Source organism: Carettochelys insculpta, chromosome 2 (assembly GCF_033958435.1).
Source record: "Carettochelys insculpta isolate YL-2023 chromosome 2, ASM3395843v1, whole genome shotgun sequence".
Classification (NCBI taxonomy): domain Eukaryota; kingdom Metazoa; phylum Chordata; order Testudines; family Carettochelyidae; genus Carettochelys; species Carettochelys insculpta.
In genome coordinates, this window is record NC_134138.1 from 38,165,481 (window position 1) to 38,742,196 (window position 576,716).

General features: G+C 43.5%; 2 protein-coding genes across 4 annotated transcripts; one reads left to right on the forward strand and one right to left on the reverse strand.

The window, feature by feature from the left end:
• Window positions 1–1,044: 1,044 nt before the first annotated feature.
• OXR1 (oxidation resistance 1) lies at window positions 1,045–357,093 on the reverse strand. 3 transcript variants are annotated; one of them, XM_074986758.1, is made up of 16 exons: window positions 357,015–357,093; window positions 226,775–226,974; window positions 104,674–104,756; window positions 93,684–93,791; window positions 91,468–91,587; window positions 79,854–80,006; window positions 72,500–72,684; window positions 60,899–61,695; window positions 50,545–50,713; window positions 47,513–47,672; window positions 25,253–25,333; window positions 22,561–22,683; window positions 19,724–19,876; window positions 6,292–6,387; window positions 5,601–5,674; window positions 1,045–3,013 (listed from the first exon to the last, which is right to left on the reverse strand). In XM_074986758.1, the coding sequence occupies exons 1-16, from the start codon at window positions 357,029–357,031 to the stop codon at window positions 2,878–2,880; spliced, it is 2,655 nt and encodes an 884-aa protein (XP_074842859.1). In that variant the 5' UTR covers window positions 357,032–357,093; the 3' UTR covers window positions 1,045–2,877. The 3 variants fall into 3 exon arrangements, with proteins under 3 accessions (XP_074842859.1, XP_074842860.1, XP_074842861.1); XM_074986759.1 differs by lacking the exon at window positions 25,253–25,333 and having other exon boundaries at window positions 357,015–357,091; XM_074986760.1 differs by lacking the exons at window positions 25,253–25,333; window positions 226,775–226,974; window positions 357,015–357,093 and adding an exon at window positions 126,984–127,172.
• Window positions 357,094–414,838: 57,745 nt separating this feature from the next.
• Window positions 414,839–444,266, forward strand: LOC142008242 (uncharacterized). Its single transcript, XM_074985434.1, has 6 exons — window positions 414,839–414,971; window positions 420,332–420,653; window positions 422,640–422,762; window positions 434,865–434,934; window positions 437,270–437,376; window positions 443,606–444,266. The coding sequence occupies exons 1-5, from the start codon at window positions 414,839–414,841 to the stop codon at window positions 437,345–437,347; spliced, it is 726 nt and encodes a 241-aa protein (XP_074841535.1). The 3' UTR covers window positions 437,348–437,376; window positions 443,606–444,266.
• Window positions 444,267–576,716: the final 132,450 nt, after the last annotated feature.

The following is a 576,716-nucleotide window of genomic DNA, read 5'->3' on the forward strand; positions in this document are numbered from 1 at the left end:
AATAACTTCAGTTAAACACATTATTTTTAAAACAATTTAGCTGAAATCTGCAACTGTACGGACGCTCAAATTTAAACCTGATTTATATCAACATTAACAGGTTTCAGACTGATATAAAGTGTGCTTATATATAATCTAATGACACCTCAGTTTGGTATAGTTCTTCAGGTTAAAAAAAATGGCTCAGGTTTTGGAATCTTCCTCACGCCCTCAGCTATGAAGACCAGAGCAAAAAAATTCATTTAGTTTCTCTGCATCAGGCTTATTATCCTTGAGTGCTTCTTTAGCCTCTGGATTGTCTAGGGTTATCTATAGGTTGTTTAGCAGGCTTCCTGTTTCTGATGTATGTTAAAAAAATGCTATTACTTTGAGGTTTTTAGATCGCTCTTCTTCAAATTATATTTTCACACTTCATTTGCCAGAGCATATCCTCATTTCTATTTTCCTCATTAGGATTTAACTTCCACTTGTTAAACATTATCTTTTTGTCTCACTTTTTTTTTTTAGCTTTGTTCTTTATCCACTGACAACTTTTTTTTTTTTAAATTTGGGGTATACATTTAAGTTGAGCCTCCATTTTAAGTTCCAATAATCTGGTTCCATTTTGGTTTAGGTGGGGCCTATCCTTCTGGTAATATTTTGCCCCTTTCCTAAAGCCTCCCCAGTTGCTAATGTAAAAATCTTCCTCCCTACACCATCCTCTCACCCATACATTGATACCTCGCAGTTTGGTCGGTTTACCTGGCTGTGAGCATGGAATTGGAAACATAATTTTCAGTCGCAATGTCATGCACTGAAAATTATGAGATCCTGGTATGTGAGTTTGTAAATGTTTACTCTCTCTCCAGTTCCAAAACCTGGAAGAAACTATTTAGTTCCACTGTTGATCTTCATAGTATACAAAAATTTAAAAATTTGTGAAGAGAAATTCCTTCAATAAATGAAATATAAATAATGAAATGAAATAAATGGAAAATAATGTGTGAAAAACCACAGCAAAAATAGAAATAAATGACCATTTTTCCAAATAAATTGAAACTCAATTTTAATTTTACATGTATTTAGATTTATTTGCTATATATCACTATGACCTTATAGTACTTAAAATCCATTACAGGATTGTTTATAGTTAGTCTTAACTCCACAAAGACAATAATACTGCTGTGGAAGATCAATGGAGAAAAGCCATTTTAATGTATTTACAATTCCTTATTCTTGTAAACATTTAATCTAAATAATGTACTAAGCTCTAACAAGGTTAAAGAGCTATACACAGAGGCAGGAAATGAGACCCTGTATTTCTAGTCATATTGAGCATTAGCATATTATAGCTAGAGCATCTGCCCTTTTTCATTACCACAGCAGTAATCTTTCTTTAGATAAGTTTTAAAACTTTTTCAAAGAACTGAATATATTGAAATACTATACAACTACTTTTATTTAAGCCAACCCATTTGGCTTTTATTCCATTTCCAGAATAATTTAAAGTGCTATAAGCAACCCGTTAATCAACACTTTTCTAGAATAACAAAACTACTTTCAAACATTAATTTACAAGATAATATACAATGTTCACCTGGAACAGCTGAAATTTCAGCACAAAGTCAGTCACTGTCACACTTATAACAGCATTTTTTTTTTGCATAACATAGAACAGAAAGCTTTGAAAATAACTTGTATTGAGCTTTTATTGCCACAATGGCTTATCAATTTTCCTACAAAAGTGAACAAGAGCTACTGGTACTGTATTCTAGCCTGTCTTTTTTGAGGTCACATGACAGTAAATTTGCATAATCCACAAGTCTACTGAGTTACAATATTGTCTACCTATAGTACATTACCCCATTTTATCAGAGCTGGTGCTAACTGTAGTGTACAACATAAATTCACTCGAACATCACAATTATTTTTTTTCTTTTGGACAAGAATAAGCTATTTTTTGGAGTTCGTGTGCTACAAGGCTACAACAGTATAACTATAAAACAGTATATAACTGACACTTTATGTTGAAGAAAAAATGTGTTAGTTTCATAGTCTTTGTATGCCTAATACTCAACCATAGATACAAACCAGTTCTCTGCATTTTACTTTATCCATGATACCCAGTGCAACTATCACATTCCCTTGCTATTTTATGTTTTTACCACATAGTTCACTGCTGTCATCATTTGTCCCAAACCTGCAGATCATTAACAGCATGTGCAAAATACTCTAATACAATCAGTATGCAACTAAAACTTTTACTATATCATGTAAATGACATGTATTTTCTAAATATGCACTTTAATAAAACTAGTGGCACTACTGAATCTGGATGAATTTTCTAATCAGACTAACGGTAATGGTATTCTCCAACACAGAATGCTAAACTTCTTGTCTAGCAGTGGCACCGTGTGAATTAAATTAACGACTGGCTTGAACCAGTGTTTGCAGCATTGCACAAATCATCATACGCAAAACTTTCCTCTTATACAGGCCCTGAAGGGGGCAGCTCCATTCTGAGATACAGTTTTAATAGAAAAATAATCTTAAATTGGTATACAGAAAGCATCCCAAAAGTGATCATAGATGGGTGGGGAACTGAAAAGACAAAGGGGTAGACTGAAGGACAGATAATTTGGGAGGCTGGCTCCACAAACTGCAAGATTAACTTAAATCACATTCAGTTCCTGTAGCTGACACTTATAGAAATATCAAACTTCTAGTAAAATATGACAACTTAAAATACGCTATTTCAAACTGTATCTGGATCATCAGGAAGATAGCTTTAAAACCACAGAACATAAATGTTGTATTATATTGCTTGTAGGGCCTTTTTTTGTGCTGCATTGATTCATACCAGGTTTGGGACAATAGCCTGTAGAGACTGTTATACACTTATTCAAAAGCCCAGATTTCAATGTCTTGGATAATGAAGTCTTCTCTCTTAGAAAGTGTGTGATTCCCAAATGTTTTACAAGAATGACTTCTTCCATGGTAGAGATCCCCATCAAGCCAGAGACCAAATTCACCCCTGCAACATAGACAATTATATAAAAAATAATCCATGAAGGAATATAAAGTTAACCCTACCAAATACAGTTACCATAGCATGATTTATAAAAGATGATTCCCTGATTCCTCCTACTTCCAGAGTCTCCCTTGGATGTAACTTTTCTTTTTTAATTTGACGAAAGTTTTTAAGCACCGCCTAGATTCTGCAGAATCCACATGAGATTTTTATGTAGCTTAATATTTTAATTACTTGTAAAATAAAGTTTATTTGTGGAACAACAATAATCTAGAACAAGATGTCTGTACTAGAAGAGCAGAGAGCCATTTTATATATGTCAAACCACGGATGCTCCATTGTGGGGGAGAAATAAAGATAAGGCACCATCTCAAGGCTTGCTGTTGGATGCCCTAGTGTTTTCTTAAACAGATCTTTGGGACAAAGTATTTCTTGGGACATATTGGTCAGAATGTCAGTTTTGGGACTCGAACTAGGACACTGGAAATCTAGGTTTAATTCTTTATTCTGACAAAAAACAACTTTTTAACATTTTTTAAGAGTTACTATGTATTTCAATTTTCTTGCTCGTCATTAATTTTCTTTTGACTCTTAGCACCTTGCATCAGTTTCAGGTAGAGTGAATATGCTGACAACCAAGTCATGTATCTTGACCTCTAAGGGTTTTTTTTTTTTTTTTAAAGTTGCCTTTTTCTGTAACTAGTGTTCTGTGAAATGCGTTGCTCTTATCCATTCCATATTAGAGGTGTGTGCGTTTGCCACTTGCACTTGTGGTGGAAGTTTTTCTCTCAGAAGTATTTGTATGGGACAAGCTCTGGCACCAGCTCGCCCTCAGTTCCTTCTTGCAAGAAACGCAGACAGTGGGGAAGGAGGGAAGGTTATGGAATGGACATGAGCAACACATCTAGAAGAACATCAGTTATGGAGAAAAGTAACTGGTGCTGGCTGCTGCACCTGGAGTTGACCAGTACAAAAATGGAATGAAAATCTTGACTGGTACCTTGGTGACAGTGCTTGACAGCCAAAGTGTCAGAACTCATGTTACACAACTGGTACCAGGACGCTGAATGGGAGCAAGAGCCATCACAGGCTGCTTGCTGGGGCTGGGGGAAGTATCTCCACAAATCCCCTTCTCACAGACTGAAGGTAGGAAGTTGTGGCTGGTGGTGGCCAGTGGCTTTGGTCCTCCAACTGGTACCAGGAACTGTCCCGAGCTGCTGGTGACACTAGGGGTTGGTCTTTGTGCTCTTGCTGGGGGATGTGTTCCTTGATGGGTCTGTAGTAGATCAGTGGCAAAGCACACCTCAAATCCTGCTGTTGGTGCCTAAGGTGCAGTGGCCAAGGTGTGGTGTCTCAGGGAGGGTTAGCATGATGGGAGACGTGCCACGGAGGTCAGGTCACTGGAAGGTGCCAAGATGGATTCACCCAGAGATCTGGGTACTGCAGGAGCTGGTGGGGAAGGGGAGGGATCCAGAAGCATTAGGATCTCCTGAGCTGCCTGGAGGGCTTAACAATTTGATGGCACCTGAATCTGATGGGGTCACCAGCTATTGCACTACACTGCTCTTTGGACTCATAGGAAATATACTGTGCGTGAGGGGTGACTGCACCACTTGACCAGAGCTGGGGCCTGACATCCCAACAGGTGTGTCATGCTGCTCAGTACGGGTCTTAGCTTGCCCAAAGCCCTGACCTTTCCCTTGTGTGGAATAGCACTGTCCTCAGATGGTCTTTTTCAGCTTCTCAGTTTGAGCTGTAGATGGGGATTGGTACCAACTCACAGATGGTGCTGGCTGGGCACGCCACACCAATACCGCAGTAGTGGGTGATGAATTGGTCCTTTACTCCAGTGCTGGAGCAAATGCTGATTCCATCAGGAGTCTTTTGAGTTGGTTATCATGCTCCTTTTTAGTTCTGGGCTTGAAGGACTTGGAGATATGAGACTTGTCACTTATATGCTGGTTGCCCAAGCACTTAATGTATCTATTATAGGGATTGCTGCTACCCAAAGGCTGTTTGCAGTGATAACAGGGATTAAAGCCTGGCAACAAGCGCATGGCCCTGCCCCCAGCTGAGTCCTGTTCAGGACTAACAAAGATTCTAAGCTACTGTTAACTGTGACTAGCTCAAATACTAATACTATACAACTAATTTACAGGTTTTACAAGCTCAGAAGAATGGAGAACAAACAATGCTAGCTGAAGGCAAGGATGTTCCATGAAGTGTCACTGGCAGTACCCTTTTATATCACACCATGCAGGTACTACTCCAGCGGTGACAAAGTATTAGCTCCCTTAGAGATACTCTTAACCTGGAATGGACATGTGCAGGCACTTGAAGAAATTTATGCACCTTCCATTGCGGAAGAAACGTAAAGCAAGGCCTGATAACCTAATAAATATTTACAACAAGTGTTAAATGATTTTCTTATCTGATAACTGATAGATATGTACATGCACTTATAATTAGCATTAAAACGTCTTAAGACTTCTAAAATTAAAATACCAGTTTCACTGTATGTGATGTTATGTACAAAGGCTGTTGTAATCAATTCTTCACAATAAACAACACTACAAAACATAAAACTTACCCTCCTCCACCAAAAGCTAGCGAGTCCATGTCTCCTTTAATAAAAAACATATTGTCTCCTGTCCATTTGAAGACCTAATGGAAGTAGAGAACAACAAATTAAATACTTTAAAAAAAATAATTTTGTAAATTCTAAGCACTAATGCACTATTCCTGACACAAAACCTGCCACGATTTTAACATCAGAGAGAAAATCCACAGCCGTAGATTGTACAGATATTTAAAGTTATTAATATAAATTATTTCCAGTGAACAAATTCACCCTTATAAGAATGCCTCCATACACTTGTTTAGCCTCTCAATCTATACACACACTGGTTATTAACTTTTGTCTTAAATACTTTAACTACATCTATACAAGTATCCCCAAATACCCCTAACTAAATTGCAGTGTATGTGAAATGACATGACATGACTATTACATTAAAGTACAAGGATCATGTCAGTTACTATTAGCGTCTTTTGATGTTACATTTCATGGAGAATACAATTTTAAGTTTGCATATTAACTGCTTGTCTTTTTTAACCTCGTCTCTTCCCACTCCTTTGTTCTGGCCTGAACTCTAGATATTTTTCATGGTAGGTGTAAATCAGGTCTTTATTGCCTCTTAAAACAGAGCTTCTTGCAGTCAAAACTGTTGACCCTAACACAGAATTGTAAAATAAAATGTGAAGGGGTTACATTTTCTTACCTCAAAATCTGGAGAGAAAGTAAACAGAAAAGTCTCTCCAGTGCCATAAAAGCAGTCGCTCACTTTAAAAGGTTCAGAGGCTAATGCACCAAAAACCTGGAAGAGAAAAGAAAAAAAAGTTGAGATGAAAGTAAGTAGAATGCTGAAGCTACAGTCTACATTGAACATACACAACCTTTATGGTTCTACTCATCAAATCTTCATCTTTTACATGGATCTTGCATACTGTTACAACTTTAGATGCAGGGCGATTTGAAATCTGCTCTTGGGATAAGCACAGAAACCTCAAAAGAAGTAACAGTATCAACTGTAACCAAGATATTGTTTCAGTTTCAGCTTATATTGGTAAAAATACTCTTCATGTCTTGAAAAACAGGGAGAATATGATGTCTGAGTGTGTTGTTAGTTTGCTGTTAAGCAAGACAGTAAACCAGATCAGAAGAGTAAAACTGAGTCCAAGAAAACACCGTGAAATTAGAGAAAAAATATTTCTCTAATATTTCAGTTCTAATACAACAGAAAATCTGTCACAGTCACCTTGGGAATGGAGGCTATTCATAACTCTGAAATGTTTCTTAACTGTGAACAAGACATTTCAGATTTCAGACATGTAGCTACCAGGGCTGCAAGCACTGGGCAGGGGTGGAGTGGGAGTCAGGGTATCTGCTCCTCAGGGTGCCTGGGCTTGAGGCTTCAGTCTCACAGCTCCTTTTACTACAACTTCTTGTCTCCCCATGGCTCTGCTCCCACTTTCTGCCAGGGTTCTTAGCTACGGCCTAGTACAGAGGCTGAAACCACCAGCGCTTCCCACAAGGCTGAAACTGGAAACAAAGCAGCAGGATCTAAAGCCCGGAGCCGCAGCGCTCCTAGCGAGCCTTGAGGCCTCTGTCCAGATTATGGCTGTAGCCCCAAGCCTCTGTGACATCAAAGACTGAAGTGCAGGAGCAGTACAATAGTTACTCTTAGTTTTTGTTTATCTTTGTTCTGTCTGACTGATACTTTTGGTTCTACAAAGTGTCCAGTTGACTGGTATGCCTGTAACTCTGGTGCTCATATCTGAGTTTCTCACTCACCACATCGTCACTTTGTCCTGGTGAGTGGGCTTGTGTGTTCCAATGAATGTGAGAGCGACGACAGAGAGAGAGAATCTCATGCTCACAGCAGGGTCACCCACTGTGGCAAGGTCCAGGGGGAGGGTCCAGAGGAAGAATGATCCTAAAAGTCCTCAATGGCAGAACAGGCAAAGGTAATGCTACAACAGCTGTGAAAAGCGGATGAAGGCTGCAGTAGACAACTCCAATTGTTGTGGATCCCATGACATTGGACTTGGGCCTTCCATCCATCAAGGATGTGGTGGCTGCAGTGCAATCGCGCACAGGCATCTTTCTATGCATATTTCTCTCCTAAACTTAAGCTCTATGGTGACCAGTGTCATGAGGAGCATTGCGAAATCCAGAAGCTTTTGGTCATGGACCAGCCTGTAGAAAGTGGATGTGTGTATCAGTTGTTCTGTTCCAAGCACTGAGGTGGTAGAACAGTTCAGTTCCTGCATCCACGACTAAGCAGCCCTACTTAGCATCTACTCAGCTCACCCCACATGGGGAGAGGAGTAGATAAGTTGCCCTAAACATAGCCCACTTCAACCACCCTGACTGGATAACCACATCCAGTGGGTTTACCTCTGTGTGGTTGTAACTGAACAGTAAACTTTGGAACATGGACTGTCTGGACTTTAATGGACAGCTCAGACACTGGGCGACCCAAAAGACGCATGGCAATTATTGCCTGTAACCTGTGACGATTCAACATGTAGACCAGAAGGACAGCTAAGAGAAGAAGGTGAAGAGTACACATTTTTTGGAAAGGAACCCCAAAAGAAGAAAAATGAATTCATGAAGTAGGATTTGCCATAAAAGATGAACTGACAAAAGATCCTATCTGAAGTCCCTGTCAGCATCAATGAGCATCTCATGACTCCCCATTTGAAACTTGCCAAAAACAAACAGGCAACTGTGATCAGTGCTTATGCACCAACTCTCGACATCAATGATGATGTGAAGGAAAAATTCTACTCCCAACTGGACATTCCTGAAAGACATCCCCAAAGAAGATAAGATTATTCTCATGGAGGATTTCAATGCCAGGTTCAGAAGTGACGCTGCCTTCTGGCAGACTAGCATTGGGAAAGATGGAGCAGGCAAGAGAACTCCAACAGTCTGCTCCTCCTTACGAAATGTGCGGAACATGACTTTGTCATCACTAAACACCCTCTTCCACCAGAAAAACAAATTTAAGACCTCATGGCAACATGCTCGATCAAAGAAGTGGCATCTCATATGCTATGTCATTGTCCACACTCAGAATCGGCGTGACGTCCTTCTCACACATGCAATAACTAGTCCTGATGACTGCTGGACCAATCACTGTCTTATTTGATCCACACTGGAGATTAGGATTGCCAAATGGAGAAGTCCGAGGAAACAGACTCAACAGATCTGACGAGGCTTGAAGGACCCCGTCAGATGAAGTGACTTCCAGACAGCGCTCCAAAGGAAGCTGCTGAAAGTACACCCTGAAGATGTGGACGAACAGTGGTGCCAACTGAAAAATGCCATCACTGAAGTTTATGGAGAAGCCATTGGCTATCAGTCCAGGAAGCAACACGACTGGTTTGATGATAACGATATGTGAATTGAATGCCTGATTGAGGCAAAAAGGAAAGACTTTAGGGCTTGACAAAGCGACATCAACTCCACAAAGAAGAGACATGTAATGCCAAGGCAGAAGTCCAACACAAAAAAAGGACTCTGAAAAACCAGTGGTGGACTGAGAAGGCACAAGAACTCCACCATCTCACAGGCGCAATGATACAAGAGGTTTCTTCAATGTTACCAAAGCTGTTTATGTACTGAGAAACTATGGACTCAATCCTCTGAGATCAAAGGATGGTAGCCAACTCTTAAAAGCCAATGAAGCCATTATTTCCTGCTGGAGGGAGCACTATAATGAGTGCTTGAACTGCCCCTCCACCATGGTCTTAGAATCCCTTGTCTATAGAATCCCTTGTCTATAGAATGAGGTGAAAGGTCGTGGAGATGAAGATGTGGCAGCCATGTTGTTGTGAAACTGCCTCAAGATGCTAATAAATTTTTTGGGGCAGCCGATCTTTGAGAGGATGGTCCACAGGGCAGTACAACTGATTGAGTTGAGCGCTTTGGTTAAGTTGATGTTTGGTTAACTCTCTCTATTATATAAAGAGAACACAAACCAATTTTGTTCAAGTCAATTAAAATGGAATTAGATGTTTTGATAAAATTATTGGCAATCTCCCTGAAAAAATCTGGCAGATACCATCTCAGTCGTATTGACCCATAATCAAACTCACTAATCAATGTTGATTTTAAAATAAAACAAAAGCACAGACACACAACTCACTAGTTGGAAAAAACTACTCCCCTGCAAATTCACAAATTCAAATAGTTTTATACAAATAGATTCAGACAGTGTTAGAAATCTGTAGCTTCATTCACAGAAAGTAAGCACACTATTCTATGGGTAGAACATTATGTGCTTCAAAGACTTAAATTATGACTGCAACAGGGTTCTCCTCTCTATACAAAATTCACCAGCCTGCTTTTATCCAAAAAGTATACTTTGTTGGCTTGTTTTTGGCCAAAGGCTTGTTAGCTTAATTGCTTCATTATATAAGAGCCACTCACAGAACTTTAGTCAATGGTGTATTCTCATCAGACACACTGGAGAAAAAGGGTGGCCTCTAATCAAGATCCATTGACTGTTAGCATTCAGTCTGACCTTAAGAGAAATTTTTGAGTAGAGGAGACTAAACTACTCCTGGAAATGCATGATGTGGCTCATATGTTTGTTGTCCTGTTCAGGTATGGTGTTCCACCTGTGCCCTGCAAGGCAGCACTATCAAGAAAAGCAGTCTCTGAAGAGAAGAGCCTGAAGAGCGATGGTGGAAGGTGGACCTGAGGGCACTGAGAGCAGCTGGGGGGAAGGCGCCAGTGCAGTGAGGAGAGCGGACATGGGAGCAGATGGGGGTAGTGGGTTGGGGAGGGTCCTATGGTGATAGTAGCTGGGGGGGGGGGCAAAAGGTGGGGAGGAGGGTCCCGGGGATATGAGGTCATTGCTCCACAGGGAGCTATGGTGACTCGTGGTGACAGGGAGGTATGAAGTAGTGGGATCCTTAACTACATTCTCCACACCCCACTGCCTTGTGGGTTATCCTGGGAAGGAGCAAGGCTAAGGGAGTAAACCCTGACAGAAAATCCGGAGTGCAGTCCGAAGGCAGTTCGGTGTCAACTTCTGGCACTGTCCTGGCAACTCCTGCAGCTGAGCTGGTACCAGACGTGGAGGTTAACCTCTCCTTTGGACTATATCAGTAAAGCTGAGAGGGGGACACTGGTGTCTGGGAAGCCCAGAGTCTCCATAATAAGTGCCCAGGCTCACGCCTGGAGAGGTACTCCGGCATTGCTGAACAGCATTGCATCAACACGGGAGGCAACAGATACCGGTTATAAGCTCTTGCTCGACTGGCGTAGAGAACGAGCGCATGGGGTTGCCTTCGACGGTGGTAGAGATCTTCACATCTCACTGGACAGTCACCACCTGCCTCAAGCTGGGCAGCCCCCAGCCAATAGGGTACTGTCCTGCCACAGTTCACCTGCCTTGCTGGGTGCATGAGGCTTAAGGTTCCTGAACCTGACAAGTGACTGGAATTTGGGCACCAGGCAAACCAAAAAGAAAATCAACAAGAAATGAGAAACATCAACAATTTAAGCTTGCTTGCTGGAATGTGCGGACCATGCTGACCAGCTTGACTGAAGATCTTCAGGCCATCAGTGACACCCGAAAGACCGCCGTCATCAATGAGGAACTGAAGAGGCTCCGAGTTGATATCGCTGCACTGCAAGAGACGCGACTCGCAGATTCGGGATCTCTAAAGGAAAAGGACTACACCTTTTTCTGGCAGGGTAAAGCCCAAGAAGAACCCAGAGAGCATGGTGTTGGCTTTGCTGTCAGAAACACCCTTCTATAAATGGTGGAATTAGTCATGGGCAGATCAGAAAGACTTCTTCGGATCACGCTTCAAACTTGCGCTGGTCCTGTCCACCGGATCAGCGCTTATGCTCCAACCCTGTACGCCACACCGGAAGTAAAAGACAAGTTCTATGACGTGCTTAGTGCTGATGTAGCACAAATACCTGCTCGTGAACAACTGTACATCTTGGGTGACTTCAATGCAAGAGTTGGAGCTGATTGGGCATCATGGCCTTCCTGCTTAGGACACTTCGGTGTGGGAAAAATGAATGACAATGGACAGCGTCTCCTTGAACTGTGCACGTACAACAATCTCTGCATCACAAACACCTTCTCCCAAACGAAGCCACAGCACAGAGTGTCATGGAGACACCCAAGCTCAAACCACTGGCATCAACTAGACGTGGTCATCACTACGCGTAATAATCTCAAAAACGTCCTTCTGACACGCAGCTATCATAGTGCTGACTGTGATACAGATCACTCGCTAGTTTGCTCCAAGCTCAAGCTGAGACCCAAGAAGCTGCACTGCTCTAAACCTGCTAGAAGGCCCCGCATTGACGCCAGAAAGACGGCAAACTCAGAGAAAGCTGAAAAGTTCAAAGAGACCCTCCAGTAAAATCTGTGCAGCAGCCCTGGGGGCGCCGATGTGACATCCAAATGGCAACATCTGAGGGATACAGTTTACAACACGGCCTTGTCGGTGTTTGGAAGAAGAGCTAGAAACACTAACGACTGGTTCGAAGCTAACTCCGATGAGATGATTCCAGTCATTGAAAAGAAGTGTGCTGCACTGCTGGAGTACAAGCGCTCACCGAGCCAGAGTACCCTGCAAGCACTTAGAGAGGCCAGAAGAACAGTACAGCAGACTGCCAGGTGCTGTGCCAACAACCACTGGCTCCAGCTATGCAGCAGCATCCAGACCTGTGCCGACTTTGGTAATCTCAGAGGAATGTACGAGGGTATGAAGAAGGCATTAGGACCCGCCCAGAACAAGATGGCACCTCTGAAATCCACATCTGGTGAAGTCATTGCTGACAAAGCCAAACAGATGGAGCACTGGGTTGAGCACTACTCCGAGCTGTATTCACGCGAGAACGTTGTGGTTGACGCAGCCCTCGATGCCGTTGAGCTCCTACCAGTAATGGACGAACTGGATCAGGAACAGACTGTGGATGAACTGAAGAGAGCCAGACAGCATTGCAGCAGGAAAGGCCCCTGGCCAGGATGGTATACCACCAGAGGTAATCAAGTGTGTCGTGGACACACTCCTGGAACCCCTACATGAGCTACTGTGCCTGTGCTGGAAAGAGGGTGAGGTTCCACAGGATATGCGCGATGCTAACATTGTAACCTTGTATAAGAACAAAGGAGACAGAAGCCACTGCAACAACTACCATGGAATCTCCCTCCTAAGCGTCACTGGTAAACTGTTCGCTCGCGTCATCCTTGGCAGACTCCAGAAGATTGCTGAGAGGGTGTACCCCGAATTGCAGTGCGGATTCCACGCAGAGAGGTCTACCGTTGACATGGTCTTCTCTCTGAGGCAGCTGCAGGAGAAATGCAGGGAGCAGAGGAAGCCACTCTACATAGCCTTCATTGACCTGACCAAGGCCTTTGACTTGGTCAGCAGGGATGGTCTGTTCAAACTGCTCCACAAGATAGGCTGTCCTCCACAGTTACTCAAGATGATCCAGTTGTTCCACGAAGACATGAGAGGAGCCATCCAATATGACGGTGCATTATCGGATGCTTTCAGAATCAGGAGCGGTGTCAAACAAGGATGCGTGCTTGCTCCGACATTGTTTGGGATCTTCTTCGCACTCCTCCTGAAGCATGCCTTTGGATCTTCAACAGAGGGCATCTTGCTGCACACAAGATCTGATGGGAAACTGTTTAATCTTGCAAGGCTGAAAGCTAAGTCTAAGGTGCGGGAAGTCCTCATCAGAGACATGCTGTTCGCAGATGATGCTGCTGCAGTGTCTCACACAGAAGACCAGCTTCAAAAACTGCTGGATCAGTTCTCCAAAGCGTGCAAGGACTTTGGGCTTACCATCAGCCTAAAGAAGACAAACGTACTCCGTCAGGATGTTGCTGAATTCCCATCAATCAGCATTGACAACTATATGTTAGAGGTCGTCCATGAGTTCGTTTACCTCGGGTCCACCATCATTGACACCCTGTCATTGGAGACTGAGCTAAATAGGAGGATTGGAAAAGCGGCCACAACTCTGTCCAGACTCAGCAAGAGAGTGTGGAATAACAACAAGCTGTACACTCACACCAAAATGCAAGTCTACAGAGCCTGCATCCTCAGCACCCTCCTTTATGGCAGCGAGACTTGGATACGGTATGCCCGCCAGGAAAAGAGGCTGAACGTCTTCCACTTGCGCTGCCTCAGGCGCATCCTTGGAATATCATGGAAGGACAGAGTGACCAACACCGCCGTCCTCGAGCAAGCTGGAATCCCAACCATGCACACCCTCCTCAGGCAGCGGCGCCTCCGCTGGCTTGGCCATGTCCACAGGATGAATGATGGAAGGATTCCAAAAGACATCCTGTATGGTGAGCTAACCTCTGGCAAAAGACCTCCCGGACGCCCCCAGTTGCGTTACAAAGATTTCTGCAAGAGAGACCTCAGACAGGTAGACATCGAGCTGGACAACTGGGAAGAACTAGCAGACGACTGTGGCAGATGGAGGCAGGGGGTACACAAGGGCCTTCAGAAGGGCGAGATGAGGATCAGACAGCTAGCAGAGGAGAAGCGAGCGCACAGAAAGCACAATAAGGACTTGCCAGATGCCCACCACATCTGCAAGAGATGCAGCAAGGACTGTCACTCTTGTGTGGATCTTCATAGTCATAGTAGATGCTGTAAATGAAGCCCTCAATTGAAACTATAAAGGGCGCGACCCATAGTCTATGCAGACTGAAGGATGCTTACTACTACTCATATGATATAAAGACTTCCATTAACAGGATTTTATTTCTTATCCAGAATTTTTAATACCATGTTGGGACAGATAGATTAAAAAAAAAAAAGTTACCTCAGACTCTACTGTAAAGAGCATTTTGCACATTTTCTGCCAAAGGATGAATTCACAAGTGTTCCACTGACCTGACCTGATCTCAGATGCTCAATCTGACACTTCTTTGAAACACAGTAAAAGGTGGAAAATTTTGGAAAGGTAGTAAAATTGCCAAGTCCATGAAGACTAAGAAGACACACTGCTATTTCAGTCAGTCACTTATAGACAGGAAATCTTTCTTCCAATTCCTCAATAGGCTCAAATGGCTCAATGAACTGGCATAGGTGCTTCTTTTTCAATCCTATATTAAACATGCTACCACAACAGAAAGCTGTATCAATTCAGGGCATGCTACTATGGCATTAGTAGCACTGCAGTCATGGCAGACATCATCTGGACTACTGACGTGGGATGATTACTGATGTGTATTAAGCAGGAAGTCATCTACTGTGGTAGTAATTTTCATGCATGGTGTTGTAGTAAGCAATGTGCCTGTTTGTGCACTGAACTCCCTTTGGCCAGAAGTACAATCACTTCAGTTACCTCACATAGCTGTTACTCCATCTTTCTCTGATCAACTCTTACATGGCAAAAGACATAAAACTGTTCGGCTCCAACTCTCTACCTGGTTCTCCAAGAGGCCAGTGACAACTGAAACGTGGCATTCTAAAACAAAATCTCACCCATGCTCACAGTGACTTCCATTCCCTTATAGTGATTCACACATTCCAGGCTTCAAATGAGATATGGGATGACAGTCTTGGAAGATGTGTGTTGGGTGGGTGGTGAATAAGGGGTGTACACGGTGGTGAGGACCTCTCTGTGGTTGTGCACACTAGTTATGCTGATTTGCGTTGGGGGTTGTGCTAACAAATTTGTGTTGATCTATGCTAGTGATAGTTGGAGGCAGAGTGTGGCAGTAGGGCTAAGGAGTCCACCATCTGTGCAGTGCCCTATACAGCCAACAAAACTGATGCATGAAAACTAGCTGTAAAGTGAAGACAATGATTGGTTGAATTATTTCTAATATTTTAAGAGTTGGTATGACAGATACATTCCTTACTGTAGCTCTTCACTGCATGGATGTAAAGTACAAGTGGCTGAGAATTTTATTGGATGGTAATTCATTGGAAAATCCAGAGATAGCTCAACTCTGCTGACATTCTGAAGAAAAACCTCTCAACTAGCTGCTCCTATCACATCACACTGACTCGGCCATTTTAGGTTTCAGAGTGACAAACAGTGATATTACTGAAATCTTACACCTATATCATGAACTTAAGTTATTAAAATATTCTTTCAGTATTGAAGCACATTATACAACTTCCTAACACCTTTAACGTAAAAGCAGAGAAAAGAATGGTTTATATGTTTTTCAACCACAACAAAACAAAGTCTTCAAACAATTCACGTAACACTGGACCTTACAACTATTGGAGTGAGGACAGAAGGCACATGGTGGGCATGCAAGCAGTAAAACTTCTAGTGCTTCATACAAAAGCCACTGAAGTTACAGTCTGCATTCGGGAGTTCAGGGATTATTTTCCTGGTGCATCTCTCTCCCCAGGGAAGGAAGAAATATAGAAGAGGTGAATTATGACCCTATAAATACCATGCAAAACAAGCCAAACTCAAGCAAGAAAATCAGGCTATCCCAGCTGCAATCTACATAGTTGCTACAGCACAGTAGGCCTGTGAGGAATTCCCTGTTGTGTGGTACTGTTCTGCACTACTGCTAAAACAATCCAGTGGCTAAATGGTTCAATTTAGCCTTTTATAAGCATCTTTTGTATAATACCACATTACAATCATATGTTCCCCCTTTTCTTATATTGTATTTGAGGAGTTTTTGGATCACCATGTATATTGGGGGTTATATTTTTGTGCATTTGTTTAGTTTTATATATCTGTCTTATGTAAAATGCAAAGCATCATTTTAAAGACAAATTTCTAGACCACTTTATTGTTCTATAAACATTTTGACAGTGAGAAGAATTAAACTAAGCCCCCTGCAGGCAGACAGAAAACTTAGACATGCATTGTGTGATACACATAGCACTTCAATTAAAGTTACTCTATTTTGGAACGTTTCACAGTTTTGGAAAGCTAACAGCCGTATTCCTCAAATTAATTTTATTAAAATACCCATGGATTCTGGGAGACGCCAAGAAATCTTAGCTATATTTTATCCAAACACCCACATTAGTAGGAAGCCACTGTACACAAAGTTATTTCTTAATTTACAGCCAGAGTCAGGCTGCCAGAGTCTCTTACGCAAAGCTTCTCCAGTCGTCCAGTTATTTCTTAAAAACCAAAACCTTGGTAGCTAGGAAATTCACAAATACTGTCAGGGCTGGCACTACATACATCTCCAAAGCAACATGTATGAACCTTTGTACAAGGTAAAGTAGGAGGTGGCCAACCTGCAGCTCCTTGATCAACGAAACACAGCGCCCAACTACTCACTCTTGCTCTGCTCATGCACCCCAGAGCCTGGAGGGAGAAGTGCATGGCTGCAGTGAGTCCTAAGCATTGGGTTCAAGTGGGGGACTGGGAGTGACTGGCTCTGGAGGAGGGGAAGCGAATTGTGTTAGAGCAAGGGACCTGGGAGTGCCTGGCTCTAGGGTAGAGCAGGGTGGCTGGGGGGTGCTTGGTTTTGGGGCTGGGCACTGAGCTATGTATTTATACATAGATAAAATATATGTGGCTCTTTGCACTCTATCCACAGCTATTTTGGCTCTTGGTCTCTAACTGGTTGGCCAACCCTGATATAAAGTATACATCTCATCACACATTCCTTGCTTCTACTCAATTGTCTAGCAAGGAAAATGCTGCTTTGTGCAAACTCTTCTAAGGCTATTTTTGTTTGGCTTCTATGCATTTCTGCCAATAAACTACAGCAGAAGCTCAAAGACTGAAACTGAGCAGTCAACCGCCCACCTCATTGGGAACCAAAAGTACCCAATGAGACAGCAGCAGCGACCAAAAACTCCACAAATACAGTACAGTACTGTGTTAAACATAGACTACTAAAAAAGGGAAAGCAGTGTTTTCCTTATCTGCATAGTAAAGTTTCAAATCTGCATTAAGCCAATGTTCACTTGTAAGCTTCTAAAAGAGCGGCCATAATGTTTTGCTGAGTTACAAACAAATAGTATGATTTTATTTTTCTCTTTCAGATCACCACAATATAATAATTTGTGGACAGTAACATACTAATAATGATACCAATAATAGAAATAATTTCAGGCTCATGCAAATGGCACCATCTAAGTTTTAACCTCATCTCTCCATCATATGAATTTAAAAACTTGGATGGTGCCGTTCGCATGAGTCTGAAATTACTTCTTCTGATTTGAAAGCATAACTACCGCTTCTGCAAGTAGTACAGCATAGAATACAAAAAGAACAGCTATCTACCCAACAGTAACTATTCCTGAAACAAAGACATTTCAGAAATCAAATGGAGAGAGAAATATCCGAGCTGCAATTTATTTGCAAATTTTATTCCATTAACCAAGGATTAAACAGAGACTGGGAGTGGCTTGCAGTTTACGAAGGCAACTTCTCTGCCCCATTAGACTCTGACAATGGCTCATAACCCCTTGTCTGATCTGACTTGTGTTTTCCTCTTTTGATACCTACTATTGATAATGGGCCATTTCTACCTTGACTTTGTCAGCTCTGGCCCTTCCTTTTTCTGGGACCCCATTTTTTAAATACCCCTCTGAAACCACCCCCACTCATGCATCTAATGAAGCAGGTCTTTGCCCGTGAAAGCTTATGCTCCAAAATATCTGCTAGTCTATAAGATGCCACACAACTTCTTGTTATTCCTTTAAAATGTTGTCAACATGGATTCCTTGAGAGGTGCGTGAGCTCAGATTCTTTTGGCCAGCAGCATACATTTGGACCAGTGTCTGATGTTTTTACACCCCCAACCATCCCTCAATTACTTCATTGACACAAAACCTAGAGGGTACAACACTCTTCAGATATGGTATAGACATGGGTCCATGGAATCCACGCAGATAACATACCTTGAAGTACCACAGTAACCTCTTGAGGTAGGCAGAAGAGATACCTAAACTGCCCCAGCACCAAGCAGCATGGCAACTTTGCAAAGGGGACAAGTTTTACATCACAAGATTTAGGTCAGGTCTACACTATGTGGTTAGTTAACATCTGTTATGCAATTCCAATTATGTGAATAATGTAGCTGGAATTGATATAGCTCATGCCACCTTATTGCAGTGCTTATGCTGCATCAGGTGAAATTCTCCCATCGATTTATCTTATTACTTCTCATTCCGATGGAAAACCAATGTTGATGGGAAAGTGATCTGCAGTCAATTGATCACCATAGTGTTGATAAACCTTTTTTGTCAGCCAATTCTAGGGCTAATACCTAACCTAACATACACATATATAAAATCTTTGTTTTTCTCTTTATAGCTAATACATTACCTCTTCTGCCAGCAGGCAAGCTATAAACTACACAGCCCAATGAACAATAAGCTAGCCGAACAAGTAACTGAATTGTGAGCTAAGCAAGCAGACAGTGCAGGGTTTCTGTTTTGCTGCCACAGCAGGGAAGGAGGAACTGAGGAACACTGGACCCGTTCTACCATTTATATCCTCCGGTGGCAGCATGAGCACCAGAAGTGAAGTCCATAAAGACCAGTGCTATTTTTGTGCTGATACTTAATACTGGCACATCAGCATCCCCAGCGTAGGACTGGATAAAGAGGGGGCGTGGAGCCAGCTGAATACCGGCTCCTCATTTTTTTCTTTCAACACAAAAAAGGAACGACAAAGACTATCGATTAAATAATTCATTATTCAGGACTCAAATTAATATAAATGTCTCTTTATGGCAAATGGACAGATGCTAAACACTGTGACCTCAAGATGACAACAGGTAAGATGTGTGTATCTGTCTCTAAGGGAATGTATCGATACACGTGAGGTACATCAAACAAACTGGCTATGTGCTCTTAGAGACTGACTGTTCATCTTTCCCATTATTTGGCTGGGAAAATGATCCTCTGAGGCTCTCTGCTACCTAGTCCTCCTTATTTAAGCTAAACTAACATGCTCTTCAGTCATAAAACACCAGAGGACTTGCAACAGTTGTGACTTGACACTGCATTTGATTAAAGCAAAATATTTTTCTGGGAAATGTCATTTTCAGAAACTGTTTGCACAATGACAATGGCAAAACCAGTACCAGGGATTAGCTTTATACAGGCAGTTTTATTACTACGACACATTGATGTTTCAGCTGTTCATTATCTGTTTAAAGCAGTAGATCTGACTATTTTTGGTCATTATTTCCATACCTGTCCATCACTGTCCTTGATAACCATTAGCACAGGAGTGTCTAGTCCCAACATAGTTCGATACAATGTCTTCAAGCTCATGCCATGCTTTGCTGTGCTGTAGACAAGAGTCCATGGATACCCAATAGTTCGTGGAGGAAGGTGCTTTGTGAGCTGTTAAATAAATAAATAAATAAATAATTCTCTTTTGCATTAAGAAACTATATTTACTTTATGCTAAGTGGGACTGAGGCTAGATTACATTTTACTTAGCTGTTCAGAAACTAAGAATCAGAAAAGTAGCACTTTATAGATTAGCAAAATGATTCATTTGGTGATGAGCTTTCATGGGACAGACCCACTTATTCCGATCAATTTCGTTTCCAATACATACTGACATATGTAAGTACAGAGGACCAAAAAAAAAAAAAATTGCAATAAAAACTGAAATTAAATAGGATAGAAGGAAGTAGGTGAGAGATAGTGGCATGTTAATTGTCCTTTCTGGCTGTCCTGTCTCAGACACTACAATTAACATCCCCCTACCTCTCATCCCCTTCCTTCTATCTTATTTGATTTGTCAGTTTCTTTTGCAATTTTTTTTTTTTAAAGTCCTCTGTACTTACGTCAGCCTGTATTGGAAATGAAATTGACTAGAAGAAGTGGGTCTGGCCCACGAAAGCTCATCACCAAATGAACAATTCTGTTAGTCTTTAAAGTGTTACATTTCTGCTGCTTAGTTTTGTTGGAGTACAGACTAACATGGCTACCTCTCTGTTACGGTTCACAAACTACTTGAAATAAACTTTTGATATATGTCAAGTTCCCTTCTTCTTCTTCAGAAAGTTTTGGAAACTTATTTTCCTCCAGGAAGTGTTTACATCCTTAAGTGGTCCAGAATGTACACCAGCTATTCTGAGCATCAATCAAAAAGCTTTTTATTTTTAAGCTAGCTTTCTATTAGCACTGTCGATTAATTATAGTTAACAAATAATTAACTTAAAACAATTAATTGTGATTAACCACAGCTTTAAATTGCACTGCAAAAATATACAATACCAATTGAAATATATCAAACATTTTGGATTGTTTTTCTACATCTTCAAACATACCAGTTTCCATTACAACAGAACACAAAGTATATAGTGCTTCTTTTTGTAATAAAAAGTCTGTACTGTAAAAATGATAAAAATAATATTGTTTTTCAATTCATGTCATACAAGTACTGTAATTCATTCCCTATCATGAAAGTGGTAATATTGATTTTTGGTACACAACTGCACTCAATGCCGTAAACCCTCAAGATATGCACATGTCAAATGAACGTATCTCACATTAGCACAACTGGTGGGGACCATGGAAGCTCCAGCCAGAGGCAGCAGACGCCGCTACACAGGCGAGGGGGCAGGAAATCCCCCTGTCAAAAAGGAACAGAGCTGGCACAGCCAGTTCTTCCCCTGTGCCGGGAGGGAGCAACGGTTGGGGTCAGGTTCCCCCGACTCCCCCGCTGGCAATAGCACTTAGGGGAAGAGCTGGCTGTGCCAACTCTGTTCCCTTTTGACAGGGGCATCTCCTCCACACTCGCCTGTGGGGCAGCAGCGGCTGCCTGTGGCTGAGCTGGTGGAGCTTTGCTCCACCAGCCAGCAGCCTTGTAACAGGGGGCCCCCCTCGAGTCCCCTGCTCCTCCCCGCAAAGGCAGTGAGGGCACCACAGGCCATTTGCGATCCCCCTTCACAGGGGGACTGCCTACTCCCGCCGCCCCAGCAGAGGCGCTGCTGGGGCTTAGCAGGCTCACAGCCAGTCAGCAGCCTTTTAACATAGGGATCCCTGTTAACAAGGGGATACCCGCCTCCCTAGTGGTGGCATCCCAGGACAGAGCTGGCTGAGCAAAGTGCTCTTCCACCTCTCTTCCCCATTACCTGGGGGACCTCTTGCTCCCAGCAGTGGCTGCTGGTGCTGAATTGGTGGTCCCACCCCCTCGCCCCATGCAAATTTTGAGTTATGCCTGGTTTTCCAGAAACATAACTCTCAGGCAAATTGAGGATCTGCTGTATAAAACTTTAGAGCCTACAAGTCCACTCAGTCCTACTTCTTGTTCAGTGAACCGTTATATAACAAACAAGTTGCTTTGCATTAACAGGAGATAATGTTGCCTCCTTGTTATTTACCTGTCACCTGAAATTGAGAACAGGCATTTATACAGCACCCGTGCTGGGGTTACTGACCCCTGCTCTAAAAAACTACATCCACCTTTCATATTCTCACTCTGCTTCAATAAATGCCATATTAGCACGACTCAGATAAACTGGCACCTCATTGATGCTTCTCCCTGTACCCACACATAGTTAGACTGAGTTCCTGTGCTGACACCAGTGGATGAAAGTGGCCATTTAGAAGTCTGCTTCAAGACGCTGTACTCCCGTAGTCCTAATGCTAAATGGAAAGGAGGAAAGTGAAGAAGGCACCATTCTCCTATGTCCATGACGCTGGTCCAGTGGGTCAGATCTCCTCTCCTGTCAATATGTTTAACTACAGGAAGACAGTAACACAGTAACCTACACTGGAAACTCGGACGTTGTAAACCATGTGAACCACAGATAACTTGGGGGGCAGAATTAAGGTTGATGCAGGAACCTTAACTGTACATTCACCTTTTTAAGTTTTGACTTTCTCTCTCTCCTTTTAACCAAGTATCTTGGTGATTAATTGTGCTGTACTCACTTGTGTTTAGATTGTAAGCTTTTCAGAACCAGGTCCATGACATTTATTTGATATACTTAACCTGATGCACCATGCTCAGCATATTTACTTAACAAAGATAATATTGTTCGAACAGCAGTTTTATCTGAAAACCATACCTTTTCAATTTGGTCTGACTGTAACAATTCACTGGGATCACTAAGATTTGGCCGAAATGCTTCAGGCTCCAGGTCTGTTTTGATACTTGTGGCCTGCTTTGAATGTATATCTTCCCTTGTTATCTGCAAAGCAGGAGGAAATAAATAAGCATTCTAAGGAGAAAATTAAGCATTCACAATTCTCTTACAGAGCAAGTATTACCCAGAATATGCGACATCATCTTCACTGCATTTTTGGAGTGTGCTTAAGTCCTTGGAGTTTTATACTAAATTTGTTAATATTAGGCATTTGACAGGGAAATCCCTGTTTCTGTTAGTAAGCCTATCACTACTAAATATTACATTGAAATTACTGCTTGTACATGTACTTTAATATTCAGAAGAAGGTTATGCCTGTTTTTTTCCACAAGACTTCATGTTTGAATTTTAGAATTTACTACAATTAAAAGTCAAAGTATATGATTTCAACACTGCAGAAGCTGTACTGTGCTTTTAACAGTAATCAAGAAGTGTTTGAGTTATATACATTTTAAATGCTTTATGCTTAATCAAAAGCTAGAGATCTTAAACAATACCCAAAGAAAATAAGTTTTAAAGCAATTACGAGGTGAAAATTCTCAATATACATTTATAAAATCTGCTGTCAAATATTCTAAATTAGTATTAGTGGTTTAAAACATGTGACTGGAACTCAAGTGATAGGGGTTCTATTCCCAGTTCTGCCACTGACCTGCTGGGTGACCTCTGGCAAGTCACTGTGCCTAAACTTCCCCATCTATAAAGTGCAAATAACAACACTGACCTCTTTTGTAAAGTGCTCTGAACTCTACTCATGAGAAGTGCTGAGTAAGAGCTAGGCATCACTGTTACCCATGAACCTGAGCAAAAGCTCACTGAAGTGGTAAAGACCCTTTCAAACTCCACTGCATTTTGGATTAGCCCCTATGCATGCATCAGAAAGATACCAGAAGTCAACATTTACCAAAACGTAGCTTAGTGCACACATTCTAAATACAGGGGAAAAACCGCAGTGTTTCAGATGCCAATTTGTGGTAACTATTGCCAAATGTTTTTTTCCAAATGGTGAATAATTTTGACACAAAAAGACTTCCCAATTTTTCAGAATCTATGTGAAAAACTTTCAACCAATAAAAATCCAAAAAGATAAATAAAATTGCTGTAATCCATTAAACAGCTAAGAAAAACAAATATAGGATACTTTCTATATTTCAGAGCAATCATAATAAAATACGAAGGTAAGGAATTTCATATAATAGTAGCTTGATTACAATGCTCACATTAATCATTAAACTGAAAAAAATTGTTTTACTTGGTTATTTTGAGGGCACCAAGCGAATCTTAAGCTTTCTACCACTTAGCATTTATGTCAGACTAAAAGCATTTGTTAGCATGTAATAACTCAGAGTACCAGCCAAGTACACGAATTCAAAAACCTATTCCACTTAATAATTAAGTACTACTTGTACAGCATAGCCAATTTGGTCTCCTCTGCCCCAAATTTCATATGGTCAAGGCCACATTTGAGTACTGTAATTCTACAAAACAAATGCAGTTCAAGAATACCATAACATTTACACACTATTTGGCTTTTCAATATTTATTATACTACTGCATGCAAAACCTCTGCAGTTAGAATTGATTGTATACTTTTTTTTTAAACCACAACTAAGGCATCTGTAAGAAGGTTACTTTCTTCTCAAAATGTGAAGCTCCTAAACACATACTGCAAAAAGTACTACAACATTATCACTGTCAACTAATATTTTGACAGCATAATAGATAAATGAGACAGCACTTCGGCTACTAAAATAAGCAGAGGCAGCAAAGCCATGAAAGCATTTTCCTCTGCATAGCCATTTGCACAGAACTATTCAAATAAATGAAAGTCCACTTTCAACCATTTAATTAGCTAGATACTTAGAAATACACACTAAATTAATAGTACTTCACGTTTAAAAGAAAAATCCTTAGATATGCTTTCATCAGTAAATCAGGTGTAATATACACATCAATTCCTAAGCGTGCATATACCAACATACTTAGGGAAATACCTAAACAGAATGCAAGAGTAAATTTAAGATTAATATCCAATAACTCTACAGAATTATTTCCGATTTGCTGTTTTAAGGATTGGAAGTTCTAATTCTAGCTTCACTAAAGAGCAAAATACTTACCTACCTCATATAGAAGCCACGAGGCTTAATATTTCCAAAAAAGTTTGGAATACGTGTAAGATCTTTGCATATAAAGAACTTAAGACTTCAAATATACACGGAGTTGAGTAAGTCCTTATTGAATTGTGTAAGTAGAGTTGTTTCAGATTGATCTATTATTGCATTTGCATTCTTTTTAGGACAGCTTATACCTAACTCAATCCACCATACAGAAATTAATACACAAGTCTTCATCACTCTGGAGATCATGCAGTAATGAGAACAAAATTGTGAAGATGACAGAAAATTCCTCTGAAGTGATCATTTTGTCAGCAAGGTACTGCACTCTACTTTATCAGTATATAAACACATATCCAAGAGAAAGGAATTTTCTGCTGGGTTCTTGTAATATTGTAGCCAAGACAAACCCACTGAATATGGGACTTGCCCTGATCAAGGCCACTACAGAGAGAGATATTTTAGTCTCTGGACAAGGGGTTTAACTACGAAGTGAGCACCTTGAGGCGTCTGCAGAGCGTGCGCAGTTCTTCACTATTTAGAGCATCGATCCTGCGGTGATACTCAGCCACTGACACTACCTGAATATGGAGACAGGAAGAAAATAATTCCACTGACAGTTGAAAAAAAGAAAGGGCAAGAAAGAAAAATGGAGAAGTATAACTGGGGGGAAGGATGTGCAATGACAACAAAAGACAAAATTAAAATGTTAGAGACATTTGTATCTGCAAGGACTTGATGTACACACAGGATGTTATTGACTTATGAGTACATATAGTGAAACTAGATTTCATACACAAATGGCACCAAAGATCTCATACATCTCACTGTGGCAAAGTATGACTATAAAGTAAATCTGATAGGACAGTCCATAAAATTATGCTGCTAAAATAATAATTAAATATGTATGAGAAAAAACAGAACAAAAAACTTACTGCACAATGTAATAATGGCTTAAGTCCCTCATGATATGCCCCACTTACAAATAAGAACTTACTTTGTCTCTTAGACCACCAAAGACCAACATTATTTCAAAAAAAGATAGTTAAAGCCAATTTTGTTCTAACAAGAATTTAAAGCTGAAAAACTGAAGTTTAAATAAAACCAGTCCTTACTCCTTCACAAAAGGCCTGGTGGTGAAAAGCAGAAAAGATTACTATCAATCCATTTCACATTCTAATTGAGAGAGCATAAAAAGGCAAGTAGCTGCTCAATGAAACGATACCAACATGTTACAATCTTAGTTTTTTCCTCAGAGATTGTGCATTTATCACACTTCATCCAGTTTTGCCGTTTCTCTTTGATTCACTTTCTTCCTTGTCACGTGTAGAACTCTGCTCTTTCCTGCTGCATGCAACTTCATCTGCTCTTTACACTATCGTTCATCATTCCTGTGACAGCGTTCTCATGGTCCAAATGTCAACTATAATTTCAGCTTTAAGACCACGTTCTATTCCATTTATAAATCACCCTTCCTTCAGTTCCCTATATCAAACTATTCTGAGAAACATTTAACATAAATCCAGAAATTAAATAAATATACTACAAGTAAAAAGATAGAAACCATTAGTAACATTTTCCCTCCTGTGTACCAGAAGTCAGCTACTTAATATATGGCCTGATTTTCAGAAAAGCAGCCATAATTCCCAGTGCCTTCTATAGAACTGGATGGTGTTGCTCACAACTTCTGAAGAAAATATAAACAGGCACCTTAATTCAGGTACCCAATTTAACCAGCCAAGGTAAAAAAATGTTGGCTTTCATAATTCAACTTTTGTGCTAAGAAATACCTTTTAGAAGTATTGCAACAGCTTGACTCTTCATATTATCTCTTTGAAAGCCAGTGGTCTAAATTTTATAAAATAAGTCAAACACAAGACTTACTGAATGTCTAGTGGAGGAGTACCTTTACCTTAAATAACTGAGATGTACTGTAGTTAATGTTCACAAAAGCATACAGCAGTGGAAAGAGCCCACTATAAAAACAAATCTATTTGTAGTCAAATAAAATACACTACCAGGACGTTTCAGTCACAGAGAACTGATTGTACAGGATCTACCATGTTATCTTAACTAACGGGTTCATCCTACTTAGTGTTCTTCTGTTATTCTTTTTATTATATTACTACGCCAGTGGATGTAAAACACCCCAAACACAAAATATGTTTTCCAAAGTGTCCTGAGTGTTGAAGATTTCTCTTCAACCAAAGGTGCCGTGTGCTTTTGTCTGAGGCAAGTTGTTAGGAGAAAGGCCGTAAGTTGTACTGGCAACCAGTTGCTTGTGCAAGTAAATATAACAGTGTACATATTTTAGAAGACTCATTATGGCTAAGGGGCCATAATCTTTGATGGCAGGTGTCATGAATGAAAGCCTGCCTGTAAAAGGGCTCTCAGCAAGGGGCAGTCAGATAACCAAATGGGAGGAAGAGAAGTTTTTTCGAACTGAGAACAACTGCAGTTTGAGCTCTCTTTTGTCTGTGTGATTGAGGCTGAGGTCACAGAGATGATTTTGCCCGAGCAGTTGGAATGAATCGAATAAATATCCTGACTGTCCCAAAATCAGCCACAGATAGACAAGTAGAAAGGAAATGTGTAGTATGGTTATTCTGAATTTGGTGTGGACTGACTAACTCCACCTGCCCTCCCCCCCCCAGTGGCTTTGGTTAATAATTCGATACCTTCCCCTGTAATCTGTAATTTTAAAAATGAATCCAAGGGAAGTAATTGTCTGTGCTATAGCCAGTATGATCTATTTCCTCCTGACTTGTGAATAAATTACAAGTATAACCAAATTATTTGATTCCTGTGTTCTGGGAAGGATCTGTGTATAGGTATGCCTTGGACAAAGATCAGCTACTAAATTACAAAAAACAGTCAAGTAGCACTTTAAAGACTAGCAAAATAATTTATCAGGTGAGCTTTCTTGGGACAGACCCACTTCTTCAGACCATAGCCAGACCAGAACAGACTCAATATTTAAGGCACAGAGAACCAAAAACAGTAATCAAGGAGGACAAATCAGAAAAAAAAAAATGATCAAGGTGAGCAAATCAGAGAGTAGTTCTTTATGACTGCTCTCTCCTAAAGGAAGGTTAAGAGATTGGGCATGCCACAGGAACACATCCTGCGTGTATCTTCCTGGGTTAAGGGTCTTTTCCCACATGGGTGGTAGTGGCAAACTATCCCCCAGGGGTTCAGGGAATTTGTGACCTTAGGGAGCTTTTTTAAGCAAAAGCCTTTTACAGGCAAGATATATTTTAAGGATTTTGTGGGACCCCCCTTTCTGCACTCAGAGTGTGGAGTGGGGAACACCCCGATGTAGGAATTTAAAATTTTAGGTCATTGTAACATGGAGGGTAGGGTGGTTAAAGTATGTTCTCCAGAATGGTCCACTCCATTAAAATGCTGGCAGACAGATTTATGTATGGGGAGATTTTTGATGTCTGCTCTGTGTCCCTTCCTTCTTTGGCAAATGGCCCTGTCAATTCTTTTGTTTTTGTTTTTGTTTTTGTTTTTTTAAACTTCTCCCAGTGCATAATTAAGGCTTATGAATGCTTGGTAGAGATCTTATAAATGAATACCCAGAAACCAACTACTATAAGATAGGCCCAAAAAAAGCCAACAACAGAACACCACTTATTATTAGCTATAGCCCACAACTCAAACCACTGCAATGCCTCATTAAAGACCTACAGCCTATCCTAAATCTTGAGGCCACACTCCAGAAGGCCCTAGGTGACAGGCCTATTCTCCCCTGTAGATAACCTCCTAATCTTATAAGGAGTCTCATTAGCAACCACAGGCTATACCACAATAATACTAATCCTGGAACTTTTCCTTGCAACAAGTCCCATTGCCTACTTTGTCCATATATCTATTCTGAAGATACCGTCACTGGACCTTACCACATTAATTACAGAATCAGGGGCACATTCTCCTGTTCCTCAGCTAACGTTCTATATGCCATTATGTGCCAGCAATGCCCACCAACTATATATATTGGGCAAACTGCAAACACTCTTCGCCAAAGAACAAATGGACACAGAGCAGACATAAAACATCTCCAAATCTCCTGTCAGCCAGCCCTTTAACAGAGTGGGCCATTCTGTTAAAGACCTCCGAGTTTGTGTTCTGGATAAAAGAGACTCTGACAACTGTCTACAGAGAAAATGTTCGGAACTAACATTCATATTCAAATTCAACACAAACACTTGGTTTGAACAGGGACAGCAATTGTCTGACCCATTATAAGGACTCTTTCACGTACTTTGATGTTTGACCAAACACTTAACATCACTCACCTTCTTCTTTCTGCTCTTCTATCTGATTTGTCAACCTTGATAATTTTCGGACCTCTGTGCTTTATATATTGACTCTGTTCTGGTAAGGCTATAGATCTGAAGAAGTGTGTCTGTTCCACAAAAGCTCATCACCTAATAAATTATCTTGTTAGCACTTTAAAAAAGTGCTGCATGACTGTTTTTTTGTTTTGATAGAACACAAACAAACACAGCCATCTCTCTATTATTAAGTCCTCTACAGTCTTCCCTGCCATCTAAATTCTGGAAGGCTACAGAACTCAAGACATCTCAGGAACAAAAAAAGACTGTTACTGGAGTTCAGAAATAGAAAATTTGCAAAATGTACACAGTTATAGAAAAGCGTTAATTCATGTAATTGTTGTGGCTGTGCCTAACAAAACTTAACACAACATTAAAAACGTGTAAAACAAACAAAACTTTTGCAACTCTTTCTTTTTAGAGGTCTAGTAGCAGAGAGGAAACAGCACTGAGTTTGAATTTGAAATTAAGAAAGGATGTTATCGAATTCTGGGCCAGTAGAGCTGGCTCTTTGTTACTTAACTTGGTATTATCTAAAGACCTTAGTTCCAGGTCACTCCCTGCCCTAAAGAGTTTAAGCACAAGACTTCAGAAAACAAACTGGTGGATATGACAAATAAATGGAAGAAGCATGATGTAGGCATTTGACGAGTAGCAAGGTTTTTGATTTATATTTTTCAAACTGATGGTTAGAATGTTCTTTCAGGCCAGGTCTATGCTCACAAAGCTTTGCTTTACTAGCAAAATGCTCATAGCACGGATTCAATTCATGCTGGCAAAAGGATAATTCTGCCAATATAGCTAATTTCAGTGTCCCACCCCATCAGCCCAAAGAGTAACAGTTTGTGCCAACAAAAACACAGTTTTGTTATAATAGTTGAGCTGCTTGCTGGAACAACTGAGAGTCACAAATCATGCCTAACAAACAAACTAAAGAGAGCGCGTGTTTTTGTCATCAAAGGGAAGCGTTAAGGTACCTTTTGTAAAAAGATGGAAGCAGTAATTTGCACAGAATGGCAATTAAGTCGATAAAAATGGAGAAACTGCACCTAAAAAGCTAGCAGTAAGTATTGTTGGAGTCCCACGAAGTGGGCACATAGCAGCAACATAACTTCCTTACTTAATTGGAATGCACTCCAGAGCTACACTATGCTTTTAAAAAATAAACACACCAATATATATTGCTCTTTCAACAGCATCAATCATTGTACAAATTTACTTGTCCCAAACTCTCTGCCCCCATCAAGCTTCTTCATTCTCTGCAGATGGTGAGAGCAAGATAAAGTCTGATGGTTATACATTGAGAGGACAACTGACAATTAGGATGAAGAACTTTGCTTTAGATCACAGTGCAACCACAACTACCGTAGTCTTTAAATACCCCTGTGAAATTCCCCCCAAATTCATGCATCTGATGAAGTGGGTCTTTGCCCACGAAAGCTTATGCTCCAAAATATCTGTTAGTCTATAAGGTGCCACAAGACTTCTTGTTCTTCTCGAAGATACAGACTAAAACAGCTACCTCTCTGATATCTGATGTAAACAGAGTGTTTTTTTACTGAATTATATAAAACACCTTTTTTCTTGCAGAGCCAGCTCCAGCATAATCAGATCCACTTTTAGTTCTATAATATTTGGTTAAAAATTATCAAGCTTAAATTTTGTTTGCACATCTGGAACTTTTCAAAATCAATTTGTTCATCTCTTTCAAACAGTTTCATTGGACACTGAATAATATTTAAAGATATTTCTGGAGGCTATAGCTAGACTATGGTGAAAATAAAGGGACCATTCATGAACTGAACACTGTAGTGAAAGGATACTTGTATCATCTGCAGTACAGCACATATGAACAGTGCCTTTGTGTGTCAGAGCATTTTCAGTTTTTCCCTGAATCTCTATTCCAGCACAGGCCCAATACTGTAATGCTTCATGTACTTCAATATTCATGAAGCTTCTGGGGAGAAATAAGTCTCTCTGCACCATAAACACAAATACATATTTATATAATATTTAGATGGGTGTAATAAGACCAAATATTTTCATAAGGTAAATGATATCCTGTATTGTATATGTTTATATAAGAAGGTGGATCCTTTATGGCCTTTCATAAGATATACACTTGACACCACATAACTATACCCATCTTAAAGTGCATGAGCAAGTCAACTATCTAAAACTACATCTATAAAACTCTGTGCAGCTACAGACATTTAGACAACTGCTATAGCAATACAGGGGATTTCTTCATCTCTATAGTAAATCTACTCCTCTTGAGGGGTGGGGCAGCTAAAGTTAAGGGAAGAATTTTTTCACTGACCTACTTGTGTTTATATTATGGCTTAGGGTGATCTTAACTATGAGCTTCTGTTTTTTGTGTAGACCAGGCCTCACTTATCCACTCGCATAGTTGATCCCCAATCATTCTAATGTTTCATCAAAAATGCCAAACATGCAAGACCATCACCAGACCCAGTGCTTTTTTCTATTTTTTTTTGGAAAAAAAATAAAGAGCTGGTACTCAGCACAAAAAACAAAAACAAACAAAAAAAAAAACAGCAACACTGACCAGACACACAGAGTAACCGAAGAATACTTTAGACAGAACTATATCCATAAAACATTGCAGACCCAGCTAACTGATCTTCATGAAGTCCTAACAAGCTTTCTCCTGAAACAAGGAAAACACATTTTTCCCCTTTGCCTTTAAATGCATTAAGTCCCAACATAATACAAGCAAACACACTACATAAATTTGCTGTACAAATTTTGATTACAAACTTAAGGTGGATAGTTGCAAAAGGCACATACAGTGGTATTTTAAAGACAGAATATATCCAAATATCCAACCCTTGCTTTTTCTTCTAGTGTCTGGAGATGAAACACCCCTGTGCTTTCCTCCTTGTATAGATCTTAATGCCATATAAAAGTCTACTTTATTTTTAGATCTGGAATTAGATCAAAGATAAAGAAATTACTTTTAGGGCCTCTACACTTTTGTTGGTGAAAATTAACAGCTTTATTCTGCATGGTGCCACTATGCTCAGCACCAACCCAACTGAGCATTTACTTGTTAGCACCGTAAATTCTTTCATGTTCAGCAGCCACGGGACCAGGAGGTTGCTGAATATTCAAATATTCTGGATAATAGAGAAGTATACTTAGAAATGCCTATAAAAGGGTGGGATTAAAGAACAACAACAACAACAACAACAACAAGATTAGATATTAAGAAAACAAAAATATATGCAGAGTACTTACCAACAACAGTAGTATTATACACTGCTGTAAACTTATACTGTATTTGCGTAATTAAAATTTATTTATGGCTAAAATGCCAATTATTTGAGAGTTCTGGATCATAGAACACCAGATATGAAATAAAAAACAGTCAAGTAGCACTTTAAAGACTAGCAAAATGGTTTATTAGGTGAGCTTTCGTGGGACAGACCCACTTCTTCAGACCAGAGCCAGACCAGAAGTGGGTCTGTCCCACGAAAGCTCACCTAATAAACTCTTTTGCTAGTCTTTAAAGTGCTACTTGACTGCTTTTTGTTTTGATAGTGTATAGACTAGCACGGCTTCCTCTCTGTTACAGATATAAAATAGTTTACTGTAGTAAGCATTTGTGTGGGGTCCACATCAACAGGATTATTCATCTTTATGCGGTCGACAGGATGAGGGCTTAGAGCCTCTTAGAATCAAGCATTTGAATACGTTGGGTTACTTAGCTTCACAAAAACAATTTTTTTGTAAAATATCATTAAGAATTAAATTTCAAATAAAATGCAATCACAGAGGCCCAAGGTTAGAGAAAAATCGATCCAGCTGACAGATCCAATTGTATCAAAAACACATCAGTAATTCCTCAGGGAACCTTCAAGAATTGCTGGCACCACAACTACTTGTGCTCCTGCTTCTTTCTCCCACTGAAGTGCTGGGAATGGCTGTTTTCTAGGAAATTTGCCATTTTGTAGAGAAATGGAGGTTTAGCATGCATGCTAATGACTGAGATTATCACATCATTTAAATAAATTTACTGGAAGGAAATTACTTAATAAAGGGTAAAAGAACCAAAATGAAAAAGACTAACTCATGGATACAAAGTAACTATGGCCAGTAGACTACAGTCTTGTTTGCAAAACAGTGAAGACAATCTATAATAGCTACCATGCACTTGGTCATTTCACATAAATCTCAATTCATTCTCAGGAAGTTACTGATTGTCCAATAGACGTTTTTCCCTCCAGTTAACCAGCCCTTCAATGGACAAATCTAACTAGATACAGGAGCAAACAAACAGGCTGTTTACCCTGTTGCTTTTTATATCATTTTGGCAGTCTACTTCAAAGAAACATCCTGGAATCACCCTAGTCACCACTCTCATTTTGTACAAAGTATTAATATCCCATTCAACTGTATGTGCTGTCATTGGATGTGAATTTATGAAAATTTGCTAAGCCTGTGTTACTAGAATAGGTTGTAAGTTTGAGAACACCAACCACCAGCCTTTCAGAACAGGGCTGCCAGATGTACTAACAGCCCATTAAAGAAACTCAACTATCTCAAGAACTATCAAAACAAAAAGCAGTCAAGTAGCACTTTAAAGACTAGCAAAGTCTTTGCTAGTCTTTAAAGTGCTACTTGACTGCTTTTTGTTTTGATAGTATATAGACTAGCACGGCTTACTCTCTGTTACTATCTCAAGAACTGTAGGAGACTTCTCAGGGAGATCAAAGACAGAGACTGCTTGACCAATGAAGGCAGACTCCCACATCCCAAGCTTAGATCTTCTCAGCCAGCTGCAAGACATTATAAAGAGGGGACATTGTAATTTGGCCTCATTCTTCCCATAACCTAACAGGAAGGAAGAAAAGTCTAGAGGACAAAAAAACAGAATTGGGGAGGGTGGTCCAGGGTTGGAATGGATTTACAACCTGTTTATTGTACATGTATCACCTGTTTGTAACATTTATCAGGATGATTCACTGCTTGATTCAATTTTTGTTTCATTTATAGAACTCAGATTGCATATTTAATTTTATTTCTTAGGTAACAAACCTACATACACATCTGTGCTTACTACTCATAATAGTATAGTTTCCATTGTTAATAGACCAGTTTTATATTTCACCTAAACCAGTGTATTTTGGCTGAAGTAACTGGGAAGTCTCAGCTCAGAAAGGCCAGCATATGTTTGCACCACACTGAGGGAGGGGTGGAATGAGTAATGAGCTTAGGCTGACTTGGATAAGATGGGACAGTTCCGGGATGAAAGGCTGAGGAACCTGCAGAAAATTGTCTGGAGTCTCTTTTTTGTTGATTCGTAAGTGGCTGGAAGCATCCATGCAACTCAGCTAGGTGTGCCTGAAAGTTCAGTACCTGCCAGCGGTCAGTAACTTGTCACAGCATCATAGTATGAGAGGTACCTCAGATTGGTGGGACAGAGGGCTCAGTAGTCCCACAGCTCAGGTTGCACTTGTATGTTTATATTTAGGAGAAAAACATACCTGAATTTAACATAAAGGGAGTGACTGGGAATGGTCAAAATCCTTGATCTAATTCCAGTAAGATTAAAAAGATATATTTCAGAAACAGTTTTAGTATAAATGATTAAATTTATTTAAACAAGCAGCCCAGAGTGTTTTCAGAAAGCCTACGAGGAGAAGTTAGCAGTATTACTAGAAGAGATAATGTGCAACATTTTCAATTTGTGATGTTGTAATGATTTAGAGATTCAGTCTACACCACTTCTGAACTGTGAATTTATTTAACTGTACCATGGAATTACTGTGCCATGAAAATCCTATATGTATGTATGTATGTATGTATGTATGAATGAATGAAGATACACATGAGTTAACAGGGCTGTCACATCTCTGGCCTGCCGAAGAACAGCAAGTAATTAGCACTCAAAAGATCTTCCATTCAAAGTAAAACATCTTGAGATAAGACATTTATTCTAGCAAAGAGAACACTTCCTAATACTGTCTGGCAGTACGGCAGTTTGGAAGCCATGGCAAGTTATCAAAAGACTCTTATTTTGGTCTGCTTCTATGAGGGGACTCAGAGGAAAGAGCCTGGGGGTCAGAGTCATTTACTACCAGATTAAGAAGAGGGAAGGTACACCAGGCAGAGCAGGAACAGGGGGTGAAGGATCCCACCTGCCTCATGGAAAACATACAATTCCCTAAGGCAGAGGTGGGCAAAATATAGCCTGCAGGCCCACTATGTCCCACCAAACAGGCAAGCTCCCTGTATTCTGTGGCCCTACATGCTGCTCAAAGAGGCCAGCAGCTGTGGCAAGCGTGTGTCTGTTCCATGGAGTGAGGGGCATCTCTGCACATTGCTTCCACACTGCACAATCTTTGCAGTTCCCATTGGCCAGAAACCAGCCTATAGGAGCTGTAGGAGTAGTGTTTGTGGACATACACAGCAGAGAAACCCGCTGCTTTCCTCCCCGCAGGGATAGCACCGCACATGCTGGGCCTAGCTCGACACACACACCTGTTTTGAGCAGCATGTGGGGCTGTGGCAGACTAGGAGCCTGCCCAAGGGTCCTATTGGGCTGCTGCATATGGGAAGTCCCTGCTGGGCAGAGCCTGCGCCTGGTACCACAACCCACTGCCCCAGTCACAACCCTCTCTCTCACCCAAACATCCTCCCAGATCCCTCACCTTCTCCCTTCTGCCCCCACTTCAATCACAGATCCCACATCCCCTCCATTGATACAGTTAAAAAAAAAAAAACAAAAAAAACAAAAAAAACACAAGACGCTTGTGTGGCCACTTACCAATCCTTGGAGTGGGCCCCCACCAAAAATTATTACCCACCTTTGCGCCAAGGGCTCCCAAGAGAAGGAGGAGCTAGTGAGGGAAATTGCAGTTTTAATTGTTTGGTAAGCTCTGTACTCTTACATGCTTTATATGATTAAGAATGAGAGAGCATAAAAGTGTTGGACAGTGCTAAATGTGTTAATGTGATGATTACTTCATGACCTCAACAGTGTCAGACACTCCACAGCAGTGAGGTAGAGTTGTGGGAGATGGATGTGTGTATATATCCCAGAATCAAAAGATCCCACATTGAACTCATAAGGTCCCAACACTTGGAGTGGGGTGGGCCAGATAGGTCTACACCTGGAGTGTGTGCAAAGGGACCCTGAGATTACAGTGCAGCTGCCGACCTATTCAGGCTCCAGAGCTTAGAAGACCAGCAGAGGTTTGGGTTCCACTCACAACTGTCCTAGCAGATGACTTAAGAGGGGACACTTATTAGAATTGGCAATAGATGAGTAAGCAGTGGGGCAGCAGACAGAGCAGTTCTACACCACCCCACCTTCGGCTTGAAGGACCCAGCCCTATGCTTCCTGCAGCTCCATGCTACCCTGCTCCTGCAGCCACAGAACGGCTCCTGCTGATGTCTGCGCCCCATTACATGGGTGCAGGTGGGGCAGGGTTGAGCATGGTAGCTGGACTACCATATTTTGTCTATCTAACAAAACAATGTGGAAATAGCCTTATAGATTTTCATATTTTATAACATTCTTATTGAGAATATGACATTAAACCTACCCCCATCACCTCCCCTCACCAAATCAGGCATTAAACTAACATGCTGTTTTTTTTCAAGACAGACTTCATAGAAACTCAAAGAATTCCAGCTACACAAAGCACTTCAACCAGAGACCAACACCTATTTATTTGTTGTGGTGACTCAAGTCTTTATAAAAAGGGCCTTCAGGGAGTGAGTGGTTTGACACATTTTTCCCATGCTAGCAAAATTAGCATTTGCTGGACTACCACAGAAATCAAAGAAGAAAGCAAAGGAGAAGTTGCATCTAGATTTGCTGCTAAATAAATAAATACAAACAGTTGGAAGGCTGATGTTTTCTGTTGTTATGAAATATTGGTATATAATATTTTTGCACACAGAGTAGTCGTTCAGTCCTTGGATAAGGTGCTCAATCTCTTTTTAGACAAGAAGCTGTTTCAAACTGATATGCTAGCAAGAGTTTCATTTCAGTTCAGGTCCCTGCTGCCAGAGTAACATTTCAGGTAAGTAATCTTAAGAAGTTTTTAGTTGCATTATGCAGATTCTTGTTGGATATGGCTTTCAAGAAATAAAAGACTATTCTGTTTAGGTTCTTATATTATTACAGTAATTTTGGTAACTCTGAACATTTAAATCAGGCCACATCAGATGAACTTTCACCCTAGTTCCACAACATCATCAAAAATACTACAGGAATCTTTGGTACGTGGCTAGTAGGGGTCTGCACCACCATGTTGCATGATGGACACTGACAAAATTACCAGATCTACCAACAACACACCAACACCGGTGGCAAGTTATGTCATTCGGTCAATAAATTAGCACACAATTTTCCACGCTGGGGAAAAAAAAAAACCCACTAACCTACTATGGCAGTTGGCAACCTGCAACTCCGAGTGCTGCTGCCACTGACTCCTCTTGTGACTCCAGAGGCTGCTGCTGTTTAAACAATAAAATTAAATTTAATTGCCCACCGTTAAACCAACTGAATTTAGTTTTGTTTAAGTGGTGGCACCCTCTGGGGCCATTGTGAACTCGGCCGTGGCAGAGAGCCCTAGAGAAGAGAGCTGCAGCAGGGCAGGGAGCCCTGGCAGAGAAAACCAGTAGGGCAGGGAGCCACCCCGCTGCCCGAGCAGGAAGTGTGAAGTCCGCAGAAGTGCTGTGGGGGAGAGGGACGCCGAGCCTGCTGAAGCCATGCAGCTCTGCTGAGAAAGAAGAGGTGGAGGCTGGGAGTAGCATGGGAAGGTGGTGGCTGAGACAGGTTAACCCTGGGGATGGAAGGGAGCAGTTTGGGGTTGAGAGGGGTTAAGCCTGGGGATGGGAGGCAGATTTGGGGGATGGGGGAACACTAGGGAAGGCTGGCTCTGGACACAGCCATTAGGCCTCTCTCCTCCCATTTTCCCAACCCCCTGATCTTCTAGGAATGGGCAGTGTCTGTGAGTCATTCGCCAGGCTCTGCATCCCAACCAGTCCCATTGCTGCTGCCTCCTGATCTCACTGACACTGGATGGTTATGGGACACATGCTTAGGAGCTCTGTAGCCTGCCAGGGACATTTTTAAATTGCCCCAGCTCCTGGTCAATTGCCCCTTTAGCTCCCATCCCCATCAGTGGGCTTGCTTGTTGAGGCTCACCTCTGGCAGCTGCCCTTTCCATGCTGTTGCATGCTGCCTCCATGTGCAGATGCTATCACCCACAACTCCTACTGGTTGCTGTTCCTGGGCAACAGGCTATAAGCCACTGAGTCAGCCCTGAGGCAGAGGGTATGAAGGCTGTGTGCAGAGGCAATGTGCAGAGCTGCCTGGCCATGCCTCCACCAGCAACAATGGGGAGCATGAGCCACCTGTGGGGAGCTGCCAATGAGCACCCCCATTACAGGGTTCCTAGGATATATACCCTGGCCCTCCCAGGCTCCACAACTGGGATGCAAGAGTAATGAGGGGAATGTCTCCTCTGTTTTTCAGTTGGGGACCACACCAGTAAGGGTTCTCTCCCCCCGCCCCTCAACTTCTCACTCACTGGTTTTTGTGTGGGTCTGTGGTCTCCAACCCCCACAAGGTTCCCCCGCCCTATGCTATGCTATTTTCACAAGTGAACAACTCTTTTTTTCTAGATGGGATGGTCTTTTACTTTAAACAACACAGCACTGAATTGTGATCTACAAAATTTGGGGATGTATACAATACAGAAACTGACCTTTTAAAAAATGTTAAGGCATTTTGATAGATTTCACTTTCCCCCCCAGAGCTTCCACACATCATCTTGTCACAATGATCACACATCTTTGAGACACACTAAAAACTTAGCTGTTCATAATACTTTTTTTCCTCTACTGTAAAAGGGACACTTGGTACTTCAAGCACATTTTAAAATGAACTAACTTATGAAAGCACATATTTAAATATCAAGACCTTGTCATACCATACAAACTAATCTCACAATCACTTGTGTTTACAGCCCAGTTAGAAATGAACAGCAGTAGGTCAGTAAATAAAAATAATAACAACAAAAATATCAAACCTTAGAAAACCAGCAGCAGCAAATCACAACTGTGGTAGAGTCACTGGTCTTTCTCCATAACCAGAGTTGGAATGAATTACTTTAATGCAAACAATTCTACAGAACTACAACTCCAGCACAGAAATCAACGTCTTGAAGGTACTACAATTTTTGGAACTCTCACTGAGAATTACGCTCCCCCCCTCCCCAATATTGCCTTATGCTTTCTAAAGCTTTGTAAAAGAAGAGTGGGGTTTTTTCATTGTATTTTCCTAAATATAGCATAGGGAGTACACTATTACTATTTTGAAATATTAAAACCATTTTAGCAGTCTACAGAGATTTAGAAATTATGTACATACTGTTTATACACCTTGTATAGTAACTTTTGGAAAGATATATGAATAAAGTAGAAATTCACATAATTCAAGATGTTTATTAAAACCGATTATTTAACAAGAAAAAATCATTTTGTTACAAAAAGAAAACAAGATGTACCACTGGAGCTACTGGAAAGCTCTTAGATATCAAAACAATAAATCCTTTAGAAAACCTAACAGACTTTGTCTACCATATGTAAAGCTAGTCAAATAATTGAAAAGCTTCAGCTAAAAGCAGTTAACCAAATGCAGTAGTCCAATTTAGTTTGACAGCACATACACAGCACAACAAAAAATTCAAAATCTAGTATTCTGTATAGATATTCTGAATTTCAAACTTTTAAAAATTATAGCTTAGCCTGTGCACCACACACCACAAGAATGCCAGGAATAAGGAAAATACATCACTAAAAATTACCAGAGTGTATTTATGATTAACTGATTGGTGTTTTCTTCCCTTCTTGCCATACCAGAGACGAGACATAACCTTTTTAAAACAAAACGTAAAACTAAAAATAACGCAAGGACCATATCAAAGCATTCTGTCTACCTGCTTTCAATTCCAGGCATACACTGAGCCCCACTATGGTGACAAGAGAGCTTGCTAGATACATACACTTGACTGACAGGAGGAAGGACTAATCAGTAAATGCCGTCTACTACTGGAGTGCATCCTGAATGGCAAAAGTTCAAAGGAGGAATGATTTCCTATGTTCAAGAGTGGTTGAAGTGTAGCGACTGTTGAAAATAATAATTTAAAGACACAGAACAATTTGGCTTAGTTTTCTCAAGAGCAAAACTAAAATACAGAAATCAAAGCTATGGAAAAGACCTTTTCAAAATACTAAATTGCCTTGTCAGAAAATGTATTTCTGTCTATACAGCATATAGTTTTTTCCCAGTTTCATTAAAATTCAAATGCAGAAATTATGTTAAAGATAAGCAGCAGTTATTTATAAATTCCTGGTAACACAATAAGTGTTGGACTAACAAAAGTTATTACACAGTGCCAGAACTTACATGAAAAAAGCACCCCATTAGGCAGCTCTCTGCTTTTACAACAGAAATTTTTCTTATGATCGTTTCAGCCATGCATCTTTTCTGTTTGGTGAAGCACATTAACAGCAACTTAAACATTAATTTTATAAGTATAAAAACCAGTCTTCCAAATTCTAAACTGATTTTGAGAACACATAGCAGGAGGACTGTATATGACCTTAAAGGAAAAAAAAATTGTTTCAAATCCTAGCCATATTGAAGTCAACAGAATTTTTGCCATTGACTTCAATATAACCAGGATTTAATCCCAATCAGGAAAGTGACACTCATTTATATATATTACAAACGGTTTATAACCAGAAACACAATATATATGGAAATAAGCACTGCCACTACTGAAGTGACACTGGTCGAACCCAAACAAGAAACCTCAGGACTGCCAACTCTCTAACCAAACAAAAGCAAAACACCCTTGTCCCCCTCTCTTCTCTGAGGCCCTGCCCTATTCGCTTACATCTGGAAAGCTAGAAGGCTTTTCACTTTTATTAGCACAACACTGAACCTATGAAAGAGCCATTAAGTCAGAGGCAGGCAAAAAGGGGCCCATAGGCTGGACATAGTTCATCAGAACGTGTCCTCAGATGTTTGTTTATTTGCAGACCTGCAGGAACAGTCTACTTGCTGCTATCACTGGAACACTCTTCTGCTTTACTTGCGCATCTGCAGGCACAGCTACTGCAGCTACCACTGGACACCACTTCTGCTTCTATTTTTTTTTCATAAACTGAACTTTGCTTAGTTAGAGAATAAAAGGTTATTGTCTACTCTAAGGGGCATACAATGAATTTTCCTATGAAAAAGGCAATGAATGCATGGTAGAGAAGAGGTGGGCAATAATTTTTGATATCGGCTCACTCATATTTTGGTAAGTAGTCAAGAGCTGCATTTTTCTAAAGAGGGCTGCAGGGTCTGAGACAGAAACTGGGTGCAGGAGGGAGCTGAGGGTAGGGGACTGGAGTGCAAGACAGGGTGTGGGGTTTGAGAGGGACTTTGGGTGAAAGAAGGTTATGATCTGGGCAGGAGCTTGGGAGGCAGGGTCTGGGAGCAGGTATGGGTGCAGGAGAGGATTCTGACACAGGGTGGGGGAGGGGGATGTAAGAGGGAGTTGTGACTTGCGGGAGGCAGGAGTGCAGAGGGTTTGGGTGGTGACCTGGGTCAGGGATTTGGGAGGAGGGAGAGGCCACGGTGCCAGAGGCAGAATCTGGCCAGGAGGCACTTACCTAGGTGGCTCCCTGCCAGCAGCCCTGCAGGACACTGAGGCAGGCTCCCTGGCTACTGCAGGCCCAACTAACGCAAAACTTATGTCTGCTCTGTATAGCTCTCTGCTGTTGATTCTAAGGGAAGAAGGAGGCTTCACAAGGTGCCAGTGGGAGCTGAGGGATTTTACTTGTGCTGCCCCTGCCTCCTAGAAGCCTCCCCCTCCCCTCGGGATCCGCAGCAGAGCGCTACATGGCATGGAAGGCTGCTTAAAGTGGCATGTGGCTGCTCTGTGCCTGAGGGTCCCAGTGAGGTGATCCATGAGTTGAAACTGGTGTTTTAATAGGCTAGATCTGGCCTGTAGGCCATGTCTTACTCACCCCCGTGATAAAGGGGGATCTGACCTCCACAGCATGAGATGAAAACAGAAGGCATGCTACAAAAACTCTCTAAAAAAATGTGTTATTAACCAAGTTTGAAGAAGCTTATAAAAAATTGTGAATTACCCAATTACTTCATCTCACTTTTTTTTTTAAAAATGATAAGTGCTGAAGATTATGGTGGAATTCAAGCTAATTAGATTCTCTGCAATCAGACACAGAAGTAATCTGTATGACACAGACTGAAGATCTTTTGCTGGTTTCATGGCAACGTGAGTCATGTTTTCACAGCTCCAGGTTATACTAAACACTTAAGCCATATCTACAGTAGCAACTCCTTTAGGAAAATTAGGTCCTCTTCCAAAACAAGTGGGGCAGCCACACATAAAATGCGCTCTTATGAATTCCTTTTGAAAGGATGAGGTACTTCTTCCACAGGCCCTCTTCCTCTCCCAAATGAGGAAGAACGCCTTTTTCCAAAAGATATTTTTTGGAAAAAGCACGTGTAGACACTCCATTGTTTGAAAGAGCAGTCCTCATGGTGTCGCATTTTTCAGTCTCTGGCCCATTCTTTCAAAATAGCTTGGGCTGTGTGGATGCTGTCTTTTCAAAAGAGCAGATTGGTCTTTTCACCTGCTTTTATGTATGCAGATGTGCTTTTTTGAAAGAAGAGCTTCTGGAAGAAGTCTTTCAGAAGATCATCTTTCAAAAGATCACTGTAGTGTAGATGTGGCCTTACAGTCTCCAGTACTCATTGCCACAAAGAGGGTTTGATCAACACACAAGCATTACACCTAAGAGTAGCAAAGACTTGCACAAACACAAGAACGCCCATTTCATAAACTCAGCAGGCTCTCATAAATCCAGTATATAAACAGGTTTTCAGAACATACCTAATTGATTCTCAGTCTCCAAAGGTACAACAGACCTGAAAAATACCCAGGTTTACACTGTGAACCACTTGGGTGTCTTCAGTGGCAATTGTGCAATTACTTGATTGAAGATACTAGACTCACATCTAGTCTGATTGTGTTTAGATGCAAATGTAAGACACCTTTTAAGAGAAAACCTCTGTAGGAAAAAAACCTCTGTGCTTATAAACACAATTGCAGAAAACAACACCACAAAATCCCTCCTTTAAATTCGCACTGCTCTTATTACAAAAGCTATGGCATCATTGCAGCTCCTCAAAGTATGCTAGGATTGTCACAATGTTGTGACAAAGGTAATATCCCTGCTATGATGAACTTTAAAACTAATTTTAAAATGTGATGGTCTCTTCTCATGACAAGGTGGGAATGAAGGGTAGGGGAACAGTGGATAGAAATAATGTGAAGGTAATACATTCATTCAAAAGATGACAGGAAAGCAGAGTTTTATTTCCTTCTTACGACTGACAAAAATCATCCTAAGGCATATCTACACTGCAGTTCTCTTGAAAAGGATATCAACATAAACTCAGGACCTTTACATTTGCATGTGCAGGAACCACATGGCAGAGTTGCAGTGTGCATACTGCTGTTGGTGCTCCCCTTATTTGCAACTCCAGGGCTGCGTAGCTATACCCTTGTTTTTTTTAATTTCCTGTGGGATTTATAGAAATGGGCCTTAAGGCCCAAATAAAGAAAAATTTTCTTCACTGCACTGCCAGAGCAATAGGTGCAATAGACAGAAATAATCCTAAATCAATGAGATTCCTAAAACAGTCGACTCCTGTATATCAGACAGGCACTTAGGAGAAAAAAGAAACAGATCTAATGGTATGTCCATACTACACAAAAGATCTTCTGGGATTCAATTTCATGCACCTGGTAGGAACACTTAAAATCAAACTATTTGCTGTTGGTAGTCAACCCCTATATTAATGAGAAATAAGGGAGGTTGATGAGAGTGTTTCTCTCATTGACTTCCCTTTGTGAGGATAGCCAGGTAAGTTCATCACAGATAAGTTGATTCTATGTATGCAATTGACATAGCTAGAAGTGCCCATCTGCAACCAACTTTAATGCTTGTTGTAGGACTGGCCTAAGATATCCCACATAGAGCTGACATTGTTTGAATGGTATGTGCCATGCTTTAATTTGAATTTAATGTGAACAGAGTGATTTTTCAATACCAGAACTATTTGTAAAAGTCACTGATATAAAAATGAGTGCCACTAAACACCACTATGCTAGTAAATCAATTTCTTACAAGCTACTGCCAAGTTCAATATCATACAGCTGAATAATTTCACTTAAGGAGTGTTTAAATGCTTTATATTCTGGAATAATATGGATCAAGCACCGATATAAAATTTGAGATGGTATTCCTCATCTTCTCCCCATAGACTTTTTCCTGACCAATATGCTTTCTAAAGAGAAAAGCTCCTATTGTAGGTAGCTTGAAAAAATTCTGTGGGACTGATATAGAACAAGCTTCCCATATCCATTCTCTAATCCCATCCACTTTCCTTGGTTTCTTTTGAAGAGAAACGTGAGGTATTTTGGAACTTTTACCCAGCCAAAACATTAATAATACACAGTGCTCTGAACAAACACTGTTCAAGCTGGGCCCTGATTTCCAAGGGTACAATTTCCAATGTAACAGAAGTACAGGTTTGAAAATAAGAGCCTGATAATGTACAGCATGCACATGTGTAAAGCTAATTGACCTAGGTTGTCAGCAGGAGGGAATGAACATGCGATGTTAGGGGCTAAAGCCAAGTACTCTAATGTACAACATGAACTAAAAGGCAGCTGGGCCTCAGCTAAGGCTGTAGAGCCAAGACTCTCCCGGGTCAGTGGTCTCACAGCCTCTGTGGTTTCATCTAACTTTGTACAGGTGTAAATTCTGAATATAGAAATGTAATCTAAACAGTCAAGATTTATTATACTGCAGAAGCAGTAGTCTGTAATGAGTCTGTCCCACAAAAGCTCATGACCTAATAAATTATTTTGTTAGCCTTTAAAGTGCTACATGAGTGCTTTTTTGTTCTGTGAGATACAGATTAACACAACCTTCTCTCTGTGATTGTTTCCAATAGAATTATGGAACTCAGGATTCTCATTTAGGATTCTTAATTTCAGTAATTCAAAGAAAGTGTTAGAGAAGAAAACTGATATCTGCATTTAGCCTAGCGCATATCCAACTTTTCTCAAACTCTGCCTAAGATATTTACAGTTAAAATACTACTCTGAACCCTGCCCCGACTCACGCATCTGACAAAGTGGGTCTTTGCCCACAAAAGCTTATGCGCCAAAATATCGGTTAGTCTATAAGGTGCCACAGGACTTCTTGTTCTCTATAAAATTAAAATTATTTTTGGCATTCTAAATATAGTACAATAAGATACAGCAGATCCTGATGCAAGATTGACAGTGAGTTTGTAATGATGTCATAGACTGAAATTAAATGATGCCACTAGGTACTTCTATCATACAAGTTTGCTGCAAATGATACCTCCTAAACATATAATTAAAATGGAATGATTTACTATGGCACTTGAATTTTAGACTGAAATTACTGACTGGATATGAAAACTACAGGTGACTTTCTCCACATATGCTATTAAAAAAACATCCAAATAATATGTTAACTGTATGCGCATGTTAAGATGTGCCCAATGACACACAATACACAGTGATGCACATAAAAATAATACACTTACTAGAAAGTATATATGTATTCTGGCAGTTATGCATTATTTTAATATTAAAATATTAATCCAGGCTATGTTCTACATATATTTAAATCTAAAGAAGTATGTTTTCCACAGTTAAGCTAACACGCTCACTAAAGCATATCCACTTCCAGTGTACCACTCATTTTCAAACAGTGCCTTAAATTTACGTTATAAAGATTTTTGCAGAGACACAAAGGGGTCTGCATGTATAGAGCTCTGTGCTGATACGAAAGCTGTACCTACAGTCTGCAGACATGGTCTGTAGATGCAGATGTTCATGGATATAAAATGCAAGTTTGCATATTTGTAAGGTGCTGTGCACGTGCACTTAATACTCACTGAAACTGTCTACTCTGCTATGGCTTCCTTAAACAACAGTGAACAAAGGTCAAAAACATGGATTTTGTACAGAGATAGTTACTTCCAATCTCTTAGGCCTCTTTCAAAGTTTGTGTGTGTGTGTGTGTGTGTGTGTGTGTGTGTGTCAGTCTCCTGTCGTGTCTTCTAAAATGCACTGTACTGGATGCAAAAAGGGCAGGTTCGTAATTGGTGGCTATGTCTACACTACGAGATAAAATCAATTTTATAATGCCATTATTTTTAAATTCAATTTTGAGTATCCTCACTTCCCACAGGCTCCCAACAAATTCAACATATTGCTTCCAAATTGAAATCACCAAACACTGACAGTTGCAGTAGGGCATTGGGGGAACGTATCCCACAGTTCCCTCAGCCCTGCATTCTGAGCCAGGAGCAGCAGCACTGCCAGTCTCCCAGATGCGGCAGTGTGGGGGACCTGGGAAACTCACAGCACAGCAGCCCTTGTCAGCTTCCTGGCTCCCGCTAGTACAATAAACCCTCCATTTAATGAACTAATGGGGGGAAAGGCTGTCTGTTCTTCTCGATAGTCTGGTAAATGTGAAGGTTTACTCCTCCTCCTCAGAGGCTTCCCCAGCCCCAGTCCCACCCCAACTTTCCCCCAAGAAACAACCTCCCGAAAACAAACCTCCAACAAAAAAAAAAATCCCAAAACACTGTTCCACCAAAAAAACCCCAAAAACCCTCACCAAAACACACAAACCCCTGCCACTCAACCACTCTGGTGGAAGAGCTGCTGGAGCCCACCTGCTGGGGGTGCCTTGTCTCAGGTGGCCAAGGGCACCTGCAGGGTGGGCACCTGGCCCTGCCTGACTTGAGATGCCCAGCCGTGGAGGGCTGGGGAAGGACCACAGCCCTGGTCAGTTTCCAGCTCCCACTAGCAGCTGGGAGCTAGGTGCAGTGCACACAGCTTTGTGGGATACATACGGGACACCTCCAGAGACTAATAAATAATTGAACTTCACGCTATACCTGTCAGGTACATGCGATACTTTAATGTTGATATTAGTGCTCCCTAAATCAAGCTAATGGTATTTACAGTGAAGACAGTCATGTGGTAATATCAAGCCAACTGCCTTAAATTAGAATTTATCTCATAGTTTAGACACAGCTGGTGAAATACTGCCTAAACCAACATGTTAGAATAATGCAGTAAAGTGGCACAAATTAAATAGAACTTTTCAGTCATGTACTTGTTTAATGAATTGACAAAACGTATTATTCACAAAGTACTTCATTATTTGTGTCACCTTTCCTTGCATCAAACATATAATTCACTGCAACAATCCCCTGACAATGCTCTTCCTTACCTCCCACTCCCTAGTAGAAGCTTCATTAGTGCAATCACCAGTTTCAGGCTCTTCATTCTTCTTTACCACTATAAACCCTGGCTCTCTGATCGACTCTCCAGCATCCTCTGTATATATTTCTGGGCTCCACTGAATAAAGAATGCATACAAGTGTTCTGTCCTGAAAAACAAAATCAATGGTGACTTCACCCAGGAATGCACACACATATTAACTATGCTCTTGTTTACTTTTGCTATTTCAATAAACCTGGACAGTGAAAAGAGACCAGTTTTGATGTGTCACCTTTGTTTTTCCATTCTCATACAATATCACAACAACACTGTATAAGCTGTCATCTCAACAGTTTTTATACACAGGTTGAACCTTCCTGGTCCAGCACCCTCAGCACCTGACTGACCCTGAACCAGGAATTTACCAGATCAAAGGCAGACAGACAATACCCCCCGGGACTTTGCCCCTAAATATTGGTACCTAAGTGGGGCTCTGGTTACCTGCCCCCAGGAACTCCAGAGCTCTGTAACTGGCTGCCTGTCCCAGGGGCTCCACTTGTCCCTATTCCAGACCTAGCCTGCCGTTTTTCCCCCACACACATGTTCTCCAGCCCTGAAACACCCAATAGGGTAATTGAATGTTGGACCAAGGGTGTTGCTGGACAGGGGAAGTCCATATTAGAGAGGTTCAACCTGTAGTATCAAGTACTGCAATACCCAACCTCCAATAATACAAAAGGAATACTTAGAGTCACAGGAGGCTTAAACTAGATATGAACAGAAAGGTTTGCACCTCTCTTGCCTCATTCTGCCCCAGTGAAATCCCAAACTTTGAACCCAGACCAGTTCAAGTCTTTCTATAGTCTACTTAGCACTACTAGATGGCACAAAGAAAGAAAGCAGAAATTGTACATGTAACAAGATCCCAAAATACAGATTCGTCTAGTAGTAGTAATTCATTAAGTGGCAAATTCTAGTCTCTTTTTTGTATGTCTTGAAGAAGCACTGGAGTGTTTCTACAATATGGGAAGGCTTGATCCCAGAAGACTGCACAAGATGTTACCCTCCCTCAGGTGCTAAAGAACTGTGTTCTATTAAGTTTTCTGTGCACTGACTGAAGGAAGTTTGGGGGATAGTACCAATGGCTTTGCCATAGCATGGCTTCAATGACATTTCTCCACCATGTACAGGAACAGAGCATCCTTGAGGTTTTATGCTGCTGTGGAACAGGAACCAGAATCCTCCCTCTCCTTTACCTTGCGGACCTTCCTTGTGGCTAGTTTATGTACTGTCAATCAACTCAAACAACAAGATTGGGCCTAAAGAGGTTTTATTCTCCTTAAAAAGAAACCCTGCCCAAACTGACACCAAATAATCAGAAATCACATTTGCTGCATATGAACAAGTTCTTTTAAGATTCCAGTTGCATCCTCCTTGCACTTTTGTTTTCAAAGATCAACAGCCACCAAGCAGTGCTCAGCTTAAAACTGTAAGTTAGTCTTTTATTCTAAACGAATTTTAGTGCTCTTGAAAAGATGTTCAACAGCCAACACTAGAGACTGAACTCCCACTTCCAAAAACGCAGCATGGGTCATGGCGACAAAAACTCCCAAAATTCTGCCTGAAGGACAAGGGTCAGCAAGTGTCTGTACATTAACAGAAATGTCCATGGCAAAGATTTTGAGGTTCTTGGGGGTGCTCAAATGGAGTCACAGACCCTTTTAAATCACCTAGGTGGGCTAACAGGGCTCCTAGGTATGTGCCCCATAGCTACGCAAAGTCATCAAAACCAGAGGGCAGCAACAGTGCCTGTGCCTAGCGCTACCTCACAAAGCCTGGCCTGGGCGTGGGACTCGTTGTGCCAGTCAGCAGGGGGACTAACTTGCAGATACCACTCTTCCCTGGCAGATTAGAGGGCTGGGAACATAAGAGGGGAGGGGCCTCTTGGCTGTGCCCAGAGCCAACCTCCCCCAGTGCTCCCCTTTGTGCACTGGCCCGAGATCTCAAGGAGATGTGTAGGGCTGATCTGCCAGAGGGATCTCTCTCCTTATGCCTGGCCAGGCCCTGTTTGTATTAACATCCACCTCTCCATGCAAATAATGTCAAACAAACATTTCAGGGAATTCTCAGAGGTGCAAAGCCAGTGTCAATATCCACTGCCTTAGAAAGTAGTGAGGAGTTGGCTTCCCTTTTGAGGAGACACTTTAAAACGAAAACTGGGCTGCTCAGGTTTACATGCACAAGAATTGCTGTGAATCAACACAATCACATGGGCATGCTGCACCTTCAGGAACTCTCACAAAAGGGTCATCTCTCAAACCAAGGTGAACTCCCCATTGCACTGCATGGTCCCCTGTTCTAGGCAGCTCTAGAATAACACTCCACACATTACAGCAAACACCATAAATGTTACACTGATGCTTCAAAACTCATTCCCATAGTAGGTCTGGGTTTTTTCATTGTAGAAAATTGTATGTAGTATTTCGTAGTTTGAAAGACTAACAAAACCCCTGCCAACGTTCCATCAGTAAGTCTGGTAATTTGTCAAGGGTCCATCGTCCAACATGAAGATGCAATGCTGGCCAAAGGGTTGCCTATCCACGGAAGCAACATCAGTGTTATGTCAGTTCAAAATAATTGGGGTCTTGAGACTTCTGGCTGATAAAGGACAATTAATTATCGTCAACAACTGTAAGAAATTAGTACTTAAAATAGAAAGTTGACTGCCTATAAAAAGCTTACTTAAATCTCCAACAATTCACATCCTTTCCCACTGTAAAGTGTTAGTGCCATATACACACTGAGCACTGCATTGACCATTAACCTGCTCCTTGATCCCATCTCTCTCGTGCAACAGAACAGAGATGAGGCCATTTGAATTCCTCTCCCTGCTTTACAGAAATAAGGCAAGATTTGCTCCATATGTTATTAGAAGGAAAGTATAGTTACTTACATGTTATGTTGAGAAGCACAGTGGAAAATAAGTTAGATAAATATTTCCCCCTGCATTAGTATAGTTTGACAACCTAGTCCCTCTTTACCTCTCATGTGGAACAGCAAACCAGTACTCGTGTTTCTTATCTCTCTGTGCATATTGCTGCATTGATGCACTTGCTTGTGACACAAATGTTTTTCTCATAGGTTTTCCAACTCTAAGACACAAGAACTTGTGAGATCGATGTCTTCTCTTCTCTTTTGCAAAAGCAGAACCTATCAATAAAAGGGAAAAAGAGCAGCTAGTTCTGTTAACTGCTACTTTACAATCTCAACACACACAATTAACCAACTATGGATACATATGATTGAACCAAAGCAGCATGTATTAACAAATACTTTTATATCATTATGAATATTTGCTACCATTCAGCATATGTAAACTAATGTGTACAGATGGGAAAAAAAAATGTAGAATAAGTCACAGATTTGACCACTTCTATCTTTTCTCTATCCGCACACTGCCATTCCATAACACATACATATAATTTCAGTTGTCTGAAAATGCATTATGTCAGGGAGAGTGATTCACCTCACAAGGGCTTCTCAGCAGCTGAATATGGTACTGCAAACTTTTCTTCCTTTTAGCACCTACTCAAGGTTGACAGTCTCGCTAGGCTGATCTTAAACATCTCATGAAGATGGAAGGGAACTTAGGAAGGCATTGAATCCAGTCCCCTGCCCTCTTAGCAGCACCAAGCATGGTCCCTGACATGTTTTTTGCATTTGGTCTTCTCAAGGATTGAACTCATAACCCTGGAGTTAGCAGGTCAATGCTCAAACCACTGAGCTATCCCTCCCCCACTAGCTTCAGTAGCTTGGCCCTCCAGTGTGGTCACACAGCGACGCCTGGGTAGTATAGAGTTCATACTACATGCCACACCAGGGTCTTCAGACCAGTCTCTGGGCCCTTTAAGTCCAGCCCTTTGCTTGGGCTTCTAAAGGAGCTTTTACCTCCTTGCCAGAGGCTGTTGGGTGGAAAAGGGGCCTGCTCACCACTCTGGGTTTGAACACAGGAATCTTATAAATGGTACTCATACACCACTTCCATTCAACAGTTACTGCTGCTTCCCTGGGCTTCCCACCTGTCTGCTTCACCCTCACTCTTTACCTAATAAGGTTCTTAGGTCCTCTCTCCCAAGGCCAGCAAATGCAGCCAGTTGAGCCAGAGAGGAGAACCCTTCCTTATCACTCTGGTCCCATTCATGTATTGCCCTACAAAGCACCTGCAGCACCTTTATTCTGCACTTGCTGGGCTCTGATTGGTTGTTTCCACAAGACCACAAGCTTTGCTGCTCCTTCCTGGATAGTGTGTAACAGGATTGGGTGGTCTCTGCTGGGGGAAAGGTGGGGGGGAGAGGGGCAGCACGAAGGCCCAGGTACACCCACCATATGCATAAAAAAAACATTTTACTTGTAGTCCAATATTGGAATTCTCTCCCTCCCATTCCACCCCCATTTTTAAAAATTCCATTTTCCCAATTTACATAAAATGACCAATCAGCAGTAAAGTGATGCAGAATACAGTAGAAGCATATTCTCAGGAGAAATATAAATGTATATATTTAGACCTATGTCAATCTTGTGTATGAATTTATGTATTAGTTAAATTTCTGTCTTCAATGCATAACAGATTTATTTACATTTCTAAAGCTAGCTAGCTTATCAAATATAAGAGTTCTAAAAACACACAAGATGAAGTATGTCTGGACTCTGTACCTACAGTAAACTCTGATATCCAGCACCCAGGGACTGGAAGGTTGCTGGATAATCAAAATATTTTGGATAAGAGAGGGGTCACTCACATGCAGCATGGAGGGACACAGGGCAGCACAGAGTGGGATGCACCCCCCAAAGGGGGGCCGGGAGGGGCCCTGTCCACAAACCCCAGCTCTGGCTCCCTGTACTTATCTTCCTGGCTCTGTGCTCTGTTGTAGGATGGCCATGGGCCTGGGCTGGAGAAGACAGGTTTGCAGCTGCCATCTCCCAACCCAGGACTCTGTAGAGCCCTCCAAAGTGAAGCCCCACAGCAGGGGTGAAAGGGGCTGGCACCGTGAGGGAAGCAGCAGCTGGCTCCAGAGTGGGTCCCCCCACCCACTGCCAGCTTTCCCCTTTAAGAGCAGGCCGCTTTCCCCTTTAAAGACAAGGAATACATTTTGGAGCACTTGGAAGAAGGGAAGTGATCAAAAGTACCCAACATGGATTCACCGGGGCAAGTGGTGCCTTAGCATTCTGATTAGCTTCTATGACAAGGTAAGAGGCTCTGTGGACTTAGGGAAGTCAGTGGATGTGATATACCTTGACTTCAGCAAAGCTTTTGATACAGACTCCCACAACATTCTTGCCCATAAGTTAAGGAAGTACGGATTGGACATATGGACTATATAAGATGGATAGAAAGCTGGCTTCACTAGCAGGCCCAAAAGGTAGTGGTCAACGGCTCAATATCTGGATGGCAGATGGTTGCAAGCAGACTGCCCCAAGGCTTAGTGCTGGGGCTGGTGTTGCTCAACATCTTTATTAATGACCTGGATGAGGGACTGGATTGCACCCTCAGCAAGTTTGTGGAGGGCACAAAACTAGGGGGAGAGGTAGGTATATTTGAGGGTAGAGATACAATCCAGCGTGACTTGGATAAATTGGAGGATTGGGCCAAAAGAAATCTGATGCGGTTCAACAAGGAGAAGCATAGAGTCCTGCACTTGGGATGGAAGAATCCCAAGCATTGTTATAGGCCAGAGATCAACTGGCTAAGCAGCAGTACAGCAGAAGGGGAATTAGGGATTATGGTGAATGAAAGGCTGGATAACAGTTAACAGTGTGCCCTTGCAGCCAAGACAGCTAACGGCATGTTGGGGTGCATCAGGAGGAGCACTTTGAGCAGATCCAGAGAAGCTGTTGTTCCCCTCTATTTGGCACTGGTGAGGCCAAATCTGCAATATTGTGTCCAGCTTTGCCCCACAGTATAGAAAGGATGTGGATGTGCTGGAGTAGGTTCAATGGAGAGCAACAAAAATGATTAAGGGTCTGGAACATATGACCTATGAGGAAAGGCTAAAGGATTTGGGCTTATTTAGTTTGCAGAAGAGAAGACTGAGGGGTGATTTAATAGCAGCTTTCAACTTCCTGAAGGGGAGCTCTAAAGAGGATAGAGAGGAAACTGTTCTCAGTAGTGTCAGATAGCAGAACAAAGAGTAATGTTCTGAAGTTACAGAAGGAGAGGAGTAGGTTGGATATTAGGAAAAACTACTTCACCAGGAGGGTGGTGAAGCAGTGGAATGTCTTGTTTAGAGAGATGGCGGAATCTCCATCCCTAGAGGTTTTTAAATTCCAACTTGACAAAGTCCTGGCTGGGATAACTTAGTGGGGGTTGATCCTGCTTGAAGCAGGGGGTTTGTTCTCAATGACCTCCTGAGTGCCCTTTCAGCCCGATGATTTTACAATTCAGCAGCTCCCTGCTGAGCCTGCACTGGCAGGCAGGTTCAGACAGAGGTAGGGCCAGACAAATACCCAGAAATCAACTACTCCAAGATAGGCCCAAAAATCCAACAACAGAACACCACTTGTCATTACCTACAGCCCCCAACTCAAACCACTGCAACACATCATTGAAGACCTATATAACCTATCCTTTATCAGGATGCCACACTCCCGAAGGGCCTAGGTGACAGGCCTGTTCTCTCCTAAAGACAACCTCCCAACCTTATGAGGATTCTCTCTAGCAACCACAGGCTATACCACAATACTACTAATCCTGGAACTTTTCCTTGCAACAAACCCTGTTGCCAACTTTGTCAACATATCTATTCTGGAGATACCATCACTGGATCTAACCACGTGAATTATAGAATCTCAGGAACATTCTCCTGTTCCTCAGCTAACGTCATCACATGCAATCATGTGCCAACAATGGCCACACACCACGTACAGAGGACAGACCGCAAACACACTTTGACAAAGAATGAATGGACATAGAACAGACATCGAAAAACTCCAAATACAGAAATCTGTCAGACAGCACTAACGGAGTGGGCCATTCTGTTAAAGATCTGAAAGTTTGCGTCCTACTGAAAAGGGACTTTTAACAACCATCTACAAAAGGAATGCTCAGAACTAACATTCATATTCAAATTCAACACATTAACACCTGGTTTGAACAGGGACAGCAATTACCTTACCCATTATAAGGACTCTTTTACACACTTTGATGTTTCATCTAACTCTTAACTTCCCGCCCTTCTGCTGTTCTCATTTGCTAACCTTGATAACAATTTTTCTGATTTGTCAACCTTCATAACTTTTGGACCTCTGTGCTTTATATATTGAGTCTGTTAAGTCTGGTAAGGCTATGATCTGAAGAAGTAGGTATATCCCACAAAACCTCATCACCCAATAAATTATTTTGTTAGTCTTTAAAGTGCTACATGACTGGTTTTTTTTTTTTGTTTTGGTTAAAAAAGAGTTTACTGTATATATTGTGCTGAAGTATTTCTAATGAAATAATAGATCTGTTAAGATTGTTACGAACTGTGTAGGTGATTAGGTATAAATTGCCAAGTTTAGCTAAAGGGTTGGGGGAAAAAAACCAAACAAATAGCCTCTTGAGACAGACTAAATCCCCAAGTCCCACAACAATTCAAGTTGATGCAGAAGGAAACCTTTAAAAGCAAAAAGAACACAGTCCAGTTTGGAAAACAAAATGAAGATTAAAAAGCACCACTGTCCTGATCCTAAGCTGTGGCTAGCAAATTAGGAGGTGCAGGTATGTGCAGAAGGTGGCAAGCCATTCTAGCACTCTTCTGTATTTTTATGTAAAATAACAGTCTTCAAATGCTTAAAAAAACAAAACAACACACACTCTCTCTCTCTCTCCCTCCCTCCCAAAAATACTGTTCAGATAGGAAGCATAATGGAGCCCAGATCATGCCTCATGTCATAGGTGCTAGCTTCCTCCAGACTCAGGGGAATGCTCAACATCATGCTCTACCCTAGGCCCCCCCCCACCCTGTCTCTTATTGCAAGTGTAGGTCATCCATGAAATCAGCAGCTACGCCTGATTTCCAGGCTTCTCTAAAATCCATTTGCTAAGGAGGCTGGGAGACAGAATTTGCCTTTTCTTTTGCAGAGAATCGTTAATTTTTACATTTTTTAAAAAAAATAAAACTAAATTTTACTTCAAATACCAGAACTACTTATTCTGTGCGCACAATCACACACTCTTGGCAGCTAATTTTTGAATGTGCTTTAAATTTCAACTGTTTATCTGATCTACTTAAGAGCAGGGCTAGGTAATATAATCAAAAACTGGGATAACCAGGAGAACTGGTAAAGAGCTTTCTCTGATTTTAAGACATGGGGAGAGTGACATGTCAACGTTGTCACAACATTTGGATCCTGGTCTAAGGATCTACCTCGGTGAGGATGAGAGGGGAACTGGTCTTTTAATTTTAATAAGTCTGCACCCAGGTGGTGTTCATCAGACCTTTCTTGGCTGCAGACCGGGGAAAACTTCGAGCATTGGACTTTGCCTTGCAGAAGGCTGTCAGCTCTCCTTTCAGGGCTTAGGCTTGCTTCACCCACTTTGACACTCAACTCCTCTTCCACAGTTCAAGGAGCAGCTCCCCAAAGGATACACAGGACTGTAATAACATCCACTATTCTTTTCAATGGATCTGGAAGCACACTGGTTCTGGAAGCACTTTTTAAATGTGTTTATTTATCTGAGGACTCTGCCAATACCTTGTTTAAAGATTCCCCAAACAATAACCAGCCTCCTGAATATATCCCAAGTGCCAATGTGAGCCAAGCAGTGTTACTGAAGCGCCATGTAGCACAGCCATGTCTGTCTCACTGAATCCTAGGGTAAAGAGAATGTGCTCCGTCATAAGGGATGACTCAGAACTTATTAAAGCAGCCAAGTATATGCCCTTTACCACCTGCTTGGTCTTCCATGTCTGGCCTGCTTTCCCATGGAGCTTGTATTGGGCATGGTTAACTCACATTGAGCAGTATCCCATTACCCTAACATTTGAGGCATGACTGATTGCAGCATCAGCTGCATACAGTCAGCCAAGGTATTTCTGAGCTACTTTCTGCCAATTTCTCTATTCCTCTAATAGCCCGAGGTCCTCTGCCAGAGAGGTCTTCCTAGATCAGTTATCCTGAAGCTGCTGCAGCCAGCAACCTGAGCACCAGATGTGGTTTCCAGCAATCTTGTTCCAAAGCACACCCCCACCAGCCCCCCTGTTTTTCCCAGATAAACAACTAAACAGCCCAGCAATGCTTATAACCTTTTTTTTTGCACAAATACCTTGTGAGTAGAGTATTTAGCTCTAGCATTCTTTGGTGTTGAGTCAGAGGAATGGCTATCCCCAGGAAGAACAGGCCAATTTTCACCTAATTTTTTTGGACAATTTCATGAACCCATTTTCTTAAAATTTTATTCCTTGAGGGAGATGAAGCTTGTGAATATCAATCAGATGGGGAACCCCATAAACTTCTTCTGTTAACAGACATCTCTTTATCGTCTCTGCTCTTTTCAAAGAGTGGATAGAATGACTAGAAGGGGACACTCATCTGCTCCCTGGAGCTCTCAACATGGCAGCCTCTATGGCACTTTTCATGCTAAACTCAGGAGCTTTCTAGCCAAAGTAGAAATTCCTTTATGGGTAATTCTCTCCCTTGCTCTTCCTCCACCCTGCTTCCCTTTTCCTTTCCTTGTGCAAAGTTTCTGACTTCCTTGGAGCTAACGGAAGGAGAAGCAACTGCCCAAAGTAAGGGAGAATGTCAATGCTGTTATAAGGTCCAAATGCAAAACAGAACATCAGGAAGCTCCTTACTCCATTGGTCATTGTTTTGGGCAGTTCTACTTAAGGTTTCCCAAGACAGGGCAGTCCCTTTCAATGCAACTGCCACCTACAGATGAACAGCTCTTTTCATTTTAATGTCATCCTTCAAAATAAAAAAAAAAATAAAAAAAAAAAATTTCATAGCCTGGCTGTCAGATTCCCTCCTGTGTAATTCTAACTTGGGCACAAAGCTTGCTGCCCCCCTTGCCTACATTTTTAAATCTCTCGTGACAGATGCTTCCTTGCACAGTCTGCCAGTAACTAAAGGAGGCAGAACAAAACTAAGTGGAACTCCCAAAGGTGATAGATAGTTCCTTGTCAGACATTCAGTTAGCTTGGATTCTGCCCTCTATAGCAATAGATAGGCACCAAAGCCACTCTAAGAAAATGGCGACTTAGCTCAAAATTTATATGCCACGTATCTTATGATTCCAACATCTGGATGAGCTCTATGGTTTCGCACAAAACCTAACAGATAAAACAAAAACACATGAAAACACAAGCATATAGTCAAAATATGGTTCACAGAAATTAAATACAGGTTAAACCTCCCAAATCTGGAATTCTCTCATCTGGCAACATCTGTTACTGGGAGGGACCAGATCCCTGTTACTGGACCAGGGACCCTAGGTTCGGAGGTGAATAAGGTGTGTGTGGGGGGGGGGGGAAGTCACCTTGGGCAGGGGAGCCCAGAAGAGCTTGCATCCCTGGCCAGAGGTGACAGCTGGCTGGAGCTAGCCTCCGTGGAGCTGAGTGTGCACCCTGAACTCACGGGGCCAGGACCACACCAGCAGCTCGGCCGGGGCTGCACCAGGCACCTGTGGAGCTTGGACCATGCTGGCAGCCTGGCCAGGGCTGCACCAGGCACCCACGAGTTGCAGGCTGTGCCAACGTCCTGGCTAGTCCAGAGTCAGCCTTTGGGCTGGGGCCAGGACAGTGGCTCTAGGGCCATGCCAGCAGCTCATTCACTGCAGAGGTGGTGCCTAAGTGGCCAGGGCTAAGGCCGTGGCCAAAGTCAGGGCCATGTGTAGCATGGGGCTGGAACCAGCCTCTGCAGCTAGAGGTGGCTGGGATGGTGTCAGCCCAGCAGAGGCCAAGATCTGGCAGGAAGTAAGATGGCCCCAGGGCTGGAGATGGGGGCGGGGCATGGAAAGGGGAGTGGGCAGCAAACTGGGTGGCTGGATCAAATTCTCTGATCTGTGACCAGTCAGGCACCAGACAAAGGAGGGACAACCTGTAACTGAAAAGTCCTTTTGTGGTTTCTCCATTTCCCATGATTTAAGGCATCATTAGAAACTGCATCCTCAGCCATATATGTAATTCTGAATAGCAGAAACTGACAATCTTAAATAGGAAGCTTAGCATAAAAATGTAACACCATACTGCGTCAGACCAATGGTCCAACTAGCCTAGTATCCTGTCTGATTGTGGCCAGTGCCATATATTTCAGAGGGAATGAACATGAGAAAGCAATTTTGAGTCATCTCAGCTTCCGTGAACTGAAAGATAATGGACACCTGGAGTAGAGGATTGTGTCCTCTACCACCTTGGTTAATAATGATTGATAAACTTATCCTTAATGAATGTATCTAAATCTTTACTTAACTTAGCTGTGTAATTGGCCTTCACAAAATCCCATGGCAACAAGTTACATGGTTTGACTGAGCCTTATGTGATTATGTACTTCCTTATGTTTAAGTCTCCTGCTAATAAATTTTAAGTATCCTCTAGATTCTGTTATGTGAAAAATAAACACTGCCCTATTTACCCAACTCCATATCAGACATGATTTTATAGACTTCTACCATAACTATGGCTTTAGTCACTTTTCTAAATTGACCAGGCCCAAGTTTTTTTTTTCCATTTTAATTCTGCTCACATAAAAGTTTTATATCCCTAATTACTTCATTCCCCTTCTCAGTATCTTTTCTAATATTTTTTGAGAAGAAAAAACCAGACCCACACTCAATATTCAAGATGTGAGCATAAAACAGGTTTACGTAAAGCCATTATGATCCTTTCTATCCCCTTCCTAATGATTCCTAACATCGTTAACTGCTTACTGTGCAGTGGCTGTCAAAAAAGTTGTTTCCAGGGACCAATCCATAATGACTCCAAGATCTTACCAATTTAGACCGGATCCTTTTGTACATATACTTGGAATTATGTTTCCCATTGTTCAGTGCTTTGCATTTATTAACACAATTTTATTTGCCATTTTTGTCGCTTGTCCACCCAGTTTTATGACATCTTTGTAACTCTTTGCAGTCAGCTTGTACTTAAATACCATGAGTAATTTAGTGTAATCCTGAAACTTTTGCAACCTCTCTATTCACCCATTTTTTTCAGATCATTTATGAATATATGCCAACACAAAACAACAAATGTTTTGTCTATGTTCAATCATTTTTATGTAAACTGAACAACTGCACGTCACTGAGCACGAGGAGACATTTAAAAAGGTTCTGAATGGTGCCTAGTGAAACAATGGGACTATTATAACAATATTAAACTGTGAGGATGGGAGCCATGGGAGTACTTTTTCCTGTGATCTTGCTAAAGATACAGTTGAAAATTACCAGGCACAGTTAGAGGACATACTTTGTAATATAACACTTCCTATAGGAATTTAAGGTATTAAAGCCAAACTTAACAACACAGAGGCTGTGTCTATACTAGCTCCCAACTTCGAAGAGAGCATGGTAAGTAGGGTGTTGGGAGATTATTAATGAAGTGCTGCGGTGCATATGCAGCACTTCGTTAAGCTAATTCTCCCCCCTGGCAACTTTTAAGTGTTAACTTCCAAGTGCCGGCTTGCATGTAGCCGTGGGGTAGAATTAGCACCAATTAAATGGGCTGGCCTTTTAAAATGCAGTTATTTCTGTAAATAGATCAAACAGCTAGCCACATCAGATGCTGAAATATAAAATGAAGCTCAGCCAACCCAAAAACATTTTGTAACAGACATGCTGCTATGTTTAATGATATAACAGGTACTGACTTGAACATGAACAGTCTTTCAGAGTTTGTGTTTCATATAGGTACTATGCCTTAAAAAGAAGATACATGTTGCATGACTGAAAGGATTGTAAATACAAAACTCAGAGATTGACTAGTATAAACATCCAAGTTTCTCACTTCCAATATGTCATTCCTCTAATAGTAATCTTTGCCCTTGACAAATTGTCTAGAAAAGGTGCTAAGCAGTATGAATTATATCTGTATCAAGCCAGGGAGAAATTTCATTATGCACATACAGTGAGATGAGATTTTCTTAAGAATGATTTAAAATAGTAAATTGCATTCAACATTTACAGAGGGGTAGCTGCATTAGTCTGTTTCAGTAAAAACAAGGAGTCCCATGGCACTTCAACACATTTATTATGGTGTCGGGTCATAAAATTTTGTGAGATTTGTTTCCTCAAGTGCCCTCACACCCTCAATTTTTTTTGTCTGTAAAGTGCTACTGGGTAATAAAAGCTTTTTTGTTGTGGTGATGACATGGACAGTTGAAAAATATTTGCACATTTACTGTACTCAAAGTGTGACTTACCTTCCACTTGTCCATCTGCTGTGGCCTCCACTTTGCGCTTAATTTCTTTTTGTGAATCCTGTTGCATGTTTTCTCTTTGCTGCTTAGTTTGTTGCATAGTGTGAATCTTCCAGAGTTTACGAAGCTCTTCTACTTCTATGTCTGAATCTGCAGTTAGTTCTTTCACTGGTTTTCCCCTGCTAATGCTCTTTTTTATTTGAGAGTCTGTGAAGTCTTCACAAAGTAAACATTCCTCCCTTATCTCACACTCTCTTTTTTGTGTATTCTCTAGTGTGGAATCCTGATTTATAACACGGTCCATGTCTATGCCACATTCTTTACTGGGTTGCAATTCTTGCAAAGATTGCTGATGGGAACCTGTAACTTTTTCCACTACGGTGCTCTCTTCTTCCTTCACTGCCATTTCTGCAGTTTCTGAACTAATAATATGAGTTACAAATCCACTGTTATTTACAGACAGTTCAACATTGGATTTTAAGTCACTGGGAACATCGGATGAGTCTGAAATTATTGTTAAACATTCTGCACTAGTTTGATTAATTGTTTGGACAGATTCTGATGAGGCATCAGAAGATTTGTCTTGTCGAAGCTCATCTGAAGAAACAAGTTCCTCGTGTATTGGAGAAAGTTCAGATTCTGTGAACACATCCTCTGAAAGAGACTCTTCAGTGCTCCGAGGGGCTGTGCTGGCACTGTCATTCCCTGTATCCCGTACCCTCAAGTCCATTTCATCTGTATTGCTTCTTGTAATTTTCTTGAAATGGCAGAGGTCCCTTACAGGTAATGCTTCTACATCTCTGTTAAGCAAAGCATAGTCCAAGTTATCACCAAGAAGTGCCTTTACATTTTTCACTAAAAGAAATTGTGAGATGTTAATGCTGAAAAGATCTTCAGAGGATGATTAAGTCTTTTCTGACAGATTCTAAACCTGTAGATTATGATTATTGTAAAAGTTACCTTCAGGAAAGTGAATTTGATTATTTTTTAATGCCGGGTCTCCACAAAAGATCAATGGTGTGTGTGTGTGTGTGTGTGTGTGTGTGTGTGTGTGTGTGTGTGTGTGAAACAGAGACGGGGAGGGGAGGGGAGGGGAGGGGAAGAGAGAGAGAGAGAGAGAGAGAATATTTAAACAGTATACTCACATAATGTACTTTTGTCACTCAAAGAAATAGTACATAGTAAACCCCCGAGTTACGCAACTCTCCTAAACTTGCAGACCCAAGCCCTGGTGGGCTGGTCAGTTTCTTGGCTGTTTCTCCCTGCCTTCTATCAGTGACGCGGGCCAACAGCCACGCCGCTGGGGGGGAAGCAGGAAAAAGGGGCTTTTAGCTCATCTAGCTGTCCGCAGAATGACAGCCACACAGCTGGGAGACGGCAGTGGATAGAGGCTGCAGAGCAGCATCAGGTTGTGCTTAACTTGGATTAAAGTGAGTTATGTGCAACTTGAAGCTGCATTTGTTGAGGGTTTACTGTACTAGGAAGATTTCTAGTACAGCTGCTTTAGATCTGGCTTAACACAAAAGATATGTTTAAAGATGACCTCTTATTCACTTCATAATTTAATGCATTCATTCACACCAACACTACGTATTACCAAGCTGAAGGCAGAGACTCAGAATGGACTAGCATGCCTAGTGCTAGAATATGGAGTACTGGGAAATAAGGACAATAAGCATACATTTATTTGTATTTTTCTACGGTCAGAAGTAAACAAAACAAAATTGTACAAAGTGTCTGTTGCTTAATGCCTTCAGGGAAGTCTTTGCCTTAAATTTCCCATGCATAGGAGAAGAAATTTTCCCAGGCTGCTTCCCGCACACCTATAGCGCAGCAGAGCTGAAAATGATGGCCAGAGTGGTAACATTGGGGGCACTGTGGAACACGTCAGGGAGACCAAGAATGTCAAATTTCGCAGCACTCTGAGTACACTACCTTAAGATTGACCATGCAAAGTTAAATTTGGTATTACTTAAGAAAAGCATTGAGTAAAAATGTTGAGCTTAGGAACCCTTAAACTTGACAGAAATGGACTTTGTAGCATGACCTGATTCCTTATACATTCATCTAAATTCAAACTAATCTCTTACTGTAGACCAAGCCTTAGTATGTTTTGATAGTAAGCTACAAATTAAAAGTATATTTAGACGGTAATGTCTTACTAAGATATTGAGGAAATTGCCAGTGCAACTACTTTGATAAGAAATGCATTTAGGCAATCTTAATGCTAGTCATCAAAATCTGTAAAGAATACGGATAGTGTTAGACACAAACCTTGAGAACATCAGCATATATTTGAGCTTAACTGAATCAAAAGATGCTGCAAGTCTACACAGACAGACCTGCATCCTTTAGCTTTTGTGAATTCTAATTTCTTTGCCACAAAAATGTTAGTCTAAATTCTCAGATTATTATTGTTGAAGGTTAAAAAATTGGAGTAAATTTTGAAAGTTTTTAAAATGAGGAGAGGGAAAGCAATTCTTCAAGTAGATAATCAGGAGAGAATCTGTAGAATCAGAAAATAAATTAGAAATAGGAAAGCAAATCAGAATACATATTTAAACAAAACATAATAGTTAGAAAGTACCCAGATCTCACTTAAATTCTAATCCAATTTAGCTATTGCAACCATAGGTCCAGATTATGACCGCTATAGTGATGAGGATGCCAGAGGTTTGGGTTCTATTTTTAGATGTTTACTAACATAGGAATCCAGCACATAGGGTTTTTTCAAAGTCAGATGTATATTTTTAATTATTTGTTCTTTAATTTCACAAATTGTAAGGTGACAAAGAATTGACAATATAGGCTCCGAAGAGACTTTTGACATTCTCTAAGAAATAATGATTTGAACACAAAATACCTCTGAAGGTATCTCACTTTGTAAATGTATAATTTTGAACTCAGTCAATAGGAAAAAGCAAAGAAGAATCAGTATTCCAGCTGCAGTATTTACATTTGGGAACTACCACCAAAAGCAATGAGATTCCAGAGACAACACGTCTTCTTAAGACTTTAAAGACTTAACTTAAGGTACTTTTGCTATGTGTAAATATATACAATTATTCTATTGGCCTAATGAACACATAGGGCATATGTCCTATTAGTTTTACTGGGAATTCTGTTAGACCACAATGCCGCTCATTAGGCTGAATGGCTAGTAAATCCAACAGGATTCCTTCAGTTTCTTAAAATGAATAGGACAACAGCTAGATCATCACTCAGTTCTTTATGCCTTTCAGAGCTTCAGCAGCATCATGAAGAGACTGAATCCAGTTGTAAATCTAAAACACCACAGCGTCATGAGAGATTAAGATCGCAGATAGAAGAACATATAGCACATGGGCAAGTGGGGTTCAGAAAGGATAGAAGTACCATGCTGCAGATATTGGCACTAAGACTCATAGCAGAGAAAGCTCGATGAAAGAAGAACATATACACTTGCGTCGATGATTTTCAAAAGGCATTTTACAGTATAGATCAAAAAGTGACTTGGGTGGTGCTGGAGTCATACAGAGTGGATAGCAGACTGATACGGTTGTTGAAGGATATCAGTGATAATGCGGAGGCAGCGGTGAGAACTTGCGGGGAGTTGGGAAGTTGGTTTAAAACAAGTAGAGGTACAAGACAAAGAGATCCAATATCGCCAAGTGTCTTCATTGCACATCTGTAGAGAGTGATGGACAAGATCATGGAAGAGGTAGAAAGGATATCTGTGTATGGGAAAAGAATTAACAACTTGAGGTTTGCGGATGATATAGTTATCATTGAGGAAGATGAGAAGAAGCTAGCGAAAAGAGTGCAGCTGTTAAACGAAGAAGAGAAGCAGTACGGATTGATTATGATCATCAATAAAACAAAAACAATGGTATTTGGAGATAAGGAAATAGGAAGGAAGATCAGTGTCTATGATATTGCACTAGACAACGTAGAGAAGTTCACATATCTGGGGAGCAACATAACATATGATCTAGACTGCAAGAAGGAAATAACTAGAATAGCGAAAGCAAGAGCAAGTTTGAAGGTGATGGATAGGATCTGGAAAAGCAAAGCAATCAGCTTAAGAACGAAGCTGAGTGCCTTGAAAATGTGTGTGTTCAGCAGTATGTTGTACGGATGTGAAACATGGGTGATAACGAAAGATTCGAAAAGAAGAACAACAAGAAGTCTTGTGGCACCTTATAGACAAACAGATATTTTGGAGCATAAGCTTTCGTGGGCAAAGACCCGCTTCAACAGGTGCATAAGTGGGGGGGTGGTTTCAGAGGTGTATTTAAAGAGTGGGGTCCCAGTAAGAGGGAGGGCCAGAGCTGACAAGGTCTATTCAGCAAGGTGGAAATGGCCCAGTATCAACAGTACTTATCAAAAAAGGAAAAAAACAAGTCAGATCAGACAGGGGGATGTAAGCCTTTGTCAGAGTCTAAGAACACCCAGAGCAGAGAAACTGCCTTTGTAAGCTGCGAGCCACTCCCAGTCTCTGTTTAATCCATGGTTAATGGAGTCAAATTTGCAAATAAATTGCAGCTCAGAGATTTCTCTCCCCATTTGATTTTTGAAATTTTTTTGTTTTAGGACTGTCACCCTTAAATCTGCCTCTGAGTGTCCAGGGAGACTGAAATGTTCTCCCACAGGCTTCTGTACATTACCATTCCTGATGTCTGATTTATGTCCATTTATTCTTTTACAGAGAGACTGTCCAGTTTGGCCAATATAAATGGTAGTGGGGCATTGCTGGCACATGATGGCATATATTAGATTAGTAGATGTGCAAGTCAAGGAGCCCCTGATAGTATAGTTGGTGTTACGTCCTGTGATGATGTCACTGATGTAGATATGTGAGCAGAGTTGTCAGTGAGGACTGTTGCAGGGGCTGGTTCCAGGCCTAGAGTCCCTGGCTTGTGATTTGTAGTGGCTGGTGAGGATTTGTTTAAGGTTGGCAGGCTGTCTATAGGTGAGGACAGGCCTGCCTCCCAAGGTCTGTGAGAATGAAAGATCATTGTTCAGGATGGGTTGCAGATCACTGATGATGCGCTGGAGAGGCCTTAGGTGGGGGCTGTATGTGATGGTCAGTGGTGTTCTCTTGTCTTCCTTGCGAGGCCTGTCTTGTAGCAGGTGGCTTCTGGATACCCGCCTGGCTCTGTTAATCTGTTTCCTCACTTCCTTAGGTGGATATTGTAGTTTGAGGAAAGCTTGGTAAAGGTCTTGTAGATGTTTGTCTCTGTCTGATGGATCAGAGCAAATATAGTTGTACCTTAGTGCCTGGCTGTAAACAATGGATCATGTAATATGCCCTAGATGGAAGCTGTAGGTGTGTAGATAAGCATAGTGCTCCGTGGGTTTTCAGTATAGGGCGCTATATGTGACCGTCGCTTATCTGCACAGTAGTGTCCAGGAAGTCAATTTCTTGTGTGGACTGGTCCAGGCTAAGGTTGATGGTGGGGTGGAAACTGTTGAAATCATGGTGGAACTCTTCAAGAGCCTCCTTCCCATGGGTCCAGATAGTGAAGATGTCATCAATGTAGCACAGGTAGAGGAGGGGCATTAGGGGACGAGAACTGAGAAAGCGTTGTTCCAGGTCAGCCATAAAAATGTTGGCATACTGTGGGGCCATGCGGATGTCCACAGCAGTGCCACTGATTTGAAGGTATAATTTGTCCCCAGATCTGAAACAGTTGTGGGTGAAGACAAAGTCACAAAGCTCCACCACCATTTGTGACTCGGTCTCATCAGGAATAATGTTCCTAGCAGCCTGGAGTCCATCTTCATGTGGGATATTGGTGTAAGGGGCCTCTACATCCATGGTGGCCAGGATGGTGTTTTCAGGAAGGTCACCAGTGGACTGTAGTTTCCTGAGGAAGTTGGTGGTATCTCGAAGAAAGCTGGGGGTGCTGGTAGCATAGGGTCTAAGTAGAAAGGCCACATATCCAGGCAACCCTGTGGTGAGGGTGCCAATGCCTATGATGATGGGGCATCCGGGATTTCCAGGTTTAAGGATCTTGGGTAGCAGGTAGACTAAACATGGTTTGGATTCAAGGGATGTGTCTGTGTAAATCTGTTCCTGTGTATTTATAGGGACGGTCTTGAGCAGATGCTGTAGTTTCTTTGTGTATTCCTCAGTAGGATCCTCGGACAGAGGCCTGTAGAATGTGGTACTGGAGAGTTGCCTAGCAGCCTCCTTTTGGTAGTCTGTCCTATTCAAGATGACAACAGCGCCTCCCTTGTCGGCCTCTTGGATGACAATGTCAGAGTTGTTTCTGAGGCTGTTGATGGCGTTGGGTCCTGCATGGCTGAGGCTATGGATAAGCAATGCCACTTTTCCACAATTTCTGCCTGTGCATGCCGGCAGAAGCATTCTATGTATAGGTCCAGTTTGTCATTTCGACCATCAGGAGGGAGTCCATAAGGAGTTCTTTTTCTTGTACCGTAGGTGGGAGGGTACCTGTGGGTCAGTGTGCTGTTCTGCGTCATGTTGGAAGTATTTCTTGAGTCATAATCGGCGAAAGAAGGCTTCCAGATCACCACCAAACTGCATCCGGTTTGTGGGGGTGGTGGGGCAGAAAGAGAGTCCTCGAGAAAGGGCAGATTCTTCTGCTGGGTTGAGTGTGTAGTTGGCTAGATTGACAATATTGCTGGGTGAGTTAGGGGTACCACTATTGTAGCCCCATGTGGAAAGCAGAAGTTTAGATAGTTTACAGTCCTTTTTCTTCTGTAGAGAAGATAAATGTGTGTTGTAAATCTCTTGTCTTGTTCTAGTAAAGTCCAGCCATGTGGAGGTTTGCATGGAAGATTGTTCATTTATGAGGGTCTCCACATTTGAGAGCTCTCTTTTGATGTTGCCCTGTTTGTTGTACAGGATGCTGATTAGGTGGTTCCTCAGTTTCTTAGAGAGGGTGTGGCACAATCGCTCACTGTAATCTGTGTAGTATGTTGATTTCAGTGGGTTTTTCACCTTCAGTCCTTTTGGTATGATGTCATTCTGTTTGCATTTGGAGAGGAAGATGATGTCCGTCTGTATCTGTGCAAGATTTTTCATGAGGCTGATGGATTTCTAATCAAGAAGAATATTGGAGTTTAGAAGGAGTTGTCATAGAAAGATTCTGAGAATAGGATGGATGCAGAAGGTCACCAATGAGGAATTATATAGAAAGATACAGCTGAAAGAACTTGCTGCAGAAGGTTATAAAATGGAAGCTACAACTATTCGGGTGTATTTGCAAAATGAACGCCTCACAAAAAATCAAGACCCTGGTATTCAGCATAATGGATGGCTCGAATAAGAGAAGCAGACCGCACAGATAATGGATAGATGATATATTAGATTTGTGCGGAGCTAGTCTACGGAAAGTAAGCCACTCCGCACTGGACAGGGAAAGATGAAAGAAAATAGTGAGAGAGGCATCAGACACCAACGGGTGCTGAGCCCACGGTTATTGATGATGATGATGATGATGATGATGATGTATGGTATAAACAAGCAAGTTTAAACTCTGAACTGTTGCAAAAAACAGGAGGCTGAAGAAATGCTAATATGACTTAGTTGTCAAGCACAGAAAGAAAAATGAAGTGTAACTCAGAATAATATTCTGAAACAAAAACATCACACACAAACCTGAAAGACAGCAATGATGAGGAAAACTCAGCAACAGAAATAACACCGAAGATTCACATGTAGTCAGAAGTGATTTTAGGCCGACAAAGCAGCATGGGATGATAGTATCCATCTTATTTGTTTCTGGAGAGACCATACTTGAAATACTGCATTTGGTTCTAAGCAACTGAGTGCTAGACATTCAACCTCTTACCTCCTTAAAAAACAAAAAAAATTGAGGAGCTAGATAGATATATTAACTCACTAGGGGAAAGAAAGTTAAATACATATAGCTTTCTTTAACTAGCATTGGGAGATGTATACTTTATTTGTACTAAAAGAAAGGGAAAGAAATATTAATAATATTAGGGACTCTGAACTCAGAGTAATAGGATGGAAACTGAACTCAGATTTCCCTAAACATCAGGACTCTCAACTAAGAGCTATGGGAGATTTCACAACTCTCCCTTCCCCTGCCCCATTATACAGGACAGTTAAATTTGCTGTATCAAGATAAATATAACAGATAATTTTAATGAGACATCCTGGGCCATTTTTACGGGCTTTTTTATACCTCCGCTATGTTCTTAGAAGACCTATACAGTAGAGTCTCAATCCTATGGTTCACGAATTCAATTACTTGCAAGCCGCCAGCAGCTGCTGATTCCCCTGGGGCTCTGAGCCCCCTGTATTCATGAAATTCAACTTTCATGAGGCTTCTCAACACAGAACCTCGTGAATGTTGAGACCCTACTATAATTCAGTTTGTCCAGAGGTCACTGTTTCTGGTTGGCTTTCAAAGTCTTTTAGAGCCACGAACAATTGTGTAGCCAGCGGCAGGCCAAATGTGGTCCATGGGAGCCTCTGCTGGGCTGCCTGTTTGCCCCACCCCGGCACACTGCTTAGAGCAGCTCTCTGAATGCTGCAAGCCCAAGTGAAGGAGGAAGAGACTTCGTGTGCTGCCCCTGCTCCCAGCACAATTTACAGCTCCCATTGGCCTGTTTGCAGGACAGGCAGCTGGCAAAGTTGCCCTTCCAGGCTTTCAGTATTCAGGCTCAGCCACACATTGCCCCTGCAGCTGGTGCAGAGGCATGGAAGGCAGGAAACATGGACCAAGACATACCAACAGTAGAAAGATATGCTGCTGGCTGTGGGTGCTCTGCTAATCAGCTGGGTGGCACCTGAATCTTCTGGCCCAAGCACTCAGCTTACAGAGAACACTGACTCCTACTCCACATGACCCAAAGTTACTGAAGACTGTTCACTGGTATGGGATGCTTTCTGCAAATTTCTTGACTTGAAACAATTCAAAAAATTAAAATTAAAGTGGCCCTTTTTTATATTTTCTAAAAGATATTTGGTTTCTTCGTATGAAGCCACAGGTTGAACCTCTCTAGTCTGGCACTCTCTCGTCCAACACCATCTACAGTCCAGCATGATTTCAGTTAGCTGGATGTCCTCTTATCATGGATGAGGCCAAGTTTCCCGTAGTCCCATAAAGTTCACATACAGCCACCAGTCCTGGCTCTCACTGTTCTGTGCTGTTATTTAGCTCTAATTTACCCCCGAATGTCTTCTAAGAGCCCATAAACAGTGGAAGTGTTGGTAATCCTGCTAAGCAACATCCAACTCCTGTGGTTCGGCAAATTTTCTTGTTTGGCACTGGTCAGGCCTTGAGGGTGGCAGACTAGAGAGGCTCAACCTATATGGTTTCTGGAATACTATAGGATAAAATTTTAAATTAAAAATAGTCAAACACTGAAATATAGTAGTATGTTTTAAGTTTCCTGAACTGAATTTTTATATCTTCTAAATTTGCTCAAGATTTCAATTTTTCATCCCAATAAACAGAGTGCATTTTAAAAAGGGAAAAAAAGCAAGCAAGCATTTTCCAGGATACAAAAACCATTCCTACCCAACTCTACTAACACTAATGAATTTTTATTCTGTTAGCACTCTAAGATCAAAGCACTCAAACTCACATGCCTAAAGTTAGGCCTTCCACATCTGTATGTGCACACCAGATTTTTCTGAGTTTCTTATTTTGGCACCATAAAGATGAAAACAAGTTGACTTTTTTTTATAATATATAGTTTTTAAATTTTGGCTTATATTTTTGAGACAGCGAGATACAGACTTCCTGCATAAACTCTGGTTCATTTTAACAGAATGAGAATATAGATTTACAATTTACGGCTCATTGTTATGGTTGACAGCATTTGTGACAGATAACCCAAACGTCAGAATTCTCAGGATCTTTAGCACGTTGTTTTGTAGTATATGTTTAAGAAGTAGAATTCAGACTTAATGTATCTTCAAACACCTCCTCTCTCCCCCTCAACCCCACCACCCACACATATAAGCTACACTGACCTAAGTCCCCATTTGGACAGTGCCATGTCAGTGGAAGAACTTCTGCTCCCAACATAGCTCCACAGTCATTCACTGAGGCTGGAGTAATTCAGTTGACAGAAGAGCTCTCTCCCATCAGCTTAGATCAGTGGTTCCCAAACTTTTCAAGAGAGGGACCCATTCTGACAATTCAGGAAGACTGTGACACAAGGCAATTCAAAATGGCGGGGCGGGGCGGGGGGGCAGGTTCTCCCTTAGGACAAATACTCCCCCTGCCCCACCCCCGATTTAAACCTCTCCCAGCCCCTCCCACTCGCAGTCTTAAACCCCTCACAGCTAGGGTTTCCAGACTCTTGGAAAGCTTATGCAGGACAGAAAGCTGCACCTGCAGGATCCCCAGCCAGGACTGCCTGTCCTGCATAAGATTTCCAGAAAACTGGGGCAGGGGTGGGGACCCTAGCAGCCCTGCAGCAGGGAACCCAGTTGGGGTGCAGACCCCTGGCCAACAGCACCAGCCACAGGATCCCCAGCTGGGGTGGGATAGGACCCCTTAGCCCCAAGGCTGGGGCGCAGAGCACCAGCAGTGCAAGCCATGAGATCCTAAGTCAGAAGAAGCAGGGGGAACCTTGCAGCTCAGAGCTGGATGGGGTGTGGTGCCTTGACTGGCAGTGCCAGCTGTGAGATCCCTGGCCAGGGGGGCAGGGGATAGCTCACAGCCCTGCAGCTGGCCGGGGCATGGAGCTCTGGCCAACTCTCAACCCCACTTCTGCCCCCCACCCTCCCTCTAAGGACCCCCGGCCCCCCACCTACCTCCCATGAGTTCCACACACTGCTTCAGCTGCTCCCTGCTGCTCTTTTGCCACACCATTACCGCCACCTCCTCTGTGTGGCTCCCCCTAGTCCTCCTGTTTCCTTCCCCTACCTGCAGTGTGGCTGCCATGCTGAAATGGGACTCAATTTAACTGGTTTAACAGCCAGAACCCTTCTGCTGGCAGTTAAACCAATTAAATGGAGTTTCATTTCGGCATGGTAAGGCAAGGCAGGGATTGGATGCTGGAGGAGCGAGTGGCAGCAGAGCTGCAAATTTTTCCTCTAAGAGCCACATACAGCTTGGAGCTGCACAGCCAGCAGCCCTTACCAAACCTAATCATGACTCGTGTTTTGATCGTGTCCCATAGGTTGGAAATCCCTGGCTTAGAACAACTGCACTACCACCACTGCAACTGTGCAACTGCAAGCTCTGCAGTACTGCCAGAGCCAAAGTCTAACTTCAGATCTCTCTGTGAAAAGTTACACATCTTGAAAAATACATTGGAACAGACTTTGTTACAGCTGACATCTTGATTCATGTCATCTGGTTGTCTCTCTCTGACAAAGACACAACATTCCTTTACATTAGATGTACAAAAGAATTTATGTTAATTGTTTACTAAAACACTAACTTTTCAAATCGTTGATAATACACAGGAGAAAAGAAAGTTAAAGTTCACTTAATGTATGCAGAATGTATAATATACCAAGAAAAAGAAAATAAAGCCATTATGCAGGTGTCTCCAAGTTAATTTTGGATCTTCTGAACAAAAGTTTACCGTTTTACTCTACAGTTACCAATACAGACACTATGCAACTTTTTGCCAAGTGTTACAAATACTAGTCTATCTTACATGGGTAACGAATCCTTTATTTTGCTGTCCACAATTTCTTTATACAGAGCAGCTGACATTACTTCTTCCATTGGACACATGATGCCGTACTCTTCACAGCCATTCTCCTGGACCAAAGGATCAGTTTTATGTGGATCAAACATTATATTATTTGGCGTCACTAGCAGCACACCATTGACTGTACCCTAAAATGAGAGGGGGAAAAATGACAAAGTTTTCCTTCAAGTTTTAGTTTATCCTTAGCTCTTTAAAGAAAAAACTATTTTCAAAACACCTTTCCCATGAAAATGACGTCCTTTCTGGGGTGTGTCACTACTAAAGTAAGCATTGCTAGCTGACACTCCCACAACTTCTTATGCTCTGTGGGCAACCACACTAGTCCCTAGAGTTGGAGAGAATATCTCCTCTCTCCAAGCAGATGCCGACCAATGCTATCCACTTTTCAGGAAGAAAAATCTCAACTCTTTTGGTAAGCCAGAAAAAGCATTTTATGCTAGCTACTTGCCTCTGCTTCCTGTCATACTAGGTGGCAGAAGTGTGGGACCTCTACACTGCAAGAGAGTACCTGCCAAAGTATTAGAGACTTAATCAATTGAAAATATCAGTGTAGAACCCAGGCTCAAGCCCAAATATCTGAGACCTTCAAGAGGAGGGGTGGATTTCTTTGTCCATATCAAGAGCCCAGATCTTTTGCAGAGCTGATATATCCTGTATGTCTAGGTCAACCAGAGAGGCTTATGCTGATTAGTGGACCCATCAGAGAATAAAAAGGTCATTCATGTAATAAATACTTTAAGTTGTATTTTGTAAAAAAAATTATTAAATGCAGAATATTAAACTTTACTTAAAATTCTACATCAAAAATGTTCCTTTGGTTCAATGAGCGCAAGAGACTATTAAGACAGCTTTTAAATTCTTAGCAATCAATAGAAAGAGACACTTAATTATGCTTGTTACTAATGCATTAGATATTTTAAATTAATTGTTATTTTTGGTTTTGAAATCACAAATTCACATCGGGACTCAACCCTTCACCCCTGAAATTTGGGCACTCACTAGATAGGCTACTGAAACTATTTAATAAACTAAACTTCTTTTCTGAGAGTTTCTGACAGAACAACTAATATTACTAGAACAAAAATCAGAAAATATTTTTCAATTTGCTGCAAGTATTTCCTGGCACTTTAGGTATAGCTAATTTTCACATTTTCCCCTTCAAACACTCATCTTCTGCCCACATTCTGACATGTGGGCTGTCTACAGTAACCCCAGAACTTCAAAAGGGGTATGATAATGAACCTAAATCGAAAGATGCTAACGAAGCACTGCCATGATATGCAGCGCCTCATTAGCATAATGCTGGCCATGGCACTTCGAAAGTGCCACATTCAATTGCGCGTGGCTCTTCTACATAGGGTCCTTTTCGAAAGGACACCACACACTTCGAAATTCCCTTATTCCTATAACCAAACTTACTCTGCCAAGCGTAGACATAGCCCGAGTGCTACTGCATAGGGATGGGCAGCCAGGACCCCTCGCACCAGGGGGCCAGAAGCAGAGAACTATATAAAACCTGCAGTGCTAACTCACTCTAGCGAACCCCAGCTCCCAGACCCTCAAATGCCAAGAGTCCTCCCACCCACTCCAAACCTACCCACAGACCCACTCTCCTGCTCCCTGTGGTACACACCAACCCCTGCTCACAGGAGCCAATGATACAGGCTCCAAGATGCTGTCTCTCCCTCAGCCATCCCTTCCCCCTGCCAGACTACAGCAGTATTTTTTTTTTTTTGAAAATGCACACAGCCAGGTCACAGGTGTGTGCTGACTAGGCCACATGAGGCTCACAGGATGAGAACCACTGCTCTCAAAGTTTTACGCTGTTTTACTTTTGGGCACAGTTACGTAACAAGAACCAAAATCCACATATGTTTCATTTTCATGATAAAGACATTATATTATAGTATTGCATGAAGTGAACTGAAAAAAATATTTCTTTTGTGCATCCTTTTTACAGTGAAAATATTTGCTATGAAATATAAAATGAGCAATGCACACTTTGTATTCTGTGCTGTAAATAAAATCAATTTGAAAATATAGAAAAAATCCAAAATAAAATACCAATTTAAAATAATAAGTATTATTCAGATTGTGGTGAAAACAGCTTAAACAGATTAATTTTGTAATCACTCAATAGCTCAAATTTGTATGCTACATACACACACACACAAACACACAAGCTATAAACAGTTAGTATTTATTCAGTGTGCCAAACAGACTTACAGACTACTGCCAAGTGTGGTCAGGAAGTGCACAGAAAATTGTACCATCTCTTCAGCTTTGTCTACACTAGGAAAAGCAAGTTGACTACATATACACAGTTCTAGCTACAGCAATTGCATTGCTAGAATTGATGTATCTGCGCTCCGCTTTTATGGCCGTCCTTACTGAGGAAGCTTGATGTGAGAGTTTTGCCTGTCAACCCCCTTTACTCCTCAAAGGGGTCGACTGTGATCCCTGAAAGATCCCTTAGCTGCAGCAGTACAGTTAAATTAAAATCCTAAAATAGCATTGATAGTTCAAATTTTTCCCTCCAAAGTGCATTTTTCAGCATTGACTTTCATTTTCTTGCCCAGGCTCTCCTGCATTTTTCTGATCTCTTCCTGTCCCCTAAAAAAAGCAGCAAAGAGAAGGGTTAGCTGGGAGCCCCTTCTCCCACTACTGCAACAGCATGGAGAATTGAGTATTTTTCTTCCTCCTACAGGAGAGGAAGAGTAAAGAAGCCCTAAAGCCCCATGCCCCCTTGAGCTGGTGGAGATGCCATGGGGAGAAATCAGGCAGGACAGTGGGTGGCGGGAGGCAGAAATATGTCAACTTTTACCCTCACCAAACATGTAACTGGAGGGGGAGGTGCCAAGCTTTTTCCGTATGGTTCTGTTTTGCAAGTGCTTCATTGTTCACAGACAGCATTCGTTGAGCTATCATAGAAATGCTACATTTTGGACACCCAGTTGCTTTGCTAAAGCTTTAGCCATTCAACTGGATTTTTAAAAAATTAATGCTTGAACTAGTACGGATAGTTGTCTAGGAGCATGCTGGCTCTTCAGCAGCTAAATCAAAGCAGAAGCCTAAGGTTAAAGGGTTGGCAAAGGAGACAAACTTCCATTCCTATATGCTCCCAACCACCCCACTACCTGCAATACTCAAAATCAGCTCACCTACCAACTGGTCTGACCGCTATATTCTTAAAGCTTTTGATGCAGAGCTGGGGGAGGGGGAAATGGTAGAAGTGGCTCCTGTTAGGCACACTGTTTGTTAGGAACCCCATGAGCAAGTGACCTCAGTAATATTTCTTTTCAGTCTGACCTGATTCTCACTGTTCAGGAAGATGACGTTTACCCTAACTACTTCTGACCTAGAGAATTTTATCTTCTTGATTTAACCAATGCTGATTTCCTGGAAAATACTTCAAAAATAAAATCAGAGTCTTCATTTGAATTTTAGAGCACTTTTAAGTATCCTTCTTAAATCAGAACTTTTGATCTCAGTGCAAAGCTTCTATTGAAGCCTTTTAACAACACAAGCAGAGAGCAAGGAACACGAACAAACCGTCTCTGCAAACTACCAAAGGCAGGCTCCTCAGATGCGGCCACCCTGGCTACATCCAGAGGCTTTCTGGGCAGCCATGGCCTTCTGGGTGGTCACTTGGAGGGAGAGTGCTGATTGCACTAGCTCCCACCCCTTCTGCCCTTAGTTCCACCCCTTCCAGGGGGAGAACCAGACCCCCCTCCCACCTTGTGTCAGAACCCACATGACTGTTGGCCCCTGCTCTCCTCTGCAACCGCAAATGCCACAGAAGCAGGAGGCCAACATGAATTCAGAGGTAGCGGGGCTTTGGCTTCCAGGTTCAGTCTCAGGGTGGTGGGCTCTGTCCCCTGCCACAGGATTTCAGACTTCAGGAGCAGAGCCCATGGGCTTTGGCCCCAGTCTCTAGCTTTGTGGCATCTAGGGATGACCCCAGGTGACATTCCACCCACCCATCACTCCTGGACCCTACCAAGTCCTCTGGCCCTGGTGCTTCGTCACAGGGGTGCAGTGGTCTGGTCCGCAGACTCAAGGTCATCACCACTCCATTACTTTTGGCCTCTGCTGCTTTCTTATGCACCCAACCCATTCTATCTGGAACCTGCTGTTTCACTTGACTTCCATACATCCACAGAACCGGTTACTCCGCTTCACCCTGCATCCATTGCTCCCAGATCCTGCTGCCTCCTTACCCACTTCCAACAATGGCTTAATTTACTCCCCAGTTTTCTGTCTCAGACAGTTTTTTGACACAATACTTTGTTTCTCACTTCACATTTATCTAGTTCTCTCCATGGCTGCCTGTGCAAACAGGGAGTTGGGTACTTGGTGGGAGGAAAAAAAAAAGAAGTTCAGCCCCTCTGACAGGGACAAAGCAGTATGTCACTTTCTTAGAGGTGTGGGCACATGAGACTGAGGTATGCCAGACCACTGTCTGGCTTCTTTATTGCCTCATTAACAAGGAGCACGACCTTGTTTGGACCTGTAGACTGCATAAAATCTAGGAGCCAGTGTTGCGAGTTCTGGATTTCATTCAATGCTATACAGAAGTGATCGATTATCCTCTGAAGTGCTTACTGGTGCTGCCTGTAGTTTTCAGTAGAGATGGCAAGGATGGAGTGACAGCTTCAACAAGAGACCAAAATGAAATGCCTACTGACATTTGTAGATTCAGATCAGTGTCCTCCTCCTTTTACTCTGACATATGCAGTGGATGTTTTAATAGAAGGGGTGTGGTATAGTTTTGGATCTGGAGCAACTCCCAAAAGGCTCCAAGGGCCTCAATAATGGCAAAAGGAATAACTGACTGGATGGGTAGACCCACAATATCAGATACTTGCACCCAAATCCAGAGACCTAGGATGGTCAACAGCGTTTGGGTCAGAGGAGGCCTCTGAATTACCCTTCCTCCTGGGCTACTTCCTACCATGGATTTCCTCCTTCAGCTTCTGGACCCAGATTTAGGGGTGGGGGTGGGAAGAACCCTGTCAGCTCTAGTTGAGCTTAGAACACGGTACTCTTCACTCAGAGAGGCTTCTTTGGCTCCTTTGCCATAAGACCTCATGGTAGGTCTGTATTCCTCCTCTCCAAGCATGGCTGCTCCCTACTCAATCTTGTGTCTGTCAATGGAGGATGCTCTGCAGGGCTGGTGGGCAGAGCTACCTGTGCTTGGTGTTTTGCTTCAACCCCTTCTACCCACCTTTTGGGATTTGTGTATCCCACCACAATGCTCTTATCCTTTTTTAAAAGAGCATGAGCTCACTATGCACCTTGATAACCATCACCCCTGATTTTGCAAGACATGAATCAAAGAATGGCAGAGAAATGCACTTTTGACAATATAGCTTATTTCACTCAGGGCAGGCTGGAATAAGATATGCTGGGGAAAGTGCAGTCAACATGAACATTGCTTTGTCAGTACAGTTAACTGGTACAGCTATATGAGCGAAGTGTTTCTAGTGTAAACATAAATTTAGGACTAAGAAGCTTTATCTACAGCTCAGCAGGCTGAAAGAGCACACTCTGAATACAACCCAAAGGATATGTATGGCATGCAAGCTGAACAAGTTGCCTCTAATATGATACAAAGACCCTCAGGCTCCCCAGAATTTGCTTTGCTTCTTGCTATGCCCATTTATTCACTTGACACAGAATTCTTCATTAGTGGACTTAGGTGAAGGCTTTGGATCAGGGCAGGCACAATACTATCCACAGGAAGCATCCAGCCTGCTAAATCTGTCCTGGAACCATCCCATGGCCCAGCAGGAAATTCAGGCAAGCTGCCTAACTGCCACATCCCCTGCAAGCTGATCAAAGCTTCCAACTGGAGGCCTGTGCACCACTGCATGCCTGGGAGAGGAGGCAGGGAGGAAGCTTTGCATGTTGACCCTGCCACAGCACAATCTTGCAGCTACTATTGGCCAGAAACTGGTCAACAGGAGCTGTGTGGATGTGCTTGCAGTGCATGCAATACCCTGAGAAGGGAGCCCTCCATGTATGTGCTGTTGCAGCTGGCTACTCTCAGAAGCTTACAGAGGGCATAAAAGGCAGGAAGCCCTCCTGAGGGTCCTACTGAGCTGCTGACTGGGAGCTGCCTAAGGTAAATCACCTCCCAGCCAGAGCTTACTCCTGGCATCCTACCCCACTCTCCCTCCAAATCTTGCCCAAGATAACAGCTCTTCCGCCCTTCATGCCAAGCCTCTGACCCCCTTCTGCAGCCCTGCCCCAGGTCACAACCCCCTCCCAGGCCCTGCACTCCCTTCTGGGCCCTAATTGCCTACCCCAGGTCAGAATCCAGCTGTATCCACCCCATCCTGCACTCCCTCCCAGCTGACAACCCAAACTCTCTGCATCCATACCCTCTCCCTGACCCTGCATCCCAATAGCTTGCCAAAGCTTACAGCTCCTTCTTTCACCAAAACTCTGACCCTCTAACTGCACCCCTAGTCCTCTGCCCTGAGCTCCCTTCTGCACCTAACTCTGTCCCAGCCTGTGTACCTCCTCCATAAATATCACAGAAGACTGTGTTCCCTGACTACTTATCAAATTCTTGGAGCGCCCTGACCAATCAAAAAATTATTACCCATCCTTCCTTTGGAGAAACATCTCAGTTCCTTGTAGATCAATAAGTTGATTCCATCATACCTGAAAGGCTCCAATACTTGTAAACTAGGCTAAATCTCAAACTGCAGGATATTTCTTCCTGTACATTTGCTCTAGAAGACATACTCTAATCATACATGGATTTTTGCTATATTGGGATACTTCCATTTCAAGTGAGACTATTTTTAATATTTAATAAAATGATTTTTAAACTGGAAGTAATGACTATTTATAACTTTAAACTAAACATTTTCAGACTACAAGAAATACGTAAAGACACGTACATAGATAAGATTATCAGACGCCACCTACGAAACCACCCTTTGAGACAGCTAGCATGGGAGGGTCATTCAACCTACTCGTCCTCAAGGCACATGAAGAAACGCTATAATTTTGCTACAAGGCAACCCATCACAACTTGTTGCATTATACATCAGATCTCTTGATGTGCTGAGACTAAAGAGCATATAATCTTGGAATCTAGAGAGTATGGTTAGAAAAAATGTATAAACTCAAGTACCTGTCCAGTGTAGTGAATTATTTGTACTTTCTAATAACCAAAAAACACCCACCCCCAAAATAACACCACAAAGCGCACACCCCCAAGCCCTCACACCTTTACGGCCTAACTAAAAACAGAGCATTTAAGAGTGAGCAGTTTAAGTACCTTGCCATAAGTCATGTACTTGCAATTAATTTTGAGAAATTTTTCAGTAAATGCTTCTTCCTCCTCTGATGTGGACGATACCACTCTTGCAGGACGAGTGCATGCATAAGCCACTGAAGCAGCAGTTTCTTTTCGCTGGAATCCATCTGGATCCTATAGAAGGAAAAACATTGTTTTCCAGATGCCTGTAAATTTACGTATGCTTTACTAGTTTCTTATTTCATCATTTAGAAGAACATTTGAAAGAAAAGCACCTGAAATCATGGCTCTCAATACATTAATCTGAAAACAGAGTAGATATAAAAAGGGCCATTATCCTCAATTAATGGAAGTTACCTTAGTCCCACTGAAGCAAAATTTGACTTCTGTGAAACTATGTTGACTTTTACAATCTGAAGCTCTGACCATAATAAGTAAGCAATGAAAACAGATAGCACATTATTTAACACCCCAAAGGTGTGCAAAAAGCAGGTGAGAGGTCAACTGCATATATGATTTGCATGTTAAAATAAAGTTATAATTGCATGGCCCAACTATGCCCTCAATTGTTCTTCAGCAATATCCATGAAGAAAATGCAAGATCACAAATATAAGCTAGAGCATATAGCTCCTGGGATTTTTGCATAAAGCCAATTAGAACAGCTCCTAGACTGAGGCTGCAGTCCCTGCAATTAGGAAAAAGACTGCATAAGCCTCAACAACAAACTACATCTGCTTCAGAAATGATTGAAAAAAACCAGAAACCCATAGCGGGCAATTTTTTAAATAAAAAGACGGCTTATGACCTACATCAGGACAATTTCTTAATGCATATATAAGTAACAGAGAGAAAGTAGTGCTAGTCTATATACTATCAAAACAAAAAAGCAGTAAAGCAGCACTTTTAAGACTAACAAAATAATTAGGTGAGCTTTCGTGGGACAGACCCACTTCTTCAGACCATAGCCGTACCAGAACAGACTCCAAATTTAAGGCACAGAGAACCAAAAACAGTAATCAAGCTTGACAAATCAGAAAAAAATGATCAAGGTGAGCAAATCAGAGAGCAGAGGAATGGGGGAAGTCAAGAATTAGATTAAGCCAAGTATGCAAAACAGCCCCCTTAGTGTCCAAGCAAATTTGCATTCCGGTTCAAAGAGAAACTGCTGAGTTCTCTTTCGTATTCAAATTCGACACATTAACACGTGGTTTGAACTCTACAGACAACCTCCCAACCTTCTGAGGATTCTCACTCACAGCCACCTTCTATACTGCAGAAACCCCAGTCCTGGGACTTTCCCTTGCAGCAAAGCCCACTGCCAGCTTTGTCCACACATCTATTCTGGCGATACCATCACTGAGCCTAAACCAGCTTAGTCACAGAATCATGGGCACATTCTCATGTTAAACTAACATCATATATGCCATCATGTGCCAACAATGTCCAGATGCTTTGTATATTGGACAGACTTCAAACTCTCTCAGACAAGAGTTAAGGGGCACAAAACAGACATCAAAACACTCCTGATCCACAAACCAGTTAGTCTACATTTTAATGGAGTGGGCCATTCTGTTAATGACTGAAGAGTTTGCATCTTACTGAAGAATAATTTTCACTCCGCTTCGGAAAGAGAAACTGCTGAACTCTCTTTCACATTCAAATTTGACACATTAACACCTGGTTTGAATAGGGATGCAAATTTTCTGGGACACTATAGGGGCTCTTTCGCATACTTGGCTTAATCTAATTCTTGACCTCTCCCTCCCCTCCGCCCCTCTGCTTTCTGATTTGCTCACCCTGATAACTTTTTTCTGAGTTGTCAACTTTGATTACTGTTTTTGGTTCTCTTTGCCTTAAATATTGAGTCTGTTCTAGTCTGGCTAAGGTCTGAAGAAGTGGATCTGTCCCACGAAAGCTCAACTAATAAATTATTTTGTTAGTCTTTAAAGTGCTACTTTACTGCTTTTTTGTTTTTATATAGAAATAAGATAAGGACTCTGTTCCATGCCTAGTTTATGCTTTGTCTACAGTGAAAAGTTAGAATGCATTAAATCAGCTCACAGCACTGTATCTCCTCAGGTGTGCACACTCACAAGGCAGTCAGTGCACACTAAACTCCACAGTTGCTGCTCTTTAGGTAAACCTCAATGACAGCTGTACAGCTTGCTGCTCTTTGACTACAACATTAGGGTGCTAGTGCAGAAAATGTCGTACAAACCTCGTGTACTGTCCCAAAATGCCTGTCGTTGCCTCTCTGACCACCAGTTTGATCTCTAGTGCCCTGCTCTCAGATGACAAACCCCCAAATCCATCCTTTATGCTTCTTTGGAATTTTAAGAAGTCCGTGTTTCTGTTTGCACATGGACGTGTGCTGTGCTCTCAGCAGATCTTTCCAGGGGACCTGTTCCGTGCAACAGGAGATCCCTTATTTGGAGCCATGCTGAGGTGCTGGAGCTGATCAGCATTTGTGGAGAGAAGGCTATCCAGTCCTAGCTACAGGACATTCTATCTATGGGCAGATATTGAGACCATAAGCGAGACATGCTGTAGCACACAATCGAAGCAAAGGAGCTCTGAAATGCCTACCACAAGGCACCAGTGCTTCACTTACCATGTGCCAATACTACAAAGAGCTGGATGAAACACTGCATGCCCACAAATATTGATGGATTTCAGCATCAGTTTGCTGCTTCAAGGCACCTCAATCCCTATGGCCCATGCTGCGTTCCTCTAATAGCCCTGGTCTAACACTATGGAAATTACATGGCTTTAAGCATAGGGATGTTATCACCGCGAAGCTGGACCTGGCCAAACAAACATGGCCAGTGAGCTTCTAAATGGCCAAAAGCACATTCCACAGCCATTCCACACTTGCTCAGCCTGCTGAATAGCACCTTACCAATGTCAAGACTCCTAATGGGCAGCTTCATTAGCCATGGCATTAAGTAGCAGCCAAGATCTCTCAGAAGCACAACGGGTATTTCAACTTCCCCCACCATGATCTTCTGGTCTAGGAAGACAGGCCCTACCTGCAGGTTCCTGAATGGGCCAGTGTTCCAAAAGATGTGTGCATCATACACCTTTCCCAACCACCCTGCCTTAATGTTTGTGGAATGCCAATGGTGATCTACAAGAGCCTGGAGAACCATGAAGAAATACTTCTGCTGATTAATGTACACAGAAGCTTGGTGGTCTGATTGTAAGAACGGGGATGTGTGTACCATTTATCAGCCCCCGACAATTAGGGAAGACCATGAACACAAAACCTTCCACAATTTCATATGTTGCTCACAGAGTCACAATCTTTTAAAGCAATATGCAGCTGATGGCTCTGAACACTTCCATCAACATGAATCCAATGGTCATCCTTCCGACTCTAAATTGACTGGCAACCAACTGTAGCTGCCTGGAGTAGGCAGCTTCTACAATGCAATCACTATGTGCTTCTGAACCAGCAGAGCAGCTCTCATTCTTGAGTCCTTGTGCTGTAGGTGAGCGGCGAGCTTGTAATACAGTCCAATGGAAATGGATTTCCTCCTCTAAAAGCTCTGCAGCCACTGATCATCCCAGACTTGCATGAGGATGTGATCCCCCCCACTTAGCACTTATTTCATGAGCACAAAAGCAGTATTTAACTGTAGTCAGCACTTCTGTGAATGCCACAGAACAGCTTGCGTCATATGTATGATGCCTGGCACACTGTGCCCAACTCCTCATTGTCACTCTGCAGCTGAAGTAATAACTTGTCTGCCATTTGTGACATGCGAGTAAGACCGATCAGGATTTTCTTCAATCATTCTATATCCATTCGCACAGACCAAGGAGGCAAAGTGCACAGCATTAAAACCATTGAAAAAATGGTACCAAATGAGGATTGAAGCACAGGAATTGCTGAGATGCAAAATGATGCACCACAATGCACTGGGACAAGACCCAAGATGCATCACGACATTATCCCTCTCCTCCTTCATACCTGCCTCAGCAGCAAACCCGCCTCAACAGCAAAAGAGAAACAGGTGTTCTGTAAGATAGCTGCCCCAAGTGACTGCCCAAAATGCCGTTACAAGTGCTGGAAGTGTGGCTACCCGACTGTGCTGACAGTGTGGACATGCGAGAGGTTTCAACTGCTGAACTCTGTGATCAACACCGTAACTGACAGCAGGGCTTTATGTCTACCAGTGCAGATAAGACCTTACTCAAAGCAGTGCTTCTCCAACTTTTTGGCCTGTGGCTCACCCTGCTCAACACAAACCTTTCTGTGGACCATCAGCCAATCACCCACGGTGATAAAATGCCTTCACATTAATCTCTAAATACTTTAAAGATTAAATTATTCACAATAGGCTACTGGAGCTATCACATGAAGTAGCATACATAACCACTAAGAAAATAAATATTATGACAATCAAAATAATTAAACAGATTAAGTGTTTTAATTTTATCATGTTAGTTTACCAAACTCCATTTTAAATTAAGCAAAAAATTTACGTATAAAACAAAAGACTTCAATGTCTTTATCTATGGCAGAGGTGGAGAACCTTTCTAGGGTTGGAGGCTACTGGCCAACAGAAAAATCAGTAGGGGTAGCACGCAAGTGAGAGACACCCCCCCCCCCCCCAAAGAACAAAACACCAACAAACCCAACTCTCACTGATATTACCCCACAGGAGCAAAGGGGAGAGAAGGCAGGGATGACCAAGCTTCAGGGCTTCTCACACATCAGATTAACTCTTCTGGAGTTCTGTGGTTAGTAGCTTTTGTGAGGACCCATTCCCGGACTATGGGGTGAGGCCAAAAATGAGGGGTTCAGTGTGTGGGAAGGGGCTGCCTGGGAGTGGGATAAGGAGGAAGTTGAGGGTGGTGGTGGGTGAGTCAGCATGGGAGGTACAGTGCTGAAGCAGGCTGAGACTGGAGGTCTGGCTGTGAGGGAAGGTGCAGGAGTGGGATGAAGGTGGGAGGTCTGGAAGGCAGGGAAGGTGCAGTAATGAGCTAGGAGTAGGCTGTCTAGCCACGGGAGAGGGTGCAGGTGCAAGGGGAGGTGCAGTGTCTAGCCAGGAAGGAGGGAGCAATTCTGGCCAATGGGAATAGTGGGGAAACCCTCCTAAGAGTGGTTTCCGGCACTGCACTCCCCCCACCAGAAGGAAGGGACACTGCAATGCACAAAGTTGTGCTTCTTCCCCCTGCAAACTGGATCTGGGTCTGTGTCTACACTATGAGATACATTTGAATTTATTTATATCGATTTTCTAATTCTGGAATTTATACGTTTGAATTTGACCATCCTCACTCCTCACGTGCTCCTCACAAAGTCGAGTCATTGCTGCCACATTTGTTGCTCTGTTGCAGCAGTGCACTGTGGGAAGCTCTCTCACAGTTCCCTTACCCCCGTAGCATTCTGGGTATGCTCGCTGGTCTTGACATCTTTCCATGCTGCATTTTCTGCACTCCCCTCCTGATCCCTGAAAATATGCCACTCCCTGAAAATAATGCAGGTACCCTCAACATTAGAAGAAAGAGGATAGAAAAGTGAAGGAAAAAATAATTTTTTTGTTTCCCCTCACATTATATTGCTAACACGGGTGCAGCAACGCTGTTCTCAACTGCCATGACCGTCAAACCTCCCATCATTGCATGCATGTGATCCCTGAAAATAATGCAGGGGTCCAGACTGTATCTGAAAGTGAGAAGAAAGAGGATAGAAAAGTGTAGGAAAAAAAGAAGCAAGTGCTGAGGGACCAGTTTACATGGTCCCTTTATGGGGAATAAGTCCCCACAGCTCATGAGACTTCCCATCCCCCGGTGGCAGCAAGCCCCGTTATGGGCTTTTCCACAGTGGCAGCAAAGGTCCCCGTATTTCTTAGCTGCCGGGGGAGACTTTTCCCTGGCAGCAGCAAGGCCTGGTGTAGGTGAAGGAGATGGGAGTCAGTGGGGGGCCAATTGAGGTGGTCCCACCTCACGGCAGCAGCCAACCCCGAATTTCTTAGCCGCTGGGGGAGACTTTTCCCCAGTGGCAGCAAAGTCCCCTTGTATCTTAGCTGCCGGGGGTGGGGGGGGGATATTTTTCCCCGGCAGCAGCAAGCCCCAGTACAGGCTAAGTGGGGGGGGGGCTAAGTGGGGGGGCCAGTCAAAGTGGTCCTTCCCCATGGTGACAGCAAGGCTCCCAGTTTCTTAGCCGCCGGGGAAACTTCCCCATGGCAGCAGCAAAGCCCAGAATATCTTTCCTGCCCTTGGAGCCCTAAACACACAACTGGCAGCATGGTCAGCACCAAATGCAGGCACATCCTTTTATCGGGTTGGATTAGGAGATACCTGTGTGATGTGACAGAGCCTGGGAAGACCCAGTCTCTGTGGTGCCCATGAGAGATGGAAGAGGGTTTGGACACAAATGTAAACTGCTGAGAAGAAGTTTCTAGTCATGTTATGTAAGCACAACCCCCAGCACAGACTTGCTAACATGTGGTACAGCAGGGCATGGGCTGGCACCAGGCAGTGCTGGGGGAAAAAAAAAAAAAGTTTACAAACAGAGCTGTGAACTCCCTGCAGTGGCTATCTGAATGGGCAGATGTGCTCACAGAGCTAACAGCAAAGACAGACATTTCTCAGGCTGTCATACTAACACGAGCCCACAGCTACAGGCTCGCTGCTTTCATTTGGAAATTCATGTTCTTCCTGTTACTGGAGACCACCAGCCAGAGTGGAGAATAGATGGGCACTCTGGGTTACATGCAGGACACATCTGGAGGCTAATAAATTTGCTTTTAAGACATGGCGCTTCCACACGGGCCTTTAATTGAACTTCTGAATTTAAGCTTGACGCTCTACCAGTCAGGTAACTGCAATTTTGTAATCTCGAGATTAGTGCACCCAAAAATTGAGCTAATAGTATTTACAGTGAAGACAGTCACTTGGGGTTTTTTTTTTTTTTTTTTAAATTGAGCTAACTGAATTAAATTCAAATTTATCTTGTACTGCAGATGCAGCCTGGCTTGTGGGGCTGCCCTCACCCCACCCACAGCGAGAAGCTGGTGCTGACAAAAGAACCTTGCAGGGAAGGCAATATTGCAGGACTGCAATGCTAACATGGGCTCACCACTGTAGGTGAGTGGAGGGGCAAGTCCTTAGTCTTGCAGCCCACCTGCATGGTGGCTGGGGACTACTAGTGGCCTGCAGTTTCAGAACCAATGTCTTAAAGCAGAACCTGTCTACCGATTAATTCCAAATTGTTGCTTGGAAGCATCTCTTCACGTTCTATATTCATAACAGGTATTCAATCTTATCCTAAGCTGCATTTCAAGTTTTCAGCGACTGCACCCTCTTTATTAGAGCCTCTTTTGCAACTGTTTATCAGATTGGTAAACAAGAACCCACATGCAACGTGTTTGCTTGTACTTTGCCTTTTCAAAGTAAGTTCTCACACTATGCTTGAATACAAATATTAACCTTAAGGAGGAAAAAATCCGACTATACACAATATAAATCACAATTACTTGGCTTTGTCCCAACTCTGCCAAGTTGCAAGTACTTGATACAATTATAAAGTAAGCTGATGTATTCACTGTAATGGTGAAAAGTCATTCTGCACAAGCCACATGGGTATCTACTCCCTCCCTTGTTAGAATATTGCTTAATTTTAAAAAAAAACCAAATGAGTAAAATACACATTTTACTTGGTAATCTCAATTTAAAAAAACAAAATGACCACAGGAACCACTTGCCATGGGTAAGCTTACCTTTTCTTAACAAATCTTAGGCCGTGTTTACACTAGCCCCAAACTTTGAAATGGCCATTTTGAAGTTTACTAATGAAGCGCTGAAATACATATTCAGTGCCTCATCAGCATGCGGGCAGCCGCGGCACTTCGAAATTGACACGGCTCGTCCAGATGGGGCTCCTTTTCAAAAGGACCCCTCCTACTTCGAAGTCCCCTTATTCCCATCTGCTTATAGGAATAAGGGGACTTTGAAGTAGGCGGGGTCCTTTCGAAAAGAAGCCCCGTCTAGACAAGCCACGCGGCAGCAAGCCGCGTCAATTTCGAAGTGCAGCGGCCGCCCACATGCTAATGAGGCGCTGAATATGTATTTCAGTGCTTCATTAGTAAACTTCGAAATGGCCATTTGCATGGCCATTTTGAAGTTTGGGGCTAGTGTAGACATAGCCTTAGTGATTCCTCTGTTTGACTTCTATGTTCATAATGAGCAAATAACCTCTTGATAACAAATAAGATTGCAATTGTTTTTAAGCACACACAGGGACATTCTGACAGCCTTACAGTTTTGTGTCCTTATGTGTAGGGCAATTTTTTTTTCATTCACATTCACGTGATTTATTTTTCAATCTCTACTGTAAATGTTACTCTTGGAAGAAATAAAAAGTTAGCACTCTTTTTGTAGATTTTCCCTGTTTCATTTTATAATACTACAGAACTTTAAGTTTACTAGAAGATTTACTGACGATAATTCAAAACTGCATACAATGACTAAGGTGACAGAAGAATTTGATATCTGGGGAGGAGGGTCAGCAGTCAGAGACAGAGAGTGAGCAAGAGAAAAGGAAGGAAGGAAGGAAGATGAAGGTCAGGGCTCTAACATTTATGGGGCTAGCTGAGGTTCTGCCAGCTGTGGACTTTGTTCCAGTATTTCGCTTTTATCAACAGACAAATAAAATTTACGAATGGGACTTTAAAACTGCTTTCTGGCCAGTTCCAAATACTATAAAATCCTTCATCTCTCAAGATCAGAAGAGAACTATTCACCAAATCTTAGCTTTTCCACTTGTGCTGTTTTCTAATGGAAACATGCATGTGTACTTTTGATTGGTAATTTTTTTTGACACATTCCTCACTCTGCATTTAATACAAAATGTTCAGTAATTCAATTAATTTAATGTAGAGAACTGCATTTCCTGAACTTGTAAGAAGTAGCATAAAGGTCTTGGGGCATCAGGGTAGAAAGCAAAGTGAGAGCAAAGAAGCCAGAGTGAACCTGGAGGCGAGCTGGATAACAGTGGGGAAAAGCATGGAACAAGCTTTTTTTTTCTTTTAGCGCAAGAGAGGGGTGCAGTGGAGGGAAGAAGGGTGACTGGAAGTGATTTGAGGAGTGAAGACCCTGGCTGATACCAAGCATCTCATATTGGGCAAGGCACATCTGTCCTCACCCCTGCAGACCCCCACCCCAATGTGTCCCTGCCCCCACCTCCCCCGTCCCCCACATTCAATGTTGTCACCAAACTAGCTCCATGCTCCACTATGTCCCTCTCACTGTCCATTCTGAATCCTGGGTATGAACTCAAACCAGCTCCACTTTATCTTAACCTGGATCCATGGGTAAGGTGCTTTGATGAACTTCTACTCCTAGGGGAATCCAGCAGCACAGGGCATACACATTTTGCACTGAGAAGTGCTACAGTTCCATCATACATCCAAAAGAGGCTGTTCTGTTCTGGTTCCAGAGCAGTTTATGCTGCTGGGTTGTTCTGTTGCTCTAGCAGCCTCTAATGGGCTAAAGGTGGAAATACAGAAATTCTTGGGCAGAAATAGCAACAGAGAGGAAGCCGTGCTAGTTTATACACTATCAAAACAAAAAGCAGTCAAGTAGCACTTTAAAGACTAGCAAAATAGTTTATTAGGTGAGCTTTCGTGGGACAGACCCACTTCTTCAGACCATAGCCAGACCAGAACAGACTCAATATTTAAGACACAGAGAACCAAAAACAGTAAGCAAGGAGGACAAATCAGAGTGTGGAGGGGTGGGGGGGGAAGGTCAAGAATTGGCTCAGTCTAATTCTTGACCTTCCCCCCCCACCCCTCCACTCTCTGATTCTCACCTTGATTATCTTTTTCTGATTTGTCCTCCTTGCTTACTGTTTTTGGTTCTCTTTGTCTGAAATATTGAGTCTGTTCTGGTCTGGCTATGGTCTGAAGAAGTGGGTCTGTCCCACGAAAGCTCACCTAATAAACTATTTTGCTAGTCTTTAAAGTGCTACTTGACTGCTTTTTGTTTGGGGCAGAAATGTATTTTCAGGGGAAGGGAAGGAGAATGGGATGAATGCTGGGGTGGATGCACATGTTCTGTGCATCCATGGATGCAAAAAATTACCCCAGAAGTAATTGTATTGGAAAAAAATTAAGCTTTTAACTACTGTTTCGGTAACAATCTAGCAATTTTACATTTAAGATTTAAAACTTGTGCATATATCTTCTGCATGCAAACCCAAACAACTTAATTAAAATAAACATATGTTCACTTGTGCCTTCACTACAAATAGCGTTGTGTGAAAGCAAGACCCCCCCGTCTTACTCTTCCCCTGCCTGAGAAAACAAGTTTTAGTAAATATTCCCTTATGAAAGTAGAATGTTTTGTTATGCAGTGCATCAAAATACAGACAACTCGCACTTGCGTATCATGCTTAAATGCATCTGGAGATTATATATATTTTGCGCTATCATCTCAAAATGATGTATTCCAAAATGAGATTATTGCACATAAGAATGGCTATACTGGGTCAACCAACAGTCTTTCTAGCCTAGTATCCTGCCTTCTGACAACGGCCAATGCCCAGTGCTTAGAGGGAACGAACAAAACAGGTAATCATCAAATAATCCATTCCCTTTCGTCCATTTCCATTTTCTGGCAAAATCACAGCTAGCAACACCATCTGTGCCCATCCTGGCTAATGCTATTCATGAAGGATAGGTCCTTCAACTTACCTAGTTCTTTTTTGAATCCTTCTATAATCATGGCCTTCATAACAGTCTTTGGCAAAGAGTTCCACAGCTTGACTGTGTGTCACATGAAAAAATACCTCCTTTTGTTTGTTTTAAACCTGCTACCTATTAATTTCAGTTGGTGACCCCTAGTTCTTGTTCTCTTCCTTATTCACTGTTGCCTGAACAGTCATGGTTTTACAGACCATCATATCCCCTTTAGCCATCTCTTCTCCAATTTGAAAAGTTCCAGTTTTATTAATCCTCTCCTCACACGGAAGCTGTTCCATACTCTTAATGATTCCATTGCCCTTTTCTTCAATCTTTTGTAATTCTAATATATTTTTGAGATGAACAACCACATCTGCAGGCAGTATTCAAGATGTGTGCATATCATGGATTTACATAGTGGGTCTTAGCTATCCCTTTCTTCATGATTCCCAACATTCTGTTCAATTTTTTGCCCGTTACCGCACACCGAGCGGATATTTTCAGAGAACTATCTGCAATGACTCTAAAATCTTTCTCGAGTGGGTAAGAGCTAACATTTTATATATCTATATGATATAATGCACATTTTCCAATGTATATTACTTTGCATTCATCAGCATTGAATGTCATCTGTCCTTTTGTTGCCCAGTTTTACGCGGTCCTTTTGTAATTCTTAGCAATCAGCTTTGGATTTAACTATCTTGAGTAATTTTGTATCATTTGCAAATTTTGTCACCTCTCTCTTTACTCCTTTTTTTCCCCACACAATCTGTGAATAAGTTGAATAGGACTGGTCCTCATCCAGATCCAAGAGAGGAGTGGGAAACCACTCTTACCCGTCTCTGCATACTGAAACCTAACCACTTATTCCTACTCTTTGTTTCTTACCTTTCAAGCAACTGATGCACATATCACTATACATAGAAACAAATATACTTACACCTAGTGGAGCCTTTTCAAATTCAGCTTCTGAAGATGTAGGTGACAAAGGACTTATGGGACTAAGAGACGGGGAGCTCTCCGCACTAGAAACATATTCTGGGTCAGGAACATATAAAATCTATAAAGAAATTGAACATAATGCTACAGTTAATAGTTACATTCAGAGTTTCACTGATTTATTTTCACTAATTGATACAGATTTGTCAATTATTCTATGAAATTTGTTCTGCTGGATTTGAAAAATTATAAAGAATAAATTAAAAACAGATTTAGCTGCCAATAACCAATTTTACCATCACCACTTATCTAACAATACAAGCAGTTTTAATAAAGTCTTCTCTATTAATCGGTTTACAAGGCAAAGAATGCATTGGCATAACACACAGAACATGCCATACAAAGGAGTGCCCATTGGTTTCCATTATGGTGTGCCTCCCTCCACCTGCTTCCAAAAAAGATGCAATAGAACAAGTACATTGATAAAAGCAATTCATTAAATGAGCAGGAATATACCCACACAATGCATTTTTGAAGCTTTGAATATTTAAATTCTTGAAAGCCTATATTAAAGCAGTTTGTTAGCAGTAATAATGTAGACCTAAACGACATAAACAGAAGAACTTACAATAAAAAATTTACAGCATGCCCAGAAACAATTCAAACTTGTCTAGTAAATTATTCATACCCTTTTGAATACTGTTAAAGCTCCATTATCTGGCACTTAATCAACCTTCATTTCTGCTATCCACCAATACCAATCTGCCTATCTAGTTACCAAGCTGTGTTATAGGGTTGTTACAGATTAAGTCTTATCTCCTAAACCTTCTGCATCTGTTGATAATGATGACACCAAGGCACTGCAAGATCCTAAAGTACAATAAAAGCTTTATCTGGCATTTTAATATCTGGAAAACTTGATTAACCGGCATCTGCCATAGATGGCCATACAATTCTTTCTTCAGTGAACTGGAGAAATTCCAATGGATATCTGGCATTATTTTCCAGTGTTTGTGGAAACTGCATTTGTTTGATGGTCCTGAGGCACTAAGAAAAGCAGTACATTACAGTACTGTAGACAGTAATGGTGTTAAAAAGGTGTAATACTAAGTAAGTTTATTCTGTTTAGTGAAAAAGCTTGAGTAACTAGAACATCTGATTAACGAGCAACGCCCCCCCCCATTACCATGCATACTGTATAACAAGACTTCTACTAGATCTTCTGAATGCTTGAAGATTATATTATGTGCCTTATAGTTTTAGTGTTAAGTGCATTTTTAAGGATCTATAAGTATACATGTGCTCCCCATAGTGACATTTAGCGTCATAAGATAACCTAGTGCATTGAAAAATTTACATGTACGCACTTAAGTACTCTAAGACACTAACCAATTTGCAGCACAGTCCTACCACTGGACTGGTGAGTACATGTAGACTTTTTTATTCATTTTATTTAATTTCAATTATTTCAAAATTAATATTCCACTGGTAAAGCAGAACTCCCAGTTAACCAAAATATTTGATTAATTGGCATCCTAACATGCCTGATAACAGAGCCTGTACTGTACTTGCATAAAGCATACAATTTCTCTGGCATTTTCATAGATTACAGTTAATCTATTATTTACAGTTAATAAGATGCATTACTAAGGAACATATTCAGTATATCCATTCCAATTACAAAAAAAAGTTGATGATCCATTTTAAGATTCAACTCTTTACAAAGCATGCCAAAAATTAGATTTATTTGCTCCTCAAATCCACACTCATGGGAATGGCCTGCAAGTGTTGCACAGTTTTTGCTGCAGTTAGAAGTAATAGCAATAAATTATGCTTATTGTTATAAAAAAGCTGCTAACTCCCAATATTTATCACATTCCTGTTTACAAAATAATATATTTGTCTTGAATCTGAAAAAGTTACTTTGAGATTCTCAACATGCTTGCTGTTATTAATCTTTCCAAATTTAACCTTAAAAAGAGACAGCAAAGACTGGGTTAGGCAGTGACTAACTACCATTGGTAGCTGTTACCCAACTGAGTAATCCAAGTGAGTTTATGAAGTTCATGAACTCCAACTTAAGAATCTTAAATAGATATTCAAACCATAGGATCCCTTGTGTGTTGAGAGAGACCCATCCCATTGTTTTCAGTAGAAGTGGTATAACATCTACTTCCCCCACACCCAGTTTATACTGAGGTAATTAATAGAAAATACCTGTCCAGGAACAACTGCTCTGGAGAAAAATTTGTTTAACTGAACCAGTTCATTGGGTGTTGTATCAAATTTCAAGGCAATAGTGTTCAGAGTGTCTCTTGATTCAACCTGTATCAATGGAAAGAAAAAAAATAACTAGTTTAAAAAATTGTAAACTTTGGTATTGTATGTGCAGTTTAAATTTATAAAACTTCTGCCATTAGTACAGTATATGACGAGATTAACCAGGCATATTATACAGCACATATGCATGCACACAGACTAACAGCATGTCATGAGGCATAGGCCAGCATCAAGGTCTGTCTATGTATGTTCCTTGCAGCTGATGGTTCCTTGAAAGTAACCCGCCTTCCAGTCCAGTAACCACAGAAATCACCTCACACATTAGGCTGAACCTTCAGGTACTAGCCCAAACACTAAAGCTTCTTGACTCTACTCCAGAAAGACATGCAAGATCCTACAAGACTGGCTTCATGGAGCTACCAGTGAGTTACCTCTTCACCCCTCTGCCATAAGAGGGGTCTCCACTACTAGGCTACGTCTACACGTGCACGCTACATCGAAGTAGCTAATTTCGAAGTAGCGACATTGAAATAGCCTATTTCGATGAGTAACGTCTACACGTCCTCCAGGGCTGGCAACGTCGATGTTCAACTTCGACGTTGCGCAGCACCACATCGAAACAGGCGCTGCGAGGGAACGTCTACACGCCAAAGTAGCACACATCGAAATAAGGGTGCCAGGCACAGCTGCAGACAGGGTCACAGGGCGGACTCAACAGCAAGCCGCTCCCTTAAAGGGCCCCTCCCAGACACAGTTGCACTAAACAACACAAGATACACAGAGCCGACAACTGGTTGCAGACCCTGTGCCTGCAGCATGGATCCCCAGCTGCCACAGCAGCAGCCAGAAACCCTGGGCTAAGGGCTGCTGCCCACGGTGACCATAGAGCCCCGCAGGGGCTCGAGAGAGAGCGTCTCTCAACCCCTCAGCTGATGGCCGCCATGGCGGACCTGCTATTTCGAAGTTGCGGGACGTGCAATGACTACACGGTCCCTACTTCGACGTTGAACGTCGAAGTAGGGCGCTATTCCTATCCCCTCATGGGGTTAGCGACTTCGACGTCTCGCCGCCTAACGTCGAAGTTAGTGCCGCTACTTCGAAGTAGCATGCACGTGTAGACATGGCTCTAGTGTATGAAATTCTTTACTGTAGAGGATACTTCTTTTGTTTCTATTAAAGTTGGATTCAGTCAATCACTGCTTTCAAATAAAAAAAATCTTGAGCAAAAACAGAAAATTACAACTGGAAGTAAGAATTATGTAGGAGGAAGAGATTACATCAGAACAAGTAATTTTTTCCAAGAGTGTCTTCAAAAATGTAAGGAAATGGTGGGATGATAGAAAGGAAGAGAATGTCCTAATGAACCCTCACCCAAGAGGAACATCTCAAAATAAAATCTGTTAGTTTCTGCGTGGCAGATTAAGATAATAACTATTGCAGAAAAATAGATCTCACTTTGACGCATTTCCTCCTACTATGAAGATGTATGCAGTAAGAGACAACTGACTGACAAATTGTTATCAAATGGTTTGTGACAAAGTCCCTTGTCAGCCCCTGTGGGTCCCTGCGCTTCCGGGCCGTTTCTCAGTTGTGCCTCAGACACTCACGGAGACCCCTTATCTGCCCAGGCCTTCCCAGAGGCAGGAGTCTCCCCTTAGTGAGCCATCCTCATCACAGGCAAGTCCAGAAAGGGGAGGATAAAGCCAGTCCCCTTGCAGGCCCGCACCTGCTCCGGTGGAGTAATCCCCCTGGGGAAGGGTTGGGGGAGTCCAGACCCTCCCTCTACCCTGGACTCCGGCCCAGGGTCCCTATGAGGACAAGGGGCAACGGGCAGGGCCTTCACCCCTGCCCCAAAGTAGCAACCTCACCCTGAGCCACTTCGCCCACCGCTTCCCCGTGGTACCTTCTTGCTCGCACACTCCCTCACTTGCTCTGTTCTGTTCTGCTCCACTCCTGTGCGCCTTCCAAAACCTTCCCCCTTGCTACCAGATGGGGAGCCTTTTATAGGGAGCACAGGGCCTCAGCTGACCAATGAGTGCTGATTCCTAATGAGGCCCCAGCTGCCTGTCCTAGTTGGGCTTACTCTGGAAACAGAAAGGTATTAGCCCACCATCCGGTATAGTGTTCTTCCAGAAGGTTCCTGCAGCTTCCAGGTAGGGGTCTGCCACAGCTTCTACAGTAAAATCTCAGAGTTGCAAATGTCTTAGGAATAGAGGCTGTTCAGACTTCTGAAGAAAACATGGCTGTTCTTTCAAAAGTTTACAACTGAATATTGAGTTAATACTTCAAAACACTGAAAATGTATTATGCATAATAAGAATACACCTCTTATATCATCATCATCATCATCAACCATAGGCTCAGAGCCCGTTGGTGTCTGATGCCTCTCTCACTATTTCCTTCCATCTTTCCCTATCCAGTGTAGAGTGGGCTAGCTTCTGTAGACTAGCTCGGCACCAATCTACTACATCAGCTATCCATTCTCTGTGGAGTCTGCCTCTCCTATTCAAACCATCCATTATGCTGAACACTAGGATCTTGATTTTTCGTTCATCGTTCATTCTGCAAATATGTCCAAATAGTTGTAGCTTCCATTTTATAACCTTCTGCAGCAGGTTCTCTTTTGGCTGTATCTTCCTATATAATTCCTCATTGGTGACCTTCTGCATCTATCCTATTCTCAGAATCTTTCTATAACAACTCCTTTCAAATGCCAATATTCTTCTTTTCGAATCTTTTGTTATCACCCATACCTCACATTTTTATAACATGCTGCTGAATACACGTTTTCAAGATGCCCAGCTTCGTTCTTCCAGATCTTATCCATCGCCTTCAAATTCACTCTTGCTTTCGCTATTCTAGCCACTATTTCCTTCTTACAGTCTAGATCATATGTTAGATATCTTAATTTAAATGAAACAAAACACAGAAACAGAATCACAGAGCTGTTTTTCCTATACACTTATTTGTGGTGTACAAGAAACTAATCATTCTGTTCTGCAAGTATGCACTAGTGCTCTGTAGAGGACACCAGTATCAAATTCTGCACTTTATCTATTAAGACACTGATCAATAATTATTCAAGATTATTTTCCTCTACGTTATCAGTAACTTGGAAACAGGTAATGCCATTATTGACATTTGCCATTGCCTTTTAGGCATGTAATCCTTTCTAAACAGGTTGAAACCATTGATTTTAACATTCCTGTCATGGGAATTATTGCACCACACATCACCAATATGAACTGGATCATTTAAGGTCATTATTATAGTACATTAGAATGAATATTGAGGAACAAGCACTTCTTTTGTTAAATTACGCAGTAGCTAACAATTTAGTGACACTAATGAACTACGCTTTGACAATGTAGAAATAATCTCCAAATTAGTCAATGCTTTATGAAGGGGGCAGCACACTGATAAAACAGGAGTTTAGTCTTAGAAGGTCACAGTCTAATACTTACTAGAACTATTTCTTTACAGTGAAGCAAATATCACTTAACTTTATTTTCCACTCTACTTGGGTAATGGAAAAAGACTGGTCTGCTTAACTTTTTGTTCCTGAAATGAAACAGTTTAATGCTCAGTTGCACAAAAGAATACGGGAATTATAACTCTGCATCCCTCAAATTCCACTTTTCAACCAAAAGTAAGATTTTTCTTCTTACTTTTTTAATACTATATTTTAAAAATCTAAAATCTAGAAACTAATCTGAGTGTCCCCTTAAGTGAAACTAGTGATAAATGTTGATAAAGCAAACAGGGAACGTTTCAGGAAAAAAAAAAAAACAGTTGGTACTAAAAAGAATAAAATAAAGTAACTTCAGAAGGTACGGTCACCAAGACCTGTAGCACAAACCAATTCAAACATTTTACTATGGCTTCTTCCATGGTTATCGCACGGAAGCTTCGACAAGAAATTTCAGTGGATGTTGCAGATACTCAGCTTGGTAATAGCTGAGTCTTGAGGAAATAAGAAAATTCAGACAGGTGCAGCTATCATTTAAATTAATAGCTAAGACTCAAATATCAGTGAGGAATATTAACAGAGAGATAGCCATATTATTCTATATTGTATCAAAACAAAAAGGCAGTCCAGTAGCACTTTAAAGACTAACAAAATAATTTATTAGGTGTTGAGCTTTTGTGGGACAGTCCCACTTCTTCAGACCATAGCCGTACCAGAACAGACTCCAAATTTAAGGCACAGAGAACCAAAAATTGTGATCAAGGTAGAGAAATCTTTCAGAGTATAATCAATTTGCCTACCCTGATTACACTTTTTCTGATTGTACTCTTTCTGATTTCTCTACCTTGATCACTATTTTTGGTTCTCTGTGCCTTAAATTTGGAGTCTGTTCTGGTACGGCTATGGTCTGAAGAAGTGGGTCTATCCCACAAAAGCTCAACACCTAATAAATTATTTTGTTAGTCTTTAAAGTGCTACTGGACTGCCTTTTTGTTTTTGTTTTTATTGAGGATGTGTGCACGCACACATGCATTTCTTTCTAGCATATATATAAATGCACGAGAGAAACAAGTTGTTTGAAAAGAATCTTGCATAATTAGTTGGCTTCTCCCATTTCGCCTTCAGGCAACACTTATTCCACAAATTTTTTAAACTGAGCTGAATTCAGTGGTCTGTGGTGCAAACTGTTTTGGCAGGATAAAGTCAGTTTTGTAAGCCAATGTATTGTACATGGGAAGAAAATACAGCTTTCTAGGAGCAAGGAGTAGGTTTGTGAATGTTCATTAATTTTTGCTACAGCAAGGAACTGAAAGATTATTTCAGGCAGGTTCTAAGGACAACTAAAAAAGGCAGCTTTGAAAAGAGTCCTCCTTGCACAGCTACACATTCTCCCTTGGAACTGGAAGAAACTAGTAGTACTAAACAAGCATATGTTCTTCAACTGAAATTTGGGATGCCAAAGGATTTTGTTACTTGTGACGGGGAAAAAAAAATCCGCAGCAGTCTATTACCTGAATACAATTAAAGGCATGCCTACACACTATAAACTATAACTTGTGTTTGGTCCTGCTGATCCATGAAATTGATGAGAGTGTAATGCGGTATCTACAGGTACACTACAATACCCTAACTATACAGAGTAAGGGTATCTCTCTCATGGAGATGTGTGCAACTTCAAGGTTTTCTACCAGTTTATACAAAAGCAAAAAATTCCACTATTCGGAAACATCACTTTTTAATTACTATTTTAAAACCAAACAACAGAAAGGAACGTAACATGAGCCAGGCATTTACTGTTCATTGGAAACATAGCAATAAACTGACAGTCAAGTCAGAAAGTGTTTTATCTAGAACTCTCCAAACATTTATTAAAATTAATTATGTGATGTTTTGGATTTCATTTAGCTTAAATTCATACACACAAGAGAAGTCAACAAAGTCAATTGTTAAGTTGCTAAAGTGGTTAAACTTTTACCATAAGCCAATTTCTTGTCTGATCTCAGATGAGCAAAAAAAAAAAATTACAGTAAACCCTTGAGTTATGCAGGGCTTGCATTCCTGCAAACCGTGTGTAACTCAAAGTTTCATGCAAGTCAGTGGAGAGGGAGATGGGAACCAGGCTGCAACCTCGATCCTGGCTCCCCTGGTCTTGCAGGAGCCGGGAAACTGACCAGCCCACCAGGGCTGGTCAGTTTCCTGGCTCACAGAGTGGCAGGGAGCTGGGAATCAGGGGGCAGCCTAGTTGCAGTCTGCCTGCAGCTTGCAGGACCGGAAACTGACCAGCTCCTGGCTTGTCAGTTTCCTGGTCCTGCCAGTGCACGGGAGCTGCCACTTGGCTCCCGCAAACAGGGAGCCAGGGACCAGGCCAAGGACCTTCTCCATCCCTCCCTTCCCCCAACTGCATGGCAGTCAGACAGCTGCACTGCTGGGGGAAGAGAGGGAGAAGGCTCCAGCCACAGAGTCTCCCAACCCCGACAGCTGGGGACCCCTCTGCTCCCACACCTTCTCAATCCTTTTCCAGGTATGGATTTCTAGGATATAGTGCACCATTTCCTCTTCTCATGTTCCAGCATAGGTTTTGGATTGTCAGTATGCTGGAGGGGTTTGAGTTGGAGGTTATAGGTAAAGACAAGTGGTGTTCTGTTATTAACATTCTTTGGCCTATCTAGAAGTAGCTGGTTTCTGGGTATTCATCTAGCCCTGTCAATGTTTTTCATTTACTTCTCTCGGTGGGTCTCCAACTACTATTGTGAGTTCAGTCAGTTGGCCAATTCTATGTCCATTTGAGCTTATTAAAATTGGTAAATAACTAAATTAATATTTATATTTTAGTATAAAAATAGATTTCTTTTGCTTCAGGATTACTGTATCTCTAGAGAAAGAGTTCCCAAAACTTACACTGCCATAGCAGGTATATTTCTGTAAACACCACTACAGATTTCAATGGAAAAAGTTGTTTTAATTTTTTTCCATGAAGGTTTGGAACACTAGCACAAGAATATCCTGAGAATTAGAAAATTGTAGGAGCACAATGTCAACAGAAATCTAAACAAATTAGAATGTGAAAAGTGTTAAACTGGTTATTCTAAAAATAACCTCAATACAATATAGTATAAATACTTAACACTATGTACAAGGTGTTAATATTTAAACCAGAAGTATCTCTCTATTGAATAACTGATTTAGAGGATAGGAGGAATTGTCATTAAGAAAAAAAGATAATGGAAAGATCTGGGGATTTGAACAAAAATAAACCTTCCTTCTAAAGGGGATGCCATATGCTTTCTGATGTTTAAGTCTATTTTCTTCCAGACTTAATGTCAAGAAACAAGAACCATCAACACAAATGCAAGCAGGGCCATCCATAGGATTTATGGGACCCAACACAGTACTGTTAAACTGGTGTTCCTATGCCCAATTACAGCCAAGAGGGATTAGGGGGATAATTTTTGAGCCGTGATTTCAGAATCCTCAGCAACACATTAATAAAAGTTTTAAACAAATTTTAAAGCAGGGGTTGGGGGGAAATCCACTGCCTGTAGGTCAGATCTGGCTTGCCTCGATCTAGCCTGCGAGGCTCAGGTGTTCCACTCCCTCTGCTCCACAAGCATGAGCCAACAATGGGGCACTGTGGCTGAAGTACCAGCCCTGGATCCTCACTACAGCAGGAGGAGTTGCCCCAATTCAGGCAAATAGAGTCACAAAATGGCCTGCAGGCTCTTCCTGGCTGGGGACTGGGGTGTGGAAGAGTGGCTCCTGCATGCTACAGAGGAGCACTCCCCACTGACACCATCCCCCTATCACTCTCACTGGCCCCATTGCAGCCAATGGGAATGGTGTGTTTCGGTGTGTGCACAGCTGGGAATGCTCCCCTGCTGCATGCAGAGCCATGTGCACTCTTCCAGAGTTGCACCAGGTAGGTGATGCAGCCCCCAGCCCCCTCCTCTCCAGAACCCTCCCTCCCCAACCCCAGTCTGCTCCTGCCCCCACCCTTTCCCCAGGTCCCCCTGCTTCTGAATCCTCTTCCAGGCAGCACCCCCAGCCCACCCCTGCAGCCTCCCTCTCACCACCTCCTGTCCAGACCACCGATTGCCAACCTGCTTCTGCACCCTCCCTCCTTCTGATCCTAATCCCCTCCTACCTAGACCTCACACTCCCACCCCCATCCCACTCCTGCACCTATTTCTTGTCCAGGCCCCTCATATCCAACCCACTCCTACACCTATGTCCCACCCAGACTCCACACCCACCCTTCTGCCTGGATCCCACATCCCCTGCCCACTCTTTGGTAGCCCCCCTCCCAGACACTGAACCCCTCAATTTTGGCTCATCCCTATAACCTAGGGTGCCTCCACAAAATCTAGAAGTCCGAGTATTCCTAGGCTCTCATGTGCAGCTTAAGTTTAATGAGGTAAATGTCTACTTGGGGACCACATCTGTAAGGTTTTGGTCAGTCTTCTCATCTGTGGTCACTAACTGATTTTTCTCTGGGTCAGCAGCCCCTGATCCAAAGGATTCCCACACACGTTTTAAACTAAGATCCTGTAGACAAACACAGTAAATTTAGAAACTGACAAGAGATAGGTATATGCCTTTTACATGGCTTCTTTACCATTTGAATGGCTCTTTCCCAGGTTCTGCTGCTAACAGTTCTGGCTTTTTTCCCGTTAACGAGATCCTGTCCAGAGAAAGTGCCAAAGAACAGGGATAGGAAGACGCAGATGGTGGACATTAAGACCCAGTGATGCTCCAAATTCAAGAATGCCATACTCAGCTGTGTAGTCTGCATATGGGTAAGGACAGCTCTGAATGAACGTGATAAAGCAGACTTTTTAGGAATCCATGGAAGAAGCACACTATTTGAAGCAAGTCAGCATAAAGACCCACCTTTTCTAGGTTGCCCTTGCCTCCTGGGAAAAGAAATGGAGGAAGCAGGAAGCACAAAAAGAGAAGGCATTGCTAAATTTAGAACTGGACCTTTGGGCTGCAACTTTAGTTCCTGTAAGGCTGTCTGAAGTGTCCAGAAATGTGTCTTGCATACATATCCAACAATAAAAATCCAGCATTAAAGCTTTTCAGTTCTTCAAATTCTGTAGAATGTGTAGAGGTGTTGGTAATGACAGTAGTATATAAAACAACCTTTCTTTGGGGCCTCTATGACAGAGGAGTCAAAAAGCGCACCGAATAAAAAATAATGGTCCATGAATTCCATATTCTTAGCCCTCTCCTTTAACCTTTCCCTCCACAATAATCCACCCACCATGCACAGTCAGCTAAACAAAAATTCTTTCCAGACTCACTTCAACATCCAAAATTCAAGTTGTTTTTATCATGTATCAGGCAGCATTCAAATAAGTGACAGGATTTTTTTTACTATAGGCTGCAAACATAAATGACATCAGAATAAGTGCATTAAAATTAGATTCTCACTTTTGACAGTAGTGGAGGCCATATAGGAGATAATACTTGCATGGAAATGCTATTCAAAAGCATAATTAATGATGTCTGCAGTTTCAGTGCTGCTACCTACTGGAAACGGTATGCAGTATTGTTGTACTCATGGTAGTTCCAGGATATCAGAAAGGCAAGGTGGCCCCTCCAGTCCTGGCAGACCCAACCGCCCCAGCAGCTTCTTCAGCCCTGGTGGCAGCTCTGGGGAGTCTCTGGCATTTATTTGATGCAGAGGGGCAGAGAGGGGAGAAGGAGCAGGAGTGCTGGCAGAAGTGTCTGTTATTTCAGGGTCCATTAAACAGAGGGTTTATGGGACATGTTACTGCAAACTATTATAAGCTTGATGCAACAGAACACGTGAACAGAAAAAAAATCACTAAGGAGACTAATGCATGACTACATGAATATTGAACTCTTAAGTAAATCAAAAAACACATGTGCTGCAGATGCACAAATAGGATCCCTTTAATTGAAGCCACACTATGAGAACAATATTCCTTCACTAAATCAAGTGATAAGTACTGTTGGCGATACCATCTATAATGCACTAAATGTTACAAACAAAAACCCTTAAGTTACAAATTCAATTATGGCATACAAAAAACACCCATATACACTTTCTAAGCTACTGAAATATAAAACTGTGTGTTTACATAGTACAAAGACAGTTATTTCAAAAATACACTCAACTGATTTATTATTGTACAGAATACTGTGTTAGACTTTCCTGTTTTGTTTCTCTGTATATGTCAGAGTTACTTTGTGCAGTATTAGAAGGGTTTTGTTAATTGTACAAGATGACAGTTGATTAATACTTCAGTTGTTCTCCAGATCTGATGAAGTGGGTCTAGCCAAGGAAGCTCATCACTTAATAAATAGTATTGTTAGTCTTTGAGGTGCTACAGGACTGGGTTTTCTTGATTTTGTGAAGTTGCATGTGACCGTCTTTTCTAGATATTTCAGTGATGTAATTAGAAGGCAATTATAATTTCTATGACTTTGTACGTATATTAAGAAAATTATTGTATCTTTAAAAAAAGCAACATCTGAGAGCTTAAATATATATTGCAACATCAGTAAAATAAAGATTGAACAACTAAGCAGTATAAGAAGTAATCTTGTTTTATATGTCAGCATGCCAGACTAAAGTTATCTTGGAACTAATCTCGAGAACTCCCAAGGCCTCTCCTCCCACAATCTTTCTTCAAGTGAAGGGTTATCCATATAAGTAGGTAAGAAAAAGTTAATTCTTGTATAAAGCCATAGTTTATTTTACAGGATCTCTTTATATCCTATTTATGGATTTTGATAAAAGAAAATGTTTTTATTTCATGACAAAGCTTCTATACTCTTCATGAGCTATGTGTTTGATTTTCAACATATTAATTGAAAATGCATATGCAATTATTATACAGACTAAAAACACAAAACATAAGACAGATATTTCTCACTTCAGTTTCCCCTAGTAACCAGCAACTGACTGCAGCACAGTTTGAGGGTCATTTCAAGAACATAACAATCAGAGAAAGGCTCCATTTTCACATGCTGCTAAGAAAACAGAGTACAGTTCTGTTAGATATAGATTGATGGAAATTGGTAGGAGAATGCTGAGAAGATAACAAGACAGATCTTATTTTTATTATTTCTCTTGTATTCAATGGATTGTTAATGAGGTTGAAAGCTTTAAAAGTGATTTTATTGTTCAAGATATTTACTGGAAGTTACTGAATAATTAGACTTCAAGAGATAGCTGAATACATGTTAAATCAATAAACTTACTTAACCTTCACAGACACCTGAAGTTTCACTTTTGTGGCATGCGTCATATGCCTCCTCAAAAACCTAAAGAGTACTAGCTACTTAATTCTTAATAAATCCCCATTATCAGAACTGAAGTATGGATTGAAGTGAACAAAGGCAATTAGTAAAGCTATTTTGTTTGTACTGCATTTCAAAAACTTCAAGACTCTGCACAAGCAATATTTAAACAGCCAAGCAGCAACTCACTGTATATTCAATAGTCCCTTTAGGCTTCTGAAAAGACATTCGTCGCCCATCTTTCTTGTCCGGGTTCTTCTTCTGGCCAGTATCTGAAAAAAAACGTGGCAAGGAGCATGTTAAATTCATTCTCCTCTCTCAGTACTGTCACAGGCTGCTGATTACAGCCCTGTGGGCAGACATCTAATTCAGCCTGCTCCTTGTGACTCCAGACTAACAGACCAAAAAAAAAAAAACAGCTGCTGGAACAGGAACTTCACTCCCTTGCTATGCTTTAAGAATCTGACCAACATAAATCACTGAGACAACTGGGAATCAGTTAACTACTTAAGTACCTGCTATCATCCAGGCTACTACTAACGCAGGAAAGACTAAAATGATTGATCTCCATCAAGCAAAAATATATATCAATTGCACAAGCAATGCTTCTGAAGATCATCTTTAATTGGTTCTATGTTGCACATGTCAGTTGTTGCTGTCTGCTCCAGACATTGTTTATAGCTTTTGGAGACTAGATCAATTTAAAGCTACAGCTCTTAAAGTGAACAAAATGTATTTTAAAGCATAAGCAGTGTTTGAGACAAATATTTGTGTATAAACCAAGTTGTACATATAAACAAAACTCTAGAAGACTTCGCCATGTATGCTAGTGAAAAAGGTGTAACGTGTAAAGCACATCCTCCCTATGCATATGCAACACTGGATTTTTTTTTTGACAACCATCAACCTGTAATGCCTGCAGCTTTACTGGGATCCAATACAATAAATGGAATTTACTGCAGTTATACTAGAACTTTGCTAATATGTACTTTTCTAAAAATAATAATTCACCAACCTAAAATGTATTTTGTTGTTTGACCATTAAAATTTTATACTAGTGCTTTCCTGAATACAAGAAGAATACTGAGGTATAGTTGTGAAAGTATTTGAGAATCTTCCTATCCTGAGACTTGATTCTGGCACTCTGCTCTCTTTGCTGCAAAGATGGGACAGATTTTTCTTGTGAGAGACAGAATCATATATATGGATGTGTAAAAGTTAATCATGCTACTGATTATATTGACACATTATTTCCACATCTTCATTTTATATATTTGTTACACATTTCAATCAAGTATTCAGCACAGTACACAGTTCTTACAATTCTCAGCCACAACTAGAGAAGTTCGAAAAGGGATTCAGCTAGGAAGTAAAATAAACACACAAAAGATAAATCATATCTTTGTAAAGCGTGGTAAATTACTGCCCATTTAAATGGTTTTCTACTTCCCCCAACCCCAGCAATTTAGAAGCTTAGAGAAAATCCCCCTTTTCCAATTTTACATCACTGACATCACCCTCCCTCCCAGGTTGACACTGAGCAGAGGTGAAATTTATCAAATTTGTTACAAAAAGATAACTTCATTTCACATGTAAACAAACATACCCCTTTCACAAACACACAACACAAAGCGAGCAGTAGAAGGCAATGCCCCCTATCTTTCTCTGTAGAGATTTAAGTCAACCTTGCTGTTAAGTGCTTCACATACAGAGGATCCAGCTCATGGAACACTTTCAGTGCTTAATCAAACACAAATTTTAGTGCAATCTACCTTGATGGCATCAGGTCAGACACCACTGTTCTAGAACGAAGTAGGAAAGAGATGAGAAAGAGGAGCCTAGACCTGTGTTAACAGCATGCATGTAACTTATCATTTGTGCTACAAATGCATGCCCTTCCAATACATTTATCCAACTCCAAATGAAATACTTCATAATTTGCAAACAAGTCTGATCACAAGTGGCTAGAAATTCAAAAATTTTCTGTAAGTCCTGCCTCATGCGGTTAACTTTTACTCAACTGTTCCTTTTTTATTGAAGGGAAGAAAGTAACTTTCTGAAAGTATTAATTTACATAATCAAGAAATAACCAGGCATATTTTAATAGCATGTCTTTGAGACAGATTGCTGGCTAAAAAGAGCGAGCCAGAGCTCTGCCACACCAGCTCCAGCAGAAAAAGCGTAATTAGAGCTGGCTGAGTAAGCTGAACAAAATGGGGAATAGCTGGAAGCCTCTTTACTCACAGTGCTATATAAGCCTTGTGGGAAGGAAACAGAGGAAGGGGAAGAGCCAGGGAGTAGAACGCTAGTAACAGAAGCTAACAGGTCCTTGAGCTGAGGGGTTACATCTCTGTATATAAAAGGGGGCGGGAACAGACAGACAATAAAGGGCATGGGTGACAGCAGAAGAAGAAATGCCGCTGATTGGCTAGTGGGCTAAAAAGGGGCCAAAGGCTGAGAGGCAAGTGAATGAATCTATTACAGCCTTATTCACTACCTTGAAAGGCAGACGCCATTTTACAGTTTTCAAATTCAGAGTGCTCTTTTTGCATGATTGTAAACACATATTGCAATCTGCTTTAAAAACTTATTTGCCAATCAACAGATGTTGGATTGCATCTCTAACATTCCAATTAGGCATATGAAGAACCGCTCCCAGCGGAATCCAAACTGGAAGAGCCAAAGATGGGTATAGAACAAATCGTAATAGTTGACATTCATACAGATATGAGAGGATATCTTTACATCAGTGTCCCAGTGGAGAAACAGGAAAAGATGAACAAGTGTAGCGTATACTTTCCCAAAGCATTCGGGAACCATGGAATGAACTTCTGACACACAATGTTCTGTTGCTCCATCTTCCTGTTGAATGACACAATGGGGAGTGGGGAGAGGGGAAGTATATTGATGGGGAGCAAGGAAGACAGACATGGCCTTTGTACTTCTTATATGCCCATTAGGGAGCTGTGAGGGCACTTAACACCAGTATGGGGATAGCGTAAGGGTGCCTTGGCAGAAGCCAAAATTATAAACAGGGATCAAAAAAGGAACTAGATAAATTCATGAAGGATAAGTCCACCACTGAGTACTAGCCAGGTTGCAAGGGGTGGCGTGCCTAGCCACTGTTTGCCAAAGGCTGGGAACAAGCAATGGGATAGAACACTTGAAGTCTACAGTGTCTATTCAGTCCCTCAGAAGCACCTAGTATTGGCCCTGTGGGAAGACTGGATACTGGACTAGAGGGACTTGTGGTTTGACCCAGAATTGTCACTCTTATAGTCTAAACAATTTTTTAAGTGCCAAAGATGGATTTTAAGTAGCTACCAATAATGAGACATAAAAGTCAGAACTGATTACAAGAAAATAATAGAACACAGTTAAATGCTTGAATTAAAAGTTAAGAATTTTAAGCAAAAAATCTCTCACCCCACATGCTTCAATTGTCATAAAGGCTTAAGTCCTTTCAAGCAGAATGCCTCTCCAGGACAAGGCTGTTTCTTTGGTCTTCAGGTGTTGTGAATGCAAGGGGAAGATTTTTGAGTTTTCAAATGAGTCCTTACAAACCCTGGTTTGTACCAAGTTTGTCATAATATTGTTAAAACAAATAAAGAGTACAGATGGTCACAGCCTGGTTGAAAAGGTCATTCGCATAAAGCGACTAAAGGAGAAGTTCTTATGGGGCAAAAGGCAGTATGGTTCAAAAACTAGACAAGAGAAAGGAAACAGAATAGGAGGAAGTGTTAACTTTTTGTCATGATGAAAGTTGACCAGGAGGTCTCTCAAGGGTCTATACTAGATCCTGTGTTACTTAACCAGTGATCTGGAAATTGGGGCAAGATACCAACATTTGAGCATGAGTCATTTAGGGATCCAAAATGATGGTGGAACTTCTGAACGACCTATATAAGTGAATTAAATGAGCAACACAACACTGGAATGAAGAGGTGAACTACTTGTACAGTTTGCAATGTCATAAAATAAAGAGCAACACAGATAAGGGGCCAGGACAATAGTCTAGATAGTTCAGTTAACACCTCCAGACAACATGCAGTTTGTCTGGAGAAAGCAAACAAAAAGTTGGGATATGTAGGGCACAGGAGGAAGAAAATACTCAAATACCATTGTATGAATCAATGACATGGACGCAACTGGAATACTGTATGTGTTGCAGTACTATATCCACCAGCTGAAGAAAATGATTGAACAACTAGAGATGGTTCAAATAAGGCTTTTTGAAAATGATCAAGGGCATAGAAAAATTCACAGGAAATTGGAAAGACTGGGATCAATAACCTTAGAAAGAAAGTAATTAAGACTGCCGTTACATGACTTTTTACACTGAGGATTTTTTGAAATCATTAATAAATCTCAACACTATAGCATATTAAAAATGGCTGTTTGAAGATAATTGCAAGTTTTGCTATGGGGAAATGAAATTAACCAAGTCCTTCTCAACATTCTATCACAACTTCCTAGTCACTGGTCTTGCAGGAAAGCGATCGTGGAAATACTTGAAAATACACCAGACTTTTCATCCAACAGACTATCAACTATGTAAGTACAGTCTCTAGGAAAGACTAAGGTTGGATTCCCTACTTGACAAATATCAAGGAAGCGGAAGACTTACGAATACGATGAAGGTTGCCTTACTACAACCTTTTTGATAATCCTAACCTAATGAAAAATAACTCCACCATGAAGCCTCTAGGGGTTTCATGCCAGTCTCAAGCCTAGATAAAGGAGGAGAGTTGGTCAAAATGATTGCCCTAACAAGTCATCTAGGCAAGGTGTTGCTGCTGCGGATACTGACAGAGAGACAGACTGCAGAAGAACATCTAGCAGAAAAGCAAACAGGATTCAGGAATGACAGAAGTATCATACTGCAGATATTGGCACTAAGACTGATAGCGGAGAGAGCTTGATGAACGAACATCCACAATTGCTTCATTGATTTTCAGAAGGCATTTGACAGTATAGATCAGAAAGTAACTTGAGCGGTGTTGGAGTTGCACAGAGTGGATAGCAGACTGATACAGTTGTTAAAGGAAATCAGTGACAATTTTTTTTTAAATTTAATTGGAGATACACATCTCCTAGAACTGGAAGGGACCTCAGGAGGTCATCTAGTCCAGTCCCCTGCCCTCTTGGCAGGACCAGGTACCATCTCTGACATCTTTTTGCCCCAATCCCTAAGTGGCCTCCTCAAGGATTGAACTCACAACCCTGGGTTTAGCAGTCCAACGCTCAGACCACTGAGCTATCCAGTAGTGAGAATATACAGAGAGTTGGGAAGCTGGTTTAAAATGAGTAGAAGTACAAGACAAAGAGATCAACTATTGCCAAGTATCTTCATCACACACATAGAGAGCACGATGGACAAGATCAAGGAAGAGGTAGATGGGATATCTGTGCATGGGATGAGTATCAACAACGAGCAAATGATATAGTTATAACTGAAGACAAAGAGACGCTAGTGAAAACGGTGCAGGTGCTAAACAAGGAAAGGCAGCAGTATGGATGGATTACAAACACTGACAAAACAAAAACAATGGTATTTAGAGATAAGAAAATAGGAAGAAAGATCAGTGTAGATGGGATCAAACTAGAAAATGTAGAGAAGTTCACGTATCTGGGGAGCAAGAGGACATACGACAGACTGTAAGAATGAAATAGCGACTAGAATAGCAAAAGCAAAGAGACCTTGAAGGCAATTGATAAGATCTGGAAAAGCAAAGTGACTAGCTTTCGAAAGAAGCTGAGCATCTTGAAAATGGGTGTATTCAGCAGCATGTTGAACGGATGTGAGACATGGGTAATAATGAAAGTTTCAAAGGCGGATGATATTGGCATTTGAGAGGAGATGTAATAGAAAAATCCTGAGAATATGATGGATGCAGAAGGTTACCAACAAAGAATTATGTAGGAAGATACAGCCAAAGAGAACCTGCTGCAGAAGGTTATACAACAGAAGTTACAGCTATTCAGGCATATTTGCAGAATGAACAATGAATGAAAAATCAAAACCCTGGTATAATAGATAGCTCAAATAGGAGAGGCAGACCCCACAGACAATGGGGTTGATGATACAGTAGAGTGGTGCAGAGCTAGTCTATAGAAACTTAAGTCATTCCGCATTGGACCAGGAAAGATGGAAGGAAATAAGGAGGGAGGTATTGGACACCAATGGACGCTGAGCTCACAGTTGTTGCTGATGATAATAATGAAAAATGACATACTGATGTATAGTTGGATAGATTATCTAGTTTATCTACTATATGATAAACTCATGTTTCCATTGAAGCACTATTTCGCTTTTTGTCTTGGACTACATAAAAATAAGTATTTCTTCTCCTATATTAAAACTTGAAAAAAAAATACTGAGGCCCTCCAACTTAAATATCATCAAGTAAATTATGAAAAGTACTCAAGGTCAGCTTTATCAGGTGACAAGGAGGGCAACTGCCAGGGGCCCCATGCCAAGGGTATCTTGCAAAGCTAAGTTATATGTTCAGCCACACCATCACAAATAACTCACGAATCCTCTCTTTTGGCCTTTTGAACTACACCCAACTTCTCCAAACTCATCATCAGAAGTAAACTCCTCACAGGTAAGGATACACCAACTCAAAGCAGCAGCAGACCTTCCCAGAGCAACACACGCGAAACCTGAAGTCATATCTCCATTCCTCCAATGATCAACACATCTTGCAAGATGTATTTATCAGACGCAAGCCTATCACATGTGGTATACCTCATCCAGTGGCCCAGTAACAACTTTGAAACCAGACAATCAATACTCCTGAATGAACTCTCAAAGGAAAATGATGAAAAATAAAAACTCTATCAGTGTGTGAAACTTTCATAAATCAAGCACTCCATATCTGACCTTTCAATTCTCATCCCCACAATAAAGCTGCACAACACTTTCAAAAGATGAGCCTGGGAGATTAAATTCTTAACTCTGCTAGACACTAAAAATAATGGATACAAAAGGAGTACTGCTGCAGTAGCCCATAATTCCAGTCTGTAACTCCCTCTTCTTTGTCCTTTGTCTGTAACTCTACCATGAAAAGTCCATTACAACGTGCTAACTACACAATCTGTTCCACCTTGCACTTATGTGATGCTGAGAGTACCTTTTACAGAATTGAAGAGGAGTTTGGTAAGTCTTGAAAGCTCGTCTCATCAACAGATGTTGGTTCAATAAAAGATATTACCTCAATAAACTTGTTTCTCCAATATCCGGGGCCTAACATCGCTACAACCTCACTGCCATTACAAGATGTCAGTTTTGAAACCAGATTTCTATTACAAAATGATGTTTCAGATATCTGCTATATATTTGACTGAGATTGTGTGTGTCTGTCCATCCATGTGAGTGAGTCTGTTCAAGAACTCCTCCTACATGGTACAAGATAGGACCACCATTTGCCATGTTGCTTCCTCTCATCACAACTTAAAGCAAGGAAAGAATTTGGGGTTTTTTTTTCCTACCCAAGGAAGTGTGTGTGGAATGTTACTGTTTCTCAGACGGAGAGGGGCTCTGACAGCAGGGAGAAATATACCCACAATGGGCATGGGGCAGGGGAGAGAAGGGAGCAGTAAGCAAGCACAGTCCCTGTCACAGTGGGCCAGCCCCAGGAAACAATGAGCAGCAGAGCAGCATGGCCCCTGAAACCGGCCCCTGACACTTCCCCACCCCTTGCCCTGACTCCTGCACCACACCAAGCCCCTCGTCACTCCCCGCAATCGTGACTTCTATATAACCCTACACACCTAGCCCCCTTCCGTTAGCACCCCTCATTTCCCCAAACCCCTGCCCTGACTTCTGAATCTCCCACATTCCCAACCACTGTCTTGAAGAATTCGAACAACGCTAGGTAAATCTTCTAGTAAAAAGGTAAGAGTTAAAAGTTAGAAAGGTTGTTGATGTAATGATGGAAAAAGTAGACAAACTAGGGATACAAATCTGACTGGCTGCACAGTCAGTACAAGTTGAAACTCTCTAATCCAGGATTCTTTGATCCTGCCAGGATCCTTTTCTGATCCTATCCTTGTTGCTGGGTGGGGGTAGGAGGGAGACAGCTAGAGCGCTGGCCAGGGCAGCCACAACTAGGCTGGCAGCAAGGGGGGCTAGCAGCAACCAGAGAAGCCACAGCTTGGCAAGCAGCCACGGCTATGCATACTCCTGGTTGCGAACCACTAATCTAGGCCACAATCTTTACCTTTAAAGTTACCTAAAGGGGGCTGAGTGGAAGAAACCACTGAAGTTTACTTTAAATAAAAATGCTCCAGTAAATCACTACTTAACAGCAACTTGCTGCCATTTGATAAAAAGGAGGCACAGATAATTACAACTTTATTAGATTAGTTCCACTCAGCAGCAATTAGATCTGTGAAATCTAATATTTTTGTTTTTGTGTAATGAAGTTAGACTCCTTTTACCCAGCATTATGAACTTTAGAACAGCGTTTGTCTGACACTATGGTCTACTATTCAATGGAATGATTGTCTCAGACTGCCTCTTCTCTGTTTGCAATCATGGAATGTTTTTGTATCAAACTACAGCCATATACAGTCTCTTTCTCTCCCCTGCCATTTTGACCACTGGAAGCAATGAAACAGTACCTTTAGATCAGCCAATTCTCTACAAATCACCTATGGTCTGCACTGGCACATTTCAGGACAAAAATAGAAGTATTAAGATTAGGCTCTTAGTCTTATATAAGCACTTAATTAGCCGGATTTTCAAAAGGGCTTCCATGGTTTCTTGATGGTTTCAGAATGAAAGGAGGATTTTTATATCTTTATGGGTGCATCTACACTAGGAACTAACTTCAAAGTAGCCAGCAGAGAGTCTACACACATTTTTAGCTAACTTAGAAGTTGGACTCCCTACTTTGAAGTCCTTAATCCATTCCTGTGAATGGAGTAGTGCCCTACTTCAAAGTTTAACTTCGAAGTTGAGTGTCTACACGCACCCTACTTCAAAGCTGCTTACTTCTAAGTTGTACTTTGAAGTAAACAACTGCGAAGTTACTTCTGCAGTGCAGACACAGCCCATATGTTTGGAGTTCAATAGCTAATTCCCATCTTTGACAGATTTCAAGAAATCCTACAAAAACTAGCAAAGTACAGTTAGCTTTAAATGTCTGCACAGTCAGTATTTTATAAAATTATCTAGGTATTTCATTAAGTTGTTTACCGAGCAAGTCTTCCAAAATAGACAGGAAAAAGCTAAATCCCACACAATACTTACTTTCTGCTGAAGACTGGATTGAACGTTACTGTCCAAAACTTTTCAAAGTCTTTTTCCAGAGTAAACAAAGTTAAGTGCATACCAAATAATTTTTAAAAAAGTATCAAAATGCATAGTTGAACTCACTACTGTTTCTTATGGTTAACGCCCAAGTTAGTGACACAGTCTTATGAATAAGTCATTAATAACCTTCAGGACTAACAGGGAGCTTCATACCCCCTGAACATACTGGCATATATGCAACATCCCAATGCAGGGGTCAGCAACCCCCAGCACGCATGCCACTGTTGACATGCAAGCCGATTTTAGGCAGCATGTGAAGCTCAGCCCTGCCCTTCCCCCACATTCAGCACTGGGCTGGGGCCAGAGCCCCCGCTGAGATGGCCCCTAGTGCAGCATAGCGCTGGGGCCAGAGACCCCACTGAGAAGGCCCCCGGAGCGGGGGCTGGGGCCGGAGGCCCGAGTGAGAAGGTCTTGCTTTTCTCTGGATATACTAGGCTTATGGGAATTATTTCTGAAAGTACTAATAGTTCAGAGACATAAGCATATTATTTTTATTTATATTATTTCTGCACCCTCTCCCTTGAAGGGCTTCTAGCATGTATTAGACATGATGCAATGTGGGCGTTGTGATATGGGACAGAGGTGGCAAAGCAAGATCAGTAGTGCCAATAAGATTACATTCAACAATAGCATAGCATAGAGCATGATGAATAAACAGAGATGGGGGAAAACCGTTTGCTTTTTGATCTCTGCTGATAGATCCCATCTCCAGTTCAGGGTCTTACTTTGTCTTTGCAAATCAAGCTGTGCTCCTTCTGTACCAACACACATCCTGTCCTAAGATGGAAGGATCATAACTTCACTTGCACTGCAGAGAACAAGACTCCAGCACACTCTGGTTCAAGCATATTTACTTGAGCCCCAACCGTGGTGCAGGGCTGGAGCTCCTACTACAGAGGCTCCAGCTGGAGGCAGAGTATTGAAGCCCAAGACATTGTCTAAGAAGGTGAATTTTTGAATTCCACCCCAGTGAAGGGGTGTGCTGACACTGAGGGGTGCACTCTGAGATCAGCTGGGAGAAAGATGCAGCTAGCCCTGAAGCATGGCACCCGTCTAATGGAACTGTGGATGTTCAGATTAACTTCTTTGCCTCGGTATCACATACTGCCAGTTCCAAAGGTGAAATATAATATTAAGTAAAGACTAATTTTCTTTGTTCAGTTTTAAATCTGTTGCATTTCATTTTTTTTTAAATGTCCCCTTTCTCCTGTGTCATGAGCAGGGTTCCTAATTTTCTGTAATAAACCCACCAAAAGTCTCATAAAAATAAAAATTTTCATTTTAAATACAGAAAATGACATCTGACAATAGGGCTTTATTTATTAATGAAGCTGTTGCAAGTAGGACTATTAGGGACTTTCAAAAAGGTATCACCAGCACTCAGACCATACATGGAGGTCAAAAAGTCAAATTTTGGCACTGTGTCGGAAATGTTGCTGACCCCTGTCCTAACATATGCTTAACTGCAGCTGTTGAACATGTCAACCACACACCCCGGCACCAAGTTCTGCAATAGCATTTTCATTAAAACACTGGTCAATCAGGGATGGGGATGAGGGAACCAACAGCCTGACATAACTAACTGATGAAAACACCAGTATGTACAGAGCTATATCAGCTACCACCATTCATGGGGTGGTGGGAGGGGGTTATTATACCAAAAGGAGAGCTTTCTCTGGTTCGCATAAGCAGCAGTACAGGAGACTTTACAGGGGTGCAGCTGCTGTGTTACAACTGTGTTACTGTAAGGTCTGTACAAACAGTCCAAGTCTCACTGTCCTCACAAGATAAAGTTTTTATATGTAAGGGTTATATATAAATGAGGTTATCACATGACTGTTTGAATCACGGTATATAGTTAAATTGCACAGTATTTACATGCCTAATTTTTTATAATTATTCAACATGGAAATTATACTATTTCACCAACTGCCTCAATCTAGTGTTTATAAGCACACATTGCCCTACCCACATAAGGTCAGATGTTTTAAAAATTCCAGTCAGCTTATTCTCAACATCACCATATGCAAGTCCTACATCTGAATTCCATTTGCTCTAAAGATAATAGTCATTACATGGAGTTTGCACCTACACAGTAGGCCAAGATTGTAGATATTCTACAGACAGTGAAATACAGTAGCTGCTACATACAGCGCACTGACCTTTCTATAGACAACTACTTGAAAAAAGTGTCGGAGGGGTAGCCATGTTAGTCTGGATCTGTAACAGCAACGAAGGGTCCTGTGGCACCTTACAGACTAACAGAAAAGTTTTGAGCATGAGCTTTCATGGTCTTGGACCAGCATCTGATGAAGTGAGTCTGTGCTCACGAAAGCTCACGCTCAAAACTTTTCTGTTAGTCTATAAGGTGCCACAGGACCCTTCGTTGCTGTTACTTGAAAAAATAAATCCACACTTAGCTATTAATTAGATATGATTTTACTTCAAATGGAGAATCTGTAGGATGTGGGTGAAGTTATTCCAAACATTAAACATGAACTTCTACTCCTTTAGACTTTAGCGCAATCCTCACTTAAACATTATTTGAAATGCAGACCACTATCACACTTTATCGAGTGTTTCAGTCTCATAATCAATAGGAACAGGATCAAGTCCAGGGCCTTTACTTTTCTCAAGAAATGAAATGCAAGTTCAATCAATTACTTTTAAAAACTATATACATTTACTTTCTCAGACACAAAGAGGGTATATACATTTCATTAGAAACTAGCCATAACATTTTTAACACTGTTGAAACTTAGCATGATGAACACTGGAGTTACAAATTGTCAGGTCAAACACGCATTGTCTGGAACCAAGAGTACATCTTCAGGAAGGCAGGGGGTGGGTGTGACACAAGCCAATACCGTGCTATACATAAACTACATAAAAATAAAGGGAAAGTTTAAAAAAAGATTTGACAAGGTAAGAAAACTGTCTATGCTTGTTTCATTTAAATTAAGATGGTTAAAAACAGGATTTTTCTTTTACATATTAAAGTTTGAAAGCTAACAGAGAGAAAACAGTACAATTACTGCAGCAGCAGCATCCCCAGAGTAATAATACCAGGCTAAGACCTCATTAAAAGCCAGGAGCTTGGGATGAAAGAACATGATCTTGTCTTGACTCATCTGACCTATGCTGAAATAATTATTTAAATACAGAACTTCTGCTGGTTTGCATGTCAGAGTATGCCACTCAGAACTCATGTTGGAACTCTGATTTGCAGCTATGAATAGTATTATAATCTAATGGCTAGAATCTGACATTCCACACTGGATGTCCTAATGTTTCTTGATAACACCTGTTAATCAAACTCATTGCTTAAGGATGTAGTATTTAGTGTGGGCTAAAGAAAAAAGTGACTGCTTCCATTATAATGGCTGTCCCACTACCTCTCTTTCTCCTCCTTCCTAGAGCTATGTCTAGACTAGAGAGTTTTGTTGACAAAACAGCCACAGAGGGGCCAGATTCTCAAGGGTATTCTGTCAATGGTAAGTCAACAGAACGCAGCACTGTCTACACCTGTATCCTGCTCAACATGTGAAAGAACAACTCTGTTGACAAAACATGGGTCTGGATATTTCGGGTGCCCTTCTGTCACCAGAAAAGGCTTCTGGGACACTGGGCAACCCTGTTTGCTGTGTTTCTGATTGGTTGTTTTGCTGATAGAGCAGCCAGACAGTGTGGGCGCTTTCTGTCAACAAGATCCTTTCCTTCTGACAAAAGATTCTGCCGACAAATCCCTCTTGTCTAAACATAGTCAAGGTGACACTGTTATTTCTAATGTCATACTAGGACAGGGACAGTAACAGGAGCCTATAAAGCAACTGGATAGCACAGGTAGTTAATGCAGCTTTTCTGATTTCTCTTCTACTGCACTGCCAATATTGTGGTAAGTTGTATAAGAAGCAGTGAAAGACCATGGATCTCTTGGATACACTGTCCGCCATTATACTAACAAAAAGCTCAGCTGATGAAACTCAGAAGGTGTCATCAATGAATGCCTGTAACGGGTTAACCTCAGAGAGAGTAGGTTCTCTGTTGGCAAACAGACAGGTGAGCCAATGGGAAGAGAGAAAGATTTTTTGAATTTAAGCAGTTAAACTGCTGAGAATCTTGTGTGTGGCTGGAGCAGAGAGACAGATGTTTAATCCTGAGCAGGCTTAATAAATCTAGTAAAAACTCAGGCCACAACATGAATTGGGTATAGACACAAGTAAGTAAATGTTTAATCAGACCTGAGCGGGTTCTTTTTTATTTTGGATTTGGTATGGGACATCTTAGGCTGGCTGATGTATTCCCCATACCTATACGCCAACTTCTAAACTGAATCCCAGGGAAGTAATGCTCAGTGCTTTTAGCTAGCTTTTTTTAAAGTTGCTCTGTAACATCTAGCAACCAAGCATGCTTTACCACTTTATTTGTATACTTTATCTTGTTTTGTTAATAACTCACTTTTTAAGGCAATGATTTTCATTCCTGTGCCCTAGAGAAATGCCTGTGTGTATATGTATGCCAAAGACTGAAAGGTCAGCTATGAGGCTGCAGTTTAATTCCTTCCTCTTCGTTTTCAAGCTCTCTTCTAAGGGAGGGTTAAGACCTTCCAGTTACTCAACAGGGAGACATCCCACATGTGTGTTCCTGGGCTTTAAAAGGGGATTTTCTCACTTGTGTGGTGGCAGCTACCTCCTAGGGTCAGGAAATCTGTGACCTGGGGAAGCTTTGAAGCAGAAGCCTCTTGAAGGCCCCCACCTTCTGCACTCATCACATCAAAGTGGGAATCAGCGTTGATGTAGAGTGATGTAGAACAACGTCTAAACACATGTATAGATAATCAAAACAAAAAAGCAGTCAAGTAGCACTTTAAAGACTAACAAAATAATTTATTAGGTGAGCTTTCATGGGACACACCCACTTCTTCAGACCACCGCCATACCAGAACAGACTCAATATTTAAGGCACAGAGAACCAAAAACAATAAGCAAGGTGGACAAATCTGAAAAAAAATGATTCTCTGTGCCTTAAATATTGAGTCTGTTCTGGTATGGCTGTGGTCTGAAGAAGCGGGTCTATCCCACGAAAGCTCACCTAATAAATTATTTTGTTAGTCTTTGAAGTGCTACTTGACTGCTTTTTTTTTTTGATAGTATATAGATTAGCACGGCTATCTCTCTGTTACTCTGTATAGATAAGAGCACTTCATAGTCATTCAACTCATCCATGTAACCTAAGTTGAAACTAGATAAAATTGCAATTTGAGACATACAAAACAAGTTCCCTGTTAACATACAACATGCAGATACTTTGTAGGAGCACTTTTCACAGACTGTTTTAAAAACTTCTTGAATTTTCTTATTCATGATTAGAGACATAGTATTGGAATTGTTGATTTTAAGGGGGTAAACTGGCAGAAAGTTGTTCTACAACTGAGACTTTCAAACAGTATCTGTTGAAGATCTGTGATAAGTTCTGGTCCCTTGCTGGCAGAGACAGTCAGTGTCTTCTTGAAAGGGGAGGAGACAGTACATTGGTTTGAATGAAGCAAAAGTGAATTCTTTATTTAACAATGTTGATGCTGACAATCCAACCACATACTGAACTATCAGAAAATGACTGGATATACCTGCAGATTAGTAAGTCTAACAAGAGCATTTGCTTGGACCTCTATAAGTAGACAGGAACAGATACAGAAATGATTGTCCAGTTTGTCTGTACTACCTATGCTCGATCCGGAGTACAAGGGTTTCAAGAAGAATTATTAGAAAAAACTTTCTGGAAGGTATTTTGGGGAATGTCTTCTGTGTCCATTGGCTCTCTAACACAGGTTTCCCTCTGCCACTTCCTCTTTTTTGATTAACATGCATGTACAGCTGTAAGTTTCATGGTAACTATACCTATATGATCCCTTTGTGGTCAACTGCAGGAGTGCTCAGTCAGATCTCCAGCCATCACTTATCTCTGAGAAGGGAGAGGTGTCCCACTCCCTTATGAATATGGATTTTTAAGCCTACCCAGACCCACCATGCCTTTTACTATCCCTAGCAACGGAGTTTGGCTAACAAGAAGCATCTGTGCTTTGCTTTCTCTCCAAGGACTATGATCAATATATGTGCACAGTTATAAGTTACCACATTTGTCTGAAGAAGTGGATTTTACCCATAAAAGCTCATGACCTAATAAATTTGTTAGCCTTTAAGGTGTTAGAGGGCTTGTTATTTGTGAAGCTACAGACTAACATGGGTACCCCCTCAGACAAATTACCACAGGATTTTTTCTCTGCAGCAAACATAAAAGCATCACAGACAACATAAATCAACGCATCTATATGCTTAGTAAATGTACCAGAAAACATTATCAGTCGAAGTCTTGTTGATCCTTCGGCAAATATTGGGATCTTCTTAGGACCAACTGCGCTGCCAGTTTTCTGAATCAAAAGGAAGTACATTTAAATTCATGGGGCCTATTTTGAGTCCTGTCTCAGGAAAACCCAGTTTGAACCAGTATATACAAACTACCTCAGGGTTGCTTTAAAATCTCATCAATGCACCTTACCCATCCATCTCCCTATTTTTAGTTTCTGGATGAGCTGTCATAACTCCTGCCCCACGGAGGGGAACATAATATCTTAACACTGTATCTCCCTGTGACCTGATCAAGATGGTGTGCATAAAAGACAAAAATGGTTAAAATTCAACCCAGAGAAAACAGAAGTAATGATAGGCTGAAGACAATTTGGAGACTATACTTGCCCCTTGGATTGAAGGCTTATGCTCATCAGTTGAAACCTCAGTTCACAAATCTGATTTTTGGTCTTCTGCCAGCTTGTATGGGATCAGTATTTCTTAAACTTTTTGAAACCACAGAACACCAAATAATATTTTTTATGCAGAACACCCATGAAAGTTTTCTTAAAAAAAACACTGCCAGACCAAACTACACAAGCAAACAGCAATACATTAATCCCTCGATTTACATGGTGGATGCGTCCTGGGCAACATCCACGTAAATAGAATTTCCTGTAAATTGGGGGAGGCTGGGGAAGCCAGGAGCAGTGGGGAGCCATGCGGCCCCTGGCTTCTCTCAGCTGGGGTGCACACAGCTGCTTGTGCCGCAAGTTCTGAGAAACCATGCAGCAAGCAACTGTGTGTCTGCCAGGCTCCCCAACTGGGGAGCTCAGTGCACAGACAGCTGCTTGCAGCGCTGGTTCTCCCAGCTGGGAGAAACGGTGCCACAAGGAGCTGTCTGTCAAGGACAGCAGCCTCAGAGGAGCGGTGCTGCTCCTGTCAAGGACGGCAGTCTGACTTGTGGCTGCTGCCCCTGACAGAAACTGCTCCTGTCAGGGGTGGCAATCACGTTAACCCAAGACACACACAACTTGACCGCATGTGTCTCAAGGGTTACTGTATATACAACATACCCAAAGTGAAGTAATTAAATCAGGTATCATAGCAAAGAAGTAGTAACATTGTATCTAGTTTTAACATCAGTGTATGATACCAAAAAGAGTCAGATGCTCATGACACACCTGCGATTTGCTGATGGAACACAGTTTAAGAAACACCATACTAGATAATGTCTTGGTCACCACTACCGTTTGGCTGTCTTTACAACAAAAGACTTTTAACGTTAAACTTAATATTCCTTTAAACTTGACTATTTCCTACAAATTAGACCACATGATTTTAAACAGATTCTACATGAGGTGTGAAGAGGTGCTTTAATTGTATTATCTAACAGGATTTTTAAAGCATCACCATCTCCCCTCCAGATACACACTCCAAGACAGCTTCACCTTTCCCATGGCACCCTTTTTTCCCCCCAGATCTGTACCACATCAGCACAATATTAGACTACTGCAGTAATTTTATGAGGCCTGTTCAGAAATGGATGCTAATGCAGAATGCAGCTGGTTGTTTGTTATGTACAAAATCTCACTGTAAGCAATTACATCAGTGCCACGAGTTGCATTAGCTATCTGCTAGTTTCCACCTTGAGTTTAAAATGTTGACTATAAAATACTAATGTCTTGCAGGTGAGATCCCACACTTGTTTCTCCATATTTTACTCTCCTCTAGTGACATCTGATCAATTTCTTAAGTCCTATTTCTGATCCTTTTTGCAAACTAATGACTTTACTGAGAAAGACAAAACACTGAACAAGACTGGTGAGGTCCCACAGCGTTGTTAATATTTCCAGACTGATTTGGCTACCGCTACACTGCATGAAACACTAAACACACTCATATCCATTTTTCGTGTTTAGTTTTGGATTTATATTGTGGCCATTCTTCGGACTGACCTTCTTATGTCTTTAACTGAAGCTAAACTAGGAGCTAAGACTAGCCTGAATGCCAGGACCTAAGCCGATAGCCTCTTTCTCTATACTTTTTCCTAAGGGTAGGTCTTCAACACAGAATCAACGACACTCAAGTTAACCTACCTCAAATGAGGGTGGTCTCGCTCTGAAATACCATTCTGCATATCTTGAGCATTAATGTCAGCAGCTGACTAACTGTGATAAATTGAGTTTAATTTATAATCCCTGACAGACAAGTGAAATAAAGTTAAGGGTTTGTTTGCATGGTCAAAGTTGTACTGCATTCATTCTGCAGAAGACAAGCCTCAAGGTAACCAGTAACTAAACATTACCCAGAACCTGTAAAGAAATCAGAAACCAATGCAAATTAAATGACCCCATATCCATGCACTGAACCCCTGCTTGATTACTGAGGATAGCATTTTGAACTGGGTAAATCTTCTGGGAATGAGAAAACTTGCTTTTATTTGGAATGTTTCTCAGTTTTCCTAAAACGGCAACATCTTTTGTTTAATAGTAAGAATTGAAGGCAATAAGATATGAAAAACCAACAGGGCTCTAAAACACAGAAAGTCGGCAGTAAACCTGGTATGTCGAGATAATTAGCAACCCTGGAAAAACTGTGTTGCCATCTCACTGTCTCCAGTACTGCAGAACTTTTATCCTCCAAACTTGTTAGCCTGATAGGTTTTTTTTTTCCTGCATTTCACTGAGCTGATTACTGACAACAAACAAGACAGACTGCTTAAACTGGTGTGCTTCCTGACTTGCAGGGAATTCAGCAACCTAACTGTTCTCCACATTTAACTACAATAAACTGCTCAGCAGATATACATGTGCGGAAGCAAAAATACAATATTTTTTTACTGTCAAACCTGAGGCTCTTCTAATAGTAATATACCCAAATAATTAAGATACAAAATTTTAATTTTTTTTCTGCCTGCCTTCTTGAACCAGAAAACATACACACAAAAAGTTAATCTCAGGAAATCAACAGAAAAATACCAACATGGAGGCATGAAGTCACCAATCTTCTCTGCTTATAACTTTAAGATATCAAATGATTTTATTTAAAATCCACAAGTTTCTACTGAGTTCTGAGATCAGTGCTTCTGAATTTCTAAGCAGAATAACGTTAAGTATAGAAAAAATATTTTATTCATACATTTGAACATGATTAAAACACACACACTCACTCACACAACACACACATGCGCACACTCACTCTACATTTGGACTGAGACCAAATGTGAAATGGAAGCCCTAAAGGAATCTCACATAGTTATAAACGAACTGAGGAGAACGAAAGGCAGATGAGATATTGGCCTGAACCAAGACCTTAGATACACACAATTGAAATTTGAATATATGGACAGCTATACTGCATCAGATCAAAGGTGCATCTAGCCCAGTACCCTGTCTTTTGATAGTAGACAATGACTGATGCTCCAGGGCGAATGAATAGCATAGCAATCCATGCCATTGCCCATTCACTGCTTCTGACAAATGGAGTCTAGGAACATCACTCTTACCCATCTTGGCTAACAGTCAGTGATGGACCTGTGCTCCATGTATTTATCTAGTTCTTTTTTGGAGCAGCTGGGCCCAGATTTGTAAGGGAATTTAAATATTGCTATGCTCAGCATTGTAACATCTCACTGATTTAAGAACATAAATCTCATATTCAAAGGGGATTCAGGAGTCAAAATTCCTTTGACAGTCAATCCTTTTTGAAAAAGACATTCACACTCCTCAGTCAGTTAGGCACTGCAACACTAAGCACAGCAACAGCTAAGCAGCTTTAAGGCTGGGCCTTCAGCTTCAATAGCAGACCCTACCTTTGCAACTCAGTGGACAGATCCAACTAGAATGGAAGTTGGTATTCAATTTTAACTGGTATAGTTAATACTACACCTTCTGTGAAACAACATAGTATGATCTAAGACTGTTAAAACCTGCTAGCAGAGGACCTATTTCTGCTCACAATACATTGACCTTTTGTTTAGAATATTCCATTGGATAAATATTAGAACAGAGCAACCCCTGATACACATTGTGCCTATTTTAGGGAATGCTGTCCTACCAAGGGAGCATGGTGAAATTGTTCCCTCTGTTAAGAGCCATCCATCATACTCCCACTGCTCACAGCAGCACTACTGCCTCAAGCCACCTTTCATTAAATGTAGCCTTAACTGTTACAGAGCAAAGAATTTCCAGTAGAAACCGCTGTAGCCTTGCACACTATTTAACGTGGAAAAAATGATCAATATGATTCAGACTGATTTTGCTCAAGTGTCAGAGGTATTACTAGAGCAGAAAATTATAAAATATTTAAGATTAACTGCCAGCATGGCATTAGGGCAAGGCGAACAAGGCAACTGCTTTGAGAACAATACTCCGTTTAACTTCAGCATTCACTACCAGGGTCCATCGTCAGTATGCCACTTTGGGCCCCATCCTACTGTCAGCATGCCACCTTCGGCCCCACCTCACTGCAATGGCTTTGATTCACTTGGTGAGCTCTCCTCCACACTGGTTTCGCACAATAAGGTTACTGTGCACTACACTACAGTTTATATTGGCCTAATCTATGTCCCTTAGAGGTACGAACAGATCACCCCACTGAGTGACATAAGTTACATTGACATAAGCACTGGTATGGGCAGTACTATATCAGCTGATAACCTGCAGAGGTTGTAATAGTTAAACTGACAGAAGAGCTCTCCCCCATTGCCTTTGAACATCTACCGTATAGACCTTACAGCACCACAACTGTAAGATTCCTCTCCTTGCAGATGTTCAATAAGAAAGGTATGGGGCACGTTATGTGAATAAATTAATATTCTTCTGTAACGGTAAAATGCCAACAGACTTCCAATAGATTATTATGAAAATATCAGAACAAGAGATCTTTGGGTAGTAACTAACATTAACCTGTTCATCTCAAGCATTCCTTTTGGAGGGAGAGGCAGTTAGAAAGTGATACTGTACCAGCTACAGCTTCAGCTATATCATCATCAATATCTTCAATACCTATCAGTCTACCTCTGAGCATGAGTTTGATAAGGAACCATATAGCTACCTAATCCTGAAAATAGACAAGAAAAACAATGACGGTTTTGTTACCTTTGGCTGCAGCCTTTTTTACTGTTGACCACAAAGTGTTGATTTTACATGCCTGAAAAACCTCAAGTGAGGAAATACAAGAGGCCTTTTGTGCCTTTATACCCATCCTCTAAACAAGAGAGCTTGCAAAGTTCCTTTAATTCTCAACAAACTGAGGCAAATATGCACCCAAAACCAAGCTCCTGAAAGGAGCAGGATTATTATGTAATGTTTATTGTGGATAGGATTTAGTTAACATCTTGTTCATCACCTTGTTTAAAACAAAAACTTCTGAAAGCCACATCAAAGTAAATGTCCACATAAGCTTAACTCTGCTTCATTCGAGCCATGCCCTATACGTCCCTTAATACACAGACACCCATTTCTGCCTTTACACTGTAATGAGCAATCACTACAAGCACTTGCTCTATGCTTAAATTGGACTCTACTCCCCTCAACAGAATATCAGACTTGATGAAGAAAATGTATCACTTCATACCCTTTTATAAATCCTTCACTTACACACGCAAAAGTACAACCACAGACTGGTTTCATAGCCAATCTCACTACTGACAATCACCTGCCAAAACAACACTAGTGCCCTACTACAACCTACACTATTCTTAATTGAAATGACACAGATCAGAATGTCCAGAAACATATGTACTCCTTTTCTACTTTTCTTTGACAACACTCATGGGAGTGTGGGAACTTGATCCCAGACCTTTTCATAGAGTAATGAATACTCTTCCAAAGTGTTTCATCTCTAGATCTCTCCTATTCAATACAGCTACACCTAACAAAACAGTAACCAGTACATGAACATGATTCCCAGTGGCTTCTGCCAGCTCCCTGTGGACAGGCCTGGGGTTGGGAGGACTCACAGTTAAGACTGTATGAAGGGGTATAATTTACTTCTGTACTTCCTGGTTTTTCAGAAATTTGTCTTTTGCTGAACTCAATTTGTGCTATCACCAGACACCCTAAACTCTGTACCTACTTTTTCAAAAATATTTACCAACAATTACACACAGACCAGCTGGGTGCTGCAATGTGTGTCTTGCCCCCACCCTACGCAGGGAGGGGAGAGGATGCCCACAAACCGACTGGAGCTCATTCCCTGGTCTAACTCATCTACCCTGACACAGCATTAAGGGCCTCTTCCTTCACTCATGCACTTCCTAACTCCCATCTTCATGTTAACATCAACTTCCTCAGCCCTGCCCCTTCCCAATACACTCAACGCCCCCTCCTCTTTACTTGCACTGTCCCCCTTACTGGCCAACACTCCCTCTCTTTATTGTCCCCCAACGGGACAGCACCCCCCGTTCCTGCCCCCCAACGGGACAGCACCCCCCCCGGTTCCTGCCCCCGCCCAGCCCCCAACGGGACAGCACCCCTCCGTTACTGCCCCCCAACGGGACAGCACCCCCCCCCGGTTCCTGCCCCCGCCCAGCCCCCAACGGGACAGCACCCCCCCGTTCCTGCCCCCGCCCAGCCCCCAACGGGACAGCACCCCTCCGTTACTGCCCCCCAACGGGACAGCACCCCCCCCGTTCCTGCCCCCGCCCAGCCCCCAACGGGACAGCACCCCCCCCCGGTTCCTGCCCCCGCCCAGCCCCCAACGGGACAGCACCCCGTTACTGCCCCCCCAGCAGACAGCGCCCCCACGTTACTGCCACCGGCCGCCCTCCCCCTCAGGACCGTGCCTCCGCCGCTACAGCGCCTCCTGGCCCGCCGCGGAGCCAGCACCTGACACGGGGCGCGGGCCCCGCTCCTGCAGGGAGTCGAGGAAGCGGACCTGGCGGGGCCCCCCCGGCGCTGTCCCCCACAGGCGGTTGGCGGTGCCGCGGAGCAGGCGGCCGCCCTTCCCGGTGAAGGTGGTGAGGTAATCCATGGGGACGGCCGCGGAGTCCGACCGCGCCGAGCCCCCGTCACCAACTTCCACAAAGTTTACAACGAGCGCCGCCCCGCCCCACCCCGCCCCGCGCTTAAAGGGGCCGCGTCCCCTCACGGGGGTGGGAGGAGTGGCGGCGGGTTGAAACCGCATGGCCCGGCCTACGCTACGGGCAGAATCTACCCCCTCCCCGCCCCCAACCGCCACACACCGGCCCTACGAGGTGCTGGGGGCGTTCGGCGGCCTTGTCTGAGGGGAGGGATCCCGCTCTCTGGGGAGCGGGAGGTGTGTACGGGCGGGGGGTGCGCACGTGCGTGGGGGTGCTAAGGCTATTTGGGAGAGGCATTGGGGGTCGTGCGTGGGTGTTGGGGGACCAGCCAGAGTGAAACTCGGGGGAGCAATAGGCAGCGCTCTGCCAAACCATCCAGAATGTCCCCATGGAGTTTGGTCCCCCTAGGTGGGAGAGCGTTGGGGGCTGGGGTGGTGTCATGTGTCGTGTGTGAGGGATGGTGGCTGTGGCTGTTAGGATATGTGGCGTCGGGGGTGGCATATCATGGCTGCGTCAAGCATCTTGTGTGCTGCGGAGAGGTTTGTCTATGTCCCAAGGGTGCAGCTGGTGAGCCTGGCAAAATGCTGCCCCTCTGGCAGGGGTGAGTGTGCTGTAGGGATGGATGGGGGATAAGGTGGGGGTGTCCATGTATATGTCCCCCAACATTATGGATAGAGGACCATTAAAGCATATAGTTTGGCAATTTCCATTTCATAAAATTAAATAACTATCTTCTTTCTGGGGGCTGTTGTTTCTTGAGGGCCATTATTTCCACCTTTGAGAGGTGAAAGAGGAGTAGGGGACTGAATACACTAAGGAGATTTGCAAACTCTGCCTCTTTTTCTGTGAAGCAAAACACCCAACTTGTTAACTGCTTTCTGGGCAATATTCTGCAGAAATGCCAACCTCTGAATGCTGTGACAACTGTCATATGCAATTGTGTTTATGCACCGTCATTATCATAGGCTTTTGTACAGGCTGAACCTCTCTTGTCAGGCATCCTCGGGACCTGACTGGTGCTGAATGGGAGAATTTGCCAGACTACAGGAGATCAACATTGTCTAACACACTGCCAGCACTTTTGCAGATTGTTGGGGTCTGAGAAGATATTAGCCGCGTCTATGCGAGCCAGCTACTTCCAAGTAGCCCCGCCAACTTCGAAATAGCGCCCGCCACGTCTACACGTGGCGAGCGCTATTTCGAAGTTGAAATCGACGTAAGGCGGCAAGACGTTGAAGTCACTATCCCCATCAGGAGATGGGAATAGCGCCCTACTTCGATGTTGAACGTTGAAGTAGGGGACGTGTAGACGATGCGTGTCCCGCAACATCAAAATAGCGGGGTCCGCCATGGCGGCCATCAGCTGAGGGGTTGAGAGACGCTCTCTCCATCCTCTGAGCTCTATGGTCACCGCGTGCAGCAGCCCCTTAAAGCTCCCTGCCCCCTGCCTTCCTGTGCAGGAAGCTGAGAGCGCGTGCAGGCAGCAGCATTGCCACGCGGCGAGCCTGCACACCTCGCAGCAGCCCCAACCCACCACCCTGCACTGATGGCCACTGGGCAGCCCACCAAGCGCCCACAGGGCACCCCCCCCAAGGGGAGCCAGGGCTCCCAGCCTGGCAGCCAGCCCGGGAAGAGGCAGCGGGGCCCCTCCTGGACAGAGGCCGAGATCCAGGACCTGCTGGGGCTCTGGGGCAAGGAGGAGGTGCTCCAGGTAATGGGGAGCAAGAGGCAGAACGCGGATGTGTTCGCTCGGCTGGCCGAGGGCCTGGCTGCCCGGGGTCACCCTGCCCGTACTCCTGACCATGTCAGGAGTAAGGTGAAGGAGCTGCAGCAGGGTTACGCCCAGACCCGGGACGCAGCCAGCAAATCTGGGGCCGCCCCCGCCACTTGCCCCTTTTACAGGGAGCTCAGGGCCATCCTGGGCCCCCGGTACACCCCCTCCCCCCTGGTCACTCTCGACACCTCGGCCGACGAGCCCCAGCAGGCCCTGGAGACGGAGTCCGCCCCGGAGGCAAGCCCTGCACCCCAGGGGCCCCCCCAGGAGCCCACCCCCTGGGTTGCCGGAGGAAGAGGAGGAAGGGGACTCCTCCAGCGACGGGGGGCTCCGGATCGCCATCCCGTCCCGGAGCTCCAGCAGGGCATCCGCCCAGTGGGTGTCCCCCGACCGTGGGAGCGGACCGTCAGGTATGTACCCCCCCGGTGCACACCCCCAAGGTTAAGGGGCGGGGACAAGAGACATGACCAGGGCCCTCCACATGCCCAGATGACCATGGCCCCAAGGACAGCAGTGGCATGTCCCTCAGAAGAGTGCATCACCCCGTGCCCCCAGCAGGACAGCGCCATGCCCCATCCCTGGGGATGGAGGGAGCGGAACCTAGGGTCCCCCCCGGGGGGGGGGGGGGGGGGACACACCCATCAGCAGCACCAGCATCTCTCAGGGACGGGGATGGGGAATCAGAAGCAGAGGGGTGGGGGGACAAGGGCTGGACCAGGGCCCACACTAACGGCTGTCTCCACTCTTTTTCCCCCCTGTGTTCCGCAGCTGCACCATCGGAGGGCCTGGAGAGCGCCAGCGAGGTGTCAGTGGTCCCGGAGAGCCCACCGGGGCCATCCCAGCAGGCCAGCCCCTCGGCGGAGCACCGACCAGCCCCAGGACAAGGCCAACGGCAGAGCCACCAGCAGAGGATGGCCACGGACCCCCAGCTGTTCGCGACGCCTCCGGCGTCAGCTGGAGGTGTCGGAGCGGTGCCTGCGGGTGGAGGAGCGGTGGCTGGAGCTACAAGAGCGAGCGATGGCCTAGCGCCAAGAGGATTGGGGGGCCTTCATGCAGACCTTCGAGCGCATCGCGGAACACCTGGCCCCCCATGCCGCGCCGCCCGCCACTCTGACCGCCGTCCCTCCATCATCCGCCACCCTGGGGCCTGCCGACACCGGCTGGCCGTACCAGCTGGTTCGCCCGGCCCCCACCCAGCCTCGGCCAGGGCTCCGGCCGAGGCGAGGGTGGCACCCTCCAACCCTGGGCGCCGGACAGTAGGGGGGCGGGGCCGAGGACATGCCCCGCCCTTTGTACATATCCCCCATTATTTGTATATAGTTTGTGTTGGACCCCTGTTCTTTTCTGGTACCTGCCCCCCATGTAAATAGTTCCCCCCTTTTTTTCTATATATATATATATGTGTGTGTATATATATATATATATATATTTTATTATGAATAAGAGATTGCACTGTTTGGTTTCAAACAACAGGTCCATTTATTTGCAAGAAAAGTGTGGGGGGGGTGCTCTTGGGTGCTCTGTGGTGTGAGCACGGGGGCAGGGAGTGTTGTGGAGGATGGGGGGGGGTGCAGTGGGTGGCCTGCCAGCGTTCACCCCGCAGCCTGGTCAAAATGGGCCCGCAGGGCCTCCCGGACTTGGATCCCCTCGGGGTCAACCTGGCGACTGGGGGCAGCGGGTGGCTGCACGTCGGCCCTGCCAGCCTCCACAGCCCAGCCCTGGAAGAAGGCCTCTCCCTTGCTCTCCACCAGGTTGTGGAGTGCGCTGCACGCGCCCACAACCTGGGGGATGTTGGTGGGGCCTGCATCCATGTGGGTGAGGAGACACCTCCAGCGCCCTTTGAGGCGGCCAAAAGTGCGCTCGACCACCTGGCGTGCATGGTTCAACCGCGTGTTGAACTGCTTCTGGCTGGCTGTGAGATGGCCTGTGTAAGGGTGCATGAGCCAGGGCCGGAGGGGGTACGCCGTGTCTGCGACGATGCAGAGGGGCATGGTGGTGTCCCCCACAGGGATCTCCCGCTGGGGGATGTAGGTCCCCGCCTCCAGCTGGTGGCACAGGCCCGAATTTCTGAACACCCGGCCGTCGTGGGTGCTGCCAGCCCAGCCAACATAAATGTCCAGGAAGCGGCCCGGCTATCCACCAAGGCCTGGAGGACCACCGAATGGTAGCCCTTCCTGTTGAGGAAGCGTCCTCCGTTGTGCTCCGGGGCACGGATGGGGATATGGGTCCCATCCAGAGCCCCAAAGCAATTTGGGAAGCCCAGGCTGGCAAACCCCGCGATGGCAGCATCCGGGTCCCCAAGTCGCACAAGCCTGTAGAGGAGCAGGGCATTGATTGCGCGGACGACCTGCAGGGAAAGGACATGAGAGAGCACCAGTGAGGGGTGTGCAGGGTGTGTCTGGCCCTCCCCCCCCCAGGGCTGCTCCCCCAGGGCTCCCCCCCAAGGGCTCCCCCCCACCAGGTCCTCTTACCTCCATGAGGACAGCCCCGACAGTGGCCTTGTCCATGCCGAACTGCTGCCCTACGGATTGGTAGCTGTCTGGAGTGGCCAGCTTCCGGACAGCAATGCCAACCCGTTTCTCGACCATGAGGGCACGTTGCATGGAGGTGTCCTGGTGCCGTAAGGCAGGGGTGAGCCACTGGCAGAGCTTCAGGAATGTCTGCCGGCTCATGTGGAAATTCTGGAGCCAGCGCTCATCCCACTCGCTGAGCACCAGCCACTCCCACCAGTCTGTGCTCGTGGGGTAGCTCCACAGCTGGTGGCGTGTGCGGCGGGGGCGGAGGGTCGGAGGGCAGCAAGGTCTGGGGCTGCTTCCTCCTCCCCTGGGGACAGCTCCTCTTCCACAAATAAAAGGTGGTCAGCTGCCTCCTGCATAGCACTGAGCAGGGCAAGCACTGCTCCTGCAGGGGCAGGTGTGAGGACCTCTGGCTGCTGCTGGGGGTCCATACTGCTTCGGCGGGGTGTGCGTGCCTGTGGCTCTGCAGACTGCGTGCTGTGCAGGCTGAGTGTGTCTGGGAGGGGCCCTTTAAGGGAGCGGCTAGCTGTTGCCCCGGAAGTGCTAGTCTGCCCTGTGACCCTGTCTGTAGCTGTTCCTGGCACCCTTATTTCGATGTGGGCCGCTTTGGCGTGTAGACGCTCCCCTGCAGCACCTACTTTGATGTAGTGCTGCCCAGCGTCGATGTGGAACGTCGACAGCACCAGCCCTGGAGGACATGTAGACGCTATTCATCAAAATAGCTTATTTCGATTTCGCTACATCGAAATAAGCTATTTCGATGTAGCATCCCTGTGTAGACGTAGCTATTTAGGGACAAAGTACAGCTAAATAACAGCACACAACACTCAGAGCCAAGACTGGTGGCTGTAAACAAATTTTATGGTACCACAGGAAACTTGGGCACACCCATGATAAGTGGTCATCCAACTAACTAAAATCATGCTGGATTATGGATGTTGCCAGGCGAGAGAGCTCTGGATTAGAGAGTTTCAACCTGTTCTCTCTCTCTCTCTCTCTAACAGAGGTTTGCAGCCAGGGCATATGCACAAGTTAGTTTATTTTAGTTTGCTCTCACATAGAAACCCTACTATTGTAACATTTCAATAAACTAACTTTAGGTGGGGGGTGTTAAGTTCAATGGCGCAAAATATGTGTGTCAGCTGATCATTTTTTCATGATGTTCCAAGAAGGTTTAGGTTATCCATTAATTTCAAGGGGGGCAAGTTTCCCTCCCTTTGTTGTGGGAAACCAACACAATCCCTGGAACTGATATTACATCCTCTGACCTGGGTGACTACTGGGATGTTCTACCATTAAAGTTAAATTATAAATGTGGGGGTGTTTGTTGTTTGTAGCTCTTTCACCTTGGTCTTGGTGCCTCACAACTCACTGAATTATATTCTGACTTTTGCTGGTCAAATCTTCAAAGATTTGGCTTTGGTTAGCCTGGTGTGGCTCACAAAGCTCAGCAATGCAACAGCTAGTTTTTAGGTGTGTAGAAAATCACCAGAATAACAATGGAATCCACCAAATTAGCCACCAAGGTTCCCCATACAAGGACGGGGGAGAGATAAGTGCCTAAGAATGGGAGCCAGAAAAGCTGGGAGCTGTCTAAGTTAGTCAGGAGAGTCCAATGACACTGAATCATTCTAAATCCTACCCTTCCCATGGAAAACAAACCATCCTGTAGCACCATAGAATCACGGTTTGCTATATTGAGGGTTTACTGTACATACTTTATATAATGTGGGAAAGTTGATACAAGTTACAAGAAACATGAAAAATATCATTTATACATACTTGGCTTCAGTGAGATGATAAAGGCAGGAAGGGGCAATACATTGTCTAATGATGTGACAATTTTATAGTCAAGAGGACGAATATATGAAATAGCTGTTGAAATTATTCTGGATAACATCAAATTGAAGACCCTGTTGGTTTAGGAGCCAGTGAATGACAGAATAAGAGCAGTCAGGCTGCAAATAAGATACGTCAAACGTAAGATAATCCAACCATATGCACCAACAAATGCAGCAGGTGACAGTGAAAACAATACACTGTACAGGCAGGTGCAGTCAGTAGTAGATGACACACCTAACCATGACATCAAGTTGATGGCAGGCAACTTTCATGCAGAAGTGAGCAACAACTCTACTGCTTGGGGAGGAGTCAGGGGCACATCACCACAAGGCCTCCAAAAAATAATGGAAAGAAGCTCTTCAATTTTTGTGTCCCAACACCTTAAAGATAGGAAGCAGTCTCTTCCAGGACAAAAGGATTTGTTTGCAAGTTCACATGGAAATCAACACGCAATATGATTGACAACTACTAAGACCACTGGCTCTCATCCTATTTACCCTTTTGGGCCACATATGTTGTATCAGGTGACTCATTGTGAGTGGAGACACACCCTGACAGATCATTGTAAAAGGTAATGCTTGGCTAAACCCTATCTTCATCAACTTTACAAAACTATTCAGTAATCCTGTGAAATAATGCTAGAAGCTGTGAAATACCAGAAAAACTTATTAACCTAATAGGAAGCTCAGTTTTATTGCCACTCACAAACCAGCAAGGTCACCCACTTTTAGGATTCCAGCTCCTGAGCTGTCACGTATTTTGAGCAGAGACTTCCATCTCTCTCATGTCTGAGTGTGTTTTTTCCTGACTGCACAGTTCCCCGCCTATGGTGAATTGGCCAGCTAGTCAGACTGCCTAAGCAGGCCTTTCTTTTTGCTCTCCTCAGAGTCCATAAATGCATAATTGCCCACAGCTATAAAGAGCCACACAGCTCTTCCTAAGCAGCAGATTTATTCTTAAAAGGAAAGCATTAGAGAGAAAACAATAAAACAGTAAATGCTTGCTAATATACTTGCCTTTTTCTTAAAATAAGAATCACAATGAATCTGAGTCACTCCCTCCTACTGTCTGGCTCTTTGTTCTCGGAAAATGTAATTTGTAGACAGTGGTTTTCTCTTCAGGACTTTGCTTTAAAAGGTTGGATTTGAACGTGTAAAATTACATTCCCCTCCTCCTAAGTATTTCCTCAGAAATCCAGTCAACTTAGTTTATCCCAAATGTTTTTTTTCTTGTCTCGCCCAGTGTTTAAAGCAAAAAGCAGTCAAGTAGCACTTTAAAGACTAGCAAAATAGTTTATTAGGTGAGCTTTCGTGGGACAGACCCACTTCTTCAGAACATAGTCAGACCAGTGTTTAAAGGAATCCTTTAAAATACATAATGCTTCCTACAGTTTAAATTAACAATGTTTTCCCCATAGAAACGTTGCATACAACCCACCTTGTATTTTAATATGGTGAATGCCTAAGATATGTAAATATTGTACTGTGTTGGTCCCAGGGTATTAGAGAGACTCAGTGGGTGGGTAAATAATATCCTTTATTGGACCAACTTCTGGTGGTGAGAGAGACAAACTTTTGAGCTTACACAGAGCTCTTCTTCAGAATATACCATATACCTAAGGGGATTTCGCAAGGTGCGGGGTCCTTTCAAAAAGGACCCCAGTGTAGCCGTGTCGAGCCGCATGATTTCGAAAGCGGCGCTTTTGAAGTGCCGCGGCCGGAAGCGTCCTAATGCTAATGGCTATTTCGAAGATATGTGCCCGTGTAGACACAGCCTGTGTGAGTTGAAGTACCTCCAGAGCTAGGCAGGAGCCAAGTGTGTGTAAGGGGGGTAGGGGTGGGGAAGAGGGGCACTGTAGTGGTACCTAGTACTGGGAATTAGGCATCTTTGGTCCCCACTCCTTTGTCGTGAACATATGGGGTGTGTCTACACTAGGAACTAACTTCAAACTTAACTTCGAAGTTAGGCACTACTTCAAAGTAGCCAGCAGACAGTCTACACGCATTTTACCTTACTTCGAAGTTAACTTCAAAGTAGGGAGCCCAACTTCAGAGTCCTTAGTCCATTCTTGAGTTTAACTTTGAAGTATGGTGTGTGTAGATGCTCAACTTCAAAGTTATTGTTGTGGTGTAGACACAGCCATGGTTAACGACATAAGGCAATTTTTCTGTCTCTCATTGGTAACAAGTATCAGAGAGGTTGCCGAGTTAGTCTGTATCTTCAAAAACAACAAAAAGTCCTATGGCACCTTATAGACTATCTAATAGATAGTCTATAAGGTGCCACAGGACTTCTTGTTGTTTCTTATTGGTGACTTTTCCATCTGTAGTGCTGTTGTGCATTCTTGAGTTATATATCCCAGAATCTATGACCTTGCTTCTGTCCCATGGAAGGCCTGAAACTTGCAAAGCCTGAACACATCACCAACCCTACCATAAATTCCAAGTTAAAATATGGCCCAAGGCGTTAGAACAGACATCTGTGGTATCTAGAGTGAGTTGTTGAACCTAAACATCAAATTCTACTTTGTTTCAAAATTTGTGACTCTTAGATTTTAAGACCAGAGGGACCCTTAGCTCATCTAGCCTGATTTCCTATGCCACAGAATTTCATCCACTTTCTCTTGTTAGGAGCGCACTAATTTGTAATAAGGCTTATGCCAGTTTATATTTTTTCCAAACTACTTTGCCTTTTTCTAATCACAATGTGGTGCAATAATGTGCCACATCTAGCTGCAAATGAAAAGCACCGTTTTAATAAAAGATCATACTGAAATAGAAACAAATCCTTCTCTTTTTTTAAACAATCCACACGTTTTACAGAAGAAAATGGTTTTCCATACTAACATGAAAACAAAACGAACAGAAAAATGCTATGGGCGTAGGACTATATATCTCTTTAAGGACATAATCCTGCAAGCCGCTGAGAGCATGCAATTTCATTTGAACTTCTTATCACTTTGAGTGGATGTTTTTGTTCTGACTGTAGCAAAATATTTTCCTAATCAAGACTTTGTGTTACCTTTTAGTGGAAGTACCTTGTTTGAAATATGAGCTTGAATAGCACCTTAATTGTCTTAATTTGGAAGGTGCTTTAAAATAAATTCAAAGAATCGAGCTGGAATGTACTGCTTAAATCTGGAATAGTGTGCTTCAAGAACCAATTCTGCGAAGTGCTGAGCTCCCTCAACTCCCATTGGGTGCTCATTGAAGGGGCCACACCGCTAAATAGGATTTGAAGTTGTCAGTATCTTGTAGAGGATGCATTAACTCAGTGGCAGCTGATTGCATTCAGCACCTGGCAGGATTGTTCCTTAAATTGCTGGGCTGTTCATCTAAACCATACGTACCGCTCAATGGTTTCTTTTTTTAAAACACATGCCCATTTAGAAGAGAGGGCCAAGCCAAGCCCATATTTGAAAAAAAAAAAAAAAAAGATTTTTTCACTGACAAAACTTGAAACAGGAAATAATATTTTTCAAGCTGTCAGTTAAAACAACAAATGATCTGTAGAGTACGTGACAGTCCATTCCAGAACTGATAAGTCTAAATCAGGAAATACATAGTTAGTATGTACCACAGGATGTTAATCAGTCTGTGAATTAAGAGCCAGAGAAACTTGCAAGGTTTAATCTGTTCAAAAAACTGTACTTACTGTTAAATTTACTTCAAGTAGAATCCTGTCTTCTATGACAAAATTACATCAGGGTGTTGCCTTTTGATATATTTTGTGCATCTAGGAAATCAATATATGGTCGATTTATTTAATCTGTCTTTAAGTATGGCCGGTGCACCCTTAACGATGATATCTAGTTGCTGAGCTTTTTGGCTAATTTGGGCTGGCAGGCTCACCTTTGTTCTGGGTGTATATCAGTCTGTGCAGTTATATCCTGTCTACCTACATTTCCCTGTAGTTTTAAATGGATTTTTTTTCTTGAATTCCAGTCTTACATTATATGTATTGTTAAACAACTGCTACATTGCACCCCACATTTATTATTAGAATTTAATTAACATTTTGATAAAGAATTCAAAGTATTTTGATGCAACAATATTTCTATTTGGAAGGAGAAATGAAGAATAGTATTTAATAATATTTTAATATACATTGAAACTACAGAGGGAATTTTAGGAAGACGGGATATTCCTACCTAAACTGAATTTTGGTCATGACAGCAAGATTCAGGTCATCTCTTGCAGAAAATACTAATAACTAAAACTGGTTCCACCACTATCTACTTAGTGTCCCCATATACTTTACCCAAGCAATGATTCAGTACCCATTTAGGCCCTGCTCGTGCAATTTGACCAGAGCAGGCAGTAGTGCTCGTGGCCATATGCACATTACACATGGAGTGTATCACTGGCAGTGGCAAGAAAAGTGCTGGCTGCCCCACGGCCTATTCAGACTTGGCATCATAGCCCCTATGTCATGATGGAGAGGCTGCAGGGCCAAAACTGAGTGAGGAATGTTGCAACCAGTTGCACGTGGTTTTCAGAACTGCTCAGGTTTGTCTCTGGGGCAGCACTGCAACCTTCAGGCACCAGGGACACAATATCACTCACTCAGGTTTGGCCCCCCCACTGCTCTCATTGTGGATGAATGGCAGGGCCAAACATGAGTGGGCAGCAGGCCATACCCTTCGCTGCTACTGTGGGACAGATTCCTGCTCGAGAGCACTCTCCTGGAGGAATGCTCAGCCTTGTCTCGCTTCCTGCAGTATGTATCCCCTCTCAATGATGGAGAGATGCTGCACCTACACAGGTCAGGCTGGAAGTCCATAGCTGACCATGGCACACACTCAGCTGCTTCTTAAATTATCATTATCCAAACCACATCCTATAGCCTGGCAGCTAGATTTGTTTTTTAAAGTCTTGATTCTGAATATTGACCAGGTTTGACCCTGGCTCGCTTATGAGAGCTTACACAGTGGTGATCCAAAATTATATCTTATGTTAAAAAGCTTATTTTCTGCAGTTTTATTTCACACACATTTTTCATATTAGGTTGGTTTATTATTAGAAAAAATCTGAAGCTCGCAGAACAACACTCCCTGATTAAACTTGTTTTGTAACCCTCAGCATCCAGATACACAGCAATGAGTGTTTTGCTGAGAAAACTTTACTGTTATTTCCACATTACTTTGTTCAGCACTGTTATATAAATAATAGCCACTAAACTGGTGCTGTAAGGGCACAGGTATTTCTCAGAGTTTTTTTCTAGTATGTAACATTAGTGATGCTGGTGTTAGCAAAGGTGTAAGTGCTAATCTGAGTGGAGCTCAATCACTTTCAGCACCTTATAAAACTCAAACCCTGTGTCTACACGAGCCCCTTCCTTTCGAAAGGGGCATGTTAATGAGCAGGTTTGAAAGATGCTAATAAGGTGCTGCAATGAATATGTAATGCCTCATTAGCATAATGGCAGCCACGGCAATTCGAAAGTGCGGTTTTTCCGAATCGCACGCCGCCCATGGAGACGGGCCCTTCCGAAAGGAACCCCCGAGTTTTCAAAAGCCCTTCTTCTTCCCTTTATTGAATGGGAAGAAGGATTCTTTCAAAGTGGGGTTTACCTTCAAAAGAGCAGCATCTACACCGGCTTTCTTCTTTCAAAAGAAGCTCTTTCGAAATTAAAATATGCAAATGAGGTCCCAAATATGCAAATTTATACTCAATTTGCATTTTTGATTTACCTCATTTGCATACCTCTTTCGAAAGAGGAATGCAAGTGTAGATGCAACCACAGAAACACATTTTAGTCCCATTATAGGATTTTTTTCTATCTCTAGGAACTCATTGGCTACTTCCCAGCTTCAGCTCAAATTCAGAATTATACCTCTCTGTGCATTTTGGCATCCAGTCTAGAAAGAGGTGAGGAAGGAAGAATGAGGAGAAATTAATCTTGGCTAAGTAAAAATGGACCAAATTAGTAGGGAAATATTTTCAAGGGTGAAAAGGATATTGCAACTAATAGGGGATTTAAGGGAGAAAAGGATAAAATTGCACAACAGCATGTGGTAGTGACCTAGAATTACTTGTGGACAAATTTCAGTGCCTGTGAAAATAAGCGTTAATTGCATCAGCTAATACCAGGCAAAATGCCAGCAAATGCTGTTCAGGCTTCCTCAGGATTCTGCCAACACTAATGCCTGTTATACAAGAAATGAGCCTCTTTCATGCCATACTTGCCAAATTTCCCAATGCTACTGAGCTGCAGACAAATATGAACAATGACTGAAATGTAAATATCTGCCTTATTTTCTCTGATGAATTATGATCTGAAAGAGGCCACTGAAATGACAATCTAGAACTAATCCCAATAATTTGGTGTTCACTAAAAATCAATGTTAATTACTTTATCAACTCTCTCTATATATGGCAATTTAATTTTAATCATTGGTGCAAATTACTTTTGCTTTAGGAAATAAACATTGTGGGCTTATTTTCAAAAGCGAGTGCCTAAACAGCACTCAATTCACAATTTGTAACTCAAATTCCTGCTTAGAGGGTCATATATATAGCTGAGCACTCAGATATGGAATTGGGTGCCCCAACTTAAAGTATATTTACAAATGTCATTGATAAGCACACCTTCAAAAAAAGAAGTTAGGGAAGAAAATCACTAGAGTTTGTATTTGAGGTATGATTCCTACTTGTCTATTAAGCTCTCTCATCTAGACACTGATCTTGCATTTGTTTCCCTCAGTACCCACATTGAGGCCTTAGACTCAATGTTTGTCATATTTATTTATTGTAACATTCTCTGAAGTTCTGAGAGTCAACAAGACTTTGTTTCCTTTTTTTTGAATCGAACAAGTTCCATACTGACAAGTCGTGCTTATCAGATGTTATTATAAAGATATCTGAGTTTAGTTGTTAGTTCCTCTGGCCTGTACGGGCTCTGTCTACTCTGATGTACACGTTGTTAGTTACATAAGAATTGTTTTTAGTTTTCACATTCAGTGTTTATCCAGGGTCAAACTACACGGATTTGAGCTGGTTTACCCAACAGGTCCTTTCCTCTTTTATAGGAACCTGTAAAATTCTAAAGAAAAAACCTGCCTAATGTTTATTCTTGCATCTATGCAAGGATTTCAAAAACAGGAATGTCATAATTTAAAATTAGGTTGTGAGGATGGAAGGAAAATAAAAAATATAATCAATCAGTGAAGCATGAGATATTACTACCATACAATCAAGAGATATGAACTTATTCAGAGCAAACTTTGTATTGTATTGCATACAAAACATACAAACATGAGACATCACTTCAGTCCAGTCAGGAGATATGACCTGATTCAGAGAAATGCTCGGCACAGTACAATGGAAAGGTTAAATCTAAGATTAATTTAAAGACCAACTGTCTTTTACAGTCTCTTTCAGCACAACAGTACAGGAATGGAATGAAACCAGAGATTTCAAAAGCAGGTTCCAGTTTTGGTTGTCTCTCTTTTTTTTTTTTTTTGTTTTCCTTTTTTGGGACCTCTATATTTGGTTGCCTGAGGCCTGATTTCAATAGGTCCAGAACACCAACAGTCTCTGTTGACTTCAACTGCTAAGAAACTCTCAAGATTAGGCTCTGTGTTTATATCTTCCTCTCTTATGATGAAAGTCATTTCCCAAATTAAATGACAGAATGTCCATGATATGCACTAACTTAAAAAAAAAAGTTCAATCACACTGCTTTTCTTATTTGCATCAACTATACACACAAATGGAAAGATTATCGTTTATGGAAATATCTTTCAGGACTTTGTATTTAACTGGCCAAGATCAGTTTATTAGAAAAGGAAAGTTTTTTTTTTTCTTTTTAAGACCTTGATCTTAATGGGATTTTATGTTTGGGTATGTACATGTGCTCTTTTAATGAAATCTACTTGGAGAACAAAGTTGATTTTTCAGGAGGTACATATGGCTCTCTCTGCCTGTCCCTTATTCCTAGTGACACTTTTCTGAATATTTTTCATCATGCATTTTTCAACTGAATTTAGAAAAAGACTGAAGTAGCGTTGATGGATTCACTGCACTTGTGAGGTAATCACTTCCATCTTTGTGTAAGGATAAGCAATACAACTACATTTTGCTTCCAGAATGAGAAATTGAGAAGTGATTACAGATGAGACATTTGACTCTTAAGATACAACGTGTGCCTTAACTTTCATTTTTTTGCACCTGCAGTATAGTCTAACTGAAACTCTCCTTTCTCTGATAATTATAATTATGAAATGTTCATCATCTTCTTTTTAACATAGCGTCTTTATAATGAGCTTCTTAACACTCTTATTAAGGGACAATAGAGCCTAACTTTCATTTACACTTAGTCCTCTTTAAACTGCCTGAGTGAGTTAAAGGGACCTTAGTACAAATAAGAAATAGGCCCTGTAGCATAACAAATGCTGGTGCAAGGATCCTTCCATTTATGAAAGTCCAGTGTCTGATTACAACCGTCCTCAAGCACTCTCCCATATAAGATACATTACAAGTACAGGCTGAAGGTCTCTGGTCCAGCATTCTGTTAGTTAGCCAGATGTTGATTTATCCTGGATGTGGCCAAGTCTCATATGGTCCCATACAGTTTGTTTACAGTCACCATTCCTGGTTCTTGGTGTTCTGAGCTGTTATTTAGCTGTACCCCTAAATGTCTTCTAAGAGCACATTAAGCAGTGCAAATGTTGGTAATGCACTAGATGATATTGACCTCCCCTGCAGTTCAGCAAATTCTCTGGTTTGGCATCAGTCTGGTGCCGAGGATGCTGGACTAGAGAGGTTCAACCTGTATAGAGCTTAGTCTTTTTAAATATATACAGAAATCTCTTTATTAACCTCTGGCTTCAGCCCTGTTGTCTTTCTTCCCTCATGCACCAACATTAAAAAAGCATAGTTTGGCAGCCCAAATTTTCAACAGTATCTAGTGTGCTGAATTTTAAAGTAAACAAATACATTATTGGTACAAACTTCATATAGTTTGACTTTCATCCTTGAACCCACTCTTCTAACTCCTTCAAGGCACAAAAAAGAATATGGTCAAAGCTATACAGCTAATCAACAGTAGACCAGAGTTTACAACGCATGATTTCCTAGCCCCAATCCAGCCTCTGACCATGTGGACTATGCTGTATCTCTAGTGTGTTAGAAAAGTTTGAATTAAAAGAATGCCTCATCAATAACCACAAATTCATTCCTAAGCCTTATGACTACCACTTTTCTGAATATCAACAACATGATCCCCCAGTCTTAGAACAATCAGGGCCCTGCCTCAGGAAAAAATATTAAAGGAAAATTCTCACTAGCAACCACAGGCCATATCACAGTAATACTAATCCTGGAACTTTTCCGTGCAACAAACCCCTTTGCTGACTTTGTCTGCATATGTATTCCGGAGATACCATCACTGGACTGAACTATATTAATTACAGGATTAGAGGCTCATTTTCCTGCACCTAAACTATCATGTGCCAGCAATGCCCCTCTGCAATGCATATCGGACAAACTGGAAAATCACTTTGCCAAAGAATGAATGGACACAAAGTAGACATTAAGAATCTGACTACACATAAATCTGTCAGTGAACATTTCAGTGGAATGGGCCATACTGTTAAAGACCTGAGAATATGCATTTTACAGCAAAGAGACACTAACAGCAGATTACAAAGGGAAATGTCTGAAGTGTGATTTATGCTCAAATTCCATACATGGAGACTTGGACTTAACAGAGATAGAAATTACCTCACACACAACAGAGACCAGCTTCCCGCTCTTTAATATTCATGAGGGATCTCAGGCAGGACACTTAGTATTTCGCTCCACTCCTCCCCACTCTTCGCATCTCCCCCCACTCCCACTTCAGTCCTATGTATCTGATGTCAGTTATTTCCATTTTTTTAATCTCTGTGTTATAAAACCACCAGTGTTATACTGCATATTTCCAGATCTGAAGAAATGCATCTGCCCCACAAAAGCTCATCACCTAATAAATTATTTTGGTAATCTTGAAGGGACTACATGACTGCTTGTTTGTTTTATTAGAATACAGGCTAACAGGGCTACGTCTCTGTAATTGTTTCTTTGAGGACACAATGAAATGTATGTCAAATCCTCCCACTGTCTTCAGTGAGCTTGTGATCTGTCTCTGGAAGGGAAGAACAGTTCACTGGAGATTAGTTCCAGTTCCAGGTTAAAATATATTATCAGTAGGGTCAAACTTATGCTGTTCATACAGAACGAAGAGCAGAAAGCATAAGCAGCCCTGTCAACAGTCAGCTTATTTCAGATACTAAAGGGAAGTATTCAGAACTACGGTCAGGGTGCAGCACAGTGCTGGGATGCACTGAACACATCCCCTTTCGTCTGGCAATGTCCCCTATCCCTCCACCACTAGAGTGACCCTCTTCTGACCTGGTTTATGGAGTGCACAAACACAAACCACAAGCAGCATGGGGCAAAAAGGCAGCAGGGACCTGGTCCTCCATTGCTTCTTTTAATGGCTCTCGCAATGCTTTACTAATGACCATCTCACCAATGTTTACCTCTATATAGGCAATGCTTTCTAGAGTCAATGCCTAGTTCAGCAGTAAACTATGTATCTTTCTTGACTAGCTGAGAAGCACATGATTTATTTTTAAGTAACCTTGATTCAGTGGCTGAAACCATAGTAACACATACCTTTTTCTGAGCTGTCTAAATCAGCGCACGACATTCCTGAAGTCCTCTTTTAAATGAAAACCATCAAGAAATATGCTGATTTTATTAGCAGGAAGTTCTGCTTTTTCTCCTGATAAAACTTCCTTTTTAGGGAACATGTGCTCTCCTGCTCTTGCCCCTCCCAAACAGGCACCAAACCGTGTGAATTCATGTGATTCACTGACTTCTATGTTAGCATGGAGGAAACCTATGGCTAATTACTCACTCAAACCTTTTAGGACAGTTACTAGAATTTCCCCTGAAATATCAAAATGGATTATGTCTACCTAGCTATATATATATTTTAAAGCCACTCAGCATAGTATGAGCACTGAATTAAGAATGTAGAGTTTGCATAGAGTTGCTCTTCTGTGAGTTAGCAGCTTTAAATTACTCTCTCTATCATTGTAAGGCCTTGTCTTTGATTACTGCTGCAAGGCTTTGCAAAAGGTGACTTTCAGTGTGTTCCCTAAAAGATAAGCTCATGTTCAATTACTAGCCTTGTATGCTACACTTAAGCACCTTGCAAAATGCTTAAGTGATGCATAGAGTCTTACAAGTGCCCTTTATCCTATGATAAATTCCATTCTGAATGGTAAGTCTTTTCCTCATTATTTTTTATTTGCAAGTCAGGGGAGGATGCACAAAAGGCCTCAGGAGTTGCAATGAAGAGCACGACAGCACCTAACTTTTAGAGGGCCTAGAAAAATTACAGGAACAACACTGTGATCCATAAAGCTGAGTTAAGTGTCTAGGATCCTACAGATTGATCAGGGAGGGATTGGCACCTTAGGGTGTGATCCATAAAAGCCAGTATGCTAGGTGAGAAGCCAGCTAAGCTAGCTAATGGGAGACATCAACCTGAGCAGTCTGTGCTACACTCTATTCCTCTCATGGAAATAGTTGTGTAAATCCAGCCTGCATGAAGGCAACTAGCTCTGCTTGCAATCCAGAACGGGAACTCATTGCCTGCCTGGAGTCAGGCAGCTTAGTCACCTAAGATGCTTTTAGTGCAAGTGATCTACCTGTCTTGCTCCACACGCAACGGCTGGAAGTAGAAGTGGTGGTGCCCACCTATAACTCGTAATCCAGTGGTTAGAGCACTAACCTAGGATAGTGGAGACCCAGTTTAAATTCCCTGTCTTGGAGTTGGAGAAAAAACCTCAAAAGTGGCCTGTGACTTTGGTGCCCAAATTGACTTGGGCTCACGTGTTTCAGGCAAGAGTGGTCTTCCCATTTGTCTCATGTGAGTGTTCTATTTACTGAGCAATTGGACAGTTTGACTTGGGACCTTCAGTGACTTCTGCTGAAGGGTTTTACTATGAATAAATGAGACTGGAATATGGGAGGTGTGGCCCAGTGTCTCACACCTCATTGGTGGGTGCCTGAACTACAGAGTCACTGCCACTCATTGTCTCTCTTTGGTCCAATGACCACTGTGGATAAATACGTAAAGCATGGGGCCAGTGAGTGGGAGGGTCTGAAGATGATGATTCTGTAGACCAGTGATTAGAGCACCCAGCCTAGAAGGGGCATCCACTGGTCCCTTGGCCCCAATAACTCTGCAACTGCTTCAAACAGCAACACATTTAAGAAGTCTGGAGTGGGCTGAATAGCTGTGCCTCTCCCACACAGCATCTGGTCAGGAGGAATGGGAGTATGCCCCGTCTCAAAACTAAATGGAAAGCTGGGGTAGGAGCAACTGTTGAATGAGGGAAATAGGAACAGAAGGGTTAATAAGTGTAATTTCTCTTGTTAAAGTCTTTGTTTCCCTTGCAGAGATTGCAGCAGTTGCATGGACACATATTTTGTACTCTTGGCAGACTTTTGCACTGATACTAAGAGATTGCTGTTTCTTTCCCAAGTTTCCCTGTTACCACTTGGCGGGTAGGAGTGGTAACCCTCAAGCACAGAGGGAGGGAGCTCAGAAGAATAGCTAACCCAAGACGGAGTAGTAAAGGGGGAGAGCTGACTGAAATATTACAATCTCTGTGCTATATTGGGAGTTTAACAGCTCATTCTATTTTACTATCTGCTGACCTGCTCCTCCCACCTCCCAAAGTCCAAATATATTAGGCCTTCTCTCCACCTCAGTTTCCTTTTGCACAACCCCCAGAAAATATCACTCTCTGACAAAACACATGTTCAGGTCAAGCACAGAAAACACAAAACATCTCCTCAAAGATAAGTAGGGAAGTCAGGGATGTATATGGAAAAGGAATTCTCCGAAATGCATTCATCAACAGGAAGAACTTTTACACTATCTCCAGATATTAATGGAACTAAAATTGTTCTCTGCATATGTCATGTGGCAAACATACAGTGCAAGGACACTAAAGGGCTTCACTGGGATTTTATGATATACCCCGTGTATGTTTATGCCCTAGAGACAGACTGACTCTGAAAAGGTGTGTGTGGTGGGGAGGGTGCACAGAGAATATACCAGAGAGTGTACCAGCCTTACACTGACACAGCCTATGTCCCTTAGGGTGTTGGCATTACTGCAGTGCCCTGTGCATGACAGGGTGGCAGAGCCTACTCATTCCTTTTGTAGAAGGGGAACCAGTGGCTCTGAAGAGCCTGCTTTCCACCCTGCAATACAGGTAGCTGGCACAAGGGAGTTATGGCTCATTGCTCCTTTTGGTAAATGCACAGTATAGGTCATTCATTGGCTCTAACAATTAAAGCAGGTTTTAGAGTTTATTGCTCTTCTGAAATGGACACTTTGAACTTTCTGATAATTCAAGGCAACGTGTTACGCAGATAGCTGTAAAACTGAGGGCAGTTTAATCAGGAGAGTATTCGTGAGAAGAACCTCAAATACAGGACATTAAGTACAAAGATTTGCGGGAGGGGTTGTTTTCTTTTTCTCTTCCTCTTTTTAAAAATAAATGTTGAAAGACAATCCTGTAGTCAGGTAAGACAGTCTCATATTCTTTACAAAGTACTTTTTTACAGCAAATACAACACTAAGTCCACTGGCAACTAGAGCAAATATGCCCAAGATTTGCTTGCAAAGAAGTAACAAAGGACTCAGTCTGACATAGTTCTAACATGACCTACAAGTTTTAGCAGCAAAATGTAAATAGTTCCATTGAAATGGCTTTTAAGGAAGAAACCCCCAAGCAGGAAGGATGGCCTTATGGAAAACTGGACAGGGTGAGTCAGACCATGTGAGTTTCTATTCCTGGCTTAGATATAATTTCCTTGTGTGTCCTTAGACAAATCAGTTGGGCCAAAATTTTAAAAAGTGGCCTGTGGCTTTGGTGCCCAGATTGACTTGGGCTCACAAGTCTCAGGCACTGGAGCCAAAAATAACCATGTAAATATTCCTGCTTGGTCTGAAGCTGAGGATCCAAGACCTCCCACTTGCTGAGTTTCAGAACCCTGGCTCTGGCCTCAGCCCAAACTTCTACCCACCTGAATGCATCCCTTCTCTCCCCTGGCCCCTCCCCAGCCCCACTCTGTCCCTCTTCCCTCTGCTCACCCATTCCAGCCAAATTCCTGAACCCAAATGTAGCAAATGACATTTGGGAAAAAAAGGTCTTTTAAAATTTCTTTCTAAAGAAAATGGAGCATATTTTCCACTTCATGTGAAGTCTGGACATGGAGATGGTACTGAATTAAAAGCACTAAATTTGGTAATAAAAGAATGTCAGTTACAGGTATTTTTCATATACTATGAAATCTGTCAGATTTATTTGCAAAAACTTTGTGTAAAAGGCAAGTAAATTGTCCTGCTGAGTACAACATTAAATATTAACGGAGCACATGGTGCAGCCCCTTTTTATTTTTTCTCATCATAGATTTCTAAGCTGATTTTATATTTTAAATATGCTCTTAAGCCTTCTTAATCACTCCTGATTACTATATATTTGAACTCACTGAAGCACAGATATTATTTGAAAATAATCAGAGTAGTTTAGCGTGTTCATAATAAAGTTAATTGCTTTTCGAAAAAAAGGAACACTAATTTATTTTGTCTCAGGACAAAACAGTTTTGTCTTTTGTCCATGTTAGTCTGTAGCTTCACAAAACAAACAAACAAAAGAACAAAACCAAAACCAAAACCAAAACCCAAGCAGTCATGTAACCCCTTAAAGACTAGCAGTTTACGTATTAGGTAATGAGCTTTCATGGGTCTTACCCACGAAAACTCATTACCTAATAAATAAAATTGTTAGTCTTTAAGGTGTTACAGCACTTCTTGTTAATTTTCATAAGACATATTTATAAAATGTCACTCAATATTTATGTTAAAATATGCTTTCCCCGGATTGGTTTTCTGTAGCTGCTACTCTTAAACAGAAGCACTTGTCTAGTTGTTCTTAGTCTAGGAGACTACGTCTACATTGGAGGGTTCTGGGTCCACATTCCCAAGGCATTCTGTTGATAGTAAATTGGCAGAATGCAGCACTTTTTTTGAGTCTTATCTGTTCCTTCTGAGGCATAACATCTCTGTCAACACAAAGCCAGTCTGGATGTCCCGGGGGGGCCCCTCTGTCGACAGATATCCCTCTCTGCTGTGCTTCCAGTTCTCCATTTTGTCAAGAGAGCGCATCGCTCTTGCGGTCTGCCTGGCGGTGTGGCTGCAATTTGTTGACAGAAGTTTTGTCAGAAGATATCTTCCCACAAACTTTTGTCGACAAATCCGTGTAATCTAGAAATAGCCTGAATGTGCTCTTTTACAGGCACAGGGTTTGGCTGTAAAAAAACAGATATACATCAATAGGGAAAATTTAGGCACCAAAATCAACACCTCATGAATGTCAGATGTACTTACATAGGCAAGTAAGTGCTTGAGCAAACACATGCCCAAATATGCACATATCCATTTTGTGCATATAAATGTTAATTTTGTGAGGGCAAATGCATATGTTAATGAAGCAACTGCCCAGGGCTGCACGTCTAGATATAGCTTGCTGGTATAGCTAAGGCCCCCAAGTTTGAAAATTTAGCCCTGAATTCATTGTGAGCACATAAGACAAGCCAGTGGTCCCTTGTCTGTGTTGTACTGAATCGAGAAATTAACTTGAGAGAAAAGCCAGGTGCAACAATTTCTATTCTGGGAATGAAAAGAAACTGTGCACATTGTCAGGACGTATGACTCTGAAAGACTTCAAACCAACTGAAGGCTTCTGTGATTATAAATTAAAGGACATTGTGATTAGAGGACTTCTAAAACTCTGTGTTGGACAAAAGTGGTAAATACTACAAATGCCCTTTGTGCTATTCAGAGTCAGCTGAGTGTTTAAAATTGTGAAGGTCATTTTGAAAAGCATCTCTGGAAAGTGTCCAGGTAAGATGAACAGTTAAATCGTTCACTAGAATTTTGTTGTTTCTGTTACTTAAAGGAAATATTTTCTTTTATTTTACCAAATGACAACCATAGAAAGATGAAAACACCTGACTGGAGAAAGACATGGAATCACTTGGAAGGACTAAGATTGGAGAGAATGTGTGCAAAATCTTTGTCTGCCCTTTTCCAGGCTCTCTTAAATGGTAATACTTTTGGTACGTAGTCCCTGGCTGGATAAAAAGATAACAGAAAGAAAAAAAAAAACTTAATCTGAGCTGTGCTCTTGGGAGCACCATCTGCTACTGTCTTCTCTCACCTTGTGATATGAGCAGCTGATAAAATCCAAACCTCATTATTCTGAACGATGAGAGCATTTTTTCCACCTTCAGTTAAAATGTACCACGTTCACTGCATTATCTAAGAACATGGGGATCTGAGAAACACTGCGTGGGATGCATCAGCAGGGATGATGACACTCATCTTTACGTACCTGGTATATGATGAACAGGCAAGGGAAGTGAGGGAATCTGAGTTTCAAAAAAGGTTCTTCAGTGACATGCCATTTTAGGCATTCTAAAGGCATCTCAAAAGGGAGAACTGGCATCTACGTGAGTCAATCTTTTTTTTTTCCCTTGAGACTGGAAAATTATTGCAGGTTTTAAAAGGTAGCTAAGGTTGAAACTTTCAAACGCTCCGAAACAGTTATTTTCGAAAATGGGACTAATGCTTTTTTGAGAACAAAAGGGCATAAATTTGTAAGAATAATTTGAAAAGAAAACTACCAATCGTTATGCAAAATTATCAAAAGCCATGGAAACAAAGGCCAGTTTAGGTGGCAGAAACATCTGTTCTGGCAACCAAAAATCCCTGCTGGGATTCTGAGTTGGTACCTTAGACATATTGTCAGCAAGAATTTGGAGCATGTGAAAGGAATATGCTCAGCCCCAACGAGAAAAAGATGAGGAGTGGTGTGAATAGGCTTTGGTCCTCTTTTCTGAGGAAAGCAGAGAAAGAGAAGCCAGAGAAGCTCTCTCAATCCAACAACATCATGAAATTATAATACAAAAATAATCAGAATTCCCATACACTAATGCCACATATTTCAGTAGCGTCCTGTGGCAAAACAATCTTGCTCTGTTATTCTGTGAGTCTCTCTTGTTTATTCATATTCATATTATCATCATGCCTAATAGTCTCACTAATGGGCCAGGAATCTATTGTGTCCAGTGCTGTACAGACAAAGAAAAAAATCAGGATTACTGCAACTATAAAACTGTATTCAAGGTCCATTTATCAAATTTTTGTTAGTAACCCTTACAGAAATCTAATGCAAGGGTTCAAAATAGTAGCAATCTGGTTTGCTGTTGCACTGAACCTTGTGTTCATTTATACCACTGAGATCTGGATGGTAGCATTTTACACACACTTTGCATTACTGTAAATGTTTATAGAAGCCACAGAATAAGGATGAATCAGGGTTTCCTGCTTGCAATATTGATACTGCAGTGTTCAGATGATTACTGTAATACTGTTTTATAAAAGAGAGAGAGGGATTGGACCCATGCTTTCACCACCAGTTAAGTGCCTTTCACTCTGTGACATCACCCTCCCATGCCCCTGGTCTCTCTCTTCCCTAACCTCAGATGAACTGGTAGTAAGCTGCATTTCTACTGGACCCCACATTGTGCTTCTTCAGATTTTTATGGTTGTTATCACTGAAGTAAAAACGATGGGAAATCTGAGAAGATCCTGAGCCCAGAAAACTGGACAGCTAGCTGCGTGACCACAGCACCTTCACAAATTAACCAGGATTGGTACCTCAAAAATAGGATGATCCTGGGAAAACCTGGACTGGTGGCAACTCTAAGGAGTAACAGTGTCTTTAAAAGTCATGGCTCCATCTTTACAGGGATGAGGAAGATGAGCTTTTCCCCTCCCAGTCTTGCCACTCACCATTTTCTGGACACTCCCCTGTGATGATGAAGATGGTGAGCATGGGTTCACAAGGAAGACATATGACAGAAGTATGTTGGCTCTTCTTTTCAGACAGCTTTGTGGTTGCATTGTGATGCCTCAGCAGCTGGAGTCATGGCTCATGACTAAGCCCTTCAGGCATGGCCAGTCTTATGGGTAGACAACTGCCAGGGTGATGTTGCCAGGGAGTGGGGATACCATGCTCAAGAGGCAAGGAACAAAGAAGGCATGGGCTCAGAAGCTGCAAATAGAAGCCTGGGGCACTGGGAGAGCAGGCAGTGGGGCCAGGAGTGATGGAGAGAGCCTAGAGAAGCAGTGCAGGCCAAGCAGAATGGGGAGATGGGTAAGAAGGCAGCAAAGACTGAAGCAATAGTGGGATGGATGGAGTGACAGCAGCAGCAAGGCAATAGAGGAATGGGTGGAGATTCTGCAGAGGAAGTGGGGACTGGGGTGCAGGATGATGGATATGCGTGGAGGTAGTAAGGGCCAGGAGCAATAGAGGAATGGATGGGGAGAAGGTGCAGGAGCCAGAGCGATGGGGGGAAGCATGGAGAGCTGTGGAGGCTGTGCAGACCAGAGGTGTCAAAATAAAGTTTGTTCAAGGTGCTGCTTTTCCAAAGGTCATCCCTGACTTCAGGTCCTATGTGTATATTGATGAGTCATTCCAGTGCTAGGATACAGCCAGTCTATAAACCTGGAACAGATCTGGTGACTCCCAGGTTAGGTCCATAAGCCTCACAGGAAGAAAAGCAGCTCAGTTTGCTCAAGGTCACCTCAGGGCTTTGAACTCTCTTCTGTTTGATAGTGGCAACACTCTCTTACCAGAGTAGATCTGCTCCAGTCCGGCTCTCACTCTCATCCTGTTCTTCACCCTGCTCTGCACTCCTGATTCTGATCCTGACCCTGGCTCAAATCACTAGGCCTGACTCATACAGATCCAACCATTATGTCTGGCCATTCCCATCCTGGTTTCTGTGACTATGGGAGGTAACAACATAGATCATTTTTGAAACCCCCAGGATGGCCAAGGCATAGTGGTAAATAACACCAGTCTTCATGACAAATTGTCAAGACTTCTGTTTTCTTTCAACTTCTCCGGCCTCTTTTAAATTTCCAAAAATATATTAGATTTATATTGTTCTCTATAGCTTAGCATTACCAATGCGCTCAGCACCATAAATGCACAAACAAAATAGCAATCCTTGGCCTGGAAAGTTTACAATCTAAGCAGATTCTTAAGACCTGAGATCACTTGGCTCACCTAAGCTGAAATCCTCTTCAGTGAAATTATCTCTGTCTTGTTTGCCAGGTGAAAAGTGATCCAGCAGAGCAGCTGGGGGTCTAGCAGATAGATGCTTTATCTCCTGTCAGAACTTTCACACATTTTAAATTCATAGTCTGTCCCCCTGCCCAGGCAGCTTTAGGCTCTCCCTGACCTTAAATGCAAACTTCAAAGTTCCAAGAATTTCCTTCCCCATCTCCCAGTAACTCTCAGGTCCCTATTCTGATGCAGAGCACATACTGCATGACAATTGCATTTCACACTGGTTCCCTCTTTTGACAGTTTGACCTCTTGTTTATATGTTTAAATGAAACTGCTTTTGCCTTGTTAGCACAGAACTCTAAAATACTGAAAGCCCTTGGATCTGCAATACTCTAAAATACTGAAAGGCCAAGGATCTGCAATACTCTTTACTATTTGCACGATCACTATTTTCAGTAATAAGTACATTTTGAGAGTCTAAATTAACAAGAAGCCCTAAACTAATAGATGTTTCACTTACATCTCAATAAGCTGTCAATAATCCTCAATAAGCTGTCATTTGCAGGCTTTTATTATACCCCTTGTCTTCAGCATTCTCTCACTATGGACATTAAGCTCGACACCTTTATTGGAATTAAATTCTATACTTCAATCTGTGGTTCTCACAGCAGTCTCTAGTTTACTATCCTTTATGAAGCAATGTGGGATTTGTCTGCACATGATACACAGTAAATCTTACACTGTACACAGTGTTGCCCTTTGTACTTAACCCACAGTTCTTAATGGCTATGAAGATGGATGTTATACCTTTACAGTCTGAAACCAGCATGTTGAAAGCAGACACATACCAAGGCCAGAAAAAGTGCCCTTTACTCCTATTAAAACTTGTTGTTGGGGTCACCTCAATGACAGCTTACAGAACAGCACATATAAAAGAGTTGTCCAAGGCATTTAACTTGGTCACAATGCGGATAATAGGGCTCATAATTAATGCTGATAATCAGGGAGCACAATTAGTTAATAGCATTTACTTTCCCAGGCTACTGGAGCTGTATGTTCCACTAAACATTCCACACCCCTTCCATATGCAAGCACACAGAACCGGCAGAACAGGTCTTTGAACTCTGCTGAGCTCTTGATGTGCATTTTGGCGGAGAGACTGAGGAGCGTTTTCGATCCCAGAAGGAGCAGAAGAGAGCAGACCTTGAGTGGAACATATAGAGTATAAAAGATTTCCATTCACCACAGCTGCCTGGCCCTAGCGCTGACCTATTATAACCAAAATAATCCGCAAACATAGCCATGGAAGCTTTCTTTACTCTTGGTAAATTAATCTGTTTCAGGGTGATGGCATCTCTCCAAAATAACAGTCAGGAGTCAGCCCACCTGATGTTCTGTGCTGGAAAGTGCATACACATGGTGATATCTGGTCTGCCTTTTGACTGTTTAAATATTTCCTCCTTCATTTGGGTGCCATGATGCCAATTACAAGTGTCAGGACCACTGCCCTAAAGAATAAGAACTAGGCACTGAAGCAATTAACCTCTTACAGGGCTTGCTGCAGCTGGTGTCTTGCACAGAGGACATTCTCACTCTCTTTTGTAATCTACCATGGCTGTTGCACAGGCAGTCGCCCTCCTTTTTAGGATGAAAGTCTTGTAAGGGGGAGAAATACAAGACAGCCATTACAAAGCTACAATGTATTCCAAAGCAGGCCTCTCCTCCCCACTGCCAACCCCACCTTTTCTCTTTCTTAATTGAGAGATCCATATTAACCACCTAACAGCTCCGATTACATTTCTCCATTGCCTCAGATCCTCTGCTACAGGTAAGGTTATTCATGGAGCACACTGTTCTGTATATCTTATTGACAGAACAATCCAGCAGAAGTTCTGGCACAGTAACTGTAGTAATCACGCAAGCAGCCAGCTCCACTGCTAGTCAAGGTCATTGCACAAGAAGTGTTTTTCTACCACGTGTGCAGAGAAGGCTGAAACACTGGCTTGTTACAGTATTAGGATCTTGCAATTCTGCCTGACCTCTGATATTTTGAAAGTGTTTTGTTTACAGGAACCTTATGTTAGGAAAGGAAATCAATTACAGGACAGGTGAAACTGTAAAGCTGCATCTTTAAAGGGCAACTCCATCATCTTTACCACTCACAGCATATTCAGATAGTTCCCTCTTACCCCCATCAACATATGCACACTTTCTTGGGATCCTGGTTTTTACCTCGGTTCATGGTTGTAGATGGTAGGATGGGGAAAGAGTCCAAGTAGGGTAGCCAGTTTTGGTTGCACGTACTCCTGGAGATTTAATCACACAATAGTCTTTAATAAAAGATTAATCTTTTATTCCTGGAGATTCCAGAATAATCCCGGAGTTTTGACAACATAGCTTCAGCAAACACCATTGCTAGTAAGTACAGTAATTCTCCTTTCTACATTAATTTGGAAGTTCTGTAACTGACTAGTCATGTGAGGCATTTGATTACTTCCAACAAATTATTACACAACTTCTGTTGCACTTAAGTAACTGCCATTCCCCAGTAGTCTGCTACTTTTTCTAGCATTGTTTCTCAATAAATATTACAGATGAGAGATGGTTTATTTTATACAATGTATATCATCAATACAGATATAGTGCCTGGAAATGTATCTTCAAGACATTTATAGAAGGCACGTTAACTTTGGTACCAAAAATTTTTTTTGAAAGGTCCCTGAATTTATGTCATATTCTGCTGGTTCATTAGTAGAGTTTGGCAGCTCCCCACAGGACAAGAGAACAGTTTAGAAGACAGTTTTTGATAAGTTTGATAAGTTTTTGATTTTTGACACTATCATGTCAAGAGCAGACAACTGTAACAGAAACTGCTCTGTCATCACCTATAAAGTATGCCATGTATTTAAGCTTCCTCTATACCACAGTTCACCACACTATTTAACATTCTGTGTGTACAATGATACAACAGTGAAGTACAGGCTTCAATATGAAGCAAACAGCCGTTAAAATCAATGGGTACATATGCTCATAGTCCTAAATCCCCCTTTGCACAAAACCCAATATTTGACCGTTTTGCTGGATAGCTTATGGGCAGAGGATATAAAAGCCCTTTAGTCCTCCTGTCTATCAGGCCACAAAGCACCTGTGGAGCTCAATGAATTCCACAGCCCTATTGTGCTCCCTTTGAAAAAGGATCCACATGGCAGGATCTCCTGTCCTTGGCATTCAGCAAATTCACAGCCAGGTGCCTAAATGGTGTACATTGTAAAACTCCTTTAGACAAACTACACAGTTGAATGAAGCATTTCTGCTGTGGTTTTCCATGGCAAGGTATGGTCAAAACCAGGGGTTGGCAATAATTTTTAATGTGGGGATACACCAAGACTTTGGTAAGTGGTCAAGGGTTGCACTTTTCCCTGCAGTAGGTCTGGGGTCTGGAATGGAGGTGGGGTACAGAAAAGAGCTCAGAATAGGGGACTGGCGTGACTGAGAGGGAGTTTAGATGGAGGGGGTTGTAATCGGGGCAGGGGCATGGGAGGCAGGGGCTGGGTGTGGTTATGGGAGCAGGAGAGTATTCTGGCCTGGGGAAGGGGTGTATAGTGGGTGCAGAGAGTTTGGGCTATGACCTGGGACAGAGGATTGGGATACAGAAAGAGGTGCAGGGTAGGACTGTGGCCTGTGAGAGGAGGATAGAAGGGGGTCCAGGGTCTGGAAGGAACCTAGGTCAGGAGGGATGCAGAGGATTTGGGGGGTGACCTGAGGCAGGGAGTTGGGGTGTGGGAGTGGGTGAGGTACCAGATGCCGGCTGTGGCTGGGGGTGCTTTAGATGACTCCCGGCCAGCAGCCCGGCAGGACCCTGAGGCAGGATCCCTGCCTGCCACGCCCTCAGGCTTCTCAAAGTGACTGGTTGCTGGAGCCATGTACCTCTCTGCACCATGTGCCCCTGGGAGGGGAGAGACTTCAGGTGCCACCCCTACTCAGTGCCCAATCCTTGTAGCTCCCATATCAGTGGCTCTCCTGGTTATCAGTTTCTTTCCTCTTTTTTTTTTTTTTTTTTTTTTTTTTATAACGTTCAGAGAAGAAGGAAGCATTTTTTCACACAATGCACAGTTAACCTGTGGAACTCATTGCCAGGGGAAGTTGTGAAGGCCAAAGGTATCACTGAGCACAAAAAAAGTAAGAGAAGTGCATGCAAGATAGGTCCTTCAATGGCTCTAGCCAAGATAGTCAGAAACACAACCCTATGGTCTGGCTTTCCCTCATATTCTGATTGTTAGAAGCTGAGACTGGGTGGCAACGGATGGGTCAATTGATAAATGCCTTATTCTGTTAAATCCTGAAGAGCCTGGCCTAGGCTAATGTCAGAAGACAGGAAAATGGGCTAGCTGGGCCTTTGTTCTGAGCCAATATGGCTGTTGTTCTGTTCTCTAGATTCAACATCCGATACTGCTATAGACTTTTTGTTGGGCCATGGCCAAATTTAATTTCTCTGTGCCTCAGTTGCCCATCTGTTTAAAGGGAGATAAAATTTTCTCCTGTCTTTTGTCTAACTTGTTTAATGAGGTGGTTAAGTTCTTCACATCAGACATTGTCTTTACAATGAGTTTAGACAGCGCTAACATAATGGGACCTTGACCTCATTTTGCACCTTTCAGCTCTAATGTAATAGAAGTAAATAATAATAATATTGGGACATCTGCCTATTTGATGAGTAGGACTCTACCAAATTCACAGCCATGAAAAACTTGTCACCGACAGTGAAATCTGGCCTTTTGTGAGCTCTCACCCTGTAATATACAGATTTCATGGGGGAGACCATTGCTTCCCAAACTGAGGGTCCTGACCCAGAAGGAAGTTGCGGGGGAATCACAAGGTTATTTTAGGAGGGGTCACAATATTGCTATGCTTACTTCTGCTTTCAGAATTGGGTGACCAGAGAGTGGCGGCTGCTGATTAAGGACTGAGTTCTGCAGGCAACAGCACAGAAGGGTGGCAATACCATACCATGTCATCCTTACTTCTGCACTGCTTCTGGCTGTAGTTCTGCCTTCAGAGCTTGATTCTTAGCCAGCTGCCAGTGCTTTCCAAATGCCCAGCTCTCAAGGCAGTGCTGCTGCTAGCAGTTGCATTGAAGTAAGGTTAGCAATACTGAAACCCCCATACAACAACCTTGTGACCCCTTCTTGGGTCAGTATGCCTACAATCACAACAGGATGACATTTCAGATTTAAATAGCTGAGATTATTACCTAGTTATATTTATCATTTTTAAAATCACAACTGTGAAATTGACCAAAATGGACCATTTGGTAGGGCCCTATAGATAAGTTCTGACTCCTGTCTAGCCATGGTGCTTATTCCATACACATTTTTGTGGTGTCTGAGTGCTAGCTCCCTTTTCCTGGGAACAGCCTTACCCAGAGGTTTTTCACATACTGAAAGGGCTGGCGACAGATGTTGACAGGCCCTGTGCAATGCAGGGGAGGAGTAATCAGCTATGGAAGAAAATGCAACCTTTAGCCTTTGGATAGAAGTCTTTTACTCATTGAATAGAGGGAGAAGGAAACAGACACAAAGAGAGGGACAGAATCTTACAGAGAAAGAGTAGTTGGATGGAAAGAGTAAGAGAAGAGAAACAAGGGGACAAAATATGAATACAGAGAAAAAAAACAAGTAATGTAGAGAAGATAATTCACAGAAGAAAAATCTCATCATGAAGGAGCATTGTAATGAGTGTGTAATTCACAGTATCTTGAAGAAAGGCTAATTCTTACAGGAGATTACAAGTTCTAGAGTTTTATGGGCGTGGTTAAGGTTTGAAACCAGCAGAGATGAATTCTCATGCTTTCTTTATGTGCAACAGTTCCTTTAATGTCCTTCATTTCGGTAGCCTTACTCTTCTTGGCAAGGAAAGGCAGAGAAGCTAAGAGCAGTATGGCTGTGCTGCAGCTGAGGAACTGATGTCACTCAGCATATTAAGAAATACCTGAATGACTTGGTGCTGCCTAGAAAGGTAGTGCTAAGGATAGCATCTGGAAAGCACTGTCAGACCTCAGAGTCATCTGGCAGTTTAGCTTATCTTCCGTGTAAATTGTGTAAAATATAATAAAAGGTGGCCAATTCCTGGGCTCTTCCTTCTGTTTTTACTCAATCCTGACTTAATGAAAATTCCCACTGGCAGATTGCAATGGCTCCAGTTCTTATTTCTGGGGGGTGGGTTGGACATTACAGCTCCCAGCTCATCAGGAGTGCAGCTGTAGCTTCTAACCCCCACAGTGCTGCTTCGAGATCTTAATAGGGGGTGTTGTCTGACTAAGGACTAAGTAAAGGTCACGTGTTTTGCTCAATAGCAGGGATCTGGTAACATTTTTGTAAGGTGTGCAACAGCTTTTTAGAGGACAGACTGTCAAAGCTGATCCCTACTTTGGCACTTCGAATGCAGAAGGTGGGGGGCTCGTAAGAACTTTTAAGTACCCTGCCACTAAAGGCTTCCACTTAAAAAAACTCCCCAATGTCAGATTCCCTGAACCTGGATGATATGTTGCTGCCCCTTGAGTGCAAAACCCCTTTTGAGAACCTAGGAAGACACATTTAGGGTGTATCCCTGGGGGTACCCCCAAGCTCTTAACCCTCCCCTGGGAGAGAGCTTGAAAGCAGCTAGAGTTCCTTGCTAGCTGACATTTCAGTCTCAGGAATGTGCACACACAATACTCTGCCTTCTAGGACACAGGATCAGATCATAGTCTTAAAAAGGTGATTTTATTAACGAAAGAAAGATGACATACGTGGTAAGTATACGTGGTTACTAGGTGTTACAGAACACATGAAAAAAGGCAGATTAAGGTACAGAAGATGGCTTCCCTGACAGTCAGTTTAACAGTCACAGTGTACAGAGGGTTATGTAAATCAACCAAAGAAGTCTCACAAATCAAACCCAAAATTAAAAAATAATGTCCTTATTGGTCTGACTAAATATCCCTTTCCTACACACATATCAATTGTTACAAGATGGATATTAGCAAAAATTGCATACTTGGTTCCTAGCTCTTTTCATCTTGGTATCTCTCCTCTGGCCACACAAAAGAACTCCAGGCTGATTGCCTATATTTGTCCTTTGTAATTTGTCCTGGTTTAATCAAACAACGCGAGCATGCAGGAGCAAGATTAGAAAGGCTAATGAGCTCAAACTAGCTACAAGCATAAAGGGAAACAAGAAGGCTTTTTACAAATACATTGGTAACAAAAGGAAGACCAAGGAGAGGGTAGGGCCATTGGTCAGTGAGGAGGGAGAAACAGTAACAGGGAATTTGGAAATGGCAGAGATGTTTAACGATTTCTTTGTTTCGGTCTTCACTGAGAAATATGAAGGAATGCCTGACGTAGAGAATGCTAGTGAAAAAGGGGTAGGTTTAGAAGTTGAAATAAGAAAAGAACAAATTAAAATTTACTTAGAAAAATTAGATGTCTGCAAATCACCAGGGCCTCATGAAATGCATCCTAGAATCCTCAAGGAGCTGATAGAAGAGGTATCTGAGTCTTTAGCAATCATTTTTGGAAAATCGTGGGAGACGGGAGAGATTCCAGAAGACTGGAAAAGGGCAAATATAGTACCCATTTACAAAAAGGGGAACAAGAATAACCCAGGAAACTACAGGCCAGTCAGCTTAACTTCTGTGCCAGGAAAGATAATGGAGCAGGTAATTAAAGAAATCATCTGCAAGCATTTGGAAGGTGGTAAGGTGCTAGGGAACAGCCAGCATGGCTTTGTTAAAAACAGATCATGTCAAACCAATCTAATAGCTTTCTTTGATAGAGTAACGAGTCTTGTGGATAAGGGAGAAGCGGTGGATGTGGTATACCTAGACTTCAGTAAAGCATCTGACACGGTCTCACATAATATACCTATCAATAAACTACGCAAATACATCTTAGATGGGGCTACTATAAGGTGGGTGAACAACTGGCTGGATAACCGTACCCAGAGAGTAGTTATTAATGGTTTTCAATCCTGCTGGAAAAGTATAACTAATGGGGTTCCACAGAGGTCTGTTTTAGGACCGGTTCTGTTCAATATCTTCATTAACAATTTAGATATTGACATAGAAAGTACAATTATTAAGTTTGCAGATGATACCAAGCTAGGAGGGGTTGCAACTTCTTTGGCAGATAGGGTCATAATTCAAAAGGATCTGGATAAACTGGATAAATGGGCTGAGGCAAACAGGATGAAGCTTAATAAGGACAAATGCAAAGTGCTCCACTTCGGAAGGAACAATCAGTGTCTCACATACAGAATGGGAAAGGACTGCCTAGGAATGAGTACAGCAGAAAGGGATCTAGGGGTTATAGTGGACCACAAGCTAAATATGAGTCAACAGTGTGATGCTGTTGCGAAAAAAGCAAACATGATTCTAGGATGCATTAACAGGTGTGTTGTGAACAAGACACGAGAAGTCATTCTCCCGCTGTACTCTGCGCTGGTTAGGCCTCAGCTGGAGTATTGTGTCCAGTTCTGGGCACCGCAGTTCAGGAAGGATGTGGAGAAATTGGAGAGGGTCCAGAGGAGAGCAACGAGAATGATCAAAGATCTAGAGAACATGACTTATGAAGAAAGGCTGAAAGAATTGGGCTTGTTTAATTTGGAAAAGAGAAGATTGAGGGGGGACATGATAGCAGTTTTCAGGTATCTAAAAGGGTGTCATAAGGCAGAGGGAGGGAACTTGTTCTTCCTTGCCTCTGAGGATAGAACAAGAAGCAGTGGACTGAAATTGCAGCAGGGGAGGTTCAGGTTGGACATTAGGAAAAAGTTCCTAACTGTCAGGGTGATCAAACACTGGAACGAGTTGCCAAGGGATGTGGTAGAATCTCCAGCACTGGAGATATTTAAGAAGAGGTTAGATAGATGGCTTTCAGGGATGGTCTAGAAAGTGTTTGGTCCTGCCATGAGGGCAGGGGGCTGGACTCGATGGCCTCTCGAGGTCCCTTCCAGTCCTACTCTTCTATGATTCTATGAAATCTCATTCTCTCTCCCAATTGACTCACCTGGCTGCCTCCCAACACATCCTGGAGATTTTCAGGGCTCCACTGTATCTGAGTTTAACTGTTTGCAGATAGTTCAGTTAAGTGAATGGCTGGGCTGTCCAGAAAAGGGTAGTAGCTCTCCCATCAATCACACAAACACAAAGGTCTATCATACTCAATTCATTTCTTCACTTGATTGCCTTGTGAATTCAATTCTACAGTTGCATGACATTTTTATTTCTCCATGTATAAATACTCTAGATTAACTCACCTCATGAACTTTATATCGCTATAGTCTAATTGATTTTATGTGCATATGTGAAGCTTTAGTAAATACATGGTATCAGAATGCAAACATCAATGAGATTTGTTAACCATCTACAGTGCACTAAATCTAATCCTCTGCCAGAAATGTATGGAGGCATGAGATCTCAGTAACTGTTGAGTTGTGCAAAGAGAGACAGTCTCTTCCTCACATAAGTAATGGAAAGTTCCCATTAAAATCTTGTGTGTTCAGTTCTAAACTTGCATACATTTTTAGTGACCTTCCATGTGACATTCTACTGCAGGTATAGTGCATGTGAGGTCACATCGTGCACAGGACACCACTTGTAGATGCTTGTTTTGGGGCTTGATGGAATTGTGCTGTGGGCCAGCAGCTGGATCAGATTTAATTCTGAGACATGCTTCAGCTGTAGCCCAAGCTGCCCTGTGGATACGATAGCCTCACCTCCTGGGGCTGAAGCTTTTTGCACATTCTCCAGCTCTGATTTTTTTTATTTATCCAATCTGGCCCTTTTCCTAGTTAGATCAGATAAATGGGGTTCTACTGGATATTCTGTTACTGAGATTATTGTTCACACCTACACACCTGCACAACTACACACGAATGAATCTGTGTCATAGTCCTCATCCTGATCGTGACAGGTTAAAGTATTGTAATAAAAGCATTTTGAGTACTGTAAATTGTCCTGTAAGTCTTTCTATGGGTCTGTATGAATAGCATGGGGCTGCTCTAAAATACACTAGCGGGGAATGACCACCCAAGGAGCCATCCACCTTTGAATAGCTGAAGCACAACAGTGCATTGTTAACCCCCATTCCCAGAGGCATGGATTTGGGGGTGGGGGAAGGTAATGGCATGTACCCTACCCTACCCCTCCCCTGCTCTGTCCATGACCTGCCTGTCTCCACCCATGCCCCTCCGCCTCCTGCCCCTCCTCCACTCCCACCCACCTCTTCCTGTGAGTGCTTGGCAGTTCCCCACTCTCCCCTGTAGTGGTGCAGCCTGAGAGTAACATGAGTTTGGCAGCTCGCAGTCCTCTTGGGCTACACCACTCCAGGGGATTGCCCTAAACTTGCTGAAAGCAGTATGCGGCTGATGATGAGTGCTGGAAGAGGGAGCGTCCTTATGTTCCCCTATTATTTGTCCTTCGGTCAGCATCACTTAAGATGAAAATACTATCGGAGTTGTGAGATTAAAGAGGTTCCAATGTACTAATCTCCCTGTCTGGCCATTACTGACTGTATAGTGTATGTCTCACGGTGTCTAGCCACCTGCACACTGAGCCAGGTGAAAATTAAAGGACTGTGAATATCACAAACAAGAAAATCTACAGGAAGAAACACACAGCAAGGGATGTCCTTTTCCTAACTTGTGCTAGAATGACAGAGAAGAGGAAAAGAGAGAATGGAGGAAATCACTTCCATAACCCACTAAAGAGCAATAACATTCATGCAACAACAAAGTGGTAATGCACAATAACTTATTTAAGGACTTCAACTTATTTTATTGGTTAAAGTGCATGAATTTCACATTCTCTCAAACACCGAGAATTTCTCATTTGTTCCTCTATTTATACTGTTTATAGTTTTAAAAGAAAATGAGTAAAATTTTGATGTTAAATAACAGCAGCAACAGAAACCAATAGCAAAATCATGAACACTCCAAAGAAATACACCAGAGTTGCAAGTTAGGAATCATCATACAAACCAGAAGGCAGTGTCAGAGATCAGGGATCAGCAGTCAAAGCATTAACAGGACATGAAAAAAAGAAAAAAAATCGCTGAGTGTGCAGAACAAATAGTCTAAATAATTGATGGGCAAGGAGAACGGCGATATTCAAAATGCTTCACTGGGTAAATGCAGACATTATTGACATGTTTCTAACTCAATGGTGGTCACTAACATCATTTTACATTTTGAACCATGTGGCCAATAATCCAAGGTGAGAGCCTCAAGATAAACAAACATAACCCAACTTCAACACTACAAAATTCAAATGGTGAACAAAGAAGGAGTGGGAGAGAAAGATTTCAAAGTAGTCTGTCCAAGACAGAAGGATGCAGGCAGAAGTCTGAGCCCATTTGACATCTGATTCCGAAGGGAGGAATGATAACAAGATTCTGTAAGCCACACATGCAAAAACTGTGACTAGGTCATCCTGCTGTGGGAAAGAAAGCTGCAATGCTTTAAATGCTGGTTTTGTAACAGCCTCAAGGATGAGAATAAAAGACAGCTTGGTACTGTTTTAATTTCTCATGTAGAAGATGCCCAATGAGAGATGAAGCAGCAGGAAAATCTAAGAGGCTAAATCACATCTAAAAGCAAATGGTACAGAGACCTCCTACTGTGCAAGACAAGAGAGATTCAGCTAGAACGGGAAGTGGAAGACAAAGAGGAGGGGAGAGAAATTATCAAAGCATCATAAATATCAAGAGAGGGAAAGGTGTTACCAGTCTCATGGTGGGATCTATGGTCAGAATGGGAACTATAAGAAATGGGCATAGGCATTTTACTCAGAATGGTGGGAGATGTTTTTGGTGCCTCCCTCACCCCATAGGACAACTAAAAAACAAACCAGCAAACACACAGAGAAATGAAGGTTGTAGGAGCCAAAAAAAAAAACAAAACCCTACTCCAAGGAAAGGGTAAGGCAGGCTGCAGGGAGCCTGCACAGCTCCACCAGCCCATAAGTGAAAGACTGTTTGGGGGAGCCTGTGCAGCTCCACCAGCCCATTGAAGGACTCTTTGGGGGGGAACTCCTCAGAGGGGCAGCTTGCTGGAGCAGCCTTCCATTTAAGAAGCAGCTCCAGCAGAGCTGGGTGAGTTGGGTCCCAGACAGGGAAGGTACAGGGCCAGCTCTCACAGAGAGCTAGAGCCTTTGGCCTGGTATACACTAGGAGAGTAAGTCAAATTTAAGGATCTACGGTCGATTTATAAACTGTCTACACCCCAGGCTTAATAGGTTGATTTTTAAGGGGGTGTAACGCCAACTTTCACGCTCCTGACTTTCCCTAGGAGTAACTCGAGAAAGCCAAGCTTGCAAAGTCAAACTATACAAAGTGGAGATGGAAGCATTATTAAAATAAATTTTATCAGCGTCCAAAACTGTTCCACAATGCCCCTTGAGGTGTCCTTTCTGGTCATTTTTCTACCTCTGCTGCTCTTCAGGTGAGCCGGAAGTAGGTAACAGGAAATTTTGATCAGATGTCCTTTCTTCTCTGGCCAACATGGCAAGCAGATGTGTGCATCACATCTTTGCAGCACACCCAGCACAGCTCGTAGCCATACTCACAAAAGGGCATCAGCATGGAGCCATCAGGAGATCTTGGACCTCATTTCACTGTGGGAGGAAGAAGCTATTTTACTCCATCTCAAAGCCAGCAAAAGGAATGATGACATTGATGCTAAAATATTGCAAGGCATGACTGAGAAGGTGTACAGCAGAGACGCTCAGCAGCACTGCATGACGATCAAGGAGCTGAGGCAGAGCTACCAGAAGTGCAAGCAAGCCAATGGTCAGAGTCAGGCATCTCTCCATAAATCCTCATACTATGATGAACTTCATGCTACTCCAGGGACAGATGCAACCTATTCCCCCAGAAGACATCTAGACACCTCTGTGCAGATTGTTCCTTGGGATGATGATGAAGCCTGTCCTGATGTGGAAGAGGTGGACAACAGCAAGGTCCAGTTGAGCGTAGAAGTAGATCCTGAAAGCCAAGAGCTGTTTGGAGCCCTTGGAGCCCAGCCCCTTCACTCAGGAGGTGGCTTCAGAGGCAAACCCGGATCCTAGAGAAGGCACTTCTGGTAAGTATGCTTTTTTTCCTACCGATAATAGTATGGTGCAATCATTGTGTAGAGGGTCTGTGCCCCTTTCCCTTAGAACAGCTTGTTAATGGATGTGGGAATGGAGCTCTGATCCTGTTTGTGCAAAAAGCTGAAGGTCATAGACAGGCACTCTTGGATTCTCCCCATGAGGTCTTTGGGGAGAACCGATTTGTTCCTCTTTCCACAGGAAGACACGTTATCCTGCCAAGCAACCAGTAAATGATCTGGAAGCATGGCCCCACAGAGAGCATTCTTGCAAATTTTCCAACATTGTACCTGGACAGAACAAGCAATCTTTTCTTATCGCATTTTTCTTATTCTGATGAGGCTGGTGTCTCATTTGGCAACCTAGAACACATGGGAAGTTTCATGAGTCACTAATGGTTTTTTGTCTGTGACCTACCCAGTGCAGAGCAAAACATATGCATCTCCTGGACCAGCCACTTTAAAATCCTGTAACAGCAACGAAGGGTCCTGTGGCACCTTATAGACTAACAGAAAAATTCTGAGCATGAGCTTCCATGAGCACAGACTCACTTCATCAGATGCTGGTCTTGGAAATCTGCAGGGCCAAGTATAAATAAGCCAGAGTAAGGGTGGGGATAACAAGGTTAGCTCAGTCAGCAAGGGTGAGACTTACTACCAGCAGTTGATCTGAAGGTGTGAACACCAAGGGAGGGGAAGCTGCTTCTGTATTTAGCCAGCCATTCACAGTCTTGTTTAAGCCTGAGCTGAGGGCATCGAATTTGCAGATGAATTGTAGCTCAGAAATTTCTCTTTGGAAATCAGACCCACCCCTGATCAGACCCACCCCTGGCTCACGTGCATGCCTGCAGTGACTTTTAACAATTTTTTAACTCCTGGAGCAGCCTCTTTAAAGTCAAAGTACTGCTTTAAGCAGCATGCACTCCAGGCAACCCCCATTCCCTCCTGGGCCAGCGGGCTTTTAGAGTGCCACAATGCAGCCACCCACTTCCCCACGGGCCAGCGTCCACTGGGCATGTGGCTCACTGCCCGCACCCCACAGCATTGCTTTAAGATTTTTTTTCCTCTGTGAACCAAGGATAGCTTACCACAGTGCTGAAGGTAAATCTCAGCTGCAGAAGAGCTGAAATAGATCTGCTTGGAATCAATGCATTCTTTAGTCTTAAAAGTCACCAGAGTGACCTTGCAGTTGCAATATGTTCTTCCACAGAGACAGACGGCCATTCTGGCAGTATGGTCATTTTGGTCCAAGTAAAGATAAAAATGTTGCTATTGCCAATGTCATTAATATTTCTACATTTATTTTATCAAGAAATGACCTTGGTAGAAGACAAAGAGGCCTAAGTCCAGCCGCTAAGAGGTTGCCCCAAACGTGGAGGGAGAAGTAGTCCCGGAATGAAATGTTATTTTGATGTAGTGACAAAAGAAAAAACAGTGCTCTGTGACTGGAGAAAAAAGACGATGGATTGTCAAGCACGAATGCACATATCATTCATGTCCTTTATGGACAGACAGAAGTGATTAAGTCTCTGATTGAGGAATCACAATCAGTGACCTCTGCCTTAATTGAAGCCGTGCTTGAGAAAAAGTCAGGAAACCATGCACCTCACTCCCCCAACACACATGCCATTGCATGCCTCCTTATCTATACACATTACTGTCCCCTTTTAGAGGCACAGACTCCCCAGGCCACCCCAGGAACCACTGATATATGCCACCCTTACCCCACTCATTCTCCTTCTCTGGATGGGGCACTACATCCCCCAGCCACTCCAGGCACCATCAATTTAGACATCCGTCAGCCCAGTCAGTCCACTCCCCAGCTCCTGGCTCTGCATCCCCCAGCCATTCCAGGCACCATCATTTTAGACATACTTCAACCTGGCCAGTCCAATCCCCTGTTCCTGGATCTGCATCCCCAGTCCAATCGATGCCCCCCCACCATGCCTCCTCTCTTCACACATGCAGCCCCCTCCTCTTGTCAGGGACCCAGAATGGGCAGGGAGGAAAGGCCATGGAGAGCTCTGCTTCATAGCTCCACAAAATCAACACCCACCAGAAGGCCAACCTTTGATGATTAACCATGACCTTATTATCCATTTTTCCCTATACCCCGACTCTTCCACAAGTGCCCTCTATTAAAAACATTAGATTTTGGAAAAAGAGTTTTGTTTATTGGTTAACATGCTTTGGGGTTGGGTCGGTGGCAATGGTTGTCTCCCAGCTGGAGGTGGGTTTTACAAAGAGCGAGGAAACAGCAAGGGTGAGGGGTGTGTGTGGGGGCGGGGCACTTAACTTCCTTCACGCTCATTCACAAACTTGGTTTTCAAGGCATCCCTGATTTTCAGTGCCTCTTTCTGGGCTTTCCTGTTTTTCCTTGAGGCCCGTTGCTGATAATTTCTTGCCAGGATCTCTGCCTCAGCCCCCAACGCAGGTAAGGAATTTTACCTCCTCGACTTGCAAAGGTTATGAAGAATACACCTGGCCCCAATGACCAGGGTAGTATTTTCTTCACTGAGGTCTAAGCAGGTAAGTAGGAATCTGAACCTGCGTTCGAATGACCAAAGGCACATTCTATCACCATTCTGCACTTGCTCGGCCTGTACTTAAAGAGCTCCTTACTGGATTCCATGGAGCCTGTGTATGGCTTCATGAGCAAAGGGAACAAGGGGTAAAGCAGGGTCACTCAAAATCACTATGGGCATTTCCAAGGTCTCAATGTTTTCTGGGAAGAAAGTTCCACTCTGGAGCCTTGTAAACAGACCTGAACTCCTGAAGATTCAAGCATCATGCACCTTTCCTGACCACCCCACATTGATGTTAATGAAATGACCTTTGTGATCCACCAATGCCTGCAACACAATAGAGAAGTACTCCTTGTGTTTAATGTATTCTGAGGCGTGGTGGTCCAGTGCCAGGATGGAGATGTGCATTCCATCTATGGCCCCACTGCAGTTAGGGAACCCCATGGCAGCAAATCCAACCACTATCTCCTGCACATTCCCCAGGGTCACCATCTTCATTAAATGATCACCATGGCTACCTAGATGACAACAACCCCACTCCAAATTGATTTCCCACTGACCGGTAGTTGTCTGGTGTTTCAAACTTCCAAAAACAAATTGCCATGTGCTTCTCAACTGTCAAAGCACATCTCATTCTGGTATCGCTGGGCTTCAGGGCAGGAGTCAGAAGTTCACAAAGTTCCTTGAAAGTTGCCTTACGCATCCGTAAGTTCCACAGCCACTGTTGATAGTCCCATGGCCACAAAATGATGTGATCCCACTGGTCTATGCTGGTTTTGTGACTCCAAAACCCATGCTCCATGCTGTACAGTTCTTCCAGTGATGCCAGAAACTCCATGCTTCTTCTCTCCAGATTTTCATGTCTGTCAGTGCCCCTAGCAGCAATGAGCTCATATTGCATGGGTAGTATGTTCAGAAGTTACTACCTCACAGCATGGGAACTGAGCACAAAACACTGCAACAAACTTTGAAGTGTATCGGGATCCATGTTAGTGCCTGTAATGGAGGCTGGCAGTCAATATGAAAACTGTGTGAAAATGCCATTTATTTTTCATCTGGAAAGGGGGAAGTAAGGGAAATGCATTCTGGGATGATGACATCAGAAACCTAGAACAGCTTGCCACAACTTTTTTTCCCCACAAGACACCAGCACAAAATCCCTCAACGCAACAGTGTTACAGTAACTGTGGAATAGGTGCCCAGAATGCACTGCTTCCACAGTCAGACTTAGGCAACCTTGGGCGGGGGGGGCACTAAATCAACCTTCTGAGTAGGTCATGACACTCAACCTCAACTTCATAAAATCTAGTGTTAAAAAGGTGATTTTAACAAATTTCATTTCATTCCCAAGTGTCAACATACCCTTAGATAGGGCAGTGCCAGGCAGGATAAGGGGACCTTGGGGAATTTTCCAGCTTGACTCCTGCCGAACTGCAGGCCCCGAGTTAGAGGCCCAGAAGATGCATGGGGTCACAGAGAAGTGGCCCAGGGAGTCAGGCAATAAAAGGAATAACTAGGCCACTGAGGCCTGAATGACTGGGGTCCTGGGCTTGAACTTAAAGGACGAGGCCGCCAGGCCTGACTGAGGTTGTCACTAAGCCGCATAGGACTACTAACACAGGAGAGATGCTACAGGGTGGGACCCCTTGGAAGAGGGGTGGGGCAGGGCAGGAGGCCATGTCATACCCAAACAAAACAAAGACCCAATTAAATGGCACAGCGCTCCCTGAAATCATCAACTTCCCAGTTTAGCCATCCTTAGAACTTGCTCTGGGCACTACCTAGGAATCTGACACAGCACTTTGCCGCAAACATTGAAACAGAAGTTCTGAAGAGGGTAAGGGAAAGGGAATGGAAGCTGGCAGTGCACCTGGAGTATCTGGGAGACTAAAAGGCTGTATATATTAGCTACTATCGTTTTCTCTTCACTGCCAAAAAGGTGGGGTTTTCAGGGGTGAAAAACAAATATATTACGCTTACTGTCCTATCACAACTCCCCTTGGGGTGGGGCTCTGTGAGGGGGTTTGAAATTTACATTTGGCATTCAGGGGCATCAGGCAAGGGACTAAGGGATGTGAGGGTTTCAGGGCAGGGGCTGTAGTGGGGAGCTCAGACAGGGTTGGGTAGAGGAGGCAGGAGTCAGGGCAGGGGGGCTGCAGAAGCCAGGACAAAGAGTTGTGGGTGGGGGGGCTAAGGGCAGGCAGAAGACTGAGATAGGGGGATTCAGGGAAGTGGTTTGGGAGGCACAGGGAGAGCTCAGAGCAGGGATCTTGCAGGGGGGTGGGGTTGGAGGAGTTCAAGGCAATGGACAGGGAGGTGTGTGAGCTCTGTCAGGGTGGGAGTGGAGGCTGCAGGGGTGGGGGATGCAGAAGCCAGGGCAAAGAGTTGTGGGGGGCCTAAGAGCAGGCAGAGGATTGGGATGGGGGAAGCTCCGGACTGAGAGTGCAGCCACCGCTCTGCCTGTCTACCAGATACCCAGGGGACAGTGGGGCCACACTTCCTGGAGGCCCAAGGACCAGGACTGGAGCCTGGATGTGCTGTGACCACACCATCCAGGGTGCTGGCAGCATCCAGAGCCCCTCCCCCAGCGGGCCAGCCTCTTACCAGGGCACCACACTGTGGCACACCAACTTACTTTCACCTTAGGTTTTTATATAGCAAGATAACCCGTGCCAGGTACTCTGACAGTTCCCTACTCTAACCTCCTAGTGGTTACACAGCACCTGCACTGGCTGCAGGGATGTAGCTTGGTGATTCCAGCATTGTGCTTCCTGCCTGCAGCTTACCTCAACTTTTGCTCACAATGAAAATGCAGAGCCTTGGTGTGTCTAGGATTTACCTAATGATCTTTAATGTGTGTCAATTTGTGAAGGGGCAAATAAATAAATAAATAAATAAATAGTGTGAGGCAAACAGGGGCAGCAAAGACAGAAGAAAAGGCCTATCAAGGGCCAGAGGATTACGGAGCTGAGAAAGAGAACAGGGAAAGGAAAAATTAATAAACTGAGGGGTTTAGCAGCTGCCCGTATATTTTATAAGAGGGTTCCTCCATTATGGTTTTTGCTTAGAGATTTAACAATTATTAGGTGGTTTACAATAAAAAAGCCTCCAAAACAAACAAGCAAACAAAAACAAGAAACCAAAACCAAATACTAATTTTCCTAAACTTTTCTCAGGGGAACAGTCCTCTCTGACAGGCCTGCTCACTTTTGCCTATATGCCATCCTCATAACCAGAAATATTAAGGATAAGCCTTGGCTATCATTTCAGACATCCTCCATTGAATCCTTTAGGAAATTTGCACATCAATAGCTTTGCTTCCTCTGATGACAGGACCGAACGTGTGAAGTTTAATCTGCCTGGGTGCTTCAAGGTTAGATCCAATCAATCTGCTGTTGACAAACACTCTGCATTCAAATGATCTAGATTTTCTGTAAAAGCCACCACTCAATTCCTACTCCTCCTATTCCCTCCTCGCCTCCCACCTGCAAAATTAGCCACTATGGGCCTGATCTTGCAAACGTGTTGCTTTTTGTAGCACACACTACAAAGACTTCCCACGGATGCCACCGGGACTAAACAGGACTGTACGCAGAAGTCTTTGCAAAAACAGGAAGTATCTTTATAGAATCTTGAAAAAAAGCCCCACAATGTTTTTGTCTTCTCTCAGGGGGGTGCAGCTGCAGCTGTTCACTTACTAGTCTCCTGAAGCAAGAGATCACAATCAGAAATATTTTGGCACACTGAGACTCTACAGAATTTAACCCTCTTACGCAAACAGGAATCACTGAGTCAGATCATGATACTCTTACTCATACCAAACAGTACAATGGCTCTCAAGCTTTCCAAAGTAGTGTACTCCTTTCAGGAGTATGCGTGCTTCAACTTTTACCTCACTTAAAAACTACTTGCTTACAAAGTCAGACATAAAAAATACAAGTCTCTCAGCACACTATTGCTCAGAAGTTGCTTCCTTTCTTGTTTTCACCCTATAATTAGAAATCAACTGGAATATAAATACTGCACATACATTTCATTATGTAGCATGTGGAGAAGTATAAACAAGTCATCGTCTGTATGAAATTTTAGTTTGTACTGAGTTTGCTAGTGCTCTTTATTGAGTCTGTTGTAAAAGTAGGCCAATATAAAAATGAGCTAATGTACCCCTTGGAAGACCTCAGCCTATCGCCAGGGGTATTCATACCCCCGGTAGAGAACCATTGCAGTAGTATCACACACCACATATCAATGGGGCCACTTGTGGGATTATGTTATTATGCCCTATTAGTAAAATTCTTACAGCCTGACTGATGATAATTTCAGTTCATTCTAAACCAATAAAAACCAATAAACATTTGCCAAACAGGAGGAAAAACAAAAAGAACAAAAAAACCTAAGGGTTTATTTTTATTACAAACATTGAAAAAAATAAAATATATATATATATTAAAGGGCAACATTGTTCTTGTAACAAGCAAGTAAGAATACATATTCTTTCATTCCTTGGCAATAATTGCAATCTGGTTTCTATGTTTTTCTTTGAAAAAAAAGATTGAAGATAATCAAGTATAATAGTTTCAAATGAACGTACATCTACAAAGAGACAATTATTTGAGCAACGTCATGTAAATTGACAACATAAAGTAAGAGATTCAGACCACTAGAAGGCAGGAGGGGGCAGCAGTATGCTAAGTATGGGATAGAGATCAGCGCTGAACATTCTTCTTTACTGTGCCTTATCACTGAGCCAGGCGCATTTCAATCTAATGCCAAACATTTACTTGTGCTGGCAAAATAAATTTAACCTTTTCAAAGTGAAAACTGAAGACAGGCTCCTAAAAAGGAGTCCTCCAAATAATGAATGCAGCAGGAAAATCTCTGCATTCTGATAACAAACATCTCTTCTCAATTAAAAATACATTTTAACATAACAAATAAAGAACACTGGAGCCATAATGCTCTAGGTAAGGTTTGGGCTGTCCAGGGTACACACTTGCTGCCAATTATGGTGAAATTTCAAGATGTTCACAGTTTGGATGCTTAACAGAACCCCTTTGAAGTGTGTTAAATTGGAAATCTCACACCAAAGCTTACCCGTTCTGAATAGAAACCAAAAGTAATTGTGGAAGATAAGCAGACTAAATATTTCAGAACCTTTATAAAATTCTAAGCAAACATTTTTAATAATGGGGCCAGGAATCTTTTTTCTATGCATTTTTTTTAAACCCATCCTTAACCACACCTATGCCAAATTCAGGTATGTTGTAAGCAAATGCAACTACGTCCATTGACATCAATAGAGTTGCCCCCACTTACGTCAGATCCAAATTTAACTCCCTACCTTTTGTAAAAGGTAGGTCATTCATTTCTTGTGATAGGAACCTATGTTTTAAAAATACATATGGTGCAGTGCAACTGAAGTGGGAAAACTGCAAGCAAGACATGTCAAGGGCTCTAATAATAATGAAGTTAGTTTCCAAGCTTTTGCAAATTAATTTGTGATCTGTAATGTAGTAATGCAATATATCTTAGGATCTCATACTGAATACAAACATAATTTGGATCACCCAATATGTTTCAAAGCAATGGAACACAGTAAAACTCATGATTCACCAACACATTGGAGAAGGGCTGTTATTTTTGTACGTGACTGGTAAAGAATTGTTCACTGGAAATGTAATGACTAAGGTCTCAATTTGGGAGAATACCTGCTCATTGGGCCAGATTTTCACAAGCTTAAATCTATGTATCTTCAAAGAAACTGATTTACACCAGCTAAGGATCTGACCCAAGTAATGTTGTAAGCATTGTTCCACAACCTGACAATATGATCAACTGTCTCCTAATATACATGTGGTGACTTATTTCAGCGAGACTGTTACACATTCAAAATTTCTTGTGCTTACATGTTTGACCTAGTCAGGCCCTGATGGAAAGAAGAATCTCCACTCCAAAAGTTTAAACAAATACTAACTGCAGAAATTTTTAACGAATGACTTACGAAACAATTATAAAATGAGGCCAAAGCATGTTTGCCATATCAATAAAGAAAGAAAAATTATATTTCCATAAAAGTGAAAATCCTTCTAATTAATCTGTAATAAACAGCTGACACCTCATAAAAACATACTGCATGGAAATAAATCTATCTGTATGTGGCAGATTTTTTAGGAGTAGGTGGACTCTTCTCATTCTTTGATACCAAGCTTACTTACGCAGACATATCTCATTATTTCTTTAAAATATGTCTGATCTTGTGTCATCTCCACCTGAAGTCATAATCCTTGGACATGACATAGTCATCATTTTTACAATGACTATGCAGATTAGCAGCCAAGTCCTGATCTCATTTTCATCGGGGCTAGAGTTGGTTGAAACTCAGAGTTTCTGGTCTGCTGAGATTTCCGCCAAGTCCAAAAAAAGCTTTCAGTCTATTTTGGAATAAAAACTGGCAATGCTGACCTCAAAAATCAGAAGTATTCCCCATCTTCCCGCTTCATACAACAAGGCTCTTAGAAGCCCAGAGAGCCTTGGCTTGGACTTTTTTAAATTCCATTTTCTGTTGGCTCAGCGTGGAGAGGTCTTATCACATCTTTACATGTGACCCTGGATTGCTATTGCAGCAAATACTGTCCCACCTGAACCACTGCAAGGTGCTAGATCAGCTCAGTACATGGGAAAAGGAGGATGTGCAGTCCCCACTGTGCTTCAACCATAGCAATTTTGATACCTACAGGCAGATCTCATGAGGCTTGTGTAAAAAGGGCTAGGATCTGGACACGCTGCAGTGCAGAGCAAAGATAAAGGAGCAGAAGTATGTCTACCATAATGTGAGGGAGGCAAATGGTCGCTCTGGCGCTATACCTCAGGAGATGGACACTGTCCTCAGCAGCTACCCTACCTCAACTTCCAAGAGCCCCACGGATAATTTGGAGGCCTGGGAAATGGCTCACACTGGACTTAATCAGGAAGACAAAGTCATTGAAGAAGAAGTGGAATGAGACATGATGTGGACCCCCTTGATGAGGACACTTGGTGGAGCAGGCAGCTACTAACTGTTCAGCAGTACATGGTTGTTTAACCAGTGTGCGAAGTTGCTTTCTGGTGAGCAAGCAGCAAGAGAGGAGATGCCTGGTTAGTGGCTGTGGTTTGTGTAATGTGGAGGTGGATTCAGGGTATAGAAGTGTACAGAGTGGCCTGTGTTTCTATGTATGGACGTTTGCCCATGAATCTAATTATTATGATGGAACAGGGTAGTGCCGTATGCTGATATCTCATGGAACTCCTCCAGAGAGATCTCTAGGAGAGTTTTCTGGGGTACTTGGCAGAGCTGCTTTCTTTTCTCCATTTTAGGAAACTTTCCCAAGCATCTCGACAATCACTTGTGCTGGGACCAAAGCAGCACACAGGCGAGCAGCATAGGGACCAGCGCAAAAGCCACAAGTGTGCAGTAGATGTACACTCAATTTGCTGCTTACCCTCAGCAGTGAGATGTCTGCTACACTGACACCCTTCTCTGTCTCCAGCCTGGGGAAAAAGTGCCAGGAGAATTTTAGAATTTTTATTCTACTCTGTTCCTCTGTGCCCCTTGCACAGTGCTCTTTTTCCCCTGTAGAACACCCCTGGCCCCTATCCAATCACAGCCAACACTCACCATTCTTTGGGTGTTCGCCAAGTTGTGTGCAAATGAAGGATCAGTGAGAAAGTGATTGTTATTCTATCAGAGATCTATTTTACTGGAATGTTCCAATGCTACATGTGAATGTAGTCACTCTTCTGCGCATTATTCTTCATGCTTTAGCAAATGTGGCTTTCAGGACCACTCCCTTTAATCATGAAAAGTCATAACAGAGCATGACTACATTGTCTAATACAGTCAGAAAATCTTGATTAATTTGTAATAATTCATTGGTGAATTTATTAGCAGCTCCTATAAGCAGAATCTGTACAACGATTTATGCATATATGACACAAATGCTAGCTAGGGACACAGTGATATAAAAAAACTCATGATCTATGATCTGTTTCTGAGAAAAAAATCACGTAACACAAACGTACAAGCAATATGCACTTACTGAACACAACATGCATTCTGAAATTCTATTCTAAGTGGAATCTGTTACCATCTGAGTTGTCATCTTGATTTATAGCTGCAATTGAAACCTCTGCTTGACTTCCATATGCTCATGACAATGACCTTAACATAGAAGGCATGGACCTTAGCAATGAGCAGAAACACACTAAAAAACTTTTATCAAGAAGTCTTTGAGTCACACAAAAACTGCGTAAGCAAGGAAATTCTGGGATGGTTCTACTAAGATGTGTTTGCAGATTGCTAGATTTTCACTCACATCATGCTTGTTACAGTTCAAAATATGTGGAAATTGACTGCAGCAATGGGCCGTCCAATGAATAAACATGTGTGACTGGCCTAATACTACCACTTAAGGCACTAAAGACTTATGCAGGGCTCTGCTGATGGTTCCATCCCAGTCCATGGGCACCTGAGAAGGAACTGAGGAAGTCTGGATCACACAATACTATACAGAAACATAGCTCACAGTGTGAGACTGGGACAAGAACATATACAGTCCAATGGGCACTGTTATCAAAGACCTCCAAATGCAGGCACAGGCATACTACCATCGCTATAATGCAGTGCCCACAGGGACGCTAGGTGAAGAAGAATTAGAACTTCAGGACTTTGATTATCACTTTTGCTAAAGAAATTTTACAGTGTTAACAAACAAGGCAGTAAAATGAACCATCTTCTCAATGTGGAATACAAGATGCAGAACTGAAGGGTTTAACGATCAGTTCTCCACTGCTTTGAACCTTGTATGCAACGTAAGTGCAAAGTGGACATAACACCCTACTTAGTCAGAAATTTACACCCACTGTACACAGATACAAATGTCTGTACATGACGAAAGGCAATCGAAAATCAGTCCAAGTGAATTGCCAGAAAGGGAGAAAAGCTGCAGCATATATTGTAGTGCTATTTAGGCTCCCCAGAGATCTCACTAAGGTCCTCTAACAAAGACGAAAGTGAGGACCAGTTATTTCAGATATTTCCAAGGTCTGAAAGACAGAACTGTTGCTTGAAGCTGTCTTTATACATCAAAAGAGAACAGTAATTGGCAAACTTTACTCTTGTTTTTACTTTATTCTCCTTTAAAACAAACAAGTGTAATTCAATAACATACAAAAAAGTCAGATCCTAAAAGAAATTACAAAGTGCTAAATGAAAAACTAATTGCCTGGAAGCATCCATAAGACATAGTGTGAAAATGCATTCAATGCAATTCACAAAATGCAATAAAGCTATCCAAATAATCAATCTGAGTGTCCGTGTGTTTGGTCTCAGAAAGAAGTAGAGCATTAACTTTAACAATGTCAACTTGTCTTCACTGTCAAATGAAACTAAATTAGTGTCCAAGTTAATATTTAAAAACAAATTTTACGCACAGGAAAGTAATTAATGGATTACTTGCTCGCCATCTAGTGACATTGTTAGGAAAATCCTGTCAATCAATGAAACTTAACACTACTGTAAGAGAAATGAGCAATTTTATAATGAGCCTGGCTTTCTAGAACATATGAGACACTTCAGATGTTCGGTATGAGTTCTATGTGGTGCCAGCAACAGACACAATTTCTAGGAAAACTCATACACATTGGCAAGCAGGAGCTGAATGCTTGAACTTCAGCAGCAAATAAATATATAAGTAAATAAAAGTCAAAACAAAAAACACAAAACCACAAAAAAATGTCCCCCTTCCCCTACTGGAGCTAAGGAATATCTTCTCTAGCCAGCACGTGTAATGAGTCCTTCATTCTTGCCTGTGAACAGCCAGTGTATGACAATGTCTTTCTCTCTTTCATGTATGTACACATTTAGGATATATTACAGTTAATTACCATATTGTACGTTAATAGTCTAAATTCTCTGTTACAATCAGATCCTATTCTACCATTTGGAGGCAATATCTCCATCTCTGGAGTCCACTGATGTAGAAATTTCTCCACCAGATGTTGAACTACTAGCAGCTGGCTCCTATCCCAGCATGGACATCCAGCAATCCCCAACTGGCATTTGGGTCCGATGCTGGACATAGATAATGTAGATTAGAACACCTGTTTTCTAGGTATTAACAACTTGGATATTTTTCTAAATTTTAATATAGAGGCAATTACTATAATGAACCAGATATGGAAAGTTACAGCACTACCACCCCAGAAAGATAGATGAGTATTGTTTAAGACTCTTTGATGCAATGCTAGCTAAGGCTGTTCTCAGCTTAAGTAATGAATGTTACATACCACACTGTAATAGAGTTTTCCTTTCCATTACTATTACTTTTCCAAATGTCCTTCTTCAGAGCTTCACTTGAGCTCCCCTTCTGCAATCTAACGAATGAGAAATGAGTCAATGATGTTGCCTAGCGTAGGGAAGGAGAGTATCAGAAGGCACAGACAAAGGCACTATTCACCCTCAGCAAAAATCCAAAGGGTTTGTGAAGCACCTACCAGCCCCTGACACCTCTAGGACTGTCAACCTTCTCATAGCACAACAGAACACTTTCGCCCTGCCCTTTCTTTGAGGCCACACCCCTTCATAGCCCTTTCCCAAACCTTCCTGAGGTCCCTCTACCAACATTCCCCCTTCCTCTGTGGCTCGCTCTCCTCCAACCTCACTCACTTTCACTGGGCTGAGGCAGGGGATTGGGGTGCAAGAGGGGGTCAGGGCTCTAACAGAGGATGCAGGCTCTGGGTTGAGGGGTTTGGCGCAGGAAGGGCTGGAGCAGAGGGCTGAGGTGCAGGGAGGTGAGGGCTTTGGGGTGGGGCTAGGAAGGAGGAGTTTGAGATGCTAGACGGGGCTCTGAGTTTGGATGGGGCACGGGATGTGGATTTACCTCAGTGAGCTCCTGATCACTGATGCTGTAAGGCTAAGCAGGTTTTCTGCCTGTCCTGGCTCTGCATTGCAGCCTGTAAGTGGCCAGCAGATCTGGTTCCTAGAAAGCGGGGAAGGTGTTATGAAGTGCTATGTGCTGTTCTCAAGCACAGGCACCACCACCCAGCTCTCATTGGCTGCTTTCCAGCCAATGGAATTGCACAACTAGCGTTTGGGGTGGGAGAAGTGCATGGAACCCCATACGCCTCCCTTTCACCGACATAAGCAGACAGGTGATATATCAGTGCCTTACATGATTATTCCTCTTGTGCAAAACTGTTACACAGAAGGGGAAGATGAAACCTTAAGAAATAACTCAAGAGCATAAAATAATATCATAATTCTGGGAATGAAAGCTTTACTTTTCAAGGGACTGTTTTTTCACACCCACATTAGTTTCCAGATAAAATTACAATATTATGCTCATACCCACTAATGCTGAAGAAGCTGTGCTAAACTATGCAGAGTCAACTAGCGTGCCATAAATTATGCTCTCATATAAGCATTAATTCTCTTGCATGAATTGTGGAGGCAGACACACAATTTATTTCTGTTTTCATGCTAATATTATCCCGGTCAGAGATTAAACATTATGCAAAAGCTAAGAACCTCCCCTTGATATGATTACACACAGAAATACCATCAAGACAGTGAGCTTTGGGTCACTTATTGAGTAACTATAATAATTTTAGGATGTTACACCATATGCTGCAAGAAAGACCTGAAGCTAAGGGGTTTATTACCTTTGCTGGTGGCGGCTTTGTTCAGTAGCCAGAATCTAGTTTCCACTGCAATATAGGACCCAGGAAGCTTTACTTTAGTGATCAGATCCTGTTTCACAAAGTCATTAGAAATTCTGATTCTCAAGTGATGCACCAGCAGTACATCATGTGTATTTATTTGTAAAGAAGTCTCAAGGATTCACAGCGAATCAATTTTAGCTTTGCAAAGAACACAAAATTACTCATGAGGACTTAGAGCCACTACTGCAAAATTATTCCAGTTGAATTGTTTCCTGAATACTCAGGTTTAGGTTTTAAGAGGAACCATGCACCGGGGTACTAAAAGGAGCTACATTTATCATTAGTCTGTTAGTATAAATGCAACCCAATGGGGAGGAAAGAAGCACGGCCCTTCTTGCATCCTTAAAACTTGCTGCGGTGTGGTTTCCACGCAGGTCTCGTAGCTGGTGAACGGAAATATTGATGGGCAGCCAGGTATGGCCAGGGGACTGCATGGATCCCGTGACCTTAGTGCTGTGTACAAGTTGCAGGGATAGATGTTCATCTAGCCTATAGGTGGGAATCATGGTCCCAGATTGGCAGGGAGGATTTTATCATCCTGTCCCCTCTGGCACTAGACCTTTATAAACCCTGGACTTCTCTGATGATGAATTTCACCCTTAACATTTAGAATAGCATCTTTTAGAGTTTATGGGTTAGACTCTGGCCTCAGTTATACGGGTGTAAATTCAGCAAAAATTAATTGATCTTCCTGAAGTTTCTCTGGATTTACCCGTTTAACAGATCAGAATGGGCCGTGTTTTGTACATCGTACAAGTTATTTGTATTCATAGAGCCCAATACATGTTTCTAGATGCAATGGTCCCCCGATTTTATGAAGTCTATGTTCTCCTGAATGCAAGCTAATTTCTCTCAAACTAAGCAAAGAAGCATAGAATCATAGCACTGGAAGGAACCTTGAGAGGTCATCAAGTCCAGTCCCCTGCACTCAAGAAGAAAAGGAAGAAACAGAAGAGTGTTAGTCTAAGTTAGAAATGGCATTTCTAAATGTTGACTTTTTGAGGTAGAGGGCTTTTTTTTTTTTCTGAGACACAGAACTGCACCAGTCACTCCCTTCACCACTGGCACAGCAAGAATTTTTAATTTGAAAGACCAGTGATCTAAATTTGGTGCATCTGAAAACCTCAATACAACATGAACAGCTGCTAAGATTGGTAGATATTATATATTAATTAGTACTTAAGCCCTCAGTGTATAGCATAAATGGGTTTTAAGCACCATAAGAGACTATTTGGACCGTCTGCACTGGATGGAATTTCTCACAAAGGTCAAGAATTTGCTGCAGGACTTCTAGTAATTCATGTAAGTTAGTGTTGGTGCCTTTTACTAAGGCACTTTGTTTCTGTGACTTGGAGAACCTGAACTGACATATTTATCTCTAGTACTAGACATCACAGTAAAACTGAAGCATGGACTGGAAGCAGCGAAATGTTGTAATACAGGGTAGTGCATAAGCTGCTAAGCATTGCTTTGTAACACAACAAATTTATCTGATAGCAAAGTGGCGATAATGACAGCAAAGGGGATTATTTGAGATAAAAGAATGGCAAAAGGCTAACTCTTCACTTTAACCCATGGGCTGTGAGAGAATTTCAAATTCTTCCACAGTGACCTACTCTCTCTTCCCCGCTTAAAATGTAATCGTATTCATTCTTTTTTCTTTAACAATACACACTTCCTTTTAATATATTTTTTATGATCTAATGGCCTTCATAAGAACTGACTACAGGAGTTTTTCCAGCTATTTTGGAGATTCCAGTGCTTGTACACTCACATGAATCTTTATAAAGTCAGAAGAGACTCTTTGCCATATTTCCCTGACTGGGATGAAGGAACTGCAGCAAAAACCCATTTCTGCTAATCTACTGTAACTCTGCACTTTTCTTCCTTTACCATTGCTCCAGCCCAGCAGAATGACACATGCCTTTAAGCACATCAGTAGTCCTGTTAAAGGCCTTGTGTCTCATCTGATGCTTAAAGTTAAGCACATGCTTCAGTACTTTGCTGGATAGAAGCCTAGGTGCCTGAGTGAAGCCCACTGAAGTCAATGGAGACGCCTATTAACTACAGATTTGTATTAAGCCATACGAGAGATGTTGCCAACATCTGATTTGTCATTTGCAAACCTTTTAAAACACCCTGAATTTTAAAATCTCTGCAAGTATTTATTGTACTAACTGTAATCCAAATATGCTTATATAGTATCAGTATAGCTATGTCGTGTGCATAAATAGTTATGGGTTAGGGGCCTAAATGACCCACAAAGACTCTGACAATGACCTTACCACACCTTGCAAGTTGGATCATACATGTGATTATTTTGTATGAAGGCATCCAATCAATGTCTAACTGTAGTCTAATTTTCATAGAAATTATGCTTCAGGCTACTCCTGTTTGCTAGGAAAAGAAAGATTTTACATTTTCTAAAATGCCTTAATTGTGCATATTAGGCTAGAATGCCATACGTTCTTGAAGCAACCTAGTGATTATGAGCCTAATCCAAAAATTACTGAAGTTCATGGAAAGATGCCTTCAACTTCCATTAGCTTTGGATCAAGCCCTTTAAAAGATAACGCTCATGGGTTCAGGAAGCAGAAATTACACCAATTCATATTGTGCAAGGCTGTACAAAATTCAGTAAAATGCCCTTTTTTTTTTAAAGTGGGGTAAAGAGACTGTCATGTAAAACTGAACATTTACTTTATGGCCGTGTCTACACTTAGAAAAAACTTTGAAATGGCCATGCTAATAGCCAAATCAAAGAATACTAATGAGGTGCTGAAATGAATATTCAGTGCCTCATTAGCATGCTGCCGGCCACGGCACTTCAGAAGTGCTGTGTTTCGATCGAGCACGGCTCGTCCACACTGGGGTCCTTTTCGAAAGGACCCAGCAAATGTCAAAATCCCCTTACTCCTATCCCCTTATCCCACTTATCAGCTGATAGGAATAAGGGGATTTCAATGTTTGCAGGATCCTTTCGAAAAGGACCCCAGGCGGATGAGCTGTGTGCAAGCAAAATGCAGCACTGCAGCGGCATGCTAATGAGACACTGAATATTCATTTCAGTGCCTAATTAGTATTCTTCGATTTGGCCATGAGCATGGCCATTTCAAAGTTTTTTCTAAGTGTAGATGTAGCCTATTTGTGGAAATTATCATCAGGTTACTGACCTCTCAATCAGAATCAGAGGCTGTGTTCTGAGCGCTTTTTTTTTCTGCTCATTTTTTTTAGAGTGTAAGATCTCTCATAAAAGAAGCCAAATATTCATACATATGTTTGAGAGTTTGTCTGTGCATCTATGCATGAGTCTGTGCCCGCCCAACTGTCTGTCTGTTCAAGAACTCCTCTTAAACAAGAACTGAGCACCAAATTTGGTATGCAACCTCCTTGTGTCATAACTTAAACCGAGGTAAGGGTTTGGTTGTGCCAGGAAAGTGGGATGTGCCTGGAATGAAACAGTCCCCAGGCAGGTGAAAGGGGCTGGTTGGGAGTGTGCCTGCTCCCACATCAGCAACTGCCTGCGCCCTGGGCCTCCCACCTCCCAGGCATTCTTTAGGGCCAGCAGAGGTGGGGGGCGGTGGATCCCCTCCCGCAATTCGTACAAGGGCACTGCTGTCTGTTGTCCTCCATCAGGGAGCCAGGGGAAAGTGTACAGTTTCCCGGGTCCTTCACTCTGGCTAGAGAGCACAGGGGGCAGATGAGCTTGGAACAGTCCCAGCTAGGGGACATGCACGTCTCACCCAGTTGTGCCCACTGGAGCTGCAGCAGCCATGTAGAGGTGCTTCTCACCTGGCCCCAAGCTACTGCAGTGGGAAAGGGCTGGGTTTTTCCCCCTCTCTCTGGGATAGCCTGCATACTGAACCCCTCATCCCCAGTCCCACCTGAGCTGCCCACCCCTCAGGCACCTCAGCTCCTCCCTTCCCCCAATTCATGTGGGGACATCGCTGACCTGAGCAACATTGGGAAAATCTAATAATTCAATAATAATAACCAATAATTTCCCCCACCTTTATTATACAGTTCCTTGTATCCTCTATTCGAGCATGATGTGTGTTTGTGGCACATTACTTCAAGCAATGAATCCCATTTACATTTTAATTCAGACTCAATATTTATTAACAAACAAGAACGTAGTGAAAAGAAGAGTTATCTAAAAACCTAATTCATTTCGCATTACCTTTATCAGTTCTTCCTGAATACCTCGTGCTGTGATGGGTTGATGTTTGTTTAATTTTCTCTTGATGTATTGGAAAATGCATAATGAAGTGACTTTCTAATTATGCAAATATGTCTTCACTGTTAGCAGAATTGTTTAGTTACATATGTCCTATTTTATTAATATTAAAACTGTTCCTACAATCTCTTTGCACAAGTCATTTCAGATGGGTCACTGTTGATGTCACAAGTCAACAATACTTTAAAATGACGCTCTCCGATTATTTTGCGCTCAAAAAATCTAAAAATCTTACATAGTCATCACAACTCTAAATTAAATACATGAACCATTATACCTCTGGGAATCCTATAAATAAAGTACAGCTGATTTAGCTTCTCCTATACATTAAAATCTGGAGTAATTTTATTGACCTCAGTAGGATAAAACCAATGTCCCTTTGTGCTGTCATACTCTAAATATGACTTCAGGAGCTCCAGGAACTAGGGGACCCCAATAAACATGATATGCCTGTTTCTTGCTTCCACCCTCAAGCTTGGTTATCTAAGCAAGCACACCCCAGCTCCACCTGACTGAGGTCAATGAAATTACACTGTTTTATGCTAGCTAAACTTAGAGGAGAATTAAGTCTTATATTTAGACTAGAAAGTAATCAATACCACAATCAACTGTTCATGGAAGTCAGTGGGGTTACTCACTGCAACAGGTACTACATTTAGAAATATTATGGTGAGCATCACCAGTTCACATTGTTACAAATAGGGCTTATCTGTACACACTGCTTTTCACCAAGCTGGGGTGTGAGTCTACCCATATTAGCTGCAAGAAGCTAATTCTTTGTGGATTTTTCTGGTGCACATAACAGTTGGTTAATGTACATTCATTAGCCCCATTTCGAAGAGGACTACATCAGCGCACGTTAACCAACTATTCAGATGCACCAGAGAGGTCCAAATGGACAGTTAGTTGCTTAGTTCAGTGCAGGAGAGATTCAAACCCCAGCTTGCCATGGACTAAACATTTTTGCAGACAAGTCCATAGACTAATAAGGTATTTTTCTTAGTGTATGAGCAAGTTTGAGTCTTGGGAAGACATGTTGGCTGTGTCTACACTACCTCCCTACTTCGAAGGGAGGATGGTAAGTAGGGTGTTGGGAGTTTATTAATGAAGTACTGCCATGCATATGCAGCACTTCATTAAGCAAATTCCTCCCCCCTCCCATGGCAACTCTGAAGTACTGGCTTGTGTCTAGCTGCAGCTCACCCGCCAGTACTTCGAAGTGCCTGGGGTACTTCCAAGTCCCTTTACTCCTCAAAATTTTAAAGTTTAAAACTTCAAAGTTGCCATGGGGGGGGGAGAAATTTGCTTAATGAAGTGCTGCATATGCACCACAGCACTTCATTAATAAATCCCAACACCCTACTTACCATCCTCCCTTCGAAGTAGGGAGGTAGTGTAGACAAGCCCGTTGTGTCGTTAGTTTAGATTATGCAAGGGTTTTGTACAAAGGCAGCTTTGGGATAGAGAGAACTATGTATTTGTTTTCTGCTTTAGACTGTGATCAGAGTCAATTCTTGAAGCAGAACAGTTTTCCTGGGCACTGTCTGGCTGAGATTCATGAAGGAACAGATGACCTGTATGTTATCTGACCAACTCACGTCAGAAGTTCCTCCAAGTGATTCCTGAATGATGACTATGACATCTGGATGAACCAGAGCATATCTTTTAGACAGCCATCCAGTCAATAATCATTTAAAAATTTCAAGAAATGGAGAATCCACAAAAATCCTGGTTGACCCTATCTGCTCCTTATTTCGAATCTGAATTTGTCTTGCTTCATCTTACATCCATTGAATCCTGTTAGGCCTTTGTCTGCTAGATTTAAAAACCCTCTTCTAACAGAAAACTTCTGCCTAACCTAACGCTGTGGCCACACTATCAAGGGACGTCAAAAGGGGTAATCCCGATCTGTTACTTTGAAGAGAGCAGTTTTGATATGAAGTGACTACACACAAAATGCAGATCAATGTTGCAATCTGCAACTTCGAAGAGACCCCCCATCCTTCTGAAAGGGAGTGGCTACATAGCACAGCCTCCTTTCGAAATAACAGGGCAGAAAATGGTGCGGGAAGGGTCAAATGACCGACAAGCTCTTCCTGGAATACACGCCAGATGCCCCCTTAAAGGGCCCCTCACAAACACCACCCCCATGCACATGTTGAAGGGTCAGGCTGCCTGCAGCATGCAACCTCCAGCTCACCACCGGCAGAGCTTTGCTCAGCTCCAACACAGCAGCCGGCCATGGAACTGCAGGACCTCCAGAGCGAGGATGTCCTGGACATCATGGCCAGTCTGATGGCCGTCCTGGCAGCAGTCCACCTTAGACTCTGTGCTGCCTGTCAGGTGCCTGGATGCTTACAGGCCCCTGACATGGTGCACCCTAGAGCACCCCCTTCCCCGGGCCCCTCATCACCTCTGGCAGTACCTCCCCAGTGGGGAATGGTGGGACTGCATCATCCTGGAGAAGTGGGACGACAAGTTGTGGCTCTGCAATTTTAGGATGACCTGGGCCACCTTCATGGAGCTGTGCCAGTGGCTGGCACTAGCACTACGCCACCTGGACACCCGCATGCAGCCTGTACTCCCCCTGGAGAAAAGGGTGGCCATCACTATGTGGAAGCTGGCCACCCTGGACAGCAACTGCTCAGTCAGCCACCAATTCAGGATAGGGAAGGCCACCATCAAGGTCGACCTTTTGAAGTAAGTTGGTCAGGGTCATGCACCCACAATGGGGCCCGGGGAGGGGGGCCCAGGGACAGTGGCTGGGGAGGGGGCTCCCATGCATGTCGCCACACGCTCACGGGCGCCTGTGCCCTCCACCCTGTGCAGGTCATCGACGCCATCAACTGGATCCTCCTGCGCTGGCTTGGAGGAAGTGGACGTCACCATGGCTGGGATCCAGCAGCTGGGATTCCCCAACTGTTTCGGTGCCTTGAACAGCACCCATGTCACCATCTGGGCCCCACCATACAGCCACAGACAGCACATTAATTGGAAGGGCTACCATTTGGTTGCCCTCCAGGCCCTTGTGGATGCCAGCGGATGTTTTACAGACATTTGAGAGAGCTAGCTGGGCAGGGCCCATGATACCCGCATGCTGCGGAACTCGTGTCTCAGGTGCTGGATGGCCGAGGGCACCTACATCCCTCAATGGGAGTTCCTGGTGTGGGACATGACTGTGTCCCTGTGCACAGCCACTGATGAGACCCACTCTACAGGCCTGACTAATGTGACCCTACATGGGCCACACCAGTGAGAGCCAGGACTGCTAAAACACCTGGCTCAACCAGGCCAGGAACATGGCGGAGTGGATGTTCAGGCATCTGAAGGCGCGCTTCAGGTGCTGGCTGATGCGCCTGGAGGTGGGCCTCCCCAGTGTGCCTGCAGTTGTGGAGAGTAAACATGAGCTCTTCGTGGCGTACTGGGTGGCCGAGGCTGTGCCACACTACAAGCAGCTACGTGTGGTCCTGTGCCACCAGGCACACCGGGATGGGGTGCACGTGCGGAAGACCCTCCAGGAGGCCTTTGCTTGGGGGCCCCCATGACCCAGCCTGCCCTGCGCAACCCCGCCCTATGCCCACCCCCTACCTCCGCCCCACCATCACCCCCACCAGCACACACATCCCTTGCCTCTGCCCCACCAGCACCCTCACCCACATGCACGTCCCTCGCCATCTCCATCTGATGCACAACACCGGCTCCGTTCAATAAAAATTTACCATTAGCTGTTCACAACCAGGCAAGCCTCCAACTATTTACAAGGGGAGGCGGGGGTGGGGCTCAGTTGTCTGTAGAGGTAGGGAGACAGGGACCACAGCAGCCCCTGGAGCCAAGACCGCCCCAGGTCCAGGGCCCCCTGTGGGGCTGGGACAGTGCAGGGAGCACCAGTAGGTATGAGTGCACTGGGGGTGCAGTGGCTTCAGACTCGCCGGGAGTGGGGAGCCAGTGGAGCCATGGCTGGGACAGGCACACCTGTCTGCAGTCACTGCACCAGCTCCTCTCTCTCAGCTGCGGTCATGTGGGGTGGGAGCATGGTGGCAAGGGTGGGAGCAGTGGGGGGGACGGGATGAGGGTGTTGGGGGGGCATCGGGAGGGGCAGAGGCAGAGACGGGGGTAGCAGAAGGGGTGGCAGGGTAGTGGGGGCGGTCGGAAGGGCCATCCATGGAGCGGGTGGCCGTGCTAGGTCGGTGGTGATGGCCTGGGTCAGGGTGTCCGGGTACCCCAAGACCTGGTCCCAGGCCGCCCGCTCCATGGAGAGCCATTCCCGCAACAGGCAGTTCTGTTCCCGCCATGCGGCTGTGTGGACTGACGCTAGGTTGTCTGCCCGGCTGCAGCAGCAGGCCCCCCCGGCATGGCACCTAGTCCTGGGGGCGTCGCTCCTTCCCCCTTGCCGGCCACTGCAGGGCTCCCTGGCACGTCGAGGGGGCTGGGATGGCCTGCGGACATCAAGGCTGTGAAGACAGAAGGGGACAGGGCAGTACCCTATCAGCCATGCAACCAGGCACTGTGGGCCAGTGGCCATGTCCCCATCCCTCCCTGCCTGTGTGTGTGGGGGGGGGTGGGGGGTAGGGCGTCCCAGCCGCTGTGCAGTCCATCCACGCTGGGCTGTTTGCAGGGCTGGTTCACTCGCTCCGCCCCTCCCCCCCTCCGGGCCCTCTCCAGCCACATGCTCAGCATGGCTGTCCATGGCCCCATGTGGGGACCCCCCTGTGCGGGCCCCTCCATGACAGCGACCACGGCCATCCCCAAGGCCCCTGACTGCTGGCCATGTGCCTGGGCCTGGGCCGCCAGCGGCAGAGACCGCCCCCCCTGCAGGCCTGGGGTGCCCCACACCCAGTCCTACCTGAGGGTGCCTCTGGGGGCTCAGTGGAGGCCCTGGCGGAGGTGGCTCAGCTTGTGCCCTCCGATGGCATAATGTACAGTGTCCCCTTGCTCCTGCCCTCTCTATCACTGTCCCTGTTGTCATCCAGCAGCTCCAGGTATGGGGTCAGTGGCGCTGTGGAGGGTCCCAGCTGTGGCTCCTTGCACTTCCTCTCCAGCTTGGCCATGTCCAGGACCCATTCTGGTGGTCCGACCTCCCTGGGGCAGAGGAGCTGGTCCAGTTCCTGAAACTACGGGCAGGTGGTAGGCGCTGCCCCAACCGCCTGGCTGAGTCCTTGGCGTTTGCATACCCCTGGCGCAGCTCTTTTACCCGTGAGCAAACCTGGTCAGGGGTCTGGTGGGTGGTGGCCCCTTGCAGCCAGGGTGTCAGCCAGCTGGGCAAAAGCAGATGCATTCTGCTTCCGTCCCTCCTTCCTCGGCAGGATGTCCTCTTCCCCTCAGATGGCCATGAGGTCCTGGACCTCAGCCTCCAGCCACAGGGCACCCCTCCTCACTGGCAGCTACCCAGGGTCCTGGGAACCCTGCCTTCCAGTGCCTTGGGATTCCTGGGGCTCCCAGGGGTCTTTTCTGCTGGCTATGGATCCGGTCGTCTGCTTTTCTGGCATTCTGGAAGGTGTTTGAGTGTTCTGCAGGAAGCATGTGCTCCTATGGTTGCCATAACACACTCAGCTTCCTGCGCAGGGTTTCTCTATTCCTGCAGCTTTAAGGCAGCCAGAGCTGAGAGCCATAAAGCCCTGAGTGCTGGCCAGGGCGTCTCTGTGCTCTGGGGAGGGGCTGGCACTATGGAGGACTTGTGATTTTGAAATGGCAGCCAGGAGAGCAGCTACACACATTTCACTTCAAAAGCAGCGTTGAATTGAGGCGTTGTTCCTGAGATGGGAGGGGAACAACGCTTTCGAAATGACCGTCTTTTTATTTCAAAGTTGATTTTGAAACGAGCAATGTGTGTGTAGTTGCTCTGCTGCTCGTTTCGAAATTGCCCCTTCTCTGGAAAATGCTTTAGAAATTAGTGCCCAGTGTGGCCACGGCCTAACTGAGCCCATAGGAGAATAATGAAAAACTTATGCAAAATCACAGCAAAAGTCACACTTTGCAGTAATATATTTCTCCGATGCTTCTATCTTGCGGCTACAAAGAGAGTGCCTTTTGTCTTGTGGCACTGAAAGAAACCAAAAGCACTTTTTTAAAAAATTATTGAGAAAAGAGCTTCTCTAATTAGTTCTGGAGAGGACACCTACCATCTGTGAGAGTAATACCACAGGTTTCTTATGCATTTGGGAACCAAAGCAAGACATATTCCCCTCATGAAAGATGACTCTCAAAGTATTTTTTCTAATGGGAAACTCTCTGCAACACCAGCCCTCCTATTCTACTCCTCTCCCTATATCCCATTACAGGTACAAATCTGTCCTTTTCTTTCTTTCTCATGGTGTCTACCTCAGGCTGTCTCAATACTCACCCAGAAGGTCGATGGCTGATATGCAATTTTAGGTATGCCAATTGCTTATCTAAAATCGACTTTTCAGCTGTTGGCTTCCATGCCTGCCTTCACAGCACAGGATTGATGGGAGGGCTTGTCCCGTTGACTTTCCTTAATCCTCGAGGCTCGCAAGTCTTCCGGAGTCGACATTGACCCTGGAACATGCTGTTTTGTGCATGCACAAAACCGCGCCCCGGAAGAGTGAACCTGAGCCATTGAACTTCTGTGGTTAGCGTAGATGTAGCCTTAATCTTAGCACTTAATCCATCTGGAAGCTTGCCACTCTCATTGACGACCCTTAAACAAAAAAGTCATATGCCACAAAAAGGCCAAACTGTTTCTAACTCTCACATGGTTTGCTTACCAGTATATGAACCACCAGTCTCCATATTGTTTAAGTAAAAAGGAAAAAAAACTATTTAAAATGTTAGTATATCACAAAAGCTTTTAATTACACACCCAAGCACTCACATATATTCATACTCTATAGGCAAACACATTGCTAATGCAGCCATGACACCTTATAATAGATCATTCTTGCTCACATTTTTCTTGTCGTCAGAAAAAAGATGAGCATTTTATCTTATGCTAATTAAAAATAAGAGAATCTCTCAGGCATACCAACTAGATTAACTGGACTCCTGGTGTACTGCTGTTGCTAGATAGTTTGTCATTTGCCAATTAGTATCTAAATTTACAAAACAGCTTCATTCAGAAATGTTGAATGTTTTATGTTTGTAAAGTCTTTATATACACCGAGGTGCATAGTAATGCACCAAAGTCAACAGGGACTGCTAAATGTTATAATATTTCTACATGGAAATTCAACTCTCTCATGCCCTAGGACCAAATAAATAAATAAATAAATAAATAAAATATACAAATCCATAAATAAATAAATAAACAGAAACAAACCCAAGAGTTGGCAACAATCCTCTGCATTCCTACAGAACCCTGCAAGGGGAGACAGAAAGGCAAAGTGAATGCCTGATAAATAAGATGGTTTCATCCCAAAGTGCCATAAGGTTTTTCTTTCATCTCCAGATGACCTCATCAAAACAGTTCCTTATGGATTGCCACAATATGATGGCAAACCATGAAGCACAGCAAAGCAAGAAACAAAGAGCCTGCTTCTCAGGGAAGGTTGTTTTGCAGCTTGCAATGTATGAAGATGGCAGTAAACTAGATTTGTACTTTTCAAGTCTGGTTCGGTGCTGATGAGAACACTGCACCCACAGGCAATGCTGAGCTTCACACAACAGCCACAAGCATTCACTCTGGTGCGTGGTGGCAGGTGACAATGCACTGGCACTTGGCCAGTCCTACTTTTCTTCTGCAATACCCACAACACCGGGGGCTGTATGTAAATGCTATCTGGTAAGGAATGAGGTATGTTGGCACTGTCATCTGAATTAATCCATGTAATCCAGTTCTGGGCACCACATTTCAAGAAAGATGTGGAGAAATTGGAGAGGAAAGGTCTAGAAAACATGAGCTATGAAGCAAGGCTGAAAGAATTGGCCTTGTTTAGTTTGGAAAAGAGAAGATTGAGGGGGGATATGATAGCGGTTTTCAGGTATCTAAATGGGTGTCACAAGGAGGAGTGAGAAAACTTGTTCTTCGCCTTTGAGGATAGAACAAGAAGCAATGGGCTTAAACTGCAGCAAGGGAAGTTTAGGCTGGCCATTAGGAAAAAGTTCCTAACTGTCAGGGTGGTCGAACACTGGAATAAATTGCCAAGGGAGGTTGTGGAATCTCCATCTCTGGAGATATTTAAGAACAGGTTCAATAAATGTCTATCAGGGATGATCTAGACAGCACTTGATCCTGCCATGAGGGCAGGAGGCTGGACTCAATGATCTCTCGAGGTGTCTTCCAGTCCTAGTATTCTATGATTCTATTCTATGATTCAATTACACAATGCGAGCCACACTCCAAACTGTTTTAGTGATTCCCTCTGCCTGCAGCTATTTGAGATACATTCCTTTTCAAACCCTGTATTTTTACCCTTGCACATTGCTGTGTGGATGATACACCACATTTGTGTTATAACAGGCAAATAGACTAGACGCATTTTGCTAATTTTTGCATATTTTACTCTTACTCAGATAGTACAGACACTACAACAGCCATTTTAAAACCAGAAATGATTAATCGAGACAGAAGAAATAGCTTTATCCTGTACTCCTAATCCATGTCCTGTGAAAAGCGTAGAAAAGAATTTTGAAATTAATTGATCGCTTAAAATGGGAGATATAATGAACAAGTAAAAAGGCCTCCAAACATCCTATGTTCAAAGACACCACCAATTTTTTACACCATTTTATTTACACTCTCTAACTGCACCAGTTATCAAGGCTTCTGGGGGCCGCACATTTAATTTTAAAGTCAACCAAATGGTTACCAACTGAGTCGCTCAGTATGATCACATTTTTTCCTTGCCACAGATGTGTGGTTACTAAAGTAACTGTTTTGTATTTATCTGAGCCTTACAACATACCCTGTATATTGCAAAATTTAGCCTGCAGGAAAATCAATTTACATTAATGAAAACAGTTCGTTGAGAAAAGCGGTCTGCTGGTCCTGGACAATTCACTTCCAGGAGCTAACAGCTCATGTGCACCATTGGCTTGGCCTATCTGTATTTCATACATTAGAGGTATATCTACATTGCCAGCTGGGGTGTGATTCCCAGCACAAGGATACACTCTGGCCATAGGTGTCACTGAGCTAGTGCAAGAAAAACAGGATATACTTTCAGCAGCACAAGCTGCAGTATAGCCTAGCTGCCTGGAGTACATGGCCATCAGAGACAGGTGAGGCTCTGTGATTGTTTAAATCACCAGAGAGGACAGTGACATTAAGTAGTGGGAAATGCTGATCTCCTGGAGAAGCTGGTATGTCCAGCCAAATAGGAAAGCTCCATTGACTCCAACTGAACTGTTGTGGGATGTTAATGAGAACAAAATATTTTTTCTGCCCTCCCCTCTGTGAAAAGGCATCATGCAAATTGATTCTGCCTTTCAGTTGCATTTGTAACTCAGTTCAGAGTAGGGGGATAAAATCCCGTAAAAGAAGGAACTGGATTCTGGTAGGTAAGGTTTGCTAGGCATATACTAGAAACATCTGCTGCTTAGCCTGGGTTAGCTGCAGAAAACATACAGAGTTTGCTTATTATTGTAACTCATTTGAGTTTATATCTTTACCTGCTTTAACCCGATAAAAATTCTACTGGTTCCTTTTCTACAGAATGAGTATTTAGATACTTTATTGTAGAACCGGCTATCAGCATTATCTTTAGTAAAAGATCTAAGATGCAATTGATGTGGAATAAATAATCAGTCCTTTTGGGACTGCTGGTAACCTGAATATTACTGTGACTTAAGGGAACACCTCTCACAACTGTATGCTTATTCTGGGTGGAAAATTAGATCTGCAAACTCAAGGGGACTGGCTGTGGCTCTATATCAAGGGTATTATAGTGCCTGCGGAGTTTACACTTGATAACTGGTAAAATTTAAGTATAGGATTCGCAGCCAATCTGTGGTTTGTGCCCTGAGTCTTCACAGAATGACCTGAGGTTAGTTCTCATGATCTTGTGTTGCTTCAGGTAGCATTACATTAATATTTCAAGGAAAACAAAATAAATAAGTAAAACCCACTATTGCTTATTTCCTTGGAAGAGAATTTCTTCATTATCTACAGGAGGTAAAAAACCAATATTGCTGCCCATGTATTAACAATAATAACCATCTGCTGGTTGGTGAAAATATTCTTAGGGATAAAGAGGGGCTAAAGTAGTGGCAAAATATGGGCGGGCTCTGGCCCACCCAATTTACAACCTGGCTTACGCAAATCTGAACACCAGGCCCACTGCTTAAAGTGAGGGAGATTCAGCCCCAGATATTCTTATTACGATTATTTTGTTAAATTGAGCTGGGTCACTGAGGGATGCAGTCTTTCAGTAAAGCTGCTGCTGCTGCTACATTGTGTTCCACTCAGCTCTGTTTCCTAATCAACACAGGGCTGCAACTCGTCCAAGTTGTTTGGGAGCTGAGAAACTGGAAGTAAGTGGAGCTGGGTGTTGGGGGAGTGGAGTCTGAGCTGTTCTGATGGGGACAAAGAAGAGCCCAGAACTGAGCATACAAATAGCTGGCACTACCACTCATTGCCTCAATCACCTCTCCCTCACACACAACCTCTAGCTAGCGCCATCCCACTGGTTCCCAGCAGTCCTATCCAATCTAGGTTGTGCCCAGCACCCTCCCACCTCAATGCCAGGGGCAGAAAGGGGTGCAGCTCTGCCAGTGGGGAGGCAGTAACCAGAATTGGATCTGCATCGAATAATGGGGGAGCCCCTTACCTGCTGGAGTGACATCAGCTCCCAGCTAAATTTAACAGTCGTAACCTGGTATTCTGGGTCCTGCTGCTCCCCTGGGGATGCTCCCACGGGGTGGTGGTGGAGTGGGAGCCTGGAACTGGGAGAAGGATCCCATGAGCCAGGTCACCAATCCATGCACATTAAAAATACCAGCAAAAACCAAAATGAGGATGTTCTGAAACAGGAGGTGTTCAGATCAAGGACATGAGTGAATGCTGTTCCCACGTCTGATATGAAACCTTTCAGTTCCCAGATGTTTTCTACATATATCAACCACAAAGCACATTTCTTATGGATCTCAGCAATCAGGGACATAAGGAGAACAACCAGATGAAGGACGTTTTCCTGCCAACGATTCTAACTTTTACATTTTAAAGCAAAGCTATGTGAATGGAGGTGGGCTCACCTTAACTAACTATGATCTGAGTATCTAATAAAAATCCTCACGAAAGCTGAAGCAGTTCTGAGAATTTTGCACAGCTACTGTTGCTATGGAAACCACTTTTCTTACCACCTATGTGTTGCACAAATCTTCTTCACTTTACTTATCACTCACATAGGTAATGAAGTGCCTGGAAAACAGAGCCTACTCCCAGCTAGATCCTCTGAAACTGTACTAAAAAAAAAAACGAACAACAAACAAAGCAGTGCGTGCTTTTGTGGGGAAAGTTGAAGTGCAGTAAATGGAAGGTGAGTGAGCATCCATGAGTATGTGTGAACTTTAAGAAGGGCAGAAAACCTAACACTGAACTGTAACTTTCCTATGCTCGTTTTCACTGATGACCCGCTTGCAGCACTGTACAACACATCGAGTAATAAATGAAAAAAGAAAGCATTAGCACGTGTGTTAGGTTAAGTTAATTCACAATCAAATGTATGAGACTATAATGAACAAAACACTTTAGTCAGTCTTCCAAATGAAGCGCGTATCTTTAACTTCCAAATGATGAGGAAAAACTTAAGAAGAGGCACCCTTAGAGAGAGAACAGAATACTACTGACACTGAAATCCTCACCAATAAATACAGCAACTAATTTTTATATCCAAATCCTTTCAGTGAGGTATGGAATTTAAGGATATCCAGAAATGGAGAATCCACAGTAGGGAGAACGTATTCAGATGCCAGCAGAGAACCTGGAACACAGAGAACTTCATTACGTGCTGCCTAACATCTGAAATATACATATTTTCTGGAGAGCAGCCAAGATCACTTCTCATTCATTAACAACAAGAAGTCTTGTGGCACCTTACAGACTAACAGATATTTTGGAGCATAAGCTTTCGTGGGCAAAGACCCACATCTGATGAACCAGGTCTCTGCCCACGATAGCTTACACTCCAAAATATCTGTTAGTCTATAAGGTGCCACAAGACTTCTTGTTGTTCTCGAAGCTACAGACTAACACGGCTACCTCTCTGATACTTCTCATTTATTAGTGGCTGATAACAACCAAGGGACTGGATTCCATTAGATTTTGAAATTGATTTCTTATATCACTATTTAGCAAGAATACGATATTTTTTCAGTTTTGAAACACTGATGTATTCTCGTAGTAGGCCCACGTCATAGTCTGGGTAATAGTAAAAGGTCTCGTACTTACAATCTAAGGATCACACACACTGGTACTTCGACATTGCTGAACTTGTTCATGGATGATAAACATTAGCATGACAATTCCGAATAACATGGAAGCATAAAAACCACGCAGGACTAATAAACAATATCTTAATGTGGTTGCCCTAGCTTTAGTTCTGACAGCAATCCAGCACAGGGTTACAGAATGTTCTGATTTCCTTACTGTAGGAAATGACAACATTACCTTATTTGCTCTGTTTAAAAGCCAAACAAATAATTTTCAAAGATGAGAATCCTACAGGAGATTAAACAGAAGCAGTATGTGGACTGATTCAGCCATAACTAATATTTGATTTCATCAGCTATATTGCAATATTTTGTGTCAGTATAACTGCCCCCATTTCAGTGAAATTATTCTAGATTTACAAAAAAGTGTACGTGATCAAAATCACATCCGTTGCATGTGAAAAACAGGTTAGATCTATGAGTAAATGCTTTGTATATTCTCAGTTATATTTAGCACCCTTGATTACTGACATGAGTAGGCCCTAACAAATAACCCACGTTTTATAACATATTATCTCACTGTGGTCCACAAGATCTTCTCTGTCAGAAGTCGAGAACAACAAGAAGTCTTGTGGCACCTTATAAACTAACAGATATTTTGGAGTGTAAGCTTTCGTGGGCAAAGACCTGCTTCATCAGATGCATAAGTGTGTGTGTGGGGGAGGGGTGGTTTCAGAGGGGTATTTAAAGAATGGGGTCCCAGAAAAAGGGAGGGCCAGAGCTGACAAGGTCTATTCAGCAAGGTGGAAATGGCCCATATCAATAGCACCTATCAAAACAGGAAAAAACAAGTCAGATCAGACAGGGGGATATGAGCCATTGTCAGAGTCTAATGGGGAGACATTAACACCCAGGGCAGAGAAGCTGTTTTTGTAAGCTGTTAATATCTCCCCATTAGACTCTGACAGTGGCTCATATCCCCCTGTCTGATCTGACTTTTTATCTCTTTTGATACATACTATTGATAATGGGCCATTTCCACCTTGCTGAATAGACCTTGTCAGCTCTGGCCCTCCCTTTTACTGGGATCCCACTCTTTAAATACCCCTCTGAACCGCCCCCCCACTCATGCATCTGATGAAGCAGGTCTTTCCCCATGAAAGCTTATGCTCCAAAATATCTGTTAGTCTATAAGGTGCCACAAGACTTCTTATTGTTCTCAAAACTACAGACTAACACAGCTACCTCTCTGATAGTCTGTTAGAAGTGTTTTCTTAATGATAGTGGTGATAATAAATAAAATGTTATACATATATGGTCCTTTTAGGTGCTCTGAAAGATGCAGTTTATCATCCCAACCAGATGTTCTGAATTAGCCTGCTAAAATTGAAATGACGTTCTAGTGAAATGCTATTTTTGTCATAATTTGTATTTAACAAATAGAATTTTTAGGGGTAGGTGACAGAAATTGTTTCTTAGAGATATGTAACTCTGTGGTGGTAACTAACTGTGCTATATTTTAAAACCTAATTCACTTAATCAGTATCTATTTATAGCTGTTTGGCACAATTATTCCATTACTCTCCTCTATTGTTTTTCACTGACGTAATGCCACTGTTTCAGTGGATAGTAAATCCATACTCTGGATTTGCACCAATGTAAAAGGTTAAAACTAAAGAAAATTAGCTCAAAATATGTATTTTAACATAACATTCCCCCCCCCACATTTACCTAAGAGCAATAAGGGTTAGAAATCTGTCTTTCTTTCCATTTTTCACAAATGGGGCATTAAGTAAATTTGAAAAATAAGCCATCAGAGCTTAATGCTCATGGGAGCTTAGTCTCCAACATTTCCTGAAATAGTTTTTTGGAGCAGATTAAAAAGAGAAAGGAAAGAGCATTGGAAATAAAGGGGGGTGTGTGTGTTTGTGTGTAAGCATTGGAAATAAAGGTGTGTGTGTGTGTGTGTTAGAGAGAGAGAGCGCGCGCATTGGAAAGAAAGAGGTAGGTGGGTGGGTGTACACATATTACAAAAGTTGCATTACCAAACCTTTGTATCAGCAAACCCTCCTCGTGGAGATACATTTTGGCAGTTTAACCAGTATAAAAAGGCTGTAAAATTACACCCATAAGTGATATCACTAGAACAGCAAAAAATTTTAGGATAAGCCAGGTCTCAGTCTCACTATTTTCACTGAAGAATCTTAAATCATCTATTTATATTTAAGTAATTTATCACTGTATTCTGTTACATCTAGTTCATAACTGTCAGTGCTGTCCTCTTTTAATTTTTTTTATTTTATTTTTTTTTAATAAGACGTAGCAAAAGGCACCACAATAACAATGATTTAGATAATGGCACAGATAGTATACTGATACAGTTTGCGGCCAACACTAACCCAGAAGGGGTTGCAAGTGCTTTGGAGGACACAATTATAACTGAAAATGATCTAGGTAAACTGAAGAAATTATCAGAGGTAAAAAGGATGACATTCAGTAAGGACAAATGCAAATCACTCAGGAAGGAACAATCAGTTGCACACATACAAAATAGAAAATTACAATTTAGGAGGGAGTATTGCAGAAAGGGATCTTGGGGTCATAGTGGGCCGCAAGCTAAATATGAGTTAACAGTGTGACACTGTTGAAAGAAAGTAAACATCATGCTGGGATGTATTAAAAGGACTCTTGTAAGCAAGACATGAGAATTAATTCTTCTGCACTACTCTTCACTGATTGGGCCTCAGCTGATGTATTGTGTCCAGTACTTGGCACTATGTTTTACAAAAGATGCGCACAAATTGGAAAAAGTCCACAGAAGAGCAACAAAAGTGAATAAAGGTCTAGAAAACTTGACCTATGATGGATGACTGAAAGCATTAGGTTTGTTTAGTCTGGAAAAGAGAAGACTGAGAGGGGACATGATAAAAGCTTTAAAGTATCTGAAAGGTTGTGTTGGAAATAAGTTTGGACACCGTATATGAAGCAAGCAGGAGGGTTTCTTACACACAGCACTGATGGAGTGTCACTTCACTTGTTAGGCTCAGTGAACACTAACAAACAACAGGTTACAATTGATTATACAGAATGCTGATGGGCAGAAAGTAAAGCAATGGGGTTAGCACACGACCGCAGCAGATGGAGGCAGGGGTTACACAAGGGCCTTCAGAAGGGCGAGATGAGGATCAGACAGCTAGCAGAGAAGAAGCGAGTGCACAGAAAGCACACTAAGGACTTGCCAGACACCCACCACATCTGCAAGAGATGCCGCAAGGACTGTCACTCTCGTATGGGTCTTCATAGTCACAGTAGACGCTGTAAATGAAGTCCTCAATTGAAACTATAAAGGGCGCGATCCATAGTCTATGCAGACTGAAGGATGCCTACTACTACTATCTTTACATGGTGTAATCACTAATGGTCCCAGAGCCCTTTTTGTCTACCGTCTGCCACACAGAACAGCTTCCTGCACCTCACTGCAGCTTCATCTTGTCATCTCATCAGAAAACATTGTTTTTCTCCCTTGTTCTTCCTTTTTTCTCTCCGCTATTTTCCCTCTAAAATGTGTATCCATTGGTCCTGGAACATATTAGCCGCGTCTACACTAGCCGGCTATTTCGAAATAGCTGGGCCAACACTGAAATAGCGCCTGGCGGGTCTACACGTGCCGAGTGCTATTTTGAAGTTGAAATCGACGTAAGGCGGAGAGAGGTCGAAATCTCTATCCCCATCAGAAGATGGGAATAGCACCCTACTTCGACGTCCAACGTCAAAGTCGGGCAGGTGTGGATGCTCCATGTCCCTCTACGTCGAAATAGCAGGGTCCTTCATGACAGCCATCAGATGAGGGGTTCAGAGATGCTCTGTCCAGCACCTGAGCCCTATGGTCGCCATGTACAGCAGCCCCTTAAAGCTCCCCGTCCCCTTATTTCCTGTGGCAGGAAGCTGAGAGCATGCAGGCAGCAGCACAGACATGTGCACACCCTGCATGCTCTCCAGATGCCCCGATCCACCACCCAGCACCCATGGCAGCCAGCCAGCCCCCAAAGCACCCACAGGGCACCCCCCAAAGGGGACCCAGGGCTCCCAGACATCCAGCTGGGGAGAAAGAGATGGCAGGGCCCCTCCTGGTCAGACACTGAGATCTGGGACCTGCTGGGGCTTTGGGGTGAGGAGGAGGTGCTCCAGGTAATGGGGAGCAAGCAGCAGAATGAAGATGCGTTCGCCTGGCTGGCCGAGGGCCTGGCTGCCTGGGGTCACCCTGTCCGCACTCCTGACCATGTCAGGAGTAAGGTCAAAGAGCTGTGGCAGGGTTATGCCCAGGCCCAGGACACGGCCAGCCAGTCTGGGGCCGCCCCCGCCACTTGCCCCTTTTACAGAGAGAGATCCTGGGCCCCGGTTCACCACCTCCCCCCGGCCAGCCTTGACACCTAGGCCGACGAGCCCCAGCAGGCCCTGGAGCCAGAATGCGACCCGGATGCCAGCCCTGCACCCTAGGGGCCCTCAGAGGATCCCACCCCTGGGACAGCAGAGGAGGAGAAGGAGGGCTCCAGCGACGGGGGGCTCATCGACCTCCCATCCCACAGCTCCAGCAGGGTGTCCTCCCAACAGGTTTCCCCCAACCATGGAAGTGGACCATGAGGTATGTACCCCAGGTGCACCGCCCCCCGGGTTAAGGGGTGGAGACAAGCGACACGACCAGGGCCCTCCACACACCCAGCTGACCACAGCCCCGAGGACAGCAGTGGCATGTCCCTCAGAGCCCATCAGCACCTGCCCCCCAGGACGGCGCCATGCCCCATCCCTAGGGATAGGGGGGAGCAGAACCCCAGAAGGGGTCACCCCGGGGGGGATACCACACCCATCATCATCTCTGGGGGACAGAGGATGGGGGACCAGCAGCGGAGGGGTAGGGGGACGTGGACCACAGCTCAGGGCCCAGACTAACGGCTGTCTCCACTCTTCCCTGCTCTATTCTGCAGTCGAACCATCTGAAGGCCTCGACAACACAGGCGCTGCATCCGTTGTGCTGGACAGCCTACTGGGGCCATCACATTGGGCCAGCCCAGCAGCAGAGTAGGGACCAGCCCTGGGATGAGCTCACCACCGTCAGAGCCAGCAACAGGCGACTGCTGACCCCCAGCTCCTCACCACCCTCCAGCATCAGGTGGAGGTTTCAGAGTGCCGCCTGCAAGTGGAAGACTGCCGGCTCCACTTGCAGGAGAGAGCGCTGGCCTGGCGCCAGGAGGCTTGGGGGTCCTTCATGAGGAGTTTCAAGTGGATTGCCGAGCAGATGGCACCCCCGCTGCTCCAGCCACCATCCCTCTCAGGCGCCCTCCTCCTGTCCTGGAGCCTGTCGAGGAGGGGGACCATAGGGTCAGGAGCCAGCCCGGCCACATCTGCCAGTTCTCCTGGCCCCCACCCAGCCTCGACGGGGCCTCCGGCCCAGACATGGGTCACGCCCCCCCACGCCGGGTGCTGTACATAGTTGCCTTGTCCCACCCACCTTTAGCAGCTGTTCCCCCCAGCCCCAATATACACAGTTCCCCATTAATGTAAAAGTTCATTGTTTTGTTTCAAGAAGGTTGGGATTACTTAAAACAAAACAAACGTGGTGCGTGCTCTTCGGTGCTCAGTGCTGCGGGCGTGGGGGCAGGTAATAGTGTGGGCGGTGAGGGGAGGTGGCGCACCAGCTGGCCCTGCTGGGGTTCACCCTGCAGCCTGGTCAAAGTGGGCCCGCAGGGCCTCCTGGACCCGGATCCCCTCATGGTCGGCTTGGCGACTCGAGGCGGCGGGTGGCTGAGGGTAGGCTGTGCCAGCCTCCACAGCCCAGCCCTGCACAAATGCCTCCCCCTTGCTCTCCACTAGGTTGTGGAGTGAGCAGCATATGCCCACAACCTGGGGGATGCTGGGGAGCCCTGCGTCCAGCTGGGTGAGGAGGCACCTCCAGCGGCCTTTGAGGTGGCCAAAAGTCCTCTCGACCACCTGGCGCGCATGGTTCAAGCGGGTGATGAACCGCTCCTGGCTAGCACTGAGGTGGCCCGTGTAGGGGCGCATGAGCCAGGGCCAGAGGGGGTAGGCCGCACCTGCGACGAGGCAGAGGGGCACGGTGGTATCCATCAGAGGGATCTCCCACTTGGGGATGTAGGTCCCCACCTCCAGCTGGTGGCAGAGGCTTGAGTTCCTAAACACCCGGGCGTCATGGGTGTGACCAGGCCAGCCAACATATATGTCCAAGAAGCAGCCCCAGCTGTCCACCATGGCCTGGAGGACCACCGAATGGTAGCCCTTCCTATTCAGGAAGCATCCTCAGCTGTGCTCCAAGGCACAGATGGGGATGTGTGTCCCACCCAGTGCCCTGAAGCAATTAGGGAACCCCATGCTGGCAAACCCCACGATGGCCGCATCCAGGTCCCCAAGCCGCACGAGCCTGTGGAGCAGGAGGGCATTCAGTGCATGCACCACCTGCAGGGGAAGGACATGAGCACCTGTGAGGGGTGTGCCTGGCCCTTCCCCCGGAGTCCCATCCAGGTCCCCCCTCCCCCCGGGCTCCCCCCCCAGGTCCCCCATCCCCCTGGTCTCTATGCCTCCCCCTGGGGTCCCCTTACCTCCATCACGACAGCCCCAACGATGGCCTTGCCCACACCAAACTGCTGTCCTATGGATCGGTAGCTGTCTGGAGTGGCCAGCTTCCAGACAGTGATGCTGACCCATTTCTCGACAGTGAGGGCACATCGCATGGGGGTGTTCTGGTGCCGCAGGACGGGGTGAGCCACTGGCAGAGCTTGAGGAATGTCTGCCAGCTCATCTGGAAATTCCGGAGCCAGCAGTCGTTGTCGCACTCCCCAAGCACCAGCCGCTTCCACCACTCTGTGCTGGTGGGGTACCTTCATAGCTGGCAGCGCATCCGGCGAGGGGAAGGCCGGGAGGGCTACATGTTCTAGGACGGCTTCTTCATCCCCTGAGGAGGACAGCTGATCTTCTTCTAGGAGATGCTGGGCGGCCTCCTCCATGGCACCGAGCAGGGCAGCCACTGCTCCAGGGGCAGCTGTGTGGGCTTCTGTATGCTGCTGCTTGGGGTCCATGCTGCATACACGGGGTCTGCAAGTGGTTGTGGGCTCTGCAGACCTGTGCTGTGCAGGCCAAGTCTGCCTGGGAGGGGCTCTTTAATGGAGTGGCTTGCTGTTGCCCTGGAAGGGCTAGTCCGCTCTGTGACCCTGTCCGCAGCCTTTCCTGGCCCCCTTATTCCAACTGGGGCTGCTTGTGTGTGTAAACATCCCCTGCGGGGGCCTATTTTGATTTAGTGCTTTCCTATGTCGATGTTGAGCGTCAACAGCTCCAGCCCTGGAGGATGTGTGGATGCTACACGTCGAAATACCTTATTTCGATTTCACTACGTTGAAATAAGCTATTTCAATGGAGCATCCCAGTGTAGACGTAGTCATTATGAAATATAGTTTCTAGGAAAGATGAACTACAAAATAAATCTACCTTGTGTTGTACTGAAAGTGACGTGAAGTCTCCAAAGTGGCGTCAGTACTGACGAAATAATGAACTATAAAAATTCTTCAATTTAAAGGGGTACGTTCTCCACAATTCATATGCTTAACTTTTTTAGGTCTGCTGGGAGCACATCAAGGGGGAGACTATAACACTTTATTATCAAGATTTTTTAAAGTGAAGACTGAGAAACACAACTAGTTAGACAATGGTCAGGTTTATGCACAGCATCTGGGAGCACGTGCTCAGCTGGAATGATTTCAATGCAAAGCAGATGTGTGTCAAAGTACACACACATAAGCAGTTGGGCACATGAAGTAGCATTAGGTTTACAGAGACCTTAAATCAGGAAGATATTTAAACACCAAAGAGGACAAGGAAATAAACAACTTACCAACTGAAAAGTTAACAACTGGGCAGAAAATTAAAACTTGACATTTATGATGGAAGAAATTAATGTTAAACATCCAAGGAAACTGTTTCCAGTTCTGGAAGGAAGAAACTGCCCTAACAGTGGAAAAGAACACTATTCCCCAACACTCATGCATCTCCAAATGACCAAACGCCACAAATGGGAAAAAACCACAGACAAATGTTTGTGGGCACCCTTTTAGTGCTATGACAGCTCTTTCCCCACATTTGTCCCAGTTCTCTTGCTCTTCTTGTCTTTTATTTCAGTTAGTAGAGAGTTCTCAAGATGTACTGAGTCTTCAGACACTGTTTAGATGTTATAGTTGTCATGCTTCCTCCCAAACTCCTGCAAATCAGAGTGTTCTCCTTTTGCACGCTAACAAAATGGGACGTGATTAAATAGAAATCCAGTGCTGATGACTGGGAGGCCCATTTTAAGTTAGTAAGATACGTGCTTGGTCTGAAGATTGAGGCTGATGTTTAGACTACGTGCAATATTTGAAAGAGCCATACAGTAACCCAGACATAGCACAGCATGTCACCTTTGAAGGAAATGACCCTTGTATAGTGGTTGCTGACTCTGCTACTGCCTCCAATCTAATGCACTTGTTGTATCAGTTCAGACAGTAGAGGTTTAAAATTTAATTTCCGTGAAATCTCACCTTCTCTCCCCAAAGAGGACTCAACAGGAGGCTTTGCTGCAGTTTGGTAAACCAGGCAACACCCGGCATGCTGGAATCTGACACTATACAACAGTGTACGGTATGGGCACATTTTAATAGACTGAACAGGAAGCAGAATTATTCCTTATCAACATTGACTCAATACTGAAATGGACGCCTTTCCACACACATTAAATTCCTCCTAAGACAGATAATACAACCATTGGATTTTAGAAGACAAGGAGTTGCTAAGAGGCATTTAGAGAGCAATCCTACTTCCTTTTATTCTTCTTGACAGTTATTATTTTGACAACATTAAATTATAAGGTAACATCAGTGGCAGAGCATTTCATTTCTCATGACAGCAACTTCAAAAGAAGTTGTCATTATACTTTGTCAGTACAGTTGTTTGCAAGCTATTTGTTTCAATCTGTTGATTTAAAGCCCTGCGTTTGTTGTAATTAGTGCCTCATCTGTAAAAAGAGCATAGGAACATCCATAGAGGGTCAGACCAATGCTCCGTCTAGCACAGTACCCTGTATTCCGACAGCGGCCAACGTCAGCTGCTTAGGAGGGAACGAAGATAACAGGGCAGTTATTGAGTGACCTATCCCATAATGCAATTTCTGCTTCTGGCAATCAGAAGTTTAGGGATATGGGGTTGCATTCCTGGACATCTCAACTAATAGCCATTGATGGACCTATCCTCCATGAAGTTGCCTAATTTTTTTTTTCTGAATGACACAACATTCCCTGGCAACAAGTTCCAGAAGCTGACTGGACATTGTGTGAAGTAGTATTTCCTTCTGGTTTTTTTTTCCCCCCTAAACTGTGCCTATTAACTTAATTGTGTCTTCTGTGTCCTGTGAGGAGGTAAATAATCCTTTTCTATTCACTTTCTCCACAGCAGTCATTATTGTATATATACCTCTATTATATCCTGCCTTAAATAGCTCTTCTCTTCTTTCTTCATTTTAATCCCTCCTCATATGGAAATTGGTCCACATTCCTTTTTTTTTTTTTTTATTCTTTTCTGATTCTTTTCCAATTGTAAAATATCTTTTGAGGTGGGGCAAACAGAACTGTATGCAGTATTCAAGCATGGACATACAGCGGATTTATATAGTGCTATTGTGATATTTTCTTACTATTTATCCCTTTCCTAATGGTTCCTAACATTGCTAGCTTTTTTGACTGCCACCAGACATTGATTAGATGCTTTCAGAGAACTGTCCACTATCGCTGCGTCTACACGTGCACGCTATTTCGAAGTAGCGGCAGTAACTTCGAAATAGCGCCCGTCACGTCTACACGTGTTGGGCGCTATTTCGAAGTTGAAATCGACGTTAGGCGGCGAGACGTCGAAGTCGCTAACCCCATGAGGGGATGGGAATAGCGCCCTACTTCGACGTTCAACATCGAAGTAGGGACGTGTAGACGATCCGCGTCCCGCAACATCGAAATAGCGGGGTCCTCCATGGCGGCCATCAGCTGGGGGGTTGAGAGATACTCTCTCTCCAGCCCTTGCGGGGCTCTGTGGTCACCGTGGGCAGCAGCCCTTAGCCCAAGGCTTCTGGCTGCTGCTGCTGCAGCTGGGGGTCCGTGCTGCATATACAGGGTCTGCAACTAGTTGTTGGCTCTGTGTATCTTGCACTGTTTAATGAAAGTGTGTCTGGGAGGGGCCCTTTAAGGGAGCGACTTGCTGTTGAGTCCGCCCCGTGACCTTGTCTGCAGCTGTGCCTGGCTCCCTTATTTCGATGTGTGCTACTTTGGCGTGTAGACGTTCCCTCGCTGTGCCTATTTCGATGTTGGGCTGAGCAACGTCGAAGTTGAACATCGACGTTGCCAGCCCTGGAGGACGTGTAGACGTTATTCATCGAAATAGCCTATTTCGATGTCGCAACATCGAAATAAGCTATTTCGAAGTTGGGTGCACGTGTAGACGTAGCCTATGACTCCAATATCTCTTTCTTGAATGGCAACAGCTAATTGAAATGCTACACATTTGGTTATGTATAGTTGTGATTGGGTGTTTTCCAATGTGCATTGCATTTATCAGCACTGAATTACATCTGCCATTTTGTTGTCCACTCACCCAGTTTTCTGAGATTTCCCCCGTAAGTCTTCACAGTCAACTTTGGACTTTGTATCATTAGCAAATGTTGCCACCTCGCTGTTCATCCCCTTTTCTAGATCATTTGTGAATATATTGAACAGCATAGCTCCTAATACAGATCCTTGCGGGATCTTGCTATGTATTACTTTCTGTTGTAAAAACTGATCATTTATTCCCACCCTCTACTTAACCAGTAAATGATCCATGAGAGGACTCCCTTCTCTTCCCATAATTGCTTACTTTATGTAGGAGCCTTTGGTAAGTGATCTTGGCACTCAGAGGCAATCAGAAAGTCCAAGTACACTGTATCAACAGGATTGCCTATGTTCATATGCTTGTAAATTCCCACAAAGAATTCTAATTATCTCCCCTTACAAAAGCTATGTTGACTCATCCCCAACATAGCATGCTCATCCAAGTATCTGATAATTCAGTTTTTACCATAGTTTCAATCAATTCCATTTACTGAAGTGAGGCTCAACAGCATGTGATTGCCAGGATCACCTCTAGAGCTATTTTTAAAAAATGAGCATTCAATTTACTATCCTCCAGTCATATGGACGAAAAGCTAATTTAAGCGACAGGCTACATATCACAGAAGTTCTGCATTCTTATAATTTAATTCCTTCCGAATTTTTAGATGGATACCGTCTGGTTCTGGTGATTTATTACCATTCAATTTATCAATTTGTTCCAAAACCTCTTGTATGGACAATTCAATCTGGCAAAATTCCTTCAGTTTGTCACCTAACAAGATTAGCTCATGTTTAAGAATTTCCTTCAAACCTTCTGCAGTGAAGACACGTGAATAATTCATTTAGCATCTCCAAAATGACCTTGTCTTCCAAGTATTCCTTTGCAGCTTGATCATCCAGTGGCCACACTGTTTCATAGGCTTCCTGCTTCTGAAGTACTAAAAATTCCTATTACTTTTTATACCTTTTTTGACCTTTCTACTTAAAATTTTATAATTGATTTTCCAAAGTGTGGACACAGCTGTAGAGAAGTTCCCCAAGCTCTGTAGATCAGCAGTCTGAGATGCAGCCAATCAGGAGCCAGCAAGGTAATACAGAGAACTGCTGGGCACAGCCAGCCAGTTCCTAGGTAGAGCTGTGAGAGTGTGGATGGTGTGGCAGGCAGGGCTGCAGAATCCTGGACAGAATAATGCTATGAAGAGCCAAAGAGAATGAGAAGGAGCCCTGAGCTCAGTGCTGGGGCTCTATCTTGGATGAAGCCACGAAGTAAGGGCAAAGATGGTGCAGGGCTGTGGGAAAATGGCTCAGGGAAACAGAATAATAGTGGCACTTGAATGAAAGGACACAGCAGACTACAGGTGACCCACATGGTGATTCCAAGGGAGCACCAGCCATGTGTCCCTGCTCTGCCCATGTCCCACACACCTCCATGCCCATACTCCTCCTGCCCATACTCCTCATACTTATCCCTGCTCTGTCCATGCACTGCCCTGTCCCAACCCCTGCCCCATCTGCCACTTCCTTCAGAAGTACTGTGCTGCTTCTGGTGAATGTGGGGCAGTCCCCTGTCCTACTCTGGAGTGGCACAGCATGAGCTAGGAAGTTTGCACAACTCTTGGGCCATGCTGCTCTGGGAGAGGGGCAGGACTGCCCTCACACTCATTGGAAGCAGTGTGGTGCTAATGGTGAATGTAGTGGGGGTGATGCTGGAGGGGGCATGTGTCCACCATGAGCACCCTTACTTGTCACCTATGTAGCAGATAAAAACAAAAAAGCAGTCCAGTAGCACTTTAAAGACTAACAAAATAATGTATTAAGTGAGCTTTTGTGGGACAGACCCACTTCTTCAGATCATAGCCATACCAGAACAGTCTCAGTATCTAAGGCACAGAGAACCAAAAATAGTCATCAAGGTTGACAAATCAGAAAAATATTGTCAAAGTGAGCAAATCAGAGAGCAGAGGGGCAGAAGGGGGAGGTGGGGAGTCAAGAATTAGATAAAGCAAAGTTTGTAAAAGAGCCCCTATAATGAGCTAGAAAATTGCCATCCCGGTTCAAACCACGTGTTAATGTGTTGAATTTGAATATAAAAGAGAGTTCACCAAGCCTCTCTTTCAAAACTGCTGTGAAAATTCCTCTTCTGTAAAACACAGACTTTCAGGTGTAGGCAGCGGATAGCAGGTATGTAGCAGATAGTTGCTATCTACAGGGTCCCTGGGCTGCGATCCAGACTAGTGGGTCTGCCTGGGTCTCCTCCAACTCCAGTTTAACCACTTGGGGGAAGAGACCTGGACACTGAGGCACCCCAGAGGAGAGAAGTGACACATCGTGGCCTGGCTAGAAATTTTAGCAAGACGGTGAGGACAACGTCTGAGTAGGGAGGTCTATGATACTGCTCTAGCCCAGAAGAGAAAGAAACAGTGTGTGCATACAGACACATGCACTCAGCTGGTGGTGCTCCCAAGAGAAGAGTGGGGATTTTGTTTATTTTTATTTTAATTTAGGATGCAAATTTAATTTGAGCCTTTCATTCCACTGCAAAGGGATTAAATATTTATTGACAATGAGTATTCTATTGTGTGTGTGATTCAGTACATAGTTTACACTCCTTAAATCAAGGCTGGGAGACGTGAGAGGACAGAACTCTTGGGCAGTGATGAAGTGGCAACATCTTGTGTCACTTCACTGCAGCGCTTGCAGAAGTAGCACTTATTGCTTCAGAATGAAATATGGCCAAGGAACTAATACACTATGCACAAAGACTCTGATAACATGCTGGGGCCATAGCACAAGCTGAAGAGAGAGACTGACCTGGGGTGATAGTATAGGACCTGCAACAGGAGGCAGCAAAAGTAGAGCTACACTGAAGAGGAAAAAATGAGAAATCCTGAGCAATGTAACTGGGATACAGAAGACTAACTGGGAAAAACAACATAAAAAGGATCCTTAAAACTTGCTCTTATTTTAACTAGAAAAAAACAACTTGTCATTCAAAATTTACAGAACAAATTGCCTAGCTGCTGGTTCTTTGTCAGGAAATAAAGCTATCATTTTAATTGACATTTTGTCCTCCAAATGCAGGCAGTAGTGATGGCACTGCCTCCTCTGTTGAAAGGTACCAGCACAGAGCATGAATCACAGAGATTCCAGAGCATACAGCTTGAAGAGATGATCCAGTCACTCACACCTTTTTCCTCTTCCACAGAGTCAAACAACAAAGGGGCTTTCATATTTTCAAGTTCTGCTCTCAGCTACTTAGGCGCAAATACCACTGTCTTCAATGGAACTGCATGGCTACAGGAAGTTGAATTTGATCATTTGCAAAGTCAAAGTTGAAGCACGTAGTAAATCCCCTGTAGATAAAGAGAGACCCATCGTGGACTGTCTAGTCCATCACATCCTGCCTCAATGGGAAAAGGTAAGATGCTTAGAATACACATCTAAGGAAAGAGAAGTTGTGTGAAAGATTCTTCGATCCAAATTTTTCCTTTACTGGCATATTGGACAAAAACTGGGAACCAAAAGAGCAAATATGCCCTTGGCTGTGTCTACACTTACCAAAACTTTGAAATGGCCATGCTAATGGTCAGATCAAAGAATACTAATGAGGCACTGAAATGCATATTCAGCACCTCATTAGCATACCACCGGCTGCGGCACTTTGAAATTGCTGTGTTTCGCTCCCACGCAGCTCGTCTACACGGGGGTCCTTTTAGAAAGGACCCCATCAACATCAAAATCCCCTTAGTCCTATGAGCATCATTAGCATGGCCATTTCTAAGGTTTTGGTAAGTGTAGATGTAGCCCTTGTGTTCAAAAGATATGGTCTTGGCTTTTGTTTCACCACAATGACTTGTCTTGACATGGCACCTGGAGGTGAGTGGGCCCTTTGCATTTCTCCGCCTGGCCGCCAAGGTCTTTCCAAACTAAAAATTACTTTTAATTAGGGCCAGGCAGAATATGCAGCAAGGAGCCTCACGCAGGTTCTCTGCCTGCCCCATCCCCACACACCACTCAGAAGAGCAACTGTGGGACCCTGTCTTACAGCAGTTGTGAACCTGGAAGGAGGGGGCACAAGGTTCACATGCTTCCTCAACACCAGACAATCCCGTTGGCTGGTTTCTGGCCAATGGGAGCTTCCTGTTTGAAGCGCAGACAGCCCACAAAGCATCCCCTCCCCCACCACTAAGGCTTGTGTCTAGTTAGAAAGTAAATGACCCCTCCCTAAGAAACCTACTGGGCTGCTCTCCAGGAGTTACCCAAGTAAATTTCCCGACCAGAGCCTGCCCCTGGGACCCCAACCCATCTCGCCTCCCAATACTTTCCCCCTTTCACTCTTGCCCCATACCCCAAATAACCCAAACCCTCTGCATCTCCTCCTGCACCCCAATCCCCTGCCCCAGGTCATAACCCAGACTCCTGCACCTTAGTCCCGTGCCTCAGGTCACAACTCAAACTCGTGCACCCCACTCACCTGCTCCCTTACCCTAAAGCGTCCTCCTGCACTTACCCAACCTCCATCCCAACCCCTTTACTTTGATTGGTGATCCCCTCTTTTGCACAATGAGATCTGCAGTTGAAAAGTCCCATATAAGTGATAAGTATTATACGCTGCAGTTCATAAAGCAGGCTGTTCATATTTTTAATAGACAATATGATTATTTAATATACTTGTATTATAAAACGTAAGCATTCAAATTTATGTAGAAACGTAAGTTCTGTACGTGTCTAAATACGGATTTCAGTGCCTATATTTGGACACCCTAGTTTGAAAATGTTAGCTTGGATATTGACAAAGCTGTACAAAGAAATAATTTGAGAGACATGATTATTATAGTTATTGTTAAAAAGGTTCTTTGATCCTTAGGTGTTCATAAATTCCTGACACTTACACATTATTTATAGTCATGAACCCATGTTGCAATTAATTCCCATGTGAAGGATTGTAATGTGACTACTGAAGTAATCAGTTAATGATTGATATCATATGACATGGATTTTGTGTTTGTTAATAAAAGAGCCAAGAACACCACAACAATGGTTACATCAAAGAGCAAAAAAAACTTTTAAAACGTACGTTTTGTTCATCAGTGTTTTTCACTAAATGTAACTGTCTATGCAAATGGTTTTTCATAAAAAAAAATACTAACAAGAGCTGTTACCAAATGCTTTGCATTTTCATGGTAGCATTGGTGTTACTACCTATCCTCTGTCATGCTCTCTCAATGACTGGAAGGGTTACGGTCAGGCCAATGCTGAGCACTGTTGAACAGTAGCAGAGTTAGATTAATACACTTTTGAAAATCAGAAACAGGGCTTCTAAATTAACTGTGCTCCCTCTGCTGCTGTGCGGTTCCACAGCACAATCACAACACGCATGAAATTTGTAGTCATCATTATGCAGTGGCTTTCAGGAGCTTGGCCTGCATTAGAAACTGCAGGATTTGGCCCAACTTTATATATGAACAGTGACCACTTTGTTTCCTTTTAAAAAAAACAAACAAACAACAAAGAGATCTTCTTTACTTGGACACAACACAAAGCAACTCCCAAAGCAAGCAATTTAAATTGTTTACATTTGGGACCTAAAATATATAAAAATGTCCACTTTATGTTTTTCTCCAGTCTACCCAGCATGATCTCTTTTCTTTTTTTTTAAACTAAATTTCTAGACATCAAATAAATACTGACATTAAGATTAACATAAAGCATTAAAAAACAGAAGTAAATCTGGCAGATACTCAATTAGCAATCACACGCTGCTATAATGCAATCTCTTAATCCATTTATCATGGTAATAATTAGCCCATGTTGCTCCATCTCAGGCCCTGATTGCTTCTGGCAGAGAACACTGTACAAACAAGGTCGAAACAAGGTAAAGTGTATATGTGAGGCTGGCACTGACCTAATTAAATTATGTGCAAGGTTTAGTTACTTTCCAGCCACCTGTAAGCCTAGCCAAACACAACACTGAAATTTCAGGATATACTTAGGTAACATCTGTATTGCAATTTGAAATGCATGACTGGCACATGCCAGTTGACTCGGGCTCAGGCTAAGAGGCTGTTTAATTGCAGCATATACATTTGGGCTTGGTCTGAAGTTCATGCTCTTGGACACGCCAAGTTGGGAGGGTCCCAGAGCTCTGGCTGCAGGCAAAACTGGAACATCTAAGCTACAATTAAATAATCCCTTAGCCCAATCCTGGTGAGCCTCAGTCAGCTGGCAGGGAACAGCCATGTGTGTATAGCGCAGTGCAGACATCCCCTGGTGTTCTACTGTCTCGGGTTGTCTGTCCACTCTTGCCAAGCCATTAAATTCATCTTCAGGAAGTCACAACAAGTGCTCAGTGTTAACTCCAGCTATAGCAATCTAGAAGAGATGATTTATGTGAAAGGTTTTGCAAAACAGAGTAATTTTCTGGTAAAACTGTTCGCCATTTTTCTTCTGAAATGGACTGTCTCAGCTTTATGGAGATTTACTTTGTGCATGTGTGTATTTTTTTTTTTCATTTCTACTGCCGTTTTAGTTAATTCTTGCAGTTACAGAAAGTGACAGTAATAGCCATGGCTTTGAGAAGGAAGAATGAGTTTTATAGCTCTCTTCTTTTTTCAGATTTGCATCAGTCTTTTATTCCATTAGGCAGCGTAGAAATCCTTCCTTGGACTTCCCTAGTTTGCAAAGCCTAGTCTCTTCTATCTTTACAAACGGATCCAAGTCTGTGAAATGTCAACTCTTATCTTTACCCCAACAATTTTTCAAGTTTGGAAACCTTATACCTTCCAACTTTTCTTAGGTAGGTATATCTACACCTACCAAGCTTCATCCCCCGTATCTCCTTTTGGTGACAAAACAGCGAAAGCATTAACATTGCAATGCCACTTCTGTCAGGAGAAATACCCAGTTTTTTCAATGAAAAAATCTCCGCCTTTATGACAGATTTTATCCTTTCCCCTCCTTTGATTGTCAACAGAGAAGCCGTGCAAACACTGCTGTTTGCTTTCTCCCTGGCCTCTGCCAGTACCCCACAGTTCCTGCCCTGATGGTTCTGCTCAGTGTTTTCATCTCTGCTGCTCTGGAAGCATCAGAGGCACTCTTCCCCTTTCAAAGCTCTGGGAAGTGTCTGACAGCTGAGTGAGCGGCTCCATTTAGAGAACAAATTTCTGGTGTGCTGCTTGCACAATCCTAAGCATGGAGATCTCACAGAGCTACTCACGATAACGCTCCCAGCAGCAGAGGAGGCTGTGGGAGAACTCAGAGGGAATCCCGAGATGCACAGGGATCAGCTCTGCCTTCCCACAACACTGCACTGTGGGATACATACCCACAGTGCATAGCTCACACTGTCACTGATGGTGCCCCCCAATGGGGACACGACCAGGAGATAGAGGGAGCAAACGTGAACGCCCTCTGGCAATTTTTGTTTTGTCAACGAGTTTTGACAGCAACCCAAGTGGGGGTAGACATATCCTTCATAACTAGTTGCTTTTATTTTCAGAGAGAATTAACTATGCAGCAGTTATACCATTCTTAAATTAGAAGGTAACCAAGGAAGGTTACACAGAGGTACAAAATTCTAATCAGGATAATCTGTGATGACCTATAACCATCTGAAATATTTTCTGCTAACTGTGCAGATTTTTTTTTTTATTTTTTAATTTTTTTTTTTAAAGAGGACCTGGGACTCTCCAGGCCAAACTAAATTTCCAACCTAAAGTTATGGAGAGGCAAACAAGAATGAGGTTTTTTAAAACAGATACTAGCTGCAATTTTAACTATGGAGAAGCAGCAGCTTCTTCATAATACATGTTGCCCTTTTAAGCAGCTCCAGATACCCTGTGCTACTTTAGATCACCTGCAGTGTTATCATGTAACCTTGTTTCAATTTGCAATTCAGTACCTCCATACCTACTATAAATTCAGTAGGCTGTTCTTTCAGATCTCCCTGGATGCGCATCTATCCTTACGAAATAACACATTTACCCCAGTTCTGAAGAGAAATGTTGAAGTGTAAGAGAACCTCATTCATTTCTCCTGAGTAGAGCCTCTCTATGGAATGGGAGATCTATTGCAAATAAGCCAATTTTTTACTTTAACGAGTGTTGACATCTCATTCCCTGCCGGCAGTACCATGTCACTCTATCATTCTAACCTCGGTAAGAACAATGTATGTTTCTGTTACTACTGCTGAGAGGAAGCTATGCCAGATAGTTGGTGCTCTGCTCTGCTGGAGCCATGGCGTTGAGAAGTGGATATAATTCAAGCAGTGAAGGGAGACCTGCACTACGTTAGACTTCTGAGATATTATCTGCACTGACTGCGCTGTCCTTCAGCCACACTGCTGTAAGATGCCATCCTGTGCCTCTTGCTGCTGCCGCGTCAGTACTCTGCTCTTGTCTCAGCTGCTTTGGCAAGCTGCAACTTTAAGTCCCCCTCCTGGGATCCAATACTGTTCCCATTGAAGTCACTGACAATATGCCTGTTGGTTTATTATTTATGTATTTATTATGTTAGCATCTCACAGCCCTGATCAAGAACCAGGACCCCACTGTGCTAGGCACTGAGCGCTCTGCAGCACAACTGAAGCATAAATAGAGGACTCTAACTCGATGTGCGGGGTGAGTTAACAGCTTCATGGGCCCCACTCGGTGCCCCTGGAAGGGGAAAGACCTCAGGGAGGAGGGACAGGGACAGCCAGTTTTCAGCACTGCCTGGACCACAGCGCTAGAACCCTCACCAAGAAAACCACGTGGAGCCGTGCTCCAGTGCCAATTTAAAGGGCCAGGGATGCCGGCCACCCCCATGGCAGCATGAGCTGGGGAAGCGACAGTTGGGAGCCAGGGGCCCCTTTGACTCACCAGGCCCCGGGGGAACCGCGCCCTTTCCCCTACCGTCGGCAGACCTGTGAGCATACCATGGTGGCTTGTCACTTATCTACAGGCTCATAAGTGGAAGTCAGAAGTCACAATATCTGCTGAAGCTTCTTTACGTGCAAGAGGGGTTATTGTTTGGGCAACCTCTTTATTAAGTAAAATGTATTTCACACACAGAGACACAGAGTATATAAGGCAGTGATTTTTAAAGCTTCACTTTCTACATATTTCTGGTGGCGCCAAAACAAAGCCTCACTATTTTTGCCCACATTAGATATCCCTGGGGAGTTGAAAGAAAGTAATAGTTGTAGAATATTTCACAGCTTCAGCTCATTTCACCTCTGGGAAGCTCAACACTTATGAAGCAACAGCCTTTGCAGAAACTAGAGACTGTTTGCGGTCAACAGCAGATCATAGGATGTGTTTGGTTCATCAAATCTGTTGATGACTGCAGGTGTAAATGGCAGATAGTATCTTTGTGTAAGAAAGAAAAGGGTATTGAAAGACAGCAAGAACAGACTGTACTGTAGTTGGCTTTAGCTATGTCTACACTCGAGTGCTCTTTCGAAAGGGCGCCTTTCAAAAGAGGGTAATTGGAAGACACCCTTTTGAAGGGGAGCATCTACACATGGGCTGGGCCTGGTGCCGTCGATGAGTGCTGTCGAATGGGCCACCTGCCCCATCGAAACGGGCCGATACAGGCTGTCACAAGAGAACGTCTACACTCACCAACACCCTCTTTCAAAAGAAAGGGCCAGGAAACACTGCGGACAGGGTTGCAGGGTGACTGAGACCTTCCTGGTGCACAGCAGGCTGCTCCTTTAAAGGGCCCCTCCCTAACACTCTCATCCTGCACAGCACGAATCCTGCGGAGCTGCCACAAGCCCTACAGATGCAGTGCCCTCGGGGAGAACCATAGGGGAGCAGTGGCTCGACATCCTGCTGGCTGCTGCCGGTGGAGTGGTCGCCCTGCTGGAACAACAGGGGTGGCTGCCCTGCAGCTCCTGTAAGGGGACCACCCCTCAAGGACAGACGGGGATGCCCCAGACCATGGGGTCCTCTGGGGCCCCCTTCCAGGCGCTCTGCCAGCTCTAGAGCTACCCCACCAGCTCAGAGTGGTGGAAGCACCTGGTCCTGGGGGAGTGGGATGACTATCGGTGGCTCTGGAATTTCCGGATGAGGTGGCAGACATTCCTGGAGTTCTGCCAGTGGCTGCCCCCCACCCTGAGACACCAGAACACCCAGATGCGGTGCGCCCGCTCCATGGAGAAGAGGATCACGATAGCTGTCTGGAAGCTGCCCACTCCAGACAGCTACCACTCTGTGGGACGCCAATTTGGCGTGGGCAAGGCCACAATTGGGGCTGTCATGGTGGAGGTAAGGAGGCCTAGGCCACACACCCACCGGAGGGTGGGGGGCCCAGGACACCCTGCACACCCTTATGGGTGCCTATCTCCGCACCCCTGCAGGTGGTACACACCCTCAATGCCACACTCCTCCAGAGGGTAGTCCACATCAGGGACCTGGACATGGCCTTCACTGCACTGGGGCTCCCAAATTGCTTTGGGGCCCTTGACAGGACCCCCATACCCATACATGGCCCAGAGCACAGCAGATAACAACGTATAAACAGGAAAGGCTACCACGCCATGCTCCTTCAAGGCATGGTGGATAGCTGGGGCTGGTTCCAGGATGTATATGTGGGCTGGCTCGGCTGCACCCACAACACGTAAGTTTTCCATAATTCGGGCCTGTGCCACTGGCTGGAGGAGGGAACCTATGTCCCTCAGAGGGAGATCCCACTGGGGGGCACCACAGCGCCCCTCTGCCCAGTGGCCGATGCAGCATACCCACTCCAGCCCTGGCTCATGCGTCCTTCCATGGAGCACCCCACCCTCAGCCAGGAGCGACTTAACACACAGCTCAACCATGCCCGCCAAGTGGTTGAACGAACATTCAGCCACTTGAAGGGGCAGTAGCTTTGCCTCCTGGCCCTCTTGGAGGTGGACGTCCTCAATGTCCCCCAGGTGGTGGGAGCCTGCTGCACACTCCACAATATTGTGGAGAGTAAGGGGGAGGCCTTTGTACAGGGGTGGGCGGCTGAGGCCAGCATAGGCTACCCCCAGTCGGCCGTCACCCCTAGTCGATAGGCCCATCAGGACGGGACCAGCTTCTGGGAGCCCCTGCGCCAATACTTCAACCAGCGGTCCCAGTGAGCACCATCCAAGCCACCCCCAGCGGGTCTCCCACACATGGCTCCCCACCTCCTGCACACTGCTCCCTCCCCAACTGCCCCACTGACCACATAGCACAGAGGGTTGTTGGAAAAACAAACAGTTATGTTATTCATAGGAGGCATTAATCACACATTTTTCTAGTGCACAATATAACGTCACACTATCTACAAGAGGGGCTAACTATTTACAGGAGAAGGGAGACGTAGGTGGCCAGCCTGGTGGGCAATCACTCCAGGGCAGGGGTGGAGGGCCAATACCTGCTCCAGCCCCAGGACCTGTGCCCATCCTCCTTGTCCAGCGTCCCCAGCGGGACTGGGAAGGGGTGGGGAGGAAGGGCTGGGGATCAGCCTTGGCCCAGTGGTTTGGGCCAGCAGGGCCCTCTCCCAGAGGGCTGGCGGGTGGAGCCAAGGCAGGAGGGGCAGCGGGTGGGGCAGCTGGGAGGGGCATCTAGGCCAGCAGCTCCTGGTAGGCGGCCACCACGTCCCAGAAGGTGCCCAAAAACTGCCCCCAGGCTGCCTGGGGCTAGACAGCCTCCCCCTCCTCAAAACGGAGGCTCTGCTTGGCCAGCTCCCCCTGCCAGTGGATGGAAGCAGCGAGGTGGGAGTCCTACACGAGCTGCTGTTGGCCCTTCTACAACTGGGGATGTCCTGGTGCTGGGGGTGGCTCCGGCTGTTCACTGTCCCTTGCCTCCAGGGGGCTGTCCAGTACCACCAATAGGGTGAGGCTTTACCAGCCTTTGGATGGTGCAGCTGCGGAAACAGGAGGGAACAGAGGAACAGGCCATGGGTACCGACCCCTGCCCCACACAGCCCATTCCCTCCGTGGGTGGCAGGTCCCCATCCCCTGCCCCCATGCATGGGTGCAATGGCCCTGGGGTGCTGTCCACAGCAGCAGGTGGTGATGGTCACTGGTGGCCATGCCACTGTCCCAAAGGCCGTGGTCCTGCTGGGCCCTAGTGGTCCAGGGTCTGTCTGGGGGGTGGGGGTCCCTGGTTGTGTATGGTGCCCCCGCCCTATGATCCGGGGTGTGTGCCCTGTTGGGCATGTACCTGAGGGTCCACCGCCGAGGTCGGGGGATGCCCACCTGACTGATGCCCAGCTGGAGGTGCAGGAGGGGAGTTCGATGACAAAGGTACCCCTCATCGCTGGACCAGTCCCCAGCTGTGGCTGGCTCTGGTTCTGTCCCAGGTGGTATGGGACTGGCCAATGGTCCCAGCTCCTGCAGAGAGGCTGGGGCCCCTCTGCGGAGGTGTCCAGGGTGGCAGGCAGAGAGGAGGTGTCCCAGGGGCCCAGGATGCTCTGGATCTCCCAGTAATATGAGCACGAAGCAGGCGAGTCCCCAACCTGGGCATAACCCTGCTGCAGATGTCGAAAGGAGGGGCCTCTTCCTATTTCCTGTGGAACCTACCATCAATTTCATTTTCAAAAGAGCATGTGGCGTGTTCAGTTGCACCACATGATACTTTAAAAAGGGTCTACTCTTTCGAAAGAATTGTCTAGTGTAGACACAGCTTTTCTATCCAATAAGAGACATCACAGAGGACAAGGAAAGCTTAAAATTCTCTAGGAAAGCTGTAGAACTGCAAAGCATGAATGTACTTTTAAAAAGGATAAATACTATTGAGCAACCAAACAAAATAGACCAAAAGACAATAATACTTAACTCTTACAGTCTTGTCTAGGCTAGGAAAATTCTGTAATTCAGAACCAGTGCAACTCCACCAACAACAGATAAGTGCAAACAGGGTTTATCCAACATGTGATGGGCAGGTGGATCAGAGGTCCTCACATGCAGAGCTATAGAACTTTATTTATATTCCTAGCACTTCATCAATGTAAATTCTCACACAATTACATTCATCAGATTGAAAAACAGAGTCGGGTCCCTTGCCCAAGAGTTTCAGAATGTGTCCCAGGAGGCTCATCATTTATATAAAGCTAATGTACATATGGCATTTATGATTATGGCACTGGGATTAGATCCTCACTTGTCCAGTGCTCATACCACTTGATCATTACTAACGCCTCCCACCCCACAAAAGATTCTAAAATTGAGCTAATGGAGAAAAGTCATAATTGCATGCTCATTTACACCTATGAAGCCTGTAGACAGCATCAAGCAGTATTTCATAACTCTTTCTACCTCGTGAGCGAGTAGATCCCAGGAGGATAGATCACTTATAACGTGACATTCTGCCATAACCTAAGGTTAAGAATGCATTACAGTAATTTAGGATAAAGGACATTATAGGGATGTTGATTATGCTTAGTATGTAATGGTTGTAGTCCCAGATTAAATGAATTATAGACACATTTGATTTTTCCCTCAAATTTTACTATACGGGGCCGTGTCTACACTAGCCCAAATCTTCAAAATGGCCATGCAAATGGCCATTTACAAGATTACTAACGAGGCGCTGAAACGCACATTCAGCACCTCATTAGCATGCCGCCACCTGCGGCTCTTCAAAATTGCCACTTTTCGGTGCCGCACAGCTCGTCCAAACAGGGGTCCTTTTCGAAAGCACCCCGCCAAGTTCGAAATCCCCTTATTCCAATCTGCTGATAAGAATAAGGGGATTTCGAAGTTCCTGGGGTCTTTTCGAAAAGGAGCCCTGTCTGGACGAGCCACACGGCAGCAAAATGCGGCAATTTCAAAGAGCTGCAGGTGGCGGCATGCTAATGAGGCACTGAATATGCATTTCAGCACCTCATTAGTAATCTTCGAAATGGCCATTTGCATGGCCATTTAGAATATTTGGGCTAGTGTAGACGTAGCCAGGAAGTCTGAAGAGTTTGCATTCGTCCACTATAAAGACCATTTTGGACTACATATGATCCAAAGCATTGTTCTAAAATTCTTAAAGGACAAATTTAAAGTTAATTTTATCTCAGAAATAAATTGATTTACTTACGACTTCTCAGAAAATTCATTCTGTATTCCACAAGTAAATGCTGTAATTTTAGGGGCAAGAGGATATACTATATTCTACATAATAAAGGAGTAAAAGCGAAGCAAGATGGGTGAGGCCCAGTCTTTTATTGGACAAACTTCTTTTGGGGAAAGACACAAATTTTTGAATGTATACAGAACTCTTATTCAGGCCTAGAAAAGATACACTGAGTGTGACAGCTAAATACAAAGTGCAACAGTTTGTTTAAGTTAACACATGTTGCAAGAGACCACCGATGGTAAGGTGAGCTGTCAACACCACCACAATACTAGAATGAAGGCAGGTTAGTGGCTAGCTAATTGATTTAATGAGTGCCAAACAAGTACAAAACTTGGTTCTACCTTAACTATGAATAAAAGAGGCTATACAATCATTAGAGCAATTTGGTTTCTCACAGTACCCACCACGTGCCAATAGCTGTCTTAACACACAGGAAGACAACCCTTTCCCCAAACGGCTGTTGAGGCATATCCTCAGCTGATGTCAAGTGTCATATCTCTTCTGACTTCCATGGAATTACACTGATTCATACCAACTTAAAATCTGGCTTTACAATCTTAGACCCTGACTTCTGCAACCTACTTCACATAGGTGAACTGTGTGTGGACAGAAATCCAGCTTGTAGAATAGGAGCCCAAGATCATGCTTCTCTCTCAAATGTATCAATGTACAGTAGAACTCTCAAACAAAGGTACGGATTCAATGTTTTCCTTGACTAGATCTCTGCAAGCCTCTGTCTGTACTTCTGAAAAATATGGATGACTGCATTACAAAAAGCTGATACAGGATTAGCACCTTGTCATTTTAAAGTACAACTTTTCTTGATTAATTGAGCACCGTAGTGTTAGACTAACTTCCAACCCTGAAAGGTAATTATCTTTGCTTCTTTTGATTATGCTGTGTAGAAACTGGGGTCTAATTTCTACTATTATGCACACCTCAGGAAGTTTCTTTTTCAGAGCTGAGTTCCTGAGGCTTATTCCTCCATATGCAGGTTAATCGAGGAGTCTCAGCTGGTGTTCAAATTGCTCATTTCATTTATCTTTGGGGAAGTACTTTCCTGAGAACAGTACTTGATCCAAGTTGTTGAAATACCGGGAAAACGTTAAAAAGGGGTCTTATTTTCAGATGGTGGTTTTGAAAGGCCCCTTTAAGGTATCTCAAATTTATCATAAAAACTAAGGCATCCAAAAATCACTGGCCAGTTTTGCAATCTCAGTCCATAAAATACAAACAAAGAGACTTTAAAAACAGACCACATAGAGGAAGTTGTGAATTGGAGTTTATATTCAAATTCAACACATTAACATGTGGCATGAACAGAGACAACAATTACCTCACACATTACAAGGTCTGCTTCCCTTCCTTTGATGCTCAGAGCTATTTCATGCAACACACTTAATATCCCCCACCTCTCACCCCCCTCCTTCAGTCCCATGTACTTGATTTGTCAGTTTTTATTGCAATTTTTTTTGGACCTCTGTACTTACAGAGGTCAGTCTGTATTGGAAATACTATTGATCTGATGAAGTGGGTCAGTCACATGAAAGCTCATCACTGAATATATCATTTTGTTAGTCTTTAAAGTGATACATTACTGCTGTTTTGTTTGAATATAGACTAACACAGCTAATTCTCTTTTACTAACTTGCAATAAAAACACACTAGTTAAGATTAATACTCTAAGAAACTGTTTTACATGCAATTTCTCACCCTAACAATAGATTTAATTATCTTTTCTCACAAGGAAGGCAGCCTCCTAGCTTAGGCAAAATCCTTCCCCCAGTTCAGTCTCAGATATTTTCAGCAGCCACCTTGGTGATTAGCAGGGGGTGTCTTCCAATGCCAACTCCTCTATTATTTGGTTCCTTGCCTATAAATTGATGCGTTCCATGTTCACCTGTCTTCATAGAACCAATCACAATCCAGACATACAGGAAAAACAAGACTATTTACAGATTATTGTCTCAAGCATTGGGCCATTAAGTTCTTAAGTGCCACTAATGGCTTTCACTAGAAGACACAGATTAATAAACATACACACAAATAGAATATACATGTTTGAGGGATTACAGGCTCTGGAATGACATGTTACATGCCCCAATGTACATAAAGCATATTCAAGGTATGCATTTTTGAATTCAAAAGCACATTTCCATAAAAATATGGAGGTACTGCATCACAATCACGAACACCGACTTCAACAGCACTACTCACACTGTATGAAGACAGGTGCATGCAAAAGTTTTTGACAGCACATGGTCTAATTTCACAGATGTAATCTGACTTCTATCTTGGGAGGAGGGGCAGTTCCAGTCAGGCCAAAAGAGTAGGGTGCGTGCATGTGGGTATGGAGGGGCAAATTCCATGCATGCCCTGACAGAGGTGCCATTTCAGATTTTTGTAGGTGGAAGAGCTAACTTTAACCTTGATTCCACATGCTACTGAGGTAACTGAAAACTTTAGGATTTTTTTTTCATATAGTAACTAAAAATTACTGGATAGGAGCACCGTGCCTAACTCCTATAGCAAGAAAGAAAATTAGATAAATATTACACCCACTCAGGTTTAACACTAACATGTTCTGACATCTTGTGGCAACTCACTTAAAGATCTACTCAGATACTCTTATTAAAATCAGACAGGACCATCATGATTATCTAGTCTGACCTGAAGCACGTCACAGGCCACAGAACCTCACCCACTCTCTCCTGTAATAGACCACTGGCTGAGATACTGAAATTCGCAGAGGAAGGCAAAACTCCCTAAAACCTCTGCCAATCTGAACCTGGGGAAAATTCCTGACCAACCACACGTATGGTGATGAGTTAGACCCTGAGCAAATATATCCCATCCATTTGACAGTTCAGGGCAAGCACCTCACTGTGGAGGCTTGAGGGGGACCAGGATGGCCTGGGAGGCTAGCAGGGGGCCTGGCACTGGCAGCAAGGGGTCAGGCCCATGCTCACCAGCAGCTGTGGAACAACCCAGCCAATCTGCTCTACTCCCCTGCTTCCAGCTGCGTTACTCTGGGAAGTGGGTTTGGGGGAAGATGAAGCTGCAACCCCATACTCAACAGGGGAATGAAGGAAGCTGGGAACAGGTCACTCCACTTTCCCCACTGCTGGGGAGAGGGAAGAAAGGCCTGACCACTGCTGCTGCTACCAGGTCTTCCTCAATCTCTCAGGCTATGTCACTCATGGGAGGGGGTTTAGAGGAGGGCACAGTGTAGGGGCAGGGATGGGATGCAGAAAAGGTGGGGGCTTGTGGGGAGGAGTGAAGAGGGGGAAGGGTTGGGGCATGAAGAAGTGGGGTTGGGGTGGGGCCAGGTGTAGATGGAGGACTGTAATGGGCCCCACACGTCCCTAGGAGAGCCCTGTGGGCAAGACCCACCAGGCAGATACTCGGGAAAGAATTGTCTGCAGTAACTCAGAGCCCTCCCATCTAGTGTCCCATCTCCAGCTGCTGGGGACTTTTGCTAAAGGCACTCACCAATGGGCCACAGGCCACAACAGGCGGTCCTGTCATACCATCCCCTCCATAAACTTATCTAGCTCAGCTTTGAAGCCAATTAGATTTTTTGCCTCTACCGCTGTCCTTGGGAGGCTTCCCCAGAACTGTGCTTCCCTGAAGGTTAGAAATCATCGTCTAATTTCAAGCCTCAACTTGTTGATGGCCAACATATATCTATTTCTCCTGGGATCCATGCTGATGCTTTATTTAAATATCTTCTCCCCATCCCGTGCATTTATCCCTCTGAGATAGTTATAAGTTGCAATCATACCTCCTCTCTGCCTCCTCTTGGTTAGGCTGAACAAGCCAAGCTCCTCAAGTCTCCCCTCATAAGACAGGTGTCCCACTCCTCAAATCATCCTACTCGCCCCTCTCTGCACCTGTTCCAGTCTGAATTAGTGTTTTTTAAACAAGGGAGACCAGAACTGCACACAGTATTCCACAGGAGGCCTTACGTGGGCTGCATGTAATGGCACTAACACTTGCCTGATGCATCCCAGGACAGAATTAGTCACATTGCTGCATCACACTTACAGTTCATCTTCAGCCTCTGATCGACCTACCACATCTTTCTGCTCCTCTGACACAGCCAAGTGATAAATCCACAACTACTTTCTATTGTTTTCCTGCTTTTGCTTACAACAGATTATTTAACTTTAAGAAACATCCCAACAGTCTTCTTCTTTGTATGTGAATCACCTTTTAATCACCTCTTAATAACCTGGTAGGCTCTGCTGTGAGTGCAGGGGACTGGACTCGATGACCTCTGAGGGTCCCTTCCAGTTCTGTGAGATAGAGTTATGGAGATATACCTGTTTTTAAACAAAAATCTGACTCTCTGCTTCAGGGGTACAAGCAGGACCTGTCACCTCTGCAGAACCCATTATACTGCAGATGCAGGCTGCCTTCCTGAGGCTTGAAGTTCAGAGGGGGAAGGCCCCCAAGTATCTCTCAACTCTGCTCAGGCAGAGACTTGATTTTTTAGACTTGATTCTTCACTTCTCTTAAGCAGTAAGAGAAAGTCACATCATCAAGAGGCTGTGGGAGAGAGCGGTGTAGGTGGGAACATAGCAATTGGAGTTCCATGGCTAACTCCCTATTCTCCAGCCCTCAGAAGTCTCTGTGTGAACTCCACGCAGACACCACTCTGCACCTTTGGTGAAATCTCCTCCCCCGGCCCTTCCATACAAGGATGAATTTCTCTTGTTTGAGGAGAAACGTGGGATGAATGTGTCTGAGGACAGGAGGCAGAGCAGCTGAGAGATTTGAGGAAGAAAACAGACAATATCTATTTGATGCTCATTTTGGAACCAGATAGACAGCCACATAATTCTGGATGTACAGACCTCCCTCCATGATTTCCACCACCTCATGCAAACTGATGGTGAAAGGATGCCAGCTCCTAAGCCTGTCTCGCATCCCAACCCCAGGATGGGAGTGGAGATTTCCTTACTCATTAACCACCACACACTTCACTTGTATACACAACACTTTACTCAGATTTCACCTGAAGTACTTCAGACCACTACAGATTCTTAGGAGATAAGTGTTGCAACCTGAATTGATGCTGAAGTCAAACAGCTCAACCTGTGAGAATCAAATGCGGGTGAGGTTTTGAAAAAGCTTAACCTGGAAGAATTGAAGGGTAAGGTTTTGAAACAGTAAAAACAGAAATAGATGCTGGAGGAAAGTATGCTTGGAAACAAGTTGTATTTACTTCTGATAGTTTATACTGCCTGTGAGCTATAACTATGGAGTCCCCTGCTTGAAATTACTTTTAAAACTTGAGACACAGGCCTAGTGAAGCCAGAATTTATACAATGAATAAGAACAAGTGGAATATTTTTGTTCCTTGGAAAGTCACATTAACAGCACTGCATTATTCTGCAAAAGAACCACTCCATAAAACTACAGTGCTCAGTGAGCAAATCAGCAATGCTGCTCCATCCATTTATCAAATACCTGACTGAATGGCCAGCAACGTGAGGATGCCTTCCACATACTAATGAAACATATAAACTGAATCCGATGGCTGTAAGCTCACCAATGGTGTAGTATCGCCTCAACTCGCTCCTCCGGGGATTGCGCCTTTGCGTATTTGTGGCGTTGTTCTGCTCCTCTTCAGAAGCAACTGTCTTAATGAAAGGTATCAGTTTACTGGCTTGTGGAGCCTCTTGTGCTTCTGCTGCCGGAGGATGGCTTCCTGGTTCAGTAACATCTACAGACTGGGACTTTTTCTTTAACCTACAAAGGGAAACGTGCAATTAATTCTTGTTTTCCAGCTACACTATTAAACTGCTTTTACTTTGCATAAAAATAGAAGTGCTACAACAAGTCGTCAACATATTTACATGACACTAGTGTCCAGAGGCCCCAACTATATTCAGACTTTCTTTTTGTAAAAACGTAGTGAGAGATTATAAACACTATGGGGCAGGAGTTGCCTGAACACACCAGTCAGATCAGAGATGGGAGGAGGGAAGAAGTATCAGCAGAAATGGGAGAACTGAGACACAAAGAAATTACAGTCTTTCACTTCATTGCACTTCAGGCAGGATTAAATATTTATCTAGACTACCCCTACGAGTTGTTTGTCTAAACTTGTTTTTAAAAACTTCCAGTGACAGGGATTCTACAACCTTTTCAGGCATTCTATTGCAGTGCTTGCTTACCCTTACAATCCATTTGCCATGGAAAAATGAAGAAAAAATGAGGAATTTGCATTTACAGAGAATATTTAGTTTTTACATTTTATTTTTATTTTTTCACATATACTGTAGAACCCCATTTCTCTGAGCCTCCCCTATAACCTGGCACTCCATATTAACAGAACTGTGGCTGATACGCTGAAACCTGGGCAGTGAATCTTGAACAGAAACAGAGAAAAAATGCATTTACAAGTGTTGTTTTTTCAGTACCTCATTTACCCACTGAGTTTTGTGATACAGCTGCCACACTTAGCATGTATCCAAGATTACATTATCTTAACATGAGTCGCAGTCCAATATTTAGCCACTAGAATTATCCAGTGCAGCATATACACACACTAGCTGAAGGGCTGACTACCTAAAAAATTTATATTGGTGCATGCCAAGGTGTAAATTTAAATAAATACAGTTATATCAGTATAAGTCACCATATGTATACTTTTATTCCAGTATAGGTGTTCCTTTGTTCAGTTTTAGCTATGCCACATGGGAAGGAGTTTAAACTAAACCAAAAAAAGCTACTCTAATACCTGGTTAAGTGTGTCCACGCAGAAATTCATACCTGTATAACTACACTTGCAAAACTTTCCTATTTAGACAATCCCCAACATCATCAAAAGCCACGTACAGAATTAGAACAACGGATTTCTATTCATTTTTAGTAGGTATTGAGTGTGGCTCATATGGCTTTGAAAATTTCAACGGCTGAATTCAGACATGCTGTAAATTCTTACATCAGCAATGTGAGAAAAATAAAATAAAATAAAATCCTCCTCCCACCCCAATTGTGCAGGAGAGAAACTCATAAAAAACCAGAATCATATTGAGCATGGTATTACACAGTCAGGAACCTACCTTATTCCTATAAACTTAAAATAGGAGTTTCTAAAGGTACTGTGGCACTGCACACTGAGAAGTTCACTGTGCTGGAACTGCCAATAATGAAAGAAATGTGATTTTTTTCCAAAGTGCAAATTTTAAATTAAATGTTTGTAAAATTTAGGCCTGGTCTACCATTGGGGTCAAAGTCGATCCCAAATATGCAATTCCAGCCAAGCCATTAGCATAGCTAGATTTGATGTTCCAGGATCGACTTTGTTCTCTGGTGTAGATCAGGACTACTCTGGCTCACGCCGATGTCCCTAACTCCACGTGGCATCGTGGAGTACCAGGGTTGATGGCCGAGCCCAGAGAGATCAATTTGAATTCTGGCAGATTGATCATGGCACATCGAACCCACAGTAAGTACAGCATATCCATAGAGTCAATTACCTGATTTTATTCTGGAAACAAAATTGATTTGTCTCTCTGCATTGTAAAATTACTTTGCAGCAGAAGGATGTTAATCATGCTGAACCTGAGCCGCTTTGCTCTGGGAATAATAGTGCAAGTACTCTCTGATGTGATGCTTAGCAACATCCCTCTTAACTCTATAGAACACTACTTCTAAGAAGGTTTATTCTGTTCATTGGTTGTAAAGGATGACAGTGCTCCTCATATCAAAGTAAGGACCTGGTTTAAGCAGAAAAAAATTTAGCAATTATAGTTACACTAATAATTATAATAATAATGTTATTAGTTGTCTAAGTTCTATAAGACACCACCACCTGTAAGGCACATCACACACACTTTGGCACTGCTTTTTTAGTTTTGTGTTTCCTGCATGCTATTGTTCAGGAAGCCATGTGGACAGGTAGAATGAAATTCATGGATATTGTTGCAGTAAGGTGGCGCTTCAGAGAGGGTGTTTGTCCATCGTCCAGTTACAGCTCTGATGACAGTATGCAAATAATGAAGAAAACATCCAGCACAACTCGATCCTGATTAATTCAATGCTTGTGGAACATATCCATGAAGAACACTATGTGCACACACACCCCTCCCCCCCCCACACACCCGTTCCGTACTCCCAAACCAATGTGGCAGGGGCACATACTGTGATCAGTCCGTGGATGATAAGCCACCAAGGAAAACTCAGGAGTGCTGATGGAAACTGTAGCGGCAACTGAATTGTGCTGGTGGTAGCTCTGGTATCTCAAGAGACTTAACCATATGCCTAGCTTTACATAGTTTAATGAGATTAATCATGTACTTAAAGTTTACCATACAATTTATTACATTGCTGAACCAGGGCTCCTTCAGTCCTGAAACAATAACAACAGTATAATTTTAGATGCTGCTGTAATACTGGACATGCCATATGTCAGGAGAAACAGAAGGTATCACCCAGTATCTTTTCTACCAATGAAAGGTTCTATGCATTTTAGGGAAGAAAACCTACATTAGGAATTTGTGATGCGGCCACCTTACAGTTTTGAGAAATTACATTCTGCTACTTATTTCCACTGTTGGTTCAACAGATACAAACCTATCCTGAAGACAGTTCAATTAAGAAAGCTGTAATTTACATCATAAAATTAGTTAATGGAACGGCTTGCGGCACAGCGCAGAACATGCTGGTTGTTTTTTTCTGTTCTGCATTTTATAGTGAGGCGATGACATTCCATTCTCAGACAGAAAAATGTCAGGTGATTTCTTCATACCACCATTCCGTCACTGCAGATGAAAAATAGCCGCATTTTTACTAACAAGCATTCCTAAAGCTGATCAATAAATTGAATCCCGCAAAGTTTTAAGTGCTTTCCCTATGTATATCAGAAAACTCATGACCGTGAGAAATATGCAGGCTTCATAAAAGGGTAGACTCCAGAGCCAGCTGCAAGATAAGGCTGATTTGAATTCAGTATTTGATTATAATTAAAAGAAAACATTTCTGATTACATTTGCATTCTATCACTTAAGGCAAATAACCTTGAAGATAAACATTCTCATGTGTCCATCTGTTTTCATGGGAGAAAAGTTACCGGTACACTGTTCCAAAGAAATGACGACATGCACTAAGGCATACTCTTTATTTAATATGCAAAGCGAACCAGCTATGCTGAGCAGGGATGTGCTTCTGCTGACCAACCTACCACTGTTCAAGGAGCTTGTTGCTATAGTATGTTTATACCATGGAGTTAGAGACACAGCTAAGGAGACATGGCCATGCCTCTATAGCCTCTGAGGTGTAGAAAAAGTCCACAAATGGTCATTAAGTCTGTTAAAATGCCACTTATTTTATTCTCACTCTCAAGACCCAGAGACTTGTCAAATATAAACCCTTCGAGTAAAAACAAATACATTTTTTGTTCATATTAACATAATCTCATTTTCAACTCTATAGCTAGAAACAAGCATTTTATAATCACTCTCTATGCCATTTTGACTGACAATACTGCACGACAGCACATTCACTCTTCACCACTTCTTGCAGGCGGGAGACCAGAATGAGCCCATTTCAGAGAAGCATAAAAGTCCAGTCTGTGGCAGCTCTTGCAAAATTCAATGCTCACTATTCAGAACTGTCAAATCACCAGATACAACATGAGAAGTCCCATGCTTGACAACAGGCTCAGGAGGAGGGGCTAGATTCATACATGCACTGAGGTGCCTGCCTCTTTAAAAGCCTAAGGCCACCATTTAGGCACCCGTCACATTCTAAAACCCAGTGCTCAGCTGCCACCCAGCTTCTTTTAAGTTAATGGGTAAGGATTCCCCACTAAGGGAAGGTACTTGGTGTTAGGCATCCATCTACAGGTGACTAAAGCTGTCAGTGTCTGTGCTATTTCATAGTTTTCTACTTTTAAAAATAAGGGAAAAACTCAAAAATGAGTGACTGAGGGAGCTGTACAACTTTAAGTCTATTCATCCCACAGGAGTCTAACTTTTCAGCAACATCCGACTCAATTGATCAAAAGTCTTGTTTTCAGTACTGTTCAGACTGACACATAGACCACTGCTGCAGTCCACACATGGACACAATAGCAGTCAAACATTTCAGTGGCATCAGAGCACTCACAGTACTTGGAAAAGCAACGTATCAATACTCAGGAGCTAATAAGAGATAACTTGTGTATTTCATGTTGAGTGCTGAATGAAAGGAGTAACACTTGCATTAAAAATTGCCTGCACATTATGATGGTCTGTAAGATGTACTTTGGCATAACTATCCTGAACAGAGAGCACTGCAAGTGTTAATGATGAGAGGATTATACCATGGCTAAGCCCTACCTCTTTAATCACAGAAGTTCAAGAGGAGAAAAAAAAACAGGATAATATCAAATAAAAGCTTGTACTTTGAGTGCCAAAGCAGGCATGAAATCCCAAGATGGCCAAATGCCATTGCTTGCTCAAGGCTCTTTGGTGGCCAATCTAAATGGAGCTGGTGCTCAGTCCAGTGCTTAGTGGTCAGGGAATCGAACAACACAACCACACTTTCGAAGTAACCAATCAAGTTATCTGACAGGCCAAGAACTGAATCAGAGTGAAGGCTGAATTACCACCTTACTGAATGACATGGGCCCTCGAGGGTTTTAGAGTATTAATGGGGTATATGAGAGGCAATACTGTACTGACACTCATTGTGGATGTACAAAGAGGGCTGGCTACAGCCTTCGGTTCCAAAAATGAGATACATCTTTTCAGAAACACTGTTGGATGTGGCGCACAGACACCAAATATCTCTCACATCTGCCTGTGTGATTCAGTTGTGTCAATGATAAGGGCTCATTAAAGAAAGCCACTTGTTTCTGTTTATATCACAACATATTTTACTTAGAGCAGATGTCATAAGCTTCATTAATTCTAGCCATCAGAGAAGTTCTATGCAGTAAAATCCTCTGTTGTCCTAACTTACTGGTGGGACAGTAAGACCACATTATCTGATGCTATCCTGCCAATTTACAGATTTCTACGTTTTGGCCCTTTAAACAGAGAGGAATGTGTGGTTCCCAAGTTGTATGACGAGATGCATTGTGCATAGCTACACTGATTGGTGCATGAGTTTGTGGGGAGAAAAAACAACACTCAGGACACAAGATGTTTTAAATGAACCATTTGCATATTTGTATTGCATGAAGAATGAAAGGAAACAGAGTTAACAATGGATATAACATGAATTCACGAACAGCCTTGCAAATAATATGTGGCTAGTAGATAAAGATCAAGAGGAGAAATATTTGATAAACTTGTAGCTACAGCTTTGCTTAATCGCACACTTCGAAGTGCTTTGATAGTTTATGATACATTCAGGGATTGGGTCACAAAATTGACAAGTCAAAGTGTGTGAAACGCAGCATAATGTAATGTGAACGTGTTAGCCTATTTCAGAAAATGCATTTAATCTGAACTATAATTACATGATCGGGAGACGTGATGCACCTTAACCCACCACTATATACTCGAGTCTGATCACCTGAAGTGCAGCTTTATGAATAAAGGAACCTCAGTGACAAGTGCGGATTCACACCAAACTTTTGGATACCCGAGAATTCGATAAAGCATTCTACCAAAACCAGCCAAAGTGCTCTGGATAAGACAAGACAAAAAGCTCTCAGAGGGAATCCCAGTACAGATTAATCTGAGCATGGAGCCATAAACCATGTTATCACCTCTGCTTGACCAACTGGCTCCCCATATTCCAAACAGCAGCTTTGAGTGAAAAGTCACTTTTAAGGTTTCCTTCAATCTTTTCTCCATTGATTCCAAATTCATTTATTATCCATTGCCTTGAATTTCATTCACTCTGCTTTCTTTCAGCCAGCAAGATTACTACCGTGCTATTCCCTCTACCCAACCTGGGGACTGAGAATCTGCAATCCATAATAACCTGTTAAATACGAAAATGGAGAGTAGAGTTCTTTTGGAATTACAAGTCAGCTGAGCTCTCACAAAGACGTCAGAAATAAGAGAAAGAGATGTTTCTTGCCCATACACCTGAGATTCATAAAAGTAACTTATTTGTTATAGGCAAGACAGAACTCTAAATACCATCACTCATGTTAAAATTCAGCAAATAGAAGAAGCTGTATTAACCTTTAACAGTGGTTCCAATTAGCTATGCAATTATACTTAACACATGGAACAGAACAGAGTTGTGTAGGTGGTGAAAGGAAACGGAGGCCCTCACTCATTAACAACAAGCAGGGAAACAGCTGCTTACTTCCAACTCTAAAATTTTATAGGGTATATTATGGAATAATAAAACAGGGCTGGAGGCTTTGTAATCAGATGCTTAGAAAGAAGCCAAGAGCTTCTTTACAAGTCACTTCCAGCTAATCAGGAAGGAAGAAGCCTCTAAGCAGACAGGGTTTCAGACTAATACTTTTAGAATTGTGAGTGATAGGCTATTATACATGAACACAGAACTCAGAATCAACTGTCTCCTTGTTTTTTTGTTATTAGCTGTGCACCTCAACAACAACGGCAGGTGGATAAAACTCATTGTATAAAAGAAAACATCTAAATCAGAAGCTAAGAGAGGAGTGTCAGGAAACAGAGCAATATGTTAATAACAAATGACGAACCTGTGTAAGGACCAGGGTGTGAGTGGTCAGGCACAGATGTCAGGGCAGGAGTCAGGGCTTGTGGTCAGAGCCAAAAGTTAGAACCAAACAGAGCATCAGGTGACATGCTAGTAGTCAGGAGCTAGAGACAACTTCAGGTACCAAACTGAAGGCCAGAGCCAGAAACAACATCAAAGTAATGCAGAGGAGCAGAGACCTGGATTAGGGAAGAATAGCAGAAACTGGGAGTAGATGGGATTCTGGAATATGAGGACAGGAACCAGGAGTAGACCGCAGTGTGGGATTGTCCATAGTAGCAGCCAGCTACCAATTCCCCTAGTTGCTAGGGCAACTTCTTCTTGATAGAATCATAGAATACTAGAACTGAAAGGAACCTCAGGAGGTCACCAAATCCAGTCCTCTTCACTCCTGACAGGAGTTGCTATTGTTACCTTCTGTGATAGAAGGAGCCCCCTAGTCAACTGAGGAGCTGGATATTTCCTCCAACCTCTGCAAGCTATCCTATGCCAAACCATTCCCTGGTTACTCATGCGACTAGCTGGGTAGCGGTGGTTCTTGAACACTGCCTGCTGGCCTGGATTTGAGATGTGTGATCCCTCACAAGCACCTAGAGCACTGTGTAGGCAACAGACAATAGAAGACAAATGGTGAAATCCTGTCCACTTGAAGTTGCTTCTAAAATTCCCAATGACTTCATTGAGGACAGGATTTCACACAATTCTTAAATAGGCCTATGACTGTGTTCCCAAAGCAAAGCAGTCCACTTAGGAAAGAATGACCAGTTGTACACACGCAAATGGGAAATGAATACCCAGAAAGCAGTACTATAGAAAGGGATATGGGGGTGATACTGGCTTAAAAGTCAGCAATATAACACTATTGAAAAAAAAATAAAGCAAATGTTCTGGGATGCAGTAGCTGGAGTGTTACTAGCAAGATTGAAGAAGTAATTCTTCCATTCTAATCCACGCTGAGGCGGCCTCAAGTGTAATACAGTGTCCAGATCAAGGCACCACATTTCAGGGAAGATGTGAACAAACTGGAGAAATACCAAAGAACAACAACAAAAATGATTAAAGATCTAAAAATATGATCTAGGAGAGAAGACTGAAATAATGGGTGTATTAATCTGGAAAAGACTGAGGGAGGACATGATATTAGTTTTTAAGTACATAAAGGACTGATACAAGGAAGAGGAAGAATTGGTCTTTATCCTCTGAGGACAAACACAGGAGAAGAAGCAATGGGTTTAAATTGCAGCAAGGGAAGTTCAGCTTGGACATTAAGAAAATCTTTGTGTCAGGGTGGTTAAGCACTAGAAAAAATTGCCTGAGAAGGTTGTGCAATCTCCATCCCTGGAGATTAAAAGATAAACACCTGTAAAAGACTATGTAGACTCTATACAGTAGAACCCCAAAGATATGCACATTGACATTGCACGAATCTCAGGTTAACACGACTGAGTGGTGGGGAGCTGGCACCTAGCTCCGGGCTGCCCACCACTCAGGAGAGCCGAGAAATTGACCAGTGCAGCAGCCCTGGTCGGTTTCCCAGCTCCTGTAAGTGGCGGGCTGCTGGGAGCTAGATGTCAGCTCCCCACCACTCACAGGAGTGGGGAAAGGGACCAGGGCTGCTGGTCAGTGGTGGCATCAGCATGTCACAGAATAAAGGGAACAGCCCATTACCACCCTCAGTTCCTTCTTGCTGTGACCACTGTAAATGCCTTATGCCCATCAACGATCCACATAGCAGCTGTTTCAGGTGCCTTGGTGAAGGGTACATAAGCAACAAGTGTTTTCTGTACATCTTTTAAACTCAGCACTAAGAAAGAATGTGAGCTCAGATTCAAAGCACTCCAGATGGATGGCTGACTCCAGCCCAGAGCAAAGGTCCAACTCAGTACCTAGCACCACTGCATCAGTGCGCAAAGCCCCACTGGTGCCATCAGTGAGATGGCACTGATCCCTCCCCCGCCATGCCAGCAAATGAGCCAAAGAAGCCCAGTAGAGTTCAAAAGCCAACTCCCTGCAAGGGAAAGGATGGCTTGAGACAAGCGAAGACCCACGTTAGACAGCTTATCTCCCCACATGGGATGGTCAATTTTCAGCTCACATTGAGCGGTGCAGACCATCCTTTTCCTGGCCTGGAAGCATCGACACAGAAGGGGGCCTCCATCAGCTTCACATGCCGTTGACCCCTGAAGCTCTCTAGGTTGCTCAGGAAATCCTGATGTTCCCGGTGCTGCTCACACCAACTCTGGCAGTGCCCAGACCTTGGGGCAAGCCCACCTTGGGACCCTTTCATCTGCCTTCACCCCAGTGTGACTGCCCCTCATGGTGGTGTACTTCCTGGCACTGATCAATCACTTGAAGCTGTCATGTCCTGGATCTTAGGAGGCAGTTTCAGTGAAGCTTTCTTCAGTCTCCAGACCCTGGGCGCTGGCAGCAGGAGTCGAGGTGGACCTTGTGACCTACCTGGCACAGAACCACCCAGGATGAGCATCAGGACTGACCCATTAAGTCTGTCACTGTTAGAGATCCTGAGAATGTTCAGCTGACAGGAGCCACGTGTCCTGCCATTGGTCCCTGAGGATGGTGTCTCTATGCTGAGGGAGATCCACATGGCAGCCAGCCTGCAATACCTTAAGTCACACTCCTCATCCTGGTACTGGTCTCAGAGTGTAAGGCATGGATCATCAGTCTCCCACTGCAGATCCACTGAGGGCTGCTAGTCATGGAAGTCCCCACAGAGGCGCATGTCCTGGTCAGACTGTTCCTCCTCTGGGTGCCACCATGGACACCTCCAGCCATGAAGTCACCCTTCAAGTAGATCCTGGTTGCTGGGTACCTTCCACCCTGACTATGGCTCCAATACAGATCAGATCTCGATACTGGCACCTCCGCCTCCCAGACTCTTGGTGCCTTCTACACCACAAGCAGCAAGATCTGCCCTGTGGCTCAGTCCTAGTGGCCACCTCTGTGAAAACCCTTGAACTTCCTGGAGATTCACTCAGCCCTCCCAGATGGCCTGCTGAGTTTGGACAGGCTGGTAGCTCAACGACTCAACCTCCTCAAGCGCTTGCAGCCTCAGGAGAAAAGACACTCTAAGCCCATGTGGATGAAGAGTGTCAATCTGTTGTACACCAATAGGTGCCACAGACGCTGCGGTACTGGCTTCACCCTTGTTGCTGGAAAGGCTGTCACTGGAGCCTCTCACCCTTTTCCTCAGAAGGATGCAAGGGCATACTAGGAACTTCTGAAGAAGCTTGTATCCAATCTTGGCCTGCAGGTGGACTCCCTATTTGAAATCTTCTCTTCCACTTCTCTTCCTAGCGTGGCTCTTCCCTTTCACAAAAGGTGTAAAAAATAACTGTCACCTTCTGGGAAATTCTCTCTTTCTTTCCTCCAATCTCCAAATGGGCAGAATGAAAGCCCTTTTTCCTGAGAAAACATATCTATTCCCACCTTGCCCCAAATTCCCTATTGGTTGAGGTAGTTAACTACAGGAAATATCAAGGATGACCTGGAGCTTCTTCCAAAAATAAAGACTAAAATTCTGGAATTGGTTTGGATGAAAAGTTTAAACTCATCCATCCTACAGTTGAAGGTAGCCAACCTTCAAATGTTCCTTGGCCTCTGTGATATTCATATGTGGCAAATAATGGCAAAGCTCAAGAACGCCTTCCTGGAGGGTTCCCATAAAGAATTCTTCAAAGAGGGTATGGCTGCTGCCAGAGTGACTCACCACGTGGCATCAGATATGGCAGTCACTGCAGCTCATGTCATAGGATCTGACATCTCCATGTGGCAAGCTTCCTGGTTGCTCTTCTCTGGGCTGTCCACCAAGGCTCAGCAGTCAACTCAAGATTTCCTCTTTGATGGCCAGGTTCTGTTTCTGGAGCAGACACTTTTGGAAGCCTTCCTGGCACACATCCCAATCCAAGACATCTATGGAGCTAAGATGTGGTCCTCTGTCCACATATTCATGTCTCATTATGCCATAACTCAGTAGTCTGAGACAACGCTGGGTTTTTATTACAGTTTATGCAGCTATGAAGTCCTAACTGTCTCTGCTTGGAGTCACTGAACGTGAAGTGGACATGAGCAATCACTTGAAGAAGAAAAAGACAGTTACCTGTTTCCATAATGTGTTGATTAAGATGCATTGCTCACATTCACTCTGTGACCTGCCCTTCTTCCCATTGCTAGAGTTTCTGGGAAGAAGGAACTGAGGGACAGGGCCACGGATGGCCACCCTTATACCACGCCACGTGGGAGCCAATCCAGAGGGCACCAGAGCCACTCCCCTATAGATACTGCTGAGGGAAAAGCTTCTGTTACTGCATGTGGGTAGTGCACACACCTTATTTGGAACGGACATGAGATACGCATCTCAAAAAACACCAGTAATGGAAACAAGTAACTGTCTTACACAGGAGACTCCCCACCATACGCAGAGTTTGCAGTCCTGCGCAACCTTGTGCAACTTAAATTTTGCGTTACTTCTGGGAGCCACGAAACTGACCAGTGCAGCAGTGCTGGACAGTTTTCTGTCTCCTGTGAGCTGCACAGATAGGCTCTGACTCCCAGGACTCACAGGAGACAGGAAGCTGATCAGGGCAGCAACTGGATACTGCTGAAGGAAAAAAATTCCAGCACTGACACATTTGATGAGCATATGCCACTTACCGTGGAAAGGACATTAAGAAGAATATTTAGTCTTGCCATGAGTGCAGGGAGCTGGAATAAATGAGCTCTCGAGGTCCCTTCTAGTCCTAAGATTCTATATTTGTTCCACACCCTGAGTCTGAGGCAGACTAGAAGTGACATGATTCTAAGTACACTACAAAACAGCCATTTTCCAGTTCTTACCCTGCTGTCAGAGAGCTGACTGTAGCACAAACAGGAGGAAGTACCTTCAGCAGGGAAGATTTCATTTCCAGGAGGTTAGTAGTTTCTTTGTCGATATTGGTTTATTTGATGTAATTTGCAGACACGCCTTAAAAAAGGAATTGTAAGGTCCTCAACAGTATTAGCACCTCTTTACAGGTGAGAAATTGGAGATTTGCATAAGATTAAATAAGTGAACAGTTACCCCCTTGACTAAGAACCACTCCCTGTGTGCTGCAATGTCCCAATGCTTTAAAAGGCGCTGCTTGTACGGGGAGCCTACAAAAAGTCTGGGTGTATTTCTGATTACGTAAACTGTCACTCTGTCTCATTCCTTAGAAAGACATGTATTTACCTGAGAACACTGGTTTGTATCTACCCCATAGGGAAGGGCAGCAGAAAGCAAATATACCCATAAGCCATCAAAACAGAAGATTTAAGTGGTGCAAAGGTGTTCTGCTAGTCCTCTGCACAGAGGAGAACTTCACCCCAAATGAGATGTACTGTTACTGAACAGGTTAATTTTGAAGTTAAAAGCAGCTGTTGTGCAAAGTATTTTTCTTCTCAAAATAAATAGAGGCATAAGACTTTGGTGACCAATTACTCTGAAAATTTCATTTTGCAGTTGAAAGCTGTATTTCTATAAAACACATCGGCTATGTCTACACTAGCCAAAAACTTCAAAATAGCCATGCAAATGGCCATTTCAAAGTTTACTAATGAAGCACTGAAATACGTATTCAGCGCCTCATTAGCATGCGGGCGGCCATGGCACTTCCAAATTGATGCGAATCACCGGCGCGTGGCTCATCCAGACGGGACTCCTTTTCAAAAGGACCCCGCCTACTTCGAAGTCCCCTTATTCCTATGAGCAGATGGGAATAAGGGGACTTTGAAGTAGCCGGGGTCCTTTCGAAAAGGAGTCCCGTCTGGACTAGCTGCACGGCGGTGAGCCGCGTCAATTTCGAAGTGCTGCAGGCGCCTGCATGCTAATGAGGCGCTGAATATGTATGTCAGTGCTTCATCAGTAAACTTTGAAATGGCCATTTGCATGGCCATTTCGAAGTTTATGGCTAGTGTAGATGTAGCCATAGTGTTAAAAAGTCGACTTCAATAAATTTGAATTTATTCCCAAGTGTGGACATATCCTATAGCCACCAGATCACCTTTGTCTAATTGCTTCCCTATGGGCAGCAATTTCTTCCTCTATGGTGACATGGTGGCATGGCGGAAAGCACAAAGATGTCAGTGAGAGAAGCAGGTCAAGGCTGATGTAACTGGCAGAACTAACCAAGAATTCTGTCTCGTGATGAGAAATCAGATTTATAGCTAGGGTGGGTTAATGATACAAGGACTTGAAGAGAAGAAGCTTGTGTCAGAGCAAGCCAGGAAATTAAGCCTAGCAGCAGCATTTAAAATTAACATTATGGGCTGGGGAGGAAGCTTGGAGGCATCTAAACCTCAGGAGTTTTAACTCCAATCTCTAGGAAAGAGTTGTTAGAAAAGCTGATCAGAATCTATACATTTGGGAATGCAATTTAAAATGTTAGTACACAATTTATACACAAGATAAAAACTGTGACTTCTAAATCTGTGGCTTGTCTCCTAAGTGCAAAGTAAAACTTGTAAATCATATTTTCTACTTAGAAAATTTTGGCAGGTTTTCAAGATGTATTTACTAATCTTGCAATGTGTGTTTCCTTCCTTGGTTAACTGTTCTATGAAAAATAACTATTAAAATCAAAATATTGTGATTAAGACTTGCTAATTGTTACTGTAAATAAAAAAAGTGAAATATCTCACTAAGATGCTTAGAAGCATAGATTTAGGTGCTGAAATCAACAGAAAAACAAAAGAGGTATTTTCTAATTGTATGTATGCACCCAGTTCTCCTATATCAAAATTAAACCCAGACTTTTTCCAGTTGTAAATTTGGAGCTAAATGATGACTGAACTGGGAGCCTTATCAAAAGCTCTATTTAACCTATGTGGTTACAGGAATAAGGGGATTTCTAAATGTGTGGGGTCCTTTTGAAAAGGACCCTGTGTAGACAAGTCACGCGATCAACAACAGCACTTTCGAAGTGCTGCAGACACTTATGCTAATGAGGTGCTGCATATTCATTAAGCACTACATTAGCATATCCCGAAGTGTCTCATTAGCATCCCTCTTTCGAGGGGCGGCAGGGGTGGGCTACTGTGGACAGAGCCGAAGAGTTCAGTGCAACTTCAAAAGCTCCTCCATCCCCCTCTCCCTCTCTCTGCAAAATAGGTTAGGTCTAATAAAAGATATTGCCTCAGTTCAGCACCTGTCAAGCACAGAACTAAATTCACTTACATAAACTCAGCATTTTCCATACTCCGGTATTTCCTTACTCTCCCAAGAGTATTTTCTGAAATGATTAATTATTTCTAGTGTACATATTTTATATATAAATTAAATTAAAAACATATTTTAGATGATAAAAAAGGAAATTAAAACATCAAACCTGTCATTTCCTACATTTCATTATCCTATTTAAAATTTTTCAGCCATACAAATACTAGCAGTATGGCAGTGGTGGAAAGGGCCAGAAAGAGCAAGCTTCTATTTGTGCACTGGGAAATATAGTTTGGGTTTGCTCTGCAGTGTGACTAAGGCTATATCCACAGTAGGCAAAGTAAGTCGACCACAGAAATATAATTCTAGTTAGGGCAATTGTGTAGCTAGGATTGACCTATCTGCGCTCAGTTTACTTGTCTGTCCCTTGTGAACAAAGCTGATGGGAGAGTTTCTCCTGTCAACCTCCTTTACTCCTTGTATCTCATGAGGCGTATGGGGTCAACAGTTACCCCTGAAAGGTAGATTTCATGCATCCCTATTAGAAGTGTGAAATCAAACTCTAGAACATGGGTGTCCATCCTTTTGGCTTGCTTGGGCCGCATTGAGTGAAGAAGAATTGTCTTGGGCCGCATATAAAATATGTAATATAGTTAATGTAGATAAATCACATAATAATGTTAAAAGTTTACTATCTTGTGGGGCCACATTACTAGCTGTCCAGGGCCACATGCGGCCTGCGGGCCACAGGCTGGACACGCCTGCTCTAGAAGATTGACCCTAAGCAGATGGATCTTCCAGGCTAGTGTGGATGTAGCCTAAGTTTTCTTTAAAATATAGTTCCTAACAGAATTACCATTCCCAAAAACATGCATAATAAAGAGATTTTGCACCCAAGGGGGGGGAAAAAAAACAAAAGCAAAATTCCCTAACCACAGACCCTGAGCCCCTTCCAATATTATAGATATTTTTTTCAGAATGATTTTGCATTTTGAAATGGTCCAAATCTCCCTAACAAAGATGTCTTTGGGCGGCAATTGAAAGTGTACAATGGAGACCATCAAGCCATTAGGACTGAAATACAATAATCTTTCAATTGGCTGCAGGGAATGAGATAACACAAATCAATTCTAAGCCAAGGCACATTTCTGCACACATACATTTTCTATACCTAGCCTGTGGTCACAGGGCAAAATTAGACTTTTTCCCTCTCAAACAAACTTTCGAGAGGGATGGATTTCAAAGTTTAAAGGCAACAAGAAGTCCTGTGGCACCTTATAGACGAACAGATATTTTGGAGCATAAGCTTTCATGGGCAAAGACCCGCTACGTCAGATGGGTCTTTGCCCACGAAAGCTTATGCTCCAAGATATCTGTTCGTCTATAAGGTGCCACAGGACTACTTCTTGTTTTTGAAGATACAGACTAACTTGGCTACCTCTCTAAAGTTTAAAGGGGCAATTAAGAGAGGTACTTCAGATAAGATCATTAATCAAAGTCCAGAATATTCACTTTTCTGTTGCTGTTAAATATTTAAAGTTGGATGGTAAATATTTAATCTAGTGACTGGCCATTCCAGTCTGAATATTACATGCAGCTTTCTCTTGACTGATTGCTCTTGGAAATGGAAATCCAGTAGCTGCCACTTATTAGAGCTTCATACCAGGGCCTGAAAGGTGACATTTATTGCTGTTTCTTCCTTCTCATAACTGTTGTTCCAGAGAGTCAAATGTTTTAGTTCACTGTACTATCTCACCAGAAAAAACACCTCAGTGACTCCAATCCGCTTACTCACTGGTGCTCAGCAACTCCCTTCACCTGCAAAATCCACTAATAACAAAGACCTAGGGCAGGGGTTGGCTCCTTACTGCTGCCACTGACCCTTCTTGTGGCTCTCTGCTCTGCCCCCGCTGAAGTAATGGAACTCAATGGGATTGATTTAGTGGCCAGCAGGCTGGCAGGAGGGATCTGGCCTTTAAATCCAATTCCACTGAGTTCCATTACTTCAGCACGGCAGGGCAGGGAGCCACCCACGCTGCTTGTGGGGGAAGTGAGTAGGGGGAGGAGGCAGCGGAGTCGGCCCCTGCTGGAGCCGTGCAGCCACACTACAAAGGAGGAAGAGGTGGGGGACAGGGGGAGGCCTCCTGGGAGCCAAGTGCAGCTTTCCTCCCGCCCCCTGCCCCCCCCCGGAACAGTGCCTCCTCCTGGGCAGCATGGCTTCCCCCAGCTCCTCCTTGCTCTGCAGCCATGCCCCTCCCCATTTCTGCTGGCAGCTGCTGGAACCTGGAGCCATGTCCTGGTGCGAGCACAGCTCCTCCAGGACCCAGCTCAGCTCCACATCTGGCCCCAGGACCCCGTGAGTCCGGTGCCAGTGCCGCTGGGTGAGGAGCAGCTCGGACAGCCGCAAGCACTTTCTATCCTGAGAAGCTGTGGGGATGGAGAGGGCAGGGAGACCCAGAGCACACTGGGGGGGCGGCAGCTGGTGGGCAGGTAAGATCTGGATTCAGTAGGCAGGTTGAGGCAGGGCAGCTGAGGTGGGTTATGCCTGGGGATTGTGGGGTCAGTTTGGGGCTGAGGTTAAGCCTGGGGGGGGGGGTAGGGTTTGTGGGACAGGAGGTAAAGCTTGGGGATGGGCGGATTTGGGGGTTGAGGTGGGTTAAACCTGGAGATGGAGGAATTAACTTTCTAACTGGTAAAATCATTGTGTGCGTGCTGTTCTTAAAACAGGGGTGACAAAAAGTACGGTTTGATGTTATTTACTAAAGACTGTCTCATATTCACATGCACTGCAGCCCTTGAATGTTAATTTTGTAATTGAATTTGAAAAAATGTCTCTTCTCGCTATTTTGGTTGTAGACCCCTGAGCTAGGTATTAAAACCATGAGGGTAAAGCTTCATCTCGCAAATGACGCAGAACAATCAGAACACTCAAAGAGATGGAAACGCCATGACTTCCACTACTAGTGAAATCCATGCAAAAGGTGTAAGAAATTTCATTCAAAAACAATCTTCCTATACTGTAACTTTTTATCGATAATCAACCCCACAGACCACAAGCTGCTTTTTCTGCTGGCTCAGGGTGAAACTTTACCAGTTACCTGGAACCTTTTCCGGTTTTGGATGAAATCACTGACCTACTACAGCTACCTATCTGTCCTGCTCTACTACTCCTTCCCATGTTATTCCCATGTCTTTGGCTCCTCCCCATACTGCATGTCCTAGTCTTTCCACCTCCCAGCCACCTCTCGTACAGCAGCTGACCTCTTGCCTCTGCCATGTGATCTTCTAACGTTTCTTACCAGGCTCTCTGCAGTTGCTCTTGCTCCTTCCATCCTCCTCAGAGGTGCACAAAATGGTTCAGAACTGTGATTGATGAGAAACTATGAGGAAATGCAGAGTTAACCCACATTAGCACAAGGGGTTTTTTACCCACTGTAATTTTGGGTGTGTACTGTTGAAAGGAAAAAAAAATAATCATTGAATTTTGGAAACTTCTGGAAGTAGAAATGTCTGGAGAATCTTAACTTTGTTGATACAGCCAAGTGTGCACTTTACCCATCACTCACACAAATAATCAATTTCAAATTCTATTTCCATTAATAGCGGGCAGTGGCCCTAATGAAATTTACCTCCTACTCTGCTGCTTAGGCATTCAGCTGGCAACAGGCTGGATATAGTCTCCTTTGACTGAAGTGGTGCAGGGAGAGAAGCAGAGCTGTTGCTAGGAGTATTGCACTCTGTGAACTTCAGGATCACTCAGCCAATCATTTCACAAACAACAAGCAGTCCTGTAGCACCTGAGAGACTAACAAATTCATTAGGCCATGAACTTTCATGGGGACAGGACTCCTTGTTATTTGTGAAGCTACAGACTCACTCGGCTATTCCTCAGTTTGTCAAAAACGCTCTCTCACATTCCAGTCCCCTCTTTTGTCTTCTGTCCCCAACAGGCCAGTTCCCAATCTGTTCTTCCTCCTTACACACATAATCCCTTCTCTACTTTAAACTAGGGCTACCACACAACCAGTTTTTCCCAGACATGTCCCCTTTTTTCAGCCATTAGAAACCTGTCTGGCTGTTTTCTAGATGTTTAAAAAAAAAAAAAAAAGTCCAGGATTTTGCCCTGTCCTCTGTCTGCAGCCCTGGAGCCTTTCCTGGCTGAGTCTGGCTCAGCTCAGCAGCACGCGGCTCCCCTGTTGAGAGCCCTGGAAGGAGAAAAAGTGGGGGCCGGAGGAGAAACCCTCCTTTAAGGGAAACAAGATCTGGAGGGGGGGAGGTTCAGGCTGGGAGCTAAGCCCTTCCAGCAGGAAGAGTGCTTGCAGCCCACCTAGGAACAGGGTTAGCCTGGGGTGGGGGAAAAGTGGTTCCCAGGAACTCACACCCCAGGTTTTATCCTGGCTAAGGGGAATAGGGCAATTACCTGCTCTTGTAAAGCCTGAATTTGGTCCCGCAGCATCAGTTGCTCTTGCTTGCATGCTAAATGGATTGCCAGGAGTGCCCTTTTTTGATGCAGTTAACTGTTTGGGCAATTCCATGTGTTAACACCTCAGCGCCAAGTGTTAATCTCCTTAATCTCCATTTTTCACTTTTGAACCTTGGGTCACCACCTAATGTGTTCTGTGAGCTGTTCAATTTTTTCCTTCGTCTAGGGGGAACTTTCTCAGGGCTGTCCTCTTTTCTGAAAGTTCATATATGGTAACCCTACTTAAACTCTTCCTCCTTTTCAAAACAAAACAGCAGTCATGTAGCACTTTAAAGACTAACAAAACAATTTATCACAAGATGAGCTTTTGTGAGCCAGACTCACTTCTTCAGATCTATAGCCTTACCAGAACAGGCTCAATATATAAAGCACAGAGGTCCAAAAATTGTTATCAAGGCTGACAAATCAGAAAAATTGCTATTAAGGTTGGCAAACCAGAAGAGCAAAGGTGACCGGGGTGGGTGGGAGGGAGGGAGGGAGCTACGGGTGAGGTCAAACACCCAAGTATGTGAGAGTCCTTATAACAGGTCAGGTAATTGCTGAATCCACATTCATATTCAAATTTAACACATTTACACATGGTTTGAACAGGGACAGCAACTACCTGATGCATAATAAGGACTGCTTTACATACTTTGATGTTTGACCTCACTCAACTTCCCCACCCCACACCCACCTCTCTGCTCTGGTAAGGCTATAGATCTGAAGAAGTGGATTTGTCCCATGAAAGCTCATCACCCAATAAATTATTTTGTTAGTCTTGAAAGAGCTATATGACTGCTGTTTTGTTTTGTCAGAATACAGACTAACACAGCTACCTCTCTGTCACTCTTCCTCCCTTTATCTCTGTGGAAGAGAAGCTGCCAGATGCAAAGCTAGAAGACAAGGCCTCTTGCACCTCTGGTCCTGTCTGTGAAGACTGGGAGCTCAGGGAAAAGGTGAGGGGGCCTGCAGGTTCTGTCTGGAATTCACAGCAGAACCAGTAGAACGTGGTGAGGGAAACGACAGAGAAATCACCTTATGCTGCTGATTGAGGATCTCCCAGGTGCCTCTTGCTGTTGCCTGCACCTAGTGCAGATGGCAACTTAATCCCCACCCAGTATTCTGGTGAGTTTTGGGCCCCTCTTCTCCCCGTAAAATAACAGTCTTGGCCATCCCTCCTATGGCAGTGCTACTGAGAGAATGACCAGGATGCTAGCATGAGTGGCACAGAGGATTCTTGCTGACAGAATAAATAGCTCCTGCAGCTAGGGAAGAAAGGACTTGTCACTCCTGTCAGCCTCCAGCAACGAGTGTAAAGATGCAGCTTTCACTAGCTCAAGCACATTGAGTGGAGGTATGTATCATAAATGCCATGGTGGAAAAAAAAAATACCTGAACTAAAAGGAACATTCAGGTCGTAAGATGAGTGATTCACGTCAGGAAATGCCTATGTTAAAACTATAGGGGAAATAATGATCTTGCCCCACTCTCATGTGCAAATACTAACGGATCATACGTTTTTATTTCTGCAGAATCTGTGACTCACTCTGATTGCCGGTAGGATTTAATAAACAAAACAAGCTCCTGGCAGCAGCACAGAGGGCAGTAGCTGCTGGCAGTGTTGCTACCACCAGCAGCACAGAATAATGGATGACCAGGCATCGACTGGTGAGTCACTGAAAGGGACCCTGCTTGTACAGTACATCATCAGTCACACACCATGCAAAGACTTTCATTGCCATGTGATGGGCAATCAATCACCAATGAGACAGATATGCTTGATAAAGAAATATGCCTGGGCTCAACAGGAAAAAGTGCAGCAGAAAAGGACTGACTACACGTAAAAAGGTACATTTAAATTTGATTTACATTTATTGTTGGCATTACACAGACGTTCAATTTCCATATCATTTTCATCAAACCTGTCCCGATGTTTCCTGAATTGCTAATCAATGGCTTCTCCACAAGCTTCAATGACGGCATTTTTCAGTTGACACCCGTGCTCTTCCACATTGTCAAGGTGCACTGTCAGCAGTTTCCTTTGGAGCACTATTTGGAAATGACATTGTCTGACTGTGTCCTTCAAGCCTTGTACATTTATCTTTTGTTGAATCAGTTTCCTGTGAGTTTTCTGTTTGGCGACAATCCTAATCGCCATTGTAGATCGAATAAGGCAGCGATCAGTCCATCAGTAAGCAACACTAGTCAGTGCACATGTGAGAAGGACATTGCACCGATCTGAGCACAGACAATGACAGTCTATGAGGTGCAAATGTTTCGATCAAGGATGTTGCCCTGAGGTCTTAAATTTGTTTTTCTGGTGGAAGAGGGTGTTCGTGATGACATACTTACGTTCCACACATTTCGTAAGGAGGAGCACCCCACTGGAGTTGCTGTTGTTGACACCTTCTTTCCCAATGGTAGTTTGCCAGAGATCCCACCCTCTTCTGACCCTGGCACTGAAACCTCCAGGAGAATAATCTTTTGTTTTTTGGAAATGTCCTTCAGGACTGTGTCCAATTGGGTGTAGATCTTCTCCTTCACATTGTCTTTGACATCTAGAGCTGGTGCAGAAGCCCTCACTACAGTTGCCTGTTTTATTTTTGGCAAACTTCAAGTGGAGAGTCATGAGACATTCACTGATGCTGACAGGAACTTCAGATAGGATCTTTGTCAGTTTTTTCTTAATGGCAAATCCTACTCCATGAATTTGTTTTTCTCCCTTTGGGGTTCCTTTGCAGAAAAAGGTGTACCCTTGGCCTTCTTCTCTTAGCTGTCCTTCTTCTAGGACATGAGTTTCTGCCAGGGCAACTGTATTGATTTTGAATCATCACAGCTCACAGGCAATAAATGCTGTGCAGCTTTTGGGTTGCCCACCAGTTGGGCTGTCCATTAGAGTCCAAATATTCCATGTTCCAAAGTTTGCCATTTGATTTTGACTGCATAGAGGTGAACCCACTGGACATAGTAACAGAGAAGGAGCCGTGTTAGTCTATATAGTATCAAAACAAAAAAGCAGTCAAGTAGCACTTTAAAGACTAACAAAATAATTCATTAGGCAAGCTTTCGTGGGACAGACCCACTTCTTCAGACCACAGCCATACCAGAACAATTATTTTGTTAGTCTTTAAAGTGATACTTGACTGCTTTTTTGTTTTGCCACTGGACGTAGTTATCCAGTTGCGGGGTTGAGGTGGACTATGTTCAGGGAACCTTTTTTAGCCCTCTCCCTGTGTGGGGTGAAAAGAGAGGATGCTAAACAAGGCTGCTCATTTGTGAATGCAGATGCCAGGCCATTCTACCACCCTTATTCCTTGAAACGGAACTAATGATACACACATCCACCACCTATGTGCTGGTCCATGACTAACAGCTTTTGGATTTCACAATCCTATTCCCAACACCAGTTGCCATACGATTTATGGTTAGGAGAGTAGTACACATAGGGAGACGCCTGTGTGTGACTTATTTTAACATATGGGGACTGCTGCACTGCAGTCTCTACATGATCCTTGATAGATGGAAGGCCCAGGTGCAATGGCATGGGATTCATGACTGGGAGTTTCCTGTCCACTGCAGCCTCCATCTGCCTTCACAGCCATTGTAGCATTACCCTTGCTATACTTTGCCCATCCTGCTGTTGAGGACTTCTAGAATAGTTCGCCATCTGGTACCTCCCCCTTGACCTTGCCACCATGGATGGCAATGCTGGGAGCATTAGACTTCCTACGGCATCGCTCTCGGGTTCACTGGAATACAAAAGCTCACCCACTATGACAAGGTCATGATCTGGAGACTAAGACAAAACATTTAATTTTGAGGTCATTACATTTGTAAAAGTTACATATTCAAAATGGAAGAAACTGTACAGTAGAACAGGATTGGGCAGTAATTTTTGATGGGGAGGGGCAAGAATTTGGAAAGTGGTCCAGGGCTGCACTCTTTTATGATATTAATGGAGGAGGTGTGGGGTCATGGATGCAGGTTGGGTGCAGAAGGGGGTGTGGGATATAAAGAGAGAGTTTGGGTAAGGAGGGAATCAGGGTCTCAGAGGGGGTATGGGTGCAAAGAGGATTCTGACCTGGAAGAATGCTGTAAGAGGGTGCCAGCTCTGGGAGGGGGTTGTAACCTGCATGGGGGTGCAGGAGGGGTGTAGGGATATGGGTTGTGATCAGGGATGAGGGATTGGGGTGCAAGGTCTGGAAGGAGGTTGTGCCCTGGAGGAGAGGTGCAGGGTCTGGAAGAATAGGGTTACCGAGGGTTTGGGGTTACATTGGGTATGGGTACAGGAAGGAGGATAGAGGATGGGGAGAAGGGGATTAAGGGAGGTAGGGGTGTGGAGGCAGAGACAGGCGTGGGCCAGGAGGTGCTTACCTGGATAGCTCCTGGCCAGCTGCCCAGCAGGTACTCAAAGCAGCTGCAGGGGCCACATATGCTGCTCTGAACTGAATGCTGGGAGCCTGGGGGAGGGGTACTTCACATGCAAACAGGAAGCTCTTATAGGCCAGAAAAAAGCCAATGGGAGATGCTGGGGCAGGGCCAGAGTGAAGTGTTTTCCCTTCTGTCCCATAGGCTCTCAGCATTCACAGATGCACCCATGGGTCTGCAGCCAGCTGTTCTAAGTGCTGAGTGAAGGCGGGGCAGGCAGAGAGCCAGCAGAGGCTCTTGGGCTGTATTTTGCCTGGCCCTGCAGTAGAAACTGTGTTCTTCCTCCTCCAGCAGTGTCCTATACTTGGGATCTTGAAACAAGGCAATCCTACACAATGTCTCCTACTATAGGTGGAGCTGCTCCTTGAATACATGTCAAGATTCCTCTCCTCCAAATTGCTCAGCACAGATAGATCCCTGTGCCCTTTCAGAGCTCCCATCCCATGAAGTCATTTGAAACACAGGGGATCCATGCAAACAGATTATTGTGAGGGAACTGAGAGTAATTCAGTAACAACTCAAGAGGGGTTTTTCCATCATTTTTTTTCATGATTCTTTCCAACACAATTCTTTTCCATGTTCAATGTCAGCATGAACGATGAGAGAAATTTTCTATCCCTGAATGTATGAAATGGTACAGAACTTTAAAGTGCGCGCGCACACACACACACACACACACACACTTAATGTGAACCACGACACCGCCATCATTTTAAAGCAGATAACTCAGCACAGAAATAATATGTACATGCAGATACCATATGCCAAGAAGCTAACCTGTTTTTTCTCAACATCCATATACTCAGCTGAATTAGGCACGCATTAGGAAATTGCAGCATCTCTTATAAATCTCCTCTCCAGGGCAGCAATACAAAAGGCACTTTAATCTAGCAAAACAAGCACCCTGGGCAAGAGAAATCTATTTTATTACCGACTCACAACAATCCACTGTCTTGACACTGACGTCAGCCATTACTCAGGTCAGTGCCTACCTTTCAAAATCAAGACTTATGTCTGTCACTCAAGAATTATTGGTGCCTTCCTGAACTTGAGAATTTAATGGGCAGTAAATTGTATTGCCCAATCAGGGAGTCCACGTAATCGGCAAAAACAAAGAGAAGTCCTGTGGCACCATATAGACTAATGGATTTAGTGAAGCATAAGCTCTCATGGGCAAAGACCCACTTCGCCAGATGCAAACAGACAGTGCTTGACGCTTTGGAGTGTGGCACTGATTACACATATCGGGGGGGTAGCTGTGTCAGTCTGTATCCACAAAACAATGAGAAGTCCTTTGGCACCTTATAGACTAACAGATTTATTGGGGCATAAGCTGGTCTGGCCAGCCTGATGAAGTGGGTCTTTGCCCACGAAAGTTCATGCCCTCCCATCTGAGGTGCCTCTCTGTCCCTAACATGCATAGTATGCACCTGTTCCACACTGTAAGTAGCTGTCACCATGTTCTGTAAATGTCCACATGTTCTTTCATGCCATAATAGTTTGTTCACCATCCCCGTGTGCATGCCGGGGGGGAGATGACAGTGAGGGGTGAGTGTGAGAGGGTCCTGCATGGGGGTGGCTAGTGGGGCCTGTGAGCGAAGTGCTTGCAGAGAGCCTCCCAGATGCAGACACCACCCTGGTGGGCCTGGCAGCTGGGGCAGTAGCCAGCTGTTCAAATCCTGGGCCAGTCAGAGCTACTGGGGTGGTCTCTGGGGCACCCATGAGGAGCACTGGCAGGGTACCAGTTAGAGGGGTTCCACAGCCCTGACAGGGGTGCTCGCCCCCAGGAGGAGGTCGAAGGTGGCCATGACCACCATGACCAGCAGGCCAACCGTGGTGTTCATGATGGCCAGCAGTAGGTGCCGGTGTGGTTCCATCAGGCTGTGCAACAGCCATCCGGTTCCTGCACTGGCTCTGCAAGGCTTGTGGCAGCTCTGCAAGCCTCAGCATGCACAGGGCGAGGATGCTGGGGAGGGGCCCTTTAATGGAGCGGCTGGCTGCAGCCCCAGAGGGGCTTGTCAGCCATGTGACCCTGTCCGTGGCTTTTCCTGGCCTGTTCTTTCGAAAGCACTCCTGGGACTGTGTGGAGGCTCTATTTTGAAAGAGCAGGCTGGTCTTTGGAAAAGCAGATTAAAAGGACGATCCACTTTTTGTGTGTGGATGCGCTCTTTCAAAGACGATCTTCCAGAGGATATCTTCCAGATAATTGTCTTTCAAAAGTGCACTCTAGTGTAGACACAGCTTAAAGGTCAAGTTTGAAAGGATGTGTATATCCTTAATTTCCTGGAGGAAGACCAGCTTGAAAGATAAAGAGGAACATGCACTGACAGAAGCTAAACATGTCACAAGGAAGCAAAACACACAGAGTGCTGCTATTAAATAGCTCTGTGAAGTTCACCAAGCAGGTGGTGATATGGCTGGACAATTTATTTCCATTTAAATGTCATTTGCAGGAAACAGGGATACAAAAGTGTCACACTAATCTGTTTATTCAGGGTGTAAAATGATAGCTCAGTTACAACATCTAAACTTGTTCTGTTTACCATCAACTACTTGCCAGAGGGATGGATCACTGACATAGCTTCAAGAACACATAAAATGGAAGGGTTTATTTTTCCTAACTTCTCAGGGGTCTGTGTAACAGAAAGGAATGTTCTAAAGAAAATAACTCAAATTCAGCAATGGTTCTAATGATTTCTGTCTCTTGTCCAGATCTTAGAATAAAAGATGCCACGGGAGTCAGTGATTTTATTTTAACATGATCTGTCAGTTTTGGGAGTGGCCTATAGGAAAATATATTGTCTTTCAATTTTCTGAAAAAAGTGAAATCTGCATTTAGAAAGCAGTATCACCGACATCTACCTTCACATTTACCCTTTACTGAAATTGCACTTTTCACTACTAAATCAGCCTACAAATAAGCCAAACACGCTTTATGCTGCTTATGGTATATTATTTATACTGTTTTGCTTGTCTTTGGTTATGTATCTTTCTTATCCCTCCCAGGATTTTGATTGTGCTAATAAAGGTAGCCTTAGAGTAAAAAGATCTAGCCAGAGAATTTCTTTAGTTCCTACTTTACCACCAGCCACGTGAAATTCCTTTGTACCATAATTCATGGAAACCACTTCCTGTGCTTCACTAATTTTTTTGTGTGCTCAAGCAATGATGCAACTAGCAGACTTCACTCTGTTATACAAGGAAGTCAACTCATAAAAGACTAATAATCTGGATCATTAGGAAATAGTGAAAACCCTGAAGAAATAACTGTTTAAAAGGAGTGAACTGTTACATGCACGCATGTTAGTTAACTAGACAAGTGAATGAATAAGCCTACTACAGATTTTCAGTTTTTTGTATTCTCCCTGCCCCCAACTAATTAGACTCCTTTGATGACAGGAGCCAACATAAGAAAGCTGATGCTCGGTGATGTTGCTGGAGATTTCTCAGAGCAACTACTGTTAACGGTATAATAGTGAATAATACACAGTACTCCTTAAACTTCCAGAGACTCAGGGGTCAGGGAAAAAACAGACGGCTGCATCAGCCTTTACAGTGAAGATGGGTGTGTGCTCCTTGTCTTGCATAACCATAGGAGGATGAATTACTTGCTGGACCACATTCCTGGGATTCTCTACAGGTCGAACCTCTCTAGTCCAGTGCCCTTGGAACCTCACCAGTGCCAAACCAGACAATTTGATGGACCATGGGCAGTCAATATTGTCTAGCAGCATTACCAACACTTCCACTGCTTTCTGAGCTTTTAGGGGTAAATTACAGCTAAACAACAGCACAGAACACTGAGAGCCAGGCCTGGTGAAGGTAAACAAAACTTTACAGCACCATGAGAAACTAGGCCACACACATGATAAGTAGATATCTGGCTAACTAAAGTCATGCCAGACCAGAGAGTGGCGAATGAGAGAGGTTCTACCTGTACCATGCTTAGTACAAAAGCATTGCACAAGCATTCAGGCCTATAATCAAGCATTCAGCCATTAGAAGAATATCACAGTGTAAGAGAGATTGCAGAATGCTGAGGATGAGTATGTCTGTCCTAAATAAAATATATTGCCTACACCAGACCCATCTGCAGACTGATGCGGCAACTAACACACTTCCAGTAATCCAATTATTGGCTACATCACCTCCCTGTACTGGACTTTCCCCCGACTAGGTACAGGACAGCACGTTCTTCTAGTTGCTAAGCCCTCCCATGTAGGCACCCCGACTGGTGTTCCCTCTAATTTTTTCCATCTAATTAATTCCACGGGGGGAATTAATTTTGTTACGTGCACCAAGGCACGTGCATAGGTGCACCACCAATAGAAACACATGCTGCCCACTGTAGATATCTGGGGGCTCTCTGCTAATCAACTGGGTAGCACCTAAATCTCTCCTGGGCGGCTGTGCAAGCACTCGGCATACAGGGAACAATGGTCCTGACTTGATCATACTCGGACCTACAAGTTCATACCTTAATCCCATGCTGCTCCCTCTCCCCCAAACCACACTTCTTTCCCTTCCTCCAGGACAAACCCACAATAGACCCACCACTACTCCCTCAATATGTTCTTGTTCTCTTTGCAAATATTATCCCCTGGGAAAGCAGACAGCTTCTTCCGAGTTATGAAGCACACACACAAGTGAGCAGTGGGGAAAATTTATGCTTTGAGAAGTCGAACAATGTGTGGTGCCAATTAGTTTTGCCTTAGCTGTCAGAACACTGCTTTACCCATCAAGCTGCCATTGAAATGAGTGCACATTCTGTATCTGAAATGCTTTAAAAAGCAAAGCCGAGTCAGTATGCCAGCTAGACAACTACGTTCAACAGCCCCACTGGATGTTAAAAATGGCTAAGCAGTAAAGAACAATATTCTTCTTTTTTAATTTACATTGACACGCTCCTGGTATCGTTAGGGAAGACAGCCAGAAGCAGATCACTGAAAAGAACAAGCTACTTTCCTTGTCTGCATGGTACAGATTTAGTTTAGTAAATTCCCCAGATTCAGAAAGCAGTGCATGCAGAGCAGACCGGGTAGCACGGCTGATTCGTGGCTTGGGCTGTGATTTTTAAAAAACAGGAGAATGAACTGAGGAGCTCAAGTCCCTATTTAGGCTCCAGAGGAAGTGGCCTCACTGTCAATATCACTGTTGGACAACCTGCAGCCCATGAGCCAGATGCAGCCCACCAGGTTTTTGTGGGTGACCCACAAGACATTTTATTTACTGTTGCTCACATGCAGGTCTGCCAACACGAGGATGAGGGGTGCAAAAGGGGCAGCTGCCCCATAGGCTGGTGTTTCCAAGGCGTGCAGAGCTCCAGCCACCACCACTGCCCCAGTAGCAGCAGCAGCAGTGGCTGGAGCACCAGGCCTCTCTGAAATGCTGAGGCAGTGCTGCTTTGCTGGTCTGCACGTGTCTGAAGGAGGGGGAGCAGCACTGCAGTCTGAGTGACACTAAGAGCTGACTGCCCTTGGTCATGCCCCTTGGGCCCACGGTGGCTCTCAGCCAGGGTACCCATGTGCAGGGTTGCAAGATTCCGCTGGTTTCTATCCACTTAGATTTCTCTTTTCCCCTAAAGTGACAGCACATAAAACAAGGGCATGGAAAACAAGGTGCATGCTGAATTCACACAACAGGGACTCTGAGGGTATGTCTACACTTGTATTCCTCTTTCGAAAGTAGTATGCAAATGAGGTAAATCAAATGCAAATGAGGTATACCCTTCCCTTTATTTAATGGGAAGAAGGCTTCTTTTGAAGATGGGTTTACTTTTGAAAGAGCAGCTTCTACACTGGCTTTCTTCATTCGAAAGAAGCTCTTTTGAAATTAGAACATGCAAATGAGGTGCCAAATATGCAAATTTATACCTAATTTACATTTTCAATTTTACCTCATTTGCATACCTCTTTCAAAAGAGGAATGCAAGTGTAGACACACCCTGAGAGACATGCACTCCCTCTATGCTCAATCTTTATACTAGAAGTATTCAGTCAGCACTCCTCACAAATTCTAGGTATGCATACAAAAGTTAGCAAAACTACCCTACACCTCAGGAGACCAGAGAAGGACCTGGGCATTACAGTGGATGAGAAGCTGGACATGAGTCAGCAATATGTTCTTGTAGCAAGGGGAAAAAAAAAAAAAAGGCTAATGTCATATTGAGCTTCACCAGCAGGAGCATTACCAGCAGATCTAGGGAAGTGATTATTCCCCTTTATTCAACACTGGTGAGGCCACATCTGGAATATTGTGCCCAATTCTGGGCCCCCCATTACAGAAAGAATGTGGATGCATTGCAGATAGTCCAGGGGAAGACAACAAAAATTAGTGGGCTGAAGCACATGACTTAGGAGAGGCTGAGGGAGGTCTACTTAGTCTACTGAAGAGAAGAGTGAGGGGCAATTTAATAGCAATCTTCAACTACCTGAAAAGGGGGGAGATGTTCCAAAGAGGATGCAGAGAGGCTCTTCTCAGTGGTGACAGATGACAGAGCGAAGGACAAAGGTCCCAAGTTGAAGTGGGGGGAGTTCTAGGCTGGATATTTGGAAATACTTTTTTTACTTTCAAGGGTGATGAAACACTGGAATGGGTTAGCTAGGGAGGTAGTAGAATATCCATCCCTAGAGGTTTTTAAAGTCCTGACTCGGCAAAGCCCTACCAGGGGTGATTCATTGGGATTAGTCCTGCTGTTAACCTCCCAAGGTCTATTCCAATCTTAGGATTCTGTGCACATCGGGTCATCAACCAGAATGGTAATTATTTTGGAGAGAGGCATTTATGACTATTAGTAAACCCTGCATGACTGTGATTTGAGACTGGAGAGCTGAAACGATTAACTAGTTTGTAGCACCATAACACCAGAGCACTTGAGAAAGCACCCCAAGACAAAGTTTGAAAGATATGTAATTAACACAAATTGATTTGCGATCCTAGGACGTGGAGAGTGATTTCACATAAATTGATTTGTGATGTAGGGACATATGACCTGCTGAGATTTCTAAAACCTTCCAATGTAATTTTTTAAACTAACTAAGTAGCAAGCCTGGATAGCTGTGACAGAAGGTGATATGCTTCTTATTCTCATTCAGATGCTTCTCTTCTCAATCTGCAGTCACAGCCTCACTGTAGGATCCATTGTTCTGACTCCGTTTTACTCCTTCTCAGTGTTCTTGCTTTAATCTTCTCTCACGTCAACGTCTGTAGCACCTCTTGTAGTAGTTCCCATTATCTGACTCTCTGGTCCAGGGGATGCCCCCCACCCCAAAAGCCTGAAAGAGAATATTATGTTGTCTTCCCTGTTCACTTCCTCCACTCCCATTAAAACCTTCCTGTCTTGGAAACTCTTCCAGTGGAGGAAGTGGGCTTGATGTACTCCCTCCATGCTCAAGCCCATCAATTCAGTTTTGTGACTCCATTGGGGAAGTCCTTATGGGTAAACATGAGATGATCCATGCTTCTTCTGAGGAAGTGCCTTATACCCAGCGTGCTCTCTGCTCCACCCAGACCTACATCTGTATTGTTAACTAGAGTTGGTCCTGGGCATGTGCAAGATGTGTTGTTGGGACACACTCCTCTAACACTAGTCATGTGGCAGCACCAACTCAAGAGGAAGCAGTGAAAAGCCTCCACAAAGGCAGTCAATGTGCTCAGAAGGGAACAGGGAAAAGGGAACCACTGGAGTTCCTACTGCTGGAAAGAGTGAAAATACCTTATGATCAATTTTTGGCAGGGATTCCTAATGGCCAGATGGCTCCCAGCACACGGCCTTCAGAAAGGAGTGCACAGAACTCTCAGCAGCTCCTGCCAGTAAGTCTGATCTTTTGCTCTTTTAGGTGGGAAACAGCTCATCAGAACAAGAATTATAATTTCATTTCATCCCTGCCAGCTATAACCATACCCTGCCTCTCCTCCCACATTTATAATATATACCAAGTTCTGTCCGCCCTAAGCCAGCCGCCATACACTCCCATCCCTCCCGTTTTCAAAATGTCAGCGCTCAAGCTCGTCTCTGCTCGCTGGTCTTGCAACACTTTACTAGCAGCACTGGATATACCAATGACTTGACGTAAGACTGATGTTATTTTAAAAATCTCTTTAGCAATGAGACACTCCCCGCAGCAAATCAGCCTATTCTATGTTCAGCCCTTCAATTTCTGTTCAAATGAGATGCTGAAAGAGAACAAATGAAAGCCCTGATTTAAGGGCCTGAGTTAAAGTAACCTTTTCAAGACTGATTAAGGTAAATGTGTGAAATAAGAAGAGGCCTGAAACATAAGCCCATGTATCACAGGCCTGGTATGAGGCCTGAGGCCTAAACAACAATAGTCAGGACTTCTTTAATATAAAGCAAAGTGAAGTAGGGAGCAAGAGGCAGGTCCCTGCTCTAAGTGCTTGGCACAAATAGGGCTGATATTGCAGAAACAATCACACCTAATTGGTACTAGACACAAGCTGGAAGTACATTCCAGACGGATCGTAACAGAACAGAAGAAACATCTTGGTCAACACAGTTCCCACAAACAACAGATGTACCAACCCAGACTGAGGACAGGGACCGCTATTTTGGCAGCATGGTAGATAGCGATTGAACCTCCATGTACAAGGTAACAGGAAGCAACTAGGCAATGTTAAACAGTGGCAACTTGATACGTCAGGAGTGATGTGTAACTTGTTTGTACCTATGTATAAAAGTATATCCCCAGGGAGCTGGCTTTGTCTAGACTAGTGGGCAACAAATTCCTGTCATTGACTGAGCTTAGTCCATTGCCATGGGGTATGCATGTATAGTGGTTTGGTACAGTCTCCCAACAACTGGGTCTGTGCATCTGTGCTGGACACCCCACAAGCTTTATGGCTGATGGTTATGAATATATTATGCATAACTCAGAAATGCTTTAGATCAAATGTGCCTTGTGACCCACCGCTTCAATGTTATAGTCTGCTGTGTCTTTAAATCCTATTTCAGTGTGCATAGAATTTTTGTAGTTGAAGTTATAAGTATTGTTTAAATACTTGTGTTCCGAACGCTGGCCTCTGTGAAGACCTTAACATGAGTTGCGGCTACCCTATTGTGAGAGTATAACAATATTTAGCCAACAAGAACCCTTTAATGGGTGTCAGTCCACATCTGAGGAACTTGTCTTTAAACATGCAATCCAGCAGACAAGTAATGGATGATTGCCTAAAAAGGACATGGACAGGTTATTTCACTCATGCAACAATCTCTATCTTGGAGTGCACTTTTACCCAAAGAGAACAATGGAATTCCCTCCCCAGGGTAATGGTATAAAGAGGGCCCTCGGGATCATCCCCCTTTTGTCTGTCAGTCTACCTTGAAAATTGCCTGGCACACTCTAAGGAAGGCAGAGAACTTTGCTGGAGACCCAGGTCAGTAGAAGATCATTTCTGACCTGAAGATTTCACCTGATATAAAGGCAGCTGTTTAGGGTAAGAACTCAGAAGTAAATAAATTCTTAGAGGAATAGAATTAGCTCTGTGTTTTCCCTTTTGCTTGATCCTAGAGCAACTTTAATCACACTGTTTTATTTAATAGACTCTCTTTTGCTCATAATCAAGACCAGTGCAAATTGTAATTACCTGGGAATGGCTACCACTGTGCCCATCTGGCTTTCATTGATAAAGAGGGCTTTGGCACAGAGAGAGATCAATTTATTTCAAGTTTTGATCCCTTCTGGGGGCGTGGGGGGGTTGATTTCCTGGGTGCTGTGCCTAAAACTGCATCCATCCAGAGCTGTGGTTAAACAATGTCTGCACCACTCACTGGGGGAGGGGCAGTGTTAGCCCCAACTCTGTAGGGGGAGACCAGAGGAACTGGCCCAGCAGGTTAGAGCAAGAAGGTGGGTGTCAGTGGCCTGATCAGCTCACCAGGGAACATCCCAAGGGGTCCTCTGTGACACACCCTGTCACAACTTCGTTTGACAATAAACCTGGCTTGGGTGCCCTTGTACCTTACCTGATTTTGTGGTCTTTGGGGGATCTCTCAGAGTCTACCACATCAGCCGTCTGTACTTAGGGAGCATATGCATGCAGCTGAATAATTCTCATCTACAGAGCAGACCACCTGTCAGGATACCACATGAGTTACCTCTGGCTACCACAACGTGTATTGACTATTCCCAGAGATAGCTGTCAAAATAGTTTCCAGAACCTAAATAAAATGTGTAGAACTTGAGGCAACTAACAGCAGAGATCATTCAGAATGGTGCCTGTCAACTTTGTATAAACTTTGTACAAGTCCTTTTGGTGCAAATCCTTTTTGTGGAAACGGAGATCAATGTAAGTTAAAATAAATAGTCATCTTTTGACCTGCCGTTTCGCCAGCCGACCACCCCAGCATCCATGAATTGCTTTATTTGAGTCTGCCCTGCTCAAGCACAATGCAATGTCCACTTTAACTCTGCTTCTTCCCACCACACTGCACACCTCAGGGGCTGAAACAACAATCTTGCCTTACATAATGGAGTCAAATAATATATTAGGTCTGATTTCCATATACACTATGGTCCCATTACACCACTCTGGCATATACCAAAGGGTTTTCGTTCACTTTAAGGCCCTTTTACCCTGCTAGAGTGGTGAAAAGATGCTTTAGTGTGAATGAGAATCTATCCTATACCTAACAGCCAACTGATAACTAGAGTTGTGTTACAGAGTAGCATCTGATCGGAATTGGGACTGGTAGACTCATAACGGTGCCAGACTCACTTTGCTTTGAAGAGATTCTGGAATTCCATTAAAGTATGACTCAGTAAATCTTGTGCTGAAGGGAAGTTAAGTATTGCAAGTAATAAAATCTGCTTTTTTGAATAAAGGGATGAAATCAAACATAAGGTGATGGAAGCTCAGGGCTGTTTGGACTTTATGTTTTTGGGGAAGGAGAGCATTGTGATCTGGGCAGGAAGATGGTAATATCCACTTTGCATCACCCCTAGCCTGCTAGCTAGCCTTATTATTTTGGATACCTCAGCTAAAGACCCGAGACTCTACATTCTAATTTAACATGAGGATGGTATAGCAGAGGCATAACTACTTAGATGTCCCAATTTTGTAGGGACAGTCCCACTATTTGCAGATATATACTGTTGCCTATCCCTCCCCATCCCTATTTTTCATAGCTTCTGTCTAATAACCACATAACTACCTAAAATGGACAGACAGAAAGCTTGAGATAGCCTTTAGACTAACCACAACCTCTTCGCCACTGCCCTTCTCTGTCAGTCAAATAAGCTACTTGATTATGTATAAGTGAGAGAGAGTGACAAAAATTATATACTGTAAAACCTAGAGTTACGCGTAATTCAAATTTTCCTGCAAGTAAACAGGAGATGGGAACCAGGCTGCAGCCCAGTTCCTGTGTGCACTGGACTTGCAGTAGCCAGAAAACTGATGAGCCCAGCAGGACTGGTCAGTTTCCTGGCTCCCAGAGAGGCAGAGAGCCGGAAACTAGGGAACAGCCAGGTTCCCATCTCCCCCACCACTTGCCAGGCCCAACAAACTGACCAGCTGGTCAGTTTCCTGGGTCCCACAAATTGTGGGGAGATGGGAACCAGGCAGCAGCCTGACTTCTGGCTCCTCTCCGTTTGTAGATAGGGGAAACTGAGCATGGCAGCAGCCTTTTTCAGTTTCCTGGCTCCAGCCAGGGGACGGAAGCTGGGAACCAAGGGCAGCCTGGCTCCCAGTTCCCCTCTGTTCCTTGAAGCCAGGAAACTAACCAGGGCTGCTGCCCTGCTCAGTTTCCTGGCTCTGCAAGAGGAAGAGAGGCAGGAGCCCAGCTGCTGCCTGGTTTCCATCTCCCTGCCACTCCAGAGACTGGGAAACTACTCTTGTTGGGGTGGCAGCTGCTTTAACCCAAGACGTGCAACTCGATTGCACGTATCTTGAAGGTTCACTGTACTCTTCAAGTCTTGATCTTGCCTTCTCTTGAACAGCAGTGTCACAGGCCCCCCATGCTTTACGAAAATTGACTTAGGAATATGAATAGCCATAATTTGAAGATGTTATATGCAAAATGCGTCAGGTAACATACCAATTTTAAAAGTACAGTTTTTAGAATCTGTATGTCCTATTTTTGCATACATGTTCTTGTATGTGAAGTTAGAAATATGAAGTATGGATCTATAATTTATAAACCATTATAGATTTATAATGGTGAGGACCATTACTGATATCAAAGACCTTAAGAGGCTTGGTGATCAAGTCAACAACTTGTGAATAGCCTTGCTTGTCCTATAAACCCAAATTATGGTCTACCCTAGAAAGACCTGGTCTGACCCCCTGCTGCTGAAACCTGTTTTGGATTTGGTGCTTTTCTACTCAAGATGAGAAAAGTTTGAACTGAACACAAAGAATTCCCATCTCATGCAAAACGAATATGTGGGGTTGGGGGAGGGGAAGGGAGAACAAAGAATAAGAGCAGTTGCCTGATGTGAGGAGACCCCCCCGCCCCCACACACACTCCTTTCTACCTAAGATGTCTTCTGGAAACATCTAAAACCAAACAGGGAGATGGACTGGGCCCAACCTAGGAGGTGCTTAGCTTGTGAAAGATGTTTACAGGAACTGTTTATGGTAAGAATTCACATGTAACAAGTTTCTTCGTATATTAGAATTAGCAGGTGTTCTTTTATTTACTTAATAACTTACTTTGATCTGACTGTTTTCTCTTGTAACCTCTCAAATCCAGCTTTTTATGGTTCTTAAAAGCATTTTTGTTTACCATCAAATCCAGCACACGTAACTGTTGCATAATTGCTGCATGCACACAGGTACTGTGCTTCTCTCTCTTTCATTGATAAAGAAGGCTAAGCTCATGAACTCTTTGTGTAAACTTTTACTTTGGGAGTTTGCTCCAATTTGGGGGTTGTTTTCCTGGGTGCTGAGCTGTAATAGCTAAGCCCTCACAGAGCTGAGCAAGATCAGCATCTATGTTGCTCTGCTGAGCAGCGCAGTAACTCCACATCTGGTTTGGCTGGGGGAGACCAGCAGATCTCACCTAGCTGGATAGATTGGTGTGGGGAGCCCCAGACAGCATGAAGTTGGGCATCAGTGACACGAACAGAACACAAGGGGACTTTTGTGATTCAACCCATCACAGGTATGTTGTAGGAAACACAAGGCTGCTTTGCTCGAGAGCAAGTAAAAGTGGAAACTACAGGTGATTGCATATCAAGCGTAAGTCAAGCTAAGACCTAATAATCATACATTTTCCACTGATTTTCCAACCAACCCCTTGTCTGACGTGACTACCTCCTGCTTAATTCTCTACTTCCTTTCCAGTCTGATGAGTCTGTACTCTTTCCTCTCCTCCACATTCTTCCATTATTTCCCGGATTTTAAAATCACTCTTGAGCAGTGGTCCTGAATCCACATCCTGTGGGGATACTTGCAGCTCAACCAGCACCTGAGCTGCAGTCCATGGGGTATTCTCGAGGCAATACAAATAGAATTTATATTGTATGGCTACAGCCCACATAACGCAGGTAGTTGCATAACCAATCTACAATGGTAAACAGTTAGAGAACCACTCCTCTAGTCTCCATATTTTGAAGGCTTATGCGAGATATAATAGCCATAGGCTCCTGTGCAAAAGACAGAATTTCAGCTCCAGCATATTAGATGAGTGACAGAATACAACCCAGAGCTGTTTGAAAACAGAGAGCATTTCACATGATCATTAAGATCCTTTTTACTGAAGATAATAAGCACAGCAACAGGCTACTGCAGGTAGAGACACTTCTTTATATTTCCAGTGCATTAAGTGTTTAGTACCGCCAATTAGGACACTGCATGATGCTGGTGGAATACAAGTGCTTTCTTGCTTAAAGCATAAATTGAAAACATTTCAAAGCACTCAAGGAGCATTTCTTCCAGACAAAAACAAACACACACACAAAGAGCAACAGCCAACATGACACAAAGTCACATAACAAGAATGCACACTCCTTTAAGAGAGTTAAAACCCTATAGAACTTATGGCAAAGGGGAGGGGATTACAACAAGGTTATTAAGATTTCACAGAGGCTCTGATTCAGCAAAGCACTGAAGTACATTTATATTATTCTACCCCATTCTGATTAACGCTGAGCACATGCTTACATCACATTTGCTGTGCAAATCATAAATTACTTAGGCAGCCCAGTGTAAGCTATGAGCTTGTGTGGCCACTCACGAAAGATTCACATGGAGCCCAGCTGATTAGCAGAGTGCCCACAGTGAGGTTTTTTTTGTTTCTATTGGTGGTACACATTCACACACACCTCGGTGCACACAAAAAATATTCTGCATGAAGATGGAAAATATTAAATGCAACATCATTAGGCACATGCAATACACTGTTTGCTTTGCTGCATCAGCATTCTAGGGAAGACGTGTGAAAAATATGGCATGCTGAGCAGCAACCGGTCTCCAAAGCTCCTGTGCTTTTCTTCCACACTCAGACCACATTTCTGCAAGTTGTTCTACAGGAGCAGTTCTGGTGACTTCAATGGGCCTGTGTGCAGGTACAGAAAAGCATGCCCACTCAGTTTGCAGGTTGTGGCCCTTTCTTACCAATAATGGAATAACATTTATTTTGTGAATTTTGCTGTATGCTTGGCTTCCCTAGTGAGGGCAACGTCTTCCCTCCAATACAGGAAAGCAGAATTTGCAATCAGATCTGGTTTTGTAGATTTCTCATGTGGTTATAAAGAGCATTTACAAAGGAGTTGCAACAAAAACAGGCTTTTCTGTGACATAGGATGATGATATTTATAGACATTTTTTAAATGGGGATTTTCACAATTTTAAATAATTGCATATAACATGTTTAAAACTACCGTATTGCTAAAAACTACCATATTGCTAAAAGTCATTTAGGGATTGGGACAAATAGATGTCAGGGATGGTGCTTGGTCCCATCAAGAGGGCAGGGGACTGGACTAGATGACCTCCCAAGGTCCCTTCCAGTTTTAGGAGATGTGTATCTCCAATTTAAAAAAAAGAAAGGTTGGGGGTTTGAGCATTGGCCTGCTAACCCCAGAGTTGTGAGTTCAATGCTTGAGGAGGCCATTTAAAAGGACTTCTTCACATTATGTATATATGTACTAGTTAATAAGCCTCAGGGAACAGAAGCTCACAGAGAAAATGTTTTGATAAGAAGCTTAGAGTTAGCTTGAGACCTCTTTCTACATGTCTCATTGCTACACTAATGGCCCATTTCACTTTTTCTAATACGCAAGTGTTTTACACATGTAGTCACTCAATTCTGCTTCAGCTGCAGTCAATGGGAAGCAGACCATGTTACTACTCACAGGATCTTTTCATTTTATTTTAAAAACCAACAACCTGAGGAACTAAATCATCTGTATTGAGAGCAGCAGTTTTTCATTACTCCATTGCTTTCAGTAGAGACTATTTAAATCACTCACCCTCCAGTCACAGAAAATGATGGAAACCAGGCAAGCCAATATTTTAAATGAGATCAAAGAGTAGTGCAATGGAGCACTGTGGTTAAAGCTGCATCCAAGAAGAAAGAGCTTTAGCCAGAGACAAGAGATGCACTTCTAGGCCTATTGCTATGCTGGTGATCAGGATCAGCTATGAAATCAGCACATCAAGCTTGTACTTTTGATGAAGGGGGAAGAATGGAAAAAAAAAAAAAAAAGAAAGAAAACCCACCTCTCAGGATAGGATAAGGTTAGAAGTCCTGCTAGATTCTCAAACTGCTTTCCTCTTTCTACTTGCTGTCTTTCCAAAACTGAGCATCAATCAGCTATCTTTCACCTACCTTTCTGTCCTCCTCTGATCCTGGGATGGTGAGAACCCTGTTCATTCTGACTCATGAAGAGCCATGTGAGCATCATTCACAGATCAATGGCACTGCATTTTACAATTTCATGTAGCAGGAGCATTTCAGGTGCCAGGACTGGGACCCTTGTCACCCCACAGGAAAAAGTTCTCTGGGAAGAGAAGCCGCTAGAGCTGTGTTTCACATTTACCAGCTGCTGTAGGTAGTACAGCTTATTCACTATACTCTCTGTGTGTACATTACCACTTTTTACATCAATGTGCTGCAACATGGTCATCAGTAGTTTATGTCTACACCAAGATTCTTATACAATGAAACATGTAGGCTATGGTTACACTACTGCACTCTGTCGAAAGAAGTCGCTGTCAGAAGAGATTTCCCAAGAAAACTTCTGTCACCAGTGTGGCCACACACAAAAGCCAATCAGAAGAGTGCTCTGCTTTGTTAACAGAGCGGCTGGACTGCCCTGCTACTATCTGACAAAACAGACACCCAGAAGCACAGCAGACAGGGCTGCCCATTGTTCTGGATGCCCTGTCTGTTGCGAGAAAGCCCCCCAGAGCATCCACACAGTGTTTTTGTCAACAGAATCTGTCGACAGCTGCGTTATGCCTCATGGCTGAGAGGCAGAAAGCTGCCAGCAAAAGTGCTAAAGTTTTGTCAACAAAACACATTTTGTGTCTGTGTAAGTATCCACAGGCAGATTTGAACTTGGGACTTATGAAGCATGGTACAAGCACCTTTGCCTGAGCTAAAGGCCAGCTGACTTGCTGTAAAGCATACTCATTCTTCCTCTGTGAAGTGGGCTGGGTACCACTACATGGGACAGTTAGCCACACAGAGGTGTGTGGGTTACATATGGACATTCCACCAGTTTTGTCAACAAAACTCACAAGTGTAACTGTAGCCCCAATGTGTTTCTAACATTGGGCATAAGCTTAGCCACCAACGACATGCTAAGTGCCTTGCTGGACATGACTGGGCTTAAGAACGAGCTTAACACTAAGGATATTAAGTGCTTTACTGAGCTGGGGCCTAATTCCTGCTGTAACCCAGGCTGTCAGCTGCCTATACATTTATTTCCTTTTTCCTATCAGAAGCTGCAGATTTCCCTGTTGCAGATGTTGAATGTAAGTTCCATTTTTACTGATCAAACTCTGGCTCTCCAAAGGAGTCCATGTAGTTGGCAATTGGGTTCATACTTCTTGTTCCCAATCCTGCCAATGACTCACTACATGACATCAGTTAAATCATGGATAGTCTGATTTCCAGAAGTGATAAGCATTCAAAATGGGCTTTGAACACTTCTCCAAGGTCATGCAGTGAGTCAACACTATGGGCAGAAACAAAATCCATGTGAAACAGAGCAACGTGCCTAATCCATTATCACAGCTGCTCCTCGGAATGAAGCGTCACCATAAATCGTAAGAGGACACCTTCTAAAAGGAGGAGCATCTTTTCTCTCCTAGCAAACAAAAAATTGGAAAGGACAGACCAGAGAGAGATCAAGCAGGAGACAGTTTTTTTTTTTGTTTGTTTTTAAAGATAAGCAAATAGGACAGGAAATAATACAGTATGGTTCACAGGCATTTATACTGGGACAGTCTGGAATGGTGCCCTGGTACTCCCTCAAGCGATACTTCGAGAGATATAAATTTACTTTTGGCTTCATCCTACACAAATAATGAAGGGATAACTAAAAGCTAAAGTAGTCTTCCTCCCATGTGTCACTGAAGGGTCTAACACTACTAGGAAGGAGCCCAGCATGTTAGCCTATCACATATGAAGGTGTGACCTAGTAGTCAGAGCAGAACCAGAGGTGTGATCAGGAGACAAGCTAGCAGCTAGAGCCAGGAGTTGGAATCTGGGGTTCAGAGGTATGCAGAGACAAGGGCTAGAGTGGAGCAATTTCTGCGGAGGTTTCAATAGGAATCTCTTGGCTCATTTGACCACAAAAGGAGCACAGTCACATGGTTTACTGAGCTCAGCTGAGTTCACTGGGTTGTTAGGCAACCATGCCCAAAACTAGTTGAGCACCTGACATCCTCTCACCTCTTCTGGCATTAGCCATGCCTAGATTCACCAAGAGGTTTCTCCATCCCTATGTGTGGAATCCGGTGTGGATATAAAATTGGCATGATTCCAATCTGCAATCATGACCCACAGATACCTGCAGATTTGCAGGGCTCTATGTGTTTGCATGCTTTTTCTCTCCTCTGCTTTGTTTTCTCGCTTACTCGCTGTGTAGTGCAGCTAACTGCAAGTAAACTTCTATGTCTTGCAGGTAAGGAAAGAGACACCTGCATCAATAAACACTTCAAAACTCTCCATGAAACCATGCACTGCTATCAGTTTACATTGTAACTCTTGGGGGGGAATTCTTTAGCATAGCAGTAAAATACCCCCATCCCACTCCCATCACTGCCCCTAACAGATTTTATTTACTTTCTGCTGAAAATGTTTTCTGTGGGAGCAAAGAGAAGCTGCTCCAGAGCTTGCTCACCCATTCTTAGCAACTCAGGCATGTGTGTTCAGGCAGTAAGAAAGAGGTCTGGGGATGCCCCAGTCGCACAGAGATGGGGCTTGGTGGACAGGGACCTCAGCTCCCCATACAGTGATCTGTAACCCCTCCCACCTATCCACGCCCCACCACACCAGGAGCCTCCTATACACTGAAACCTCCCTACCTCTCAAACCATCCTTCCACCAAGTCTCATCTCCTGCATCAAGAGATCCACACACCCAGACCCCGCACTCTTGAACCCTAACCACCATCACCTGGACTCCCTGCAGAATCCCTTTCCCACTGCATTCAGGGCCCCCTCCTCGTGCACCCAGATTCCCTCTGAAGAAGAACCCCTTATCTGCCCACACCCAGACTGCACCACCCAGATTCTTGAGACTCAAGGGAATTCTGCATCAAAAAATTAGAAAATATTAAAGTTCTGCAAAGATCTGTGTGTTTTCTTTGTAAAAACAACACTAACACATAGCAATATAATCACACCATTTTCAAATCATTTGGTAATTTCAAAATATTTGTCACACACAGTTGAAAATAGTGTAATTATATTGTGTTATTTTGACAAAATGTGCAGAATTTTCCAAGGTTTTCAAACGTGTGCTGAACTTTGTTTTGTTTTCAGTGCACCAGAAGTAAAATATATCTGAGACAATTACATTCTTTCTACCCTGCCCCACACCCAACAACTACCCCTTTAAGTCTCGCTGACCTACATCTACGATTGAGGCATTAAAATTTGCAGATCAAGCCCATCACCTTGTTATGCATGTGGGTCCCTCACATACTACCAGAATCTTGTTAACATTAAACTTGGTTCTTTTAAAATATTTTTAAGAGATGTACATTAATGCCATCTAGTCATCTGTCCTGGAGTCTAGCCATCACTAATTGGCTGATTTCTTATAGGACTTCCAGCAAAAGGCAGGGGTTCATTTGTTTGCTTAGTTTTATCCAAGGTCCAATCCCACAAGGTATTGAGAGCCTCAACTCTCACTGCCCTGGTTCTGCATTTGACAATCATTAGTTTTATCAAAATAACTGAAGTGTATAAATCTTACATAACCTGAAACAGTCCTTCGGGCAGAAATAATAATGAACTGACATCTTGAACTTACTTTTAAAAAAGCAGATAAGGAGTTTTACACAGGGATGAGACAAGCTAAAGCCTGCCTATAAGTCAAGCACATCTATAATGTTAACTAAAGATCATTTCTCTTTTCCCAATAATGAATGTGAACAGGGGTTTCAAACTCTGCAAAAATTTTCTTTATTGTCCTTAGCCACTAATGCATTTGCCAAGTGCTAATGTTTCCGAAACTGTTCTTACGTTAAAGCTGCAGCGCCATATGTTTGTCTGGATGGTGTACAGCGGATGCAAAACTGATGAAGATAGACATCAGGAATCCCTTCACCTTACTGGGAACAGGGTTCAAAACTGGTTCCCATTGCATTCTAGCACAGAGGGACGACAAGGCTGTGCTACTCTGGGCAAGTGCAGTAGCTTGTACACATCCAGTGCAAAAGAAAGCAAGCCGTCTTTCAGCACCGTAAAGACCAACAATTTTATGCATTAGGTAATGAGTTTTCAGGAGTAAGATCCACTTCTTCAGATTCTGCAGATTCAGATTGTTTTATGAAGCTACAGGCTACCCCTCTGCACCTATATCCAATGCAGCACAAGTTAAGTTAGGGCAATTAAGGACCACTCAGTTGGTGCCAAAATCTAGATGGTGTAGTGAAGGCAAAAAGTCACTTTTGCACCCATCTTTTACTTCTTCAGCCCACTACAGAGCACCTTCCTGTAAAAAGTTTGCTTCATACAGCATGTAAAATTAGGGCTGAAAGATGTATTGAAAGGCATACTAGAATAGCCACTTTACTGCACACAGCCAGATCCCAAGCCTTTTGAAGTCAATGGGATTTGGATCACGGCCATATGTTGCATCTCACATTCAAGGCAAGGATAAGTTTAAGGAAAAAAAAATCACATTGTCATTTTTGGTCATCTTGGTGGCATGCATTAGGCTACTTATTGATTTCCCACTTTTGTACAGGTATATTTATGTATGTATGTATATATGCATGCACGCGCACACACACGGAAGTAATGCAAAGCATTCCAGTCATTGCCCAGATTATAAAATAAGATTTTCACTTTAACCACCTGCCCCTGTGAATGCAGTTCCTTTTTCTGCGTTTCTGAAGTTAAACAGACAAATGCTTTATTTTCAAAATTTGTTCCACCAACCCTTAACATTGAGGGATGTTACATAAGACATGAGTAACTAAAATAGATTGAACTCATTTTCAAGTTTAGCACTGGGGAACAAGACTGATAAGAAATACACAGCTCCTACAAGATAGTGGTTAAAACCCAAATGACAGTAAGAAATGTGATTGGAAAAGCATGAAATAGCTCAGCTTCTAAAATTTTATCTATTGAATGCAATTAAAGAAAATGGATAGTTGTGGGTAGAATCATAATACTTCAGAGCAGAAAGAATTGTACGTCAGAGATAAGAAACTACGTCTTCTTTTATAGGAAAAGCGTTAGTCACTCACATCTCAGTATTGGGGGACTCGTGTTATTGTAAGATGTGACAAACATGGCTCCAGACCTTGCAGAGAGCTATGACCTCATTGCATGATCAGGACTCTCAATTGTCTCTTCAGACAAACAGATTTATGTCAGAATACTTTCACGGTAGTTAAGTTCACAGCGTAATTATTACAGGCAGAAAAAAAATGTTCTTCAGAATGCCTTCATCTTACTAGACTTGGGATATAAATCACATAAAATTACCCATAAAATTCAACACAAACTTTGAAATCTACTTTTTTCTGTGTAGAAAAAATTGGAGATATTTCTCCTTCCCATCAAATGTCATTTGTATTATTTTAAGAGCTAAACAAGGCAAATGGATTTAATAGTCAACATTGGGAAATGAAAATGTAAAAGCCATTTCCCAGAAAGGCCAACTGTGAATCTTAGTTTAAAGGTCAGGGCTGCTTGTCAACACATGCTCTTGTTAATGAGGTGGTATAAAAACAAGGCACTCGTGTTATTGACTACATTCTGACAATGGTATGCGGCCACCAGTAAATATATCAAGAACAAATAAGGGAAAGGTAGTTGCAGTTATTACATATAAATACATTAAAAAGAAGTGTTTCTTTCCTACAGACACTATTGAAGGTGTCTAACCTTCTAAAACTAGTAAGTGATTAAACAGGAAAATTTACTGATAATTAACTTCCTTTAGTGGCAGATGGTAGCAAATACTGAAAAAGCAAACGTGAAAAACAGGAGACAGATTGCCAAGTATAAGAAACAGACCAATGACTTCAAATTTAACAGTGAAGATTGTTGTACCATTTTTAATATCCAGTGTCTACCTTTGTTAGTAGGGTGAAAGACTGTACAAGAAGATCCCATAGGCAATAATTACACTATAATATGTACATGTGAGACAAAATAAAGAAAATGCATTTTGGAGGAGTCAGAAGATGAAGATGTAAGGCAATACTCAACAAAAAGCCATGTGCTAGAAGGCGTCCATGAGAACATCACACAGTAAGCTAATGCATAGGGACCAATTTTGTTCAAAATCCAGCCAATGGCAGCACAATCACTGTCTCCATGGAGACCATAACTTGTACTTATAATTGAATAAAATAGTGTTTTGAAGCTCAGAAACACAAATTGAACAAATGAGCTACTCTGGAAAAACACGGATATTTAAAGAGACAGCACCTTACAGAAGTTAATCACTCTCTTAACATGTTCCTACAAACATCTAGCAATCCTAAATTATCTGTCAGAAGATGATACTTAGGAGCGTTCATGAGTCTGTACCATTTTTTTTAATTGTAGTTAAGCTTGAATGAGATTTGGAAAGGGGGTCTTTATTTTGGCAGAATTGTTTTTAGAGAGGTAAATTTTAAGCTTTTCCTTTCAATGAATCTAAAATGCACTGAGGTCCATTTGACCACACCAGAAGATACACATATCTTGTTAGATTTTGGATGTGTTTGCATGTCAGGGGAATGTCCATCAAAAAGCAGGAGGTGCTTTTTTTTGGTGAGTACAAATCATCACCAGCATAAGATCAGATCATAAAACTTGTCATCCTGTGCAATAGTAAGAAAAATACAGGTTGAACCAACCTCTCTAATCCAGAAGACTCTCATCCAGCAACATCCATACTCTGGCATGATTTTAGTTAGCTAGACAGCCACTTATCAAGAGTGTGCCCAAGTTTCCTGTGGTCCCATAAAATTTGTTTACAGCCACTAGTCCTGGCTCTCAGAGTTCTGTGCTGTAGTTTGGTCGTGACTGAACCCTAAACATCTTCTAAGAGCCCAGTAAGCAACTGAAGTGTTGATAATGTGCAAGATAATATTGACCTCCTGCGGTCTGGCAAATTCTATTATTCAGCACCAGTCAGGTCCCTAGGGTGCCAGACAAAAGAGGTTCAACTTGTAACTTGGTCAGAGACTATGCTACAGAGTTTTTTGGAAAGCATTAATAGATAATCAATGTTCTTTAAATGCACCCATCTTCTCTGGACAAGAGGCTTAAAGTTCAAGTATAAATGAACTTCCTTTGAAAATAAGGCTTTTTAATTCACATTGGCATTCCTCAGACTGAGTGTAAATGTGCTTTGCACCAGAATTTATACATTTGAATACACAGCTCATCACTGTATGTAATGGATAGCAAAAAATCATAATATAAAGCCTTACAGAATGATTCTGGAATCATGACAGTTCACATCAGCTGAGAATCTAGACCCTACTATGTACATAAAAATATATCCTTTTTAAGAGGCCTATGTTATAGAAACACGATCAGAAGCTTCCTGTCTTGAAAAAATCAGGCCAGTAGTGAGGAAAGTTGTCATTAATTCCCATTTGTCTTTATTCAAAGAGCAGCACAGTCAAACTAATTAGTATTCTTCAAAGAAGCCAACCGATACTAGTGTTCTCATTTTTCCCAATCAACCAGAAAAATGTAGAATTTTTTTTATAAGCAGCTTTGAATATACAGGAAAAAGGTTAAAAAACAAAACCAAGAAAAAACAAACAAGCCTAGCACTCCTCTGGTTATTCCCTTCTCTTTGCGTCCACAAGAGCATTTAAGGAGAGGGCAGCTATTCCATCGTTTCGGTCACAGCATGCGGTTTGTTGGAGTGGAAGTTCTACCCCCTTACAATTGGGACAGTATAAGCGTCTCACCTGGACTGCAGTGCTACTGAAGGAAGGAGTAGGGTTACTGACCCACCTTCACTCTGCCCCTCTTTCTTTCAGCAGGAGTAGCTAAGAGCACACCTTTGTTTTCCATGGGATTTTTACTTGTTTGGGGGCACAAGTCCTTTAAATCCTCTTCTACAGGAAATCCACTAGGAACAGACACTATTTAACAATGCCTTTTTAGTGAATGTAGACACAAAGTATAGTGTACAGTGTATGTAAAGAGAGAGATACAGAAGAATAGATGTTGATACATATAGACTTCTGGCTCTTCAGTTGTTAGAGGGTGACAAGAAGAAAATATATACATCTCTCTCTGTTGTTAAAATACATATTCCTTTCTTGGCGAACTCAGGAGATTTTTCTCAATTTAAGACACTTGTAGAGAGGCTAGTTTATTACAGACTCCAATCAGTAGAGATAGGGGAACCACTGGGGTGGGGTGGGGGGCGGCAGAGAAGTGTAGAGATTTGGTTTCTGAAGACATTCAGAACAGACAGCAATGGATTTATTTCTTTCATATTTCTTGAGAATTTGAGAGTAGCTGGATGAACATCAAGTACAAAGAGATTTGTTTATTGGGTTTTTTTCTATTATCCACTGTTTCTGAGCAGAGCAGCTTGTTTATGAGGTCTGCATTTAAAGCTCAAGTAATAAACAAAATGTTTTTCCAATTGTTTTCTTGTACTAGTTCTCATGGTATTCAACCCCCCAAAAGAGTAGTGATTGGCACTTAATATGTAATAATATATGGAGATACACATCTCCTACTACTGGAAGGGACCTTGGGAGGTCATCAGTTCTGGCAGGACCAAGCACCATCCCTAACGGGTTTTTTTTAAAATCTATTTGCCCCACATCCCTAAATGGCCTCCTCAAGGACTGAGCTCTCAAGCCTAGGTTCAGCAGGCCAACGCTCAAACCACTCAGCTGTCTCTCCCCACTAAGCATACTTGAGCATACTGTACACAAAATTTGCCACATGGTCATTGAAATTTTCAGCAGCTATATTTACTGACATTTGTCAGTAACGATTGCTGGATTTTTTTTTCTGATCTTCATAGAATCATTCACAATCTGTGATACAGATGTTAGCTCCACTCGCTGCGAGCTTTTGTACCAGTATCATCATTTTAACCAAAATAATGATACAGATATACGGATGTCCATGATGGGGGCACTCACCTTTTGCATAACTCCAAGGTTCATGCATAAGCACCGTGCAGCTTACCAGCTTGCATTGATTGATTTTCAGAAGCTTGGGCTTCTGGCTGAGTACCAAAGTCCAAAAGAATCCCTTCTGCGATATTAAAGAATCCAACAAATCAGAAGTCTATTCCCTTTCACTAGGGTCTTCAGCCCGCCCGTTGGGCCATTTTAATTCAGCTCCTTGTTCAGGCTCCCAAATAAGGCCTGTCCCCTTTTGGTGGCCTACCTGTGACAGAAAGCAGACCTGGGCTCCTCTCTGGGTTTCAAGCTATGGATTCTACAGACATCAGCAATGTATTGTTTACTTCAATCTATCACTGCAGTTTCCCAGGGCCTCTTCCTACCGTGTCCATTTTATCACAAGGTCTATCTCAGGGCCTTTTGTCCTCAGATCTGTTCCTATGTCCTAGCCAGAGAAAAGCACGCTTCATCACTCCTCTGGTCCCAGACCTGAACTGCCAAAGCCCTGCATCTCCTTTTATTTGAGCATGATGGGCTCTGAATGGCTGATTCCACCTTCTCTGGTCCTTTCCTGTCACTTAGCTGTTCCCTGGTGTGTGATTTAGTATGACTCTGGAGCCTACGGTAGACAGTAACAAAAGCCAAATACACCATGTCACAGTGCCTTAGAGCACTGTAGTTTATTTCCCTTTCCATACAGGAACAGGTGTAGCGCTATAAAACGCTCCTATATTGCAATCACAGGCAGATGAGGGCTGCTTTGCGTCATCTATTTTGGTATAGCTGAAGCAGAACAACTTACATGTTTTAGGGTCCCTAGGTCTCACTATGTGTGAGATACAGATTAATTATTGTGGTTTGTCCCTTACAAGTTTTCTTTATTCAGTAGAGTTATAGACTGCTGTACCTTATCCCAAGTTCTTATTTCCTATTTTCACATAAAATGATGCAAAACTAAGCAAGAATACATGCACCCAGGTGAAGCTCACCGGCTGTCCACTTGGTAAATGCTGAGCAAAGAGCAACTGATTGGAGGATAACTAGTTACAATTTTCACAGTGTCATAACTAGCTGTAATAGCAACCTTTTGAAGATTAATGGAATCGTGTTATATTTGACTCTTTCCACTCAGGGGAATTTTGTGACTTTTATTACAGTATTCTATGGAACAATGATTACATATTTAAATTATTTATCCCTGTAATTAACCTAAAAATCTGGGCCGTATAAATATTCATCTATTATAATTTAATACAATCATCAACCAGTTAACCGAATAAGGTGGGGGGATGGCAACAGGTGGAAGGCACTGCAGTGAAGCCAGAGCAGCCCTGGTCCCCAACGCACTGAAGGCAGAGGAGCGCCAGTCCTGCTGGAGCACTTCTGCCTCTCCCACCCCCCGCTGAGTTGGAGCATCCCCCTGCCTGCAACAGGCAGGAAGCTGCTACAGCCCCTACCTATTAACCGTTAACATCCCTAGAACATGCAGCATAAGAATTAAAATTTGAACTTGATATTGCCACTGGTTTACTTGAGACAAAATGGGTCTGACAGTTGAATGCAAAGTCCTCCACTTGCAGGTATCCTTGGGAACCAATCCAACAAACCATTTGAGTATATGCTTAATTTTAAGCATGTGCTTAATTCCAGACATATTCAACAAAGCTTTCCAGCACATGCTTTAGTGCACTTCCTAATTGGGAGTGGGTCTGTCATATCGCAGGTTGGTAGAGGCTGAATTATCTTAGCATTCAATAGATATGTTGGCCACCTCAATTTTCTTCGCCTGAGCTATCAATAAACAGATCTCATCTTCTACGATGCTGTTGGCGAGTGACTAAACCAATCCTTAATGGCAGAGCCAAATACAAATGTCACATTAAAAAAACCCATCACCTGCAGGCATTCTACATTCTTTTCGGATCCTGCACTTTTTCTGGATATGCTGATTCCCAAAACAATTAAGAGCCTGTATAATGGTTTGCTGCCCGGATAATCTGTCTTGAAACAGAGTTTCCAGATCATTGGGTGATATGCCTCATGACTTCACTTTGGCCTTTTAAGTTATTTTTATAGCATTTATACTGACCACCAATAAAGAGCTTTCCATGAGCAAGCTGGCCATATAAGACCATCTTTGGTATCCGTGTATTATCCATCCTCACAACATGTCCAATCCACCAAAACTGTTTGTTCATAAGTATTGCTTCCATGTCCATGACAGCACACAGCTTAAGAACTGCCATGTTGGGGATTTTGTCCCATCAATTCACATCTTCCTCAGACATTGTATATGGAACTGATCGAGTTTCAAAACATAGTGGTGCTATATTATCCACGACTCCAAGCCAGGATATTCAAGACAATTGCCTCATAAAGTCCATAGCAAGGTAGCAGTTTAACACCATGGTCCTTCCACAGGTGTTTGGTCAAACAAGCTTTCACTTTGTTTAAATGAGCAAATACATCATGGTCCACATTTATGCTAGAGGACAGTACGTTTCCAAGATAGCAGAACTTGTCTACAGTCTTAAGGACTCTACCAGCAACAGTGATCACTGGAGTGCTGGGCTCTTTCCAAACAGGAGGAGGCATAACTTCCGTCTTGTTGAAGCTCACCGAGAGTCCAAAGTGGTGAGCAGAAGTAACAAAGCAATCAACAAGCTCCTGTGCATCCTTCACTGAATGAGCCAACAATGCACAGTCATCAGCAAACAAAATGTCACAGATAGTTGTATTAACCACTTTAGTGAGAGCCTGAAGTCTCCAGAGACTGAAAATACTGCCATCTGTTCAGAACTGAATAGGTATGCCCAACATGCAGTCCTTAAAGCAACTAACAGCACCATTGAAAAGTACATGTTGAACAGGGGATGTGCAAAGCCCACAGACATATGTACTGCCTCAGTGATCAGCACTTCATACAGCACACCTTTCAGGATCCACAGATTTTACTCATGCCTATCTGAATGTGTGGTATACCTCATCCAGTGCATTAAATGCTCCAGCAACTTTTATGTGGGTGAAACAAGACTATCATAATACTCATGAATGAACTTACACAGGAAAATGACAAAAGACAAAAGCATCCTATCACCTGTGAGTGAGTGAACACAGTTCACAAAGTTATGTCTGACCCTCATCTTCAAAGGAAACTGGACACCCCCTTCAAAAGATGAGTTTGGGAGCATAAACTAATAACTCTGCTAAAAAAAAAAAAATCATGGCTTGACCAGAGACAATGGATGTATGATTTATTACAATCGTCTGTAACCTACTAACCATGAGGTTAGCTCTTTTTGTCCTATGAGGGAAGAGGTGTTAATGGGCTATTCTATCCTGAATGACTCCTTAGAATATGTGCTAACTACTTATGCTGAACAATCTGCTCCATCTTGAGAAGCTGAATAGTAACAAAGAGGAAGCCATGCTAGTCTATACACTATCAAAACAAAAAGCAGTCAAGTAGCACTTTAAAGACTAGCAGAATGGTTTATTAGGTGAGCTTTTAAAGACTTTGCTAGTCTTTAAAGTGCTACTTGACTGCTTTTTGTTTTGAGAAGCTGAGTGTAGTTACCTTTCCCAGACACCTGAAGAGCAGCACTGTGCTGCTCGAAAGGTTGTCTCTCCTCTCAGCAGAAGTTGGTCCAATAAAATATATTACCTTTCCTACCTTCTGTGTCCGATTTATTTGGCTCATGGTGCAATGCTTCTGTGACAGATGTACAACACAGACACTACATCAACTTTCAAGTTTCTTTTTCATCTACAGACCACCTACTTGTCTTACCCCAAGCTATCACTCAAAATCACAAGTCTATGCCTGACCATAAAAAGCTATTAGATGAGCTGCCTTTGCCAACACATTAACACAATATATTCTAAGGAGCCAGATATGCACAGCATCAACCAAGAAGATCAACACAGTATGCTCTTGATTCTAGAATAAATATTGTTTTAGCTATTCCATTCCATAATATTCTCTGTTACTAGTGAAAACTGTGCTATTTGTCTAATGCTTACAAACATGATTGTGTGTCTTGAAATTTTAGAACAATTGTATATTACCCTAGTCTCTCATTCAGGCATTTCTTACAGATTGAAAAAGTAGACAAATGAACTGCACACAACTTTAAATTCTGAAGGCTTATTCCATGTCCACATGGAACACTGTCCTTCACTGTTATAGCAAGAGATATTAAAGCCCAGATCCTTAAAACTTCCTTTGCTTATAACTGCCACAAAAATCGGTGGAAGTTAGGCCCAGATCCTCAGGAGACACTGAGTCTCCTAAGCACTTCTGGGCCAGCTAAACCCACTTTTTTATACTGCCCTAAATATACTAATTCATCTTCTGGAACATTCAGGCAGTATCTATATTAGACTCTACAAAAGACACTGATCTCATTCGCTAATGCTCCATGGTGTCATAAAACAAACAGCAATCCTCACTAGTATTCATTTACAGTGGTTATGGAACTTCAGGATTATTATTTAGGCATATTTCTAAACTGCCATGCAGAGAGATGTAAAGTGGTCCTCAAATCCAGACAAGCCATTTAGACTTGTTTAGAACAACAATAATAGAACATATATTTTCATCTGATGGAAATTTTTAAATTTCATGCTGCGTTTGGAATAAAAAAAATCATTGAGAACAAACAAACATGAAAGGTGGTAAAAAACCATACTATAGGAAGTTATGAAGGTTAGTTATAAATATTAAATGTTTGTAGTGCTAATAAGTAATTACTCTCTCACTCATATCAGACAAGTCACAGAATTTAGTCAACTTCTGACTTAGACCTGCTTGGTTATTGTATCAGCTTAGCTCAAGACAAGGTGCCAGGAAAGTGTCTTTATTATATCAAGACCTCTTCATAGTTATTTCTGAAATTGGATGTCCCTTTACCATGCTGATGAACTCTCCCCTCTTATCGTACTTCAATTTAGTTACAGACATTAGAACAGATTTCATATGGACGACATGATATAGGAAATACCCAACTTGTCAGAAGAATCATTTCTATACCTATGGGACTACTTTATTATTGAACCAGTTGACAAAGCAGCCTTGCTAGCTGAGAATTTACTCTAACCCCTTAAAATACACTTTAGCTACACCCTGTATATGTGTGGGGGGGGGGGGGGTAAAGGCAAAGAGCCCTCAGCAAGAGACTTGGTTCTGTGAAGTATTGGGATGGTACCTTGTTAATGGGGTTTCTCTCTCCTTTTTTAGATATATTGCGTGTCACTGTGTAAACTTGGGTTAGGCTATTATTATTAAACAATCTGTTTCTATATCAGACTCTGCTTGTGAGAGGGGAAGAACTGCCTTACAGGCTCCCAGCAGGTGGGGTGAGATTGTCTCAGGTCACTGGGTGGGTGCTCGAGCCAGTTGGTTGCATCATTGACAGAGAACCCCTGGGAACTGAACCTGGCCCTTCTGACAGGCAACTGACATTAATAGAAGGGTTACACTGAATTATTAAAGATTTTACAGCAGGTGTCTGCAGTGGGCAGCGAGGACATGGTACTACAAGATAAATGCAACTTTAAGGCAGTTAGCTTGATATTAAAATATCACGGTCTTCATTGTACACACCAATTAGCTCAAATGAGGGAGCACAAATAGAATATCATATCATTGTTGGAACCAGCTGGGTGTAGTGTCAAGTTTGAATTTAAAAGTTCAAATAAAGGCCGGTGTGAAAGAGCCATGCCTTTGAGTTGGATTCATTAGCCTCCAGAGGTGTCCCATAAGTATCACACAATGTCCCACAGTGCGCCGTTCTGTCTGCTTCCATCTCCGCTGCTCTCCAGGTGTGCAGGAAACAGGTAACAGGACACCCACAAATTTGAGTTCGGCACATGCCTGAGTGAGAGGCTGAGAAAATTCTCTCTTTGCTATAAGTTCAGCTTTGGTCCTGCCTCTACCTCTGCTAGCTGAGTGCTTGTATTTTGTTTTGTTTTTGTTTTCTGCCCTGGCACCAGCCCCCTGCTCCACAGCATCACATGGCAGCTAGGCTGTTGGGGGTGGGGTCGTGCTTGTATGAGGTCGAGAAACTTCTTTTCTACGTGTTACATTTGTACAGCTCCCCTCTCCACTTCCCCACAGGCGCCATGCAGTTGGGGTCTTGCCTGTGCAGAAGCACATCACGTGGCTAGCCCTCAACCTAAGGACGTGACTGCTGCTCAGTGCACACCATGCCACAACCACTTGCAGGGCATTTTTCCCCCAGGCTACACCTGTGAAAATACCCAGAATGCTACAGGGCTGAGGGAACTGTGCAATAGGTTCCCACAATGCACTGTTGCAACAATCCGTGTTTGGCAATTGAGTGTGGCAGAAATAAGTAGCATTTGTGGGGAACCTGTGGGAAGGTGAGGACACTCAAATTCGAATTTATACAACCCAGTATTATGAAATCCATTTTAGTGAATTTGGATTGCTCTCATAGTGTAAAAATAGCCTCCTGAGATAAAGAAAGCACATGACATGGTTTTGCTCTAAGTATGAGTACTTGCCTTGCAAGGAGTGTTATATGCCTAAAGATAAACATGCACTTAATGTTTTGAAAGACTGGAATCTTAAATTGAGATGGGGACTTGCTTTGTTTTTTAACCAAATTTCTCTCTCTTTACCCCAGGGTCTCACCACAGATAAATGCTACAGCTGTTTAAATGGTTATTAAAGTACACATGTATAAATAAAAAAAAAGGACATTCCTCACTCAGAAGCACTCTTTCAGATGTTTGGCAGAGACAAGTCTATGCCTCTTGAGATTTCCGTGAATTATAACTGTTTCGATTATTATGTGACACAGACATCCCTCTTTAAATTGGCAAGGGACGAATCTGCAGCAGCTTTGTGTTTGTAGCTGAGCACCATATTTATTCAAGGACTTTTACCCTGTTCATCTTGGGCCTAATCCAAATCCTACTGAAGGTCAATGGAAAGACACCAATTGATTTAAACGTTGCTGTTAGACACTTGAGCTAGATCCACAGAATAAACCCAGTGAAGTGCGAATGCAAGCACCATTTGACCACTTCTGTGTGCCCATTTTCCAGACCTTGCTATGTTCACCAGTTTTTAGAAATATTCTTAAGGCATTAACTAATTCCCGGTAGCTCATTAAAAAATAACTTAAGGGTTATGAAATGATTCTTGTTTAAATTCTGAAAGACATATTAAGCATTTACTTCGCACAGAGAAGTGTGTTTTTAATAGTGATCTTTTTTTAGCACTGTGATGCATCAAGGATACCTGCTTCCAAAACGATAAACTTTGTTTTTAAAAATTTGATCTTCATCCTTAAGACAAACGGTATTAACCAGCAGTCACTTTTCATCGTATACCATTGACAGCTAAATGGCATTAATAATTTTAGAAAAAGCGATTGCTCTGACTCCCCTAGGTATCTAAGATATGAACACAGAGTGCTGTTAATATCACACATTTACAGGACCCTTTGAAACTGCTTTATTACTTCCCTCGCTGGGATTTTTTCTAAAAACTATTTAAAATTCATAAGTAACAGGAAGATGCAGAATAAATTAAATTTTTGGCATTTCAGAGGCATCTGACTAGCTGATAATCCTGCTATTGAGGATACTACAGTCAAGCCATTAGAAAAAGGTGTTAAACATATCGGCAATCAATTGACTTGAAAATAACACCATACAGCTACATCTAAAAGATTCTGGAATCACAGACACCCCCACAACTTACTGAATAACAAAACTGCTACTGTGTATGCAAGTTTCATGACAGGACTGAGGCTCTAACTAGATTGCAGGGTTTTGTCAGCAGAAGTTTGTGCCAGAAGATGTCTTGCATCAAAACTCCTGTCGATAGTGTATCCAGACAGCAAGGCCATTCTCTCTATAAAACCGTCACCCGGACTCATGTCAGCCAGGGTCGCCGGTCACCCGTTCTTCCAAGAAGCTGTTGCTGTAGCCCTGCATAGACAGGTGCTTAAAGTGACCCCTCTGGACAACCAGTCCCTGACCCAGCTGCAGGCTTCCTAACCCTGGGAGGGAAAACAGAGCTCTTGCTGTGCCTGCCCTGCATTTGTGGGCCACACGGCTGGTCCCTGGGTGCTGTGCTGCCCGAGCTTCCCCTGGGCTTGCAATGACCCCACACAGACACGCTGCGGCTGAGGCTGAACTTTCTGACAGGTGCCCTCCTGTTCCTTCCCGAGGGCGACCCCTAGAGCACTTTTGGAGCCGGTGCCTCAGCTGCAGGACGTGCACACCTGTATCCTCCTCCCTACTTCTCCCCTCCATTGCACAGGCGACTCTGGAGGCACCACATCAGTTCATACTGGTGGGACAAAGCTGGTCATGGCGCAGTGGGAAGACCAGCAGCGGCTCCAGAACTTTTGCGTGCAGAAGGCCACCTTCGTGGAACTCTATGCCTGGCTCTCTACCGCCCTCTGGAAAAACAAACAGCCAGCTGAGGCCCACCAGCAGAGAAGCAGGTTGCAATTGCATTCTGGAAGCTCACCACCCTCAACAGCTACTGCTTCATGTGCCCTAGTTTGGTGTGGGGAAGCCCACTCTTGGGGCCCTCCTCAAGGAGGTAACACACCCTTGGGCTACAGTCCCTGCATGGGGTGGGGAGGGGGCGTCCTGCTAAAGTGGGGCCCTCAGAGAGCAGGGTGGGAGTTGGTGAAGCCCTGTCCCTGGTGAATCATGCCATCTCCCCTCCCCACAGCCCTACTGCTGAAGAGGGGATGGCATAATGAGGGAGCTCCTGGAGAGCTCCAGAGAGGGAGTGGACAGGGACCCCTGCCCCCAGGTACTCCTCCCTCGAGTGTTCATCCGCCTCCCTCTGAAGGCCATCAGCTCAACCTTTTTGTAGAGAGTCATCTGTTTGGGGCACCCCAACCAGGTTGTGGCCAGATTTGCTGCCCTGGAGTTCCTCAATTTCACTGGCATTATCAGTGGAACCCACATCCTGATCCATGCCCCAAAGTATCACGCGGCCAAGTACAATCAACCAGAAGGACTACTCCATGGTGCTGCAGACCCTGATCGATTGCCGAGGACAGTTCATGGACATTTATATTGGATAGGTGGGTCACACAATGCCCGCATGTTCTGAAAATCCAGCCTGTGCCAGAAGCTGGCACATTCACCCCAACATGGGCTGGCAGTTAAGGATGTGCAGATGCCAGTCTGAATCATGGGGAATGCGGCCTACTCCCTCCTCCTGCCATTGCTGATGAAGCTCTATACTGGACAGCAGGACCCCAGCACGGAACTATTCAATGAGAGCCTGAACTGCACTAGGATACAAGTTGAGTGAGCCTTTGGCCACCTCAAGACATGACTCAGGTTTCTGCTGACCCAATTCAACACAGGAGAGCACAATATCCATCAGTTGTGGGTGCTTGCGTGCCCTGCATAACATTATGAAGGGGAAGAGGGAGGCCTTTCTCTCGGGGTGGAGGGTGGCTGCCAGTCACAAGAGACATGCCTATGAGCAGCTGCGCACAACTACCATCCATCAGGAGAGGCTGAGGATCCATGAGGCCCTGAGGGAAGAGCTTCTCCCAGGGACCCAAGTAACCCTTCCCAGGACTCCTCCAGAGGGGCCCTTGGGGCCACTGTCCTACCCCATCCCCACCCACAACCCCTCCCTTCACCCAATCACCTCTCCCTGACCCCCACACAATAAAGACAGATGTGTATGTGGTGAACAATTAAGTAGATTTACTGAACAAAAAAGCGTATAAAAGAAAAACTTCAATTCAAAATTATTTACAAAGAAGTGATGTGCAACCATCTGTGAACTACTTACAGTGGGCAAGGGTCTTGTGACAGGGGGTGGGGAGCCTCAGAGCATATGGGGAGGTGAGGGGGCCACAAACCCAAGGGGATGCGGGACCCTGAGCGCAGCATCGGCCTCTGGATCTCATCCTGCCATAGGCTTGGGGCTCCTGTCGGGGCTGGGATCGGTGGAAGTACAGGCAAGGAGAGGCTACAGCTAGGTTTAGGGAGCAGGGGAAGCAGGGGGAGCCAGCACTCCCCCTGGATGCTCCATAGGTTTTTGTCCCCTGCATTGCAGCCGGGGAAGGGGGCACAGTGGGACACTAATTGGTCCCATGCCCACGACCGCCACTCCATGTCCAATCTGAGGTGGCTCTCCATCATCATGTGGCTGTTACGGAACACCACAATGTGCTGCTGCATCAGCTCCTCACGAACCAGCCATCAACTCCTCTGGCTTCAGAGGTGGCTGGGCATTTGGTTGGTGCAGGTCCAGCGGTACAGAAGACAAGGAGGAGAGGTGGCAAGGCATTCATGGAACACAGCCCCTAAGGCTGTGCCCCTGACTGTGAGCAATGCCCAACACCCCCAGGACAAGGGATACGGATGGCCTGGGAGCAAAGCAACGTGTGGCCTGCACAGGGTGCGTCTCGGACCATGCTGACCAATTAATGCTCCCCCCACTCGATGGGCTAGCTGACAAGGGGGGGGCAGCCACAGAGTGATCTCCTCATGGGTGGTGGGTGAGCCAGGAGCAGCCTGGCCCTCTCACTCCCGAGACTCTCAGTGCTGCCCAGAGGAGCAGGTGCTGCCTCATGGCTGCAGGCATGTACATATGCTGGTGCCACACTCCTCAGTGTATCTGGGGCCCGGGTGGTGCCTCTGTGGCTAGCAAGTGCTGGGAGCGCCCCATCCCACCCACCGGGGCCTGGTGCTTGTCCAGCCTCCCTTGAGCCTGGCAGCAGAATGCCACCCATGCCCTGGGGCTGTCTGCTGGGTCTAGGTGGCGGACACCACTGCTGCACACTCTTCCACGTGCTGGGACCACAGTGCAAGGTCCCACCCAAGCTGTCTGAGCGATGCTCACACCCCATCTGCACCAGCCTCCCACGTCGTGTGGCGTGTGATGCATGGGGCACTCACTAGAGTGAACCTCACCGAATTCAGAGACTACCCAGTAGGTGGCCTGGCTGCCACAGACCCGATCCAGCACCATGACGAGACTGCTCACCTCAGGGTCCAGCTCCTGCCTGGGTTGGCCCTCTGGTGGTTTCTCATCCTTCTCCTTTTCCTCCACGAGCTCCTGCTTCAAGCTCCAAGTCAAGGATCAGGCCCGGGGGTGAGGTCTCTCTCCTCCCACCCCTGCAGGAACCAGTTAAGTTCCCAGCAATTAGGCAGCCAGGTGGTTCTTCCCTGGGCTGGCCTGTGGCATCCCAGGCCTAGATGTAGCCCTGTCTCTGCTCCTTTACTTTAGCCTTGACTTGCTTGAAGGTGCAGCAGGGGTGGCCCCATTTGGCCAGGACCTCAGCCATACAACTAGAGATCTCAGTGTTGCAGCACCTGATTCTGGGATCCCGCAGGGTTTCCTCCTCTGCCGACAAGTCCAGCAGGACCTGAATGTCAGCCCCGCTCTAGGAGAGGACTTGCCTTTTGGAGCCCCTGGAAGGATCCTGGGACTTCGCAGGCTGCTCCCTTGAGGGCCCGGGAGCGGGTCTCTGGCTCCCTGCTACTCTGCCATCTGGCAACGCTCTCACCAAAGGTGCAGCTGTGAGGGCGTGGGGCAATGCAGATGCATGCTCTTGGCTTCCTGCCACAGAGTTCCCCAGGCTCCCTGTGGCTTTAAGAAGGGCTGAAGGAAGAACCATGGAGAGCTGATTGCTGTGGACAAGGTGTCCATGGGGCACACGTGCAGTGCCCTGGAACACTTCTGTCAACAGAAGGCAGCCGGAACATCCAGACCTGTGTTTTGCTGACAGATCTCTCTTGACAGCGTCGTACCTCCTCCTGGGGAGCAGGGTACAGCTCTCAGCAAAAGCGCTCGGTATTGACGACAGAACGCGCTTTGCAATCTGGAAGCGCCACAGGTTCTGTCAACAAAACGGCTGTTTTACCGACAAAACTCTGCAATCTACCATTGCCTGAGTTATACACCATGTTCAAATGAATTACGAAAGAGTCTTTAATAGATTGTGCATGCCCTGTTAAGAGAGATGGTGTCAGCAAGCTCAGATTGCTCATTGGCTAACTGCTTAATATATTCCCTATTTCAAAAGAGCTAATAATTCAAAACACATTAAAATGGCCCTAAAATTGGCAGGCTGTCATTCTACACGTCAATATCATGCAAAAAGCTACTTATTAACTGTGTTTCTCTTTCGACCAAGCTTTCGCAGCTATACAGATAAATGCCCAACGGTATTTACCACACCTGCAAACACATGTGTTATTCTCTAATATTTCATTATAAATCATTATGTCAAAAGAGTCAATAGCCCTTGTTGCTCTTATTCACAGTGTGTGTGCATTATACAAACTTTTCCTTAATTGTCATGCAGAAAGTTACAGGGTGGTTCTCAAATACACACAGGCCAGGCAGACATGTTTGTAATAGTCACAGAACAAGCTTTTTCTGTTGATGACATTATTATTATTATTATTATTTACTACTACTTCATCTGCAGACTACATACTTGCCATAAACAACAAACGGAGAACTCTAAATCTTTGATAGATGTCAAAAATGTTGGCCATCTACAGCAACTCTATCTCCAATGGCAACCATTCTAAAGGGGAAAGATAAAAAATAGGATACAAGACTTCCATGATTCTACAGGCATCCAGATATATTTCTTTGAGTCTTTACTACCCACAGAACATAAACTTGGGCTTTTTTTTTTTTTTTGTATTTGTTTATACAATGCTATCAACCACTTACTTTCTAGTTAGGGAACCTCAATTTCAGAAAATTGATTTTTAAAAAAGTGCAAATACGCTAAAACACAGAAGCACAAGCACATTGACTTTAAAACATTGAACTATGTCTGGGAAGTCGTCTGTTTGAAATTACAATGCTTGAGCTGGCTGAAATGCAAAAGCAGAAAGCATTAAGGACAGACATGTTTTGGGTCTGTGAATTGAAATGATTATGACTTTTCAAATGTTCTGCAACATTACAGCAGAAGGAATAGTGCACGAACAGACTTACCCTTATAGCTGACCTTATGTATAGTAAAGGTACTAACAGCCCACATGAAATGCTTTCTCTGTCACTGAGGAACACATGATTTGCCCTTTCCAGGATACAATTTTGTTTTAGTCACTTAGGAAATAGACACACGTATATAGGTCATGCTACAAAACTTCCTAGTTTCCTGAGCCATGTCTATACTCTCACAGTACATCTACACTTCAGCTGCTACAGTGGCCCAGCTGCAGTACTGGGGACTACTCTTCCTCCACCGATGGAAGGGTTTTTTTCCATTGCCATAATAAATTCACCTCCTGAGAAGCCAAGGGCACATCTTTACTTGTTGTTAGATTGATCTAACTACAGTGCTCAGGGGACAAAACTGTTCACAGCCCTGAGAATGCAGATCAGGGCTAGATCAATCTGATTTTTAAGTGTAAACCAATCAGACATTTTCGAAGAGAAAAAATGTATGAATTGACATACCATATACATATGCACTGATGGCTTACGCGTACGTGAAGCAAGCAAATGTCAGGCACCTAAAATATATTTCAATTACTAAGCTTTTCTAGTGATTCTATTAAATAAAAGCAAAGCTAAGTAGGCTGCTTGCTTTAAAGTTCAAACTCAATATGTATAGTCAAGTTGGCGCCAGCCAGGCTGGCCTAAGCAGTGGTAAACTCTGCAAGAGGGGACGACAAAGTGGGGACAGGTACATACATTGGAGGGTAGGGATAGGGTCCAGAATGACCTAAATAAATTGGAGGATTGGGCCAAAAGTAATCCAATGAAGTTCAACAAAGACAAGTGCAGAGTCCTGCCCTTGAGACGGAAGAATCCCAAGCATTGTTACAGGCTGGGGACAGAAAAGGACCTGGGGATTACAGTGGATGAGAGGCTGGATATAAGTCAATTGTGTGCCCTTATAGCCAAGAAGGCTAATGGCATATTGGGGTGCACAGGAGGAGCATTTCAAGCAGATCCAAAGAAGTTATTATTCCCCTTTATTCAGCACTGCTCACGCCACATCTGGAGTATTGCATCTGGTTCTCAGGGCTCCAGTCTAGAAAGGATGTGGATGTATTGGAGCAGGTCCAGTGGAGGGGAACGAAAATGACTGGGGCTGGAGCACATGACTTATGAGGAGAGGCTGAGAGATTTGGTCTTATTTAGTTTGCAGAAGAGAAGAGCGATGGGGGATTTAATAGCAGCCTTCAACTTCTTGAAGGGGGTCTCTAAAGAGAATGGAAAGAGGCTGTTCTCAGCAGTGATAGATAGCAGAAGAAGGAGCAATGTTCTCGGGTTACAGAGGGGGCGGTTGAATATTAGGAAAAACTATTTGACCAGGAGGGTGGTGAAGCACTGGAATGCGTTACCTGGAGAAACGCTGGAATCTCCATCCCTAGAGGTTTTTAAGTCCTGGCTGGGATGATTTAGTTATGGTTGATCCTGCTTCAGGCAGGGGGCTAGGCTTGATGACCTCCTGCAGTCCCTTCCAGCCCTAGGATTCCATGAAACAGCTGTCAACCCTGTAGATTCAACTGTGCAGAATTTTTTGACTGACTACAGTTTCTACTAGATTAAGATAGGAGCTCCCAAACTTCATTGTCAAAGATGCTAAATCCCTCTTCAGGTGAATGGGCTGCAAGACCCAATAGCTCAGAAAAAAATTGAGCCCCAAATAGGGCAAAGAGTCTCCAGAGCCAAGGGACTGCAAGAAAACTGACCATTAACTACCCGGACAACAACTTCCCACCAGTTATGCACCTCCCTTAGGAGTCTAAGGTGCCATCATTGCCTCTGGCCATGAATGCCTCAGTCCCAGAAGGGATGAAAAGTGGTGCAAGCACTAATGTTGCTAACAGCACTGTTAACTTCTTCATGCAAAGGCAGAGTTCTCTGAGAAAGGCATGTGGTCTTGTCCGCAGCACACTTCCTACCCACTATATAGCGTCTATTAGCTTTCCATAGACCACTGCTCCCTCTCTTCTCATCCCCACACAAATATCTGGAGGTAAGTATTAGGTGCCTAAATTACATGATATGGATGACATATGAAGAGATCCGGAGCCTCCCTTACGCAACATAAAACCAATTTAAAGATTTTAATTTGGGAGCATCATGCAGCCAAGTACATCAACCAGAAGGACTACTCCATGGTGCTGCAGACCCTGATCGATTGCCGTGGACAGTTCATGGACATTTATGTTGGATAGGTGGGTCACACAACGCCCACATGTTCTGCAGTTCCAGCTTGTGCCAGAAGCTGGCACATTCATCCCAACATGGGCTGGCAGTTAAGGATGTGCAGATGCCAGTCTGAATCATGGGGAATGCGGCCTACTCCCTCCTCCTATCATCGCTGATGAAGCTCTATACTGGACAGCAAAACCCCAGCAGGGAACTATTCAACAAGAGCCTGAACTGCACTAGGATACAAGTTGAGCACGCCTTCAGCCACCTCAAGACATGATTCAGGTTCCTGCTGACCCAATTCAATGTAGGAGAGCACAAAATCCATCAGGTTGTGGGTGCTTGTGTATCCTGCATAACGTTGTGGAGGGGAAGAGGGAGGCCTTCCTCTCGAGGTGGATGGTGACTGCCGGCCACGAGGGGCATGCCTATGAGTAGCTGAGCACAGCTACCATCCATCAGGCCCATCAGGAGAGGCTGAGGATCCATGAAGCCTTGAGGGACAGCTTCTCCCAAAGACCCAAGTAACCCTTCCCAGGACTCCTCCAGAGGGGCCCTTGGGGCCACAGTCCTACCCCATCCCCACCACAGCCCCTCCCTTTGCCCAATCACCCCTCCCTGACCCCTACACAATAAAGACAGACGTGCATGTAGTGAGCAATTAAGTAGTTTTGCTGAACAAAAAAGTGTATAAAAGAAAAACTTCAATTCAAAATTATTTACAGAGAAGTGATGTGCAACCATCTGTGAACTATTTACAGTGGGGGAGGGGGCTTGTGACAGGGGGTGGGGAGCCTCAGAGCATATGGGGAGGTGAGTGGGCCACAAACCCAAGGGGATGTGGGACCCTGAATGGTGGAAGTACAGGCAAGGAGAGGCTGCAGTTAGGTTTAGCCAAGTCCAGGACCGAAATCAGTTAACAGTAAAGACAGATTTTGGAACTTCACAGAAAACTAACAGTGGGCACGAGTAACCTGAGTGGTCATTTAGAAACAAAATCCTGACTGTGTACAAGTACAGAGTTCCAAAAATACAATTTTGGTTACCTTTCAATTTGTGCAAAGCTGGGGGAGGGAGGGTGTTCTAATTTAAAAACCTCTAACCAATCCAAAACCTCCAAAAACAACAAAGAGTTTTATTTTAGATTTTAAAACAACAGTGAAGATCGCCTAAAAAAAAATTCCCAAACAAGCCTTCTCATGTACAGCTTTCGCCACCAAATAGAGACATGCCAAAAATTCCAACAAACTGAGCTGGGATTTCACCACTGATTTTAAATGGAAGATACTCAGAACTACTATGAGAACAAAAAAAACAGTCATGTAGCACTTTAAATACATGACAGCTTTTTTGTTTTGATAGAATACAGACTAACACAGCTAGCTGTCTGTCACCACAGAACTACTATGGTGATAGGCACCAGCATTAAACCTTTTGACACGAACACTCTGGGAAGGAAGATAGTGACCCACAGTCACAACTTGCCTCCTATCCTCCTCTGTTCCATAAGAGTATTAGGGAGGGAGAGGACAGTAAATAAACTCCCTGTTGCCAGACCTATATTTGGCACAAGGTAGTTCCCCAATAAACCAGCAAAAGTTAATTGCTGAGTATACTGGGGCTCAAAGGAAAGACTATTGGCTCCTACTTCTGCCTCTCCACTCGCATGAACAAGGCAGAGAATAACTCCTCTGCAGAGAATGCTTTCCCCACAGCCACACACTAGTCCCATGGTGTGGGTAGCTGACATAGGGATGTAGGACTCTTCCCTAGTCCTCTTACTCCTTGCACAAACCTAGGATGGGCTGTGATCCAACTGAGAGTATTTATGCCGTTTTCCATGACTGCAGTGTAATATACACTTTATCACTAAATTATAGGATTTATGATGGAAAAACTCAGAGGAGAGGCTTTTGGATTAATGACAGACAGAGAAATGGCACCAATTCCATATGATGGCTAACAGTTAATAGCCACTTTAAGACTCAATGCACTTCAGCAGTGTCAGATTCTACTGCAAAACAACTTGATGGATTCCTTTGTACAAAGTCCTCCTTTATAATGGCAACAGTAAAACAAAGGAATTTTACAACTTTGCATTGATAAACTCATAGACAAGCTCACGACATGCACAGGGAATGGACCAAAATACTTTTGTTCTTTCAAGTACTTCTACAATTTGGGCTATGGTATACGAAAACGAGAGAAACGTTTGTTGCTACAGTTTACCTAATGTGAAACCTCAAGGCTAAATTTTTAAAACAGGGTGCATAATTCTAGGCGCCTGTTAATCTGTGTCTATATACCTCTATTAATCTCACAAACAGCCATTTTAGGCAGCTCTCTGAGCACTGAAGTGACAAAAAACAAAGCCATATAAAATTGGTAAGAGTGGAAACGTTTTCATAGTTCACGGACTTGATTTTTCTTTTGGAAAACAAGGACTATGATCCAATATAGTGGTTTTAATGAGTCAGATTACTTCAGCAGTCAAATGGGTAAAGACTTCAGCAGTAATGGGTAAAGACTTTTGTTTATCTGTGGTTAGGATAGACTCTGTCTTTCTGTGCCTCACTTGAAGATCAGCTCTACTGCATTGGCCTGACAAGTTGTATTTGCACTGGAGATGGTGCCAGCTTTCATGGATAAATATATCAGTACCTGGGCTAGTTAAGCAATGGACCATGAAGCACAAAAGAACACGAGTATCAAGAGAACCAAAAGTTTTTAAAACCCTGACATCACAAGAGACAGTTGTGAAGGCAAACAGCACAGAATCACATAGATTCTGATCCCTCTGAGAAAAGTGAAAATTATGAAGTGTCTGTGACAGCTATGACAATACCCTGGGCAAACCTTTTGGAATTAATATGCAACTTACTGAATTACTTTAAACCTTATTGAATGAAGTTGAACAGTTTTGGGATCCATTGTATTAAAATCCAGTTACGTATGGGTTATCATGGAACTCTATGTACCTTCTCTTGGATACGTGATTAGCCTTTGATCTACATAACAAACATAGTGGCATAATTACATAATCTACACCCCTGTGCAACATCGTTATACTGACCTAAACTCTTGTGTAGACAACACTACGTAGAGAGGAAATCTACAGTCAACGTATAGCAGTCAAGTAGCACTTTAAAGACTAGCAAAATAATTTATTAGGTGAGCTTTCATGGGACAGACCCACTTCTTCAGATCATAGCCATGACAAAACAGACTCAATATTTAAGGCACAGAGAACCAAAAACAGTAATCAAGGAGGACAAATCAGAAAAAAAGGGATCAAGGTGAGCAAATCAGAGAGTGGAGGGGTGAGGGAGGAAGGTCAAGAATTAGATTAAGCCAAGTATGCAGACGATCCCCTGTAGTGACTCAGGAAGTTCACATCCAGGTTCAAACCACGTGTTAATGTGCCGAATTTGAATATAAAAGCCAGCCACATGTCTTCTCTGGAAATGCTACTCAAAGAGTAGCAGTGCAAAAGTTTTTTTTTCAGTAACACACATACCGTTAGGTCATTAATAGAATGCCCTGTTCCATTAAAATGTTGACTAACTGGTTTGTGGATTTGGAGTGTTTTGATGTCTTTTTTGTACCCGTTGACCCTTTGTCTAAGGGAGTTAGAAGTCTGTCCAATATACAAAGCATCTGGGCATCGTTGGCACATGATGGCATATATGATGTTGGTAGAGGAGCATGAGAAAGTGCCCGTGATTCTGTGAATAACCTGGTTAGGTCCAGTGATGGTATTTCCAGAGAAGATATGTGGACAAAGCTGGCAGTGGACTTTGTTGCAAGGAAAGGTTCCAGGACTGGTATTCCTGGGGTATAGACTGTGGCTGTTAGTGAGGATCCTCATGAGGTTGGGAGGTTGTCTGTAGGAAAGAACAGACATGTCACCCAGGGCCTTCTGGAGTGTGGCATCCTGATTAAGGATAGGTTGTAGGTCTTTAATAATTCGTTGCAGTGGTTTGAGTTGGGGGCTGTAGGTGATGACCAGTGGTGTTCTGTTCTTAGCTTTTCTGGGCCGATCGTGGAGTAGCTGGTCTCTGGGTATTCATCTGGCCCTGTTGATTTATTTTTTTTTACTTCTCCTGGTGGGCAATCCTACCTCCTCCATGAACTTAATACAATTCTGTGGTGACCTTGAAGCCTTCTTTTGCCGCCTCCATCTAAAAGAAGTTTTCCAGCACACCTATGAATAACAGTCTGACTCTCTCGAAAATAAAGCTGGCTGGGTGCCTCCATACCTTATCTGATTTTGTGATCCTTGGGGATTCTCTCACAGTCTGTTGTGCTATCTATCTGCGCAGATCTCTGGCAGAACACAGGGGAAACATATGCAGATAGTCAAACATCTGATAATAGCTAACAGCTGCTATGGTGACAACTGATAACTATCAACAGCTGACCGCAACTAAGTTGATCTATGCCAAAGTTTGTAGATCTTAAGACTCATGTTAACTGCTAAAGACACTGACTTATAGGATACAAACCTATAGGTTCCTTAAATTACTGACAAATAAAATAAAGTAGAACATACTGCAAAACAGCTCAAATAGTAAAGATAAGCTGGTCTGCTGGACTACAAGAGGAGATGTTAACGATTTCATCACATCTGCACAACTAGCATAGGATACACTAACCAAAGATGGGAATTCCTGGCCAGTCGTTAAAAAAGAGCAGAATAGCCCATAATGTGCATCACTGTGCAAATTCATCATCATATTCTCAGTGAGCTAATTATCAATAGTTTGCAATCTCATAACAGTGTTAGTCCCAGGAGGTTAAAAAGACAAGGAGGTTGAGATATCATCGTTTTTCATGAACAGAACTTGGTCCAATAAAGACGTGCTTTCAAGAACACACAGAGCTCTTCTGCTCTGTAAAAGTTACTCAGACTGTCACAGATTAACACAAGTTGGTACAACAATGATTTAACGTCTGTTTCAACAAAAAAAAAAGGTGAAGTATGGAGTTGACACCTCTACAGTTGTAGGAAAAAGGAAGGTTAATGGGCTACAAATTGTTGTAATGAGCCACAAATCAAGTGGTTTTACTAAATTAATGATCTTGGTGTCTTGCAGAGTTATGAATTAAAGCTCCAGAATTAGTCTTCTGAATGTTTTATGCAGATTTCCTTTGAGAACAGGATTGACAGGTCAGACAGGGCATGACCTTTCCTATGAAAAGTGTTCACCAATGGGTGATATGCTCTATTTGCCTTTTATCATTTTTCTGTGTGAGTTCATTCAGAAATGTAATGGTTGTCTCCTTTCATCCATATAGCTGTTACTGGGGGACTCACTGGATGAGATACACCACATGCTGTGATAGGCTTAGGTATGACACATCACCAACTTATGCAGACTTAGCTGGAGCTGAATTATATGTTCTCTGCAAAGTACCAAACTTGTGCCTCACCACAGAGCTTGATACCATATTAGCATGCGTTGAACTCAAATAACTCTTTGAGCAACACTGCGTCGAAGAACTTTTTCATTACAAAGACAACATCACATGTACATCTACCATGTCTCCACTGAAATTAATAAAAGGAGTAATCTGACTGGATGCCAGATTGGGGGAAAAAAAACACACCAACTTGATCAATACATTGATTTCTTCATGGGGAAAATATGGCTGTGAAATCCTTAAACATCCATCACAATCTCTCCATCACCAAGACAGCTATACAGCAACTGAAATCCAACTACCAGATACTGCTCAAACCAGCAGACAAAGAGAGCACCACTGCAGTCCTCAACTATGACTATATAAACAAGGCCAACCAAAACTCCTCTGACATCAGCTACTGTAAAGAAATCAAATAAGATCCCATACAATTCACCCAAGCATCTCCTCACTCCTACTAAAGACAATGTCAGGGTTACACTCATATGTATTTTATTAAATGCCACGCAGATTAAACAAAACAGAGGAAGTAGCTATCAAGCACCCACCCACAGTGATAACCTCCTGCGTTCATACTCTTACACAGGGGAGCCCACACAGGTGAAGAGTTGCAAAGAGACAGTACAGGAAGCCAAGGTCCACTGGGTCTGGCTGAAGTCACAAATTCAGAACGGCGAGCTGATTGTACAACCCCCCTTGTCAACTTGTGCTCTCTTGTCAGTGTACTACTCAGGAGCAGTCACTACCTTCCATCCTGGCAGGTTCTTTTGCAGGGCTCAGCTCCTATTATTCTCAGATCATCCAGGTGCTGCTAAGAGTTGGTTGTCTTGGCAGGTTCGCTTCAGGGACTGATTCCATTGCCCACCCAAAATCATACTTTCCTCAATCACATAAAGGAAAACTCACTTCAGAAAAAGGAACTTCTTCTACAAGGGAATAGCCAGGATTTGTTACAGACCTATGGGATCTATACATAATTTCTTACTAACTTATGCTACTTCTTGGCAGTCACTCAATAACATCTTCATATCACACTCCTATTTGTGAGTCCACTGCCAGCTGATCAGCCCAATCTGGAGCTGCACGTGTTATCAGCTGTTGAAGGGGCGTAGGGCAGTTTTTGATGCTCTTTTCTTCTTCTCCACCTCTCCTCAACTGTACTGTAGCGGGACCTCTCAAATTGTGCCACCCTCTCACAGATTACCATTCTCCGCTGGGGACGGTCTTGGGCAAGGTTCTCTCAAGTGTCAACACTGATGCTGCACTTTTTCAGGTGTACCTTCACTGTTTCCTCATATTGCTTCCGCTGGCCCCCAACACTCCTCTGTCTTTCCTCCAACTCAGAAAACGATCCAAAGAGTGAGTTATAACACTTAATGTAGACTTAGCAGCTGCTAAAAAACAAGGGTTACAGTAAGTTACAGGACTTAAAACCAGGGATGACTGAAATTTACAGCACTTATATCTGCATTGTATTGGACTGAGCAGAGGCTTTACACAACCACTGCCTGTTTGCTCTGAGCAATTTTCAAATAATGAAAAACCATTATACATGACATTACATGGTGGTATATCTGACTTCTTTGCACAGCAACCAAGGATGGAATATTGAGATGTGGCCTCCCTAAATCAAGATAATTGTTTGTAGAAAAATACTGGAGGCAGATACCATTTTATAGCATTATTTTGCCATTCTATAATGTTGCTGTGATGCCTCTCCCCACCTTCGGTGAAAACTTATGCCAATAAGGTTCCTTCCGCTTACACAGGCAGAAAGAGCAAAACACATTTGCAGCTATGACTTATTTTTTAAAAATGTTACCACTTAAAAATGTTAACATTTTTAATTTACACCCTTTTAAGCATTGTTTGCTACTATGGATCAAGGAAATAACTGGTGGTGCATCAGGTTTTCTTCAAAACTCTTCTCCTTGCCCATAGTTCTCCCCAGTTAGTTTTGTACTTGTACAGGAGGTTGGAAGAAAGCCTCAAGCAATTTCACTGTAGCAAAAAATGTTTATAGGAGTGGAAATTAAACCAAAATGTTACCTAACAATTTTAAATTGAAATGACTGATAAGCGAAGTGGTGAATATGGCTGCAGACTCTCTGATCACACAACCCCAAAAACCGTTACCCCACCCCCTTATTCCACCCCCTACTCTTCTTCATGCACTTTGTGCCACCCCCCACTCACTTGCTATGGGATGCAGCGGTCGGTTGGGGTGCAGGCACTGTGATGGGGGTGAGGGTTCAGAATATAAAGGGGGCTCTGTGCTAAGCCCAGGACAGGGGGCTATGGTGTGGCTTTTGGGAGGGGGCTGAGGGCTTGGACAGGGGGTTATGGCTCAGGAGGGGCTGAGGGATCTGACTGGGCAGCATTTACCTCAGGCGAAGATGCACTAGGGTAACGCAGGCTCCTTGCCTTCTGTGCTGCTCCTGGAATCAGCTGACACCTCCACAGCCCCCGGGTGGGAAGGGGGACAACAGGTGGTTCCACATGTTGCGCTTTCCTGAAGGCACTGCCGCCACAGCTCCCAATGGCCAGGAACCAGGACAGTGCCTGCAGGCAAAGGCAGCACTGGGAGACCTCCTGTCCCCTCCCCAACCCCCCACTTAAGGCTGCAGGGACATGCCAGTCACTTCTGGGAGCAGAGCAGGATCAATGCAGACAGGGAGGCTGTCTTAGCCCCTCTGTACCTCTGAACTTTCAGTAGTTTCAAGTCTCATGGATTGGCTTCAATAGCTGCCAGGAGAGTCGGCTGGAATCTAGAACAACAAGAACTCCTGGGCCCCCTTATGGGCTAACAGATATTTTGGAGCATAAGCTTTCGTGGGCAAAGACCTGCTTCATCAGATGCATGAGCTGCAATCTAGGAGACTGCTGGCAAAACTGGGAAGACTGGCAGTCCTAGTTACAGAGAATACCTGGTGCCACGAGCTGTAATGAACAGTGAACAAATATAGGAATTCAGGAACCGACTTTCAAAGACATCTCTGAATGGTGGTTATACACAAACACATAAGCACTGCCATCTACTTGATGGACTCAGGACTTGGAAAATTACTCCTCTAGAAAAACAGGCGATCAGACCTATTACAAAGAAAGCTAAGGTGCTCCAGCAACAGAGGCTGGTAAGAGAAAGCCATGCGGCTAGGGGTCTGAGTGCCAAGGAATCCGTTTTTCATTTTAACTCTATCAGTCTGCCCCGATTGGCATCTGGCCCGAGGCAAGTCTCTTCACTTATCTGTCTCAACTACCATGTCTGTAAGACAGTACCAGTGAGGATTTCCCTACCACAAAGTGCCTTGAGATCTGCAGAGGAAAAACACAAGGGTTTTTTTTGTTTTGTTTTGTTTTGTTTTTTGAACAGACACTGGTAAATTCTATCCCCCAAGCCATATGTGTGCAATTACCTAATGATCATTCTGCCTGCATTAGAGCTGGGTAAACAAATCAGAAAAAAATGTTTCAAACTGCCAAAAATCAATCCAGACATCACTAGAGTGGAGCTTTCTCAAGCTTGATATCACACTGTTGTGAGACTGCATCATGACATGAAATATGCAAGACTGTCATCAGCTCAGAAGACATTCTGGTAACACATCCCTAAACAAGTATCAGGAGAGAGGAGGCAATTTTGGAGAAGCAGTAACCCAAAGACCCACATTGTAGCAGCCTTTTCATACAGAGCAGAAGGGAGGAGAAGGCAAGTTATTCTTCCAGTGAACTTTTGCTAACCCACCTTGTTCACAGAACCGGAGTTCAGGTGGGCTAGTTTCTGGAAACGGATCTTGCACTGTCAACATCGTGTGCAGTATATATTGCTCACTACTGATCTCTGCATGCAGTCATACATCCCTACTAACTCCCTTTTTTGGTATAATAGTTCATATTTGGCACCTTAAATCTGTATTATTGACTAAAGCCAAAACAAATCAATGTTTTACATGCAGATCTCCACTTCATCAGTATGTTCAGTCCTTCACATAAGCTTGGCTGAATACTACCCAGGCTCTCTGTTTGTTTTACTGCCTGGTATAACAGTCATGCTCTAACCAAACATTTTTTTTTTTTTTTTTTAATGCCTTTGCCAATGCCTTCTTAACAGGACCACAAACAGCACTATAACATTTTAAAAACATCTCTTCCTTCCACTCTCAGGAGGCTTTTATGTGTTTGAAGAAACTACCACAGCAAGCTCTCTGCTTCCAATAAGATAGAGCTCCTGCCAGGAGATGAACCACCTCTATCACTATGAGAATTTCTGTCTGGAATGCGTTTAACCTGCTGCAGATTCTGAACAGCTGTATCCACTAAAAATACCAGCATTTGCATAATATTTCTTAGCTGCACTTCACTGCACAGAAGCTAAAATGTCCAAGAGGAATCCTTATAAATCTGTTCATTTACGCAGATAAATTATCTGTTTGCAATTAGAATTTACCATCCATAAACTCCATCCATATCCATAAAGTAACTGGCAGGCCTCCGACTGTCTATCATCTACTTATCCTGATTTTGTAGGCTTGGAAGGATTCCATTTTTATTTGGTCATGTTGGTCAACACCAATTTCACAGTTCACAAGCTACTTGGAAAAAAAAAAACATTGCCAGCAATAATTATCACAATTGTGAGCTATGCAAGGTAAGAAAAAACACTGCTTCAGAACTTATTGGAGTTTTATTTAAGAATATTTGGACGTGTGATATTGAAAAGTTTTGATTTAACATTTATAAATCTGTAACTTTCTTAAATCTCAACATTTACAGTCATGAAATAGTTGTCTGAAAACCTTCCAAAACTTCCCACAACTGTGAAAAGTTAAATCAACTGAAAGTTTTAAAAATGCTTCAAATAAACATTGATATTATTCACTGAAATGATAAAAAAAAATTGAATTCTGCTGCACTCTTGCATTGAGCGTCCAAGCCCTTTGCCATCAAGCTGGAGAGGGTTAGTAGCTTTCTGCTGTTAACTGCTGGTGAACAAGGTCAAGACAGACCGTAATAGTTGGCTCAATGGAATCACTAGTTTGCCTCTTCTGCTCTGCAGTGACAGATGATGGAGAGAGGATTCTTTGCTGAGACTGCAAAGGAGAATGAGGCCTCTCCTACCCAATCACTAGATGAAGCTGAAATCATTACAGCCCACTAGTCGGTGGAGCCTCTGCCAACATTGCTCAAGGGATTGGAGAGAGGCCTGCCCAAGCGATTGAGACAGCTCTGCTCAAATGCACCGGGGACAGTGCTACCTTCTGACACCAGAACATGAGTGGAATTTAGTGTAGGAAAGCTGGGCAGTGATGTGGTAATGGAGTATTTGTCTATCACCAATTTAAACTGGAAGATGGAAACAGAGTTAACAAACCTCTGCCAAAGTTATTGCAGGGGAGTCTTTTACTTATCATTCATTTGACACCTAGCTGCTGTGCCTTCCCCAAGCTGATGGTGTATTTCCTTTCCCCAATAAAGTTTTTCTTTCTTTCATAAACAGGCTCAGTGCTTGTGAGTGAAGACATATTTCCCCATGAAGGGCACCCAGAGATGATATATAGTGATCCCAGTGCTTGTTAGCTTGAGAAAGGAACACCTAGCTCTCTGAACCTGGCCTTGCTACAGCTGACAATACCTGACAGAAGGGAAATATGCAACTTTTTGAAAGTGTGTGACCCCACATAGACGCAACTGTTTGAATGTGAGGAAACAGCAGGCATTCTATACAACAGCCTCTGGTTGCAGCAGGTGTCTGCAGCCTTTTACAGCTCGCCAAGCGATGTATTAGACCTACTGATAATAAGGGTCATAAACCTTCCTTTCGTTTGGCTAGTATTTTGGAAAAATGCTAATGAAGATTAAGGCTGACATAATGCTGTTTCAAAAGCACTAGCACCTACTACCAGAAATTGAACTCGACAAGTGGTGTAGACAATCAGAGCTTAAACAGAAGCCTCATAAAGCATACAGAAAAAAATGCTTCATGTTGGGAAGCACCATCTGTATCAAAAGCTTTTACTTTTTCCAATGTAAATTCTCCTTTCCTATGCACTTTGAAGTTTTAAACAGCTTGTGTTTCTCCAGTTGCAAAGTACATCCTAACCCTTAATACAGGACCTAAACCAAGCGTAGACCAGTTTCCTACTATATCCATGTAGGTGTCATGTATTGCTCTCCAGCATATTTACCTGTTCTTGTTCTTCCAGGTGCCCATTTCAGAAGCCTGAGAAAACAGTGTTGTAAAATATCATAGGAGAAGTGAAGATTGAAAGAACGTTTTTGGAAAGTGACTTCCCTGGATTGTCTACAGCAAGGACTAGACCCAATAGAACTATTTTTGTCTTTTGTGTTGTTGGAATATGAACGACTAAACATTTTGCAGACTTATTCAGGGCCCAGAGTGCACTGTCTTGGTACTTTCAGATGGAAGCCTAAGTCAAAAACTCTGATCTTTTCCATTTGAAAACAGACATTTCAACAAAATTCTCGTGCGTGAAAGTGTTTCGAAGTGTTCAGTTTTGTTCTGATGCAGAACAAAAACAAAAGCCAGAAGCTCAGAAGATATCACAAAAATAAATTATCTTCCACAAGTACTACTCAACACTGATGCATCTAAGGGGCTGGATCAGACCTAAGATTTTTGTACTGCTATAATTATATTAGTTTAGAAACCAATACAATTGAACTGACAGAACCCACTAGTGTGATATCAGCATAAATGTGCTTCTTTTGGCAGAGACAGACGTCCATGAATATCAACAGAAGCATTTTTGCACCAATATAAATTTAACCACACTAGAAGACGTTACTATTCTGGTTTCTAAGGTGATATAGCATTACAAGGAATGCATTAGACCACTCCTAAGAGAGCCAGATCTCTTAGATGTAGATGTTCCATCAATATGTACATGTAATCATTAACTAGCACACAAGCACAAGTTACACTTTCACTTGCTCTCTGAAATCTAAACATTATTTTGAATAGCAATTTTTCCTTTAAATTATAAATAAAAAACCAGAGAAAATCTAAGAAAATGAAGGTTTGTTCTGAAGATCAGAGGAGGAGGGAGTACAAAATACTATTTTTGAGCAGCCTTACCCAGAATTTCTCCACATGCAGGAAACACAAAAGACTCGTTGCATTTTCAAAGGATTGCATTTGCATTGCTTAAGGAATGGATCCCTACCGTCCATTAATTTTAATGAAAATTAGGCTTCTGTGTGGCTTTGAAAATGGTAACCTAATGCTATCATGTAAACCCACTGCCTTGAGTGCAATATGGGTTCTGAAACCCTCAGTATGATTATAATAATTCCAAACTCCATTTCTGAGGAAGCAGCATGTATTTTTCTCCATTTTAAGGCTTAATTGCATTTGTTATCATTCAGAGCAATGAAACGTGTCAAAAATAAATCCAGCAACTGAAATAACAAGTGCAGATGTGCATGTTTATCAAATCAATTTCATTTGTATTTTGGCAGTCTAAGTTAGAAAAAGCTACAGATGCCAGCATGACAGCAGTTTGGAACTTTCCGCCTCTCCCCCGCCGGTATGGGTGCACCCACCTACAAAGAACAGGAATAAAAAATCATTTTCACCCAAGATCTTTCAGATAGCTCCAACTACTCACATTTTACAGTGGGCTTTCCACGTCCTTATTTGAGAGATACTGTGTTTTCCTTATGAGCTGGGAAGGATGGTCCAGGAGCTAATTGGACAGCCTGACACACAGGCCAGACAACCTGGGTTCAATCATCTGCTCTCCCACAGAACCCCATATATGATCTCAGCTAAATCACTTATTCTCTCTGTACCTCAATCGTCCATCTGCAAAATGGGAATAAAAGTACTTCCCTATAACAGAGGGGTGTGTGAGGATAAATATGCTAAAAAGTGGGAGGTGCTAAGATACTGTGGTAATGTGTGCCTCATAAGTACCTAAAACAGGTAGTAAATAAAATCACTGATACACTCACCCCTCGCTACGCAAGCACAACTGGTTCCCAACTTTCTGCTCACAGGCAAAAATACATAAGAGGAACACTAAATTACCATTAAAATACATGTAAAAGTCTCTGATTGGTTCCTGGTGCTCCAAACTTGGGGAAGGAGTGGCAGCATGTGGCGCTGCTTTTGAAAGGTAAGTAAACCTTGAGATGGGGGGGTTGCAGAGGGTTAAAGGCTGGGGGCAGTCTGGGGCCATGAGCGAGAGGGAGGGTTAAAACCCGATGGTGGCTCCAGTGGAGGAGGTGGCAGCTAGTTTCTCTGGGCTGCAGCAGTGGTACCTGTGGGGGGGTATGGCAGGCTGGGGGCTCGGGGACCAGGCTGGGGAAGTGTTGGGAGTGGGCCAGGTGGGTGGTGGTGTGTGGGGAGTTGCCGCAGGGGAGCATTGGTAGCGGGCTGGGCTAGCTGGGGCTGCAGGTCTCCCGGCCCCCTGGCCAGGGACCCCAAGGCTGACTCCACTCCACCTGTGGGTCTCCCCACCCCGAAGCCAGGGACCCCGCAACTGGAGTGGAGCCACCTACAGCGATGTGGGTCTGCCCACCCCCGGCCAGAGACCCTGCAGCTGGTTCATATAAGCAGGGGAAGTTCACTCATTTTGTCAACAAAGGTAGTGTGTGTGTCCCTCGTTTTAGCAAGTGCTCGTAAAATGAGGGATGAGTGTACTAGAGCTTCAGCCATGCCTAATTTTTACAGCTTGGAAAGTGGGAGCATAAAGGACTTCAGAGGCTTTCCGTTACCTTGCACACAAACCTCTCCCATCCTTGGTGCAGAAGGGGTACACTTCTCCAAAGGCATACTCATGGGGATCCCAGAAAAGCAGAGAGATCGCAGAGTTCCATGGAGGGGGATATGGGAGATTCCTTTCTGTATCTTGAAGGATGATGACAGATAAGATTGGACCTAAATGCCCTTAGTGCCTCTCTGACACCTCTTGCCAGCTCAGTACAGCATCCATCTTTACTACATTTATAGACCTTCACCCATTCTCAGTCTACAATGACAACATTTATACCCAAGACAATACACGCTGCAAATAAGATTGTGAGATATTGAATCTAAATGCTTTTTGGAAATCTGATATATTATTCATTTTGTGTTTTCTTACAGCATTTACTCTGTAACTGTGCCAGAGTTTCCTGACCTAGCCTTATGTTCCTTTTCAGAGAAATTAGAGTTTTGCTCAGAAATTCTAAAAATGTAGCAACTGTCAGACTGGATCAAATTGACTGTTCATGTAGTCCACTATGCTATCTTGGACAATAGCCAGCACCAGATGTCTCACCAAAGGGGTAGGAAGCCTTACTTGAGACAGAAATGGGGTAATCTGCCTATGCCTCCTGCCATTAGGTCCATCATAAACCCCCAATACTTAGAGACTGATTTAAACCCGGAAGTATGAGGTTCAATATCCCCTCTAGCATTAGATGTTGCATCTCTGGATATTCTTGTTATCAACATGACCCTTTTTAAAACTTGCAGAGTATCTATCATCACTTCAATAATTTACTCATCTTGAAATATCTATATTGACATTCAAGTTATGAGATCCCACCAGGTTTAGGTTATGCTTACAAAGTCATAAGCACCATTATTTAGTAACCCTGGTTTTTATTACATTTGTATACATTAATTATTTTTTGGGTCACATTCTCTCCATCATCCAAAATCTGCTTGGCAAAGGAAGACAGAGGCATCACAAAACCTACTCTAATATTGTGAGCCTTTTTACACTGTCCCTAGCCCAAGCAGGAAGTATTGCATTCTGGAGGGCAATATCAGTAAAGGGTGAAACTCCTATTGTTGTTACTAGGTACATGACTCCACAGGCATTTGCCCTCTATGATTCTTCCTTTTTCCTTAGTTTTCATGTTCTTTCAAAACTGTCTTATCTGCAATCTCAGATTCTGACCTATTCCTTTCCATAGCTCCTGTTCTGGCTTCCCTGGCTTTGCCTAGTAATTTCAGTTGCTTTCAGAGTCCCTCCCTCTTAAAGGAAACACAGCTTGCTTGTATACAAAGCAGAGATCCCTTCTGATTTCTTCTAGGTAAACATACGTTTCCCACTTTGGACTGAGTACAGTGTCCATTTTACATTCTATTCCAGAGGATGATTTTCAGGAAGGATGACTCCTCACTTGGAATCTTATTACCGATCAAACACTCTGAAGTCCAGACCACATTTCTTTTATTTACAACCATATAACCTTGGTGAATGCCCAATTTAATTTGATTCAACTTGGATGTTTGTTTTGAAACCTCCCATTCTGCTAATGACTATCCTAATTTTTTCTAAATAGCCAATGCCCATTCCATTCAATCTCCCTTCCTGATATGGCCTCACTCAGCTACCTCTTTTCTTGCTAGTCTTTACGCAGCCTAAAATATGCAGTAAAATCACCATTTTAAACCATTACAAAAAGACTTACTCTCTCCCTCAAAAGACCAAATCCTTTATTGTCAGGATTTCAATTGTAAAATTACTAGATGCAACAAGCACTGCAATTTGCACCTTATCCTATTCTAAATCCAACAATCGTGTTACAAATGTCCTTAATAAAACAGCTGAGAGTTAGCCACAGAAACAAAAACATATCCCTAATTTTGGTGTATTTTCATTCCTTTAAAAAAAACAAAATTATATTAAAAATGCAAGTGCAGAAAAAAAACACAAACAAAAGCCTTTTAAAAAGGGATGCTACAGTACAAGCTTTGCTGACATCCCCATTTCTCTGGGGATGCCAGATAATAAAATGTGCCAGTTATTAGAGCTGGGGTTGGCAGACAGTCCCAGCAAGAGGCAGCGAGCCCTGTTCCACCCCACACCTCAAGCCAGGCAGTGAGCAGTAAACCACACAACAACAGGACGCTGGCCCTGGCCGGGATGCCAGCCCATGGTCAGTAGCCCCATCTGGGCATGCCAGTTAACCAAATGTGCTGGTTTATCTAAACTAGATAAACTGGTTTATCTAAATGTGCTGGCTAACTGAGCTTTTACTGTATTGTAATTCCAAAGTATCATTTGAAGAATGAACATCTCACTCCCAATACAGTTACCTGCTTGGAGGGTTTTTTTAAAACATTGAGATATTTACTGTGCATGCCATTATACATTCACCACTAATACATCACGGTATCTACAGCGTGCATGGTTAACTCATGAGGAGATTTAGTACCACTAGTTATAATGCAGGCATTCTCGAACCAGGGCTTGGGATCTCAGGCAGCTGCAAGATTATATTACATGCGGGTGTGCAAGCTATCGGTCTCCACCCCAAGCCCTGATTTGGACCTGGACCATCGTAATAAGTCTCAACCAACTGCACCTGGATCTCCAAACAACTAAGCCCCACTTCTCCAACATCTGAACCCCCACTGATTCTCTCCGATATAGACCCCCCTCCTCTGCTTTCTACCATGGCACCAGAATTAACATGCACCTGCAGAATTATTCCACAAAGAACATAATATTTGTGTGTGCACATATTTATTATGCAAGTCATTGGAAACAATAGTAGGTAAAGCTAACATTTTTCCCCCCCCTTCATGTTGTCTTGCTTAGATAGCCTGGTTTGCCTGAAAGCACAGATTAAAATGAGATTTCACATGCTTGGGATGAGTGCATACATATATGAAATGATTTATTTAAAAATAAAAAAAAAAAAAATCACATGAAGCTGAACTGCCCTTCATGACCCAGTAACAGCAGTAGGCTTGGTTTAACCATAGTCTACACCTGGTGGAATTCTTCACCACCGCACATTTACAGAATTTACGTCCCCCACAGAATTCTCTGCTTCCCTGAAGAAAACTGACTTTCTGATGAGGAAGCAAGGGGAAGCCACAAGAGTGGTCAATGTGACCCTCTCTAGTAGTATGTTTTGGGCATCCAGGGCAGAGCACAGAGAGGTAAATCACTGGGATGTACAGGAGAGCACCCGGGAAGATTTTGCTGATAGTTCCTACCCCGCACCAGGCACAGCTGCTAATCCCAGCTAGGATGGATGCAGAAGACTGGACTGGATCAGAACCACTCCCACATTTCTCCTCCAGCTGCAGGAAGCTCTGCAAACTCTCCTCCCCTACTGCTTCCTGGACCCATTGCTCCTCAGCTGCAGGGAGAGGGATTCCCTTACAGGGAGCTACTGCTCCCCCATCTGCCCAATCCTCATGCATCCAGACCCCCTCATACTCAGCCCTCCTGCCAAGCCTCATTCCCCACCATGCTCAGAACTGCCTCCCCCAAATGAGCCCCACTCCCTTTGCTCCTGGACCAAATAATGAGCCTCAATCACAGGACTTCTTGTTATTATTAAGATGGTTATTGTGGTATTTTGTGGTATTGTTGCTTTAAAGATAGTTATGTAATCACTGGAGGGCCTCTTACTGAGATTGCTCTCCCACATGTGAAAGACTCATTTAGTCTTCATCTATACTAGGCCGGTAACTCAACTGCAGATACGTAATTCTAGCTATGGCAATTGTGTTACTAGAATCGACTTATCTGCAATCAGCTTGCCTGGCCATCCACACGGGGGGGGGGGGGGGGAAGAAATGGAAGGAGTACAGGGGTCGAGCTGAGATAATTCAATTTCATGTTTCTCTACCAGACATGAAATCGAACTCCGGAAGTCCAACCCTGAACGGTCAATTGACCCTGATCAGGTCGATTTTCCCTGTAGTATAGATAAGCCCTAAGAATCTGCATGTTCTGCATCTGTAGGGCCCATCTTATTATATATCCAGTAAAGTGATTATATAATATTAAACTGCATATTCCTGATCTTACTTTGCAACATAGTCACAGGGGAGACACTGTCGGCTGCCTCACCACACTAGGAAGTATGATAGTCACTTTCCCAGTCGTTCTTTGCTTCCTGGACCTAATTTGAATAATTACAGCCTTTGTTTCTACACCACTTAAGAGGAAATGGAGATTGCTCTCTCTTTCACTGCTTCCTTGTGTAGCCCTTCTCCACCTACCCTCCTGTAAGTTACATACACTGTGCTACAAGTTACATATATTAAGGCTACGTCAACACTGAGATAAATCTGAATTTATTAAAATTGATTTTGTAATGCTGTGTTTTATTAAATTCGAATTTGAGTTTCCTCATCTCCCCACAGGCTCACAACAAAGTAAACATTGCTATCACACTCAATCGCCAAACATCAACTGCTGTAGCAGTGCACTGTGGGAACCTACCCACAGTTCCCTCAGCCCCATAGCATTCAGGGTATTTTTTGCTGGTGCAGCATGGGAAAAAATGCCCTGCAGGTGGTTGTGGGTATGTGATATCAACTTCCCACATTGCATTGCCCTCATTCCCCTCCCGTGGGCCATCTTTCCCGGAGGAAGGAACGAAAAGTACAGCATCAACAAAGACCGCCAAATTAACTGAAACCCTTTGCTTCTACAGCTGAATTGCTTGTTAAAGCTGCAGCTGTAACTGAATTTCCAAAGACTTTACAAAAAGCAGCAGGTGTCCGAGTCTTCTGAACTGGCCTTTCAGCCACTGTCCTCTCCCTTGATTACATATGATCCCTGAAAATAATACAGGAACAACGCAAAGCTTGAAGAAAAAGTTTGAAAAAAAAGATTTTGTGAGGCATAGTGTTTGGCTTCCCAGTCCATTACACAGCTTCCGTGCCCTAGGATCACCCAGCATGCTGTCTTCTCAATTGGCCCTCCACCCACTCTTCTCTGTGCTAAGGGGGCCCAAGCTTGAAGAAAGAGGATAGAAAAGGTTAGGAAAAAAAGATATTGGGTTTCCCACTATACCACACAGAGTTGTCCAAAACAGGGAATGGGGCTCACCAAATTTCAACAAGCAGTGGTGCTCAGGTGGGAGGCCAGCACTGATTGACTGCCAGGATGCCTGGCTCATCCCATGTGGTGGGGTTGGGTGGATCAGTGGATGATGGGTCAATTGACACGGTCCCCGAAAACCTTTTTGGGTTTGAGGGGGGGGACCATGGCTGGAGAGCCAACTGAAATGGTTCCCATGGTGACACCAAGCCCATGAAAATCTTAGCCACCGGGGGGAGACTTCCCCCAGGCAACAGCCAGCACCCATAAAGCTTTCCTGCCCTTGGAGCCCTCACCGTACGCAAGCCAGGACATGGTGCTGCCTAGAAGCACGGTCTGCATTGAACAGCGGGCACCCTTTTTTATTGGGTCCAGGGCTAGCCATGTGATGTGGTTGGGTACCTCTGGAGGCTAACAAATTCAATTTTAAGACATGGTGTTTCCACACTGACCTTCATTCAGACTTTTGAATTCAAACTTGACACTACACCAAGCCGGTTTCAATGTTCGATATTATAACATGCTCCCTGTATCAAGCTAATGGTATTTATAGTTAAGACAGTGATGTAATATTGAGCTTAAATGTCTTAAATTCAAATTTATCTCATTCTCCCATTTACAGAAGGCGATTACCCTCAGCAAGACTTACAAAACGATACAAACCTGGCATTTGTAGACCAAGTTGTATAGGAACTATAATGAGCCCTCTCTTTCCCAAAGTCAGGAATTTTTTCACATAATTATTTAAAGACCATAGCTTCAAAATGTGTCTGCTTCTCTCCCTTCCTTCCAGCCCCACACTTCTAAAATAATTCTGTCTTGGCAAGAAATGTGACATATGCAATTAGGCGGGTGGTTAATTTTGGGCAAGGGAGCATTGAAAACTGGGTTATTGATGCAACTTAACACCAATAAGTATGGAAGGCTACTGCGGCTGCATAATACCCCACCTCTCTAGTAGTGAGCCGTCAAGGAGATCCCAGAGTTTTTTAATTATCCTTAACAGAAAGTATGTAGAGTTCTTTAACCAGAAAATTCCTATAACACTATTGGTATTTTTATGTGGCACATATACTATGTTAAAAAAAAAATGTACTTTTAGGACATTGCTGCAACAATAATATTTGCACAACTGGAAGTGAAATAATTAAAACGGAAGTAGATAATATATTAGCACCTCAAAGCACAAATGTACTCTCACTATTTATAGTTACAGGAACACGCTCGATCTAAAGTGGATGTGTATTAATCAAAAAATGCATGTGTCAATCATTTCTCATTTTCAGGGATGTTACCAAATTTAATTGCAAAGCCTCTTCTGCTCTGCACAAATTTAATGAACTTGCATCTATTTTCTTTACATCCCAAATTAAGAATCATGAAACTGAAGTTAAGGAAAGTTCCTCAAACTAAAGGATTCAATCCCATAGCAATTCAGGTTTTCTGCAGGAATAATTTTTTAAACATCTTTATTTTGGGTCTTTCCCACCAAACCTATCTTCCAGTCTTTATACCAGCTTTCCACAGGATCAGTCAAGTTCAAGGTCTTGGTCCTAAATCCTCAAGGTGATAAATGGCGAGGGCACAGGATATCTGAAAGATTGCTAAAACTCTGGGATGAAGACCATGGTCAGCTGCTTTCGTCAGGCACAACAGAACATCCAAGCATAAGGATAAAGCTCTTCTGTGCAGAAGACAGCATTTCTCAGCCTGCAAGTATGAAATACCAAGGAACCAAAGAGCATCACAAATGTCACCACCCTCCAATAACAAAACATATCCTAACAGAATAAAATACTACACTACACAACCAATTCTCCCCCAGGGAGCAGTAGAATGATTACACATGTCAAACATTCTGTCACATCACTCAAAGCACTACTGGCAAATACTCAGATACGATGAAGAAAGTGGTATAAGAATCTATGTAGAGTAGAACAGAGCTTTTAAGTAGAAACAAACATTTTTAAACAATTTTTTTTAGGAAAATATATTTGCCACCAGAAAATTTCATAATTTGATTTTTTTTTTAATTAGTCCATCATACTTGCTTAACGGGTATGCCAACGTAGGGTTCACACTGGGGATAGGACTGTTTTTTGATAAGAGGAAATCTGCAATAATACATATAACCATAACCATAACCATCATTAGCGATAATTCCCTAAACATACTAAGGCATAAGATAAAATACATAATCCATCATTATAAAAACAACTTAAGAGCTTCTCCTACAGCAAGAGACACTTCTATACCTCCGCTTATTTTTGGCTTTCAAAATACTAATCTCCCCATCTATTCAAATAGAAATAAACACATCTTTAACATTATGGCTGTGGCCACACTGGGCCAAAACTTCAAAATGGCCATGCAAATTGCCATTTTGAAGGTTACTAATGAGGCACTGAATTGAATATACAGCACCTCATTAGCATTAGGATGCTTCCGGCCGCGGTGCTTTGAAAGCGCCACTTTCAAATGCTCATGGCTCAGTGTGGCTACATGGGGGTCCTTTTCGAAAGGACCCCACAGATTTCGAAATCCACTTATTCCTCTCAGTGGAGGGGAATAAAGGAGATTTCAAAATGTGCAGGGTCCTTTCGAAGAGGACCCCTGTGTAGACACACCGAGTCGCGAGCATTCGAAAGCGGCGCTTTCGAAGCATTGTGGCTGGAAACATCCTAATGCTAATGAGGCATTGAATATTAAATTCAGTGCCTCATCAGTAACCTTCGAAATGGCCATCTGCATGGCCATTTTGAAGTTTTGGCCCAGTGTGGCCGTAGCCTGAGTCAGAACTAGATGTCTGATTCAGAACTGTTGACTTTGGCAGGTTAAGTCTTAAGCTTAGCTGATGCCTCCAATATTGGTGATCTTACTGGATGGTTAATACTTTTCCTACAACACACCCATCTTATTCGAAGATGCACTTGTAGAGAAACGAGATAACCGTGGCTTTTGGCAGTTGCTATATGAATGATAATCTTTATGCTAAGAAATACAATTAGTTTTTTCTCTATTTATTGGGAAGTGGAAGAAGCGGTTGCATTTTCAATTTAATGTCTGGCATCCTCCTGTGGTGCTAGCAGTGCTGCATCTTTGATTGTAGTTATCTGCCTTTCTAATTTTACAGTCACATCTGTCTATTTGAGAGAGAGAGAGAGAGAGAGAGAGAGAGAGAATGAAAAGGGAGTTAGAGAGACAGAAGTCAGGAGAGCTCAGATGAAGCTACATGAAGGGGTATTTTATTCTTCTTCTCTGGCTAATCTACCCTGCAATGTTCCACTATTGCATCTTTTGTTATTTCTCTTATTGCTATATTTAAAAAATAAATATAAACAATCATTTATGGAATGCATTACAGTCACTACATGGTGCTTACAGTTTTTGTCACATACACTTGAGGATTACAAAGAAGGCAACAAAGAACTTTTATTTTCCTTTTCCCTTACATTTTTATGGAAACTGCAAAAAACTGTAAATGGTCCATACATGATATAAAGAATTCCTTCTCACTGCAGGGAAAGAAGTCTGCTCAAGCAGCATCTCTCACCCAGGGTCCATGGACACCTGGAGATCACCGTGGGTGCTCCAGTGCGTATGTGGACCTCATTGAGAAACTCCTCCCCCAGGCTCCATTAGCTTTCTTCACACGTGTGAAGGAGGTGCTAGCAGGGGGGAAGCACATAAGTGGTGGCAGTGCCTGTATTCTGCTCCTAGAAGCAAAATGCAACATCTCGGAAGCCCCTGAGAGCGCAAGGGGGGTCTCTGAACACTGCTCGCATCCCAAACGCTGACTATGCAGCTCCCACTGGCTGTGAACCGTGCCCGATGAGAGCTACAGGAGAGGTACCTGCAGGCAGGAGCAGCACACAGAGACCCCCTACTCCCTGCCCAGGCACTGCTGCCAGAGGGATATGCTGGTTGGGAACTACCCAAAGTGTTACACTAAAGATCACCCAGGGTTACACTCTTATACATTTTATTAAATGCCTCTATTGGTTTAAAAATAAATAAATAAAAACACTGTCTTTCAAGCACACATCCACACAGTTATACTCTCTTGCACGCACTCACACAGATGAACTCATGCAAGCAAAGAGTTACATAGGGACAGGGGAGGAAGCCAAAGCATAGTGGGTCCAGGGTGTCTGCCTGCAGTCATGAATCTGGGATGGTGAGCTCATTGTTTAACCCGCCCTTGTAAGCTTCTTCTCTTATCTGTGTAGGACTCAGGAGCAGTCAGTACCATCCACCCTGGGGAAAGGCGTAGGGCCTTGGGCCTCCTCCTGACTCCCAGCCAGCCAAGACTAGCTCTTGCAAAGTGGTGATGAGAAGAAAGTCCTATATCTTTTCACCCATCTTTTGTATGTTCGTAGCCAGACAAAGGTCTCCCCCTTACAAGCCAGCTTGCTGCCCCTCCTGAGGTGCCTCACAAGCACACAGGGCACAGAACAGCTGCTGACAGCACAGTCTTTGATGTCTCCCACAGAGGCCCAGATGTGCTAGCTCATCGTGACCCTGAGAAACAAAGTACAGATAAAAGTCTAACAGGCCAACTGTCAATAAGGGGGCCTCAGGAAATTACCCCAGCTGGCATTGATAGATTTGATGTCCCCACACAGCCATCCCAGAGGAGGAATCTCCGCCCTTGTAAAAGAATGTCCTGTACTCCCAAATTGCTTATGTCCTGTCTTACAAGTGCAAATTAAGTAAGAATTGTCCTTGTAAAAACTTGCATCGCAAAAGACAGACCAGTACGATCTGACACCATGGATAAGAAAGGGAAGACATGACCCAAGTGGTATAAAGATGGGCCCGGCAGCACACTGACTGAGCGCATTCCCACCAACTACCTGCTGGCCGGGTCAGGCGATTGCCTCCCAAGGTCCGCAACTGGGGACGCCCAACCTCGTATTCATCTTTCCGCAGAACTGAGTGACCGATCCTGGCTTGGCTACGCTGGTATCGAGAGACGCAAGGAGGGTAAGATACACCCATATTAAGGAGGGTAAGATGTACCCACATTAAGCTCTTCTTTTGGTGTGCACAGTTAAAGAATTAGAGCTCTACAGATAGATGCTGTTGCATTAAGACGTTGTGGTATTGAATTGTAATGTAACCTGTTAACACCTGTACTCTGCAAGCCCACATTCTACCTAAGCCTGCTGAAAGTGAATGAAGGTGGGGGAAACCAGGTAGGGAGGGTGCATGGAATGTGTGTGGGGCAGGGCCTCAGAGAAGAGGGAGGGAAAAGGGTGAGTGGGAAGGTTTGGGGATCACTGAGTATTTTTAAATCAAAATGGAGATCTGGGTTGCTGAAATCTGGGAATCACTGTGCTAGGGAATTGTGCATCCCAGGTGAGTATACTGCTGGTAGGGGCATGGACTGGCTGGTTCACCAATTCCAAAGGGGGACAGGCTCTACGCATTCAAGGACAGATCACATTCAATGCGCTTGTTTATATAATATACCACTGGCATGTTCTCTGGATTAGATGAGTAGGAGGAAGACGTTACAGGCTTGACAGACTGTGCTAAATTCAAGCAAACTGATATACATTCTTGATTACCACATTGAGAAAACTAAAGCCTCAGCTTAGTCTTCGCAACAACAATCTCAGCAAGCTACTTACATCAAACTGGGATGCAGACTCATTGATTTTGACATAAATCAAAAAAGGCCCTTTGCTACAACTCTCTTGAATATGCTTGTGCAGCATGAGCATGATTCATCCCACAGAAAGAAGCTAGAGCCTGCACTAAACACTGTCCGTATGAACAACCTCTAAATCCTCACAGGTGTTGCTTTTCCTGATACATGCTGGGAACTTGCTAGCAGCGTCAAGCACACAAGGTAATGCACAAATCCAATACAGCCACTACAGGATATGACACCAAAGCTAAATCAATGGAAGTCATGACAAAGTTTTATTGTCTCCATTAAACACCTCATTTTGTCAGCCCAACAGACAAGCATTAACTAATGATAAGAAGAGTTAGAGAACAATCCTGTAGCCTGTGCACTCTGGCAAAGTACTCCGCTTAGGAAGGAACAGTCAGGGTACTGCTTTTTTAACTTGCTGTGATAGATCTTCCAGAGTTCAACTGAGTGTTTCTGGTAGGTATGCACTAATTCGAACTCACAGAGTTCCCACATTGGTGCTGGTACTCCCCACTCATTAGGGGTAGAAAAGTTGATGTGAGCACACACTCCTACCGAGCTCCCATAATGGACTGGGCACAAAAGCCCAAATTAAGGTAAGTAGACTCCAGCTACATAATAAATGTAGCTAGAATTGGGTATCTCAATTCAGCCTTCCCCTGCAATGTAGACCTGCCCCGAGTTCCACATATACAAAGAGGGGGGTAACTGCTATAATCATTGGGTCTCATCTCAATAAGTCTGAACTCCTGCATTTTCAATTGTCCTCAGTGAGAGTTGTGGGCATTCAGCACTTCTCAAATTCAGACCCATAAAAAGCAAGACGACAGACAACAACTGCATACCTGTATGAAATCACAACACAGCGTTGTTAATGATTGCCAAGGAACAGCATTTTTAATAGCTAGAAATGTAAATGGTTGCTGGTAAGTTAAATGCCTTAAGACCATGTCAAGGCACTGTCAAATCAAAGAAAGTCAGTTCTGCACCAAGTTGTCACCCATCACCTTGAATATTCATTTAGATTCAGTGGAGCTTCAACTCTTGTCCAATAGGTGACCTAGGCTGCTCTAGGATCCAGCATTTTTCACAGTAATGGATTCACTAATTCTGTAGCACAACTCTTGGCTTCTGCTCAGCATTTGGCCTGAGGTTATATACTATACTATTTACTGAGACTCATTAAAACTGCTGTCATAGGGAATCAGTTTAGCTTGGCTTTAACAAAACATAAAATTGCCTGAATGTCCCTTTGAAGTTGGGATTCCAAGTTTGTAACATTATCTAGTGCCTATTTATGCAATTTAAAATGGACGCACACATTTCTAGGCTTTAAACTAGTCTGAAACAAGGTGAACATCACACACCAAAGTAATCTGAATTCAACTCACTAATAAGACAGTTGCACATTCTCAGTAAGAGCTGCAAATACCTAATGAGTTTGTGTCCAATATACTTAACAATCCAAGTAAGTCTTAAATGCCATACGCAATGCTCAATATATCTGGAATGGCCTGCCATATTAACGGAGTCATTTTCTTATACACGACTATGGAAGTGGATAAGTGGCTGTATGATCAGTTACGGGATACTGCTCTAGTTTGTGTGCAAACCACAGAACAATTACGTTTCTCTGCAACGTAGCACAAACTGCTAATACAATGAGATTATGATAAAGTCCCATGGTATTCCTTTGCCAGAAATTCATCTGGGGAATACAGCAGAAAAAAAGTGTTTCCCCATTATATTTATGTTTCACTTTAGAACTCTTTTACACAGGAGTAACTGACCTGAGACTAGATGCAATTCTACCATGCAGGTATTTAGGTGTGTAATCGCCACACTGCAATCCATAATTTGGATCAACAAAAGCATTTTTCAAGATCACGTATAGCAGAGTTCTAGACTGCATAAGCAGTTGCAAATGTACATGAACACAGATTCAAATGCAAAGACAAAAGCTGCCTTTTCTCTTTACTATATAAAGGGAATGAGAAACACAGAATTACATAGTTTTTGCAGCTAGCAATACAATGAAGTCACCTGTGTTAGCGTGTAATAGTCAGAAATAAGTAGGCATCATGTGATAAGCTACAAGTGTGTTCCCGGAACAGCCTTTTGATGCATGTAGTGGGGGTGTTTAAAGAGAAAAGAACACAAACCAAACTGACTTCAAGACTGAGCTGGATAAATTTAGAGAAGGGATAGTACGACAGGACAGCCTACAAAGTCATGTTGCCCTTTGGCAATTGCCAGTAGTATAAATCCCCAACTGCTGAGTCGGGACACTCCAAGGGGAAGAATTTTTTTTCCTAGGTAACTGCCTGGTGGAACTGATCACCTGGGATCAGAAAAGAATTCTCTCCCAGGTCATATTGGCTGAAATGGTGGAAGAAAGTCTTGCCTTGCTCTGCTGCATGTGGTATGGGTCACTTTCAAGTTTAAACTAGAACAACATGTGAACTCTCTGTAATATGAAGTCTTTAAATCATCTTATTTTCTAATTCCAGTAACTTACTGACAGTAATTAATGCCCTATAGTTTATTGCTGCTTATAGTATAGAATCAGATTTTCATGCAATAACTTTCCTATTCTTTGCTCTCATCTAATCTCATGTTCATTGAGATTTTTTTCCGAAATCAAAAAGGCAGAATACTTCTGGTAGTTTTCTCATTATTAAAGTTTCAAAATGTGAAAAGGAAACAGAAACCTAGAGAAAGAAACCAGTCCAAGTCTATTTAATCCAATCCACTATACTTTCATGCTAAAGAAAAACAATTATTGTTTATTTCAGATGTTAGAAAATCTGATTGTCCACTCTGCATAAAATCCTCTATAATAATATCAAGCTTAAGGATATGTGATGCTCAATTGCCTTTCCAAATCTAGCTGGACACCCTATGTATTTTAAATATCATCAACTTAGTTTGTAAAATGACAAACCACATGAATGACTAGTGTTATGAGCATATAGACCTCTTTGGACTTAACAGTCTTTTCCACATGAAAAACTAGATGAATGTACTACTACTTCTTTGTACTTTTCAATTCAGCATTTCATCAATGAGTAATATAATGAAAAAAGAGAACAGGATGTGGAACAAGTCTGTGACTCAGTCTTATGAAAACATTGATCCCATTAGACAGTTAATAGAAAAACACCGAATAGAATTAATGAATTTATACTGAAGTGAAAGAATACAACCCAGAGAGTCTGTAGTTAATAGTAAGCAATTCCAGTCCATGACAAAACTCTCTGCCTGCAATAGAGCCAATACTCACCAAAGACTCTTATTATTAACAATATTATTAATATCGCTCGTAGAATTTCTAGTCATGGACCAGGAAAAAAATGTTTCTTTTAAGTACAGGAACAAAACACATTCCTGTGACTGAGAAGGTTAAAGTATGAAGAAAGCTCTAAGTCAAACATTTTACATTATCCAATGTTAAAACACAATGAAACCAAAATGACAAGAAATTACCACCCACAGCATTATTTTAACTGTAACTTTTATTTCACTGAGAATTTTATGCACAGAGAGGCTATAAATTGAAAAAAATATACAGCAAATCATAGTTAACATGCAAGTTTATTTCAAACCTTCACAAGCGACATCCCACTGTGTAAATATGGGAGCCTACCAAACTCACATTCCATTTTAGTCAATTTCATGGCCATATGATTTTTAAAATAGTCAATTTCATGGCTGTGTTTACATCTGAAGCCTCTAGGCTATATAACTGCAGGGATCCTCCCCCAAAGGAGTTTTTTGTGTGTGTGTGTGTGTGTGTGTGTGTGTGTGTGTGTGTGTGTGTGTGTGTGTGTGTGTGTGTGTGTGTGTGTGTGTGTGTGTGTGTGTGTGTGTGTGTGTGTGTGTGGAGGGCAAGTCACAGGACTGCCACCCTCACTTCTCTGATGCCTTCAGAGCTGCCAAGCTCTGAGTGCAGCAGCCATGGAGCATCCTCCAGCAGGCCCAGATACCCATAAGTGAGTCTGATCTTCCCCTCACTGACAGCAGCTGTGTAGGGGTTGAAATAACCTAATAGCTTAACAGCCCCACTGGGACTTGCAGCTAGATCCCAGGCCCCACTCTGCACCTCCCCTACTATAGCTAGATTTCATGGGGGAAATCTGATTCCAGAGGCCATGACACATTTTCCACTGCCATGATTTGATGAGGCCCTAGATAGGACTCAGAACTCATACACTGTGGCTTACCGTCAGACCAGAGCAGCCAAGTAGAGAGACTACTGGAGACTTTTGGTCCTCTCTCTGTCAATGAGCAACTGGGTGGTTTCAGGCAATTAACTTAACCTCTGTATCTCAGTTTGGGAATAATCATGGTATTCTCTTTTGTAAAATTCACAGAAGTCTACTGATGAAAATCTCTATGTAGCAGCCAAGTGTTATAATTTCTCCTGTTTTGCATACATATGATAGCATTATCACACCTCTGTTTTATATCATCGAAAAACCAGAGCCATTCAAGTCAATGCAAGTTTTGACCTCAACAGAAACAGGATGAATACCTTAACCAGATTGCTCCTATTCTTTCATAATCTTGTCTAGTGTAATACAAATGGAGCCTTTTTGTACATATGCCACAGAACATTGAATGGTTTGCCATTGAGATGACCTGTTCAGAGGACTTCAAATTAGCATACAAGGGAGGTAAATAACAGCCTGGGTTTTTAGGCATGCTCAGTGTAGAGAGAGAAATGATAAATTTATGCCAATGAGCTCCCTGTTCTCCCAAGAAGTGATATGTTCCATTATTATTATTATTATTATTATTATTCACCAGAGCCACAGGAACCAAAGTCACAGGCTGGGATCCCATTACACTAGGCCCTGTAGAAACACAGAACAAAAGAGACAATCCCTGTCCCAAAGAGCTATTTTGGAATAAAATTGCAAGGTTATATCTATAATGCATTTTTAGAAGTCATTATCCATGGCATTGCTCAGACATGTAAATATGTAATAGCTACTGCAAACAAAATAAGAAAAATTGATCGATATTATTTCAACAGTTTGCATGTATAATCACCAATACAATAAACATTCCTATCCCTATGTAAATATGCTCTTCTAAGTAGTAATGAGTTATATGAATGTTTTTATATGAATTCCTGAAACTGACGACCATTTCTCTTATATGAATGCAGATAGTCCATCACAGTAAGCAGAAGACCTCCAACAGTTACATTGTTTTTATCCATATGATGCACCTTTACAAACTCTGCTTTGTGTCTGACCTCAATTACATCATGTGAGAATAAGCTTCAGAGATTAACTACACATTGTGTAAAATGTTTACTAGGTCTGAATTTCCTTCTTTCATTATTGCATATACCGTAATAGGAAAATTCATTTACCCTTTCCAATATCCCTTATTTGTATACTTGTATTTCCACCATGCAGCATTGTTGCAGCTGTATTGATTCATGGACATTAGGGAGACAAGATGATTAAATAATGTCTTACCCTGGACCAATTTTTATCCAGTAAAATATATTGTCTCACACACCTTCTCTATTTTGTCCGCTCTTGTTTCCTTCTGTAAACTAAATATACGCACACTTTTCAATCTTTTCCAATAAGGAAATCGCTACATATGGAAATTTTTATCACCTGGCTCTGATCATCTTTCATACCTTCTACATTGCATTCTCCAAAAGTTAGTTCAACTTCACTTCTTTTCCTGTTCAGGTACATGAGTATAGACCTGGCTTATCAGCTATCCCCGACAGACATGAAGGTCATGCAAGCAAAGAATATACCAACTAGATGTTGGTGTTTTTACTTATCTGGAAAGATAGGGCAGATGAGTAGCTAGAGACAGACAAAAATACTTTAGAATAGATAGAACGATCAATTTAAACACACACACACACACAAACCCCAACTTCAAAATACTTTAAGTCAATAATCGAAACAGTAATTTTGAGGTGAACCAAATCAGAGTGATTATCATCCCCCCACAAAAGTTACCCTCAAATAGTTCCAATCCATGAGACCAATTGCTTGAAATAATGCCTGCATTCATACGTAGCATACATTATTGTTTCATTTAACTGTGTGCTGAAAACAGCAGATTAAATGAGGCAATAGTGCGTGCAAGAAAGGGATTAAACCCTAAAAAGTCATTGCAACAAAGAAAAACAATGAGGTTTGTGTCTTGTGAGACAGATATTGCAGTATCTTTGGGGCAACATACTGCATTAATCTTATGAACAGATTGTGTATGACTATCGGCCATGGATTATATGCAACTCCATGGGAGAAAGTTGCCACACCTCTGCCAAGAATAAGAACAGTGGCTGGAGATGGAAGGGTGATTACAATGAGTCACTCATATTGTACCAACTCCAGAGAGAGACCATTCCTAGAGAGGCTTGTCTGTTCATGTTCTAAGAGGGTTTTCCAGAAATCAGGCAAAGAAAGGCTTTTTGGCACAGAGAGGATATGCTTTCTGATCCAGCAACAGAGAGGACTTTGTCTTCAAGGAGGCTTCCAACCCCTGCAATAAGACTGATGGGTGACTTCTGAAAATCTTGCAGCGTGTATATAGGGATTATTATTTTATATGTTGTGTTTTTATCACCAGGATAAAGAAGCTTGTTTAGAAGGAGACGTCAGGTAACTTAGAACTGCTGACAGCATATGGCCTTTAGAAAGAACAAAGCACAGGCACTAGCCTTTAGGAAGGCTGGCATGCTGGAGATAACACAATGTAAAGCAGGGAGCTATGCAGCTTTAACCTCCCCACCCTCACCCAGTCTTTAAGACAATGGGTCTTTTCCTAGAGACAGTTGATGGCTGGAGACCTGCAACCTGACTGGGCACTCCTGGATTGGACCACAGAGGGTGGAAAAAGTTGCAGTTACTCAAACTGTGATATACTGGATTCCAACTTTCCTACAGAGTGCTGTGATTTAAAGGTGTACATCAAATTGATCTTTTGCCCTTAAAGCACACAAGCACTTTGTACTCTGGCAATTTAGGTTGGACATTAGGAAAAACTTCCTGTCAGAATGGTTAAGCACTGGAATAAATTGCGTGGAAATCTCCATGATTGGAGATTAAGAGCAGGTTATAGAACACTTGAGACATGTCTCTATTTATCATACTGTGAGCAAAGGGGATTGGACTATGTGGACTCTCAAGGTCCCTTACAGTCCTATAAGATCATATGAACTTGGGCGAGTCACTTAGGCTGAGATCCTCAAAAGGTATTTAGGCTCCTTATCAACTTGCAGGAAGCCTTGACATAAATCATAAGTTTTAAGCATGCATTTGTACACTTCAGTTATTTTCCTAAAGACAACTTGACTTTCATTAAAACAGGTTGATTTGCAACAAAACAGACTACGCTGATTTTGGTTCTTTTTTACTATCTAAGTCTTTATTGCAATTTTTTGGACCTCTGTACTACATATATGGGTCTGGACTGAAAATTACACAGATGTGAAGAGGTGGGTCTGTCCCATGAAAGCTCATCACCTAACAAATCATTTTGTTATTCCTTATGTGACTGCTGTTTTGTATTGTTAGAATACATAACACAGCTACCTCTCTGTTACTATCTGTGCATTTTTAGTTAAGCATTTATATAGCAATTATATAGCTCGACTTATATTCATTCAGATTTTTAATTTTTACGTTTTATTATGTTAATACATCACTTACCATTTCCTATTTATTAAATGATGACAGATTTGTACTTGTGATAAGCTCCACTTCAAGGGAAAAAAAATCAAACAACTAAAACTGCACAACTTTTTATTAAGCATGCTGGATACATAGGGAAAACATTTTGCACTAAAAATTAACTGGTGGTTAAACAAAGGAAATATCCATAATTAACTGAAAATGACACCATGTCCTTCAAGATTTTAAAACTTGAAGATCTCACCCTCTGCCTCTCTTTATTCATAAGCTAAAAGAGGAACACAAACTTCCCTGTTTTTCAAATTCTGTCTTCATAACTTTAAATGAATTAGTCATTGAACTGAACTAGCTATATCTGAAGAACTTTCTTTGAACTGGCAAACAAGGTTACTGCTGACAAAATGCAGTTAAGTAGCTGTACAAAGTCTGATTCCAGCTGCACAGCCAATGACTTTAATAAGCCCAGTGCTTTGATTTTCTTTAAAATGTAGCAGCAAACATGTACTTTAATTTAAATTACTTTGTTACACTAACAAGTTTAGACTTTAACATAGGTTGTAAATTTTGAATAGGTTGACTATAAAAAAGAACATCTAATTTAAATTAACAAGTTCATTTTATTACAAAAACATTTTTATTCACCTTGTGACACAGGACCCTGACTCAATCGGTACAAAGGATGGAGGGTCCCTATCACCTTATCACTTCCACACCATGAAACCTGTGCACTGAATACAGAATGATTAAACATCCCTAGGAGCTTTTGTAATGAGCTTCCTAAACACAAAATTACCTCAGCCTCACAAATATCACTGAATTTTATTAGGAATCCTAAAGGAAAAGCAACATGAGATCGTATAATTAAAGATGCAGTCAACTGAATTGTGGCATTTCCTAACTTGAAAGTGTTTGACTTTCAACCTTAATGTGATTTTAATGCAGTTTGGGTGTGTGTAATTTCCTAGGTTAAAAAAATTAGAAATGTTAAACAACCGTATAACAAACGTAGCTGTTGCTCTCCCTTTAGTGTCCCTCAATGAAACATGCACTGGGACAAGCTAAAACAGAGGTCTCAAACTCGGGGCCCGTGGGCCATGTACAGCCAGAGCATTTTTGCAATCCTGCCTGGGAATTTTGGCAGCCCACGAGGTGGAGGAGGAGTCTGTGCCTGTCCCCCAAACTCCACCCCTTCCCACCATCACCCTGCATTCTCCTCTCCATTGCATCCCATCTCCTGAGGGATGCAGCCTTGGGATTTATTGGGTGAGCCTGACACAGGGGGGCAGCGTGGTTCAGGCTCCTACCACACTCACTGCCCAGGCCACTTTGTGAAAATGCTCTGCCTTTGGATGGCCTATCGGCTGCCAGTTTGAGACCCCGTTCTAAAAACGTGCTATAAATATATTCAATATGATTTGATTGCTGAGTACCCAATACAGCACATGAATGGCAATCACTGTAATTATTTCTTGTGTTCCTCACCCCTCCACTGAGAATGAAATGCTAGATCTCACAATTCACACTGATAGGTGCACAGGCTGAATAACGAGGAAAAATCTAGCCATCATAGTTAATAGTTTTATTTCTCTGTCCTGAGAGTCAAGAAAAATCAGAACAAAATCTTAATTTAGAAGCAATATGCAATGCAAAGTTAATTATCTAAGAGGATAAAAGTCCCATCTTAGAATCTAATGTAGCTACACTGTGCTCAGATATGAGTATGATACGAGTCAGTGCAATTCACAAAATAATAAAAATAATATATCCTAACTAGGCAAAAGACATAACACACATTGATGTATAAAATCTTTGCGGTATGTAACACCTACGACAAGGGACCAAATTTTGCTTTAAGATCTATAATTACAGTGCTTTATCCAAGTGTTGTCTTGTCATAAGGGTTACAATCAGTTTTTATGGTTCATTATCAATATAAACAAATTCAGTGCACACAAATATCTGCAGAAGCACTCACATACTCATGTGGCTGGCAGTTTTATCTGTTTATTCTATAAAACAGCATACCATTTTCATCACAGATGCTTGCACCCACAATGAACAATGTGGTTTGTTCACATCATAGTACTTGAGAACTCAAGTGGTTGAAATAGTCTCCTTTACATATTTGTCTTCTGTTGGACCCCCATACACAAGTTATGTTGCACTTTAGCAGTTCATTCAGTGCTTTTGTTATTGTACACAGATTTTCTAGGTACTCACCAAGGTAATTACCAGCCCCAGTATGCACCTCTATTCTGGTATGTTCATTGGTGCGTTTAATTCTCACATTATTTTTACTTTCTCGGGGATAAAACTGTGTCTTTGGCTTACCCCAAATCAAGTTTTTGGGACCAATAAATACTTTTCCTTCTTGAGTTCAGTCTACTACTGATCAGACTTAGGATGTTTTTAAGGACTTTGTTGCATTCTTCTGTTGAAGACCCATGTATAAGATATAATCCAATTAACAATTCTGCCATTTTTTTTTTTTTTGGAAAATTTCTGGTAATTGCGAAAGGTAACCTTCACAACCAAAATCTCCCAAACATAGTGATAAATGCAGCTAGTTTAGAACTCTCAAGCTAAAGAAGTTTGCCAGAATTCACTTGAGGAATCCAGTTTGGAAAATATTGAAGTCCCTTTCACTTTGGGAACAAAATCATTCAGTGTTGTGTGGCTACAGTATTCTCTTACAACTGATGGACTAAATCCACACAGACATAACATTTCTTTGTAACTGATACCATGGGGGTATACCATGCTGTTAACACAGACATTTTCTTGATAATGACAATATGTGCTATTAATTTCTTTCCACTCTATAAAGCAATGGGATAGGAATGGAGTGTGTATATGCTACATCACTCAGCATTGTCTGAATTGTATTTTTTGAAACTCCTTCCAAAAGTTTGATATCAAATATTCTGTCAAGTTCTTCTGCCTTTGCCACTAGGCCCACGTGGCTGCCATACAATGTCTGAGAAGGTTATTGGTCTTTGATCACATAAAAAGATAAAAGTTAGGCACTCAGAATGTAAGTTGTTTCTACAGCAAACAGACCCATGGAGCTCAGAATATCTTCTTGACTAGACAGGTCGTCCGTGACTTCTGTTCTGGAAAGAGTTTAAAATTATTCTAAAAGCTCACTGACAGGACTGTCAGATCTTCTCCTGAGTCAACTTCAAAGTCAACAATCTTGCTAGGAATATTTAGTTTCGCTTGTCAGGCAGCTCCGATAAATGACAGCTTCCAGATGCTAGAACCCAAAAACAATGGTTCTTGATTGTCTGCAATTATGAGTCAATTCACAGACTGCTCTGCTATGGCAAATAACTGCAAGATGTCCATATTTTGTGCATTTATTACATATTTTCACCCACAGATGAACAAAGCTATGAACACTTCCATACTTTATACAATTATTCTGATATTTATTTTTTTTCTGCTCTGTAGTTTGCCCAGAACTTCTACATAGCCTCAGGGTTTTTATGGTAATGACTTTTAGCACTCGAGATGCATCTGTTTGTTGCAATTTAAGCATATTGCTTCTTGTCCTATCATCAGAGGCTAAGGAAAATAATTTTTTTCCTGTCTCCATATAACACCCTTTTTAGGTACTTCAACGCTGCTATTATGTCCCCTTTCTCTTTACCCACACTAAACAACCCAATTCTTTTAACCTTCTCCCATAGGTCATATTTTCTAGAACTTTAATCATTTGAGTTGCTCTTTTCTGGACCCTGACTAATTTCTCCACATCTTTCCTAAAATGTGGTGCCCAGAACTGGACACAGTACTGCAACTGAGGCCTAATCAGTGCAGAGTACAGTGGAAGAATTACTTCTAGTGTCTTGCTCACCACACTCCTGTTACCACATCCCAGTATCATTTTTCATACTTGGTTTGTGGTCCACTGCACCCCTAGACATCCCATCCGAGGGAGTCACTTCCCATTTTGCATGTGTGCAACTGACTGCTTCCTATTATTATCATCCAATTAGGGAGGAACAATTAGGAAAACACGACAAACTGTGTTTGTTTTTTAAGCAAATATTTTCTGGCTCGTAAAACAGCAGAACAGAGAAAACAGATTGTTTATTCTTGTGGTTGTTACATATCATCTAAGTTTACACATATTTGACATTTCAGGCTTGATCTCAATTCCCACTGAAGTCAATGTCAAAGCTTCTGTGGACTGTCATGGTTGAGAATTAGTCCTACCATAGCCAATTGATAAAAATACAAACATTTTAAGCAGAAATTTTAATTGTGTAAAACTTCCCAGGGAAACAGTGGAAAAGAATCTGGAGAGGATTTAAAGATTAAGAAGCATAATGAATACATGACCAAATTCTGCTCTCAGTTACATCCAGGTAGCCCTACTGACAGTGAATTTGAAAACAAAAACACTGAAGTGGTTAGAAGTGGACTCATAAGGCACAACTGTTATATTGAATTTCATATCATATATTGCCTCTCACATACAAAAGTGAAGCTTCATAAGTCTCTGAAGTGGAGATTCCTATCAGTGGACCAGGTAGGAATTAATAGACAGAAGCAGACTGGAAATATTCAACTTATTCTCTGGCTCTACTAATAAAAGACTTGGGCAAATACCCTCCTGCAAATCCAATATTTATTGTGTCTCAATGATTACCAGCTCAAACCTTCAATTTAAATTTATAAAGATATCCTTCATTTCCCACTCCCTCCCAAACTGCTATTCCTGTAAACCCCTGAAAGAACCCAAAAGTCAGACTATGTTCTATAGTGGATACATAATCCACAATATACATTCTACAATCTTAAAACAATATTTCTGTAGGGGATGCACAGATCTGACAAGAATCAAGCCCAATCTCTCAGAGGTAAGCAGATACTTCTGGGATAACGGGAATAAAAAAGTAAAAATTATCATCAGTACACAGATATCTGAATACATACAGAGAAGTGGTGGACATGACGAACAAGAAGGTGTAATTTTTATAGTATTTCTTTCTGGAGTTAAGCAGTAAGCTACAACTGTTCAAAGAAAATTCTCATAATATACAGTACTGTACTACTATGACTAAAGTGCATAGGGCCAAATGGACAAGAGTACACTGAGAAATTAAATACACGTCTGGGGGAAATACATGAAACATTTGAACCACAAGGGAAATTTTAAAAAGGCAAATGTGTAAATAAGACACAAGCTACTTGGAGAAGACAGCTGAGTGGAAGGGCTGAAGCTAATGAGCAAAAAAGATGAGAAGTAAACGCAAGAGAATTTCTATGGATAACAGAAAACAGAAAGGAAGCTAACTATATGGGTGGACAAGAAGCAAAACATATCATACCATGTTACTGATTATTCTAAAATCTATAAGGAAAAGCCTTAGGAAATGGATGACTCCTACTCTCCCATGCACACAAATGGAAAATAGGGTGATGAAAAGGAAAAAGAAATAAGTAACTTATTTTCACAGAGGTCAGGAGCTGAACTGAATGCAAGGCTGCTCAGGGAAAACCACAGGGGTTAAATGTAAAAGGCTATAGAGTTTTTAGATGAGAGAAAGGTGAAAATAAGCAAGGAAACTTTGCAGCAACTACAAGTGAGTTAAAAATCATTATGTCTCAAAATAAAGTGTGCCAGCTGCTAGCAATTTCCTAACCACTCCCTGGTCTGAAAGATCTTCCTTATAAAAACAACAAACAGCAGAAATTTAACAAAATGACAACAGGCTTGTCAAAGAGACACTAGACATGAAAATGGAATGTGTTTCTATTAATGTGTTATTTGTATTACAATAGCAGCCCAACTGTGATCAAGCCTCAATGCTGTAGGCACTGCACAAACGAGAGTTTCCCAAAATTTTCTGTTCAAATTGTTTTTCCAATGGAAATTTTTGACTGTTTTGTCTAAAGGAAATTTTCTGCCAAATTCCATGAAAAATTCTGTCTGTTTGAGAAAAGTTTGTCAAAAGTTGAAAACTGAACATTTTTGTTACTAAATGCTGATACCGTGCCTTATCAACGTCGTTCTCCTGTATAAGGCATCTTTCAGAGGTGGCACCAATTTACATCATGCACTGCAGCCACAGGACTTCCATGATGCATCATAGCAGGGAAAGACCATGCTTCTTAATGTGAGATACAGTTCAGTCAGGGAACTTGTCTCCTACACAAGGATGGGAACATCTATTGAAACAACAGCTTCCATGAGGATCCATAGTGATATCCAAAATGAAATTCTGATTTCTTGCGGGAAATATTTCCACGGAACCTTAACTTCTATTCACACACTGTCCCCCACCCACCACCGCAAACAGATGCCCAGTAAATGATAGAGGAGTCAGCAACCCCTGGCATAGGTGCCAAGAGTGGCACATGATCTGATTTTCATCGGTACACAAGGCAGGAGCCCAGCTCCATCATCCTCCCCCATGCAGCTGAATGCTTGCTGAAAGCCTTGCTGCCTGTGGATTAACAAAAGACCAGCTAATGCTACCAACCACCACTTAAACGGTAAAGCTCTGCATCTGTATCTCTTTAGTAATGAAGCTGTTGTAAGCAGGATTATTGATAACACTTAAAAGTATCACCCGCACTCAGACCATACAAAGAGGTCAAAAGGTCAAATTTTGGCACTCTGCCTCAGAAAGGTTGCTGACCCCCTGGGATAGACTGTAAACTCTTCAGGGCAGCAAATAAGTAGAGAAGACAAAGGGTAGGAGGGCCGCGAGGTGAAGGGACTTCTCCAAGGTGACAGCAAAGGTGGAATAGGCGGGATTAGAATCTAAGTCTCCTGACATGTAGTCCAGTGCCCAATCTGCTAGATAGAATCCAATGTATCACTTACTCTAATCTTCCTCTTGTGACAAAGCACAAAAGTCCTCAGTTACGTAGATCCTCTTTCCTTTCCCCACTAGCATAGCCACCCTCACACGCCTGAATCAGGTCATTCCCATAATTATTAAAAAGGAATTAGGCATAGAAATGGTGGAAAAGATACTATGATGTGCAATTTTGAACTCAAAGGTAAATCTTGTTTCTTTACTGCCTTTCTGGAATCTTTCTGCATTGAAATTTCTAACTTCAGTAAGTCAAACAGTCTAACAAGTGAAGTTTGTTGCAGACAGAGATTTCCCTCCAAACGGCTGCCTTTAATCAGTGAGTCTGCCTCTTTATTCAAATTCCTCTTACACATGCCACTCTTAACAGTCAACGCACATAATTCATAACTACTTTGCATCACAACCAAAATACCAACACCAGCAGCATATTGTTTTACTTTGCAAGTGGGAAGACTTTCTAGATCCATTTTCAGATTGAGGAGTTATTAAACATCCCCGCTGTTTAACATTACTCTTTAGTACGGCATGTTGTCAAAATTCCAGTGGGTCTGACTTGCAAAGTGTTCCATACTTCCTGCTTAGCAGTGAGTGTCATTAAGGCTTCAAGATCAGGCCCTCTGAAATTACAACATTATACCTTACTTTATACCACTGGTAAACATCTTTCTAGCTATTTAACAACGTTTAAGGAGCCCTTGCAGAATCTGAGCCAATGCTTATACTACATATAGAAGAACAGGTAAGTTACCTGGTAACTTAAGTCTATCAATGACTATCAGCCAGGATGGGTACGGATGCAAAAGTGTTCCTAGCCTCTGCAACAGAGGATGGATCACTTGACTAGATGCTCTGTTCATTCTCTCTGAAGCACCTGCCATTGGCCACTATTGGAAGAGAGGCTATTGGGCTAGATCAGGGTTTTCCAACCTATGGGTCGGGACCCAAACGTGTCACCATCACATTTCAAAAGGGTTGCTGGCTGGGCTGTGGAGCTCCACAGAAGGCTAAGAAGAAGCCATTCACACTCCTGAAATAGTTCTCAACTCCTTAATTAGATTAATGGCCATCAAGCTGTCACACCAACCAATTACACTGAGAACCCTTTCAGCTGCAGGGCAGAGAAGTGCATACCTGAGGAGCAGCGCCCGGGGAGGGCCGAGTCCGAGACTGGGAGGGAGGGCAGAGCTGATCAGATCCCTGGCTCCCAGCCTCTGCAGGAGGAGGGGGTCCCCGCAGACCCCAGAAGTTTTCCCGCACCTGGTGCTGCCAGCTGGGACTCTGCACCCCAGGCGGCTTCTAGCTGCTGGGGTCAGGTTCTCCCAGCACCTGGGCACCTGGCACAGCCAGCTGGAACACTATGCCCCAGCTGGCTTCCAGCCGTGAGAGTCCCTGTGCCTCTCCTACCTCCCTCCAGCCTGTGAGCGTTTCCTAGCCGGAGTGAGACTCCCCTAGTCCTCTGCAGCCCAAGTGAGACACCCTTAGCCTCCTTCAGCCCCGAGTGACATCTATCCACTAAGTGACTCTTCTAGCCCCCTCTAGACCTCCACAGCTGACGTGTGACTCCCCTTGGCCCTTGCAGCCCGAGTGTGACTCCCTAAGTGTGACTCCTCTAGCCCCCTCTAGCCTGAGTGTGACTCCCCTAGCCGCTGCAATCCCTGAGTGACTCCTAGCCCAAGTGTGACTCCTCTAGCCCCCTCCAGCCCAAGTGACTCCTAGCCCCAGAGTGCCACTCCCCTAGCTCTCTCTAGCCCCAATGGTGGGGTTTAAGCCAGGAGGAGCAGTTTGGGGATCACTGTCTTTCCACTACCACAACTCTGACTAACCATAGTAAATGTAGTGTTATTTTATTAATATATTTCCCCTTTTCTATTAAATACCTACTATGAATATATAAACACGAGGGGGCGCAATTTTATAGTCTTGCCTCAGGGACAAAATTAGCTAGTTACAGCTCTGCTCTCCCCCACTTCACTAATGTTGAATTGCCTTGAGTCACCAAGTCTTCCTGAATTGTCAAACTGGGTCCCCGTCTGGAAAAGGTTGGGAACCTCTGGGCTAGATGGATGCTCTTGCTCTGCTATTTGACACAGCCTTCTCTCTTGCTGACCAGTTCTGAGAACCACTTGACTAGCAGATTAGCTTTTCAGAGTCCTAAAACCCAACAATATCCTATAGGGCTGATCTTCAGCCCATCAAGCAATCACAACTCCGAAATACAAATCAAAAAAGTTAGGCCTACAGACAAAAATCATTAATGCAATTCGTTATACTATTTTCTTAAAATATAACATATGCACACAATTTCGAGGCATTTTAACCAAGAGGGAAATGTGAAGGGTAAGTAATGATATATTTTGCAGCTAAAGGGACTCAAGGAAACATTAAGATGCATTTCAGATTGAAGTAATATTTTAATAACCTATAGCTCAAAAAGGTCAACCAGTACTCTTTAAACTTTGCAGAAAAGTTTAGCCTTCAGAGCAAATTGATTTTCCTAAGCAAAATTTAATAAATACTAATACAGTCAGGGATTACCATGGCCGTTGGGTTGCAACATTAAGCACACAGGGATTATCATCTTCATCTAATAAAGTCGCCCTATTTGCTGAGAATCTAATATACAGTTTTATTTCAAGTATGCTATTGAATCTCTAGGCACTGCACATTTTGTACCTTACACAGATGAAAAATACTTCCTAAAATGTTCTGGTTTTTAAACAGGGAACGAAACAAACACTGTTAAAGCACTATCCCTTTTTTATCACTATTTCATACTACTTTTGGCTTTACAACAAATAGATGGTACATCACAAGGACCCTATCTTACAGGGAATATTTGTTTGCATTTTCTTCTAGAGAGACAATTTATCTTCAATTTGGAGTGTCCTAGTGGTCAATCCAAACCAGTCATTAGATGTGCATGGCATATAAAAAGTGTGGCAGTTGGGCGGATTCTGATCCAAGAGTTATTTGAACCAGGATCACTAAGGTGAAATGCAAAAGACTAATCCATCAGGTTTATCCACAAGTTAGTAAATGGGATTGAGGAGACTAATGTAACTGCTACTTGAAGATAGTCCATTGCTTAATTAATCATTTCAAATAAAGGACGCATGGAAGTCAAGTGGTCCCTTAATTCTATCAATGCTACATGTGATCTTTCGACTTATTCTGCCAATTAAATTATCTTCTAACTCAGACTTCTTTATTGCTTTGCAGTAAACTGACTGACAATGCTAAAATGAAATCAACTAATTCACAAATGAACGAAGTGACAAGGTGGCTGAGGTAGTATCTTTTATTGGGTCAGTATGAGTGGAACCAAAATGGATATAACAGCACTGCACAGTAAAATAAATAGGCATCTTTTGGACCTTGTTTTTTTTGAGAAACAATTTTGTCGCTACTTGGGATGCAAAATATTTGGGCTGAATTCCTGATTCACCCATAAATTTTGGGGGTGATGGTCAACATTTAAACCTGGATTCAGCAAAGCATTTAAACATGATTTACCTGAAACGTGAACAAACCCACTCCTATTCGAAGCACATATCCCACTGAAGTCATTCAAAACTTAACTCTCTATAGGTTTACCAAAGTCAAAGAACTTTATGTCAGGGGATCAGTTTCCCACCTGTTAAATAAAGTCAGCACTTCCCTACCATATAAGTTTATTATGAGGATAAATACATTAATCTTTGAAAAACACTCAAATTATGCTGATAGAATTTATTCAGAGAGTTGATAAGCCAACCATGGACTTTTCAGTGTAGCGTAGACATAGCCTAACTCAGGGGAGGTGCACTCTGCTACAGATGGGTTATGGAACCAAACTATTCTGAACGGGCTTGTAAATCATGTGGAAATTACGATTGAAATTTCTCTCTACATAAGGTCTGTTTCCTCTCCAAATTTCCTAAAGTCCAGCAGAATTGACAACAAACTTGAGAACCTTAACTTTTATTGGTCCACCAGAAAAAGGGGAATGGGTGCGGGACAGTTGCATTTGTGACTGAACTGCTGCCAATACCAGAAATTTCTAATTTTAGGACCATCTCTCATTTATTTAGGTCTCTCTCTAAGAGATGGGAGTAATCCCACTTAAAATTTTGCCCTGTCCCTTTTAAATTTAAAACTCAAACAGGGAGAGACTATATCCAGGGCTGCCAATGCTAAGGCAATGAGCCACTGCCCCAGGGCCCAGCAATTTAAAAAGGACCTGGGGCTCCCAGCTGTCAACACTGCTACCTCGGTAGCAGCCAAAGAGCCAGGCCATTTATATCACCATTGGCACACCGGGCAGTGTGAGCCTTGCAGCCCCAGTGGCACTGAAGGCCTGCTTGGGGGTGGCCCCCCAGCCTCACCTCTTCTGCCTCAAGCCTGGACCCTTCCAGTGAGAAGCTGGGCCCCCCATTCCCTGGTGAAGTCTCTCATCAGCTCCAACTACATGTATCACCAGCAATGGTCTTACACCACAGATCAATTTGTTTCATGTGTTCCTGTCGGATGTAAATATCAAAAGTATTCAGTTAATTTGTTATGAAAACATGACCTGCAATTAATCATTGTTCCTAGATCCCAACCTCAGCCAGTTTGACTTGAGGCAATACTTGAATGGGAGCCATTGTCAGAGTACCTACATGTTGCAACAAATCATGTTCTCCCTCCAAATCCATAATGAACTAATAGGTGGAAAGAACAAGTCTAGCATGCAGAAAGAACATAGAACAAGGAGTCAGGAAATGTGTATTCTACTCCCAGCAAAGCTGATGTCCTGCTCTTAGATTTAGAACCAGTTAATTAATCATTGTATCAGTCCACCTAAAGTAAGAGAGAGTAATACTCCTGGGGCATTGAAAGATTTCATTAATATTTGTAAAAACTGTTTGACACCCACTCTGGACAGGCACAACAGAAGCGTAAGGGGGGTATTTTCATTACAGGTTGCACCTCCTACATCCAGCACCCTGAGGGAATTTGCTAGATGAAGGGAAGTCTGCTCTCTGATCCTCTTCCCCTGCAAACCTCCTTCCCCCTTACCTCCTGCCAGACCTTGGCCCCTGCTAGTCCAACACTAACCCGGACACCCCCGGCTGCCAGCGGTAGAGGCTGGTTCCAGCCCCATGCTGAACATGACCCTGACCCTGGCTGCAGCCACAGCCACGACCCCAGCCCTGGCCACATGGGCACCAGCTCTGCCCCACCTGCGCTACTAGCATAGCCCCAGAGCCATGGCATAGGACTAAGATGATGAAAATGAACTTATACTTTGGATTACTGTTGATCAGAAACTGCCATCAGCATGGATGCATGTCCTCTGGAATGGTGACTGAAGCATCAAGAGACATAGGGATATTTAGTGCAACTGGCAAGTAAATTGCTTGTGACAACAGCTGTCAGAGTGCCAGATGAATACCTGCACTCACTTTCACACAACATTGTAAACAAAACAGGCAGTATCATCTCCTTTGAATGTAAACAAATTTGTTTACATGATTGGCTGAACAAGAAGTTGGAGTGCATGGACATGCAGGCGTTAACATGTTATATTGTTTTATTTTTGAGTAAGAATGCATTGGTTTGTCAATGTTTGTAAATCATTTTGCAATCTGAGATGAAATATTAGATCCAAATTTTGATGGCTAGCCAGTGTTTCCGAGCTGAATCGAGGGTTGAGCTTCGAATCTGTGTTTTGCTGTAGATTTTAAGCCTCTTCAAAATTCACAACTGCCCTGTTCTTGAGTTTTGGTTTGACTCCTTATATAAAATAAGTCAAAGTTACTGGAGGAAAGTGTGTGAATGTAAAATGATTAACTATATATTCAATGCTTTATATTTTGAGCTTCCTTTCACATCGTAATGAGAAAGGCATCCTTTCCAGAGATTTTGCCCATGAAAGACATTTGACAGGGTAGTTTCCTGAACTAATGAGCTGCCACCCCGTTAAAAATATTCTTTAGTGAATATGCCTTAATCACGTCTGAATACAGCTTCCAATCATGTACATATGCATTTAATAAGAATGCAGTATACCAGTAACAACAAAACTGAAGTTGCTGCAGTGTCACTGTCTTCTTTTAAATGTCATCATGAAGATCAGGGGATTTTTGTGCACTGTACAAGAAACAAATCAGTCTTATGCAATTCTTTCATACAACGTATTGAATTCATCTCAATTTGTCCTTAGAACATTAAAATTTTAACAATCTACTTTACTTGTTTTAGGCACCTAGTCAAAGTCTCTGTTTCCACTGCAAGTACACAAATACCAGTAGTTCAAAATTATTTAACGTTTAATGTAACAAAAGTTTTAGTTTAGAATGCACGTTAAGATCAAGATATCACAATAAAAATGATAAAAACATAGCATCTCTTTTATCTACTACTGTGCACCCAATCCTAAACTAAAAATCTCAACATTTGCTGTATCGCCAGACTTGGGGAAGAGGCCCTTCAGAACCCAAATCCTAAACCTGCACCTCTTTCCTATCTCTAAAATTGGCTGAGCCCAAATCTCAAACTGAAATAGCCCTACATGCTTAGGATTTCAAAAACTGGATCTATATTTTGCAGCTAAGGTCCATCACTAGACATTGCATCTTCTCATTTTACCAAGTTAAACCAATACAGTACTTTGGTTACTAAATTCTGGTCTTGTTTACTTGAACTTTACACCATTTCAAAATCCTGCAAGTAGTTTGCCTGTTGAATTCAGATTCTAAAGTTTCATGTCATGGATTTATGTTAAGCACTAACATCAGCTGTGAAGACTTCATGTTACCACATTTGCCCATTTTGTACTGAATGAATTAGCAGAGACACTTCATTTCTACTGGAGAGAGACCTGACATTATGGAGCCAAAAGATCTGAACCCTTTGTAATCCTGGTGCTGCATATATTTTGTTGACCAATGTGTCAAGGCCCCAACCCTGCACTGGTGGGTCCTGCACTTCCTGATGGATTATGCTTACTTCAGAGGCTCACTACGACCCTCAGAGGTAGTCTCTCTCTCTCGGCAAGGATCACAGCCTACCAAGCCACTTCCATCTTAGGCTAGCAAGGCTGTTGATGGAAGAACTCCCACACTCTCTGTTGCTCCCTCAGGTTTAACAGGACAAGAGGCTAAACTGTTCTTAGCAGGTGCCTTTTTTTCCCCCTTTCAGGGTGTGTTGCTGTAGTTGATCAGGGAAGGATGAGGGGAATCAGGCCTACCCTCCACTCTGGGGTTCATCCCCAGAACCCTCGTGGCAACAACTGCTGACAGCTTTCCCTTCACAACCAGAGCCACCAGATTGCCCTGGTTAATCTTCTCTCCCTCAATGCCTCCTCTAAGATCCCCTCCCCAGGGGCTATTGGTGTTTTATTATCCAGCCCTTCAGCAGTGCTCGTGCTCCTCTCAGATTGATTAGAGGGATAGCTTTTAACCAGTAGGGATGGGGCCTTACTTGGAGCCAAGTGTCCACATTAGCCTACCAGTCCCAACTGATTCTCTGCAGGTTAATTGGAAATCAGGCGATCACAGCCTGGAGTATCTTTTTTCTGGATTATTCCAGGAACAGAAAACAGCTTATCCAGTGGCCAGTATATCTGCCTTCTGCTACTCTACTCTGTCCCACCGGCCTGGCTCTGTCATACCAGCAACAGTGATCTCTGAACACATATGACAAGGGACCAGTGACAGGACGTCTGTCCTGCACTGGCCTAGCAAGAGCTAAACCCAGCCTTGGGAGAGGGCTGAGGCTGTGGAGCCTGAAGCTGTAGCATGTATCTACCATTTAGGGTCCAGGTGAAGGCTGTACAAATGAGGGATCTTAGAGGGGGAGAGCAGACTCTTGTTCGAGCAGTGGAGCAGGAGTGGATCTAGCTACCAAGGAAGCTGCAGAGCCTGAGACAAGGCCTCAGGGTACTAGGACTGCAGGAAAGCAGCCAGGATAGCAGACAGCAGTAGGTCCAACTCCTTGTCAATGAAGAGTGGCCATTTCAGACTGCAGTTTCCCATGGAGATAATGGACTAAATGATGACTGGCAATAAGTCACTAAAGCCAGGTGGATATAGAGGATCTGGATTCCCTGGGAAGGGAGGACCCCAGAGTGTGGGACACTGCATAAGGGCAGTAGCCTGAGGGAAGGGCACCATGGCCTGACATAAGTGGGTGGAGAACAGACAAGAAGTAAACAGCAGGTGAGACATTGGCCTGAGGAGGGCACTCTGGAGGCTGGAAAAGCTATTCCAGGAACAGAAAACAGCTTATTCAGTGGCTAGTGTGTCTTCCTTCCATTACTCTACTGTATACCACTGCCTGGGTCTCTCAAACCAGCAACAGTGATCTCTGAACATACATGAAATGGACCTGTGACTGGACTAACTCCCAAGTGACCAGCAGGAGACACTGCAGCAGTGAGTCCTGCCCCTTTACGTAGTCACAGCTGAACAGTCTGAATTACTGAATGACTCCAAACAAGTGCAGAGGGGGATTGTTTTAACTAGTTGTTATGAATGCAGACTTGGGTAAGTAATACTTTCCACCTATGGCAATGTCAGCAAAATCCCAGGCTAGAATTACTTGCCTGTCCATACTCTCCATTCAGCAGACATTTGCAACCAAACTTTCTGCTGTGATCTTCTCTAGCCAGGGCTAGGTTGGCTCAAGATCTGGATGGGGCATTCCTTAGGTCAACTAAGGCTTGTTTACATGGTGCAAAGTTCCCTAAAGGGGCGCAATTTGTAGGCACTCTGTGTTGCTCTCCAACTGCTTCATTTCGGCCCCACTGGCACCACATAAAATGACAATATAGTAGCCGGCAATCGTCACTAGCAGTCAGTATTGAACAAATGTCCTATATTGGCACCATTGCTTTGTGAAACTGGAAATAAACATTCTGGCTCATCATGGTCATTAAAGACCCGGTAACACTTCTTGCAAGACTAGACATGTTATCAGCTTTGTCCAGGTAGCAAGCCAATTTCAGATAATTGGCTTGGCTGACCTAAATTGGCCACGCAGATTCTCACAGATGTTTCCATGGCTGTGAAATAATTAATCTTGATATGCATAAGCCACAATAAATATCTGTGTGCCTAGGACAAGATTTAATCTTTCCAATCTAGAAACCTGTTACTATGCTCACATTCAGAATCATCCCTCCTTATATCACAAAAAACAGTAAAATTATCTTAGAATATTTAAAGTGGCTGAAATGTCTTTGTAAAAATCAGTGATGACGTGGAGAGTCAGTAAATAAATTTTGAACTCAGATGTGCATACAGCAGGATCTCTTTTCTCTACATTCTTACTATATGTTTGATTTCCGTTCAGAGGCTTACAAAATATATCTACCCTTGACAGCATTTAGCAGTAATGCATCAATTAACAAGTAAAATCCTCCCACCCTCAGAAGTCAATAGCTTCAGTGGAGCCAGGACTTTATCCCATGTTGCAAAACATAGTCTTTGCTTTTAGATTTGCAAAATGTGACATTTTAAAAGTAGCGTTCACATAACAGGAGCCATGAAATGAATCAAACGTTAACCATTCCACAGTAATGCACTTTACAACTTTTGTAAATGGCAACCTTAGCTGGCATGAGTACATGGCAAAGGAAAAATGGTTTACATTCATAATTGTAAAATTCAGACAATTTCAAGTAACCTTTTATAAGCATAAGATTTCATATGAGTTTCCACTAGAATGACATCCATTGCAGACTGTTGTACGAAGTCAGCTAATCTTCCACTGAAGGCTGTCTGTAATTGGGCAAAAACAGCCCAGTTCATAATTTTACAAATTTGAAGTCCAAAGGGCACTGATATGGTAACATAGGGCACAGAATTTCATCCAAGTATTCCTGAATTAAACCCAGTAACTTGTGGTATAATTACAGAAGATCTGTAAGGTAAACATCTAATTTTGATTTAAAGACTTAAAAGCACAGCAGTGTTAGTAAATGACTTCAATGGTTAATTAACCTCACTACTAAAAAGTATACACCTTATTGACTGAAAAACAAATATAGTTATCAGCTGATTTCTGATATTCATATAACATATTACAAAAATGTTTTAAATAATTAAAACCACTTCCTTTTTTGCCCACAAAATGGACCATAATTGCACAGGCCATGTCCTTGACTAGACAACAGATGATATTTTTGCTTAATCATCAATATGAAAACACTGAAAATAATAGGATAATTAAATCAGACTCACGCATCTTATTTTACACATAAAAAGTATGGCGCTGTCTGAAGACAAGAGCAAGCCTTGAATATAAATTAGCGATCAGCCTTCTAGAGGCTTGAAACCTGAAATAAAGAAAGGTTATTTTTAAAGAGACAGGAAGCTCAGTCTCCAACAATCTCTTCCATTTAGGAAAGTAAGTGATTACTTTGTTCTACTATGAGATTAAAACCTGCTGCATCAAAACCATCTCTAACAACATTAGCAACTAAAAAATGTTATACTGACTAGTCACGTACGGTGCACATTATTTTCTGCAAGAAAATGTCACAGCAGGAATTATGAAACAGAGAAGCTCTGAAATCTTAATCCCTTTGAAGTTGCAGATAGTGTGGTACTTCTGGCAAAACAGAAAGGAGGCTGCTAGGACATCAGATCTTTCGGTTATTTTTTTAGAGTGTAAGAGATTTTACGTTCCCCAATGCATCAACATCTTCAATGGAAAGTCAATGCAAGCCATACACGTAAAACCTAGGGAAGAACTTCACCCTTATCAAACAGAAGAATTACTACATATATTTTTCTAGAAATGGTAGTATGGTCTTAACTATTTTCTTTTCATATTCCAGCTACATCAGGCACAAAGGAGTAAGGGACGGCAGAGAGGAGCTGTTGTATTGCTTATTAGAGTACAAGACCGCACAGGGGCTTTTCCCTTAATTTCTGTTGCCGAACTTGTTATGGTTAAGTTGGTAAAGGGCATTATTCTTTAATTTTAATTTCTTATATTTCTTCTCAACTTTTAAGTTGTTAAACAAAAACAAAAATTTGTGCTACTATGTTTTTGAGAATCATTTTACACATGTGAGTGACTGTTATCAGTCTGCAGACTTGTGGGTGTATTGACGACTTACTGTCTACACAATGTTACTAACTACTCATCTGCTCCAAAGTAAAAATGAAGAAATAAAACAATTTTATATCAAGTCAAATTATTTTCAATATACGCAATGTTGGTGAAGGGGGCACACAAAACATCATACAACCCGATCATCAAAAAAAATTAACACTAAATCCCCCACCCAATACACAAGCTTTTCCTTCCCCTATCAGAACAACAAGAGAAAGAATAGAACTATATTTGTATTTACTGAGCCTTCTTGTAATAAACGTGCACTATCCAAAAACAAAACACAAAGTAGCATTTTCATTATCAGTATTCACCTATAATAATTTGTCAAGGTCCTTGACTCTCCATCAAGTGGAGGTTTTACCTCAGAAAATTCAGCTGAGTTATTAGTTTCCACTAGTGCCTCCTCAACAAGAACTGCTCTGGAGTGGAAACTGCTCATGAAAAGAAATGAGCTTCGCAATATTATGTATCCCTTATTTTATTTTGGAACAGGAAACAGCCGAGCTGGCTTTTATATTCAAATTCGGCACATTAACACATGGTTTAAATCGTGATGGGAACTTTGAGTCACTACAGGGGCTTGTCTGCATACTTGGCTCAATCTAATTCTTGACCTTCCCCTCCACCCCTCCACTCTCTGATTTGCTCACTTTGATTATCTTTTTCTGATTTGTCCTCCTTGCTTACTGTTTTTGGTTCTCTGTGCCTTAAATATTGAGTCTGTTCTGGTCTGGCTATGGTCTGAAGAAGTGGGTCAGTCCCACAAAAGCTCACCTAATAAATCATTTTGCTAGTCTTTAAAGTGCTACTTGACTGCTTTTTGTTTTAATTGTGGTATGTGGGTTTGTTGTTTTTTTTTTGCCTCTTTATAGTGTATATCAAAGGGATCTCTTAATTTGGTTATTTTGTTTGACTCACTTTAGAAATATCAGAAATTGTTAGATTTGGCCTTCACAGTTAGGTTTTAAGGTCTGTGTATTGTGACCTCTTGCACCATCATTAAAAAGCTACATAGTCCTGGAAGAGGCAAAGGCAGCCAGCTCTTCACGCTACCTGGAGCGCATCCCCTCAGCTCAGCCTTTAGAGCCAGGCATAGTGAGGCACTTCTGCAGAGATTTAAACCTGCCGTGAAACAAACTGAATTTAGTTTTTCTGTTAAAGTGGCAGCAGCCTCTGGAGCTGCTGAGCAGCCACCCGTGGCAGAGAGCCCCAGAAGAGAAAGCCAGCAGGGCTGGCAGCCACCCCACATGGTGGAAGCCTAAGCTGGCAGGAGAGCTGGCGGGAGGGATGGTTGAGTCTGCTCCTGCCAGAGACGCACAGCCGCACCAAGGTGGCAGGGAGCAGCACAGGGAGGGGAAGGCGGTGGCCACGGAGGAGCTGAGCACGCTGAGGTGAGTTAATTCAGGTGACGGGGAGCAGGGTAGTGCTCAGAGGGGCTAATCCTGGGGAATCAGAGGAGGTTTGCAGGATGTGGGGTAAAGCTGGAGATGGGGTATCTTAACTTCCTAACTGGAACAAATCTTTGCGTGCGCGCTCTTCTTAAAATAGGGATGACAAAAAGTGCCATCTGAAGTTATTTATTAAGGACTGTCTCATTCACGCGCACTGCCGCTCACGAACTATGGATTCTGAATTTGAAAAAATGGATCTTCTCACTATTTCAGTTAAGACCCCTGGCCTAGGGTTTGACTGCCACCGCTGCCACAGCAGCAGCAGCAGCTGGGAGTCCCTGGGTATCTTTCACTCGCTGGGCTCCAGAACAACTGCCCATGTCGCTCTTCCATCCCCATCACCAGGCCTGCTACTTGCCAAAATGTCTGCTAAGCATTGTAATTAAATAAGTCCTATAAAAAAGGAAGAAAAAAAAAAAGTCACACAGCTCCAAGAGGGCTAACTAAAACACCCTTCCCCTTACTGCTACTCAGCTCTCAGGGTGACCAGAACCTAAACACTATTGTTATACAAGAAAAAGACAAGGGGTAGTGGGAATGTTACAAACTTTCAGACCTCAAACAGGAGCAGAAGCTATTGGGGAGGGGGGACAGGGGTGAGGTTGCTTTGTTTATGGGGTGGCAGAGATTTGGACTAAATATGGGGTAAGAATGTTAGTGCTGAGGGCAATACCAAAAAGTGAACTCCATGCTGTTGCCATTTCCTCCCAGATTACATTCCCCTCTCAGCTTCTCCCCAATTACTGAGATGCTCTTAAACCACAGAGCAACTAGTAAATTTTATAACCCTTTGATATCTTTTATTCTTATAAGCAAGACTACAAATAATTGTTTTTGCTCTTATGATACATGAGTATGCTTTTTGTTGTTCTCATCAGCCTCTGAAGCACACAATTTAAACAGTAATTGACAACTCATGTAAGAAACAGACCTCTGCTACCCACTCGTAATCAAATTAACCTTTACATAAATATCCATGGGAATGGTAAAGGATATTAGAAAACTGCAGTAAAATCACTTCTGAGTTTCACATATTCAAGACAAATCTGATTCTGAATGTTTTAAGTCAAAGACTTCAAAAGAGACAGGTTCACAAACTTATTCTGTCTGTAATTCTGAGAAACAAAAAGAAAATAGGGTAAATTTTGACCAGGTTGGATAGTGCTAATTGCAAGGAGTCTGCATTAAGAATGATCTTTGAATGTTCCAACGTCTTGTAAGAGAATAAAAGCAGGAAGAGTATTTAGCTCCTTATGTATACACCTAATGGCTGGCAGCTAAGTGAGAATTATTATTCTGTCCAGGTTCTCATACCATCCTCATCCCTACAATACTGAGTGGATTCAGCGACAAGACTAACATCTGTCACATGTGGTTCCTTCCCTCCTCTTATCCACTTCCTAGGGGAACAACTATGTTCACGGTACACTGTTTTGGCAGCGGGGGAGGGGGGTTATTTATTTATTTTGAAATGTTCATGTTGTTTTGTGTTTATGTTAGAGAAGAAAGGTCAAAAAAGCATATCTTGAACTTGGATAGAAGACAGAGTCTCATGGTCCTTTATTCCTGTGGTACATTGGGCCAGCCCCTAATTAATACTCTTGGAAGTTTCTTAAGGCAGCATATCAGTGCTGGCTCACAGAGAAATACCAGATTGAATAAATGTTATATCGAGCTACAATCAAAACCAGAGAGTATGAACAGACTCTGGTGATCAAGGTTGAAGTACATTTTGTTTCACAGTAGGTGTATGGATAGTGATAATGTAATAATACAGTGTACATAAGATTAAAAACTATATTCCTCAGCACTGTCATTTATTCTAAACAGCTAAGCAAGCTCAGCCCGTACTCAGAAATTACAACCCAGGCATTCAAGAATCATGACTCGTGCCCTGAAAAATAAAATGACTGAAAAAAAAAATCAAATTAAAAAAGCTAAATTGCCTGCTGATGCCTGTAGCTTACATTCCATACCTGTTTTCAAATGGTCATCTGCAGGCTTGAAGGCTATCAACTGACTTTTTATTTAAAAAAACACTGACCTATAAAATGCCCAACTCCTAGCACTTGAGGTTTAAGAATATCAATATCATGCAATTTCCAAGAAAAGGCAACACCACATACTTGGAAGTTTAGCAGACTAGGAACTGTTGCATGAATGGCAAATCATAAATCAGCATCACTAGTTACATTAGCCACCAGTGTTCTCAAGCTAATTAAAAATTATGAGGATGACAAAATATAAACTTGTAGTAGTCAGCTACACCCCGTGCCTAAAATCACTGCTCTGAATGCTGCTGCTATGCCCATGAAATTTTCCAAGTGGAAAGAAAACGAGGTAGGAGAAAGGTGTACAGACTAACATCTCTACCCTCTCCTTTACACAGCAGCTGCTCTCTCACTTGCTCTGGCTATAGTTTAAATAAATATATTCCAATTAATTTAAATGCATTTGGTGTGCTCACAAAACCACCCTTCAGTGAGTCTGGAGCACTTTTTCCCCAAGAGCTTTTGATTTCTTCTCTGCATGCAGAGACACGTGCTTAATTAAAACTTTCCATTAAAGCACCATTAGCCAGACAGACAAAATACACCAAGTTGCACTTCGACGCCCTGCCAGAAAACCAGCAGTGCTGACTCTTCCATTAAGTTAATGAAAAGTAGTTTAAAGTATCAGTGAAAAGGATGATTCATCACCATACCATACAGAAATATACAGAAAACATATGGCTACCATCTGCAGTAGCTACAAAACAATCTCAGATGCAGTCACTTGGTTGCTTCTGATTGGCTCATATTACTGCATGCTGATTGGTGATACTATACCAGTTACCTTTTAGAATATCATAATAAAGTAAATCACCGATGTGAACCTTTAAAAAATGTTAGGTAACTGCATGCACACATCCCATTATCAAACAAGATCTATGCTGACTGCTCCTATTCACCACTTCGAAAAGTTACACTTAGGGCCTCATACAGCAACAAAAAAAAAAAAAAAGATGTATGTTACTGGATGAAGATATTAGTGTCATGTCATGGAATTCACAAAAAAGATCAGTTTGCTGGAATTTTTTGTTATGATGTAATGGTTCAAACAGATAAATTATACGCTAGTAATTTGTAGGTTGAGATTAAAAAAGCACTTGAAGAAAAGAAGATTACTAACATTATGTATTTCAAGGAATATTTGAAAAGACGTCAGAATATTACAAAAACTTTCATTACAATGCATAGGCACTGCTTTGAGGAAGCTACAGAAAGCAACAGAAAAATACATAGTGAGCAAGTTGCCAGACATCCTTTTGGCCACACATGAAGTGCTGTTATTTCTATATCTGAAAGAAAATACACAATTACTACTATTTGTCTTGTGCTCATGCCTAGAGACTTCAGCTCCATTATGCCAGACACTTGTTACCACCCCTGTGCATTTTAGACAGATTGGAGAGAGTGAATTAAAATTTGGATTAACATGAAACTGGGAATGTTAAAAATCAGGGCTAGGTCTCAGGTTTCACAGCTTGGATCATCTTACAGTTTCAGTGAAATTCAACAATCATTGCAGACATCTTGTGGGATCAGCAGTAGTGCTCAAATACTCTGCACTCTGAAAAACTCTGCATGTCCAGATATTGAGGCCAAAATCTGACAAGAACAGCAGCTCTAGTAACACTGGAGCCACATCCAAAAAAACCCAGAACTATTCATTAGCATAATAAGGATTCAAAATAAAAACTACTGAGAGCAGGTCTACACAGCAAAGGTATTTCGAAATAACAGCTGTTATTTTGAAATAACTATCCTAGCGTCTACACAATGCAACTGCTATTTCAAAATAATTTTGAAATAGCAGTTGGCTTGTTTCTAAATAGGTAAACCTCATTCTAGGAGGAATAGTGCCTATTTCAAAGGCCCTTTCTACACAGGCCACTTCCTTTGGAAGTGGCATGCTAATACAGGGAACGAAATATTCTAATGAGGTGCAGATGCAAATTCCCTGCACCTCTTTAGCATAACGTCACGTGATTTGGAGTCTGAAAGGTCGTTCTTCTGGACTCCAAAACACCATGTAGAAGTGCAATCCCGAGGGAGCTTCTGGAAGGAAGTCCTCCTTCCGGAGGCCCCTTCTTCCCGAAAATTTTTGGGAAGAAGGGGCCTCCGGAAGAACTTCCTTCCAGAAGCCCCCCAGGCAGCCACACTTCTACACAATGTTTTGGAGTCCGGAAGAACGGTCTTCCGGACTCCAAATCACGTGATGTTATGCTAATGAGGTGCAAGGAATTTGCATCTGCACCTCATTAGCATATTTCACTCCCTGTATTAGCACGCCACTTCCAAAGGAAGTGGCCTATGTAGAAATGGCCAAAAAGAGGTGCTGTTAAGACAGGGAACAGAACCTAATTCAAAATAGTCTGTATGTGTGTAGATGCTGTATTTCAAAATAGCTAAGTGTTGTTTTGAAATGCAGTTGTGTGTGCAGCTGTTTTATTTTAAAATAAGCTATTTTGGAATAGCTCTTCCAGAATAACTTATTTCAAAATAAGGCTGCTGTGCAAACATACCCTGAGGGCCCAATTCAGCAAAGAATTTCAGTATATTTAAGTCCATCCCTATTCAGCAAAGTTCTTAGGTATATGTTTGTGCGCTTTTCAGGATAGTGATGGATAGCTCAATCAGGACACAAGTACTCTCAGCTCTCACTGATTTCAGCTCATTTTAAGTCCTACAAATTAAGCATTTTTCATCCTCTTCCAAATTGCACTAAGCAAAAGAAAAAATGGTGAACTTATGCTTCGTTACAGTAATAAATGCAGATCTACATGGTATCTAGAGTAAAGGCAGTCTAATGGCAAAATTGTGGCTTGACAAAATTCCTATTGACTTCAACTTGGCCCACAATTCTGACTAAATACCATTCGTTTGGCCAAATACATACATACAAATTGCCATCTGGAACATTTTTATTATTGTTCTACAAATATACCTGGTGCATATCATTGGAATTATGCGAGGAACTTGTACGTAACATCCCATTGACTTAAGCACAGCAAAGATGAGTCAAAAAAGAAAGATGTGGAGAAATTGGAGAGGGTCCAAAAAAGAGCCACAAGAATGATCAAAGGTCTAGAGAATATGATCTAGGCAGGAAGGCTAAAAGAATTGCACTTGTTTAATTTGGAAAAAGAGAAGACTGAGGGGGGACATGATAGCAGTTTTCAGGTATCTAAAAGGGTGTCATCAGGAGGAGGGAGAAAACTTGCTCTTCTTGGCCTCTCAGGATAAAGCAAGAAGCAACATGCTTAAACTACAGCAAGGGAGGTTTAGGTTGGACATTAGGAAAAAGTTCATTGCTGTCAGAGTGGTCAAACACTGGAATAAATTGCCTAGGGAGGTTGTGGAATATCCATCTCTGGAGATATTTAAGAACAGGTGAGATAAATGTCTATCAGGGAGAGTCTAGACAGCACCTGGTCCTGCCATGAGGGCAGGGGGCTTGACTCTATGACCTCTCGAGGTCCCTTCCAGCCCTAGTATTCTATGACTCTATGAAAAGAAATTTTGCTTTCAGGAGAGCAAAGTTGTCCAGCCATTCTCTGCTTTCATGGTAATAACAGAGGCCTCTAAAATCTAACAGAATAGATGCAGTCTGCCAGGAGCCAGATGGCCCTGCTGAAGAAGCATCGCCTACACCTAGATCTTTTGGTCATCACAGCAATGGAGCTGATTTACATGCAGGGGAGGGGGGATTTCATTGTCACTCAATCAACAAAACACCAGGGCTGTGGAAGCTGGTGAGGACAGATGATGACAGGCATAACCATGCTTGTGGTGGAATGTTCAGGATTTATTCACAAATGTCTCAAATCACTTGCTTTAAGAGTTTGGGACAACTTTGCCCTAAAAATCTTACCATTTAGTCACTTTTTAATCAAACATTGTAAACTTGTTTTCAAATCTGAAAACTAATCTTGGGCAATGTTATATAAGCCTCTCATGAAACAGAGAAAGTGTTTTAAGTAATAAGATTTGACATTTTCATGGCTACTCTTCAGTTTTCTTCCTTTCCCCATTCGAATCCTCATATTTCTTACCTAGATATTTTCTTTACCTTTTAAAACTGTAGAACTGAGAGGGTAGAGTGTGAGAAAGTGGGTAGAGGAGAGCGAAAAAGACAAAACGGAGAGGCCAGATATGGTGAAAAATTAGGAGGACTAGAGGAGGGGGTGAGAGAATGCAAAAGACAGAAAAATTTAAAGGTGACTATGTGAACAAACTTAATGCTGCCCGAAACTAGAACTTTTATCAGTCGTTTTTGGGTCCAGTTTCTCCTGACTCCCAACTCCTTCTCCTTCCCGCACAACGTCCCAGTTTCCTGAGACAGACACACCAGGGAAAGATTCAGCCCAAATGGTTCAAGTGTAGCAAATGTATAGGAATTAAAAATGAGATTTTACAAAAGAGAAATGTCAAATAACTTTAATATGCAGTGCCAGCATCCCAGTTTATAATACACTCATCCCTCGCTATATGAGCACAATTGTTCCCAAGTTTCTGCTAGTAGGCAAAAACTTGTAAGAGGGACACTAAATTCCCATTAAAATACAGGCAAAAGTCTCTGATTGGTTCCTAGTGTTCCTAACTTGGCAAATGAGCAGCAGCAGGTGATCCTGCTTTTGAAAGGTAAGTGTATCTCGGGGTTTTGGGTAGGGGGAGGTTAAAGGCTGGGGGCAGCTTGGGGCCATGAGTGGGATGAGTGGGAGAGAGGGTTAAAATCTAGTGGCAGGTTGGGTCCGTGGGGCAGGTGGGAGGGGGTTAAGGCTGCTGCAAGTTGGATGTATGGGCCAGTGGTGGTGGTGGGGGCATTCAGGCTGCCGTGGGTTAGGTCTGGGGAGCTGGTGAGGGGATTAAGGCTGCCGCAGGTTGGGACCGTGGGGCCAGCAGGCAGGGGAGGTGTCAGGCTGCCACAGGTTAGGTCTGCAGGGCCATTTGGGTGGTGGCCGTGTTAAGGCTGCCATGGTCTGGGGCCACAAGGCCAGTGGGGGGAAGGGGTGTCAGGCTGCCGCGGGGCTGGCAGGGAGGTCAGACTACGGCAGATTGGAGCCACAGGGAGGGGAGTTCACTCGTCTAGTGAAGAACAAAGGTAAGTATGTGTGTACATCGTTTAAGCGAGTACTCGTAAGTCAACTACTTGTTTAACGAGGGATGAGTATCTTTTTACTTTGGTGTGCGAATCTGCAGTGGGATATTTTATCCATCATGTGTACTTTAGGGCTCTCAATAATCTGCTTATGTTCCTTTCCAGTTATCAAAGTATGTCCTTTTATAAGACCTTCCGTTTCTATGGAACTAATGCTGTGGCTCCTAACATTGGTCACAGGCCTGACCCTGTATCATTAAAATAAACAGGACTCTTCTTATAAGACTTCCTGGTTCCACTTAAAACAGTGGCAAAATTCCCATTGATTTCAATGGTGGCAGCATTTCTTCTTTTAATAGGAGCAGGTCCATGCTGTGTAATCCATGCCCATTCTAAATGTGTACACAAGACCATGCATTCGGTGGTGCCTACCCATGAATACCTGGAAGGAATCTCTCCTTGAATCATGATCCAGCAATCACACTACCTCCTGATTCTTACCAGTTTAATAAAACAGGACAGGACTTGGTTTACACTGGGAAAGCTAAGCACATGTTGTTCACAAATTATTCTCCCATAATGAAAGAGTTAAAAAAAATGTTAACACAAATTACAAAAGAGGGTGTTACTTAGTGTGCTCTATAATTACAAGTGTCAAACCACTTTTGATGCTATAATTTATAGTATTAGTGGTTATGCTTGAATCTGGAATAGAGTACTATAATTATGGACTCTGCAGGAAATAATCAGATGATTCTTATGAAAATCCCAAGGTACAGCAATTGAAACAATGGCAGAATACAATTCTATAAATTACAGTATGGACAAAAAAAAAAGGTAACAGACATTGAAATAAAGTGGGACCTTTTTTCAAGGGCCTAAAGATCTATGCTTTCCGGTTCCCTTTCCAAGAATGCTCAGACTATTGTCCATTCTTGTGACCTCTCTCACCTCAGATAGCTTCTCTGCCAAGAGCTTGTGAATATCTGCTAAGAAATTATCTTCAGCTGCACAAACAGTGGGAGTACATAACCACCCATGTATTTAAAATGCAGTGAGAAATAAATAACTAAAATTTAATTCTGTTTTGACCTCGGAACATATGACATTCACTGTGCCCTTTCTGGATCCTTGCAACAGAGAGTGGGGCTGATTATATATTACTTTAACATGCTTTGTCTCTTCTGCTGTATTAAGTGGTTAACTTAGTTACTGCTGAATTTTATTACTGCAGCAAGCAGAAAAATGAATCATTAAAATGTAGTCTTTTAAACTTTACAGTCATGTTCCAAATACAGAAATCAAATATGGAGCAACATATCACTGTCATGTATGCCAACCGAGTGATATAAAAGGGTTTTATAGGTATGGCATTTGTTTAATTTGATTCAATCAAATATACTTTGGCACAGATGTATGCTGTACTATAAACAGAAGAATGTATTTCTCTACGTTGGCTGACTCTGTATTCATCTTCACTGGCTGACTTGGCTTTGCATTTTTTTTTTTTTTAAACAAAAACATGTTTTCACATAAATGCTATTCTCTTTTGTGTATCGAATCAGCATTCACAGCCCAGGGTATGATGCTCTGTGAGAACATAGATTTAACAGCTAAGGCCATGTCTATACTTAAAAAGTATACAGCAGCACAGCCATACCTCTCTAAGAACATGTGCAGCCACATTATGCCAACAGGAAAGAAATCTCTGATGAACAAAATAAAACCAACTCAATACGCAGAGATCAGAGAGAATGTCTCTAGACAACATGGTGCTGTGCTGCTTATTCTGGCAAAACTTATGTTGCTTAGGGGTGTGGGTTTGGTTTTTTACACTCCTGTTGCTGACACAAACGTGGCCTAAATGATTTTGTTTAAATATTGCATAACATGCTGACAGAACAGAATCCAAAGTCTGCAGTTCACCCCTTTTCAGTATGCAATACAGTATCCCAGAATTCACAGGAAACTCTCTATAAACAACCATATTGTGTATTGGTAGAACTGTGTGCTATGTCCACAAATTTCATAAAGGCACCTCACATAGGTGCTGGAACTAGGCGTAGTGCTGTACTCTCTGGCCTGAAGGAGTTTCTATTAGGCACAGGGTTTGCAGTTTGGCTCGATGAATCTCAGCATTCCCACTAGAAAAATTATTTAAGCACTCCTGCACCTCTCTGACGTCATTCCCTTCTGCCAAATTCTATGAGAGAGATGAAATGAGTCCCTGAAGATGAGTTTTCACGCCTGAACATGGACAAATGTTCATGTGGGACAGCACTGGGGACTGGATTGAATCAGTCCAAAGACATTCCACTCAGCAAAGATGGCTGACCAGGTAAGGGGAAACAAAAGATCCACTTGTGTCTCACAAAACAGAGGTGTTCAATGTCATGGGTGGACCTCCACTTCTGAGCCTGAAGAATCAGCATAATGGAGTGTGAACAAGGACAGGCAAAACTGCAATAACCGACAGCGGCTGCAGAACTGCAGCATGAGGAAGCAGTTAATCATGAAATTGGTGCAAGGTGCTCTCACAGCTCGCCAGTGCCAGGCCACCTGAATTCAGAAAAACACATGCCATCGATGCTGTGATTCACCCACATGGGGTTCCCACATACCCCCAGTCCCTGAAATTGTAGTAGGATTTCAGAGGATGGGTTTCCAGTTGGCCTTGCTGCCATCAAAAGAATGCACATCCCTATCCTTTGTCCACTAAAAGGGCCAATGAATATGTGAACTACAGAGATTGCCACTTGCTGGTTCTCCATTGCTTAGTGGACCACTGCGACTGGGTCACAAACACAAAATTGAAAAAACATGGGAAAAGTCCATGATACCAGGTGCTCAGGAGTTTGGGCTGGTCTCACAAAAGGGGGAAAAAAAAAAGTACTGTAATAGGAATTCACTGACAGGCTAAGTAGCTGCAGTTCCTGGCCAATGAGAGCGACAGAGACAGCCCTCAGGGTACAGAACAGCACAAAACGCCTGCCTGGCTTTCCCTCCCTCAGGAGCTTCAGGGTCATGCCTGTCACTTCCAGAGAGTCTGGTGGAATCAGGCAGGGAGCCTGACAGCCCCGTCAATCCTCCTTTTGCCCACACCAGCCAGGGTCCTGAGCCATGTGCAACTGCCCTTCCCACCAGCACCAGTGGGGATCCCAGGCCACATATCAACCCCCCCACGCCACCTCCAGCACTAGTGGATTCCAGGCTGTCCCCCAACTGGAGCATCTCTGCCTCCTGCAGCCCAATTTTTAATGAGGAATATATAGCACAAATCATGGACCCGTCACATTCTATGAATTCTTGTTTACTGATGGTCCATGACTGTTGCTAAAAATAACAGTGACTAAAACTTTGTAGTTGCCCCACTACAATTCACATTGGCCAAAGTGGACAGTCTCTATGTAGAAGAATAAATGGACATACATCAGATATCAGGAACGGTAACATACAAAAACCTGTAGGAGAACACTTCAATCTCCCTGGACTCTCAGTAACAGATTTAAAAGTAGCAGTCCTACAACAAAAGCATTTCAATTATCAGTAACAGAGAAGGAGCTGCGTTAGTCTATATAGTATCAAAACAAAAAAGCAGTCAAGTAGCACTTGTCAGTCTTTAAAGTGCTACTTGACTGCTTTTTTATTTCAAAAATCAAATGGAGACAGAAATCTCTGAGCTGCAATTTATTTGCAAATTTGACTCCATCAACCAAGCATTAAAGAGACTGGGAGTGGCTGGCCTCTTACAAAAGCAGTTTCTCTGCTCTTGATGTTCACACCTCCACATTACAATCTGACAACCCCCCCGCCCCCAGCCCGCCCCGCCACCCCCCCCCCCCCCCAGCTCCACGCTCCCTGCCCCGTGCAGGAGCCAGGTAACTGAGCAGAGCAGCCTGGCTCCCGCCAGCACCAGTCAGTTTCCCAGCTCCCCATCACTCGCAAGAGCCAGGAAATTGACCAGCAGGAGCAGGGAGCCAGGCACAACCAGGACCAGGGGACCCATCCCAACTTACACAAAATTTGACTTACATGTAAGTCAGGGGTCTACTGTAGTGTATTTAGGTCAAAGGGGAGGCCTATTTTTGTGTATTTTAGCTGTAACCACAAAAAACGTGCAGAAAGAATCTGCAAAAAGGGGCTTTTGCAAAGGGATTTTCCCCTTAGAGAGTTTCTAATTTTCTGTTTAGAGAAGATTAGTCTGCACTGAATAACATTTATATTTTCATCTATTTTCCATCTTATTTTGTGCTCAGAACCCCCATTCGCATGGCTATCTACAGGAAGGCATAATGGCAAAAAAACTGGCTACCACTCAGTTGACTCAAAGCATAATCACAGGTCAAATAATGTCATTCTGTGGTACTTTTCTGACCCCGCTTCTGAGATTTTGCTCACAAGGACTGATGACATACTTTATGCATGGGTGTATGGATCATCAAAAGAGACCCTAAATTAATTCAGAATACCCCAGAATTCTTAAAGGGTGGATGCCTAATTTAGCCTGGGTATTTAAGCACAGTAACGAAAAAGGCCTATTTAACATCTTGCTGTCTGAGGAAGCAGCAAGTCGCACCCAAGAAAGAATGGACTCACCCTTGTCTGAGCGTACATCCTTCCTTCTACATCTATCTTGGTAGCAACCTCTCTTTCTAAATCTTTAAAGTTTCAACTCTCTATTCATACTTACTACCTTCATATTACCTCACTGGCTTTGGAGTGGAACAGTCCTGTCTCCAAGAACTCCCAGGAGGTAGTGAGTATGCTACTTTTCCCTCATAGTATAAGTGCAAACCTCAAGTGTAGTTAGTTGAGAAAGCTGTATTAGAATAATTAAGTCAATCTTGTTTGTAACTGGACACTTATTCTGTAACTCAATACCATTCAGTTTGGATCTGAGTGTTTGCTTGTTTGATACCATCATATCGCTAAAAATAAACAAACTGTAAGAGCTGTTAACAGTGTTGCTTGTGTGATCGCTGGAAATCCCGAGAACCACCTCCAGCCCAGGGCATGTGTCACTTTGGACCAAAGGTGACCAAAGGGAAGGTGCGAACCTTTAATGTTTGAGTCAGAGTGGTGAGGCTACCAGAATATTGCCATCATCATTCCCGTCCAGTCAATACCTCAGGAGAGGCTTCCCCAACCAGGTCTGCCCAATAGATGTGCAGAATCGTCTGGAACTGTCTTCTCACCCTGCCTGTCCCCAGCATCCTATCACACAATGAGGCTAGCAGAGCCAGTCATGAGGCTCGTGACTGAATTGAGACTATTTAAAGCCAAAGAGAGCCTTTGGTCCGACTTATAATAGAAGGGGCACAAAACAAATCATGACCCAGAATGACTTTGAGTCCTGCGCCCTATAGTACAAGAGCCTGAGATGCTTCACATTTTTGTAGCACTTGGACAGAGTCTAGTTAATGCTCACCTCCCCCAGACTCTGTGAAATCTCCAAAAACAAGTCTTTGTTCCTGTTGGTAAAGGCAAAGCTATGGAGGGTAGAGTACTCTGCTCTCTACATGTTTGGGTAAGGGTCAGGCAGCTCAGTGCATTGGGAAAATAGAATGAGAGGACTATCAGTAACAGTGACTTGGTACATGCCCTTTGCACCATCCACACTTCATCATAGAAGGGACACAGGGCCATGTCACAGTGGAAGTGTGTACATGGCCACACCCCTCACACCTGCTAGACTATCCTTCAGATGAGGACAGTATGGCACAATGACAAGTGTGTCCACACACATACGCAAATGCAGACTCACTTTTAGTGGGAAGTGACTGGACTGTCCAACTGCTTCAGGGTAAAACCACATCTTATGGATAAAAGTTAAATGAAAAATTGATTTTCACAAAGAAAAGCCCACTCAACTTCCTGCAGCTTTTAACTGTGATCATGTGACCAGGAGACCTCTCTCTCTCTCCTCATCTACCATCTACCTTTCATAGCAGTAATCAAGGGAACAAGACTGGGTACAACTGAAGATAAGGCAAAAGTTCACTACAATCTATCCAGTAAGGACACAAGCTTGTCTTGTTCTAGCTCTTCCCTGATCTCTCTGAACTTTCATCTAAGACCACTGTCTACGCTTTAGGAGAATCATGCAGGGGGAAAACGAACCCAGCCAAAAGTATTATTTAATTGTTCATAAATGGCCAGTAGCAAAGAGCACAAAGACACAAAATGATATTATGTGTTTCCCTCAAACATCAGTGATAGCACTGCTTGTTACAGGTTTCTTAAGAACAGCTGGGCTTTGTAAACACACACAGAATGCAAAATTATTTCAACCAAATTAACAATTCCATTTTAGTCAAATTTGGGGTCTACACTGTTTTAGAATCATGAGATGTAAATACTGGGCTAGAAAGGACTTCTGCAGGTCTCAAATCCAGCCTCTTGAGCTGAGGCAGTAAACCCAGACTAGCCCTGACAGGTGTTCCAACTTGTTCTTAAACACCTCCAATGATGAGGATTCGAAAACCTCCCCTGGAAGCTTATTCCAGGTTTATTTATTACCATGTTGTCAGTGTGCTCTATGATACAAAGAATGAACGAAACTCAAATGCCTCTATGGCAGCTCCCCATCTGAAGCTTAATGATTCAAACCCTGGATATAAATTACAGCAATAGGTAGAAATAAAAAAGTTCACTTACAGTATACTTGGCTGGTTTTTACAATTTGATGATAGAGCGTTTAGGCTTTAAAGCAAAGTGCTGTGATTTTGTTAAAAATAAAAACTTTGCCTAAGTGACTCCACAATATTAAAAATCATTCAGATTTAAAGGAAAACAAACCTCTATTTTCCCTTTCCCACAATTTAATTTTGTTTCACTTAACACAGCATTTCCTTGCAAACAGTATGTCTCCATAAGCAGAAAATTAAAATGAAGACTGCTATTTTCAAAGAGTACTCACTGACGTTTGAGGACCAAACTGGGAGGTGGGTGGTCCTCAAAAGTCAGCAAGTACTCTTTGAAAATAGCAGTCTTCAGAAGTGGCCATGAATTCTGAATTCCAATATTAGAATATGGGAATTCAGAATTCATGGCCACTTTTGAAAATTTGGACCTAAATACATTACAGTTTTCTAGTACTTGAATGAGGGGACCACTGCCAAAAAATAAAATAGTTTGATTACATGTTTTACCTTTTGTCTGTCTAGCCAATAGCATTTCCTAACTTGCTGTATACAAATCTACAGCATGCCACGTCAGTCGTCTCCTTCCTTCCACAATATAGTAATATAGTGAACCATTTAGTTATTGTACATGACGCACAACTGTGTGAGCTGACAATACTCCAACACCATTCTTGAAATGTACTTGCCCTCATCATATACAACACAGAGAAATTTAGCTTTCAGAAAGTAATTTGTATGGAGAACTTTCATTTTTATAATATTTAACATAACATCTGGGATGGATAAGCAGAATAAAATTCCAAGATCACTAAAAACGATTGGTGGCCTTTTTTTGTTGCTATTGTAAAACTCTGAAGAAATAAAGAAACAGTAGGAGAACAAAATGTTTTGAAGTATGTCACTGATACATCATATATGAATCCTAGCTCAACTGTGGAATAATTCATGGCATAAAATACTATGTTTAGTAGAATCATTTGATCTGGCACAAACTTTAACATTCCACAACCCAGAAAACAAATCAGTGAGAAATAGAAATCCTCAAAATTGCACCTTTCAAAGCTTATAACTATAGTATGTTTGCACTCATGAAAATGAAATAGGTATTACTTCATTTTGTGTATTTTCAGCATATCTCCCTCTATATACTGATACCACCCTCATGTTCTGTTCGATAAGCAAGAAGTATCTGCTTCTGAGTAGCAATACTACAATTCCATTTTATACATTACTCTCTGCATGCCAAAGAACAGACAACAAGGGGAAAAAAAGACAAAACGACAAGTCATGTATCCGTGTCATGTTATATAATATTATATTTAGCACAAATAAAGCTTTATAGTATGGTTACATTCACTATACATTTTTGAAGGATGAATAAACATAAGAGAATACAGAAGCTGACCTTTTAGTTCCAAACATAATGGTACGTGGTTCACTTCACATTGACGAGAGTTCTGTACTACAAAGGCTGTTCTAGTTGACCTGGTCAAAAAAGAAGAGAGACTTTTTCACACTAAGAAATTTATGATTGATGTAAATATCCTATTGTGAAGAATGTCTTTACTATTAAACATCTTCCACCAGAACTCATGAGATACCATTGAGAAGTGTAACAGAAACAGGCACTTATGTACAGCCATATATATGCTGGTGTAGGCCTAAAGCCTGGCATTTTTAGTTAACCTTCACTCAGGCACCTCTATAATTGATATCGATTAGGGCCATCGAGGGGAGTTGTTAAAAAAATTAATCATGATTAATCACACTGTTAAACTTTTTTTTTTTTTTTTAATTTAGCCTTTATGGTTGTAGGAAAAAAAATCTTGACCATTGGAACCCTAAGGGACCAGAACCCAGAAAGCAAACAGAACCCAAGTTTTATTTTGCTACAAATCTCTTGATTTGCAAATGAGATCTCCCTGTTATTGAATGCTTGGGGTTAGCAAAATGGAGGGAGGTGCAGCATGCAATTTTACCCAATATGCACAGGATTTCCTATAAGGCATCCACAAGAGCCAGTCTCCTGGCAGGACCACACGTTTATTTGGTATTGTGCCTCTGACAGAGACCAGTTTCTGCAACAGGAAAGTGAAAGTGAAACTGCAAGCATGAATCTGACCTACATGTGGGGACAGGAGTAAGGGGAATTCCTACCTGAGACATGGGAGCTGTCAGCCTGTGACGTGAAGCATAAAATTCCATTAAGCTCATTGCAAAGCATATTGGTATGTGCCAGGACTTTTGAAAAACTTAATCAAAGCCTTTTAAGTTTACTAAGAGCTCTCTAGCTCCCTAGACAATATACTGCACCTTCACAGTATTCACATGGCTACCATTCTGCAAGCCAGCAGTCTTCCAAGAATTAAGTCCAGCATCTCCAACTTTTCCCCCAGTTCTCTTTTCCCCAGCACCTAGTAAATTACTTTCCAATCAACACGTAAGTTTTTGTTATGAGTGGTAAAGTGCAGCTGGGTTGAGCAAACCTACTGAAAACCATACCTTACCATTTAAATGGTCTAAGCGAATCCAAAGCAAACTCTGTTGCAGTAGGGGCATCTCTGCTTTGGAGTGCAACAGCCTCAGCTGCTGGAAAGTGTAAAGTAGGGCTGTCAATTAACAAGCATTAAATCCACATTAATTTTTAACACGTTAATTCCACCCTGTGTTAATCACAGGATTAATGTGCATTAATTGACAACCCTAATATCAACAACTGTTTCTTTACTTAGGCCTTACTTAGACAAACTGAGTAAGTACCACAAAATTGATTGCTAAATAATAAAACTTTTTTTTAAACAAAAACCTGAAGGAGTTGAAAAATTATATTTGTGGTACTACAATAGCACTCTTCAAATTCATTCAAGTTCCTCGAAAAAAGAGACAGCCTACAAAACAGATATACTTTAACATTGACTGATTTTTCTATTTAAAAGAAAGTAATCAAAAAGGTGCTCAGCAATCTGAATACAAAATTTGTTCATTAGATAAAACCTGTGATTAAATTACATTTGACTGGTGGGACAATTTTCGGTATAAATGGCATCCTAATTTTAGAGAACGCTTGAGTGAATTTCACACTAGTGCAACCAAGTCCAAGTCATGACAGGTAAAATGTCTTGCTGTCTCCACATGAGGAAGTAGCGATTATTAAAGCTGTATCTTTGATTATGCTGGGTTTTGGCAGTGGCATTTTTATCTCAATGTATCTGGTGCTCTTTGCACTGTATCTGGTATTGCCAGCATGACGTCAGCTACCTCACTTTTAAAGCTACAAAGGGAAGGAAGAGGGGATCTTTCCCCTCTTTCCCATGCCTGTTCTCACAGAATCAGCAGCCCATTCCTGGAAAAGAGGAACAAATGTGATTAAACTGTAGAACATTTCCCATCCTGGGCAACTGTCCTCCCTGCCACTGAGTGCTGACTGGCTGTCTCGAGCCACGGATTTAGATTTAAAACACATAATGGAAGTTAAGCTCCTTGGCTGAGAATTTCAAAGGAGTCCATGACCAGTTGTCATTGAAGTTCAGTGGGAATCAGATGCCTGAATGTATCTTAGGCACTTTAGAAAATTTCATGCCTAATTCCTTATTTAGTCATGTATAAAGACATGTCCTGATACTGATAGCTACTTAGCACTTCTAAAAAAAATCAGGCTACTTAGGCTCCAAATTTCCTATTCAGCCACCTACCTTATATGTATGTGGCCCTTTTTTTGTTCCAAAATGGTGCCAGAAGTAGTAGGACTCATGGGCCTTAGGAAAAAATTTTCAGAAGTGCTTAAATCATTTACAACCCTACGTTTTAATAAAAAGTCAACAGAACCTTAGAAAGAGCATTTATTAGATTGTGAACTCTCTGAGGCAGGGCTGCCTTTGAGTTTGTACAGCTCTTATCACAATAGGGCCCCAATCCCACCCTGGCACTTCTGAGATATAAATAATAACTATATAAATGATGACTCATGGCACTACCAGTTCTTAGGAAGAGGACACACTACTTGGAGAATCTGCATAAAATTAAACCTGCAGAGTATCTGAGGCACTCTCCCCTGGAGGGTAAGAGACTAGAGAACATTCAGAGACAGTAAGACACTGCCTCTTGAATGAATTTACGGGGAATGCTAGCACTTAAACACTGTCTGCAAACAACATTTTCTCCATGCTCTTCTTTCCTGGCAGCACAGACTCCCGCCTGTTTGGAAACAGTGACCTTACATCAACATACTTCGTCACAAGACACATAGAAGAAAAGGCTGCCACATTTGAACTTTTCACCCACATTTTAACCAAATTCCCCAATTAGGATACTGAGGGATAGAATATTGAGGGGTAAGCCATTTCCCTTTTATACCAGTTGTCTACTCACCGTAGTACTGATTGAACTGTTATTTTTACACCTGTCAGGATCCCTCCCCACTCTATACTCTGACTGCAGAAATTGGGACCTCTGAGAGAGTTAAAAAACACCTTGCCTGTAAACAGGCTTTACCTTAAAACTTTCCAGGGTCACAGATATCCTGGCCCTGGGGGTGTAATTCGCTGCCACCACTGAGTGAGAAAAGGCCCTCCTACCCAAAGACAACACATCAGGATGTCTTCCTGTGGGGTAACCCCAAGCTCTTAAACCTCCATTCAGGAGAGAGCTTGGACACAAAAACATGTAATTCAGTAGCTGACTGTTTGGTCTGAGAGCCCGACTTTTCTTAGGACACAGAAATCTGATCAGTTGCTGACAGCAGTGATTTATTCACAAAACAGGAGACAAATAACTCATGGGTTGCTCATGTAACCCGCACACCTGTGTGTGGTTAACCATCTCGTGTAGTGGCATCTAAACCACTTCACAAATTATACCTCCAGATTAGTGGAACTGCTATGGGCACCCACATGGCCCCACAATATGTGAATATATTTATGGCTGACTTAGAACAATTGTAACGCCGACAGACCCGGGGTGCCAGCACCAAGGACAGAACCTGCGAGCATAGGGTCTCAAGCCCTGCACTCTACCACATGAGTTAAAGGCCAGCTGGCTCTCAGCCGAGGCTTTAGAGCAGAGACTTCACTCACCCCAGATGAGGTCTCAGCACCTCTGGGTACTACACAATGATTCCTCAGATGTCATCCCCTATTACCCTTCCTTTACTTACAATACATTGATGACATCTTTATCATTTGGACCCATGGTAAAGAGACTCTAGAAGACTTCCACAGAGATTTTAAAAATCTGCAGCCCACCATCAACTTTAGACTTCACCACTCCACCAACAGACACTTCCTGAACACCATAGTACAAATCATTGATGGCCAGATCAAAACCACTCTCTGCCAGAAACCTACTGACTGCCACACTTACCAACATGCATCTAGCTTCCACCCTGCACACACCACACGATCCATCATTTACAGTGAAGCCCTGAGATACAATCGCATCTGGTCTGATCTTACTGACAGACAGAAAACTACCAAACCTTCTCTACCAAACATTCATAAACCTTAATTACCCACCAGGAGAAATAAAATCAAAAGGCCCAGATGAATACCCAGAAACCAAACTACTCCAAGATAGACCCAACAAAGCCAATAACAGAACACCACTGGTCATTACCTACAGCCCCCAACTCAAACCACTATAAACACACATCATTAAAGATCTACAACCTATCTTAAATCATGATGCCACACTCCACAAGACCCTAGGTGACAGACCTGTTCTCTCCTATAGACAACCTCCTAACCTTATGAGGATTCCCACTAGCACACTACTACTAATCCTGGAACTTCTCCTTGCAATAAGCCCAATCACCAACTTTGTCCACATCTCTATTCTGGAGATACCATCACTGGACCTAACCACGTTAATTACAGAAACAGGGGCACATTTTCCTGTTCCTCAGCTAACATCATTATATGCAATCATGTGCCAACAAAGAAGTCTGCCCTACATACAAAGTATGTGGGCAAACGCTCTTCTCCAAAGAATGAATGGACAGAGCAGACCTCAAAAATATCCAAATACACAAACCGATCAGCCAGCACTTTAACAGAGTGGGCCATTCTGTTAAAGACCCGAGAGTTTACGTTCCGCATAAAAGAGACTTTAACAACCACCTAAAGAGAGAATGTTTGGAACCAACATGCATATTCAAATTTGAAATATTAATAAGTGTTTTGAACTGGGACAGCAATTACCTGACCCACTATAGAGCCTCTTTCACATGCTTTGATGTTTGACCTAACACTTACTCCCCATACCTCTTACCCACCTCCCTGATTTGCCAACAATGATAATTTTTCTGATTTGTCAACCTTGATAACAATTTTTGAACCTCTGTGCTTCATATAGTGAGTCTGCTCTGGTAAGGCTATGATCTGAAGAAGGGGGTCTGCCCCACGAAAGCTCATCACCAAATAAATTATTTTGTTAGTCTTTAAAGGGCTACATGACTGCTTTTTCACTTTAAGGGGATGAAAGAAAGACTTAATTGTTCACTCATTATGTAGGGATACAACCTGGTCAGAGAGGAAGCAATAGTGGACTGTCAAACTGACTAGAATAAGACCATTTCATTCTCATTTCCCAACAATTGTACAGTGGCATCAATATCATGCTTTGTATACAATTAAATTGCTATACAGCACTTACAGTTTTAAAAAAGCATTCATTAAGAATACAAAATGTCCCTTCTCATAAGTACCTTACCCATGCAAATATTTAAGTGTAAGAAATGTGATTTAAAATGCACATGTAACAAGAATTGTACTTGAAGTCAAACGTAACAGTCATGACTTTTAAGTCACAACTTTTTGTACTGGAGGCAGGTTCTGTACAGTCTCAAGTCCTTCTGCACCCAGTTAAATAACACAATCTCCACTTATGAAGAAGGAATAAAGGAATTTTTTGAATATTTTACCCATTGCATTTTCAAGTTCGTTGCAGTTTGTAACGTAATGGAATTAAATCTGTACCCACTAGATCTGTAGTGGGCAAAAAACATTTTCTAGCTCTTCAACAAAAAAATCTGCAACACCCAGTATCACCACTAGGGGTCACAAAACCACTAGGAGTCTCATAAGAATGAGAAAAATCAGAATGAAAGACCAAGATGGACACTACAATATCAGAACTTTGAGCAACGATCAAAAAGACTCCCAATAAAATTCTCCTAAGCTTAAAAACAATACTAAAAATAGAAGCTATTCTTTTTTGCATTGTTGTGGCACCTGTGAGACCCAGTCTTAGTTGAACCAATGGCCCACTGTGGTTCTCAGCACTTTCCTCCTCTCTTCTGCCTGGATATTGAAATGACCTCCAGCGCAGTTGAGATGTAATACAGGAAGACTTCATTTTCCTTTCCACTCCTCCTAGACTATTTTCTCCATAGCTACTTCTCGCTTGGTCTGAACAAACAGAAGGCAGGTAACAAATACAATGCCAGTTTGAGCCTTGGAAGATTTCCAGGTTCAATGACATATGAAGTACCCTTCAATAATGTAAAGTTGTCAGAAACCAAGTAAGTTACAAATTGCCATACAGTATATTTAGAATATTTATAGAGATACATGGTATGTCTTTCTGGAAGACGTGCTTGAGCCAAAACACAAAAGTTATGTTTCAGACAGACTAGAGTTACTAGGATCCACAGAGTGATAGCTGGGTGAAATGTACTGGCCTTGGATATACCGGAGATCAAAGTATATGATTCTCTTGATCTTAAAAATATAATCTGTGAATTATCTAATCTGATCATTGTTTAAGATGTAAATAAACATTAAGTAAAAATGAAGTTGTGAGATTATACTTAACTTTTTGAATAAATAATGTTTACATTTCAGAATTAAAAGATGCATACTTCTTACCTGATTTACTCATTTATAAAGCTGCCATGAAAATTTATTTATATTTTCAATTAAATTACCTTCCTACTTACATAAAAAAAAGTTTTACTTTGAAAAGAAAGGTTACTCAGAGACATTCTCGTGACTCTACAGTAGTATATTTTACATAATTAAGTAATTAAAACTTGAAAATTAACACACTGACAAAATTGAATATTTTGCAAATGGAGACAAAGAACATAATAAGAAAGAAAATTCTGATTTCTGTAAACTTTGACTAAACACGTTAACAGAAATTCTCATACACTGAAATAAACCATCTGTTGCTGTTCAAAGGTCAGTCCTGAAGGAAGGGTGAATAAATAATTCATTTTCTGGCATAAACACATAGACCTCTCAAGATTATGGCCATGGGGAAGTATTTTCTTATTAATTATTCTTTTCTGATTTGTTTTGTGTTTTTAGTTTTTGTCTTCTATTACCAAGAACTATTATTGCCACAGAGCACTTTTGCTATGGGAAACAGAAAAACTGCAGGACACTCTTTGCAAGTTATTTCTATTACATGTATTTGATTATGGTGACCATTTTATCCAATTCTGCCATAAAGCCTCTGGGGGTTCCATGCCAGTCCCAAGCCTGGAAGAGGGTTGGTCAGATATGTGATGATATGCTGACTGTGAAACAACAATACAGATGAAATCTGATGCCAGTAAGACTAAATTATAAAAGATTCCAGCTCAGATGCTGCCCAGATAAACAAGGGTCGTGACACCAATCAAGTGCTCAAAGAGACGATTAGGAACACAGCTACAGAGAAAGATCTAGATAAGGGAGTCAAAGGGATAGCCACAGCAATAGAAGAAGCAACTGAACAGACTGTTACGGAAAAAGAGAAGGTCAGTAAAAAGTGGATTACACAGAAGACACTGAAGTTCATCCAAGGGAAGAGAGTGCTGAAGATCACAAGGGATGTTTCCGAGAGGGCAGAACAAAAATATAGGGTGAAATGCAATGAGTTAAGGAAAGTGGCCAGAAAGGATACGGCAAAATGATCAGAGAAGCAGTGTGAAGATGTAGAGAAGTATTATGGGGAATGTAAGACCAGGGGAGGTATATAAAATGATTAAGAATATTAACAGGAAGTGGCAGCCAAAGCAGATGGCAATCAAAGAGGAGAACAAAGAGGTGCTCATGAACAAGATATTGCACCAAACTATACAAAACACAGTTGGACTTGAGAGTCTCAGTGAGACGGATCGAAGAACTGAAATATCTCCGCTGAGCATCGAGAAGGAGACTGATATTTCAAAGGAGGAAGAAGAAAGAGCAGTGAAATGAATAAACAAGAGCCCTGGTAATGAAAAGATCATGGGAAAGATGATCAAATATGTCGGAGAAAGTATGATTCAGGAAATACACCGACTATGTAATATAGCATGGAATGAAGGGAAGGCACCTAAGAAATGGATAAGATCCATGCTAATGACAATACACAAGAAAGGAAGTACAGTAGAGTGCAAGAACTACAGAACGATTGCCCTAATGAGTCACCTAGGCAAGATGCTGATGATGATACTGATGGAAAGATCGCAGATAGAAGAACATTTGGTGGATGAGGAAGTAGGATTCAGGAAAGACAGAAGTACCATACAGCAGATATTGACACTAAGACCGATAGAGGAGAAAGCTCGATGACAGAAGAATGCCTACACTTTCTTTGTTGATTTTCAGAAGGCATTTGACAGTATAGATCAAAAAGTGGACTTGGGCAGTGTTGGAGTCACACAGGTGGATAGCAGACTGATACTGTTGTTGAAGGATATCAGTGACAATGCAGAGAGAACATGCAGGGAGATGGGAAATTGGTTTAGAACAAGTAAAGGTATGAGACAAGGAGATCCCATATCACTGAGTGTCTTTATCACACATCTAGAGAGCAATGGACAAGATCAAGGAAGAGGTTGAAGGGACATCTGTGCACAGGAAAAGAAATAATGGATGATATAGTTACCATTGAGGAAGAGGAGGAGAAGCTAGAGAAAATGCTGCAGGTGCTAAATGAGGAAGGAAAAACAGTACTGACTGATTATGAACATTTATAAAACAAAAACAATGGTCTTTACAGATAAGGAAATGGGAAGGAAGATCAGCATAGATGGGATTGAACTAGAGAATATAGAGAAGTTCACATATCTGTGGAGCAACATAATGTATGATCTAGACTGTAAGAAGGAAATAGAGACTAGAATAGCAAAAGCAAGAGTGAGTTTGAAGGCAATGGATAAGATCTGGAAAAGCAAAGCATTAGCTTAGCAGTGAAACTGAGCATCTTGAAAATGTGTATTCAGCAGCATGTTGTATGGACATGAGTGATAATGAAAGATTTGAGGAGGAGAATATCGGCGTTCGAGGGGAGTTGTTATAGAACAATCCCAAGAATAGGATGTATACAGAAGGTCACCATCAAGGAATGATATAGGAAGATACAGCTGAAAGAGAACCTGCTACAGAAGGTTACAAAATGCAAGTGACAGCTCTTCGGGAATATTTGCAGAATGAACAACAAAAGAAAAATGACGTCCCTGGTATTCGGCATAATACTAGGAGAGGCAGACCCAACAGAGAATGGATAGATGATATAGTAGATTGGTGTCGTCTGCCTCTCTCACCATTTACTTCCATCATTCCCTGTCCAGTGAGGAATGGCTTAGTTTCTGTAGACTAGCTCTGCACCAAAGGACACTGAGCCCACGGTTGATGATGATGACGATGACTATTTAATCTGTCAACAGTCATTACTACAATCACTTAACAGCTTCCAAAGATCTAACACCATTTCTTAGGATTATCTTTGTAAGCCTGTTAATTTAAATCTTCTTATACCATAATGTTATTTTATTAATTACAGTACATTTGTTACATTATCATCATTTTAAGTCATACAGTTCCCTATGGTAGCTTCATTCTGTCACCAGCAAGATGCACGTGGACTTTCTAGAGCAGGGATAGGCAACTACGAGTAGAGGGTGGACCACACAACTGGCTCTCCTTCTCCTCAGTGGGCTGCAGCACCCCAAATCCTACTCAAGTTCCCTCTGGGGCTCTTTCATATATCAGAGGCACCAGAGTCCCATGCTTACCTGCTCTGCCCCCTCTCTCACAGCACTTTCAAAGGAGCAAATTGCCTGATTCACACTTCATTGCCCCTCCTTCCTCTCCCTCCCAAAGCTGGAACATCATGAACAGCTAATTTGTGGCACTCTAGATCTTGGAGGGCGAGGGAGGTGTAGGAAGTGCAAGACTCTGGTGCCATGGTGCATAAGAGGCAGGTGGGGGTGTCAAGCTAGAGGGTCCATAGGCGGAGCCCTGGTAGGCCACATGAAGCCCATGGGCTACAGGTTGCCCACCACTGTTCTAGAGCATTCATTCTGAGTTATTCATAGATTCCAAGGCCAGAAGGAATCACCTGTGATCATCTAATCAGACCTCCTAAATAACATAAGCCAGAGATCTTCCCCAAAATAATTCCTATAATTTTAGAATAAAAAAAATTCAATATTTATTTAATGACTAGTGACAGAAAACCCACCACTACCCAGCTCATTTGTTCCAATGGATAATCACCCTCACTTAAAAAATTATGCCTTCTTTCCCATCTGAATTGGTTTAATTTCAGCTTTCAGTCAGATTGCTCTTCTTTGCTGAAGTGAAGAGCCTGTTATTAAATATCTGTTCCCCTCTTAGGTACTTATATGCAGTAATCAAACCATACCTTTTATTTTTTAAGATAGATTCAAGGAGTTCTCTTTATCATTATAAGCATGTCTTTATTCTTTAATCATTCTCATGACTCTTCCTTGAACCCTCTCCAATTTATCACCATCATTCTTGAATTGAGGACACCACAATTACACGCAGTATTCTAGTAGCTTTCACACTAGTGCCAAATACAGAGGTAAAATAACCTCTTCTCCTACCACGTTTATGGATCCAAGGATTAGATTTAGATTAGCCCCTTTGACCGCAGAGTCACACTGATTGCTCACAGGCAGCTGACTATGCACTGCAAAGACTTTTTTTTTTTTTTTTTTTGGCATAATCACTGCTTCCATGCCAGTGTCTCCCTTCCTGTATGTATGGCCTATTTTTTTTTATTCCTAGATGTATACATTTAAATATTATTTGCTTGGGCCCAGCTTTTGAAGTTATCCAGGTCACACTCAATCCATGATTTGCTCTCTTCGTTATCGACCACCTTCTCCCCCTGCACCCCACCACCCCAATTTCTGTGTCACCTGCAAACTTTATCAGTGATGATTTTAAGATAGTCTACTAGCATTGATAAGTAATTTAAATACTTTATGGCGAAGCACTGATCTCTGCAGAACAGGACTTGCAAGTTCTATTAGTCTCTATACAGCTCCGTCAATGAATCATTCTTGGCTTAATGTTCTTAACAACTAAATATTAGCAATATGATCAACCTAAAAAGATTCATATATTCTAAATGTCCTTCAACTTGAACTGTTCTCTTTCATTTATTCCCCTACTTCTCCATATAATGCCACATATATTTCTCTGCCTCATTATCCAACTTTTGTACTACCATCTACGTCACAAACATTATAAGCCACATATGACAGAGTACCATAGTGTATTAAAGCCTTGTTGTACTGTTTGTTCCTCTTTGAATCTTGATTCACTGTCTGCAGGTAATCCATAAATACAAATTACACTATTTCATGGCACAAGGGAAGTCTGCTAGACTTTTTTAAAATTTGCTGTTTAATTAAAAAAAGACAAAATCAGCATAAAGTACTTTGTAGCTGTAGACAGAATGAGACTTCCAGACAGTCTCTGTGAAATTTCATCTCCTTTCTACCCCCATGGTTGGCCATTTAGATTTTTTTCCCGTCATTTCAAGATACTTAGGAACAAAAGTGCATTTCTACTTGAACAGCATTTTAGATTACCATTTTTTTTAAAAGCCGACACATCTCCTCTTTCTTTCCACAATTAGAGAATTACCAATTACTTATCACTGATAAAAGGACTTAAAATATTCAGACCATACATAACTGGGAAGCCTTCCCATCATCAGGAATAACTGGGATGGTTTAAAATCTAATTATCCCACCCTGCCAATTACAAAGAGACAAACCTCTACAGAAGTATGAAAAGAATTAGAACGGAAATAAAAACAAAAACCCCTTTCTTATTAAGCATTTAATCTGATGAATGAAAAGGTTTAAAAGCACACAGACAGCAGAAGAACATCAAAGGGAAAGATTACCCTTTTCTTGAGAACGCTCCTGAACAAATAATGATTATTATGTACAAAAATGGTGAACATCTACCAAAAACATAACTCTGAATTGTAGAGAAAGAAGGCGTGGAACCAAGACGTAGAACAAAGTGTACTGTTTCCTAAAGATCAAGAGACTGTTGTCATTTTGGGCAGATAACCTAGACACTTGCATCATGAAATACATATTTTAAAATGGCAAAAGATGTAATTTGTAATCTCTAGCTATTGTTCCACTGACATTTGTTTTATGAGGGGAATCATCTGTTTACTCTCTCATCTTCTTGACGATTAATGAATACTTACCATAATGCCATAGTAAAATGTCCATAGTATCTCATCTTTGAGTAGGCAATAAGCTATATTAAGACTGATGTCTGACATTTTTTCTAAAGGTAGTCATATGTCTAAGTATGGGAGCCTACTAAATAATACACCCTTCGTCTCTACAGACTGAAAGAGCACTGTGTTCTCCCTGTGGCTTACGGCAGCCAAGACTCAAGCTAGAATCCTGGTGCTCCACAGACAACACAGTATCACACGAACTGTTTCCACGGTCCCTTGAGAGTACCCACTTGAGGTTTCAGGCACCAAGCCGTAACTGTCACTCGCCCTTCTCACCAAGTGTTTCAAGGCTTTACAGCCCCTGCCATACACCAATATCTCCAGCGAGTTAGTAGAGTGAGTCCTTGAGATGTGCACAACCGAGTTGTGTGTGTCTCGGGTTAACGCAACGGCTGCCCCTGACAGGAGCGGAAAACCATTCCTGACGGCATGAAAGCTGCTCCTGTCAGGGGCGGCAGCCAAGAATCAGGCAGCCATCCCTGACAGGAGAGGGGAAACTGCTCCTGCCGGGGTGGCAGCCTAACTCTCCGCTGCCGCCCCGACAGGAGCAGTTTCCCAGTACCGGGAGGGGCAGGGAGCTGGGAATCAGGAGGCAGCCTGGCTTCCTTCTGTTTGCAGAGCTGAGAAACTGACCAGGGCAGGAGCCCTGGTCAGTTTCCTATCTCCAAGGAGGGGAGGGGAGCCAGACTACCCTGGTTCCTGGCTGGAGCCAGGAAACTGACCAAGGCTGCTGCTCTGGTCAGTTTCTGGGGTCTGCAAGGGGAAGAGAGCCAAAGAGCCAGGCTGGTCAGTTTCCCAGGTCCCCCAAGCAGCAGGGAACCAGGAACCAAGCAGCAGCCTGGTTTCCCAGCTGCCCTACGCTGGCAGGAACCAGGATACTGACCAGCCATGAGCTGGTCAGTTTCCCAGGTCCTGCAAGCACAGGGGGAGCTGGGAAACAGGCTACAGCCTGGTTCTCATCTCCTCCCAACTTGCATGAAAATTTGAGTTATGTGGGGGGGAAAGGGTTGCAGGAATGCAATCCCTACTTAACTCGAGGGTTTACTATATGGGTTAAGGAGAACCTCCTTGAACCGCCTTCTCTCTGAGGGATATAAACAGTTTATTGCCAGTACAAGTTACCACACAGAGTATATTTATTTTAAAGGATAAAATAATTCTAGGAAAAAAACAAAACAAAAACCCAAGAAGTTCCTACATGCTTCCTCAAGCATACCAGCAGTTTTCCATCAGTTTTCTGGAGCCTGGAATGTCATGTCATTCGAACCACTCAGGACTGGAGCCTCCTCTTTGACAAAAGTCATATTCCTTTCCTCTCTCAAAATAAAAGCCAATAGTATGTTTAAACTCCCCATTTATATGTCCTCAAGTTCTTTATTCACCTCTTGGTCTTTGGAAAAACTGGTTTGAAAAATTATATGCAAACCACCCATCCAGCTCTCTGGAGCTCAGTATGGTTTTAGTGACTTGCTTGAACCATGGTTTTTAGTTGCTGAAGGTGCTATGGTAACACTCCTGGTAGAGAAGAAGGCTATCATACATTAATTAAATATGATTATATATTTAGAAATGTATGTCTACCCATCCATGAGTCTGTATGTTCAAGAACCCCCTCCTAAACAATAAGAGCCTGGACAACCACATTTGCCATGCAGCTTCCTCTTATTATAACGTAAAACAAGGTCAAGGTTTGTTTGTGCCGTCATAATGCAATGTACCTAGATTCTGATATTTTCTCATGAAACGGAAGATCACAGGGACAGTTATATTCTGCAATGACTTCAGCGGGGCAGCAAGTGTGGGGGACAGTTATGCAGCAGAGTGAACATTGGGTGTAGCTGCAACAGTGGGAGAGTGGCCAGCTGAGGTCCAGGCTTTACATGTTGCAGGCCAGCAGTCATAGGTAAATGGTCCCTCTTCCCTAAAACCCTCAGCTCAAACCTCTCCCTCCAGCCCTTGACTCCAGAACTGGACTCCGGGGTTGGGAGATGCCAGCCAGCAACCCACACAGGCAGAGTCGCCAGCAGGGAAGCACAACCCTGGCCAGTTTCAGGGCTCTCCTTAGCTCTACACACACCCCAATCCCCTGCCCTGACTCCTACATCCCTCATCCCCTGCCCCGAGGCACCACAAGAACTCAAGCTATTCTGGGTACATTGCTAGTCATTCATAAATGTAATTTAATGGCCTTAAAAACACACAGGGTTCCAACATTTGTTTTAAAGTGACCCTCCTTGCTAGGTCGAGTCAACTGGAAATATGACAAGCTTCTCTAGGTTTGATCTATACATCTTTAGGTGCTTGAAAGATCAACAGATAACATATTTGACTATCAAAACAAAAAGCAGTCAAGTAGCACTTTAAAGACTAGCAAAATAATTTATTAGGTGAGCTTTCGTGGGACAGACCCACTTCTTCAGACCAGAACAGACTCAATATTTAAGGCACAGAGAACCAAAAACAGTAAGCAAGAAGGACAAATCAGAAAAAGATAATCAAGGTGAGCAAATCAGAGAGTGGGGGGGGGGGGAGGTCAAGAATTAGATTGAGCCAAGCCTATAGTGACTCAAAGTTCCCATCACGATTTAAACCATGTGTTAATGTGCCGAATTTGAATATAAAAGCCAGCTCGGCTGTTTCCCTTTCCAGAACAGTGCGATAATTCTTCTTAAATAACACACATACCTTTAGGTCACTGACAGAATGCCCCATTCCATTAAAATGTTGACTAACTGGTTTGTGGATCTGGAGTGTTTTGATGTCTGTTTAGATTTGACTATGGTCACTTCAAGGAGATAGTACGGTGTAACAGCAAATCTCTTCACAAGGTAAGTTTTTTGCAAGCTGTACAAGAAAATAATTTGGATCTGACCCATAGACAACTGGGGTCAACAGATCTCTTTCAACTCATGTAAATGAGCTTTGAATGAGGCCCATAAAGTATTGGTTCCTAGCTTGAGGCCTGAGCATGTGAAGTGCTGATCTCCTCATGTGGTCATTCACAGCCCCTACTTCAGTAATTACCACCTTCTTTAATGACCACTGGGGACTCAACCATAGAATCATGAGCTTAAAAATCCATTACAAGTCTCTCCACCTCAAGCTAAAGGACAAGGTCTGTAGCTCAAATATTTAATAAACTCATATACTTTGGGAAATCAGAAGTAGATATGTAATATATGCTCTACAATGGGTTACAGCAGGATTGAGTATTTAATGGAATACTAATCAGAAAACCTCTCCATGAACCCACTGGAGTCTGTGGAAGTTTTGCCATTAAACATCAAAGAAGAAAAAGATCAGATGCAAAGAAACATACAAGGGGGACCTTAACTAGCAGAAATGCAATGGAAATAGTGAGTGGCAGGGGAAATACTGAGGAAAATAGTAATGCATTAGAAAACTGAATTATTGTTGAGAAGAATGAAGTCTTCAAGGATATGTTGGATGACTCATGCTTGCTGGAGAGAAAAGGAATCAAACCGAGGCTGGCTTATTGAAGTGAAATTACTTTCAAAGGCTGTACACTACAGCAGGGGTGTGCAAAGTAGGGGCAGGCCCCCATTGGGAGTTGTGAAATTCCATTGGGGGGGGCACAGCATGATTGGCTGCTAGGTTTCAGGCTCATCCAGCTCATTAAAAATGTTGAAATATGTTTTTGTTTTTATGTATTCACCTCCATATACCTATAAATGAAGTTCTTATGTTCTACAAACTTATTTTCTTACACATGCCAAAAGGGTTTCTCTCATACGAACATGAACGAAGTTTCCATCAGTTTGGATTCCCCTAGACACTTTGGGGGACCCTGCTAATTGCAGAGATGAAAAATGGGGCCTGATGTAAAAAGCTTGCTCACCACTGCACTACCCTAATTAATCCATATTTCTTATTCCTAAACTGTAACAGAGAGCTGTGAACATGCTAATTCATGTCAAGAAGTATTCCTTCTCACCTACATCACAACGTATTTGAAAAATGCACTAGAATCCACCTTAACTACAAGAAATCATCCAGATGGGCCTGCATAGCCTTACTGGAGATTATTCTCAGTATTCTGGAAGTTTATTACAGCTTCTGATGAGTTTCTGTGAGACATTATTTGTCCAGGTCCCACAAACAGGGAAGGTATATTGATCACCATTATTGATTGATTTTTCTTCCTATGGTATATATAGCCATTTGTCTTCCTTTAAGGAGGACAGTCTTTATGGCATATTTGTCTGTCCTCCTCATGTACCAAGAACGATGCTTAAATTGCCTCTTTTTGACAGTTAGGTTTTGTAATTTAGAAAATGACAATAAAAGCTTAAACATAAAATCACATGCAATCCCCAAGGTAGATTGACCCCTCACTGACCAGAGGAGGAAGAACCCCTCCTTGAGCCCTAGTGGGCAGAGTCCCATACTTGCCCATCTGGCCAGAAGCCAGGCAGCCAGAAAGAATCATATAAGCGGAGCCCAGAAACTCAGCTGAGTCCCAGCCAGCGGAGGGGCCAGTCCTGAGCTCCCAGGCATGGAGGCTATCTCAGCACTGCAAGAGTCTGAAAACTGGCCCAGACCTCTGGGCCATAGCTAGACCTCACCGAGGAGGAGCTACCAGCTGGAACAAAGACCCCGCTCTACCCAAACCCAGAGTAACTTAACTTGCTATCCAAGAAGATATGATCCAAGGAGGAGTTTGGAAATGGCCTAGGGATAGTGAGTCAGCGTGTTGTCGTCTAGATCCCCGCTGATCCCAGTGGTAGACCACTCTGCCACTGGTAGGGCCTTGGGCCAGGATGCAGTGGAGTGTGCAGGGCTGCACCCCTGCTCTCCCGTCACCCCTAATTTGTGGGTGGCACTCTCTCCTCCTTACTTTGTTGGCCCTCTGCCCTCCTAAGAGACATGGCCATTTACTGCCCCACCCTGCACTAGGGCCTAGGCTTGTATCATGCACTCCTTTGCTGCTCTGCTCTGAGCTAGGGCCTGGGCCCACACTGTGAACTACTGGCTGTCCTGCCTTGAGAGGGCTTGGGCCTATCTGACTGGTGGCCTGGACTGATCACAGGCCTGAGCTCCAGGACCAGTGCAGTTAAGACTGATTCCCCATATGCAACTGTGCAGTGAAGTGAAACCCAAGCCTGACCAGGCTAAACTCCAAAAGCCCCCGTCTCTCACTAGGGAGAGGTCTCTGGACTCTTCTATTTGGTCTTTCTACTCTGTATTCCTGGGGGAATTCTGCACCAATTCTATGCTAAAAATTTAAATCTGCACAGAATACTTTTTTAAAAATTCTGCAAAATACTGAATACTTTGTCAAAATATAAACATAACCATGCCCATTTCAACTATTTTGGTAATCTATTTCAAAATATCTACCAGCAGCTCTCTCTAACAATACAAACTAAAAACAAAAAAAAAAAAGGTTCAGGAAATGTCTTTTTGACAAGTAGATTCCTTGGTAGGCATATTAATACAGAACTTCAAGTAATATTTCTGCAGTGTATTTTAAATGCATTTCCTGCAACCCCTCAGAAACAAGACAAAAGCTTGAAGGAGTTAGGGTGACACAGAAGTTGAGAAAGGGAGACCCCTGGGAGGGAATTTGGAGGGTTGTTTGGTACAGGTGAAGGTAGTACAGCACAGGGATTTTTTGAGAGAATTATCAGAATGAAGGAGAGCTTCCTCCTTGGAGACCCTGGATAACTCCCAACCTCTCCTGTTCATTCAGGCACATCTATCCCCTCACACCATGTCCCTGCATCCCCAACCCCATTCACCCTCCTTTCATTCAGTCCCTGACTCAGTGCTGTCACCCCGCTAACTCCTGGGCCTGCACCCCAGTCTGTCTTCTCCACTAGCTCTTCTGAACTTGTAACCTGCCCCCAGAGGCCCACTCTGTCCCATGCTGCCTCCACCTGTCCCCATTGTGAGGAAGGATCCTCTTCACCCTCCCACTCCACCAGGTGACTGCCTTCTCTTCTGGTGCCACAGCAGTCTCTGGTGGGTGAAAGGTGAAACTGCAACACCTCGCTCGAGAAATCAGTATTATGAAGGGGGGGAAAATACCACAGAGCTGTCGGGGAGTATGAACTCTGCATGGGCAGGGTACTGCAGAATTTCCCCAGAAGTAACTGTGCTCCAGCATGGAAACATTTTTTCCCACCAGCTCTGTGATTTCTGGCTACCGTCATGTCTCTCTCCCCCCACAACTCAGCCACAATAACTCTAGGTTTCTCTCTCACCCCTTCTTCTGGGTACAGCAATCCTATTCAGACATTGACCCCTCTGCCCTCATCCAAACCAGCAGAGCTGTCTCACAGGACAGGAAGGGGAGGATTACCTGGGGCAGGGCACAGCAGCAGCAGCAGCAGGAACCAGCCTCCACTCCTAGCCATCAGCAGGGGGCCAGGAAAGCACAACAGAGTGGAGCAGGCTGCTGCTCGTGCCACACAGTGAATGCAAAGGAAGGCAGAGCCTGAGGGGAGGAACCCCCCCACCACCCTTGCTGCTGCTGCTGTCTCCCACCCCACCCTGCCCTAGGTAATCTGGGGAGGTGGTCAGGGGGCTGATTGAAGGCAGAGCAGGGAAGAAGTGGGGTCTGCAGCACTGGGGGGGTTGCCCAGGGCCCCACCTGGCCTCCTCAGATGCCCCTGCCCAGGAGCCAGCAAGGGCTTCCAGTCCCTTCCATTGTTGCTCTTTTCTTCACCTTAACTGGGTCTTTGAAGCTCTGGTGACCACCCCACCTGAGCTCCTGATACTTTTGGACACTGCAAGTGGGGGCCATGATACTTGAGCTTCCTACCAGGGCTGCAGAAGCAAGGAATTCCAAAGGGGTTACAAACAAAAAAAACTTGGGGGCTGACACCACTTTTATACAACATTATGTTGTACCTCAGTATGTGGTAACTCCTCACATTTGACACTGTTCCTTCTGTTAATTTCTCTCCATCAATTTTGCTCTTCCAGCCAATAGGAATGATTGTTAAATATAAATGTAAAGATTATCACAGGAATCACCATGACAAAAGGAAAAGTTTTTTTCGTCTCCAAGGAAAAAGAAAATAACTAAATGGAGGAAAGGAGATAACTATGCATCCATTTTGCTACTACAGTTAAGGCTTGTCTACACTACCTTCCTACTTCAAAGGGAGGATGGTAAGTAAGATGTCGGAACTTTATCAATGAAGTGTGACGCTGCATATGCAGCACTTGATAGGATAAAATTCTGAAGTAGGCCATAATATTTGCTAAGAATCACTGTTCCAAAATGGAGTCTGGTAAGCCTCCCCATCCCAGCCACCTGGGGAGGGCATCCTAGCTGATGTAAATAAGTCCCAAGGCAGCCACATTCCAGGAAGGAACCCTGTGGAGAGGGTAATTGGACTATAGTTAAAGGGCGACGGACGATTCTTTCACTAACTTCTGCTTTGATTCTGCATTGCCCACTTGCTTTGATTCTGTAGAGATAACACGAATGATCATGTCCATGCGAAGATTACATCAGGATGACAGATGAGACATCACTGCTTTACACCATCAGTGTATTACAGATGTTATTACTTTACACATCGGTGTTGATGACTGCACTCTTCAAAAGGACTTGTTTATAGATAAAAGGTTCTGTAAACTGTGCATGGAAACTTTGTAACTCCCAGATTGTTCGCTAATTCATCTGGATCGCTCATGGATTATGCTCATTTCCTTATTGTCTGCTTCTATTCTTTCCTCTGACTATCAGCTCTCCATGTAACCAACCACAACGTGCCTGTCAGTGCATTCTGAAACTCAACCAAGTTCAGAATCACTCCACCAGCTGGTTGTAATAAACCTTTGTTGCTTTACATACAGTAGCCAGACTTTATTCCAACCACTTCATTAAGCAAATTCTCCCCCGCAGCAACTCCAAAGTGTTGAACTTCCAAGTGCCAGCTTGCATGTAGCTACAGCTAACCCACTGGTACTTTGAAGTGCCTTGGCAACTTCGAAGTCCCTTTACTCCACCTACATGCAAACCGGCACTTCGAAGTTTAACACTTCGGAGTCGTCACAGGGGGGAATTTGCTTAATGAAGTACTGCATATGCAGCACACCACCTCATTAATAATCTCCCGACACCCTACTTACCTCGCTCCCTTCGAAGTAGTGAGCTAGTGTAGACAAGCCTTTAGTGTAGTAAGAGAAGACTTAGAATGGTCATGATAGCAGTTTTTAAGTACCCCAAAGAGGGTTACAAGGAGGAGGGAGAAAAATTGTTCTCCTTTGCTTCTGAGGATAGGACAAGGTGCAATGCGCTTAAAATGCAGCAAGGGTGGTTTAGATTAGACATTAGGAAAAACTTCCTAACTGTCAGGGGGGTTAAAACACTGGAATAAACAACCTAAGAAGGTTGTGGAATCTTTATCGCTGTAGATATTTAAGAGTAAGTTAGACAGACATCTATCAAGGATAGTCTAGATGGTGTTTGGTCCTGCCGAAAGGGCAGGAAAATGGACTCTGTGACCTCTTGAAGTCCCTTCCAGTTCTAGTTTTCTATCATTCTCTGACACTCTTAATTTGTGGTAAAGGTAGTGTAATATAATCACCAAACATGACAAAAATTCAGTTTTCTTCCAAAGTTCACGTTCTTGATGAGTTAGTGCAGCACAACTCAAAAAATATTTCATGTTTTTAAGCCAGTGCTCAAAGTGTAGATGACAGCGGAAGTTGATAGTTCAATTTTCAGTGATTCCAAAACTGCTTAAAAGCACACTCTGTGGAAAAAAGTAAATCAAATGCGCTTCATGAAAATGTATGAATGACCATAAAGAGAGCAACATACTACTACTTCCAACCAATCTTGGAACAAAAATTCTGTGAAAGTTTTCCCCACACATTTTAAGGTACTCCACTGTGTTACAGACATTCAATATTGTTTGTTAGATTTTTATGAAGACTGTTACGAAACTTCTCAAGCAAATTGCTACCAACATATTCACCAACACTGCATGTGGACTAAAATAATCAAAAATGTCAACATATACAGAAGACAATGTAGGTGTAAACTATTGCAAATTTAAGTTTTACAAAAAGAGAAAAAGTGAAATTGTTGTTACCAATTGTTCAACTCAATTCACACACCGCAGCTCAAGATTTGCAGTGACCAACTACACATGGATGTAGAACACTTAGTTTAAAAGCTTTACAGACATTTTAGAATTCAATCACAGAGTTCACCAGCTTTAAAGAGTTTTGTTAATTTGCTGAGGTATAATACACTTGAAATTCAGTGTCTTGTCACACCTTGGCTGTCACTTGTACCTGCTCATTGAACTGGCAGGACCATAAACAGGTGAGGAGAAAAAGGGGGCAATTGCCCTGGCGTCCAGGGAGTCAAAAGGGCTTGTAGCCCTGGGCCCTTTAAATCACTGCTGGGCAGCACTGATGGCTAAGGAGGAGTGCCACAGTCCTGGCGGCACTAAGGGCTGGATGCCCTAAGCCCCACCCCTCCTACCCAAGTCCCTTCCTTTTCCAGGGCATGAATCCACTCTCCTCCACCCTCACCTTGCCAAGGGACCCAGAAAGGCCATTGGCCCTACTTTGTGTTGGAACGTAAAGTACAGTAATCCCCCAGTATGCACAAGTGAGATTTGCACTCAAGTCGCATTAACACTGTGGATGTCTGTCCCCTGGCTTCCCCAGCTGGGGGAAACCCGGTAGGCAGACAGCCATGGGAAGCCAGGTAGAAGCCATGCCTGGCTCCCAGAGTGACAGGGACCTGGGAACCAGGCGGCAGCTGATGGCAGGAGCACAAAACTGACTAGCACTGGTGCTGGCCAGTTTCCCAACTCCTGCTCTTTTGTCAATATAACAGGATTATTTTAAGTACATGTTATTTTCAGTGACACTTTTCATAAATATTTTAAGTTCACTGATTTTTTTTTTTTAAGAAGAAAATCTATTTAATGCTTTCTACTCTTTTACTGACATTCTTCTGTTTGGATTTCAATGTTAACCGTAAAATTTCATTTATCCTACATTTTAGTTTAGTGTGTAGGTTGGACATTAATATGAACAGCGAAGTTCCTGTGAGAAAATTTGACTCCAGAGCTTCAGTACTACTGGTGAATGTTTTTTTGAGCATGGTTCTAGAAGTAGTAGTACAATTCAGCTCCTTAACTACCACAAATTATTTTGTCTTTCTCCAAAGATTGAAAGTAACTTGTAATTACAGTGCCCCCCTGACTTATGCGGGCATTGCGTTCTCACAACCCCCAGGAAGTCAAATTTTCCAGCGCAATGTGGGCAAGCCAGGAAACTGATGAGGGCACTTTTTTAAGGGGGGGAGGGGGGAGAGGGTCAATTTCAATTAGTATATTTGACCATTGGAAAATTGTAATCTCTATTTTCTTCAGAGGGAGATGTTACATTAAAATTTTTCAACAGGAAGTTCTACTGAAACCCACATTTCAAAAAACAAAAACAAAAAAAAAACCACTATTGACTTGGTATGTCTGTTGTATAGTTCCCTCCAATTCCAAGAGCATGGAGCTGCATAATGTAGCCTTAACATGGGCCTTGCAAGGGGAAGGAAGAAAATCATTAATCCCAATTTCCCTGAGAGGCCCTAATACACATTGGAGTCTGGAGGGCACCAAAACAATAATGGGGCTGGAAGATCTTAAGGGCCACTGTAGGTTAGAAACAAACAGCCAAACCCTAGTCTGATAACCTGGTACTAACAGTTGGGACACCACTGCTGTAGGGAATACACTAGAAGACTTATCCTAATTCTAGTTTCTATCCCCTTATGTTAAGCAGCACAAAGCCATTCCAGTTGCATTTTCATGGGGGGGTGGGGGAGAGGGGAGAAAGGAAAAAAAAAGCTAGAATGATACCAGGATTCAAACAAGCAGGACAACTCCTGCAAGCACTGTTTTTAAAACATTCACAATTTTTTTAAAAAAGTGAAACTGAGGTTGGAGAGAATGATTCTTTCAAGATACTGGAAATAACTCTAAGCATCTTTAAGTAAAAATTATCTGACGCTGACCAGCAAAAACCAGAAATTAGTGGTATGATAAACCTACCAGGTAACAAAACTCTCATTTTAAAATGAACTGATAAGATCTTACAATGCTGCTAAGTATATGAAAGGCAAACAATACAAAAACATTGCAGAAACAATTTTTCGTTTGCCTGGCAGAAGCAACTAAGATGTGAAACTATTTTTATACCAATTTCAATATATAAGCCGCTTGTAGCAACTATGCGTAAACTACAAGCTTTCAGAAGTCTATGAAACTATACACAGAATATTATTTCCTGTCTAACTTGTACACAGCTCCGTCTTGCCTGTTAGCAAGATGAATCATTTCAGTCTGCTGTTTCCTTGCACCAAGCAATAAAGTGAAATACTCTTTGCTTTATCTATTCAGGGACTTCTATTAATTTAGCCTGATAGCCTGCTGTAAACAGAGTTGCACAAAAACAATAAACTGATCCCTAATTTTAATAAGACAGTTAATACAGGCCTCATGGGCTCCACTGCCACCAATGGCAGCTCAGATACTTCCGATTAGAAAACAATTCAATTAACAAAATAGCACTCTCCTTTAGTAGGCCACAGTTCATCAGTGTGAAATTTATTAGCTGCAAGATGATGACAGCTTCCTAATAGTGATGTTATAGTATCATTACGTATTGGGTATGATCTAGGGAAAAAAAAGAATTTTACTTTCAGGAAGTGTTTGATGAGAAAGGAGAACACGTATATGAAGGAACAAAGCCTGTCTTGGGGCACATTCCTAAACTTCATTCCACTGAGTCAAAACAATTGTCTAACACACAAAATTTTAAAAAGAGAATGGCTTTAAATTTTGCATGTGTGGGGGCAGCAGCGGGATTTCCTATGTTAGGGTTTATTTAGCTCCCATTATTGTAGTATCTAAGCCCTCCCCCTAGGTTACAGATTGGCACAGAGCACTCCATAGCGATCACAGAAAATTCTGCTTGGAGGAGAGCTAGATGTCAAGGCTTCAGTTACTGTGGCTCTGACCCAAGAGCCTCATAATGCCAACTAACAAAAGAATGCAGAGGGGTTACAGGGACTTGAAGTCTAGTTCACTACAATCTGTCTTGTGAGCGCTCAAATGAAAGCTAGCATCACATCAACGTAATAGCAAAATGCACATATGAACATTGTGTAAGAAATCTAGATGTACTGAAAATTATAGTCTTAATGCACTCTGGCTAGGCACTCATCACCAGAGGTGAAAAACAGATTCTACCAAACAAGAAACGGTTTGTCTAGTTATACAGTTTAAATATTGTATGTTTCACAAAAACAATGAGAACTCTTCTGGCACCTTACAGTGTAACAGATTTTAGACAAAGTGGGTCTTTGCCCATGAAAGCTTATGCTCCAAAAAATCTGTTAGTCTATCAAGGTGCCACCAAAGAATATGAATGGATCAAATTCTTATTTGAAGCCAGATGCGCTTGTAGACTTCATAACATCCCTTAGCAGTTACAGTTGTGACAGCAATCACAGCATGGGCACGATGCATATAAACATGTAAAAATTTTATACCACCTAGTTAGTTATAATTTTAATTGGGTATCATAATTAATCATTTAGATATGCAAATGTTATTTTGCTTCTCAAGCACTTTCCAATAGCCCCACATAACTTTGCCCATAGCTATTATTCAAGAAGTTATTCAAAATGTCTAACAGTAATTATCTATATTGCAATTTAATAGCATCATAAATGATGTAGTCATTCAGAGGTAACTTCAACAACAGGAATCAATCACAATTTTTTCTTTCTAGAAGTACATCCTTAGAAAATAAGCCTACCTGAGACTCCCTTGATATCAAAGATTTGTTTTTTTCTTTTTCTTCCAAAGCTATTTGCTGTAGCCTTATTGGATTGTGTCTCAAGATTGTGACTAATGACAAAGCCAATTAACATTCAGTCAGGTAATACATTAAAGGAGAGCCTTAAGAAGTCTTTAGGAGCTTCATGCAGGCATTTACGCTTCCGAGATGGTTAACTAGTTAACACAATTTATTTAACAAAACAAGTACAGATGTTAAATAATACAACAGGTCCAAAGAGAGGCTGCTAAAATACCACTTCTTACTAAATCAGTTTATTTCAGTCAATCCATGAAGCATATCTGTATTAATATGGATTATTATTTTTAAGATAAGAAAAAGTGAATGTTCTAATTCATGTGATTTATATTATTCATAACTAAAAGTGTTGTATAAGGAAGTCCTTAGTCATGAGATGCTGAAGGATGCTGTTATTTCGGAAATTTAAGATAAGCAATTGTCATCCTTGATCCATTTTTTGTGCAACTTATGAAGCAAAAAGAATTCTGTTTTACAAGTGTCCACATGCTATGGTGATGAAGCACCTCTACAGTAAATACTAAGGTCGCTAGTTGTAGCTGTTTATAAACTGTCAGATTATGAAATCCTGAAAGCTCCTTTCAAAGTAAGATTAACATGGAATTGCAACTCATCATTTAACTGTTGTCAACGAGCCACATGTTCAAAAGCAATAAAACTGGCTCCCCTATTTTCACCAATGAAAAGTTACATCACCGCCCATGGTGTATTTCACAGATCTACAGTATTTTATAAGCAAAGAGTTAAACACAAGTGCATGGGAACACGTAGTAAATTAGCAAAAATAAACACTTATGTTCAAAAATAATGTGACTGAAAGTGGAAGATACTCCCTAGGTAAAATGGACAAAAATAGCTCCTCTAAATTTTACAGTCTGTAAATTGGAATTCAAATGAATAATGAGTAGGATTTTTTTTTCAAATCACATCAAACAGATGCCATCCCTCTTCAGCAAGGATGAAATATTGCAGAGTCGATTTGAAGCCTATGCAGCATCCAAGTCTCATGTAAACCACATTGGAAAACTAACTTCGGTGGGATGTAGAGCTCCCATAGGTCCTCTGCACTGGGCTCAATTTCACCCTATTAGCTCAGTTTTGCAACATAAGGCGTTACATAGACTTCTATAAAATTGAAGAGCTGGGTGAAAACAGTGTTTGTTTTCTGTAAATCAGCTTAAACTAGAACCTTTCAAGGTAAATGTTCAGTGTTTAAATGATTTAAATACAAATAGTGATTAGTTAACAGATAAGCCTTAGCCCACTTCAATGGTAGAAAATGTGAGCCAATATTTCTTTAATCATCATAGAATCATAGAACACTAGGACTGGAAGGGACCCTGAGAGGCCATTGAGTCCAACCTCCTGCCTCAATGGCAGGACCAAGTACCATCTAAACCATCCCTGACAGACATCTATCTAACCTATTCTTAAATATCTCCAGTGATGGAGATTTCACAACCTCCCTTGGCAATTTATTCCACTTTCTGACCACCATGACTGTTTGGAACTTTTTCCTAATGTCCAACCTAAACCTCCCTTGCTGCAGTTTAAGTCCATTGCCCCTTGTTCTATCCTCAGAGGCCAAGAAGAACAAGTTTTCTCCCTCCTCCTCTTTATGACACCCTTTTTGATACCTGAAACCCGCTATCATGTCTCCCCACAATCTTCTCTTTTCCAAACTAAACAAGCCCAGTTCTTTCAGCCTTTCTTCATAGGTCACATTCTGTAGACCTTTAATCATTCTTGTTGCTCCTTTCTGGACCCTCTCTAATTTCTCCACATCTTTCTTGAACTGCGGTGCCCAAAACTGGACACAATACTCCAGCTGAGGCCTAACCAGTGCAGAGTAGAGCGGGAGAATGATTTCTCGTGCCTTGTTCACAACACACTTGTTAATGCATCCCAGAATCATGTTTGCTTTTTTTGACACAGCGTCACACTGTTGACTCATATTTAGCTTGTGGTCCACTATAATCCCTAGATCCCTTTCTGCTGTAGTCATTCCTAGACAGTCTCTCCCCATTCTGTATGTGTGAAAGTGATTGCTCCTTCCCAAGTGGAGCACTTTGCATTTGCCCTTATTAAACTTCATCCTGTTTACCTCGGACCATTTCTCCAATCTATCCAGATCATTTTGAATTATGACCCTATCCTCCAAAGCAGTTGCAACCCCTCCCAGCTTGGTATCATCTGCAAACTTAAAAAGCATACTTTCTATGCCAATATCTAAATCATCAATGAAGATATTGAACAGAACCAGTCCTAACACAGATCCCTGTGGAACCCCACTTGTTATACTTTTCCAGTGGGATTCAGAACCATTAAGTACTCCTCTCTGGGTACAGTTATCCAGCCAGTTATGCACCCACCTCATCTAAATTGTCTTTGCCTAGTTTTTTTTATAAGAATATCATGCGAGACCATATCAAATGCTTTACTAAAGTCTAGGTATACCACATCTACTGCTTCTCCCCTATCCACAAGGCTCATTATCCTATCAAAGAAAGCTATCAGATTAGTTTGACATGATTTGTTCTTTACAAATCCATGCTGGACATTCCCTATCACCTTACCACCTTCCAAGTGCTTGCAGATGATTTCTTTAATTACCTGCTCCATTATCTTTCCTGGCACTGAAGTTTAGCTGACTGGCCTGTAGTTTCCTGCGTTGTTCTTATTCCCCTTTTTATAGACAGGCACTATATTTGCCCTTTTCCAGCCTTCTGGAATCTCTCCTGTCTCCCATGATTTTCCAAAGATGATAGATAAAGGCTCAGATACCTCCTCTATGAGCTCCTTGAGTATTCTAGTATTATGTTGCTTTATGCCAGAATAAACCCAGTAAGTCTCCAACAGCAGACATAAGGGTTCAAACCACAGTGACACAAGGCAACCTTAGCCTTCAAGAAAGGAGCTAAAGGGGACCAGGACAGCTCAATGTGTAGGTAATGCTACCAACACATCTCAGAGTGAGCCAGCAATGTCTTCTCAGAAGCCACACCTAGCAGGCAGCTCTGGAGCTTTGTCAGGAATTAAACTTGACCCCTTAAAATCTCATAGAAAAGCACTAGTGGAAAGACCAACTCCTGCAGAGGCCAGGCAATCTCCCATAGATAGCAAGAGGCTCAGTTATCACACCTATATTTAAATTGCACCTTTTTATGCAGCTGTGGTGAAATAGTTGAAACAAGATAAGGCAAGTTAGCTATCCCGTCCCAGCTTACATAGTGACTCATGGAAGTTTTATTTTTTACCCTAACCACTATCAGATTCACTCATATTCTAATGGCTTTAATACCAAGCTAGACTAATTTGGAATTATTCAATTTCTTTCATTTCATCTTGGTTCCTACTATTATTTTCACAAATCTATGGGCTCCACATCCCAAAGCAAGAGGGAAAGTATTTCTTTGAAAAAATAGTATTACTTTCTTTTCTCTTTCCCATGAGCTAGCCTCTGGCAAAAGACCTCCCGGACGCCCCCAGTTGCACTACAAAGATGTCTGCAAGAGAGACCTCAGAGAGGTAGACATCGAGCTGGACTACTGGGAAGAACTAGCAGACGACCACTGCAGATGGAGGCAGGGGTTACACAAGGGCCTTCAGAAGGGAGAGATGAGGATCAGACAGCTAGCAGAGGAGAAGCGAGTGCACAGAAAGCACACTAAGGACTTGCCAGACACCCACCACATCTGCAAGAGATGCAGCAAGGACTGTCACTCTCGTGTGGGTCTTCATAGTCACAGTAGACGCTGTAAATGAAGTCCTCAGTTGAAACTATAAAGGGCGCGATCCATAGTCTATGCAGACTGAAGGATGCCTACTACTCTCTTTCCCATTTAAGAGCAAAAAAAAAAAAATAAATAAATAAAATTAAAAAAAATTACACCCCCAAAGCAAGGTAAAAGGCAAGCTCTTGAGAGGACAATAAAAGCAGGGCTGTTTTTAAAAATTAGTTTAGGATTTTTTCTTCTTCCTTAAATTAAGAAAAATGTTGAGACTCTTTAGTTACTTACTTCTAATGTTTTACTTTTGTAATCATATACCAGCAGAAGAAACTATTCCTACAAGAACTGTTTGCATTGATTCTATGCTCTATGATATGAATACTGAACTGAAGTAGTTTTCTCAGACATATGCATGACTCATAGGTTTAATTTTAAAACATTATTTACCTTCAAAGTCCAAATAAAGAAAAGAAAAATCAGGAAAAGGGATTTTAAGTCAAGTCCCAAATCAATTAAAAATTCCAAAACAAAAATCCAGAGACTTCTCCTTTTTTAATAAGCAATAATTTACAAGCAGTGTAAAACAGAAGAAACCACCTAAATAGCATCCAAAAAACTGGCATGGAATCTAGGCCAAAACAATCTTTGGAATTGAACTCAAGAAACAAAGAAAAATTACACACACTGATAAATTGATTGAAGATAAACAGAGTTGAAAAAGAATCTGAAATGTCAGAAAGCACTCAAGATATAACATATAATCAAAAACATCATTGAATACTCAAAGCGCAGCACACTATCAAAAAGGCCACTTTTTAATTTACAATGGAGTCAAAGTCAGTTCTGGTATAAGACAAATTGCATAAAAAAGCAGTTGTACGAGGAATAAGAGAAATAAAACTTTAGTACAGAATTAAATAAGTCAGCACTATACCGAGGCAGCAGAACTTAAGCACATGGTTAACATCCTCACTTTGCCAAAAGGTGATACAGTAAGAAAAGATGGACCACTTGGGGAAAGAGGGAGACTTGAGTAAGGACTGAAGCATTCTGCCTCAAGAACATGCATTTAAGATTCAGAATTAGAATATTTATGCATAAGTCAAGCCCACAATGAAGTTAACAACCCTCCCACTGACTCCCTTAGAGCCAAAGTTCCATCTAACATAACCAAACATCAGTATAACTAAAGCAGAAAAAATCTGAAGTGACTAGAGCAACTGCCTCAAAGTCAAAAGCATGAATTAAAAAAGTTGCTAAAAGTTTAGTTTACAGAATTTAACAGTTAATGGAATAGTTTAGATGATTCTGTTGATGTTTGATTGTATTTTACTACATTAGAGTAACACTACTCTAATCAAGAATCACTAATCACTGCTCTAATCAAGAATACAGCACAAAATACCTTATATTGACCTACAGAGCAACAAATCTCTGGAGTCTTTTTGGTTTTTTTTTGGTTTATTTTAAAAACGTGAATGGATACTGCAAGGCAGTTTCTTTGTAACATCTAGGACAAGAAAGGAGGATTTATTATAGGTGTGTTTGAAAACTGTCAGTGGTACTAGTGGTTGACCCTCTCTAATCCAGAACATTCTCAGGCAATATCCATAATCCAGACACCCACTTATTAGGGGTGTGGCCAAGTTTCCCATTGTCCCATAAAGTTTGTTACAGCCACCAGTCCTGGCTCTCAGTGTTCTGTGCTGTTATTTAGCTGTAATTTACCCCAAACGTCTCCTAAGAGCCCAGTAAGCAGTGAAAGTGTCAGTAATGTGCTATACAATATTGACCTCCCTTAGCCCGGCAAATTCTCTCATCCAGCACCTATCAGGTCCTGAGGGTGACAGACCAGAGAGGTTCAACCTGTAGCGATAAAGTTCACGTGTCCCAAGAGGCTAACCCATGTTAGCCAAACACTGAAGAAGTTACAGCAATTGTTTTATACAATTAAGTGAGGTATATCATTGGTTAAAAGAATGCTTTTGCTGAAGCATCAGACAACCAGGTTGCATGAACCCACTGTGAGACAGCTTAGTTTAAGATAGTCAGACCCTTTTTTTGGCACATGAATTGCCAGTTGAGTGCCAACTCCTGCTGCTAGTAGTTTGCTAGATTTGAGTAGGAGAGCAGAGTTTGGTCGGCTTTTATTGTCTTGCATCAATACACACATGGGAAAAAATTAATTTACCCCGTAGTGATATACTTGTGTAAAATATTTTTCTTTCTAAAATGCAAAAATTTGCCAACTTGGGAGCTTAAGAATAGATGCTAGGGTACAGATTTCTGCACCCTCATTTTATCTTAATTTTCAGAAGAGATCATGACCTAGCACTCTCTCGCTTCAACTGAAACAGCGGATACGCCAACTCTAAAATGCCATGAGGGCAGGGGACCAGACTCAATGACCTCTCGAGGTCCCCTCCAGTTCTAGAATTCCATGATCATTGGGGATGCTTGCTGTATGACAGGTGGCCTAGCACCAGCATTCTAGATTGATATGAGTTGACAGACTTGTGACAAACTATTTCCCACCCTGGCCCTTAAAGTAGAAGACTCATCACTCTTCAGTTCCATCCCCACCTTAGTGAAGGGCTCCCCTACCCTTAACATAATGTAACACAAACACTAAAATGAATTGCAGCCTTTAGAAAAAATCCAAATTCCCACTTTGAGGGAACACACAAATTTATTTAAAAAATAAAATCTCCAGGAAGACAGAGTTGATGCAGATGAAGTCTACAGAAGAAAATGAGGACACAGACTGGCTACATTTACACTAGAGAGTTTTGTTGACAAAACTGATGTTTTGTTGATAAAAACCCACAGAGCATCCACACTCCCAAGGCATTCTGTTTATGGCAAATCAACAGAATGTGGCACTTCTGCTTTATGGGGGGTGGCAGAATGCTGTCGACAGAACACCTCTGTTGGCAGATTCTATTGACAAAAATCCAGTCCAGACATTCTGAGGGCCCTCTGTCAACAGACAGAGCTTCCAGGAAACTGAGCAGCCCTGTCTGCTGGGCTTCCAGTCAGCCATTCTGTTGAGACAGCAGCCAGGCAGTCTGGCCAGTCTCCATTGACAAAGCAGATCTCTCTTTCCATCTGCTTGGCAGCCTGGCTGTGATCTGTCTACAGAAGCTTTGTCAAAAGATATCTTCTGACAGAAACTTCTCTCAACAGATTGCTCTAGTGTAGACACAGTCAGAGAAAGAAAAAGGCTGAAAACACAATGTTGCCAGTACTCTCGAAATCTGGACATTTTCACTCTCCTAGAGTAATGTTAATTTAGAATCAGCTGCTATTTAAAAGTAGTACACCGATCTTGTGATTATAAAATGAGCCCTAAAGGCATAAAATCCAGAAAGCAAATAAAGAACACAACATTTATCATCTTTGAAATCTGGTCATCTCAAAGCCAATCCTCTGATTCCTGGAGGGTCTGACTCATGAGTTTTGAAAAGCTGGAATTGGAAATATTGTGAAAGTAGAATAGGAAAAGGAGTGTTTTATATAGGTTGGAGTTTGTTAAATAAAAATGTGACTGTATAAGAAATCTGACAGAGACACACAGTCAGGAAAATGAAGATGGTGAGTCATTCAGGTCCAGGATGATTCAAGGATCACATCTGAGTATGTTTTGATAATACCCAAGATTAAAAAAAGGCACAAATACTGTGTAAAATTGTAAACTTTGAACATCATTGAGTTAATAAATCCCCACTTGGGAGATCTGAACAGGTGAAACCAGAGGATCAAATCATTTTTAATTATGCCTCTCTTGAACATCACCATTTATATGGTTAGCCTTTTTCTAATGAAAAAAATCAGAATCTCTTGACATTACTTCATTTCTTTGACAAAAAGTAGAAAGGAGAAATGAGACAGGTATATTTTGGTTGCACATTTCTCTATAAATAGGGCAACATTTAAAAGGTGTATCTGATGTTAAAATAATTAGGTGTCTACAAATAAAAATAAAGAATAAAATGTTAATACGCAAAGCAATATCCATATTTTTCCATTAAGTTTAGTCCTATAAAGATAACAATACCGTTTGGACCTAACTTGTTATTAGGGCACAATGCTTAAACCTGCTTTAAGACATCTCAGCAAGAAGCATGACATTATAATTAAATCAATTATATTTCATCACTTCTTCTAATGCCCTTTTCTAATTAAAGAGCTTATTTAAGCACACATTTGGGAGTATTAAAATTATTTTCTTGTCTTCGTGGCACCACAGACAAAGTTCAGCACAGTGTTGCTGGTAACATAGCACATACGTTTGACACTGCTGAAAACGTCCACTTTACAGGTACAGTGGACCCTAGTTACAGGAGGGCTGCATTCCTGAGGATCTTCCTGTAACTCAAATTTTGTGCAAGTCAAGTGGGGGAGCCAGGAAACTAACCAGCGCAACAGTACTGGTCAGTTTCCTGGCTCCCAGAGTGGTGGGGAGCCGGGAACCAGGTGGCAGACAGCTATGCTGCCCAGTTTCTCCCAGCTGGGGGGAGCCAGGGGCTGGAGCTGTTGCTACTGCAGTAGTAGCAGTGGCCAGAGCCCTGGGCCCCTTTGAATTGCTGCCAGAGAGCCACTACATGAAGTTCTGAGGGCAGGGATATAGGCACATTGCAGTCTGGGCATTGCTAAGGGCAGAGTACCCTCAGCCCTGCCCTTCTGCCCTAGCCCAGCCCATCCTGGGCATGACGCCTCAGGGCCCATGTTGGCTGTCATCCCTGCTGTCTAGATCTCATTAACAGAGGGGAAACAAAAACCCTGAAGCCTCCTTACTAAAATAACTATGTGGAAATTCAAAGACAGACCTACAAGGCACATTCTGAAGCTTAGCAGAGATCTTTTTTTAGCTGACAAGGGCTTATCTTATAACCCTTCTTAGCTGTGATCCCTTCACATGTACTAGAGAAAGACAGCCTAAGAAAAGGTACATACATCACTTAGTAAACATAGATAATCCAAATATAATACTACCTATATACGCTTACCTACTCTAAGTACAGTTTACCTGTATCTCTTAAATATCTGACAGGTCTCCACAGGGTTTTCTTTTGTTTGTTTTATATTTGTTTTTTTTTCCCCCATCTTCTTAATCTACACTCTCTTTCTCTGTTCAAGTAAAGCCCATATGATGCAATAATGAACATGCTTTTTCTTAATCCCAGTCCTGTGGTAGTTCTTTCTGGGTGTACGATAAAACCTCTCTGCCTATCTGACTCGACCCACATACCAACTTATCTGCTAAAAATTCGATCCTTCTACATTCGTGCACAGTATTGGCTTGGTTTTACTATTATGATCTCACAGGCAACATCTTTCAATTATACCAGTATAACCTCAAGTTGCAATCCATAGGGCTACAGTCCTTCAAGAGAGGAGGACGTGGCTCATGCAAAGTATAAGTAATAAAAATCTATGCTGATGAGACTTAAAAGGTATAAGGAATTGAGGGTTATGTTGGTAACTCACTAACACTGAATAACCTTCATATTGCAAGTTATACAATTTGATATTGCAGGAAATGTATACAAATTAGCATTGAATAAAAAATTACAAAGCGTAATTATATACGAAAACCCATTGCCTTAGTGATTTGTCATTTTTGTTCAGGTCATTCATTATTTACCTCAACATGACCCCAACAACATCCATATATTACTAAAACTGAAATGTATCAAATGTTTCCGTACAACACAATACAGGATTTCAGCAAGAATTAAAATTGAGTTAAAGACCATAAAGATTTTTGTTATTTGTCTGTAATCTATTTATATGTCAGGAAGACATAGAATAAAAATTTGAAATTTACAAAACAGAGGAATCAAAACAACACTGTCTTATGTAAAAAAAAAAACAAACTTTTTTTTTGTAAACCTGGCAACAATAGTAAGCAAAAGCATTTTTTAATTGCTAACAAAAGCCAAAAGATTAAGTTTTCTTCCCTAAACTATTACAGAAGTGCATTGTACTACAGAACAAACATGTTCCTCTCTGCCTTAATATTATGTCTTCAACAGCATTAAAGCAAATGGCTTTGATGCCTGTGCAGCATTTCAGTGGATAGGACTAAGTGGCTCGACACATGAATAAATCTGTACCAGTCAGCAATGCAACAACTGTGTCAGAAAGAGTTTCAAGTACAAAAGAAATTATTTTTAGTAGTCTGTAAAGCAAAGAGGCCTATCCCACCGCATAACATAGAACCACGTTAGCAACTAACCAAGAAGTAGCAGACAGAATATACTTCTATACATTTTACAAAATTAAATCCAAAGGGCTATTCTGTTTGCTTCTCCTTTGACAAAAACAAGAAGTCTTGTGGAACCTTATAGACTAACATATTTTGGAGCATAAGCTTTTGTGGGCACACAAAAGTGGGCCTTTGCCCACAAAAGCTTATGCTCCAAAGTATCTGTAAGATCACTGACATGTATTAAAATTAAAATGTTTAAAAACACTGAAATTTCCAAATTTATAACTAAGCTTTTGCACTGCTGTTAACGTTTTAAATATATGGGTACAATCTCTAAAATCTGGGACTCTCTGGTCCAGCAATATCTGTGCTCCAGCAAGGCCACAGATGTTACTTGACTAGAGAATATCAGTGGCTAGATGCAGGCCCCAGCTGTGAGCTCAGCAGTTCAGAACTCTACCCAGGCTGTGATGCCCTGGCTGAAGAAGCCAGCAACGTTTGGGGAACTGCAGCCAAGGCTGGGAAGGCAGCCGATGAGGAAGAAGCCAGCAGCCAAGGACAAGTATCCAAGGGTAGCTGTGTCAGTCTGTTTCTGCAAAAACGAGAAGTCCTGTGGCACCTTACAGACTAACAGATTTTTTGTAGCCTAAGCTTTTGTGGGCAAAGACCCACTTCTTCAGATGCATGTATCTGACGAAGTTGGTCCTTGCCCGTGAATGCTTATGATCTAAAAAATGTTAGTCTATAAGATGCCAGTGGCCAGGAAGTGAGCCATTGTCAGGGCCAGCAATCTGGTTGAGGGGACGGGGAAGAGAGCTGCAGCTGGGGCAAGGAAGGCAGCAGCAGCTGAGGAGTCAGCCACAGCCAGGGCAGGGAGACCCTGCTGGAGGTCAGAGACAGGGAGCCCCTCCTGGAGCTGTGGAACTGGAATTAAGGCCATGGGAGGTAGCGCTCTCTGGGGGTGGGAAGATGGTGTCGATGGACTGGGGGAGCTACAGTCAGGACTAGGGAGCTGGTGGTAGCCAGGAAGGCACAGCTGAGAGCCTCGGCTGGGCAGCTTCAGCTGGCTTGGTGGCAGGGGAGGGCAGCAACCTGGAACCCTCCTGGACCCAAAATGGAGCCCAGGAGCCTGGACTGGCAGGCAACGGTGAGGTGCAAAGGGGAGCCAGGAAGCATTGACCTCCACTGGTCCAGCAAAATCCCTTGTTCAGGACAGCTCAGGTCCAGAGGGTGCTGGACCAGGGAGGTGAAACCTGTAGAAATGTCATCTAACCTCAACCTGATGTTTAATATTTCTCAAGGTAGACTTTTGTATGAACATATATTATTTGCTCATGCAAATTGATGTATCTGAATAAGCAAATAGGCACCTACATGTACAAAAGCAGCAACTGATTGTCAGCATTTGCATTCACAAGCATTCCTATAAATGTGGTGGCTGTGCATGCAACTAACGGATTATACAATGATGGACACAAAATTAGGAGCCCTTTCTTGAACACTTTCCCACTCAAAATACTAATGAGAACAAAATAGCAACAGAGATAGCAAAAAGAATGTTTAATCTATGTACCCCTAAAGTGTTTTTAAAGCATTTTAAATATTGGTCCACTAAAATGTATTACTTCATGAACCTTGTCTCTAATATCACAAGATCAACATAACAACCACCTCTGCATACGACTTGGTAGAAAGGTTTTCTTAAGTTTCGGTGACAGTACCCAAGAACATAAGAATAATGAGGTAACAAAAGCTGACCTTCCGATTAAACCGGTGCATAACTAGTGTAAACAAATATTGAAACTTTATTAACACAAAAGGTTGGGATAAATAACCACTACAAACCTGAATTTTGCTAAACTAAAGATTTTTAGTGAAATTAAAAAGGCATGGATATTTCTGAGAGGCAAACAAACAAAAAAGCTAGTGGTTTAAAATTTCAACAGTCCAGATCTCCAAAACAAACTTAAGTAACTTAACCCTGGCATGGAAACTTAATGCTCTGTGCTCTGAAATTCATCTCATTCTAATGTGTAAGCATTTCGATATACAATATCAGGTATAAACATCAGGAAAGCCACAAGCCATTTTACACCACATATTACATCTTTACACCATCCTAGTTTTAAGCCCTTTAAATTCCAGGTGATTGGTATGATTGAGATTGACTTGCCCAATTTAAAAAAATGCTTTTGACAAATGTACAGAAGAGTATTTTGGTAACAGCATGCAAATTGGAGAAGGAAAAATTAAGAACTTAAAAAAAAAAAAAAAGTCAGTGGCTTTTTAAATATTAAATTTCTATACCTTAACCCAAATTCTCACTTTTATTGATTAACTGAAGGGCCTTAAAAAGGATGGATGGTTGGAATTTGAATTCAATCTATTTTGATACAAATATGAAGAGATGTACATAAGAGTAATTAACCCAGTTTAAAAAAAATGTTAATTTACTGGAGAAAACATTAGCCCATTAGATTCAGTCTGGCAGTTTTCTAAAACATGCTTTGCATAAATGAACTAAACAAGGATCAACAATTCAGTGTAAAGATCATTTGAAAATGCATTTTTTTTTTGAGGAGGCAAGTTGTATAAAAAAAATTTCACAAAAATCAAGTTATGAGAAAAAGGGTGGGAAAATCTGAAGAGAAAAAGTTGCCTGATGAAACCAATTACTCCATACAGAGAAATCTTCATTATAATAATGGCTACTGCACTGTATCACTATAGCCCCTTATCTTCTTGACAGACGGTGTTTAGCAGTGGCAGTGAGGACCTATGCGCAGTGTTTGAGTCTGCAGCTTCTCTCATGGCTTATCCATCCAATATTGGATTTGCATGGTTGATTGCAATAACTGCTTATAAGTCTATTCCCGAATTCTTGAGTCAGAGTTTTTCCTTCTAAGACGAAGTTCTTCTGCGTGGCTTGCACATATACTATCAAAGGATGATGTGCCCTGTCGTAGCAATCGTCACCAGGTATTTCGATCTGACAATGTAGATTCCCAGGATTTTGGATCAATGTTGAACTTTTTCATGGCATTTTTGCATGTATCCTTGAATCTTAGCTGTGGTCTTCCTCTGGTTCTCAACCCACATGACAGTTCACCAAAGAGGATTTCTCTGGGAAGACGTTCATCACCCATTCTTCTCGCATGTCCAAGCCATTGCTGTCTTCTGCTGTTGAGGATCACTATGAGGCTGGGTAAGCCAGATCTTGACAGGACATCTGCATTCGAAACTGTATCATTAATAAAGCAGTGCATCTGTGAAGCATCACAGTGAGATAAAGAGAAGAGAGGCCAAAACTAGAGGAACAGCATGATCATAGCAAGGGGAACAGGTGGATGTATGAGCCCAGAGAATGAGTGAAGAAATCCGAAATATACTGAGCCAGACCCTGAGCTGATTTCAATAAATCTAATGAAAATTTACATCAGCTACAGAGCTCATCAAAATGTTTTGAAAGCCAAATGGACAATTCTGAATCAGTTTCAATTATTAATGGGAAGACCGAAATATTTGCTTCCAGCTATTTGGGACATAGGGACTAGGCTGTCAGCCCACCTAAAGTGCTTTTTGTAAGAATGATACAAAAAACTGCTTCAAATGCACCAAGAATTATTCCCTTGATATGGGGAACTTCTAGATTCTAAACATGCCTCTTTTGGATCCCAAGCCGGTGTAGTATGGGGCCAACTAGACGGAAGTGTGCCAGCAATCCTAGCAGACCATTCTAGTTAGTAGCCATGTGGCTATTTTGCCTTCTCATATAAGCAAAAATTTGGCTTGGCTAATTTGTTTTGGCTAATTTGTGCAGATTATCCTAAATGTGTACATGCTCTCCCAGGGTTTCTACAATACTTGACAAAACAAGTCAGTGAAAGCCATAGTTATAGTAGTATCCTTCAGTCTACGTAGACTACGGAACGCACCCTTCGTAGTTCCATTGGGCATCCTCATTTGCAGCGTCGGCTGTGACTGTGAAGACCCACATGAGAGTGGCAGTCCTTGCTGCATCTGTTGCATATGTAATGGGTGTCTGGCAGGTCCTTGCTGCACTTTGTGTGGGCTCGCTTCTCCTTTGCTAGCTGTCTGATCCTCAATTCACCCTTCTGAAGGCCCTTGTATAGTTCCTGCCTCCATCTGCTGCGATCATCTGCCAGCTCCTCCCAGCTGTCTGGCTTGATGTCTACTTCCATGAGGTCTCTCTTGCAAACATCTTTGTAGCGCAGCTGGGGGCGTCCGGGAGGTCTGTTGCCAGAGGCTAGCCCGCCATACAGGATGTCTTTCGGGATCCTTCCATCATTCATCCTGTGGACGTGGCCAAGCCAGCGGAGCCGACGCTACCTGAGGAGGGTGTGCATAGTTGGGATTCCAGCTTGCTCAAGGACGGCAGTGTTGGACACTCTGTCCTTCCATGATATTCCAAGGATGCGCCTGAGGCAGCACAAGTGGAAGACGTTCAGCCTCTTTTCCTGGCAGGCATACAGGGTCCAAGTCTCGCTGCTGTAAAGGAGGGTGCTGAGGATCCAGGCTCTGTAGACTGGCATTTTGGTGTGAGTGTACAGCTTGTTGTTTTTCCACACTTTCTCGCTGAGTCTGGACAGAGTTGTGGCTGCTTTACAGATCCTCCTATTTAGCTCAGTCTCCAAGAACAGGGTGTCAGTGATGGTGAACCCGAGGTAAACGAACTCGTGGACGACCTCTAACGTACAGTTGTCAATGCCGATTGATGGAGAAATAGCAACGTCCTGAGCAAGTACATTTATCTTCTTTTGGCTGGTGGAGAGCCCAAAGTCCTTGCACGCTTCGGAGAACCGATCCAGCAGCTTCTGAAGCTGGTCTTCTGTGTGTGACATGACAGCAGCGTCATCTGCGAACAGCATATCTCTGATGAGGACTTCTCGCACCTTAGATTTAGCTTTCAGCCTTGCAAGATTAAACAGTTTCCCTTCAGTTCTTGTGTGCAAAAAGATGCCCTCTGTTGAAGATCCAAAGGTGTGTTTAAGGAGGAGTGTGAAGATCCCAAACAGTGTCGGAGCAAGGACGCATCCTTGTTTGACGCCACTCCTGATGCTGAAAGCATCTGATAACGTGCCATTGTATTGGATGGTTCCTCTCATGTCTTTGTGGAAAGACTGGATCATCTTGAGTAACCGTGGCAGACATCCTATCTTGTGGAGCAGTTTGAACAGTCCATCCCTGCTGACCAAGTCGAAGGCCTTGGTTAGGTCGATGAAAGCAATACGGAGTGGCTTCCTCTGCTCCCTGCGTTTCTCCTGCAGCTGCCTCAGAGAGAAGACCATGTTGACGGTAGATCTCTCTGCACGGAATCCACACTGTGATTCAGGATACACCCTCTCAGCAATCTTCTGGAGTCTGCCGAGGATGACGCGAGCGAACTGTTTACAAGCGATGCTTAGGAGGGAGAGTCCATGGTAATTGTTGCAGTCGCTTCTGTCTCCTTTGTTCTTATACAAGGTTTTGATGTTAGTGTCGCGCATGTCCTGTGGAACCTCTCCCTCTCTCCAGCACAGGCACAGTAGCTCATGTAGGGGTTCCAGGAGAGTGTCTGTGGCACACTTGATTACCTCTGGTGGTATACCATCCTGGCCCAGGGCCTTTCCTACTGCAGCGTTGTCGATGGCTTTCTTCAGTTCATCCACAGTTGGCTCCTGGTCCAGTTCGACGACATCGAGTGCTGAGTCGACCACAATGTTCTCGCGTGAGCACAGCTCGGAGTAGTGCTCGACCCAGCGCTCCATCTGTTTGGCTTTGTCAGTGATGACATCACCAGATTTGGATTTCAGAGGTGCCATCTTGTTCTGGGTGGGTCCTAATGCCTTCTTGATGCTCTCGTACATTCCCCTGAGATTACCAGAGTCAGCACTGGTCTGGATGCTAATGCATAGCTCGAGCCACTAGTTGTTGGCACAGCGCCTGGCCGTCTGCTGTACTGTTTTTCTGGCTGCTCTGAGCACTTGCAGGGTATTCTGGCTTGGCGAACGGTTGTACTCCAGGAGCGCAGCGCGCTTTTTTTCAATGGCTGGAATCATCTCATCAGAGTTAGCTTCGAGCCAGTCATTTGTGTTTCTAGCTCTTGTTCCAAACCCCAACAAGGCTGCATTGTACATTGTATCCCTCAGATGCTGCCATCTGGATGTCACATTGGCACCCCCAGGGTTGCTGCACAGATTCTCCTCGAGGGTCGCTCTGAACTTTTCAGCTCTCTCTGAGTTAGCCGTCTTTCTGGCATCAATGCGGGGCCTTCCAGTTGGTTTAGAGCAGTGCAGCTTCTTGGGAATCACCTTGAGTTTGGAGCAAACTAATGAGTGATCTGTATCGCAGTCAGCACTATGATAGCTGCGTGTCAGAAGGACGTTACAAATCACACACAACACAGAATAGCTGTGTCTACATTTGCATTCCTCTTCTGAAAGAGGCATGCAAATGAGGGAAATTGAAAATGCAAATGAGGTGTAGCTTTGCATATCTGGCACCTCATTTGCATATTCTTATTTCAAAATTGCTTCTTTCAAAAAGAAAACCAGCATAGACTCTGCTCTTTCGAAAGTAAACCCCACCTTCGAAAGAATCCTTTTTCCCATAAAAAACGGGAAGAAGGATTCTTTCGAATATGGGATTTACTTTCGAAAAAGCAGTGTCTGCACCGGTTTGCTTCTTTTGAAAGAAGCTATTTTGAAATATGCAAATGAGGTGCCAGAAATGCAAAGCTGCACCTCATTTGCATTTTCAATGTCCCTCATTTGCATACCTATTTCAAAAGAGGGATGCAAGCGTAGACACAGCCAGCATGAAAAAGAATATTAAGGCTGCAAATCAAGCACTCAGGTTAAAGGCCAGAATTAAGATTGCCTCTGAAACCTTAATTCACCGTGGCCCCTTCATGCATACACATTATGCCACAGCCTTTAATTCCATATTCACATACTGTAAACTCTTGTTTTTCCAGTATTTGATCATCCAGAATTCTGAATTGACTGGCATTCTGCCCAGCCCCAGCCATATCCTTTTTACTGCGGCAGCCTCTGGCTCCTCCACTCTCCTGCCCAACGCTCACCACCCAGAGTAGCTCCCAGAGCAGTCATGGCCCTCAGAGCAGTGCAGTAGCTGCCTAAAGAGCAGCCCTCCACTGGCAGTGGCTCCTCAAGTAGCCACGCAGCAGTGGCTCTCCAAGCAGCTGCATCGCAGCCAACCCCGGCAGCGGCTCCCCGCCGAGTCCCCACCACAGGCAGCAGCTCCCCAACTGGCTGTGTGGCAGCCAAACCCAGCAGCAGCTCCCTGGCTGAGTGCCTGCTGCAGGCAGCCAACTCCAGCAGCAGCCTGGCCAGTGCCCACAGCCAGCAGGGGCTCCGTGAGTGGTGTGTAGCAGCTGCCCCCAGAGCAGCTCCCCACCCACTACTGGCAACAGCTCCCCGCACAGTGCAGCCATGCCCAAGCACTGGAAGCTGCTCCCTGCCATCCCCACCCAACAAGGTAACAGGGAAGTGGTTGAGCACAAGCTGGGGGGCAAGAAGATTAACTTTGTTTTCTGGCAGCCTCCCAGTCCCAGGGCTGCTGGATACTGTACTTCCCTCTTCCCTCCCAAAGGGACCCTGCCTCATCCAGGGCACATGATAGAGTTCTCTGCAAACTACAGTGCATTTCTTTACACCGCTCCCCTGTGAGGTGAGGGGAAGGTGTGGCATTGTTCCCATTTCACAGAGTGAATTAAAGTCAAATGCCCACAGAAAATCTTCACTGTGGGATTTCTTAACTTTTGAATACTCATTTTGCAACCTTACCATGCTTTTAACGTATTTGTGGTTGCAATTTTTCCATTAAAAAAAGGCATACTGTAAGATCAGAAATCCTTCCTGGAGTGACCATCCTGACTGTTAGAGCCATGTGCAGGGGTGGAAGAAGGAACTCTATTCCACCTGAGTCAAAGTATTACCAGATAGCAGCAGCAAGTTGCCATGTTCTAGGTAGGCCAGCATTAGAAAAGGAGGGGACACATTTGGTGTCGGAGGGTTTCACAGATTCCCAAATCTCACCATTCCTCTGATGTCACCAAGAATCTGTTCCACTCTAGGCTCTAGTATTGTGTCAGTGGAGGAGAGGGGAGAAACCCTCTTTGCTTTTACCACCATCTCCAACATGTGCCTGTACTATTTCTATCCCATGTTTCTCCCTCCCAATCCACTAATCAGTTCCCCTCCCCCACTCCTCCTAGTTCCAGTCTCTTTCAGTCATTCCCAGAATTCCCCTCCAACTTCTTTGCCTAGCTAGTCCCAGCTTCCAAAACTCCTGGTTCTTCACCTCAGTCCCTCCACATTACCACTCTATCCCTCCTCAGCTTTCATTTTCTCCTAATCAGTTTCAGTACCCCTTCACCACCAGCTCCCAATCTACATCTCCTCCCTGTTCCATATGGCATTTATGTCCTCTATAGTTTGGTCTCCATGCAGCCTGGAAGCCTGCTAGGGCCAGGGTGGGGGAAAACATCCTGAGCGCAAGATATTTCCCCCCACCCCGCCCAGACTCAGACTCTGGAAGAAAGGAGAGTGCTGTGACTAAGCTCAAGGCTGAATATTACTATGAGCTGAAATCACACAGCTGGAATCACAGGGTTTTGCCTACAGCAAAACCCACAAGAGAATAGCAGCCAACCAGCGGCCTACAGCAAAACCCTGTGATTCCAGCTCTTAGTAGCATTCAGCCTTGAGCCTAGCTACAACATCTCAGTATCCACCAAGGTGGATTCTCACAGAATACCTACAGACCCATCTTTAGTTCTCCCCCCACTGTTCAAAGGTAGACCTAGTCAAACCAGTCGTACAGCTGTATAGCCAAAAGGCTTCCAACCAGCTGGTTCAACCACAACGTCTCCCCCCTTTTTCTTTCACGATGCTTTTGGGGGGTGGGGGGGGGGGGGAGGAAAGCGCCCTCTGCAATCCATATCTGATGCAGTAATGGTGACTACCCCGTACCTCCACAAAACTTCAAGCATTGCTGAGACTCCATATTTCTTACACTCAGTGATAACATAAATTGTGATTTTACAACATGTTTACAATAGACAAAACCTCATTGCTTTGCCTACTCTGACCAGGCTTTGTTACAAGGCACTCCATATGCACACCTTTGCATGCAAAATGATCTCTGCAGGACACATAGAATCATAGAAGAGTAGGACTGGAAGGGACCTCGAGAGGCCATCGAGTCCAGCCCCCTGCCCTAATGGTAGGACCAAGCATTTTCTAGACCATCCCTGAAAGCCATCTATCTAACCTCTTCTTAAATAGCTCCAGTGATGGAGATTCTACCACCTCCCTTGGCAATTCGTTCCAGTGTTTGATCACCCTGACAGTTAGGAACTTCTTCCTAATGTCCAACCTGAACCTCCCCTGCTGCAGTTTCAGTCCATTGCCTCTTGTTCTAGCCTCAGAGGTAAGGAAGAACAAGTTGCCTCCCTCTGCCTTATGACACCCTTTTAAACACCTGAAAACTGCTATCATGTCCCCCCTCAATCTTCTCTTTTCCAAACTAAACAAGCCCAATTCTTTCAGCCTTTCTTCATAGGTCATGTTCTCTAGACCTTTGATCATTCTCGTTGCTCTCCTCTGGACCCTCTCCAATTTCTCCACATCCTTCCTGAACTGCGGTGCCCAGAACTGGACACAATACTCCAGCTGAGGCCTAACCAGCGCAGAGTACAGCGGGAGAATGACTTCTTGTGTCTTGTTCACGACACACCTGTTAATGCATCCTAGAATCATGTTTGCCTTTTTCGCAGCAGCATCACACCGTTGACTCATTTAGCTTGTGGTCCACTATAACCCCCAGATCCCTTTCTGCTGTACTCATTCCTAGGCAGTCCTTTCCCATTCTGTATGTGAGACACTGATTGTTCCTTCCTAAGTGGAGCACTTTGCATTTGTCCTTATTAAGCTTCATCCTGTTTACCTCAGCCCATTTCTCCAGATCCTTTTGAATTATGACCCTATCCTCCAAAGAAGTTGCAACCCCTCCCAGCTTGGTATCATCTGCAAACTTAATAAGTGTACTTTCTATGTCAATATCTAAATCATTAATGAAGATATTGAACAGAACCAGTCCTAAAACAGACCCCTGCGGAACCCCACTAGTTATACTTTTCCAGCAGGATTGAAAACCATTAATAACTACTCCCTGGGTACGGTTATCCAGCCAGTTGTTCACCCACCTTATAGCAGCCCCATCTAAGTTGTATTTGCATAGTTTATTGATAAGTATATTATGAGACCGTGTCAAATGCTTTACTGACGTCTAGGTATGCCACATCCACCGCTTCTCCCTTATCCACAAGACTCGTTATTCTACCAAAGAAAGCTATTAGATTGGTTTGACATGATCTGTTTTTAACAAAGCCATGCTGGCTGTTCCCTAGCACCTTACCACTTTCCAAATGCTTGCAGATGATTTCTTTAATTACCTGCTCCATTATCTTTCCTGGCACAGAAGTTAAGCTGACTGGTCTGTAGTTTCCCGGGTTATTCTTGTTCCCCTTTTTATAAATGGGTACTATATTTGCCCTTTTCCAGTCTTCTGGAATCTCTCCCGTCTCCCACGATTTACCAAAAGTGATTGCTAAAGGCTCAGATACCTCTTCTATCAGCTCCTTGAGGATTCTAGGATGCATTTCATCAGGCCCTGGTGATTTGCAGACATCTAATTTTTCTAAGTAAATTTTAATTTGTTCTTTTCTTATTTCAACTTCTAAACCTACCCCTTTTTCACTAGCATTCTCTATGTCAGGCATTCCTTCAGATTTCTCAGTGAAGACCGAAACAAAGAAATCATTAAACATTTCTGCCATTTCCAAATTCCCTGTTACTGTTTCTCCCTCCTCACTGACCAATGGCCCTGCCCTCTCCGTGGTCTTCCTGTTGTTACCAATGTATTTGTAAAAAGCCTTCTTGTTTCCCTTTATGCTTGTAGCTAGTTTGAGCTCATTTTGTGCCTTAGCTTTTCTAATCTTGCTCCTGCACGCTCGTGTTGTTTGCCTATATTCATCCTTTGTAATTTGTCTTAGTTTCCATTTCTTATAAAATATTCCTTTTTTATTTTGAGATCATGCAAGATCTCCTGGTTAAGCCAAGGCATTCTTTTGCCATGTTTTCTGTCTTTCCTACACAGTGGGATAGCTTGCTTTTGGGCCCTTAATAATGTCCCTTTGAAAAACTGCCAACTCTCCTCAGCCGTTTTTCCCCTCAGTTTAGCTTCCCATGGGACCTTACCTACCAGATGTCTGAGTTTACCAAAATCTGCCTTCCTGAAATCCATTATCTCTATTGTACTGTTTTCCCTTCTACCCTTCCTTAGAATTGTGAACTCTATGATTTCATGATCACTTTTACCCAAGCATCCTTCCACTTTCAAATTCTCAATAATTTCCTCCCTATTTGTTAAAATTAAATCTAGAACAGCTTCCCCCGGTAGCTTTTTCAACCTTTTGGAATAAAAAGTTGTCTGCAATGCAATCCAAGAATTTATTGGACAGTCTGTCCCCTGCTGTATTAGTTTCCCAGCATATACCTGGATAGTTGAAGTCCCCCATCACCACCAAATTCTGGGCCCTGGATGATTTTGTTAGCTGTTTAAAGAAAGCCTCATCCACCTCTTCCACCTGGCTAGGGGGCCTGTAGTAGACTCCTAGTAGGACCTCATCCTTGTTTTTTACTTCTCTGAGTCTAACTCAGAGACTTTCAACCCGTCCATCTCCTTCGCCCATCTCCACCTCTGTCCAAGTGTGTACATTTTTAATATACAAGGCAACACCTCCTCCCTTCTTTCCCTGTCTGTCCTTCCTAAGCAGGCTGTACCCTTCAATACCAACATTCCAATCATGAGTATTATCCCACCAAGTTTCTGTGATGCCAACGATATCATAGTTGTATTCATTTATTAGCACTTTCAATTCTTCTTGCTTATTTCCCATACTTCTTGCATTTGTATATAGGCATCTCAGACATTGATTTGGTCTTGCCTCCCAGTTTTGCCCTGGTGCTCTTTTTACTCTCCCAGTGTAGCCCATACTCCCTCCCATTTCAAATTCATCTCCCATGTATTCATGCTGTCCACTTACCTGCAGGCTTTGCTCCCCTGCCCCCGTCGAACCTAGTTTAAAGCCCTTCTCACGAGGTTAGCCAGCCAGTGTCCGAATATGGTCTTCCCCCTCCTCAAAAGGTGAACGCCATCTCTGCCTAGCAGTCCTTCCCGGAAAAGGATCCCGTGGTCAAAGAAACCAAAGCCTTCCTGGCGACACCATCTACGCAACCAAGCATACACGTCTAAGATACACCTGTCTCTGCCTGGGCCCCTACCTCTGACAGGCACGATTGAAGAGAATACCACCTGCGCCCCAAACTCCCTGACCCGTGCCCCCAGAGCCCTGAAGTCACTCTTGACCTGCTCAGCGTCACACCTCGCAGTAACATTAGTGCCCACATGGATGAGAAGCATGGGATAGTAGTTATTCCCCAACTCCTTCAGCAGTATTGAGTTCCTGCTGACACATTCCTTACAATAGTAAGATTTTTTTTTTTAAATGGCAAACTACTTCGTTTTCCCTAGCCTTGTTCTCAGAAAGAGATACACTGTCTAAAGTGAAGCTGTCCCCCCATCCAACCTCAAAAACCCACAAAGCCAGCCAGATGCAGACCTCCATCATGGAAAATGTCAACCCAAACAGTTAAAATCTGGCAAAGGTATGAACAGCTGAAACCTGAGTCTCAGAATAGGAAGCATAAGGCGACCTTAACTTAGCAGTACCATAATTTCCACCTATAGTATTTCTAGACTTTGAGGAAAAGTACGTGCCACTCTCTAAATTGGCTCCAAGCAGACATTACATGATCACTATAGTGAGAAGGAGATGACTGCATGGTCAAATGCATGCAGGTTTTATTCGTTTGAGAGCAGGACTTTTAAATAAACGGGTTCACAAGTCAATGCCATGTAATGGCCCCATCAGTACAAAAAGGAAGTATATCCTGTGTACTAGGCCACCAGGGAACTCCCTTGACATAAAGAGAATCCCTCTGCACCACAGAGCCTCTGTAATGCTACTGAAATGGCCTTAAGGTTTCCTCTCAAAACATGCTCAAAATAAGAAGAGTCAACCCTGAGACTTCAGCATGCTCACCTGGGAGACTACCTGGGGACTTCCCAACCTATTTAACTTGTGAGATTAATAAGGGAGGCAGACAGAACAGGCTCAAATGCCATCAACAGGTAAACACATAGAGGCAATTGTTTCTTCCCTAGTGGGATGGCTGAGCAGAAATAAATCACAGCTACAGGCAGTGAGGCCTCTGCAGCAGGAGAGACTATTTGTTATACAAAAGCCAAACAAAACATAAGAAACAAAAGGGGAAAAACAAACGCTAGTGTCCTGTGCCAGGAGAATCCTCAGAGCCAGAGTAAGGAGCCCTACCTTTTCCTAGTCCTTCTTTCTGCCCAGCCCCTTCCCTCAAAACCTGTGAAAAGGGAAGGGAGTTTGAGTTAACTCCTCTTTTACTGGGAACCAGAGAATGCTTCTGCACCTTGTCAAATGTTTACATCTGAAGACTTCTTGAAAGTTATTTATAGATAATTTGGCAGCTGGCTCAATTAACAGCACATCTTTCCAGGTACACTTTACACCCAGTGTATGGCTCTAACCACTGGGCATCATTCTTCTCTTGTTGTTATTAGACCAAGAATGGGACAAGCTCAACCTTTATTAAAAGTTCCCTACAAGCTTGTTTGTTCATGTCCCCACAGCATATGTCATGGGAGCATTTCAGACCTTTTGGATAAAAACACATTTATTTTGGGTTATAACACATTGAAACTTTACAACACAACTTGGTATTTTAATGCAGAAATGTAACTAGAAATGGAAATTGTAAATAGACAATACCATTGTTAACTAGTTTTCCTCACATATTAAGGGAATATTTTGGGGGCTGATTCTCCTCTCACTTGCAGCAGTCAGAATTAGAAGTACCTTCCCTGGAGTCAGGAGTGTTCTCTCAGTGCAAGACTGGTCTGAGAACTGTATCAGACCCAAAATACTTACAAGAGCTCATCTTAGCTCCCAAAACACTATGTAATTTACATTAGACATGAAAACTACCGGAGTTTTACCATCTAGGATTTACATTTTAAATGCAGATGCACAAGTAACCCTTCACATTGCGATATTACAATATGCCATCAAAGAGACAAAACAATATGAGAAGATTCATTGTGAACCGTAGCACATTATGAATCAGCATATTTTCTCCTACATTGTTATTAACCAGGATATCCATACTTCCCCACTCTTACGCATACCAAAATAAAGGGGACTACTCAGAACAAAGTGCAAATCAAGGATGACTGCTTGTGGACTGAGACACTACTTACAGTAAGGGTAGCAGAATCCAGACCCTAAGGACTGAAACAGACCCAACAAAATGAAGAGTAGTGATAACTGGACAGAAGACATGCATTCTTTCTTCATATCCATTTTTGGACCTCAATCTGCAAATACTTATACCCAAAAAGTTACGTGCAACTCAAGCAATGTATGAGTTTATGCTTCAAACTCATCATTAGGTAATTTTTTCAAAACAAATTTAGAAAATAGTAGTCCATATAACTTGTTACAATGAAGCAACAAGAATAAAATGAAAATCAAGCGTGATCTGATGGAAGGCATCTACATTTGCATGTGCTATTAATTTCCCTTCATTAGGGCAAACTTTAGACTTTTTTTTTTAAAGGGACAGTTGTGGTCACCTGCCATGAAAGGTTGCAGCCAGCGGGGAGGGAGGCTCTCAAATACTTCTCTCCCTTTCACAGTTGCTTTGTTCATCATTTGAGGAAAGGAGACAGCTGATGATGTACAGGCCAACATGCAGTGAATCCCCTGTTGGACTACATTCCCAACATCAGTATTAACACACCGGATGACCCATGAGGCACTACAATGACCTGAATTGACAAGGGCAGAGCTCAGGGAAGGCATCTGCAACCTCCTCTTTCAGACTACACTCACAGACATGGCCATCTTTGATAGATGGCAAAACATGACTTGGAGGGACTATGACAAGGCACATGGTTGGGGAAGCATTGGTTTCTTTTACCTGAGGGACTATGTTTAACTGTTATGCTGTTTCAGGAAGACCACCAAACCAAAGAGAATGCAGGACGGAGCTCATAGCTGGGTGCGCACCCATCCACGGGCTTGCAAACTTTGTTAGAGACCACCAGTTTACTTTGCCTCATGTGTGGTGCTCATGTGGACATTTACAGACTAAGGCTGCAATACCCCACCCCCCACCCCACCTGCATCCAGACAATGAATGACAAAACTGGACGACAAGAGACGATATAAGGGAAAGCACTGGCTTCTTTTACCTGATGGACTATTCCTACTGGGTTTTTTCTTTTCCAGGTAGACTGCTGGGCCGAAGAGGATGCAGGACAGACCCATTACAGGGGTTTCAATAATGCCCCCAACCTATATCTGGGACAAGGCAGGTTACGCCTAAGGGTCTTTTAGCTTTGCTCACTTAGCCCTCTCTCCTTTAACCCACCCTCAACCCCCAGATCTCCCATACTTTATCTTGTTAAATCTGCCTTTTGATTTGTTTTAAACATTAGCTACAATACAACCTTTAATTTCCCTTTATTCTAATATAAAATGATCAGGTAAGACTACCTCGCCGATAACTTAACCAGAATGCTTTTTTCTTTCATTTTTTTCCCCCAAATCATACACTAAGATTCAGGCAGCCAGATTCTCAGTTAGTGTAAAATGGCAGGACACCAGTTTACAGCAGGTGAAGAGCTTATCTTCTGTACTCAGCTGTTTGGAATTCAATATACAGCTAAAGTCCTTTCAAGATTTCAAGATAAGGACATCAGTGAATGTTTTCAGTTACGGGTTCCTATAAAATATACTCCATAATAGTGGATTAATTTGGAAATAAACTGAACAAACTTCTTCTGGGTCACCAATTGAGCATGGTAGGCTCTTTGCAGACAAGAAAATAAAATCTTAACTGCCAAAGTGCTTACAATTTAGATATACAACACAGAAAAATGGTTGAATGAAATATATAGCAAAGTGAATGAGCAATGAAGAGCTAGCCTGTGGAGTGTTAGTTCTGGGAATATATATGAGAGAATTTATTAGTATTTTTTGTTTCCTTTAATTATATAGTTAGAGTCTTTTACTGTCTCTATTGCTGTGCTCTCTAAGAACATTATTAGTCTTGTTAAAATCTCTCAGAGATGGGGGAATTCAGGTTCACAGGGTTCCAGGAAAAGTGTGTACAAGTGAAGGACATGGAGGATGAGAATTTGGAGACTTAGGGTACATCTATACTTACCAGAAGATTGACTTATTCAGGGTCACTCTTCAGGCTGTGGCCACACTTGGCCAAAATTTTGAAATGGCCATGCTAGTGGCCAAATCAGAGGATACTAATGAGGTACAGAAATGAATATTCAGCACCTCATTAGCATGCTACCAGCCGTGGCGCTTCAAAAGTACCACTTTTGATCATGCACAGCTCAGCTACACAGGGGTCCTTTTCGAAAGGACCCCCCAGACTTCGAAATCCCCTTATTCCTATCAGCTGAAGTGAATTTGAGCGCCTCATTAGCATCCTCCAACTTGGCCATTAGCATGGCCATTTTGAAATTTAGGCCAAGTGTGGCCACAACCTCAACGTTTGATTTAGCACAACTAGTTGGATGCGCTAAATTGAACCGTCAGATCTGCACAGTTGACCGCAGTACTCCTCACTGTCATGAGAAGCAAGTAAGAGTGCCTCCTGTCAACCTCCTGCTGTGTGAACAACCAGAAAAAAATTGATCTGCAATAACCTACAGTACATTGATTCCAGCTACAAAATTGTATTCTGTGCTGTTATTTAGTTCTAATTTACCCCTAAATGTGTCTAAGAGCCTAGTAAGCAACGAAAGTGTTGGTAATGCTCCTGGACAATACTGACCTCTCATGGTCCAGCAAATTCTCTTGTTTGGCATGGATCAAGTCCAGAGGGGGCAGGACTAAAGAGGCTCAACCTGCATTAATTTCAACTATCGCAGTAAACGCACATAAAATCCTAGAGGGAAAATTTAAAAAGAAACAAACCTCAAAGCCACAGATAAATATTCCCAAGGTGGAAAAACAAAAACAGAAAAACATTTTTGTTTCCTCTGTACAGGGAGGTCATGACATTTGCAAATTCAGTTACACTCATCCCTCGCTATATGAGCACAATTGGTTCACAACTTTCTGCTCATAGGTAAAAACTCATAAGAGGGACACTAAATTCTCATTAAAATACAGATGAAAGTCTCTGATTAGTTCCTAGTGCTCCTAACTCAGCAAAGGAGTGGCAGCAGGTGGCGCAGCTTTTGAAAGGTAGAGCGAACCTTGGGTTTGGGGGATTGGAAAAGGTTAAAGGCTGGTGGTAATTTGGGGCCATGAGTGGGAAGGAAGGTTTAAAAGCTAGTGGCTGGTTGAGTCTGTGGGGTGGGTGGGGGGTTCAGGCTGCTGAAGGTTGTGGGTGTGTGGCCCGGCAGTGTGGCGGATGGTCAGGCTGCAGCAAGTTAGGTCTACCAGGCTGGTGGGGTGGGAGTCAGGCTGCTAAGGGGCCAGTCTGCGGGAGGGTTAAGGTTGCTGCAGGTTGGGGCCAGCAGAGGGTTAAGGCTGCCACAGAGCCAGTCTGCAGGCCAGCACAGCAGGTGTCAGGCTGCCGTGGGGCCAGCGGGGAGATTCAGGCTGTTGCGGGGCCAGCCTGTGAGGCTGGCACGGGGGGTGGGGCTGCTGAGGGGCCAGTGGGGAGGGGGAGGGTTAAGGCTGCTGCAGGGGCCAGTGGCAGGGGTCAACCTACTGAGGGGCCAGCCTTGGAGCAGGGGGCACGCTGCCAAGGGTTAGGGCTGCGAGGTCAGTGGGGGGGTGGTCCAGCTGCTGCAGGTAGGGACTGCGGGGCCAGCGGAGAGGGTCAGGCTAGGGCAGGTTGGAGCTGGGGGGCGGGGACTAGTCTCTTATTGGCAGGGGGAGTTGACTCGTAGAGTGAACTAAGACAAGTGTATGTGTCCCTCGTTTAAGCGAGTACTTGTAAGTAAGGTACTCATTTAACAAGGGATGAGTGTATTCACAATTTCTGCTTCCCTGGGGCCAGAAGCACTAGTGGCCACCACTTCCCCAGGGCTCCAAGCCCCTCGTATTTGCAACGCCAACATTCACGAGGATTCTGAACACAGAACCCTTTTGAATGTTGCAACCCTACTGTATCTTCTGTTCACTGAGGATATTTCTACACATGCCCATGCTAATAAATGGCCCAAAATATGCTAATGAGGCATGGATGCAAATTCCCCGTGCCTCATTAGCATAAGATCACATGATTTGGAGTCTGGAAGACATTCTTCTGGAATCCAAAATGGTGTGTAGAAGTTTTCAGGAAGAATGAGCCTCCGGAAGACCCCCCTGGGGGCCACGCTTCTACACAGCATTTTGGAGTCTGGAAGAACGTCTTCCAGACAACCAAATCACATGACCTTATGCTAATGAGGCACAGGGAATTTGCATCTGGCCCTTATTAGCATATTTCAGGCCATTTATTAGCATGCCACTCGTGTAGAAACAGCCTGAGAGAGCTATTACCAATTGTGATCCCTAAAGAAAATAAACTTTGCTTATTTTATCACTAGGGATTTGAAAGCTGCTTTAGTTTGACTTTTTTTCTATTAACTGCAGCTTGAATAGATCAATCATTTATTAATCATATGGGAATGTGAAAGATCAGCATCACAGACCTTGTCTTTTCATCACAAGTTAATGCATGTGATAGCTTGGGACTCAGCCATCACTATGCTTTGAATGGATTAGGACCTTTACATCAGCTATATCTGTACACTAGGGTCTATAATTAAAGAGCAATAATTTATACAATGAAGGAAATGCAACTGAGGAAGAAACAACCAAATCCAATATTATATTTAACACAGAATGCTGACCCTCAACAGTTTTTTTTCATATGTGAAATATATAAATAACTTGATTTATGACTGTATACAAACTGTGAGTATAGAATACATCAGTTACATGTTTGGAAAAAAAAACAAAAAAGCAGTCATGTAGCACTTTAAAGACTAACAAAATAATGTATTAGGTGATCAGCGTTCGTGGGGGACAGCCCACTTCTTCAGAAGGTCTGCCCCATGAAAGCTCATCACCTAATACATTATTTTGTTAGTCCATAAAGTGCTACATGGCTGCTTTTTTGTTTTGTTAGGATTCAGACTAACATGGCTACCTCAATGTTACTGTATTACATGTCTGACAGTTTTAGAGGATGCACCCATTATGACAATGCTAACGTTGCCACAAAAAGAGAGCTGTCCACATTCAAGAAATGGTCTTCTATCTGATTTGCCAACCTTGATAACAAATTCTGTACCTCTGTGCTTTACATATTGAATCTGTTCTGGTAAGGCTATAGATATGAAGAAGTGGGTCTGTTCCATGAAAGCTCATCACCTAATAAATTTTTCTGAAGTGCTACAGGACTGCTGTTTTGTTTGGATAGAATACAGACTAACACAGCTATTTCTCTGTTACTATTCAAGAAACTTAGTAAGTTTCACCCCCACTTATCTTTACTGTAGTGTTTTTCAGACCTTTCTAAACTACCATTCCAACGATTAATTTAATGATTATTTTACTTATGAAATGGTTTCATTCCAGTGCAACCTTAAAAGTTTAATAAAATAAAAATTTATCCTGGAACACACAAAGTTTCCAATGATTTCAGTGAGCATCTTCAGAAGCAGATCACACAAAAATGCAATTAAGTTATCCGTTACAGTAACACAAAGACAGCATTACTTCCCCTACAGACTGCTAGAAGGAGTGACACTAGTTCATTTGTGTAATGGAACTAGTCTTCTAAACACAGAGTGGCAGAACTGTACTCATTTTCTTTGGGGATACTCTACGATGGCGTCTCACCTAATAAGAATGGCCACTTGAATACCTTTCCACTGCATATACCTTCAAAAACAGCATCACTGACCAAATAGCAGCCCATGACACCACAGGAAATCCTTAGTCTTCTAAAAAGTGCCAGGGGGTCTTAAATATCCATTCAGTGCAGCAACTGCTTTGGTTTGCAAGTCACCTTAGAAAGGCTCCACACAGGTAACTGCACAAAATTCAATTTTATCTCCAAATACGTTTACTCTCCTGCTGATATACTACTGTCAAGTCCCATAACGTGGGCCCACCTATAGAACCTGATCTTATACTCAGTGACAAAGCTCACGTTAACTTCAGTGATTCCAGGGAAAGACACACATGGGCAATATTCAGTTAAAACAACCAAAGAATACACCAAAGTTTTTGGGATATGGCGAACTACGAAGACAATTCTGAAAATGCCACAATTCTTAAAAAGAATCGGTGGCATGGGAAGTGGCTAACCACTTATATAATAAGTACTATTTGTAAAGTATTTTGAGAATTTTCTGGAATGTTTTGATTAGCACTAGTTCAAGATGATTTAGTGTAAAATATTTTTAAGAACTATCCTCAATAGAGAACTTAACCTCAATAGAGTTTGTTGATTCTCTCAACAGCATGACATGTAATTTGTTAAAAGTTCTGAAACGTGTCTAGTGGTGGGCAAGCTGCAGCCCATTGGGTTCCATGTTCGGCATCTCATACATTTTGTTTACCTTCGCCCACTCACAGGTTGCCAGATTCCACAGGTTACTCAGTATAATTCTTCCCCCCCCCCACCAGCAGTTATTAGCAAAGTGACATGTATATAAAGCAAAAAGACATGAAGTGAGGCAAGTGCTGGCTGCCTAACATTGACTTTGAAAGCCATACACTTCTTTTACATCCAGTCAAAGAGCTGCTACAATCCAACTGGTGAACCCTGCTAATGCTAGGTATGCCAGTACAATTAGCAAAACTACCCTATCCTGGGAGACTGTCTTAGTTAGAACCACTCTTGCAGCTTGCCTCCCTCCATCAGTGGGCCTCAGAGGACAATTGCCCCCAGGCCTGGCATTTCCAAGGACCCTGCAGCTCTGGCTGCCGCAAGGGTCAAAGCTCCAGGCTCCTTTGAAATGCTGTGGAGCACTGTGTGCTACTCTGCTAGCAGCTCAGAGGGAGCATGGGCAGGGAAGGGCAGGGATTACTGCCTCAAACTCTGCCCTTGCTCCCACACATTCTGGGGGCAGGGATCCAGGTCCCCCTCTCACCTTGCTCCCTAGCCCACCATGTCTCTTGGCACCACTGCTTGTGGCCCACTCACTAGCTTAGGTTGCTCATCACTGCTCTAGATACAGGCAGAGCAGATTTCTAGCACTTCTGCTTTTTAGAAGCACATTATTTTGATTGACCACACTAGAACAAATTTACACGTCCAAACACACAGCACTTACTCGCTGCAAGCAGTACTCAATGGATGTTATTAACTCAATGTTTTATTTCCAAACAGTATTATTCAAATTTCACTGCTATGTCATAGCCAAAGCATGAAGTTCATACTCTACCAAGAGTTCTATCAGCTTCAATTAAAACTTTTCCCGAGTATTCAGTTCTGGTCTAGGGCTTTGGTCCATCATGTCATGTATTGATTAGATGGCATAGGAGACAAATTTTGTAAAAACTGCTTATTATGATTGTTAACATTATTCATCAGTTAAATATGCAGTACATGATACGGGCAGTCTGCCAAAACGATTTTTGAGGAGACAAAATACAAGAGGCTCTGCTTATATCTTTTAAAATGTTAACTTTGATCACAACTACATTTATTAAGAGGCCACTACCCTTAAAAAGTACTCGCATATATTTGGATTACACAGTTAAATAACTATCTTATGTGGCTTTTCGCTACCAACCTGTTATATTTTTAAATAGATACTTTACCGATTTTACCGCTGCTTGAAAGTACATGCACGTTCAGATAAAAGCTACCTGGGAAAGGACCGATTATATCTAAACATTTCAGCATTTCACCTCCCTGAGGACTTGAAAAATGGTTAGAGGGCATATCATCCAAGGAGCAAAAGGAGAAAAGGAGTTAAAAGAAGAGCCACACAAAGGAATTTAAAGACTGGAAAGCATACCTTAATCCCCTGTAGTGAAAGGCTCAAGGAGTCTAATTTATTTAGCTCAAAGAGTTAAAAGTGATTTTGATCACTATCTGCAGGGGTAGCCAAAATTAGGTAACAGATTTCTTCAATCCAGCAGACAAAGGTAAAAGAATTTCCAATTGCTACAAGGTGAACATAAAAATATTTACAATAAAAAAACTGTTTACCCTAATATTAAAGTTTGCCAAATTTATATAAAAGTGTTGTGGTAAACACCCCAACCCAGGAACTTTTAAAAATCAAGATTAGATGGTCTCTAGTTCAAACAGAATAAATTCAGGGAAGTCTACATCCTGCATCATCCAGGAGGTCAGACTATATTACATTGGTCTCTCTTGCCCTAGAACATATGAATCTATGTATGAATACCAAGCATGAATCAAATTATTCTTCTAAAATTATTACGTTTCATTTCCCCTAAAACAACTTATTCTTCTAAATGATTTGGTCTGATGAGTTTGTTTTGTTACCCTATCTATAAATTTTATATATCAAGCCCTGATTTATCCATCCATAAAAGGCAGGAAACTCCTATACAAATGCATAAACTTCTTGTGGAGCTGTCTGATCAGGTCTAATGACAGGTGGGCCCTATACTCATAGGAGGAAAGAAAAAAATCTGTTCCCCTTTCATCAGCTAGAAGCCATGGAGCTGAGCAGAGAGGAAGCAGCTCAGTCTTCTGTCACCATGAGTGTATCATGGGGAGCTTCAATCAGCATTCACATCGCACTCCCATCAGTCCCCAGCCTGGACAAACAAATGATCCAAGCATTGGATCAAATTCAAAAATGAAACTTGGTCATATGCCACCTGAAGCACATTGCACTTATGGTAAGTAGCAGCAACATCCCATGTATATATATTCCTGAACCCCTCCCTTTTTTATTCCTTTTGCTGAGAATCCCAACATAGGTGACTAACATGGATCTCAATTAGGGTACATCTACGGAAGCTCTAATATTAATTTCAGGGTGTATGGTCCCTTTGAAGTTTCCATACTTGTCTTAAATGGTGAGAACCCACCTTCAGCCCCACTTCTGCCTAGTCTCCCTCTATATTACTGCTAAGCAATCAAGTAGCCTAAAGATGAGTGCTGTGTAGCTCCAAAGCTTGTCTCTTTCACTAACATATCAGTTCAATAAAAGATTTTACCTCCCCTCACTTTCTAATATCCTGGGACCAACATGGCCTCAACAACACTGTAAATAAAGCATCAACTGATGTTTATATCTTATCGCACCAGTGAAAAGGGGAAGCAGTTAAAAGCAAAGGACCCTTTAGGTGCCTAGGGAGAACTAGCTCCTATGAAGAGATATGGTGCTCCTTAAAAAGCATGATGTCATAGGAGCAACCTGGCCAATGACTTTTATACAGAGAATCTGGGCCGAGTTATGATATAACAATATTAGGTTTAATGTTCCATATCTGTTTTTCTGCTCATCTCTGTTTTTCTTCTTTTTCCTCTTTCCCCCACTTTTACTAGTCACTGGTTAAAACTGACAATCCACATAGCAATTCTGTGTTTGCTAACATTAACCTGCCTCAAAAAAAAAACAAACAAACAAACAAGGAATAGAAGTCATTCCATGATCAAGTTGCTTCTGAGGGTAACAGGGAAGTAAACAAGGGCTATTTATACACAACAGAAAACTTACTAACCATACTGCTGCCACCACATGTAAACACCTATAACTATCATGCTTTCTAGCATATGCACAATCAGTAAGATTTGAATATAATCCACTTTTTATTTCCTGTTTGGGAAAGAAAGCAGTTGACATTCACAGGATATTGTATCCTCTCCTTATTTATGTTGTCTCTTGAATAAGGTTCATAGATGCAGAAGAAAAATATACATTTTAAACTGAACACCAGGGAAGAGGGGGAAAGAATGCTTATGTTCAGCTGCCATGAAGTTACTGTTCCGCTGAAATCAGTGCAATGAGGACAATTTAATTCAACTGAAGATGTACCCCAAGAACTTCAACAATGTGTCTGCTTCTTTTTCTCTTTTACTTTTTGAAATACTCTTTCATCTGCTGTCTGATTGCAAAATCTATCAGTCCTACTAAAAGCACCTCCATGACACATCTTGCTGTGATGCAATACAAAAGAAAGTCCCCACTATGAAACACAAAAGTTCAAGTTTCCACTGTTAGCAGCTCACATAGTTCAAAAGAACTGAGTGCCCTCCTCAGTTAATGCACCTAACCACTAAACTGTATTTGGCTGGAATGGAAGTTAATTATGACTGCAAATTGCCACCTCTGGTATTTATGTCAACCATTATTTCCATATTTTTTGTACAAATGACTGAAAAGACTAGCAGGCTCACTGAATGACCAACAACAAATAAATCACATATGGTAGTTTAAAAATAACAATGAATGCTATGAGACTGTCTTGTGACAATAGATGAATGGAAATGTTGATAACCTTATGATTTTGCTTCTGGCTGTTAACCTTAGGAAAGCATTAATTCCCTAGGAAATGTCTCAGAACATTATTAAAAAAATACCACCTTCAATTTAAAAATGAATTCAACTACAATAATTATTTTAACGTCTATTTACACAACTGTACTATTCTTCAAAGAGCTGGTGATGTGAATTGTTCTCAAAGTGTAATATGGGCCCTGGAACAGGAGTTGTTCTTTATTTTAAAAAACTATTGCTTTAGACCAGCAAAACATGAAGCAATATAAGTTTTTAAGCAAATAAAACGCACACAGAGGCAGAATATGTACACCTTTTACTGACCAAGGAGGGGGGAAAACCTACATGTTGCTAACAGACTTTTACTGGACTATTAACACAGCATGATACTCAAATATTTCTGTTAACTGGACTGAGTTCTGGACATCAAAGAGAATTTTCTCTGAATATGGATTAGGCTTGCTATATAAATTATAATAAAAAAAAGAGTATTCAGTGCACACACACATTTTACAGTGATCACTACTTCTGCTTTAAGTTTTGCTAGCCTGGGCCTGATTCATAGTCCACTGCAGTCTTTCCAATAAAATTGCCTCTCCATTAGGTCAGGTTTCTTCCATTCATTAGTGTTTGAGAGGTACTCATGTACTACAATAATAATTATAACAGAAGTGCTTCCAATTAAATGTACTTAGCCTTAACTTAGTCATATGAATTGAAGGCTTTTTAAATGTTTTAGGTAATTCCCTGGATTTAAATAAAATTTATTACCTCCACTCAAAGATAATTAAATGTTGGGTCCAATCAAGGTTGGAATGCACAAAAATTTTTCTTTCTAGTTTTCACTATGTTGTCAGCATAAGTAACCCAAGCTATTCTTCCCCTCCCTTCACTTTTTATTTTGGTGGGTGGATGTGGAAGAGAGTTGGGAGGGATGAACACACTACAGTCCTCACTTCCCACCTGCAACCCACACCACACCCAGAACAACAATAATTAATGGAGTCAAATAACAGCACAAAGCCAGAAAATTTAGGGACTGAAAAACTTTAAAATAATGAATTAGGCCTAACCTGCAAACCTTTAAACATGTGAACACAATTATCTTCATGAGTCCCACTACAATTCAGTCAAATGTGCACAGTCACACATGTATTTCACAAATCAAACCACTTAGATAGATCCCCATTATGCTATCAATCAAATGGAAAAACACCAGCAACTGTCCACCTATAAATTAGCATTACAAGGCATCTACCTGACAGATTCCTTCACAAATCAGGAGCCTAACAGTAAAAGTTTCATAAACAACAATTTCCCTGCAATTCCACAGAAATCTTTCCAAGTATTATTTTTTTCCATTAGTAAATCACTTCAGTAAGATGGACATCAGATCCATAATCTGCAAATAACCCCCCTCCTCCCCCAAATATTTAAGGAGAAATAGTTCCTAAAATCCCTCTAATTTTAGGCAATGTAAGATATATGTTTGAAAGGAGAACTTGACTGGCTATCTACCTTATAAATGAATAAGGTAAGATTAGTTTCACTTGAAGTATTATGATGTATAAAAGTCACTTAAAATGTTTTCATATGCATATTTTAAATAGAACTCATCATCTTTATACGATTAACTATTTTTGTCCATGAAAGCTTACGCTCCAAAATATCTGTCAGCCAATAAGGTGCCACAGGACTTCTTGTTGTTTTATCCATTCTTTGAAATAAATATGTATTTTAGTTTAACACTTAGCAAGACATTCCCCACTGACTGATATTTAATGAATACAGCACTTCATATATATAAGCACACTCTATATCTCTTTCATAGCAACAAACAAGGAAGACAATGTAGTGTTTTAACGAAGAAAGTACATTTTAATCCACTAAGATTTTATTTACCCTTGCAGCATTTTGGTCTTACCACAAACTCCTGCAAATTCCATAATCTTGATAGCTATGTTCTTGCTACACTGCAACATTTTATAATGTAATTTGATTTTTAATTACAAAAACAAGTTAGTTTTTCCAGTTGCTTTTTAGCCTTCATTTTTGATCATTCTGGTTGCAGTTTACAGCTGTTGAGACTGTTGTGCATCAATACAGTTAAAGTCTCCCTTTAATGGTGATGACTACAGCACAATAGTACCACTGGCATAATCATCTTGCCAGATATGCATATTTCAGGAGGCTGCTCTACCAAGAATAAAATGAGTACAGTGCAAAAGTGCATCTCCACTAGAACATGCCAGCAGAGAAAGAGATCCAAACTCTCTGATCTGATCAGTAAGCAGCCCCTCATTAAGGAATCTGAAAAGACCAGGGGACCTCTTAAGACAGCAAACAACTGAGCACAAGAAAGTCTTGCTGACATCTAGGCCATGCCAATTTCCTCTAAAGGGAAATGGGCTCATCTTCACAATAAATCAACGGGTTGAAATTAAGTTGTGGAAAGGGCAGGGACAGACTGCACGCTCTCTCCCCTACAGGCAACAACCCCATGGATTTCCCAAGGCAAAGGAAGGAAATCCGTGACATGATCATAGAGAATCACATGCAGCTTCTGCTGTATCACCTCCCCAGGGCTTCCTAAGCATCAAAAATGCTACTCCCTAGTCACAGATCCTGAGCAAATGGAGCCACCAGCCACCCAACTTCAAAGTTACACGTAACATACCGACTACTGTAGGGCCAAGCTACACACTCCCAATCGGCTGAACTTGGCCATATTCCACCTGGCCCCGCTCGCTCCCGTAGCCCGCTGCAAAGGAGCGGGGCGGGCAGCCATGCACCCCTCGGAGCGGCACCTATCACCAGCACCCACCCGTCCGGTCCAGCGCCGGGTGGGCGGGGGCTGGGTCGGCACTGCAGTCAGTAGCCGCGGTCAATCACCGTCAGCTCTGATGCAAAGTAATCACCCCCCACCGCGCTGCGGTCAGAGGCTTATCGACGAGCCCGCTGCTGCCAGCGCGGAGCTGGGCATCCCAGCCCCAGTCCGGACACGTGCCGGGAGCGCCCAGCCCCGCCTGGCGCCCGGCACTCGCTCCCCGGGCGGCAGTGCCTCTGCCCAGCGTCCGTCTCCGGCCCCGAGGCAGGCGCACTCGCTCGGCGGCGGCACGTCTAGCGCACTGGGCTGCGCGCCCCACTGCAGCGGCTGGCCCGGGCGCGGGCTGCCCCCGCACGCCCTTCGGCGGAGGTGAAGGCGCCCGAGCACCCGCCCTAACTTACTTGGCAGCCGGGGAACGCCGCGGCTGCCGCTTGCCGAGTCCCGCGCTGCATGGAGCGCGCGCGCGCGCGCGTCCGCCAGGCTCAGCCGGCACCTCTGGGCTGCCAGAGCCGGGCCAGGCATGCTCAGTTCTCTGGCCCCCCACCGACGGGCTCTACCATTGAGGCGGGGGGGAGGATAAGAACCATCTGGACGCTACCAATGAGAGGAACTAAAAATAGGCGCTGTCCCCCCGCCCTTTGGGGGATTATCCCCAGTTGGCGGGAGCGGAGCTGAGCAAGCGCGTGGGGGGAGGGTTGTCGCTCTCCAGGTGCCGCCCGTAGGGCTATGCTGGGTGGTACTGTACCGGCCACCGGCCTCTCTGCAGCCGGACTGGAGCAGGCCGGGCAGGGCCGGGCGCCCACCTTCCCTCACAGGTGCCGCAGCTGAGCGCCGGCGCGGGCCCCGCGGGAGCGGCGGAGGGAGGGGACTTAGGCCAAGCGGCTCCTTCGGGCCTGCGGGCGGGGAGAGGCCCCGTCCCGCACCCTTAGCCCCGCTCGGTGAGTCTCTCCCACGCACGGGCTTCTGCGGGGAGCACGGTCCCCCACAGATCCACAGGCAGCCCCAGCGCCCGGCGCCGGTAAACAACCCCCCAACCCCCGAAGCCGTGGGCTCCAGGCAAGACTCCTGGAGGCGTTTCCTCGCGCCTGGCTCTGGCACCTCACGTGCCATCATCCCAGCATGGAAGGCAGAGACCCGCCGCGCTCTCTTTACCCTCCCCAGCCCCCTGGCCAGCCGATTAGCTTTAGGGCGGCAAAAAGAGGTGAGACGCAAGCGGGGTGTGAATGTACGCGGCTGGGATGCGCTGGAAGGGTGAGTGGTGCTGGTCGAGCAAGGTCTTTCCACCTGTAAGGGGAGGATAAATTATACTGTTCAGGCACTGGGTGGTGCTGTGTGTAGAAGCCCCTTAAGGGAACCTCGGCCATATGTGGCCCAGCACTAAAGGGTCTTGCTGAACACATCTGGGGTGTGCAAACAAGCTCTGCAGTCAGGCCATATCTGGAATAGGGATATGGCACGGCATCAGGAGGAAGCTAAGAACAGAGAGGAACAAGATACAGACTGCTGATCGCTGCTCACAGAACATTACTCTTAACCGGTGCTTTTTTATTTTTCCTAGAAAAAAAGTGTCGAGTTTGAAGTAAGGGACCCTAACTTCAAAGTCCTTCCTCCCTTCCCAGAAATGGAATAGCGCCCTATTTCAACATTTAACTTTGAAGTAGGGTGTGTGTGTAGATGTTCAGCTTCGGAATCTGTTACTTTGAAGTTATTTTGTACTGTAGACACAGCCTAAATAATGTAAATGGGAGGAATGTAGAATTTAAAGGGGGAGATGGAACACAGTGCTAACATATTCTGTTCAACCACTAGGTGGCACTGCACGTGAAATACCCTATTTAAATCAACCTCAGGCATACCTGGCAGAGCATTAAATGTTCTTGTGATGAATACATTAAGCTCTGTAGCCAAGCCATAGCTCCTTGGTCTCCAAACTGGGGTGTGTGCCTCCCTTGGGGGCCACAGGGGAATGTCCAGGCAGCAGGGGGGCCAGGTGAGCTCCCACAATAGCATAGGGAAGGAACACCATACAGTCCCACTCTGACCCCAGCTACTAGTTGCAGCTGCAGCCTTGGTTCTGCCCCTAACCACAGCCTTTTTCCTGGCCACCGCTAAGACCATGCTTTTAGCCTTGCCACTCCCCCCCACTCTCAACTCCTGCTCCCTGCTCCCAGCTGTGACCCTTGGCCCAGCTCTGTCTTTCTTGCTACCCCAGGGAGACATGGACATATTCTATCAGTGCTGGAGGAGCCATGAAAGGAAAAAGTTTGGGGACCATTACAGTAGCTACTAGAGGGACTGACACTGTCCTCCTGAGAGACTGTTAAAAATAAAACAGGCTGTCAACACCATATTGTTTTAGATATGTACTACATTGCAGAGTATAAACAAATTTTAGCATTCTTGTGCACCATCAGTGTTTTTACTGACTTCTGTTTCTGTGGCAGTTGCAACATACTGTGAATATTATATAAATTATTGCCAGGTTATTTTAAAACTCCAGTTATTTATGCAGGAGGGGAAAAGTTATGTCAACAAAAAGTGTATCCTGTGATTGTAAGGAGTCAGAAAATCCAGTGCAATCTTCATATATATATCTATATCTATATCTATCTATCTATCTATATATCTATATATATATATATATATATATATATATATATATATATATATATATATATAAGAAGAGAAGCAGCTCTCAGTTTTACCCAGATGATCACAAGCAGAAAAGGAAACATTTAACTGCAATGCTATCAAATAAGGTAGGAAGAAGGAAGTAATTTTCATACAGAGGCTGACACACAGAAAGATGGGTTATTAAACAAGATTACGTGACAACCCTACTGCGGTATTTTAAGAAACAATAAGGTGACATGAAAATTATAGTACTAAAATGTGAATGAATCATGATGACTAATGTCTCTTCGCTCTTTGATACATTTACTGGTTTCTCATGTCAGAACTGAGATTTTCAGATGCAATATATTCTGTAACGAACATTAGGAAATAATTGCAACCTTGGCAGTATGTAAAAACATAGCTGCATATTTTGCTGCATGCCCCTAGCATACTTACAGAAAACATTTAGAAAGACTACTGAAATTATTTAGCGTGGACGGTAGCCCCCCGATGAGGGTGTCAGACAGAAAAAGGAGCTGGTCCTTGTGCAATGAAGTTTGAGAACTACTGCTCTAGAGTATAGTTTAATATAATATGGAACTGTGGTATTTTCTTGACTAGATCAGAAATTCCAAATGTCATGACTCTCAACAGACTACAGTCCAAGTATGGATTTTTGTGTTATAGAGGAAGGGCAGTCCATCTGTCACAGGACAATGCCTGTGTTGCTACTAGCAAAGAGAGGTAAGAATGACATTTCATTAAAATATTGTATTTTCATCTGTATTATATGAAGCTATATAATAATGCAGACATTTTCTTTGTACTGTAAGTTAGGACCCTGAGTTTTTCTGCAGAATTGGTCTGAGGCAACTGCTGTAATAAGGGAGATATATAATATACTGAGCTCTCTTTCTGAAGGTTTCATGAGAGCTACTGGGTGCTCAGCACTTCTGAAGGTTAAGTCGGCTATACTGATGCCAAAGAACTAAATAATGCTCTTAAATTTTGAAACTCTTCAGCAAGGTAACTGGATTTCTTAGTTGAAACTAAGGGTCCAGCTGTATCTGCAACGTTTCAAGCTAAATATTGCATAGGTTTCTCAACAATGAAGACTGAATTTGGATTTATGTCCTCTTACCAGATAGTTAGTTAGTTATAATTTAAATGATCTTTTTATAAGGATTTTGATCCCTTTTTAAAGGAGATTAGTCTTTATTAATATAATTCCAAACAGCCTTTAGAAAGTTTAGCTGCTTTTAGTCAGTTCTATAGGAATTTTCTATAATTCCATATTTTCCAGAAATATTGAAGATTGGTATTAGAATACCACTAGCTCAGAGAAAACTTGCCAGGGTGGCAAGTAATTAACTAGAGGCATCAGCATGAGCAAATGGATGAACTGTAAAACTGAGACATGGATGTGGATCCTCAGCTGTTGCAAATTTGTATAGCTCCTCTGAAATCAGATATGCCCACAGAATATTGTGTATTGGGGGAGGCCTTACATTCACTACCTGAGATATTGTAAGGATGACCAACCAATTAGGGATGAAGAGCCACAGATATAGTGCAAAGAGCCACATATTATGTATTTATTGTTATCTATTTATCTATGTATCTTGATAAATAGACGGATAGATAAAAATAAATATATAATATGTGGCTCGGTGCCCTCCTCCTCTCTGAGAGCCAGGCACCCCCAGCCTCCTGCTCTGACCCAATACCCCTCCACTCCTCCATAAGCAGGCACCCCCAGACACCACTCTGACCCAATCCCCCTTCCCTTGTCCAGAACCAGGCACCCCCAGCTCCCCACTATAACCCAGTCCCCCACCCCTCCGACAGAGCCAGGCATCTCCAGCCTCCCTGCTCTAATCCATTCCCCCTCCCTTGCTCCAGAACCAGGCAACCTCAGCAGCCCCCACCACTCTAACTCAATGCCTTCCCACTCAGCCACCCCCAGCCCCATCCACTCTAGCTTGTTGCCGACGATTCACCAGAGCCACTGCCATCACTGCCACTGCCCCAGAGCCACTGCTGCAACAGTTGCCATGCGCTTCTCCCACCAAGTGGTGGGGCGCATGCACAGAGCAGCAGACAACGCTCCTCGTATGTGGCTTTGAGGAAGACCGCATTTAGTGTCTCAAACAGCCACGTGTGGCCACCCCTCAGTGTATGAAAGATACTGAACAGGGAGAGTATAAAAAAAGAAATGAGAAGGAACGGGGAACATGAACGAGAAAAACAACGGAATGATAAGGGATGAAAAAAGGGGAAAAGAACAGTTGGGGAACAGTTAAGAATTCAATCTGTCATTGAAGTCAGCGGCAACGCTTTCATTGCCTTCTGTGGAAATGAGCTTTGGATCCCATAGAGGAGTCTGGCAAGAGAAGAAGCCCTCTCTCCTTCTTGTTTCCATTTTCCATCTTTCGCTTTTCCCACGCTGAGGTAACGTAACGTAGATCCTACTTCAGGACTTAAGTGGGACTTTAACAGAGCTTGTTTCATCCTCTGCTCATAGATGATTTTCATCTTGTATTCGGATTTTGCCATTTATAGATCATATTTATAGAGCACATTAAGTGCAAAAAATTAATATAATATGTTGAGATTTTTTTTCTGAAAGATAAAAGCTACAGGAAAGTTAGAGTTCTAAGGTTCAAATGTTTATATTTAATCTGATAATGACAATGACATCTAAAAACTTGTTAGAAATTGGAATCTGATCAATTGTTCTACACTGGTGTTTTCAGTGTTGTTGTAGTTGTATTAGTAACAAGATATTAGGCAAGCCTTCGAGGTACACATAAATCAGACCTGAAGAAAAGCTGGTTTCTTTCACCAACAGAATTTGGTCCAGTAAAAGATGTTACCCCACCTACTTTTTCCACATCCTCATTTTGTAGAGGTCTGAACAGAACAAAGAAACAAGGATCCTTCCTCCCACCCTCACATGGGAAAACCTTTATCAACAACAAGAGTTTTGCCTGACCAATGCTTCAGGCTTTTGAAAGATTCTCTGTTACAGAGAGAGACTAATTGCAAGGATCCTTTCTTTTCTTACGCACCAAAATGTAACATTTAAAAAAAAACTGAATTATTTTCAACTGAATACCTTATCAACGGGCATTGTTGCCACATTGCCAAGCAAATTTCATATTAGGATTTTCCTCAGAACAAATTCAAATATGCTGCTAGCGTTTCAATTTTTCCTGGTTGTATTCCTCTCAAGCCTTCATTCCACTATAATCAACACACTTTCCCAGTCTGTTTCCAGTAATCTGCTTTTTACTGCCCCTGTGTGGCCTTTGGATTTTGATTATAGACACTGGAATTTAAATATTCATCTCTCACTTCTTTGACTCAGAGTTCTTGGTAGACATATTGGGGTTTGGAGACAAATATTTTACTTTTGGATTGTACGTGTTCTATTTTCAGAAGTATATGAGCGGGTCATTCTTTTCATGCATTATACTCACACATTACACAGCTGTGTATATATAAGATTAATTTGCTTCATTTCCAAAGATTGTTGTAGTTGAGCAATGTATTATGAATATAATAATATATGTCTGTGCCTGTTCACATGTATAATACTTCTAAGTGTTTCATGGATTGTTATTAGTTACTGTCACTTTAATAATAAATCATTTCTAAGCTGCTTTAAAAATTAATGAAGTCAGACACACAGCACTCCAGTGAGGTTAAAAAAATAGCCCCCTTTTTAGTTTTAATTACATTATTGCAGAGCATAAAAATCTCAACAGATAGTATGTAAATCCAGATAAACTGATAAATAAATTGACAAACTATGAGATCACTACTATCAGAGTAGATGTTTAATCCTGAAAAAGGAAGCTCTGAGAAGTTTCAAGCTTACTGAGAAAGGCAGCAACACTAGCAGCCATCTACTTAAAAAAAGCAGTGCGTCTATTTGAGATCAATATTTAATCTAACAGAGAACCTTGATTTCTGTCACTGATCCCAAATAGGCCTTGTGGTTGTATGCAAAAAGAGTACTATCAAATGTCTCTGTTAATCAATAGAACTATGCCACCAGTAGGAGTTAGTGCTTGTATTACCCTTAGTTACCAGTTGGAATCAATCGGAACCAAGAAACTATGATAAATGTAATAAAATTACCCCCCCAGGGAAGGTAGAAGGTGCTGCTGAAATTAGCTACAAGGACCATTTGGGATCAACTGCATCTTGGGAGAGGACACTTAGAATGATGGGTAGGCATTATTTCATGGGAATAAGTATATTCACAGGAGCAAATGTGTATGTAAAAGCAGCAGCATGTACTTTTTGAACCTCATACAAGTGGATTTCTGAAGCTGAAAATAGTCTGTTGTGCTTTGTCTGCAGTGCTAAAGATTACAGTCTTCCTATCCTCTCTCATAAATATCTTAGTGACACTAATAATACCTAACAGATGTTGTCTTAAGGAAAACTGGCTGCTCAGCAAGCAAGACATGCATGAATTTAGTACAAATCTTATGACATTTATGTAAGTTCTGTGAAATGTAGATTTTAGGCACATAGAAAATTGTCTCTATTCCTACAAAAAATTATTAAAAACAAAAAGTAATTCCACTTAAAAATTCAATTCAAAATTCCCTATCTTAAACATGAAATCCAGGAATCAGTCAGTCAAAAGGTAACTTATTTAAAAGTAGGTTTAAGAAAGAGTAAAGAATCGAACTTCAAACAAGCTATGCTGTGGAATATGACAATGTGAATAATATGAAATCTCTGGTCAAGGTGTGCAATTTGTCATAATATTTGTATTCAGACAACATCTAGGTTTAGCACCCAGCAAATGGATGCGGGTAGGTGGATGGTAAGGGAAGCAGTAATAGAATGTTTAAAAGGACTAGCTAAGCACACACAGTGCAGATTTTGATTTTGTATGGTTTGTGAAAATGAATGAATCTGTCAGGCCACATCGTCAGGTACTGTCATTAACTATTTTACCATCAGTTTCATTGTGATGATGACAGAGGCATCTTTGTAAAATTAATTAGGGGAGGTCATACCAGGCACCCAGGGCAGCATGGAAGAAGGCATGAATGAACAAACAATACCCATGTGTCCCATTTATGTGATATATATGATGCTCTATCACTTTAGGAAGAGCTGCCTGGAAGGAGGGACCTGCAATTGTCACCTGCCAGATGCTTCTGTGGTAGAATGTTGCTAGTTTTGCTGCTAGTGCAACAAACAATTGCACAACCTGTTTGGGATCAGCAGCTTTTGTGTAATCCGTCCAGTGTACACATGGTGATGCACAATGCTATACAATATGTGCCAATGGTTGCAAAAAGATGAGCTATTAGATTACAAAAACAGATGTGACTGTTGTCCAGCAATGCAAATACATCTCAGTTGCTTATTCTCCCAAAAGTGTAAATGGGATTGTTCATCTGGTTCTGCTATAGCCTAGATGGCCAAGTCAGTGCAAACAGGGCTGCTTGGTGAACTGAAGCCCCGTCTGTCAACAAAAGGGCCCCAGACTGTCTACATGGCTCTTTTACTGACAGGTTGAGAAAGGCATTGTGCCTGAACACAGAGAGGTATAATGCTGCCAGTGGCTGTGCTGAGTTTTGTCGACAGACTGTTCACAAAGCACATTTTACGTAGAGATGCTCCATGGGTTTTTCTGACAAAAGCCCAGTTTTGCCAGAAAAACCCTCTCGTGTAGAAGTAGACAGTGTAATGTTTGTGTGCTGATCAACACAAGCAGAACTTCTGAGTCTGTCAGATGATCTAGACCCTCTTCAGGCGCCTCCTTGTTGGCAGATCATCATAAAATGAACACACAGACAAAATGTGCACTGTGAAACACCCCCAATTAAATCAGGTAATAATGTGTATTGAGACCCTTTCACTTGTTTTGCTAAATGCCCGCAGCAGTCAGTAAAATGAGCAAAAGGGTCCCAGTACACATTATTACCTGGTCTAATTGGGTATTTTAAAAGACTGAGCCACAGTACATATTTTACACATCATCCAGATTTTACGGACATTTTCTAGATGCAAAACAAAAAAGCAGTCCAGTAGCACTTTAAAGACTAACAAAATAACTTATTAGGTGATGAGCTTTCGTGGGACAGACCCACTTCTTCAGATCATAGCCATACCAGAGCAGACTCAATATGCACATTTTTTTCTCAGTAATGGCTTGAGCATAGTGCTTATTTGAATTGAGATTATTTGCCAAGTAAATGACAATTTCAAACTATTTTCAATAAATATACCTTTCTTTGACTGATTCTTGTAATGTTGCTCTCATGGCTGAATTGCACATGATTTGCATACTTAAAAAACAAAATCTCTTTATGAATGTTTGTGGATATATATGCACATGTGAAATCAATTACATGTTTGCAAAATCTAGCATTTCCAGAATCTATAGAAAATTCTTAAGGCTTTGTACATTTATGCATGTCTCTCACCATTGCAGCTGTATGTCCCCTTAGAACTGCATCTGTTAGCTATTGTCAATTTAAATAAGCTTTTTTTATACAAAAAGCTGGGGAGGCTGTAATTTTGGCTATTACTGGCAAAGCACAACTCTTTTGTATTTGGCATTACCAATTCCTTTAAAGAGATCTATAAATGTTGGATATTTATCTAAAGTTGCTTGAGGTTCAGATGCAATTGTTGTTCTTGTTTAAACCATGGTGAATTGCCTATTGATCATTGTTAAGGTCCTCTTCTAAGAAGTCCATACTTGGAGATATTTAAAGGTAAACTGAAAAAATCATAAAAAAGTACCAGATGGCATAAGCCTGAACCTGTAAGGTGGTGGATTAGACAACATGATAGGTCTTCTCATATTCAGTTTCTATGAGTTTTCTCATCTAAATCATTTATTAATCAGTTATTTGGTAACTGAAGTTCATAGGACTTTTGCCCATTGCACGCATGGGAATACTACTAGACCCTAAATTCTTTCCTGGTTATCTTAGACACATAACAGCAGGATTTTTTTTTCATATTTTAATGTAATTAGGTATACCAGAAACTGTCTGTGCATTTCCTTCCAATAAAATAGTGGAATACTGGAACTGGAAGAAACCTTGAAAGGTCATAAAGTCCAATATCCTGCACTCTTGCAGGACCAACATCCCTGCCAGATGTTTGTCTAACCTGCCTTAAAATCACCAGTGATGGAGGTTCCACAACATTCTCAGGCAATTTATTCTATTACTTAACCATGCTGACAGGATGATTTTTTCCTAATGTCCAACTTAAACCTCCCTTGCTGCAAATTAAGCCCACTTCTACTTGTCCTTCCATCAGAGGTTAAAGTGGACAGTTTTTCTCTTTCCTTCTTGTAAAAACCTTTTAGGTACCTGAAAGCTGTTATCCTGTCTCCTTTCAGTCTGCTCTTTTTAAGAATTATCAACTTGTTTGTATTATTCTGCATGCCCTAAAAAGTGCCTACGAATTTGTAAAAGCTTTGTGTAATTGAGTAACTTATACGTGTAACAGTGCATGGATTCTTGTTCTTTATCATGCTAAAGTTTAGGAAATATAGTCCTGTCGGTCTATAACTTTTATATTTTGGGAATGTTATGCACCCTCATGAAAGTAACAATGAAATCTAGGACCACTATGATTTTATATAGTGTTAGCAGAGCTAGTCAAATTTCAGGAGATATTGGAGTCGCTCTTGATTTATATGGGAGAAATACAGGCATAATCAGACACATCTCTTTGATATTCCATCTAGAAATCTCTTTTGTCCATTGCTTCAAAGTGATTTGGGGATATTTAATTAATGCCACAAATAGGCCCACCAACAGGATGTAGTGGGGGAATAAAGAGGGTAGTTGCACAGGGCCTGGCAGTTCAAAGGGACCTGGAGTTCTGACAGCAGTGGCAGATGGAGCCCCAGGCCCCTTTGAACTTCTGCGGCAATGCTGCTCTACTGCTCCACACAGCTGTGAGGGAAGGGGGGCCTAGTCCACAGTCTGAGCAATGCTGAGGTCTGATGCCCTAGGCTCCGCCACTTCTGCCCTTGGCCCCAACATTTGCAGGTTCTGGGCAGGACCCCCTTCCCACTTGCTTCAGGGCCAATGGTGGCTGTCAGCCCCATTGATTACAAATGACTATACTACAGTATGTGACTACAGAATAGTATGGATTAAAAATACCACATGGGTTTCAAGATGAATAAATTGGGGTTTGAGCCAGCAGTATATGAATTCTTCCTGTCCCTCTGGCCTCTCTTTAGACCAGTGTTTTGCAACTAGGGGTACGAATACCATGGGGAGTACACCAAAATCTTCCAGGGGGTACATCAACTCATTTAGATATTTGCCTAGTTTTACAACAGGCTACATATAAAAAACACCAGTGGAGACAGTACAATCCAAAAGTTCATTCAGACAATGAATCATAGAATCCTACGGCTGGAAGGGACCTCAAGAGGTCATTGAGTCCAGACCCCTGCTTCAAGCAAGATCAGCCCCAAATAAATCATCCCAGCCATGACTATATCAAGCTGGGACTTAAAAACCTGTAGGGATGGAGATTCTGCCACCTCTCCAGGCAATGCATTCCAGTGCTTCACCACCCCTGGTGAAGTGTTTTTCATATCATACAACCTACTCTTCTCCTTCTGTAACGTCAGACCATTGGTCCTTCTTCTCCCATATATCACCACTGAGAAGAGTTTCTCTCCATCCTCTGTAGAGCCCCACTTCAGGAAGCTGAAGGCTGCTATTAAATCACCCCTCAGTCTTCTCTTCTGTAACCTAAATATGCCCAAATCCCTCAGCCTCTCCTCATACGTCACGTGGTCCAGCCCCTGAATCATTTTTGTTGCCCTCTACTGAACCTGCTCCAGCACGTCCACATCCTTTCTCTGCTGGTGTGGGGGGGCGGGAGGGCACAAAACTGGATCCAGTACTCCAGCTTTTCCCTCAACAATGCCAATTAGAGGGGAACAACCACGTTTCTAGATCTGCTCGAAATGCTCCTCCTAATGCACCCCAACATGCTGTTAGGCTTCTTGGCTACAAGGGCACATTGGTTACTCATATCCAGCTTTTCATCCACCATAATCCCTAGGTCCCTTTTCACTGTACTGCTGCTTAGCCAGTCGGTCCCTAGCCCATAAAATGCTTGGGATTGTTCCGTGCCAAGTGCAGGACTCCTCAATTCTTCCTGTTGAACTGCATCTGATTTCTTTTGGCCCTATTCTCCAATTTATCTAGGTCACTCTGGATCCTTTCTCTACCCTCCAACATATATACTTCTCCCCCAAGCTTGGTGTCATCCACAAACGTGCCAAGTGTGCATTCTAGTCCCTCGTACAGGTCATTAATAAAGATGTTGAACAACACTGGACCCAGAACCGAGCCTTGGGGAACACCACTTGAAACTGACCATCCAGATATTGAGCCATTGACCACTACCCTTTGGGCCCAGCCGTCAAGCCAGCATTCTATCCATCTTACAGTCCATGGATCCAATCCATACTTCCTTAATTTATGGGCAAGAATGTTGTGGGAGACTGTATCAAAAGCTTTGCTGAAGTCAAGGTAGATCAGCTGCATTAACAAGGGACAGGGATAGCTTCATGGTTCAAGCATTGGCCTGCTAAGCCCAGGGTTGTGAGTTTAATCCTTGTGAATCCCATTTAGGGATTGCAGCAAATAGATGTCCAGGGTGGTGCTTGGTCCTGCCAAGGGGTTTGGACTAGATGACCTCCTGAGGTCCGTTCCAGGAAATGCATATCTCCAATTGTAATCACAATTTTTTGGGAAGGAACAATCAGTTTCACACATACAGAATGGGGAGAGACTGTCTAGGAATGACTACAGCAGAAAGGGATCTAGAGGTTATAGTGGACCACAAGCTAAATATGAGTCAACAGTGTGATGCTGTTGCAAAAAAAGCAAACATGATTCTAGGATGCATTAACAGGTATGTTGTGAACAAGACACAAGAAGTCATTCTGCTGCACCACTCTGCACTGGTTAGGCCTCAGCTGGAGTATTGCATCCAGTTCTGGGCACCACAGTTCCAGAAAGATGTGGAGAAATTAGAGAGGGTCCAGAAAAGAGTAACAAGAATGATCAAAGGTCTACAGAATGTGACCTATGAAGAAAGGCTGAAAGAATTGGGCTTGTTTAGTTTGGAAAGGAGAAGATTGAAGGGCAATATGATAGCAGTTTTCAGGTATCTAAAGGGTGTCATAAGGAGGAAGGAGAAAACATGTTCTTTTTGGCCCCTGAGGGTAGAACAAGGGGCAATGGACTTAAACTGCAGCAAGGGAGGTTTAGGTTGGCCATTAGGAAAAAGTTCCTAGCTGTCAGGGTGGTCAAACACTGGAATAAATTGCCAAGGGAGGTTGTGGAATCTCCATCACTGGAGATATTTAAGAACAGGTTAGATAAATGTCCATCGGGGTGGTTTAGACAGTACTTGGTCCTGCCATTAGGGCAGGGGGCTGGACTCAATGACCTCTCGAGGTCCCTTCCAGTCCTAGTATTCTATGATTCTATGATTCCTTGTTTTGAACAGCCTGCTGTTCATATAGTACTAAATGATGCCTTCTATCCAGAAAGTCTTCACCCTCTCTGATGGGCCTGATGGCTGATATTTGCGCATCAAGTCCTCTAACCTTCTACTTCAAAATGGCAACCAGCTTGCACTTGTGACATACAAAATTCTTTCTGTTGTCCAGAAGGAAGACAAACATGGCATATGCCATGCAGGTCACAACAGCAGACTTCTCAGTCGACATGTCACTATCCATTTTCCCCCTTTTTTCAGAGTGTTCCCCTTGAAGGGCACAAGAGAAACAAACCTATAAGAAAGGGACAGCTGGTATGGGGCTGCCCTGCAAGGTGAAATTACAGGCAAACTCCCTGTTTGCTGTGGCTGCCTTCTGATAAGGCTGCTGGCTAGCTGGCAGCCAATGACTTGTTTCTATTGCTTCATATGCCTTACACTGAAATAAATGTAAGTGGGATATTTCTATTCCAATTCATTTATTTGAGAATAAGATGGTAGAAGGTCAGTAAGTTTTCAGTAGTATTCTGTGATATTTTTGCATGTTGTTGAAAGTGGTCTTTGAGTGAGGTGTAACTTGGTGGTATGCAAAATAAATCTGATTCCTGAAAAGGGTACAGGATTCTGGAAGGATTGAATGGCACTTGTTTCAAGACTTCAGATTACTTTAGGACCATGTTTCTCAACCAGTGATACACATAACCTCAGGGATACACAAGAGAAGTCTGGGGGTACTTATATATTAGTTTTTTTGAAAAAGCGGTACTCTATTAAAAGGTTGAGAAACACTGATTTAGACTACCAGCATGGCCATCAGTTGAACTGTGATTTCTTTATGTTTTACTGAGCATGATAATATAGAACATGAATGAGCATGAATAAATTAGTTAATATGCTTAAGAACAAAATACATCAACAGTATGTTCATAGCTAGCTAGCTCATCTTGTCTTTGATTTGTAGCATAAACCAAATTACTGAAAAGATTAATTTCAGTTAAACATGAAATTAGTTACACACAATCTCTACAAATGCTCTTCTGTTAATATAAATAATCATTCTTTGGGAGCACCTGCATCTACATTTTGTGGAAATGAGTGGAGAATCAGGGGGGATAGTCATTCTCAGGTTCCACTGACTGTACTTTAAATCTTGACCACACTTAAAGCAGCCTGTTCTCATACAAAAACCCTACTGAACAAACAAATCCCAGGGCTTTTAAGATTCAGATAGAAGCCATTCTTTAGGCTGAATTGATAAAGAAAAGTGTCATGCATCAATTTTCTGATGGCCCTTACTTCAGATCCTGTGCTTCTGGGTTCTACTGAACTCAATGGAATGTTTGGAAGCCCTGGAAGAATTCTGTAATAACTTTCCACGAGTATGTGCAGACTTCAGAAGCATGAGAGCCATAACACAATTAAGGTGTTGGTCAAATGTGGCCAGAAACAGGACAGCTTTGCAGTTATAAAATTAAGAATTGTTTAAAAAAAACAACTTTACAAAGGTTTTGCAAAACATTGCTTGGTTTCACTCTGAAGTCTGAGTTCCAGTATTAAGAGCCTTTTCAGTCTCACCCATTGGAAAAGAGAACAGCTCACGGTTTATCTTTTAGGTCGTTTTCTGTACGAATTTAATTCCTACCCTGCACCAACACCTGAATTCCATTTCAAGCAGCTTTTTAAAGATGACATCAGAAGCAGCTCAGTAGGCCTGTTACAACTTATTAACCTATTGTGTAACATTTCATGCCTGTAGGCATTTGGTACATCAGCATATACTGCACCCTACAGAAAGGGTCACACTGAAGTTCCTAAACAGTGGGGGCTGGTAGAAGGGTTTCAAGGGCTGCTGGGCCTTTTCAGACATAAATTGAAAAGACCATATAAGACTGTTCATCACCAGTCCTTTAATTTAATTTTTTCTTGCTCTGATTTGCACCCTGCATGTTTCATAGAACCTTCACAATTTTTTTCTCTCCTTTAAAGGTTTTAAAACTGGATTCCAGTAGTGGCTACACCAATATCAAATACAGAGGTAAAATGATATTGAACAGAGGTATCATCCAAACAGGAAACATTGATATGTTTTGTATAACAACCAATCAGTACATTAAAAAGGCAGACTAGCAGCATTCTTAAAATAATGGTATTATTTTGATAATAAATATTAAGATGAACTACTGTTATTATCCCAATTCAGCCAATGAATAACTGGTTTTATAAATCTGATATAAAATATTCTTTTTCCATATATCCCCAGAATAACTATACATTCTGCAAAGATCCTGCTGCATGTTCTATTTGTTTTAGGTTCTACTATTCGAAGGGGGTGCCACACATCATGACATTCATTTTGAGTTATTCAGTGCTGTTCAGAAAGGTAAGAACGGATTAGCCATACTTTCCTGAATTCCAATTATGGTTTTAACTGTTTGAACATAGGTCATCTGCCATATGTGTCCATCTAATTTGTACCATCTTACAGAACTGTTAATGAAGAGTAGTTTCTAGTAGTGCATGGAGCACAAAGGGCACTGTGTGGAAAGAGGTAGTAAAGTATATCTTCCTGAAAGGCCATCAGACTGCAATAACCATTGGTATAAGAAGCCAAAAATTGTTTCCTGATCACCTTCCATACAGCAGGAATATATTTCAGTGGTTTACCTTGCCTAAGAGGCTTGAAATACTCTTGCTGACTACAGCCATTCAAGCATCACGTTCTCCACTACAATTACTTTTAAAGGCTTCATTAAGCACTGGCAGTAATAAGTCCCTTTCTAAATTTAAGGTAAATAAGCCTTTACATCTCCCAGTTGTGGAATACTCCCATAAAGGGAATATGCAAGATGAGTATATGAGCCCTTTCCTCTTCTACCCCTGCAGCATGCTATGGCCTTTATAGATTTAGTCCAAAATGCAGAAGTTACTAATAACAAGTTCTCTTACTCAGGCAGCTATATACATAATTAAAGATGAGGTTTGTCAGCTATATGTAAAAACATTAAAACTTTAGTTAGTACTTAAACACAAACAAGTAAAATTGGAGCTACATAATCGAAGAATCATGGAATCTTAGGACTGGAAGGGAACTTGAGAGGTCATCTAGTCCAGTCCCCTGCACTCATGGAAGCATTGAGTATTATTTCTTAAGTATTATCCTTGACAATTGTTTATCTAACCTGCTCTTAAAATTCTCCATTGTTGGAGATTCTGCAACCTCCCTAGGCAATTTATTCCATTGTTTAACTACCCTAACAAGAGTTTTTTCCTAGTATCCAACATAAACTGCCTTTGCTGCAGTTTAAGCCCACTGCTTCTTGTCTTATTCTCAGAGGACAAGAAGAACAATTTTCTCCCTCCTCCTCCTAGCAATCTTTGATGGGTTTGAAAACTTTTTGTCTCCCTCAGTCTTCTCTTCGTCAAGTTAAATAAACCCCTTTTTTTTCAATTTTTCCTCATATGTCATTTTCTTGACCTTGGGTCATTTTTGTTGGTGTTCCCTGGACTTTCTCCGGTTCGTACATATCTTTCCTGAAATGTGGTGCCCAGAACAGAGGCTACGAGAGGCTTAATTCTTTAATGCAATTAAGAATATTCACTGTTGTATGGAATTGTTTGAGACTTAACATATTAATATCGTCTGCTACATGGATATTAAATAAATTAGTTTAGAAGTGAGTTATAGCTTCCTACAACACTCTGAAAGCAAAAGCTTAGTGAAACGAAAGCAAATGAGGAATTAAAAAGTGTGTAAAGGATTTGCTGCAAGCTCTTTCTGCATAAACTTAAGCAGTCAATAATGGATGATTAATATCAGCATTGAAAGAGACAAGCATCACATCATGATACCACAGTGTGTAGGAGCTGATATCAACCATATTATAATGACACATCAAATAACAGAGAGACAAAGTGGGTTAAATAATACCGTATATTGGACCAACTTCTGGTGGTGAGAGAGACAAGCTTTTACTTCTTCAGAAGTAGATCAAAAAAAAAAAAAAGAAAAGAAAAGAAAGAAAGAAATTACCTTACCTACCCTGTCTCTCTGCTACCATGGCACCACCATTGCTACAAAAACAGTGCAAACACCAAATTGTAGGTAACTGTATCACCTCCATTAATGTAGCACTTGAGCACCTCATGATTTTTATTGTATTTATCCTCACAACGTTCCTGTGCAGGTTGGGAAGCACTATCCCCATTTTCCTGGTGGAGTACTGAAGCACAGAGGCTAAGTAGCCTGCCCAGTGTTGCACAGGAAGTCTGAGAGCACAGAAAAGTCATTTCTGGTCCCTCAAATCCTGGACTAGAACCTTAATCATCCATCCCCTTTAATAGCTCATTGATGTACCTTTCCACACGACAAAAAGAAATTAGAAAAGAGGTAACATTTAGAATGCAGCAACTTGAATACTGCTAAGACCATGAGAGAAGGGAAGAAAGAATGTGCAAGTGGACAAGAAGAATAAGATCAGGGGAAAAAAAGAGGGGTGCGGGGTGAGTGGAGGGGAGTTTCCTGGGTGTCGGTGAAGTCAAAGTTTGGTCCTTTGCTAACATTATGGTATCCTGCAGAAGAACTCACCTGTAAAGATTTAATAAGAAACTACTTGTCTTGAACTATTAAGGCTGCATAAAAGGATTCACTTTGCTGCATTTAGTGAACAACGGGTTGGTTTGAAATTTTAACTGTACTATCTTTGTCTCTGCTACAGGTACTACTATTTCACCATTTAAAGAAACCTTTTCTGGGATGGCCATTTTGTGAAATTCTTTCCACATCAAGCATATAACAACCTATATTGGGAATGGAGAAGAAAAGGTAAACTTTTGTGCTGTTTAAGAAAGCCCAACTGGAAAGAACTAAAGATGAGAACTTAAGATGTTGGAGATTAAAGTCCAGGACCCCCATGGTAACGTTCTCCGAAATCCCTCCTGTTCCATACATACAGCCAATTACACACGTATGGTTGAAATGATGGTGTTGGGAAGTGTGATGTGGTTCAGGGGTTAAAATGTCAGAGATTAAAGTCCAGAACCCCACCCAAAAGTGACTACCACTCAGCAGATAGAAGAGGGGGGTTATTAGTTAGTGGGGACACAGCGTAGCACACAGGTATCAGTACAACAGCCAGGAACAGTCAGTCCAATATATCTTGGGAAGAGGATGCCCGAGGGGAGCCCCCAAGCCAGGGTCTTGGGTCCCCCCTTTGTCCCTCTCCTCCAGCCGAAGCTAACTGCCTTCCCACTCCGGGGTGTCTCATTCAAAAACAGCCTGACAGAGGTGTCACCTGGTCATCTAGGTTACTAGTGGCTCAGGCCCCAGTTAGGCAGAGGTATCACCTGGTTGCCTAGATTACAAATGACTGTGGCCTGGTCACCAGAGTTACATACACAGGCACCCCCCACTTCGTCACAGGTGCAGAGGGGATGTGGTTTCTCCAGAGACATCCTTTAGGTGAAGGATTTATTAAAAGGAATAGTCTTGTGGTATGCACATGCTGTCTTCCTTCAGAGCAGGGTGGATACCACAAGATAACAGGATAACAGACCATCTTTCAGTTGAAAACAGCATGGCTCCATGGCCAGGGTCAATACAACTTCCTCTGGAGTCAGGTCTGCAGCCCAGTGGCTGAGGTCAATATGACTATACCCCTGGAATCAGGGCTAGGGAAGTGAATACAGTCACCCTTGGCGTAAGGGTGTAGTGGCTGGAGTCGATACAGTCACTGCTAGGGTCAGGGTGGTGTTGCCTAATGGTAGGAGTTAGTACAATTACCCTTCTGGTCAGGGCTGTATGGCCTAGGAGCTGGAGTCGGTATGATAGCCCTTATGGCCAGGGAGGTGTGGCCTAGTAACCAAGTTGGCAGTTCCTCCTCTGTGAGGACCCCTGGATTCCCCAGTGGGAGTCATTCCTTGGAACTGCAGCTCCTGGACGTTCGCTAAATGCAGTAGGTCATAGATCTGACCTCTGAGTCATCGGGTTCCTGCAGTTTGTGAATGTAGCAGCTCCAGCCCTGGAGCCTCTACTGATCATCTCGCCTCAGTGGTCAGCCTAGAATGAGCTGGGCTGCTCCATTTTATACTGAGACAGCAGTTGGATCATGCTCAGTATAGTCTGAAGAGTGGGATTACCACTGCACAGTATGTCAGCTTAACCCTTTCTTGCCTAGTGCAGCATATCCAGGCCCCATCACAGAGATACATCATGTCTTAGTACAGAGAAGGTAGAAGCTGATAAAATACAAATAGAAACTGGAGAGAAACAGTCAAATGGAAAGGAGTCCCACACACTCACATCACATACCAGAGTACATATATGAATGACAGAGTAGGTTGCACTGGTGGACGAGTGGCACTGTATGGGAAAAGCATGATAAAAGAGGCTCAAATTAGATGTATAATTCAAATTAAAGAACAGTGAGATGATCAAAAATGCCATAATGGCTAAGCAACAGAGTAAAAGAGGCTGCAAGAGGCAATGAGGCATCCTTTAAAAGTTAGAAGTCAAATCCTACTAAGGGAAGTAGAAAGGATCATAAACTCTGGCAAGTCGAGTGAAACAGTATAATTAGGCAGGACAAACAAGAATTTGAAAAGTAACTAGCAAAAGACAAAAACTTGTTAATTTTTTAAGTATATCAGAAGCAGGAATCCTGACAAATGAGCAGTGGGACCATGAGATGACCAAGCTGCTGAAGAAGTACTCAAGGAACACAGGGCACTGAAGCTAAAGGGAGGATAGTTGATGTAATGCCGATTTTTAAAAAATGCTCCAGGGTTGACTCTAACAATAACAGGCTGCTGCCTCAGTATAAAACTATCAGTGGAGTCTCTAGGGCTGCAGCTGCTACAATTGACTGCAATACCTCATCAGTATAATTCTCTGAAGGTGTGCATGTGGTAAAGGGTGATCCAGTTGATATACAGATTAATATAAATGCTCTGTTCCAGTCCAGCTGCCAACTCCTTCCTGGCCGGGCTGCTGGAGGTAGGCCCTGGCAATGCAAATATCGATTTGAGCCCCAGCCCGAGCCCCAGGGATACTGCTCCAACCCTGAGACTCTCTGGTTCTGGAACATCTGTGGTCCTTCTGGACCACGGATGTTGTTGGTCAAGAGAGTCCTAAATTTGGAAGGAGCCATCTGTAGTGTTCTTGGGCTTTCAGAAAGCTTTTGACAACTTTCTTCATCTAAGCCTCTTAAGCAAGGTAAGCAAGCATGGGATAAGTACGAAAATCATTGCATGGATCAATCTTTGCTTAAAAGCTAGTAAACAAAGGATAGGAATAAACAATTTTCGGAATGGAGATAGGTAAATAGTGATTTCTCTGTGGGATCTGCACTGGGACCATGCTGTTCATCATATTCATAAACTATCTGAAAAACGTGATACACAGTGATGTGGTAAAATTTGTAGGTGATAAAAAATATTCAAGATAGTGAAGTCCAAAGCTGACTGCATACTTACAAAGGGAACACAATAAAAGCAAGCAAATGGGTAACAAAATTGCAAATGAAATTCAGTGTTGATAAATGCAAAGTAACACACACTGGAAAAAAATAATCCCAAGTATACATACACATTGTAAATCCAAGTCTACATTAGCTGTTACCAGTCAAGAAAGAGCTCTTGAAATCAGTGTAGATAATTCTCTGAAAACATCAGATTTATGTGCCATGTCAACCAAAAATGTAACAGAATGTTCATTAAGAAAAGCATAGATATTAATATAAAAGTATCATAATGCCACCATATAATGCACACACCTTGAATACTTCATATTGTTCTGGAAGTCCCATCTCACATAAAAGATATATTAGGATTAGAAAAAATATATGTAAAGAATGAAATGATTACAGGATGGGATAGCTTCCATGTAAAGAAAAATTTGAAAAAAAAAAAAGATTGGGACTGTTCAGTCTACAAAAGGAACTACTAAAGGAAGCATAATAGAGGCTGAATGGTGGGGAAGAATTAATAGAAAAGTGTTATTTACCTCTTCACATAAACTGGGGTCACCCACTGAAATTAGTAGGCAGCTAGTTTAAAACAAACTAAGGAAAGTACTTCCTTACACAATGGACAGTCAATCTGTAGAACACACTGCCAGCAGATGTGGTAAAAAGTATAAGTGGGTTCAGATAAGAATGAGATAAATTCATGGATGTTCATTCCATCAAAGGCTGTTAGCAACGATGGTCATGGATGCAGTCCCATGATCAGGGTATTCCTAAACCATTCCTTGCCAGAAGATGGGCAGTAAGGGATGCATCACTCAAATAGCCTTACCCATGTTCTATGAGGTTTACAAAAAGTTGAAAAAGAGACCTAGCTCTTGGTTTTAATGATGATAAACAAGTTGACAAAATATGTTAAACAATCACAGGAACATACAGACTGCTTATTTTAAAAAGTCAATGAAAGGTAATCTAGCAGCATAAATAATATGCATAGTGAGGAACAAGTGTTTGTGCTCTGCAGTTGCAGACCACATATACTCTTTGCTTTACTGATTAGGTAATCTTATCATAAATCTGGATAGAAATATACAGAAAGATGTAACTCAGCAATATGCCCCCAAATGAAGGCAGATAATACTAGCTACAGGCCATGTGGATTTGTGTGATTGATGCCCCTGCAGGAAGACTGAATAACATTACAACTGAGCAAGCTGTCTCATTTATATGCAGTACCTAGGAAGTGCTGTTTCAATGAGAGGTGGGTCAGATAAATCGGAATTAATGAGAAAGCCCTCAGATGATCTTGTAAGATTTGGTCCCAAAATGTTATAGTGAAAGCAAATGCATGTAGCACAGATAGAACTATCTAAAACTGAGGTAAGCACATATTCATTAGTATAGAATAGCTCTGTTTAATAACTTTTACCTAGTCAAAACTCTGTGGGGTTGAGTATGTGCTGAGAATATCATAAATGGGAGAATTCATAGCTTTACATGCAAGGTTGCTATATGTGTGTCACTGATATTATTGACCAGCTAGTTATATGATATTATTGACCAGCTAGTTATTAGTTTTCAAATGATACCTCATCAGGCACATTTTGTACAAAGTTTATCACAATAGCATATAGGGTATGAATACAGTAAAGCTTTCAGTTACACTTTCTAAGGAAAAACAAAGAGGGGTTTGGACACATTTGACCTCCATGAGAAATGGAAAAAAGTTGTTCCTCTGTGGCAAGCCATGCTGATGTTCATGATTTAGTTTTCCATGGTTTTCATAAGGAATAAAGCTGAAGGTAGTTTTCCAGTAATGCATTTGGAGGAGGGGAGAGGGTTAAATCCTACAATAATTACTCAGGTAAAACTTGCTTTTGTTACAATTTATTTGTGTCCTGTGGATTTGTGTCCTTTGGGGGAAGATTTTCAAAGGTACAACTCTCATTGAAAGTTAATGGGAGCAAGGCTGTTAAGTCTTGTTAGTGTTTTAATTATTCTAAATTCAGACACAGTGGGGAATATTCCATTACTCATTTTTAAATTAAAAATCATATTGAATTGTTTTTTACCCATATATTGATTTATTCTCTCTTTATATTATTGAGGATGTGAGTGACGTAAGAATAAATTTGAATATTGATTAGGCTAAGTCAGTCACACCAGAGCAATGGACTGGACTAAAACTGAGTCCTTACCAATGCTCCCAGGATTTTACCCCGCGACCCTGCTCGCCGTCTACGGTGGGTCTAATCACAACGGGGTTTCAGGGTGTGTGAACTGCGCTGCTGCGGTGTGTTTACCCAAGGAAGAAATGCGGACAAGGTGTTAGGTTCAAACAGGGAGAAAGGATTTATTTAACAAAATAAAAGTGTGGATTATGGTAAGCTAGGTGACACAAAATATATGGACCCTTGTTTTTTTGAAATAAGCACAGGATTTAAATACTAATTGGCTTATAGCCTTAAAGAATAGGTAACTGCTATAACAGCACTGCTATCTAACCCCTTAGCTACTTACTGCGCTTCTGGGACGGGCCGTGCAGCCTTCGATGCGTGCTGTAAAATGGATAGGATAACTTCAGAGCTGTATTGTATTTATTTATTCCTGGATCTTCCTGAGGTTCACCAGGTCGCTCAACCCTTGGCCGACTACCGCGGGGAGCAGATCTTACTTAGAATAAGAATTTGCCTGCGCTAAGCTAGGTCAATTCTCTAGTTAAGTGGGTTGCCCTGCTGGCCAAGCAGGGGAGAGCCCAGTATATGCGGGGTTTCCTTCTGAGAGGTTATCCCCTTAGTTAAATGGTGGGGTTTTCCTAGTTAAAGGTTATCCCCTTAAAAATGGTACTGCCTATTTCGACCACCTTGTTATGGTAGCCCTTTATTGCAGACCTTCATTACCCTTAAAGGGTTACTAAGAACACCAGGGTTTTCCCTTTATAGGGTTATCCCTGACCGCTCTACCCTCCTAAATAGTGGGGAGCTTATAGCTCTGGATTATAATTATAAAGCAGTTTGCCTAACTACCCTTCTGTGTGCATGTAATAGTTTTAGGCTAGACCAATAGCATTGGCCTCCTGTGCCTTTACACAGAGACAAGGGGTACAAAATATAAGACGTAGATCATGGACTTGGGGAAGTCCCAATCCACTCTCTGTTACAAAACTATATAAAGCTATTCTTACATTAACTGCTCACCAAATTACTTATATTGACTTTAAACCCAGACCACAAATACCTCCTTATTCCTGCTCTGTAATCCAGGCGCTGGGCCTGTAGTTCTCTTCGAGCTAGGAAGCTATGACCCTCACGGCGCGCTTGTACGGCAGCCGCGTCAGGTCAGATAGTAAAGGAGGAAGAAAAAGAGAGCCAGGAGGAAAAACCGGCTTGGTTAACAAAAACCTCCTGTGTTTTTTAGGAACGACCGTGATATTTCAGACACCGGCCTGAGCTAGGGTCGGTGACTGGAAGGGCAGGGTCGCTGCTGCGGTTTCCCCGTGCAGGGCACCGTTGTTTAGGCGGTGCAGTCTGCCAGACAAACCCTCCGGATAAAAGAACCGGAGCCTTACTAGTGATTTTTTGCTCTTTGTAGACTGCAGCTCTTCTGGTCTTCTGGCTGGAACTCTTCTGTTCTTCGTCGGCCCACGGCGGCTAGCGAGCGATGACTGACACGCAGGTCAGCTTCGGCTCTTCCGCCAGCGATGTTCGGCTACAGGCTCAGTCCAGCTCTTAGCTCAGTCCTTCTCTGTAGTCTTCTTTCTTCTTTGTCTGCTCTCCTCTGAGGTCTGGTCCGGAATGCCCCAAGCAGGGCTGCTCTCCTGAATATATGCTGCCTGGGTGGACCTGTTTGACAACTTCTGCCTGCTAGGTCCTCCTCAGTGCCACAATGTATCAAAGGGGCATTTGACTACTACATATGTATAAGGATTCTAAATTAACCAATTAATTTGAAACCTTTCAAACCATAACTTCATACATATTCATAGCCCGCCGAATATTAATTGCAACTGTCATTCTCTAACTGTCATTTTCCAGCGGCCATTTTGTGTATCTAAACACCATTTTAACAGTAAATATATTTTTCAATTTATCTAATTTTGATGTGGTTTGTGAGGGAAATATGTCACCACTGCTGGTAAAGCAGATTATAAATTTTAAATGCTTAGCTTAAGGGCTGTTTGGTCAGGATGCAGGGCAACCACACAGACACCACGGCTCATGGACAGGGACATATAAATCACCTCAGAAGAGGATTTTTCTACATGCCCCCGTGGCCATGGACAGGAGCTGCATGATGACTGCATCCACTTAGGTACGACCCATGATGACCCAGGTACAATCACACTGACTAGTGGGCCCACTCATCCTGTACTTCCCTTGCAAGAACTCAGGAACGGCCGCCAGCAGCAGATGGCGCCACCCGTCCTGGAACCTGGACTGGGAGACAGGTACAGTGACCCCAGCAAGCCAGCGCCACCCATCCTGCGCCGCCTACGGTCCATCCTAAGCCCAAACGATGGTTTGATGTTAGAGGATAAGGACACAACCGGGACCACATAACAGGACACGCGGACACAACACTCACCCCACGTTGGGGATATTGCGCCATGCCCCCGTGACCCTGACAGAGGCGGAGCGGTTCACTCCATATCCAATCATCCAGCCTATAAGTTAAGACTTAATAGTTAAACAACTATGCGCCGAATTAGACAACTATAGTTCCCGCACAAAACACATTTACATTTATGCTCTAGGCTTGTATCATTACCCTGACCTGAAGTAGGCTACACATGCTAATACAAGTTTTACAACAAGGTATATAACTAAAACTGCTATTATAATCATAAAAAATAAAGCAATTCCCTTAAATATTTGGGTACCCACATATCCCAGTTTGTCGGTGACCCATGACCACAGATCCCACACAGGTGGTGCCGGCGGAACATAGGCCACACGCATTATATGGTCTGCTCTGTTAAAAACCTTATTTGCATTATCTGGAATGTATACACAGCACTGTTTTCCAAAAATCGCACAGACACCTCCCTTGTCCGCGAGAATCATATCTAACGCTATTCGATTTTAGATCACAGCCTGACGGATCTGATGATGTTCATCAGCTAACTCCTTGAGGGATTGCCCCGTCTCATTGGCCACAACCTCTAAGACTGATTGTAGTCTGAGGACTGCTCCACCAACTCTTGCGACACCAACTGGTGGTAGTAGGGCCCAGCCTATCGTTTCCTGCATAGTTAGAGGCTTTCTGTTTTTTATATCTTGTTGTGCTTGCTCCAAATCTCTCTTTCGCCTAGCTAAGGGGCTCCGACCCCAAAATGTCTTTCGGTTATGTTTAGGCTTGGGGATGACATCCTGAGAAAAGGATTCGTCAGGCACTACTTCGTCGTCCTCCTGGTCACTTGTACCAGGGACTCTATTGGTTTCAACCTCAAAATCAAAATTTATCCCTAAAGCGTAGGGAAAAGCGTTACCTATACCCCCCTGCGGTAAGGTTTTGCGGATGTGCAGGGAAGGCAACAGGTAGGCTAAATAGCAGGAGCCATGCCAATATGCTGGGAGTACTTTATATGCTTTGTCACCGCACACCCAGTAATGGCCGGTGATAGCATAGAGCGGCTGGTTGCAGCTTCCCTTACCCTGTTGAGGGTTGGATTGTAACGAGGCCGCAGCTCCTCGATAGTAGCCAGAGAAAGGCCATGGGGCTCCCCCTGAAGGTGTACAATTCCAGAGCATAGAACCATTTGTTCGTGCACAATTTTTTCCCTGGTCGTTGTTTTCAGACCAGTATGACTTGACACATGGGAAATACATGGTTCCCCAAGATTGTGGGAGTGCCATACCCTTACTTAAAACATAGGTTTCGCATTTGCTTTTACCAACAAAAATGTCTTTGTGCTCTTTAAGCTGCCATTCTAGCCTTTGTGAACCAGCACGTGATTTAGAGTTGCCGGGTACCTGGACTACCTTCTGCTCATACAAATTAGAACCATTACACACAAAACACCAATGTCCCTTTTTTCTTTCCACTACCAAATAGTCAGGACGTTTGGCTTGTGTTCCTTCCCAAGTGGTCTTCCTCTGACCAATACATTTTGTCATGTTCTGGGTGGTCAGAGGAATAGGTATCATGGGAATTCCAACTCTGCTGGTAGCAGGGAAGACACTGCATATCCAGCAGTCGGTTTTGTTTAGAGCTTTTGCCACCAAGGTTGCGGTTCTAATAAATGCATTGCTTTCCCAGTTTTGTAGTTTACCGTTTACAACACAGGTCATGGCCAGTAGTAACAACAGCATAATGCAAACCTAAAACGAGAAAAATTAACATTATTATCTCATAAAATTATGCAACTGAATTGTAGCCTATTCCCTTTTATTTAACCAATTGTGGTGTACCAGCATGTTTTTCGGGGGACCCAAATAATAGGTATTAGGGTATTCCCTGATTTTTTGAATAGTGTCAGCGAAAGGTTTTCCCGCTCCTTCACCGGGAAGCGTTACCCATACTTTTTGGCCTTTGGCATAGACCGGCCGCCAAGGTTCTTTTTGTTTGGGCTGTATGTTCGGCCATCTAGACACCGCCCGATTTATATTTAGCAAAGCTGTGTCTAAATATGTATGCCAGCCCTTATAGTCTGCATTGGGGTTTAAAATTTTTAGTTGAGTTTTTAATACCCCAATTTTTCTTTCCACTACCCCATTACTTTGCGGATGGTAAGGAGTGTGGAAATGCCACCGAGTATTCCACGCCTTCATTTGTTGTTCAACTTCTTTTGAATTGAAGGGAGGTCCATTGTCAGACTGGACCTCGGTAGGTACAGACCAATTGGCTGCACACTTAGACAAAAGCCGAATTATATCCTTGGCTGTAGACTTTTTTGTGGGAACCGCCCAGACTTGACGGGATCCCAAATCAACAACCACTAAAGCTTTTGGGAATAGTTTTGCCCCCGGCAGCGGGCCCATTAGGTCCACCTGCCAGGTAGAACCTGGTTTGAAATAAGCCGGATCTAACGCGCTAACCTGTGACCTTGGCCGATTCATTCTTTTGTTGACATTACAGGTTAAGCAGCCTCTGGCGATCTGTTGCCAGGTTTTATGGGACACATATGGGCTTCCCATCTCTCTTTTCCAGATTTCCTCGCATGTTTTTGGGCCCCAGTCACCCCATTCTTGGTGGAACCACTGCGCCACATTTAGGGAATTTCCAGAGTTGTCTGCCAGACCAACTTCTGGAGCCAAATCATTTTCTTTTTGAAGATGGTGATCTAAGAATTCATGCAAAGGATTGGAGTCTGGTTTATGGGAAGGACAATGGACCAAATACCAGGGTCTTGGCTTTTGTTCGATTCTTTGAAAGATTTGGTCCCAGTGGTGAGAATAAGCAGTGGGTTTTGCCTCTTTGGACAAGACTCTAATTACATACTCCGAGTCTATTCCTAAGACTGGAGCTTCCAGCTTGTGCTTGTCGTTAGCATGCTGGATTGCATAGAGTATTCCCTTTACTTCTGCCTCTTGAGCAGATATTTTTAATGGCTCCGTCACAATCTTCAAATAGTGACACTTGGAGCAATAAATTCCTGCTTTAGGGTAATGCTTGGTAGACCCATCGCAGAACAACCAAGGCTCTTGGCTATCTGTTTTTATAACCAATGATTTTGGCTTGTTCTCAGCAGGTATAGGAGTGTTAACCAGTGTCCAAGACATCCACGAGGAATGTGCCTCGTAAAGCAACTGTACCCAAGTGGTGCTTTCTCCCCCAAACTCCAAGGGATACTCTGATTTTAACCACTGCAATGATTTAACTGCTGGTCCCTTTACCGTCCCATGGTAATGGTTCCAAATCCTGGCTTCTTTTAGTGCGAGAAGTACCTTCCCATATGGCCCATAGTTTAGCTGACTAGGCTGCAGTTTTTTAACTACACGGCCAACAGGCTGATTTTGTTGGGCAGCTTCTATTGTTATTTGGTCAGGTGTATAATCTATAGTAATGGTTATAGGTTTTTGCGGATCTATCCGCGCCAAAGGCTGGGGATTTTTTAGAGTCTCCAGGAGCATTTCATATGCTATTTTTTGACCTGGAGTCCATTTTATTTTGTCCCCTTTCTTTAATTTTCTTTGTAGAATGGCTAAATTTGGAGCCATTTTTATGGGTATTAAAAACTGGTGGTAATTTAAATACCCTAGCACCTCCTGTAACTGTTTTTTGGTTTCTGGAGGACGTGCAATCCATTCATTTAATTTTTCTTTCTCAATTTCTGTATACCAGTTAGTAAGATTTGTTTTAATTCCTAGGAAACTAAACTCAGTTTTGGGGGCTAACTGAGACTTTTCCTCATTTATTCTCCAGCCATCTGCTTTTAGCTGGGTAATTACCTCTTGGGTAAGCTTTTTGACAGCGTGTTCCTCTTTCCCCACTATGGCAACGTCATCCACATAATACATCACCTCACAATTTTGAGGGACAACCACCTTTTCTAGCGTTTTAGCTAAATGTTGTGTAGCGACTGCTGGTGAGTTTTTATATCCCTGGGGAAAAACCTTCCACCGGAACATCTGCCCATTGAATTGAAAATTTAGGACACCCTGCGGGTCATGCATGGGTACCTGATAAAACATATCTTTGAGGTCCAATGTGCACCCCCAAAGATAGTTTTTGTTGCTGATAACTTCCTCTATATGTGGTCTGTCCCACTTTACGACGTAGGGTGTTTCAGCAAAATGGTCATTGGCCTTACGGTAATCTATGACCATTCTATATTTCTTGTTACTAGGCTCTGAACCGGGTTTTAGAATCCCCCAGGCGCTACTGATGTATTTGGTTTCATAGATTCTGGCTATTTTATCCTCCTTTGTTAGGTCTTTTAGGAGGGTATTTATAGCTTCTATGGCATCTTTCCCTTTGGTTGGGATTACATTAGATTTCCAGTTTGGGGGATTTGTTAACTGAGGTGTGTGTACATTTGATAATTTTGGAGCAGTAATCTCCACTGGGAGTGTTGACAAGATGTGCTGCAATTGAAATTCCCGGATGGAGTCCACTCCAATCAAGTTCCGGGCGCCCAATATAGCCCTTGTTCTTTTTCTTTCCCCGTCTGGTAGCTTTAAAGTGACTTTTACTACTGGGGCTTCTTTTAATTCATTTACCCCTTGTACCCACAACTTTGCGTTTGTTGTTTTATGGGCGACGTCAGGGGAGATGACATTTATTTGGGCTTCCGTGTCTATTAGAAATTGGTGGGACTGATCTGTTTCATCTAACAAAGGCTACGTCTACACGTGCACCCAACATCGAAATAGGCTATTTCGATGAATAACGTCTACACGTCCTCCAGGGCCGGCAACGTTGATGTTCAACTTCGACGTTGCTTAGCCCGACATCGAAATAGGCGCAGCGAGGGAACGTCTACACGTCAAAGTAGCACACATCGAAATAGGGATGCCAGGCACAGCTGCAGACAGGGTCAACGGGCGGACTAGCGCTTCCGGGGCAACAGCTAGCCGCTCCCTTAAAGGGCCCCTCCCACATACACTCAGCCTGCACAGCACGCGGTCTGAGGAGCCATATAGGCACACAGACCCCGAGCGCCGCAGTCATGGACCCCCAGCAGCAGCAGCAGCTAGAGGTCCACCCAACCCTCCCGGCAGGAGCAGGGCTTCCCCTGGCTCATGCCATGTTGGGGGCAGCTGAGCATCTTCTTGCCCCAGGGGAGGAAATGCCCCCAGGGCAGCAGAGCTCAGCCCCTACCCCTGCAGCACCCCGCCCCACCCCCCGCCTCACACGCCGGCAGCTGTGGAGCTACCCCACCAGCACCGACTGGTGGGAGCGGCTGGTGCTTGGGAAGTGGGACGACGACCACTGGCTCAGGAACTTCAGGATGACCCGCCAGACATTCCTGGAGCTGTGCCAGTGGCTCAGCCCCGCACTCAGGCACCGGGACACTGCCATGCGGCGTGCCCTCCCTGTGGAGAAACGGGTCGGCATCGCTGTCTGGAAGCTGGCCACTCCGGACAGCTACTGATCCGTGGGGCAGCAGTTTGGTGTCGGAAAGGCCACCGTCGGGGCTGTCTTCATGGAGGTAAGAGAACCCACAGGGGGAGGCCAGGCCAGGGCAGGGCAGGGCAGGGCCATGCACAACCTGCTCACCCCTCATTGGGGCTGTCCCATGTGCTTTCTCTGCAGGTCGTGCGTGCCATCAATGCCATGCTCCTGCAGAGGCTCGTGAGGCTGGGGGCCCCACGTGCCACTGTCGCCGCCTTTGCCACCCTGGGCTTCCCCAACTGCTTCGGGGCTCTGGATGGGACTCACATCCCCATCCGCGACCCGCACCACAGTGGAGGCCGATACCTCAATCGGAAGGGCTACCATTCAGTCGTCCTGCAGCCCTTGGTGGACAGCCGGGGACGGTTCCAGGACATTTACGTGGGCTGGCCTGGCAGCACCCACGACGCCCGGGTTTTCCGGAACTCGGGCCTGTGCCGCCGGCTGGAGGCGGGGACCTACATCCCCCAGCGGGAGATCCCTCTGGGGGACACCACCATGCCCTTCTGCATCATCGCGGATGCGGCCTACCCCCTCCGGCCGTGGCTCATGCGCCCCTACACGGGCCACCTCTCCGCCAGCCAGAAGCGCTTCAACGAGCGCCTGAACCGTGCGCGCCAGGTGGTGGAGCGCTCATTTGGCCGCCTCAAGGGACGCTGGAGATGTCTCCTCACCCGCCTGGATGCCAGCCCCAATAACATCCCCCAGATTGTGGGTGCCTGCTGCGCCCTGCACAACCTCGTGGAGAGCAAGGGGGAGAGCTTTCTTCAGGGCTGGGCCGCCGAGGCCGGCAGGGCACACGTGCAGCCACCTGCTGCCCCCAGTCGGCAGGTGGACCCAGAGGGGACCCGAGTCCGGGAGGCCCTGCGGGCCCACTTCGAACAACAGGCCGCGGGGTGAACTCTGCCCAGGCCCCCTACTGCCCGCCCCTTCCTCCCCCACACTCCTGCCCCAACGCCCACACCATGGAGCACCCCACCGCCCCCCCCCACTTGTCCAGGAGAAATGACAGCACGAACTTGTGGGTGAACGTAAATGTTTTTTTTGTCTTAACGATTTTTTTTTTTTTTTAAATAAAAAAATATATATATGTGAAACAGAAACTAAAAAGGAGGGACAAACATTCAACAAAACCAAGATGGGCACAAATAAAACAATCTACAACAACAAATCAAAGAACTGTGCGCTATCAAGCAAGAAAAACAAAAAGCAGGGAGGAGAACGGGGAGAACTATTTACAGGGGGGGGACGAGGCAAACAGGGGCAACACCAACACCACCCACCCAGTCCCCAAAGTCTGTCCAACAAGGGGGGGCCCACGTCCCGGGCCCCTCACCTCTACAGCCCAGCAGTGGGCGTGCCTGGCCGGGAGCTCCGGCGGGCCTGCAGTCTGGTGCGCGGCTGGGTGGGAGTGGGCTCCACCGGAAGGTAGCGGCGCCGGCGAGTCTCGGGTGGCTCCAGGGGTCCCTCAGCGCGGTGGCCCTCGCGGGGAGGTGGTGGGGCGACGGCGGACGGCCCGGCGACGGCTGGAGCAGCTGGTGGTGGGGCTGCAGGAGCGGGCATGGCGGGCGGTGGCGCGGCCGGCGCGGCATGGGGGGCCAGGTAATCAACCAGCCGGTTGATGGTCTCCATATAGGCCCCCCATGCCTCTCTGCGCCAGGCCAGCGCCTGCTCCTGCAGCAGGAGGTGCTGCTCCGACACCTCCAGCTGCCGGCGGAGGATGGCCAGCAGCTGGGGGTCCGTTGCCGCCGCCGGTAGCAGGCGCGGGGTCCGCCGTCTGGCCCTCCGCGGGGCCGGTCGTTCCTCCGCCGAGGGGCTGCCCTGGAGCGAGGGTCCCGGAGCGCTCTCCGGGACAACCGAGGCCTCGCCGGCGCTCTCTTCCGGTCCTTCGGATAGTGCAGGTGCAGGTGCAGGACACAGGAGAGGAGGGGGGAAAGAAGAATGGAGACAGGCGTTAGTGTGGGCCCCGAGCCGTGGCCTTTGTCCCCCCCGCCCTGTGCTGCAGGTTCCCCATCCCCGTCCCCGTGAGATGCTGCTGTGATGGATGGGGTTCAGGGGTCCCCCTGCCCTGCAGCCCGTCCCCTGGTGGGAGCGACTCTCACTTCACCCCGCAGGGTCTGAGAGCAGGAGAGGTTTCTTAGGCCACAGATGGCCAGTTTCTGGCAGGAGTGACAGCACCAGCTGTCGGAAGAGACAGTCCTTCCAACCCGTCGTGGGGAGAAGACCCCAAGGGGGGCCCCTCTGGGATGCAGCTTTCCCTCTCCTCTGGCTGGCTGCCTACCAGCTCTCCCTTCCCCTAGCCTCTACCTGTGGCCCCCGCCCTCGCCCCCCAATTCCAAGCCAGCTCGGCTCCTCCCTCCTGTTTGTTCAGGGCAGAGGTGTCACCTGCCAGCTGTAGCGCCAGGATCCTCCTTTGGCCCTGGGAGCTCCTCGGCTCGGGTGGCTCATATGTAGGCTGAGTCTCCCTTTGGCACTCCCCCCACTCCATCGCATGCTGCTGCTGCGGGGTGTCCCACCCCCTCCGCCCGGGGGCCCCTCGAGGTTCCGCTGCCCCCTGGCCCGGGGATGGGGCATGGCACTGTCATGCAGGGTGGCGGGGGGCAGGGGCTGATGGCTGCAGTGCTGTGAGGGCCATGGCCCTGGTGTCCTTGGGGCCATGGCCATGTGAGCGTGTGGGGGGCCCTGGACACATCTCTGTTCCCCCCGCCCCTCAAGCCCCAGGGTGTCCACCAGAGAGGGGTACCTACCTGTGGGTCCGCTCCCATGGTCCGGAGATCCCCGGGGGTCGGAGGCCCTGCTGCTGCTCCGGGATGGCAGGAGGAGGATCTGCAGGCTGGAATCGGTGGAGGAGGAGCCCCCCTCCTCCTCCTCCTCCTCCTCCTGCCGCGATATCCCGGGGATGGCCTCCGGGGGGGGCCCCCGGGGTGCGGGGCTTACCTCCGGGGCGGAGTCCGTCTGCAGGGCCTGCTGGGGCTCGTCAGCCGAGGTGTCAAGGGTGGCCGGAGGGGAGGAGGTGTGCCGGGAGCCCAGGATGTCCCTGAGCTCCCTGTAAAAGGGGCAAGTGACGGGGGCGGCCCCAGATCGGCTGGCCGCATCCCGGGCCCGGGCGTAACCCTGCCGCAGCTCCTTCACCTTACTCCGGACATGGTCCGGAGTGTGGGCAGGGTGACCCCGGGCAGCCAGGCCGTTGGCCAGCCGAGCGAACGCATCCGCGTTCCGCCTCTTGCTCCCCATTACCTGGAGCACCTCCTCCTCGCTCCAGAGCCCCAGCAGGTCCCGCATCTCGGCCTCCGTCCAAGAGGGGCCCCGCTGCTGCTTCCCAGACTGCTTGGTCCTCTGGCTGCCCTGGCTCCCCTTGGGGGGGGTCCCCTGGGGGGGCTGCTGGGCAGCCATGGCTGCTGACAGGGGCTGAGGGCTGTGCAGGCTCGCCGCCGCGTGTGCAGGCAGGAGCCTGCACGTTGCCTCAGCCTCCTGCAGTCAGGGCGGGGGAGGGGACCTTTAAGGGGCCGCTCCACGCGGCCACCAGTGAGCTGAGGGGCTGGAGAGAGCGTTTCTCAACCCCCCAGCTGATGGCCGCCATGGAGGACCCGTCAATTTCGACGTTGCGGGACGCAGCTCGTCTACACTGTCCCTACTTCGACGTTGAACGTCGAAGTAGGGCGCTATTCCTATCTCCTCATGAGGTTAGCGACTTCGACGTCTCGCCGCCTAACGTCGAAGTTAACTTTGAAATAGCGCCCGACGCGTGTAGACGTGACGGGCGCTATTTCGAAGTTAGTGCCACTACTTTGAAGTAGCGTGCACGTGTAGACGCAGCTAAAGTGACATAAGGTCTGGTATCTGTTAACTCTTAATATTGTTTTGCTCGACCAGGGCATTTGTTGCTTCTTGCCGCTTTTTCTTACGTCCCCGGGAGCGGCACCACCCGAGGACTGTTAGGCGTTTTTTGGTAAGGAGGGGGCTGGTCGTCTAGGCCCGCTAGAGCTGTACGACCACCATTCCGGGCGCCACCCTAACTCTATTGCCTGCTTCTCAAGTTGGGCATCAGATTTGCCCTGCATGTCAGAAAGATCTGTTCCCTTATTAAACAGATATCTGGTGATAGCCTGCCTATACTTTGTCACAACAGATGCTTCTTCTTCCTCCCCAGACTCCTTTCCCTTCTTCTTCTCCTGTTGGGAGAATCTGGGCCTAAACCTGAACCATGGTTTTTGTTGTCTGTTTTGCTCCTCTCTTGGGTACCTGGGCTTAGTATCCACTGGGTACGCCTGTTTTTTCACATTTTTGTGGTCAGGGTTTTTAATGGGCTTATCATGATTAAACCCGTCATACTGGTCTCCCTGCCGGAAGGTTGCTGGCAGCTCTCCCTCTACATCGTAGAGGGCTCCTACCGGTCTCCCTTCTACTGACCGTAACCAGATCTTTATGGTTGGGGATTTATAAGGGAGCCCCGACGCTCCTGCCTCTATGGCTAGGTTGGAAACTGGTATTCTAGAGTAGTCATAGATATAACAGAAAAAATTGGGTCGTGTTGCCTCCTCTGCATTAAGCCCTACCGGTCCTCCCTGCTCTGGCCTCCAGCTGGCCACTGTTACACCAGCTATGGCCCTAATTAGGTCCTTAGTGGTAGTAATCGTCCCCTGAAGGAGCGAATATGCTTGCCAAGTGGATTTAATTACCAGCAAAGCGAGACTTGGGATCAGGATGGGCCAACGCATATTAAGGTCCATCTCCGTGGTGGATCCCGCGCCACCACGCCAGCTAGAGTTTCGGGCCAGATAATAGGCTTCTCGCTGGTCTATCCATTCCTGACCATATTCTAATATCAGTCTTCCCAACCATACCATGATTGGTTCTTTGTCTTTTCTGCGGGTGTCGTCCATTAAGGACTTCATCTCCGCTTGTGTCCTGCTTCTATCTGTTATTGTGCTACTAACATTGCCTCCTACATCTGTGACACGTTTTAGCACAGTGACAGGGCAAGCTTCAACTTGTTCACTAACATTTTGGGTTGATTTCATTGTGCTGAGGGAGGATGTCTCACTTCCAGCTATACACAGAGTCTTGTCTAGTGTGGACTCCAACCTAGTAAACTTGTTAAGAGTCTCCACTAAACAATTAAGGAGGGTCCCGGCCATAACTTTTGTATCGTAGTTAGTTCGGCCGAACAGGCCCCTTGTCCCTGCACCTGCTAAGGCCCCTTTCCATTCATTTAAGATGGTGGTCCCCCTAGCTCCAGGCCTAAGTAGAGTAGAGGTTTTTAGGATAAAATAATCTATCCCACTTTTCTTTATCATTTCTTTAATTTGTTGCAGAGTCTCTTCAGGAGTCCCTGCTTGGGGCTTCTTATTATATTCTACTCTTTGTGGTTCTTTATCGATTGGGTAGAATGTTAGGTTCTGGTGGCAGCTGATCAGGCAAGCCAGCCCAGACCACGTGACCTTTTCTATTGTACTCCTTATGGTCTCACTACCCTCAAATGCAAAGGTATACTCATTTTTGTCTCCCTTTTCTTGGGCGTGAAATATTAAGTGGCTCAGTTCTCTGCCCTGAACCTGACCGTTCTTCCAGGGGCAACACGCAGCGTCTAACGTCACACATCCTGTCCGTGACGCCATATCGAGGATGTGAGTGACGTAAGAATAAATTTGAATATTGATTAGGCTAAGTCAGTCACACCAGAGCAATGGACTGGACTAAAACTGAGTCCTTACCAATGCTCCCAGGATTTTACCCCGCGACCCTGCTCGCCGTCTACGGTGGGTCTAATCACAACGGGGTTTCAGGGTGTGTGAACTGCGCTGCTGCGGTGTGTTTACCCAAGGAAGAAATGCGGACAAGGTGTTAGGTTCAAACAGGGAGAAAGGATTTATTTAACAAAATAAAAGTGTGGATTATGGTAAGCTAGGTGACACAAAATATATGGACCCTTGTTTTTTTGAAATAAGCACAGGATTTAAATACTAATTGGCTTATAGCCTTAAAGAATAGGTAACTGCTATAACAGCACTGCTATCTAACCCCTTAGCTACTTACTGCGCTTCTGGGACGGGCCGTGCAGCCTTCGATGCGTGCTGTAAAATGGATAGGATAACTTCAGAGCTGTATTGTATTTATTTATTCCTGGATCTTCCTGAGGTTCACCAGGTCGCTCAACCCTTGGCCGACTACCGCGGGGAGCAGATCTTACTTAGAATAAGAATTTGCCTGCGCTAAGCTAGGTCAATTCTCTAGTTAAGTGGGTTGCCCTGCTGGCCAAGCAGGGGAGAGCCCAGTATATGCGGGGTTTCCTTCTGAGAGGTTATCCCCTTAGTTAAATGGTGGGGTTTTCCTAGTTAAAGGTTATCCCCTTAAAAATGGTACTGCCTATTTCGACCACCTTGTTATGGTAGCCCTTTATTGCAGACCTTCATTACCCTTAAAGGGTTACTAAGAACACCAGGGTTTTCCCTTTATAGGGTTATCCCTGACCGCTCTACCCTCCTAAATAGTGGGGAGCTTATAGCTCTGGATTATAATTATAAAGCAGTTTGCCTAACTACCCTTCTGTGTGCATGTAATAGTTTTAGGCTAGACCAATAGCATTGGCCTCCTGTGCCTTTACACAGAGACAAGGGGTACAAAATATAAGACGTAGATCATGGACTTGGGGAAGTCCCAATCCACTCTCTGTTACAAAACTATATAAAGCTATTCTTACATTAACTGCTCACCAAATTACTTATATTGACTTTAAACCCAGACCACAAATACCTCCTTATTCCTGCTCTGTAATCCAGGCGCTGGGCCTGTAGTTCTCTTCGAGCTAGGAAGCTATGACCCTCACGGCGCGCTTGTACGGCAGCCGCGTCAGGTCAGATAGTAAAGGAGGAAGAAAAAGAGAGCCAGGAGGAAAAACCGGCTTGGTTAACAAAAACCTCCTGTGTTTTTTAGGAACGACCGTGATATTTCAGACACCGGCCTGAGCTAGGGTCGGTGACTGGAAGGGCAGGGTCGCTGCTGCGGTTTCCCCGTGCAGGGCACCGTTGTTTAGGCGGTGCAGTCTGCCAGACAAACCCTCCGGATAAAAGAACCGGAGCCTTACTAGTGATTTTTTGCTCTTTGTAGACTGCAGCTCTTCTGGTCTTCTGGCTGGAACTCTTCTGTTCTTCGTCGGCCCACGGCGGCTAGCGAGCGATGACTGACACGCAGGTCAGCTTCGGCTCTTCCGCCAGCGATGTTCGGCTACAGGCTCAGTCCAGCTCTTAGCTCAGTCCTTCTCTGTAGTCTTCTTTCTTCTTTGTCTGCTCTCCTCTGAGGTCTGGTCCGGAATGCCCCAAGCAGGGCTGCTCTCCTGAATATATGCTGCCTGGGTGGACCTGTTTGACAACTTCTGCCTGCTAGGTCCTCCTCAGTGCCACAATGTATCAAAGGGGCATTTGACTACTACATATGTATAAGGATTCTAAATTAACCAATTAATTTGAAACCTTTCAAACCATAACTTCATACATATTCATAGCCCGCCGAATATTAATTGCAACTGTCATTCTCTAACTGTCATTTTCCAGCGGCCATTTTGTGTATCTAAACACCATTTTAACAGTAAATATATTTTTCAATTTATCTAATTTTGATGTGGTTTGTGAGGGAAATATGTCACCACTGCTGGTAAAGCAGATTATAAATTTTAAATGCTTAGCTTAAGGGCTGTTTGGTCAGGATGCAGGGCAACCACACAGACACCACGGCTCATGGACAGGGACATATAAATCACCTCAGAAGAGGATTTTTCTACATACATGTATCATTCCTTAAGGCAGTGACTGCATCTTTGTCTTTCTGTAAAGTTTACTGTAGTGCAAATCATTAGCAGTTGAAAGAAATTGCCCATGTTGTTCTGACCAGACCCTTGTTCTCATTTTTCCTACCTATTCTTCCTTCAAGAAAAGCAACTTGTTAGGAGCACAAAATACAGAATTTTTAAATTTTCAAAAAAATAAATATTAGACTAATGTTATTGTGTTTGAAATATATAAATAGAGTTTTATGCCTCCAAACTTAGTTTTAATTTACAGTAATCAAAATGTGCTGTACAGGTTTAAACTGTTTGAACAGGGACACTTTTTAAGCCTATTTCTGATTTTCATGTATATCATAAAGTTCAAAATGAGAACAGTCTCGTTAGCAATCACTGTGCTGCTTTTAATCATTGGTCCTATTAGCTAGACAGTTCAGGAGACAGCTGGCACCACCTATGCTTCCTTCTGTGAATGGATGTTAGGAGCAGTACTGCACAGTAAGATAAAGAGGAATTGATCACAGAACTAAAACTTAGTGATTGTTGTACGCATGTAATTCATACAGCAAATGTTAAGCCCAAACCAACAGATGCACACACTTGTTTAAAAGTGAATTTATGTGAATAGCATTCGGAGTTTACTAGATATCCAAAAAATTATGAAGGCTGTACTTTTTTTAAAAAGTGACCTGGTGGAGGAGCAATGAAAGCACTTATAAAATGCACAGGTTAATATTAACTACAGAAAAGCAAAGTATTTTGCTTTGTTTTGTTGAACTGACCCTAACTGCTTCATTTTGAGTCAGTTCAACATTAAGTTGAATATCACCGTTGCGTGCATTACTTCATGAGGATTTTAGTTTGAGAGTTTGATGCCTCCTTTCTCTCCTATGGGCCAGGATCCATCCCCCATAGAATCATAGAAATGTAGGAATGGAAGGGACCTTGGGAAGTCATCAAGTCCATCCCCTTACACTGTGATAGGTTCAAGTAAACCTAAACCATGTTTTCCCAAACTGGGGGGCATGAAGAAATTGCAGGGCCAGCATGAAGCAACCCAGCCCCCCATCATTCCCCGCACCTGAAGAAAGATCTGGCCTTTGCTTCCGGCTCTCAGCCCCTGCCATTTTACATGGGTGACCCAGTGCAGCCACTATAAAAAGCAGGCAGCCAGCGAAGACCCACGTGGAGCTAGCTGTCTTCTGCAAATGATAGTGAGTATGGGCTGTTGGGGGGAAAAGGAGGAGGATGGGATTAGATCAGGGGGTAGGCATGCCTGGCTTTGTAAGAGGGCAGGGAAGGGGCTCGGGTGGACGGCTTGCAGGGCTTGTGGGGCTCAGGCAGCCGGCCAGCTTGTGGGACTCGTGGGGCTCTGGCGGCTGGCCCCAGCAACATGGGGCTTGGGCTGGTGGGCAGGCGGCTGGCCCCAGCAGCATGGGGCTCAGGCAGCTCAGGATGGTGGGTAGGTGGGTGACCCTGGCAACATGGGGGTTGGGCGGGCAGCTTGGGTGGCTGGCCTGCGGCTGGGGTGGGTGGCTGGTGGGTGGGTGTCTGATTCCGGCAGTGTGGGGCTTAGGCGGCTAGTGGGCAGGTGGATGGCTGGTCCTGGGTGAGCGGATGGCTGGCCCTGGGGTGTGGGGCTCAGGCAAGTGGGTGGTTGGCCCCAGTGGCTGGCAGTTAAGCAGGTGGCTGGCTGCTGTGGCATGGGGCTCAGACGGGCAGCTCTGGCAGCGTAGGCCTCAGGTGGATGGGCGACTGGTGCAGGCAGATCTGGAGGCTGGCATGGAGCTCAGGCAGCTGGCCAGCTGGGGCTGCACCAGGCAAGCACAAGGCGCCAAGAAAAATGTTTGTGCTTATTTTTAATTCTAAATAATGTTTTTATATCAAGTTTGTGGGTTTTTTTTAAATTACGAATTGATTTTTTTTGTTAAAGGGGAGTTGGATGATGGTAAGGAAGAGGTGAGGAGGGTATGTGGGTTTCTCAAAAATCAAAAGGGAAGCATGATGCCAAAAAAGTTTGGGAACCACTTACATAGACTATCCCTGCCAGGTGTTTGTACAACCTGTTTAAAAAACCTCCAGTGATGGGCATTCTAGAATCTCCCTCTGAAGTCTATTCTAGAGCTTTATTACCCTTATATAGTATTTACTAATATCTAACTGAAGTATGCCTTGCTGCAGGTAAACTTTTACTTCTTGTTCTTCCTTCACTGGACATGGAGAACAATTGATCACAGTCCTTTTTATAGGAGGCCCTGACATTTGAAAACTGTTATCAGGGACCCCTTCAGTACTTCTCCTCCCAAGATTACACCTGGCCAGTTTTTTAATTTTTCCTTACAGACTTATTTTTAAAGGTGTCCTCTGAGCATTTTTCAGTTTGTCCACATCTTTCCTAAAGTGGGTTACCCAACACAGGACTTGGTACTTTAGCTAAGACCTCAGCAGTGTCAGAGTGGGACCTTCCATGTCTTACATACAACACTCCTCTTAATACACCCCAGAATGATGTTAGCCTTTTTTTGCAGCTTCATCACAGTGACTAATCTGTCAGATCCTTTCCAGCAGTTCCTCTGACTAGTTATTCCCCATAATATAATTGGTGCATTTGATTTTTCCTTCCTAAGTGAAGTACTTTGCACTTGTCTCAAATCAAAGAGAATAAATTCAATTAATTTCAATTCTCTAATTTGTCAAGATCCTTTTGAATTCTAATCCTATCCTCATGTAAACCTTCACATCACAGTGCCCTTTGCAAATTTTGTGAAAAATGTACTCTCCACTCCGTTATCCAAGTCATTAATGAAAACACTGATTACTACCAGACCCAGGACTGATCCTTGTGGGATCCCATTAGACGAACCCTCATAGTCAGACAGCAAACTATCAATAACTACTCTGAGTGTGATCTTTCAAAAGGTTGTATACCCACTTTATAGGAATTTTATCTAAATCACATTTCTCTAGTTTGCTTCTGAGTATGTCATATGGGACTTTGTCAAAAATCTTATTAAAAATCAAGATACTTTACATCTATTGCTCCTCCTCTATCCACTATGCCTGTAATTATGTCAAAACAAAAAAGGAAATTAGGTTGGTTTGGCATGATTTGTTCTTGAGAAATCCAAGTTGGCTATTCCTTATGACCCTGTTATCCTCTAAATGGTTACAAATGGATTGTTTAATTATTTGTTCCTTATCATTCTGAATAACATATTTAGGCTGTTCTTTCTAAATACATACACCATGTCTGACCTTCTGCATCTTATATGGGACCTCACCATTCTTCCTAAGTTTTCAAAAGTAGTTGCTCATTTATTAGTCTGCCTTTTTGAAGTCCATTTTCCTTATTTTGCTGCTTTTGCTCATTCCTTTTCTTAGAGTCATGAAGGCTATTATTTCTTCATCATTCCCAGATTTTCTATCCATTTCTTCCTGTTCACTACATATGGCTGTCACATGGTTATTGCTTCCATTTTCCAAAAACTTACTGGAAATTTTTTATTTTACCTTATTACTTTTCTCACAGATGTTTGGGTAGCTAAATTTCCCCATTGTTTATCAGGTCTTTTGACTGATATTTCTGTTTGTTTTAGAAATGCCTTATGCATCTCCTCTTCTTAATTTGGTGGTTTATAGTAAACCCCTATTTTCACCCTTCTTACCTTTACCCAGATACTTTCTGGTTTGTCTTCTATCTCTTTCTGGACCTCAGGACAATGCCTCCTCCCCTTTTAACCTTCATGTCCTTTCTCAAAAAGCTACAATTTTCTATAACAATATTCCAGTCATGAGAATTCATCTATCTTCTGTGCTAACTCTTCCACTTTTTCCTGATTATTCCCATACTCCTTGCATTTATTTATCAATAACTAAGTAGCTGAAGAGATGCCACAACTGATTTCCCTGCTCCTATGACCCTATTAATTTTCCATGGTCCATTTCCTCCTTTTTTAAGTCAGCTATTTTTATACTTACCTGTGGACTTTTGACACTTGCCTCCTTTGAATATATATAGATATAGATATTATAGTTTAAAGCCCCCTCACAAGATTGGCAAGCAAGATGTAAAGATGCTTTTATTCTTCTTGATCAAGTGTAAGCCATCTCTTCCCATCAGACCTTCTTCTGGTAACAGCATCCCATCACTGAAGACACTGAAGCCCTCTCATCAACACCATCTGTGCAGCCACACATTCATCTTCAGGGCATTGTAGCCAGACAGAGTCTCCCCCTTACAAGCCAGCTTGCTCGTTGCCGCCCCACACTGAGGAGCACACAGGGCACGGAAATGGCTGCTGACAGCACAGTCTTTGATGCCCTCATTGAGGCCCAGATATGCTGGCTTATCGTGACCCTGAGAGCAGAAAGTACAGCTAGAAGGCTAACAGGCCAGACTGTCAACATGAGAGGGGGGGTGGACCCTCAAGAAATCACCCCAGCTGGCATTGATCAATATGATGCACACACACAATCACCCAGAAGGGGACGTGCCCCGCCCGCACAAAAGAATGTCCTGTACTCCTAAATTGTTTCTCTCTTGTCTTACAAGTGCAAACTAAGTAGAAATGCCCTTGTAACAAACTGGCGTCACAAAGACAGACCAGTATGATCTGGCACCATAGATAAGAAAGAGAATACATAACCCAAAAGGGGTATAAAAGATGGGTCCAGCAGAACTCTAACTTTGAGTGCGTTTCAACCAACTTCCTGCTGGTCGGGTCAGGTAATTGCCTCCCGAGGTCCACAGCTGGGGACGCCCAACCTCGTATTCGTCTTTCCGCGGAATTGAGTGACCGATCCGGCTTGGCTACGCTGGTATCGAGAGACGCAGAGAGGGTAAGATACACCCATGCTAGGTCTCTGACTTTTTTTTGTGCACAGCTAAAGAATTAGAGCTCTGTAACTAGATGTCATTGTGCCAAGATATCGTTGTGTTAGATGATCACAGATATCTTTGTATTGGATTGTAACGTAACTTGTTAACACCTGTACTTTGCTAGCATATAAGAAGTAAACAATAGCCTTTTGTAACCGCACGCTTATAACTGTAGCTTAAATAAACTTGTAACTAGTTAAGATCCAAGCCTAACCATTTTGTTAACCCTTTTGTCACTGCAACACAGCCGGCACAACAAAAAGAACTTTAACCGTTTGGTTACTACAGCCTGGCCATGGGTGAGTGTGCTAGGAGCTGCCTGCTCTAACAGTAAAAAACTGGGTTGTTTAGGACCCAGGGGAGTACCTCACCGCACATTACCTGGCCGCCGGCTAACAGAATTGACGCAGCGAGCAGGGTTCGAACCTGCGCGGGGATACTTAAAATGGTACTTAAAATGGTACATTACTTAAAATGGTAATATCCAATAAAATGTCACTTTGGAAAATAAGCATGTGATTTGAGGTTAAGAGAAAGTGAGTAAGTCCTTAACTCTAAGGGTCTGGAGAAAATTCAGAGTGAGTAGCCTGCAGAGTTTAGAAAGAACTGAGCATATTTGTAAATGGAATATTCCAATATGTAACCTGCCACCCCAAAGGGGGTAGAAAAGTATTCTTTTGTCTTTCAGAAACAGGAAAAGCTGGTAGTTACTGAAGAACAACCTAAACATCATGAATCTCCTTTTAAAATGAAGAATGTGGTTTTGTATTTTATGTTTGTGCTTATCTTATTAACAGCCTGACTCATGTAAGCGAAGCAGGGGGATGATTACTGCTGTTCAAGCAAATTGGTTTGCTTCCAAATTCTCCTAAGTGGCCCAAACTACTGTCTGGCTTGCCCTGTCTGCCAAGCCCATGACGTGGGCAAACCTGTAAAGACAGTTCTGGCAACCAGATCTCTGCCTTTAGGACTGTTCCTGAAGTTACAAATGAGCTTCATTCAGCTACCCAAATGTAAATCTTTTAAAATGTGCTGGTTATTGTTTGTTTGTTCTCGGGATGGGTAGAGGAATGTCCATGCCGGAAAGTTAATACCGCACAGAACTCCACCTTAATTAAGGAATCCCTATGGAAGGTGGGAATGCCTAGTGAGTACCACCATGCCACCCAGCAACCCCTAAGTATAGGATATGTGTCAGCCCACCAAAAGAATAACACCCCAGCTGCACAGCTAAATAACCTGGCAGATGCAGCAGCCCAGATCTCTGCCACCCAAGTAGATTGGGAATGTTTGTACCTATGGGTACATGAGACTCTGGGGCACACAGGGAGTGATGAGCTGGTACGGCAAGCACATATCAGGGGGTGGCCTATCACCCACCGACAGGCCAGAGACCTGTTGCAAGCCTGTACTATCTGTGCTAAAACCTGAAAACACATAGCTGAAGGACAGCGATTTGCCAGACTAAGAGATGGGAAAACACTATGGGCAACCTGGCAGGTTGATTACATTGGCCCACTTCCTACTACCAGGCAAAGGTGTAAGTACCTCTTGACTGGAATGGAAGTTGTTTCAGGAATTGGTTTTGCATACCCTGCCCCATTGGCAACAGGACTGTTCACAATTATGGGACTAAACCGCTTAACAGCAATTGTCCCTGTACCCCAAGAAATCCAGTCTGACAACAGCTCACACTTTAAAAACAAAGTAGTACAAGAGTGGGCTGTTAAGCATGGAATTCAGTGGACTTACCACCTCCCTTATCGACCCCAGTCCAATGGCATAGTCGAGCGCTGGAATGGGCTGTTAAAAAAGCCACTTGAAGCCCACGGATGGCACTTGGAAAAACAGGCTGAATAAGGTGGTGCAGCAACTAAACAATGAGCAAACCCCTACGGGCACTCCAATCAGCAGAGGATTCTTCCCTACAGGGAAAAATTCCTCAACTTTGGTTGCGCCACTCAAGGACTCCAAATCTAATCCTGGAGATACTGTTGTAATTAAACACCCTAGTCTGGGAACACAGACTCATGTACTGCACTCATACAAAGGTGGGGGTGTAGACTGCTTTAGACTCTAAAAGGGAACCAATAACCATTACCAAGGCTTGGATCACATCCAAGACCGGCTGACCTTGTGTTTTCTCTCCAGAAAAGAAGGAACCACCTGGAATACACATCTCCCTGGGAGGAAGCAAGGCAATGGCCACCTGTAACATCAGTACACACCACAGAACTTTAATGTACATAATATATGCATGCTGCTAGATGCCATATTAATACTAATAGACTCTTAGTAATTGCTATAGGCCTAGTTGTGTTGTAGCTACCTTCAACCCAGATGACAGCATGGCACCTCAACTCCTCGTCATCTTCCTGACAACCTTGCTGACCTCTGCTACACCTAAGCATCCCCTCAGGAATGCCATCCAGCCCATCGTCTCCACCGCTGGTGCCACAGATTACTGGATGTGTACCCTGCTGAACTCCTCTACCACATTGGGAGTTGAGTTTGTCCCTCTGAACCTGAATGATTGGTGGGACAAGAGCAACATCTTCTGGTGGGGACCAGTCTGTTTTGATGACAGCGACATCCACTCCTACCTTCGCCACAGCCCCTGGGGTTCATGCTGTGATAGGGTGAACTCCTACTTGGATAAGGAATCTGGAAGTTCTGGTTCTGGTTCTGGTTTTATTGTACCCCATAACGGGATGAGGCTTGCTGGGATTTGAGTCCCTGACAACCTTGTCGTTCTGGGTGCTGGGAGGGTGGAACTGATTGTCTTGCTTGTAATTCCTTGGAGTGGAAGCCATCGCGTGCGAGGAAGCTCCAAGGTTAAGCTGGGCCCTTCTGTCCCGTCCTCCTAGCCAAGTTGATGTGGGTAGAGGTAACCAGTTTGAACTTTCGCGGAACTGAGTGTCTTGCTTGTAATTCCTCGGAGTGGAAGCCATCGCGTGCGAGGAAGCTCCAAGGTTAAGCTGGGCCCTTTTGTCCTGTCCTCCCAGCCAAGCTGGTGTGGGTAGAGGTAACTGGTTTGAACTTTCTGGATTATACCATAATTCCCATCTGCCTTCCTGTTTAATTGTTCTCTGTCTGAGTGTCAGCAAGGGATGGGTGGGTCTCAAAGTATGTAGTCCTGGCCCAACAAGGAGGATTTTGTGCTGTAATTAACCAATCTTGCTGCTTTTAGGTAAACACTCAGAACAGATTAAACAGGATGTATCTGCCATCAAAGATGCAGTTAAAATCTTACATGCTGTAACTATCTCATGGTTAAAATGGTTAGCTCAACAATTAGAATTTTCTCTTACTCCATTCCTGCATTCTATTGTAACCACTATTTTGATTGTTCTTATCATAGTAGTTGTGTTTTGCATAACACTGTGCATCGTTAGGAGACAAATTGATGTGGCTATCTCCTCCACGCAAATCCGATACATGGAGCTGACAAGTGATCCTAGCCAGTTCCGCGATTCCCCACGTACTGATCGGATCATTGGGCACTTTTAGACTTCCCCCAAGGAGGGCAAAAGGTGCTGGCATCACCACCACCTTGCGTTCTGGGATGTAGTGTGGTGCATCAGGGGGTGGAATGTAGCCAGACAGAGTCTCCCCCTTACAAGCCAGCTTGCTCGTTGCCCCCCCCCACTGAGGAGCACACAGGGCACGGAAATGGCTGCTGACAGCACAGTCTTTGATGCCCTCATTGAGGCCCAGATATGCTGGCTTATCGTGACCCTGAGAAGCAGAAAGTACAGCTAGAAGGCTAACAGGCCAGACTGTCAACATGAGAGGGGGGGTGGACCCTCAAGAAATCACCCCAGCTGGCATTGATCAATATGATGCACACACACAATCACCCAGAAGGGGACGTGCCCCGCCCGCACAAAAGAATGTCCTGTACTCCTAAATTGTTTCTCTCTTGTCTTACAAGTGCAAACTAAGTAGAAATGCCCTTGTAACAAACTGGCGTCACAAAGACAGACCAGTATGATCTGGCACCATAGATAAGAAAGAGAATACATAACCCAAAAGGGGTATAAAAGATGGGTCCAGCAGAACTCTAACTTTGAGTGCGTTTCAACCAACTTCCTGCTGGTCGGGTCAGGTAATTGCCTCCCGAGGTCCACAGCTGGGGACGCCCAACCTCGTATTCGTCTTTCCGCGGAATTGAGTGACCGATCCGGCTTGGCTACGCTGGTATCGAGAGACGCAGAGAGGGTAAGATACACCCATGCTAGGTCTCTGACTTTTTTTTGTGCACAGCTAAAGAATTAGAGCTCTGTAACTAGATGTCATTGTGCCAAGATATCGTTGTGTTAGATGATCACAGATATCTTTGTATTGGATTGTAACGTAACTTGTTAACACCTGTACTTTGCTAGCATATAAGAAGTAAACAATAGCCTTTTGTAACCGCACGCTTATAACTGTAGCTTAAATAAACTTGTAACTAGTTAAGATCCAAGCCTAACCATTTTGTTAACCCTTTTGTCACTGCAACACAGCCGGCACAACAAAAAGAACTTTAACCGTTTGGTTACTACAGCCTGGCCGTGGGTGAGTGTGCTAGGAGCTGCCTGCTCTAACAGTAAAAAACTGGGTTGTTTAGGACCCAGGGGAGTACCTCACCGCACATTACCTGGCCGCCGGCTAACAGGCATGCTTGTCCATGCCTGCACTCTTACTCCCAAAGAGGAGGATGGACAAGAACACAACCTGATCCCCTGAACTCTTCACTCTAGCTCCCAGAGCCCAGTAATCATTACAAACCTACTCAGGCTCAGAGTGGCAGTACTATTAGTGCCCATGTTGATGAGCAAAATGGGGCAGTGATCAGTGGAATAGATGAGTCTCAGAAACCTTTACATAAAATCTCAGATGTGGATTCTGGGCAGACATTACACCCTTTTGGGACATCATGTCAGGATGGCAGATGAATACCCCTGTTCTTCTCAGAAGGCAGTCCCTGACCACCAGCATTCCACATCTTTTATTCTTGGTTGTGGTAGCAGTGAGCTTCTGAGTCCTCAGGAAAATGGTGCCTGCTGTTCATCCGCCTGGGTGTGTTCCTCAACTCCTGCTGCCAGTACAGCATTCTGGTTCTTAGCCATGGTGGACATGCAACCTGGATTGAGGGAATGGAGCATTGTCTGCTGCATGAAGTGGACAGCAGCCTGTGTCTTCCATGCAGGTCAGCCAGGTCTTCTTCCAGCTCAGATGTTTCTATAGTCATCTGTAGATGTTACCATCCTCCATACCAGAAGTCTTCATGTGTGTCCTGTCAGTGAAATCCCACATGCTACATAGATGAGCTGCTTCTTCCTGCAGCTGCCTTACCTGATTCCTGGAGGACTCCACCAACAGACACCTCTCACACCTGGTGACTCCCCCTGCCTGACATTCATTGGTGAAGTTGCATAGACTGCAATTCCCAGCAAGTGTAGATTAGGTCCTGGGAGAATGCCTGAAGGATCAGGGTGCTGTTTGGCGAGGCACCCCACAGATGCAGGCAGAGAAAGGGCTAGAAGTAGTGTTGGTAACATTCCATTTTCCAGTCTTGCTGTGTTCTTCCATTTGGCTTACCTGCAAGTTAAGCAAACAAATAACAAAAGCACCTACTTAGTTGCCTACCTCAGCTGGAGAGCTCAAGCAGTCTAACTCTGTCTCATCAGTCACATCTTACCAACCAATGGAAGCTTGCATGTTCTTTAAAGCCTGGGCTGCCCATTCAGTCCTGAGACTCCCATGATGCACCACATTATTTGGTTCATTATGCATCATGGGAGATGGAGTTCTCCAGGAGCCAACTGAAAAGAATGGAGCCCTATCTACAATTCTAATGGAGCAATGTGACACAATGGAAAAAACATTTTGCTGTTAAACTGATGTAAAACAAAATGTCTAAGGTGAGTTCAACAAAATGAAATATTCTGCTATGGGTCAAACCAGCTTCAAATATATTGTTTAATTTTTCTTCCTGACAAAGCCAAATTTTTCTCATTGAAGGTTTAATTTTGTAGAAACTTGATTTTCTGTCAGAAATGATTTTGACAAAATTCCAGTCCAACTGTAGTTGGTATAGAGTCATGCAGTAACCCCTATTTAGCAGTTTGTGCATACTCCTTAATAAGAATGTGGTGTAATTTGAGAATATTTCCATTTAGACTTCACTGGCTTTGGATACCCTATAGATACCAAGTCTACGTAGACTGAAGAATGCCTACTAGATACCAAAGCCCCGTGACAGTTAGGTTTAATATGCTTTTCCCCAGTTGAATGTGGGTTTTAAATTAGAATCTTTCTCTTCAAAAAGAGCAGATTACAAAAAGGAAGGTGAATTACCAGCCATCCTTGGCTTACAGTTGATTCTTTAAACTGATTTCCAGGAGGCACTCTAGTTTCCATTGTGGTGATTCAAGTAAGCATCATCCTGTGTGTTTGGAATTAAAATGCAAACCTTACTAAGGGGTACTCCTGAGAGATTCACAGAATAGAATGAAGTCATGCCCTCAGAACAGCTTAAAAATTAAAGCAGACAAGCATGAAGAGAACAACTTTTGTTGTTTTCAACAATTAACATTCTGCACTGAGAGTGACAATTGTTTCCTGGAAACATTCACTAATAAGAGTATCAGAAAGGCACAAAGGCAGGATCAGCCAGTACAACCGTTAGATTAGCTAAACATTGCTAATCCCCTAATGAAGCACTAATCTTAATAGGATGCTAGTATGCCCTCTAGCAACGGTCTATAAGGCACATAAATAAGTGCTTCTTTGAAAGTGCTATGACCCTGATCTTGTAAAGAAATACATGCATTACATTTTACTCATGCTGTTAATCACATTGAAGTCAATGGAATCAAGAACTTTCGGTATATTAAAGTAAATGCTTTTATATCAAACAAATATTGTGGTGGATGGGGCTACAGCTGCAGGCTAGGGCCAGCCCCTTGAGTGTCACCCTCTCTCCAACTGCAGGACAGTGGTGTGGGGGCAGCCTCATGCTGGGAGTACATTTCTTTTTTATTTAACAAAAAACCCTAAAATCTATTACTTGACTTAAAGATCCAAGCAACACTGGGTAAATATGTTTGTTGAATATTAGCAAACTATCAGCATATATACATAATACTACAATATTCAATGCCACTACTATAATACTATTTAGTACATATATTACTCTATATATGTAACCAACAGTTTCAAATGGTTACATTGTGCATGCAGTAGCTGGTCACATGCACAATCCTCACAGCTAGTCACTACATATTAAACATATAGATACACACAGACATCCAGCTTTATTAACTCAAGCATAGTTGTACACAGTTCAGCAGGAGTCTATTAAAATCATTAGACTTACTTCTCCTGATGTCCTTTCTCCCTCTGGCGGTCCTTCTGTCAGCTGAGGCTGTCTGCTTCTCCACTGTTACTGCTTCAGTGGAGCAGCAGACAGCCACAGCCTTCCTTTGTCTCTCGTCATGATTTCAGGTTTTCTTGATCTTTCTTTTCTAACAATGCCTCTGCTTCCCCTCTCACTCCAGCACACCTTCGTCTCATTCTAACACAGACTGACTGAAGGCTATCAGCTCTCTGCCTTATTGGGGTTGGCCCACCAATCAGCTTCAAATCCTGATTGAAAACCCATGACTTTAGAATGTGGACCTGTTTGAATATCTGTGTTCTACCTGACTTGACTCCTCCCTTCAGGTGATGGAGTGACCCTTGTTTCACCCCAGTCTGCCTGCTTGCCATTGGCTGAATAATTTTAAGGCCCATCACCACTCTGATTTCTTGCCATTTTGTTTTCCCTCACTGTGTCCACCTCAAACTCCAAACACCTCAACATTTTAATTCACTGGTGCTACTCCAATTTCACCAATATACATAAGGTCCAAATTGTGAGGCTCTCTCCCTGCTTCAGCTAATGGTAACAAGCCAGCACCATTAATGCTGGAGAGTGCTTAGTGGTGACTAATGTTTTCAACTGTTTCAAGCACACAGCATCAGTAAAATCCACTGTATGAGTGGAATAGATAAGGAGTTAACACGTTGTAAGGGCCTTGCATGATGAATAGTAACAAAGAGGTAGCTGTGTTAGTCTGTATCTTGACAAAACAAATAAGCAGTCATGTAGCACTTTAAAGACTAACAAAATAATTTATTAGATGATGAGCTTTATAACCTAATAAATTATTTTGTTAGTCTTTAAAGTGCTACATAGCTGCTGTTTTGTTATGTTGTAAGGGACCACTCAAGGCAAAATAGGCAATAAACACTTCTATGTGGGACAAAGGAGGGCTCGCAGGTTACAGACTGTTGTAATGAAACATAAATCCAATGTCTTTATTAAGTCCATGGTTTTCAGTGTCTAGATGAGTTATAAATTTAAATTGTTAGGCTCAATTCCTGACCATAGCCACTGCTCCTAGCACAAAGGTCAAATGTTGCACAGATGTAAAGGTATGGTAATGTCACACTTCCTTCTCCCTGAGACCACAGTTGTCTTCCTCAGCAGCTCCTTCTGCTCCTCTCCAAATGCTCTGCTCTCACTACACTTCCTCCAGCTGCCAGCTCCTCTCTGGATGGCTTTCCATGTACTTTCCAGTCACCTCATTCCAGCCAACTACCTCCAGTAGACTGCCTCTTCAAAAATAACTTGCAGGCATGTCAGGCTGTAACTAGCCCTCAGATAGCAACAGCAGCCTACCTAATTGTGCCATTGTAGCACAGTCTCCCAATTTTATAGCCCATTGGGAAGTGGCTTCTCCTGAGAAGTCAAAGATGGATGCTGTCTGTATTCTTCTGGGTGAGCTGCAATCAGAATGTAACTGCCCATTTCATATGACATATTTCAACAAAAAACTACTTTTGTTTCAGTCACCAGATCAGCTCTTTGACTCGTGCAAAAAGGAGATGGTGTTGTGCATGTTTTGCTAAATTTTTTGTGCAATTTGTGCACCAGTAGTGATGTGAGAGCCTTGTTGTATTTCTACACAGGCATGCTGCAGGGGTGTATTCTTGCCCTTGCAGTTACACACACACACTTGCTGCAGGGGTGCATTCTTGTCTTTGAGGTTATACATACACACACACCCAAACAAAGGTTTCCCATCCCCTGATCTAGACCATCCCTGACATGTGTTAGTCTACCTGCTTTTAAAAATCTCCAGCGACAGAGACTCTACAGCATCCGTTGGCAATTTATTCCATTGCTTAAACTCCCTGACAGTTAGGAAGTAATGTCCAAGCTGAACCTCCCTGGCAGCAATTTAAGCCCATTGCTTCTTGCCCTCTTTTGAGAGGTGAAGAAAAACAATTTTCTCCCTCACCCTTGCAACAGCCTTTATGTACTTGAAAATTGTTAAAATGTCCCTTCTCAGTCTTCTCTTCCCAGATGGAAATACAGTAGAATAAATAGGCATTTTCAGGATTTTCAAAGCAAGAAAACTAAACTACAATATAAGAGACTGGGGAATACTAGCCTCCAAAACTGAAACCTCAGTGGAGTTAGTTTTCTGAAGTTTCTACACATTAATTTAAAACTGTACTTTTGTAGCGATATTGTTCTGAAAGGCTTATAGCAGAACATTTAATATTTTCTCCCTATGAGAGTTTGATTTTCCTGGCAATCTTGTATAATCACCATTAATTCTAGGGTCAATTAATATAACAGTCTTAGCCATGACTGGATCCATTATAACCATTTCCAGACTATTATCACCCCTTTGTCCTCAGCAGTTATCCAGTATTCAAGGTATAACAGATTTGTTTTCATTAGGAGAAGAAACTGCCTATGAGTTAGTTTTAATCATTGATGCATTCCCTGGTTATTTACAACGAATAACCATGTAACTTCCCTGTTACACCAACTTAATTACACCACTTCTCCAAGCAGCAGTCAAGTCCAGCTGTATTACTTATATCAGCTGTTAGTTGCCTCCAGGCACTGTCCCACAATGCCCCATCCTGAGTGTTCTGTTCACCATTGTGAACTCCACTACCCAGGTGACCATGGTGGCCACACACTACAGATGTGCTCTTGCCTGGAGTGTACAGGAAGTGTTGGCTCTCCTGGGTGAGTGGGAGGAAGATGCTGTGGAGTCACAGCACTGCTCTAACATAGAAACATCACCTACAAGCAGATTGCTTGAGGCATGGAGAAGAAGGGCTACCAAAGGGACCAGCAGAAGTGCCATGTGAAAGCCAAGAAGCTGTGGTAGGCATTCCAGAAGGCAAGGTGGCTAACAATCACTCTGGTGCAGAACCACAGAGTGAGACCTGCTCCTTTTACAAACAGCTGTGTGCCATCCATGGATGAGACTCTCCGCTCTATCCCTGAAAGAGCTTTGTGTATGCTTCAGAGAGCCTGAGTCAGGGGCCCTGACCAAGAAAAGGACCGAGGAGGTACTGTATGAGAAATACGGGAAGGGATATGGGAAACAACCAAGCTGACAATTCAGGTGCATGTTAATCCAGGATGTATTTTTGACTCTTGTACAGTCCAGCCAGTTCATCATTGATGTTGGGGAAGAACCTCTTATGAGTATGCTGTTTGCTTTCAAATTGCATTGATGGCACCACCTTATACAGCAAGATACCTCTGCTGATTTGCTCTGTTTTCTACTTATGCTGGAAGAGGCAGTGAAACAACCAGGACAGGTAGAATTGCTATCTGTTTCTCTTCCCCCTCTAGAGTTAGGTGGAGGGGCCATGAAAAACTGGGAAGGCATGTGAACCCTTCAAAGAGATCTTGATGAAACTTTCCTCCAGACAGTCTGCAACTGTCTGCTGAAGGTTCCTGGGGTAGGCTGCCTTATTTCTTCTGAAGCAGTAGGACACTTCCCCAAGCCACGCAGGCTGTGGCTATGCTAGCACCCCCCTTTTGAAAGAGGGAATTGTAATAAGACACTTTGGCAGATGCTAATGAGGTGCTGCCATGCATATGCAATGCCTCATTAGCATGATGGCAGCCACACGCATTTCGAAATTGCCACTTTCAAAATCCATGCTGCCAGTGTAGATGGGGGCCTTTTGGAAGGACTCCCTGGATTTTGAAAGCTCCTTCTCTAAACCAAATAGGAAGACGGGGTTTTCAAAGTCTGGGGGTCCTTTCAAAAGTTCCCCATCTACACCAGCAGCGTGCATTTTGAAAGTGGCATTTTTGAAATGCATGTGGCTGCCATTATGCTAATAAGGCACTGCATATGCATGGCAGCCCCTCATTAACATCTGCTGAAGTGGCTCATTAGCATCCCCCTTTCGAAAGGGCAGTGCTAGTGTAGCCACAGCCTCAGTGATTACTTCAGCATGCACCATTGCAGCACACAGGCTATGAGCATATAGGACCAGGCAGCACCCTGACATGCAGAAGCTGTTCCCTTTCTGTTTTAATTACCTTCAGAAGGAAGATATTGATTAAAATCACCACTTCCCCAATTTACTGTCCCCCCACCCTACTACAGGGCTGCACTACCATGGCTGTACAGTGTAAATCTCTAGTAGAAGTGAGAATATGGGGCTCACAACTTGTGTGGATGAAGGGGAGGGAGTTCAGAATCTTAAGGTCTTAAGTTATCTCATGAATACACTGACATAGGTACCTCTGCCCATAGTATCTTCAGCAGCTGCAAATGTGGCAGTGAGGGTCTCTTCATCCATACCAGTGGAATGGTTGAGCCCAAAAAGGAAAAAGAAGAGGACTCTGGATGGCATGTTCCAAGAGATCCCAAAAACCTCTGCTGCTTCAGTTAAGGAGAGGTTGGAGGATCTCTCTTGCACGTTACAAGAACAGGAATAGAGTGGAAAGGGGAAAGATGCTGGAAAAGGGGAGGGATGTGCAGAAAAGGCAGAGGTGCATGGAAGGGTGAGGGATGTGCAGCAGGAAATGCTTAAGCTACTCAAGTAAGAGACTTGCAGAGACCTGTACATCTACATAAAAATATAGATGGAGATAGACATCTCACAGAACTAGGAGGGACCTCAGGAGGTCGTTGAGTCCAATCTCCTGTCAGGACCAAGCACCCTCCCTTTTTTTTAAATTCTGTTTGTCCCCAATCCCTAAATGGCCCCCCTTAAAGACTGAGCTCACAGTGCTGGACTTAGCAGGCCAATGCTCAACCCACTGAGGTATCCCTCCTCCCCACATCATCCCCTGTAAGCCATAGAGAACTAATATCAGGATCATCCAATAACCCACCTCAACATTGTGCATAGCATCAATGGATACTAGGCTACCACTACCACTGTACCTCTGGGGACATTAAAGGCATTTACAGATACACACACACTTACCTGTGGAAAACAAAAAAAAGCACTTTAAAGACTAACAAAATAATTTATAATTTATCTGAATTTCCAGATCTGAGGAAGTGTGTCTGCCCCATGAAATCTCATCACCTAATAAATTGTTTTGTTGGTCTTTGAAGTGCTATATGACTGCTGTTTTGTTTTCTGATGACACAGACCTGCACAGCTACCTCTCTGTGACTATTGACCTGTGGAAGGAAGCCATGTTTGGTGTATGCATATCTGCAATGGATATGACTATTCTTTCCCATTCATAAAATCATAGACCATTAGAACTAGAAGGGACCTGGAGAGGTCATCAAGTCCAGTCCCCTGCCCTCACAGCAGGACCAAGCACTGTCTAAACCATCCCTGAGAGATGTTTATCTAACCTGCTGTTAAATATCTCCAGTGATGGAGATTCCACAACCTCCCTAGGCAATTTATGCCAGTGTTGAACTACCTTGATAGTAGGAAGTTTTTCCTAATGTACAACCTAAACCTCCCTTGTAGAGTTTAAACCCATTGATTCTTGTCCTATCCTCAGAGTCCAAGGTGAACAATTTTTCTCTCTTCCTTCTAACACTCTTTTTGGCACTTGAAAACCACTATCAAGTCCCCCTCAGTCTTTTCTTCTCTAAACTAAACAAGCCCAAACCAAAAAAAAGTAGTCCAGCAGCACTTCAAAGACCAACAAAACAATCTACCTTTTCCTTAATTTATTAAGTAATACATTTTCTGTTTATATTATTATAGAATATTAGTCTGTATTTGGAAACATAATTCATCTTTATTTGTTGGATGCGCAGGATTTTTCAGCTGATCCCTGTGGGCTGAAAATGCTGTTCAGCACTAGGCGCTGTCCACAGCAATAATGCTGATCTGTCACAGTTAGGTAACACAGGAAAAGGGGTTGGAGCCTGGTTTCTGTTTATGTAATTGTTCTTTAAATAATGCACAGTAAACCCCTGACTTATGTATACATTGCGTTCCCAGGCAACCATGTGTAAGTTGAATTTCGCGCACGTGTGGGAGCCGAGAAACTGTGCAAACCTGGTTCTCAGGAACAGCCTGGCTCCCAGCACCTGGGACTGGCGGGGAGCTGCAAACCAAGTGGTAGGCTAGCTCGCAGATCTACTCTTTATGGGAGCGGGGAAACTGTCCACTGCTCCTGCCCTAGTCAGTTTCCTGTCTCCCGCAAGTGGCAGGCAGCTGATTCCAATGCTGGTCAGTTTCCTGGCTCCCGCAAACGGAGGGGAGCCAGGAGCCTCCTGGTTCCCAGCGCCCTGCCACTCACAATTTTGACTCACATTAATTGAACTCACAAGTTGAAATTGCATAAATAGGGGTTTTACTGTACTCTCAAATTCACAGAGTGTCCGGCAATCCTTCTAGTTACACCGTAGCAGATTGGTTTCTGGGAGTGTTGTGCAAGATTAGTCTGATGCCCAAGTGTGCTAGGTGTCTCTCCACCTCAACTTCAGGATCATATTACTTCTTGTCTAAATCAGGTAGTTTGCACAAGTGTTTTTTTATGCTTGGCATTGTGAGCATCCCAAACTTTTGGACTGATGAGAAGATTTCTGTTAGTACCTTAGCCATTCCATTTTACTTTAACAAACTTCACTGTGTGGAAGTTAAGTTGGTCTCTGAGAATTTGTTCTTCACTGGGAAACGTTATGTTTGAAACCTCTGGTTTAAGATGCCATAAACATGACTAATCAACTCCTATTCAGAATGTTAGCTAATGTGGATTATATTTCATTCAGATTCTGAAAAAGAAATTGAATCTGATTTTGATCTCACTTGCAGGGTTTTATACCAGTCTAACTATTGATATAACAGAATTAATTCTGCTTCACACTGATAAAAGAGATCAGAAACGGCCCCAGTCTGTGATGTTTGTCACTTGTTTGCGGGGGCCTAATTACACCCCTGGCTGTTTTGAGCAGAAAGAACCTATGAAATACAGTTACTCTGGAAGGAGGTATTGTTTCTTTATCCCTGGTTTGTATTTTGGCTAGACACTGTTTATATGCGAAGATTATCATGTGAGCAACTTTTCTTTGTTATACAATGGGGCTGATTTGAAAAAAAACCCACTAAGTTAACTCAGCACTTACTGGGACTTAAATCAGTGAATCAAAGATGAAAGATTAGCATTTTATGCATGGTCATTCAGCTCCATGAAGCACATCTAAAATATTACCATTTAAATGTCCTGTCTCAAATCATACTTCAGAGTCAACCAATTTGGTAAGAGTATGTGAAAATATTTTCTGCAACAAGCTTGCCAAAAGCCAGTTAAGAGGTGTTGCACAGAGGCTATTTTGCATAATAACACTTCATATTTAATTATGGTTTATAGGGATGTGACTCATTTAATGACCACTATTAAATTTTGTCCATTCCAACAAAATAGATCAATACTAACATAGGAAACAACTTCTCCTCTAGCTGAGGGAAGCTGAATTCCCATTTTGCTCCTGCCACATCTCCATTCTACCCCTTTTCTCCATGTTCTGGATGCCTTCCTGCCTTTGGGTACTTCGTCTCCAGAGTGCACCCCATCCCTGCTCCTCCACTGCCCTCCCACAATGGTATACCATGAATCAGCTGTTTGCAATATTCTGGACATGCTGGAAGGGTTGGAGATGAGTTGGTCAGCTGGGCCAGTGTTGGGTGAGAGGTGAGGATAGGGGAAAGGGGGCAGAAGGGAAGATTGGTTGCTGGTGGGGGCTCAGAACCCACTTATTTTTTCCTGTGAGCATCCATGGAGACAGTGCCTTTAAGTCTCAAGGCTGAAAATTTGTCTCAGTTTAATTACAACTATTGCTGAGGTGTTTGTGTATCTCTTGTTGGCTTAAAATAAAAGAGATGCACTTCCTACCATTTTAATATAACTATCTTTTCTCTGTGCCACTTAGGAAGGTGAGCATCTGTCTGTAAGCTGCATTTAATTCAGGATGTTCTGTCCTAAATGCTTCCAAGTAAGATGAAATTATTTTAGCACATGTGAAATATTGTCTTATGGAGGAGATGGAAGTTTCTTTGTGAACTGATAAATTCAACTGGTGTCATGCAGTGAAGATTAGTAGCTCTGAATTAAGAACATAAGAATGGCCATACTAGTTGAAACAAACTAAGGTCCATCTATCCAAGTATTCTGTTTTCTGACAGTGACCGATGCTTGTTGCCCCAGAGGAATGAACTGAATCTTGTGATCATGAAGTGATCCATACCCTGTCACCCATTTCCAGCTTCTGACAAACAGAGTCTAGGGACACCACCCCTGCCCCTCCTGGCTAATATAAATCTACATGAATGTATCTAGCTTTTTTTTTTTTGAGCCCTGTGATAGTCTTGGGCTTCACAGTATCTTCTGGCAAGGAGTTCCACAGATTGACTATGCACTGTGTGAAGAAGTACTTCCTTTTTTTGTTTTAAACCAGTTGCCTGTTAATTTCATTTGGTGATCTCTATGTCTTGTGTCATGGGAAGGGGTAAATAACTCTTCTTTATTCACTTTCTCTATTCCAGTCATGATTTTATATACCTCTATCATATCCTCCCTTAGTCATCTCTTTTCCAATATGGAATGTCACGGTTTTATCAATCTCTCCTCATATGGCAGCCATTCTATAACCTTATAATTTGTATTGCTTTTTTCAGAACCTTTTCCAATACCAATGTCTCTTTCTTGAGATGAGCCAACCACACCTGCATGCAATATTGAAGATGCATACCATAGCTTATATAGAGGCAATAAAAATATTCTCCATCTTATTGTCTGTCCCTTTCTTTCTTAATTATTCCAAATTATTCCTCTAATTAGTGTAGCTGCAGGTTATATTATTCATTTCTGAGTCCAGTTGCTGTCACATGTTGAGGTAATGAGTTTCATGGGTTAATTATATATTCTACAAGATTATTACTCTGTGTTGCATTTGAATTTCTTTCTTATGGAACATGACAAATTAAAATATGAGTTTTCTATTTCATTTGTTTTATTAAAAATTAGAGATGTGAAAGACTCAGTAAGTCATCTTGACAATCCTCCATAAGATTTTTCTCTAGAATATATATGCAAACTATGGGGTGACTATATTTCATTTCATTGTCTTTCTCCAGTGCCACCAAAACCCAGCTCCCATAGAAAAGCAGGTGAAGACTCAGAATTGAGTCTCTAAGGATCTTCAGCATGGATTGCACAACCTCCCCACATTCAAATCCTCAAAAGAACAAAAGGAATTAACTTAAATACCAATTTCATAAAATCTTTTGATAAAGAAATAATAAAATAACTTAATTTTTACAACATGACATGGCTACTTTATAATCCACACATATCATACATAAACATAAATAAAGAAAACAAATTAAATCTGAACAGGTCAGTCCCTACATACACACAATGGCCATTTCTACACATGCCACTTTCTCTGAAAGTGGCATGCTAATAAATGGGCCAAAAATGCTAATGAGGTGCAGATGTAAATTCCCGGTGCCTCATTAGCATAGGGTCACATGATTTGGAGTCTGGAAGAAAATTTTCAGGAAGAAGGGGCTCTGGAACAAGGATTTCCTTCCGGCAGATCCCCCAGCGTCCGTGCCTCTACACGCTTCTTTCAGACTCCAAATCATGTGATCCTATGCTAATGTGGCACCGGGAATTTACATCCATGCCTTATTAGCATTTTGGGGACGTTTGTCAGTGGCAAGTGTAGAAACGGCCAATGAGAAGAACTCTAGTTCTCAAAAGCTGAGTTCACCTGAGTCTCAGAGTCTTTGACCATCAATATCCACACAGTGTGCTGACTCAAATGCAACATCTTTCTTCCACTTGCTTATTGGACTCTTTAGTTGGAATATATGCAGACTCGTCCTCTTCCTCTGACTGCAATCACCATTAATCAGTCAGCTAACTGTTTAACTAACTTCTCAGCTAAGTAAGTATGTGGCTTTTTTAAAAAGGATAAAAAAGAATTGTACTAGAAAAAATTCTAAATTGAGAATTTCAAAGTAAATGACTGTTCTCCATTATCGGATTTAAAGAAAAGTTGGTGAATCATAATAGATGAGACAATTTAACTCAGATTGACTAAAAGCAAATAACATTCAGTTTAATTCAACAGAATTTGAATTTAAAAAAATTGTTTTTCCCTATCTGTAATTAAAACTGCCAGGGCTTTCCTGTTGACACAATTACCAATCTAGTCCCAAAGGAATTCTGCACCAAAGTTATGCAAGCTTTTCTGACAAATTTAGATGAAATATAAAGTGTGTCATGAACTGCAGTCTTTAAAAAGCTAATGCATATCCAAACAGCACAGAAGTAATTGGCAAAAGCAACCCTAGATAGTTCATGTCGCAGACAAAAAGTTCCAAAGAGGTAATGCTAGGTCATGAAGTCTAACTTGAACCATCGTCAACCCCTCGATTTGAGGATGAGCTCTACCACTGATTTATATATGGGTGCTGAGATGACTCAAGACTCCTAAGCTGGTTCTGCATACTTTGTCACTTGATGCAGACATTTCATAGTGCTCTGGCTGAATATTATATTTAAGCTTACCATGGAAAGCTCAGGGAACTTCAAAGTGCTACACCTGAAGCAAGTAAATCTTATAAAATAGTTTAATGCGTAGAATAGTTCACATTTCTTTTCAGTTAACTAGACATATGAGAGAAGGGTCATTCAGTATGTTGATATAAAATCTCTATTATACAGCTTTGAGGGAAGTAGTGGAAGAAGTAAAGAACCCAGGTGCCTCTTACTTGGAAAAAATAAATAAAGTGACAAGTGAAAGAAGTGCAGTCATGAATATCATCCAATAAAGCACTGGGCATTAGAATTTCCTCTTGAAAGTCTTACATTGGGGCCGTGTCTACACTAGCCAAAAACTTTGAAATGGCCATGCAAATGGCCATTTGGAAGTTTACTAATGAAGCGCTGAAATACATATTCAGCACCTTATTAGCATGCAGGCGGCCACGGCACTTCGAAATTGACGCGGCTCATCCAGACGGGGCTCCTTTTCGAAAGGACCCTGGGTACTATGAACAAACTTTATAGGACCACCTGAAACTTGGCCACACCCATAATAAGTGGTTGTCCACCTAACTAAAATCGTACTGGACTACAGATATTGCTGGATGAAAGAGTAACAGATTAGATATGTTCCAGCTGTACCATTAATTTAAGTAGAATTGTAAGTCATTCCCAGACTATCCTGGCAAAGAATAATCATTATTTTGTCCAATCCATCATTATTTCATGTGATCCTAAATCAACAGACTTCTTTTTTCTTACAAATACAACATACCTTACAATAGGCCATCCCAATGGAGTTGAAAGATGTCCTACAAAAGAATGAAAGCGGTTGTGACATGGTACCATGTGAACATATCACCTTGTGTCACAACATGGTCCTGTAGGCATCCTGCCCTCAGTTACTTCTTAGCTCTCCCAATAACTTATCCACAGCCTGGAGTACTTCACGTAATATCCTGTTTTGTTTTTTTTTTGGGGGGGGTATCTATGTAAGGTGTTATTTACACTTGAATTCACTCAAAATCCAAACATTCAGATAAATGTGTCATTAACTTGAAGACTACACACAACTTCCTAGAATATAAAATGGGTGAGGGAATATCCTTTATTGGATCAACTTCTGTTGGTGAAAGACCTGCAGAAGAGCTCTGTGTAGCTCAAAAGTTTGTCTCTGTCACCAACAGTTCATCCAATAAAATATATGACTTCACACCACCTTGTCTTTGTAATGTCCAGGGAACAACATGGTTATCATAACACCACAAAAACCAACTTTCTTGAGCACTAATCTTCTGCAACACAAGTTCTTTTACACAGAACCATTTGAGAGGAGATGTTTCACAGCTGATTTAAAAAAAAATAACTCAGTGCCACTTTTTGATTCATATGACAAAGCATTTCTAATCAGAGCAGTGAAAGCTATATGATATTTGATCAGAGGTATTTCAACCTCCTTCTTTCACACAGATGGAGGCTCTCTACAACAGGGGAAATGACAAACCCAGAACTACAAGGAATGAGTATGGATAATCTTCTCACATAAAATTGCTTGGCTGGAGTCTCATTCCCCATTCGAACCAGCCTAATGATGCACCTATTATTCCTTAGTGTAGGACAATTTCAGTCTGCCCTCTGCTGATATAGAATGGGCCTTGAACTCCAGGAATTCCAATCTAATGCAATATGCCCTAAAGGACTGCTTGCCAGTGGAAACCAGAGCGATTCTTTTTGGGCAACTTTTAACTCCCTGGATCAGGGAAAGAAAATGTCTTAAAGCCATCTTTCTCCTATCAGACTCTGGAGTCTGTATCCTAGTGCAACTTTACTACAAAAGAAACTGGATCAATGAATCTTTGACAATATATTTTTAAAAAGTATTTTCCAGAGTTTCACATCCCTCCTTCATCCCATGTATGTTAATAGTCTTGTATGGTTACAAATATGCATCCCATAGTGTCTTATGCTGCATCTACACCATGACATAAATTCGAATTTCAAGGCTTGAGCTCGATATTAAAACATGACTGTCGTCACATGTAATACTGGTAACTTGATTTATTGAGCCATAAGGCCAATTTCAGAATATTGATATTACAGGACGGGTATTGCATCTATCTAAAATTTAAAATCTCAGATCAAGGGTAGTGTGAAAACTCCATGTCCTTAATTTGAATTTGTTAGCCTCTAGAATTTGTCACATATGTATCACACAAAGCTACCCAGTGACCCTCCAAGTATGGCTGCTTCGTTTTGCACTGCTGTCAGGTGTGCAGGAAGAAGGTCAAAGTAAGCCCACAAAGTTTAGATTGATTTTGAATTTGAATTAAAATTTGAATGAGAATTTAGCAGCCCAGCCCTGCAAATAAAAATGGCATCCAGTATGAAAAAATCCCTTTGCCCATCGCGTTGCACCGCATTGGTAGCTGTTGCACCTCATAGGTAGCAATTATTGGTAGCCCTGTAGTGCAATCGTGAGCACTCAGGGTAGTGATCTGAGTAGCACTTCTCAGGGCACAAGAGAGCCCCAGCTTGGACCTACCAGGAGATTCAGGATCTCATTGCCATTTGGTGAGAACAATCAGTAGTGAAGAGACTTCGGGTGGCCACGAGAAACACAGTCATCTATGATCAGATGGTGCATGAGATGGCAGCCTGAGGTTACTCCCTGGGAAGATGAAAGAACTCCAGCAGGCCTATCAAAAAGTCCAGGAAGCCAACCAGCAGTCAGGGGCAGCTCCACGGACCTGCTGCTATTATCAACAGCTACACATGCTTATGAGGAACGACCCCATCACGGAGCCTGAACTGAATTACAATACTTGTGGAGGCTCAGGTATGCATTCCAGGTTGAGCATGGAGGAGCAGTGTGGACCAGTGGAAGAGGGCAATGGAGAGGAGGAAGGGAGCAATGAGCAGGGAACAGAGGAGGTTGCTCTGGACAGTCCAGAGCTCTTCACCATAGAACTGGAACTGGTGCCCTCCACAGCAGGCCACTCCATGGTGGTCCCCTCCACACCTGTCTCTGAGCCCTCTGGAGCAAGCGGTTGGGATGAGTCTTTATTCTGCATGCTAGAAGCGAGTTGTGGGTGGGTATAGCTATAGAGTTTTACATAGATACAGGTTTGCTAGCTGTGCTTCTGTACCCCTCAGAACAGTGTGTTAATGTTTCTTGGGATGGAGAATTTCTCCTTTTCAGAGATCTCCTTGAAGGCTTCATCAAGGCACTCATATTTTTTTTCATGAGATTCTTGGGCAGGCCTGACTTGTTACGGCTTCCCTGATAGCACGCCTTGCCATGCCAGGCAACCAGACACCGATCTAGTGTCACGGCGCCACACAGCATTTTAGCAAATTTTCCAGGCTTTTGATCACATAGCAGAAGTAGCTGTTCTTTCTCCATATCTGTTAGTTTTAGGAGGGTGATGTCTTCTTTGGCAACCTGTGGAAGTATGGGAATTTGCATCTTTTTTTTTTAAACATGCTTTGTGCCCCTTTACATTTGCCTGCAGCAGTCAGCAGTTGCTCCATTCCGCACCCCACAGTGTGGTTTGCAAGCTCTGGGGGGTGAGTTCCCCCCTGCATGTCCCTTTCCAACTAGCATTTCTTTTAATTTTTCATTCACCCCCTCCATCCCCGCACCACACAGCTGCCAGGCTCTGCAGGGCATTTCCCCTCCCATGTCCCTTACCAAGCACCACTGATTTTCATTTCTCAGGAATCCCCCTGCACCACATGGGGGAATTCTCTGATGTGCTTTTCCTCTCCCATGTCCATTTACATCCAGTCTTTCTTTGCATTTTTTTCTTTACATTATTTTCATTGTACATCAAAGCCCCACATGCAGCCGTCCATTTGTCACTGACACAGGACACCCGGCCAGGGCACCTGGTGGCTGCCCTTGCTTTGCAGACCTTTCCATTCCCACCAAAATAGGACAATTGCTTATAACTTACCATGTCCACAAAGCAATGTACTCGAGAAGTGATGGCAAATGAGATATTGTGAAAGGCACACTTACGGTCCCATCCTTACTAAGCCGTGTGTCCTTCAAAAGTATACTTTCAGTGATAGTACACAGAAGCTGCGTCTACACGTGCACGCTACTTCGAAGTAGCGGCAGTAACTTCGAAATAGCGCCCGTCACGTCTACACGTGTTGGGCGCTATTTCGAAGTTGAAATCGACGTTAGGCGGCGAGACGTCGAAGTCGCTAACCCCATGAGGGGATGGGAATAGTGCCCTACTTCGACGTTCAACATCGAAGTAGGGACGTGTAGACGATCCACGTCCCACAACATCGAAATAGCGGGGTCCTCCATGGCGGCCATCAGCTGGGGGGTTGAGAGATACTCTCTCTCCAGCCCTTGCGGGGCTCTGTGGTCACCGTGGGCAGCAGCCCTTAGCCCAGGGCTTCTGGCTGCTGCTGCTGCAGCTGGGGATCCGTGCTGCATATACAGGGTCTGCAACTAGTTGTTGGCTCTGTGTATCTTGCACTGTTTAATGAAAGTGTGTCTGGGAGGGGCCCTTTAAGGGAGCGACTTGCTGTTGAGTCCGCCCCGTGACCCTGTCTGCAGCTGTGCCTGGCTCCCTTATTTCGATGTGTGCTACTTTGGCGTGTAGACGTTCCCTCGCTGTGCCTATTTCGATGTTGGGCTGAGCAACGTCGAAGTTGAACATCGACGTTGCCAGCCCTGGAGGACGTGTAGACGTTATTCATCGAAATAGCCTATTTCGATGTCGCAACATCGAAATAAGCTATTTCGAAGTTGGGTGCACGTGTAGACGTAGCCAGAAAGACCCATTCATTGCAATTCAAAACACATTATGTGAATTGTATCTTAATTTTGACCTTCATTTTCCAGATCCAGTGCCCAGTGTTGCAGAAGAAACCAGGAGATGCAGGAAAGCAAGACAAGATATGATCATGCAGGGACATGAAAGACACTCATGCAGAGTGTAAGAACTTGGCAAAGGACACTGCTCAGTGGCATCACAGTACAGCTGAGTGGCATCGGAGTCAAGTAAAAATTAAATGAGGGAATGCTTGACCTGCAGCAGCAGCAATTGTCCAGGATGAATGAGGCTGTGGCAAAGCAGACTGAGGTCGCAGCAAAGCAAACCAAGGTCACTGCAAAGGTCATAATAACCGTTACTCAGAGATCCTGAGCTCCCTGCTTGAGTTGCACAGGGACTCCAAAACCAGCAGAGCATCAGCTACTACCTGCTGGCCGGAGTCCCCTAAGAAGAGGGCACTCACCCCTCCCCTTGTCATCAGGGTACCTGCACATGGACAGGGAGGGCAAGGCAACCTTGCTGCTCCAGCCCCAAGGACCATTGCAAAAGGATATTCAAGCACCCTTGAGAAGGCGTCTTTTCCTGGCCACTTAAATATCTCCTAAACCCAAAATAAAATCATTCATTTGAGCTTGCTGTGATTTCTTGTCCTGCAGGAGTTTGTGTGTGGGGGGGGGACAAATCAAAATGAGTGTGGGGGAGGGTGAGTGCTGCCAAAGGCACAGCTGGACAGTGAAACTCTCTTGTCCACAGCAGACGCGCAGCTGAGGGAACCAGGCGGGTGAGGGGAGAGGTAGTGAAACTTCCTTGTCCCACCAAAAATGACCATTCATACATTACAGCACAGTTGATTTATTGGCATTATGGCAGAGACATGCATAGGTACTATATGCATTACAGATCATTCATAAAGCTATTTTTTAAAGCATCCCTTATTGCTGAAGCCTGAGCACGGGTACTGGTGGATGGGAGTGTAGATGACTGCAAGTAAGCCCTGCCTATTGCCCCCACTTCAGAATGCCATATAGATGGGAAACTCTCCCACCTTGATTCACATATGTTGTGCAAAATAGCACATGCTGTAATAACAGTGGGGACATTAGCTGCAGAAACATCCGAATGGGTCAGTAAACATCTGAACTTCGCTTTCAAATGCCCAGAGGTGCATTCCACGATCATTCTGCACTTGCTTAATCTGTAATTAAAGGTTTGCTTGTGGGGGGCCAGGGCTCCTGTGTAGGGTTTCATCAGGTGGGGAAGCAGAGGGTAATTAGGGTCACCCAATATAACAATGGGCATCTCCACCTCACCAGTCTTAGTTTTCTGATCAGGGCAAAAGAGTCCCATCCAGGAGCTTTTGGTACAGTCCTGAATTTCTGAATATGTGTGTGTCCCCTCCCTGATCAGCCAACATTAACATCAGTAAAACGAGCTTTGTGATCTACCAACCACTGCATCACCATGGAGAAGTACCCCTTTCGATTAATATACTCCGATGCGAGATGTGCTGGGGCATGATGGGAATGTGTGTGCCATCTATTGCCCAACCGCAGTCAGGAAAGCCCTGGGCAGCAAAGCCATCCACTATTGCCTGTACATCTCCCAGGCTCACAGTCTTCCTGAGGAGACACCGACAGATTTCATGGGCCACTTCCATCACCACAGACCCCGAAGTAGATCTGCCCAACCCAAACTGATTTGCCACTGACCGGTAACTGTCACAGGTTGCAAACTTCCACAGTGCAATTGCCACTTGCTTCTGTACCATTAAAGCTGGCTTCATTTTGGCATTGCTGCACTTCAGGGCGGGCACCAGCGCATCACAAAGTTCCATAAAGGTGGACATGCGCATATGAAAGTTCTGCACCCACTGTTGGTCATCCCAGGACTCCAAAACTATGTGATCCCATCAGTGTGTGCTGGTCTCACGAGTTCAAAAATGCTGCCCCACTGTCATCAATGCAGTCATGGCAGCCACCAGCTAGGTGTTCTTGGTCCACAGTTGGCACAATTGCTGTTCCAAAACACCATCCTCGTCATCATCATCCTCAGCAGCAGCACTACCAGGATAGACAAGCACCAGCAAGCTTTGAAATTGAAGGACAAATTGGGTGACAGCCACTGCGGTTGCTGAAACAATCTGTGCTATGATTTGAAGCATTCATGGATGCATGTTTGCATTGGAATGCTGCAGCAGGAAATGGCGTGATCTCCAGTTCTCTTTTTGCATGGTTACAGATGCAGTGAACTATGGGGTAATGATTGGAATTCTGGGATTCCAGCACGAAATACCCACAAACAACCAGGGCTAAGGCACTGTGGGATAGGTACCCACAATGCAGGGCTCAATGGGGCAATGGGGATGCAGAGGTTTGATGTGGACAAAAGGTGGGTGAAATTTCAAGATGCTTTGTGGGCACTTTATTCAAATTCATGATATTGAGATTAAGTGTTTGATTTTATTTTATATCAAATTTATCTCATAGTGCAGACGCTGCCTAAGTATAATTTTGTTTTGGCATAATTTTCTGGGAATATTCACAATTTGCTACAATAGTATAAGTCAGGGTTTACTAGAGGCATTGTTATCATCAGGTATTGGTATTACATCGTGTTGTGAAGGCACTGTAATTAATGCCTGTCTCCTGTGTAAGTGTTATTTGGGAAACGCTTCTATAGAATTTGACTGAGATTTCCCTGAAACATCGAAAACCTAATGACTTTTAATGAAAGTCTAATAGTTCCTTTAACATTATTGTGTATCATCAATAAAGATTTGATTTGATTATGACCACTTTTAAATATATGTGAACTGAATCTTTACTTTTTAACACCGTCTCTAATCATGCAAGATGAGTGTAACATATCACTACTCTGATCAGGTAGTATTTTACATTCATTACACAGAGTTGTAAATGACTTTTCATGGTGCAAGACAATGGAAAATTAGGCCCACAGGCAATATTTTTTTCAGGTACCTTTTATTCCTTGCACATGAACTGCTAAATATTAGACTGCTAGCAAGAAATGTTTGTATTCTAAATATATCTCAAATGCTTCCTGCCTTCATGCGTCAGTGAGTCATCAATACATTATTTATCATAATACACAGTTAAAAAAGAATCAGCTGCAAAACAAATCAATACTGAGTATGGAACTGTTTTAACATCTGCTAGCTTCCCCCAACGATGATAAATAACAAAGACTTATTAGAAGCAAATTGCTGTAGCTTCTATTTAATATTCTTAATCCCAGTTAATGCACGTTATTTGCTTCATAAATTGAAGTTTTCCAGAACTGATGTAGGACAATATGGTTCTACATCAAACTTCATCCATACAGCAGAAACCTCACCGATAACAACCAAATAGAGATGTTTATGTAACAAATCACCCTGGCATGACGGAACTATTGGACTTTGGCTCTATTTGTTTTCTTCAGTACAAGTGGGTAAAATACTGCCTATAATAAATAACAGCAGATAGCTTTAACAGGGCAAAACATATAAATCACATTGGGGCAAACTGCAGATGGAGAAAGAAGATCAGAGTGTAGTTAATGAGGAGTGTGAACTTGATGCAGTTACTGATGATTAAGAGAAATGTGTAGGATCTTTTATTATGCACATACATTTAATTAAATCTTGCCTCATGATTATTATCTAGTGCCCAAATGTGTGCTAGCTGCCTTGCAGCTGCATATTAAGATGGGCCTGTGCACTGAAAATCCTAGAATCTACACATTCCCGTATCCTCCCCCTGAACTGTAATTGCTTCAGAGCTGAGCTCTTACCCTACTTGGATTTTGCTATTGTGCTTCATAGCTTTTTTCCCCCCATCCCTATTATGATTCTCCAAGAATGCTGCTGTTTAGCATCTCCTCTTTCTTCTCAAAGCTCTACCTCCTTCAGCAGTTGCACCCCAATGGAAGAGGGTCCTATTTAATTCATGCATTATTCATTTTGACACCCTTGCACAATCAGGGACAGTCACTAAGGCAAAAGAAGGTGGGTACAGGGCCTAGTTCTGAGCAAAACCAGCTTGATGGTACAGCGGTGCCATTTGTGTGCACTTTGTCATTTGCCGAGCACTAGATGGAACATTTTCAAAGGCACAAAAGGCAGATAGGCATCTAACGCCCATTTGAAGCCAGCAAGCATTGGGGATCTGGCTCTTATTCTTGCCTTTGTTAATGTCCTCTTAGATTATTTGAATTAGCCTTTGCCCAGCCTGAGCAGAGGAATTTTTGAAAATGGGACTTTCCACTTCAGGGGCAATAGAAAGCTGTGAAAAAGCTTGCAAGAAAGTCCAAGAATACTTCCTGATTTAGTATGTTCTGCTGCAAAGAACAGGGCTTGTGAGAGACTTCATTGGGCCCTGAGCAATGTGGCAGGGTCTCAGCTCCAGGACTGTAGGGAGGGATGGGGCTTCAGGTAGAAGGGGTGGGGCTAGGGACAGCCAGAGCTCAACACTGCCCAGATCATACTGCACCTCCCCACCCATCCCTCATTGCCACCAGGACTGTCCCATTGGTGGCCCTGGCAAAGCATGTTCATGATGTTAAAAAAGTAGCACTTTTGCTGTGCACCTCAGTAACAAGGTGCAATGGGACAGCATGCTGAGCAGTGTGTATTCCAGAACAGGGCTCAGTTTTCAAATGCCTCCAGTTTGTGTGTCTAACAAGCCAATTCATGCAAACACACTGTAGTTTGGAAGACAGGTACCTTACAGCAGCTCACAGAGTGGGGATTTGCAAGCTCCCTGGTTGCTCTCTAGTGGGGTTTATAAAGCTCTGGCCTTCCTGATAGCCCCGCCCTCTGGCTACAGCTCAACTAATGAACAGAGAGTTTTAGATTTCAATCCCAACTATGACTGACAGGTTCCAACTGCCACTCGGCGCACACAGCATTTCAAACAAACAAACACAGCTCCGCACTCAAAAACCTCCAAACACACAAAAATATCATTACTGATCAAGGGGCAGAAGTATCTTAATTTTAGAAGATTTAGAAGATTTTTGACACAATCACACAGGACATTCTCATAAGCAAACTAGAGAAACTGGTCCATATGAAATTGCTATAAATTGGATGCAGAACTGGTTGAAAGTTTATGTTCAAAGAGCAGTTATCAATGGTTTGCTGCCAAACTGGGAGGCTATATTGAGCTCTGCAGGATTCAGTCCTGGGTGCAGAGCTAAAAAGCTAGGAATAACTAAGTAGGACTGCAGAAAAGAACCTGTGGGTTATTGTAGATCACCGAATTGAATATGAATCAACTATGGGATGCAGCTGAGGAAAATGCTAATTATCATTCTGGAGTGTATTAACGGGAGTGTCATAGCAACATGCATAAGGTAATTGTACCTCTCTACTATTCACTGATGAGGCCTCGATCACAGAGCACGTCCATTTCTTAGGAAAGATGTGGAAAACTGGAAAAAGTCCACAAAACATGAAAATGAAGAAAGGTTGAAAATATGACCTAGGATGAAAGGTTAAAAACCTGGTAATGTTTAACTTGGAGACATACGGGCTTAATCTGAATCAAGGGAAGTTTAGGTAAGATGTTAGGAAAAATGTTCTAAGTGTAAGGAAAACTATGGTCTGAAATAAGCTTCCAAAGGAGGTTGTAGAATCCCCATCACTGGAGTTTTTCAGAGCAGTTTGGACAAACATGGCAGGGAAGTCAGTTGGCCCTGCCTCAGTGCAGAAGGTTGAACTTGGTGACTTCTTGAGGTCCCTGCCAGTCATACATAGTTATGATTCCATAAAAGTGTTAGTGCAGACTTTTCTGTAAAGCCCCTAATATGAATTTGTGCTGTCACTCTGGTGTCCACTTCTCCACTGCATCTAGCAAAGAACCTTTGAGGGGCTCAATTTAGTATTCCACATAACAACCCATAAACTTGAAGCTGTACCCAAGGACAGAGCAAATTAACTTGGATTCATTCAAACGTAACGTTTCTCACTAGTTCCATGGGGTATGTATTTCTAATATCAAAATCTGCTGTGGAGTCTGTTTGTTGTTTGGCTTGGCTTGTTTTTTGGGGGGGGTTTATAGCATCTGATCTTTATCTAACTTACAGAAAACAGTCTATCAGAAATGATGCAAACTGACAATTCATGTCTAGCTCATTGACATTTAGTAATTAATTTGCTGGCAACTTGTCCAGAAGAGGTTTCCAAAGCCCGCCAGTATGCTCATTCACCCAAAGCTCTTTCTCAGGGTCTATTCTAAAATGTCACTGGCGCAACATAAACACATGAAAAGTTATCTTAATAATAAATTGGATAAGATGCTCTAATGAGACATGACACCAAGTACTGAAAAGGGAAAGCAAAGTATTCTAGAAAAAATAAATATGTATCTTAGATAAAAAGAAATAGTCCCTTTTTGTCTGCAAAAATATTTAATTTTTACTATTTCCATAATTTTTTTCCAATGTGCTTGCTGAAATTCTGTATATTACTCATTTTAGCAACATATCTAGCTCTGTTTTCCAAGATGTTTCCACTTGGGAAAACCTCAAAAGGGCCTGGGGTAGGTAATAGGCAAGTCTACAAAGGTATGGGCAATGTCAAGGACAGTAGAATAACCCTGATTGCCTGGAAAGGGGTAAGTGAGGGGCTAGGGACAGTAGCATATAGTGGGCTGCACAGCAACCTCTCTTCTTTCTCCATCTGTGATACCAAAACCCAGTTCAGTAATATTATTTTTAGACACATTGCCTGGTGATTGTCTTACCTTAGATCATACTGTGAATACTTCCCCCTCCAGCCAACTTAAATTTAGAATACTATATAAAAATGAAATGGACATTGTCAACCTATTGTGCTTTGTATATGGCACTATCCTTCCCTGAGCTCCCCCAAACACACTGGCGGCATCACTATCACAGCTTGTTTCCCTATGTGTTCCTGACCTACTCTATGGGGCAGGGAGCTTCCTATCTGTCCTTACATATTTCTCTGTAGTACTTTTCACACTGTCCCTGCGTTGCACACTCCACACAGTCTGGCTGGCTGTTGTTCTCATCCTACAAATTATGATCCTGTTCCCCCAGCAAACCCCATTGAAATGGAATGTGGTTTTTTAAATTACTTTTGAACATGTCAAACGTGCTTATTTTATACTCGCGCAGCTGTTGCCAGGATAATATCAGAACCTGCGCCCAAGAGAACCTTGCCATATTGCAAGGAAACAAAGTTTTACCTTCTCAATGAGAAAGAGACAGAGCACAATAGGATCAAAGAGGCTAGTTACTGGACAATGCTAGTATCACAACTTAGAAGGTGAATAAATGGAATCAATTTTACAGATCTTCCTGTACCCTATTGTAAACAAGGAGAGCCAGAGTAGGTTTTTGTCAGATGTAGCCCTGGTTCTTCTGCATGGATTAAGAATGAATAAAGTAAAATGCTTCAGAAGATTTTATTGAACTCAATTAGTGAACAGACAGACGCCACAGTCTGTGCTTATTACTTGGAATACTGACTTGGGGTGAGACAGGCAGCACAGCCTATTATTGGTATTTCCAATTTTTAGACAACTTCAAGCATAAAAGGGAAAAGGTTAGCCCTTCATGTAAATGGCCTCCCCCGATGTCTGCCTAAAAAACAACCAATCACCCTTGTGTGAATTTTTCCTTTCCAAAAGAGACATGGGAGCTAGAGCTGTCATGCCTGAGCATAGGCACACAAATGAGTGGCTTGCCCCCAGCCACTATATCTCCTGTCACAGAAGATCTGTTGTGCAGCCTGTCTTGGGGGTTTGGAGTCAAGCGGAACTGGAGCAGAACATTTCCATCCTACATCCTCCATGCTGTGAGAGAGCTTCCTGTGGGTTTCTCTAAACAATGCACTGTCAGAATTTTGCACAAATACTTGCATGGAGCAGCGGAGAAGAGGGAGGAGGTGTCTCAGAACTGGAGCTCAGCCCATTTTATCCTTCCGGAGTCTGTCTACAGTTCTCTGAAGGGGTCAACAAACATGCAGACAGGGGAGATCCAGTGAATATAGTATACTTAGATTTCCAGAAAGCCTTTGACAAAGTACCTCATCAAAAGCTGTTACGTAAATTAAGTTGTTGTGGGATAAGAGGGAAGGTCCTTTCATGGACTGAGAACTGGTTAAAAGACAGGAAACAAAAGGTAGGCATAAATGGTAAATTTTCCAAATGGAGGGGGGTAACTAGTGGTGTCCCCCAAGGGTCAGTCCTAGGACCAATCCTGTTCCATTTATTCATAAATGCTCTGGAGAAGGGGGTGAGCAGTAAGGTGGCAAAGTTTGCAGATGACACTAAATTGTTCAAGATCATCAAGACAAAGACAGACTGTGAAGAACTTCAAAAAGCTCTCAGCAAACTGAGTGATTGGGCAACAAAATGGCAAATGAAATTTAATGTGGATACGTGAAAAGTAATGCACAAAAGTTCCTAACCGTCAGGGTGGTCAAACAGTGGAATAAATTGCCAAGGGAGGTTGTGGAATTTCCATCGCTGGAGATATTTAAGAACAGGTTAGATAGACAAATATCAGGGATGGTTTAGATAGTACTTGGTCCTGCCATTGGGACAGGGGGCTGGACTCGATGGCCTCTCGAGGTCCCTTCCAGTCCTAGTGTTCTATGATTCTATGGGATACATGGTAGGTATGGGAAATCACATACAGACACTTTGTATAGAATTCTAAAACGTTATTGCTTTTTAGTTAATTACATAAGACATACACAGATCTATGCAAAATAATAAGCCCAGCCCACATTTCTCTGCCTTAGTTTCCTCACCACTCCAGAGCATTCTTTGGGGTTAGGGTCTTCTGTGGATCTCGATTCCTTCCCTTGCAGCTGTCTGATCTCTCTTCCAAAACAGAGAGCTTCTCTCCCTAGGTCAGCATGCTTTCCTTTCATCTTGGCCAGTCCGTTCCTTTCCTTCCTCCCACTCAGACTTCCAGTGTGGGCTTTTGTGGCTTCTCCCTATGACCAATCCAGCTGCTCTGATTTTTAAAGGTTGGCATCAACACCATGGTGTCTTCGTTTTGTGTTTGTCCAATCCCAAAGCCATTCCCAGCAGATCAACTTAGCTGAACTGATCCCATCTTTGGGCACTGACCTTAGTATGACTGTCTTATGGAAAAAACACTTCATTTAAAGTTAAGTACTCCACTTCATCCTTCATGTGATGAGGAGCTGCTCCAGATCCTGTCCAAAATGGTAAATTTTGCATTGACACAGGTCAGACACTGACACTGATCAGTAATCACCATAGTTGTAATACCTTCCATGAGATGAACCAAACTTCATAACTTGTACAGATTCCTCTAATCCTCCCATACCTAAAGGACATCCATTCAACCAGCTAGCTTCTGATGCATACTAACTCCTTCTTAAGATTAGATGAACAACTTTGAAGAAGAAATCATAGATGAATTAGTTCGATGGGTTACTGTTCCTTCCTCAGAAAGGCAAATAAGGAAGAAAAACAAGTAGAATGATATTCATGCCATCAAAAGAAGGCATCAGCAAATACAGAATAGATAACCTACACAAATGTGTCTGCACCTTAAACTATGCTGTAGATCAAGTATTTAGGAGCCACAACACACTTTACAAATGGAATGATTCTTTTTTCCCCACCTGATCTTCAATGATGTGTGCTGTGTGGTCTAATTAATGTCCATTTTGGAGCTAAGGAAGAATTACTCCATGGACAGAATTAACATCAATAGTCTTACAGCTGAGGCTACACAGCTATTAGCAAATTCTTTCATACCTCTACTCCTTTAAAGCACTTTTGTTAGGCTTACACATGAGAAAACACTTGATACTCTTCTGTTCCAAAAAAGTATCTATCATTTCTTCTTTTCCACTTTCCTCCACTTTCATTTTGGCCTTTGTCACTGTTATTAAGCCAGGTTTCAAGGATATGTATTATTTCAGCTGTATTTAGAAATAAAATAACAGGGGGAGGATATTTCTATTTGTAGAGCCTGGCAGCCCCTTAGTTATTCATTAGAGAGATGCTGTTGCTCTAATACTAATAACTCAGCCTATTGCCACCTTTCTTCTCACATTTTATAAAACCTTTTCTCTCATAATAGACATGAGACCTACTGAAAACCCGTGATTTAACATTCTGCAGCTTATAACATTATAATTCTAGTTCCTTTTGAAAGGTACTGCTGCTGACAGTCAAGAAACAGATGAGCTGATGTGTTTTATCTTAGTAAGGCTGTCTTTAAAAATCTATAGGTCTAGTCTTGCTATTGATTGCTTTTCTGATATTGTCTTCCACTCTCTACCACACCAGAGTGCCCCTGTTAGTCTCTTACAAGCTTGAACAAATCAATAGGAACATAAAAATATGTTTCTTACTCTTTCCAGTTAGTTAATTAAGAAGAATGGTCTTAGCTCAATGAAATGGCTACTATTGGAGACCAGGGTCTGATTTAACTCCTAGTAAAGTTAATGGAAATTTTCACTTCCTTTAATAGGAGTTGAATCACACTAGTAGGGAAACAGGTCTATCTTTTTAGTGTTTTGGACCCTGAGCCTACAATAAGCTTCAGGTGGGTAGAGCCCCACTCTCTGCAGAAGTCATTGCAGAATCAGGACTTGGTCTGAGAAGGTATGCTCCTTTATCCCCTTGTACAGAAGCAAAGGAACAAAACAATTGTAGGTTTGCACTAAAGGAGGCCTTTAATCTTTGCAGCTGTGTGCATGTTTCTGTCTGAGCAGGCAATTCTAGATTGGAAAGGTAGGCAAATGATATAGTGATCACATACTAAGGAAAATCTCTTACTGTAGGTCCATATAACAAAGCCGAGGCCTGAGACAAAATTCCATGGAAACATCATCCAAATCAGTGGTATCCAAAAGAAATTTCAAACTTGGCACTGTGCCCCCTCCAGCCAGGCACCAGCCCCTCTCCATCTCTGGAGATATTTAAGAGCAGGTTAGATAAATATCTATCATAGGGATGGTCTAGACAGTACTTTGTCCTGCAATGAGGGCAGGGGGCTGGACTCGATGACCTCTCAAGGTCCCTTCCAGTCCTAGTATTCTATGATTCTATGGGTGTGGCCAAGTTTCGTGTGGCCCCATGATGTTTGTTTGCAGCCACCAGTCCTGACTCTCAGTGTTCTGTATTGTTATTTCGCTGTTGTTTTCGCTGTAATTTACCCCAAATGTTTTCAGAGAGCCCAGTAAGCAGAGGAAGTGTTCATAATGCTACTAGACAATACTGACACCCTACACCTGTGACCAGCATCTGAAGAAGTGAGTTTACTCACGAAAGCTCATGCTCTAAACTTTTCTGTTAGTCTATAAGGTGCCACAGGACCCTTCGTTGCTCTACATTGCATGTGTGCAATTTATTAACCATTTAAAAATCTCTTCTTTATTAATAAACCTTTAGATGTTAATTAGTAAAGGATTATGATGACTGGGTTAGATCTAAGTTATCTATTGACCTGCCATTGAGGCTACTCTTTTGGGGAAGCCTTTGTTTGATGGGGTAGGTTTGCAAAAACACTCGTCCACTCATCATATAGTCTGACGTTTCCCAAAGTGTGGTCCACGGCCCAGTACCATTCCTTGGAAAATAAATACTGGTCCTTAGAAAATATACAAATTATCATTCATGATCCTGTTAATTTGGTACATTTCATATTTTTCTGCGTAATTAAGGTAATAACAATAAGCTAGGCACTAAAGTACTTTATATCAAGATTTGTATTTTTATGTACTATTATTATTGTGAATAAATAATAAACAGTGAAAATTTATTCATTTTCCATTCATTATTTTTTAATGTGTTTATATTTTTGGGCTGCAAAAAAATGTACTGAAAAAAAAAAACGGGTTCCAACTATTTAAAGTTTGGGAAACCCTGATATAGTCCATTGCCTGCATGGTGAAATAAGGGCTGAAATGCCTCAGGAGCCTGCACTTTTGATGACTTGTTAAATAGTGTGTTGAATCAGAAATTTCATGTAGTTATTGGCTTGTTACAGTCTAATGATAGAATACCCACCAGTGAGTCTGCCCTGTTTCTCACCATTTGGTCCCAAATCTGATATTCTCAGCTGTGACCCACTGTGCAAGTGGGATTCTCTTGTGTGGCTGGCAGTGAATGACAGCAATCTGGAATATTCAAAACAATATCTAGCCTGTCCCCTACTTACCTTGTGGCTGTGCCTAGATTAACCCCCAGCTTTGAAGGGGGCATGGTGATTAGGGTGTTGGGAGATAAGTAATGAAGTGCTGCAATACATATGAAGCACTTCATTAGGCTAAATCTCCCCTGCAGCAACTTCAAAGCATCAAACTTCGAAGTGCTGGCTTGCATTTAGCCACAGGCCAGCTAGCTACGGGTACTTCGAAGTGCCCATGCTACTTTGAAGTCCCCTTTACTCCTCAAAATTCTGACCTATGTGTCTCACATGACAAAACCATCATAGTCTTCTGCTGTTGAGGAGCACTATGAGGCTGGGTATGCCAGATCTTGACAGGACATCTGCATTTGAAACTTTATCTTTGTTAGAGAATTTACATGTTCCAAAGGCAGATTTGGCACATTCATATATTGCATCTCTCAGCATGGACCATGTTTCATCAACAGTTTGTTGGTCAGGCTTGTGTTCCATTTTGTGAGTGAGATCATCTGCAAAGACAGAGGATTTCAGTGCATCTCTGGTTTTGAGGGTATTGATTTTTGCTTATTGCATTCCTTTGTCTTACAGAGTTTCTTTGGGACCATTTTCACTCTGCTGATGATAGAGTGATCACTGTCACAATCTGTGCTGTGATATGTGCATGTAATTTTGATGGCACTGAGATGTTTCCTGAGTACCAGTACAAGGTAAAATTGGTGCCAGTGACTGGATCTGGGGTGGCACCATGAAACCTTGTGACACTTCTTAAAGTTAAAGAAAGTGTTAGTGATACAGAGCTGATTCTGAGAGCTGAATGTGAGAAACCTTTGACCATTTTTGTTTATTTTTCCAGTACTGTGATGACCAAGGCAGATGGGCTAGGACTGATGATTGTGTCCAGCTCTAGCATTGAAGTTGCCAAGGATATATAGTTGTTCTCCAGTTGGAAAGGAGTCAATAACTTTCTGAAGATTATAATAAAAGCGGTCCTTGTCTTCGGCGCATGACATCAACGTGGGTCCATAAGCACTGATCATGTTGACATATCCAGATTTGGTGCAGAGCTTCAGGGATATGATACGTTCTGATTCAGCTGTGGGCGTATTGATAGATTTCAGTAGATTGTTCCAAACAGCAAATCCAACTCCGTAGAGGTGGTGTTCCTCTGAGCTCAAGCCCTTCCAGAAGAAAGTGTAGTTGGTTTCTTTCACTGACCCAGCATCTGCCAGCCTGGTTTCCTGGAGAGCAGCGAATTCGACCTTCCGTTTGTATTGTTGTTGATCTATGACTGCTGATTTGCATTTTGAGTCCATGTTCATAAGGTCATGGGCAGATTCAAGTCACAGACACATGGTCCACCCATTCCAGCTACAGAGCTGGATGCAAGTTGATTTCGGGGGGTATGTCATTTACATCTACTTTTCAATGTTTGATCTATCCCCATGCACCCAATGAGGAAAGCAGATGTGGTGGATCAGCATCTTATTGACCAGGGGCTGCCCAGCTTGAGGCAGGTGGTAGCTGACCAGTGGAGCGCGATGTCTCCTCCCACCAATGAAAGTGACTCGTGGTGTCCTCTTCTTCACCAGCTGAGGAGAGCTGATAACCCATCAGTGTCACTTCCTGCGTCATTTCCATGCTATCAGCAAGGATGGAGTGTCCTCTCCATTTGGGTCCCCCTTACATGCTGCATTGCCTGGGCTAGTGTTTGGAGCAAGTGCATTGCCCAAGTGGCACTATCCCTCTCTCGGTCACCCCAGTTGATTCCAAAGGAAAGACAGAAGTCAGTATGTTTGGAATTGGGGTGACTGCAAGGAGATGCTGGAAAGCAGGTTTGACGAATCCTCCCTGCTAACTGCCTTAGGGTCTCCATGCCGGATTTTCTGTCTGGGTTTACTCCCATAGCCTTTGGATCTCCTGAACATACCCACAAGGCAGTGGGGAATTTTCTGACAGGGTTTTCTTCCCTGGGGTGACATAAGGAGTCACAACCCCTTGGATGCCAGTGATCAAATCATGGTTCATACGCCATTTGGATTAACCAAAGTAATCCAGGGACCCCAGTATTCCAGACCCTCATCTCATGCAGAATGAGGGGGCAGAGGCCGCTCAGTCTGCCCACTCACTGTCGCGCTTGGGGGTCTGCACTGCCTGCTTGGTGTCTGTGGGCTGCTGGTGCTGCTGGTGCTGCCCCTGCTTGGGGCTCACGGAGGACCATGTGAGCAAGAAGAATAACACATGGCAAATGGCAGGGTGGTTCGGGCCGGCTTGATCCTCCCCACCACTGCCTGCTCCCCTGTTGCTGAGCTCCCCCCACTGCCTGCAGCCAGTCCTTGCCCCTCTCCAGCCCACTCTCAACACCCCCTACCCACAGCTCCCTGCGCACCCTCCCCCGGCTCAGTCCACCTCAGCCTGCTCCCAACACCCCCTTGGTTGCAGTCCTCCCCAACCCGGCCTGGCCCAGCCTGCTCCCAATACCCCCCTGGCAGCAGCCCGCCAGCACCCCGGCCCAGCTCATTCCCAACACCCCCCAGCCCAGTCCCCAATGCCCTCGCCCTCAATAAGTTAAGGACTTACCGCTGTTGCAGCCCAGAGGATCTGCCACCTTCTCCATCGGGGCCTCTAGCTGCACACAGCAAAGTGGCTCCTGCCATGTGGTGGGGCACCTGCAGCCATGCATTCAGGCATCCCCACCACACTCTGCGGCTCCCCCCACACCCTCCAGCCTGGCCCGGCCCACTTCTAGCACACTCCTGGCCCACAGCTACCCCTGCACCCTTTGGCCCCATCCCCAAAGGCCCTTGGCCCACTGCTCCCCACATTCCACCCAGGTAAGTTAAGGACTTAAATCTGGTGCATCCCGGAGGAGATGCCAGTACCTCCAGCTGCACACAGAAAAGTGGCTCCTGCCGCATGGCAGGGCAGCCATGGCTGCATGCTGCAAAGCGGCTCTGGCCGTGCTGCAGGACATTCACAACCAAGCGGCCAAACTGCGACCTGCCTATTGGCGTTTCTGCAAATTGGTGTGTTTTTTTCCTCTGTGAAAATGATTAGCTTTATTCATCATATCTATTCTTGACTAAGAAATCAAAATTCAGTGGGCTTTGTACCTCTCTTGCTGTTTTTAATGGTGTTGCATTAACAAATGTCTTCCAGGGTAGATGCTAAGTCCCAGCCAAGACCAAATTCCACATTTTTGTGATTTTGTGCAGCAGTGAAAATTATACTAACCAGTATGTTCTGTGGTTCCCAAGTCACGTGCTACAGAATAGTATGATATTGAAGCTAGAGTAAAACTTCTTAAGAACTGCTTTGGTCCTGTTCTACATTCAGCAAAGTGAGTCCATAATCTCTTTTCTTTTCTCATCCTCCATGGAACGAGTGACCCACCACATCTCCGTTCTTCTCATCTTCAGCAAAACCCCAGTCTAAGTTTTCTTGAAGTCAATTGATATTCATTGGCTGTAATGGTGGGATCAGGCCCTAGGGCAGAAAACTTCCTTCTGGATGTTTCAGACTCCAATCATAACTCATGCACATGCTGGGATGAGCTTTAGTGCAGTTTCCACAGTGTCCTTTTGTCCGAAGACGCTTCCGGCACAGAAAAACAAAACAAAACAAAAAAAACCACCACCACCACCACCACCACCTATCACAGCCACTGAAGCTCCCTGAAATAGAACACTCTGGGCAGCTACCAGGATTTATACAGATCTCTGAGAAGACTGCTAAATTGAGCACGGGTTCGAAGCTAAACTGTTGTATTTCAGTGATGACCAAATCAAATTCACTAATTTGGCAAGTGAAAAAGTGCTTTGATCAATTCCACATCCACAAACTGAAATCGAAGAATTATATTTATTTGGTTCATGCATCATAAATACCAGTAAAAATCCTGCAGTTGTAATAGATCAGCAGTTTTGTTGATTATGCTTAAGGAAACAAACTTTTAAAACATGAAAATAAACAGTAAGTGAACACAACCTGACACTTGAAGTAGGTAATTTTTTTCCTTTCTATTAAGTGGTAGTATTCTCTTCAGTCCTTCCTGTTGCGGGTAGGGGCCCAGGCAGAGACAGGTGCATCCTAGAGGTGAATGCCTGGCTGCGTGGATGGTGTCGCCGGGAAGGCTTCGGTTTCTTCGACCACGGGATGCTATTTCAGGAAGAACTGCTAGGCAGAGATGGTGTTCACCTTTCGAGGATGGGAAAGACCATATTCGGACACAGACTTGCTAACCTGGTAAGGAGGGCTTTAAACTAGGTTTGCCAGGGACGGGAGCAAAGCCCGCAGGTAAGTGGAGAACATGGAAACCTGGGAGATGGGTCGGAAGTAGGAGGGAGCATGGGCAACAATGTCAGAGTAAAAAGAGGGACAGGAAAAAACTGGGGGGAAAGTTCAAATCAATATCTAAGATGCCTATATACCAATGCAAGAAGTATGGGTAATAAGCAGGAAGAACTGGAAGTGCTAATAAATAAATACAACTATGATATCATTGGCATCACAGAAACTTGGTGGGATAATACACATGATTGGAATGTTGGTACTGAAGGCTACAGCCTGGTTAGGAAAGATAGACAGGGAAAAAAGGGGGGAGGTGTTACCTTATATATAAAAAATGTACACACTTGGACTGAGGTGGAGATGGACATAGGAGGTGGACGTGTTGAGAGTATGTGGGTTAGTTTAAGAGAGGTAAAAAACAAGGGTGATGTCCTGTTAGGAGTCTACTACGGGCCACCTAACCAGGTGGAAGAGGTGGATGATGCTTTTTTTAAACAACTAACAAAATCATCCAGAGCCCAGAATTTGGTGGTGATGGGGGACTTTAACTATCCAGATATATGCTGGGACACTAATACAGCGGGGCACAGACTATCCAATAAGTTCTTAGACTGCATTGGAGACAATTTTTTATTCCAAAAAGTTGAAAAAGCCACCAGGGGAGAAACTGTTCTGGATTTGATTTTAACAAATAAGGAGGACTTGGTCGAGAATTTGAATGTGGGAGGCTGCTTGGGTGAAAGTGATCATGAAATCATAGAATCCTCAATTCTAAGGACTGGTAGGAGGGAAAATAGCAAAACAGAGATGATGGATTTCAGGAAGGCAGATTTTGGTAAACTCAGAGCTGGTAGGTAAGATCCCATGGGAGGAAAAGCTGAGGGGAAAAACAACTGAGGAGAGTTGGCAGTTTTTCAAAGAGACATTATTAAGGGCCCAAAAACAAGCTATTCCCCTATGTAGGAAAGATAGTAAATATGGGCAAAGACCACCTTGGCTTAACAAGGAGATCCTGCATGATCTCAAACTAAAAAAGGAATCCTATAAAAATGGAAACTAGGACAAATTACAAAGAATGAACATAGGCAAATAACACAGGAATGCAGGAGTGAAATTAGAAAGGCTAAGGCACAAAATGAGCTCCAACTAGCTACAGGCATAAAGGGTAACAAGAAGGCCTTTTACAAATATATTAGAAACAAGAGGAAGACCAAGGACAGGGTAGGGCCATTGCTCAGTGAGGAGGGAGAAACAGTAACGGGGAACTTGGAAATGGCAGAGATGCTTAATGACTTCTTTGTTTCGGTCTTCACAGAGAAGTCTGAAGGAATGCCTGACATAGTGAATGCTGGTGGAAAAGGGGTAGAGTTAGTTTTTGAAATAAAAAAAGAACAAGTTAAAAACCATTTGGAAAAATTAGATGTCTGCAAGTCACCAGGGCCTGATGAAATGCATCCTAGAATCCTCAAGGAGCTGATAGAAGAGGTAGCTGAGCCGTTAGCTCTCATTTTTGGAAATTCATGGGAGACAGGAGAGATTCCAGAAGACTGGAAGAGGGCAAATATAGTGCCCATCTACAAAAAGGGGAATAAGAACAACCCAGGAAATTACAGGCCAGTCAGATTAACTTCTGTGCCAGGAAAGGTAATGGAGCAGGTAGTTAAGGAAGTCATCTGCAAGCACTTGGAAGGTAGTAAAGTGACAAGGAACAGCCAGCATGGTTTTGTAAAAAACAAATCATGTCAAACCAACCTGATAGCCTTTTTTTGACACGATAATGAGACTCGTAGATAAGGGAGAAGCAGTGGATGTGGTATACCTAGACTTTAGTAAAGCATTTGATACGGTCTTGCATAATATTCTTATTGACAAACTAGGCAAGTCCAACTTAAATGGGGCTGCAATAAGGTGGGTGCATAACTGGCTGGCTAATCGTACGCAGAGAGTAGTTGTTAATGGTGCTCAATCCTGCTGGAAAAGCATAACAAGTGGGGTTCCGCAGGGGTCTGTTTTGGGACCAGTTCTGTTCAATATCTTCATTAATGATTTGGATATTGGCATAGAAAGTACGCTTATTAAGTTTGCAGATGATACCAAGCTGGGAGGGTTTGCAACTACCTTGGAGGATAGGGTCATAATTCAGAATGATCTAGATAAATTGGAGAAATGGTCTGAAGTAAACAGGATGAAGTTTAATAAAGGTAAATGTAAGGTGCTGCACTTAGGAAGGAATAATCTGTTTCACACATACAGAATGGGAAAAGACTGTCTAGGAAGGAGTACAGCAGAAAGGGATCTAGGGGTTCTAGTAGATCACAAGTTAAATATGAGTCAACAGTGTGATGCTGTTGTAAAAAAAGCAAACATGATTCTGGGATGCATTAGCAGGTGTGTTGTGAACAAGACACGAGAAATCATTCTACCGCTCTACTCTGCGCTTGTTAGGCCTCAGCTGGAATATTGTGTCCAGTTCTGGGCACCCCAATTCAAGAAAGATGTGGAGAAATTAGAGAAGGTCCAGAGAAGAGCAACTAGAATGATAAAAGGTCTGGAGAACATGACTTATGAAGAAAGGCTGAAAGAATTGGGCTTGTTTAGCTTGGAAAAGAGAAGATTGAGGGGGGACATGATAGCGGTTTTCAGATATCTTAAAGGGTGTCATAAGGAGGAGGGAGAAAACTTGTTCTTCTTGGCCTCTGAGGAGAGAACAAGAGGCAATGGACTTAAGCTGCAGCAAGGGAAGTTTAGGTTGGACATTAGGAAAAAGTTCCTAACTGTCAAGGTGGTCAAGTACTGGAATAAGTTGCCAAGGGAGGTTGTGGAATCTCCCTCGCTGGAGATATTTAAGAACAGATTAGATAGATGTCTATCAGGGATGGTGTAGATAGTGGTCGGTCCTACCGTCGGGGCAGGGAACTGGACTCGATGGCCTCTCGAGGCCCCTTCCGGTCCTAGTGTTCTATGATTCTATGATTCTATGATTTATTGTGGCTCCTAAGACCCAAAACATCAACCATAGAAAACACCAGTATAGAAAAGTCATAGAATTAGGAAATCAAAGATACAAGACATGGGAAAGACTTATTAGATAAGTTAGATCCTACCACTTCCAATAAAGAATTGCTCCCTAGTTCATCTTGTCCTCCATTCCTCTAGTAATCCAGTCCATTTTTCAGTGTAGCCAACAATTTGAATTTCCAAGTCACCGTGAACCTAAATATTGTATGAGGTATAAGTGTCATCCTGAATTATACATATTTGGTGCTGACTCACATTCTTCCATCAATCTCTTATGTGTTCTGCTAGGTTTCATCATTTTCAGTTCTCACATTTAATCATCAGATGATGATCTGTGAGGTTAGATAAACAACTGAACATGGTGCTAGTTGCTTTGTCCCAGTACAATCTGTTTTACTACTTTCACAATAAATGTGATAGCAGAGAATGTAGGCAACCCATCCTCTCATAAAGGCAATTTTTGCCAAAGTGCTCATTTGGCACTGCTTAGCTTACATCAGAATTGTGTTAAATAATAATTTGTATTCAGTTTTATCATTTCTCTTTAGACTGTCTGTTATTAGCATCAAAATGTGATTTAGCCTAATTATGTTTGTATGCAGGGAGTATTCAGCAGATCAATAATTTTAACAACAAATTGGAATTTTGCTCAAAGAGACTGGAGAGACCAACTTGATAACAGTCTTCTGCAATTGTTTAAACTCTGCTTCACAGTTAAGTATAGAATGAAAATGTTCACCTTGTATAAGAATGTGTAGTATGTTTTTACTTATAAATATTATAAATGTTTGATTTGATATGCATTATTTATGATAATTTTCCATAATACAATGTTAAGTGGAACAGCATTTAAGGTAAACATGTGTTCCAAAATGCACACAGCTGCTATAAATAGGTCATAAAATGGATATGACTTACAAGTGCTGAGATAATTCTCCAGGATTCTCCACATCATGGTTTAGTTGATATTTCAGGAAAGAGCGTAATCTTCTTTCCCCTTGACATGGGCAAGGCATGTGAGACCCTCTGTTCCTCTTCTCTCACATGAAAACACATATCTCCTCTCTTTCTTCTTACGTGTAGAAGAGGGAACCAAAGGAGGGCTCCCTATTCTGACAATCTTCTCTCACGGGAGGCCATAGAAAGTCAAATCTTCACCCTACCTAGAAAGCTCAGTCTTGGGTAAGGTGCCACAGGGTAGGATTATCCTCCTTCATGTCTCCTGCAGACGACACAAGAAGAGAAAGAGAGTCAGAAAGGAAGTAAACAAAAGTATCTTTGCTGTTTTACAGTGGATTTGCCTGTCCTTAGGCCGACATATTTCCCATCTGAAGCAGCAAAGTATAAGCTCTCATTATCATTAAACATTACGCGTACACAACCCTGCCTGAAATAGTATGGTAAAATGATCATCCCTTTCTTTAAATGTTTAATTATTGTACTTGTTCAAAGGCATTTCAGTACTTACTAGTTACATCTATGCGAAAGCATTAGCTCCCACTGGTTATTGACTGAGCATCTGAAAAGTCATAATTTCAAAAGAAACTCGGTATGACTTGATGGATAAGTTGTTTGGGTGCAGATGTCTATATATCTGATGCAGCACAAATTCTGAGAAGTCTTTCAATATTTTTAAAATCTGTTTTATATTACCATTGTCCCCTGCATCTATATAAATATTTGCTGAGAGTGCTGTGTGTGCATGTGATGGGACAGGGATGCTTCTGTGCTGACAATGGTTAAGGAAAACTGGTGGAACCAGTTGATCCTGCTATGAAATGTCTGCTGCCAGTGTCAGGTATGGAGAAGAGAGCCAAGAGGAGACCTAGGTCAATTTGGGAGTGACCTGGAAGGAGAGCACAGCTTTACTTCCATTTGTTGCCCAAAGTCCGGTGGTCTTCAACAATAGCTGTGTAGCCTACAAGTTGTAGGCTATAAACCACAGCATGTTGGGAGAACTTCCTGGTTCCAACAAGGATGTGCCTTATGCTCATCCCATCAGGAAGTTTCATCCCTGATTGAAGCTGGGAGCATGAGACAAGCAAACAGAGAGGAAGTGGCTGGACTGTAATCCTGACTATGTTTCTTTACAGAATAAAGCCTTGTTCCCAGTGGTTTGCCTGAGTGATCTTGTCTATGGTGACTATGTAACACCAATAGACCTGGGTTGCAGGCAACAGGGATTGAACCTCCAATCATAGGGGATGAAGGCCTATGCTCTACCACGACCTAAAGCCCAACTGGCTCTTGGCCAAGACTGTAGATCAGAGACTTCACTCACCCTATTGTGAGGGCTCAGTGCCTCTGGGTGCTACAAATACATACATAGAGGAGCCCTCAGGCACAGTTTTCTAAAGTTGTGAAAAAGTTGCAAGTCAAATTTTCCCTGTGTTGAACAACCTCATGCTGGGCCAGTGAGCGGGGGAGGAGGGAAGAGGGCTACACCTTGCTGTAGGAGAAACAGAAGAGGGTGGCACCTGGCCTGCAGTGACCACAAGATGGTAGATTTCAGGATTCTGACAAAAGGAATACAGACCCTTGATTTCAAAAGAGCAGACTGACTCCCTGAGAGAACTGATAGGCAGTGTCTTTTGCGAAATGAATATGAAGGAGAAAAGAGTTCAGGAAAACTGGCAGTATTTTAAGAAGTCTCACGGAAGGCACAGGAACAAACCATCCTGCTACATAGTAAGAAATGCAAATTTGGTAGGCAACCAGCTTGGCTTAACAGGGAAATCCTTGGTCAGCTTAATCTCAAAAAGGATGTGTATAAGAAGTGGAAACATGGACAGTTGACTAAGAAGGAGTATAAATCTATGGCTGGAGAATGCTGGGCAGTAAAGTGAAAGCAGAAATGGAACTGCAGCTGTCAAGGGATGTGAAGGGTAACAAGAAGGGTTTCTACATGTTAACAATAAGAGGGTTATCAGGGGAGGTGTGGGGCCATTACGGGATGAGAGAGGTAACACAGTGATGGATGATATAAGAAAAGCTGAAGTGCTCAATGCTTTTTTTCCTCCATCTTCATGGATAAGGACAGCTGCCTCACTACGGTGCTAGACAATGCAGTATGGGAAGGTGGAGGACAGCCTTTGGTGGGGAAGGAACTAGTTAAGAGCTGCTTAGAAAAACTAGATGTACACAAATCTATGAGTCTGGATTTAATGCACCAAGGGTACTGATGGAATTGGCAGACATTGCTGAGCCTTTGGCCATTATCTCTGAAGACTCTTGTTGATCAGGAGAGATTATGGATGATTGGAAAAAGGCAAATGTAATGCCCATCTTTAAAAAAGGAAAGAAGTACAATCCAGGGAACTATAGACTGGTCTGCCTTACCTCAGTCCCTGGGAAAATAATGGAGGAGATCCTAAAGGAATCCACTTTGAAGCATTTGGAAGAGGCGAAAGTGATCAAAAGTAGTCAACATTGATTCACTAAGGGCAAATTGTGCCTGACCAAACTAATTAGCTTTTATGATGAGGTAAGAGGCTTGGTGAACCTTGAGAAGTCAGTGGAGGTGATCTACCTTGACTTCAGCAAAGCTTTTGATACAGTCTCCCACAACATTCTTGCCCATAAATTAAGGAAGTATGGATTGGATACATGGACTGTAAGATGGATAGAAAGCTGGCTTGACGGTTGGGCCCAAAGGGTAGTGGTCAATGGCTCAATATCTGGATGACAATCAATTTCAAGTGGGGTGCCACAAGGCTCGGTTCTGGGTCCGGTGTTGTTCAGCATCTTTATTAATGATCTGTATGAGGGACTGGATTGCATTCTCAGCAAGTTTGCAGATGACACCGAGTTGGGGGAGAGGTAGATATGTTGGAGGGTAGAGATAGGATCCAGAGTAACCTGGATAAATTGGAGGATTGGGGCAAAAGAAAAGGGATGCGGTTCAACAAGGAGAAGTGTAGAGCCCTGTATATGGGATGTAAGAATTCCAAGCATTGTTTTAGGCTGGGGACTGACTGGCTAAGCAGCATATAGTGGAAAGGGACATCGGGATTATGGTGGAGGAAAGGCTGGATATGAGTAAACAGTGTTGGGGTGCATTAGGAGGAGCATTTTCAGCAGATCTAGAGAAGTTGTTGTTCCCCTCTATTAGGCACTGGTGAGGCCACTTCTGGAGTATTGTGTCCAGTTTTGGACCCCGCAGTGTAGAAAGGATGTGGATGTGCTAGAGCAGGTTCAGCGTCTGGCGACACAAATGATTGAAGGGCTGGAATAGATGATCTATGAAGAGAGGCTGAGGGATTTGGGCTTGTTCAGTTTGCAGAAGAGAAGAGTGAGGGGTGATTTGAAAGCAGCCTTCAACTTCCTGAAGGGGAGCTCTAAAGAGGATGGAGACAAACTGTTCTCAGTGGTGACATTTGGCAGAACAAGGAGCAATCGTCTGAAGTTACAGAAGGAAAGGAGTATGTTGGATCTTAGGAAAAACTACTTCACCAGGTGGGTGGTGAAGCACTGGAATGCGTTGCCTAGAGCTGTGGTGGAATCTCCATCCCTAGAGGTTTTTAAGTCTCAGCTTGACAAAGTCCTGGCTGGGATGACTTAGTTGGGGTTGATCTTACTTGAAGCAGGGGGCTGTACTCAATGACTTCCTGAGATCCCTTCCAGCCCTATGATTCTACGACAGAGAAGCTTGGGTTCAGTTCTGAGACAGAGCTCACTTGGTAGCTGATTGAGCCTTCATAAAAGGGCAAATAAAGCCTAGAGGATTTGTGAAAGTGAATTTGATGTACCTAATAGGAAGCTATCTCTTTATGAACCCCGTTAGGGAGAGATAGGAGTGAATTCTGTCTGGGTCATTGTTGCTAAGCAGTTTTAGCATGCCACATCCAGAAGCTTCTGGAATTCACTGTGGTAGTTTTGGGTCTGCTGCAATGGGTTATCTCTTGTCAGAGTTACCCAGACTCCATAAGGGCAAATGGTCAGGGCATCTGCTTTACAAAAGGCCATGTGCCTTGAGAGAATTGGGAGAAGCTCAGACAGGAGAAGAAAGCAGGCAGTTTTCCCCAACTCAGGGGTTTGCGACCTGTGCCTCTGGAGCCACCATGTGGCTCTTTAAGCACTTCTTTGTGACTCCCAGTGCTGTAACTGAAAAAAGAAAAAGAAAAAAAAACCATCTCCTGGTTATTTTTGATAAACGGTGCACATCTAAATGCCCAGCAATGAACAACTCAGATCTAAATAGCGAATCATGTGATCTCAGAATGTTGGATAACTCCCCTCTTTATAGCTGTGTCTACACGTGCACGCTACTTCGAAGTAGCGGCACTAACTTCGACGTTAGGCGGCGAGACATCGAAGTCGCTAACCTCATGAGGGGATCGGAATAGCGCCCTACTTCGACGTTCAACGTCGAAGTAGAGACCGTGTAGATGATCCGCGTCCCGCAACGTCGAAATTGCTGGGTCCTCCATGGCGGCCATCAGCTGGGGGGTTGAGAGATGCTCTCTCTCCAGCCCCTGCGGGGCTCTATGGTCACCGTGGGCAGCAGCCCTTAGCCCAGGGCTTCTGGCTGCTGCTGCGGCAGCTGGGGATCCATGCTGCAGGCACAGGGTCTGCAACCAGTTGTCGGCTCTGTGGATCTTGTGTTGTTTAGTGCAACTGTGTCTGAGAGGGGCCCTTTAAGGGAGCGGCTTGCTGTTGAGTCCGCCCTGTGACCCTGTCTGCAGCTGTGCCTGGCACCCTTATTTCGATGTGTGCTACTTTGGAGTGTAGATGTACCCTCGCAGCGCCTATTTCGATGTGGTGCCACGCAACATTGAAGTTGAACATCGACGTTGCCAGCCCTGGAGGACGTGTAGACGTTATTCATCGAAATAGCCTATTTCGATGTTGGCTTCACATGTAGACGTAGCCTATATGTGGGATATGGTAGTCTATCTGTTTTGATCATGTTGCAAATGAAGTCTTGATTTGGAAAAGAAAAGGAAACTTGCAGCATCCCTGCTGTGAAGGGCAACAAGCATTTAAAAGAGAAAATTGAAAAACATGATTTAAATTTGGCATTATTAAAATAGGGCTGAAACAGCTTCAAAAAAGAGGAAAATTGAAGGTGAAAACAGGGAATTTCAAACTGAATGAACCCAGTGTTTCACATTTACATGGTGTTCAGCTGCGCTCCCTTTATGTCTCATTTGAAATGAGAAATTCACAAAAAAAAAAAAAGCAACACTGAGAGGCATTTTCTCAAAAAAACCCTCTATTTTTGCTGAACAGGATCTGGCTGGAGATGCCATAGAGAAGTCCTGGAGGAGCTGCTACGCAAGGCATAGCAAAGTAAGAATGTATTCACTAAATAGGTGAAATCACCAAGTAGAGTAACTGTGGCTAGTTCTGTGGCAACTCAAGAAATCATGATACAAGGAAAGCCATACATGTATGATGAATATATAAAAGAGAGTTTAATCAAAGTATCAGAGCAGCTGTAGAGTGATTTCAAAAACAAAAATGGAATTGTTCAGAATCTAGTGTCCTCCAAAGAGAGGGGGCGGGGGGGAAGATTCAGGAGTGAAAATCAGGAAGACAGTGGTACAAGCACACACATGGAAAATGTGAGGAAATAGAATACACAACAAGTTTGTGAACATCCTGCAGTAAACATGTATCACATTACAAATCACTGTGTGTGTGCTATTCTTAAAATAGGGGTTACAAAAAGTATGGTTTGACGTTATTTATTAAGGACCATCTCCTATTCACATGCATTGCGGCTCTTGAAATATTGATTTTTTTAATGAATTGAAAAAAGAAAGTCTCGTCCTGCTGCTCTGGTTGCTGATCCCTGCCCTAACTGAAGCATTTTGCAGCAGGATAATAAATTATTAATCCTCTAACAGGAAAGCTAATAAGGGCTAATTGTGAGGAGAAAATGGTATCTTCTATCTTAATTTTAGGCTTTTAGTTAAATTTTCTCAAGTTCACCAGATTTTCTTTAAATACATGCATGGGAAAGGAGTCATATTTTGCATGGCCTTCCCCTGCTATGGTACCTGCTTCCCATGGCCAGCAGGCAGTGTGGCCTCAGCCTTCCCTGGCCCCGGTGTTGCAGAGAGCTGGACAGCAGCACAGCACCAGCCTCCACCAGCCCTAGATCTCGGCAGAGTGCAACCCCTGCTGAACCCCTGAGCTGTGGAGAGCTGGTGGGTACCTCAGCCCCTATCCTTGGAAGGCATTCACAGATAGCAGACTGTTCTTGATTAATGGACTTCTGGGGTATTAGCCTTTTTGGATCAAGGCTCACAGGCACGATAGGCTTTAAGCTAGGAGATGAGGGGGAAGGTTGGGAGAAACGTGAAGTGTTCACGTACAATACATAGAAGTATTCAATACACAGAAGCAGGCAAATCAGCTGAATGAAGACATTCTAATCAGCTAAATGAAGACATCCTAGACTATGCAGTATGGGAGGGTGGAAGGAAAAAGTTCTGAGCCATCTATAAAAACTAGATGTGCACAAGTCCATGGGTCTGGATTTAATGCACCCCAGGGTACTGAGGGAATTGGCAGAGGTCATTGCTGAACCATTGGCCATTATACTTGAAGACTCTTGGAGATCAGGGGAGATACCGGATGGCTGGAAGAAGGCAAACGTAGTGCCCGTCTTTAAAAAAGGAAAGAAGGACAATCCAGGGAACTATAGACGGATCAGCCTTACCTCAATCCGTGGGAAAATAATGGAGGGAATCCTCAAGGAATCCATTTTGGAGCAGTTGGAAGAGGGGAAAGTGATCAAAAGTAGCCAACATGGATTCACCAGGGGCAAGTCCTGCCTGACCAATCTGATTAGCTTCTATGAAGAGGTAACAAGCTCTGTGAACACAGGGAAGTCAGTGGATGTGATATACCATGACTTCAGCAACATACTTGTCCATAAGTTAAGGAAATACAGATTGGATGCTTGGACTATAAGATGGATAGAAAGCTAGCTTGATGGTCAGGCCCAACAGGTAATGGTCAGTGGCTCAATATCTGGATGGCAGTCTGTTTCAAGTGGAGTGCCGCAAGGCTCGGTTCTGGGGCCAGTGTTATTCAATATCTTTATTAATGACCTGGATGAGGGACTGGATTGCACCCTCAGCAAGTTTGCAGATGACACAAAACTAGGGGGTGAGGTAGATTCATTGGAGGGTAGAGAGAGAATCCAGAAGGACCTGGATAAATTGGAGGATTGGGCCAAAAGAAATCTGATGCAGTTCAATAAGGAAAAGTGTAGAGTCCTGCACCTGGGGCAGAAGAATCTCAAGCAGCGTTACAGGCTGGGGACCAACTGGCTCGGCAGCAGTATGATGGAAAGGGACCTAGGGGTTATGGTGGATGAAAGGCTGGATATGAGTAAACAGTGTGCCCTTGTAGCCAAGAAGGCTAACGGCATACTAGTGTGCATTAGGAGGAGCATTTTGAGCAGATCTAGAGAAGTAGTTATTCCTCTTTATTCGTCCCTGGTGAGGCCACATCTGGAATATTGTGTCCAATTTTGGGCCCCCCAGTATAAAAAGGATGTGGATTTACTGGAGCAGGTTCAGCGAAGGGCAACAAAAATGATTAAGGGTCTGGAGCACAAGACCTATGAGGAGAGGCTGAGGGATTTGGGCTTGTTCAGTTTGCAGAAGAGAAGACTTAGAGGTGATTTAATAGCAGCCTTCAACTTCCTGAAAGGCAGATCTAAAAAGGAGGGTGAGAAACTGTTCTCAGTGGTGTCAGATGGCAGAACAAGGAGTAATGGTCTGAAGTTGAAGAGGGAGAGGTGTAGATTAGATATTAGGAAAAATTACTTCACCAGGCAGGTGGTGAAGCATTGGAATGCGTTGCCTAGAGAGGTGGTGGATTCTCCATCCCTTGAGGTTTTTAAGTCCCAGCTGGACAAGGTCCTGGCTGGGATGACTTCGTGGGGGTTGCTCCTGCTTGAAGCAGGGGGCTGGACTAGATGACCTCCTGAGGTCCCTTCCAGCCCTGTGATTCTGTAAAGGATCATGGAACTCCATAATGTAAGAGCATGGACAGCCAGGTGAAAGAACGTATAAATATTGACTGCTGTAGTGGCCAATGAGGTGCAACAATTAGTGAAAGACAATACCTAGACAGGCTAGAAAACTGGGTGAGGGCAGAGGGAAACAACTAGAATGCTGTTAGTCTATATGGTGCCACAGGACTTCTTGTTGTTCAACTAGAATGCTTGCACCCAAATGCAAGAGGTTGGGCATGAAATGGGTGAACTGAAACTTCTATTTTAGGAAGTCAAACATGATATGCGAGGTATCATAGAACCACCGTGAAATAACCCTGAAGTAGCTGTGTTCCACACATGAGTATAAATGGTGATCAGGAGATGCAAGAATAAAGCTAAAAGTGGCTGGGGAACACTGTATATGAACAAAGTTGTAAACTAAAGAAATAACTTGCATTAGCTGCGTCTACACGTGCACGCTACTTCGAAGTAGCGGCACCAACTTCGACGTTAGGCGGCGAGACGTCGAAGTCGCTAACCTCATGAGGAGATAGGAATAGCGCCCTACTTCGACGTTCAACGTCGAAGTAGGGACTGTGTAGACGATCCACGTCCCGCAACGTCGAAATTGCTGGGTCCTCCATGGCGGCCATCAGCTGGGGGGTTGAGAGATGCTCTCTCTCCAGCCCCTGCGGGGCTCTATGGTCACCGTGGGCAGCAGCCCTTAGCCCAGGGCTTCTGGTTGCTTCTGCGGCAGCTGGGGATCTATGCTGCAGGCACAGGGTCTGCAACCAGTTGTCAGCTCTGTGTATCTTGTGTTGTTTAGTGCAACTGTGTCTGGGAGGGGCCCTTTAAGGGAGCAGCTGGCTGTTGAGTCCGCCCTGTGACCCTGTCTGCAGCTGTGCCTGGCATCCCTATTTCGATGTGTGCTACTTTGACGTGTAGACGTTCCCTCGCTGCGCCTATTTTGATGTTGGGCTGAGCAACGTCGAAGTTGAACATCGACGTTGCCGGCCCTGGAGGACGTGTAGACGTTATTCATCGAAATAGACTATTTCGATGTTGGCTGCACGTGTAGACGTAGCCTTCATGTACAAAACAACCATATCAGAATCACTTTGGGACAGTTTTGTAACTGATAATAGGATATTTTAGGGGCCAGCTTTATAACCTCATGGTCAGTCGCTGATAGGGATCTCTTTAATATGATCAAAAAGAGAAATACTTTTGAGAAATTTAAGGGAGACTTTAATTTTCTGGGTATAGAATGGAGAATAAATGCTACTAATGTTGGTAGGGCTTAGTTATTCCTAGGTGCAATAAATGATAGTTTTCTTCATCAAATTGGCACCCAATCAACAGGGAGGTGATGCTGTTTTAGGCCTGATTCTTGTAAGTTGTGGGGCTATCACACCAGACACTCGTAGGCCACGTCTACACTACGGCGATCCTCAGGGAGATGATCTTTCGGAAGCTGTCAGTCTCATACAGGCGCCTGTCAGAGGAGCTGTTCCATGGAGGGGTGTACCTAGAGGGCCCAGGAGGGAGACAGTAGGGGGAGGGGCCCCTGGAGGGGCCCAGGGGACAGGGCAGGAGGAGGAGGCCCTGGAGAGGACCCTGGGGGGGGAGGGGCACCCTTGTTTACACCCATGAGCATGCTCACTCTCTGTTCCCTGCGGGTTGTCCAAGCTGGCCCAGGAGGTGTGTCAGGGCTCTCATGGCCCTCCTGCCATTTTCGATTTCCCTCATTTGCATTCCTCTTTCAAAAGAGGAATGCAAGTACAGACACAGCCAAACTGATTCACCTTAAATTAAATGGAATAATCAAAACCAGCTCATTAACTCTTTTTTTTTTAAAATTGGAATTGCATGAAGAGCTCAAGGACTTAAGTATGGAGGCCTGAAATTTCTTCAAATCAGCCATGCCAAAACTAGCTGAAATTTGACCTACCCGGAGGCAAGTCCATACTAGGGGAGAAAGCTGACCTCAGATAAGTTACTCCAGCTTTGAGAATAGTGTAGCTGGAGTTGATGTACCTTAGGTTTACTTTCCCTGCTATCCCTATAGAGAGCAGTCAATGGTGAAAACTGTCTCATTGACTTCCCTTACTCCTTGGGACTGCAGGGACACCCTGAACATTCAATTTGCCATCGCTGATCTTCGTGTAAGTATAGACATACCCTGGATGACTAAACCATTTCAAAAAGTTTATTAGATATGATCAGAAAACCTATAAGGAATGGAAGAAGAGGTTGATCAGCAAAGAAAGCCATCTCATGAGAGTTAGAAAATGTAGGAATAAAGTAAGAACTGCTAAGTCTAGCTGATTAGCTCTTCCCAAGGAAATGAGAATAATTGAGAAGGCTTTTAGCTACATAAGTAAAAAGAAAATAAGAAAGGGTGAGGCTATGTTGCTATGCAGTGTGAATGGGAAGAAGATTAAAGAGATCTAAGTACAACTCAAAAACTGTAAGGATGCTAATATAGGATAAATGTGTGAAAGCAGTTTGTTTGATAAATATAAGTGTTTAGCAATGGAAAGTACCACATCTAAGGTGGAAGAAACACTTAGGCTATGTCTACACTAGCTCCCAGCTTCGAAGGGAGCATGGTCAGAAGGGTGGCGGGAGATTACTAATGAAGTGCTGTGGTGCCTATACAGCACTTCATTAACCTAATTCTCCCCTGCGGCATGTTCGAAGCGGGCAAACTTCAAAGTGCCACCTTGTGTGTAGCTGTAGCTAACCCGCAGGTACTTCAAAGTGGAGTAAAGGGACTTCGAAGTAGCCAGGTGAGCCACAGCTACACACAAGCTGGCACTTCGAAGTTTGCCGCTTCAATGTTGCCGCAGGGGGAGAAATAGCTTAATGAAGTGCCGCATATGCACCGCAGCACTTCATTAGTAATCTCCTATCACCCTACTAATCATGTTCCCTTTGAAGTTGGCAGCTGGTGTAGACACAGCTTTAAAGACCTTAATGTATGCAGATAAGGGGGAACAAAGTAATTTCCATCACTCAATATTTAAGAAACCTGAACATGAGATCACTGGTATAGTAGCAAGGATTTTTGCTGTGTCTTCTATTTATGGGTAGTGCCATATGACTGGAGAATAATTAATGTTGTATATATGTTTAAGAAAATAAAAAAGTGAGCTGGGCAACCACAGAATTCTTAATTTGATCTCTATAATATGACAAGTTTTAGAAAAAAGGAAAGAATAAGTAGGTAAAGGGGATGTTATGCAACACAGTTCACCAAAAATAGCTTCTGTGAGACTAACCTGAATTCCTTCTCGGAGAAAAGAACTGACTTTTTATAGATAAGGGAAGTGCAATAGCTCTGATATATTTGAACATCTGCAAAGCATTTGACATAGCAGGAAATGAGCAAAAATGGGTGTTAGCAGAATTGTAAAGGAAATGGCTAAAGAGCAGAAGACAATGGGCTGTACAGAAAGGTGATGTATTGGACTGGAGGGAAGTTAGTAGTTTGGTTCCTAAGGACTTAGTTTTGGGACCAATCATATTTCATATTTTTAATGAATTTCCCTCCCCCGCCCACTCACTCCAGTGTGTTTTGTGTTTTTCTTTAGATCTCTTTTCTGGGATGTACCAAGGATGCCCATCGCTGGAAGAGAGATCTTGAACAGCGTAGGTCGGGCTTTGAGGTGGGTACAGAGCATTCACACTTTTTCTCAAGTGCTTGCCACTCTTTGCTCATGGGGTTGGGGCTAACTCAGGTGTCTGCATCCTGTGGCTCTGGAGCCACATGTGGCTCTTTAAGAACGTCTTTGTGGTTTTTGACACTAAATTGCTAGGTAAAAAAAAATTCTGATTCATAGAATCATAGCATAATGGAACAATAGACCTGGAAGAGACCTAAAAAAGCCATTGAGCCCAGCCCCCTGCTCTAAGCAGGACCAAACCCACCAGGTCAACCCCACCAGCGCTTTGTAGAGGCGAGACATAAACACCTCCAGGGATGGAGACTCCACTACTTCCCTGGCTAGACCATTCCAATGCTTCCCACCCTCCTAGTGAAAAAGTTTTTCCTAATGTTCAACCTGGATCTTTCCACCCACAACTCGAGACCATTGTTCCGTGTTCTGCCATCCGTGACCACTGTGAACAGCCTCTCTCCAGCCTCTTTGCAGCCTCCCTTCAGTAAGCTGAAGGCTGTTATCAAGTCCCCCCTCAGTCTTCTCTTCTGCAGACTAAACAGTCCCAATTCCCTCAACCTTTCTTCATTATTTTTGATAAATGATGAATGTCTAAAAATCAAACAATGAACAACTCATATGTAAATAGCAAACTGTAAGTGATCTTGAAATGCTGGATAACTCCGCTTCTAATATGTGCAGTTCATGGTGGGATATGACACTGTATATTGTGTTGCTAATGAAGTCTTGATTTTAAAAAGGAAAGGGAAGCTTGTGGTATTCTTGCTGGCGAACATTTACACTAGCGAGGTTTGCTGACAAAACCTCAGTTTGGTTGACAAAACTGGTGGAACATCCACACACAAAATGTGTTTTGTTAACAGTTTGTCAACAAAACTCAGCACTTCACTCTCAGCTGTTAGGCATAACGCTTCTGTCAACAAAAAAGCTATGTGGAGGCTCTGGCGGGGGGTCTTCTCTCAACAGACCGGGCATCCAGAGCAACAGACAGCCCTGTCTGCTGTGCTTCCGGGTGCCTGTTTTAACACAGGTGACAACTCAGTCCTTTCTTAATCTGCCCCAAGCTTTGCCAAGGGCACCATTTTGGGAGGATGGAGAGAATCTCAGTCCTCTTCCCCCTCCCCTCACCAGCCAGGAGTGTGGGCCGTGCACGTGACACACATACTTTCCTCTTGCTCCCTGATAGAAAGGGGAACAGGAAGAAGAGCAAGCAGTGTCCCAGTGCGCATGGCTGCTGCCCACCGTGCACTTCCAAAATGGTGCTCTTGAGCCTCGTCCCCCTTTCATCCCTCCCACTGAGTCCAAACGCTGCCCCTGTCCCACTCCCTCTCTTCTACCGAGTGCGCTTGGCCCTTGCTCCCTCCCCAAGGAGCTGCCTACATGCCACTATAAAGCTGATCTGCAGCAGGCAGAAGATTCTGGCAGGGGGGAGGCTCTGATTGTGGGGCTGTCACTGGGTGCTGAGCACCTGTGCCATTTTTTCCTGTGGATGTTTCAGCCCTGGAGTACCCATGGAGTTGGCTCCTAGGCACTTTCATCATGCAGTATTTTGGGATCTTGTTTCAGATAATTCACATAAAGTTCACATAAGAAAACTGTTAATAACCTCAGCCCTGAATCTAATTTCTCATTTTGCTCAGGTGTTTCATGAAGAATTAGATTCTTTTTTTCATAGCCGTCCTTCACACAGCTTTACTCCTGTATCAGTAAAATGTGTTCCCAGGCGTACAAGTCTCTTGGCATAATCAACTACTCATTCAAAAATACCATCTGTGCTTTGCTGGAGACTTTTTTCTTTTATGAAACTGGCAGTGGTGACAAAGTTCATTTGAATTCCCAGTATTCATAATCATCAAACAGTCGGAAATTCTCTTTTTTTAGAGCCATCTTTCTACATTGAGAGAGCTCCTACTGTACAGACAACTAAGCCACGTTTCTTTCCCTGACAGGGGAAGCAGGAATGCTTCCATATGTCTCAGGGAACATCCTTCATCTCCCCCCTGTATTTTACTTACCAATTTGATAGCCAAAGAAAACTGGATGAGATTCTCTCTGAAGCCCAGCAGCACTTGTTTTTTAATCAGTGATGCAGATTGCTGTTGGCTTTGAGGAAGCACATTTTCCACCAAAGGACTGAGAAAATTGTCTCTAAACAGATCATATTTAAAAGTTTCAGTAGTGACATATGAAGATGGATGGATTCCCCATCACTGGCTATTTTTAAAGCAAGAATAAATGTCTTTTTCAGAAGAGATGCTCAAGTCCAGTCAGGAGTTACCTCAGGAAAATCCTATGGCCATGCCGGGTTATGTAAAAGCTCAAATTAGATGATCACAATGGTCCCTTCTAAGTTTATAGTTTATGAATCCATGAAACTATAAACTGCTCAGGAAAAAAATTACTACCCAATAACTTCACATTATGAAATTGAATTACTTCCCTGCTTATAGTGTAAACTAGACTTAAAACAGATCAGGGAAGGTCCCCTTTGCCTCTTCCTGTCCCTTTAAAACAACTGGATGCTGTTTTCTCCATCTCGGGTATGCTCCTGCACCTTCAAAAGTTCTAAATACAACAACAAATTCAAACATTCTGAGCCCTTTGCTTTGCTGAATCTTTTCATGCTGGTATTTTTTAGGCTACATGTTCAAGTATGCAACATAAATCAAATAGTGGTGGCACAATCATTTCCATTCCTGTAACAGAGAGATAGCCATGCTAGTCTATATACTATCAAAACAAAAAAGCAGTCCAGTAGCACTTTAAAGACTAACAAAATAATCACCTAATAAATTATTTTGTTAGTCTTTTAAGTGCTACTGGACCCTTTTTTGTTTTCCATTGCTGTGTCTCTTTTAAATCCATCAATCAAAAGTACCATATAGCATAAATTTCTGGGACTGGTTTTGCTCCCATTGAAGTAGATGCCTGTAGGGTAGTACATAAGAGGTCCAGTCTCTTATAAAAAATCAAGAATTATAATCCCACCTGTCCAGGATTTCTTTTTAGTGGGTGACATTATATTCCTTCTCAGTATTATTTTCTGCAATGTGGAATTACAGAATTTATGTGACACTAGCTGATTGAATTCAATTTCTTATCGACATATGTTTTGCTGTAGTGGCATCACCACTTATCTTAAGTCGGGGGGTTCCATCATACATGCTCCTGGCTCATCTGATATGGGGAAGTGCAGGCCCCACAACCTCTGAGCTGTCATGTACAAAGTTCTTTCACAATTAACCCCTGCATAGAGACAATCTTTCAACAGAGGTACTGCTGAGGTTTCTCTCTCAACAGTGACTTCTGTTGACAGAGGCTGCCCATGTAGACATCGCCATAGTGTCTTTATGCCTGAGTTCCCCATCTGTAAAACTGGGATAAGAGTATTTCCTGTCCTCAGAGAGATGTTGTGAGGACAATTTTATTAATACTCTAAGGTGCTCAGATACTACTGCTATGCGAGTCCTTAGGTAGTACAGATTCCCTACCTTTACCATCCTTTCCCAAAATCCATGGACCTTTGTGTAAGACTTGAAATGTGGAGTCAGACCATCACAGCTGGGCAGACTGCCCTCCCACAGCTTTACACATTCTGGGATTATCTTGAGACCAAAACCACAGGGACTAAATCTTCTGTGGCATAGCTCCACTACATCAATAGAGACGTTGGCCCACCATAGATGCTGCTGCAGGCCAGAACATAAAGATTGATAGAGTTAGGTATACCTAAATTTTTAATGTAGAACAGACCTTAATAAGGGTCAAAGGCTAGGGACTTGTATGCCTTCTGCTGCCAAAGGATGACTTGAATTGAGTTGCACAGAAATGATGCTATAACTGGATGTAAGACAGAGAAGGGGGACACAAAGGATCACAATAATTAAATTCAAATGAAGGGAAAAGAAAGATGGGAGTAATATGGGAAAGAGAAAGATGGACTGTCACAGAATGGGAGATAGATCAGGTTTGTCTGGGAGGAAATGCAAGTTTAAACTGAAAAAATGTTATTGTAGTATGATATGAATATTCCTGGCAGAATCTAATGTGCTCTGTTGCTTCTCTGTTGTCTTTCTTTTGTAACCAAGTAGAAATATTTCACGGTTAACAATATTTTTCTCATTGTACCTATCTCTGGACACCCCAAGTGTAGTATATTGAAACTAAGTCTGATGTCTGCCTTCCCAAATTCCTAAAACATAGGGAGTAAATGAGACTTAAGGGTTCACCAACAGCTCTTCAGAGAGGAAACCAGACAATCTAGAGAGCCAGTAACATTCATATTCTGTTTTGGAAGTACAAAAATCCCTGCAGTTCTGTAGATTAGTGGTTTTCAATGCATGGTATATGAATGCAATGGTACTGGAACAGTTTCTGTAGTGGGAGTGTTGAAGGTAGAAACCACATATTTGGATTATTATTTCTACTTTTAGTAAGGGGGTGTAGCAGCACCCCACATGCCTATTTCCAGCAGGGAGTCTCTGCAAGTTGGCTAGAATATAAAAGTTGAGATCCCGGAACAAGTTTTATTTTTCTGATCATTCAAAATATGCGAACACCCTCAACTTAGAGGTCAAAACGTAGAGACATCACTGCTGCCAAACAAGCCCCAATTTTGGAGCTCTTTCTCATGTTGCATCAAATACTGAGCTGAGCGCATACAACATTTATAGTCGAAGTCTATTCAGTCTGTTTTCAGTCTAAGAATTGTATAGCAGGGGACCACAGATTGAATTTGCAAAAGGATCCACACCTCTCTTTGAAATTTTTTCAGGCTGCTGCAAATGAAAAAAAGGTTGAAGAGCACGTCTCTAGATTTGACCAGGGCAAAACTTTTATTACACTAGATGAAAAAGATGGCCCTTCAGGTGATCAGAAAACTCAAACAAAGTGTTCTTCTGTCAGAATTTGCCAGTTTGCCAAGATTAAAAATATTTTATGGAGACCAAATTCCATCTCAATTGCCGGTTTCCTGCCAGCTACCCTGATCAACACCAGTAACGCTAGAAACTCTGTTTCCTAAATCCACAGCTCCTCAGCTGCTGTGGTTCTGGGGCTGCAGACCTTCACATAATTCAATCACCTAACTCCTGTGCTATTCTTAGATAATGATGGACCCTTCATTTCTCTCCCCTTACTACACCTGACAAACTTCTTATATGATTCTAAAATCTGCAAATGGGTTTGTGTCTAACCCAAATCAGGATTACATGTCTCCTCAGATTTTAAATTTGTGTTACAGCCAGTTGATTTACTGAAGTAAAAGAGTAAGGTTGAGAATTGTTTAATAGAAATTACTATTTCCTGATGAAGGATCTGTGAATGTTATTCTTCAACTTTGGATATCAAAATTGTGGGTTTCTCTCATGCTGTCAGGAGTTCCAAGTGAAGATGTTCCCAGTAGAAAACAATTTGAGGCTGGTATCGGAACATCCAAAAGAATTTTCTCATCAAAAGGCTGCTAAATAAATACTTGCCTCTATTCTACAGAAGAGTTCTTTCAGATAAAAACAAACAAAAATTAATCTCTGTGGCCGTGGTTACACCACCCCTGCCTTTTGGAAGTGGCATGTAAATTATGGCAGTTCAAAATGCAAATGAGGCACTGATATGAATATTCAACACCTCATTTGCATAATGGCAGCCACCCAACCCATTGAAATTTTTTTTGGGAAGAAGGATGCTTTTGAAATCAGGGCTATTTTTTAGTTAAAAATCAACACTTTTCATGGGCCATGTGGCTGCCATTATGCAAACGAGGTGCCGAATATTCATGTCAGTGCCTCATTTGCATTCTGAATGGCTGTTATTTACATGCCTCTTCTGAAGGGGAGGGGTAGAGTAGCCATGGCCTATGACTTCTGAGAAATGTTAAGTTCCTTTAAATTTTGGTGTCTGGTGCTGTAGCTGTGTGGTTCCAAGTTATTAGAAAGACAAGGTGGGTGAGGCAATATCTTTTATTTGGAAAATCTTCTGTTGGTGAGAGATATAAGCTTTTAAGCTTGCATACAGCTGTTCTTCAGATATGGGAAATGTGTTCAGGTAGTCACAGCTAAATAGGAGTGGGGATAGATTGCTTACCATAAGTACTTCACACTTTTCAAGCATAGTAACAGAGAGGTAGCTGTGTTAGTCTGCATTCTAACAAAACAAAACAAAACAGCAGTCATGAAGTACTTTAAAGCCTAACAAAATTTATCAGGTGATGAGCTGTCCTGGGACAGACCCACTTCTTCAGATCTTCTCGAGATGAAGTGGCCCCATAACAACTCTCCAGTTCTGAGAGGGGAGGAGAAAAGGAAAAAGCAAGCTCCGAGGTGGGTGCGTGTGTATGGTTTATGTGCATTACAGATTGTTGTAATAAGCCATATATTTAATAGCACCATTCAGTGCATGATTTTTAACATCTAGCAAAGTTAGGAATTTAAACTCCCAGGCTCATCTTTTGAAGCTGTTGTGCAGCTTTCCTTTGAGACTGAGGACTGAAAGGTCAGATGTAGAGTGATGGCTTTGTGAAAAAAAAACATTTGCCCACAGGTGATAGAATATTTTTGTCCTTTATCTATGAGTTCATCTGACAGCATAGTGATTGTCTGATTTCACACACAAAGTTGTTCATGGGGCAATTAGGGTCCTGGATGAAGTATACCACGTGTTGCAATAGGCTTGTGTAGGACCCAGGGATTTTGGAAGGAATGTTGTGGGATGTGTCAATCATCACAGCAGAGGAAATGTGGGCAGATTTCACACCACTTTGTTCTGGTAAGATCCAGGGCTGCTTTCAGTTGGTATGTCCTGGTCTGGGGGACTGTAAGGCCTCATGGGTCTAGAACTTGGGCCTTCATGCTGCCTCCTAGCTGCAGAGGAAATGCAGCAGCAATGATGAGCAGAGCTTCTAGCCCCTTTGGAATGCCACAGCTCCAGCAGTGCACGGCTTTGTGGGACTGTGTGTGAGGTGTGTGAGTGTTGGCCTGGCATCGCTGAGAGCTGATTGCTTCTGGCCCCGCCCTTTGATTAGGTCAAACAAGCCATGCTCCGTAAGTCTCTTCTCTCTAGGTAGGTTTTCCCTACCTTGGATCATGCTAGTACAGGGGTCGGCAACCTGAGGCTCCAGAGCTGTATGCAGATCTCGAAGGAGCCATTTGTGGTTCTGAGTGCTGTCGCTGTTGAGTCCACTTGCAGTGCCAGCAGCTGCCAATGCTTGAACAAAGGCTGCCATTAAAATGGGCTTTAGTTTTCTTTGTTTAAGTGGTGGCTGCCTCCAGAGCCTCAAGTGGAGTCAGAGGCAGCAGGGAGCCCCGGAAGGAAAAGCCAGCAGGGCAGGGAGCTGCCTGCGTGCTGCACGTGGAGAAAAGGAGAGCTGGAGGGGTAGCCGAGCCGAACCCGCCGAAGCCATGCTAAAAAGGAGCTGGCAAGGGGGAGCAACAGGGGAGCCAAATCTGCCATGCTAGAGACACAATAGGAAAGAGAGGGAGGAGGCCAGGCAGCTACAGGCCAGCAAAGGGAGGGCAAGAAGGCTCTGCCTCCCGGTCACACAGGAACTGCTGTCCAATGTGAAAGGCTGTTCAGCCTCCTGCCACACTCAAACCAGTGCAAGCAGGGCTGGATCGTGCTGTTTGCTAACGTTGTGTTGAGCCCAGGGTGCGCATCCAGAACAGTGGCCCCCTCCTGCCTCAGGGCACTCACTGCAGGGTGTCTGCCCCCACCCTGGGCTCTCAGCTTTGGCCAACTGAAATCAGTTACTTCCCTTCAAACAGCCCTTAAAATAAACACCCAGGTGGCAGGGGGGAGCAGCGGGAGACATGGTGGTTTCAGTTAGGTTAAATCCTAGGGATGCAGGGTGGGGGTTTGGGGCTGATGGGGTTAAGTCTGGGGTTAGGGTGAGGTTTGGGGCTAATTGGGGTTTAGCCTGGAGATAGCAGGGAGCTGGTTTGGGGCTAATGGGGGATAAGCCTGGGAGTCGGGGGGGTGGTTTGCTGGATGAGGGGGTAAAGCTTGGGAATAGGGGGCAGATTTGGGGGCTGAGGCAAGTAAAGCCTGGAGATGGGTGTAACAACTTTCTAACTGGCCAAATCATATTTTCTTAAAAGAGGGGTGACAAAAAGTACAGTTTGATGTTATTTAGTAATGACGCTCTCGTAGTCATGTGCACTGCGGCCCTTGAAGTATTGATTTTGCAATTGAATTTGAAAAGTAAAGCTGGTCTCGCTATTTTGGTTGCAGACCTCTGTCCTCATAGTACTTCTCTGCTCCTATTCCAGTTTAAATTCACCTTTCTTAAACACGGAATTCTAGAACTGCTCACAGTATTCCAGAGGAGGTGCCACCAGTGCCATATATTTAGTTCTAACTCCTTCCTGTCCCTACTGGAAATATCTCCTCTGGTGCATCTTACAAATGAATTAGATTGTTTTCATAGCTGTATCACTCTGGCAGCTTATAATCAACCTGTGCTCAACAACTACACCTGGTCTTTCTCCTCCTCTTCTGTTGCTGTCTGCAGCTTACAGCAAAATTTCAAATGCTCGATCTTGCAATTTTCACTATTAAGTATCATCCCATTTCAATTACTCCAGTGTTTAAGGCTGTCCAACTCTTCTTGTGTGATATTGCAGTCCTCCTCGGTATTGGCAATGCAAACAAACTTTGTGTCATGTGCAAATTTAATTAGCACAGTCCCACTTTTTGTGACAAGGATCATTAACAAAAATGTTAATGAAGTGTGCCCCCAAGACTGATTCCTGAGGAACTCCATAAGTAACCTTCCTCCAGCCTCACAGTTCACTTTTCACCACGAGCCCTTTAACAAGTTCATTCTCCTCTTTTCCATTCTCATATTATTACCCATCTTCTCTAATTTAATTAGTAACATTCCGTGTGGCACTGTACCAAAATGCTTTACTGACATCCAGGTCGGCTAACTCTGCTGTATTTCCTTTGTCTAGAAAATCAGCTAAATCTTCAAAGAACAGTCAAATTGGTTTGTCATGATCTACCATTTGTAAAACCGTGTTGTAATTCAGCCCAACTACCATTTTACCTTATTGTCTTCAACAACTTTTTCTTTCAAAATGTGTTCCAAGACTTGAATACAATTGAGATTAAACTAATAGGCCTTTAGTTTCCAGGATCATATTTGTCCCCGTGAAAATAGGCATCATATTACCAATTCTCCAATACAGGCTATGCCCAGTAACTTTACAGATTCATTCAAAATCCTTACTATACTATAAGTTCATGTACAACTTCCTTTAATATTCTTGGATGGAGGTTATCTGGGTTCCCTGATTTGCTGCCTACTATTTACTTTGGGTACCCCCTAATTCTTGTGTTATGTCTAGGGATCAAACAACTTGTTTGATGTACATCTCCAATATGGCAATTTTTGCTTCCATTAGTGCTCGTGCCACTACCACGTACTAGAGAGAGGAGCCCAGTGCTATGGTCTAAGTCCCCACTCCTTCCACTCTTGTTCCCCTGCTTTCCTGGGGCATGGAGCTGGGTCCCCTTCCCACCTTGCCCCAGGACCTGCAGTGACTGTTGGTCCCACTGTCCCACTTCTTCCCTTGTTTTCTTTTTATAATATAGCTATTGACTCTTTTGCTATCGTCTTTAATTTCTTTCTGCTCAGCTTTTAGCAGGTCTCTCTCGTTCTCTAGACTTTGACCTGCAGGAGGTAGTTTTTCTTAGTGGTCCATTATCTTCCATTCCTTGTAAGGCTTTCTTCTTCCTCTTCACTTGTTTGAGATACTTGCTCAGCCTGTTTGGTGAATAGCAAACCCTGGTGCCAGCTGATATTGAATTCTGTCATATGACATGGCACTAACCTTTGTAACTCTGATCCAGGTCCCAGTCAGATGGTGTGGGTTAGCATTATAAAGTTAACGTTGTGTGACAGAGCACAGTATCTACTTTCAGATGGTGCCACGCCTGCAGTTGTGACCCTTGTATTTGTACATATCTAGGACCCAAATCTCAGAAGTAGAAGTTAGTATCTGTGATTTTTAGAGGCTGTTTTTGGAACTTTGTCACAAAACAGAAGGTTAAATGAATATTATAGGATTTTTTAATTGGATGCATGCAATGAAGAATGCTGATGAGTAAACAGAGGGAATCCAGACATTCCCATGCAGTCATTGCTATGTTATGAGGCAAAATATTAGGCCCCAAACATTCACTTTACAGAACTACAGCCAACATAGCCAACTGTTTGTTTGGCCTCCATCAATATGCCAGCTATTCTTGAACTTCTAAATGGTTACATTGTCCTCCAGCACTCAAGATCTGCTGCTGCAGAGAATGGGAGATCATTTACCCCAACAAGGAAAGAAACACAATCACATACATACAAAGCATCAAAGGACTCAGTGCATTCTAATGGGATTTTTTCTCTTTTCAGAAGAAAAGAAGAGCTTTAGTTTGTGTTTTAGGTGAGCTGTTTTCCTTATTGCACTCATTATGGTGTTTTTCTCTTCTCATAACAATGATGTGACAAAAGTCAGGAGGTCTAAACCTATTTGTTCCTTTATTTTTTTGCTCAAGGGGTAAAAGAGAAAGCCAACTTATTTTGGGGGAGATAAAACCCTTTATCATAAGCTAACCTAAGCCAGTATCTGACTAACCTCTCTCTGTAACTCTGCATTTTAAATAGATGATTGCAAATTATGTCATATCATATGTAAAGTAAACTGAGGATTGCAGATTGCATAGATAGCAAGCATTTCACTGGGGACATTTGGTGGCCTACTTTCCCAAGTGTTATCCGTCATCCTCTTCAAAATCAAAAGCTATCAGTTATGAGACTCTCTTTGCCATAGCAAAGGCAGTAGAAGAATCAGAATGAATGCATATTAGAAGCAGTGTCTGATATTACAACAACCCATTTCATAGTGAGAATAGAGGATAAGGAGTCTCAATTTATATTACACCTGAAGCATGAAATTGCTTCTTTCTCACTCACAAATTTTCATCTCCTAAAACACATACATGGGGAAAAAACATTATCTGAAAAGTTAATTGTGGTTGGAAATAAAATCAGTATTAACATACGGTCTGGCACCCTAGATTCAAGTAATTTAACAAAGCATTAAGGCTTCCTTGTGAGGATATCATAGTTCCAAGGATTATTACCAACATGTTTTTTTTACTGACCGAACATGGTATAATTGAGGTGCAGTGTTGTAAAAACGATGAGGTTTAGTGGGTGTCTGTGACTGGCAAATGAGCTATGAATATGTTGATCAATTTCCTCATTCTGCATTGGCCATGTTAAAATGCCCACTGCAAATCAGACTTCACATTTAGAGATATCCTAAAACATTTAATGAAACACTGAATTGTGATACAACTGAAGCAAGGAAAGGTGAGGTAGTATCTTTTAGTGGACCAACTGCTGTTGGCACAAGACAAGCTTTTGAATTTCACAGAGTTCTTGTTTCAGTGTGATACTGATACTCTTATGCAATAATAATCTACAAAGATTATGCTTCTTTTAAATTACTTTAAGGCTGGGTCTACACAAGTCCCTTCCTTTTGAAAGGGGCATGTTAATGAGTGGGTTCAAAATATGCTAATTAGGCACTGCAATGAATATGCAGCGCCTCATTAGCATAATAGCAGCCGCAGCTCTTCAAAAATGCGGCTTTTCGAATTGCATGCCTCCTGTGGAGAGGAGACCTTCTGAAAGGACCCCCCGGTTTCCAAAAGCCCTTCTTTCTAACACCAGATAGGAAGAAGGGCTTTCAAAAAATGTGGGGGTCCTTTTGGAAGGTCCCATCTCCTCGGGCGGCGCACGATTCGAAAAGCCGCACTTTTGAATCGCCACAGCCACCATTATGCTAATGAGGTGCTGCATATTCATTGCAGCACCTCATTAGCATCTTTCAAACCTGCTCATTAACATGCCCCTTTTGAAGGAAGGGGCTTGTGTAGACACAGGGTAACAGAAAGGCAGACTGTTTCAAAAGATAGTTAACAGGCTGAACCTTAAAGTCATTGGTTCAAGTCTAGTCCAAGTCAATAATGCTTTGCATCACTGTGCCAGATTTTTCCCACTACCTGGTAATCTCATAACCAAGATGTGGAAATGAAGATCTCATTGTGCAGTTTCCTTTGTACACTTCTGTCAGGGGAAATGGATTTTAATCCTTTCTTCCTATGGAAGAACCACATCTAGCCCAGAAACCTTAGATTCTCTAAGATCTGCAGAGCTCTCAACGATTAGCCAGGCCACTGAAACCACATTTCCAGTGATTCACTGCCTGGGACTTCCCTTGCCACAACCTTCTCTAGGAGATCCTCACACCCCAGCCTGCTCACCATTTCCTTTCTCTGCCCCAATCTTCCTGTGGATCCCTAGACTCATCAAGAGACAAGGGGTTCAAAAGCCATTACTGACAAGTTATAAGCTGACCTTCTGCTTATAAGTGGCTTTTATCAAGTATAGAACAATCTACTAACAAAACTGGCCTTCACAGTCAACCTTGTCACCCATGTCAGCATGCATTACTTAGAGAAATGATTAGGAGGGACCTCATTCCTAGAGGCAAGATAAGAATGTAACCCATGCGGCACTATTTCTGTATGTCAGTCCTGCGCTTGCCTTGGTGTGCACCTTATTTAATACTAGTGTCACTGGTTGATCAGCAGAGTCTTTCTATCCACATTAGACAGATATTTAGAAATGGGGAATGCAGTGGAAGCCTCAGAAGAAAAGATAAAAGTCTTAGGGTCCCTAAAGCACGTACAGTGAGGCAATAACAAAGGGAAGCAGGTGGCCAGGATTCCATAGTCATTTACTGTGGGAAACAGTATATGTGAGTGATGGGAAAGTACTGTATACTAGAAGAACATTGCCAGGAGTGTGACAAATTGGGCCATTATGGCAGGACATGCAAGAGCACAGGAAGGTTTCAGGAGGATTCAGTCAGACTTGTACAAAGGGAGATGCCACACAACAGAGCTTTATTGAGGGAGTGTCTGGCTGTCTCCCTGTCTGGCTACAGGGAGTCATGAGGTCCTTGAGTCCAAGGGTGTATTAAGTTCAGGCTGTCAGGACGGGAAAGCAAGATGAGCCTCCAAGTGTGTACCAGTGTTATTAGGGAAACAGCCTACCCAATTTCAGCTGAATAGTGGGGACCTCTCAATGGCTACGTCTACACGTGCCCCAAAATTCAGCGCTTCATTAGCATGCGGGCGGCTGCAGCGCTTCGAAATTGACGTGCCTTGCCGCCGTGCGGCGCGTCCAGACGGGGCTCCTTTTTGAAATGGCCCCGCCTGCTTCGAAGTCCCCTTATTCCCATGAGCTCATGGGAATAAGGGGACTTTGAAGTAGGTGGCGTCCTTTCAAAAAGGAGCCCCATCTGGATGCGCCGCGTGGCGGCAAGGCACGTCAATTTTGAAGCGCCGCTGCCGCCCGCATGCTAATGAAGCGCTGAATATGCATTTCAGCGCTTCATTAGTAAACTTCGAAATGGCCGTTTGCATGGCCATTTCGAAGTATGGGGCACGTGTAGACACAGCCAATGTGACTTTTTAGAGTAAATTGGACCAAAGCACAACCATTACACAGAACAGGAGTAATCTAATTCATGACAGAAAAGTGAAGCCATGGGAAAATGTGACCTGACAGTCATTAACCCAAAAAACTGAAGTCATGGTGGAGGAAGATAAGTGTCACATACTCCTTTGGGGGAATACAGCCATACAGGCCCCAGATCTGATCAGGATGCAGTGTCAGCATTGTATAGCTGCAGTTCAAGAAGCAAAATGGACATTCCCCTAATAATGGAAATAAGTTTAAAACATACAGAGATATTTCCAAAGACAATAGGTGCCTGAGATCAACAGCAAGATCCAACGACCGGGAAGGCAGTTCTGCAATGCCCTGTGGAGAGCGAAAGGCATGACAAGGCACCAAAGACGGCATGGCCATCCACTGCAGCCTAGGAAGTCCCAGCCATGACGACTTTTTGTACCACTGGAACCAGGCTTCAAAGGTCAAGAGAGTGGGACTGCCTCTGTGCAATGGCTTTTCCACTTTAAACATTCTCCTGCACAGGTTCTTTGCACATTCTCATCACAGGTGTCTCAAATACCAGCTGTGAGTTGATGGTGACTTCACAGTGGAGCCTGTGCTTACTATGAAGAAAAATTTCAGCGGCATTGTGCAATCCAGTACACAAGGAGCCTAGAAGTCTGCAGAGAAGAGGTGCCATTGCACCTTCACAAGCTGTTATCACATGGCTACACAGCAAGGTACTGGCCAAAATGCCATCAGGAAATAATTCACCTGCCTGGTACTCAAGCCACAGAACTGAGCATAGGAAAGATGCCACTGTCCAGTGCCACAGCTGATGGCCACTTTGTACAGATATCTCCCTTGTCCATTGTTTCATCTATCCATCTCTCACAATTAGGGGAATGTGTTCCAATGTATGTTGGTCCTACTCCACGTATTCATTCTTTGCGTGGTTCAGGCCTGACACGAACTGGAGCACCTTCCGATATTGTACAGCACTGTAGTTCAATCTGCTGGCCATGTTCAAGGCTGGTTACCTATGGAAGATGTTCTATATGCAGGTTAAGGTGACAGCAGGTTAAGGAAAGCCCAGAGTAAAGGAGTTTTGGAAGTCCTACTACATCTTGAATGGCATGGAAAACATTGAAGCGTCGTGGGAAGAGGTCACTTAACAATGTATGAATGGCAGTTGGTGCTGGGCGTGGCTTGCTACTCTCCACAGCTTTGTGGGATTTGATGCTGTTCCTAATCTTGAGCAAGAAATTGTCAACTTGAAGAAGGTTGTTGGCTTGGATGAGGCAGAGGAGGAAGATGTACACACTGAGCAACTGACAAATGAAGAACTGATTGAGTTGGATCAACAATGGATATCCAGGGAAATCAAGATGACGTAGAGCAAGGAATCTGATGACACAGAATCTCTCTTCATGCTTTGGGTTGCTGGATGACAGGACAGAAATCATACAGAGTCATGATCCTTTCCGTAAGCAGTATGCCAAATTCTCCAAGGCTTTCATGATACAGTGACTTTCTACGGGGAGATCTATCATTCAGCGATTTATGAAGGAGTGCAGACATCAATAAAATAATCTTTTAAGACTTCTGAAATAAAAAAACACAGACACTGAAAAGCCAGCCTAAGGAAAGTCAGACGCTACCCCTACCTGAGTTTAGTATAACTGACACTATTTTATACCATATTACTGTACTGTGTTTACTGTATTAAAAATGTTCTGGGTCTTTGAACAGTGTTAGTAGGGGGGCTACATTATTTTATTCTGTTTTATGTGTTGTGGCAGCGTGGGGCCAGGAGAGGGGAGGCAGGAGTAAAAAGAGCTGAGACAGAGCTAGCAACCAAAGTGGGAACAGCTGAGGAGTAGGCTGCCCTAAATCAATCAGGGCCAGCTGATCCTACGCAGGGGCTACCGTTACAAGCTCTTCTCCACGCAAGGCAAGGGGAGAAGGGTGAAGGAGAGTTTGGGAGATTAGTGAGGAGAAGGAAGGAGACAGAGAGAAACAGTCAGGGCTGCGAAAGAGAAGAGGAGCCTCAGCAACCCAGGGGGCTGTGCTGCCCCAAACCAGGGAGGGCCTGGAGCCTCACTGGAGGCTGGAGGAACTGGTCAGCTGAAGGAGCCAAACTAAGAAGGACACCAGCTGCCCCGACTACCCCTTGAGGAAAGGAATACCAGGGAGAAGCATCTGGGGGAAGTGACCCAGGAAGAGAAGCTGCAGGGGCCACGGTGAAGTAAGCCAGCCCTCCCGGGTAGCGGCTGTCCAGGGTCCCTGGGCTGGAACCCAGAGCGAGTGGGTGGGGACCGGATTCCCCCCCAGACTGCCCCCTGCCCCAGCAAGGGTAACGTGGTGCAGGTGGTGGGGCCAGTGGACTAAACAGAGGGCCTGGGGCCCAGGAATGAGACCGACCACACCACAGTGTGAAATGTGTTACGTATTACCTGTCATTGTGAAAATTTACAGTGTTAAGGCAAAAAGAACATTGCCATCGGTGAGTGTGAACTCATCTCTCAACCCCTCTTTTTCCCATTATTTCTTGTGGGGAAAATTTCCCTGTTATATGCTGTTTTGATATCCATTAACCTTTTCAAGAACACACTACCCCAATATATTGTAGACAGGGGGCCTCCTGTATAACTAGGGCGCTATCAATTTCACAGGCATGAAAAGTACATCATGAACCATGAAATAAGCCCTTCTCTGTGAAGTCTGATGTCTCCTTGTCCTTTGGAGTGCCTCATCGGAGGAGGCTTCCTACTTCCAACTGGGCAGGGGAAGGACAGAACCCGTCCCTCCCTTGCAAACTGTTCTGGTGGTGGGAAAGGTGAACCAGACCAGACTTATCTCTACCTCTTTGATCCACTGAAGGCACCACAGAAATGAGGGTGGCAATCCCATGATCCAGCTACAACAGGTTTGTGATCCCCCATCTCCTTTTGTGTCATGACCCCACGGTTACAACACTATGGAATTTCAGGTTTAAACAGCTAAAAATGTGAAATTTATTAATTTTCAAATCCTATGTCTGTGAAATTGTCCATAATAGACCATGAATTTGATAAGGTCCCATGTAATAACCAATGACTTTAGTTTAGTACCCTTCTGTTGATGGTTAATCACTACGTTATACCATATATATGCATTTTTTATTAATTAGAGTTGATCTTTAAGAGTAAAAAGTATCAAACTGTGCAGTATTTAGAGGAATCATGTAGTAGACATAAGTAACACAAGCTGCAATGCAAGAAACTGTGGGCTGAAATCTGCAAGACTTTAGCTTAGCTATTTTCAGTTTTGGAGACAAGATGTGATGACATAAGTCAGTCACCAAGAAATAACTTGAAAGATTAAAGAAAAGAGGAACCAACTGGTAATACTCTGCAAGTATAGTGAGAAGATTCAATTAAAATTATAAAATGCTGTAACAACAAATACTGTCTCCAGCTCATGCCTTAACCACAAGATAAAGGGTTCAGAGGAACCTACACAACCTACAGAGTTTGGGGTGCCTTGTGTTTCTAGCTGACACAGACCAATAAGAAGGAGAAGGTTGACAGGCGCAGAATATAGGTATATACAAAACCACAATATGAAAATAAATGATCTTAGAGAAAGGAAAATGCCTTTCCTATGGGAAACTCCAGCAGGAACCACGCCTGTATTGGTAATTGAACCATGAGAAGACCAACAGACACCACCTAGGAACACGTGGGTCTGTCTATAGGCATAACTAAGTACAAGGTACATATCTTTATTTGGAATTATATGTGCTGTGACATTTATGATTTTCCTGATGACTTAAATAAAACTGCTAAAAGGAAGATGGTCTTTTAGTTGTGTTGTTTGCCGATGATTTCATGTGTTCCTGTGGGCTTTAAATCCAGAGCAAACAGAGATAACCCATGGAACTTGAGATGGTAGCCATCAGAGCTGAACCCACAAAAGTATGATTAAGATCAGTCGTGGGCAACCTGCAGCCTTCAGGCTCATACATGCAGCTCGTCAGTATAAAACTCCAGCAAGTCATCAGACAAATTTTTGCCTTGAATCCTCAAGTACAGCTGCCTGCAGCCAGGCCCACCGACAGGGAGCAAAGGGAACAGTTGCCCCTGGACCTGGCCTTTCAGAGGGGCCCAGAACTTCAGCCACTGCAGCTGCCAAAGGAGCAGCAGTGGCCATTGGAACTCTGGGCCCCTTTGCATTGCCTTGGCAGCACAGCTCTGGCTGTGTGCAGCTGGGAGGGAGTGGGGATGGAGGGCCAGTGCTGTGGTCCTAGCAATGCGGAGGGTTGAATGCCCAAGGCCCTGCCCCTTCTTCCTTGGAGTGCGAAGCTGGGCCCCCTTGAGGGTGACCATAACTCCCCTGCCCAAATATGGGACAAGGGGAATGATGCCATCCATCCCAGCCAACACGGACAGATGGTCACCCTATCAGGGGGTCAGGAGGTGGCTGCCCTGTGGGTGGTGTCACCCTGCCAGTGAAGCTCCCGGCTTCCATCAGCTGGGGGACCACCATGCTGCTCCTCCGGCTCCCAGCTCCCCCAGCTGGGGGTCCCAGCTGCCTGGCAACCTAAGCTGAGGGAAGCTGAGGGGCAGCCACACTGCTGTGTGGGTTCAGCCCTGGCTCCCCCAGCTGGGTGAAGCTGGGGGGTGGGGCAGCCATGCCCTGGTCTGTCTCCCGACTCCCTCAGCTGGGGATAGCTGGGAGGCAGCCGCGCCACCATGGGGAAACTGGGGGACAGCTGCACAACCACACAGTCCAGCTCCCAGCTCCCACAGACAGTGGAAGTGAGTAGGAGTCTCCTGAAAATACAGGGCAATTGGCCCCTTTGACAAAAATAAATCAGGATACCACCCTGGTGTCCCAAATACAGGCCTGTCAAGCTGAAACCGGGACGGATGGTCACTTTAGCCCCTCTCACCTTGCCCCGAGGCCTGCAGTAGCTCTCAGCAGGACTGCCATAGGCCCCTATTTCCTGCCCATCCCACTTCTATATGCTGTGATTCTAATTAGTTGCTGAAGTTTGTCACACATGACCAAACACTGTAGAGAGATTGTTACATTAAGGACAAGCTTAACAGTGAACAGAAGGGGAACATATGGTATGAAAGTCATTATTTGTATATAGATAACTTGACATTTGGAAAATGTGTCAGATTCTGTTCTCACACTGGCATAAATCAGGAATAATAATATTAATGTCAATGTGTTTTCACTGATGCGAAACTGCTGAATCAGACTGAAAAGCTGCGAGAAAAATTAAGGTAGAGTTATGCCAGCAGTTCAAGATAATGGAAAATATTTCCTCTTGATATTATTTGAATGGTTATTATTCATACCAAAAATTCAACAAGTGAAACACCTACAGCATCACAGAAATAGACCTGTCTTGGGGTTGAGGGCAGCGATCAGTTTGTCCACAGCGCAATGCACAACAGCGCAAAGAAATTCTGTCTAAATACAATGTACAATCTCTTAAACTTACAAAGAGACTCAGAACTGGTCAGGATTTTACAGCTTGGCCTGCACAAATGTACGCACAGAAGTGCACCTAGCTGATCATTTCCATATATAGCAGAGGCATGCTGCTGTGTGTCCATTTGCCCAGACAAAATACTTGAAGTCAGCCTTATAATAATTTTGCAGGTCAGAAGGGCCTTTAAAATTTCATCTGAAATGGTGACATAATGAATTTCCTGCAAACTAGTCCCTCCTATCGTTATCATAATCTCTAGCGCTAGATAAATGCCTTCCCAAATATTTTTTTTGTTTAGGAATTTACATAATTGAAGTGGTTGCGGCTGTAGGTTTTACTATCTATTTTGTTGCTTTCAGTAATTTGTCTGCATTTCAACGCTTTAAGCATGTGAACGACCTTCTGCTAATCCTTTCTTCTGGCTATGCACGCTAGCTATAGTGTTTACATTTCTTGATATTGCTCTGAGAAATCTGATATCTTAGCAGAGGGTACGTCTATACATATGTGGTGGGGTCGATGCACCACGAGTGATCTTCTGGTGATCCATTTGCCTCATGTGTGAAGATGCAGCAAAATTGGTCTCTCTGGGCTTGGCTGGCAATACTGGTGCTTCACATAAGAACATAAGAATGGACATACTGGGTTAGACCAAAGGTTGATCCAGCCCAGTAGCCTGTCTGCCGACAGTGGCCAGTGCCAGGTGCCCCTGAGGGGGTAGACCGAAGACAATGATCAAGCAATTTGTCTCCTGCCATCCATCTCCAGCCTCTGACAATCAGAGGCCAGGGACACCATTCCTACCCTTGGCTAATAGACTTTTGTGGACCTAACCTCCATGAATTTATCTAGCTCTCTCTTAAATTCAGTTACAGTCCTAGCCTTCACAGTCTCCTCTGACAAGGAGTTCCACGGGTTAACTATGTGCTGAGTGAAGAATTTTCTTTTATTTGTTTTAAACCTGCTACCCCTTAATTTCATTTGGTGTCCTCTAGTTCTTGTATTATGGGCACAAGTAAATAACTTCTCCTTATTCACCCTCTCCACACCTGTCATAATTTTAAATATATATTAGTGATGTATTCACATCAGTGTGGAGTAAGGGACATCAGCACGAGCCCAAAGATCCCTGATCTACACAAGGAACAAAGTCCATCTTGACACATTGATTGTAGCTACACTAATGGCATGGCTAGAATTGAGTGTCTGTGATCAATTTTGATCCCTAGTGTAGACCAGGCCTTGTAGTCATGTCCATTATATGGTTCTTAGCTCTTCACTTAGTTCTCTCTTCCTCCCCTTGTTCCAGGTGATAGGAACATAGTGTTTCATGTTGCTGTTGAGAGACCGCATCTCCAGTGACATAATGTCAATGATGGAGAGGTACAAAGCTTTGTCTTTCAGTTCCGTGCAAATTAGGACATTAATTGTCCTGTCTGATATAATTACAGTCATCAAAGGAAGGGAAGCAGTCCTTGTAATGTGTGAGATAGTTGATGTCTCTGTTCATACCACAGACTAACACGGCTACCTCTCTTTTGAGATTTGGAGTGTTCAGGAATGCACTCCAGGTGCATCCTCACTCTATTTGCTACCATCTGAACAGTCCAAAAGTAATGCCCAGCCTTTCTTGTGCCAAATTTCACAAGGTGCCTCCATTTTGTAACAGGTGACTTTTGTCTTTTAAATGTTATTTTATTTGCCGCTTTTTCCTTTGTCAGAACTTTAAATTCACTTTCTCGTTTTCAGTATTCATCTGCTCTGTTAACATATTTAGAACCCATGTGATGAGTAGCATTCTGAGTACTTCCACTTAAATCAATAGGACTACTCAGAAAGGGCTAAGCTCCATGTAAGGATGACAAAAATCAAGCCTTTAGCTATTTGTGGAAACAAATTCTCTCACCTAGTTTTTTATGAGATGAAACATTTCAGTGACTACTTACCTATCTAGGCAATTAAATAAGGGCTTATTACAATTCAAGAGTCTGTCACCAGGGCAGAAAGGGCCTGTTCTTGTATCCGCCTACCTTCTGACACAGCTGGGGGTAATTTTTTAAAGATTAATTTCTTCTTCTCTCTTTCCCTCCACCCTTCTTTTCTGTTTGCTCACCGCTTCTCTTCTTGGCTGTATTGGGATGCCTCTAAGGAAAAGGTCACCATAAGGAGTGAGGATTTGCAGTGTGTGCTGAAGACCTAAAATATATCACCTCTGGGAATGAGCTCTGAAGCCTTTTCTCTATGTAGGGATGATGTCACCGGTGATCGGGGGTCATCACTTTTAGAAGTGGGAAGGCCATTCTCTCCCCTTTTTACCTGCTCTAAGCGTGAGAAATAGAGGAGGGGGCGGAGAGGAGGAACTAGGGCCAGGTCTTGGGGAAGGTACAGTGTAAAGGCAGGGGCAGGACCTTGGGGAAAGTGAGTGGTGCAAGATAGGGCCACTGTTAGGGTACCTCTGGCTCCCCCACATTTAGGTACTTCCACCACTTCTGGCCCTGTGCTGGGAAGACCTTGACTCCTGCACTTAGTGTCACCCTGAAGTTGACTACTGCAGTTGTTCAAGTAACAAGAAGTCCTGTGGCACTTTAGAGACTAACATATTGATTAGCTCATCAGCTGTCATGGGTAAAATCCACTTCCTCAGATGAGACATTAATACCAGTGGCCCTGGGATCGGGTCAATGTAATGATGGCGCCGTGCAGCGATGTATACAGGAATGAAAAACTGAGTGCTTTTGGAGGGGCACTTCCTTCCCCCACAACTGGCAGAGCTGCTCCCCCCCCGCCCCCCAAGGAGTTTCCTTTCCCCACTATGGCCCGGGCCCAAATGTAGCTGGGTCTCCCTTCTTCCCCACCATTGTCCCAGTCATCTCCCACCCTGGCATGGCGCCGGAGGAGCTCTCTTTCCCTGCCCCAGCTCAGAGGAATTCTGTGCCCCTGCTCGTATGGGAGCCATGTCCCTGCTTATCCCCCTTGCACAGGTCCCTGATTAAGCATCATCTTCATCCCCACCCACTCGCACTGAACACAGCTCAGCTGCTCTGGAGAAACCGGGTCCATATTTAAATGTATGGTTCTTTCTCAAGCAACGTAAAAACGGGTTCATTTCAATATCTTCTAGAGTAGAATATTCATCCAGTGTCTGGTAGTGTGAAGTGCTGAGCCCCCTCACCTGCCTTCAAACGTGATGTAAGGAGCAGGAATTTTCATTTTCCATGTGCTTTAGCTGACAAGACTGTGTGAAAAACTGCGGTGAGGTGGGGGTAAAAAGTGTCTACAAGCAATTAAGCCTCAAATATCAAGATTGTTCTTATAAAGCAGGACTTCTGGTCATTCTACTTCCACTGTTTTTGAAGTTGTGGGCATGGGAGCCTAATTCTTGATTCATTCTGGCCTTAAAATCATAAGCTGACTTCCTGCATTGCCCAGGCCATAGAATTTTGTTCAGTAATTTCTCCAGAGCTTCTGATGGAGCTATATAGATTGTCTTTAGGAAAAAATCCCTCATCCTGACTTAACTCTCCAAGTGACAAAGAATCTGCCACCCTCCTTCATAAGTTGTTCCAGTTACTAATTACCTTCACTGTTTTAAAATTGTGTGTTGTTTTCTACCCTGGATTGACTTAGTTTCAGCTTTCTGACACTAGTTATGCATTTGTCTGTTAGATAAAAGTCTCTTACTATAAGGCAGACATTTTCCAGACCTCAAATCATTCTTGCAGGTTTTTTCTAACCTCTTTCTAATCTCTCAACTTCTTCTCTGAAGTGCAGACACCAAAACCAGAAACAATGTTCCAGGAATGATCTCAATAAGACTGTAGGGAGGGCGTATAGCCTCAACCTACTTTTTTCTTGATGTTCCCTTTCTGACACATCCAAGTATCACATTAGTTCTGGTCCATGGCATCACACTGGGCATTCAAGTTGGGGGTCATGATGGATAAGTAACTGAAGGGCTTTGCAGGGACAGTGCTTTCCTAGACAAAGCACCCTATCATGTTAGTGTTAGCTTCATTCTTTGTTTCTAGATGCATGTTTTTGAGGTAACTGTATTAACGTACAGGGTGAAACTCTCTAATCTGGAACTCTCATGTCCAGAAACATCCCTCATCCTGCATGAGTTTAGTTAGCCAGATGACCACTTACCATGGGTGTGGCCAAGTGTCCCATTTTCCCATAAAGTTTGTTTATAGCCACTAGTCCTGGCTCTGAGTATTCTGTGTTGTTATTTATCTGTAATTTACCCCTAAATATCTTCTAAGAGCCCAGTAAGCAGTGGAAGTGTTGGTAATGCTGCTAGAAAATGTTGACCTCCCATGGTCTGCCAAATTCTCTTATTGGGCACCAGTCTGGTCCCAAGGGTGCAGGATAGAGAGATTCAGATTATATTATATTGTTCAAATACACCCAATTTACCAATCAATTCAGATAAATATATAAAACTGACCTATCCTCACTATTTACCAGGAATACTACTTCTTCAGCCCTGGCACTCACCTTTGTTCTGTGGCTAGGAAATTTTTTGCACTACAGTGCAGTATTAGAGGTGGTTTCCCACTTTTACTAGAAGTTTGGATCTGCTCTGTGAAGATGAAACATTTGATGTCAATAGACTAATCGTCTGAGTTGATACTGCTCAGAGTATTAGGGGTGCAAAACAGCACCTAAGCAAATATATCCATACATTTCAGCTAGTACCTTTTCTCTAAGGCCGTTTCTACACAGACATGATCTTCTGGAAGAATGGTGCCTTCTTCCGGAAGATCTGAGGAACGTCTACACGTGCAAGACGCTCTTTCGGATTTCTGCCAGAAGAAGGTGCCCCCTCTTCCAGATTTTGTACTCTGCTTCAGAATCAGGAAGAGGAGCTTCTTCTGGAAAAGGACCTTCTTATGGAAGACTCTTCCAGAAGAAGGCATGTGTACATGTTCCCAGACCGCTTCTTCTGAAGGAAGCAGTCCTCCATGGTGGCAGCCTGCTGGAGAGCGGGGCTTCTCTAGACACCCCCAGCGAGCCTCTATGGTCTCCAGGTCCTTGCAATCTTTAAAGCTGCAAGAACCCAGAGACCCCATGGCAGGAAGCTGAGAGTGTAAGACAGGCATCATGTGCAGGGCTGCCTGCCACATTCCCTTGAGGCCCTGCAGTGCCCAGCAAGTCCTGACCCACAGGGATGGCCAGCAGGCCAGCACCCTGCACTGCCCAGGGGAGCCCCAGGAACCTGGACGAGGGCAGCCAAGAACCTGACCAGGCTCCAAAATGGAGGGCCCCCTCCTGGACTGAGCCAGAGCTCCAGGGCCTCCTGGGGCTCTGGTGTGATGAGGAGGTCCTTTGGGACCAGCTGCCCATGGCTACCCCTCTTGGACACCGGAGCAAGTCAGGTGCAAGGTGAAGGAGCTGTGGCAGGGGTACATGTGGGCCCAAGATAGCGCCCGCAGATCCGGCCATGCCCCTGCCAGCTGCCCCTTCTACTGGGAGCTTCAGGACCTTCTGGCTGTGGATGACGCCTCCCCACCCTGTGCCACTGTGGAGACAGTCGCACCCGAGCTACCTGCCACACCGGAGGAGGAGGGTGAAGGACCTGCCACTGTGAATGTCCCATCTGATGGGGAGTCCACAGATGGGTCCCTCATCATCACGGTGCCCTCCACCTCCATCAGCCAGGCCCCCTCCAGTTGGGCATCACCCGACATATACGAGGTTACCTCGGGTAAGTGCGCACAGTGGAAAAGCACACTGGAGGGGAGTGGGACACCTGGGCCCCAGCCCTGGGACCCGAAGCCCTAAAGCCCATCCCTGGTCAGGGCCCAGGCACTCCCATGCCTGTGAGCAGCACGCACTTTCCTCTCCCATGGAGTGCCCCCTGAGTGTGCTGAGGCCCCCCCCCGGCAGCACAGCTGCATCTGGGACCCGCCACGGCTAAGCTCCCCACAGCCCGCAAGCCTGTTGCCAGGGTTGGCCACCATGGATAGCGCCCCGGCCCCAGCATCATGCCCCAGTGGCCACCGTGGCAAGTGCACACAAGCCTGCAAGGCAGCCTCCCCTGGCACCTGCCCATCCCGTGGGTCTGTGGAGGAGGCAACCAGCTGGAGAGACTGGGGCCATGCCACCCAGGTCCCAGATGTGGCACTGACTCCTCCTTCTGCCCCCACCCTCTCTCTCTTAACAGCAGTACCATCCAAGGGCTGGGGCAGCCGGACGAGGAGCCTGGGGCCTGCCAGCCCTATCCAGGCCAGAGGACCCAGCAGCTAGTTCCGCACCAGCCGCCGCTATTCAGTGACCACGGGTGCACCAGACCTGAAGCAGCTGCTGCGAGGAGGAGGTCATGGCCTACACTGTGGCCCTTCTTCATCAGAACACCCTTGCTGAAAGATGTCTGGCCCTCAATGAGGCCGAGCGACAGTGGAGGCGGGACACATGGAGGGAGGTGGTGGGGATGCCCTGCACAGTGGGAGGGGCCCTAGCAGGCCAGCTCCTAGACCCCCAGCTGCTTCCTCTACAGTCCCTTTGAAGCCCCCTCCACAGTCCCCCTCAAGCCCCCCCAGCTGCCCTTCCCACATTACCCCCCTGAAGTCCCCCTTCTTCCCCCCCCACAGTCTCCCCCAAGGCCCCCACTGCTGCCTCCCCTGAGCCCCCCACTGCCCCCCCCAGTTTCCCCCCTGCATTCCCCCCCATTAGTCCCTCAGCTGCTCCTGTGCCCCCAGCCCATGACCCTGAGGCCCTGGCCGCCCTACTGCCCCTGGGCCTCCCCAATGCTGCACTGAGAGACCTCACAGCATGGCTTGTGGCCACAGTTGACCCCATGGAGGGTTGTCTGAGCCACAACCTGCCCCCCCCAGCCCCTCCACTGAGGCGGGGCCAGGTGCTGACCGGCCCTACCTGCCAGTGATTCTAGCCCCATCAGTGCCCTGCAGGGGACCATGCACCCAAGGTGGGAGGGGCACCCGTGGGCACCAGGGCTCACGACCTTCCACCCCGTCCCTTTACTAGGGCCCCCCACCATTCCTGCCCCAGTCCCCATCCAAATTTAAGTGACCCTGTCCCTTTATCCCCATGTATATAGTTCACTCCCTAACAGGTTTTTGTCATTATTTTTATTATTCACCATTTACTATTTACATTGCTCATGGTTGATAAAGGTTGAGAGTTTAATACATGTTAGCATTCTGCACCCTCCGTGTCCCTGATTACTGTGGGGGAGGGTGGGGTGTGCACATGGGGAGTGTGTGTAGGGGGGGCCTGTGAGGAGGAGTGCATGGGTTAGTAGTCCCCTGAGTACAATGCCTCCTGAAGTGCCTCCCAGATCTGGAGCCCATCATGGTTGAGCTGCCTGTCGGGGACTGCAGCGGGCTGCTGGTAGTGGGGAGCCAGCTCCGCCATCCAGCCCTGGGGCAGGGTCCCCTCGCGTGCCTCAATAAGGTTGTAGAGCACGCGGCAGGTGGCCACAACCTGAGAGATGTTCTCCACCCCCACATCTTGGCATGTGAGGAGACACCTGAACTGCGCCCTCAGACAGCCGAAAGCACACTCGATGGGATACCGGGCCCATGTGAGCAGGGCGTTAAACATCTCCTGGGAGGGTGTGAGATGGCCTGTGTATGGGCGCATCAACCAGGGCTGGAGTGAGTAGTTCGGGTCACTCACGAGGCAAAGAGTCATCATGATGTCCCCGATGGTGCGTTCCCGCCGGGGCACAAATGTCCCAGCCTTCATCCTGCAGAACAGGGCGGAATTCCGCAGGATCCATGCATCATGTGCCCTGCCCGGCCAGCTGACATAAATGTCTGTGAACTTCCCACAGGTGTCCACCACTGCCTGGAGCACAATGTAGTTGACATATCGGCTGCCACTGTGGGCCGGGGCCCTGATAGGAATATGTGTCCCATTGATAGCCCTGAAGCACTGGGAGAACCAGAGCACGGTGAAGCCCTCAACGACTGTGTCCAGGTCCCTGATGCTCGCCAGCTGCAGCACCAGCACATGGCTGATGGCCCTCACGACCTGCAGGGGAATGGGCGCACTCGTGGGCATATGCAGAGGGGTCCCTGGCCATTTCCCCTTCCACCTCCCCCCTTGCTACCAGGCCCCCCTGCTGAGGGACCCCTCCAGCAGCGGGCATGTGGTATCCCTTCTGGGCTAGGCCTACCTGCCCCCCAGCCCTGCTCCTTCCCAATCAGCTTCTGGGGTCCCCCCAGCCCGCTGGCCCCCTCCCTCCCAGTGGTGGGGCAGGGTCTGGGGCAGGGCTTACCTGGAGGATGACAGCCCCAATGGTGGATGTGCCAACCCCAAACTGCTGCCTGATGAATTGGTAGCTGTCCGGGGTGACGAATTTGCATATGGAGATGGCCATGTGCTTCTCCAGGGAGAGGGTCTGCCTCATCCAGGTTTTCTGGAGTTGTAGCATGGGAATGAGCCAGCTGCAGATCTCCAGAAAGGTCTCTTTCTTCATCTGCAGGTTCTGCAGCCAGCAGTCATTGTCCCACTCCCCCATGACGACCCTGCCCCACCAGTCTATGCTGGACCAATCAGAGGGGGCCCGGCAGGGATGGTGGGAGTTCAGGACCCGTGGGCCTGGGCCCCTGTCTCCACAGGAGGCTGAGGAGGGTGGCCAGGAGGATGGCTAGCCTGCGGGCCAGGGCCAGCCTGCTGTCCTGCGGCTGCTGGGGGTCCATGCCTGCTGGTAGGCGACCGCTGGACAGGGACCTGCATCTGGCTTGCTGGGCACAGACATAGCTGGCCTCAGCAGCATTTGCAGATAGGGGCTGTTTGGGTGGGGCCCTTTAAGGGGCCGTGTGGCTGACAGCCCTGGAAGGGCTCCCTGGCTGTGCGACCCCGTCTGTGTTGTTTCCTGCCCTGTTCTTCTGGAAGAGCACCAGTGCATGTGTAGATGCGCTCTTCTGGAAGAAGGGGCGGATCTTTCAGGGTACTGTTTGATGTGTAGATGCACTTTTCCAGAAGAGGATCTTCTGGAAGAGATCTTCTGGAAGATCTGCTTCCGGAGAAAGTGCCATGTGTAGAAACAGCCGAAGATCCCAGGCTTACGCTGTCTCTACACGTGCCGTTTTTTCCAGAAGCAGCACAGTAATGAGCCATCCAGAAGATGCTAATGAGGTGCAGATGCAAATTTTCCGTGCTCATTAGCATATTGGCACGTGGTTCAGAGTCCAGATGAAGCTCTTATGGACTCCAAAGTACACGTGCAGACTCAAGGCCTGCGGGGATCTTCTGGAAGGAAACCCTCCTTTTGGAAGCCCCATCTTCCCCAAAATTTTGAGGAAGACAAGGCGTCTAGAATGAGGGTTTCCTTCTGGAAGATCCGCACCGGCTGCATGTCAGCACATGTACTTTGGAGTCCAGAAGAGCTTCTTCCGGACTCTGAACTACAAGACAATATGCTAATGAGGTGTGTAAAATTTGCACCTGCACTTCATTAGCATCTTCCAGATAGCTCATTACGGTGCCGTTTCCAGAAGAAGCAGCATGTGAAGACACAGTGAAGTTTAATTTTGCACAGTAAATTTGAAGCACAGACGTGAAGTACAATGTGCATCATAACAATATCCTATAATTATAGCAAACTACATTTCAGTCTCTTACCACCCACATTATAGTGTTCAGGGCAAATTAATGAGCATATGCTCCAGTTCCAGTTCTGCTTGACTCAGTAATAGGGAAAGACTGTCATCTGCTCACAGCAACCACTGATTTCTAAGTTATGAACCAGCAAATGCCAGTGTCTAGGTATAGTGCCGTGATGTGACTGATGCAGCCTCCATTTATGCCTTAAAATATTTTCTTTCTCTGGCCTTTCTGTCATCCAACCATCATTTGCAATTTTATAACGATGTATTTTTTGTCCTGTTAGAAGTGAGTCATTCAGCCAGTGTCCCTTCCTCTTCTGTTTTCCAAAGTAATTTTAAGTTCCCCGTTGCTGCAACGCTAGAATGAAACACCTGGCAGTCCCTGCTGTTTGAAACTACCGTACTTATTTTCCTTGAGATGAAAGCCTCTCACGGTTTGTTAACCTTGAGCTTAACTGCTTGGGGGCTTGAGTAAACTAAATGCACACCTTTTGTAACAAAAGTATAGGATTCAGCGCAGTTATGTGCCTTTGTGTCTCTGCTGGCAGGCAACTGAGTGCACTCTAAGCTACTGTAATCAGTAGTTGGCCAGTCTGTTGTTCAGCATATGAAAGTATAAAAATAATTCTGAATAAAGTCTTCCAGAGCTCTTATCACCATAGAAAAAACAGTATGCATGAGTGCATATTGTTTGGGCTATTTGTTGCTATGCATGTTCTCATTATACTTGCCGTGCACCATCAGAACTAACATTAGGGTTCGATTGTGCCTGGCTGTTACACTCACTGGTTGGATACAGTAAGCAGTGGGGCTGACAGCCACTGCAGGCCCCAGGGCAAGGTGGGAGAGGGGGTCCAGCATCATGCTGCAGAAGAGATGGGGCCAAGGGAAGAAAGGGCAGTGTCTAACGTAGTCAGTGGCACTGTCTCACAACCTCCACCACATGGAGTGGTGGAGCAGCACTGCCAGCACTTCAAAGGGGCCCCAAACTCCAGCCACCTCCACAGCCAAAGTAGCAGGGGTGGCAATGGCTGGAGCTCAGGCTCTCTTTGAAACACAGGGCCTTGGGGAAACTGCCCCTTTTACCTACCTCCATTGGTGGGCCTGACAGTAAACCTCTTAACTCACCCCCACAGTGACTAGACCAAACCAGGTGTTGTGTGTAGAGATTAAAACAACAGGAAGTTCTGTGGCACCTTATAGACTAACAGATAGTTTGGAGCATAAGCTTTCGTGGGCAAAGACCCTCTTCGTCTGATGAAGCGGGTCTTTGCCCATGAAAGCTTATGGTCCAGAATACTTGTTGGTCTATAAAGTGCCACAGCACTTCCTGTTGTTTTTGAAGATACAGACTAACACAGCTACCTCTCTGATACTTGTGTAGAGATTGTACCCCGAGTAGCATCTTATGGATCCAAACCAACCTGATGAGAATGGCTTGGGGTGAGGAGGTCCAAATATGATGGAGATACATACCATGGAGAAAGAATGGATCCCCCCAAATCCTTTGTCAGATCCATCTCTTTTATACAGGCTGGACATTTCTATATCATCCCAGGTCATTTATGATATGTTCAGAAATTTAAGATGTGTTTGAGCCCCTTCCCCACATTTTTAGAAAGAATTGTATGATGAAAGTGGGGGTTTGCAGCCCCATATCCACTCTTCTTCCCCAGTAGAATCAAACATTGGGGGGGCAGTTTCATCCAGCACTAATGTTCTTCTGAATCAGATGCGTAGCACAAACAAGGGTTCAACATTACAAAATCTTAGTGAATTTTGAATAAACAAACTCTCTTATGCTCTCCACACCCTCTTGTGAGGCATCAGCTGTTTACCATGAAACTTGAAAAGTTTTGAATTATTTTCCTGTCCCTATTTTAGGACTTGTGTGCGTATGTGATTACCGCCATGAGGTGTGACCTAAATGGTCACGCTAACTGTGACATTTATTGCCCATATAACGTGCTCCTGTGCTCATTACAGCATCTAGTAATTTCTCTCAGAAAGGAAAAAAGCTTCTTTGAAAGAAATACTAAAAGCCAAAGACAAAGATTATCACTTGTCCTTTTTGTAATTGTAGTGTATTCAGCATTATATTTACATTTCAAAGGAACAAGGAGCCCTATTCAACAGCTGTGCAATTACATTCCAATTACAGCTCACATTCCCTCTCAAATAGATTATCCTGGTGGTCCGTGTCCTATGTTTCACTTCCACGCTAAGATACAACAGCTTCCTTTTTAGACACTTATGGTTATGCAAGTGAATGGTATTTTAATGGACATAGTGTAAAAATATTTCTTCCATTTTCTCCATTTGTGCTGGACAATTGAATGCAAAGTGGCTTATTAACAAAAGTATCTAACAATGGTTATGTTGCTATTTGTTCTTGGCTCCTTTGATCCCTGTCAGTGGCAATTCAATTTCCTTCTTTGCAGTCAACTGATAACGAGTAGGATGTCTTCATGTGACCCTCCTATTTGGGAGGCCATTGATGGCTGATAAACCCAACTCTGGAGCCACGGATCTTATCACAGAAGGGGCAGGTATTGGTAGCTGTTGGAGGGGTGCAGAGCAGTTCTTGCCACTCTTTTCTTCTTCTCCACCTCACCTCATCTGCATTGCAGCAGGGCCTCTCAAATTATGCCACCCCCTCAGAGATCACTGCTTCCTACTGGGGAGAGTCCTGGGCAAGGTTCTCCCAGGTGTCAACACCAAGGCTGCACTTTTCCATTTGTGCCTTCAGCACACCTCTATATTGCTTCCTCTGGCCCCCAATACTCCTCTGTCCTTTCTTCAGCAGAATCTGTTATGGAAGGTGTTTTGGTCAGTCATGCAAACCATGAAGTTGTTGGTGAATGATAACGGCTTCAATGCTGGTCATTTTTGACCCTTCCAGGACACTAGTGTTTGTGTGTCTATACTCCCAAGAAATATTTAGGATTCTTCAGAGGCAGTGTTGGTGATATAGTTCAAGTGCCTTCAAATGACACTTGTATGTTGTCCAGGTTTCACATGCAAACAGTAGCATTGGAATAACCACTGCAAGGAGCTTTGTCTTGGCATAGATGTCCCTGTTTTCGAAGCAGCAGTTTTCTTCTCTGGGGGCAGACCTACAGTACAAAAGAAATTCAGCCTAAGATATTCAACTCCAGCTACGAGAACTGCATAGCTGGAGTCAATGTGCCTTAAGCTGAACTTCAGGTGCAGCCCCAATGGGAAAACGTTCCTGTCAACTTCCTGTACTACTCCTGACAGTGGAGAGTGCGGTGGTCGACAGGGACATCCTCAGGGTACAATGTAGCACATCCCTCATAGGTGCACAAAATTGAACCTCAGAAGATTGACCTCTGGAGCATCAATCTTTAGATAAGTATGAACATATCATGGATGTGGCCACTAGGTCTACAAAAAACAATCCATTCATTTACAGCCAGGTCAAAATGGATTATTTGTTTTGCTGGCAATTCTGAACAACTGTAAAGAATTCATTTGGAGTTCAAATGGAAATGAAGAGTGTCCATAATTTGTGATGAATTATAGTCCCCTGCCATGCACAGCACAGTGGAGGTGGAAAAGGGGGGAGGAATATGAGACTATGGGGACAGGCAACCAGAGGATCCAGACACGCAGGGAGCCAGGAGCTGTTTCGACTCCATGGCAGTCTGGCCAGATGAGCATGGAGGGACTTGGCGCAGTGGAAATCACCTCAGGCAAATGTGTAAAGCAATTTTCCATGACCGGGATGGTGCCCCCACATCAGCAGGACATGGTGTTTGGCATTTGATTAATTTATTCCTGGTAGAAGAGGTGGTGGTACAACAAAGAGAAGTGTTGCTGCCTGCTTTTCTTTCCCCTCTAGAGTTAGGGCTGAGGGCATGTGGAGCGTTTACATACACAGAGATGTCTCTTTAATTCTCTTCAGAGAACTTGATGTAACTTCCCCAGAGGTACACTGGGGTCCTCTCCGAAAGATTTCTAGGATGGGCAGCAGGACACCTTCCTGCTCCAGATGGCAACATTTTGGCAGGCACCATCGCAGTGAACAGACTAGAGGTATAGAGGCTTGAGTGCCTTAGGGATGCCAGTATCAGCTGGGCTCTCTCTGCCTTTTTTTCTCCCAGGAGTGAGATAACTAAAATCACCGTTACCCATGGAAAATGATGCCAGTAGTCAGTGCCATTTCACCATGCCCTTAGCTTCCTGCAACTAAGCAGTCCCACTCATTCCCTCACGCTTAGTAGGTCATCTCATGGCTGGACCTAAGAGTACCACCAGGGATCAGCAATGCCAAAGAAAAAGTGCCAATAAGCTTTTCTCATTTAATACTTTAGGGGAGCAAAAAGAGGGGAGGGGGCTTGAATCTTAAGTTTTGCTTTCCTGTCCTACTGTACTGACAATGGCACCTTTGTTTTTTCTGCAGCCATGGACATCATGGCCTTGGGAGGAGACTTCCCCCACACCAGCAGACTGAGTGACCCAGGTAAGGGAGAAAGAAGAAAAAAAGATGTGGGACAACCTGTTCTATAAGACCCTTTAAGCCAGTGCTCCATCAGACCCTGAGCAGAGGGCCTGCAAAGTGAATAGTGCAGGACTGTATGGAGAAGACAAGAATGATTAGGAGAAAAGTACAGGCAAAAGACAGGGAGAGGCACCAGGACAGAACAAGTCATCTCCAACAGCAAATGTGGATGCTACAGTCCCTGGTGGACGTTCAGGCTCAAAAAAGCCAGGGCTCGATTCCCATCACAGTCTGTGGGGAGCTGCAGCATCGTGCTTCCCTTTCTTCTCGCTTGCTTGGCATACCACATGCCTCAGAGCCAGAATGCTTACCTCAGCACTCCACATTTTGCGGGGAAGGCATGGACAACTGCAGCTTCACCTACGCCTGCCAGTGAAAGCCACAGTTGTTGTACAAGTAGCCACAATGGGCAGTGATATTTCTTCCTCTTGTTTATTTAATTATTATAATCTTTTAATTTCCAATGTATTTACTTCAAAATCCTTCACATTATTTTTAGAGCTGTTTCGGATAGCGAATACAGAGCTTTTGTTTTGCATTGTTCGTCTTTCTTGGTTTAGAAAACATGCCATATAATGCTGTGGCAGTGAAAGTAGAGGTAGTGTCCCTCTGAACCCATCAGACCAGTGCCAAACACTATTTATGATAAACATTGCAGGACCCTTCCTCCCACACAAATTTAGATGCACCCTTGTGTCTAATGTCTCTCCACCTGTGCACAGATGTGTAGCAAGCAGCACGTAATTCCTAAGAGGTCCTCAAGCTGCCATCCCGGTGTATTACTGGTGTTTTCTAACCCGTATCACTCCTTATTGAGCTTGTCTAGCAGCCTTTGTGTCTAGCTGCTCCAGCTGAGCATACAGCAGCTCCTCCTACATGCTCTTCCTTGGGGCAAATATTTCCCCTTTGCTTCACATATATTTTGCAGGATAAAATAGGGGGATATAACCATTGGGATAAATCGCACACTGACATCCAACCTCATGGGTAAATAACATGACCATCCTTTCAGTCCACTAAAAGCACATTCAAACTATCATTCTGGACCTGCTGAGTCTCTGCTTCCTGCTATCAGGGTGGCTGGGATGTAGTTTCAGGAGCCCTAGAAGTACGCGTTAGGCTGTGTTCTCCTTGATCTCAACATCACCCGTGGTGAGCCACTAGTTAAGGACTGTCCCACTTGCAGCTTTCTGAACAGTCCTGTGTTCTTAAAGATGAGCGTCAACCACTTTCCCAGACCTGATAGCAGTAAGGCAACCCCAGTGATTCACCAATGGCTGCATAACCGTGTAAAAGTAGCCTTTTCTGCTGATGTGTTCTGAGACCAAATACATACCGCCAGTTGCCCCAACACAGCTCAGGAGCCCCAGAGCTGCAAAGCCATCCATGGTGTCCTCCAGGCAGCTGGTAATCACGATCTTGTGCAGCAGGAGATGGCTAGTCGCCCTGCATGTTTGCCTGACAACAGCTTCCACAATGGGATTTTTCCACTTCATGAATGACTTCCCTTTGACCATTAACATTCCAGCATTGCAAGATTCCACAGTGTGATCACCACTCACTTCTTCATTGCCAGTGTGGCTCTCAATTTGGTGTCCCCAGTTTGAATATCCGGGATGCACTCAGCACAAAGATCCACGAATGTGGCCTGGAGCATCTGAAAGTTCTGCATCCAGACATCATCATCTCAGTCATGTGTTATGATGCAGTCCCCCTTGTCTGTTTGTTTCTTGGTCCCAGAAGCCATTGCAGCTATTTCCAGAATGCCACCCACAACTTTGTATTGGTTCTTGCTAGATTCTACAGCAAACAGGTCTCTAGGAAGTCATCACGTTCCCTGTAGTAGTTCTTGTGGCTCTGCAAATGCTGGAGAATTGTGCATCCTGTGCTTGCAATGTTCAGGACAACAGTGCAAAGCTGTGCAAACTCCACGCTCTGTCAAAGTTGGTGGGAGTGACAGGTCCCAGTCAGGTTTGTGGCAAATTGGAAATAGGTGAAAAATTGTAGGCTAGAGATGATGTGATCGGTTGGAGAGTATTGCATTATGGAAAGTTGACCACTTACTCAGAATCTCCACAGCACAAGTTGTTTCCTTCCCAGCATGCATTGTTAAAATGATCCAAGAGACAGAGCACTACAGGATGATGGGCTGCACATTGGGTTCGGTTGACTACATTGGTGTCAGGAGCCAAGTATGCACACGCACAAGTGATATACTCACTGCAGCAGCTGTATGCCAATATAACACGAGTTATGGACATAATACAAATGAAAATACTAGTCATCTAAATATAATGGAACACCATGAAAACACCACCATTTATTCCAATTACCTTTGGCATGAACTTTCCCATGAAGCATGCCAGCCTGGAAGATGAGTTTATTTTGTCTGTCTTGGAAATTTTCAAATAAAAACATCCAATCTGTTTAGCTCATGGAAAGCTGTCGGAGCACAAGGTTCTTAGCTGCTATGAGTTTTGCTTGCACCAAGGGATGCTTTCCCATTCTTATTTTTTTCCCTGTATTTTAATATCTATCACATACCCCAGGTCTGGCCATTTTGATAGGCTCCTGGAAACACCAGTTTAAATGATCGCACACATTATTGGGTGCATTGCACTTTGGAGCACCCTTAGAGGGTATTAGCTTTAGTAAGTCAGCATAAGTTTCTATCTGAGTGAACAAACTCAACCATAAAATGCGCATTTCCTCAGCCTGCCAAACGTACTCCTTTTCAGCCCTAGTAACCAGTGAACATTTTACCCTCTTTCCATGTCCTTGCAAGAAATTCTGATAATATCAGTCTTAACAAGAACATTTAAAAATATTATTGTATTATTTCAGTGCTGTAGTTAGCTTTTCAGGTTTTTTGTAACTGCTGGTATTAAACGTCTCAGATCCTACTGTAGATATAAGTTAAATACGCTGCAAGCAGTCTAATTCCTATAAAATGTAGCTGGCTTTTATTAAAGTTTATCATGCTAAGTATAAAGTACTAGAAATATCTGTGTTTGTTTTAAATTCTTATGGCACCCATAATGATGGAAATGTAAACAAATTATGTTTTAATGACCAACTTAATTTGATTTTTTTTCTTGTATTTGATAAGGCACATGAATTTGAAAGAGGGAAAATGGTTGCTGTTTTCATTAAATCACTAAGCAGACGAAGTCCAAGAACAGACAGAATTTAGACGTAGTAGATATGCAAAACTTATACCAGGTTTTCTGCTGAAACAAGGTAAAGCAAAAAAATGCTACAGGAAAAGAATCTTGAATAAGAAAATTTTCCATGCATAAAAAATTAACTATAATAGAATTTAACGTTGGCTGTAAACATAAACCATCAGTGAAATTGTTTTTTATGTGATAACATCAATCTATGTCTGCATAAGCTTAAAAAAAACAGCTTTTTGTGTGTTGTCTGCAAGTGATGGCTTTCTTCCAGCCTCACTTTTTACCCTAGCATAAATGAGGCTCAGCGTACCAAACCAGAACACAGATGGCAAACTTTCCTGCGCTCTGGAAAGTTCTCTAACTGGATCTAATTAAATCTGATCTGAATTATGTGACTCAATTCATCTGCAGTACATAGTGTGGGCCTGACATTGAGAGGTGAGATACACCTACAGCTGTGACTTAAGTCAGATGAAGGCCCAAAGTCAGGGAACACCAACCCCGGCATGATATGAGCTGATTTTCACTGGCACACAAGGTGGGAGCTCAGTCCCACCCCTCCTCCCCCATGCAGCCAGGAGCTTGCTTAAAGCCATACCGCAAATGGATTGACAAAAGGCAAGCTAATGCTACCAACCACCACCTAAATGGTAAAGCGCTGCATCTTAATGTAATTATTAATGAAGCTGTTGTAAGTAGGACTATTACTGACTGTAAAAAATACCACCTGCACTTGGCCCACACATAGAGGGCAAAAGGTCAAATTTCTGCACTCTGCCTTGGAAAGGTTGTTGACCTTTGCCCTAAGCAATAATTTTTCCTATTACCAATATGCATCCTGTGTATGTGTCCAGGTGAATATTCTATAAAATGGGAGTAACAAAATAAAATCAGTAAGCAGATCATTAGTATGTGCATAGTGATTGGAAAGTGAAGAAACATGAAATCTGTTATCACTGAATTTGACCATAGATACTGGGTTGACACCTTTAACCAGCGAGAACAATACCAAGGGAATCTGAATCACAGTAGTCAATGCCTCTGTTTCATATTTGTTCTTCTATTCCTGGCCAAATTATTATATCTGTAATAAGCAGCGGGTGTCTGGGTGGGGAGGAAATGAATTTGGGAAGCCTAATACTAATGACTGCAAAACAAAAGGCCAGACTTGAAGAACTGAAATACCCTATTAACTTATATACACATCTTCAGAAGCCAAGAACTTGAAACAAGCAAAATGTGCACTGATTATGTGGCTTATCCTTCAACAAATTTAATGAAGGAATTTGTATTTTATGAATTAATCTGTTCATTCAAATAAATGTTCTCACGAATACTCTGTTATCTGATCACAAAGCAAGGGCCAGATTTTCAGAAGAGCTCATCAGATAACACACTGAACTGTTAAAAAAATTCTATACACTTTCTTGTGTCAGAATGTCCTTTGAAAATCTGGCCCAGGTATGGGTGCACTTCTGTTTTGGTAATGCAGGTCTAATGCAAAACCTATTGAAGTCAACAGAAATCTTTCATTGACTTTAGTAAGCTTTGGTTTTGACCCTACATTTTGAGGGTTGGGCCTGAGCTATGGATCTGCAGAAAAGACATCAGCTGCCATTAAGTGAGATGGACCATTAACAGCAGGGAGAATTGGGGACTAGCAAGGATTCCCAAGGTGCAGAGCAATCAAAAACTCTTTGGAGGTTTGAAGTGTATATTCCCATTTGGTTAATTGCACTCAAGGAATACTGTACTAAAGACACTATGAGAACAGCATAACATCCATATGGAATCTTCTACAATCACAGCTTCGCAATTATTCATCATGTTTTCTTTCAAGCTGAGGTTATACGGCGCTCATGGAGAGTTAAGGACAGACAGCACGGAATGTTCCTTGGCACAGGGTTGGAACATTCAGCAACGACTCAGAAGGAAGAGCTCCTTCCACTGCGTTAAATCTGAGATCACAGCTTAAGTGGGGCACGAGTGCACCCAGCATGTATGATGGAGATCTAAAAAAAATCCTTCTTCAGCACTCATTGCCTGGAAGTTGAGGAGGAATCAAGGGGTTCTCTGATTTCAAGGCCAGGATATAGAGGAGGGGTGGGCAAGAGACAGCCCACAGGCCTGAGCTAGCCTGCCAAGCCACTGGATCTGGCCCACAGACTGCCCTATGGGGGCCCTCAGGCATGGAGCAGCCAGCTGCTTCAGAGCAGACCCATGCTGCTTTAAGCAACTTCCTGCTGCATGTGGCCATCTGCTGCATATCCTGGAGGAAGAGGCAGCTTCCTGCAGTGTCCCTGCCCCTGGCATCTGGAGCAGTGAGCCACATGGGGCAGGCAGCAAGTTTTGAGCCATCAGGGGCTGCAGTGGGCAGGGAGCCTGCCTCAGGATCTTGCTGGGTGTCACCTAGGTAAGCGGCTCTTGGACAGAGCCTGCCTTTGCCACCTCAGCCCCTCCCTTTCCTCATCTCCCTGCCTCAAGTCATTACTCAAATCCTTTGCACTCCTCCAGGTCACAACACCCTCCCTGACACTGCAACCACTCCCATACCCCTCCCCTGGGCAAGAACCCTCTCCTGCTCCCATACCCCCCTCCCACCCCCTGTCTCCCAAGACCCTGCCCAAGATCACAACCTCGCCTTCACCCAAATGCCCTCTCAGACCCCCATACCCTCTCCTGCACCACAGACCTCAACCCTGAGCTCACTTCTTCAACGTCCCAGACCCTGTACCCACACTACAGAAAAGTGAGGTCCTGGACCACTTACCAAAATCTTGGAGTGGCCCCCATCAAAAATTATTTCCTACCCCTGTTGTAACAGCTTGGAAGGATTCATAGCTCTCATTTCACATACCAACTGTCGGAAGATTGGTCGCAATCTTAAGGACCTAGTACTGGTAATATTAGGAAGTTGTTGTAGTTATAGTGTTGTGGCTGTAACTAGAACTGTTTATTTTATACTAATACATCCCTGGCTGGTTACAAAATTTTAGGATCCTAAATTAATGAGACTTTTTTTTTCTTAGTTCAGCATAAGATGGCCAAGTGAATGGCTGGAAAGCTAACCAGAACATACTGAATAAATACCGGGAGTACATTTTTTTTTATATTTTGTGTTGGGTTCATGACTTTAAATATGCTGCATGAAAATCCAAGAATTTCACCAACATGTTGCAACTTGCTGCATGCCTTTTGCAATGCTGCATTTAAGTACTTGTGCATACTCCAGTCAACAAACACTCAATATTGAACACTGATTAGCAGACCTTTAAAATATTTTTATGAGAGTGAGGAGTCCTGTGGCACCTTAAGGCCTAACAGGGCATAAGGCTGCCAATGAAAGCATGTGCTCAAATCAATCTGTTAATCTTTAAAATGCCACAGGACTCCGTGTTAGTTTTGCAGATACAGCTTGACATGGCTACTCCTCTGATAATTTTTTTATGCTCATTCTCCCCTAAGGTTACCTAAGAAAGATTAGAAGTGTGAAAACACTGGTTGAAATGTGCAAGACTAAGCCTCTCACAAGCCCTGTTTTGAGGACATAAGGGGCACACAGGTCTGGTATGCGGTAATTGATCACAAATTAAAGACCTGCAAATAAACTTCCCATCAAAGAGACTACTTCTAAAAATAACACATTTCTATCAGATGGTTTCTGCAGAGATTTCAGAGGATGTTTGTTTTCATGAGTGGGTGATTTCTTTCAAAATCACCAAAAGCACATGGCTTGCAGTGCTATTCCCTACCCCAAGTGTTTCTACAAGAGGGAATGTGGTTTCTCGCAGGCCCTGGATAGTACTACTTAATAACTTGTCCTAAAATTTATTTTCAAAGCTTGTTATCATTTAACCACTTAAAATAGAATTAGTCACTGAAGCAAGCCGACAGGAGCCTAGAATATTATTTACCACCCATTCATTTTACCTTTATCTTAGTTTAAAATGTGGATCATTTCATGTTCTGTCACATTAGGGCATTAAAGTAATGGGCCTACTTATACATCGGTTTTGGTTATTGCAGGAATAGGCATTTGTATTATAAATGAAATAACTACATGGAAATATGATTCATGGACATGTACCAGCAAAGCCCCACACCAGCTGCGAAGGGGCTGTAGGGAACTTACAGATCAAGCTGGCTCTGTCATATGATAGCTGCAGCCAGTCCCAGGTCTGAGTATGTGTAGGAGGTGGTGGGAGGAGGGGGAAATAGAAGGAGAGAGCCTGGTTCAGTTGAGGGCTGACTGCCCCAAAAGGAGCACAAAGACTTTCTGCAATCAGACCCCAGGAGTGATCTGCCTGGTACAAAATCAGAAGTAGAGTTTATGGTGAGTTTCAAGTAATCACCTTCCTAGCAGGGAAATGCTGGTTGCTACTTTGCCTGCAGTCTGATGTCTCAAGTCAGACAGAGAGGTTGCTACAGGTCATATTCAGATTTGTCTACACATGGACTTATTTTGAAATGGCTGAACGTTGAACGTTGAATGTCGAAGTAGGGAACGTGTAGACGATCCGCGTCCCGCAACATCGAAAGAGCGGGGTCTGCCATGACGGCCATCAGCTGAGGGGTTGAGAGACGCTCTCTCCAGCCCCTGAGCTCTATGGTCGCTGCGTGCAGTGGCTCTTTAAAGCTCCCCGCCCCCAGCCTTCCAGTGCAGGAAGCTGAGAGCGCGTGCAGGCAGCAGCAGTAACACGCGGCCAGCCTGCACGCCCCTCTGCAGCCCCAAGACACGTCCCCGCTGCGATGGCCGCCCGCCAGCCCCCTGAGTGCCCCCAGGGCACCCCCCAAGGGGACCCAGGGCTCCCAGCCTAGCAGCCAGCCCTGGAAGAGGCAGTGGGGCCCCTCCTGGACGGAGGCCAAGATCCGGGACCTGCTGGGGCTCTGGAGCGAGGAGGAGGTGCTCCAGGTAATGGGGAGCAAGAGGCGGAACGTGGATGCATTCGCTCAGCTGGCCGAGGGCCTGGCCGACTGGGGTCACCCTGCCCGCACTCCTGACCACGTCAGGAGTAAGGTTAAGGAGCTGTGGCAGGGTTACGCCCGGGCCTGGGATGCGGCCAGCTGATCCATGGCCGCCCCTGCCACTTGCCCCTTTTACAGGGAGCTCAGGTCCATCCTGGGCCCCCGGCACACCTCCTCCCCGCCGGCCACTCTTGACACATCGGCTGACGAGCCCCAGCAGGCCCCGGAGGCGGAGTCCGCCCCGGAGGTAAGCCCCGAACCCCAGGGGCCCCCCCAGGAGCCCACCCCTGGGGCACCGGAGGAGGAGGAGGGGGAGTCCTCCTCCAGCGATGGGGGGCTCCAAATAATCCTGCCGTCCCGGAGCTCCAGCAGGGCGTCTGCCCAGAGGGTGTCCCCGACCGTGGGAGTGGACCGTCAGGTATGTACGCCCCCCACTGCGCACCCCCGGGGTTGAGGGGCGGGGACAACAGACATGACCAGGGCCCTCCACATGCCCAGATGACCATGGCCCCAAGGACAGCAGTGGCATGTCCCTCAGAAGAGTGCATCAGCCCCTGCCCCTCCGCAGCAGGACAGTGCCATGCCCCATCCTTGGGGATGGGGGGATGTAGCCAGACAGCCAGCCCCCTCTCAGACCAGCATTGCTGGGAACACAAGGGAGCCAAAACAACAGGGCACTTAACATAAATTCCAGCACAGCCTTTGAAGCTGTGAGAAGCACAGGTGTGCTGCTGCAATGTGCCTCTGGGAACATATACAACGATTAGGCTCACAGCAGACAGAGAAGCTGTGACAGACATGGCTCTCAGCCCCTACTAAATAACGTGATGCACACACACCCACATCCTAGGTGGGAAAATATTTACCCTAATAAAAGAATGTCCAGTAGTCGAAACTTATTGTTTCCCTCCCTTGCAAGTGTAAACTACTCTTGCGAGAGCTGGCGTCGCCCAGACAGACCAGCCCCAATTTGGCATAAGAAAGGAGAAAGAGAATAAAGGAGTACAGAGGTATAAGTATGGGACCTACAGCACCATGATTTTTGAGTGCTTTTCACTATCTATCTGCTGGTCAGATAAGTGACAGCCTCCCAAGGCTTCTGCAGCTAAGAGGGTCCCTGAGCCTTGTCCCTTATTCGTCTTTCCGCGGAATTGAGTGACCGATCCTGGCTTGGCACCGCTGGAATCGAGAGATGCAAGGAGGGTAAGAAGCACCCACACCTGATCTCCTATCTTTAGTGTACACATATTTTGAAATAGAGCTCTATACTTTTGTTTTCTTTCTTTGGGATTGTGGCTTCAGCTTTGTAACTTGTTTGTGTGTGTAACATCTATACATTTAAATAAGTAGGCACTAGCAATTTTGTAACCACATGATTAGAATCTAGTTTAATAAATTTTTGGTAACCATTTGTGCATAAGCCTAACTTGTTTCTCTGGTTTACTGTAAAGCAGCCAACACAATTAAAGAACCTCAGCCGTTTTGGCTATAAAGCCTGGCCATTAGGTGAGAGTACTAAGAGCCTAGCGTTGAGTTGTGCCGCCTCCACGGGGCAAACTCTTGGGGCGCCTGTCAGTCAATCCTGACTGCCCACTGCGAAGGAGCTCTGAGCTCTAGCAGTTAAAGTCACGGGTGTGGAAAGGCTCTTAGTGCTGCCATTGGGGCACCTGTCAGTCAGTGTTGACTGCCCACTGCGAAGGAGCTCTGAGCTCTAGCAGTTAAAGTCACGGGTGGTTAGGACCTTGGGGCATCCGTCAGCCTAGCCCGGGCTGCCCGCCGCGAAGGGACAGTGCGTCCTAGCGGTTAAAGTCACGGATGGTGTAAAACGGGCATAGCTGGCACCTCACCAAACATCCTTGGCCATCGGCTAACAGGGGAGTGGAACCTAGGGTTCCCTGGTGGGGGGGTGGGACACCCATCATCAGCAGCAGCATCTCCCAGGGACGGGGATGGGCAACCAGCAGCAGAGGGGTGGGGGGAGAAGGGCCACGGCTTGGAGGCCACACTAACAGCTGTCTCCACTCTTCTTCCCCCCCGTGTTCCACAGCTGCACCATCGGAGGGCCCGGAGAGCACCGGCGAGGTGTCAGTGGTCCCGGACAGCCCACCGGGGCCATTGCTGCAGGCCAGCCCCTCGTCAGAGCACCAACCAGCCCCAGGGTGGGGCCGATGGAGGACCCAGCACCACCAGAGGACGGCGACGGACCCCCCAGCTGCTCACGACCCTCTGGCGGCAGCTGGAGGTGTCGGAGCGGCGGCTGCAGGTGGACGAGTGGTGCCTGCAATTGCAAGAGCGGGTGCTGGCCTGGCACCAGGAGGCATGGGGGGCCTTTATGTGCACTTTTGAGCGCATAGCAGACTACCTGGCCCCCCATGCCGTGCTGCCCGCCGCTCTGCCCACCCTGCCCGCTCCACCCGCCACTCCACCTGCTGCTCCACCCACCGTTCCCACCGCCATCCGCCACCCTGGGGCCTTCTGCCGAGGGGGACCTGGGGTGTGCTGACACCCGCTGACTGTATCTGCCAGTTCACCCGGCCCCCAGCCAGCCTTGGCCAGAGCTGAGGCCGAGGCAAGGGTTGCGCCCGTCAACCCCAGGCGCTGGACAGTAGGGGGTGCGGGGCCCAGGACGTGGCCCCCCCCTTGTACATATCCCCATTATATTGTATATAGTTTGTGTTCGACCCCTGTTCTTTTGATACCTGCCCCCCATGTAAATAGTTCCCCCCTTTTTGTTCCACTATTTTTATATGTATATATATATCTATCTCTATATAGAGAGAGATATATTTGTATTAATATTAAGACAATTCACTGTTTTGTGGTTTCAAAAACAACAGGTCTAATTTTATTTGCAAGAAAAGTGGGGGGGTGTGTTCTTGGGTGCTCTGTGGTGTGGGCGTGGGGGCAGGGAGTGTTGTGGAGGATGAGGGGGGGCAGTGGGGGGGTCTGCCAGTGTTCACCCCGTGGCCTGGTCGAAATGGGCCCACAGGGCCTCCCGGACCCGGATCCCCTCGGGGTCCACCTGGCGACTGGGGGCAGCAGGTGGCTGCACGTCAGCCCTGCCAGCCTCCACAGCCCAGCCCTGAAAGAAGGCCTCCCCCTTGCTCTCAACCAGGTTGTGGAGTGCACTGCATGCGCCCACAATTTGGGGGATGTTGGTGGGGCCTGCATCCAGGTGGGTGAGGAGACACCTCCAGCACCCTTTGAGGCGGCCAAAAGTGCGCTCAACCACCTGGCGCGCATGGTTCAGGTGCCTGTTGAAGCGCTCCTGGCTGGCTGAGAGATGGCCCGTGTAAGGGTGCATGAGCCAGGGCCGGAGGGGGTACGCCACATCTGCGACGACGCAGACAGGCATGGTGGTGTCCCCCACAGGGATGTCCCACTGGGGGATGTAGGTCCCCGCCTCCAGCCGGTGGCACAGGCCTAAATTCCCAAACATCCGGGTGTCATGGGTGCTGCCAGGCCAGCCAACATAAATGTCCAGGAAGCGGCCCCGGCTGTCCACCAAGGCCTGGAGGACCACCGAATGGTAGCCCTTCCTGTTCAGGAAGTGTCCTCCACTGTGCTCTGGAGCTCGGATGGGGATATGGGTCCCATTCAGAGCCCCAAAGCAATTTGGGAAGCCCAGGGTGGCAAACCCTGCAATGGCGGCATCCGGGTCCCCAAGCCACACGAACCTGTAGAGGAGCAGGGCGTTGATGGCGCAGACAACCTGCAGGGGAAGGACATGGGAGAGCACCAGTGAGGGGTGTGCAGGGTGTGTCTGGCCCTCCCCCCCAGGGCTCCCTCCCCCCACCCAAGGCTTCCCTCCACCCCCAGGGCTCCCCCCCGCCCCCCCGTGGGTCCTCTTACCTCCATGAGGACAGCCCCGACGGTGGCCTTGCCCATGCCAAACTGCTGCCCCACGGATCGGTAGCTGTCTGGAGTGGCCAGCTTGCAGACAGCAATGCCGACCCGTTTCTTGACGCTGAGGGCATGCCACATGAAGGTGTCCTGGTGCCTCAGTGCAGGGGTGAGTCACTGGCAGAGCTCCAGGAATGTCTGCCGGCTCATGCGAAAGTTCTGGAGCCAGGGGTCGTTGTCCCACTTGCCGAGCACCAGCCGCTCCCATCAGTCGGTGCTCGTGGGGTAGCTCCACAGCCGGCGGCGTGTGCGGCGGGGGGGTGGGGCGGAGGACAGCAGGGTCTGGGGCTGCTTCCTCCTCCCCTGGGGGCAGCTCCTCTTCTTCTGTGACTAGAAGGCGATCAGCTGCCTCCTCCATGGCATTGAGCAGGGCAAGCACTGCTCCTGCAGGGGCGGCTGTGTGGACCTCTGGCTGCTGCTGCTACTGCTGCTGCTGCTGCTGGGGGTCCATACTACTTCGCCGAGGTGTGCGTGCCTATGGCTCTGCGGACCGCGTGGTGTGCAGGCTGAGTGTGTCTGGGAGGGGCCCTTTAAGGGAGCAGCTAGCTGTTGCACTGGAAGTGCTAGTCCGCCCTGTGACCCTGTCTGCAGCTGTTCCTGGCACCCTTATTTTGACGTGTGCTTCTTTGGCGTGTAGATGCTCCCCTGCAGCGCCTACTTCGATGTGGTGCTGCCCAACGTCGACGGCACCAGCCCTGGAGGACGTGTAGACACTATTCATCGAAATAGCTTATTTTGATGTTGCTACATCGAAATAAGCTATTTTGATGTAGCATTCACATGTAGACGTAGCTTTTATGTCCGTAGCTAGTATGAGTTCCTTTTGTGCCTTTGTCTTTCTAATATTTCCCCCGTACAAATGCATTATGAGCTTATATTCATCCTGTGCGATTTGTCCTAATTTCCACTTTTTATAGACTCTTTCTGACTTTGAGATCATGCAAGATCACCTGGCTAAGCCAAGGTGGTCTTTTATCATACTTTCTATCTTTTCTATGCAGTGGCATCGCTTGCTTTTGGGCCCTTACTAGTGTCCCTTGGAAAAACTGCCAACTCTCTTCAGTTATCTTTCCTTAGTCTTGCTTCCTGTGGGACCTCACCTACTAGCACTAAGAGTTACCAAAATCTGCTTTCCTGAAATTAGTTGTCTCTCTTTTGCTGTTCTCCCTTCTACCATTCCTTAGAATCATGAACTCTATGATTTCATGGGCACTTTCTCCAAAGCTGCCTTCCACTTTCTTATTTTCAACAAGTTCCTCCCAATTTGTTAAAATCAAATCTAGAACTGCTTACACCCCCAATAGTTTTTTTTTGCCTTCTGAAGTAAAATGTTGTCCTCAGTGCAGTCCAAGAACTTCTTGGATAGTCTGTGCCTCACTGTAGTAGTTTCCCAACATACGTCTGGAAAGTTTGAAGTCCGCCTTGACCACCAAATCCTGCACTTCGAATGATTTTGTTAGTTCATTAGAAAAAGCCTTATCCACCTCTTCTGCCTGGCTAGGTGGCCTGTAGGAGACCCCTACCATGACACCATTCTTGTTTTTTACCCCTTTTAGCCTAACCTAGAGATTCTCAATGCATCCGTCTCCTGTGTCCATCTCCACCTCAGTTCAGGAGTGCACATATTTAATATGTAAGGCAACACCTCCTTCTTATTTACCCTGCCTATCCCTCCTGAGTAGCTGTACCCCTCTATACCAATAGCCGAATTACATGTATTATCCCACCAATTATGTCATACTTGTGCTTATTTATTAGGACTTCAGGTTCTTCCTGCTTATTACCCATACCTCTTGCATTTGTACATAGGCATTCAAGATACTGATTTGATTTAGCCTCCCAGTTCTATCTAGTCCCTCTTTTATTCTCTGCTATTATAGTTCATGGTATCTCCTATTCCCAGCCCAACTCCCAGGTTTCCAGGGTTTTTACTTACCTGTGGGATTTGGTTGCCTGTCCCCATCAAACCTAGTTTTAAGCCCTCCTCATTAGGTTATCCAGTCTGCAGCCAAAATTTGTCTTCCTCTTCCTTGAATGTGAAGCCCATGCCTGCTTAGCAGCCTTCTTGGAGTAGCATCCCATGGTTGAGGAAACCAAAGTGCTCCCAGCAACACCATCTTCACAGCCAGGCATTTACCTCCAGGATGCACCTGTCTTTCCTCTGCCCCTATCTTTGACAGGAAGGATTGAAGAAAATACCAGCTATGCTCCAAACTCCTTTACCCATACTACAAGAGCCCTGTAGCCACCCTTGGTCTACAGTAGACCCCCGAGTTACGTGAGGGTTCCGTTCCACACACCCTTGTGTAACCTGGATTTTGCATAAGAGGGGGTCCAGCTTTTTGCCCAGCAGAACACATATTCTGCAGCTGGGGAAGCAGCAGAAAGGTAAGTCCTGGGGCTGGAGGCGGGTAGTTGGGAAGGGTTAAGCCTGGCAGTGGGTTGGGGCTGTGGGGCTAAGTCTGGGGTGGGTTAGGCCTACAGGGGGCTGAGGGGTGGAGCTGAGCCAGAGCTGTGCACAGGGTTTGTGAGCTGGAGCCCTGCTCAGGTGGTGAGCTGGGCTGTGGGGGGGGGGTGTGGGGGTTGAGTCAGGGCTGTATGCAGGGAGTTTGAACTGTAGCATGGGGAGATTGAACCAGGATGCAGAGGTTGAGCTAGAGCTGCAGCCGAGCATGGCTGGGGGGAGGGTGAGCCAGAGCCGCACATGGGTGGTGAGCCGGCAGGGGGATTGAACCGGGGCTGGGGAGGTTGAGCCACAGTTGAGCCTGAGCAGGGGTGAGCTAAAGCCAGAGGAGGGGGTGAGGGGTGAGCAGGAGCTATGCATGGGTGGTGAGCGGAGCTGGGGGAGGGTGCTGAGCTGGGGCCATGCAGAGCCGGGGGTGGGGTTGAGCCAGGGTCACAGGGGAGCAAGTGCAACTGGAAATCATGCGTTTCCAGGGATTACTGTAGGAATCGGGGTCAGCTGCCTACGAGCGGGGTCGAGTACTCTGAGACCTTGCTGTACTTAAGGTTACACCTTGTGGTATCATTCATGCCCACATGGATGAGTAGCATGGGGTACAAGTCAGAAGGGTGGACAATCCTCGACTGTGCCTTTGTAATGTCTCAGATACGGGCTGCTGGCAGGCAGCATACTTCCCAAGAGGACATGTCAGGGCGACAGATGGGTGCCTCCATCCCTCTCAGAAGCGAGTCTTTGACCATCACCACCCTTCGTTTCCTCCTCATAGTGGTGGCAGCAGAACTCCCAGCCTTGGGGGTAGAAAGCTTCTCTGCTTCTCCTGTAGGGGGTGAGTCCTTATCTCCCATATCTCCTGTATCCAGAATGGCGTAATAGGTTCCTAGTACGAAGGTGGGAGAGTTGGGAACAGGAATGGAGCACTGCCTGCTGCCAGAAGTGGCCAGCTGCCACTTCCTCCCTGAGGCATCTTTTCCTCCACTGGTGGTATGTCAGTAGTCTTCAGAGTGGGACAGCAACCTTAGCCTCAGCGGTCTGCAAATAAGTGATGGTCACATAAATATCACCATATACCAAAAACCCACAGACCGCTCTGCTTATCTACACACCCCCAGCTCCCATCCAGGGCACACTATGCGATCCATTGTATACATCCAGGCACTAAGGTACAACCGCATTTCCTCCAATCTGTCAGACAGAGACAAACATCTACAAGACCTTTACCAAGCTTTCCTCAAACTACAATACCCACCTAAGGAAGTGAGGAAACAGATTGACAGAGCTAGATGGGTACCCAGAAGCCACCTGCTACAAGACAGGCCCAACAAGGAAAACGAGAACACCATTGGCCATCACATACAGACCCCAGCTAAAGCCTCTGCAGCGCATCATCAGTGATTTGCAACTCATCCTGGATAATGATCCTTCACTCTCACAGACCCTGGGAGGCAGGTCTGTCCTCGCCTACAGACAGCCTGCCAACCTTAAACAAATTCTCATCAGCAACTACAGATCACAACACAGTAACTCTACATCTGGAACCAATCCCTGCAACAAACCTCGCTGCCAACTTTGCTCACATATCTACACCAGCAAGATCATCACAGGACCTAACATAAACCACACCATCAGGGGCTCTTTCACCTGCACATCTACTGATATAATATAGGCCATCATGTGCCAGTAAAGCCCCACTGCAATTTACACTGGCCAAACTGGACAGTCTCTACGTAAAAGAATAAATGGACATAAATCAGACACCAGGAACGGTATCATACAAAACCCTGTAGGAGAATACTTCAATCTCCCTGGACTCTCAGTCACAGGTTTAAAAGTAGCCATCCTGAAAGAAAAAAAATTCAAAAATAAAATGGAGAAAAAATCTCTGAGCTGCAATTCATTTGCAAATTTGACTCAATCAACCAAGACTGGGAGTGGTTGGCCCCTTACAAAAACAGTTTTTCTGCTCTGGAAGTTCACACCTCCACATTAGAATCTGACAATGGGCCACATTCCCCCTGACTGACCTAACTTGTTTTCTCCTCTCTTGATCTATACTACCGATACTGGGCCATTTCCACCCTGACTGAATAGACCTTGTCAGCTCTGGCCCTCCCTTTCCTGGGACTCCACTCTTTAAATACCCCTCTAACCCCCAACACCCCCACATGCATCTGATGAAGCGGGTCTTTGCCCATGAAAGCTTATGCTCCAAAATATCTGTTAGTCTATAAGGTGCCCCAGGACTTCTTGGTTTTGCCCAGAGACTCTTTGACTACTCAGATTCTCTTAGGCCTATCCACCTTCGCCTGTAGCTCTCCCACCTGCTTCTTGAGAGATTCCATTAGCAGACACCTTTCACGTTCGATTATCTCCCCAGCCTGGAAAGTCACAGTCCGTGCAAAGCCACTTCAGAGGCTGGGTAGAGTCACCCATGGTTAGATGGTCAGTCTGACTACAGGCACCGCTGGAGGAGACAGGAGCAGTGCTGGCAGAGGTGCTGCAGAGCTTCCTAACCATAGCAGAACTCCTGTCACACTCCCTCTATAACACTCACTCTTAAACTCCCCTGTCTGCAGCCCCTTGTCTACCCTGCTCCCCTCATTGTTCTGCATCATTTATATTTCCCTTGTCAATTTCTTGTGCACTGGGAGATTCACTACTGCCTAAAGCCTGGTCTATGCTCTGTTTCAGCTGTTTCCATCAATTTGCCCCTTGATGAAAACTAGATTGCAGCTGAGCTTTTTGCTTCCAATATGAGTTCCTGCAGGGTTCTTCCGTGGCATCTTTTGTTTTCTACAGGTGAAAACAGACAATATTAGAGAGAGCAAAAGTCTTGTGTTCTGCAGTTTTAGGAAGTCATCAAATATTAAGTGGTAAGCATAGCAAAAATGTAACAGCATTTCTTTTACATTGTTGCACAGATAGAAGTTTGATAGAGATCTCTGGCATTTCATTAAATATATCCTTAATTAGTTTTTGCTTACATTCTTCAAGTCCTAAAACACATATATACTTTCACAATTACACAATAAAACAAAGTTCACCGTGTCAGAAGCGGGCTCTCAGTTCACTTCATTTGTTCTTATATCTCAGTGAGGCTGTGTCTACATGGCAGGTGCAATTCTGGGATAGGAAAGCATCCTGGAATAGCTGCCCACATTTTAGCAACGTGCCCATTGTCTCAAAACAGTTTTCAAGGTAACAGGAGTCCTAGTCTGGCATCCCCACACACCTCATCGCATGAAGAATACAGGGGTGCCTCAAAATAAGCTTCATTTGAGCATGTGTCATCATTTAGACAGCACCATATGGCGAAATAGCCTATTTCAAAATGCACTCGAAATATGGTATGCAATTTACGTAGCACAATTTGCATAGCTTATTTTGAGTTTATGTTTCCATGTACACCTAACCTGAATGATTGGTAATGCCTCACCACTTATATTCCCAGAAGAGCATAGCTGCCAATATTCGAGGAGGTTCCAGGGAAACTTACTTCTCAGAAAGGCTGGAAGGTTCCATGAGGTTTTTCAAAGATCCAGAACACTGCAAGTGGTTAATGAAAAAGGAATCCACATATGGAATACTTGAAATATGTTACTTCAAGCATTCCATATTCCTTTTTGTTGCTAACAACAAAAACAACACACCGAGGCCAGCGCTCCCAAACCCAGCACCACTGGCACGCAACTAGGTCCAGCCCTGATTACAGCCCTGCTTGACTGCAAGGCCAGGCGTTATAAATAAGTCAATATCATTTTAGCTGCCTTTTGTTCAACACCCTTCTAAATAGTTGGAGGTTTGTATGTTTGTTTCATTGTATGTCCAAAGAGCGAAGTCATTTTCATGCACTCATTTTCCTGTTTTAAGCTTTGTTTAAAATGAGTAAGGTGGAAGATAGGAAATGTGCACACAGAAAATGATAAACTACTTCTGTAACTCACAAGTGGTTATGAGATCCTATAGATGCTACAGTGTCAAGAGGCCTACCAGAACCTATAGGTTTTAAATAATGGATTTTCTCCTAGACATTAGGTTGATTTCAAACAATGTGAAAGGGATTAAAATGAAACTTTGTTTACATTTCAGTTACTCAATGGCACTTTGCCTGGAGTCCCGGAACACATTCAGCTTCTTATGGCTTTGTTGACAGGGGAAAAAAAGTGCAGACAGTGAGAATGATAATAAGGAAGAGGTAAAATAAGGCTAGTTTAGTATTTCCTCTTGTTCAGGATATCTGTAGTCTGATCTTATTTGCCTTCTCTTTATCAGTCCTGAAAAAAGTGCAAAAAACGTCTTTTGATTAATTTAGACGTCATCTGCCTTTGAAATACATGAAAAGTTGAAAAGTCTCTCTTAAACTGAATGTTAAGATCCATTATGTGAAAACTGCATGCTAGTGTATGAAAGCATCCTATAAAGAGTAAGACAGCTTTATGAGTCACATTCTTACCTTGAGATTTGTGTCTTGGATATCAAGTCCCTAAGCCTGTGCCTTGTAAATAAAAGGTTTTTCAGACATTTTTTTTCAGTTAAATGTAAACAAAAGTTATGTAGAGACCTTAATCAAAAATAGAATGAACTTCTAACTGTAAATCAGCAAGGAATGCTGTTACACAGTTGTGATCATATAGCCAAAAACAGCTTTGGTGACACAATAAGATTAGCAATGATAGACAGAAATTAAACATCCGGCCAAATCACTGTAAAGAATCTAAGTAGACATCAGTCAAAGTGACAGAGATGCTATGGTCCCTTTGGGATGTGTCTTGATGTTGATAATAAGAATATTGGCACATCCAATAATATTGGTCCTCTTAAGCAGGCATTCTGAACCAGATTTCAGAGTTAGACATGTAGAACTATACAATATTTTTAGCAAATTTGAAAAGCCAAGCCAAATTATCAATTGAAAAAGTAAAGGTATTCTTAAAGGTACTTAACTGTATTACTCTATTGGAGAAACTGGTATACAACAGTCAATTTCAACAAAACCAATGCTGTGACAAGCACTATTTGCTTATATTACTACATTAGAGCACTGGCCTCATAAACCAGGGGTTGTGAGGCCGATCCTTGTTCGGGCCTCAAATGTAGTTTATGATAACAGCTTTCAAGGACCTAGGGGCAGAGATGACATAGATGATGCTAGGTCCTGCTGTGAGTGCAGCTTGGACTCAACGACCTCTTGAGGCTCCTTGCAGTTCTGTAATTCTATAGACTTGTGAGTTTAGAAAGGTATAGGTAAAATGGAAAAAAAATTATCAGTATATATAAATCATCATATTCATGTCGTACGCTGAAGCTGCAATTCTAACCCATAGACAAGAAGCCCTTTTTATAAGACCACACAGTAGTTTAAGAAACTGACCTGCCATTTTCTTGCAAACTTTGATTTAGCCAGCTGATGTCTGCTATTTTATTCAGCATTAGATGATAGAGTCAATATTTTTAAAATCACTATCATTGTGATAATGAGTTTAACTGGAACAAGGAACCAAATAAATAATTTAAAAGGCAAACACTTAAAATGTTTAGGTTGCGTCTACACTAGCAAGTACATTCAGAATTGAGTCCAAAACCGGCCCTCTTTTGAAATTCCCTGTGGAGTGTCTATATGCACACTGCAGTCTTTGAAATGAACATCGAAAGAACAGGGCTGTTCCGTCAAAGTTGGTCCTCCCTTCCTGCTGTGGGAAGAGCATCCCCTTTCAAAAGATTATTTCAAAAGACAGCATGTGTAAACACTCCAGGGATGGCTCTTTCAAAAGAGAGAGTCCTCCATGGTGCTGATAAGCTGGCAGGCAATGCCACCACTCACAGCATAAGTGGAGCTCTATGGGTCCAGAGTCTGCCTGCGTTTAAAGATGCAGAATCCCACAAACCCTCAGTCAGGAACATGCAGGCAGCAGGGAGCCCATGGTGCTGCAAAGCCCACTCCCAGCGACAATGCCCCAGCCAGTTTACCAGACTCCCAGCACCCATGGCCAGCAAGGCGAACCTCTGCCCAACTCAGGAGTCTCCCCAAGGACACCAGAGAGTATGCCCGGGGGCGAGCAAGACTCCAAAGCGGTGGGCCCCCTCCTGGATGGAGGCCGAGCTGCAGACCTCCTCCCCCTCTGGGAGGATGAGGAGGTCCTCCAACAGACAGCAGTCAGGCGCCATAATGTTGCAGCTTTTGAGTGGGTTACCAAGGGCCTCATCGGGTGAGGACACCTCACCCACAGTCTGGACCAGGTGAGGTCCAAGGTGAAAGAACTGAGGCAGGGCTGTTGCAAGGCCCAGGATGTGGCCGGGTAGTCGGGGCAGCACCCACCAGCTGCCCCTATTTTAAAGAGCCTGGCCGCCTCTTCAGACCCAAGGAGGCGGGACCCCCCAGCCATTATCCTGGACATGGCGGAGACTGAGACCAAGCCAGAGACAGCAATGGGGGGCAAGGACTGCCTGGGACCAGCGGCCAGCACCAGGTGCCTGTGGACGTTCCACTTGCTCGAGACCATCAGTGATGATGAGGGCTCAAGTGATGGGGCCCTCGTCATCGACATCACATCCGGCCATCCAGCTGGGCCTCATCCTCACGAGCCTCATCCAATTCCTGGAGGGACCCCCAGGTAGGTGTCAAGTATGCAAGTTTCTCGGGGGCCTGGGGAGGGGGTGCTTGGTCCCACCAGGGGTGGTTGGAGCCCACCCACACAGCCGCCAGCCCCAGTGCACAAGGAAACAGGACAGGCATGCTCCCTGGGCCCCAGGGAACTGACACGTGGCACTCAGCACCACACAGCTAGGACAGCAGCATGGGCAGCACAGCTGTGGAGAGACCAGGGGGGTGGTGGGGAACCTTGAGATGTGGATGTCACAGGGCCCCTGGGCTGGGGGCGGGGATGCAGGGGTGATTGCATGGGACTAATGGCCCGTTCCTCTCTCCCCTTTTGTCTCCACAGGTCCAGCAGCTGGGAGCTGGACTAGCCCTGTCCATGGGCCAAGGAGCCCAACCTCAGAGGGTGAGGGAGAGCAGCCCAGACCCTGATTGGGGACAGCATGGGGCCGCTGCAGGGCCATCCGCCAGCATCACCAGGGAGGAGGAGGTGGGAGATGCATCCCACACAGCAGCTCTGTGGGACCTCACAGGTGTGCTGTGGGAGTGGCTTGCCATGGAGCATCCGGCTGGGAACTGGGTGGTGGCCAACCTGAACATCCTGACCCAGGCCGTGGTCAACCCCCTGACCCCTGCTGCCACCCCATTGCAAGCTACTCCCACACCTGCCCCTCTCATCCCCACCCCATCGTCCCCCACCCCCTGCCCCCAGTGGCCATCCCGCCTCCGCCCACTGACCTCCCCACCACCCCAGTCCCCTCTCCCACCACGCTCCCTTCAGTAGACCCCCCCAATGAGCCCTACCTCACTGCCCTGGTCCCAACCCACCTCTCCCCAACTGGCCTTGTGCAGCTGGTCTTCATGTTGCTAGCCAGGGCTGACCATGAGGAGGCCGTGCCCCCCACCTCCTGCTGTCCCCATGCTGACCCTGGTGAGGCTGCAGGGGCTGCCACCCAGCCATGCCCCTAGCTCCCTGTTCTTCTGGCCCTGGCCCAGCCCCGATGGGGCCTCTGGACACAGGGAGTTAGGGGTAGGTGATGGGGATCGTGTACATTGACCCCCATCAAGGGACAAGGCCCCTCACTCCAACCATCAGCCCTTCTGGTGCACTGCAGTCCACTCACCCTGTTCTGCACCACCCCTGTATAGAGTCCCCCCACCTCAATGTAAATAGTTCCCCTCACCCCACTGTAAATAGTTCTCAGGTTTATGAAGAGGTGCAAGCCATTTTACAGTGCTAAATAAAAGGTTTATTGTGTTGTTCAACCCTACGTCCCTTGTGCATGTGTGGGAGTGGTGGAGGGGTGTGTGCGTGTGCAGTGGGGGTGGTAGCGGGGTTGCATGTGCAGGGTGGGGGGGGTCACTGTGGCCCCCAGGCAAAGGCCTGGCGCAGGGCCTCCTGAACCCACACCCCGTCCTGCTGGGCCTGACGGCATGGTGTGGCAGGTGGCTGCTTGTACCCGTGCCCTGCCTAGGCGGCTCAATCTTGCACAAATGGCTCATGTTTTGCCTCCACAAGGTTGTGCAGGGAGCAGCAGACCCGACCCTTGCCGGGACATTGGGAAGGCCCACCTCCAGCCCGGTGAGGAGGCATCTGAAGCACCTTTTCAAGTGGCCAATTGCCAGCTTGACTGTGTTGCAGGCCCAGTTGAGCCGCTCATTAAAAACGTCCTGTGTAGGCTGAGTGTGACCTGTGTACGGCCTCACAAGCCAAGCCTGCAGTGGGTAGGCCGTTTCCACCATGATGGAGAGTCACATCTTGGTGTCTCCAATGGGGAAGTTCCATTGGGGGATGTAGGTCCCCTTGGCCATCTGGCAGCCCATTCCTGAGTTTCTGAACACCCTGGCATTGTGGGCACAGCTGGACCAGCCCACACAGATATCCTGGAACTGTCTCTTTGTGTCCAGCATTGCCTGCAGGACCAAGGAGTGGTAGCCCTTTCAATTCATGTAGGCCCCGCCACTGTGCTCTGGGGCTCGGATGGCAACATGTGTGCTGTCGAGCGCCCCAAAGTGGTTCAGGAAGCCCAGCTCCTCAAAGCCCCAGAAGGCACTGTTCAGGTCCATGAAGTGGATCAGCTGCTGCAGGAGGACCTTACTGATGGCCTGGATGACCTGCAGGGTGCTGGGGGAGAATGCACTCATGAGTGTTGATTGGGGATCAGCATTCCTGCCTGTCCCCATCCCTGCCACCCTGTCCCTGTCCCCTACAGGGCAAGCCTTCCTAAAGCACCTGCCCCCTCTGTGCCTGCCCATCCCCATTTCCCCCATCCTTGCTGTGGGATGCTCCCCCATTTCCTGATGGTACCCCTTGCCGGGGAGCCCCCTCCCCGCCACTTGTAGTGGAGGTGTGACCCAGGCATAGCTTACCTCATTGAGGATGGCCCCGACAGTTGCCCTGCCCACCCTGAACAGGTGGCCTACAGATCAGTGACTGTCCGGGGTGGCCCGTTTCCACAGGGTGATGGTCTCCTTTTTCTGTAGTGGAAGAGCTGGCCTCATGTGGGTGTCGAGTGCTGGAGGACTGGTGCAAGCCAGTGGCACAGCTCCAGGAATGTCCCCTTGGTCATCCTGAGATTCTGCAGGCACCAGCCGTTGCTCCAGTTCTCCAGCACCAGTCAGTCTCACCAATAGCTACTTGTGGGGAAGCCTCAGTGGTGGCAGATGACTCAGGGGACTGGGTGAGGGTGTTGTGCCCCCCAGGACAGCCTCCAGGAGGATGGCTACCAGGGTGAGCACCTGGAGCCGCTAGAGCACTGCAACCATTACCGTGGCCAGTGTGCTGGCCATGGCTTTGATGGGGGGTGGGGGAGGTGATCGGGGTCCATGGGGTGGCCCAGTGTGCCTCCTCCACTTGCTCTCCCTCTGCCTGCCTGGAGACAGCTAACTGGTCCTCAGTGTGTGCAGGCCAAGGCTCTGGGGGGGTCAGGGGGGTCCCTGTTAAGGGGCAGGAGGTGATGGTCCCGGAAGGACTTGGCCACCATGTGACCCTGCCCGCGGTGTTTCCTGGCCCTGTACTTTTGAAAGGGTGCCATGGGACATGTGGATGCTCTCTCTCAAAAGTATGGTGGGCCCTTTCGAAAGGGTGGGTTGGACCTTTGCTCCCTGTTGGCCAGTGTGGACGCTCCTTTTCTAAAGGCCATCTTTCGACATCTATTCTCGACAGCTGTCCTTTCAAAAGACCTTGTTAGTGTAGATGCAGCCTTAATGTTTCAGTATTGGCTAATCTGCATGTTATTGGTATAGAAATGAGCATTTTTCCTTATTCATAAGTTCTGGGTAATGTTTTGTGAGGTTTGCAAGTCCCCAGACTCCAATAAGTGCACACATTACAGCTGCTCATCCTTAGCACCAGATTCTAATCTCTCATGTACTAGAGTAAAACAGGAGTAATTTAGTTGAAGTTAATGTATCTGGGCCTGTGTAAAACTGCTGCAGAAGAGAATCTACCATCTAGATGTTTAGATGCCAGTTGCATTGGTGGTATGGATTAATTCAATATCTCTTGTAGCCATGCTATGGGAAACAATTATTTCTAAAAAGGAAACAGGTGTTAACAGCATACCAGTTGTGCAATGGCAAGACAGGGATGAAATGAACAGTTTGTGTTGCTGCTGGGATGTGTCTTACCAAAGCATTGAGTTAATAGGCCAAATTCTCTGCTAGCTGGGTTCCACTGAGGTCATACATGTACAGCAGCAGAGAAGTGGATGCTGTCAACTGAGCTAAGGTTAAAGGGGCAGATACTTAGCTGAGATAAATGACCATTGTAGCAATGGAAGAAGGACAAATGTAAACCAGCTAAAGCTCTGCCCAGGAGTATTGTCACAGCTAGAAAAATCCCACACTAGCTCAGAATTTTCAGTGACCCAATTTGATTCTCACCTCTGAAAAAAATTGGCAAGTTTATTAATAATAATAATAATAATAATAATAATAATAATAATAATAAACTTGTCTAATGCTTACCATACAGCCTTAAATTGGCAAACTGCTTTCTAAATGCAGGAGAACCTTGTTTATCCAACCTTTATTTAACTGATGCTCTGTTATCTGACATAAGAGTGATGGCATGCGTGCAGAGGCCATATTTGCACAGGTGTGCCTGTGGAATTCGAGGTGTGGCATAGATTTGTGTTAGCAGGATGGCACATGGCCTTCATTTTCATAAAGAGTACTGTACATTTTTTTAACTGTATGTAACATGAAAAGAAAAATAAAGTGTTTTTTTTTAACATGGAACAAAAACTTGCAACTTTACAATGGCTATTAAAAGGTGAAACTGCAAAAAGTGGCAGCAGAATATGGTGAGGCATGTTACCGTTGGTGATTGGGAGAGGAATAGAAGTGAAATTGAAGAGTGGTGGTCAGCTAGGGCTTCAAATGAAGGTCAGAAAAAAAAAAGAAACACGATGAAAAAATATGACAATGAAAAGGTGAGGAAAGTTTTATTTTGGGGTTCACGCAACAAAGAAAGAAAGGTGCACCAAATAACGGAGCATCTTCTACAAGTAAAAGCACTGGCTTTTCACAAGCAATTTAATGAAGGAGAATCCTGTTTTACTGCTAGTTCAGGCTAGCTAGATCTCTGGGAAAGATGTTATGAAAGATGTGAGGGGTTAATCGCGGAAGAACTTTGTCCATCCGTGCCAGTATAGGGGTGCTGAGGTATGCATTCTCCCCCTCCTCTCATGCTGAATGAGTTAGGAACAAGCCTGAGGGAAAAACTAACAACGTAAGTGGTGGCATTGTAGCAGAATAATTTGTAGATAGCGATAAGAGGAAGGGCACAAACATGCAACCATCTTGTATGCTGAGATGTGGTAAACATGGAAGTAGGGTTAAAGAACAAGAAGTAACAGAACCAATAACAGATCAATCACTGACAGCTAAGGAAATACCATAAATGGTAATGAGTGACCTAACAGAACTGTATAATGAGGCAGAAAAACAGTCTATAAGCTGCACAAGAAACCATGGCAAAACAGACTTCACTGATGGGTTACAGTACCAGTGCCTCAGACCAGTGACCAGAACTC

Excerpts from the sequence above, each read along its gene's own strand:
- OXR1 (XM_074986758.1), bottom strand. Across the intron at positions 91,588-93,683 it reads GAGCAGTTGTTCCTGGACAG|ATTTTATATGTTCCTGACCC; the intron begins GTATTTTCTATT and ends ATTTCTTTATAG. Across the intron at positions 3,014-5,600 it reads CTAGCTTTTGGTGGAGGAGG|GGGTGAATTTGGTCTCTGGC; the intron begins GTAAGTTTTATG and ends TCTATGTTGCAG.
- LOC142008242 (XM_074985434.1), top strand. The coding sequence starts at position 414,839 with ATGGGGAGCTTCAATCAGCATTCACATCGCACTCCCATCAGTCCCCAG. Across the intron at positions 414,972-420,331 it reads TGAAGCACATTGCACTTATG|CCCCGCTCGGTGAGTCTCTC; the intron begins GTAAGTAGCAGC and ends CCGCACCCTTAG. Across the intron at positions 420,654-422,639 it reads GGCTGGGATGCGCTGGAAGG|ATCAGAAATTCCAAATGTCA; the intron begins GTGAGTGGTGCT and ends TTTCTTGACTAG.